At 42.4% G+C, this 576,716-nt stretch overlaps 4 protein-coding genes, 2 long non-coding RNA genes and 1 pseudogene across 20 annotated transcripts in view; 3 read left to right on the forward strand and 4 right to left on the reverse strand.

Annotated features, from left to right (window-relative positions):
- The first annotated feature begins 23,166 nt into the window (after positions 1–23,166).
- On the forward strand, positions 23,167–73,981 carry GOLPH3 (golgi phosphoprotein 3). Of its 2 annotated transcripts, XM_023239237.2 has the most exons (4): positions 23,177–23,554; positions 57,026–57,157; positions 63,598–63,712; positions 72,063–73,981. In XM_023239237.2, exons 1-4 carry the CDS (start codon positions 23,330–23,332, stop codon positions 72,485–72,487), a joined length of 897 nt encoding a protein of 298 aa, XP_023095005.1. In that variant the 5' UTR covers positions 23,177–23,329; the 3' UTR covers positions 72,488–73,981. The 2 variants fall into 2 exon arrangements, with proteins under 2 accessions (XP_023095007.1, XP_023095005.1); XM_023239239.2 differs by lacking the exon at positions 57,026–57,157 and having other exon boundaries at positions 23,167–23,554.
- Positions 73,982–83,861: 9,880 nt separating this feature from the next.
- On the reverse strand, positions 83,862–451,722 carry PDZD2 (PDZ domain containing 2). Its single transcript, XM_003981524.6, is given in 27 exon segments — positions 83,862–86,820; positions 88,049–88,183; positions 90,926–91,187; positions 91,995–92,096; positions 96,379–96,496; positions 97,737–101,781; positions 101,784–101,792; positions 104,405–104,540; positions 108,158–108,954; positions 110,690–110,846; positions 111,786–111,820; positions 113,355–113,436; positions 118,000–118,132; positions 119,756–119,873; positions 120,781–121,006; positions 121,167–121,240; positions 123,763–123,877; positions 124,907–125,026; positions 128,071–128,216; positions 134,425–134,536; positions 166,291–166,446; positions 171,747–171,879; positions 174,758–174,900; positions 184,495–184,996; positions 316,157–316,993; positions 363,331–363,471; positions 451,591–451,722. Coding segments are annotated over 25 exon segments (8,499 nt in total). The 5' UTR covers positions 316,633–316,993; positions 363,331–363,471; positions 451,591–451,722; the 3' UTR covers positions 83,862–86,653.
- LOC109492108 lies at positions 202,478–205,908 on the forward strand. Its single transcript, XR_002145855.3, has 3 exons — positions 202,478–203,019; positions 204,097–204,185; positions 205,378–205,908. It is a non-coding gene; the product is annotated as an uncharacterized LOC109492108 (long non-coding RNA).
- Positions 451,723–488,663: 36,941 nt separating the features above from the next.
- LOC101081705 lies at positions 488,664–490,498 on the reverse strand (annotated as a pseudogene).
- A 29,954-nt stretch (positions 490,499–520,452) lies between these two features.
- On the reverse strand, positions 520,453–540,476 carry CA1H5orf22 (chromosome A1 C5orf22 homolog). Of its 4 annotated transcripts, none has more exons than XM_003981531.5 (9): positions 540,194–540,476; positions 538,584–538,729; positions 535,932–536,081; positions 533,918–534,347; positions 531,763–531,825; positions 531,410–531,531; positions 527,640–527,706; positions 525,722–525,861; positions 520,453–522,209 (listed from the first exon to the last, which is right to left on the reverse strand). In XM_003981531.5, exons 1-9 carry the CDS (start codon positions 540,275–540,277, stop codon positions 522,077–522,079), a joined length of 1,335 nt encoding a protein of 444 aa, XP_003981580.2. In that variant the 5' UTR covers positions 540,278–540,476; the 3' UTR covers positions 520,453–522,076. The 4 variants fall into 4 exon arrangements, with proteins under 4 accessions (XP_003981580.2, XP_019667871.2, XP_044894410.1 ...); XM_019812312.3 differs by lacking the exon at positions 540,194–540,476 and adding an exon at positions 538,840–539,336; XM_045038475.1 differs by lacking the exon at positions 540,194–540,476 and adding an exon at positions 536,501–536,563 and having other exon boundaries at positions 538,584–538,715.
- Positions 540,477–540,516: 40 nt separating this feature from the next.
- The window catches only part of DROSHA (drosha ribonuclease III), a 201,905-nt gene continuing 165,705 nt past the window's right edge, over positions 540,517–576,716 (forward strand). For 5 of the 11 annotated variants that reach the window (XM_045038429.1, XM_045038420.1, XM_045038401.1 and 2 more), the window contains exons 1-12: positions 540,517–540,671; positions 541,734–541,861; positions 542,731–542,796; positions 543,797–544,630; positions 548,994–549,086; positions 555,053–555,163; positions 555,397–555,628; positions 558,914–559,055; positions 561,151–561,305; positions 564,236–564,316; positions 570,411–570,497; positions 572,956–573,042. In XM_045038429.1, the coding sequence (XP_044894364.1) occupies positions 542,777–542,796; positions 543,797–544,630; positions 548,994–549,086; positions 555,053–555,163; positions 555,397–555,628; positions 558,914–559,055; positions 561,151–561,305; positions 564,236–564,316; positions 570,411–570,497; positions 572,956–573,042 (1,842 nt within the window). In that variant the 5' untranslated portion in view covers positions 540,517–540,671; positions 541,734–541,861; positions 542,731–542,776. Of the gene's footprint in view, positions 540,676–541,733; positions 541,862–542,730; positions 542,797–543,796; positions 544,631–548,993; positions 549,087–555,052; positions 555,164–555,396; positions 555,629–558,913; positions 559,056–561,150; positions 561,306–564,235; positions 564,317–570,410; positions 570,498–572,955; positions 573,043–576,716 lie in introns of all 11 variants that reach the window. The other 6 variants (XM_045038426.1, XM_011286654.3, XM_045038407.1 and 3 more) reach the window with 5 other exon arrangements.
- Positions 551,503–567,910, reverse strand: LOC111556589. Its single transcript, XR_002736149.2, has 3 exons — positions 566,744–567,910; positions 563,739–563,915; positions 551,503–551,945 (listed from the first exon to the last, which is right to left on the reverse strand). It is a non-coding gene; the product is annotated as an uncharacterized LOC111556589 (long non-coding RNA).

Genomic DNA, 576,716 nt, shown 5'->3' on the forward strand with positions numbered 1-576,716 from the left:
AAATCTCATCACAAATAACCTAACAGAATACCCACAATTCAATTATGAGCAGTGTCATTTACGGTCAAGTTTTTCATTTAAAATGCAAAAGATATACCTAGTGCCCATATCTTTCTAAATATGATTTCATCTTTTTTATTTTATTTTATTAAATATATTTTATTGTCAAATTGGTTTCCATACAACACCCAGTGCTCATTCATCTTTTGTATTTTAAAGTAAGCTCTGTGCCCAATGTGGGGCTTGAACTCACAACCCCAAGATCAAGAGTTGCATGCTCTATCAACTGAGCCAGTCAGGTGCCTCTGATTTCATCTTTAAAAAGAATCAGGGCTCCTTGGAGAAACGACTGAGACCGGGGCTCAGGCAGGGAAAGCACAAGATGAGCCAGGGACATAGGAACATTTTGATGTACCAGAAAATATGGAAATGAAAAAAAAAAAACAAAAACAAAAGAGAGATGGGAACGTGTTAAAAGGACATAGGAGCTGGTTTCAAGGAGAGGCCAGTGGCCATGTCTGGGAAAATTTTTGAGCTAAATATAAACCAGGAGAGTAAAGGATTATTAAATAAAATTAAATAAAATCATTAAATAAAATAGGAATCCATCAATTCATGCTGATGATAGATAACTAAATAAATGGGGCTGAGCAAGGGAGGGCTCTTCCTTACAGTGAAATGCAGATTGAAAGTGTGGAGGCAGGGGCACCTGAGTGGTTTAATCAGTTAAGCATCTGACTTGACTTCAGCTCAGGTCATAATCTCATGGTCTGTGAGTCTGAGCCCGGCATGGGGCTCTATGCTGACAGCCAGGAGCCTGGAGCCTGCTTCCGATTCTGTCTCCCTCTCTCTCTGCTCCTTCCCCACTTGTACTCTGTCTTTCCCTCTCTCAAAAATAAACATTACAAAAAAAAAAATGTAGAGGGAGGTAGAGTTGAAAGGTCACCATTTACCAACCATCATAGTGAAGAATGGTTTGGGCAAGAAATAGCAATGATCGCTAAATTTACAGGGGGGGGGGGGGTGGGGAGGGGAAGCTTGATGAGGAGCAAGATATTTACTCAATTCTAAAGTGTCTCTCCATAAATTGCTTGTTAATTGTAAGGGAAAATAGTAACTATATAGTGGAGAAACTGGACAACATTTGGATCAATTGATCAAAATTAACCAACAGGGGGCAGATTGACATGGTGTGCTTCCAGATATGATACACAGAGAAAAACAAAACATCACTTTCGTGCTATTCTTGCAGGGGACCCATGACCTGAATCAAGTCATGAGGAAACATCAGACAAGTCTGACTGAAGAGCATTCTACAAAATAACGGGCTTATATTCCTTATATTCTTTAAATGCATCAATGTCATGAAAGACAAATACTAAAGAATCATTCCAGATTAAAGAATATTAAAGAAACATGACAACCTGAGGCATGTGTGATCTTTGGTAAAAGCTTCCACTAAAGGGGGGGATGCTATAAACAATTTATTGGTATGACTGACAAAATAGGAATATGGATTGCAGAGTAAAAAAAAAGTGCAGATCAAGGTGAGACTTCTTGATTTGAAACTGTTTTGTGACTACGTAGGAAAATATACTTGTTCTTAGGAACTGTACAATGAAGTATTAGGAGCATAACAAAGGCATGAGCTATATAACCTCAAATGGTTCAGAGAAAATAAGTAAGTACAGAGGGAGAGAAGGAAAATGTGATGAAATGTAGAAACAAAATGATTATTCTGGATAAAGGTGGTATGGGAGTTCTCTGTAATTTTGACAGCTTTTCTTTACATTTGAAGTTGTTCAGACTTAAAAGTTTAATAATGCACATAGTCGTAGTCATGGGCTTGGTTTTAATTATTTTATCTCAAACACACACACACACACACACACACACACTTAACTGAGATATTGAGATACGTGGAAGCAATTTATCTGGGAGAGGGGAATAAGAAAAGGACTAATTTTGGAGTATAGAGACATGTCTCTCAGTTCTGACTTAATGGAGGACAGGAAGGTGAGTAGACCATGGTAATGAGTCTCAGAAATGGAAAATGGTGACCCAGGCTAGAGAGCTGAATATTGAGAGTCCTGAGAGGTCAGTTTAATGTCAGACATGGCCCATGGATATGGACATGAATGTGGTCATAGTAAAATGGAACTTCCAGATTATAAATGATGAAAAGATAGAAGGGACACCATTAGAACCTGCCCAGGAGAAGCTGGCTGCATGAGGGCTAAGGGATCCACGGGGCCACAATGAGGCTTAGAGAGACATGGGCAGCTTTACAAACAATGTTTCCTTTGTTGGTGCATTATTTAAAGAAGTAGGGGCACCTATGTGCCTCAGTCCGCGAAGCATCCGACTCTTGATTTTGTTTCAGGTCATGATCTCACAACTCATGGGATTGAGCCCCACACTGGGCTCTGCACTGACTTCACAGAGCCTGCTTGGGACTCTCTCTCTCCCTCTCTCTGCCATTCCCCCACTTGCTCATGCTCTCTCAAAATAAATAAATAAATAGACTAAAAAAAAAAAGAATTAAATGGGAGATTTGCTGCATTTGTAGTAGCTGTAGGGGCTGAATATAGGGGCTGAATATCACTTGAAAGAAAGATAAGGAGCATCACTGAAGATAATACCTACAAGTATCTTAGTGGCTTCTTAACTCTCTTATAAAAATAAGACTTCTTCACTGTAAAACAACAACAACAAAAACCCAACAAAATGGAAAATGGCGGACCTATGTGTTTACAGCACGTCACCTCGTTAGTCTGATTTCTTTTTCTCCTGATGAAACGCTCAGGAGCAGAGGCCATCCACACACTGGCACTTCATCTCCTTTGTTTCAGTTGCTGAATCTCATCAGCCAACAAACTGATATCGTCAATCCCTTCTTTCTCCATCTTAATTCCAAATCAAACTCCTGTCTGGAAATTCAAATTTTAGTTCAAATTTCAATAGCCTGTATAGGCTTATTTTTCTGTTGTGAACAAACAAACTAACAAAAGTCCTATATTTTTGAAGCTGGACAGTTTGAAAGCTACCCGTCAACACACAAGCAAACAGACCGCCATTGAAGAGGAAGCTGTCTCATGAGGAACAAGGCAGAGCTGCCTGGCATAAGTGGAATAGGACTGTCACAGCCCTCGGGAGTTACGGTTACAGACGGAAACACATTTTAGAATGGTAGGTGATCTTTCTTTTGTTTCTGTTTTCCCTGCAGAAAACTTTATTGTTTCCATTTGGCCCACCGCTTAGGACAGGGCTCCAGGGTCTAGTGGCTTCCAGAGAGGCTCAGGCAGAAGCTCCCCCACCGGGGTGTTGCTGGAAGGACTGCTCAAGAGCCGCCTGGCTCAGGAGGCTCCTAGTTGTGCTTGAGGGTCCACTCTCCCTGCCCAGCCTGCAGGATTATCAGGTGAATCAGATTATCACCATGTTCCTGATGAGTTCACTTCCTCATCTGAGAAGTGGTTCTCCAGGAAGTCACAGGGTTCTGCTCCGGCAGAACCAGGGCATGCAAATCCAAAAGGACCCACTTCGGGTTCTTCTCTAGAACATGGTGGCTCCCGTGGTGTCCTGGGTTTTACCCCACTCATCTTGGGACAGCTTCTACAAGTCCTTGAAGAGGACGTGGCTGCTGCCCTGGTTTTGCATCTTCAAGACGTACTCAGCGCCTTCATGCTTCTAAGCCAACTCGTGTAAGAAGTCACCTGATCCCTCTGTGACCACATCCTCGAGGTGGAAATAGAAGCCCAAAGAGAGGTAAGTGTAGGAGGCCCCCAGATGCATGTTGACTAGGTGGTTGATGGCAGACCACACCTTGGTGGAATAATTCTGATAAATCTGGAAGCTCATGGATGACAGGAAATTGGGGGCTAAGCTCAAAATACAGGCTTGGCTGGTCTGAAGGCAGAGGATGGCCAAGAAGATGGTTCTGAAGGTTGCAACTGGAAAAGAGGTTGGAGGGTGGTCGGAGGCTGGAAGAAGGGGTATCCCTGGGTCTGTTTTGTCTAAACGCTGTTGAAGCAAGAGACAGGTCCGTGGGACCACTGCACACACTGTTGGTAGGTAATCTTTGACACAGGTATAAGAAATGCTATGGCTTTACTCAAATGACTGGTGGAATATAATTCAACCATGTAAGGCCCATCCAACAAGAATTTATTATATTTAGCTTTGCATTTTAAGTCTCCCCCTGGTCTGGTCTTTGTAAAAGGCAAACCTAAGGTATTCATTTTCCTTTCCACTCCCCAACCCTTATTGAGACAGGAAAGGAAAAGGAAAACTGGCAGAATAGACCACAAGTTTGGATACCACTGTGATTTAGACATGGCTAAATGAGGTTTGGAAAAGACATTAAGGTGTTTTGTTTTGTTTTGTTTTGTTTTGTTTTGTTTTGTTTTTGAGAGAGAGAGGGGGGGTGCAAGTGAGCGAGGGACAGGGACAGAAAGAAAGAGGAGGAGAGAGAGAGAGAGGGAAGTGGGACTCACCCAAAGCAGGGCTCATGTTTACTCGATGTGGGACTTGAACTCACTGACCTGAGCCCAAGTCAGATGCTTAATGGCTGAGCCACCCAGGAGCCTCACACTAAGGTTTTAAGGTCATGAGGCACGAGTTAGTATAGTTAGTACATGGGGCAAATGTATCTGTCCAAGAAGAGGTAATGGAATGAAGAAGTTCATGATGCTTCAAAGCATTTATGTCATTCACCCCAAGGCGGGCATCTACAGTGGGAGAAGGTGGCTAATTTTAGTTGAAACTTCCTAGGTTTATGTTATAAGGCTTCCTTTCTTTTATTTTAAAAGAATGTATTTATAATCAAGTATTAATTTTGCCCAAAGAACTAAAAATAGTAGGGGTAACAAGAAAAGTAAACATATTTCAAGGCCATCTTTGTCCAACTCTTGGGAAGAGTGAAACTGCTTTCCAGTTACTCATGTTAAATTTTAGGTCTTAGTTAACCTCAGCTTCTGTAGCTTAGTTGTCCTGCTACTGAGGTCTTCTGTTTCCTCAGTCAGTAGCCCTTCTAGAGTTCCTTGGAAGAAGTCATTAAAAAAACGGTTCTTTTTTTTCTTTTTTATTATTTTTTTAACGTTTATTTTTGAGAGAGAGAGACAGAGAGAGAAAGAGAGAGAGAGAGAGAGTGGGGGAAGGGCAGAGAGATAAAGAGACACAGAATTCAAAGCAGGATTCAGGCTCCAAGCTGTCAGCACAGAGCCTGATGTGGGGCTTGAACTCATGAACTGTGAGATCATGACCTGAGCCGAAATTGGACACTTAACTGCCTGAGCCACCCAGGCACCCCACTAAAGAAACTGTCCTTAAAGGCACCGGGAAAAAGGGACATCAGGTAGTATGTGAGTATGACGTCATGGGGAAATCAGGACATAGGCTTAAGACATGGACTTTATCTTACAGAAAGTGCACATGGAGGTTTGTACAAAGGGGTTTATGCACTGTTGGACTAGTGAACATTTAGGAATAAGTTGAATATCCATCATCACAGAACTGATCTAGTGAATTGTTTGCCCATACTGTGAAACACTCTGCAACCATTAAAAAGCATGAGATGGAGGTAAATGCACTGATACAGGGAGATTCCCAAGGCATATTATTATTATTATTATTTAGAGAGAGAAAGCATAAGCAGGGGAGAGGGGCAGGGTGGGGAGGGAGAGAGAGAGAGAGAGAGAGAGAGAGAGAGAGAGAGAGAGAGAGAGAGAATCTCAAGCAGGCTCCACACTCAGTGCAGAGCCCGAGGTGGGGCTTGATCCCATGGCCCTGGGATAACGACCTGAGCCGAAATAAAAAGTTGGATGCCCAAACAACTGAGTCACCCAGGCACTCCCCCAAGACATTATTAAAAGCAACTTGCAAAACAACATGTATAGCATAACTCTTTTATATTAAAAATCTATGTAATGTATGTACATGTGTTACATGTAAATGCATAGAATGGGGACAGGACAGATGGGCACCAAACCACAGTCCTGGCTGATTTAGAGGAGAGTTGTAAAAATGGGGAAGAGGATGAAAGATAACTTTTATATTTTGCTCTCCAGAAATGATTCTTGTTTGAATCTTTTTTTTTTTAAGTTTATTTATTTATTTTAAGAGAGAGAGCAGGGGAAGGGCAGAGAGAAAGAGAGAGAGAGAATCTCAAGCAGGCTCTGCACTGTCAGCACAGAGCCTCATGAGGGACTCTACCCCACAAATTGTGAGATCATGACCTGAGTCAAAATCCAGAGTCAGACGCTTAACCAACTGAGCCACCCAGGCGCCCCTCTTGCTTGAATCTTTTATCATAAGAATGTGTTCATGTTACTTGTGGAATTTTCAAAAGGTCATTTGATGTAGTCAATCTTTCCTGAAAACAAGAAGTACTAAATTCATAATGGTATGTGGATCCCCTGGTGTGCATAACGCTTTGGCATCTGACCTCGTCCCACAACCCCCTCAAGAGCTAAAAACCAAGAGAGATGATTTCTGTGACAATTCCTCAAGTTCATGCTCAGATCACTTAACTCGCTTGACTTTTTTTTTAAAGTCTTTGAAAAAAAGATTAAGTTTATTTATTTTGAGAGAGACAGAGAGAGTGCAGCAGGGGAGGGGCAGAGAGAGAGAGGAAGAGAGAGAATCCCAAGGAGACTTCGCACTGGCAGCTCAGAGCCTGACATGGGGCTCGAACCCATCGAACCCACAAAACTGTGAGATCATGAACTGAACTGAAGCCACGGGTCCGGCACTTAACCGACTGAGCCACCCAGGCACCCCAACTGGCTTGACTTTTTTTTTTTTTTTAACCTAACCTCACAATTAGAGGGTTCTCTCCCTGTCTTTCAAGGGCATATCTACTTTCTTTCCTTCTTGACTACTGCATTAACCCGATTATTTTTCTTAGTCAGGCTCTCTTGGCCCTTGTGTCCACTGGTGGCTTAACTTCTCCTATTTAAAGTTTCCTGCCTGGGGGTGCCTGGCTGGCTCAGTCCGTAAAGCATGTGACTCTTGGTCTCAGGGTTGTGAGTTCAAGCCCTACACCGAGTGTGAAGCCTACTTAAAGTCTCCAGCCTGTAAACTGAGTGTAGGATCTTTCCTACAGTTTTCACTGATGAAAAGTTCAGAGTTGTACTAGCAACTAACAGTTCTCTTGATTGCTGGCTTGATGGTTTTACTTCAAGAAGAGGGAAGTCCTTTGAGTCTCAAGATATACTACTAGACTCTGCTCTAGAGATGATTGAGCCAAGGAAATTTCTTAACCTGTGTTTCAGTTATCTATTTCTCATGAACTGATGGCTCATCTCTGCTCCCCACGTCATCAGCTGGGATAGCTCAACTAGAATGATGAAGGATTCACTTTCAAGATGTCTCCCTCACATGGCTGATACATTGGTGCAGACTTAATAGGGAGCTCAGCCAGTGTTGTGGGCCACAAGCCTCAGTTCTTTTCTAGGTGGATCTCTGAACAGGATGCTTGGGTTTCCTCACAATATGGCAGCTGGATTCCAAGAGCAGTCATCCCAAGACAACAAAGCAGATACACATGATATTTCAATGACATACCCTTAGAAGCTACATAAGGTAAATTCTACCATACTCTATTGGTTGAGGCCATCTCAAGGCCTACTCAGGTTCAAGGGCAGGGGGTATAGACTCTAGCTCTTGATTGGGGGGGGTGGGGAATGTAGGCCAGCTATTGGCCACACCTTGGTTTTGAGGGAGAGCACAGACAGAGTTGATTACTGGATCTGAAGTAGAACACAAAAGCAGTGATGCAAATGTGAAGACTGAGAAACTGATCTTCCCAGATCTCCCTCAATCAGATCTTGCTTTTTTGGCTGATTATGAATTTTCTAAAATCCACAAAAACTCTAAACTTCAAATGCAAGTGCAAAATGAAAATATTTTAAAAACCTAACCAATTGTGCAACTCTTCAAAAAAAAAACAAACAAACAACTTCGTCGGGCACCTGACTGATTCAGTTGGTAGAGCATGCAACTCTTGATCTCAGAGTGGTAAGTTTGAGCCCCATGTTAGGCGTAGAGATTACTTAAACAAATAAAACTTAAAAAATTCAATCCAATTTCATTGTCAAATTTAGGGTTATTTATTATTTATGTACATTTTGACTTATGTAAACTTATCGTTCATAAAGAAGGAAATAGAGACTTAATTATATCCCACTATCTTATTTATTAAGTAAGTGCAAGGTAAAAGTTTATTGGGATTTTGAATTAAAGTAGATATAGTCATTATTAATATTATTATGAAAGTTGTGAGGTCACCTGTTAAGATAACTTTCTTACATCCTCTTTTGTTTAAGATTTTCAAAAATGTTTATTTATTTTGAGAGAAAGAGAGACAGAGAGATAGCATGCACACATGTGTGTGCGTGTGAGCAGGGGAAACGGGTAAAGAGAGAGGGCGACAGACAGGGGGAGAGAGAATTCCAAGCAGTCTCTGTGCTGTCAGTGCTGAGCTGGACACAGGGCTCAATCCCACAAACCATGAATTCATGACCTGAACTGAAACCAAGAGTCGGACACTTAACCGAATGAGCCACCCAGGTGCCCCTTTCCTGAATTTTGTTAGTGAATTGATGGGAAGGGGTTTTGGTGGTGAGAAGGCAGTAGAGTAGGACCAAATATGGTAGAACTGTTGGGGTAAACCTTACGAGGGCATTGTACAAACTGACACCCAGTACTGAAGAGTATTGTGAGCTTCTAGAAAGGGATATATAAATGCAAAATAATACAGTTGTATCTTTTAAAGATGGGTAGGAGTTGGGAGAAGACTGTAAAGTCTGTTCTCACGTGGATGTGCCTCAGCAAAGCCCCTCTGCTCTTCCTCAGGCGAAGCAGCAGGAAAGGGAGGGAGCTCCCTACTTCAGGAGGGGACAGAGCAGGAGGCCACGTAGGAAATGCCACGTCAGCTAGAGACAGTGGCCAGGGGCAGTTGGCAGCAAGTTGCTTGTGACTGACACAGAACATCTATAGAAATAAAGCTAAATGAAGTATGGTGGCAGGTGGTGAGCACGAAGTTTGGACTGGCACTGGGGCAAAGTAAGCAGGGAGGCTGTAAGTGGACAAGTGGACTAAATTTGTGCGTGGGGAAGGAAAAAGCAGAATCACCACCCCCACAGGACAGGCAAATAGACTAATCTATAGACACAAAAAATATATTACTGGTCATTTAGGTCTGGGAGTGAGGTTGATGAGCAAAGGGGAATGGCTGCTAGTGGGAAGGCATTTTTTGGGGGGGAGAGGATGATGAAAGTGTTCTAGAATTGATTGTGGTGATGGTGGAACTTTATGGTACATGAATTATATTTCAACAGAGCTTATGTTTTGAAGTAAGTAAGCCCACAATTGAATGTAAATAAAAATACATGTATGTGTAGACTTGAAAAAAACAAATACACCAGCTGCATGTTCACCACTGTGACCCTCTTTCTCCCAGGTCATGGAATGCCTTTTTTTTTTTAGCTTCTTCTGTATCTTTCCAGGGATTTAAAAATGCATATATGTGCAAATATGAATATATATTCTTTTGTTCTTTCCTTTCCTACACATGAGGCAGGGTATTGTTGTTGTTTCCATATTAGCAAACAGAGAGTGTCTCCATCCATGTTCATAGGACACAGTCTTCCATTGTGCGGATGGATGTTGCACTCTAGCCAGCCTTCCACTGATGAACCTTTGGGTTATTTCCAATATTTCACTTCTACAATGTTACAATGAACAACCACGTATATGCGTCGTTTCATACACTAGCATACAAATCTGAGAAGTGAAGTGAGGTCGCTAGATCAAAAAGTAAATGTGTTCATAATCTTGATAGATAGCACCATATTGCACCCTATTTTGTACTCCCACCAGCAATGTATCATAGCCCCACTTCCCCCATACATTTGCCTACATGCTGTGTCACCAAACTTTCCATCTAGTTGGTGAAATGGGATTATTAGCATAGTTTTACTATGTTTCTCTTTTATTATTAATAAAGTCAAGCACTTTCTTTACGTATTTAAAAGCCAACTATGTTTATTTCTCTGTGAACTGTCTGTTAATGTTCTGTGACCATTTTTTTTCTTATTTGCCACAAGTCTTGACTCTGTGGTATTTTTTTCCACGTGGAAGTTTTTGATTTTTGCAGAATCAAATTTATCGATGTTTTCTTTCATGGCTTTGCATTCTGGGTGATGATAAGAAAGGCTTTTCCTCTCTAAGGTCACAAAAGAATCCATTCATAGTGTCGTCTGCTACTTTTACGGTTCATTTATTAAGTGCTTTGAAATCTTTATCAAAATAAATAATTGAAAGAAAAAGGAAAGTAGCTAGCAATATTTAAGACAAACACTTATTAAGAATAAACCTAGGGGTGCCTAGGTGGCTCAGTCAGTTATGTGTCCCTCTCTCCTTTTTTTTGTTTAATGTTTATTTATATCTGAGAGAGAAAGAGAGACAGAGTGCAAACAGAGAAGGAGCAGAGAGAGACAGAATCCGAAGCTGGCTCCAGGCTCTGAACTGTCAGCACAGAGCCCAGTGCGGGGCTTGAACCCACAAACTGTGAGATCATGACCTGAGCCGAAGTTGGAGACTTAACCAATTGAGCCACCCAGGTGTCCCAAGAATCCCACTCTTGATTTCAGGTCGGGTCATGATCCCATGATTCATGAGATAGAGCCCTACATCGGGCTCCGTGCTGACAGCATGGAGCCTGCTTAGGATTCTCTCTCTCCCTCTCTTCCCTCCCCCTACTCGTATGTACTCTCTCTCTCTAAATGAATAAATAAACATTAATAAAAATAATAAACCTAGCAACATTTAAGGCTACCATGTGAAGGTATTTGGAGAAGATAGCTTCTAGTATATAAGCAAAGATCAATTAACTACTGTACTTTAACAATAATAAACATTAAATGTCATTAAAACTTGAACCCGTTAAGAAATGCTCTTATATGTGAAGATGGATATTTTGGAACAGTTATTAGGTAAGTCTTTTTTTTTTTTTTTAATTTTTTTAAATTTTTTTTTCAACGTTTATTTATTTTTGGGACAGAGAGAGACAGAGCATGAACGGGGGAGGGGCAGAGAGAGAGGGAGACACAGAATCGGAAACAGGCTCCAGGCTCTGAGCCATCAGCCCAGAGCCCGACGCGGGGCTCGAACTCACGGACCGCGAAATCATGACCTGGCTGAAGTCGGACGCTTAACCGACTGCGCCACCCAGGCGCCCCATTAGGTAAGTTTTAAAGGCTCTTGGGTTTGAACTTTGTGCAATTCTGGACTGGAAAAGAGGCGGGGTATACTTCCCTACCCGCTGCGTCTGGCTAGCCTTGGAAACTCTGGCCAATAAAATGTGGCGGAGTAATAGTATACAACTTGGGAGATTTGCAGCTTCTCTTACTCTTGGAACTCAGACACCATGTGAAAAGGACTGGGCCAGCCTGTGGGAGACGTGTGGACTGGCCTACAGTCGGCACCAATTCTTACATGTGTGAGTGGGGCCAGGTGAAATCAACTAGCTAGTTCAAGTCAAGCTGCAGTTTTCCTACGGCCACGTGAGTAACTGCATGGGACACTGGCAGAACAGCCCAGGTAAGCCCAGTTCAAATAGCCGAACCACAGAAAAACGAGCAAGTGCTTGCTGTTTTAAGCCTCTATTTTGAGGCTATGGTTTGTTACACAGCAATAAATAATTTATACACATGTTTTCCTGGGGAGTTATGAATAAAGAGATAAGATAATACAAAATATTGGAAGACAGGTTCAGTTTTGCTCATTAATTTGTTCATTCACATCCTCTCCATCCCCTGCAGAGAGGATTCAATACCGCTGTGGTGGGCAGACCCAATGATCCCTGTCTTCCGGTATTCAAGCATTTGTGTAATCCCCTCCTCTTGAGTATGGGCTAAAGCTAATGACTGTTTCCTTTCTTTTCTTTTTTACATGAAATTATGTTTTATGACAATTCCTCATTTTTTTTTCTGGATAAAGATTTTACTTTATTTTTAAAATTTTTATTTTAGTTCATTTCCCCCCCCCCCCAAGTTTTTATTTAAATTCTAGTTAGTTATCATATATGGTAAAATTGGTTTCAGGTGTAGAATTTGGTTTCAGGTGTAGAATTTTGTTGTTGGTTTCACTCAGGTCATGATCTCACAGTTTGTGAATTTGAGCTCTACATGGGGCTCTGCGCTGACAGTGCGGAGCCTGTTTGCGATTCTCTGCCTCCCTCTCTCTCTCTACCCTTTTCCCCCTCATTCTCTACCTCTCTCTCAAAAAAATAAATAAGTAAATAAATAAATAAACTTAAAAACAAAACAAAACAAACAAACAAAAAAACCCATTTTAACCTAACAGTTAAAAGTACATATTACAAAAAGTATATTTAAAAAAATACAAACCTTTTTTTTCTTCTCTTAGTAATAAAGTATCTTGGGACATATTCCTAGCCAAACCTAATTCAAAGATCCCTAATTTTCATTAATAACAGGTTTATTGAAGTATAATTTACATACCATACAATTCACCCTTTAAAATATATAACACAATGGTTTTTAGTGAATTCACAGTTGTGCAACCACTACCACAACCAATTTTAGAACATTCTCAACACCCCAAAAAGAAACTCTGGAACCATTAGCAGTCACTCCCCATTCTCCATCCCACCCCCAATCTCCCCAGTCCTAGGCAATCACTAATCTACTTCCTCTTGCTATACATTTGCTTATTCTGAGCATTTCCTATGAACAGAATTGTGCAATATGTGGTCTTTTTTGACTGGCTTCTTCTACTTAGCATGATGTTTTCAGGGTCTTCAAGTTTCAGTAGTTCATCCTTTTTATTATTTAGTAATATTTCATAGTATGAATATACCACATTTTATTCACCCATTCACAAGTTGGTGGATATTTGAGTTGTTTCTACTTTTTCATTATTATGAATAATGCTGCTGTGAATTTACACGTACAAGTATTTGCATAAACTTATATTTTTATTTTTCTGGGTCATTTGATAACACTACATTTAGAGCTTATGAGAAACTGCCAAACTTTTTTTCCTGAAGTGGTACACTATTTTACATTCCCACACGTACTGTATGAGGGCTCTAATTTCTCCACATTGTCAATAACACTTGTTAATATCTGTCTTTTTTATTATAGCCGTTCTAGCGGGTGTGAAATGGTACCTCATTGTGGTTTTGATTTGCTTTTTCCTGAAGATGTGGAACATCTTTTCATGTGCCTCTTAGCCATTTCTTTATCTTCATTGGAAAAATGTCTATTCATATATTTTGCCTAATTTTAAATTGAGTTATTTGTGTTTTTATTATTGAGTTGTCAGAGTTAGTTATATATTCTGGATAGAAGTCCTTCATTAGATATATGATTTATATATGTCTTTTCATTTTCTTGATGGTGTCCTCTGAAGCACATTTTCTTAGATGGTGTTCTTTTAATGTTTAATTTATCTCTTTTTTCTTTTGTCACTTGAGTTTTTGGTGTCATATCTAAAAAACCTGCTCCAAGGTCATGAAGATTTATGCCTTTGTTTTCTTCTACACATTTTATATTTTTTAGCTCTTACATTTAGACCTGTGATCCATTTTGAGTTAATTTTTGGTATATGATGTAAGGTAAGGGTTTATTTCAATTTTTTTTTTTTTTTTTTTAGAAAATTAACTTTAAGTAATCTCTACACCCAACATGGGCCTTGAACTCACAACCCTGAGATCAAGAGTCCCATGCTTTACCAACTGAGCCAGCCAGGCACCTCTTCATTTTTTTTTTTTTTTAATGTGAATACACAGTTGTCCTTGTACCATTTCTTGAAAAGTTTATTCTTTCCCCCATTGGATTGTCTTCGCACACTTGTTGCAAATCAATTGAGCATAAATCTGAGAGGGTATTTCTAGTAACATTGTTTTCATTAAAAAAAATTTTTTTTAATGTTTATTTATTTTTTCGAGGGAGAGCGAGAGACACAGCATGAGCAGGGGAAGGGCAGAGAGAGAGGGAGACACAGAATCTGAAACAGGCTTCAGGCTCTGAGCTGTCAGCACAGAGGCTGACACAGGGCTCTAATTCATGGACCACAAGATCACGACCTGAGATTGGATGGAGGCTTAATCAACGGAGCCACCCAGGGAGTCCTATCATCTTTTTTCTTAAAGTAGTTTCTATGCCCACTGTGGGGCCATAAATTGACCCCAGGATCAATAGTTGCACATGCCACCAACTGAGCTAGCCAGGAGCCCCTATCCTTTAGTTTCAACCTATTTGCATCTGGGGCATGGCAAATTACTCCTAGTTTAGTGTCTTCAAACAACACATGCTTATAATCTCACAGTTTCCATTGATCTGGAATTTGACGTAGCTTAACTGGGTCCTCTGCTCAGGGTCTCACAAGTTTGTAATCAAAGTATCAGCTGGTGTACATTCTCCTCTGGAGTTTGAGTCCTCTTCTAAGCTCATTCATGTTGTTGGCACAACTCAGTGGCTGTGTTTCTAAGACTGAGACCATCAGCTTTTAGAAGCTACGTTTCTTCATAGGCATTTTACAACATAGCTATTTTTTTCTTCAAGAGGAAGAAGGCAGCTCTTCTTGAGAACCATCAAGAACACTGAGAAATGTATAGAAATGTTGAATCATTATATTGTACACCTGAAATTAATATAGCACTGTATGTTTATACCTCAATGAAAAAAGAAGAAAGGGAAGTCACTCCCTATGGAGAATCTAAAAAAAAAAAGAGGGTCTCAGCTGACTCAGGTCTCTCTCATTAGGGAAGGGTTGGATCAGCTTTCAAGGGACCCCCTGATTATGCCATGCACACCCAAGATTATCTCTCTTTCGATTAACTCAGAGTGAATTAATTAATTACTTAACTACATCTGCAACTTTTTCTCCCCATTTTGCCATATTCTAGTAGTTAGAAGCAAGTCACAACTTCTGCCCACACTCAAGGAGAGGGGATCACACCACAGTGTAGATACCATGGTGGCAAGAATCACAAGGGACATGTTAGAATTTTGTCTATGACAGATGGGGACATAGGTAGAATTGCAACTTCTCTATGTATATGCCTTTTATCATTCTGATTTTTGAAGTATGTGAATTAATTACTCATTCCAAAATAAAATGCTGTATTTTTGAGGGGTACCCGGATATCTCAGTGGGATAAGCCACCTACTCAGTTTCAGCTCAGGTCATGATTTCACGGCATTGGGCTCTGCACTGACAGCATGGAGACTGCTTGGAATTCTCTCGGTCTCAAAATAAATAAAATAAAAGGTTGACTTCTGGTTTTCCTATTAAAAATTTTTAAATCTTTTTTTTAATGCTTATTTTTGAGAGAGTGTGAGCGGGGGAGGAGCAGAGAGAAGAGGGGGCAGAGGATCTGAAGCGGCTCTGCACTGTCAGCAGCTAGCCCCATGCAGGGCTCGATCGAACTCAGTAAGTGCGAGATTGTGACCTGAGCTGAAGTCACGACTCAACCGACTGAGCCGCCAAGGCGCCTCTAAAAAATATTTTTTAATCTTTGAAACTTTGCATTAGTCTCACTGGAGTTTTATGCCTTTTTTAAAAAAGGCCACTCCGCATAGTTGTTTTTACCCTAAATTCATTGAGCCACTCTGAGATCCTAATTAAGAACATGGACTTGGGAATCAGGCTGTGGAACTTTAAGCAAGATATTTAATCTCTTTGAGTCTCAATTTCCTTTTCTGAAAAATGGCGCTAATTATAGCACATAATCAGGATGTCATGAGAACTAAGTGAGCTGTTCCATAACACAAAATCTTAGTGTCATATGACAGTAAGCATTTATTTCAACAATCGCAGGGTGGCCGGAATGGCTCTGCAGATCTCAGCTGGGTTTGGTTAGGCTTGGCTCCAAGCTGTGTATTCGCTTTTGTCTGCTTCATTCTCATTCCTCTGGGACCAGCAGACTACCCAGAGGAAGTGTTTTCATGGCCATGAAAGAAGCTCTTCTCATGGCAGCAGCCAGGAGCACAAAAGGAAAAGTACAACCGCAGAAGCCTATTTCCTGCGTCTGCATCGTGTCGGCTGACATCCTATTTGCCGAAGACAGTCACGTGGCCAACCCGGAGGTGGAGACTTAGGGCAAGCCTACTGGCAAGGGGTGATCAAGAATCCTCCACACGCTATACCTATACGGGTAGCAAGGATGTGGATGTATAACTATAGGGGAGTGAAAACTCGTGACCTATAGATACAGTTTAAAATTAACGTGTAAGGCACCTAGAGCCATCTCTGGAATATAAATCTTTGCAATCATTGTAACACATGTTTTAAAAAGAAATAATGTTGTTGAATGCCTCTAAAAGTTTTGCTAGTTATGTCAATAATATTGCTGTGCTTCAGGGCATAGCTGGGGTAGGAATGTAAAATAGAATAGCCATTCTGGAAAACATTTTGGTAGTTTCTTAAAAAGCTAAATGCATACTCACCATGTGACCCCAATTGCACTCCTGGGTATTTATCCCAGAGAAATGAAAACGATGTCCACACAAAACATGTACACAAATGTTCATAGCAGCTTTATTTGTGATACAACTTGGAAAGAACCCAAAGTCTCTTAATGGGTGAATGGGTAAACAAACTGTGTAATATCCACACGGTGCAATATGACTCAGTAGTAAAAAGGAACAAACTATTGATACATACAAGCTGGATGGATTTCAAGGGAATTGTATTGAGTGGCAATGGGCAATCTCAAAGGCTACCTAGTGTATGATTCAATTTACACAACATTCTCAAATGATAAAATTATAGGAAGAACAGATTGTTGGTTGTCAGGGGTTAGAGATGGAGTGGAGGAAGGGGTGGGACTATAAAGGGTCTTTGTGAGGGATCTTCCTGGTGAGGGAACAATTTTATCTCTTGATTGGTGGTGGTAACACAAATTTGCACATGTGGTAAAATTGCATAGAACCAAACACACACACACACACACACACACACACACACACACACACAAATAAGTGCATATAAAACCTATGAAATCTGAATAATGTCTGTGGATTATACCAATATTCCTTTCCTGGTTTTAGTGTTGTACTATAGACAATATAAGATGTTACCATTGGGGAATACTGGGTTAAGACTACACAAGTCCTTTCTGTACTAATTTTACAACTTCTTGTCAATCTATATAATTATTTCAGAAAAAAAAATTTTTCTCAAATTTTGAGTCATGATAAGAAACGTGCCTCCTCTCCAAGGTTATAAAAGAGTTCACTCATAGTTTTCTTCTTGTGCTTTTATAGTTTCATTTTCTAGGTGTTTTGAAATTTTAATCAGATTAAAACAGAAAGCACCTATACATCCAACTACCTACAAAACATCTCTTCTAGAAGGTTTCATTTACTTCTCAAAAACTCAACTGAAATAAACTCAAATGCAAACCTGTTCAGGGCCCTGTGGTACCTATCTCAGTGAATGGCTTTCCTGTGTGCTCTCACACAAGCCAGAGCTGGGGAGTCATCCTTGAAAACCTATCTTTCTTGTGGCCCACCCACTCTATAGTCAATCTTCCATTGAGTTCTATTAATTTTACTTCCTAAGTATCTTTTGGAAACTTCCACTTTGTAATGTCTCTTCTTCCATAGTTATAGTTAAGTCACTATCAGGTCCTATGGGATTATTACAGAACTAACTGGCTGCTGTATCCAATGACCATCTCTTTCGTGTATTGGGGGAGCTTTTCAAAATGCACATCTGATAACTTTACACACTCACCCATTCCATCCTTCTCCCCACAAGGCTGGCATTTAAAAGCACCTTTGATGGCTTCTCATTGTGTTTGGTTGGAAAAAGACCAAAATCTTTAAATGGTCTTATAGCACTGCATGATTTGATCCATGTCTGTCACTATTGCTGTTGACAACACTCTCCCCCTTAGCCTACCCAAAATGGTCTTCTATTTCCTTCTCCATTATCCCATGATCTCTCCTTGCCACAGGGCCTTTGCCCATGCTTTTTTTTCCCCCCTCAGGAGTGAGAGGTTTGGTTTAGTTAATTTCTGTTCATTCTTTGGCTTACTACTTCCTCAGAGTTGCTTTCCTTGAGTCCCAGATAAAATACAAACTTCTCATATTTTTGAGAATACATGCTCTCATAATACTGTATTACTTCTGTATTCAAATATGTTCAAAGCATTTCTCAATTTGTATGTTAATGTGTGATGATTTGCTTAATATCTATGCACTCCACTAAACAGACTCGTGAAAGCTATGGCTGTGTCTCTTTTGGTTTATTATAATATCCTCATTGCTTAGCACAGTGCCTGGCATACAGCAAATATGTATAAATGCAAATATTTGTGTAATTATTGGATTAAGGACTGGGATTCTAATGAAAATATGTTTTTCATTAATGCATGCTTGCAATTTACCAGATGTGTTATGTTGGACAGATTACTTAATTTCTCTGAATTACAGTTTCTTCACAGTAAAATGAGTGTCTTTTGTTTTTAATTTTTAAAATGTTTTTCTTTATTTTTGAGACAGCACAAGTGGAGGAGGGGCAGAGAGAGAGAGAGAGAGGGGACAGAGGATCCAAAGCAGGCTCTGCACTGACAGCAGTGAGCCAGATGCGGGGCTCAAACTCCCAAACCCTTCTGAACCACAAGATCATGACCTGAGCCAGTTGGACCCTCAGCTGACTGAGCCAGCCAGTGCCTCTGTCTTAATCTGGGCTTCTGAGAAAGCAGAGTCTGAGATAAAGGCTTTTGTGCCACTATTTGGTTAGGGAGCGTAGCACCCAAAAACAGGAGTAAGGAAGAGGTGGAGGGAGGAGTAAAGGGGGGAGAGCCATGTCAAGAAAGTGTTGTTGAGTTTTCTGTAGCTAAGTGCCATTGACAAATTGTATAAAGGATCTCAAAGATCCATTTGAAGAGAGAAAGGGACACTTTTATCTACCAGCTTGAAGTGCTAACTTCTGCACACTTCCAGGTTCTTCTGCATGGGCATGAGGTATGTGGACAGGCTTTGCTGCACCAGGAGGTTAGAGTTTTGCAGAACAGCCCCACACCTAGTCTGCGGGATTTGGGTCGGAGTTCCTGGAGAACACGCCTGCCATGTTCTCAGTCATCAATAAATAAATGGTCATTGTTACTTGGAATATATATTTTGGTTTCCCAAAATATCATATCTTTCTTTCCTTCCTTCCTTCCTTCCTTCCTTCCTTCCTTCCTTCCTTCCTTCCTTCCTTCTTTTTCTTTCTTTCCAGATAAGGTGATTTTGAAGTCTAGTTTGTGGAAAATGAACAAGGAAAAATGCTAGAAAAACTGAAAAAAACAAATAATGAAGCTGTGGAAAGTCAGTAATTTGAAGAATGTGCATGAATAGACAGACCGTGAACATGCATTTTTGTGGACAAAATATATGTGGCTATTCATTATATTTATTATAGCATTGTTTGTAATAGCAAAGACTGGGAAACAATCTAAATGTCCATCTATAAGGGATTGACTTTAAAAAAGTGTATTACAATAGAATATGACGCAGCTGAAACAAAGTATGAAGAAACTCTTAAGTATTGATATAGAATGTTTTCCAACATCAAGTGAAAAAAAATCAAGATACAAAACAATGTATATTATGTGCTATTATTTGGATAAGGAAGGAAAATATATTTTCATACTTGTTTGAAAATGCATAAAAAATTCTCTGGAAGGATATCAAAGAAAGGATCAGTTATTTTACCAGCAAATGGGTTTATTGGGGAACACAAGAGAACTGCAATTCAGAACATGTTAAGCTATGGCAAAACCTCAGGCAAGTCCAATAAAAAAAGAGAAAAACGTTATTTGACCGAGAAGGAGGAAGTTGGGAGGGGTTGTTTTAATGAAAGTCCATTGGAGAAAAGCAAGCATTATCAGGGTGGTGATGATTTCTTATTGGCTGAATTGCAGGGGTAGCTGATTTCTAGTAGGAGATGCAATATACATCCTTTCCCTGTTGGGGCCTGTAATTGATAATTCTTTCCTGTTGAGGATTCTTCTGTTAGGGGTCTGAAACTGACAATTCTTCCTGTAATAGAGGTTGAGTGGGCTGGCTCCCCCTTGTAGCCTCCCCTTTCTAGCCTCCTGACCTCTACTTTAGTGAGGTTTCCTGGAATTGATTTTCATAACAATACTATTTTTAAAGTTTATTTATTTATTTTTTTAGTAATCTCTATACCCGGGGTGGGGCTTGAACTCCCAACTGGAAGTTTAAGAGTTGCGTGTTCTACTTTAGGGCACCTGAGTGGCTCAGTTGGTTAAGCATCTGAGTCTTGATTTCGGCTCAGGTCATGATCTCACTCATGGTCATGAGATGGAACCTCATGGCTTTGTGCTGGGCGTGGAGCCTCCTTAAGATTCTCTCTCTCTCTCTCTCTCTCTCTCTCTCTCTCTCTCTCTCTCTCTCTCTCGTCCCCTCTGCCCCTCCCCACCTCCAAAAAAAAAAAATGTCTCATGCTCTACCAACTGAGCCAACCAGGTGCCCCCGATTTTCATAAAAATAATATTGTTACCTATTTGTTTGTATAAGCACCCAAGTATTTAAATACCTATTACCACATAACAGATGACCCAAATTTAGCAGCTTAAGACAACTGATATTTATTTCTTGCAGTTGATGTAGTTTAGAAGTTCAGGAATGGCTTAGCTGGGTGGTAATGACTGGCTCAAAATCTTTCATGAGATTGCAATCAAGATATGAACTAAGCTGGGGAATCTGCTTCCCAGATGGCTCTCTCCTGTGGCTCTGTGCAGGAGGTCTAAGTTCCTTCCCAACTGGACCTCTCCATAAAACTGCTTGAAGGTTGGCATGCTTGGATGGCTCAGTCCATTAAGCGCCTGACTCTTGGTTTCGGCTCAGGTCATGATCTTACAGTTTGTGAGTTTGAGCCCCATATCGGGCTCTGCACTGACAGTGCGAAGCCTGCTTGGGATTCTCTCTCTCTTTCTCTCTCCCCTCTTTCTCTCAAAATAAACTTAAAAAAAAAAATCAGTTTGGAACCACCATACATTATAAGAAAAAGAAATGAAAAGTCTCTATTTAAAACAAAACTGCTCGAATGTCTTCATGATATGGCAGCTGGCCTCCCTCAGGGTGAAAGATCTGAGAGATAGAGGCAGGGAGAGAGGGAACATAAAAGAAGAAGCTGTGGACACCTGCATACATTCTACTCATTTGAATAGAGTCACTGAATCTAGTCCACACTCAAGGGAGGGGAATTAGGCTTATCTTTTTTTTTTTTTTTTTAACATTTATTCATTTTTGAGAGATAAAAACAGAGCCTGAGTGGGGGAGGTTGCAGAGAGAGAGGAAGACACAGAATCTGGAAGCAGGCTCCAGGCTCTGAGCTGTCAGCACAGAGCCCTGCGTGGGGCTCAAACCCATGGACCGCGAGATCATGACCTGAGCTGAAGTCAGGCGCTTAACTGACTGAGCCACCTAGGCACCTCAGACTTCATCTTTTGAAAGGAGTACCAGAGAATTTTGTTGAGGTATTTTGAAATCACTAGGGGAGGAGAAGGGGGGAACAACTAGGTGAATAGGGGCAGGGCTTGAAGGTAGATTTTCACTATATTCATTTTTATACTCCTTCAACTATGTATTTGATTAAACAAATAATTACGTTTCTTTAAAAAAAACATTTTAAGCTATTTGGGAAAGAAGTGCTACGGAAATAAAAGGAAAAAAAAATAGTTGAACAGGATGTGGAGAAATTGGTTGAGGTGAAATTGACCTTTGCCCAGAAAGATAGGAAAAAGGGAGGGTCTACTTTGTGTTCACCTTTCTCTCTCCTCACCCCACATTTAGCATTCTCACTTTCTAGGGTTTGGGGTGATGATGGTGTGCAGCCAGTAGGAGTTTTGGATGATGGGTTTGTAGAGGCGGGAGAACTCTGTAGCCAGAAACGTTCGACGGGACAGTTTTACCGTGAGCGTTTATCATTTATCACAGCTCAAGTCCTGTTACAACAATATATTTCTCCTATCTGAATATTCTGTAGCCATAACCTGTGGCCACTGTTGATTTTAAATAATATTGGATGGCATACAATGCCATTTCTGGATGTTTTATTTGTAAGCTCCATCCTTCTGGCCCTCCAAACTCCCCCTCAGGTTTGACATCTACGCTATAACATAACTTGCACAAACTGTCAAGAACGCCAAGAGGATTTCACCTAGTAATTAAATTCGGGGAGATTTAATTTGTACAAGGACGTGGCATGAAACCCAACAGGTTTATTGTCTCTATAAAAAGATCGTTAAGGTCAAGTGCACTGACGCGTACAGCACTAACAGCACTCACTGCGCCCTGGTCACTTTACAAGTCAGGAGGCGAGGAAAAAGTTCTACAAACAAAACTATTCAATTTGGTCTAACTTCTCTTTAACACATGCGGTAAATACTAAAAGTCCATTTTCAATCTATTTAAATGCAGTTACTCCTTCGGAAGGGTTAGGGAGTGTGGGCAGAGAGAGCGCGCTCTCTCTTCGCTCTATCAGCAGCGGGCAAAGTCCTTCCTGTGTCTCTTGGGGACCCCGGATTCCAAGGGGGGTCCCTTCCCCGACCCCCCTCCGCCCTTTCCCCGGCCGAGGCCAACTCTGAGGATGGCGGTGTCTGCCGTGGTAAGTGCACAGCTTGAGGCTGAGCGGGGTCCAGCCTCGCTAGGCCACGACTCTCCCGATTCGTGGCGGGGGCCTCGCCAGTCTCTGGCGCCAGGCCCGGTTTCCCCAGGGGCGAAGGGGGAGGCGGACGGAGGGAGGACACGTCACGGGTCTCCGGAGGAGGGGGATGGCGGGCCCGGCGGCCAAGGGACGCCTAGCAGAGGGCGAGAGCCAACGGAGACCCGAGGGCCCAGCAGGGGGTCATCGTGGGCGGATCCCCGCCCTCGTCCCCCGCCGCCCGGTCCCTGCCCGACGCTTCCGGCGCCCTCCGGGCCCGCCCCGCGCCGGCTGTGCCACATCCTCTGGTGACGTCAGTCGGCGCCGCCATATTGGGAAGGCGCAGCCGCCGCCGCCGCCGCCGCCACCACCTCCGCCTCCACCTAGGATCTCGGGCTGCCTTGGGGCCTGCGGACGCCGGAAGGAAGAGCCCCTCTCTAGGTCCGCCGACGCCCGGCCCGCCCGTTTCTCCCCGGCCCGTCTCCCCATGACTGCCCCCGGCACAGCTGTCGACGGACGTCGCCCCAGCGCCGGGATTTAACACGGAAGCCCGGGTCGGGGGCCGCGGGGGAAGGAGGAGGGAGACCCGGTAGGTCCCGCGTCCCTCTCGGCCCAGCACGGCGTCTCGGCGGGAGCCATGACCTCGCTGACCCAGCGCAGCTCCGGCCTGGTGCAGCGGCGCACGGAGGCCTCCCGCAACGCCGCCGACAAGGAGCGGGTGGCGGGCGGCGGCGGCGGCAGCGGCGAGGACGACGCGCAGAGCCGCCGCGACGAGCAGGACGACGACGACAAGGGCGACTCCAAGGAAACGCGGCTGACCCTGATGGAGGAGGTGCTCCTGCTGGGCCTCAAGGACCGAGAGGTGCGGGCGCGGCGGGCAGGGCGGGGGCGGCCGGAGGCTGGCGGCCGGCGCGGGGCCCGGGCACAGGGGGAGCCCGGCCTCCGGCTCCGCGCGTCTGCCCTCCGAGTTCCTGAGCTGAGCGCCCAGCTGGCCCGGTGCTTCCAGATCCTCCCCGCACAGATTGCTTGGATTTTCCCTTCCTCCTTACACAATCACTCCTTTGGTTTTGACTCCTTGGCGGTCTGTATGTCTTCCTCCCTTTTTCCGCCTTTTTAACCCGTGTAGACCCCAGGGTACAGCCCCACCTGGAGACTGCACGTTAGAGTGAAACACCTGGAACCACCAGCGCCCCGAACTCTCATGGGTTTTGCAGGTTTTAGGACCTGGGAGGGCTCCACGGATCTGCTTTTTGGGAGATTAAAAAACAAAACAAAACTTAAGGTGTACTGTTTGGAATTTTGAAAAATTTCGGTGAAATGGTAATGGAGGCAAAAGTTGTTTTACATCCAATAAAGTTAAAAGTCCAACAAAATTCTCATGACACCTTCTGGAAAATGACTTCCTAGGTAACCTTGCTTTGGGTAAGAGATTACTTTTAGTATCATTTTTATATTTTATCAGTTGACTAGTCTGCAAGAAAGTCTTGCTATCTTAAGGAAGGGCTTTTTCGTGGTGTGCTGGAAGGTTAGGTTTGTGATTCAAGGCCTTAGGTGGGTTAAAGTTGCTGTGGATATATTTGTGTGTTGTGATTTTGAAAGATTATTTTCACCTCCTGTATACTCCCCTCCTAGGTTCTATCATTAACATTTTCCTAGATTTGCTTCATCACATATCCATTTATCTACAAAAAAACCATTTTTGGAGACCAGCCGGTCAGCCAGATGAATGGATATTCCATAAATCACGTATGGTGAGGTGGTTTCAGAAGCTTGTTTGATCTCAGCGTGGAAACTACAAACAGCACATTTTGAGAGTCAGATACAGAAATATCCAAGTTTTGTTTTGATTTTTAATAAAGTGTTCCCTAGTCACAAAGGTGGGCAAAAAATCCTTATAAAACAATTTGGTCTTAGTTCACTGAAACTTACCAGGTATTTTATATTTTGTATACCAGAGTTTTATATGGATTGTGACCTCCTAATATTTAGTTTTTTAATGAATTAAAGTTTACTTCTATAGAGATGTCTAGAGTATTTGCTATACCTTGGTTTCCCATTTTTAGGTTTTAATAAGGATCACTTGAAAAAAGGTTCCCCTGGGTGTGAAAGGGACTCAGTATGTTTATTAATTACTGAGTTATAATGGAAACAGACCGATGTGAAATTCTTTTTTGTTCTTTGGAAGAACAAGCTACAGGTCTTCCTCAATTTATGATGGGGTTATGTTCTGATAACCTCATCGTAAATTGAATATTGAAAATGCATTTAATACACCTGACCTACCAAACATCGTCGCCTAGCCTACCTTCATCGTGCTCAGGACACTTACGTTAGCCTATAGTTGAGCAGACTCACCTGTCACAAAGCGTTTTTACAATGTGTTGAATATCTCGTGTAATTTGTTGGATGCTGTACTGGGAGTGAAAAACAATGGTTTTAAGTGCATCAGGTGTTTACCCTTGTCATGTGTCTGTGCCTAGCAAATCGTATGTGTATGCATATTGTTAGCCCAGGAAAAGATCAAAATTCGAAGTATTTTTGTGCAGTCATAAAGTTGAAAATTGTTAAGTTGGGGATGGTCTGTAGATGCACAGTGTTCTAGAACTGTGATTTTAGAAAGTATTCAACTTGCCTTTTTAGGCTGCACAATTTAGAATTTTGGTAGTAAACATTTTTCTTTGTCTTTTTCCTTTAGAATAAAGTAATGTTTTAGAAAATACAAAAAAAAAAAAAAAAAAAGAAGGAAACAAGTCCTCCATATTCCTGAGTGAACATTCTGGTTTATGTCGTTTGTGATAGTTTTCTGTATGGCTGTGTCCTGTGCATAAAACTAAAACTTAAAAAAACCAAAAACCAAAACCCCAACTAAAACCAAAACTAGCTTTTGGATTTGAGTCACTCCCAAGTGAGAGCTTATGGTGAAAAAGTACCTTTTTCCCCCAAAGTATGTGTTACTGAAAAAGTTTAAGCTAAAGCACATTGATTGGCTTTTTTTTGGTGCTTGGTTGTCATGAAGATAATTTAAAGAATTTGTTGAAGCTTAATGGTACTTAAAAAATGTAGACAATTTAAATTTCTTTGGTGGCAGGTAATTGAAACCATATGTTGTGCTTATGTCAGGAGACACTGTACCTTGCCATGTCATGGCTAAGGTCCAGACTCAGCTAATTCTGAGCATTTCTTGCTGATTTCAGCAATTACCTAGAGAAATTTTTTTATTTTCCCCTTTTGCAGGCAAGCCCAGGGAGTAGAAGTAGAGGTGAGTGGGTTTGGGATTTGGCATTGCTTTAGATATAGGTTTTAGGGATTAATCTGTGTAACTTCTCTTTTACATCTTTACAGTACTAATAATGGACCTGTCACCTCCTCCATTCATAAGTTTGGGAGATTTTCCCCTCATGTCTTCAACTTGTATCAGTCTTTAAAGTGGGGGCAGGAATTACTCTTACCTAGAGCCTAGGCATTTATGCTTGTTAATACTAGATTTTGATATTAACAAGTTTCAAGCTTTAGGCATAATATATAGCTTAATAAATTTACTGCTTTAGCTTAGTATCCATCTTTGTTACGTTTGGGTACTTGTGAGATATGAAAACCTACATTTTAAGGTCCTTAACGATAGATAACATTATATATGCACGTGTGTGAACTATTGTATTTGAATTCCAAATAATTGAGAAAAAATGTAAAGAAATTGTAAGATGGTGAAATTAGCCTTACTTAGGCTTTTAAAACAGACATTATGGCTTTTTAAAAATATTTTTGTTCAATAAGAAGTATACAGGAAAGTGTGCTGAAGTGTGGTAAATTTTCACAAACTGAACATAGCTGTTAAACCAGCACCCAGATCAAGAAACAGAACATGACCACTCTCCAGAAGCCCCACTTGATGCCTTTCCAGTAATTGCTTAGTCCTTAAGGGTAGCAACTAGCTTGACTTTGGAATTCAGCATAGAGTAATTTTGTCCATTTTTGTACTTCCGTTTGCAGCTTTTGTTTTGCATTGTGACATTTATCTGTATTGTGTGAGGTTGTCATTTGTTCATTTTCTTTGAATTTTCAACTTCTAACACATTTGTAATTTACAGTATTTAAACAGTTACATTGACTTACATCCTGTATCTAGTGTTCCTCCTAGGAGTCCTCCCTTTATTGAACAGAAGGCTCAGCTTGCCAATAAGCAGATGGTCTGGCCTTGGTTTACCTATCAGGAGTGACTCTGAAGTCATTGTGAGGGATTTTTTTTCCTTTTTTTAAATTTAGGTATGCGTTTTACACTTTTTACCAATGATTTTCCTTTGTGGCTCTTCCATGAAGCTGCTTGGGCCCTCTGGGGATTGCGGTGCTCAGTCTGGATGGAGCATCAGTGATTTATTTATTGAAATAAATCTTCAGAGACTGCAGTAAGAATGGCAGATAGGTTGAAACTTGAACTCAGCTTCCAAATTCGCAAGATTTTCTATAATCTTCTCCTTTGAGGGGGAAGGGCAGTAAATGAGCCAGATACTTTCCTTTCCCCGACTATTTGGTTTTTCCACTGATGCCTCCAAGAGTCAGTTTTCAGAACGTCTCAATTACCTCAAATACTTGGTATCGTTTATTTTTTTGCATTTTATTTCTTCTCTCAGGACATCATTGTATTTATTTACTTATATTTATCAAAAAAATTTAATTCAAGTATAGTTGTATTAGTTTCAGGTGTAACAGTGATTTGACAATTCTGAACATTTCAAAATACTCACTTTGGTAAGTATGGTCACCATCTGTCAACATACAAAATTATTACCATATTTTTGACCAATTCTTATCCTGTATTTTCTATTCCCTTGACTTATTTTATAACTGGAAGCTTGTAATTCTAAGTCTCTTCCCCCTATTTCACCCATCCCTCTATCGTCTGCCCCCTGGCAACCACCATTTTGTTCTCTGTGTTTATGAGTGTTTCTGTTGTTTGTTTTGTTGTCAGATACTTTTTTAAGTTTATTTATTTTGAGAGAGAGGAAGAGAGAGCATGACAGAGGGAGGGAGAGAGAATCCCAAGCAGGCTCCATGCTGTCGGCACAGAGCCCTTAGGACTTGATCCCAGGAACCACGAAATCATGACCTGAGCCAAAATCAAGAGTTGGATGCTTAACCGACTGAGCCACCCAGGAACCCCTATTGTCAGATACCTTTTTAAAAAAAAAATTTTTTTTTTAATGTTTGTTTATTTTTGAGAGAGAGAGAGTGTGAACTGGGGAGGGGCAGAGAGAGAGGGAGACATAATCTGAAGCTGCTCCAGGCTCTGAGTTGTCTGTCCACACAGAGCCTGATGTGGGGCTTGAACTCACAAACCATGAGATCATGACCTGAGCTGAAGTTGGACACTTAAATGACTGAGCCACCCAGGTGCCCCTTGTCAGATACTTTTAAATATTTTTGTTTGTGGCAGATCTTAGTGCTTTGAGGTTGGATGTAACTATTTTAAATGGCCAGGTGTAATTTAGAGTGTGTCTGTGGAATAGAAGTGGAAAGAGGTATTGTAGTTCTTCTCTGAGACATATCTTTTGTTTTACATATATTATTTAAGCCCTTGGGCCTCAAAATTCTCCTTTAAAATGGAGAGAGAAATAATTCTCTTTCATGGTTCTGATTGGGCTGTTTTGGAGGTTTATTCTTTTACTCTCCACCATGCTGAATCCTGTCTATCTGTCCCCCCCCCCCCCATCCTTTTATTGGGGTTCCAGCATTGTGCGTAGCCCCTGGAGGCCCTGTTGAAGCATTTGCCCTCCCCTTTTGTGATGCAGTCACACTGCCTTATCCAGTCAGGTATTTTCTTCCAGGGCTTTGGATCTTGAGAGTGAAACAGGCTGTGGTATTTTGGAGACCTGTCAAGGTTAGTGCCAGTGTGTGGATCAGAATGTTTTCTGACATGGTTCTTTGAGCTTCTTTCTCCCTAACCCATTGGTACTGTCTTTTCTCTCCTGGTTTTTAAGACACTTTTCCCCTAGTGGTATTTTTTTTTTTTTTTTAAGTTTATTTATTTATTTTGAGAGGGAGAGAGAGAATTGCAAGCAGGCTTCATGCTCAGCACAGGGCCCAACATGGGGCTCAATCCCATGAACTGAGATCATGACCTGAGCTGAAATCAGGAGTCTGACACTTAACCAACTGGGCCACTCAGACACCCTTGTTTGTTTTTGTTTGTTTGTTTGTTTTTAAAAGTAAACTCTACCCTCAGCGTGGGGCTTGAACTCACATCCCCAAGATCAAGAGTTACCTGCTCTACCCATTGAGCCAGCCAGGTGCTTTCAATTTTGTAATTTTAAAGATCCTTTCATGAAAGTCCTTATTAAGGGGGGCTTGGCTGCCATGTGCTAAGATTTTAGTAACTTAGTGTATACTAAAGGCTTCTGAGCTTTGGAATTTTGTGATTCCTTTAGTAATAATATTCTTTTCATATTTTCAAAAGATTGAATCTTCATTTATTTTTTTCAGGTGTATTTAAGAGTAGGTACACAGTGAAAGACACATAGGATCTCAAAAATTAGTTTTTGGAGTTCATCGAACCATTTTTACCTTTTAAACAAGAGTTTATACTGAAATCATTTTCAGTGCTTTGGGGTTCTTTCACAGTGTGGCCAATATATTCACTGATATTACAAGCCATACTAATAATTTGATATATCTTAATTTTAACCATCTGACTGTCCCTGTGTGGATCATTTGAGATTATGTTTTAGAATTATACTTTGAAATCATTTTGATCAAAGTTTGACACATTTGATATTTAAAGAAGTAAACTGTTACAGTGTCAGCTTATGTGTAAGTCTCAAAAACCTAAATCATGCTTTTCCTGTTATGTCATGTTACATTTTTGGCCCAACACTCCTCTGTGTCCAAGCAAACTTTCCCTACTTTCTATCAGCATAATTTTTCTGCTGTTAATCAGAGTAAATGGTATCATTCCAAGTTGCTGTAGTCTGTCTTTAGGTCATTCTGTTTTCATGTGAGTCTCCTTTTAAAGCAACACAAAGATTGTGCTTGTCCTGTGTTTCTTCCATTTAATAAGCATAGTGACAAGTGCCAAAGTGGGCCATCTGGTTTCATTTTGAAATTGATATCTGTGGCTTTAGGTTTCTCTAATCAAATCTTGAAAGATTGCTACCTGTTTCAGCAGCATGTACAGTATTATAATGCAGTCTAGCAAATATTGAGGTTTTAGGTATTATGGGAACATATAGAAAATAGTCTGCTTTCAGGCACCTGGGTGAAGCTACCATGAGATCATGACCTGAGCTGACATAATGAGTCAGATGCTTCATGGACTGAGCCACCCAGGCTCCCCTCTAGAATTTTTTGATAGTGAATATCTTGCCTGGCATATACTACCACTTAAGTATTTATTAAATAAATCATGTTTTTTTGATGAGGGTAATGTCCTCTCTAAGGGAGTGAAAATTGTTTCTGGGGCTGGTGGTGAAAAGTCCTTACTCTTTTTATGTATAAGCATAAATGTACATCTGTCCTGTAAACAGGTGGTGTATCCATCTTAGATTTTTTTTTTTTTTTTTTTAGTATTTGAGAGAGAGGCTCAAAAGCAGGAGAGGGGCAGAGGGGGGAGGGGAGAGAGAGAGCGAAAATCCCAAGCAGGCTCCTTGCTGTCAGTGCAGAGCCTGACTTGGGGCTTGATCTCACGAGCTGTGAGATCATGACCCGAGCTGAAATCAAGAGTCAGATGCTTAACTGACAGAGCCACCCAGGCGCCCCCATTTTATTAAATTTAATGGGGCGAGGGTAGTTAGGGAAAAATAAGTCTGAAAAAGCTTCTTTAGGGAGCAATAATGAAAAAAAAGTTGAGAAACACTGAAATGAGTCAATATTGAAAATACTAAATTTGTGCCCTTTACTGAGGTTTAGAAACCTTTTTCTCTGATTGGAATTAAAAAAAATTTTTTTTTAACATTTATATATTTTTGAGAGAGAGACAGAGCGTGAGCAGGGGAGGGCAGAGAGAGAGAGAGAGGGAGACACAGAACCCGAAGCAGGCTCCAGGCTTCGAAACTGTCAGCACAGAGCCCAATGCAGGGCTCGAACTTGCAAACTGCCAAGATCATGACCTGAGCCGAAGTCAGGCATCCAACCGACTGAGCCACCCAGGCGCCCCTGGAATTTTTATTGTAATAGATTTTGGCTTCTAGTTCAGTAGTGGGAGGAACAGTTTTAACATACCAAACTGTCAGAGGTTGTGAGTAAAATTTTAAGATCAAAGTTATTCTTGTTGGTTGATGATGTGTAGGTAAAGTTTTGTGTTCTCCCAGTATTGTCTGGGAAGGGCTGGAAATTAAAGGACTGCATATAAATTGCTGATGGTTATTTTTACTCTGGTTTTATTTTCAATTTTTTTTTTTAAATTTTTGTTTTTTTTTAACGTTTATTTATTTTTGAGACAGAGAGACAGAGCATGAACGGGGGAGGGTCAGAGAGAGGGAGACACAGAATCTGAAACAGGCTCCAGGCTCTGAGCTGTCAGCACAGAGCCTGACGCGGGGCTCCAACTCACGTACTGCGAGATCATGACCTGAGCCGAAGTCGGCCGCTTAACCGACTGAGCCACCCAGGCGCCCCTCAATTTTGTTTTTTTAAACACTACTGTTAAAGTTTTATGCTATGTTAACAAAATAAGCTCAAAATAACATAGAATTGAACTTTAAAAAAAACTGAACTTTCAATTCATGCACTGAATTGAGCTTGTCACATTTAATTTTTGGATCTATATTATCTAAAATGGAATCTGGTTTAGTGTCCATATGTTTAGTTCAGTCCAATTATTGAACACGTTCTGTATGTCCATCTCTTTCCTTCGTGGTTGGGTTTCAAAGAAAAATTTCTTACCCTCAAGAAGCATCCAGTCTGTGTAGAAGACATGTGCAAATGATTTCAATAAAAGAGATTGCAGACTTCAATGGTAGTACATGTTAAGTGTAGTATGGACATACTGGGGATGCCTTGGATCAGCAGCTGAAAGACTGTGCCATGCTCTAGACTCCCAGCCTTGCCTTTGAGTAGTTAGAAAAACTAGGATAAATGATTTGAATTCTTAGAACCTCAGTTTTTCCCTGGGCAAAATGGGCCTACATTTGTGGGCTGTCCCATAATCTCTAGATTGTAGGGCTCCAGTGAACTGGCATATATGCAGGGTCTTTGAAAACTGCAAAGTGCTGAACAAATGAGTAATGGCCTAGCCTCGAGAAGTGAGTTACAGTTTATAGTGGTACTGATAAGTATTTAATATTTTCACAATTTTTGTTTCTTGGCCCTCTTATACTTTATCTACTGGGCTTAGTAGAACATTCCTCTTCTAATCCCGGTGGTCACCATTTCTTCCCACTTTCCATAGTCCTACCCCCTGTTTTTGATACCCTCTCCCCTTTAGGAGGCAGGGGGTCCTTTCTACCTGAGTTCAAGGCCAGGATCTTCTCTTAGGGTGTTAGGGCTAGGTCCTCTGGAGAAGGCATTGGCACACAATCCTTTCTTTTTTTTTATCTTACTTCATTGAAAATTTTTTTCCTATTTTCTTCCTGTCTTAATGTACTGTTCGCTTTGTCCTCACTATAGGTTCTTTGGCTGCCAAGCCAGAGCCCTGTGGGGTTTGAGAGTGGGGAAAGGTGGGAACGCCAATTTCCAAAGTTGCACTAAATTATGAAATTGTACTTTGTGCAAGTCTTTTTGTTAAATGAGCCTAGGGGGGCGCCTGGGTGGCTCAGTCGGTTAAGCAGCCGACTTCGGCTCGGGTTACAATCTCGCGTTCCATGAGTTCGAGCCCCGCATCGGGCTCTGTGCTGACGGCTCGGAGCCTGGAGCCTGTTTCAGATTCTGTGTCTCCCTCTCTCTCTGACCCTCCCCCATTCATGCTCTGTCTCTCTCTGTCTCAAAAATAAATAAACGTTTAAAAATAAATAAATAAATGAGCCTAGGAATAAAAGTAGCAAGGAAAGTCCTAGTCTTCACAAGTTTATATAGTCTAGTGGTGGAGAGGCAGGACATGGTAGAATTCAAATAACGGTGTAAATTAGCACTATCCTAAGTGCCACTTGGATAGTGGATACCATACATTTTTCATTCAGAGGAAGTAGCAAATAGGTTGAGGCTGGCCAGGAGGGTCAGGAGCAGAGGGAAGTTGAGCTGGGCATTATTCCCCTTACAGAGGAGTCGGCATTCCATTCTAGGAGAGGAGGGGGAGCTGGGGCTTATAACAGAATCTCCCAGGGGATTCTGTCCACAGAGTCGGTTGAAGCTGACTGGAAATTGGTTTTGGGGTTAACTTTCATTTGATTGTCACAAATAATCTTTTAAGATGGCATCTCAGCCAGTCCCGCCCCATGCATCTATAAAATTTTAAGTTAGAAAATTGTTTTAATATACATTTTAATTTTCTTAAAATATTTGCAGTGTTTAGAAATTATTGCCTATAAATGTGAACTTAAAGTAATCTGCCCATCCATCATCTCCCGTTCTCAAATAATTGAGATCTTTTATTGAGGATCTTTTATGATCTGGGCAGGGTCCTGACTGCTGGACTAGAAACATTAAGATGGCTCTAGTCCACCTACTGCTGGACTAGAAACATTAAGATAGTCTCCATAGTCTTAATTGTGACTGGTAGGCCTCAAAGAGTAAAAGGAAAGCTGTAGGTTCTTTATTCTTAATTTTTTTTTCTTGTGGTAAAATATTCGTAACAAAATTTACGATTTCAGCCATTTTAAAGTGTACAAATCAGTGGCATTAAGGACATTCAGATTGTTGTGAATGTTGTAGCCATCATCACTAACCATCTGTAGAACTTTTTCATCATTCCAAACAAAGTATACCGATTAAACACTAACTCTTCCTTTCTCCCTTCCCTTAGCCTCTGGTAACCACTACAGATCAGATGATCTCCAACTTACAGTGGTCAAATGTACAATTTTTTGATTTTATGGTGGTGTGAAAGGGATATATAGATAGTAGAAACTGTACTTTGAATTGACTTTGGATTGTTTCCTAGGCTAACAATGTGCCCTGTGATACTCTCCCCTTACTCCGGGCAGGGCTTAAGGGGGCAGCAGCCGCCAGCTGTCATGTGATCACAGGGATGAACAACTGATAACAGAACTGTTCTGAACCCACAACCGTTCTGTTTTTCAGTACAGTTTTCAGTAAATTACATGAGATACTGAGTACTTTATTATAAAGTGGGATTTGTGTTAAGATGATTTTGCTTAATTATAGGCTAATGTAAGTGTTCTGAGCATGTTTAAGGTAGGCTGGGCTAAGCTGTGATGTTCAGTGAATTAGGTGTATTAACTGCATTTTCACCTTAAATTATATTCTCAGATTTACAGTGGGGTGTATTGGGATGTACCTCCATTGTAGGTTGAGGAAGATCTATATTCTGCTTTCTATATCTATGAATTTGACTATCCTCGGTACCTTATACAAGTGGAATCATGCATTTGCCCTGTTATGTCTGTTTTTCTTAGCATATTTTCAGGGTTCATTTATGTCATAGCATGTATCCTAAATTTCATTCCTTTTCAAGGCTGAATAATATTACGTTATATGTGTATACTGTGTTTTGTTATCCACTCATCTGTTGAACATTTTGGTTTCTACTTTTTAGCCATTGTGAATACGTCTGCTTTGAACATTGTTATGCAAATATCTGTTTGAGTCCCTGCTTTTATTATTTTGGATACATACTTGGAATGAAATTGCTAGAAAACATGGTAATTCTATGTTAAATGTTTGGAGGAGCTACCATATTGTCTTCCACAGTGGCCGGACCATTTTACATTCCCAGCAGTGCACAAGGATTGCAGTTTCTGTGTCCTGGCCAACACTTGTTTGTTTGTTTGTTTGGATGATAGCCACTGTAACAGGTGTTTAGTGGTATCTCATTGTGGTTTTGATTTGCACTTCTCTAATGATTAGTGATGTTGAACATCTTTTTTTGTGCTGATTAGACATTTGTGTATTTTCTTTGGAGAAATACCTATTTAAATACTTGCCCTGTTTTTTTTTTTTTTTTCCAATAAGGTTTTGTTGTTGAGTGTTAGAAGTTGTCTATATTTTCAGGATATTAATCCCTTATTAAATCTATGATTTGCACATATTTTCTACTATCCTGTGGGTTGCCTTTTTACTATGTTGACAGTGTCCTTTGATCCACAAAAGTTTTTACTTTTGATTGTCTGCTTTATCTTTTTGTTGCTATTGCCTATGCTTTTGGTGTCATATTCAAGAAGTTATTTCAAAATTTAATGTTTTTAGCATTTTCTGCTATGTTTTTTCCCTATGAGTTTTATAGTTTTTTTATGTTTTGGTCTTTGATCGTTTTGAGTTAGTTTTTAATGTATGGTACAATGTAGGGGTCCAACTTCATTCTATTTGCATATGGATATTCAGTTTTGTCAGCACTCTTTGCTGTCAAGATTGTTCTTCATTGAATGATCTTGGCACACTTGTCAAAAATCGTGTGACCATATACATGCAAGTATTTATTTCTGGGCTTTTGTTTCATTGGTCTGTATGTTTTTATGCCAGTACCACATTGTTTTGATTACTGTAGCTTTGTAATACGTTTCGAAATCAGGGAAGTGTGAATCCCCCAACTTTGTTCAAGCTGTAAGTTTTTGAAAATGAAATTAGATAGTAAAAACTATCCTATCTGCCTAAAAGGTTAGAGCCCTTGAAAAGAGCTCAGAAGTCTCACACTAAAGTCTGTTGACTTCGTTGTCTTTGTTGAAGCTGTCTGCTGATTTGTTCCGGGTTGTGAGTGTGTTTAGGAGATTCAGAAGGAGAGCCAGTAACCAGTTATTTATACCTAACCTTATATATTTATCCCTTAATGCTTCAGTAGGAGGTTGCAAATTTGGGTTTGATGTTCAGGAGAGGTGTCTGGATTGGAAAGGGTGATTTGGAGTTGTATCTCTCCCCTAAGATTGTTCCTACACTCCATGTCAGAGTCCATTCCCCTGCAGCCACACAGTTGCTTAGGTCAGACTTCCCAGTCTTCTCTCTTTCACAATCCATGCCCAGTAGGGAACTCAGTCTGCATTCTCAGAATTCTTTGAATTTGTCTTCTGACCATTTTTAAGGCCACTGCCTTAGTTCACCTCCTCACCTGTTCTCTCTTGGATTGGTTTTCCTCAGTGACTGTTTAAAATCTTCATCACTCCCTTCAAGTTTCTTGTTTTACTTCTTCCTTGCTCTGGGTCTATAGAGGCTTCCTTTACCTGTCTTCCTCTATCTGCCTTTATCTAAACTCCTTCCTTTCTGTTACAGGGAAGGGGTTTCTGCTTAAGGTTAACCCCTTCTCCCACTCCAGTATAGTCTCTTTGCCTCTTTGATGCTTGTGCTCCCTCAGCTTTTAGATCTTCTTCTCCTCCATCTGTCCATCTCTTCTGTAACTGCACATGACCATTTAAGCTTTGTCATCATGGCTTTATTTTCCCCATACCTTTGTAGATGTGTGCTGATTGTAAACTTGGTTATTAGAAACTATTTATCTTCAGTAGAATTGGTATTGAATTGAAGGTCTAGGGTTTGTGTTTCTTTGTGATTTCTTTCATTGCTTGGTGTGTGAAGTGATTCTTCTCTCACCTTCAGATTTCTTAGATCACATTTTGGCTGATGGTCTTGCCTGGTCTGTGGAACAATGGCAGTCTTTTCCTATTCATATAGGGGAAAATGTGTTATCATCTTAGTAGCTGGTTAGAGAATTCCTTTGAAGGGAGGAGTTCCTCCTGTGGGGTGTTGTCCAGATTTCAGTGAGGAAGGGAAAAGTGATTCTGTCGTCACTGGTAGAGCAGGTAGGAGTGCTGAGTGCTGTGAGGAAGGCAGAGAGGATGTGTGGTTGAGGAGTGTGCCCAAAGAAGGACGTTGGAAAGGGCAGGAAACACTTTAGGGAGGTAAGTTTTGAGCAGAATATTGAATGAGATGTGGCATGTCACTTGACAGGAAACTGACATTCTAGACAGGATATATTGTGACAGGGTATATGTGAAAATAACTATATGAGGAAGTCCTCTTTCTAAGATTGACATTATTTTACCATAGCTAAAGAAGAAAATCTGTTGTATGTAATGAGAACTAAGTTATGGGGGGGGGGGAGTTTGTGTGGAACAGGGAAATGAAAAGTCATTGCTACCTTAGGATCTTTAAATATAAGTTGGAAATGATATTGGAGGCAGTTGGAGGTTTTAAAGATAGCAATAATACTGTAAACTGGATTTTTAGAAAGGTGGTTCCTTTAAGTGAATAAATAATTTGTAGATGGAGAGGATGGAGGCAGGAAAGTTGGTAGTAGGATTGAAGTTACTAGAATTTGTGAAATTTTGTGCCTGCATCTTGGATGCAGAGGGAACAGTCTTGATCAGAAAGATAATTCTTATAGAAGAATTAATAGGATTTAATTACCATTAAAGCTTAGAGGAGAGAACATGGTTGGTTTGAGTTTAAAGAACTATTAGAGTGGTAACAGTGTCTTAGTTATTTTCCTTTACAAGTCTATGCTCCTTGTGGAGAAAGATGTAGAAAATGAAATCCACAATTCAGCTTTTATTCCTTTGAAAAACATTTATGGAGTGCCTACTGTATCCTAGGCACTATACTAGGGAAGACAGAACAACATAAATTTGCATATATATGTATAATTACAAATTGTGATCATATTATGAAGAAAAATTAGAGTATGCTGTGAGAGAGTGGGTATAGGGGGAGGGTAAAGGGAAGAACTTTCCAAGGAAATGATATTTAGGCTGACACTCAAGGAATGAGTAGGAGCCGCAGACAGTGAAGATAGATTAGTTGAGTGTACTCCAAGGCCCTGAGGTGAGACAGCTTGGCTTGGCTTAAAGAACTGAAAAATGGTTCAGGCAGGAGTGGGGTGATGGGGAGGAAGGCCTGAGATGATGAACACACAATACAGGGCTTTACAAGGCAGTTTAAGGATTTTGTATATTCTCCTGAGTGCAGTTGGGAAACCATTGAAGGGTTTTGGGGAGTGATATACTTCACTAACAACAACAAAAAAGTTCTGGGTGGAAAATGGCTTGAACAAAAAGGCAAGTGATGAAAATTGGGTGGTAACACCGTGTATTATTGTTCTAGTCTTATTTTAAATGAATTTGCAACATGTTTAGTTTTCAGTTAGAAAAATGAGATCTCCTTCCAGTACTGCTTTGTAACCGTTTTTCTCTTAATGATATGTAGTGACCACTTTCCCATGTTAGTAAATATGCATTTACTCATGTAAAAAAAATTCAAGTGGCATAGCGAGAAATACAGTGTCCCATTATTTTCAGCGACTGCATGATAGAACATATTATTTGATGTACCATAGTTAATAGGTGTGTATGTTAGGGACCTTCCTTTATTTTTCTAATGGCCTGGAAATCACATTATTATTTTGTTAGGCTTTCATGTTTGTATTAGCAGGTTCTCCCATACAGGCTCTTCCTTTTCTTCACCTAGCAGCCAATTCTTACTCATGTTTTGATGCCTAGCTGAGGCTCTTTCATCTTATTCTGGCCCCCTAGGCAGTGTTAGTTGCTCTCACATCTCTTTTGCTTATTGGGTATCTAGCACCTACCGCAGTGTCTAGTGTGTTCTAGGGGTTTATGCATATGTGTTAGCCTGCTGGGGCTGTTGTAATAAAAATAATCAAAAGAATTGGTTTAAACAGAAGTTTTCTCACAGTTCTGGAGGCAGGAATTTTGAAGTTAGGGTACCTACATGGTTGGGTTCTGGAGAGATTCCTCTGTGTCCTCACATGGCCGAGAAACACAGCAAAATGTGTGGTGTCCCTTCTGATGAGGGCCCTACACTTGTAACTTTATCTAAACCTAATTATCTCTCAGAGACCCCTGTCTCCCAGTAGATTCACATGGGGGTTAGGGCTTCAAAATTTGAATTTTGGGGGTGCACAATTCAGTTCATAGCAGCATGTTTTTGGAATGAAGGAATGAATGGTTGCCATTTTATTCATATTAGCATTATGATTTGAATTATAATTTTATTTTCATTGTGTGCCTTCTATCTTGGTTATCTTTAATCTCTGCTTAGCAATGTCTTGGCACTCAATAGCTATTTATTGAATTAAAATGATATTTTCTTATTTTAAGAATTACAAAATTATGTTTTACTTTATGCAGCTTTGTGTCTCTGCCTCCCAAATGGGATTTTCTGCTAGAAAATCATGCACACGCCTGCATCGAATAGATAAATGTTATGGTGATGTGGTAGAAAACTTACATGCTTTCATTATTATCTGTAGTTTTCAGAATGTCCTCAGAATACTGATAGTGTGATGCAGTGGTGAAACACTATATTTACAGTCACAGCACTGTGGCGTTAGATACGACTGCTGCTTCTGGAGTGTGAATGTAGTCTTATTTCTTCTCTAAACTTCAGATTTTTCAAATGCAGAATGATAGTATTTTACTGGGTTATTATGAGATGAGATGATTATGTGAAGAGAGCTTTGCAAATTGAAATATTTTTGTGTTGTGTTTATTAAGTAAACCCCTCATGCTTTCTAGAGAAAAATTAAGACTGGGATTAGAGTTAGGTTTTGTTAATAAGATGCTGTTAAATACACTTTAAAACTTCACTGATCAAATAAACATACATTTTGCCATGGATCCTTGAAAAGATTTATTTGTTTGTGAGGAAGTCAGTTTCTCCTCACACTTAGTTTTGTGCTTTCTGTATTGAAGTGATCAGTGGCAGGTGTGGAAAGAAAAATGAGTACAGTAGTGCTCCCTTATCCACAGGGGTAATGTTCCAAGACCCACAGGGGATGCCTGAAACCCAAGATAGAACCGAACCCTGTATATATCATGATTTTTCCTGGTCATCATATTTATGATAAAGTTTTATTTATAAATTAGGCACCGTAAGAGATTAACAACTAATAGCAAGATAGGACAGTTATAACAATATCCTGTAATAAAAGTAATGTGAATGTGGTCTGTTTCTCAAAATATCTTACTGTACTGTACCCACCTTTCTTCTTGTTTTTTTGTTTTTTTTGTTTTTTGTTTTTTTTAATTTTTTTTTCAACATTTATTTATTTTTGGGACAGAGAGAGACAGGGCGTGAACAGGGGAGGGGCAGAGAGAGAGGGAGACACAGAATCAGAAACAGGCTCCAGGCTCTGAGCCATCAGCCCAGAGCCCGACGCGGGGCTCGAACTCACGGACCGCGAGATCGTGACCTGGCTGAAGTCGGACGCTTAACCGACTGCGCCACCCAGGCGCCCCCCCACCTTTCTTCTTGTGATGATTTGAGATGATAATATGCCTACATGATGAGATGAAGTGAGGTAAATGAATTCGGGGCATTGTACGTAGCATTAGGCTACTATTAACCTTCTGACAATAAAGTCAGAAGGGTTATCTACTTCTGGATGGTGATTGAACATGGGTAGCAGACTGTGGGTAAGGGGTGAGGGGACTACTGTATCTTTCATTTTCATGGGGCTGAAGTGAAGCATACCTAGATTACCCATTAAACAAATCTGTCTTGGATGGCAGAGAGAGAGGGAGACACAGAATCCAAAGCAGGCTCCAGGCTCTGAGCCGTCAGCACAGAACCCGATGTGGGGCTCGAACTCACAAATTGCGAGATCGTGACCTGAGCCAAAGTTGGACGCTTAACTGACTGAGCCACCCAGTGCCCCTAAAAAAAATCTTTAAAAAAAAAAAAAAAAGCGTATAAGTAAGACAAGACCACGGAGTATTACGCTTCAGGAGTAGGTGAAACAAGAGTAATCTGTAAAAGCCTGAACAGGAGCTGCTCAGTAACGGAGTGGTGTTATGGAAGCCAGGGGAGGAGGAGCAAAGGTCAGCAGTGGCAGAGGTTGTGGGGCAGTTAGTTAAGGCAAGGCTTGTTGAGAACTGTATCAGATTGCATGGGTTCGAAAGTGAAAAGGAAGTGGTGGCGAGTTATTTTTTGACCAAACAGTTGACTCTTGAACAGTGTGGGGGTTAGGGGTACCACAAAAGCTAAGGAAGCTTTGGACTTCCCCAGAACTTAACTACCAGTAGCCTACTACTGTTTATTGGAAGCCTTCCCGATAACATGAAGTCAGTTAGCACATATTTGTATATATATTTTGTGCTATATTCTTAAAATAAGTTACAGAAAAGAAAATGTTATTAAAATCCTGAGGAAGAGGAAATACATTTGTAGTACTATGCATATTGAAAAAAATCTGGATCAATGGACGTGTGCAGTTCAAACCAGTGTTGAAGTGTCTGTTGTACTTTCAAGGAGTTCGTGGTGAGTGGGCAGGATACAGGGCAGTGCTGGTTCCTCTCTCTCTGTTTCTCATGATGGGCGGACTTGAGGATGTTTGAATGTCAATAGGAAGTACTAGTATATATGTAAGAGGTTTAAGATGCTTTAGAAGGATGGGAATTGTGAGGAAAGGTACTTCTTAAGATGCGAGAGCATTGGTAGAAGGGTGAGCCTTAGGCAGTTTTTCTGTTACCAGACAAAAGAATGAGTAGGGAGGAATTTGAGTTTATAGGTTTGGTTCATTGTTAGAAGTTGAGGCCATTCCTGTCAGATGGCATTTGCTTCTATGAAGTCATCTGCTGAAAATGAGCCAAGTTCAGAGATTTGAGGAGAATGGAGTTTTGAAATAGCTGCTACAGGGAGTGGGAAGAGTTTTGAGGGAAACACAGGATTTGCCAGGTATCATTGACAGTTTAAGTTGTACTGAGATTGCAAGATTTTTTTTTTCCCCACTAGCAGTTCAGAAGCACAGAAAAGGAGAAAGTGGACAGTTGGATTGCTCTGGAGTTGGAGTTTTGCTAGGTGAATGTAGTAGAAGAAAAATAGAAAACACATTTAGGAAATTAGCAAGAGTGTAGTCTAAGTGGTGTATTCTGGGCTTGTTTTCCCTATTTTTGAATTGGAAATAATAATACTTAACCTCAGAAGGTTACTGTAAGGTGTAAATGAGTTACTATGTGTTTAGTGTTTAGAATAATACTTGACATATTGTGGGTGCTTAGTGAATGATTGTTCTGGCTAGAGGTGAGGATAAAGATGGAGGGGACTGATATGAAGGAGGGGAGGCTTGGGATTGGATTCCCCACAAAATTGAGGAAGAATTGGATGTGGATTGGATGTGGACTTACTACTTAGATTGGGTTCTAACAGAGGTTCTTGAGGTTTGATGCTGGTATCCAAGTTCCCAGGGAGTGGAGGTTCTTAGCCTGGAGTCAGTGGTAGAATTCAGGATAAAACACTTGAGTGGGAAAACAATTTCTTTGAAAATAAAAAAATTTTTGATTTTGTCTATGGTTTTTGCCATATGCAGACTTGGAAAAACTTGGGTGGTGTAAAATCAGTCTCTTTTATTTCTTTTAAATTGGAGTAATAGCTGGAAAGTTTTTTCCCTCACTCCCAGGTTATGAAGGTATTCACCTCTGTTTTTTTCTAGTACTTTATTGTTTCATTTTACATTTCAGTCTCTGATCCATCTATTTGGAGCTTTATTTAGAAGTATAATATGAAGTATGGATCTAATTTCTTTTTCTAAATGGCTATCCACTTGTCCCAATTATTAATTAAAATACCCATCTTTCCATCTTATACTAATTTGAGATTACAGTTTTATCATTTATTAGATTTCAGTATATTCTTGGGTCTTTTTCTGGATTTTATTCTTTTGGCCTGTTCATGCATTGGTATTACATCATTTAATTTCTAGAGGCTTTTAAATCTGTTTTAGTAACTAGTAGGACAGTTTCCATTTCTGTTCGTCACATATTGCCCTCTCCCAAGTTTTCTTCGTTATTCTTTTGTATTTATGAACTCCGTTTTTAACTTCTGTAGCTCCAGGAAAAAACAACTTGCTATTTTTATCGGGACCTTTGTAAGTTCGGAAGAACTCATAACATGATAATGTTTTTGTATGTAAGACATCTTCCAGGTCTGTTTTTAAGTCTTGCAGGAAAGTTTTAACTTTTCTTTGTATAGGTTTGCCTAGATTCTTTCTTTGGTTAAGATTGTAAATGAGGTCTTTGCAATTATATCTTTTTTTTTTTTTTTTTAATTTTTAATGTTTTTATTCATTTTTGAGACAGAGAGAGACAGAGCATGAGCAGGGGAGGGGCAGAGAGAGAGGGAGACACAGAATCTGAAGCAGGCTCCAGGCTCTGAGCTGTCAGCACAGAGCCCGACGCGGGGCTCGAACTCATGGAGTGTGAGATCATGACCTGAGCTGAAGTCGGACGCTTAACCGACTGAGCCACCTAGGCGCCCCTGCAATTATATCTTAACTTTTTATATTTTATTTTTTTATTTTTATTTTTTGGTATATGGCAGTTATTGATGGTTGTCAATTTTGTAGTCCTGGTACTTTTCAAAGTTTTCTTATTGTATAGTAATTTTTCCATTTATACTCTTCAGTTTTTTCTGGGTGTCCTTTTTTTTTTTCAGTCCCTAGTTATATCACCTGCAAATGTAGATAGTTTTCCAGTTTTTCTGTTTTCATTCGCTTATTTTTGTCTAATCTTTGAAGTCTGTCTTTACCTGAAGTCACTTTCATTGTCTTGATCAGTTTATTTGTGCTAAGAACTTTTTCACTCTTGGTTCTTCCAAAGTAATGAAAAGTTCTTTTAAGATTTCAAGAGTAATTTCATATACAAGGTGTGGTAGTTGTTTTTTTTTTTTGTTGTTGTTGTTTGGTTTTTTTGGTAACAGCTTTACAGAGGTAGAATTCATACATCATACAATTCACCCACTTAAAGTATACAATTCAAGGTTTTTAGTATGTTCAGAGTTGTGCAACAGTCATTACAAGCAATTTTAGAACAGTTTGGTTATCCCCAAGAGAAACTCAGACTCTTCGGCCATCACCTCCTTTTTTCCTGTCTCTTCAATGCTAGGCAGCCCCTACGTAAGTTGTACTGTGTAAAAATTTAGCAGCCTAAAGTAGCAAATGTATTTTATCTCCTAGTTTTCTGTGGACCAGGAATCTGGGCATTGCTTAACTGAGTGCCTCTGGCTCAAGGTCTTTCATGAGATTGCAGTTAAATTGTTGGCTGGAGAGAGCTTCAGTTTCATCTGAAGGTTCAACTGGAGGAGAATTCTATTTCTTGCAGGTTGTTAGTCTGAGAGCCTCAGTTCTTTGCCTGACGTGTCTATATAGTACAGCTGGAAACATGGCATTTGGCAGAGGAAGGGAGGAGGCCCAAGATGGAAGCACACACTGTAATTGTAACTAACCTTTGAAGTGACACACCATCATCTTTGCCATACACTTGATAGGAGCAAAACTCCAAGTCTAGCCTACAGTCACAAAGAGGGATTACATGAGGGCATGAATACCAGGAGGCAGGGATTATTGGGGGCTGCCCTAGAGGCTGCTTCTGCTTCTGTACAAGGATAGGATGACTTATTTTTTTGAAACCTATTTTATTTTTTGGCTTTTTAGCCCATATTCTTTTTGATGATAAGCTGCTTTCTGTAGGCCTCATTAATTACCTTAATGTACTGGGATGTGTGGTTTTTAGGAAACAGTGGTGATCTTTAGATTCTGTGTACTCCACAACCTATCATCCTGAGAGTCTAATTTGGATTCTTAAAATCTAAATGTAGTACACACTTGCTGTGCCTCTGTAACTGTTAATAGTGTGCCAAGATAGTCCCAAAATTTCTTACCAGTTTGACTTTTAAGAAGATCACCTTGTCAAATGAAAACTGGAAATTTGTTTTGTCCTCATCTAGACTCCATATAACAGTGCCAAATACCAGTTTTCATGTACCCCATCATAAATGCTTATCTATCCTGAGATAACGTTTAACTTTATTCTTCACACAGTTCTTTATATGCTGTTAAGGAGTTTGTAAAATGCCCTTGACGATTGACTTGGAAATGCTTTTTTGGAAATTAACAGGATTGTTTATCTGGTTTTGCCCTAAGTCACATACCCCCTTAGGGAATTCTTAATTGGTTAGAATCATCCTTGTAGAATGCTTGACGTCTTTTTCATGTTAGGTGAGAAAATGTTGGCACAGAGAGAATATTAAACGATCTGCTTCAAATCCTGTAAAAAGTTTTCCCTGTGGCTGGGACTGGATTGAGGTTTCTCAGCATCTGGTCCAGCCTGATTATTCATACATCGTAATGACACTCTTTGTGTAAAGATTTTTGTTACCTAATTCTGTTTCTTGTTAGGGGTTTATTCTGAGTTTTATTTCTTTTTCAGTTGGTTTTGGTAATTTGTGTTTTTCCAGGAATTTGAACATTTTGTCTGAGTTGTCTGATTTATTGACATAAAGTTGTTTATGGTATTCTCTTATAATCCTTTAAATTTCTGTAGGATTGGAAGTGATGTCCCTGTGTTACTTTTTTGACTTTGGTAATTTGTATATCTCTTTACTCTTTATTCCTCTATTCCATGCCCCTGTTTTAACCTTGAAATTTTTTTTTTTAAAGAAATAACTTTTGGCTTCATGGATTCTTCCTCCCCCCCCCCCCCCCCCCCCCGCCCCTTTGCATTTCATTGGTTTCTGCACTAATTTTTATTACTTCCTTTTCTTTGATTTGGATTTAGTTGGTTTTTCTAGTTTCTTAAAGTAGGAGACCTTTCTTCTTTTGCAATATAGATGTTTAACAGAGATAAATTTCTTTCTAAACACTGCATCTCATAGATTTTGATTATTTTGTTTTTGTTTTCATTCAGTTCAAAATGTTTCCTAACTTCTTTGGTGATTTCTTTGAACAGTGGATTATTTAGAAGTCATAGATTAATTTCCAAATAGAGATTTTCCAGATTTCATTCTGTTGATTTCTAATTTAATTCCCTTAGAGTAAAACATACTTTATATGATTTCAGTTCTGTTGTTTCAAACTATTGTTTGAGAGTTTTCTCAATGCCATTTAAATCAGCTTGGTTGATAGTACTGTTCAGTTTTGTATCTTCGTTGTTTTTTTTTTTGTCTAGTTCTATCCATCATTGTCAGTGTAATCTTCAGCTACTGTTACTGTATTGTTTCTCCTTTCTGGTCAGTTTTTGCATCATGTATTTTGCATCTGTTAGGTATGTATGTATTACTTTATAATTGTTCTATCTTCCTGATACTTCTTTATCATATGAAAATGCCCCCTATATGTTCCTATTAACTTTATTTAATCTGAAGTCTACTTTGTCTTGTTAATATATCTGGTCCAGTTTTCTTTAGATTAGTGTTTGCATGTTCTTTTCACTCTTGTAAACCTATTTGTGTCTTTGAATCTAAACTGTCTTTTGTAGGCAGCATATGGCTAGGTCTTTTATCCAGTCTTGGCAAGCTTTTATCTTTGGAGTATTTAATCTATTCACAATTACATAATTATTGATAGAGTTTGATTTACACCAGCCACTATGCTCTTTGTTTTCTGTCAGATGTCCCTTTTGTTCCTCTGTTCCTCCTGTACTGCCTTCTTTTGTGTTAAATAGAAAATTATAATTAAACTAAATGTCCTCCCTTTTTTCTTCTTTCTTTTCTATATTAGAGTCTTTTTCTTAATAGTTACTTTAGAAATTACAATATATATCTTTATCACATTCTTCAAATTAATACTTATTTAATTCCAGCAAAATATAGAAGCTTTGCTTCAGTATAGCTTTATTTACTCCCCTTTATTTCCTGCATTGTCAGAAATATTACAAATTTATGTTATGACCCCAACAACAATGTTTTATACTTAGTTTTATGCAAGACTTTGCTTTTAAATAAGGTTTTAAAAGGAAAAAGAAAATATCCTTTTTTAAAAAGCGTTTGTTTATTTTGAGAGAAGGAAAGAAGAATCCCAAGCGCGTGGAGTCTGACATGAGGCTTGATCCCGTGATTCTGAGATCATGACCTGAGCTGAAATCAAGAGTCTGATGCCTAACTGACTGAGCCACCTAGGTGCCCCGAAAATACAGTTTTAAAAGTGTACCTTTGTATCTGTCTTTTGTTTATGTGGATTTGAAATACCATCTGATGATACTTTCAGCAGCAGAACTTCCTTTAGTTAATTTCTTATGAGGTTGATACGCTAGCAACAAATTCATTCTTCCTTTATCTAGGAATGTCTTTGTTTCAAATTCATTTTTGAAGGTTAATTTTGCTGAGTATGTGTGAGAAATAAGCCCACTGACCCAATCAAAGGAGGGACGTGGAGATTCGGAGCACAGTGGAGCAAGGGTTTAATCAACCAAGAGCGGGTATCTGATGGACGGGCACACTCCAGGCAGTTCCAGCAGGCAATTTATCTCCTAGCATGAAGTCCCTCTCCTGCTTCCTCATTGGCTGAGTACTACAGAGGTTACAGCCTCACCTGGATGTTGCTTATGCCCATGTAAGGCCAAAAAGTAGTCTGATTGGAACAAATGTACATTCTCTGAGGTAATGCAGAGACTTTCAGTCCCTCCTCCCTTTATTCTATGAAGCATGCTTATTGCAAATCCTGCGAAAATAACCCTGTGAAAAGGAGAGGGGGAAGAAGAACCAGGAAGTGAAGTGTCTAAGGGCTTGGGGAGCGGGGAGTGGTTCATACATACTTCTAAAAGTTAACCCATTGTTAACTAGACAGCACTGCTTTTATTTGGCATATCTGAAAATGAATCATCTCACTCTCACAGTATAGATTCTTGGTTGGTAGTTTCTTTTCTTTCGGCACTTCAAATCTCAGTGCCTTCTAGTCTCCAGTCTTCAGTGATTGCAGTGAGAAGTTAACTGGTAATTTGCATTGTTCCCTTATATGTGATAAGTTGTTTTTTTCTTGCTGCCTTCAAGATACTTTTTTTTCCCTCAACAGTTTGACTATGATGTCTATGTTTGGTGATCTCTTTGTGTTTATCCAGTTTGGAGTTTGTTGAGCATCTAGATCTTAGATGAATTATTTTCTACCTGGTTTGGGAAATTTTCAGCTGTTATTTTTTCTACTTTCTCTCTTTTTGAGATTCCTTTTACTCCTATTTTACTCCTAAGGTCTTAAAGACCTTAGTCTCTGGGGCGCCTGGGTGGCTCAGTCGGTTGAGCGTCCGACTTCGGCTCAGGTCATGATCTCACAGTCTGTGAGTTCGAGCCCCATATCGGGCTCTGTGCTGATGGCTCAGAGCCTGGAGCCTGCTTCCGATTCTGTGTCTCCCTCTCTGTCTGCCCCTTCCCTGTTCATGCTCTCTCTCTGTCTCAAAAATAAATAAAAACATTAAGAAAAAATTAAAAAAAAAAAAAAAAGACCTTAGTCTCTGAGGCTTTCCTCATTTTCTTTCTCTCTCTCTCTCTCTCTTTTTAATTGAAGTATATTTGACATTCCTCATTTTCTTCTTTTCTCTTGCTGTTCTTCAAATTCAGGTTCCTTGATTTTCTTTCATTTCAAGTCTGTTGAACTCTTCTTGTGAACTTTTCATTTAGGTCATTAATTTTAACTCAAATTCTCATCTCTTGAGATTCTGTATTTGATGAATCAACTTTCTTAATTAGTCGTTGTGTTATTCCTTTAATTCTTTAAAATTTTTTTTAAACATTTCATTTTTGAGAGAGAGACAAAGTGTCATCAGGGGAGGGACAGAAACAGAGGGAGACACAGAACCTGAGGCAGGCTCCAGGCTCTGAGCTGTCAGCACAGAGCCTGATGCGGGTTTCCAGCCCATGAACTGCGAGATCATGACCTGAGCTAAAGTTGGCCGCTTAACCAACTGAGCCACCCAGCGCCCCTTGTTCCTATGATTCTTAAAATCTGATTTCCTTTAGTTCTTAACCAGTTATTTTGTAAAATGTCCCTCAATTTGGATTTGTCTGTTGTATACTTTTTACAGAGAGTGTGAGCAGGGGAGAGGGAAGGCGGGGGAGAAAATCTATAGCGTGGGGGCTCAATCCAGTGACCCTGGGATCATGACCTGAGCTGAAATGAAGAGTTGGATGCTCAACTGACTGAGCCACCTAGACTCCCCTTTTGTGTAAATACTTTTTTTTTTTTTTTGAGTGAGGTGAGGGGCAGAGAGAGCAAGAGGATGCAAGAGAATCACAAGCAGGCTCCACGCTGATGTGTGGGGCTCAATCTCACGAACCATGAGATCATGACCTGAGCTGAAATGAAGAGTCAGACACTTAACTGACAGAGCCACCCAGGTGCCCCATATAAATATTTTTTAATGTGTATCTTAGTGTGTTGTTGTTGTTTAATTTTTAAAAAATGTATTTATTTTGAGAGACAGAGACAGTACAAGTGGGGGAGGGCCAGAGAGAGAGAGGGAGAGAGAGAATCCCAAGCAGAGCCTGATGTGGGGCTCAGACTCATGAAACCATGAGGTCATGACCTGAGCTGAAACCAAGAGTTGGAAACTTAACCGACTGAGCCACCCAGGCACCCCATTTTGGTTTTGTTTTTAGTGTCCGTGTTTTTTTGTTTGTTTTGTTTTGTTTTTTTCTTTACCTTCGTAAGGTTGGGGATATTGGATTTAATTTGCTTCTAATTAGATGAGATTAATTGGAATGTGGCAGTTAAATTGTAAGTGACGTTTGGTTAATAAGTCCTAATTTGCTCTCTTACAAATGATAATGTGGGTGGATTGGACTGCCTTTTGTTTACTAGTATGCAGCTGCCCTTATAGTCATAATTATAGTCATAATCAGAGTAGGTTTCTAATAACAATTAAATGTTAAGTGCATGCAGATTTGAGTTTTTTAGCTATGCATAATATTTATTGGCCTGTGTAAATCTTTTAGTTGTAGTTGCTTTGTTTAGAGACTTTGGTCAGATACATGTCAGAATTTATTAAATTCTTTTTAGCCTTACTAGAAATTACTTGCTTACTAGAACAAAATCCCTTCAAAGTAGCTTAAGATAAGGAGACACAGGTATTCAGCATACAGCCCAATACATAGGACTGGTTCTGTCGTTAGGATGCTGCTATTCTTTGTGCAAACTGGTGCAGCCACTTTGGAGAACAGTATGGAGGTGCCTCAAAAAACTGAACATAGAACTACCTTACAACCTGGCAGTTGCATTATTAGGTAATTACCCAAAGGATACAAAAATACAGATTTGAAGGGGTGCAAGCACCCCAATATTTATAGCAGCATTATCAATAAGAGCCAAACTATGGAGAGAGCCCACATTGACTGATGAATGGATAAAGAAGATTTTGTGTGTGTATGTTTGTGTGTGTGTGTGTATAGACGTACATACACACACAAACATACACACATACATACACAATGCAATAATGCTCAGCCATCAGAAAAAATGACATCTTGCCATTTGCAATGATGTGGATGGTTCTATAATGTATTGTGCTAAGCGAAGTAAGTCAGAAAGACAAATACCATACATACGATTTCACTCATTTGTGGAATTTAATAAAACACGGACATATGGAAGGGGTGAGGGAAGAGAAGAGAGGGAAACAAACCACAAGAGACTCTTTTTTAATTTCAATTTTATTTTTTTAAATTTACATCCAAAATAGCATATAGTGCAGCAGTGATTTCGGTAGTAGATTGCTTAATTCCCCTTACCCATTCAGCCCATCCCCCCTCCCACAACCCCTTCAGTAACCCTCTGTTCTCCATATTTAGGAGTCTCTTATGTTTGTCCCCCTCCCTGTTTTTGTATTATTTTTGCTTCCCTTCCCTTGTGTTCATCTGTTCTGTGTCTTAAAGTCCTCATATGGGTGGAGTCATATGATATTTGTCTTTCTCTGACTAATTTTGCTTAGCATAATACCCTCTAGTTCCATCCACGTAGTTGCAAATGGCAAGATTTCATTCTTTTTGATTGCTGATTGTGTGTGCGTGTGTGTGTGTGTGTATGTGTACACATACACACACACACATGTACATACATACATACCACATCTTCTTTATCCATTCATCCATCCATGGACATTTGGGCTGTTTCCATACTTTGGCTATTGTTGATAGTGCTGCTATAAACATGGGGGTGCATGTGTCGCTTCGAAATAGCATACCTGTATCCCGTGGATAAATACCTAGTAGTGCAATTGCTGGGTCATAGGGAAGTTCTACTTTTACTTGAGTTGATTCTTAAACAGCAAAATGCTTCTCATTAAGTACTTCTGGAGCTTATACCTTGAATGGTGAGAGCCCAGTGTTTGCATTTTTAGGGACCCAGTAAAACAACACCCTTTCCCCCACTCAGGTTGAGCCACCTGACGCACTCAGGCAAATAGAGATACAAATAAGTATTATCACTGAGAATAAGCTGTGTTGGAGGTTGTTGCTTAGATGTGTAGCAGCATTGGGCTTTCTGTAGACTCTGTCCCCTAAACTTAGACCTTGGAACTGCCCATCAAGGGAATTGTGTCTGTAGAGCATGTCCCTGAGATCACTGCCTCATTTGTTATTACATATTTATTGTTCTTACCGCCTTGCATCTGAATGGCATACTATATGATAAGGTAATTCATATTTCAGTTTATGTTCCACAACCATCTCATGAGATCTGCCTGAAAGTTTGGCCATTTGACTGAGTGACTCTGTGATGCTGGGGACTCTGAATAACAAAAGATTGATTGAAGTACAACTCTGTAATTAATTTAGCTGGCACCCCATTGGGAAAGTTTCTCCTTATCTGGTTATTATTTGTTGTTACTAAAGTAGATGGTGAAAGGCAAGTAGAGGTGCTTTGAATTAGTTTCCAGAACCCTTGGATTTCTTGTCTCTTGTGTTCTGTTCTTTGTTGGAGGCCTTGTGAGCTGCACATGGTATAATCTTCAAATGTGCCTGTTGTTGGTTTTTTAGTTCATCAATATGACCATATTAGTTAGGGTCTTAATACATTTTCTGTTCTGGTATGTTCCCTCCTATTTTGGACCCATGAACCTAATGAAGTCATGTTTCTCTGGGTTTTGTGGGAACAGCTTATGACCTATCTCTGCTTGGAATATTTCTGTCTCTCCCATTCTTGTATTTTAGGATATTGGAACTGATAACTTGTAGGGCCCCAGAGTAGTTTGCTGTGGTTTTCTAACCTCCAGTTGTTTCTTCTACATTGAACGGGGGGGGGGGGGGGGGGCATCCTTAAGGTCCTGTGGCTACTGGTATTCCTAGTGCAGCTGCCGCTGCTTCATCAGTAAGTTGATTGTCTGGCCAGTGGTCTTCTCTCAGTGTGACCCTGAATGTTGAGTACCTATCCTTGGACCAACCGAGGGCGTGAAGATACTCCTCCATTGCTGGTGGTAGAATCTCAAACCCATTTAGGGATCTGAGAGCTGTGTGGTGTCACTGGGTACAAAATCATAACTGGGACTTCTTTACCCTCTTTTTTTTTTTTTTTTTTTTTTTTAAATTTTTTTTTTTCAACGTTTATTTATTTTTGGGACAGAGAGAGACAGAGCATGAACGGGGTAGGGACAGAGAGAGAGGGAGACACAGAATCAGAAACAGGCTCCAGGCTCCGAGCCATCAGCCCAGAGCCTGACGCGGGGCTCGAACTCCCGGACCGCGAGATCGTGACCTGGCTGAAGTCGGATGCTTAACCGACTGCGCCACCCAGGCGCCCCTCTTTACCCTCTTAAAACGTGGCTACAAATGTAGGTAGTTGTGCCTTTTGAGCCAAATCATAAACTGCTTTATATTGCTGGGTCTTCCTCACCTGTTTTAACTGTTACTTTTATTGTGGCTGGCTTGCCCTGCTTAACAGTATATTTTTATGGGGCAAACACATCATGTCTTGCATCCCACCTAGACTACAGTTCTTGCAATTGTTTCAGGGAGTAATGGTTTGTCTGAGGGCTGAATCTTTCAGGCAGTGGTTATTGACCTGCCCTTGTAAAAAATCTTTTCCACTGAGAAGTCAGGTGGACTGATGGCATGCCTGGATGTGGTTTCAGTCATCCAGTCTTGTACCAAGTTTTAAGTACTCCAGGTAACTGACATCACTACATCGCTGTGGACATGTGGGGCCTATGCCACATGTCTCTTCTCTCTTCCATGGGTTTAGGCTCAATAACTGTAATGTGGCATTTCCTTTAAAATACCATCTTATTTGAAATGCATCCCAATTTTAGAGATACTAACCACCCCCCTGCCCCTGCAGGAGTGCTGAGAAATATTGACATACATTGTTGTGTAAGTTTAAGGAGCATAGAATGGTGGTTTGTTTTACAAATATTGTGAAATGTTTACCAAAATGGATTTAGTTAACATCGTTACAAAAAGAGATTCTGTTTTTAATTTTTTATTAAAAAAAAATTTTTTTAGTGTTTATTTTTGGAGAGAGAGACAGAGTATGGGCAGGGGAGGAGCAGAGAGAGAGGGAGACACAGAATCTGAAGCAGGCTCCAGAGTCTGACGCAGGGCTTGAACTCACGAAACCGTGAGATCGTGAGCTGAGCTGAAACCAAGAGTTGGACACTTTACCAACTGAGCCACCCAGGTGCCCCACCATTCAAAATTTTAAATTTAATCTTGCATTTTTTAGTACTCCTCCTCTCCCTCCCCTCTCTCAACTTGGTTAATTCCTGATCATGTTTTGCTACAGAACTGTCTGTGCTGATTAGTCCACTTTCCCATGTGATTTTAATTGTATGTTTTCTACTGGTGATGCCTAAAAGCCGTTCACTTCATGTAAGTTTTTAAAGTCTGCTGTTGGCTAAGGTCTGGATACACAGTTACCTTGGGAGTAGTTGAGATTGAGACGTAATTTCATCCTTAGCTAACAAATGGGAGCTTCTCAGTACAGTTCATCTGGAATTTCCAGACTTGTAGACAGACAGGGCGTGGTACTGTCCACATCCATTATTGCTTCATGAGGTGCACTCTGTTGTTTGCAGTTGCTAGAGGCTTACCTGGGAGCTCCATCTCTGTGTCCAGGTCAGTAGAAGCCAGATATCTGTAACTTTGATTTCATGTGGAATCCATTCCCAGGCTTCCCAGGGCTTTAGGTGGCATGGGTACATAGGCTGTGGGCATTACCTAACCTCTGTAACTTAACTGATCTCAGTAGCCACTTCACTAAACCTATGGCAGTATTAATTTAATCAGACCCCTATTGTTTATTAAGTTTAAAAGTATTCTCTCAAATTCAGTCAATTTCTGCTTCCCCTGCCTCATATTTAAATTAGCCTAGGTACCTGTGTGGCTCAGTTGGGTAAGCATCCAATTCTTGGTTTTAGCTCAGGTCATGCTTGGGGTTCGTTCCCCCTCTCCCCCCCTCTCTCCCTCTCCCCCCTCTCTCCCTCTCTTCCTCTCTTCCTCTCTCCCTCTCTCCCTCTCTCCATCCCTCCCCCCTCTTCCCATTCCCCCTCTCCCCCTCTCCCTCCCTCTCCCTCCCTCCCTCCCCCTCTCTCCCCCTCTCTCCCCCTCTCTCCCCCTCTCTCCCCCTCTCCCCCTCTCTCCCCCTCTCTCCCCCTCTCTCCCCCTCTCCCTCCCTCTCCCTCCCTCTCCCCCTCTCTCCCCCTCTCTCCCCCTCTCTCCCCCTCTCTCCCCCTCTCTCCCCCCTCTCCCCATCCCTCCTCCCCCCTTTCCCCTTTCCCTCTCTCCCCCCCCCCCCCTCTCTCCCTTTCCCCTTCTCCCCCCTCTCCCCCTCTCCCCCTTTCCCCTTCTCCCCCCTCTCCCCCTCTCCATCCCTCTCCATCCCTCTCCATCCCTCTCCATCCCTCTCCATCCCTCTCCATCCCTCTCCATCCCTCTCCATCCCTCTCCATCCCTCTCCATCCCTCTCCTCCCCTCTCCATCCCTCTCCTCCTCCTCTCCATCCCTCTCCTCCTCCTCTCCATCCCTCTCCTCCTCCTCTCCATCCCTCTCCTCCTCCTCTCCATCCCTCTCCATCCCTCTCCATCCCTCTCCATCCCTCTCCTCCTCCTCTCCATCCCTCTCCTCCTCCTCTCCATCCCTCTCCTCCTCCTCTCCATCCCTCTCCTCCTCCTCTCCATCCCTCTCCTCCTCCTCTCCATCCCTCTCCTCCTCCTCTCCATCCCTCTCCTCCTCCTCTCCATCCCTCTCCTCCTCCTCTCCATCCCTCTCCTCCTCCTCTCCATCCCTCTCCTCCTCCTCTCCATCCCTCTCCTCCTCCTCTCCATCCCTCTCCTCCTCCTCTCCATCCCTCTCCTCCTCCTCTCCATCCCTCTCCTCCTCCTCTCCATCCCTCTCCTCCTCCTCTCCATCCCTCTCCTCCTCCTCTCCATCCCTCTCCTCCTCCTCTCCATCCCTCTCCTCCTCCTCTCCATCCCTCTCCTCCTCCTCTCCATCCCTCTCCTCCTCCTCTCCATCCCTCTCCTCCTCCTCTCCATCCCTCTCCTCCTCCTCTCCATCCCTCTCCTCCTCCTCTCCATCCCTCTCCTCCTCCTCTCCATCCCTCTCTCCTTCCCTTCCCTCTCTCTCTCTGCTTCCCTCCCCCTCTCTCTGCTTCCCCTCCTCCTCCCCCCTCCTTTCTTCCCTCCCTCTCTCCCCTTCCTTCCCTCCCTCTCTCCCCTTCCTTCCCTCCCTCTCTCCTTCCTTCCCTCCCTCTCTCCTTCCCTCCCTCCCTCTCTCCTTCCCTCCCTCCCTCTCTCCTTCCCTCCCTCCCTCCTTCCTTCCCTCTGTCTCTCCTTCCATCTCTCCTTCCCTCTGTCTCTCCCTCCCTCTCTCCCCCTCCCTTCCTCCCTCTCCCCCCCCCCACACACACTAAATTAAAAAAAAAAAAAAGAGTTTAAATTGACCTCTTTAAATTGCTAATTTGTTTATTCTTTTGTGGCTCTCTTAATCTAAATTCTCACTTTCCCAAAGCCTTTTCCCTCAGGAGTGGTAGTTTATTAGGCTAATTTAAGTCCCTGTGCTGATAGTGGAATCTCATGGACCTTGATGGTCAGTCACCATCTGTATACAGGCTGATCACTGTGACCTGGCAAAGTACCAAGACTGACCTTGAACAAGTGCCAGAATCAAAGGGCTAGGTCCCTCCCTAATCCTAGACCCTCTATTACTCAGAGAATCCATTGGCCTGCTCTCCCTCCTACCAAGACTATATGTTACTAGGTTCTGAGAACCATTTAGAAGTTCTCCTTTCTCCTCCGAGTTAGGCACTTTATTATTTACATTTTAAAAAAAATTTTTTATTTTATTTTATTTTATTTTATTTTATTTTATTTTATTTTTTATTTTATTTTATTTTATTATTTTATTTTATTTTATTTTATTTTATTTTATTTTATTATTTTATTTTTTGAGAGAGAGTGTGCGTGCAAGCAAGTAAGCGGGGGGCGGGGGGGGGGTGCGGGCAGAGAGATAGGGAAAGAGAGAATCCCAAGCAGGCTGTGTTCTGTTAGCGCACAGCATGGAGCCCTAAGTGGGGCTCAGTCTCAGGAACTGTGAGATCAGGACCTGAGCCAAAATCTAAGAGTCGATGTGTAATCTGTTGAGCCATCTAGGTGTCCCCAGAGTAGGGGGCTTTAGATTAGTAGTTGGCAAAGTTCATAGCTTCATATTTTGGAGGACTCCCAATTATTTGCTCTCAAATAGTGCCCAGACTTCGTCTGGTTGATATGAGTATCCCCAGATCTCTAGATAGTCTGTCAGTCTCCTTCTGTCTGGTGGTTCTTCCACCTCGCATGTTGCCCTTAAATTTCTGTTGGAGCATCTGATTGCCTTACTGTTTGTTATTCAGAGCTTTAGGCATGGGCTAGCACATAAATTTGCTAATATATTTTTTCAAAATTAATCTTGTGGGGGTGCCTGGGTGGCTTAGTTGGTTAGGCGTCTGACTCTTGATATCTACTCTGGTCGTGATACTTCCACGCTGTCATGAGATTGAGCCCCATGTCTGGCTCTGTGTGCTGAGTGTGGGGTCTGCTTGGGATTCTCTCTCCCTCTCTTTCTGGCCCTCCCCCCTCAAAATAAATAAGCATTAAACAATTAGCTTTGTGTTTTTATGCTAAAAAGAATGAATGATGTTTCAATATTCTTTGAGGCTACATTGGGCTAGATTGTTTTTCCGGATCTTTTTAACTTGCCCATATGTACTGATAATAAACTACAGTCAGGAGTTAACTGCGTGAGTGAGCTCTGGTCCTTGTAATCTGAAAGAGCCTAGAAAACACTTAATGAAGAATGAGAGACATAGTTTTAAACCTCTGACTTCCAAAGTTATTTGTTTAACTGCATGTAAGGGTTAGTGGTGAAAAGACAATAAACACCTGAAACTCTAGATTAGTAATGTATAACAATTGTAAGTTTTTAGTATTTTATTTAAAATTATAATAATGAAAAGATAAAGGTAAAAGGTACCAAAAATAACTTTGCCTAAAAATATTTGTTTTTGAATCTGAATTCAAAATAAATTAGCTCTTTTCTTTTCTTTTTGTTTTTTTTAAACTAGGGTTACACATCATTTTGGAATGACTGTATATCATCTGGATTACGTGGCTGTATGTTAATTGAATTAGCACTGAGAGGAAGGTTACAACTAGAGGCTTGTGGAATGAGACGTAAAAGTCTGTTAACAAGAAAGGTAAGAGGAGTGCTAAATAACATCCTTGTTAAAGAGTTTGTGCTGACTAAAAGTGAAAATTTCTAATACCTTTAAAGAATTAACTAGGAAGTTGATTTTAAAGTTAAGACTTTATTGGAAGTCGTATTTCCATATCTTTTTTGTACTTTTGGTTTCTTAGTTCTTTGTACGTAATGACTCATGTAATTCATTGTCAGGCTCACTGGCCACTGCATCTCACATATTCAGAAAGACTCTAGACTTCATTTTCCTTCTGAAAGCCATAATTTGGAAAGACCTGACATAATTTAGTTTTAAAACTCAAAGGTGTTATTGTGCAAATTAACTGTCCATGGGCTGTTGGTCTTTTTAGCAGAATATGAATATGTGCTTTTTAGATCTCTGCCTTCTCTAGTGTGATAGGCTGTATAAATCGTTATTTTTGGCTAGTTTTTAGGATTCTTAACTCCATCCTCAGTCTGAAATACTCAAAACTGTTTCTCTTCTAGTCTGTCATTGTGTTTCTTGGGGGGCATGATGTTTTCAAAACTTTTCAATTTTTTTTTTAGCTTTTTAATGCTTATTTATGAGGGAGAGAGAGAGAGGGAGAGAAATAGCGGGGAAGGGGCAGAGAAAGGGAGTCACAGAATCCAAAGCAGGCTTCCAGGCTCTGAGCTGTAGCACAGAGCCTAACACCAGGCTTGAACTCACGAACTCTGAGATTATGACCTGAGCCGAAGTCAGATGCATAACTGACTGAGCCAGCCAGGTGCCCAGAACTGTTTTTTCTTTAATACAGCATCTTCAAGAAATCTACATAGTTTTAGATCAAAACTGAATGTTTTTTGATTGATATGCCATAATCCTATAGGAAAGAGAGTCATTTATATGTTCTTGAAAATTATATGCAAAGTAAACATTGTATAGCAGAACATATTCCTCATCGGATTTTAAAATTAAATCTACTTTTAGTCATGCAAAGTAGAGTTATATGAGCTGGCCTGAGATTGGTTTTAAAATTACTGTTTTAGAGAACTGTATCATAAAGCAGAATATAAATTTTATTCTGTTTTACTGTGTAACCGTAGATTTATGGAGGAAAACTTTAAGAATTTGCCATTATAGCTATCAATAAAACATACACATAGATTGCTGTTGATTATAGTAATTATAAACAATTTGACATTAATGTTATGAAGCCCTGACCTAAAATGAAAAGATTTGATACTGGTTCTTTTTGTGGGAATAAGAGCTAGCTTTGTGTTGGTTATCAGCAGATTATTTGCTCTTTTGTTCGTTTATTCATTTGTCCAATATTGACTTAGTGCTTAAGTCTACCATACACTGCTCGACCCTGGGAGTACAGTGGAGGCCAAGAGACACATGTTCCCTACCTCACGGGCTTTCTGTTTCAGTTCATTGTTGGTGTGACCTTAACTAGGTGGTTGATGTGTTTTTTGGAAAAATACTCCATATGATTTAATTTATTGACCTAAAAATAATGATGGATTTTATTAAAGTAATACATATTAATAGTTATAAAATCAAATTGTAAAAGTTACAACAAAAAATAACAATCTTCTATTCACCTTTACCCACTCCTTAGTCCTGCTCCTGAGAGGCAGTCCTTCTTAGTCCTTGTATTAGTTTTGCAGGGTCTCCTTAACAGATTATAACAAACTTGATGGCTTAAAACAACTGATCCTTATTCTCTCAGTTCTGGAGGCCAGCATATGCTATGCTCTCATAGAAGGCTTCAAGAAGGATACTGTGTCTTAATTCTGGCTTCTGCTGGCTCCAGGGTTTCCTTGACTTTTGACTGCATCTCTGTGCTCTGTCTTTACACTCCTTTCTCCTCTGTGTCTCTCCTTTGTGTGTTTTTTATAAGGACGCTTTCATTGCATTGTATGTTTTTTATAAGGATGCTTTCATTCCTAGATAATCCTGATCTAATTAATCCTGGATAATCCAGACCGTCTCCAGATCTAATTTAACTTAATCTTATCTACAGGGATTTTGCTGAAAAGTAAAGGGTTCCAAGGGTTAGGCCATGAACACCTCTTGGAGACCACTATTTAACTTGCTGTTCTCTTAGTTACTTCTTTTGGCATTTTTCTCCATATTGCTAATGAGTTTATACTGCCATCTCTCTCTCTCTCTCTCTTTTTTAAGATTTTATTTTTAAGTAATCTTTACACCCAACATGGAGCTCGAACTCACAACCCCAAGATAAATAGTCACATGCTGTCTGCCTGAGCCAGCCAGGGGCCCCTGCCATCTCTTGGTTAGTCACTTTGAAATGCTGTTTACTTTCTATTAAGAAAGATGGAAAAAAGGAAAAAAGAAAAGAAAAGGTGAATATTTGGCTCTCTCACATACTACTTATCTCTACCCCCAGTTTTCCTAATAGGGTTATGTTGTAATTTTGAGCAAAACCATAACAATTACTTTATAGTATTATAATTATGTTACTATTGCCTGCAGAGTTATGTCAGATCCTATATTCTCCTTTCATTTTTTTTTTTTCTTAAGAGTTTTCATAATTTTCTTTTAAAAAAATCTTTTTGGAGCTTCTGGTTGGCTCAGTCGGTTTAGTGTCCTGCTTAGCTCAGGTCATGATCTTAGGGTTCGTGAGTTCGAGCTCAGAGCCTGGAGCCTCCTTCGGATTCTGTGTCTCCCTCTCTCTGCCTCTACCCCTCTTTCTCTCTGTGTCTCTCTTAAAAATAAACGTTAAAAAAATTAAAAAATAATTTTTTCTATGTAGCTATCTCTTTTTTCTCACATGCTCCCTTGGAAAAAATTTAGCATTATTAATTTTCAAATGTTCAAGTACATTGGTTTGGACTGGTTATGATTTGGTGCTACTGGAACTTCCTGTCATATTTTACTGCTTTCAACCCCCTGTTTTCTGGATCTAGTATTTTTTGTTTTTCTATCCTGGAGGGAGGAAATGTTTTGAGACTTTGCATTCCTGAAAATTTCTTTACCTCATTTTTATTTGACGGTTTGGGAATAGAATGTTGCATTTAAGTTACTTTCCCACAGAATTTTGAAGTCATTTCCCCATTGTCCTCTGGTATGCACAGTTGCTGTTAAGGTCTGGTGCCCTTCTGGTTTTCATTCATTGTGTGATACTTGTTTTCCAGTCTGGAAGTGTTTCAGATCTTTTGTTTTTCCCTGGTGTTCTGAAATTGTACGCTGTCCCTTGATGTGGGTCTTTTAAAATTCATTATGCTGTGCTCACTGTGACAGCACGTATATTGAAAATCATTATGCATGAGCTCTTTCGTGGTAGAAGTGTTTAGTTTTGGTTTTAGAAAATTTTCTTCTATTTTTGTATCTTCTGTGCTCCATTTTCTAGACCTCTATAAGTTTGATGTGGACCTCTTGACTAGTCTTTTTTCTTTCTGTTTCTTAATTTCCTAGCTTTATTGAGGTATAATTGGCATTCTCTTGGCTCCTTTACCTTTTAATCCTCTGTTGAGTTTTTTATTGTGGCTCTCATGTTTTTGATTTCCAGGGACCTTTTCTTGTTTTCGTGTGTTTTATTTTTGTTTTTTGCTTTGTTTTGTCTTTTTTTTTCTTGTTTTTTTCAACCTTTATTTATTTTTGGGACAGAGAGAGACAGAGCATGGACGGGGGAGGGGCAGAGAGAGAGGGAGACACAGAATCGGAAACAGGCTCCAGGCTCTGAGCCATCAGCCCAGAGCCCGACGCGGGCTCGAACTCCCGGACCGCGAGATCGTGACCTGGCTGAAGTCGGACGCTTAACCGACTGCGCCACCCAGGCGCCCCCGCTTTGTTTTGTCTTTTAATCACACCTTCTTATTTTAGGGATGTAATATCTTCCTTTAAATCTCTAAGGATATTACGGCTGTTTTGAAAATTTATTTTGTTTCTTCAGAGTTCTTATTTTCTGTCTTTTGGTCTCTTCCATGTTGAAGGTTTTATTTTAGTATCTTGTTATCCTTGGTTATCTGTTCATATTTAAGAATGAGGCTCTCCTCTAAGGAGAAATACACTAAATAGAAATTAAAGGTGTGGGGAGAGCATATTTACTAGTGGTCCACACATTGCTGAAATTTGATAAGGGGTTTGGAATTTACTCTACACATTGAAGACTTTTAGGCAGAAACTGTTGAGCTAAGATTTGCCTTTTAGAAAGGTCATTGAGGGGGTATGGGTTAAATGGGTGATGAGCATCTTTAAGGAGGGTACTTGTTGGGATCAGCACTGAGTGTTACATATGATAAATTAAGTGATCAATCACTACTCTCAAAATCATTACACTATATGTAAAATAACTTGGATTTAAATAAATTAAAAAAATTGAAATCAGGAGAATGGATTGAAAAGGGCTATAAATAGTTTGGGGAGGCTAGTTAGGAAGCTTAATACAAGTGAAAGATTATTAGATTAAGTAGAGTAGCATAATTACAGAGGTGATAGAGAAGAGTAATCTATCTGTGAGAGAATTTCATAAGAAAAAAGCCCCACCTACACCCAGGTTATTGTGACCTGATAGAAGACCCATCTCAGAAGGTGGGCATGAGGTGATTGCAGTGGATTTAAGGAGCAAGTGGGAAGTAAGAAGTGGTGGCAAGACTACAGTGTATAAAGATACAACTTTTTCTCCCAGGGTTCTCCTTTTTTCTTCTCTTTGACCCCTTAACTAAAAGCATGGTCCAGAATAGCACTGTCCAGCGAAACTTTCTGTGATGATGGAAAATGTTCCGTATCTGCCAACACTGTAGCCCCTAGCTACAGTGATGGTGTCTGTGAACCAAACACTTGAAATGTGGCTAGTGCATCTGGGGCATGTTGTAAATAACACACTGGAGTTGGGAAGACTTACTATGGAAAAGAATGTAAAATATCTCAATTTAAAAATATTTGTTACATGTCAATATTTTGGCTATGGTGGGTTAAAGCAAATACATTAAAATTAATTTCACCTGTGTCTTTCTTTTTTAAAATAATTACAAAAGTTTAAAAAAATTTGTGGCTTACATTTGTTCTAATTATATTTCTGTTGGGTCATGCTGTCTCAGAAACAGAGATCTCATATATTTTTTTTAACTTTTCAGAAGATCGAACAGAAAGGTAAGGACAATTGTTGAGGATAAGTTTAAGGAAGACTGCTGCATTTACAAAATAATAGTTAGATTTTGTAATGTTTTAATAAAGGTAACATAAGTAATATAGCAGATTACAATTTGATTATAGAGAATTTCAACCAGAAATTTGTTTCTTAGCCAAGAACTCCGTGAAGGCTGCAGAAATCTAATGCTTGGCCAAAGCAGTAAATAGCATTTTCTTCTTGTTCCCCAGTCTTGTCTTTTTCCACTTTTAGATGGAGTGAGTCTATAACCATCTTAACTTTAAAAAGTTTTGTAGTGGGGCACCTGGGTGGCTCAATCAGTTGGGCGTCCGACTTTGGCTCAGGTCACGATCTCATGGTCCATGAGTTCGAGCCCCGCGTCCGGCTCTGTGCTGACTGCTCAGAGCCTGGAGCCTGTTTCAGATTCTGTGTCTCCCTCTCTCTCTGACCCTCCCCCATTCATGCTCTGTCTCTCTCTGTCTCAAAAATAAATAAACGTTAAAAAAAATTTTTTTTTTTAAAGTTTTGTAGTGTAACAATTGTGTTACCAAACCTATCGGTATATTCAAGGTTCTGCTAGTTGTCACAATTTTTAAAAAAAAATTTTTTTTTTTAACGTTTATTTACTTTTGAGACAGAGACAGGGCATGAATGGGGGAGGGTCAGAGAGAGAGAGGGAGACACAGAATCTGAAACAGGCTCCAGGCTCTGAGCTGTCAGCACAGAGCCCGACATGGGGCTCGAACTCAACGAACCGTGAGATCATGACCTGAGCCGAAGTCGGACGCTTAACCGACTGAGCCACCCAGGCGCCCCTAGTTGTCACAATTTTGAAAAAAAAACTTTCTCACCTGCCAAATTATATTTCATATTTAAAATTTTTATCTTTTATTGTGGCATAAGCTCTTGAGGAGCCAAGTCTTACTTAATTTTTACTCCTAATTGGCTAGCCATTTGTTTCAGTAACATTGAAAAATTCATTTCTCCACTGCTGTAAAATGCCACATATATCATATACTGAATTTTTATATATAATTGAGTTTATTTCTATAACTAATAAATGTTTAAAAAATGAATTTCTTGATTAAATAGCCTAAGGTTTAGCAATGAAAAGAATTAGTGTCAACTGTTCTGGCATTTGTCTTTACTAATTCTTGCACACTTTATTTTCATTCATGATTGTGGCTAATCTGGTTAGGTTCAACGTTGGATTTCTGAATAGAGAATTAATTTGAAATCTGAACGTTCACACTGTGTGAAGAACTTCAAGAAGTTTTTGCATAATTAAGTTTTTCATTTAAAGAGATGAAGTCAGAAAAAAGAATTCGTGATCATTTCATTCCTATTGCTTACATTTTAGGTGATCTGTAAGTCAGATGCTCCAACGGGGGATGTTCTTCTTGATGAAGCTCTAAAGCACGTTAAGGAGACGCAACCTCCAGAAACGGTCCAGAACTGGATTGAATTACTTAGTGGTAAGCTTTTGTGTATAAACTAAAAGCTGAATTCTGTTTAAAAGATTTTTGTAAAAAGGGGCACCTGGGTGGGTCAGTTGGTTGAGCATCTGACTCTTCATTTCAGCTCAGGGCATGATCCCAGAGTCTTGAGATTGAGCCCTGCAGCCGAGCTACTTGCTGAGTATGGAGCTTGCTTGAGAGTCTTTCCCTCTCCCTCTGCCCTTCTCTCCTGTTCCTGCTGCCTCTTAAGAAAAAAAAAAAAAAAAAAAAAGATTTTTGCAAAAGTTTAAAATCCTTTTGGGAATAACTTACACAAAATAGCCAAAAGCTTATTATTTAGGCAGACTTAAAAGTTATTAGTCACTGAATGGGGAAAATAGTAGTTTTAAAAGTTTCACTCCCTTTAACAAGCAGATACATGTTCAGTAAAACAGAATATTCTTCCTTAGAGCTTCCACCATTCTTTAAGTTTTTCTTTTTAATGTTTATTTATTTTTGAGAGAGACAGAGCGTGAGTGGGGGAGGAGCAGAGAGAGTGGGAGACACAGAATCCAAAGCCGGCTCCAGGCTCTGAGCTGTCAGCACAGAGCCCGACGTGGGCTTGAACCCACGAACCGTGAGATCATGACCTGAGCCGAAGTTGGACACTTAACTGATTGAGCCACCCAGGTGCCTCACTGCTCTTTAACTTTTAAAAACATTTAGATGTTGTGAGATTGGTAATTAACATTGTGTCATTTTTCTTACAAGTAATTTCTTTTTCCCACTTACAAAACAGTTTCTAAGAATAATTCTATTATGAGGTGTTCTTTCAGTAAAAGATTTTGAGTTTTGCATTTGTGTGTATTTAAAAATTGAACACACATACTCCATTCTTAGCTAATAGGACAACAGTGGGTACTTTATGCTTAGGGCAGTGTTCATTCTTTCTTCTTACTGATGGAAAGCAAACTTACAAGATTGTTTTCATTAATTTCGAACATTTTTCTTTTGGCCATCCTCTTGTAGATCTTCTGATCAAGGTGGTTTCTACTTCATTGAGTAAGAGAAATTTTCCCCATTTGGGGCACCTGGGCGGCTCAGTTGGTTAGGCGTCCGGCTTTGGCTCAGGTCATGATGTTACAGTTCGTGAGTTCGAGCCCCGTGTCGGGCTCTGTGCTGACAGCTCAGAGCCTGGAGCCTGCTTTGGATTCTGTGTCTCCTCTGTCTGCCCCTCCCCTGCTCACGCTCTGTCTCTTTCTCCCTCTCAAAAATAAATAAACGTTAAAAAAAAAATGAAAAAAAAATTGCCCATTTGATCAGGGTTTGATTAAAACTAGATTCTTGCTTAGCATGTACCAGTACTGTATGTCACATTGCCCAGCATGTTGTCAGTCCTCTTTGGGTTAGCCTTCCACTTATGCCTGTTGATGACATATGGCCATTGACAGAGACTCAATGAGGGCATTAACGTTAACTCTAGATATTCAGTATTAGCAAATATTTTTTTCAGGTAAAAATAGAAGTGCTGATAATTTCTAACTGCACCTTGATGGATCATTCAGGAGATCACTGGCCTAAGCAGTCTTTGTGTCATGCTCATGATTGTGCTGCTGCTGTTGGTGCATTACCACTTCTGGTGGCGCAGATTAGAATTTGTAGTTAAGTTCTCCACTGACGAAAAACAGGGTTTTTCAAAGTTAATTTTTTTTGGCAGGTAAGTCAGAGTATGGAATGTAGTTGGGTCTTGTCTTAACGTTACTGATACCCACTTTGGTGCCACTTAGCACCATGGAGATGTTTTCAGACCCCTCCATTACCAACAGTCTCTTCATATAAACTTATACGTGCTAATGGCACATCGGCATTTGGTTTACTAACTTGTCTTACACAACTAAATTTCCTTTGACAATATACATGTCTGTCATGCAAGTAAGCATGCAAGGAGTAGGGAATGCAAGTATGGCATGCTGGGAGAGTGAATCTCAACATGTAACGTGGCTACATCTTAAATTTACCTCTTTCGTAACATTTTATGAAAGTAACTTGTCACTGCTCAATATCAGTGCTGATTGAATCAAGTTGGGCTGTTCTCTTGCACCGTTCTCCCCTGATGGAAGAGAATGAAGAGATGGCAGAAGTCTTTAAAACTTTCTCCGAAGTATTTATTTATTTTTAAAAAAAAATTTTTTTTCAACGTTTTTTATTTATTTTTGGGACAGAGAGAGACAGAGCATGAACGGGGGAGGGGCAGAGAGAGAGGGAGACACAGAATCGGAAACAGGCTCCAGGCTCCGAGCCATCAGCCCAGAGCCTGACGCGGGGCTCGAACTCCCGGACCGCAAGATCGTGACCTGGCTGAAGTCGGACGCTTAACCGACTGCGCCACCCAGGCGCCCCTCTCCGAAGTATTTAAATACACTTAAGATTTTGTGAAACAAAATAGTTTTCAAAATTATCTCATGCTACCTGGTACTGGGTAGGCTAGGCTAGGCTAAGCTCCGGAAACAAGCAACCCCAAAGCCCCAGAAGCCTGAGGACTTATCACTCATGCTGTGAGTCAGCCACAGGCCGCTTCATTCTCAGCAAATGATTCTGAGTGTCCATTTGGGTTGGGAATTCAGAGTGTCCATTTGAATTAGGAATTTGGATAAACTGTGAGGCTAATACTTAGGGCAATTAAAAAAAAAAGCAGTACCCTCTGAAGTTTAGAGTGGCTGTAAATGCTAGAATATCACCTGTAGCATCTTAGTTATGTGTTTCGGACATATTAGGAAATGACCTGTAATTTCAGCTTAAAAGGAGAGAATCCAGAATGAGAGGAGAAAAAAGTAAATTTCTTTTAAAAGAAGAAAGCATCTGTTTTCTGCCCCAGGAAGGTACTGTTAGTACCTTGCTGATTTTGTTTAAAAAGCATATTTTTTATTATGGTAAAACATACACAACATAACACTTACCATTTTGACCATTTTTAAATGTTCATTTGTTGAATTTTAAATTCTTAAAATTTTAAGTTGCTTCCAGGTAATGAGTGGTGGCAAATACCAGTTTTTATCGCTATACTGACAGGTGCTGTGATCAAGGAAGTGCTTGAAGAATCTTAAAATCCATTTGGGAAACACTTGCGTATTTGTAATAATTCGATAACTGATTAAGGTTTAACAATATGGTTCTCTGAAAGTACAGTCGCTCAAAGAAGAGAAATTGTGGGGATCTTTGGTACTTGGAGGAGGAAGCAAAACTTGGATTAGGTCTTTAAAGGGTAAGAATGAGACAGAAGGAAGGAAGTGCTCTTGTTCAGAGGGGTTAGATGGAGCTGGTCTGGTGGTTGGTGACCTTAAGTGCACAGTAGGGCCTGACTTCCCCGGGGTAGGAGGCCCCAAGTGTTCGTTATATTATTATTTACACTGTACATTTATACATGCTAAAACTGCCAATTGTTTCAAACAATACATATCTCATTAATTTAAAAGTTAACAAATATACGTATGTTTGAGGCAAATACTGCTTAGTGTTGTTAATATGCTTTAGACTTTGTGAAATCTTAAGACTTGTAGTTGACCGGTTTGATCACAAGGCGTCACTAGACTGCCAGATGTATGAACAAAGCTGCTTTTGGTTTTGCAACACAAGTCAAGGAATATAGAAGTTTTTTGCAGCAAAATTATTAAGGTACCTGTCAGTGTGTCATTTTCACTGAAGTAATTTTTGGGCAGTGGACATAAAGAACCGTGTGTTCTCTGCATAGACTTCTCACAGTTTCCTTTACAAAAAAGTGAACTACAAATACATTCTATACATTTTAAATTAGGTGGAAATCTTAATTGTGTATTCACTCATCCAGCTACCCTCCCATCCCAGTTTATACCGGTGCCTTAAGTATGCTAATCTCAGAGGTGACTTTGTTCTTTGGATTTAGCTTAATTTATTATTATTTCTTAAAATAAATGGCAGAAATGTCAGGATGCCAAGACACTTTCACCACTCAGTTATTTTATTGTACTTTTTTGGGGAGTTTAAAAAATAGTAAACAACATCTGCATATTATCTGCACTATTTCAGCCTTCTGCACATGAGATTTCTGTTTTTCAAATATCTGAGGTGGTCTGAATAACCTTTTTATTGGAGTGAGCATGAGAGATTTGCCCTTCCCAGGAAGTTGCTGCAAAGGGAGATGATGTCTGAGTCCCTTTTTATTACTTCTCTGAGGCAGAAACTATAGCCAGAAGAAGGTCCAATCATAAATGGAATGAATGCCTTATCTGAAGTAAATCTGTGTTTAGACTCTTCTCATTTTTAGTAGTAACACTAAATTGTAAGTTAGCATATTTTGGAATTGAGAAATTTCTCACACGAACTTCATGAGCATTGCTTGTTCCATTGGTTGTAATATATAAGATTTAATTTTGCATACAGTGAGGATAAACCTCAGTATGACTTCAGCACAGAGTTGTAAATTGCTAATCCCATTGATTTCTCATGAGAATGAAAAAGAAAATCATTGTAAAGCAGCATTTGAGGGATTTTGCGTTTTTAGATCTGTAAAGAGAAGTTTAACTATGGGCTTCTCAGAATGATCTTGATTTCGCCTGCCCCTCTGCCCCCCCCCCCCCCCCCCCCCCCCGCCATTTTTGGAACTAGATAGCCAAGATACCCTCTGGGGGCATGGAATAAATACCTTTCTATTTGACTAATGAGTTGCTAGGGAAAAGTGCTTGTTTGATAATTGACCAGTTACTATAAACACAGTTACTTTTAAAGTTGAACTATAATTTTTATGGGCTTTTACATAAATTTGCTATTGATTATTTTGTGTTTATTTAAATTTCTGACGGTCAGAAAACACAACCTAGCCAATTCTAGCTTAGTGTCCTAGGCTGCTACCACATGCCGATGATACTAGAAAACAAACCCCAATCTGTCTGGTGAAAGGTACAGCAGGCAGGCATTAGTTGGGGAGGACAGTGGGTTGGTACAACATTTAAAAAATGAAAGTCGTAACATTTTGGAAAGATGTGTTCCTCCTTTCCAGGGCTCATTATATTCTGCATGTAGTCACTGCCTGTCCACTTTGTTGTTTCTTTTGCCTGTAATGCAGGCTCTTCTTTGTTTCATGGGATGTAGAATCCTGCTGGATTTCAGGATTGAACCTGAAAGTTCTTCCCCCGGAAACTTCCCTAGAAATGCCCCTTACATCAAACCCAAATAATTTCTTCCTCCCTCTAGGCTCCTTGTTCATATTGTTTTTATGGTCCTACGCATCTTATTCTTGCCAGGCTTGTTAATTATATTATGAATCTATTTCCTTCACTTGATTTAAAAACTTTTCAGAATTGGAAATATCTTACTTACATTTGTATTGTTAGTTCCTAATATTTTTTTAGGCCATTGTGAACACATTAAATTATTTCAGAGTGTTGATTCTGTGCATGAATAAATAATAACTAGCCTTGTTACCAGGCTCTGTTCTAAGAACTGGATATGTCTTTAACTCATTTAATCCTCATAATAACCTGATGAGGTGGGTAGAGTTGTTATCTTGACTTTACAGCTGAGGAAACAGGAATGGAGAAGGTAAGAAACCTTGCCCAGGTTTGCACAGCTAGTAAATGACCAGGTTGGAATTCACATGTAACCAGTCTGGCTCCAGAGCTCGCCTGGTACGACTGTTAGGCAGTAATGCTTCATCAAGTAACTTTTAATAATTTCTTAACATTGAATGTAGGTATGGGTTTCTTTAACACTAGAAATTGAAATAAGTAGAATTTAATTCATTATTTAATTACATTTCTCTTTTATACTATTAGGTTTTAAAATCTAATAGGGCCCCAAATATTTTTTCTTTTCCTTTTCAAAGTTACCAAGGGAATTGAATGCAATGATTGTTTTTCTTTTTTTGGAAGCTTGGGTTTTTATGGAAAAGAATATATATATTTTTTTTAATGCAGGAGATGACTTCAATTTAATAATTCATGGCACCAGCCCTTCATTATTTGACAGGTTTTTTTCAAGTCCCTAGTTTTATAGAGTGAATCATAAATTCAGAATGTCACTTCCAGATCATTCGTTTAAAAAATAGCTCTTATTTTCTCTTCATTGCATTCAGGTTTTCCTTTAAATTATTTAGAAATTTATAATTGTCATTTGAAAGTCCTTGTCTGCGAATTCCCATCATCTCTGTCATTTCTGGGTCATGTCTAATTTGGTTCACTGTTTCTGTTGAACGCGCGCACCCCCCCCCCCCCCCCCCCGTTTGGATCACATTTTCCTGCTTTTTGCAAGTCTAGTGATTTTTATTGATTGCTGGACATTGTGAATGCTATGTTGAATGCCGGATTCTGTTGTTTTTAAAGAATGTTGAAATTTGTTTTGATAGGCAATTAAATTACTTGTGGATCAGTTTGTTTTTAAGCTTTATTGGGCCAGGTCTAGAATAGCCTTTTCTCAAAGGCTAGTTTAGGCCTAGTACTAAGGTGTGATCCTCTGGAGTCCCTTCTGAATATCTTGGATGTTCAGTGAGACCTTTCTACTCAGGCTACTTGGCACGCAAATTTTCCCCAGCCCCATGTGAACACTTACAGTTGTTCAGCTTACAGCTTTTGGTTAATTTTTCTTTGCCTACCCCTGCAGAGTTTCTCATCTTAACCTGTGTGACTCTGTTTTCAACCAGACTCAAAGGAACACTGTACAGGTTTCTAGAGCTCTTGTTCTGCATAGCTCTCTCTTTTCCAGTACTCTGCCTTTGTATTTCAGCTGCCTTGCCTTCTTGGAACTCTGATCTCTGTCTTTCTAGTTTGTTTAATTTAAATTTTCAATTAAAATTTTTTTCTGCTTGTTTTAAAACTTCTGTGCTCTGTTTGAGGTCTTCTGTCCTGCTTTGCTCCCTGGGACGTGTTATCGGATAGTAAGCCTGGGCAATAGTATGGCTCACTTAGGTTTCTCTCAAGGGTCACAGCTCTGGACTGCCTTTTGACTAGTGTTGGAAAACAGTGGTTTCATATATTTTATCCAGGTTTCTATTTATGGAAGGCCAAAGGGTCTAATTGTAGAAGTCCAGGCCTGATTACTCTATCCTAGCCCCATATTCTTTATTGTTAAGTCATATGATAAAATACTTTTGCTTATGGTCAACTAAATAGTAATATATTTTAAGATCACACTCTTCACTAGAACTCTCCGTGATTATGGAAATGTTCTGTTTCTTTGCTGTCCAGTAAGTAGACATTAGCCATACATGGCTATTGAACATTTTGAAACGTGGTTAGTACAACTGAGGAACTGAATTTTTTATGTATTTAAATTTAATAGTCCCACGTGGCTAGTGGGTCCTGTAGTAGACAATACAGTTTGTTTTCTCTCAGTATTATAAAATTTCACCCTGGGGGTTCCTTGAGCCTAGATGGCTCAGTTGGTCAAGCATCCAGCTCTTGATTTCAGCTCAGGTCATGATCGCATGGTCGTGGGATTGAGCCCCACGTCATGTTCCACGCTGAGCATGGAGTCTGCTTAGGATTCTGTCTCTCTAAATAAATAAACATTAAAACAATTTTTTCAACCTTACTGCTTTTTCATATAACAAAAGTGCCCGTGGTTGATCTTTAACACGTCCCAGTTTGGAAAATTGCTGTAGTATTTTTTTCAAATTAAAAAAATTGTTGTGTGTTCCTTAGAGATAATTCAGAAAATATAGAAAGTACAAAAAAGAAAATTTGTCACACATTATCCCAAAGACAACTAAGGTTAATATTTTGATACATTTCCTTCTAGTCTTTCTGTAGAGAAAAAAATTATCTTCGTGAAAATTGTTTGGTTTTATTTTAAATATTTCTGTCTTGAAAGGAAATGTGCATAGGTGACCGGATTAAAATGGTGAAAGTGTTTTGTCCTTCTAGAATTGGCTTTGTATTAATTTGTTATCAAAGAACAGCCTTGTCCAAACAGGCTTTCCTAGCTTTGCAGGCTGTTATGTAGCAGTTTCTGGAATAGTATATTAATCAGGAAACTTTTTTTCTTTTGTGTCTCTATTGCACATTAGTGTTTCTAAATAGAAAAGAAACATTTTGCTCTGGTTGCTTTTTGACAACAGCTGGAGGGAGGCTGAATGTATTTAGTATTTAGCTCATTTGCACCTTAGGGTACCTGGTTTGAAGACTGCTTTCAATTTGGTCCTTTGAGTAACTGTTGTGCCTGAAAACGTGACGGGTGCTTAGAATCCAAAGGCCTGGCCCTCAAGGGGTTCATGGTTTAGTTGACAAGAAAAATAGTTGAGTTTTCTTTTATTTGTTTAGAGGGGGTGGAAATCAAATTTTATTGTTTATTTTAGTAGTACACTTTATAAAGTCAGCAGTATAATACCTGTCATTTCTAACTTCTGAAATCTTTTGTTTAGGTGAGACATGGAATCCGTTAAAATTGCATTATCAGTTAAGAAACGTGCGGGAACGATTAGCTAAAAACCTGGTGGAAAAGGGCGTATTGACAACAGAGAAACAGAACTTCCTACTCTTTGACATGACCACACATCCCCTCACCAACAACAATATCAAGCAGCGCCTCATCAAGAAGGTACAGGAAGCTGTTCTTGACAAATGGGTGAATGACCCTCACCGCATGGACAAACGCTTGCTGGCCCTCATTTACCTAGCCCACGCCTCCGACGTCCTGGAGAATGCTTTCGCTCCCCTTCTGGACGAGCAGTATGATTTAGCCACCAAGAGAGTACGGCAGCTCCTCGACTTAGATCCGGAAGTGGAGTGTCTGAAGGCCAACACCAACGAGGTCCTGTGGGCGGTGGTGGCAGCGTTCACCAAGTAGCTGCTCAGAATGAAGTTCTCTCTCTCATGTAAACCAGTAGGTTTTCTTCTATTGACTTCTGGTTCTCTGCAGTTTGTACTTTCCACACTGTAATTGGCTTTTGTTTTATGAAACGGTGGGTGGCTTTTCTTTTTTGTATGTATGCAGGATTCTGCTGGTACGAGAGGCCTTCCTCTTTCTGTTTTCAAAAAAAGTTTTACTGCCATATTGGCAATCCATTCCTTGTTGCCATCCTCACTGTTAACCTGTTTTGGGATTCTGGCACGCTTTGACTTTCAAAGTGACTCCAGTCTCCTCACACGCACATCTTTTGGATTACCTCAACTTGAGTTTTTCCCACGTGTGCACGTACACCTAGCATTCTGCCTACGATTCAGACGGAAGTCACAAAAAGGCCTTTAACTCACCAAAGGTAAATATCTGTATCTATTAGGACATTTTATACATAGACCTCAGTTGAGATGTATACTTAGCAAAATTATTTTTAAATTGAAACAACACAGTAAATAATATAAAATGCCCCTTGGATTTTGTTTCCCTTGTAAATCTATTGTATTATTACACTTGTTGTAATTTTAACTGTTAAATCCTAAAGGTCCAGTTGTTTCACAAAGCCGGATCGGGGTGGGCCGCATTCCACATATGCTGTATATAGTTTGAATTCTATATAAATTGCCCCTTCTGGCCACTCCTGCCTCCATCTTAGTATTTTGCAAGATTTTACTCGTTGTACACCTGGTGCCCCTCACTTGCTTCAGTCCGTATTATTTGATGGCAAAATAGACCTCTCATCATTGAAGGAAAGAGAAAAGATGTGTCTGATTGGTCCCAAGACTTTCTGAGCTGTGCCATTCATGGCACCCTTTGCCTATGCATCTCCTTTTGGAATTATTTTTGGTCTTAAATGTTTCTATCGTTTCTATAGGGAAGAGGCTTGTGACCAGTACTAATCTTGAGTACAGTTTTTTCTTTTTCTGTCCACAGGTAAATTAATGTCTGCTCTTAAATGTCATTTATCTACTCATACTTTTTTGGGGGAAAACAAATCAAATGTCACTTTTAGCAGATATTGCATGTAAATTGTTAGCAAGTAATGACTACAACTCAGATGATTAAGAATTTTGTAACAGAAAGCTCTGCTATGTTTTAATTTTTATATACAATTATGATAATTAGCACATTGTAAGGATATAAACCTTTGCTTTTTAAAGTTTATTTTTACTATTTCTTTATCACTGTTTATGGTATCAGCATTGGTTTCATAATGTAAATACTATATATTGAACAAATTAAATGTCAAATTTTTTATTACCATAGTTCATGTTAATAGTGGGGCTTTCAGGTGTTTAGAGATTTTTTTGGTTAACATTCAATGCAAAAGTACTAGATGGTGTATAACTGTAGAGTTGAATTTTAAGGGATTCCCTAATATGTATACTATCTTTTTATCTGAAGTAATAAATAAACTATGATCTTGAAAGTGCCTGAATCAGAGCAAGCATGTCATTTGTATTTTTGTATTCTACCATAGTTTTCTTTCTAATTTTTACTTAGCCTTAGTTGAGTGTGGTAATACTTTTTTTTTTCTTTTAAGTTTATTTATTTATTTATTTATTTTGAGAGACAGAGACAGCATGAGTGGGGGAGGGGCAGAGAGAGAGAATCCCAAGCAGGCTCTGCACTGTCCGCGCAGGGCCTGACGTGGGGCTTGAACCCACATGAGTTCGTGACCATGAGTTCATGACCTGAGCCAAAACCAAGAGTCTGACGCTCCAGCGACTGAGCCACACAGGCACCCCTAGTGTGGTAATATTTTGGTGCAGGGGCTGGCAAACTTCTTCCTGTAGGACTGGATAGTAAATATTTAGGTTTTGTGAGCCATTTGTAATGTCACAACTACTCAACTCTCGAATGAAAGTTGCTGTAGGCAATACAAATAAGTGGATGAGGCTGTGTACCAATAAAACTGTTCACAAAAACAGGCAGCTGGCCGTTGGTAGTAGTTTGCCAGGCTCTGTTTTTTTTAATGCATGGAAAAAGATTTTCTATCCTTTGAAATAACCTCTTTTACCTCTAAAACGGACACTACTGGTGGTAAATAAGTATGGAAACTGTTAAATTTTTTTTTCCCTTATAAAGTGGATACTGAACCGATAACTGATTCTATCCTGGGATTTCTTTTCAGGTGAAAATGTACTGTTTTTTTCCTTGCAAAGATTTTAGAAGTGAGATCATGGATGTTTTTCTAAAGTATTCTTCACCTCATCGCCAGCATCTATATTCTCAAGCAAGGCTGGAAAAGGGCCTTGTCCGAACCTCTGTCAGTGGTTTCAGAGCTGAGTGCCCAGTCACCGCCACCTGTTTGTGGCCCCAACTGCAGTACATATTTTATAGCCAGAGGCGAGAAAGAGGAGTACAATTTGGAGGTGGGGGGATGTTATCTAGAACTTTTTCTCCTATAAAATGCTACTGTGTACAGTCCTCTTTAAAGGAGAAATGATAGGACCCATGGAAATAATTGTGCTGTGTGGTAGGAGCGGTGTTTCCATGGGTTTATGCTGCTTGGATCTAAAAATCAGGCAGTGGGTTTGAATATAACAAAACTTCCATAAAAGTCTATTGTGTAAAGAATCTGCTGCTTCTTGAACTCTTCACATATTGTTTAGTTGTTGAGTGTTCCTTAAATTAACCTGATCTTTAACAGTGCTCTAACCTGATCTAGAACAAGACTCCAACAGAAAGGAGCAACAAGCCTTGGTGAATGCACACTCTGTGCCTGATAAAGTAGTCTGTACTTCGTTTTGAGCTCCCCAAAGCCCGATTACTATCTTCATTTATTGAAGGACAAGCCTGGAGAGGATGCCTTGCTGAGTCTCAGGTTACCTGGTAAGTGTTTGAACTTTTAATCCCGAGTGATTGAGTAATAGTCGTGGCATTCAACTACAATTTTTCCTTTCTTATTTTGGCACTAGGAGGGGACGGATTTTCTCTAACCGAGAGAAGCAGAAGAGCAGGCATGCAAAAATTCTCATGGTGGTACAGAATTCAGTGATAGAAGGATATTCCTGCTTGCTTCTAATATCTTGGTATAATTTAACATAAATTGTCTTTTGTGGATGAAAAAGTTGGCCAGTTCTCTATGTTCTTAGAGGAAAAAGACACTGTCAGATGTCAGGTGGCCAAGAAAGCTGCTGATCTGCGGAAACAGGATTACCCAGTGGTCTCAGACACATTCCATCATTCAGTTCTTCCTATCGTTTCTGAACAGATGAATACAATACTCTTTTTAAATATAACATCTGAGTTTGGTCATCACCCAAAGGAAAGTGAAAGGGGCTGGTGTTTGGTTCAGTGGCAATACAGGACCAGTAAATAATGACATTCAGCCTGATGATGACAAGGGTGCAGGACTACGAGTCGTGGCCACTCATGCCCCAAGAACATGGAAATCAGTAGTCACAAGTCTGTGTGAGGTATTTATGAAGTTTAATTCCAGCTCTGTGGTTTCTCCATCTTGTCTTTCCTCATTATATATATTTACAGATAATGTTGCTCCATTTTACTTTCATCCAGATCAATATGACTGACAACCTGAGTAATTTCCTATTCATTGCAGCCCATTGAGTCCCAGGACGATATCACTGGCTCTCATGAATTTTGCATAAATTTTCTGTATTCTTTAATAGCACTGGCAAGGCAGCAGTGTTAATGTACATAACCTTGTGGGCTACTGTCAGAGGGGTATGGATGGTAACATAGTTAAAGTGATACACATACTTTCTCAGTTGAATGTTAGAATTTACTCTTGGTAGACCAGTGCTGTACCGTGATTTCCACTAGCATCATAATGGGAATATGCAATATTCTTCTTCCATTTATGTTGTGGAGAGCTTTCAGAATAAGCACACATTCTTTTTAAGCATTTTTGGCTTCATTGTATAACTTTGCCACTAATGAATATTTGGATTATTCTCCTGTTTTTATATTTATTTAAAGTCTTTTTAAATTTAATTTTAGAAAAAGAGAGTGTGGGTGAGGGAGAGGGAAAGAGAGAGAATCTCAAGCAGGCTCTACATTGCATATGGAGCCTGACGTGGGGCTCAGTCTCATGACCCTGGGATCATGACCTAAGCAGAAATCAAGAGTTGCACCCTCAACCAGCTGAGCCACCCCATGTCTTTATAGTTGATTTCTGTAGGAGGAATAATAGAAATGAATTTACTCAAACAGTAGGTCTTGAAAATGTAAAGATAAAATCAGTTTGACTTCTAAGATTCATGTTAATTTCCACCAATAATGTAAATGGTGGTTTCTTTAGACCTTAGCCAGTACTGTAGAGGGTATCATCAATTCTGGTCTTTACCGAGCTTAATAGAGGAGAATGATCAAATTATTTTATTCTTATTCAGGGGTTATCATTTACTATCTTTATTGGTAATTTGTATTCCCCCCTCCATGAGTAATTTGTTCATGTTTTCATTTTTTTAAAGGGGCATTGATCTTTTTTTTGTATTGCTTCATCAGGACTTTCCATATATTATGTGTATTAACCCTGTGTCTGTGATGCAGTTGGTTTTCCCAGTCTTTGGAGTTGGTATATGGTGAGGCTTTTTGTTTTTGTTTTTTAATCTTTGGAAAAGTATATGGTGCAGTGCTCAAGCATGGAATCTGTGCAGACCTTAATTGTCCTCTTAAAGAGATCTGCCTGGTATTCAGATTTGGGATATGTATATATCATATGAATTTGGGGGTGCAGTTAAATATAACATCTAAAAATCACATGTATTGATTAAAATACACATGGAAAATCACATAAGCAAATGTATACGCTAATGAATTATTTTAAGGCAAATATGCTTGCAGCCATCACCCAGGTCAGGAGACAGAATGTTGCCAGCTATCCAGAATCTGTTCAAGGCTTCCTCCCAGTTAGAGTCTCCCTAATCCCTGAGAATACTGTTCTGACCCAGTATTGCATCTCTGATACTTTTGTTCTGTTTGGTTTCATTTTCCTTTTTTTTTTTTTTAAGCTTATTTATTCTGAGAGAGAGTGCTAGTGGGGGAGGGGCAGAGAGGTAGAATCCCAAGCAGGCCCCATGCTGACAGTGCGCCTGATGCAGGGCTCGAACCCATGAACCTTGAGGTGACCTGAGTGGACACCAAAAGTCAGATGCTTATTACCCAACTGAGCCACCCAGGTGCCCCTTTCATCTTTCATTTGATGGCCTTTTTTAAGTGTTTTTTTTTTTAAATGTTTATTTTTGGGAGAGTACAAGAGGGGGAGAGGCCGAGAAAGGAGGACAGAGGATCTGAATCAGGCTTTGTGCTGACAGGCTGACTGCAGCAGAGCCCGAAGTGCGGGCTCAAACTCAACAAACCGCGAAATCATGGTCTGAGCTGAAGTTGGATGCTCAACCAACTGAGCCACCCCAGGTTTCTCTTAAAATGTAGGTCTCCCCCTGACATCTATCTCTTGTTTTTTCCCTTGCAAGATATTTGCTGATGAAATTGGATCACTTGTCCTGTAGAGTTTTCCAAAGTTTGGATTTTGCTGGTTGTTTCCACATGGTGTAGTTTAATGTGTTTTTCTGACTTTTGTACTTGCCAGGTATTGGTAATTGGATCTAGAGGCTGTCAGATTCAGGTTTCTTTGGGCAACACTGTTTCATAGGTGGTGGTTTGTTCTTCCATCAGGGAGCTCTTAATCTCTTTCCTTTTGTGACGTTGACAACCTTACTGGTCATTTCTTATTACATCAGTGATTTATTGGGATTGCAGAGGGGTGATACTTTAATTCTTACATTTCTTTGCTTATTAGCTAGAGAATATCTATAAAAGACTTCACCTGTATCATTGCTATTACCTCTTAGTATTTATAGAGGAAAAGTAGGATAAAGTCTTTATTTTGTGTGTGTGTGTGTGTGTGTGTGTTTATTTTGAGAGAGAACGAACTGGAGAGGGGCAGAGAGAACGGGACAGAGGATCTGAAGCGGGCTCTGTGCTGATAGCAGACCCCAATGTGGGGCTTGAACTCAATGAGCTGTGAGATCACGAACTGAGCTGAAGTTGGACGCTTAACCGACTGAGCCACCACCCAGGCGCCCCAATTCTACCTTCTTAACAAATGTTTATTATTGTGAGAGAAGAAAGAGTGCGTGTGTGGGAAGGAGGCAGAGAGAGGGAGAGAATTCCAACCAGGCTTCACACTGTCAGCACTGAGCCCAGTGCAGGGTTTGATCTCATGACTATGAGATAATGACATGAGGTGAAATCAGGAGTTGGACACTCAACCAACTGAGCCATCCTTGTGCCCCCTAAATTCTACCTTTTGTTTACCGAGTTTCAAAATAGAGTTGGTTCTCTAACATTCTCTAAAGGTGACTGATTCGTTAAGTATTATGGACTTACAGAAATAAACATTCTTTTATCATAATTAATTTCCTTGATGAGAACCAGGATTCTTGATATGGAAAACTTAAAAGTATAGCTTTAAGACAGAAGGTAGTCAAAACCTTTGTAGTTCTACATTTAAATGAGAAGTATCACTGTAAACTTATGACGTACTTACTTTTTTTTCCTTTTTTATTGTGGTAACATAAAATTTACCATTTTAACCATTTTTGAGTGTACAAGTCAGTGCTCCACTTTGAGCTGTATCTGCATTGTAAGAACATCGTCGTTATATAGTACAGTCTCCCTTTTAACTCTTTGGTCTTAACTCTTCAGGTAAATACATGTTTAGTGCTCACTACCATTCCTTATGTCATTCCTTATTATCATTTTGGTTGTCTTGCTCATTTGTTAGATTCTTCAGAAAGGCCTGTGAGAATAATAGTCCCTGAGTGTTGGTATTCTGGTGACAGGTTATCCGCAGCCTTTTTATTTGAAGGTCGGTTTGTCTGGATAACATTCTAGATCATATTTTGAGGTTTTTTTTGTGTGTTAAGTGTGTTCTTTTTGGCATAAAGCATTACTGTCAAAGTCTGATTGTAATATGATTTTCTTTCCCTCATGAATACCTTGTTCTTTTTGCCTGGAGCCCACAGGATTTTTTTCCCCCAATAATGTTATCATACTGTGTTTGGGTGTTGGTTGTTCTGGATCAGTATTACCTTTTAAAAACATTTTTTAATGCTTATTATTTTTGAGAGCGAGAGAGAGAGACAGAGCACCAGCCAGGGAGGGGCAGAGAGACAGGGAGATACGGAATCCAAAGCAGGCTCCAGGCTCTGAGTGGTCAGCACAGAGCCTGAGCCAGGGCTCAAACCCATAAGCAGTGAGCTCTGCTGGACGCTCAACCGACTGAGCCACCCAGGTGCCCCTGGATCAGTATTTCCAAGTACACGGTACGTTCCTTCAATGTGTAGTGTCAAATCTTTTTTATTCTAAGTTTCAGGAAAAGTAAAGTTTTCAGTGTTTGTTCTGTCCCTTGGTTTAGGTTTTCTTCTTTGGGGACTGTTATTACAGCTCCTTATATTTGTCTGCTCTGCTTGGGCTCTTTTTTCTCATTACCGTTGATCTTTAAGCCTCTCACCCTTTTTATCTTAAGATGTTACGTATTCTACTTTCGTCTTTTCTGAAATTGTTTTTACTGGTTTTATTATAATAACCAATTTCTGAATTTTTTTCTAATTTCAGTTTATCTTATATTTTATGCCGTTTTCTTGATGTATTTTTTTTTGAGGCATTCGGTTACAGTTTTCACTGGTTTCCTGAGCATGTCTTTCTGGTGTGCTTTGTTGTTGTCTATAGGGATTGATTGTATTTGCGCCTCAGGCTCTTTGTTCTTATAATAATGTTGTATGGGATTTTACTTAGATTATCTTCTGTTGCCTGTTTTTACATGAAATTACTTTTGCTGCTGTTTTACAAGGGATGTGGGTCAGGGTAGCTTTTCTAACTGTATTTATTCTCTACACCTGCCTCTTCCGTTTGGGTGTAGTGGAAAGAGCTACGGCAGATTACTTTCTGAGATCTGGTTCTGCTCCCTTATTGATTACGTTGATTATGGTGGGGACGGTGGGGTTTTCAAGGGCTGTCAGATGTCCTGGTGCTTCCTCTGCCTTGTTTGCACGCATCTTGCTGTTGTTAGTAGTTTGTCCCTATTTGTATATTCTGGGATTTGTGGGGGTACTTTCAAACCTAGTTTTGTTGTAGTACATTGTTTATCTATACTAGTTGTGCATGTGCGTGTGTGTGTGTGTGGTGGTAGCTGCAGGGAGCAGAGAATGGGTGGGAGGTAAGGAGATTAAAACACTATGTCACTGTTCTGCCATCTTGCCTAAATCTGCTGGGACAGTCCCCAGTTGTTTTTAGTTTGGATGTAGTCTGGTTAAATTATGAGTCTCTTGTTTTATAGTTTCTGAATTTAGCCTCCTATTCACTTTATGATAAAAAAAATACAGTATGATGCAAACTTTAAAAAATATTTATTGATGTCTTTTATAATTTTTATACATATATTTTTAGTCCTAATAAAATGAACTACATTTAAAGATTTCTTAAATTCATACCAGTCATGTTTGGAGTTAACATCACTTAGGCTTAGTATTTTCCTTAATGCATTACTGGATTCTACTACCTAACATTTCATCAGGATTTTTATTTTATTTATGGATAGCCTTTGTGCATTTCCATTGTATTTTAAGCATTTTTCAAGTTCATCTTCAATGTCACTGACTTAGGTTTCTGCAGTTTGATTTGACTTGATGCATCTGCTAGGTCTTTTAGTTTGGTAAAGTGGTCTCTTAGTTTCTGTTCTTGGTTACACCAGATCCATATTAATCTCACTTGATTTTCTTTCTTTTTTGATCTTGTTTCTTAGAAGTTACACTCTCTTTAAGTACATTGAGAATACAAATCCGTTTGAATTTATCATCTTCTGATACCCAGGGTGGTCCTTCCATTATATTTATCTGCCTTTTGCATATTGTGTTTCAGTGTCCTCCCTCCACCTTTCCCAGTTCTGTCTTCATGAGGAAGACCTTTGCTGAACCAAATTGTTTTTAGTGGGAGTCCTGTCCGAGCTTGCTGTTTGCTCAGGGTTGGTTGGTAGGTCTCTCTGTTTAAGTGTGTTCGGTTCATCCTTTAGGATGAGAGAAGAAAGCTGGGTAGTGGCCGATCTTAGTCTTGTTTCATTCAGATAGCTGCTTTGGGGGGATTGGGAAGGGGGTGTGTGGAGTGGCACTTGCTGCTGGAGCCTTTCTGGGGTGGGTGAGCTGTGGCAGCTAAACCCTTACTGAATTAGCTCAGCCTTTTTGTGGTAGGGTCCTATCTGGCGGGGGCTCCCTTCAGATCAGACCATTCCTTGTGTGTTGTTCCTTGGCCCTATCTAGGCTGACCCAGGTATCTGGAAAAATCAAAACAATCCCCCCTCTTCAACCTCACCCTCCTTACCATTCTGAGGAGTGTAAATGGTTCCAATTCCGGGTGCTTCCTCCTTTTTCTGGGGCCCACTTTGTCCTGCAATCCCCTTTCTCCAGGGTAAGACTTTAGGTGGCCTTCTTCAGGACTCTCGTTTCATACTTCTTTTGCTAAAGAGAATTGTATCCCATTTCATTGCTCTTCAGTTTGGTCTTAAGATTGTATTGTACCTGGTATGCATTCTCCAGCACTCCTAGAATGGGCTATTTCTGTATTAAAATTCATCCCTCTTTGTGTTTTTGTTTGGGCTTTAGACAAAAGAGTTACATGAACAAATAAGCACACTCTCTGTCAGAAGTTTTACCTGAGTAGGAGTGAGCCAGTCAGCACCTGACTTTTGGGGTGTATATGGAAAAATTCAGGCAGGCAGCAGCTGGTATGTCCAGAGAAATTCTGTGATAAGAGGCCGAAGTTATGAGAAAATAGCATCTATAAGGTTTCTAATAAAGAAAAGGTATGAAGAGTTGGTGATAAGGCCACTGACTGGTAGAGGGAGAAGTGGATCTGCAGAAACAGACCCACACATAGCAGGATGGTTATGTACTATGTTTATTTTTGAGAGAGCACACGAGCAGGGGAAGGGCGGGGGGCGGGGGGTGGAGACAGAATCCCAAGCAGGCTCAGTGCTGTCACCCCAGAGCCCAATGTGGGGCTTGATCCCACAAACTGTGAGATCATGACCTAAGCTGAAACCAAGAGTCTGATGCTCAGCCGACTGAGCCACCCAGGTGCCCCAAATAACAGGGGAGTCTTACCAGTGGAGGGCACTGAGTGAACACCCATGAACCCCATCGTTCAGTCTCAGAGGCCCGGTCATATGCCAAGTCCCATTTTTACATTTCTATGACATGCCATCATCTTTCTTGTGCTACTCTAGGTTGGTGTCTGCATCTTAAAATCAAAAGAGACTAAGTAAACTGATGCTTTTTATTTTACTCTGTGAAGCAGGATCCCAGGTCATCCAAGCATGGGGCCACGGGGGTGGGTGGGGTGGTAGCGGGAGGTGGGTAGCAGTTTTGAGAAAAATGAGGAATAGTAGTCGTTATAAAGAGAAAAACCGACAAGGAAACAATGGCTGAGTAGCTGGGGAGTCTCCAGGTATCGCTGGAAATCATGGATTTATAGCAGCATTATTCTACATGGTTGTGGGATTTCCTCTAGGAAGAGGAATGTAGGAACCAACAAGCTGGCTAGTGGAAGGAAGGATCCAGGATTAGCTGGGACAAGGGTGCCGAGTCTCTGGGATGGATGGGGGCTGCTGTGCTCTACTGTGGTGTCTAGTCTAACAGAGAAGAAATGAAAGGTGGGGCTTCTGATGGGGAGAACATCGACAGTGTTGGGATTAGGCTTGCGGAAATTGAAGACTTTAGTAGTGGGAAGAGGGGAGTAAAATCTAGACGGTCAGGGCTTTGCAAAGGCATGGGATGTTGAAGGTCTTGGAGATTTAGATTGTGTTAGATCCTCAGTGTGGCCATGTAAGAGTTGTTGATTAAAAAAAAAATTTTTTTTTAATGTTTACTTATTTTTGAGAGAGAGCACGAGTTGGGAAGGAGCAGAGAGAGAGGGAGAGACAGAATCCAAAGCAGGCTCCAGGCTCTGAGCTGTTAGCACAGATCCCTGACGTGGGGCTCGAACTCATGAGCCACGAGATCATGACCTGAGCCGAAGTCAGACGCTTAACCAACTGAGCTACCCAGGTGCCCCAAGAGTTGTTGATTTTAGTTCTGTTGCCTTTGGACCTCTCATTTATGTAATAATTTAAGTAATAATAAACATGTCTTGATATTTTCTATATTTTTATTTTAGAGAGTGTGTAAACAGTGGGGAGAGAGAGAATCCATGCTCAGCATGGAGCCCTAAGTGGGGCTTGATCAACTGAGCTACCCAGGCGCCCCTTATCATATTTTAAAAGGTTACTTTATGGATTGCAGAACTAAAACAACAAGGAAAGAACCAAGAAGTAGAGTGTTTATTTTTTTAAAATTACTTAAAAAAGGTTGTTTACAGAGATGTGGATTTACATAACTTGGCGACAACATTTTAAAAATGTACAGGCTATTTGATATTATTGCACTTACTCTTTAATATATAAGGCATTTTATTTTACATAAATAAAGGATGTATATTATCATACAACAGGTGTGGTGCCAATTAAGTCAACCATAAAATTAAATGAGATGTGTATGGAAGGACAGAAATGAAACCCGACTTCAACCTTCACAGAATATCCTTGCAACTACAATTTACTTGTTGTAACACATATTTACCCTCATAGCTTATTGTGGGTGACTGACGAGTTAAATAAAACCCCCAAACAATGAAAATTTTAGTAGGATAATAGAATACCATTAGTGCTCACTTCAGGAAGTGTGGGAATTAGACTAATTAGAAATACTAGTCATGCCTTGAACACTGAAGACAAGTAAGTAGCCTTCTAAGGGTCAGAGATAGTTTAGCCTTTTGCTTTCTCCCTTCAATTCCAACTGGTGACCAGGGAAACCCTTCTCGCAAGATCTACTAGAAATGGCTGATGACTTTAACAGAATTTAGTGAGCCAAAGGTCTACCCTTTGCACTCTTCAGATATGATGATCAGGGACTCTTGGAAGGAGACTGTTCCACTGCTCCCCATTCTGTAGATGTTCCTGTTTGCGTAGGAATGTGAATTTCTTACTGGTAGGCACAGCTGGAAGGGTGGAGGCAAATATTCTCTTACCATTCAGGCAAGAAAGCAGAAACCACAAAACTGACCCCAGAGACTTAAAAACAATCTAGCATGCACCTTGCACTGACTGCCTATAGTATCCTACCTGGAACTGTAGTGAATAGTAGAAGCTAAATTAATCAGGTCTTTCTAGCTAACTCTTGTGCAACATTCTCTTTTGTATATAACCTACGGAAAAAAAAAAAAAAAAAAGAGAAATCTGGGCTCACCAGCCAGATACTTCAGTCCCATCTGAGAGACCCCTCTGGGCCAACTTTACAGAGGTTTACTGGGATTAGTCACTTGGAAAAGCAATGTACAAAGGTGAGTAAGCACCTCTATGATCGGGGGAGGGGTACGGTGACCTCCATTCTTTTCTCTAAGCCACAGACCCAAGCTGCAGGTTATTGGAAGAAGTCTCCGAAATAATACCTCGGCGTCCTCCCACAGGCAGGTTATGATTCTCACCTGTACTCCCAGGACTCGATCTGCTGGCCTGCATCACCCTTGGATCTGGCTCGTAACTACATAGTTCGGCTGCTTTACCTTGAAAGAGTGACTCACCCTTGTTCTCCATTTTCTTCTTTTTACATCTTGGTAAATGTAGCTGGTGAAGGTTTAGAATTTAAGAAAAGAAGGTGCAGTAGGAGGAGAAAAGCCAGTTTTGTGACAGGGAACAGCGCATTGAATGGGAACAGCCACTACGAACAAGTCATGCTTTGAAAGGAGAGCAGCCGGGATGGGTTTTCACAGGCAGTATGAGTCACAACAGTCTTTTGCAGGGAAACGGTTTTGCAAAAGGAAGAATTTGCAAAACAGGAAAACAAAACCAGCAAACGCTTTAGTCACTGCAGAGCCGACATCACACCCAGGTCAGGAAAAGAGGTCCAGTGCTTTAGAAAGGTTCTATTTCTTAAGCTTGTTGGGAAAGGGGAACACAACCAGCCAACCAAAAAAAAGTCCCCTAGAAGGATTATTTTTAAGTTCCTCCATTTGGATTGTAAATGTAATGCCTACGTTTATAAATCCAAGGGTACTAAAAAGATTTCTAAAAATTTGGCTTAAATTAGTGGTTGGAGTGCATAAAATATAGAAATGGAAACCCAGTGACTATGATATTTCTGCCCACTCTTGGGTTGACTGGTCTTGAAGCACTTATTCAAGACAAGTTGCAAACCAGATGCAAGGTGCTTTCAGAGCTGGAACTTTCTGCTCACTCAAAGCAGCAAAGTTCATGGCTATTTAGTGTGGTTTATCAGAACGGCATTTTTGTAGCATAGCCTTACGACTTACACTTTTAGATCACGATCAGCACTTCATGATGATCGACAGTCCACTGAGTTGAACTCTGCATCCGTACATTGCACATGACACTCTCTAAAAAATATCACTTTCTGTATTTTGCTTTTTCATTTTTGGATAATTCCTGAGCTCAGCTTAACTGTTAGGTCATAACTTATCTTTTTTCTTTCTTTCTTTAAGTCTCATTTCTTTTCACGGTAACAATACAGACCCACAGCTCCTTCCACTGAATGTGCCTAAAAGCACTGTTATTTACTTACAAAATTATATAAAACTGTAGTCCTTTTAGTTGTGACATCTGTGTTGCCCCCTCGGACCTGGTTACCTCCCTCACTGCCAGGACTGGGTACAGTGTGAAAGGAGGCAAGAAGGATGCGAAGGTCTAGGTAAATGGTTTGAATGAAGGGCACGCCATGTCTCGTATCCCCATCAGTAAATGTGAAAAGGAGGGGACAGGCACTGGAACGAAAGGATCCCTCCCAGCCGAGGTGGTCCAGGTCAAAGGCTTCCAGGGGTCCGCTCCACCGCTGCTGCACGCACAAGAGGTCAGCTTCACGTAGATGTCAAAACGTGGAGATTTCTATAGTCCTTGCCTGTATCAGTGTTCCTGTGTTGTTTTAGGAACCCAGCGTTTGAAGAAGTTACTCTGATTTGCTCAAGTAAGGGAACTGAGAAAAGGAGATGCTTGTTCAAAAATGTAACCAGCATGACCAGTGAGCATCACCACTGGTGATGGTTTCAGGACGAATTTCTATGCTTCCTAATTACTAACTGCACAGGTCCCTCCGGGACAGACTTCATAATATTCCAGGCGTCAAAGTGCATGAGCCCAACCAGGGGTTTTCCATTAATGGCGAGAATTTCATCTCCAGCTTCTATTGTTCCCGCTTGTTCAGCTGCACCCCCTGTGAGAATAAATGCAGAACAAGGGCTTGGCACCTTTGCAGTATTCAAAATAAATTCCAAGGAAACGAAAAACTTAAGTGGTACCCAGTGCCTATATTCTTAAGACGCACAGGGCATACATCCATTAAATATTCAAATCTGTAACCCCCTCCTCTCCTAAGATGCATAAGCAGTGGACTAGGAGAAAATCATTTTCAATGTATTTAATCAACAGAGGGAATACGCAGACTAGATAAAGAACTACAAATCAGTAACTAAAATCCAAATGGCCAGTAAGTGTAGGAAAACAGGCTCCACTTTGATCTAATATACCATGACGGCTAATCAGGGACTGTGGAGATTACTTACACACAAAACCTGATGTATTTCCACACCGCAGCTTTCTACATAACAAGCTTAGGAGTATATAGGTGTATGTTACTGATACTGTTAGTATTCACTATTGTGATAGCATATTACATAAAATAGGATATACATTAGTATATTTTTATATATACTGATATTGTTAGTATAATTATACTTTAAAAAAATGTTAGAGGAAGAGAGATGATCCCAGGCAGGCTCCGTGCTGTCAGCACGCAGCCCACCGTGGAGCTCGATGCCAAGAATCACGACATCGCGGCCGGAGCCCAGATGGAGTCGGATGCTTAACTGACTGAACCGCCCAGGCTCCTCTATAATTAGATTTAAAATTTGTAATACAATTGTTTAGCTCAGGAACCTGAAGAGGTCTTTGAGAACTGTCCAAGATTAAATGACGATGCAGGGTCATAAAGAGACCTCAGATCTACCACATGTTTCAATGATCTCTACTCCCATCCCAGTATTGCAATTTTAAATGAATGGGATCTTGGTCCATGTTAACTACCCCTGACTGGCAACCCTGATGGCCTTACTTACATGTATATTTACATCAGCTACAGCTAATACTAGTTAAGAACACGGAGTTGGACACAGACCCTGGGGCCAGACTGCCTGGGGTCAAGCCTTATTCTGCCATTTGCACCTGTGACCTTCGGGGCTTGTATGGCCCCCTGTGGCACAGTCTCTCCTCTGGTGAAACAGGGATAACAGTACCTGATAGGACTGTCATGGGGGCGACATGTGTTTACATGTGTAGAACACAACAGGGCGGACACACAGCACACCCTGTATGTCACAGAGAATAAGAACATTTTCCAAATGGAAAGAAAACAAGACTGCTAACTGGGTTTTTTAGGGCATTACCTTTGTACACTCTTTTAATGACCAGGGGCCCGTCTCCAGCCATCGATGATTTTCCTCCATCCAGACTCAATCCCAGCCCGGCAGAGGTCTTCAGCACTTCAACACACAGAGCATCGTGGGAAGCTACACTTCTACCTGTAGCAACGATGTTCGGAAGGATGAAGAGACCGGGACGCTCATCACCTCCTGTCCTGTCCCCTAAATGTATTCCCCCCGACCCTGGAGTCCCATCTACCTTCGAAACCAGTGTTAGAGCTGATCTCCCAAATTTGGAGCTGGCCTCGTGGCTAAGTTGCTGCCGTACCTGCACCATGTGCTCTCCTAAGCACTTCCTGTTGTGCCCAAGCAGAAACCCCCAGACTCCGAACTGCTCTTGGCAAGCCCCACACGCTGTTGCTGTGGGTCTCAGTGAAGTCACACGTGGGGAGTCAAATTCGATTTCCTGCTGACCCTGACTGCCGATGGCAGCAGTGTGTCACAGTCTGACCCTGAAATCCTGCAACACCCAAACGCCAGACCCCATGTGAGACCGTGACCGTGGATTCCAAAGCTCCCAGGGACGCCCAGAGCTCCCTTCCTTCCTCCTCCTGCCACACATGCTCCTGTTGTGTGTTTTCATCACACGCCAGCTGCCTTCACTGCCGTCTCCTCTCTCCACTGGGGGGTGGGGGACGTTTCCACGGCAACACTCGTGCCTGCTCCGTGTGCTAGTGTGGAGAGGCCTGGCTGAAATCCGCCTTGGAGATCTGCATAGAGATTGTAAGCTTGCCTTTTATTTCTCTTATTTACACACTTTCTCATTGAAGGACGTTGAGGGGAATGGAAAGGCGTACCGAGCTCTCTGGGAGGCAGGGGAAGGACCACAGATTAAATGCCCCCTTCAGGTTGAGGCCGAGCTAGCCAGCATCACTGCTCTTGCACATAAAGGTCAGTCCATTAGTGTGGTTTCACGAAGGCGACTCCACGTCCCATGTGGTCTGAAGGAAATGTGCTAATGGGAGCAGCCTGATTTTTCCGTAGGTGATTTCACTTGCTGTTAAACAGGAAAACAGGCCCATTACAGGCTCTCAGCTCTGGCCAGACTCTACTGGAATCACCCAGGAACCTTAAAAAGATTGTGATGCTGGGCCCTGGCCCTTACCTTCACCCCCATCCCTGAGGTTTCATGATTGAAATATTTCAATCATGAAGTAAGCTGGGGAATTTACTGAGCAGGAGGATTTTAATTTTTTTTTTTTTTCAACGTTTATTTATTTTTGGGACAGAGAGAGATAGAGCATGAACGGGGGAGGGGCAGAGAGAGAGGGAGACACAGAATCGGAAACAGGCTCCAGGCTCTGAGCCATCAGCCCAGAGCCCGACGCGGGGCTCGAACTCACGCACCGCGAGATCGTGACCTGGCTGAAGTCGGACGCTTAACCAACTGCGCCACCCAGGCGCCCCGAGCAGGAGGATTTTAAAAAGCTTACTACGTGTCTTTAACGTGCAGCCTACCGCATCAGCCCTCAAGTGGGATGCTCTCTGTGTTAGGGGAGAACTGCAGAGGTTCAGGTAGAGCCCTGGGCACGGGCATTTTAAGGAACAGGAATATGAAAAAATAAAGGTTAGGCCCTGAATGTGTTTACAATTTGGTAACTCTGTAGAATCTGGTTCAAGGCCGGATGTTCTGAAGGTGCCACAGGAATACTTAATGATTATAAATGACAGGATTAGCCTTCCATATCCCGAGTTCATGAGTCTTAAAAACTCTGGAAGCTACTGGGATTAAACGTCAAGTGGTTTCCTTTGACAAGTTGCCCGGATCCCACTGAAAGTACAAGCAATTGAGACTATGCGGAGGCAAAGGTGAGCATGACAAGGTCTGATGACTTAAGGTGTTTCCCAATATTGGGAAGGGCTTCAGTTTTCTAGAAGAGCAAAAGCACAGGAACAGAGAAGGCTGAGAATGCCCCCAGCCTGCGGAGGCATCTGGACAAGAAGAGTTCCGTTTGTTCAGTGCACATCAGTGCCCTTTCCAGCAAAGCAATCACAGAGAGCCCAGGCTGCCATGAAGCCAAGGTGAACAGGGAGGAAATCAGCTACCCTTAACTTCATTAGGGAGAGATGTTGAGTGGAAAAAAAACCTCCCCAGAAGGCAATGCCCTGACCCGGGCTTCGTTGGCTCCCCTATGCCACCTGGACTAAAGACATCACTCCTGAACTCCAAGGTAGGGGACACCACTGAAGTCTGATGTAGTTATCTGAAGGCCGTAATCAGCCTGTGCTTCAGAAACCCAAGTGGTACTTAGTTCCTCCTGAGTAAGTATTTCGTACGCCTTGCTCATGAGCCTTGGTGTGACAGTGTGGAGGGCATACAGAAAATCTTACTTCTGAACCTCTTTTTATAAGTTCTTCTTGGTTGATTAAGGCTACAGTCTCTGTCTTTAAACATCTGTACCCCCTCATTTCCTTACATTCTTCTAAAACAGGAAAGAATACAAACCTTGATATTTTCCGAGGACAAATCTCAGTACTGGAATTTCTCTTTCTACAGTCTCAACATGATTCCCCTCCCCTGTCACAAGAGTTTCTTGCTTTACTTACCGGCCACTTAAGTCCTAAGAAGAAGATATAAATGTGAAAGGGCTTCCTTCTTAGCACATTTAGAGAAGCAGTCAAGCGGTCGTTAAAAATCTTCAATAGTATGACTTTAACTACTGGGGGCAGTGGTTTATAACTTCCTTGTAACACTGCTTTTGCAAGAACCATCCGCCGACATAAGACTTGACTACATTTGATTTCTCTGACCCAGATGATAGTAGTTATGTTCCTTCGTGCTCACCAGGAACCAATCTGCCAGCTGCCCCCGCCCTGCTGGTTGTTGAACTGGTGTCTTACCTACTCCAGGCTCCAGGAGGCTGGTCTTTCTGGATAGCAAGCCCTTCCCATTGGCTTCCCGTCTGGTGGAGGATCTGGGCTGGTCATTCCCTTTCTTGATGACTACAAGGACATCTTTGTGCAGCTGTGCTTGGTGCAGAACCTTCAGGACATCCCCATGGGCTAAGCCAGCCAGTGAGGTGCCATTGACTGATAGAAGGAAATCCCCTCGGTTCACAGTCCCTTCCTGAGAAGCAGCCCCCTGAGAAAACACCCTGTGCACCTGCGGCAAGGAGAAGTCAAAAGCCAAAGTCATCATACAGACGTGGTTTACCAAAAACCTATTCAGTGTGAGGGATGGAATATATATATTTAAAATGTTTAATGTTTATTTAGTTCTGAGAAAGAGACAGAGCATGAGCGGGGGAGGGGCAGAGAGAGGGAGACACAGAATTGGAAGCAGGCTCCAGGCTCCGAGCTGTTAGCACAAAGCCCGATATGAGGCTCAAACTCATGAACCGTGAGATCATGACCTGAGCTGAAATTGCACGCTCAACCAATGGAGCCACCCAGACGCCCCTGGAATATATTTTTTACTCAACTTCTTGCTCGTGTCTAATATATGCCTGGCACTCCATGGGGGCAAGAAGAACACAAAAATGAACAGGACCTGGTCTTGCCTAATGAAGGTGGCCTCTCCAATGATCTCAAAGTCCTTTGAGTGATACAAAATTTTAGGTTGTTCTTGAGAAGGAAGTGATTTCAAAAGCAAATGTGGGTTTGGTCAGTTAATTCTAGTGTTTTCCTAGTGTTAGAATAAAATGTTAGGTGAATAGGAGGGTACAGAAAACTGATGTGTATTTGCATCTAATCACTCCGTCTGTATACATCAGTCAGCTCTGTGGTAAGAATGTGTATCTTTGCTAATGAATATATCATATCCTACTTTCCCCACTTTTCCATTTTTGTTTTGTTAGGAGGGAACAAACACCAGCATTCTTTGAACTCACAGACGTGAATTTTGTTCTGATCAAATGTGAGGCTGCTTCGGGAGTGACTTTCCTGCGAGCACCTTGACACTGTCACTTACCACAATTGATTTTGGCTCCACATCTGTTCCTCCTGCCACAGTGAATCCCAGACCTGAGCCTTCTTTTTTATTCAAGACGATGAAGCAAACATCTTCTTTATTCTAGTGAAAAGAAACAGAAAAAAGTACAGTTGATCCTTGAACAACATGGGGTTTGGGGCACCCACCCCCACACTGTGGAAAATGTGCCTATAAATTTTGACTGCCCCTCACACTTAACCGCTAATAGCCTGCCCTTGATGGAAGCCTCACTAATAACATAAACAGTTGGTTAACACATAGTTTCTGTTATATGTATTATATACTGTATTCTTACAGTAAAGTTAGAGAGGGGTGCCTGGTGGCTCAGTTAAGCGTCTGACTCTTGATTTCAGCTCAGGTCACGGTTTCATGGTTTGTGAGTTCGAGCCCTGCACTGGGCCCTGCGTTGGCAGTATGGAGCCTGCTTAGGATTCTTGGTCTCCCTCTCTCTGTCCTACTCCTGTTCGCTCACTCTCAAAAAAAAAAAAAAAAAAAAAAAGCTAGAAGGGAAAAAACATAATTAAGAAAGTCCTAACAAAGAGAGTGCATTTAGAGTGCTATAAAAAACTCACGCGTAAGTGGACCTGTGCAGTTCAAACCCGTGTTGTTCAAGGTCACGTATCTGTTTCTTGTGCTGGGAGTTAGTAAGTTCTGTGGTCAGCCCTCCCGCTGTGCTGCACAGCTTGTCAGCACGAGCCCCAGTGGCTATTCAGGAGCTTTCCCACCTTTCCTGAACTCAACTGTCCTCTACCCATCCCGGGCAGTGCTTACTTGGAGTTTGGGGGTCCATCCTGTACCTATAGAACCACGGGGATGGTGGACAGAAAGGGGCAGGGACGGGACATATAGGAGCTATTCTAGGCACCAGATTGTGTCTTCCCAAATCTGAAGACAGCACGTAATTTGGTCATGAAGGGAATTCTTTTTGTTTTTTTTAATGTTTATTTTTGAGAGAGAGAGAGAGAGAGAGAGAGAGGCAGAGAGAGGGAGACAGAGGATCTGAAGCAGGCTCTGTGCTGAGCGTGCAGAGCCCAATGCGGGGCTTGAACTCTTGAACCGTGAAATCATGACCTGAGCCAAAGTCAGATGCTTAGCCTTAGACTGTGCCACCCAGGTGTCTTGCGAAGGGAATTCTTCATTCTATAACTGTTTAAGTCTATAATTTAGTCAGGCCAGGGTCAACAACAGCAGAGAAGTGCCAAGAGGCAGGATGAGAACACACTGGGGCCAACTGTTTTATGACCCCTTCCCGCCACATTCAGTTCGTTGGATTTGAGGTGTAATTAATGAATGGGTATTCCTAAAATACAAAGTATGTTAAAAAAAATATAAAGTAGGGGCGCCTGGGTGGCTCAGCTGGCTCTGTCTCTGTCTCAAAAATAAACATTAAGAAAAAAAATTTTAAAAAATATATAAAGTACCCTAAAACTGCCTGCCAACTTGTATTTGAGACTAGAACATTCCTAGTAGTGTCTAGGCTTACATAACAAAAGACTGTCCTGTGTTTCAAGCATCCAACAAAAGATACCTTAAAATATTTTAAAATAACTGAGGCTAATTATTCTGAATTTTGACTTCCTTCACCACACATGGTAAAAATGATTCCGCAACATTTTTCAAGATCTGCATTGCTAGGTTTCCCATGAAGTGATTTATAATCCATCAATTCAAGGTGTTCTCAACCCAGCAACAGAAAAAGAATCAAAAAATAAAACTGAAGTGTTGTTTTGATGAGAGAAGGTGAAAACACTGAAAGACAGAACCACCTCTGTATTGTGCTGGGGAAGGAACCCATAATTAAAAAAAAAAAAAAAAGAGTTTAGGAGTGCCTGGGTGGCTCAGTCGGTTAAGCGTCTGACTCTTGATTTCAGCTCAGGTCATAATGTCATGGTTGGTGAATTTGAGCCCTGAATCAGGCTCTGCACTGACAAGGCGGAGCCTGCTTGGGATTTTCTCTCTCCCTGCCCATTCCCCACTCACATGCAGGCTCGCTCGCTCTCTCAAAATAAAACATAAAAAAATAAAAAGAGTTTAGTCCTATTAATACGTCCTAAAGAGTGATCCCAAGCATTTTATGTGTCCCCAAAGAAGTTCATTCAAATCAAATCTCCATTTGCTGACACTAGAATGTTCCACAGACCTGCTGGGGGATTTTGACTTTGTTGGGAAGTCCAACCATTTACAGGCTCAGACACGTTCAGAGAGAAGAATAAAAACTAGGCGTTCTTGATGAAAATGGGGCATGTGGTCTGGTACACCCAAATTTTAATTTGCTCAAAAAATGTTTTTTCGAATTGTGTCTGAGGATACAAGTGCACTAGAAGCCGACCACGGCCACTCTGTGAAAGCAAGTGACGACTGCAGGGAAATGAGGGTGAACAGCTGCATTCTGATGCAAGTAGGAATGCTGTTCCACACCAAGCCACCGTACTTGTCTGGGGGTGAATGTGGAACCAGAGGGACGGGGTGGGAGACCCTCCCAGCTGGCACTCAGCGTCCTGCCCGCACAAAAAGTCTCCCATTGTGTCTGTGGTCCCTGAAAACGTGCATCTCATTTGTGAGGTAGGTTGAGACTTTTTGGTTTTCTGCTTCTACTTTCTTTTCTTCTTCTTAAGTTTATTTGAGAGAGAGAGGCAGAGAGAAAGGGAGAGAGAGTCCCAAGCACTGACAGTGCAGAGCCTAACGCAAGGCTTGATCCCATGAACCGTGAGATCATGACCTGAGCCGAAATCAAGAGTCGGACGGCTTAACGAACTGAGCCACCTAGGTGCCCCTCCTTCTACATTTTATCTAACACTGTAGAATGTCTGAGGACAAGGGACCTGGCAAAGTGTGATCCCACCATGCCATGTTGATTGGAAATGCCAGAATGAGACTTGCATGCATGAAACACTTATTGTCACAAGTCGAAGAAAGAAGGGAGAGGACAGAACGGTCCCTTTCACTGAAAGTGAAAAATGCTGGATGTCTCAATGTGTTTGTTAACTGCACAGACCCAAACCAGCAGGCTGAGGACCAGAGGGAGTGTGTAAACTAAGGGGAGCTGGTCTCCTCTCCAACCTGGTTCCTTCCTCAGGGGATGCCAACATCACAGCCCTTCTGGGTAATGCTAGAAATTGCTGGCACAGTGTTCTCAGATCTATGAGTGGCCCAGGTACATTACCAGTCAAGAAAAAATTGTTCATATTTGTTTTCTCAAAACAAATATTCACTTATTAGGGTTCAAATCTCTAAGGGCAGTTCTGAGAAATTAATGTTGTTCTTCAGAGAAGTATTCTAGATATGAACCCATGGCTTCTTCTGTTACTATCATCACATCCAATTTATTGAAAGACTGCATTTTTTTTTAAAAAATTTTAAATGTTTATTTTTTTTTGAGAGAGAGAGCACGAGCAGGGGAGGGGCACAGAGAGAGAGGGAGACACAGAATCTGAAGCAGGCTCCAGGCTCTGAGCTATCAGCACATAGCCTGATGCGGGGCTTGAACTCATGGACCGAGAAGATCATGACCTGAGCCGAAGCTGAATGCTTAACCGACTGAGCCAGCCGGCCGCCCCAAAAGACTTTTTTTTTTAATGTTTATTTTTGACAGAGACAGACAGAGTGCAAGTGGGGGAGGGGCAGAGAGAGAGGGAGACACAGAATCTGAAGCATCTCCAGGATCCGAGCTGTCAGCACAGAGCCCACTGTCAGCACAGAGCCAGATGCGGGGCTCAAACTCATGAACTGTGACAGCATGACTTGAGCTGAAGTTGGACACTCGACTGACTGAGCCACCCAGGTGCCCCAAAAGACTGCATTTCTAATGACCGGTTAGCCACCTTGTCTTGAATCCCAGGCTTCAGAAGCTCTCATGCTGGGGGCCTGGGTAGGGGGATGGAGACACACACACACACACACACACACACACACACACACACACACACACGCGCGCGCGCGCGCGCGCGCGCGCTAACTCATTTCCCCAGCAGGTGGCGCCCTTGACAAGTAGTTAACATCCACCTAGGTGCAGAGATGTGCTGTGGCCATTCCCTCATGTTTCCAACATGCCTAGTTCAGTTTTGAGGACCCTCTGTTGACAGACTCCAAGCGTGGGGGGTGAGGAGGATGGTAACTAGTCACTACTGGGGAATTAACACAGCGGCTGCGCCAATCTGGCACCTGAAATTCAAGTCAAGGTCTAGCTTGTGAAGCCAGCTGCAAGCTGCAAGTGCGAGAGAGGTCAGACCCAGCTGGGCAGCTCTGTGCTCGGGCTCAGAGCAGAGCTCTTCCTGGCTCCCAGAGCTCCTGCCCCGAACCTGGGCACGACCCCACCCCGGCCCTGCCCCGGCTTCCTCTCCCTGTGTGGCCGGGCTCCACTCACCTCTGATTGTGCTTTCGCTTCCTGAATGAGAGCCGGGACCGTCGATCTTGACCCCACTGATGATAAAACAGACTGTAATCTTTGCTGGTCTCCTGCTGAGACTAGAAGTTGATCCAAACTAATATAAAAATATGAAAGAAAAAGGCAATTTTCTCCTTTCATAAGGTTGTATTTACAAAGCTCTTTCTACCAAGTTGCAGGTGTTTTCTGATTTTCATGCTCTTTTGTTTTTAAAAATAATTTTTTTAATGTCTATTTTTTTCTCGAGAGCGCACTGTGAAGGATGGACAGAGACAGCAAGGAGTCACAGACTCTGAAGCAGGCTCCAGGCTCTGAGCTGTCAGCACAGAACCCGATGTGGGGGTCGAACTCATGAACTGTGAGATCATGACCTGAGCCGAAGTCAGACGCTCAACTGACCGAGCCACCCAGGCGCCCCTTCAAAAGGTGCCCCTTTTGGTCATAAGAACTCTCAATACAAACTGCTTGAAGAATCCTGAGTGCTGGGCAGGAATGTCATTCACAGGAATTACTGTGGCTTCTGGGATCCATCACCTCAGGATGTGAGGGAACCAGTGCTGGAGGTCCGCAGAACATTTCTGACAGTTTGAAAAATATTCTTTAAAATGTTAGGAATTTTCTGCTTAACTTGGGTCGGCTTCGAAGGCCCAGACTGTTGTCCCCTGAGGTGCAGCCCTCCCTGTCCACTCTCATCTCTCTGATGGCGCTCTTGCCAAAAGTGCCATGTCCCATCAAGACTGCCCTACAGAGCGACATTCTGGAAACCGTTTCTCTGCAGGCATGGTCTTTTTCCAGTAGTGATATTAAAAAGCAAAGGGGGCTAAATGCAATGTGGCATCCTGACAGAAAAACGACGTTAGTGAAATGTGTCCCATGAAATCTGAATAAAGTCTGTGATTAACTGTGTTCTTCTAGTGTTAAATTTCTGACTTTTGACAACTGGACCAGGATTACAGAAGATGTTCCCATTAGGAAGAGCTGGGTGAGGAGCTTGGGAGCTCTCTGCCAGTCTTTGCACCTTTTCCAAAAATTGAAAACTAGTTCATAATTTTTAAAAAAGTTTATTTGAGGGGTGCCCGGGTGGCTCAGTCAGTGAAGCATCCGACTTCGGCTCAGGTCAGGATCTCACAGCTCATGGGTTCGAGCCCCGCATCAGGCTCTGTGCTGACAGCTCAGAGCCTGGAGTCTGGAGCCTGCTTTGAATTCTTTGTCTTCCTCTCTCTAACCTTCCCCTTCCTGTACTCTGTCTCTCTCTCTCTCTCTTTCAAAAATAAATAATAAATATTAAAAGTTTTTATACAGTTTATTTGAATAAAAGGGGAGAGGCAGATACTTACTTAACTGACCAGCCTTTTCCAGAAGGCAGATCCCAGGTGGTTTCACCCACATGATGGGCTGAACTGGGTGCCCCAGGCTCACTGGCTTTAGGGCTGCTTCCTCCTGGACAGGCCCTGTCCCCCCGCTTCATGGGGCACGAAAGGGCAGTGGACCCATTGAGGCCTCCCGCGGGAGAGCCAAGCGACCTCCGGGGGGTGATTTCCAGCTCGGTTTTGAAGAGCACGGCTGTCGGTCCCGCTGAGAAGTCCTCACTGCAGAGCTTGTCAAGGTCAGGCATGCTCAAGGCCCTCAGTTCCTGGAGCTTAGAGCGGGATAAGGGAGAGGGCTGGGTGTGGCGCACCGAGGACTTGTTCCTTTTGACGGGAGAGGCTGGGGTCATGGTTGGGGTGGGAATTCCAGAAGGACTAAGTGATTTCTTTGGGTCTGAGTCAGGGCCCTTGTTACTGGCCTCCGCTGGATTCTGCTGGGAGACTGTCAATGCTGTGCTGGATGGGGACTTGGTCATCTGGGGGATCAGGGTGCTGGCTTCACTTTGGCTTTCGCTGCAGGAACTCAGGCTGCGTCTCAGTGACCTTGCTGCTGGGTCACTGGGGTGGCTGAGGCTCCCGGAAGCAATACTGCCAGATGACCGTCTCCCAATGGGAGGCTTGGAGCTCGCTGACAAAAAAGGAGACACCCCAGACCTGGCCACCAGCCGGTCAGAATGGGCTAGGTTCTCAAAAGACTTGATCCTCTGCTTCACAGAGAAAAATGAGGTAGATTCGTAGTTCTGCTCAGAGTAGTAATGTCTTCTAGTGACTTTGATTTTGTCCGTGGCTAGGCAGCTCGTCTCTCGCACTGGAAGAACATCCCCTTCGTCTGTTGTCGGAAGGTTCCTCGATGTCTCCAGGAGGGGCTTGACGCTGTACATGCCCTGTCCGTTAGCCAGGCCAAGACCACCACCTCTGGCTGCCTTGGCCTCGAGGAGCCCCCCACTTGTTGCAGAGATCTGGCTGTCCCGGTGAGAGCGACCTGGGCTGTGTAGAGCATGCCCTTCCCGTCCAAAATGGCTTGAAAACTGGGCCGGCATGGAGTAGGTCCTGGTCGCTGGCCTTGGTGTGAAATATGGATGGTCATCTGGCACTGGGCCCGCTGACGTGCCGTTCTTGGTCATCCCGAGGGAGCCTGACACCTGACTTGACTTCCCCTGCGAGGAATCCACCTTTCTAGTAGGCAGTTGTGGGGAGGAGGAGGAGGAAGCCAGTTTTGCCACACTGAAAGATCGCTGGGTTTCCTGCTCTACCTGGGACGCACGGGATGTGAGTGACGGCGGATGACTTGAGGACGTCTCCTCTGACTGGTGACAGAACCTGATCTCACTCTTCTCTTGACAGTTGCTCTGGGCCAAGAACCCTCTTAATCTGTCACTTTCAGCTAGCTTGTCACCACATGCATTCTTGGGCATTCTTTCAGAAGAAATTTCAACTATTTTCAGCTGGTTTGTTCTTTCTAGGGGATCACCAGTAATTATTCTGCCTCCTTTGTCATCAGTCACCCCCGATCGGGCTACTTCTGGTGCCGAATCCATTCGGCTGGCTGTGCGCCGCTCCCTCTGCCCAGGAGGTGGGGCCTCCTGTCCGTTTGTGGCTGTGGACCCGCTGTTCCCCGAGGCCACAGGGGGAGCCCTGGTCTCTGGCCCACACTTAGGAGATCTGGGGGCTGCTGGGCAGCCTCTGTTGGGTTCTGAGTGGAAAGCCACATAGGATCTACCGCATGCACCCTGCTCAGGGAGAGTCCTGGGGGAGGCGTGGGGCGAAATGAACGCTGTGATGCTCGTTTCCGACACTGACGGCTTCAGTGACCCCGGGGCAGCAGGTGGCCTGCTCTCCAGCACGCACTGGGGGGACCTGGGGGTGGCCGTGGCATTTTTGTCAAGCTCCTCGTGGTCTATGTGGAACTGGTTAGATGCTCCCTTCAAAAGCATTTTGTGGGAGGTCTGGGGTGAAATGAGGGGTTTCCTGGGGTCTGTCCCACCAGCCTTGGCAACGTGAGCTGCAGGGGCCTCGGAACTGGCTTTGCTTTTGCTTTTGATGCTGAGTCTCTTCAGCTTAGGACCAGATTTGGGTTTCTGACAGTTACTTAAGAGTGTTTCCACTGAACTTTTTCTAGGTGAGTCTTTATTTTCCAGATTCACTTTCGGCTGGGGGGAGCTATTAGGCACAGCAATCCCCTTTCTGGAATTCTGGCTGAAACTCAGCACCTGACTTTTGGAGTCAGGGCTTCTGCTGGGCGCCATGGGTTGCTCCTTTTCAGTTTTGCCCTGCGAATGTGTCCCTTGGTTATTTTTATTTATTTCTTTAAACCAGGCCATGATGGGCCTCCTGGAAACCATTTTTGGTTTCTGTAGCAACTCATCCAGCTCGTGACTTTCGGAGATATGTAGATTTGTCAAAACAGACTCTCCATTCTTAGGGACATGCATGCTACAGGGGGACTGATTTTCAGTTGCATTGACATTTGTCTCTTGTTTTTTATTTGGGGTCTCGACACCCAGCAAGTCATGTTCTAAACGATCTACCGTGTTCAGACTGCCGAGAGCGACCGGAGGGTTGTGGAAATGCGTGGCGGCTTCAGGAGGCTGCCTGTTCCCCACAGATGAGCTAGTACTGGTGGCCTCCGTGGTTTCTTCTTCACACGAGGGTCTGGGGTTCTGTAAAATCCTTACATCTGCATGAAGTTCATGCTCCTGAGAGCTTATATCCGAGAGAGGAAATGGCTGGGAAGAGTTTGGAATTGAAGGGCATGAGTTTCCTGGCACAAAGGATGCTCTCTCGCGTGGATTTCCCACCACTTGACTCAGAGCACTGTGCTTTAAGGGCAGAACTTTGGCCAAAACAGGGCAGGGTGCAGCCTGGGCAGGTGCGTGAGCAGTAGTTGAAGGTGGATTGGGGGAACCATTTGTAGAACAAATTTCAATTTGCTCCTCCTCAGACTCTGTAGTGTCTTCCCTGTGAGAAGATCCGCGGGAACGAGGGGGTGACCAGTTGTTCCTGGTGGAAGCTCGTGGGGCTTCGGCGAGCGATTCAGGGTCAGAAGATGAGTCCTCGGCATCACCATACATGGATGAGAGAGATGGCTCCGTGCTGTCACCCAGGCCCGACAGGGACATGCTGTCTTCGTGAAAACTGCTAAAATTTCTAGAGTAGTTGCTCAAAAAGTTTTTGTTCACAGTAAAATGTTTGTCAGGATTAATGGAATCCAAAACTGAAGGCTGGGAGGCCCACTGTGGGGGAGGGGGCTGGCCAGCAGCCCAGGCCCTCCTTAGGGTGGGGGTCTGGCTCCCCACGACTGGCTCAGCATGGTGGGAACTTCCACTTCCAGTGCCTGCTGGAGGTTGACCCTGAGAACGTCCCACTTGACTCAACCGGTCCCCTTTCTGAGGAGACTGAAGTCTTGGTTCAGAAGCATCCAGCTCCTTGATGAGTGTGTCGATGTCAGTCACAGGACTGCCCCCGCTTTCCCTGGGGCAGCAGTGCCCGGAGACACCCCCACACGCCCCTGCAGCCCGGTCAGCTGGTGACGGCAGGGCGGGGCTGGCCTGCAGGGCCCTCTCGGACACAGAATCTGTTCCCTCGGGCAGGGCAGAGCCTGGGGAGTTTGCAGGCACGAGGACGCCTGTTGCTTGCAGAGCCTTGCCGTGGTGACCGGGACTTCTCTGTCTCTCCTCCTGGGACACGAGGTCTGGGGACAGGACGCCACTAGCTGCAGACGCTGCCTCTGCCTCAGGTCCTGCGCCCCTGTGGGCAGCTGCCTTCCTGGGCAAGTTGGCTTCTGGGGCTGCTGGAAGGTTGCTGAAGTCACGACGAGCCGCTGCCATCTTCCCTGGGGAGGCGCTGCTCTCCTGGGCGAGACTCACATGACATCTGTCCTCAGACTCAGGCACCCCGGGTGACACTGGCTCTCCGCGGTCCTCAGGCCGCCTTGCTGGCCCCGTGTCCATGGAGGTCTTGCTGGGCTCAGGGTGAGCTGCCCCCTTCTGCTCTGGGGTAGGGATGAGGTCTGGGGGCTATCCAGTCCTGTGTGGAGATAAGGGGGGAAGCAGGGAGAGAGAGGGGAAAATGTGAGAAAAACTCTCAATTGAAAAAAAAAAAGGAAAATGAAACACTCTCAAATTTTTGGTCTTTTTTCAGAAAGACATCCCACAGCCTAAATGTAGGCCTCCTTGTCGTTCTGTTTTTGCCTCTGAAATTACAGAGCGCTCACATCTAACAAATACCACTCTGCTCTAGACGTTCCGAAATAACTCAGACTGGCTGGCAGAATAACCCTTTGTTTCTGCCTTTTCTCTCTTTTTGGTTATTTTTAAGGATGGGGACCCCAGAAGCCTTTCCCCTGGGTTTCTTTACACCGTCTGCTCTGATGGCAATGGCCTCAGGGGTCAGGCTGTTCTGTTTGATCCCTCGGCTTTGTGTTCATCTGCAGAGGCTTCGGGTCTCTGGTTTAGCTCTAGGTCATGGGTTTGGCCTTATGGTGGGAGTTGTGTGCTGTAGAGTCTAAAACAGTCAAGTGACGACCTCTGGGGACTTACTGCTCAGCGCAGGACAGGAGGGAGGAGGCTAATTTGGGAAGAAACACAGGTCGCCACAGAAGGAGGCAAGTCCGCACTGTACCTTGGTTGTGTCTTGACCGCGTTGAGAGGATTGGGAGAGCTGGAAGGCCACATAATCTGGGAAGCTCTGACAGAAGGGGTCAGGGGTGGGGGGGGGGGTGGGAGTTCTGCAGGGAGAGTCGGGCCACACAGTGATCGGGAGGAAGGCGAAGAAGAAAATGGAATGAAAGCAGAGAAGAGAGTGCATGAAACCTCAGAGGCGCAGGGAAAGGCAATGCATGCCGGCAACGGTGGGAAATGAAGTCCTTTCACGAGACGGGCTCTGGAGGGGCCTCCTCCTGAGGCCCCCACACACTCGGGCTAATCTGTTCACCTCTGGCACATGGCATCTTATAATCAGGAGAAAGGACATAATAAGAACATTAGATTTGCTATTTTCTTGGGAACTATGGGTTGCTGGGAAACAGTCACAATCAAAGCACCTGCTTTGAGAAGATGGTCTCCCCAAACGTTATATTCACTCCACATCTCCCACACAAATAATTTTTTAAATTATTTTTTACTTAAAAATTAAAAAAAATTTAAATACTTTTGAGAGAGAGAGAGAGGAGAGAGAGACAGAGTGTGAACAGGGGAGGGGCAGAGAGAGAGGGAGACACAAATCCGAAGCAGGCTCCAGGCTCTGAGCTGTCACCACAGAGCCCAGTGTGGGACTCGAACCCACAAACCGGGAGATTATGACCTGAGCCAAAGTTGGGCAGTTAACTGACTGAGCCACCCAGGCGCCCCTTCCACACAAATCATCTTAATTGCATATTCCTTTTCCCTCCTGAAGTTCCTATGTCAACAATTAAGAACTAGTTATTAGGACTTAGTACTGTGCTAAGAGTTTTTCATGCACTTAATTTTCCTCCCAAGACTGTGAGGTAGGTCCTGTCACCATCTACGTGGGAACAGGAGGGAACTGAGGCACAGAGTGGTTAAGCAATGGATCCAGGGCCAGAGTTTATAGCCAGGGTCACCCGGGAAGGTGGCTCCACACCCCACCCTGTTATCTATAAACCCCGACTGCATGGCCTCTGTGTAGACAGCACTTGGCAACAGCAAGGTCGGCCTATCAAGACATGCGTGGGGAGCATACACAACCTCCCCGACCCCGTGGAAGGGGAGGGACATCCACGGGCTCATGTCCTTTCTGCTCTGCCTTTCTGAACTCCCTTCAGAATGACTTTCCTGCTTCTGCTGGTACCAACTCGGGGAAAAGTCACAATGAGACAAAAGGAAGGGATTTAACAGTCGTTCTTCAGTTTCAGATGCATTTGCTGAACAAACCTTAAGTTTTTGTTAGCAATTTGGCTTTATTGCAAAGCGTGTAACTTAAAAGTGTTTTGGGGGAGATTAAATGACGTAGAGGCAGTCCTTGATGTCACGTTTCAAAGTAATCCTTCACTTGTAAACCTCCCCAAATGTCCAATAATGGGCAGAATGTTGCCTCAGTTACGGCACAAAATGGGGAGGGAGGCCCAGCAGCCTTACAGATGATGTTGCAGGCACAGGAGGACGCGGAAGACATGGGTGCAGTGTCCGAGCTAGAGCGGGGCCACAGGTGTGTGGAGATGGACTCATTAAGTGTTTGGGACGGCCCGCCAGGGCCAGCGTCAGCCGTGCAGGCCAGGAGTGTCTTGTGACCTCAGCACATGGCTCAAATATTACATTCTGTGGATGTGTGAGGGAAAAGATAGCTCTCGGTGCATCTGATCTCATGTAAGCAGAGTGCTGAGATTCTGAAGGGCAGGAACCCCTCTGTGTCATCTCATGACTTATTCACTAAGGTTCACATCACAAAATAGGTAAAGAGTGTCAACTGACTGAAAATGGATGCACTTGATGTGGAATTAAAACTAGGGGTTTAGGCACAATGATTTAGTAAAGTTGTTAAATGCAGGAGCTTTTAAATATCATTCACCTGTGTAAAAGCCCCCCCCCCCCCACTTCCCAAAATTCTCCACGTGTAACATTTGTATAAGGGTAACTTCTGCCTTCCCATCTTGAAGTTTAACCAGACCAAAATAACCTTACCTGTCCTTGGTTGCTCCGGTGCAGCTTCCGGCAGGTTCTCTGTGCAGTGGCCAGCATCTGGGTGACATGGGGCACTGGCTGGCCCCCAGTTGGAAGGGACACGTCCATCCTCGACGGTTAGCTTCCCCAGAGATTCCTGGCACAATGACAACCACAAGTCACTGTCGTCAGTTTTCAGGTTTTCTGCACCCTCAGACCTCACACACAGAGAAGAGCTGGTTTGGGGAATTTCAGAGAACCCTGGATGAGGAGCCCCGAGATCCAGATTCTGGGTGTCAGATCCACTAGAAATTATATGGACTTGTCATTCTTCCTAAGCCTCAGTTTTCCTAACTTTGGAATGTGGGTGATCAGGGAACTGCAGATCAGAATCACACTGAGATGTCACCCCACACCCATGAGGGTGGCTATAATCAAAAGCAGAAATAACAGGTGTTGGCGAGGATGTGGAGAAACCGGAACCTTGTGCACTGTTGGCGGGAATGTGAAATGGTTGAGCCGCTATGGAAAAGGCTACGGAGGTTTCTCAAAAAAATAAACACAGAAATACCATACGATCCACATATCTGACTTCTGGGTATACACCCAGAAGAACTGAAAGCAGGGTCTCTAAGAGGTATGTGTATTGCCATGTTTATAGCAGCACTATTCACAATAGCTAAAATGTGAAAGCAGTTCAAGTGTCTGTTGATAGATCGCTGGATAATCAAAATGGGGGATATACCGAAAATGGGATATTACTCAGTCTTAGAAAGGAGATTCTGATCCAGGCTACGACAGGGATGAACCCTGAGGACATTATGTGAAGTGAAATAAGCCAGTCACAAAAAGACAAAAGTGTATGATTCCACTTTTATAAGGTATTGAGAGGAGTAGAAATCAGAGAGACAGAAGACAGAGTGGTGGTTTCTGGGGGCTGGTGGGAGAGTTATTATATAACAGGTACAGAATCCACGGGCTGAAACCATCTGTTTCACAAGATGAAAAGAGTTCAGGAGGTGGTGGTGATGAATGCACAACATTATTAACAAATTAATACCACTGAACTGTGCATTTTCACATAAGGTGGATTTTACCACAGGAGAAAAAAATGGGGAAAAAACTGGGGATAAGACTTGTCCTGTCTAACTCACAGAGATTTAAATAAAAGATGAGTAAATGAGTAAAAAAAAAAAAAAAAATACAGCCCACAAAAGGCTATACAGACGTAGGTATTATTGTCTGTGTACAGTATGGTAATATCCACGACTGTAAGGTCAGCATCTCAGTTTGGTACTTAGGGCCAGGACTCATCTGGACAAATGAAACGGACATTTAATCTTTCAAAATTTCACTTTAGCCAAGTGTCAATTACTTCATCTTCCTTTCTTCTATCTAAAACCTACTGTAAAAAAAAAAAAAAAAAAGAAAAAAATTGCAAAACCAACCCGCCAGGAAGTTAAATCAGATTTGAAATTCACTCTCAGAGTTAAGGAGTCTTCACAAAGTGGCCCAAAGGTGGCAGCAGAGGAGAGAGGTGAAATGGATACAGCGTCTTTCAGCGGCTCTTGTATAAAAATCATTTAGTATCTGCTGAGGGAAATCTGCACAGGGTTTGAGTCAGTTATTTCTCTTTAGCAGTAAGGCATAAACGTAATAGAAAACAGCAAAAGAGGTTTGGAATTAGTAAGGCATAAATGTAATACAAAACAATGAAAGAGGTTTGGCATTAGAGGTGTGACTGAACAGCACTGTGAATGCACCAAATGCCACTGAACTGTATTCTACAGTGTTTCATTTTATGTTATGTGACATTCGTCTCATCTTGAAAAGTATTAAGTAAAAACAGCACAAGACAACTTACTTACCGAAGGTTTTTTTCTTTTTAAGCTTCCAATATTTGAGGGTAAATACTTAATGACAATGCATTTTTTTTAAAGTTTATTTATTTATTGCTTCTTGGCCTTTTGGCTAAGATCAAGTGTAAATTTTGTTTATTTTGAGAGAGAGAGAGAGAGAGAGAGAGAGTTCATGTGACCAAGCAGGCAAGGGGCAGAGAGAAAGGGAGAGAGACTCCCAAGCAGGCTCCGTGCTGTAAGTGCACAGCCTGAGGTGGGACTCGATCCCATGAACCACGAGATCAAGACCTGAGCTGAAATCAAGACTTGGGTGCTTAACTGACTGAGCCACCCAGGTGCCCCATAAATGGCAATGCATTCTATTTTCTTTCTGATGTATAGATGAAATCATATTTTTGAAATAAATTTTTTTAAGAGAAGAGTTAAACTTTTGTGCAAAAGTTTTAAATGCCTCTCAAAATTCTTATTGGGAATACTCATTCACAATGACAAAAGCTCTTATTTTATAAACAATTATGAACAAAACTCCTGATTTATATAGTTATCCAAAACTGGCTGATACTTTTTAAAAGAAGGGGTTAACCCATCAGCCGAACATTGCATTTTAAAACACATATGCTAGTTGGAAGTAGTAACATATTTTAGGAGGATGAAAAAAGATGTGTTTCTACTTTTTCTATATGGTTAACAAAAATCCCTTCTGCCTAATATAGTTTTTATGACTTCATATTTTCTGGGTCTGTTTACACATATGTTTGTATAAACCACTTGAACATGTATCTTTATAGATGCGGCCTTACAATCAGCTCAGAGAGAAACTATTTATGTTGAGGTCGCAAACATTTGTTTCTCTTACTCCTCCTTGCTTACGTGGAGGTATACTGACTAAAATCAAGCCATGTGAGAGGTGCCTGGGTGGCTCAGTTGTTTGAGCATCTGACTGTGGCTCAGGTCATGATCTTACGGTTTGTGGGTTTGAGCCCTGCCTTGGGCTCTGACACTCGGAGCCTGGAGCCTGCTTCAGATTCTGTGTCTCCCTCTCTCTCTGCTCTCCCCTGCCTGCACTCTGTGTCTCTATCTCTCAAAAATAAACAAACATTAAAAAATTTTTTTTGAAAATCAAGCAATTTGACAATCTGGACCATTCTAACATATGTGTAACCAAGTTGTAACATAAATAATATTGACTCGCATTTAAAGTGGTGCATTATAAGTTTTCTTTTTTTTTTTTTTTTTTTTTTAAGATTTTCTTTTTCAGTCTTCTTTACCGTCAACATGGGGCTGGAACTCACAACCCCAAGACGGAGAGTCAGACTGAGCCTGCCAGGCGCCCAGGTGCAATGTTAAGTTTCTAAGTGAATGCCTGCCCAATTTTTCACGTGATTCTCACAATAAGGGTACGAATAGTTTTGATTATTACACAGTTGCTGTAAAAAGTCTGAAAAAATAAGGATCGCGCAGAACCTCACCAGCTGGAGAGAATCACTGTTAGCCTGTGTGACGGTCCCTCTGGCTCTGAGAGATAATCAGGGCAGAATCTCTCCTCAGAATCAGGGCACGATCTCTCCTCAGTGGTCCAGACAACTGTGACTCACAAAGATTCAACAACTTGCCTCAATGGTCACCCAACTAGCCAGTGGACCAGACCCAGCGTTCTTCTTCACCAGCCTAGTGCCGCCCTTCCCTCATCAACTATGTGTACAGGTCCCGTGTACAGGTAAGAGAGGGATTTCATCTTTTGGCAGAATGATCTATGACTCAATACCTGGGCATGTTCCCCCCACCAGCTGCTACAGTCTGTTTCTCCAACCATTCCCCCTCTTCCAGGCAGGATATCCTCTGCTTCCTAACACACTCCGTATTCACTCACACAAAAGTCACTGAGATCCCAAGTAACTGAAAGGAAACCAGTTACCTTCTCCACGGTTCCATCGGGATGAAAATCAGTCCCGGTCTCTCTGCCAGAAGTGGCCTGGATACATGGGTCATCAGCTCCATCAGCTGGGTTTTCAGTCTCGGAGTTGCTGGGCCTGGTGTCAGCCTCGGGCCTCTTGTGGTGTGGGCTGACCCTGGCCACTGGTTTGTGCCTGGACCCCAGGTTGTCATTCTTCTGCTGGGGGGACCTGGAGACATCTGTGCGCATCAGATTCTGGGGGCCTGCATCGGCTTTGTATTCCAATTTGGGGGAACTCTTAGATCCTGATAGTTCCTTCTTTCCTGAGCGGCCAGGGCCACCCTTGGGGGCCGCTACCGAGGCCAGCAGGTTGGCTGAATGGGAAGGAGTGTCCCCCGTGCCCTCTGGGACACTCTCCTCTAAGTCCAGCGAGCTTCCCAGGAGAGGCACTGAGGAGGCCTTACTGACCAGTGTTTTCTGGGGATGTTCCTCCTGGTTGTTGATACTCATGACCTTGGAAGAGGTCATCAAGACCTGCCTACAGTCGTCCTCTGGCAGAGACCTGCTGGGACCAGAGAGGGTCCCTGGGAGGGAAACGCAATCCCCTTCGCCATCAAACTCTTCTTCGTCACTGGCATCGTCTGTGTCATAGCAGCCAACCCTCCTCTGGCGGACGAGAGGGTTTCGGAGCACCTGCGGGCTCCCAGGGAGACTGGCTTGTCTGGCAACCGTCACCTGCTTGTGGAAGAGCCCCGAGGCCCGCTGGCTTCCTAGAGACACGAGGCTGTTGGCCCTGGCTTTTCCTGGTTCCTTGTGAGCTGGTGGGGAGGGGGAAAGAAATCATTAAATGAGACAGGGTTTCCCATCTGGCCTGGTTTTACAACTCAACCCCCCTCATTATACATGAGCACGCCCCCCCCCCCCCCCCCCCCCTTCACAACTGCCACCTATTCGTCCTCTGGCCACTGAAGACCAGGCTTAGATGATAGGGCTTCTTGGGATTTGCACAGAGTGGACAGCCAGAGTCCCTCTCTCCTTTTCCCACTGGCCTCTTTTCTTGTTTAAAATTTTTTTTCTTTTTTTTACTTCAATCTCTGGATTTGGTTTGCACATGTATGCTGCCTAGAGACAGAAATGTTTAATTCATCAACACCCATGATGCCTGATACATGGCTGGGGTTCGCACAAGATGCTGCTGCTGGGAGCTCCTTTTTGGGAGGACGCCCAGAGACCAGCAAGCCCTGCACTCCAGGACCTTATCCCGTGAGGCCCCCCCCTTCATCACAGGAGGCCCTTCCTCAGGGGCAAGGAGTGGGGGCTGGGTACGGGGGGCACATAAGCTCCTAGAACATGGTACAGGGAGCCTGATATTATATTGTCTGTAACCAACCAGGGATAGGGCAAAACTTGTTTGCTCAGCAAACTCTTTGCATCTTGCTAAATGAAAGAAAAATTACACGTGCTTCCACCTTGAAATGTTTCCATCAGAGACTAGAGCAAGTGCATCAGCTGCTTCAAATGAAAGCCAGAGTGGTCAAGTCTGCCTGTCCTAAGACAGAGATGTTCTTGTTCAGACATTAGAAATTAAAAAAAAAAGTGCAGGGGTGCTTGGGTGGCTCAGTTGGTTGAGCGTCTGACTTTGGCTAAGGTCATGATCTCGCGGCTTGTGAGTTGAGCCCCATGTCGGGCTCTGTGTGAACAGCTCAGAGCCTGGAGCCTGCTTCAGATTCTGTGTCTCCCTCTCTCTCTGCCCCTCCCCCACTCATGCTCACTCTCACTCTCAAAAATGAATAAACATTAAAAAATATATATTTTTTGGTAATTTTTTTAGTGTTTATTTGTCCTGTGAAACTCCCAGTCCGTGAGTTCAAGCCCCGCCTTGGGCTCTGTGCTGACAGCTCAGAGCCTGGAGCCTGCTTCAGATTCTGTGTCTCCCTCTCTCTGACCCTCCCCCATTCATGCTCTGTCTCTCTTTGTCTCAAAAATAAATAAACATTAAAAAAAAAAATTAAAAAAAAAAAAAGCAAACCACACCAGCAGAAGCCTGAGAAATCAGTATGGTTCACATGGGATTATCTCATATTATAGTGAGAGTGTAATCAATGAGATTTAAAAACACCTGTTTGATAACATCTCTCTTACGGGTTCAGAATCTTTCACTCGTTGCCTTCTAAAAAGAATGAAGTTAGGGCCCAGTAAGGGAAGGGACCTGGATCTTGGCTAGGGTTCCCCTAAAACATAAAGCCATCAGGTTGCTAACCTGATTTCATGCCATAAATTTCAAGACTAAGTTATGTAAATAGCATCTAAATGCTGGTTTAGCCACCTCCCACACCCTGGGTGCAGAACGGGTGTCCAGATCCTTTACCGCAGACCTGAGGGGCCCGTCATTAAATGGTGGGCTGCATTTTCTAAGAATAAACTCTGAATTTCGTCAGGGAACAAAGACGGCTTCTACTCAACCAGAGGCTTGGGTTCCAGTTCTCCGTTCACATTAAAGCATCATAATACGTAAACCCATGTGGCCCGAGTCAGAAAACAGTCATTGTTTACTGGAGGTGCTGGGTGGCAGGCCACCGTCTTCAGAGATGCTGCAGCCACTTCCTGGGTGATCCTCGTCCTCAGAGCCGGCCACCATGAAGTCTGACAGGGGGCCTGGGACACCGGGGGCAAAGTACTGGGCGGGTTCGGGGTCAGAAATCAGGGGGTCCTGTTGGAGAAGACAGTGGTGGATGATGAGCAAGCACACCAGAAGCTGATCAGCTGAAATAGTAATTACTTCCTGTCTTTCCAAGAACACTTTGTTTGAATCCATGGTCCTGTGAAACAGTGGTGACAATAAACACCCAGTTCCATTTACTTCAGGATGGCTAAATTAAACAATTAAGGAAAAAGCCAACAGTTGCTGCCAGACCATGTTTTTAAAAGATTTTTTTTTTTTGCCAAATGCTTAGCAATGATCAGAAAAGCCACAGCAGCACTGTATCAACCACCCCAGGAAAAACACTGGGGGAGAGAGAGAGGAAAATAGAAATAAATTCCCAGCCACTGGTTCAATCTAGTGATGGAACAAGGAAGAGGGGAGTTTGAATCCTGGGCTCTGATCCACTGGGATTGAGGGGCCGCCAGCTGAGAAAGATTCCAGTCTCCTTAAAGTCACAGGCTCCCCCCAAACCAACTGGGACCCTTTACTGTGGAGCAGGTTGTAAACTATCCTTCAAACTGCAGCTCATGGGGCTCAGGTCATGATCTCACGGTTTGTGAGTTTGAGCCCCGCATCAGGCTCTCTGCTGACAGCTAGGAGCCTGGAGTCTGCTTCAGATTTTGTGTCTCCTTCACTCTTTCTGCCCCTCCCCAACACATACGCGTGCTCTCTCTTTCAAAAATAAACATTAAAAAAAATTAAAAAGAAAAAATGCAGCTCACTTCTTTTATTTTGTTGCTCTATTCTTTTCCTAGATGAATAGTTAATGAAAGAAACACACATTTTTATATTTGTTCTCAAATTAGCATTGTTGCAGTTGTCTGTGTAGAGTGGCCAAAATGACTCATGGACAGAAATATGAGCTGGGCCCTCAGGTTTGGCTTCTGGGCTCCAGGAATCGGTTCGTGGGCCATCTGAGCGAGGCAGCAGTGTGCCTTGACTCACCTTTTTTGCAAGAGAGGGACTCTTCAAGGGGGTACCTGTTGGAGGGAAAATTCACCATAAAGTTAAAAGAGCGCAGCTCGAATTCTTACAACTAGGCTCTCATTCTCAACTAGAAAAGAAGGAGCCAAACATATTAACTCTTCTCTGCTTGACTGACACTGATGGGCTGTGTGCATAGGTGGTAGACATGCATGCACTTGACCCGATCCCCACCCCACCCCACCTCCCAAGGTTCTGCTCATGCTTCAAGCCCTAACTTGGATGCTACCACCTCCATGGGATCACCCAGTTGGAAGTAACTTCTTCTGAATCTCGAGAGTATTTTATATTACCCATAAACCAATTTCCATACACACAGTATAATTTAATTATAAGTGGATGCCTCTCATATTCCTTCCTCAGCTATTCATCTACAGGGCTGAGATCTTCAGTGATCTGACTCCACAATGCTCAGCATTGCACCTGGGTCTAGGAAGTATTCAGTGATATCTGCTGAACGGATCGAAGGATCAACGAACAAAGAAGTCCCACTCAAGAAACCCATGAAGAAACTGGGGAGAGGGTTGAATAACCTATTTTGGTTTTTAGTAGAAGGATGTGAAGATTCTGCATTGAAACTTTAAATTCTATGCCATGAGCAAAAAGATCTTGGGCATGAGGTCCATAGCTTAATAAAATCTTTCAAAATAAATGATCGAATGGGTACGCCAGGCTTAGGAGAGGACAGCTTGCAGGCAGGTCAGGAGAAGGAGCTGGCCAAATAAAGGGCCCATTATGGTTGTGCCCACTTTAAATATATTAATTATGGATGGAAATAATCAGGGTATTACATGGCTGCCAAAAAATCTTAAGTCTTCCTTTTCCTCTGACAACCAGTAACTCATGTCTCAGTTCTTTTTCTCCTGACATCAATCTTAACATCAGTAATATCTTGAGTTGAGACATGTTTGCAGTCCCTTTGGATTTCTATTCTACCGGAAACATTACTTTCAAAACTTGATGGAATGTTTCACATTTAAAATTCATAGAAATTCTTACTATTTCAGTCCTTCTCTGCCTTAAGTTTCCCACTTAAAGAAGTGGAAAATCATGATTTTGGGAGCCTCTATTACCCTTAAGTTGAAACTTAAAAAATACCAACTTATCATTGAAATAGAGCTGCCGTACTTTGTGGAAATTTTTAATTCATGTAAAGAAACCCCAGGTTTTGGAATGGAGACCACTCTGCATCTATCAAACAACTGATATTTTGGGATTACTTCATTTTTACCTAAAACATTTCATATGAATTGTACATAAAACACACGAAATGCCGCTAACTCATTTTTGCAAATGATCTTGTAGTACAAGAAGCATGCATAATTAGAACTTTAATAAAGCACATTAAATAACTGCAGAAATCAAAAGTAGACGCTAAGAAAAAGCACAGAATCTCCTGGACAACTACTTCTGCCAAACCTGGTAATTACAAAGAATCCAACCAATAACATTGCATTGGGGAGTGTCCCATGGGGAAGGTTAATTGAGAGACTCTTCTGAGTGTTGAATGAAAATGTGCAAATACAGTACCTAAGCCAGGAGAGGAATTGGCCTCTTTGCTCTCCTGATAAGTGCTGCGTGCTATCACTGCATCCATTTCCTGCTCGGAAACCTGGTTTTCAGCAGAAAGCACAAATTAGCTGGTTTTATTTATTTTTCCCCCAAAAAAGTAGCTAGGACCAGAGTCAGAGGCTGAGTGCAAATAAAGAGGAAAACCACAGGACCAAAGATTATGACCATCCTCTGAAGCAATAGCTCAGGGCGTACAAGAAATATTGCCAGGTTAACATATTGCTTCAAACAATGTATTCAAAATCAGACCCTCAGTTGGTTTTCAAATTCATTAAAGCTTTCACGTGCTACATGGCTGATACCTGCCTCTCTCTAGAACACTCACTTCTAATTCTTTTTTCCTAGATTTTACTTAAACAATTTCAAACCTACATAAAACTTGTAAAAGTAACACAAGAGTAGTGAATTCTTCATTGTTGTTTTTTAAAACATTCTCCCACATTTACACTCATGCTCTTTCTTTATACAGATACACACACCATTTAACATTTTAATTTGGGAGTCAGTTGCAGACGTTAAGAGGTTAGTTACAAACCTCCTAAAAACAAGAACATTCTCTTTAATAACCCCAGTACTATTGTCAATTCTAGGAAATTTAACATTGACACAAATGACTGTCTAATGCACATTTTATATTCCAATTCAGCCAACTGTACTAACACCGTCCTTCAGAAATGCTACTTAAAATGTGTCAGTCGGCAGAAGTAGTTCACAGGAAGTTTGATGCCAGCTTGTGAGGAGATAGGATTTTCCTCTAGAATGCTTATCAACACTCAGCTTCTTTCCCAACAGTGTCTTGCTGGGGGAAAAATATCCACTGAACTGAGTGGTGGCCCTAGTGATGTAACTGATTTGCATTCTGGTGCAAACTCCTTATCTTGTTGTGGATCTTTAGCGGATTGTCACCAACTAACTCCTTCGCATAGTAATGCTTTATAGAAATTTCATTTTTGGCAATCCAGAATTCAATTTAGGGTCAAGTCTTTTTTAGACTCCTTTAATCCAAAACACTACTGAGCTTTTGTCTGTCACAATACTGATATTCTGGAAGAAACCTAGGCCAATCAAACCCTCAATTAGGATCTAATAGTTTTTTCATGCTGAGATTTAGATTATGTTTTTTTTTTTTTTTTTTTTTTTTTGGCAGAAAAACTACAACAACTGTTTCCTTTTCAGGGCACCAGAGAGGCACTCAGGGTCAGCATTTCATGTTTCATGACTGATGGTAACTTTGACCACTTGATTAGGATGGACTTCACCACATTTCTTTACTAGATTTTTTTTTTTTTTTTTTTGGTCATCAGTGAGTAATCTGGGAGGAAACAGCTTCAGACAACATCAATATCCTGCTCCCTGGTATATTTTTACTCAATGGTTTTAGCATCATTGATTATTCTTATTTGAATCAATTTTTATGATGAAGTTTTCAAAATAGTCATTTTATAACTCTTCTTTTCTTTCGATATTTATTGGGATCATGGTAGATTCATGCATTTTTCCCCCATTAGTTGTTATCCCTGTCATTATTCAATATGGAAAAAAAGTGATATATGCTGAACTATGAGGTATTTTAAAAGACAATTACATAACTTGCATAGAGTTTCTTTTTTAAAGGTAAGAATACTGTAAACTTAGAATGGTAATTTTATGTACTAAAATAACATTTAGCATAAGTAATATTTGGATAAGCATAGCAATTTTTCTTAATAAGTAAATAAAGTTATGCAAGATTCAGCATTATGTTTTAATCTAACAGATAAATCATAATCACATCATGGCTTTTATGTAATACTTTCTAGCAACCTTCACAGGAAATAAAAAATATATATATATATACATGCACAAAGCATACACACTAAAACACAAACATATACTTCATAAAGCAAAAGTAATTTTGTATAAATGAGTCAGGGAAAATATAAGCTTATATGGTGGTTGCAAATTTTTCTTGCCAATTTGCAAGAATTGCAAGGTTGCCATTTTCTAATTGACATTAGACTTTCAATATTTGCAACTATTTTTCTGAGTGGGAGAAAAATGGTCAGGTTTTGAAACAAGTGAAAGATTTCCTGGATAATTCTAGTCATGCTGAGAGCCCCAGGACCAGTTAAAAATGGACCTCTATGACTTTCTTCTACTTAACATAAGCTAGAAGCTGTGACCTGAGTAAGTCCAAATCTTAGCTTGTCTAGACCTGGAGGGTTTGAATATCCCAGTTGGGCAGTCACTGCGCCAGTCATTATGAGAAACAGAAGAAAAGAAAATCCTTGTGGTATTTCTATTGGAACAACATGAAAACTAAGGAAGTACATACATTCAGTATCAAAATGTACTACTGGCATGAGATGCTGGGGTGAGCGGTGTAAAAATACATTAAACATAAAATGGAGTCTTGACCAAAAGAAAAATATAGTATGATGTTACAATTAAGAACACCATGTTTACCTAGGAAGAAATGTGAAATCTAGTAAAACAAATACTGAAATCTGGTTTTGCTGGATGTATCTCCCACACCATCATGATGACCATTTACTGTGGCCAGAAACATGAATCAACCTGTATTCAACAGGATCGCAGACCACCAGTCCATCAGAATTATTATGCTTTGCGCTTAAATGCCATTCTGATGTTTGATTGTACTGGCAAATTAGGTAGATGCTTTTGGGCTGAGACGAAGCAGACCTCCCAACAAATCGTGACCTGTGCTATTTTGGAATGGATTTTGAAGTCAGACATGCCTTGAAACGAATGCCTGGAAACCACTGAGAACTTAATTTTTGATAATGTTGCTGAGGGATGTGCAAGGTCAGCTCTAGCTTATTGGACTGCTTCCTAAGTGGGAAGCAGGTGATGGAATCCCAGAGAGGACCCTAGAGGAAGGAGTCAAGACCACTCTAGCTGTGAGTTTGAGGCAAAGTGGTGTTAAAAATGACATGGGGTGCCTGGATGGCTCAGTTGGTTAAGTGTCTGCCTCTTGATTTCAGCTCAGGTCATGATCTTGTGGTTGTTGGGATCAAGCCCTGAATCAGACTCCTTGCTGACAGCAATCTGCCCCTCCCCTGCTTGCACACTCTCTCTCTCAAAATAAATAAATAAACTTAAAAAAAAAAAATGACCCAAACAGAGCCATGGGGACAGCAGAGAGACAGAGAACAGATTACAAGGGAAAATGCCAGGACTATAAAACGTAAAGGAGAAAAACAGGAAGTGACAAGAAGGAAAAAATGGAAAATGGTAGAAGCAGGACTTGATTTTATTTTAATGATATTTATTCAAGAAGTTTTTATTTAAGACATATATAGACAGGAGAACACAATCTGGGAAAAAAAATAGTAGTGGAGTTGACTTTGAATCAGTCTAATGGCAATCCTTGTCCAAGCACTATGGAGAACCAGTGTAACAAAAACACACCACTGAAAACACTAAAAATGATGCTATAAAATTAATACACTAAAGAAATCTCGAAATGGGATGACCCAAAGTTCTCCACACACACGTCTTACTCTCAAGATGGCATACAAGTCCATCAAGCATAGCAGTCTGGGACCGTTTAGGATATAATCAAATAATAGTACAAATGATACAGAGGAGGTGGTCATATGATAGGCACAAAAAGAACTAATATTCTTTTTTTAATGTGTATTGATTTTTGAGAGAGAGAGAGAGAGAGAGAGAGAGACAGAGTGAGAGACGGGGAGGGGCATAGAACAGGAGAAACAGAATCCAAAGCAGGCTCCAGGTTCTGAGCTGTCAGCATGAAGCCTGACACAGGGCTCGAACCCATGAACTGTGAGATCATGACCTGAGCCAAAGTCAGATGCTTAACCGACTGAGCCACCCAGATGCCCCAAAAAAGAGCTAATGTTCTTATGGAGCATTTTGAGTTACTGAAAAGGAAAGGCTGAATTTTGTAAAATATAACCTGATACTATAGACAAGTTAATTTAAAAGGATTTTTACATCAAGTACTTGAAACAACAAAAAAACTGTGCTCAAAGCCAGTAGAGTTGAAATTGCTGAGGTGTGCTCCGGTTAACCTAAAAAAATTAAAAGCAACTGCTCAAGTATAAAAGAGATGCAACCAAATAACACAAAGGCCCACGATACAGGGGCTATGATTATCTGCAAATTCAACAATGTGATATCAATGCAGAAAAAATATTAGTGGACTCTTAAGCCTTAATGACAGAAGTATTCTCCTCAGGTCAAGGATGGCCTGGACAGATCATTTAATCCAATGCTCTCACATTTTCTTGATGCAGAAACCCAAAAAGGTTAAGTATCTCACTAGAGATCAAACAGCTGGAAGTTACTCAGAACCCAGCACTCTTATCTTCCTACCATATTTTATATTCACCAATAACACTGTCAAAATTTTCTAATGAAATTTCTAAGAGTGTGAAGATGAAGAAGTCCACATCAATGATTTGTTCCCATGTGTATCAGTTACTTGGCCACTGTGTGACCACAGGCTGATTCCCAAGCCCGGCTGGGTGAACTGTCTTACCAGAGTGTGCGTCATCATAGGAATATGTGTCATCACTGCTACAGGACAAATAACCAAGCCATCTTTTCATATTTAGAACAATAAGAAGTTCTTCACCTTTGGATTAGGGTGCCGGCCAATGACAAGTCGAACAGGTCCTGGGGGGCATTTGCTCAGGATGGTATGGACTTTGCTTAAAGCAGCATGGCGGACATTGACTGAGTTCACTTCCAGGATTTGATCTCCGCGGCTAGGGAGGACAACATAACCAACACACTGTGGTAACAGTTAAGTTTTTACAAGATTTCCCTCTGGGAGAGGTTTATAATAGGAAATCTTTTCTGAATACTTTAAAGAAGCAAATGACATCTTTTCATCTTTGCATATGTGTGAAAAAGCAACACATTCATATAAACACATTAGATATTAAATCAGCAAAGTCCTTATGTGTATCTAGCTGCATTTTCAGTAGTAAAGTTAAATAAAATTGATAATAAGACAATAACAAGGGTTACCATTTCTTGAGCACAGAGTGTAAACCAGGCACTATACAAAGCAATTTCCATAACAATCCTTTGAACAGGTATTATTATTCCTATTGTTTAGACAAGGCCACAGACTTTAGAGAGGCCACCTTGATGTCACACACTGTTGAACTCAGGTCTGTCTACCTTTTGATCATCACAAGATAGCTCCTTGACCACCACCATTTTCTTTTTTTCCCTACCATCTTGAAATGATTATTGTAATGTAATTTGAGGGGGAAATATCTTGAAGCTCAAAGGTTACCCAAGAATTTGTAAAAACGTTTTAAATTTGAACAAATGAGAAATTGGGGACAAGATGCCCATTTTGACTTGAAATTATAGGCAGAGAACTCAGTAGGAGAGAACAAAAGACTCTTTATATGGTGTTTGAAGAATGTTCATTTGGCAGGCTCCAGACATATGGAACCATTCAAGAAAGAAACATCATCTTGGGATGTCATTAAAGGATTTTTTTTCCTTGGGTTCTAAAAGTATATTTTCTTTAATGTACTTTGGATGATTTGCTAAATTTTTTTTGTATGAAAATTCACTCTGATGATTAACTAAAAACATAACATAATCTATTAACAGGGCCCCAAAATGGCAACCTCAAGGCATGTCATTTTGACAATTCCTCAACTGCTCAAGGACTTAGAAGCTTATAGGGGGGAAAAGTGATACTGTTTACACAGAGTGCTTTGTGCACTACGCGTATATTCTTGTGGCGTTTGGGTGGGCACAGATCCACTGCAGTTACTATATAATAGAACACCTAGACATCTCTCGTATAACAGAGTATCCATGCTACAACTCAACTAGCTGGACTGAGAAATCAGACATGTGGCGATTTCCGACAATAAGCATCTAGACAACATCACTCAGAAAGGAATGAAACAACAGGAAAGGTCAAGAGATTATACTTAATAATAATAGAGGCCCCCAGTTTAAGGGCATGATTTCAGACTCTTTTGTATCCAGTGATTCTGAACTGTTATGAGCAGTTCCTGGCATCACCTATGAATTTTACATAAATGAATATAAAAGTGAAAGAAAATATTTAGACGATCATAGGTATCTATGTAGAGTTGTATTTTGTCAAGTTTCTGAAACTGAGCTTCTGAGTCCAAACAGATCAAAATAGGGAAGCCAAGATCTATAGTTCTCTACTGCTATATTAGCTTTTCATCTTTGGAAATTAATTATAATCTTGGCTATACTATCACTGCAAATAATACAAAAGTTTAGAATCTCACAAAAGAATGTAATAGGGCAGATATCTTACACGTATATTCATTCCTAAATTCACGAACATCCCAGAAGCCTATATTATCAGGTTTACAACAAACCTCAGATTGCTCTCCATCTTGGCCACTGATCCTGGGGCAAGGCTGTGAATGTAGATACCTGGAGGGCTGTTTTCTAGAGCCAGGCAGCAGGCACCAATACCTAATCCAACTCTGGGCTCTGAGAGGCATCAAAGAAAACAAAGTTAAAAAAAAGTATAAGTGATACGAAGCTACATCACTGTATATTCAGACCAGCAATCATTTATTTTTGACCAGACTGAGAATGTAAATCCTGCTTTTTGCTGTTAACATTATCATACTCTGTAAATGAAATGAGTCCACGGCAGAACCAGGGGCTAACTATGGACTGAATAATTCAGCTGTCTGCTCTCTGCTTAGTCTAAAGAACCTCCTCAATTCTGTTTTTGGAAACAGGCAGAGTCAAAGTAATATATTTTTTTTAAGATTTTATTTTTTAAGTAATCTCTACACCCAACATGGGGCTCGAACTTACAACCCTAAGATCAAGAGTCCCGTGATCCTCCAACTGAGCCACCCAGACGTCCCAATATTTTTTATTCTAGATACATTTCTTTCACTTATCTTTTTTAGCAACTAATCTCTTGGTTACTTCATTGCTCATATTTCTGTAGTAGGTGTAGAGGAAAAGGAAACAGATGAAAGGCTGTAAGATCTGGTGAAGACCCACAACTTATAGTTATTAGCTGTATTCTCAACTATAATCTTTTGTTCTTCAAAATTTTTTATTAGCCCTAGAATTAAGTCAGTCAGTGATTTTTTTTTTTTTGGTTTTTTTTTTTAAACATGAGTTTCTGACACACAGTGATTCATCTGGGGAGAGCTTAAAAGACTTTGTACTACTGGTAACTCTTTTTCACTTTAGCAAAATGACTAAAATCTCTACGTGTGATCCCACTGTCCATTTACAGAATACCATACGTTGTTGGCAGTAAACTGTTCCAAAGGAACAGTTCCTAGAAAAAATTAAAAAAAACGAAACCTAGGAACAGATGACAAATTATTATGTGAGAGAATGTAAGGAAGTGGGGAGTAGCTGGTATCACCTTTGTTGAGTGTGACTTCCATGACAATTCTGTCCTTGGGCCCGGGGGCCTTCCGACCCAGGGATGAAGAACCGCCTTCGTCAGAGCCTGCTGCTGAGCTGCCCCCACTGGTGTTGAAGTTGGGGGAGCTGGATCTGCTCATGTGTGTGGGTGTGGAGCAGGGTGTGAGGCTTGGGCTCAGTAACTTTGTGCGTACTGTTAAGACGAATAATCCACTCCGGATTTGCTGAGAAAACAAGAGAGTACAACATTCTAAATGCTAAAACATTCAGACTACTCCTAGATTAAAGGATGAAAAAAAAAAAGAAAAAAAAAGAACCCAAACCAGAAGGAAATAAGGGAAGAGAAATCAAGAAGATAAAAGAGATAAATAAGAATGTGGTTACCTTAAAGGTATGGATGGCTTCTTGGAACGTCAAGCCCTTTATTGGTATCCCATTTACATCTAGGATTTCATCCCCTAGTGCCAAAATAGGAGAATTACATTAACATCAAACTTTGATGTACTAGAATCTAACTGCATGGTCAGTACTAGAAGAGGATACCATATGGTACCTGATTTACAATTCTATAAAAGGACTTTTATTGTTCCAGCCTACTTTCATTAGCATAGCTCTCAGGAATTTCAAAAAATGGGACAATTAATAACAATACATATTCTTTTGCAGTAATTCTGTATCTCCATCTTTAATGAAAAACAACCGGGGGAAGCATTAAGTTCTAATTCTTTAGCCATTGCCAAGTTCGATAACAGGTGTCCTAAGTTTAGAGATCAAAATGCAATAATGAGTCCCAAGCCTTTCCTCATAGTGTTTGTTTAAAAAACCTAAACCTACTGGCAATATAGCATGAACATATATATATAACATGTGAGAAAGACACTTCTGTATTTGCAGAAAGACAAGGTTTTCAAGCCTGCAGAATCATCATGGTGTGTGGAAAATGGTTTTAATAACAGAGACAAAAAAGTTTTGAGATATTATCTAAAAATGGTAGTCCTCCCTCCAGAAATAGTCTAGATGCCTGGTCTTACTGATGCTGTTCCAGGTTCTCAGCCATTAAGACTAAGAGAGATTACTGTGGGCTAATGCCAAATTGTTCTCTCATTCATTCTCATACTCATTCTCTCTCTCTCTCTCTCTCTCTCTCTCTCTCTCTGTCTCTCAAACTATCCTGGACTCATCTTCAACCCCAAGGACGTATGGTCAGGTCATGTTTCCAGCTGTTGATAGTGTCTGCTGGGACTATAAGAGAAATTGGACATCCAGTTGACTTCTCAGTTTGTTTTGGTTTATACTCTCATAACATGGTCTGTTTTTTTGGAATAACAGTTCATCAAAAACACTACGAAGGGGCCACTGAGAGAAGAACAGATGAACTTCACACAGCAGTGCAGGACAAACGAAGGCCTCCCTTTACCTGTAACAAAGAGCAACAGCAGCAGAACCTCTCCTGGGCAGCTAATCCCAGGGGCACACTGTGCCTTCCATTAAAGGAATCCTGTAGATGAGGTTGAAAAAGTGGCAGTACCTCCATGCACTTGTTATGTGCTTTTCTTTAATGCAGTTACAGAAGTTGTAAAATAAGTGATATAATCTGTTTAAAAATAACCACCTAACTAGGTAAGGTTCTTGGTTTGCTTCCATATGGGAAAAGGATACGATCATTAAAATGATTGCTCATGCTCTTAAAAATCTTTATACAAGATTTTTAAAAGATCATTCAACACATTGAAAATCCATTCCAATGACTTACCTTTATTGTAAATGAACACATATGAAAAAACAGTATTTAGGAGAATCAAGTGCTATTAACCTTTACTAACTATTGATTTTTCCTCCATTTGTCTCCATTCTACCAGTACTGCAGGATGAATTTCAATCAAATGAACATATGGCACATCCATTATAAAAAACACCCTGTTAGAATTTTACATTGTTCTGAAACTAGACACAAATACCACCTGGGAGTTAACCCTTCCTCTAAAAAAGAGAAATAAATATTCCGCCATCAAAATAAGCCTGGTCACGTCTTATCATTAGCATACAGGCTCCTAGGGTAGCTCTGCTTGAAAAAGGAGACTCCAATGGACTCTTATCAGTTAAAAAAAATAAGCTGGCAGAACAGAATAGTACCTATAATTTGGGTCAACTGAACTGACCAGTCATAGCATTTTTAAAGGTAACTACAAATAGTGTCATTTCATCATTTCACGAAGGAAGTGTGCTAATAAGGGAGGAAGAAAAATCAGGACTCGTGAATAGGTTCTGGGGATCTATCACACAGCACGGTGACTATAGTTAGCAATACTGTGCTGTTCAGTTGAAAATTTCTAAGAGGGTAAGTCTTCAATGTTCTCACCCCCCCCCCCCCCCACGGTCATTCAGTGGCATGATGAGGGTGTTAGCTAACTCAGTGTGCTAATAATTTTCCAATATATATGCACATCAAATCATCATGTTGTACACCTTAAACTTACACAGTGTTATATATCATTCACATGTCAATAGTTGGGAGAAAGAAAAGCACTCTGCTAGCATGTTTATGCATGGCACAATGTCAGGTAGCATGGAGAATATAAAAGATGTGCATGTACTCCAGCCCTGAGGCAAGAATGGCCTGCAAGCTCTCAGGAATTTTCAAGGCAAGGAATATGATCAAGATCCAAGGGGACAAGATAGACACTTAAAGACCAAATAAAAATATCGTCATGTTCTGCATATCATCTCATTTAATCTTCACAACAACTCTTTAAGATCGGTATTAATATTCCAAGTTTACAAACTGAGACAAGTGAAGCTCAGGTTACATCAATTGTCCAAGGCCATGATGCAGTGAATGTTGGATTCAGCTCATGTCCTCTCGACCCCCAAGCCCATGGCTTTGGCTGCTGTGCCACCGGCTTCACATCTTGCAAGGAGGCAGATTCTGATGGAATCAGAACTCACCACCACTGAGAACCACGGAGAGGCTTTCTCCTACCTTCTTTAAGTCTTCCATCCTCTGCAGCCGATCCATTTGGGAAAATAGTCTTGACAAAAATCCCCATCTGTCCTCGAATGCAGTCTCGACCTCCAGCAATGCTAAAGCCAAGGCCCTACACCCCAAGCAGAAGGGGGTCCAGGTTGTCATTGCAGTAGTTGACTGAGGGCATCTGTTTTTGTCTCAGTATTTCACTGAGGGCATTTTCCCATTGTAGTATTTAACTGAAGTCTCCTTCCCAACTAGGCTCAGGGTTAAGATAATCAGCTATGAATTTGTGTTCCCTCCTCTATTTCCTTCCTCAGATCTATTTGCAGTGCACTAGGCTTGCATTATGTTAAAGGGAGAAAGTTTTACACCGAAACATGAAATTGCCAGTATTTGACAATCTTTGATCTCCAAAAATGTCAATTTCACATGGATTAATAGCTCAGGAGAGTCATTTCACACAATTTAGGGGCCATACTTATTTTATTCTTTTGTTTCAGTACTTCCATGTTGTATCAAGATGGATGTTTTGATATTTGTATAATATCAAGGTATTTGTATTATCTTTATGATAATGGCAATGCTATGAAATTCATTCAAAAGGGTAAGTAGGAATATGCCCCCTGAAGCTACAGGGGTGGCCTTTCTTTCAATAGTAGTAAATGTTGGAACATTCACTCCACCCTCAACTATACCCTAGCTCCCAGGTGCCGGTGACTCCCTAAGTCATAAGGACAAAAGGGCATGATCATCTCAAATCCCACAGGAAAGGAGCAAAGGGATCCACTCAAATCTACATAAAGGCCACTTAATCTATTCCTCTTTATACCTCTTAATTTTTATTTCATGTAAAAACAACAACAAAATTCACTATTTAAGAAATACACGCTAACAGGGGCGACTGGGTGGCTCAGTCGGTTAAATGTCCGACTCTTGATTTTGCCTCAGGTCATGATCTCACAGTTCGTGAAATTGAGCTCTGTGTTGGGCTCTGTGCTGACAGCACGGAGCCTGCCTGGAATTCTCTCTCTCTGCCCCTCCCTTGCACACAAACTCTCTTTCTCTCTCTCTCAAAATAAACAAACGTTAAAAAAAAAAAAAAGAAATATATACTAACATTCACTCGGAGGACAAAACTGTGCAGAAGGGAGCTCACCTTGCCTTTTTCTTTGTATAGGCCAATGATGGAGATGACCGATGGGCGAATGAGTCTCCAAGGAGATTCCACCTGAGTGGTGCTTAGGGAGCGGGTAGACTTCTTTACAATCTGGTATTCCTAAAAGTCAGCACATGGCAAGGTCAGGGACAGTCTCATTTATCCTCCTGTGGCCTCTGGCATAAAAATATATTCAGGTTTTGAAAACCTCAGTTGTCTTTTGGGTGACACAGACATTTCTCCCTGCTCCATCTCTGGTCCAGCAGCTTAAAGGAAGTTTATTATCAACAACCCTGGAGGGACAGCCCTGGCTGCAGTAGGTTGCCGTGCCTTCCACTGCACATGAAGAGCTGCATGGTGGCTGCTGGCACTCAGTGCTGCTCTTTGACTGTACCCCACAGATCCGACTCTTCTTGCTTTCTGGAATGGAGTGAGGAACCAGAAGCCAAAAGGCCTCAGAGATGTAGGAGGGCCATCCTGTGGCCGGGTTCTCCATGGAAGCCATCCCTTACCCCCATGCCAAGTTCACAATCACGGTTAGAAAGTATCTTGCCATTTTAAGCTTAATTCACTCAACCAAAAACTTAGCAAGCCCTTGTTTCTTATAACACCCAAACCGTAAACCCCGACAACTATTATTCTGTACAAAACACCCTGGTGAGAAATGCAGCAGCTTCGGTTCTAATCCCTCATGTTTGGAAAATAAAATTCTTTCCCAGAAGCCACACCTTCCCCTTTATGGCACGCAAGAGCTTGAATCTCAATCCCTCTCCTGTCCATCACCCACATGTACGTGTGTGGAAGGAAGGTACACTATTTATAACATGAACGAGAGATAAAGAAAATGTAGGGCTAAAATCTTCTACAATTTAGCTCCTTGCTATTCTTCTTAGAATAATAAATTTCTTAAATGAGACAGATATTCCAGCATAAGCAAAAAAGGAAAAAAAAATCACTTTGTGCTTAATATGAGAAAAGAGACATCAGAAAATAGTTGCTATCCTTAATTAGTATATTCTACATTCAAAGGTAGAAATGAGATGTCTGCTAATGATATTTTTGTATTCCTGGCAGCTTAGAACAATTATATTTTTGCAGTTTTACAAAATATCTGCCAGCTATGTTGGCTTCCCAGACTCTGATTCATTTAAAAAATGTTGGCTTGGCAAGGTTACTACCCTTTTACTGAAACCATCATGGAGATAGGCAGACATAGCCTATGGGTTTTCAACCCTCAAATATGGAGGTTCATGTGTGGACTTAGAAGGGAATACTCTCTCACCACCAATCTCCAGCAGCACCTCCTTCCATCCCCCTTCTGGGAGCCCATGGGAACCGGAGGTCTGCGTGCTTCATTGCTCTCCTGATGTGTTTCAGGGGTCCCATTGCATTTTTTAGACTTCCGCTGTCCAATATGGCAGCCACTAAGTCACCTGTCACGGTCTATATTTAAATGGAGATTAAAATAAAAAATACACGCCTTAGTGTCACTTGCTACTTTTCATGTGCTCCGTAGACACACGTGGCTCCCACAGTGGATAGTAGAGACATAAAACACTTCTATCACTGCAGGAAGCTGTATTGAGTAGCTCTACTCTAGACAATGCTTTGTAGGGGAGGGAGAGAGAACAGGGAAAAGAAGGGTGAATCCTGGGAGAAAAAGAAAAGGGCAGAAAAGAAGACAAGAAAAAGGACAGTTTGAAAAGGGGAAAAAGTCTTTCCTTTAAAATCTTCACTAGCCTGTGCTTTCTGGAAGTCTGGTTACAAATAAGTATTTCTGGGCTTTAAATAATAAATATGGTCAGGTTTCTCAGCAGGTCCGTTAAGAAATCACCACCTCAATGCTAGACATCCTTGGCTCTGATGGCAGGAAACCCTCTCTCACTTTCCACACTAAACTAAAATAGCCCACAATGTGGCTCTCCTACAACTTTCTGATCCACCCCCTGACTCTGCCGGCCCAGTTGGATCATTCTGAGCAGGTCATAGGCTCGTCTCTAGTCAAGGGTTTGGAGGAGTTTTAACCAGGACCCATGCAAGTTTTTTGCTCTGCTTTTTCTCCATGTCCCAACTCAAGTTGTCTTTGGGTAGATTCCACACAAAATAACCTGATCAGCAATTGCCTATGGAACGTGGGCACTTACTATTTTACTGGGTAGGTAAAACTTTCTTTATAGTGATTCTGGCATATCACTTTGAGCAAAATATTCAATCTCTTTGAGATTCATTGGCCTGTCAATAAAATGGTGATGATACACCAAAAGTAATGACCCAACCCAGATGACCAGTTACACGTCCTTTACGACTCTACCATCTGTGAGTCTACATGAGCTTATGGATGTCATTGCCGCTACCCTCCACCTCCATCTCTGCTTTGTTGTAGGCAAGATGCCAATGGCTTCTCTTGAGCTCTCTGGCTGATGATGCCAGGACTCAAAGAACACTCCACAAGTTTCCCAGAGACTGAGCCTGCCTTCAACTTGGTTAGGAGCTGTCTCCCCTTTTGACTGTGTTGAGGATGATGTAATTGAGGAAGAGCCTCTGTGAAGAATTATGGAGTTCTGAACTCTTATGAGGCAGGCCCTGGAATATTAACATCACCACCTACTTCACCCCTACCTACAGCCCCACTGACCTTGCCTGTTTGAGTCATTACTGTGTAACAGGTAAAATCCCAGACACAGTATAGGCACGTACATGCACTCCCTCTCTCTCTCATATGACCCAACACCCACCCACCTACCCAGCCGGTGGTTATGCTGACACCTGACGCGCCCACTAAACAAGCGATGGTGGTTGACCACAGACCGTGAGGCGCCACTGTCTCCTGGCAGTTGAAAGCAGCTCTCAGTTCCAAAACACACAGTAGGAAGGGGAGCAAGATGTCGAGATCCAACAAGGGATTGTTTTTCTCTACTGTTCCGAATACTAGGCTGACTTCCTTCTAACCTCCATGGATAGACCTCGCTCTCCGTGCTACATCTTTAGTCCCAAATACCCCTACCCACACAGATGGGAAGTTCTTCATAACACGGCTATTCCTGTTGGTCTCTGAAAGAGTAAATATTTGAAAGCCTAGAGACCCAGGGGTGGAAACATGCTCTTACATCCCTAACTGGGCAACTTTGTATGAGAAAACAAAAGGTTCTATGGTATTGTCCTACCTGTGATGTTCCAGTAGAGTCCAGCAGCTGGGGAAGAGAGTGCTTTCTGCCATCTCGGGAGACCTCCAACATTCTGGCCCGCAGGTCCCCATTTCGTACCATCAATTCGTTATATTCTTCAACAGACTCTAGACGGTGTACACCCCCTTGAAAAAACAGGGGGGAAAACATGGTTTGATACGAGATTTAAAGAATCTTATCAGAGTATCATATGCATACACTTGTTGCATTTACGTCCACACTTCAGGGTTTTCACAAGGCCTGGTGTCTCATACTTTTAAAGCACTGAGCTCATTGCTTTCTACCAATAAGCTCTGCCTAAGCTGGGTGCATGTTGAGGCCATTAATGCCATATTGTGAAGAATGTGCCAGTTTTTGAAGGGACCAGACGGGATATGGGAAAATGTATGTTTCATCCAAGTAAGATGTAGCCAGGGTTGATATGGCAATAAATGATAGTGAAAATGCCATCAGTATAGGTGGTTTTCTAGTGATGGAGGAACATTATTCTGTGGTTGGCATAGTTCCATTCTTGCGGCAGGTGGTTTTTTTCACTTAATGACTTTTTAAATAACCTTTTTATTAAAGAGTAACAATTTACAGAAATATGTACAAATCATATAAGTGTATGGTTCCAAGAAATTTCACAAAGTAAATGTTCTAAAAACCAACACCCAGACCAAGGAATAGAATACAATCAGAACCCAAAAGCCATTTTTGCACCACTAACCACCCTTCACCCAGGGTAACCATTATCATGACTTCTAATATCATAGATTACTTTTGCCTTTTCAAACTTTATATAAATGAATACAAATGATAAATACTTTTTGATATCTGGCTCCTTACTCTTAGCATCTGTTTGTGAAACATGGGCTGTTGCTAATAGTTTGTTCATCCCATTTCTGCATACTATTTCATTGTATAAACATGCCACAATTTGGCTACGCATTCTGTTGTTGATAAACATTTGGTTTATTTCCAGTTTTAGATCTAGAACAAGGGTCAACATTTTTTTTTCGTTTTTCTTTTGTAAAGGCCAGATAGTACGTTTTAGGCTTTATGGGCCATGGGTGGTCTCTGCTGCATAATCTTTAAACATTTTTTTTTTTTAACACAACCCACTGAAGACGCAGAAAGCATTTCTAGCTTGTGGTCCATACACATGTAGCTGTGGATGGTGGTTTGCTGACCCAAGATTTAGAATATACTATTACGAAACATTCTTACAAAAAGTCCTATCTGTGGGGTGCAGACCCAGGAGCGGAGTGGCTGAGCTACTGGTACACATTCACCTTTACCAATGTTGTAACATTCATGTGTGTGAGTCCAAGTTTCCCCACGTCCTTGTCACACTTGGTAGTGCCTGTTTAATTTTAGCCACTGTGGTGGATATTGTAATGCCATTTCGAGCTTGTTTTTTTTTTTTTATTTAACATTTTATTTTCAAGTAATCGCCACACCTGATGTGGGGCTTGAACCCACAACCCTGAGGTCAAGAGTCAAAAGTCACACATTCCAGCAACTGAGCCAGGCAGGTGCCCCTCACTGTGTTTTTTTTTTTTTTAATTTTTTTATTTTTAATGTTTATTTATTTTTGAGAGAGACAGAGACAGAATGTGAGTGGGTTGGGACAGAGAGAGAGGGAGACACAGAATCTGAAACAGGCTCCAGGCTCTGAGCTGTCAGCACAGAGCCCGACGTGGGGCTCGAACTCACGAGCTGCGAGATCATGACCTGAGCTGAAGTTGGATGCTCAACCGACTGAGCCACCCAGGCGCCCCTCATTGTGGTTTTTAATTTACATTTCACTGATGACCAATGAGACTGAGTTTCTTTCAAATATTTATTGGCTGTTTTACTTTTGTAAATTTACAGAGTGGCTGTTTTTTTATTTTTATTTTTATTAAGTTGTAAAGTGCCTGTTCAAGTCTTTTGTTTATTTATCAGGTTTCTGTCTTTTTGTTGTTGATGTATAGAAGTTTTTATTTTTTTATTGTTAACATATTTTGAATATGAGTCCTTCATGGGATCTATGTTCTGTAAATCTTTTTCCATCTTTGTGACTTCCTTGCCTTTTCACTCTTAATGGTATTTTATGATGCAAAAGTTCATAATTTTAATATTGTATAATATATCAATTTTTCCCCATATGCTTAGAGCTTTTGTGTCTTAAGAAAAAAAATTTTTCTAATGTTTATTTATTTTGAGAGAGAGCAAGTGAACACAGGTAGGGGAGGGACAGACAGAGGGAGAGAGAAAATCCAAAGCAGGCTCCATGCACCAGCACAGAGCCCAATGCGGGGCTCGAACCCACAAACTGTGAGATCATGACCTGAGCCCAAACCAAGAGTCCGAAGCTTAACTGAGACTGAGGCACCCAGGGGCCCCAAGAAATTTTTATAGTAATTTTTAAAGAAACCTTTATCAATACCTAGTTTATATTATATGCTTTTTAAAAATAAGATAATTTAAGAGACTTTAATCTTAAATGATGGCTTAATTACATTGAATATGGCTATAATCATATTACAGTGTCTATATTATACATTATATATGTATATATACATATGTGTGTGTATAGCTATATACACATACAGATTCTTTGTAATGTTAAGTTCTCCTAGACTATGTAATGTTTCATTTGATGACCTAAAATTCAATTTACCTAAACATTTCTCAGAAAGTTTTTCATGGAATAAAAAAGATGATTCTGTAGCCTTTTAAAAATAATATATTGAGTTATTAATAGTGATGAAAAGTTGGAAGAGTGAGGATACAGTTATATTAACAGGAACATCACTAAAAACTTGGTTTTTCAAAAGCTACATATTAACTTTGTGATACAGATTTTCAAACACCTGAAACTCCTTTGCAATCAAAGAGAAATTTCCATTTAAAAAGATCACAAACCTAAGGCATTAATGTGGATAAATCAAAAATACCAAAATGAAAAGGGAACCCTGCTGGCAAAAAAGGAAGTATGAAGTAAGGAAAATTCAGGTTAGAATATCAGGAAAAATGTTCCATAAAATGGCTTTAGTCATTTTGGAGCCAAGCTAGGCAAAATCTTAGTGAAAATGGCTGGAACTTCTTTACAGAATCTCCTTAATAATTCATGACTTACTAATTCATGGCCAGATTAATCCATCTTGGCAAGCCTACTCATCTGAAAAAGATTTATTAGAAGAAAGTGCCTTCTGAGTCAACAGGGAGGCACTTGCCTCAACAGAAGAGAAACCACATACGGTAGTGTCTGTAGATAACATACTGATACGTGAATACCAGAGTGACTCACTGTTAGAAAATACGAAGTAAATATCCAAGTTTACAGGACAAATTAGCAGTTGATCGCATTAAAATCTCCTGTATTCAAATGTCTTTAGCCTGAACCATATTTCACAGCACCGGATGAAGACTCGTAAGCCTCTTTCATAGATCTCAAATTGCTTTTCCAGCCTTATCTCCCACTACCCTGCTACATGAATTCTTTGCTTCAGCCTGCTGATTCTCAAAGGAGCAGATTTGTCCTCCTCCCGCATCCTTTCCAAAACGGGGAGCCTATAAATATCACTTGACATTTTACCTCACTTTGCCGCCATCGGCTCCCACCCTGAGGGGCTCCTTACCCCTAATCTCTCTGACAAGTTCTGCTGGTTTCAATCATTGTTCCTGTTGAGTTACTGGATCTTTCAGATGGCTGAGGAGGAAAAACAGTTGCCAAAAACTTCTCTAACCAATTCTCCCCCATTGCCCCTAAACATTTCTCATGCATCTTCTCCCTAGTCTACAACGCTGTGTTCTTCCTCTTTGGTTCTGTCAAATCTTGCCAAGGTACTGGCCCTCCTTTATCTTGTGTCCTCTGGATGCCTCCCCTAAGTGCCACAACCCAGAAACACTCTCGTTCGTGCCTTATCATGGCCTTCAAGTTCTTGAGAATATTCTTGTCTGACCCTCCTCAACCATCTTCCCCCGTTGAGAGGGAAAGAGGAGACAACGATGATGAATTGATGTTAATGACGTGACAACAGTGGCAGCTATCACGTGAGCTATTGCTACCATATTCGGGAGTGGCCATGCCACATTCATTCTCTCCATCTTTCAACTGAGACGGTACACTGATTCCTAGAATAAAAGTAACTTAGAATCCTCATTTTACACATGAGGATTCTCTCTTTCATGAAGAAAGAGAGACTCAGAGAAGTCAAGTCATCGGTCTCAGGCCACATAGCCTGAGGAACTGAGGAACTGAGGCAGAGCTGGGAACTGAACACTGACTTCTCCCTGACTTCGTGCACGTTATGCATAGTTCCTTATTATGGACGCAGATGTCTGGGAAGGAAAGGAAGGGAGGGTGACATCCATTTGTGGCAAACAGTAGCCAGCCCTGGATTTACTACTCAGCTGAATGTACTGCTTGTTCTAAATTAATAGTATAAACAGTGTTAGGGATTTATGATTTGAAAGGTCCCCAGCTACATCACCCTCCCCACATCTGTATCTAGAAAGCCCCAGACTGGGGAGGAGGATTCTCTTCAAGAGTCTCAGGAAGCCAAGGGGTGGAAAGGAGAACTGTCTGGGAGGCAGATCTTTTTGCTGGCACCGGGTGACCTTTGGGATTCCCTTAGCTTCTCCGGTCTCATCCATAAAGCGAGGAATGTGACTGTACGGGTTTCAAAGGTCCCTGACTTTTCTCCAGAGCTCTGTGGCCCCCCTGAGAACTGTTAATAAGGTGTTGATTAACTCTGCTATGACAGCTGCCCTAAAGATCTCTGTCTGCTATGCCCCCGTGACTCCCAGGAGCCCAGCACACAGAAGGTAAATGTATTTCTCTTAGTCGTCCCTCGGGGGCTGCAGGGGGGCTTGGTTGTCCTCTCCACACGGGGACCTTGGGCACCACATCTGTCCTACGACTTACCAGCCTCTGGCCAGAGTACATTGTTTTGTCACAACCCCCTGTTCAGGTGTATACTGCCTAATGATTATGAGTTACAAATACAAACTAATTCACTTTGTTACTCGGGTTTTTAAAGACAAACGGATGTATTTTGTGGCCCTATACTGGTTGCTTTACCTGAGAATAACTCAGCAGAGGGCCAGGCAGTGTTGGGGGGCGGTGCTCCCGGCTGTCAGGCACAGACACCACCCCTCGCCACTGATCTGTGTGGCAGGAAGGGACTGACATTTCTTGGCTGGCTACTTTGATGTGTTTTGTTTGTTTCCTATTGTGCTCAACCTTTCAAAGTCAGATTATCTCCTTTTTTTCAGGTGAGGGAGTGTTGGTTCAGGGGCTTTAGATAACCAGCCCAAGGTCATATGAGATGTCTTTCACAGGTGGGCAGCCAGGACTGGCTTCTCCAACAGGCCAGCAGAAACAGTGCTGAGGGCCCACAAAAAAGCTTTAATTATAAGAATAGTAATGGAGAGAGAATAATGAATCCAGCTTGAATCTTCGCAGCCATAAAACATAATTTTTAGTGTTTTTAATAATTTTTAAAAATTTTATTTATTTATTTTAAGAGAGAGAGAGAGAGAGAGAGGGAGGGAGAGGGAGGGAGAGAGAGAGGGAGGGAGGAAGGACATGTGTGAGAGCGGATGAGGGGCAGAGACGGAGAGAGAGAGAATCCCAAGCAGCCTCTGCACTGTTGGTGCAGAGCCTGATATGGGGCTCGAACTCACAAACCACAAGATCATGACCTGAACTGAAATCAAGAGCTGGGCGTTTAACCGACTGAGCCACGCCGGCTCCCCTTCAGTTTTTTTTTAATAGGAAAAAGAGCCCATCAAGGAGATAGTGCCTAGGACGCACGGATCATAACAGGTCTCTGCACATGGCCTCTGCTTTCGACACTGACTTTTTCTCTCAAGGCCTAGGCCAGCTACTATGAGGCTATACCCAGGAAACGGGAAATCTACTTGTTCCCAAAAGCTTCAACTCCTATCCCATTTTTCCACCTGCGTAGTTGAGATGTAGATTTCATAGTAAATAGCTCACTGCCCCTTGTTCTGGTGGACCAAAGGCTTGGGGAGAGGGACATGTGCCCAGAAGATAGGCCAGTAGGAATACGCCACGGCGAATGGGTCACCTGAAGTCCTGTGAAAGTAGATGATCAAGTTTAAGCAGAGACAAACAGAGATTCACAAACTTGACAGTCACTTCATTATGACTCAAATAAAAATATTCACGTGGGCAGCTGGGCTGAATGCGGTTTTATGCTTGGGGCATGTACTACCTAAAGGAAAAACAATTTTGAGGGTATAAGGGGACAAAAAGAGCTCATTCTGTTAATGACTTGATCTTCCCACTCCTGAGGCTGGAAGCTGACAGGCCATACCAGGCAGAGTTCTGCTTACCTGAAAGGCGACTCTTGAGTTTCATCTTACTGCTGCCCTGCTTGGGACTTTCCAGGTTTCCCTTGGGTTCCTCGGGGCCACACGAATCTTGGGGCTCATCTGTCCCAGGCATCTGAAATCAGACAGCACAGAGCTGATGGGAGAGGCCAGCCTGCAATCATTGATGAGGTCCCTCTCCCAGGATTTATCTCCAGGCTTCAAGTGCAGCAATACAGGTATCACGTGGGCAAAAAGGTTCCCGGGATCAAAGCACAAGCCCTCAGATGACCTGGAACCACAGAGCCTTCTGCCGGCAAGTTCCTCCTCAGCACGCTACCTCGGCTGCACAGCAGAGAAACAGGAGGTTTCGAAGTGGAAACGGCCCCAGAGGTCATTTTATTTCTGGAGAAAACTTGTTGGTCAAGGTCACCCAGGTGGTCATGAAGACACAACTAACTATAGCCCAGGTTTCTTGACTTGTGGGTGAGTGCTTGTCCCTACAGTGCAAGTTGCAAGAAATATTAAACCAGAAATTTAAATTAGATTCTAAAACACAGTAACACGTTAACTTTGTGGAGCCAAGTAAGTACACCTCTTGGGCCAACCACACTGTCTGTGTGCTATACTCCCACGTACAGGTTCAGCACTGCCCAGGCGATATGCAGGCAGCCACATACAGTCAGCCCACACGTCTGCACAGTGTGCACCTATGCTCTCAGACCCTAAGGGACAGTACAGGAAGAAAGGTCCCAAGGTCTGTAAGGTCCTCTATCTGAGAAAAGCCAAACAAGCTAACAATAACCAATTACATTTATTAGAGAGGAAAAGGAGACTCACGTGCTTGAGAGCCCGTATAAAAAATTGGGGAGGTAAATTTATATGTACATAACTTATGAGAGAGATCAAACAATGAGCTTTTCCATTTGAAATTTTATTTTCCTTTGAGGTTTTGAAGGGAAAAAGTCATGTTAGTTAAAATAGGTAGGATTCACATGAAGAAACATATGAACTTTAAAAAGACATAGAAGATATCCTTTAATACTTCATGGTCATTGAAAGCCATATAGTTATGATGTAAAAACCAACCAACAAACAAACAACCCAAACCCTGAGTGTTAACAGATAATAAAAATTATACATTGTGTATCAAATTCAGTATATGAAAATGTATAGAGTAAGCAGTAAGAGTAATCTCTGAGGTAAACCCCACCTCCTTCTCAAGTTCCCCTCCCTCCTCAAATTCACCTATCTTTTTGGATGAGAAAAAGGGGAGGAGAAAAGGTCTGAGAAATGAGGAGATGTAGGTAAGTTGAGGAAGGGGCACTGGGAAAACAAATTCATCCTGATATATAAAAACAAAGATAAATTTGGTGAATCCCTATTATAATGTCAGGGATTGGCAGGTCTCCAGGTTTAAATTATTAAGTAAAGGCAAGACTGGAATGTTGAGGATGATTTTAGAGATTCTCAAGAGGGATGTCTTTCCCAACCCCGAACTGCAACATTTAATTCACACCCAGTGCAAAAGAAGCCTCTTGGAGACATGCCAGAGATCTGGGGCACAGGAGGAGACATGCAAATAGGAATAATCTAGAGAGAAGCCTCGGGGCCTCTCCTTTGCTTAATTTAAAAGCTTTATGGAAAGAACCTGTCTCCAGACCGTAAACAGCAGTTACTGGAGATGGAGTTAAGTTCCCGGTTCTTTCTCTTATACCACCTGACCCGGGCTATCAGCCTACAGAGAAAGGATTCCTCAGCTTGTAAGTCATTACTTCCTCTGTGCTCATTCAGTGGGTGGCTTATTACATAGAAGCCACAGCCCAAACCATCAGAAAGCATGTTTGAGGATCTCATGTCAAGGGAGGAAAACAATTCTAGCCAAATGTTTCTGGACTCATGAAGCTTCCTTCTTCCATTTTCCCCTCTGTTTTTCCAGCACGGCCCTAGGTTTTCATACAATCAGAGAAATTTTGGAGATGACATAAGCCCTCATATGAGTAACAGAAAGGCAAGTGACCTGCCCAAGCCTTCTCAACTCATTACAGGTAAGGCTGAGACTTCTTAGTCTCCTAATTTCCAGTTTCATGCATTACTAGGATTTTTCCTCCCTCCCTCCTTAGAGGATTTTTTTTTTTTACTGTTTTTTTTTGTTTTGTTTTAATGTTTATTTATTTTGAGAGAGAGAGAGAGCATGAGTAGGGAAGGGGCAGAGAGAGAGAGAGAGAGAGAGAGAGAGAGAAAGGGAGAGAGAGAATCCCAAGCAGGCTCTGTGCCGTCAGCTCAGAGCCTGACGTGGGGCTCAAAGTCACTAAACCGTGAGATCATGACCTGAGCTGAAATCAAGAGTTGGACGTTTAGTCACCCAGGCGCCCCTAGATACTTTTTAATTAATACTTTGGATGATCAATACTGTATCGTATTATATAGTTCGTACACCTTAAATTTTTCCCACTTAATGTTCACAGCAAACATGTGTCCCAAGGTAAAAGAAAAATATTCTCTCCACTGACAGATGAGGAAAAAAATAGAGACCCTTCAGTAACACCCTTTTGTTTATAACATATATCCCGGATCTAGGCTAGATCATGTGTACAGCAAACGAGAGCACAAGCTGAGGGGTGTAGTTTCACAAGAGCACACACATGCGGTGTCAAATCTGTGTTCTTGTGATGTGAGCCCCACGGCTGCCAATTCTGCTTTATTTTCAGAATCTGAGAGAGGCGGTTTCGAAGTAAGAGAATCACAGCCTTAAGGAATAACTTTTTTTTTTTTAATCTGAAATGCACCAAAGAAAGAAATGACATTTGGTTTCTATGATCTATAAAATACCAATATCATTTCTTATACCAAAGAAATCTTACGTTAAAGATGGTGGGTGTGTTAACGTTACTACTGAAAGCCTGTGACTAAAGCCAACAAGAATGGACCTCGAGACGTCTCAGAGAGTTGCAAATGGCACACTGTTGAGCTCAGGCAGTCGTGCAATCTTATTTCAGAACCCCCTCAAAGTGTTAGCACTGGGTTCTGAATTTAAACAGAACCTTTCCCTCTCACAACAGAAAGCTGTCATGATTTTAGGTGGTATGTAAGTCAACGAACAGGAAGTAACAATATGCAAAGCGCAATTTTGATCACAATGGGCCTCTCTTCAGTCTCGTGACTATTGTCTGAAAATGTCCCCACTCTAAAGAGTCCCTTTGTTGTATTTTTATTATTTTAGATGCATGGAACAAATCAAGCTGTTCTAGGAATGATGTCATTTTAGTTGTTTTAAAATGAAATGTGCAAAAAGTGCTCCTGGAAGGCCTTTGGTTCAGCTGGTATAATCTATTATTCATCAGCAATTTCTAATTCATGTGTTATACAACAATGCCATTATATTAATGGAATCTAACGTAATTTGCCAATTTCCAAGTTAGAGCCTTTCCGTTTGGACAGTTTTCTACACTTGTAGCCTACGAGATTCGCACTGAAGTAGAATCTTTAGCTTCTGGCTTTACAGACAAGTGGCAGAGCAGAGCAGCTGCCTGGGTACAGATCTGGTTGCACCATTTACTACCAGTGTAGGTGCATGAGCCAACCTCCTTGAGTTTCAGCATCCTCATCTCAAAATGGGCTTTAAGAATTAAATGATAATTTTCTGGGGCACCTGGGTGGCTCAGTTGGTTAAGTGACTGACTTCGGCTCAGGTCATGATCTCATGGTTCGTGGGTTCAAGCCCCGCGTCGGGCTCTGTGTTGAACACTTGCTTGGAGCCTGCTTGACATTCTGTCTCCTTCTCTCTCTGCCCCTCCCACCTTGTGCTCTGTCTCACTCTGTCTCTCAAAAATAAATGTAAAAGAAAAATTTTTTTAAAAAAGAATTAAATAATTTTCTGATTAAAGATAGATTTCCTTCCTTTTCTCCCCCTCATGGGAAGCCACACTCAAATGACAGAGAAGAGATTTTAAAATGACAGACATCATCCCACAAGGGTTCAAAGAGAACAAAAGACAATAGCAACAAGACTCTGGAAACCAGTAAGCATGACTATGTGCTAACGGATCCAACTTGAGAAAAACGGAATCCTAAAGCTGGGATTGGAGAAAGCTACAAAGCAACCCAGTTTGAACAAGAGGTCCCCCGGAGGCTCAGGAGTTGCCAATAAAGGGTCTCTGGAGGTGTGGGGATGTCGTTGTGAGGCTGAGGCAGCGGGGAGAGTGGAAAGTGCCTGACACAGGTACTTAGAACGGATCTGATTGTGAGGAGACTCCCAGGTCTCAGCACTGACCTGGACAAACTTTGGTGTGTAAGAGAATCCCCTGGAGAGCGAAGAAAGAATGCCCAGGCCGGTGGAAGTGGAGCAGGCCCCACAGTTCATCACTGCCCTGGTCCAGACAGAGCTGAGCTGCAATTACCGAGCTTACTCTAGAGGGAAGGATGGAGGCTCCAGCTGCACCACAATAAGCTGTCAGCCAAAGGATGAGGGAGGGTGGTGATCATGCCGCTCTCTGTTGGGCACATTGGCATGTTAACCAGCAATGGCGGAAACCTGCCTCACTCTCTATATGAACGAGAAGCACCTGCACCGCATGCCAAGTTAATGCAACTTCCGTTACTAGAGGTCGTGACATGGGTTGTGCCCAGAATATATCAATAGATCATGGACATCAGAGGCGGTTTTTCATGATGCAAATAGAAACAACAGTATGTACATATGTATGTGTGTGTGTGTGTGTATGTATGTATATATTTTAGATAGTTGACTCTTTTTTTTCTTTTAATTCTCAGGTTAGTTAACATGCAGCATAGTCTTGGCTTCAGTAGAACCCAGCGATCTCTTACATATGACACCCAGTGCTCATCCTGAAAAGTGCCCTCCTTAATGCCCGTCACCCATTTAACCCACCCCCACGCCCTCATCGACCATCAGTCTGTTCTTCGTATTTAACAGTCTCTTATGGTTTGCCTCCCTGTTTGTATTTTTCCTTCCTTCCCCTATGTTCATCTGTTAAGCTTCTCAGATTCCACATGACTGAAATCATATCTTTCTCTGACTTATTTTGCTTAGCATAATACTTTCCAGTTCCATCTATGTTGTTGCAAATGGAAAGATTTCATTCTTTTTCATCTCTGAGTAATATTCCAGTGTGTGTGTGTGTGTGTGTGTGTGTGTGTGTGTGTGTGTGTATACCACATCTTTTTTTTTTATGTTTATTTATTTTTGAGAGCGAGAAAGAGAAGACACTGTAAGCAAGGGAGGGACAGAGAGAGAGGGATGCACAGAATCTGAAGCAGGCTCCAGGCTCTGAGCTGTCAGCACAGAGCTCAGTGCAGGGCTCGAGCTCACAAACCGTAAGATCATGACCTGGGCCGAAGTCGGCTGCTTAACCAACTGAACCACTCAGGTGCCCTTATATACCATATCTTCTTAAGCCATTCATCAGTTGATGGGCATTTGGCTTCTTTCCAAATTTAGCTATTGCTGATAGTGCTGCTATAAAATTGGGATGCATATGCCCTTCCAAATCAGCATTTTTTAAAAAATTTTTTAATGTTTACTTATTTTTTGAGACAGAGCATGAATGGGGGAAGGGTCAGAGAGAGAGGGAGACACAGAATCGGAAGCAGGCTCCAGGCTCCAAGCTGTCAGCACAGAGCCCGACGCAGGGCTCGAACTCGTGAACCATGAGATCATGACCTGAGCCGAAGTCAGACACTTAACCGACTGAGCCACCCAGATGCCCCCAAATCAGCATTTTTAAATCCTTTGGATAAATACCTAGCAATGCAACTGCTGACTTGTAGGGTAGTTCTATTTTTAATTTTTTGAGGAATCTCCACACCATTTCCCCAAGTGGCTGCACCAGGTTGCATTCCCACCAGCAGTGCAATAGAGTCTCCTTTCTCCACATCCTCGCCAACATCTGTTGTTTCCTGAGTTGTTAATTTTAGCCATTCTGGCAAGTGTGAAGTGATATCTCATTATGGTTTTGATTTGTATTTCCCTGATGATGAGTGATGTTGAGCATCTTTTAATGTGTCTGTTGGCCATCTGGATGTCTTCTTTGGAAAAGTGTCTATTCATATCTTCTGCCCATTTCTTCACTGGATTATTTGTTATTTGGGTGTTGAGGTTGGTAAGTTCTTTATAGATTTTGGGTACTAACCTTTTATCTGATATGTCATTTGTAAATATCTCCCATTCCATCAGTTGCTTTTAGTTTTGTTGACTGTTTCCTTTGCTGTGCAGAATTATCTTGATGAGGTCCCAAAACTTCATTTTTGTTTTTATTTCCCTCATCTCTGGAGATAAGTCAAGTAAGAAGTTGCTGTGGCTGAGATCAAAGAGGTTGCTGCCTGTTTTCTTCTGTAGGATTTTGGTGGTTTCCTGTCTCACATTTAGATCTTTTATCCATTTTGAGTTTATTTTTGTGTATGGTGTAAGAAAGCAGTCCAGTTTCATTCTTCTTCATGTTGCTGTCCAGTTCTTAGCATCATTTGCTAAAAGGTCTGTTTTTTTTTTTTTTTTTTCCATTGGATACTCTTTCCTGCTTTGTTGAAGATTAGTTGGTCATATATTGTGGGTCCATTTCTGGGTTCTCTGTTCTATTCCACTGATCTATGTGTCTGTTTTTGTGCTAATACCATACTGTCTTGATGATTACAGCTTTGTAATATAGGTTAAAGTCTGGGATTATGATGCCTCCAGCTTTGGTTTTCTTTTTCAACATTACTTTGGTTATTCGGGATCTTCTATGGTTCCATACAAATTTTAGGATTGTTTATTTATTTATTTTTAAGTAGGCTCCATGCTGAATGGGGGGCTTGAACTCATGACCCTGAGATCATGAGTCGCATGCTCTACTGACTGAGCCAGCTAGGTGCCCCAACAGTGTTTATTTTTATTTTTTTAGAGTTTTGTTTATTTTATTAAGGGTTAATTTATTTGAGAGAGAGAGAGAGAGAGAGAGAGCGCGAGAGAGAGAGCGAGAGAATGAGTGGGGGAGGGGCAGAGAGAGGGAGAGAGAAAAAAATCCCAAGCAGGCTCAACACTTCAACAAAGTGTGCAGAGCCCAATGCAGGGATTGAACTCACGAACTGTGAGATCATGACCTGAGCTGAAGTCGGATGCTCAACCGACTGAACCACCTAGGTGCCCCCAAAGTATTTATTTTTAAAGGGATAAATTTGCCTTAGAATGATCTTATAAGGGTTATTATGAGGATTAAATAAAAATGCACTTCAGAGTACTAACAGAGTACCTAATGTGTATCATGAAATTATAGTGAGGGTTCAGCTCAAACAAAACACCTCAAGCTTTCTCCCCACCAAGTCTCATGGTGCCTCTAGATCTGATGACTACATAGACTCTGATTATAGCTCTAGACTGCAGAGATAAACATTTCAACTTCATACCTACACAAGGGTGGCACATTTAATGAATGAACAAAGCAAAACGAATGGGGACGCCACAAGAATACGCCTGCCATCTTGCTGAGTTCAAGATGAGAACAAAGCACCATAAAATTACTGCAAACTTCTAAGAAGACAGTTTCAAATGCATGTACCTGGAAATGCATGTTTTTAGAAATCAGGTTTGCACAAGACACCAAGGAGGATTTGAGAAAATGCGGTGGACTTACAATCAAAGCAGAATCAGTGGAAGAGAGAAAATAAAGGAATATGTGAAGATTTCTTAGAGGAAGAAAGAGGTTTCCTTAAAGGAAAAACGGAGATCTTAGACAACAGGCTGTGCAGATATGAAGGGGAGAGGAGACTGTGAAGTCCAGGAGGCCAGTTCCTAACTACAATTAAAGTAGATGTCATAAAAGTGGGGAACCACTTTAGTTTTTACTAGAAGGGAGGGCTTGACAGGGCCTCAAGAAATCCATCTGAGAAGAAGAGGCAAAACCACAGGGAACAGAATGCAACAATACTTCTATGGAGATCTCAGGCCCAGAGAACAATGAGAGGTGATTTCAAAACTGCAGGGCTTGAGTAAGAGGATTTGAGACAGCTATACCAAAGAGGGATCAGAAAGTTTGGACAGATTTAAAGGTGAAGGGTGAAGAAGCCCAGGAAGAGATTTAAAAATATTTCTGGGTAAATTTTAAAGGGACTAGGTTATTTCTGTTGGCCTGATGGAAGTGGCCTAAGAAATGTATGAAATTACATTGTAAAGGAAGCAAACATGAGACATAGCAGGGGGAGCCAGGCAGGATGATAATAGGCCAGAACTGGATGCTGGTCAGATGGGAGAATATTTCCTGTGTGGAATTAGCCAACTCAGAGGTGGTGATGGTGAAGATGCATTTGAACAATGGATACTTCAGTAGACAGAGGACTCATTGATTCCATGTCTTTCCCAATGATGAGCCCCACATGACAGAATCTAGAACAGTATTTTAGAGAAAAAAAAATCTAGGTCAGAAAGCAAAGAGACAGAAGAAGTATAAAAAGTACATAGACTCAACAAGCAGGGCTATGAAAGAAGAAAGGAGTCCATTTAAACAGCAGGTTAAACAAGACTGAGTCTTCCCCAAAGGAGATGGACACAAAACACTAGAGGCATATCCAATTACTACCCCAAAATATGTAGCAGGAAGCAATGTTACTCAACCCTTAGAACATTCAAAACCTGAGGAAAGACAAATCTCAAGGAGCAGGTGGCAGAAGTATTAGCCCTTACTAGCTCATTAGGGGCATAAGCTTCAGAATCATCAACAGCACATCTGGTTCATGAATCTACAGAAGGTGTTTTTCCAGCTGAGTAAATGGGGGAGGGAAGACATGGCTTTCTCTAGTCTAAGCACTTCTAAGAGGTGGTGGAAATGGAGAACGTGGCCCAGGACTGGAAATGCCTGCACCCGAGATCACAGAGGATCTGTCAGATGCACGATCCACACGAAATGCAGTGCACAGGGAGCCTTCCACTTTCATCTCAAAGTGCAAATGCAAATCAAGAAAATCCTGAATATAAATGAAAAGTACTATAAGTAGGACCCGGTTGATTTCCCCCATCCAGACTGGGAGGAAGACTTCTGCCAGTTGAATTTAAATTCATGGTCATGGACTCCAAATAACCGACACACACTGAGTTGTATTTAGAGAAGCCAAGAATATTTTCATCAGCTGTCCTTTACTTGATATGATTGGGTCTCTGCTATGGGCTGCAGGGTTCTCCATAGGTCTCTCCCATTCCTATGTGGCTTATGAAAAGAGACATAGGCTGTTTTTACTCTAGATTATCTATCTTTTCAAGGATGTTTGTAAACAGCCTTGAAAGTCAGAGACAGTGTCTCTGAAAGAAAAAGCAGGTTTGTTCATTGTCCAGTATAATAAAGATAACATCTCTCTCTGGAGCAAAGGGTAGTCAGATTTGCTCCGAGCCTGTCATAAAAGATTCAGGTTGCCAACAATCAGGGTTCCTTAGCCATGAGATAAATCCACTGTATGAGCATCTACTCAAGTCCCTCTGTATCATTCCCATAGGACACAGAGGTACAGGAGGAAATTATGCAAACATGACTCTCTAAACTGGGATTGAATCCTAAACTGGGATTGGAGAAAGCCAAAAGGTAATTGCTGTGCCATGAGTAATAAAGTCGTTTGTCTCTGACCCAGGAATCTCCTGTCTTGTGCCAGCATCCATGAAACTGTAGTGTAAAAACTCAAACTTTTAAAAGTTCTTGATGTGGTCTTTGGCAAAATTAAATAAGGTCCTGGGAACAAAATTTTGCCTGGGACAACTGTCTAGAAGCGAGGGATTGGCTCATTTTTCTAAATGTCAAGGGTAATAGGTCCATTTTCTCTTTGTTCATTTACATTTCATTAAAAAGGAAAGCACACAAGAGACTTGCTGTCCAACAAATTCAGCTTTCTTGGAGCTGAAAGAGCCACATTTGTTCCAGTGAGAAATCGCCCAGGCTGCAGATGCTGAAGAGCACACAACCTCTCCCTAGCATCAAGAATCTCATTTACAAAAAAAAAAAAAAAAAAAAAAAAAATCTCATTTGTGAAGATGGAGCAAAATAAGGAATAGGAGAGGTCTGAGAAGGCCATTAAGTGCTTTGGTTTTTAACTCAAAAAGTGAAGGAAACTTAAGTTTCGATGTTAGTTACTTTAGATTTTAATACCTTTGGATTATGACTTGCAAGGGGATTTGAATTTGTTGGCATTTTACTTGTTTGAGTATCATGATTATGTTGACACTGTATCTCTTTGTAGCACCTCTGAAAAGCTGCACTGGACAATGAGGCTAGAAATAATTGTGTATGAGAAACAGCCTAGGGATTGATTTTTAGCTTCTGGCAAATTTCATTCTTCTGGAGGTGAGGAGCAAACCATCACTGCCTTAGAGACAGGCCCCCTGGGTCCCAGTTAAAAGCCTAGTGTTTAGAAATGTTCTGTAATTGCTGTCCGAAACATTTATGAGATCTCCTTAAACACACTGTGACTAAAAGAGTGTTGGACCCTGAGCATCATGTGTCTTCCTCAGCAAACCCTTGAAGCCTTACAAACAAACCATGCAACGTGTGGCTTTTATCTCCAACCACTTCCATTGTGCAAGCAAATCCGATCCCAAGGAAAACTGCAGGAGGATGGGTTGCACCCAGTTCATGCCATGTTTTTACAGTTCCCAGCACTTGAAAAAAAAATAATCTGCAGATGTGACAGAAGACCTCCAAGCTCCAAATCCCTAGGAAGCTGTGCTGGCTCATTCCCCTGGTCAGTATCTACCGGACTGTGGAGCGTGGTGATTTCCCTTTCATGCTTCAGTCACACTAAGATTATTTTTAGGCTGCCAAAGGAAGCTCATTTTCCAAATCTCTGGGGCAGATGTTTGAGTGACCGAAGGAGAACCAGATGGCCATCAAAGAGGCCAGGGCTGGGAATGAATAGCCATTCAGAAAAAGGGAATCAGAACAACAATAAATCAGCCCGAGGTAGCAAGAAGGCTGTGAGTCGACTTCAGAAATTAAAACACAAATCTACCGCTACACTAGATTCATTGCTTCCTAACAAAGACGACTCAGGACTGAAGAGGAAAACAGGAAAACCTAAAAGCGAACCTTGCCAGACCCCAGAACGCTCTGGTACACGTAGTGTACACATCTGTGTGCAGAGCATCAGATGCAGCTGGGGGAAAAGCAGCAGCTGACGTGGACCCAGGCGCTCAGGCTGGCGCTCTGAAGATGAAGGAATACTGTCCTTGTTCTGAGCCCATTTCTGGGTTCATCCCATTGATCATCCCCAAACAATGTGAATGGGCTCGACATATTATGTTGATTATTTGGACGATTTTTATGCATACCAATTAGATTTCTTAGTCCCTTAGAAAGCGGAGGCAAAGAAATCACCTCTAAGGACGTAGGAATGTAATCAGCTGTTGGCCCAAGTTTGCCTCCCCTAGTGGTGGGTCTGTATGGGTCACCCTCCCAAGGAGAGGACAATGTCCTCAAGTGACTCAGTTCTTCAAAAATAATAGGAGATGTGGATCGCAAGAAGGAGAATTGGCACATGTCCCTCCTTGGTATTGATTTCAAATTGAGGCAAGGCAAGTACAGACATTCTCTGCAAAGTAGGAATCTCTCACTCTCGCCATGTTCCATAACCTCGTGGGTGAGAAAAATGTGCAGTCTGGAGCTCTTCTTTGGCCTGTGGGCTGGCTCCTAAAGACAGATCCTTGGGTCATTTCTCAGCAAGAGCTGGCTGCCTGCCTGCCTGCCATGGACATATTTCTGGGAGCAGGACTATGATATTCTTTACCCTAAACTCCAGAATGATAAAATCATGTGTGTGTAGGAAAATCTCAAAACACACAAAAAGTAGAGGTGGGTGAGCTATCAGAAAAGACATGTTAAAAGAGACCCAAGAAGCAAGAAGGAGGATTGGAGAAAGAAAATAAGGCTGAATTAAGATTCTTCCAGGGCCTTTTCTCTATACAAATGTTTTAGAAAAAGTTTTACATGATTATCTGGCTTAGGAAAATAGTAAAAGATCATTTTAGGGGAGCTTGGGTGGCTCAGTCAGTTAAGTGTCCGACTTCGACTCACGTCATGATCTCACGGCTTGTGAGTTCGAGTTCTGCGTTGGGCTCTGTGCAGAGAGTTCAGAGCCTGGAGCCTGCTTCAGATTCTGTGTCTCCCTCTCTTTCTGTGCCCCTCCCTTGCTCGCACTCTGTCTTTCTCTCTCTCAAAAATAAATAAATATTTTTAAAAACCTGAACATACCATTGAGGCAGGTTTTAGATGAAGAGTAACTGGTCATGCTGAAGACAGTACATTTTGGTGTGCTGGTAAGTTCCAGGGGGCACCCTAAGGCCTTCTGCTGCCTTTTCCAGATAAGCATGAGTTGCACCCTCAACTCTTTATTTTCCAGGAATGGTACTAACTTCATGCTTATTTGCTGGTATATATTTCTAAGGGCATGTACTTTTTGAAGAATCTGAATAGAAAGCTGGGGTATGCTCATGGGAGCCCACATGGGAAGCAATAGTAAGAGAGGCTGTCCCGGGATCCCACATGATCATCTATAGATGGGTTGGCAAACTGCTGCCAGGGGGCCAAATCTGGCTCAACATCTATTTTCGTAAAGTTTTATTGGAACACAGTCATGCCCATTAGTTCACTTATTCCCTATGACCACTTCTGCACTACTAAGGCAGAGATGAACCAGTGTAACAGAGACTGTTTGGCCAGCAAAGCCTCAAATGTTTATGATCTGGCCTTTGTAACTGCTGACCTCTCAACTGTAGGAATAGTTCAGACCCTATGAACCTCCTACCTCCCCACCTCTACCCCTATCCAAAGTCACTGTGAACAAACTTGAGAAGTTTTAGGAAGCATAACTTAGTAAGTTGAAGCAAAGGTACAGACAAGTAGAGACCTCTTAAGGAAGCTGCTACTGGAGACAAGGCTTATTGGTCTACCATGGTATTTCCTCTAAAAATATCTTTAGCATCCACACTTTATGATTTTACCTTTAAATTTCATTTTATTTTTATTTATTTAATTAAAATTTTTTTTCAACGTTTTTTATTTATTTTTGGGACAGAGAGAGACAGAGCATGAACGGGGGAGGGGCAGAGAGAGAGGGAGACACAGAATCGGAAACAGGCTCCAGGCTCCGAGCCATCAGCCCAGAGCCTGACGCGGGGCTCGAACTCACGGACCGCGAGATTGTGACCTGGCTGAAGTCAGACGCTTAACCGACTGCGCCACCCAGGCGCCCCTAAATTTCATTTTAAAATGACACTGGTAAGAAACTCATATGAAGTAACAAGGATTCTCTTTTTAAAATGCACACTGTTTGCTCAGTGACCTAGAATTACTGGCCACCATTTAGACTGGTTTAATTAGATTGCTTTATTCACAAACATACTGCTTGGAAGAAACGGAAAAGATTTTGTTTGTTGGGTGGTCTGTTTTGTTATCGATGTTAGTAGTGAAAGGGGGGAAATGACTTGGAGAAGAAGGAAGGACGGACTTCTTAGGAGCCTGGAGTCTCGCAGGAATTGGGGGGTGACTGCGGGGACCCTCAGGAGGGGAGTTTAGAGCAGTATGAGGACACTGGGCTTCAGGAAACCTGTGAAGAGAGGAACTAGCAAGTAAGGAGGAACAGATGACATCAAGTCGGAGGTTTCAAAGGTCAACTAAATCCTATTGAAACTATTGCTTAGGATTGGCCCTGCCTTCATACACACACACACACACACACACACACACACACACACACACAAAGTGGGGAGGAAATCCTTTTCATCCATCTTTTCTACCACCAAGAAGGCCCTGCCCGCAGAACCCAGCACTCTGTTTGGTGGGCTGGGCCTGCTCCTCTCCTCCCCTGACCAGTCAGTCACACTGCTTCCTGCCTTCCCATCTTTATGGCCACCTTTCCTGCCACACAGGCTCTGGTCACTTCCCAGTGGGACTATAGCGAAGGCCTCCATTCCTGTCTCTGCACTCCACTGCCCCTGCCCTGCTTTTATTCAGTCCAGCTGTTTCTCTATCTCACCACTAAAGTAACCTTAGAACACATACTCTGGGAGGAAAGTTCTCAGTTTTTCCCCTTGAGGATTGAATTTCCCCCTAAAGTCAGGAACATGACAAGGATGTCCACTTTCACCACTGTTATTCAACACAGTATTAGAAGTCCTAGCCTCAGCCATCAGACAACTCAAAGGAATAAAAGGCATCCAAATCAGCAAGGAGGAAGTCAAACTTTCACTCTTTGCAGATGACAGATACTCTATATGGAAAACCCAAAAGATTCCACCAAAAAACTGCTAGAATTGATCCATGAATTCAGCAAAGTCATAAGATATAAAATCAATGCACAGAAATCGGTTGCATTTCCATACACCAATAATGAAGCAACAGAAAGAGAAATCAAGGAATCGATCCCATTTACAATTGCACCAAAACCCATAAAATACCTAAGAATAAATCTAACCAAAGAGGTGAAAAGCTATATACTGAAAACCACAGAAAGCTTATGAAAGAAATCAAAAAAGACACACACAAAAAAAGGAAAAATATTCCATGCTCATGGATTGGAAGAATATTGTTAAAATGTCAATACTACCCAAAGCAATCTGCATATTTAACGCAATCCCTATCAAAATATCACCAGCATTCTTCACAGAGCTAGAATAAACAATCCTAAAATTTGTATGGAGCCACAAAAGACCCTGAATAGCCAAAGCAATCCTGAAAAAGAAAACCAAAGCTGGAGGCATCACAATCCCGAACTTCAGGATGTATTACAAAGCTGTAATCATCAAGACAGCATGGTACTAGCACAAAAACAGACACTTAGATCAATGGAACAGAATAGAGAACCCAGAAATGGACCCACAAATGGATGGCCAACTAATCTTTGACAAAGCAGGAACAAATATCCAATGGAATAAAGACACTCTTTTCAGCAAATGGTGCTGGGAAAACTGGACAGCGACATGCAGAAGAATGAACATGGACCACTTTCTTACACAATACACAAATATAAACTCAAAATGGATGAAAGACCTAAATGTGAGACAGGAAGCCATCAAACTCCTAGAGGAGAAAGCAGGCAAAAACCTCTTTGACCTCAGCCACAGCAACTTCTTACTTAACACATCTCTGGAGGCAAGGGAAACAAAAGCAAAAATGAACTACTGGGATCTCATCAAGATAATAAGCGAAGGAAACAATTTGCAAAACTAAAGGCAACTGATGGGATGGGAGAAGATATTTGCAAATGACATCCCATAAAGGGTTGGTATCCAAAATCTATAAAGAACTTATCAAACTCAACACCCAAAAAACAAATAATCCAGCGAAGAAATGGACAAAAAGCATGAATAGACACTTTTCCAAAGAAGACATCCAGATGGTTAACATGAAAAAATGCTCAACATGACTCATCATCAGGGAAATACAAATTAAAACCACAATGAGATACCAGTTCACACCAGTCAGAATGGCTAAAATTAACAACTCAGGCAACAACAGATGTGGGCGAGGATGCGGAGAAAGGGGAACTCTTTTGCACCACTGGTGGGAATGCAAACTGGTGCAGCCACTCTGGAAATCAGTATGGAGGTTCCTCAGAAAATTAAAAATAGAACTACCCTACGACCCAGCAACAGCACTACGAGGTATTTATCCAAGGGATACAGATATGCTGTTTCAAAGGGGCACATGCACCCCAATGTTTATAGTATCACTATCAACAATGGCCAAAGTATGGAAAGAGCCTAAATGTCCATCAACAGATGAATGGATAAAGAAGAAGTGGTATACACACACATATACACACAATGGAGTATTACTCAGCAATCAAAAAGAATGAAATCTTGCCATTTTGCAACTATATGGATGGAATCAGAGGGTATTGTGCTAAGCGAAATTAGTCAGAGAAAGACAAATATATGACCTCACTCATATGTGGAATTTAAGATACAAAACAAATGAACATAGGAGAAGAGAAGCAAAAATAATATAAAAACAGGGAGGGGAACAAAACATAAGAGACTCTTAAATATAGAGAACAAACTATAGGTTGCTGGAGGGGTTGTGGGCAGGGGGATGGGCTAAGTGGGCGAGGGGCATTAAAGGAAGACACCTGCTGGGATGAGCACTGGGTATTATACATAGGGGATGAATCACTGGATTCTACTCTTGAAATATTATTGTACTATATGCTAACTAACTTGGATGTAAACTAAAATAAATAAATGAATTTTTTAAAAAAGAACAAATACTCTGACTCATTCAACTTGAAAACCATCATTGAGTAGAGTAGTTGTTAAGTCAAATTCCTTAGTCTGGAGCTAAAAGCACAGGCTGAACATCTGTGCTTTTTTTTTTTTTTATTTGTTGATCCTTGAATAGGCTGTAAAATTTCCTATTTGAGGACCACTGTGCATGTTGCTTTTCTGTCCTAAAAGGTTACCTACTTCTGCGGGTGTTCCTATGGAAAAATCCATGGATTAGTCAAACACCACCCCATCCATTGAGCCCTCCCAGATTCCTGGAAGGAACGGGTCAATATGGGATATGGTTCCTAGGAATATATTATGTGGAAGAGGGGAATATGAAAAGTATAGAAATAACCGTAATTCATTACAGAATATAAGAAGTCCTGTTAAGAGAGGAAGACTGTGTCTGTTATCCCTTTGTATCTCCCAGAGTGCCCAGAACAGCCCTCAGCATATGGATGGCAGCATCAGGCTGGCTATAGTTGAGCATGGGCTCCTACCAGGGCCTGGTTGTGGGCATTCGGCAGGGCCACATTACCAACCTCTGAGGTTGTACTGGTCTCAGTGGGAAGAAGGTCAGGAAGAATTACAGCTTTGATGCTGAGGAGAAGGTGTGTGTGTATGACATGCAGGCTACCTGTCTGTCTCTACTAGCTCAAAAGATAATTCCACAAATAGCTATTAAGTAAATATGTCTGCTGCTAGAGGAAATAAATTTGAATATCGAAACAACAGCTTAACCAAAAAATTGTTGAAAAAAATCCATCCCAGTTTTATTTTTTATTAAGTTTATTTACTTATTTTTAGAGAGAGACAGAAAGTACAAGTCAGGGAGAGGCAGAGAGAGAGAGAGAGAGAGAGAGAGAGAGAAAATCCCAAGCAGCCTCTGAACTGTGAGCACAGAGCCTGATGTGGGGCTCAAGCCCACAAATCATGAGATCATGACCTGAGCTGAAGTTGGATGCTTAACTCACTGAGCCACCCAGGGACCCCTAACCCATTTTAAATCAGGAGGGGTCTTTCTGATTAAGTACTACGATGTGAGAAACAGAAAAATGAAACTGGCAATCAGAGAAAACAGACATAACAGAGGCTGGTCCTACTTAAAAAGTCTCTTTGAAAGATAAGGGGCTTCAGAATCTTTTTTTTTTTTTTTTAATGTCTATTCATTTTTGAGAGAGAGAGAAAGAGAGAGAGAGAGAGAGAGAGAGAGAGAGAGAGAGAGAGAGAGAGAGAGAACAGGGGAGGGACAGAGAGAGAGGGAGACACAGAATCCAAAGCAGGCTGCAGGCTCTGAGCTGTCAGCATAGAGCCTGATGTGGGGCTTGAACCCACAAACTGTGAGATCATGACCTGTGCCGAAGTTGATTGTTCAAGTGACCTGAGACACCCAGGCACCCCAAGGGGCTCAGAATCTTCATAGTCAGAGGTAGAAGGAAGGATATTTCTTTTTTTTTTCCAACGTTTATTTATTTATTTTTTTGGGACAGAGAGAGACAGAGCATGAACGGGGGAGGGGCAGAGAGAGAGGGAGACACAGAATCGGAAACAGGTTCCAGGCTCTGAGCCATCAGCCCAGAGCCTGACGCGGGGCTCGAACTCCCGTACCGCGAGATCGTGACCTGGCTGAAGTCGGACGCTTAACCAACTGCGCCACCCAGGCGCCCCAGGAAGGATATTTCAAGTGAAGGAATAAAAGCAAGAACAGAAGGGAGAGGCTTGGTTTTCTTTTTCTGCAAATGTCATTTACTGAGATCCCTCAGTCCTACGTAAAAAGCTTACCAAGCAAAAACAAGCAAACAAACAGCAAACAAAAAGCTAGGCAAGCAAACAACATTAACAATAGGGGTGAGGAGAACGCTATTAATTTTAAACAACCCCATTTCTTTGAGAAATGTCTGCCCTGGTTTCCACAGGGGAATTTCTGACCTCTTATATTTTGCTCTGTTTTTATTTCCAGGCTCTGGACTACTGTTTTGCATAAGATGTGGTGAAAAAGAGAAAAAAACACCCAAAACCCTCGAAATCTTCCAATGCTCACAGAGTCATCAGGCGAGGTGTTTTTTCCCAGCACACACTGCCTATTTGTCTCACTCATCTATGCACTGTCAAAGTGGTTTTGTCATTTTCCTAAAAAAACCAACACAATAACTGGAATTGAAACTAAGTGGGGGATATCCTGTTTCTCTTAAGAGAGTAAGAATCTGACTGTATCAGCACTATCTCCATTTACAGTCTCAAAAGACACATCCATCTCAAGGATTTCTGTTACCTTAAAGGCTTAGTGAAGCTCATAAACAAATAAGATAGATTTCCGAAGATACATGGTGCACACACGAGTCACATTATCCCCTTCTGCCTCCTGTGCAACTGCCATCATATTGTCTAGGGCAGAAAAAGTTTTATTCAGTTTCATTTCTGAACTGCCACTGTCCTCAAGTCTTAATATATTCTACTTTACATTTCAATGTGAGGATCACAGATTTAATCTCCCAAAGGACAGACAGAACTAGATTGGTGGGGGTGATCTTTATAAGAGGTAAATTCATAACAGGGGTCAGGGCTGAAAGGCATATTGGAATACGATAATGGAGTACATAAAGACAGCAACCAACTTACCTGAAGTCATAAAGTTGCTTCATGACTTCTATGGTGTTATTTTCATAAAAGAAATTAATTTGAGGGCAAAGAAATATTATTACATGTTCTGGTGGTCCATATTTTATTTTCACTGAAATTTGAAGGAACTTTTCAAATCCAAAATATGAAAATAGGGTTGACTGCTCTTGCACTGTTGGTGGGAATGCAAATTGGTGCAGCCACTCTGGAAAACAGTGTGGAGGTTCCTCAGAAAATTAAAAATAGACCTACCCTATGACCTAGCAATAGCACTGCTAGGAATTTACCCAAGGGATACAGGAGTACTGATGCATAGGGGCACTTGTACCCCAATGTTTATAGCAGCACTCTCAACAATAGCCAAATCGTGGAAAGAGCATAAATGTCCATCAACTGATGAATGGATAAAGAAATTGTGGTTTATATACCCAATGGAATACTACGTGGCAATGAGAAAGAATGAAATATGGCCTTTTGTAGCAACGTGGATGGAACTGGAGAGTGTGATGCTAAGTGAAATAAGCCATACAGAGAAAGACAGATACCATATGTTTTCACTCTTATGTGGATCCTGAGAAACTTAACAGAAACCCATGGGGGAGGGGAAGGAAAAAAAAAAAAAGAGGTTAGAGTGGGAGAGAGCCAAAGCATAAGACACTCTTAAAAACTGAGAACAAACTGAGGGTTGATGGGGGGTGGGAGGGAGGGGAGGGTGGGTGATGGGTATTGAGGAGGGCACCTTTTGGGATGAGCACTGGGTGTTGTATGGAAACCATTTTGACAATAAATTTCATATATTGAAAAAAAAATTAAAAAAAAAAAAAAAGAAAATAGGGTTGACTGCACACTATGGGGATTCCTTTGGCTGATTTCACCGTGTTCCATGCTGTCATGTCAACCTTTGTAGATGGTGTAACCACCAGGCCCTCCTAACATAGATTCACAAGTTATAACCCCATGCTACTGTACTAACGTATGTATACACTGTGAAACATAAAAGAATCTAAAATGAAATAAAATCTATACAGGTTCTAATACTTCCCTCGCACATGCCAAGGGACTGTCTGGCATCCCCCGACTGGGTATGTTCACCCCACTTTGGAGACCACTGTGCTGAGACTGGAGAACACAGTATTTGCCTTTTTTATGCAAATCACTCGAGTTGTTTACTTCCTTGAGAAATGCAAACTGCTCATTTAAAAGTGCAGCAGAGAGCCAGGTAACGAGTTGGAACAAGCCCCAGAAAATGTGCCACGGGAATAAACCTAATGCAAACTCCAGCAGTTTTCTGGGCAATTTATCCAGGCCAAATAATTATTCTTATCTTATTTCCCCCCCACCCATTTAAATAATCACTTCATCTCCTTAAGTATGAAACCAAACCAAACAAAAACCACCCCCAACTTTAAATCTTATTTTCCTAGACCGGCAGTAATTGCAGCCTTGTATTATCTTGTTCTGGCAATTCCACACACTGTGCTAAGCCCGCACAGCCTCGTACATACTGCTTAGCTGGCTGGAGCATGGCTTCAGGAGCATCTAAGTGAACGGGGCCCTGCTTCAGAAAGTCTAGGACACTGAGGGGAAAGAGAAAGTAGTTCACAGTCTGGGACAGTGGAATGGAAAATGTGCAAGTCGGGGAATTGCTACCAGTATGCGTCGCTGCCTGCTTTGAGTTGGTGCAGGGAATAAGAGAGCTTTTGCACCCCATGACCATCGCACCACCGGGAACTGGTGTCTGCGAAGGCAACAAGAACCACGAGGTACACGCAAGTCTATGCTCACGGAGGATCCAGAGGAGGCTGGGGGAATCTATGTTTCCAAGTTTGCCACAAGCACCTCAAACACATGGCCTCACTCCCTCATCTCAAGCTATGGGAAGGAGGGAGGTGGTTGGGGGCCTAAACCTCCCCTTATCTCAAAGCCGTGCACAAAGAGGTCTTGGGCCCTCATCCAGCCCCTAGCCAGGAGACTCAGGAGCCCTGCCACTTGGTCTCAGGTCCTAGAAACTGCCACATAGCCAACAAAGGGTGTATTCGAAACTGCTGCTTCCTAGGGCAGTCACCTTTTCTCTAAAATTTGTTTTCAAAATCTGGGTGAGCATCAGAATCACCTGGGAAGCTTCTGAAAATAAACTCCTGGGCCCCACCCCACTCAGACCAGGCAAATGGGACTCTCCAGCATGGACCCCGATGATCTGATGACCAGCCGAAACCACACCCTCCCTGTGCATTTTAGACCCATGGAAGAGTGTAGAGCTCCATGTACACACGTGTGTGCTGCAGCACACAGTCGCTCCCCTTGCATAACTGAGAAGGACTGTGAACACCTTTCTGAGCACATTCCTCTTTTCTTTCCTGGCTTTTTCTTTTCCCTCGTAGCTGCCTTGAGTCATAAACATGACTTGTCCAGAGGACAAGCAGTGCTCAGTAGGCTTCTCTCCCATCACACATTTCTAGCTTTAAAAAAATACAAGCTTTGGACTAGCTAATCCCCAAAGTTCCCTGTAGCTCTGACACTTTACAGTTTTATTTATCGGAACGCCGTATCTTCGAGACTCCTAGTTCCGTGCTTTTTTCCCTCGTGCCTTTTTGACTTGTTTCTTCACTTACATTCCATGTACTAGGTCACCAACTCCCTTGGGGTGTTTAATCTTTTGTCGTTGCTGTTGATTTGTTAAAAAATCAAGTCCTAAACTCCATTTCTAGCCTGTAGTTTTCAAACCTTCACATAACAACAACAACAACAAAAAGAAATCTACTCATTTGTTAGTGAGGAGCTACCATGGATATCCTATTTTAAGGGAAGGTAATGCTGTGTTTTCTCCACGCTATACTTAGAAAAATGATTTCTCTATCATCAGTATTCCTATGCCAGGTGGAAACTCCAGAAGGGAGAGACAGATAGACCTTCTAGTTTGCAGACACAAACAATAAGCGCCTACTATGTGCTGTGCCCATTTTAAATTCATGGAGTGTTGGGGAAGGCAGGCAAGTCAGTGGAAGATGACCAAACATGACAAGGGGGCGTCATCAGCTGTCCCACTGTCCAAACATCCTTCCATTCCATACACACATACATACATACTGAGAGTCAGCAGTGAACACTTGGGATACATGAGGGAGCAAACCCGACATGGTCCCTGACTACAGGGGTCCTCTGCTAATGGGGGAGGATGATGTTAAGCAAGTTGTCATATGAATATATGCGTCACTATGAATTGTTAAGGACCATGAAGAAAAATACAGGGCATATAACCTGCTGGGGGCCCAGAAATAAAGGATATGTGTATCTGGGAAGACTTCCTGGAAGAAGCAAGTCCCAAAGTGAGAGAATAAAAAGAGGAAGCCCAGAAAGAAGGGAAGGCCATTCCTGACCCAGCGAAGTGAGTACATCTCTAAGCAGCTGCTGCCATCGCCATGTACTCAGAGGCATCCTGAGGTTAGTAGCACAGCCTACTGAGCCCAGAGGAGCAATCTGTCTTAACACCCTTCCTGCCAGCCTTGAGGGAAACATTCACTCCCCTTGCAAAAAGCACAGGGTGCCTTGTGTCAGTGTCTCTGCATGAACAGTTTTACTTTGTGAGGATCTGATTTTCAGTCCTAAATGAGATCTTTCCGTGTTAGTACTAACTGCAAGTTTATATACTTGGTGCTCACTGTTCTTTGCATTAGGCTCTAAGTTCGATTCACAGAAAAACAATCTAGCCTAGGCACCAAACAAGACACAATTTCCCGTCTAGGATAGCTTGACTCACCCAGAAACTTCCAGATACTTCAATACAAGTCCTCAATGCCCAGACACTCTTGGAAACATTTAAGGGCTGACAGTTTATCAGTTATTCAATAGAAACAAAATACAAGAGCTCTTGTCCTTTCTTTTCATACACAGATTAATATCTACCCCCAAGATGCTAACTCTTCTAACTCAGGCTCTCACACCTCATGACTATTCCAATAAAGAATCAAACACCAATATCAGACTTACAGAATCGTAAGAGCCAGCTTGGCACTTCTTTCCTTTTGAAAGATGAGGTCCTTTATTCCTTCTTAAACCCTAATCACCCAAAAGTTCTGCAAGATTTTCCCGAACTGGTGATTCCAAAAATGTTAGAACTGATTCCCTTGATGTCAAAGGAAGCCGGATACAGGCCTGCTGATTGATGTGCTAAACAAACTCTTCCTAGCTGAGCCTTGACAATTGCAGGTTTGGCAAGACAATCATTACTTCCAGTTTTGTTTTTGTTAAAATATAAAAAGGGAGAGACAGACTCCCCGTCATTTAAGAGGGATCACCCAGTCCACGCCCTCTTGTATTAAAACTCTCCTTCCTGTCTTCATTTTAAAAGAGATGAGCCACTCATGGGGTGTTTGGGTGGCTCAGTCAGTGGAGCATCTGAATCTTGATTTCGGCTCAGGCCATGATCCCAGGGTCGTGGGATTGAGCCCTGCATCGGGCTCCATGCTGAGTGTGGAGCCTGTTTAGGATTCTGTCTCTTTCCCTCTGCCCCTCTCCCTAACTCGTGCTCTCTCTAAAATAAAACTAAAAAGAGAGAGAGAGAGAGAGAGAGAGAGAGAGAGAGAGAGAGAGAGGAGCCACTCTCTCCAAAGCCTAGATTTATTTTTCCTGAAAAAAATCTCATTTTTAAAAAGATGGACTGTAATTATTTACACTTGAGAAAGGACACAAGCTTTCTGGAATAGCCAATAATAAAGCAGTCATTTTATTGGAGGGCTCTAAAGGTCTCACACGTTAGCCTGTGTCCAAATTACCTAGAAAGCTTGTTAAAAAACACTGCTGGATACCACCCTCAGAGTTTCTGATTCAGCAGGTTGAGGGTGGGCCCTGAGGATCTGTGGTTCTAACAAGTTTCCAGGTGATGCTGTTGCTGCTGGTCCAGGGACCACATTCTGAGAACCACTGCTCTAGAGACAGCTTTATGATCAAGAAGTGTGTACTGAGTAAGTACTTAATACAAGGTACTCCAATGGGTACTGGGAGCCCAAAGAGATAAGCAGCAAGTAAATAGAGAACAGCGGGAGGGGAGGGTGGGTGAGGGGTATTGAGGACGGCACCTGTTGGGATGAGCACTGGGTGTTGTATGGAAACCAATTTGACAATAAATTTCAAACAAACAAACAAACAAACAGCAGATGCTAAATGCCCAGGGAGCAGTGATCAGCATGTTTGGGAGAGAGAGCAATGATGTTAGATGCTGCAAGCCAAGGGCGGCCTTGGAGATAACTCTCTGACTTGAGAGGTCCTTGAGAGCAAGGCTAGTGCCTAGATAAGCAGAGATGAAGGCACACGTGTAATGCCTCAAAGCAAAACATCTCAATTCCTATCAACACCGACTCTCCTTGCTATGGGAAGGTCACCATGCAGAACAGGAATTGTGGCTCATGTCCTCCACAGGCCTGCGCACTCAGCTGCACTATGCCATGAGGGTTCCAAGTGTGCAAAACCTGCAATGAGTAGAGCCTCCTGCAACTGGCCACAAAGACCAGAAGAGAATTACTCTTCCTGATTCTATCAGCAGCAAGGCCAGATCTGGCAGCACTGTGATGCCCCACAGGGCGACGTCCTCAATGGTGGAAGAGACAGGGGCCAATTCCTCTGAAGAGTAGATGGAGAAGGACCCAGGCAGGGCATGTGTTGGGGGCGAGAGGAATGAAGCACAAGAGTCAGAAGCTTGTGGACCCAGGATATAAGAGGACGAGGTGAGCACTGAGGGGCAGATCAGAAGTGGTCAAGGAATGACAAGAGATCACAGGAGAATCCTTTCCAACCCCCTCAAAGATCTCAGGCATGCTACTGTCCCAGGGGAACAGAGATGCTTACAGCACCACGGTCTTTGCCCTTGAAATGGTCCTGTCTAATGAGGAAGACAGAAGAATAGAAAGATAAATTATGAAAACAAGACGGGCTTATATGTCATAGCACTATGACAGAAATCCATTCATAGTGCTGTGCAAGTGCAGAGCACAGACCAAGTAACTCTGGGAGGTCAGGAAAGGTTTACTTATGGGGAGAGGTGACATTTGGGCTGGGTTTACAAGTATCTTCCAAGTAAAAAGAACAGGTGTAAGGCATAAAGTAGTGGAGAGCTCTGGAGCACCTGTGGAATGTGGGGCTTGCAGTGCTGGGAGGGAGGGAGGGAGGGAGGGAGTGTGTGTGTGTGTGTGTGTGTGTGTGTGTGTGTGTGTGTGTGTGTGTGTGTGTGTGTGTGTGTGTGTGTGTGTGTGTGTGTGTCTGTCTGTCTGTCTGCCGGGCGCTAATGGCATTCCATATTAAGGAGTTGGGATTTTAACCTCAGACTGAGAGTCACCGAATGATTTTTTTAAATGTTTTTTTCTTTTTTTGAGAGAGAGAGAGACAGACAGAGTGTGAGTTGGGGAGGAGCAGAGAGAGAGGGAGACACAGGATCTGAAGCAGGCTCCAGGCTCTGAGCTGTCAGCACAGAGCCCAACACGGGGCCTGAACTCACGAACTGTGAGATATGACCTGAGCCAAAGTCAGATGCTTAACCGACTGAGCCACCCAGGTGCCCCGAGTCACTGAATGATTTCAAACCATTAGGTGACATGGCCAGATTCTCATTGAAAAACTGTCATTGGAGAACAGAAGTCAAAGTGGAGAAGCAAGACTTGGGAAAGAATGGCCAATCCTATGGACCAGGACTGCAGCTGATATGGGGGAGAGGGTCAGATTTAGGTATCTTGGAGGCTGAACTGGCAATCTTCTGTATTGGATGTAGGGGGTGAGTGGTGGATGGTGGAGACAGAGCCCTATCACTGAAGCCAGACCCCTCTGAGATGGATGAAAATTATTCAAATGACCATGGAATTTCACTGTCCCAGCTCAATGCATTCTTTTTTTTTCCTGCCTCTACTCCTCCAATTTGATATTCACCGTATGACTTTATTCTAAGCATGGTTCCATCTTTTTGGAAGGAAAATCTCATTGCTGTCTACTGTAGCCATGCAAAATAAATCACAGGGCTACTCATCACAGATCCTCAGCTTTCATATTACATTCACTCAACTAAGGCTTCGAGCACATGGTGACTTTACAGGTGCAAAAATAGTCAAGGTCTGAGTGGAGCCTGGCAGCAGGTTTAATCATTATCATCTGTGAAATAAAAGGCTTTGTAACTTGATTAAACAGTACCAGGTTTCTTTCATTTAAATGGTTCATTAGTGTTTAAAAGTGATAAAACAGAGAGTCTTAGACTGCAAACACAGAACTGAAAAAATGAAGCTTTTTTCCCTGTAGTTCAGTACTTTTATAAGGCAGAGCAGGGGAGACCTCGGGCACACTGTCAAATCCAGAAGATACTTCATGCCAGCTGACCAATTTCTGATCCTGCAGGGCTCTATCTCAGGCTTGGTTCTCCTGGTTAAGACCAGAGCTCAAGAGGATGGTGACAAATGATTGGTGTTGAGGCATCAGTGGTGAGCCAGGGAGAAACCCAGGTGTCCCCTCCTCTACAAGTGCTTTGTGAGGAAGGCAGAGAAGCTCAGAGAAGAGAGAACTGTGAAAGCAGGATGACTTTGGGTTTTGCGTGGATACTGGGTTTGGGATTGTCTACGAAAGCCTGGGCTGACAGGACAGAGACCCCTAACATACTGCATCGAAACATGTGCTTATGGAAAATTAGTGCTGAGTTTCCCAAATAAACTATGTTATAATAGAATGCATTGCAATTCCTTTGGCAAAAATACAATAAACATATAAAATAATATATGATGAACTGGTAAACTTTTTAAAAAGATGTTATTTTTTAAAATGTTATTGGTGATGATGGGAACTGGCCACTGCTAGATGTCTAAATTAGTATAAATAATCTCTCTGGAGAAAGCCCGTTTTTTAATTAGATTATTTGTGGGTTTGGTGTTGAGTTATTTAAGTTCATTATATAATTTGAACACTAACCCTGTATCAGATATGCCATTTGCAAATATCTTCTCCCATTCAGTAGCTTGCCTTTTAGTTTTGTTGTTGTTCCTTTGCTGTGCAGAAGCTTTTTATTTTGATGTAGTCCCAACAGTTTATGTTTGCTTTGTTTCCCTTGCCTTAGGAAATATGTCTAGAAAAATGTTACTATGGTAGAGAAATTACTGTCTCTCTTCCAAAGATGACATACAGATAGCTAACATACACGTGAAAAGATGCTCAACATCACCTATCATCAGGGAAATGCAAATCAAAACCACAATGAGGTATCACCTCATGCCTGCCAGAATGGCTAAAATAAAAAACACAGGAAACAATAAGTGTTGGTGAGGACGTAGAGAAAAAAGAACTGTCGTGTACTGTTGGGAATGCAGACTGGTGCAGCCATTGTGAAAAATAGTGTGGAGCTTCCTTAACAAATTAAAAACAGAGCTACCATATAATCCAGTAATTCCACTACTGGGTGTTTACCCAAAGAATACAAAAATACGAATTCAGAAAGATATGTGCAGTCTTATGTTTAAGTGGCATTATTTACAATAGTTCAATTATGGAAGCAGCCCAAATGTTCATTGATAGATGAATGGATAAAGATGTGATACACACACACACACACACACACAGGGAATATTATTCAGCCATAAAAGGATGAAATCTTACCATTTGCAACAACATGGATGGATCTAGACAGTACTATGCTAAGTGAAATAAATCAGAGAAAGACAAATACCATATGATTTCACTCATATGTGGAATTTAAGAAACAAAACAAATGAACAAAGGAAAAAAAGAGACAAACTGAAAACCAAACTCTTAACCATAGAGAACTGATGGTTACCAGAGGGGAAGAGGGTGGGGGATGGGAGAAATGGGTGAAGGGATAATAAAAAGTACACTTATCATGATGAGCACCTAGGAATGTATAGAATTGTTGAGTCAGTATATTGTACATCTGAAACTAAGGTAACACTGTATGTTAACTGTACTAGAATTTAAAAAATACGTATGTGTGTAAAGAAAAATATCAAACAGAAAGGCATTAAAAATGTTAAATATGGCTATCTTTGAGTAGGATCATGGGTGATTTATACGGTCTTGTGGGATTTTTCTTTTTTGTGTGTGTGGCATTTTTCTGATCAAAAATCACTTATATAGTGAAAATAGTATTATAATCAGAAAAATTCATTTAAATTATATGTAATAAATTATAATAAATTAATCAATTATAAATTTATGCAAATAAGTATAATTTAAAAATATGTAACACGATGTATTTAATATAGAGAAAGGCCCATTTACTAGAGCAGTATTTAGTGTAAAAAATTTGCAATTAAAGAATTCCTTGGTGTTTTTTGTTGAGAGTACAAGTGATGAATTTTTAAAAACGAACATGACTGTAACCTCTCCACAAAGACTGCTGTGCCACACACATGGCACTTTATCAGAGGAGGCACAGAGCTATAGAGCCTCTTCCTCTCTTTAAGATCCTGAGCTTGATGGGGCCCCTGGGTGGCTCAGTCGGTTAAGCGGCCGACTTCAGCTCAGGTCACGATCTCGCGGTCCGTGAGTTCAAGCCCCGTGTCGGGCTCTGTGCTGACAGCTCAGAGCTCAGAGCCTGGAGCCTGTTTCAGATTCTGTGTCTCCCTCTCTCTGACCCTCCCCCATTCATGCTCTGTCTCTCTCTGTCTCAAAAATAAATAAACATTAAAAAAAAAAAAAAAGATCCTGAGCTTGCTCAGCATTCTGTTGAGAAGCGGCCAAGCCAACCCAGGGCAGCGTCCCCAGCAGTGGGGTCCCATGAGGGGAGGTCCCCGTGGGAGGGGGCCGGGCTGCAGAGACTTCAGGGAAGGAAGCCTGGTTAGTCAGGTGGAAATATGGGAGTGGTGCTGGAGTTGAGAAGTCTCTGGTGGGGCTGCCACATATTTCTTGTGCCAGGGATGAGAAGGAGCAGAGGGTAACTGCTGTGTCAACACAGAGAACGCAGGGCTCCTAGGGCTGGGAGGTCACGGGGAGGAAGACGGGTAGGCAGTAGTGAGAGGCAGTGGGGAGGAGACATCTGACGTTGAAGCCTGTTCCAGGCGTATTCAAAGACCATCCCTGAAGGCTCAGGAGGCCGGAACGTCAATATTAGCCCAAAGACCCTTTGAGGCTGCCACACTGTGGTCAGCTGTGGGCCTCGGAGTAACCATAATTTTCATGGTGGATAAATCCAGTTCAATTTTGGTGTCATTTTCAGTAGCATTCAATGAATGCTTACTCTGCTGTTTGATTTTGAATTCATTTAGTTATTTATAACTCAGCACCAGATGTACTGGCTAAATTCTAGGGATTCACTGGGAACCCAATCCAGTCATCACGTTCCCTTACCTCATGGAGTTTTAGAGTTGGACGGGAGAAGCAGATCTTAATCATATAATCACAAATCCAAACGTGATAAGCAGTTCACAGGAGAGCCACATAACCATGCTAGGAGAGCTAAGAGATTTTTGTTTTAAAGCTAGTTTAAGCTTTTTTTTTTTTTAAGTTTATTTTTGAGAGAAAGAAAAAGTGTGAGCAGGGAAGGGGCAGAGAGCAAGGAGGAGAGAGGACTGGAAACGGGCTTATGCTGACAGCAGAGAGCCTGATACAGGGCTCAAACTCATGAACCGTGAGCTCATGACCTGAGCTGATATCCGACTGAGCCACTCAGATGCCCCAGAGAGCTAACAGATTTAATATACGTGGGTATAGCTTCTCTGACGCAGTAACACTATGGGATCCCAAAGATGGATAGAGTCATCTTATTCAGGCAGAGGATTCCAGAGAGACAGAAGAGCATTTGCAAAGGTCCTGTGGCAGAAAAACATGTAGCCATCATGAGGGACCACAGGAAGGGCAGTGTAGTGGTTGCTTAGGAGTGATGAGCTCTGTGAGAAAGAAGTAAGGTTCAAGAAGTAGGCAGGAGCCAAGGAGGCAGTGTAAACCACGGAAATTAGTTTGGTCTCTACCCTAACTAAAAGTAAAAGTGAGGGAAGCCACTGAGTGGTGTCATAATCCAAAGAAATGGGAATAATTGCAGTTGTTTTTAAACTGTTCACCTTAATGCCATTCATTCAGCTCTGGCTTATTTGCTTTACAGGTTAGCCTTCTGAGAAAGTTCTGTGAAGGAAGAGCAGCTAGAAAAATGTTTCAAATCAACACTGGGCTTATACAATGCCTCTGGGCAAATTACAAAAAGGCATCTCTTCTTTAAGATGCTTTCCTTCTTTTATTGGCAAATTGTCTTGATTATTGATTTTGTTAGAGCAAAACTCTTTATTGCTATCTTCCAGAAAACTGCCATAATAAATGTAAAAGCCCCCAATTTTTATGACGTGAATGTGCTTCCTTAGATGTAGCACTTTTGTGCAGTCCACACTCGCACAACCATCCTCAGTGACCCTAGATGTCTAGAAATCAAAGAGAAAGGAGAAGAGCAACTTTTTCTTCCTTAAAATAAAATAGCACACTGTGTAAATGTAACAAAAATGCAATTTTTTTGGTCTTCTGAGGCCTAATTTAACCAAAACTAATTTTCTAATGCTTACCCATGCTGCCTAGGTTTAGTGCTGGTGGGACAGAGTAAGGGTCTTCAAATGGCAGAAGGAGGGCCCCCTCTCCATGGCTGATTGGATGGGGAACAAGAGCTAACAAGAGTTTACACTGAAAATGACACATCTATCAGATCTGGGGTCCAAAGAGGAAACCATGGGGCCACACTGCAACCACAGTTAACCAAAAGCCCTCCGGACTCTGTGTGCCAGCAGACCATGAGGGTGTGAAACATCACAGGCCACGTAAGAGCTCCGAGCCATGCAAGAGTCCCAGTTCCATTAAAATTGTAAAACATATCTTTTTTTTTTAAGGGGTGCTAACACTTTTTTAAAGTTTATTTATTTTTGAGAGAGAGAGTGAGAGAGAGAGCGACCAAGCATGAGTGGGGGGCGGGCAGAGAGAGAGGGAGACACAGTATCCGAAATGGGCTCCAGGCTCTGAACTGTCAGCACAGAGCCCAACACAGGGCTTGAACTCACGAACTGTGAGACCATGACCTGAGCCGAAGTCGGACGCTTAACTGACTGAGCCACCCAGGTGCCCCAAAATTCTAAGACATATCTGCACAACTTTGCCCGAATGGGTTTTGTGTTATTGTAACATTCCACTTCTCAACCAGAATCTCTCCATCTAAGCCTGTTTGCTTGTTTGTTTATTTATTTATTTGGTTTATTTAGTTTGAAAGAGCACATGCAAGTGGGGGAGGGGCAGAGAGAGAGAGGGAAGAGAGAGAAAAGAGAGAGGAGAGAGAGAGAGAGAGAGAGAGAGAGAGAGAGAGAGAGAGAGAGAGAGAGAGAATCCCAAGAAGGCCCTGTGCTGTCATTGTGGAGCCTAATGTGGGGCTCAAACTCACAAACTGTGAGATCATGACTGGAGTTGAAACCAAGAGTGGGACGCTTAACTGACTGAGCCACCCAGGAGCCCCTCTCCTGGGTGGCTTAAATTCACAAACATTACTTTTCAAACCTACACCAAGAAGTGGCAATAAAATTCTCATATATATTAATTAGTAAGCATGCTAGAAATTGATATACACACTGAACTTAATACACAGTTGCTCTCTCATCCCATTTCCAGTTTCAATGTTTTCTCTTTTTTTTTTATTAATATTTATTTTGAGACAGAGCATATGTGTGTGTGTGTGGGCGAGGGAGGAACAGAGAGAACGCGCACGAGAGAGAATCCAAAGCAGGCTCTGTGCTGAGCACAGAGCCTGACACAGGCTCAATTTCACAACCATGAGATCATTACCCAAGCTGGTCAAGAGTCAGACATCCAACCAACCGAGTCACCCACGCACCCCTCCATGTTTTTTCTTAAATGAAAATCATTACTCTCATGGATTTGTCTCAAAGACCGTGACAAAAAAATAAAAAGAACACCCTGTGGTCCTCTCCCATCTGGGTCTCTACCCTACTATCTTAAGCTATTATCTTTGATCCTGCCTTCAACATCTTCGGGGACACATCATTTTCCAGCACAGCAGCTGGGGAAACCAAAGGCACACTTACTGCTCCCTGGACGGAAGACGAGCCAGGTCCTTCGTCCTCTTCCCCGTCTGGCTCCTGGTCCTCGTTGTCGGTCCAAGAGGACACGTCCTCTACTGAACTGGTCAGATCAGGCAAACTCTTAGATGTCAACCTCAGGAGGTCCTCTGTGGAGCTTTCCTAGGGGGACACAATTAAAGGGCTATGAATTACCCCATGGCACCAAGCAGTTCTGGATCAAGGTCAAGGAAAACCTAGAAGAGGCAGCTGTGAGCGTGGCCACGAGCTCTGAACAACCGAAAGACCGGATGGAATGTATGTCCCACACTTCAGGTTGGCAGGGTTACCACATGTCAGGGGCGCAGACCCAATTTAAATCCCAACCAATTTTTTTTTTCCCTGAAAAACCTGTTTCATAGACAGATGTTTCTACAGGCAATCCAAATTCTCTGTCCTTTAGATTCTTTGATATCCTGCCTTACTTTACACTTTAAGCCCCCTCATTGGCAGGTCAGGATCTTAGAGCAGTCACTTCTGCCCAGCATTCCAAACACACCTCCCTCCATTGTCCCCTCCAACCCATACCTTCCGTGCCAGCAGTACTGACCTTCTGACATGCCAGGCTCTCTCCTGCTCTACGTCCTTTTCCACCAGCAGCTCCCTCTGCCCAGGGAGCTCAGTTTTGCAGATCAGCTTTAGCACCCTCCCCTGCAAGCCTTCCTGGATGAGCTCAGGAGCCATTCTGCATGTCTTTCCCTTCTTCCCAAATGTCCTTTACTGTTTCTTTCATCGCCCTGCATGTATGTCTAAGTATGCCTATCTCTCCTGCTCATCGGAGCGTTCCCCAAACTGAATGCCATTTCTACTCTTTGCTGTGTCCCCAGGCCCAGCACACAGCTCTAATATCCATGTGCTCCTCCCCCTCACTGCTCATCTCACTAGCATACGAGATTTCATTCACTGAAGAGAGATCAGACTGTTGATTGAATCATAACCCCAAAGTGGAGACTGATAACGTCTCTTCAAAGAAAGAAGCCCTTGAACACTTTTTAGAGGTCAACAAAAATACATGGAATCAGACTCCATTTATTTTATTTTTTTTTAACGTTTCTTTATTTTTGAGACAGAGAGAGACAGAGCATGAACGGGGGAGGGTCAGAGAGAGGGAGACACAAAATCTGAAACAGACTCCAGGCTCTGAGCTGTCAGCACAGAGCCCGACGCGGGGCTCGAACTCACGGACCGCGAGATCATGACCTGAGCCGAAGTCAGCTGCTTGACCGACTGAGCCACCCAGGCGCCCCCAGACTCCATTTAGAGTATAAAGAAGGCTTCATCATAGCCCTTCCTTCCTACACACAGACAAGGCCACAGGGGTGAGTGGGATGCAGGCAAGGTCAAAGAGGCCACTCGACAATCTCACACGCAAGTGAGGTGCACACAGCCGCCAAGAACTCTCGGAGAAACACCACAGCATAGGAGGCCAGGGAGTAGGGGTGGCTGATCTGAGGCCATAAAAGAGAGAAATGCGTCCTCCCCTCCTTCTCCCACAGCTGTTTCTACAGGAAGGAAGCATGTAGAAAGTTCTGATCATCATATTCCTCAGGACTTGACAGAAAAGAGAACAATAACACAAGACGCCCATCTTAAACAACAGGTGTTACAGACTACTAGTGAGTAGGTATACTGGTGACAGTAACACTTGTTACTAGTTTGATGCAGGTCCAACTTTGGAGGTACCTGAAGCTCATTCCTGTCAGGTCAGTAATTGTGAATACTACACAGTTAGACCTTATCTGAGGGAAGGAGCAAAAGCTGTGAAGCAAAAAGTGAGTTCAGCTCTCTTCTGTGATGTCAACTCGGCTAGACCATTAACAGAAAAGAGTTTTTTAAAAAAAGATGAAGGTCCCAACTGGTGAGTAAGTTGCACAACAGGACAGAATACATGGTCATTAAAAATGGGGCTACAGCAACGTACATTCTGAGGTGGAAAGACTCTTACAGTATGCTACTTAGTGAAAAAGGCAGATGGAAAAGCAACATTGCCATATTAATAATGGATGTAACAATAAGCTGGATGTGTTAACACGTGATAACCATAAAGGCAAACCTTTCTCCACATGCTTGTTGCAACCAGCTGCATTGTTTGGGCTCTTTATATTTCATTCAACCTTCCTGATATTCCACGAAGCAGTTATGGATTCTTATTATCCAGGTGAGAACCCCAAGGTCAAAAAAAATGTAGTAATGTGCTCAAGATATACAGTTTTTATTTATTTTTATTTTTAAATTTTATTTTACGTTTTTATTTGAGAGAGAGAGAGAGAGAGAGAGAGAATGCGAGTTGGGGAGAGGGACAGAGGGAGAAAGAGAGAGGGAGACAGAATCTTAAGCAGGCACCATGCTCAAAACGGAGCCTGATGTGAGGCTCGATCCAATCATGACCCAAGCCGAAATCAAGAGTTCAACGCTCAACTGACTGAACCACCCAGGCGCCCCAAAATATACAGCTTTTTTAAAGGCTGTGCCTCTGAAGTCTATGCAGGTCTGCCTCCAGGGGCAATCCATCTCCTTGTGTTTGACTCCATTAAAAAAACACGTCTGGAAGGACAGACAAATAAGTTAATGGAAAGAATTACTGGTGGCATTATGAAAATTTTATCTTCCTTTTCTTGTAGGTTTTCTACATTAGATATAATAAATGCGTATTACTTGTTAATAAAAACAAAGTGATAAAAAGAGAGAAATCATATTGCTACGCATGTACTTCCAGGAATATGAAAGCAAACTTGGATATTCTGATTTCATTCGTTCAACAAAAACCTTCTAAGCTCCCATGTATATTTGTGTGGAAACACAAGACATCCTGTCCCAAAGAAAGTAACTGTTATATCTTCAAAACAACACCCTAAAGTTTGGGGACAAAGGGAATGTGTTCTACAATAATAATTTATATTCTTACTATTCTTTCTATTCAGCAAATAAAAATCTCTTTTTTTCCCCTCCCTCTCTTCAAACGTAAAGAGAAAATAAAGACTGGATTACTCGCTCTTGTTAGATAAAGACGAGGAATGGATGCCAGGAGGTGTGGAAAGGCAGACTTTTGAGCATCTCAGATGGCGCCGATTAAGTTCAGGAACAAAGAGTGGGCAGCTGCTATGGCAACGTATTGCCTGGATGGAAACAGAGTCAATGGGAAGAGGTGAAAGGTGTCACTCCTTTGTGGTCTGGGTCATTTTTAGGCCCATTATTCAGTACAGATGGCCAACAGCAATAGATTGACAATGGGAACACCCATTCCTGGATCCAGACTGCTGCTCAGCCTTACAAAGACCCAGTGAGTGTCCTTAAAAGTCAAAGCCTTGGGGTGCCTGGGTGGCTCAGCTGGTTAGGCATCAGACTCTTGGTTTCGGCTAGGGTCACGATCTCATGGCTGGTGAGTTCAACCCCTGCATCAGGCTCTGTGCTGACACCCTCTCTCTGCTCCTTCCCTGCTCTCTCTCTCTCTCTCAAAATAAACAAATAAACTTAAAAAGAAAAAAGTCAAAGCCTCTAGCAGGAACACATTACCTCTCTCTAATACCATTGGCTCTGTGTCCTTTCTATCTTATTTGACTAAGAGACAGCTTGGTATATGGAAAGAAGTTAACGTTGAAGTCTTATGGACCCGCAACGGAACATGCTATTGCCACCCACTGCTTGTGTGACCTCTGGGTCAATTAATTAACCCCTCAGATTTTTACTTCATCTTTTGGAAAAAAGAACGAATAGCTCTCTCATGGGATTTCAAGAATTAAATGAAATCATAGGTAAAAAGCACCTAGCATCCAGTGTGTCCCTGATACACATTAGTGCCCTTTCTTTGAGTTGGTGAACAGGACCACAGATCAGGCATCATCCAGGAGGCCAGCCTTCAACACCCTCCTGTACTTTCCTTAATTATGCTTATCCACAAGTGGACCTTTTTCGTTTTTATTTTATGTTTTCTTTGTTCTGTGTGTTTGTGGATAATAGCTTGACATAGAAGAGATTCTCCCTTCTCCATTTTCTGAACTAGCAGGAGAAAGAAGTCAGCGTAGAAGTAAAGGTTTGGTGGCCGTGGTATAATGCATGTGCCGGAGTCCCTGTGTTCTTGAGCCATAGACTGTGAGGAGGAGACAGCAGGGCTCCCGGCGGTATCTCTGGGAGGAGAGGAGAGCACTGTGAATGGAGGCTGTCTCAACTCCTGCCTCCGGGGCCTCAAAGCCAACCCTTCCTCCCAAGTCTGTGTCAAGGCTCTGTGTTCTCGTTGGAAGCCTGAGAATCTGGGTTAAGGGATTGGGGTGAAAGGTGTGAAAAGAAGAAAACAGATTTTTCAGATAGTTTAAAATATTCTAATTATTAAATACTCCAAAAATAGGCACTAGACCTTGTAATCTAAGAGAGAAAATACAGAAGAGTCTGTGGATGCGAGGTTCAAAAAAACAGCAGGGATAACGAGGAAAGAATGAGCCACGCTGGCAAGAGCGTATTGCCGCGAAGGGTGGAGCACCGGGGTGGTTTCCCACCACTGCTTACAGGAATTAGAATGAATCCCAGGTTCCACTGCACTAGCTCCTGAGTCCTGGGGACACTTTCCTGTCTTATCAACAGCAGACGGGACCACGGGGTAGAAGCAAGAGGGTTCAGGTCCTCCTCCTTTTGGTCACACAGCTGTGGAGGCCTGCAGCCTTCATCCAGGGCGCTAAGACACCAGGGGACAAGCAGATGCTGGGGCCCAGGACCTCAGTGATATTTTAACACACTCTGGGGATGGGGATACAAGAAACACCAGCCTGAGCCCCTTATGAAAAGGAGGTGGCAGCCAGAGGAAGGGGACAGACACTGGCTGCGCATCAAGAAGATAGCAGATAGCATCTAGGCCTCTGTGAGATGGGAACCAGCCATGGGAGTTAGTCCTCACTGGCTCCTTGGGGAAACTGAGGACGGAGCGGAGGACGGTGACCAGACAAACAGGATTCACAGGGCTTCCTGCAGCACCAACACTCCGTGAGGCCATGAGTCAGAACCAGGGCCTGTGGCCTGCCTGTGACTAGCCCTAAACCTTTCTTCCTTCGGGACCTGGAAAATGCACAGCTCCATGCCTCTGGCATCCCTGCCATCCGGCGGGCCTCCATGTCTCTTCTTCAGTGTCTCCTTGGGAGAGAGGCTACTCTCTCCACCCTGAATTTCTGTCCACCCTACCATCCTTCCCTTTTCCTTAGTCTGAGCACTGCTCTTCCATCTACTAACTATTTCAGCTAAAGGCTGTCCTCATGGGCTTACACTATAGAATCACAGCTGTTTAAATGGCCCAAGTATGTGTATGTGCGAGTGTGAGCTGTTTAAATGGCCCAAGTGTGAGCATGTGTGTCAGTGTTTGTGTGCGGGATGGGGAGGGCTCAAATCCGAATTCACCACCATCATTAAAAATAGATATAAAAAATAACCAAACTACCTACCTTGCTGGCTACCACCAGCTGAACCATTCCAGTGGCTGAGCGAAGAATGGCCACCGCTTCCTCATGGGAGAGACCCACCAATAAGTGACCATTGATTACCAGCAGCTCGTCTCCTAAGGACAGTCTGCCATCCCTGAGGAAATGGAGATGGGAAAAAAATCCCTTGTGAAGATATTCTGGGCTTGAGAAGGGACATTTTCCTGGAGCTGGGGAGGGTCGTGAGAGGGCACAGTTAAAATCAGGCTGAGGATAAAGGAAGGTGGCCAGCAATAGTTTGGGATGGGATTTATCCTTTGGTCTGGCTGGGTCCCCTGATGCCCACTTAGGGAAGCTCCATGATTTCAAGTGGTCGCCTGGTAGTAGGCAAGTTCTTAAGTCACTACCATATCTTGCATCAACTTTAATGAAATGCCTCCCATCCAGGGGGAGACAATGATAGAGGAACGAAGACCCCATGGTTTTTGGACAGTTAAGTCATTCTTATCTCAATCCTATCTGCCATCCTGCCCTCACAACTGAGTTCTCGCTGAGTCACTGAGCTAAGCACCCCCAAACAAAGGTGTCTTAAGCTTGACCAAAAGCCTTGTCTAAACTGCTGCCCTCTCTCTTTCCAGGTGACACGCCCTCGTCCCCAAAACACACAGTTATAGGACCTTGAGGATGAGGTTTCTTTCCATCCTACAGCCAAGCTTCACCAGCAGAAGGATGAATACAAAAGCAAACAAACAGAATGACCAATTTACTGCTATTGCAGCTATCAGACCTGGTCTACAAATGTTTCTTTATTCCCTCTAAAGTAAATTATAGCTAACTAACAGCTTCCTTCCCATTGGGCTGGCAAGAGGCTCAAGGGTGGGTCAAGGGTCTGCCATGGCACCCTGTGTCAGAGCATTGCACAGGCCCTTTCAGTCACGGTGGGTCGGCAGTCTTGTGGGTTCCACTTGAACCTCCAATGGTCTGGCCTCCCATGATCCCAAAGGAGGTTTTTCATCTCCATTGCTAAATATGGGATAGGAAATCTGGTGATGCAGATGGACCCTAAGCCTAGGACCCCACCATCCCTTTTGAAGGCTTTACATCAATGCCCAGGGTGCTGCTGTTGGACATGTGCATGCCCCCCATATTCCCAGATTCACCAACTTTCTCTCCAACATTTCCACTCCTTCAGTGAATAAACCACCTTCTCTCATCCTACTCTCCCTCACCAGTTTCTTTCTCTTAATCCTCTAGGGCGTGCATCATAGTCTTTTCTATGAATTTAGCCTTTAACAGAACACAGGAGGCACCAGAGACTTCTGACAGCCTCTGCTTTCTGTCCTTCAAAAATCCCTAAAGCAGAGAAATGCTAAGAACCCTTCTGCTGCTTGGAATGGAAAGAGAAGGGGAATAGGAAACCCACAGAGAACAAACTGGAAGCTCAAGGAGGTGTGTGGGCCCAGGTGAACAGGGATCAAGAGTAAAAAAGAACACAAAGTTCTGACCACTGTCCTTGAATTTATGCAAGACCATTCCTACCCACATCCCTTTTCTTATTTCCCTCTTCAATTCCATCTCCCTCATCTCCTGTTATTACCTAGAATGCCACACATGCAGATTATATACTCCAGAAACAGAGAGAGAGAAAGACACACATAAAACACATAAAACTCAGGGTTCAGGGTGAAAAGAAAATGGGTGTCTAATAGTGACACCTACTAAAAACAGCTCACATAGAAAACAGACAAGAACAGCTCTTCTTAAGTTTATCTCTGGGCACAGGAATTTTCTAACTGCCAACCTTCCAAAGACATGCTAGAATCCAAGGCCTAGTAGCATTAATGGGAAAATGGCTCTCTGATGGGAATTCCTCAAGGTATATACCTCATTTGGGAAATTTAGTGATGCTCTTCTGGATAAAAACTAGAGTCTTAATCCTTCCCTAATGACTGCTGCCCAGACAACTGACCAGTGCAGTTAACCTTATCCCTAGTTATTGGCAACTTATTCTCTAGTTACAAGACTAGAACAGGGACATGACACACTTTGCTAATTTATACCCTGGTCCTCTCCTCAGTTTTCCATTTTTTTACCTCCAGCTCCTTCAACGCCACTTCAAGAGATAAATTTTTCAGTCCTCTCTTGGTCTGGGGCAGGCCAACACTACTCTGATTTGTCCTATCCCCTTTATAACCAGGGTACCTGAATGGAACACCAAATTCTCAACTAGATTTACCTCCCTCATCAGTGAAACTCTACCTCTACACACCTGCTGTATACATGTGGGCATGCAACGCGTGTTCACACCCCAACGTGCCTTGCAAGTAGTAGACACCCTGTGTATGTGGAAGCAATCAGCTAGCAAGGCAAAAGCATGCTTTATATTTTGGGATAGGTACATCCTTGTAACTCCAAACGGACTTCTTCTTTGTGCATGCTCTGCCTAAGCACTGTCCTTCTTCCTACTTAAAATAACAGTTCAGACTTAAAAAGAAGGTTTGAAGTATGAATTATTCAAGGTCACAAGGAGAAAAATTCACATTTACTTTTTACCACTCCACATCTGCATGACACACGTATCCATGTGTGTGTAGAATCCTGAGAGCCCTGACAGATCACATGAACTGTGGTCACATTTAAAATCAATGATTTTCCCAAGTCATTAGCCACCATCTTATAGGGGTTAAGATTCAGGAAAGTGGTTTTCTGTTGCATGGCATAATCTCAATAGGTAACCACATATTACCAGTATCCCAAAAGTTAGTGTAAGTAACAATCACTTGAAACTCAAAACAGACGGAAAGAAATGCAATCTCTCTATGATTTGGAGGAGCCTACAGTATCTCCAACAATTAGCCACTTCCTGTGCCCAGGGGTGTATTTAATTGGAACTGCTCCTGCCTGAATTTCTTCCATGCTCCCGCAGGATAAACTGTAATTACCAGGGCTTTGGCCAAATAGAAGAGTCCTAGCCCCCGGAGGAAGGGAAGGGAGAGGATGAGGAGTCAGAGAAAGGGGAAGAGTTATCTAGTCACCTGTGAGCGGCACCTCCTTCCTTCACTTGAGTGACAACGATAGCGTGAGGTGAGCGCTTTGATCCTCGGCCTCCACTAACCTGAATTCCCAGCCCATCCGATTCCTTAAGCAGCTCCATCTTCCATATCCGGCCAACTTCCTCCTTGGAAGAAAAAGTGAGCATACTGTGAAGTATACGGACAGACACGTGGCATTGACACAGGAGAGTGGAGCTGTTAGGTCAGGCCAAATATTCTTCAATTGTCAACAGGTACTGAAGATGACCACAGAAGGAAAAGTTCCATGTGCTAAATCATAGTCTCTAGCTGCCAGTTCTGCCCAAGAGAACATTCTATGATGATGGAAATGTTCTATATTTGTACGATCCAACATGGAGCCACTAGCCACAGGTGGCCATCAAGGGCTTGACTAGTGGCAACTGGGATGTTACATTTTTCATTTCATTTAGTTTACATTAAATTACATAGTTGCCTGTGGCTAGTGGCTATAATATTGGACAATAAGAGTGACTATCGAATTTCCTGATCAAGGTTATGTTAAGTAAAGCTGCTTCTGCCTGAAACCCAGATACCACTGTGTGTGTGTAAACACTGGCTGTGTCTGGGTTCCATTTATTTACACACAGCTACTAATAAATAAAGGAAGATGAAAGGAAGACAAGGATAGGTCTTGGAGAATTCAACTCATTTGAGCCCAGCTCTGCCACTTAGTAATTATGAAAGCCACCTATGCCTAAAACCCTCTGTTTCCTTGCCTCTAAAGTGGGGATAATTATGAATACTTTCAAGTTTGTCATTAGGATTACATGAGATATTTATGGAAGGAGCAGTGCTTCCGACACCTAGTAGAGACATAATAAATGCTGACTGCTAACCATATATTACTTATGTACGCACACATATGTGTTAAAACCATCATACCATAATATGCCCAATGGTACTGCATCAGTGTTGCACAGTGACAGATGGTAGCTACACTTGTGGTGGGCACAGCATGGCGGAGTTGGCCAATCACTATATTGTACGTCTGAAACTAATGTAACATTATGTGTCCACTACACTTCAATTAAAAAAAATACATCATGTTGAATTGAATCTCAAACTTCCTTAGAACATATAAATGAGATATTTGGCAAGAGAAACCAAAACAGGAAATTAATTGATAAATTTATTATTGGCTTCTCTAGACATGGGTCTGTACACTTTTTAAATACATTAAAACACCCTAATAAAAATCTATCCTTTTAAAAAGCTAATCATGTCTGTAAGTCCTCTGGATTACTGGTAGCTTTTCTACTTTGGTTAATTCTCCTCTTGACTCCCTATTTTATTCCAAGGATGCAAACATATACCCAATACAAAATGTTTGAGTTACCTCAGATACTTTGTTGTTCAGAGAAATGAAAGAAAAACCTTCCAAAGTGATTTCCTTCTGGAGGGTCTTACTTTATGCTCACTCCTATAAGTTCCTCTTACCTCTAGGTATGTGGGTATGGGTCACAATGCATTCCTCAACATATTAAAAAAAAGCGCCATGTCCTTTCCTCATTCATCATGAAGGTCCAATGGAACCATTACAGTCCAATATGAACAAACCCATCCTCCCCCTAGAAATAGGCAACCTTCCCATTTAAGCTGCTTGCAAAAGAGAAAGAATGCAAAGCATTCAGAAAATCTGAAATACACAGTCAGAAACTAAAATGAAACTTTATGCAGTAGTAAAAAAACCAGATGTTAAATGGTCACTGATGTGCAGCAAAAGGAACGTCTGGGGAAATTATTAACAGACAGAGACCTGTTGGATCTTATACTTTTTCTACTATAGCACTACTCAGCGGGGCTCCATTGCTCAGCAACATGCAGTGTTTGCCAACGGTCTCCTTCATCTGCTGACCACAGACAAATGAGGCCTGTCTGGCCAAATGTAACTTCAGAAGTCACTGGCTTACCACAGTAGTTCATGAACTTGTCAACAATCCCTATATCATCCAATCATTTCACTTTGGACTTCATGGTTTTTGGTGTGTTGCCTCTGACCTCTGGAACACCTTTCTCTCTTCTCCATTCAGAAACAGCCTCCTTGGCCTTCCAAGTCTCTCACAGCTCCACTGTGTCCAAGATGCCATCCTTGAGAATCAGTGCTACTTATGAGATGGCAGTTTTTGACACTTCGAGTACATGAGGCCGTGGCCTAGTGCATAGCCCCAAAGGGAACAAATTCAGAGACGTGCTGATTAGCTATTGTCCCAGCTTGCTGGGCATCCCAAACTAGCACATGGGTCAGCCCCATAGCTGACTCCCTGGGCCTAACAAAGTAGCTGAGAAACTAGAGCGGAATGGTGGCTTGACTTGTTTTTTCCGTGGAAGATATGCTATGGCTACTAGGGTCTTGAAGATATGGGACAGTGCTCTTCCCTCTCCCAGTCCAGAAAAGCTGTGAAATCCCTTCCCAAAAGCAACAGGGACTATTATGAGAGTCCAGAAATAAGCAAACCCATTTGGCTTTAGCCCAAATTAATAAAAACCTATCCATCCCATTACCAGTTACATCTGTCCTACCATCCTTTTGTTAAACAGAACATGTTAAGTATGGTTCACAGATGATATGACAATACTAGATACATAGTCCTTTCTAATTTTTAAATGCCTTTAGAAATAGGACTTGAGGGGTATCTGGGTGGCTCAGTCAGTTAAGCATCTGACTTCGGCTCAGCTCATGATCTCATGGTTCGTGAGTTTGAGTCCCACATCGGCTCTGTACTGCTGACAGCTAAGAGCCTGGAGCCTGCTTGTGATTCTGTGTCTCCTTCTCTCTCTGCTTCCCCACACCTCTCACAAATAAATAAACATTACAAAATTAAAAAAAAAAAAGAAGTAGGACTTGTGACAAGAAACATGCAAACCTATGATCGTGGAGAAAGAATAATGACCTAACATATACTCTTGACAAAAGAGCTAAAGACAATTTTCAGTAAGAGCACTCACAGGCCCACTCCATTCCCCTGCCCAATATACACACAAATAGTTAAAAGCAAAATAAAGCAAATATCTAACAAAAAATGGCTTCAGAAAGTAGGAATGATCAATCTGTAATACAGCCCCCAACGATACAGTCAAGAAACAGATCTTCTTTTTCACTTTTATCTAATACCATGAGTTTTCTCTCCATACCTGAAAGTAAGAACTATAAGGGGGGCAGGGGGGGATGGGGGGGGGGATTCAAAGACATTAGTGCAAGTTTTCTTGATCATCTAATGAGGAGTTCAAAGATACACAAAGGAAGACACAAACAGGAAGTGCCAGATGTTATCAGTCTCAATTGTACAACTGTCAGTATTAAATCTAGTTGCCTACAGCTGAGAGCAGTGTTCAGTTACAAATAAAATCAGTGTCTGAAGTTTATGAGGCTAAAGCTGGCACTCGCCAAAAATCAACAGGCCAACTTAAATAGAATATTAAGTAGATTTCCAAATGCCTCCTTAGAATTCTGCATGGGTATGTAATACGCACTTCAGTATGGTCAAAACAGGACTCTGCCTCCCTCTCCCTCCTGGCTTTCCCACCTCTATGGGAAAAGCACCATCATTTATGCCAGCTAAAGAGGATATGCAAACTAAAAGCTCGCTAGCTTTGATTCCTCCTTCTATTTCCTATACCCAAACCATGAGCAAGATCTGTAGGCTCTACTTGTAAAACACATCCACGTCTATCTACTCCTGCTCCTTCCTGCCACCACTCTGGTCAAGACCACCAGGATCTCTAATATGGATTATCACAGTAGTTTCCAGTATGGTCTCGCTTTTTTTCCTCATCTCCTACAATACCCTATTCTCCATTATACAACATACATCATGATGCACTCAGCTTCAACCTTCCAACAGCTCCCTAGTAGACGCAGACTGAAGTCCAAATCTTTGAGATGGCGAACACAAACCTCCATCTCTAGCCTTGCCTGCAATCCCAAATCATATCCCCTCCCCCACCTCCGTGTTCTCCCCAGCACTTACTGTCTCTCTATCCCTGGAAGACCCAATCACTCCTGCCTAGGGCAGCCACATGCGCTGCCTCCTCGCTGGAAATATTCTGCTTCTAGATGTTGCACGGTTGTCCTTTCCTGACATTCAGGCTTTGGCTCAAACATTGCCTGTTTAATTAGGCCTTCAGTGATACCAATTTCGGTTAACCCCACCAGGACACTGCCCAGTCATCTTTCACTTCACCGATTTCATTTATAGCACTTGTTGTCACCATCTAACATTCTGATTCATCTATTTGCTTATTTATTCCCTGTGGCCCCTTATTTGTGTTAAGTGCCATGGCACAGGAACCTTGTCTCTCATTTATCAGTGGGTTCTCCAGCAACTAGAACTCCAGCTATTGTTATGTGCCTAGCACATAACAATACCGTATAAATGCCATAGAATTAATAAATGTGGGATGTTTATACACTCATCCTACGGTTTTTCAGAAGTTATTGAGACTGATGTTAAGAGGCTCACCCAGACGGGATACCTGCACGCTTGCCAATGTTTAGCATGTGAAGACCCGATCCAGTTGTAGAGATGATTGAGTTCTGAAACAGATCCTGTCTAGACAGATGGCTCAAGCCTTTGCTTCCTTTTGCATTGGCTTAAAGGGCAACGAGATTGTCAGCCTGTTGAGAAAAAGCCAAACCACGCAAAACTGGACGCTATGGACATTTATATTAATGTTGTTGAAGTGCTACCCTTTCCTATAAAAACGCCAATTACTGTGTGAGCTCATACATGCATCTCCTCACAGAGGCCAAAAAAAAAAGGGGGGGGATTTATTTACAAAACAGAGGTGGTACATTAAAGGGAGCTGTCTCGGCAGCATTTAAATGACCTCATCTTCTGTTGGAACCAAAAATAGTATTTCACAATAGCATCTTTTCCCCAAATGTGAGAAGAAACATCATCTAACTAGAATTTTACTGCAGTAAGTGGTCTGGCTCTAGTTGCAAACTTAGATTCTGAGACTGTTTGCTTATCCCTTCTTATTTAGAATGATCAGTAAGAAATGATGTGTGATATGTCAGAGTTGAAGTTCCTGAGGTAGCAGACCAAAATGCTCAGTTTATAGGTGAGAAAACAGAAGCTCAGAGAAAGAACATGGCAGCTTGAAGGCCACAGAGTTGGGGAAGGAAGAACTAGGGCTGGAACATAGTATCCCATCTCTCAGGCCTGGAGGTCTTTTTTTAAAAAATATTTATTCATTTTTGAGAGAGAGAGAGAGTGTGTGCATGTGATTTGGGGAGGGGCAGAGAGAAGGGGACAGGGGATCTGAAGGAAGCTCTGCACTGACAACAGAGAGTCTGATGCTGGGCTTGAACTCATGAACCACAAGATCATGACCTGAGCTGAAGTCGGACACTTACCCGACTGAGCCACCCAGGTGCCCCTTAGGCCTGGAGCTCTTGGGTGCTTTCATTAATAAATGGGCACAGAACACCTGCCGGTGCAAGGCACTGAGCCAGAACACAAAGACAAATAAGGTCCTTGCCCTTAAAGTCTACTGGGGACACAACAAGCCCTATGGCAAGTGGAATATGTGGGATTCATGCATTGATCAAGATAAGGAGGGGATCATGCAGGAGCCCAAAGAGGAGATGCTTAAAGATGGTACAGGTGGGGGGGGGTCCCCAGAAGCCTCCTAGAGGAGTGTGTCCCCCAGAAATGGAAGAAGCTAAGCTACATGGGGGAGGGGAGAAGAAACAGAATGGTGAGAGCAGCAGCTGCAAAGGCTCACAGGAGATAGGGTAGCCTTTTGGGAAAAAATGTGGCTAATTCAGTCTAAACTGAGGAGGAAGAAAGCAGTGAGAGATGAAGGCAAAAAGTTAAGCAGGGATCAGAGATTAAAAGGCCTCGTGTGCTTTGTCAAGCGAAGGTGTTCAGATATTACCCTGAGGGTAAAGTGGACCCATCCAAAGGGCTTAAGCTGCAGTGTATGTGAGCAGGTACATGCATGACTGATGGAGTCTCTTTAGAAAGGTCCCTCTAGCTGCTGTGGGGACAGCAGATGACAGGATGACGCTGGACACGGATGGGTAGCAGACTACTATGACCACCCACATGGGAAATGAAAGCAGCTTGGTCCAGACCTATAGCCATAGAAGTGGGAGTGGGAGAGAGAAATGCGGTGAGGAGGGAGACCCTACAGGGAGCCAGAGTTGATAGGATTTGGTGTTCGACTGGACATGGGGAAGAAAGAGGCCAGTATTTCAGTTGACTCCAGGATGCCAACTGTCCCAATTTCCTGGCATGGGACTGTCAGTACAAAACCACGGAAAGTTATAGACAAACCAGGTGAGTAATTGCTAGCTGAAACTCAGGTTTCTGGCTTGGGCGACTTTAAGAGTGATGGGACCTGGAACATTGGGGTCAGCTGGGTGGGAAAATGATGCATCGATGTGAAATATCTAAGATGTGAGACCTACTGCAGGTAGGTGGTAGAAAGCTTGGGGTGGGGGCGCTCAGGAGAGAGGTAAAGGAGCAGACACGGACTTAGGAGACATTACCACATAGAAAGATAGACGTTCACCCGTTGCTTACTAGAATAGGATCATCCTCATGCTGTCTCTGCTTGATGCAAACATAAAACTACCCAGGAGATGTCCTGGATGTGATTCTCCTCAGTTACCTTTTCCTGCAGATTCAGACCTGGGGCAGCCTTCCTGAGGTCTCTGCAGACCACTTGCACTGAACCACTCAGCCTTCCTGAGGTCTCTGCTGAAGGTCTAGGGAAGAGTTCGGATACTCTATAGGGTGAATTACAAGTGTTAGGGTGAGACCACAAATGGACCCACAGACACACATGCCAACTAAGAAACTTGCCTGACTAGCAAATGGTAGGGTTCTTTTTCTCCCTATCATGTGACTAAGTTGTACTTATTTTTACCATGCTGCATTACAAAAATACACATTTGTAGTAAACAGGCTTGCAAGAACTGTTCCCTTGGATGAATAATGATCTTCACTAGACAGGGAGTAAGGAACTCTGAACTCATTTCTAAAACTGCTTATCTATGTCCTAGGAGATTCTAACGTTTTAGACAATGGGCCCAACTTTTATAATTTAAAAAATTAACCTGGTTGCATATGTCTTATTATGTGTTAATATTTTATAGAGACATATGTTTTTTTAAAAGAAGATATTTACTAGAGAAAATGTTTCCTACAGCTCTGTTAAAGGAAAAGAGGGTATAAAAATAAAGACAGAAGATTTATTTTCATGTAACAAATAACAGTCTGTGAAAAGAAGCATCTCACAAATAAAAATGGTCTGAATGATTATAAACCTAGTCTGTAATTTATTCTTTGTAGATTTATATTAAATCATTAATAAAGCAGAAACAGAACAATGCTGACATGTTTAATCTCCCATTATTCAAATGGAATAGAATTTTTTGCCCCAAGGGTTTAAGAGGTAAATGCCTAATTTTTGTTTTTTTCTGGAAATTCCATTTTAGCATCCTCATCCTGGAGGATGAGGCTCCTCCAGGCTCATCCTGGGCTCATCCTGGAGTAAAAATAAAAATCCACTCAGCCCAAGAACCCACACCACCTTCTGTGATGGTCTACTGGTTCCAATCTGGACGTTGGGGAAGCAGTGAAGATCTACTTCTTGCCAACTCTATCAATCCTGGGTAAATGCATTGAATGATGATGTTTCTTGGTTTGAAAAGGGTCCTAAAAGATATTCATGCCTAAAAGAGTGTATGGCCCATTCCAACTTTCTAAGATGTAAAGTATAACCCAGGGTCAACATTCAATCTATAGATTATGGGCAGTTGTAAAGAATGAAAAGTCCAGATGGCAGATCTCTCCTTTCTATAGGCATGTGGCTTTAAAAAAAATGTCCCAAAGGCAATAGATTTTGTTTTTGTTTTTTTTTTTAAATCACCATTTCATTTATATCTTCTTTGACATTTGATCTTGAGTGCAAAAACCAGGCAAAGGAAGTCTGATATGTGTAGTCTTCAAATAGTCTAATCCAGAAATTCACTTTTATGTTATTGCTTTTAGTTAAGTTTAGCAGAGAGGGGCACCTGGGTGGCTCAAGTTGGTTAAGTGTCCGACTTGGGCTCAGGTCAAGATCTTGCGGTTCGTGGGTTTGAGCCCCGTGTCAGGCTCTGTGCTGACAGCTTAGAACTTGGAGCCTGCTTCAGATTCTATATCTTCCTCTCTCTTTGCACACCACCCCCCCACTCTTGCTCTGTTTCTGTCTCTGTCATAAACAAACATTAAAAAAAAAAAAGGTTAGCAGAGAATGAGTAGCCTCTTAAAAGTTTTTTTTTTCTTTTAAAGTCATTTCCAAATTATTTCTACTGTGTCCTAGGCCAAATGAAAGCCTATTCTTTGGAATATATGTGAGATTTAGTCTCTTTTGCTAACTTAAACCTTCAAAATGATTAAGCTAACCAACACTCCCTAATTTACTCATCCTCAGCTTTCTGTGTATTCATAATCTAATCATTAGGAGAAAAAGTCATATACAAATATAATACTCATCAGAAAGAAACAAATTATAATCTTTTTATTGTCCTTAATTTGGGGGGTCCACATGATAATCTTTTTATTGACCTTAATTCTTTTTTGAGGAGAACCATAAAGTTGGTAGAAAATCATTGATAGAGACATTACTTTTTTCTTCTCCTTTATTTACAATTCTATCTACAAATCATGCCTCCTTTGGGTAAGGCTTTATGAAGACCACTCAGATACTCAAATGAAGGAACATGGTTCCTTGAGAGAGGGATTATTTTGATTCCTCTAATCCCATTATACAGATTGGCTATGATTGGAGAAATATGCATGAAATAGCCTTTCTAGAAATTAGACTCATTCCCAGGGTACCATTTCAGCAGTACGCAAAGCTGAACTTGATGCTTCTTATCTTCCCAACTTTCTCTTTCATCCTTAAGGGGTGTCTCCTACAAGGACTCAGAGAGGAAACCAATCAGAAACAACATAGCAAGTTACTGCTTCTTTAGGAACCCACAGGCATATCTGCCAAGTAGATTTTTGGAAGGAACGTGCTTACCCTAAAGAAATATAATTTCATGAGAGAATGTTGGCTACAATGGAGGAGAAAATTTGAAGCTAGAAGTGGACCTGTTACCACTCAGAGTATACCACATCTGCTTTGCCTTTAGGTAAGACCAACCCTGACCATCACAGCTGGATATCATAGTATCAGAGATTTCTGTGAAATTTCCCAACTTCACTGGAATTCAGCAACGTAATAACATGAACCCATAAAAATATCACTGGTTTTGAAGTGTTAAAAATAAAAGCAGATGTTTCCCTAAGTGTTGAACATCCTTCCTGTGTAATACTGAGGACTGGATGTTTGAATGTTTTTGCTATCAACTGCCACCAGGAATTCTTGGCCTCACCAGTGGCAATTCCACTGGTGACAGTAGTGATAAATAATGATGCAGTTCGAGTACTTTATCTGGGCCTCAGATGACTCAAATTATACCACAGAAGGGCTTGAATTTTCCACTTAGGATCACTCAACTAGCTCTTTATTTAAGTGGATGAAATGATTTGGATTTTTTGTTGTTGTTATTGTTATGTCCTCTGATCATTTATCTTACTAAATGTGTTGGCTTCTAAATACAAGGCCATTTTAGATAGATTTTCTGACCCTTAAAAGCTATTTCAACAGTACTTTGTTTGAAATTCAGGTTCGATAAGCAAACAAAAGCTTACCCGTGCCAGGCAGTCACTTGATTGGAAGTCTGTCTTCCCAGATTTTGAGAAGCGACGTTTGTCATTGCTTGTAGGTAGAGCAGCATCTGTCTTTGGAATTCTATGCTCTGTCCCTCTATCTGCTTCTGACTTGTCTAGATGGGATCCAGCCAGCTCCTTGAGAGATTCCGGGCCATTTTCTAGCTCAAAAGCATGGCCATTGCCAAGTTCGGGGTCTGGGCCGTTGTCCGGCTCAGAGATGGGGTCATTGTCCAACTCACAGCCAGTACTGCTCTTGGGTTCTTCAGTGGCTTTGTGGGTAGAAGGCCTGGAAATGACCCCAAACTTTCTTGCTCTTTTTCCCTTTTTCACAGTTTGGTCACCCAGCTCCAAGGTTGGCGTCTCTCCTGGTTCAGAGCTGTTGCTACCGTTGCCATTATACGGAGAGTGAACTTTGTGCTTGAAGCGGCGCAGCATGATCAGGTAGATAAAGCCGCCATTCCAGCACTGCTCAGCCAGGTAACTGCAACACACACAGAAATGCCGGGTGAAACCCTCACACCATCCATCTCGACCAGCGCATGGGGCAGACGCATTCAGCAGCACCCGCGGAACCCGTGTGATTAACAACCTGGTGAAGCAACGGAGGTACTAAGCTTCCCAAAGAGGCTCAATGCTCAGTTCATTCTTTTAATCTACATAATTGTCGATGCTAAAAATAACCCCCAAGCAAACCAAAATCCCCACGAGCTAGAAATTACTAATGAAAAAAACCCTAGAGTAGGTAATTAGAAATGGAGTTTTCTATTCACAGAGCCAATCCTTACATATGATTACAAAAACAATAATTCTCCATTCCCTCAACAACTTCTTACATCAGAATTATGCTAGCCTCCCATTCATCTAGTTAAAAAAACAAATTTAATTTAAAAAAAAATTTTAACATTTTTATTCATTTTTGAGAGACAGAGAGAGACAGAACACTAGCGGGGTAAGGGCAGAGAGAGAGGGGACACAGAATCTGAAGCAGGATCCAGGCTCTGAGTGCGGGGCTTGCACTCATTAACCGCGAGATCATGACCTAAGCCAAAGTTGGACACTTAACCGACCGAGCCACCCAGGCGCCCCGCAAACTTAAATTTTTTTAAGTAAACTCTACGTCCAATGTGGGGCTTGAACTCACAACCCAGATATCAAGAGTGGCATGCTCTACTGATTGAGCCAGCCAGATGCCCCACCATTCATATAGTTTTGATGTCATTACTCTGCCAGTTCCCAAGGTAAAGAATAGACAAACTGAGAGACATGTAAAGTTCTGCTCTTAGAATCAAAATATCAACTGCACAACAACAAGAATCACTGCCTCACAGCATTCCAGTGAAAACAGATACTGAGCTGGGGGTGGAGAGGTGTTGGCTGGAATTAAGACACAACTGGTAATAAGCGCTGATGAGTGTGTGCTGCATTAAATGAGCATCAAGTCCACTTCTTGATAATGGTTCTAGTTTGGGTTGTTCCTGGCACACAAGGAGTGTCATTTTCAGTCTGGGTGTCGCTTTGAGAGGACCCCCAATGAAAACCATGCAGACATGGGGTGACTAGGATACAGAAGGCTATTGGAAACTGTGTCAACCAGGAAAAGTGAAAGGGCAGGGATGTCCTCTCCAGGGATGCTTGGCTTGAGAGGGCAGAGGCCGGGCTCAGTTGCGTTTCATGTACTTGAGGGGTGCCAAACACTTAGAAGCAGGAAATAATATAAGTGAGATAATGCATGTGAAGCCTGACACACAATAACTACTCCAGATCTTAAGGAATAACAATAAATAGAACATCAAACAAGATAAGTAATTAGTGGTATTCAGGACCATGAAAGCTTTAGCAAAGAAAACACACTTGCTTAAAGTCAGGAAACTAGGCTGGGCTGGACCCTCTACTTATGCCACCCAAGATAAGGAAGCACAAACCCCAGATGGATCCAGGGAAACGCCTTCACCACTGGAATGTTGCCACATTCTACACATCACCTGATCACAAGCAAAGAATGTCAACCACCAAATCCTTAATGTGTTGGACTGCTTCTGGCCTTCATGTGCCTACAAAGGATTGCCCACATCCTCAATAAATGAAAAACAGAACATATTCAAGTATACCAAGCTGCTCCTCCTCCAGGCTTGAAGCTCAGACTTGAGAGCTGGGATAGTCAGTTTACCGGAAGGGGTCGCGTCCATAACGAGAGGTAACCAGTTGCGTTTGAAATGTACTAAATTCTGGGACAAAGGCATATATTACCCATACCTAATGGTCAGGTTAATGCAATGACAATGCCAGTCTCCATGAAGAACAGAATAATTCTGAATTTTTGCCATGGAGTAGAGTGAACAAGAGAGATGGGTCCTTAAACAACCACCAAAGCTAATAAAAACTTTCTTTGATCCTGGGCTATAAAACATGGTAATGAACTTACACATAAAAACCAGGTAGATAAAAGGTACCATATAGACCTCAGGTTGTTCTGTGAAATACAATGAGATGAAGAGGTGTAAAGAGCGGTCCACTAGAGTCTGGAAAATGAAAATTAAACTTGGTTCTCAGTATAATTTCTCTATAATGTTTAGATTTCATTCTTTGAATTGTGTATCTTTTTCACACTGGAAAAATTTTTGTAAAGATATAAGATCTTCAGAGTAGTTATTAGCCAGACTGTAAGGGTTTCTTTGAGCAAATCACTACTATTAATGCAAGACATATGCCAGATGTTATGAAAAACAGCGTAAGGTAGTAAAAACAGGACCACGGGGAAAGTCAGACACTCAAGTCTTCATTCTGGCTTTGGCCCAACCATGTAGAAACAATGGTAATGATACCAAATTTCCATCAACCTATGTATGAATGGATAGACAAAATGTAGTATATCCCTATAATGGAATATTATTTGGCAATAACAGGAATGAAGTATATGTCATAACTTAAGCTTGAAAACATTATGCTAGGTAAAAGATGCCAGACCACAAAAGGCCATGTCATTCCATTTATAGGACATGTCCAGAATGGGCAAGTCCATAGAGACAGGAAGTGGATTAGTGGTCGCCAGGACTAGGGAGAAGGGAGAATTGGGACTGCTTGCAGAGTTTTTGGGGACAATGGAAATGTTCTCAAATTAGGTACTGGTGATGGTTGCACAACACAGTGAATATACTCACGAATTGTATACTTTAAAATAGTGAATTTTCTGTTATATGAATTAGGTCTCAACTTAAAAAAATAACAGCAAATATAATAATTCTGGCCAAGTTTTGAATTGCTTTTTTTTTTTTTAAAGCAGGTTCCATGCCTAGTGTGGAGCCCAATGCAGGGCTTGAACTCACAACCCTGAGATCAAGACCTGAGCTGAGATTGAAAGTTGGACACTTAACCAACTGAGCCACCAAGGTGCCCCAGAGTTACTTCTTAGAGTATGTGCTCCTTAAGAACACCCTTTGCAAGAGAAGAAACTGAGGCTTAGAAATATTAATATGCCCCAGTTCACCTAAATGTCAAGTGCTGGACTGAGGCCCTGCTGCTTCTCAAACCCATGCTATGTCCACTATGCTGCTGTGCTGTCTCAATTACTCTAGTGTCCTTGTCTGTAACACGAGGGTGTTAAAATAGGTCATCTCCAAGTTGCTTTCGCATGTTCAGAACTGTGAATGCTAGTTTCTTGGGAAGGCTTCTAGAGATCAAAGGTGCAGGCCATCCCCAAAGTATTGATCCAGTACCAAAGACAAAACAGAACCCTGGAAAAACAAACATTCCTTTTATGTCCAAGGTGTCCTAGGTCTCCTGGACATTAACTATCAACCTGAAAAAGATATCACCTGGAGAGGTAATTCCTTTTGGGATTCTATCTTTTGTATTAAGCTCTGGACAATTTGATGGGTTCTGTGCAGAAACCTTCTTTTCAGTACCAAAAAGGCTGGCTCACTGAGTCAGAGTATAGGATCTTGGAAATCTCTACTCTCACAGAAGCTCCAAGAATCTTGGGAGGTTTATTCCTTCTGCAGGGTCCATACTCAACAAAATTACAAAGCAAGAGTTTATCTTTAGTTTGGCACCATGTCCTCATCCCCTCCTGACTTCCTAATAATAAATAAGGCTCTGACACTTTCAAGGAACTGTATGACAGGTTATTTTATTCCTTCCTGGACACTGAATCTTCTAAGGTCACCCCGAAGACAAAGTGTAATGAATCAACTACGGACACTACAGCAAGTTGGTGAGAAAGACTGTTAGGCTGGGGGTAGTTTTCTTAGAGTTCTTCCATCCACCTTATATGTAATGCCTCCATATTCCCTATCCATCTGTACTGAAATGACTCACCAAACTTTTCCAGTGCCTTTCTAGCTAATTCATATGTTCAAATCCCTTTTCAGTTCAAAAGGATTCCTACCCACCATGAGAATCTTTAAACTTCAAAGTTAGTCTTTGAGAAAGAAGAAATGGAATATAATCCTGGTCCAGAAAAATAGGTCTCCTCTTCAGTAATTTTTTGGTTTCTTCCCCAAATTTGAAATTGCCCTGACATATAAAATTTTTGATTAATTTGATTTTGACCATCCAGGATGGCCTTAAGATAAATGAGGAAAGACAAGCATATCCAGAAATGAAGTTCTAAATTCCAGCCTAGAATCCTCCCTGTGGAATGTATTGAGGTTCCTCACTTCACTTGGCCTTTGCAAACACCTTTTGTAACTTAATCCCTTCTACCTCCCTTTCCTCTCAAAAAGTGCTTTATAATAAATAAAATAAAATAAAATAAAATAAAATAAGAATAAAATAAAATAGCTTTGAGTACCTCCTGTGTTTCTTGATGCTCTATCATAATTCTGGCATCTGGGTTCTCCAGGGGTGGGAGGCCCAGGCAGGTAAGGTTGGGTGCTAGGAAAAGCTAGAGGGATAAAGCTGCCTGGAGTTTAAAGAACTCCAGTTTAAAGAACAAGGACAGGGAGGCAGGAGATGAGAGGGGCAGAGACAGTAGGTGTTGGAAGGCCAAGGACACACATTATTTATCCATGCCCTAATTCTATCAAAAGAAGGCATGAGGCAGCTATGCAATTCTGATATTCTAGACTGTTCTGCCAAAGTCCTCAGAAGGAGCAGTATCTCCAGGTGCCTTTGAAAATCATCTTGGGCATTTGGCCATCAGTTACCGATGCCTGGTACATAGTGTGAACCCACAGAAGGGAGCTGCCAGGCAGATCCATTGGTGTATACACATGTGTGATTCAGAGTCAGTTGGCTCACCACCCCTGGGTGGCCTGCACCCCAATGCCTTGAAAACACTGTATAACTCAGACAACATAAAGGAATTCCAGAACTCAGACTTTTTGGCAAAGCAGACATTCTCACTTCATCTGAGTGAGTCAGGCCCCCAGGATAGACAGTACAGGAACAAGATGTTTATAGAGGAGTTCCTACGTCCAGGCAGGAGTTTTACACAATGGGACTAACTGCTAATAGCCGCCCTGTGTAACACACAAGATGAATGGAGATCGACTGTTCTTGCTCATGATTGCCTCTTGCCTAAGAAGTAATGGGAGGTTAAGAAGCTGTTTGTGGTCCTTTGAAAACCTGCTAAGCCTAATTAATCCAGAGGGCTGTCTGAGGTTGTAAATCTGTAGGTTCCCAGAGAAGAACGGGTTGAGAGGAAGTGTTAAATATATACAGATTAATTTCCCAGCGAAATCTCGGCTGGGAAACAGAGGGAGGCAAGTTCAAACAGCTCCATGAGAGGGGGTGGGAAGATGACAAACATCTCCAGGAGTCATTTAGTAACAAGATTCCCCACGGGCAGTCTCTCTCAGCTGTTGCCTCCCAGCTAACTTGAATGTTGGGCTTACTCCTCCCAGATTCTACAACCCTTCCTAGAATGAGCCAGACTTTCTCTGGGGACTCTGTAAAATAGAATTTGGGGGTGAATTCTGTGCTGAAAAGAGTGACTGATATCCTTGTGTGCTCATATGGCCATTTCTGAAAATAAATCCATCTACTTCTTTGCTGGGACCATGAGAGAGACAGTTAGCCCTGATTAGATGGAGAAAGATGGGGCTCAGGCACCAATAAGACTTTGAAAATAGACCAGAGTCTAGGCTTAGAGTATAAATGAATAGAGCACCATATTCCAACCGCTGGGTGAGAGAGGTGACTGATAAAGTCCAGCTTAGCTGAATCTCTCGTCCTCATCCAGCATCAACAGCTGGGGGTCGGCCACTCTTTCCTCTTCTCCTTCATGTGGAGTCAAGAATAGAGAATATGAATACATGAATATGTTCTCTTATTATAAAATCTGTATTATTTTTTATCATACAACTTGGATTGGCAAACAAGTTGATATTGCAAAATCAGGTTAAATATTTATTTAAGAATTTTTTCTGACCTAGAATACAATATTACCATTCAAATCCAATTCAAGTTATCAGCTACCCAAACTTGCTACCACCACACAGCTTAGCAGCAAAATTTCAGTCATATCCATCTATACAGCAGGACAGAGATCCATATTGCCCTCAGGGGAATTGGGGCAAATATGCTGATACTCTAGCGACTGCTATTTCTATGAATAATAAACTGTCTTCCATCTTTGATCCAAGTGTCTCATGCTTTCCACCGGCATTCATGAAACCAGGCAGGCCAAATTGGTTAGCTTACTAGTAGAGTAAAATTCTAGTTCTTGGCATACAGCAGGATAATATACAGAGTAACTCAGTTTATAATTGGTTCTGCTCCCCAGCACTGAACTTAGAAAAGGAGCTTAATAATATATTTCTCTTAATACCAGCGACTAAGAAATAAAAATAAACATGCATCTTATACAAACCAATACTGAATCTTTTAAGGCATATCAAACAGAGGAGAAATTATACTAAGGGGTGTAAGAAAGAAGGTGGGTGTTCTACTGTCTGATTCTATAAACACTGATTGAATTCAGTGTGTCAGCCTCAAAGGCAGAAGCTACATTTGTGTTCATCCGTGTTAAGTGTACTCACTTCTGCCCTGTCCCTACTTGAATTCCATTTCCTGCAACCATTGGCTGCAATATCCATTTCTGTACAGAAGCACAGCTGATTCTTTTTCTGTTTCCTGCCAAGATAGCTTCTGGATGCAAAGGGGTGGGGGTAGGAGAGACACTGCAGAAAAACACTGGATAAAAAGCAGCTAAATCATATGATTAATGGAAAATTGTTTTGACTTCCCCGTAACAAGAAATCATTGATTTTCGTATTTATCTTAAAAACTCACATCTCAAACTAACAAAAATGATTTATGTAGCCTCTATGTTAGGATGCACTACACATTTTCAACTGCAGTACAGCTTAATAGAAAGGAAGCAGAGTTGTGGTCCTTTCTAACATATAGCAGCAGGTTGACATGAAGTTCCAGTTTTTCTCAAAGGTTTTCATGCACCTCATTTCTGCCTAAATCAATAAAAGTGTTTTTTTTTAAGCCACCATATACCTTTCGAAAAGAGAAACTCAGAAGCTAAATTAAGTAGGAGATGCCTGATCAATGGTGAGAACTGACCTAATAAAACATACTACAGAGATACTGGCCCTTAAAAGAGAACTTCCAGGCTTCTATTTGCAACTGATTGCATTTCTTTATTAAATTACTGTGAGTGAATCAGGGTTTCTTATAACTTTATGAGATCAACCTGCAACCTATACAGAATCAAATCAAAACTCCAGCCACATTGCTTTGCTAGGTCATCCTGATGATGTTGGTCACGTTCTCCATGGGGGCAGAAAGAATGCTGGGAGAGTCAGATTTTGCTGTACATGAATGAGTCAATCACACCTCATGAATGGAGTGATGAGCTCAGACAATATAGATGGGAACTCATATCACTTTTTTTCCTTATGACATAATGCTTGTTTTTTGTTTATAAAATGACTATTTGCTCATTACAAATTCATTCATTCATTCATTCATTCATTCATTCATTCATTCATTCAACAAATAGTTATATGCCAAGCACTGTTAGGCATTTGGGGGTACAGCAGTGAACAAAATGATTCCTGTCTTTGTGGAGCTTACTATCTAGGAGGAGAGATAGGCAACAAACAATGGACCTGTTAAAATAAGCATCCAACTATATCATATGTTAGAAGGTGAGACGTGCTATGGAAAACAGAAAACACTGAACAGGATACAGAGGATCAAGCATGCCAGGAGTTGGAAGAGCCAGGTTGAAACTTTAAATGCTGTGCCTGAGGTGGCCCCACTGGGAAGAACACACTGAGCAAAGACTTGAAGAAGATGAAAGGGTTGGCCATGCTGCTGCCTGGGAGCAAAGTGTTCCAGACAGAGGGAAGAGCCAGTGCAAGAGTGATGAATTGGAAGCGTTCCTGGTGTGTCTGAGGAATAGGCTTGAGAAAAGGGGCAAGAGAGGAGAATAATAGGAGATGAGGTAACAGAGACTGGTTTATGGAGGGCTGTATAAGCAGTTGTAAAGACTTCTATGCAAAATGGGGGGCTCTTTAGTTTTGAGCAGAGGAGTAATGGGATATGTACTATGTTTTAAAATGATCCCCTTTGTTTCTGTGTTGAGAATGGACTGTGGTGGGGGCAACGGTAGAAGGACGAAGACCAGATGGAAGATCATCTTCAGAAATTCCAGCAAAAGATAAGCTGGCTCAGCAGAGAGTAGCCATGGAGATGGTAAGAAATGGCCAGAATCATGATGGATTCTGAAGGAAGAGTCAATAGCCTGTGCTTTTGGATGTGATATAGGGTATGAGAGAAAGTGAGAGATGAAGTGTTTGGCTTTCACAACTAGAAAGGTGGAGTTGTCATCACCTGAGCTGGTAGAACAAGCAGCCTTTGGGTTTGGGGCTCTCTGACCTACTCTGAATGCATACATCTATTCTGGAGTTCAGTTCTGGACTCGTTGAGCTTGATATGATCATGTGGGCAGCTAGCTCTCTAAGTCTGGATTCTGGAGCAGAGGACTAGTTTGGAGACAGAAACTTGGGAGGTGCAAGAATATTCATGGCATTTTAAGACCCCTAAAGATAAATTCCTTTGGGTTGATTTTCTGGGTCCAAAGTTCTTGCTCATCAAGAGCATATTCAAGGGTTTCATATGTAATTCTAATCTTTCCTTTTGAGAGGGGGTAACAATTTAGAATCCCAGCTGTAGTGTCTTAGAGAACTGTTTGTTTCTGAATATTGTCACTTTTTAATCTTTGTCAGCCTGATAGTCAAAAGCTACCTCATGTCATAATTTGCAAACCAGTGATGACTAGTGAGGTCAAAATTCTTATTAATCATTTGCCTTCTTTGAAAACTGCTTATTTATGCCCTCTGTTTGTGAAGATCTTCATCTTTATACCCTCCTACATTAGCATGGTGGCTGTCACATAAAAAGCACCATAATGAAAATGAAGGGTCAATGAGAAGATCCCTTCTATTTAAGAAAAATCATTAAAAAATGACTTTATTGAGATATACTTTGCACAGCATATAATTTATCTGTTTCAAATGTACAATTCAGTATTTTAAGGAAATTTATCAAGTTGTGCAAACACCATAAATCCGTTTTAGAACATTTTCATCACCCCATTAAGACCCCTCATGCCGTTAACAGTTAATGCCCGTTCCCCATCCCAGCCACCACTTTGTTTCTACAGGGCTGCCTCTTCCAACCATTTCATGTAAATGGAATCATCTAATACGTAGTCTCTTGTGTCTTGCATCTTAAAAACAACTCCTTCTTAGTAGGTTCTTAGTCACCCAACTCTACCTCCTTCTGGATTCTGCCATTTACCTCTTATAAAGTCTTGATTTGTGCAAACGTGCTCTTTTGATGTCTTTTTCACTTTCCTTCAGATCATACCCAATTATCCTGAGGAGACAGCCCTCAGACAGACTTGCTAGCACCTCACCTATTGGTCTCACATGTCCTCCTGTCATACCCACCAGTCCTTCCAGTTTGGGCTATGGAAACCCCTGGTAGCCTCTCCCACATTTAAAAATTCTCACATGACTGCACTTAGGTGGACTACGCAGTCCTTCCCATTTGGTCTCCTAGATTTTTTCCTACTGTCCCACTATTATCATAAACCAATTCTGCTGCAAAAGGAAATCTTTCCTCATTAACATTGACTAGGCAAATGATCCAAATACTATGCTAATGTCGTAGTATATAATTTATATACTAACATATTCATGTTACTATGCATTCACATCAACAGCATTTCGTTTTTAATTTTCTCCATGCTATTTTTGTCCAGGACAAATTACCAGCAACAGATTATTATGAGACTCAGAGTCTTCTCTGTACTTCTTTTGCCTCGATTGGTGCTAATGACCCTTCCATATCTCCCCTATGCCTTGTTCCCTGGCCAGCAAAAGATGATGCTTCATATCACCAGAGGTCTTTGCTAGGATGTGTCCCTAGAGCTGAAGATGGGCCCGGTCTAAGACACATGAAATTCAGGAAAGCCCTCTGCCTGTCTTGAGTCTTGCCTGAGATCCAACTTTCTAGCCTTGCCAGGTGCATTTCCTATGGCAATTCCTATGCTTCCCTACATGTGGTACTGCCCTTGGACTTTCCTTGAAAGAGGGCAAGATCAGTGGTGCTCAAGGCTTACTGAAGCCAAACCATGTCCCAGAGATTATGCTCAATCTGTTTTCCAGCCTCGGGGTTACCAAGTGCTGAGAAATGTGTTAAAGATGACACAGAGACTGAGTTCCATATTGCCCCTGCCACAGCTTCCATGTTCCCTGTGGTGAAAGCCACTGGAAGCTATGAGAATTAGCAACACACATTCTCCCTTTCTCTCCCTCTTCCCTAAAGCCAACCAAATCTGAGAGTTCACCACCAGCTAATCCTCAAACTCTCACACTGCACTATTCAAAAGACAGTCACCCTCCTCCCCCTCCCCAGAGGTGATGCTAAGAGAAGGGAGGCTTCTGTAGGCCTAGGCATCTCAGAACGCACATCAAGCTACTCACACACTAATGCAAACACTGATGAAATGTCTGTACCCTCCAGTTCTCTCCCCTTTCAAGCGGCTCCAGCTGCATCTTGAAACAATTTCCCCAGCTTGCCTCAATCCTTCCAGGGTCTGTTCCATTGGCTTGGCCAGAGTCTGCCCCCACCTCACTCCAAGCCTGGTTTCACTTATGTCAAAACAGCTTCCATCAAGATAGTGGGCTTCTTTTCCGAATTTCTTTCACTGTTTTGAAGTCAGCACAGAAAAGACACTTAAGAAATTGCAAAATGAGTACTTCTATCAGTGTGTTCCCACTAATGTCACACACTGTTCTTCTCTTGAATCTCTTCTATACAGCGTATTGACAAATATTTTTTAAGTATGATTTTCTTTTCTTCTTTTTCTTTCTTTTCCAAGGTTCTGTGGCTGGCAGGGCTGGGCTGGACAGAGCTCCTCATCTACAAAGGTTCCTGTAAACTGGCTTTCTAAGTTTGGCAACCTTCTCTAGCAAAGAGTGCTTCTAAGAAGTTGGATTTGGCGGCTGTTTTCCCTCTTGTTCATCCATCTGCGTGATCCTCTAGAACCCTTCTTGGTTTGGAGAACCTCAGTTACAAGCAAGACAGATCAACAGAACTCTGGCCTAGAGAAACACATCAGCCAAGTCCTTACAGATATTAACAGAACACTGAAAAATCTTGGCTTCTCATCAGCGCACTCTTCATATTGACCAACTGGAACTGTGGCATCGGTGAGTATCTTCGTGACCCCTGGTTCTTAGTTGTGTTCAGACAAGGAACATACAGAGGCATTTGTATGTTTGCGATTGTCTACTGAGATTTTAAACAAAACTGCAAGTGTTAAAGAAAGCTGAAATTATCAGATGCACAAGCATCAATGCTGATTCGAAACTGTAAAACTTACTTTTAATGGTGCGTTGATAAGAGAAGCTCCAAAAGCGCACTGGAGTTATAATAGACAAGGGGGGCGCGAATACCCATATTATGCTGTCACTCCATGCTGTGTACAGAGTTAACTGCACATGCACTCTGCCTCATGTCAGCCTAAAGCAACCCTAAGGTTGATGTTACGGGTCATGTTTCAGAGAGGGGAAAACTGGAGAATAACTGGCTCCAGGTCTCAGAGCCAGCAAGGGTGGAGCTGGGATTCAAATTCCCACCTGATCACAAACAAACCCAGCCAGGGACCTTGGGATTCACTGTAGCCAAGCCCCATCCTACTGGTGGTCATTATGATAAGTTTGGATGAAGGAGAAGGCCTACAACTTCCAATAGCCAAAAGAAACCTCTCCCCACTTTAATATCACAAGGGATTCCATTTTAGTGATATGTTAACAACCCAGAATATGTCCCATGCCCATAAGAAAAGGGCCCTAGGGAAAACAAGAGGTACTTTCAGGCAGGTCCAGAAGGCAGGTTAGTATTTGGGAGGGGTGAGGTGGTTTCTTGGGGTGTGGGTGGAAGCGGCCAGCTCTCATTCCATCTCTCAGGTATGAGCTGAGACAGTCCCCGGGAATCCCGGAAAAGCAGATGCAATACTTGCTCAGATTAGCCAGAATCAGAGGATTAAGGAACCAACCTGGCCCCCAACCCAGCCAAGGCCACACAAGACGGCCAACACAAGATATGCCCTCCGGCGATGGCCTCTCCCTCAGGCACACTCTGGAGCTCAGTCACCCCCTCCCTCCCCACAGTGCCCCCACCCCAGACCAGTATTACGCACTGCACACCTCTCCTTCTACGATGAACTATCCCTTCTGACTGCAGGTAGTCTGTGTACACTTTCTGGCCGTAAGAGGCACCTTAATACCATATTCATTGTTCCTGTGCATTCTTGTCCAAGATAACGTGCTGTCAAGTGGTGATGGGCCCACATGGGTCAGAATGGGCATGAGGCAGGTAAATCTCTGGGCTGAAGTACCACTCAGATGTCCCCTCAAGTAAGCACTTGCTGTCCAGTTGGTGAGGAGTGTTAGTTAGGTCAGGACCTCCGGCTGTGAGCTTCATCAGGGTCCCCCTCAGCTTTCAAGTCAAGGTCATGCTCTCCTGGGGCAATTTCTGGCCAATGACAAGCAAGATGGTATAGGGACCAAGGGCAGGTTGTCCCAAGATGGGCCACTTTGGTGTGAAGATTATTTTGAGTTAAAAAACAATCAAACTCAGCAGTTTTGGCAACTCCAATGTTTTACAAAGGCCTGAAAAGAATTTAGATAGAGGAACTGCTCCAGGAAGAGAGCTATCAGCATAGATAACTGCATTGTACTGTGAACTAGATATGATGGTCAGGGAGGAACCTAGCAAGGCCAGTTTGTTCAAACTCATTGTTTGAGTGGCCCAGCAAACATCTGTTTACCAAACATTCATTCTTTTTCATCTTCCTGTGAATTGCATTCCCTCTTTTTGAAGTCCAAGACCCTTATCTCCTTCCTCTTAGTTCAGAATGACACATAGACCTCTTTTTGCCTGTCTTTGATATTTCTATGTCTGTGTAGATTCCTTGTATGTATGCTATTAAATTTGATTTTCTCCTGTTAATCTGCGTCATGTCAATATGATGCTTAGTCTGGCTAGAAGGACCTTGAGGAGACAGGATCTTCTTGCTTCCTGACAACTGGGAGATGGGGCCTGGCCATTGCTACCCAGTGCAGAGTTCCCCCAGGCACACTTGTTCTCAGAGCCCCGTGTTGGGCTGACCGACTTTGTCAGGTGGGCAGCACGGTGTGTGGCTCCCCTGCCCAGCACCGCTTCCTCCCGTTTACTTTCCCAGGACATTTTGCACTCTTAGCTCTAACTCAGCATCTGCTTCCTGGAGAACATGAGTGAGGGCAATATAAAGAAAATAACAAAGTATGTCCCAAAAAGGAGGTGATAGGAAATAACAGTAGCCAAAAAAGGCTGTGAGGGATGCGTAGGACTCAGCTAATCTGGGTACAGAAGCAGCCAGCAGAGCATTCTTGAGAAGTCAGGTTGGATGATCGGCATTTAAACCTGTTTGCTGATGGCAGGAAAAAACCAAAGGGCAAGAGGCTCCTTTTGCAAAGGTGCCCCTTTGGATTAGACTCTCTTCACTCAATACCTAAACAACTTCACCAAACTTCATCTCAGCATCAAGTATTTGGAGCAAGATTATGCTTGATTCAGGTGTCAGCACTGCCACTTTGGGCCCTTGGGCAGGACATTAAACCTCAGAGACTGACCCCTGAGTCTTGTAGACCTATGGTCATTGGAAGGATTGAATAGAATAATGGACTACGTGGGCTGGTTTCCCATGTGGTACATAATAAATACCAGTGCTAGCCCCTTTCCCTTTCAGAAATTTGCTAGGTGATCGTAGGTCAGCCTGTTAGACTGGTCTGCTGACATTGTCCTGGATGAAAAGCAAACTCACAGAAGGGAGTGGTCAGATTCTGTGGTCTGAATGAAGCAGAGAGAACCACAGTCAAGTCCAGGTGGGGGCAAGGGGAATGGGTTCTGGAGAAACCAAATTCACAAGGATAGGCAGAGTCAGAAATTATTCTAAAACCAAAGATCTGAAAAGGCAGAGCAAACGTGTGTTAGACACAGAGCCCTCACAGAGAGGCATTGTTTTTAAAGTGCATTTGAGAGAGAGAGAGCACACAAAGTGGGGAGGGGCAGAGAAAAAAGGAGAGAGAGAATCCCATGCAGGCTCCGTGCTGTCAGCGCAGAGCCTGCCTTGGGGCTCGATCTCACGAACCGTGAGATCACGACATGAAACGAAATCAAGAGTCAGACACTTAACCAACTGAGCCACCCAGGTGTCCCTCACAGACAGGCGTTCTGGGGGTCTCGTGGACTATGTGGTTCCACAGAGAAGAAGGGGTGTGTGTGTGCTGTGGGGGATCAGGCTCATATAGGCAATCAGCATGGACTGTGGCCAATTGCAGGCCATATTCTCTGCCAGAGAGAGAAAGGCACATGTCTTTCAAAACACAGACCAAGGGTGGCCTCTTGTTTTGCTTCCATGTCCATCTGGCTGGGGTCAGCCTCCAACTCCCGGAGAAATTGCAAGCTCTCTGGCCTGACCTGAACCTCGAGGACGGTCCCAGAGGTCCTGGAACTGACCCAGGACTCAGGGTGGAGCCTAGGAGGTTGCTTATCCCAACCAACCACGCTGTGAGATGGGCTGACCCCTGAAACTCTGTAAAATATGTGGGCCGCTGACACGGGCAACTGCCACGATTAAATCAGATGCATGTGTGCACAAGCAGAAACGCTGCCCCTCTCTCAGCATCCTCTCTCTCTGACCTACCTTTCTGCCATTTGTCACAGATAACTGGACAACAACTCTCCCTTTTGGTTCTGTTGCCTCCTTTAAAAGGGCATCTTTTACTTTTCTGAGGCAGGGATTTCAAAAACCCAGTTGTTTTAATATTAAACGTTTCAACATATTACAATGCCATTAGACAGTCAAACATTATGATATTTTTTAAATGTCTAGAGAGGGTCTCTGTAGATACATGATTTCAACTCTAGGGGAAAACACTCCCAGCATGAACAGCCAGCATCTCTACTTTTGTGAGAGGTGCACACAGGTGTGGGTATTTGAGTCACAAGCATGTTTTAGAATATTAGCAGCTCACTTTGTTACCAAGTGTTCTCAACAGGAAATAGCTGGCAGACAGCACATGCTAAACTTGGAACCCTCCAACCTCGAGCAAACAGAAAACATCCAAAAACAAAATCAGAGCCATGGGCTGCCTGGAAAAACAAATACCCCAAAAAGTTATTTCTTGAATTGCACACCAGGAAGTGTGATCTGGAAGAGTCTGGAAGTGAGGGAAACAAAAGCATTGACCAGAGGACCTTCTTGAATCTCTGGGGGAAGAAAATATGAGAGTTTTCCACTGTGGCACTGTTCCATTTAGACTCAAGTATTTCTCACAGATAAAGGGGTATCTTAGCTTGTTCTGGCTTCCCAAACTGGGGACCAAACCACACCCACTTTTCACAGAGATTGGAGCTTTATGAGGACAGCAGTGATCAGGGGTCAGGGCACCCATATGCTCCACGTGGGCTCTGGGAAAGACCCAGGACACCGTATTTCAGAAAATACAGCAACTCTCAATAACTAGGAGGGTTTTTTTTTTTTTTTTTTGCTGTTAACACCTTGCATCCTGAGTTCTCTTCAGAGATTTCCTTCTAAAGAGACTTAACTGCAGTCTTTTAAAATTTGCTTTTATGGTGTACTGAGAACATCAAGATGAGAGGTGTTTACTTTCCCTGTTCAACTTCTCAAAGGATGGACGTGTCGGCATCACCTGTTCTCAGAAGGGCCCTTCCTGGTACTTTGGCTTTGGGCAAAAGGACATGATCTCTTAGATGACTTAAGAGAGTGAAAAGCTTTGTTGGACAAAGCAGATGGGTGGCAAATTTCAATACTGCTGTTTCTTCAAGAACTTTAAAGGAGAAATCTTTACATTATCAGGCACAAAGCTTATAAGGCCCAATTTCACTAGAAATATCTTCAAGACATAAATGTAAATATGAGGCAAAGTCCAAAGGGGCCTCTCACAGACTCTTTCAAGTGGCTTAAGTTCCACATCAGAGTCTACAGTTCCGGTCTAAGGAAAATGTCTGGGAGCTCCTGGTGGCTCAGTGGTGAAGTGTCTGACTCTTGGTATTGGCTCAGGTCCTGATCTTGTGGTCGTGGGATGGAGCCCGTCAGCACGGAGGCTGCTTGGGATTCTCTCTCTCTCCCTTTCTCTCTGCACTTCCTGCCCTGCTTCCCCACCCCCACCGTGTACATGCACTCTCTCCCAAAATAAATATAAACATTTTTTAAAAAGTCTGGTTTTTAAAGTTTAGATGTCCCAATTCTCTCTCTCTAGGGCAGAGGTGAGGAATAGAAGGAAAACAAGACAAAAAGCAACTTAGAGGAAGAACAAGTAAGAAAAGTGGGTTTTCAGATTTCATTCTTTTCTTAAATCTTAACAGGGCCAATTAATGAAGTTGTATTTAAAATGCCCTGCCTTGGATTTCAAGACAACACAAAGACACCTCTCTGATAACACCGAATCCAACCATAAATCACTCCCCAGCTTCCATGAATGAATGTGGAGGTGAAGACAAAAAAACACACAACTACTCCCCCAACCCCCAAAAGGGGGCTTCCTATGAGGCATTTAGTAGCAGACACAAGAGACTCAGTCGTTCCAAGGAAAAGATTTTCTCTGAAAATTAAGGAGATGATATGCAGAGAATAAGGCTCAAAATATGCAGAGCAGGCATGCTGGCTCAGTGCTGACAAAGAATAGAATAAGGTAGTTGACTTCTGCCCTCATAGATTTCACAGTGAACCTATAATTAATGTTACAAATTAATGTGTCAATTTTATAATTAACTCTATAATTATTATAGTATATTATGAATTGTATTATGTCAATAATATAACATATTATTGTTAACATTATATTGACATTATATATCATTGTTATATATTAATATATGTTGTTATATTGACATTATATATCATTGACATAATCGACATAATGTAACAGGTTATATTTTTAACATAACATTTATATTATAAATTATACTATATTATCACAGAAATAAAATTTTATATAACAAAACAGCAAGATAAAAATTAATAGATCTTAATAAAATTTATTAGCTACTAGGTAAATATTTAAAAATATTGATATGTAAAATAAAAACATATAATATGAATTTATATTCTATAAATTTTAAAATGATATTAATTATATGAAGAATGTTCCAACAGAAGCACAGGTTACTTCAGAAACTTCTAAAAGAGGGCCTGGCCTGCTTTGGGGATGGATGTGAACATGAAAGGTTTCCTTCAGGAAGAACCAGGGGTCTGAGGTCCAGCAGAAGTCAGCTAGGCTGAGAGGAGGCTGAAGCATGGGGTCTGGAATGAGGAGAGAAGGTCCAGGCAGAAATTAAGATCACGTTCAAGGCTCTGGGTTGGAACTTGACCGTGAATTCTAATTCCGCTCACACTGGAGATGTCATAGTGGAAAGCTTCTGGGTTGAATGGCTCCCCCCGCACCCCTCCTCCCCCATACACGCCTACCTAGAGCCTCAGAATGTGATGTTACACGGAAAGAGGGCCTCTGCATTGCACATGTAATTACTTAAGGATTACACTGTATCGGGGTGGACTCTGAATCCAAAGAAAGTGTCCTTATAAGAGACAGAAAAGAACACACAGAGACCCAGAGAAGGTGGTGGTATGTAGCTGGAGGTGGAGATTGGTGTGATACATCTATAGGCCAAGAAATGCCCGGGATTTCCTACAGAGATGAAGGCTGACAGACCGAGACATTTCTTTCCTCAGAGTCTCTGGGAGGAACCATCTCTGTTGCCAACTTGATTTTGGACTGCTAATCTCCAGAACCATGAGAAAAGACGTTTCTGCTGCTGGAAGCCATTGCGTTTGTGGTACTTTCTTACATCACTCAGAGAAAATGAATACAGCCTCGCCCCACCCCTTTCAGCTTTTCCATGACTTTGACTCTTGAACTTCTTTCACAGTAAGATGCAATCTTGTAAAGCCTCTAAGACCTGCTTAAGGTAACTTCATCATGTTTTTCATGGTTATATAACCACAAGATTTTAAATACATATATTAGATATGCTATTGAAGTGACTTAAAGCCCCTTTTAGTATAATCTTTCAAAATATCAAGATGTATTTCCCTGTTTCCCAAGTAATGCATGCTGTTTCATTTACTTCAGATTAATCCGTAAGAACAAAGATGATCTATTGACTCAAATTTAAATACTATATATCACTGAAAAATATTTAAAATATGTGTTTTAAAAATACAGGGAAAAATTACCTATGTGATACTTATGGCATCAATAACAGGAAAAACATTACCCTGCTGTTTTAATTCTTGAATCTTTAGAATTTTTGCATTTGGATTGTATAAAATGTCCTGGTTTATTTTAAAAATCATTATGTTTCATATTTAGATGAAAAGGAATGACAGAGATTTCCAGCTGCAACTTATAATCATTTCTTCTCACACAATACATTGCGGGGTAAATAGTCTTTACTCCAATAAACAGCAGCAACATTGACTAGAACAAGAGACAGATGTTATGTATACATTTTGATCAGACTAATGGTACCTAAGATCTGGTGAAGATCATCTTCAGGAGAACAATCACTGTATGTTCCTCATTAATTTGTTTTTTTTTTTTTTTCATGTTTATTTTTGAGAGAGAGACAGAGTGTGAGTGGGGGAGGGGCAGAGAGAGAGGGAGACACAGAATCGGAAGCAGGCTGCAGGCTCCAAGGTGCCAGCGATGGAGCCCAATGTGGGGCTCGAACTCACAAACCACGAGATCGTGACCTGAGCTGAAGTTGGATCCTCAACTGACTGAACCATCCAGGTGCCCTGTCTTTCATGACTTTTTAAAGGCATAGCAACAAAGATAGTGCCAAGCAAGGGAAATGATTTAGGACTATACAACGGACAAAACCACTAGGGTGGCTATAGCTCATCATCCACAAGATGAAGTCATGTGGGTAACTGAGTCACAGAAACACCAACTATTTTCCCATTCAGTATCTGCTCTGAGATTCTTAAATAATTTCAGAGGGGAAAATGTTTAAGCAATTATTTTATTTTTTGATTTTTAGCAAGACAACTGAAGGTGACTCCATGATCACCTTTAACAACAGGACCTCCGGAACACCTTTGCCAATTCTTAGTAACTTCCCCGTCACAGGTTTGTAATGTGTGACCTCCTGCCCGAGGGTGGGGTCTTGTGGTACGGTGAGTTTCAGAGAGCTCAAACCACTGAGTGGTGATTTCCCCCTGGCTCAGGGCCAACAGGCATTATATGTCCTATCAGCTTCTCTCCTCACTAAACATGCGTCAGAGGGTATTTAAAAAGCAAACAAACCCAATAAAGATGTCAATGTGTACTATTCATGTTTCACACAGGTTTCTAAAGGGCCCTAAACTTTGGGAGAGGCTCGGTTTCCTCTTTGTCCTTTCCCCTACGCCATCTGACAGGTCATCAGAACACGTGTTTTAACCCGGCAGTAGTTCCTTCCTTTTCCTGTAGCAGTAGCAACGGGCTGCCACCTTGTCAGCCAAGCATTGACAGCACATGTTACATAACAGAATTAAAGACTTCAGTCATTTGCATTGCTCAGACCTCACCTAGAAGTTCTTGCAAAGGGAGGAGTCCCCAGCCATAGCTTCTTTAAGACAGGCCCGCATTTCTAATGGGTGCCTTCATCTAACAGGTCTGTTTTCCATTCCTTATACAGTAAAGTTTGGATTTGCTACTCACAGCCTTCACGTAGGAGAGAGTGGGAGGAAAGGTGAAGAGAATAGTGTCAGGCAAAGTGTATCAGTGGAGGGATAAAAGACTAATCAGAGCCCCTAGGGTTACACATTACACACTATTATCACTACTGCCTTACTTTGGTGTAACTCTACATCTTATGAAAGTCAATAGTAGTACTATCATCATCACTATCCGACCACTACAAACTTGTGAGGTGGGCAAGGAATATGTGGCTGTCACCAGTCTATAAGTGCTAAAATTTAGGAATAATGACGATGGAGCTTCACGGAGCCCATCTGGACTCCTGGTCCGGAGCACCTTCCTCCTTCTGTACAGAGGGAAAGAGATGGTAAAGCTGCTGTGTTTGGAACCGGCTGGACTCTAGCCGGGAAGATCTTCCAGAATTGTCCCTGTGCCACGGGGAGGATGTGATGCTCACTGGGGCACGGGCTGAGTTAGACCTAGCAGCCCATTGGATAGAATGCAGGTTTTGGAGCCTGGAAGTCCTAGGTTTGAATCCAGACTTTGTCACTTGCCAGTTGTAGGACTTTAAAGTGATTTATTTATTTGTTTGTTTGTTTGTTTATTTATTTATTTATTTATTTATTTATTTTTTCCTCAGTTTCCTCATCTGAAATGGATTGCTAAGAGAATTAAATGATATTTAGCAATACCTGAAAAATGTTCACAATGACTACATCCAAGCCCACCGGGCTACATATGGAGACAAGTCAACTAACCACATATAAAAATCGCCATTGGAGAAGGGGAAGAATCAGAACCCACGTGACGAAGCTGAAAATGCTGGGGAAGTGGATACCAGTCCCACATGCTCAGAGAAAGTTGATTCTACTGCAGCCCCTGCAAGCAACTCAACTTCCTAACCTAGCATTCTAGAGTGTCACATTGAACCACCCCAAACTCAGAGTATAGGCTCAGCTAGAAAAATGCCTGTTTCAAAAAAGCAAGAGGACAAGGAAAATTTTCAGAAATGTCTATCTACCACTGTTGGGCTCCTCGATTCATCTCTTCCCAACTCCTCAAGAGGTGGTCCCCTTTGGAAGTTCCACCGAACACTTAGACACCTCCAGTGCCCAGCCTTGGGCTGATTACATTCAACTTGGCATTTGATGATTAAACTTCCTCAAATTGCTCCTTGGTTGTTTTTATGTGCTTGTCACATTGATCAACAAGACCGTGTGCACCCTATAGCAGGTTCATGGCTCTTTTGCAACCTTTTTTTTTTTTTTCTTAATTATTTTGTAAGTTTATTAATTTATTTTGAGAGCATGAGCAGCGGAGGGGCAGAGAGAGAGGGAAGGAGAGAATCCTAAGCAGACTCCATGCTGTCAGCGCAGAACCCAATGTGGAACTTGATCCGCCAACCTGTGATATCAGGACCTGAGTTGAAATCAACAGTCAGATGCTTAACTGACTGAGACACTCAGGCGTCCCTCTTTTACATCCGCTTGTCCCTGTCTTTCCCATGTCCTCCCCTAGAATGTAGTGTATTCCCAAGCATACTGCAAGCCAACAGTCAGGCATATAATAATAGAACTGAATCCTTTATCCTCAGCACTGAGAAGTAATGAGAGTGGTAGAAAACAGCATTCAGAGTATCAACAACAAGGCAATGATTTTCAAAACATATGAGAATTTTACAAAAATGTATTTAAACATGGAGCCACATTTCTGAAACATGAATCACTGTAAGTGAGGAAAGGGGTTTAGAAATAGTAATAGCTCTATAATTTATATGCATGTGCCATGGTCTACACACTGTAGTAAGCACATTGAGAAACTTCTGTGATTTGTGAATATATTCTTGCAAAAACTCATATGGTGGGGATGTTAGTGAGATGTGAAAGTCACTCCTTCATATCATCCTCAAAACCATTCCTATAACCTTTGACTTTTATCTCATCCATAAGTTTCCTGTATCTTCTTCTTTGTAACTTCCTGCATTTATGGTCTTACTTAAGAGGCTTCCCCACCCTAGATAATATTCTATTTTTCTTCTAATACCTTCACAGATTTCATTTTTATGTTTAGCTTTTTATCCCATCTGGAATTTAGTCATCTATTTTAAGGCAGGACTTAACCTCACAGTCTCCCATAAAAAGTTTTAGCTAATTATTGCAATGAAATTCGCTAGGCAGACCATAATTTTTCTTCCATTTTTAAAGTCTCTCCTTTTCACACACCAAATTTCCTGATATTTATGGGCCTATTTGGGATTCCTTCCTTTGTTCACCTGGTCTGTTTGGTAATTCCTGTGCCACACTATTTGAATTACTATAGTTTTAAAGTATAGTTTGCTTTCTGGTAAGGCAGCCCACATCCTTCCTCATTGTTCTTATTTTTCCAAAAATTTCTTAGCTATCACTCACTTTTCCCTCTTCCAGATGAGTTCCAGTTCATCTGTTCAAGTTCCAAAATAATTCTTTTCAAATTTTGATGGAAATTGCATTTAGTTACAGATAGGAAAGGAAGACAGCAGGATCTAGTATCCTTGAAGGACTGTCTGTAGAGCTGTAGGTACAAGAACTGTGATTATAGATACATAATGTGAACAATTGTTTAGTTAAGGATACAAAAAGTTAAGATTGCCCCCATTAAAAAGCAAACAAATTCACCATACCCAGCCTTAGCTTAGAATCTTTAGAATAAATCTCCATGCTGTAATCAGCATCCCACAAGTTTTCAACTGAGGTTATGAAATCCAAGAAGGTTTTCTTTAAAAGTTATTTTTACCAAATTATAAATCAAAGGTATATAGAGGTTACAAATTCAGACGTTCCCATCACATAATTATTTCAAATCACCCTCTCCCTTCTCCATTCTAACCTGAATTTTAGAGTGCAGTTTTTATGATATACTATATCTCCTGGAAGAGATATCTCAAAATTATTACCATAGACATTTAGTGGAACAAGTCCAATTTTAAACTAAAAACACTACTTTAAAAGATATATTTTAATTCTGGCATCCCTATTTATATAATAATTAAAATTCAATTAAAAAGTCATAATATTAAAACACTGATGGATTTCCTTTAGAGAAGGTGGAGCATATTTTTCCTTAAAAAGAAAAACAAACAAACAAAAACCAAAAAATAAGAAGGGTTTAAAAACTTGTTTCAAAGAGTAATAAGAGCTAGAAATAAGATCTGTATTTAAAATAGACAAAAATCTTGTGCTGATGCTTGCGGGCAAAGAAAAAGAAAACATACTCTGTCTAGCCTACTTTTCATATTTTTTTTCTATGCTTCAGGAGATATTATAAAGATAACAATCCAGCATGACTGAAGGGCAGAGATCACATGCAAGAGCAACGATTTCTCTGTCCGATAGGCTGCATTTGACTAAGAGAGAAGGGGCACAAAACCTTTCATGAGATGTTACACAGATCTTGTTCTGACTTAACACATTCACGGAGTGAATAGATGCATCATAGATTGACACATCTGTACAAGGGAATGCTACTCAGCAATGAAAAGGAAGAGCTACTGATACATTTAACAGCATGGATGAACTTCAAATGCATTATTATCCTAAGTGAAAGACTTAAATGGCTACTTAAGTAGCTTAATTAAGACTTGATGTAGGATTCCATTTATGTAACATCCTGGAAAAGGCAAAACAACAGGGACAGCGAACATATCAGCGGTTGCCAGAAGCTATGGGGGGAGGGGAGGGTTTGACCACAGGGGGACACTTTTCAGGGTGATGGAATGGTTCTCCTCTTGACTGAGGTGGTAATTTACATGACTCATGTTGGTCATAATTTATAGAATGGTACAACTGGAAGGGTCTTCCTCCAGTTTCTTTCTTATGTTTTAGCATAATGTCTCAATTTTGTACTTTAAGTACATTCCATCTAATCCTTTAGGAATTGGGTAAAATTCATCATGCTAAAGAGTGTAAGCAAATTCTATCTCAATAAACTTAATAAAGAAGAATACTCTTGCAAGCCAAACTGTCTTCTGATACCATCTTCCATCCATCAATAGCTATTAGTAACTTATTTACTTCTGTAGGGGAAGGATCCACCTAATGGACGATGTAAGATACTGGGTCTTGCTGATTTGTGCTCTTCGTTTGCAGCACCTGAAACTCACCTCCTCAGTCCTTCCACAAAGCAATGTGGAAGTTCTCTCAAGTGAATCAGGTTAACTGTATTAGATGCTGGTGCCAGGATGGTGGTCTCAGGCTCCTGGGTTAGAATCTGATCCCACGGGATACTTTAAATGAGTACCACATAGCTTCAATCCAAATCTATGGGTTTTCATCGACAGTCAACTTAGTCTTATAACAGACCAACTAAAGGCATTTCAATATTGGCATTTTCAATATTGGCATTAAGAGAAGTACACTGTCTGCATCAAAAGGTGATAATCCTTTTCTAGATAAGACTACACATAGAGAGTTTGATTCAGTTTAGGCATTAACACTTAAAAAGGACAATCCTGTCTTATGAGGAGCAGCTGAAGGGACTAAGGATACTTATCCTGCAGAGGATAATGCAGAGGCGGGGGTGGGGGTGTATGAGGGATAGAATGGTTTTATATACAAATATCTGAATGGCTATATGAAAAAAGGGATAAACCACTTCAAGGTGACACGGGTTACAGGATTAGGACCCATGAGAAAAAGATAAAGGATATTTGGCTTTATAATCCCATGATGGAGTGGCTGCCGTCGGAGGCAGGGAAGCTGCAGGTAGGGTTTTGGATTTGGTGGTGGGCTGGGTGGGAGGACTTCCATAAAGAGAGAGGACCAGCAGTAAGCCAATCACACTGAGCTTGGTGGTTTACCAGGTATGCCACGCCCAAGAAAAAATGGGGCATCTGGGAAAGGCAGTGAAGGAGGAGAGGAAAGGAAGGGAAAGGAAAGAATGTGGACACATGAAAGGTGATGAAGGAGGAGACAAACTCTATAGTTCGTTTTTCCTGCATTGGTCAGGGAGCTATCTGCCTGACATTTGATCAGCTTTTGGATTTGGAGACGCTTCCATTACATGAGGGGTGGCGGGGACGGGACATTAATTATCTGTCCCCATACCCAGGAACCAGTCCACAGGCACATGACTTACATTTGGCCCCCAGGAGGCTCTTGCTTGGCACTCTGGATCATAAGGACGTGATAGGACACAGGGACAGATAAAGGCTAGTCACGGGAGTCCAGTAACCATGGTGGTGGCAGTGGTGGTGTCCTAAGCAGACTGTTCCTGTGCCATGACCTTGGGTGTGTTCTTGGACACTTGGTTCTTGCCCATTCTCTTGAGCCCAGACCTCAACACTTCTGTTGGCTTCTGTAAGCTACCCAACATTCTGTCACTAAATTTCTTTTCTACCTAAATAAGCCAGACTTGGTTTCTATTACTTGTAACTTCAAAACTCTGATAGGATCACATAAATTGGGGAAGGGGGTACTTAAGAGGTATTTTACATTATCCTTATATCATATATGAGGATGAAATTCTTTAAAAGCTACATGGCCCCTAATACTGGTTGCACTGGAGAGCTTAAAAATAATTAGGATCTCTACCTTTACCACTACCCCTAATTATTTCCAAGGTTCTGAAATACTAAATCAGGGCTGGGGGGTGGTAGAGCAGAAGCCATCACATTTCCCCCCCTAAAGTTTTGTAGGTAATTCGAATGCAGATTCTCAGAAGTCTGGCATTTGGGTTTCTAAGCAAATAAGAGTGATATGAACCATTAAATAATTTATCTGGTTGTCTAAAGTATTTTCAATCTCCTTTGTCTCAGGCCAAATCTGATCAACCTACACGTGTCTACAGGGTGAATCTCATCTCCCAGTCTTCTTATTAGCACATAACTTCTCCCCCAAACCCACAAAACCCTGTGCCCCCCCTCCGCCAAACTTTACTCTTTCACTCCTGGGAAGGCACTTCCATTCTCTCTGCCTGTATAGATCCTACTTATGCATCAAGGTCAATTTAAGAATGGCTTCTCTCAGGGCACCTGGGTGGCTCAGTTGGTTGAGCATCTGACTCTTGATTTCGGCTCAGGTCATGGTTTGTGGGTTTGAGCCCTGCATGGGGCTCTGTGCTGCCAGTGCAGAGCCTACCTGGGATTCTCATTCTCTCTCTCTCTCTCTCTCTCTCTCTCTCTCTCTCTCTCTCTCTCTCTCTCTCTCCCTCTCTCTCTCCCTCCCTCCCTCTGTGTCTACCCCTCCCCCATTTTCTCTCTCTCTCCCTCTCTGTCAAAATAAATAAACTTAAAAAAAAAAAAGAGAGAGAAAGAGAATGCCTTCTTTCACAAACTCTTTCCTTTCCATTCCAACCTAGGATTTTTCATAAAGTTAAATTTCAGAGCTGGAAGCATCCTCTAGTAAGCACATGCCATCCATGTCATGTCATTAGTTCACATACTCCTTTCATTAGAATTAATTTCTTTCAAATAATTTTATTTCAATTTTCATTGTCTTTATACTTTATGTCTCCAAGTCCATAAGTTTCCCTTCAGCAACTCTAGAGAGACATAGTTGGTGCTTAATATCACTAAGGTTAACTTACCACACACTGAGTTCCCTCATTCTCAAGCAGTGTTATTTCTTGGGAAGAAAAGTAAAGCTTAATCCATTCTAGAGATCTCTCTCTGTTGGAACCATTGCAGACATTTTTACAGATACTAAAATCTGTCTGGTTCTTAATCTAGTCTGGAACACAAGGTCAAAAACCCTGCCATTCTCAAAATGACAAATCCTGAAGCATTTTCACTACCCAGAGCAGCAGGAGAGGCAGGAAAGACAATCCCTGCCTTTGAGCAGACAGAAAAACATCCTGTGACTTACATGTACCAACTTGTTCACCCAAACAATTCCTGGCACTGAAAAGTGGCCACTGAAGGGCAGAGGGTGTGAAATGATTTTCTAATGGGCCATTAGAGCTACTTTAGTCAGGGAATTTAGAAGTGATATATTTCTATGGGAATCCCGACTCCCCCCATCTCTACCCTACCCCTGCTGCCCAAAGTAAGCCTTTCATTGTGTTATGATAGAATAAAGTATTTCTTCTACCCATAGTGATTCTATTTGGAGCCACTCAGCAGAAAGGTAAAGTCTTTGAGGGTAATAATATTGGTGATGAAGAGACCACCTTCAGATTATATAATGCTTTGTGCTTTTTCTCCCAAAGCCCTTCCATACACTGTTTTATTTGATTTGCCCAATAAGTTTGTACAGGAGAAAGTGCAAACAGAATTATGCTCATCTTACAGATGGAGAAGTTGAGGCATTGGAGGTTGAAGTGATCTAGTGAAGAGGTGGGGCCCCCTGGGCATTCTGGGGGCCTCAATCTGTCAGCTGTGGAAGCAGCAGGATGGCTGACGTCACGGACATTTTCGTGCCAGAGCTTCGGCACTATTATTTGGGTGAAATGTGGTCTGCACTTCACACATGTGGGCATTAGATTTTTGTTGCTCTATGAAGACACCCCAGAACTAAGGCCCCTGAGACTTAAAATAAGTGGCTCTGGTCAAGGAGCACGGAGTCTGCATTGGGCGTGGTCTACATACTTAACCTTCATGGTACCCCTCCCCCCATATTAGTCAGCCAGTTTATGCACAAAGCCTCCATGTTCTCATCCATAAAGTGAGGGCTCTGGGTCTGGAACAACAGGTCTATAGCAGTAGTTTCAAACACAGCTGATCAGAAGAATAATCTGGGGAGACTTTTATCCGAAGAAGAAAAAAGGAGACAGCTTTGTAAGATGACACATGTTCATCACCTACAAGATTTAAGCAAAGACAAGCAGCATACAGAAGAAATAAAAGAGATCCCCAATCCCCATTACCCACTGGTGACAGGACAGCAGTGATGCAAAAACATTCTGAAACAAGCGACCAACGTGTGAGGAATTCCTTTACTCCTTTTACAAGTACAACTCTAGACCCTCACTAAGAACGGAGATTGGGGCATGGCAATCTGTATCTTATCAAATGCCTCTTGTGACACAGCCAGAGTCAACGGCTGGCTTTTAGGAACGAGGGCACTGATGGTAAATAGGGAGTCTTCTTCCATAGATGGGTAATAAAGCAACACGTTTTTCATGGAGCAGTCTCCTGGTCATGAGGTGTCATCTGTGTCTCCTCAAGGCTGGGATTGCCACTCTTGAGGGTACAGGGAATTGGCCCCGGAAGTAGAAACAGTAAGAAAGAATTAAAAGAAAAACAGAGAGTAGAGATAGTAAGAGTCACCTTGTAATGGCCTTGCACTGTGTCATCCCACCTGCCACAACCACACACACATCCTTCCTCAGAGATGACCCCTATCCCAGGGGAGCAGAGGTGGTCTCAGGTAGGCAGGGCCTGGAAGTATGGAAGCTGAGGTGGGTCACTGCAGGGGACCAGGTCAGGGAGAAGGGGACATAAGGGAATCTAGTCAAGGCGAGAGCCCAAAGACTGAGAGACTATCTTGTGATTATTCAGCCTTAGACATGAGAGAGAACATGGAATGTAGGTCCGTGGAATATTCCTTAAGACTTATTCCATATTACGTCCTCGGCTCAATTACCTCTCTCCTGGGAAGATAGGGCTAAAATGGCAGTTGGGGCGCCTGGGTGGCTCAGTCGGTTAAGCGTCCGACTTCGGCTCGGGTCATGATCTCACGGTCTGTGAGATCGAGCCCCGCGTCGGGCTCTGTGCTGACAGCTCAGAGCCTGGAGCCTGTTTCGGATTCTGTGTCTCCCTCTCTCTCTGCCCCTCCCCTGTTCACGCTTTGTCTCTCTCTGTTTCAAAAATAAATAAACGTTAAAAAAAATAAATTAATTGAAAAAAAATGGCAGAAACAGATGACAAAGAAGATGGCAGTAACTGGTGACCAGAAGGATCCTTTCTTCACTAGGAGTTAATAGACTGGGTTTGGGATGCCAATCTCCTGGGAGTTTGATTAGCATAAGTCAGTCTCCAGGCAGTTGATAACCTCTGGTAGATGGACAAAATTGGATTCCCAGATCTCTGTGGCCACTCTATGAGGCCACCAGCAGGCCACATGACATAAGTTGTTTGGGCCAAGGTCTGTAGCACCTTTAGGAGGTAGCAGGTCAGGACTGGGGTATCTGAGATTATTAAAGAAACTTGCTTGGGCTGTGGAGGTGCAGTGACTTTTTCCCCCCACCATACTCTGCCAAAGTACCTTTCCCTAATTCGCAAACATCCCTGAAAATCTTACAAAGACATACCACTTGCATCATTTAATTACACATGTAATAAATCACCCTCGGGGAAAGAGGACACAGAGCTCCTCAGGGCAGAGCATAAGGTCACCACGCACACATGGGGATCGGATGGTCGCCCTGCCCTCCCCAGGCAGTGGCAGTGTTCTTCCCAGTTCGCCTGGCACACACCAGCCCCAGAGCTCAGGAAGTGACCCCTCACGGAGCAGCAGCTGCAGCAGCTTCCCAGACAAGGCATTCCCACGACAGAGCCATTGGGGGACACCCATCTGCTACTGACCCCTTTATCTTGATGGCCTCTCCCAGGCCTGAGCCTCCACCGCATTCACTCGCCAGCCTGGCAACTATTCTGAGGCTCCAGAAGACCGAACCCAGGACCCTTGGAAGCAGGTGAAGTCTTCTTTTGAGATTCTCCCACCTTCCCTGTCCTGGGGCATCTCTTCCCACAACCAAGTATTACAATAATTAAACTATTATCTATAATGGAGATTGATTAAAATTATTAGAAGTGAGTTTGGAAAACACAGGCCTTTATGTGAATTGCTGTGGGCTAGAGCCTGGCTACTGTAAATTTGTTAGAAACGCAGAAACGCCAGGCTCCACCTGGACTCACTGCACAAGAATCTGCATCTTATCCCCAGGTGACTCACAGGTTGGAACACACCCTACGGTCCTGAGTTAGTATTTTTCTCCTGGTAAATAAAGATCTAAATGTTAAATGGTGTGAGTAGACATTTTTTCAGAAAACATATCCAGACGGTTAACAGACACATGAAAGGATGCTCAACATCACTCATCATCAGGGAAATACACATCAAAACCACGATAAGATACCACCTCACACTTGTCAGAATGGCTAACATTAACAACTCAGGCAACAACAGATGCTGGCGAGGATGCAGAGAAAGAGGATCTCTTTTGCACTGCTGGTGGGATTGCAAACTGGTGCAGCCACTCTGGAAAACAGTATGGAGGTCCCTCAAAAAGTTAAAAATAGAACTACCCAAGATCTAGCAATTGTACGACTAGGTATTTATCCAAAGGATACAAAAAGACAGCTTTGAAGGGGTACATGTACCCCAATGTTTACAGCAGCATTATCAACAATAGCCAAACTATGGAAACAGCCCAAAGCCCAAATGTCCATCAACTCATGAATGGATAAAAAAGGTGTATACTGATACACAGACACTGGAATATTATTCAGCCATCGAAAGGAATGAAATCTTGCCATTTGCAATGACATGGATGGAGCTAGAGTGTATTATACTCAGCAAAATAAGTCAATCAGAGAAAGACAAATACCATATGATTTCACTCATATATGGAATTTAAGAAACAAAACAGATGAACATATGGGAAGGGAGGAAAAAGGAGAGAGGGAAACAGACTATGAGACTCTGGACGATAGAGAAGAGAGGGTTGATGGAGGGAGGTGAGTGGGGGATGGGTAAATGGGTGATGAGCATTAAGGAGGGCGCTTGTGTTGAGCACTGGGTGTTATAAGTAAGTGATGAATTACTAAATTCTAATTCTGAAAACAATATTACACTATATGTTAACTAGAAATTAAATAAAAATTTGAAAAAAAAATGAAATGGTAGTCTTTAAGATAGGCAGCCTTTTTCTTTTCTCTTTTTTTCTTTTTTATACCATGGACCTCTCTGGCTGTCAGGTAAAATCTCACTATTTTTAAATGCATAAAATATCTAGGATTACAAAGAAAACCAATTATGTGAAACAGAATACCCTAAATGTTTTTAAATGTATACCCTAACACATTTTATTAATACATTAAATAAGAATATCTGGCAACAAGTTTAACTGGTATATTTTCAAAGTTGTAATGTGCATAATATTGGAAGGTATCTACTACAAATAACATGCACCATTTTTACTGGTGCCAGGCATGGGGACTGCTAATACTATAGTACTTTGACCCTAAGTCAATTATTGAAGGAGACACTAAATTCAACTACAGTTTAGTGACAACAAACATTTTATTTTCCTCCCTGCCAGGTTCATAGTCCCCCTTTATTAATAGAATCGAGGTTAAGAATAAGAGATGCTTAGGGATCTTACGCAAAAGGAGGTAAAAGTTGTGCCCCATATCTGTCTGACTGTCTGATCTTAGTTTGAGCAAAGCTGGCCAAATCACTTCCTTCTCCAATAGAGACTGCATTTGCCTTTTTGGCTTCTGTCCACTGGCTTTGATGCAAGTTCCTACCACAGAGATGAGCACTTAGATGTTTAAGAAGTACGTCTGATCAAATCCTTTAGGTTGGGGTCCCAAATATTTCTGAAACAGACATGCCAGGCTACATTCTGAATACCACTGCACAGAGTAACTAAAACAATCCCATTTTGTAGGAAGCTGCTGTCTCCATCTGCATAGGTACTTCCCTACAAATGTGGATTTAATATAAATTACTGACACTGAGTTCTGAAACATTCTCCCTGCTCTGCCAGAGAGCCTGGGGCAGGCTCTCTCTCTCTCTCTTGGATCGTAAGCACCTTTTCAGGGTACTTTTCTTGCCAAGAATAAGCAACACTTCGCACAGCCATGTCAACTGTGGTTCTCAAAATAAGATCCATTTTCAGAAAAAGCCAAAATCGATTTGTCTCTGAATTTCAAAACTGTACATCCAAGGCGTCTACACCGCTCTGCAGGCCATTTCCCCCTCATACTCACCGAAGTGCCATGAAAGCAAAATGGAACTGAACACATCAGCCTTGGGGGAATTCATCTGACACTTGGTTTGAACTCTCACAGAAAAGTCGCTACTACACAATGAAGCATTTCTCTAACAAACACAAATCATGTGAGCATGTTCGAGCCACATGTTTACAAAAGGAAGAAAGACCTACAAACTTGAGACCCAGTCTTACATAAAGATTTCTGCTCAAAAATAGCCATGTCTCCAGGTGCAGGGGAACGCCACGAATTAGTTTCCGTTTGCAGCCCTTCTCCTGGACACACGCACACACACTAGTCACTCACACTTAGCTTTTCTTTACCTAGGTGTGCTCATCTGGAAAAGAGTGCTAAACCTTGCATTTCAAACACCCTGCAATTACCTTTATCTAGTTCTCCACCTATCCTGGTTCAGGGGCAGGTAATCTAGGAGATGGTTATAAGAAAGAAAATAGGCTGGGAGCAGAAGAAACCTCACAGATTTGAGGGTCAATCTGTGGATAAGAGTCTATCACAGTAAATTGTATCAGAGAAAAAATGTTTTTAAATTTTTTTTTTAATTTTTTTTTTTCAACGTTTATTTATTTTTGGGACAGAGAGAGACAGAGCATGAACGGGGGAGGGGCAGAGAGAGAGGGAGACACAGAATCGGAAACAGGCTCCAGGCTCTGAGCCATCAGCCCAGAGCCCGACGCGGGGCTCGAACTCACAGACCGCGAGATCGTGACCTGGCTGAAGTCGGACGCTTAACCGATTGCGCCACCCAGGCGCCCCCAAATGTTTTTAAAATTTAGCACCGTATTATTCACTGTCATCGAGCCTAGAAAGGTGATTCTTTGCAAGGTTTGAGATCTTAGCTTTGAGACTGCTTTGGTTTTAGAGTAACCCAGAGGTTGCTGCTGGAGTGCATAAAGAACCCACAGTAAAAAGACGAAAGCTGACGGCAGATTCTCTCCCCACCCTGAAATCCCAACAGCAACAAATGTAATTAATTAAGCCACCAGAACACTGTAGAGATGACTCATGCTTCTCCTAGTGAAAGTTTCAAATAACTGACTCTACTCACTTAAAGATGAAGTGTTGAATTTTTGTTACCATAAGAAACGCATTAAGAATGTCTAATTAGTTATAGACATAAGAATGTCTAATGCCTCAGCATTATGCCAACAGCAGAATTTCCACCACACAAAGTTTCATGGGGCCACTGAGACCTCCATAAAATCCTCACCCACCAAGATGCCCTTAGGTACCTTCTCAGCTGCAGCGTTCAGTTCTCCTTCAACATTCTTTGACTGACTTGAGGGAGAAACTGAAGTCAGGCAAGTTCTAGCCTGTCAAAAGGATTGTGCAAAGGACTTAGCTTCCCAAACCCTAACTGCAGCCTTCATTTCTGCCACCTTCTCCCCTGCAGTGATTAGAGGCAATTTTCTGTTTTCCCCCTCTGGGTCTTTACTGCTCTCCTGCCAAAACTGTCTTGCATCTGCTACAATAAAATACCTGCGATGTTTTCTAAAGCCAGCAGCTTACTGCCAACAGTCAACCCTCTACCCCACAGGCAGCGGTCTGAGAACTTTAGTCAAAGTGTTGCAAGGTGAAGGCTAAGGTGGAATTTGGCTAAGGCCAAGGCATGGTTCCTTGGAGGGCAGACCCTCCTCTGGCTGATGGAACCAGCCTGCAGGAGAAAAGAACACTTTTGTTAAAGAGGCAGAAACAAGAGCAAGAGGTATGAGGATAGGGTTGTTATCCATCAAGAGTACCATGATGAATCCAGAGAGTCATGCCATTCAAAATGAAGGTCACCTATGGTGCCTTTGAATTCCCTCCCACTTCTCCCTGGCGTGGGCACTTCCAAGTGTGTTCTTATTTGGGTGGGAAGTGAAATTGATCACTGCCGCCCCCCCCCCTTTTTTTTGGAGGGGGAGGGAGGAGAGACTGTAAGAATGTTCAAGCTTTTGTTGAAAGGGCAAGGCTTGGGAAGATATAATGTAGAAATAGAAAGCTATCTACTCTTCAAGGAAGAAATGTGCAAATGTTTTTTTGTCCCCACAGTCTGAGTCGTCACACTGAAATAGAGGCTTTTGAACTGAACTGATTCTCAAGGACCACTCTGGTTGATCCTCAGACTCACCCTATTCTGCCAATTTCCAACTTGGTTTCCATCTTTTAATTTGGGAAGAAAACTAGAGTGGAAATTAGAAAGGCAAAGAAGACAGTCCCAAGTGTCTTGCTTTAAGACACCTGATAGCCTCCAGACCTCAAAGTTACCAAAAATACAAAGTAATGCTTCTCTTTTACCAAAGGCATCACTCTCGGTCCTCCTAAGTGCCAAGTTTCTCTGGTGTATGTAAAATATAGTTATATTGCTTCTTCAGGAAGAGACCATAAAAAGGCAGGCAGATCTAGAGTCCCAGGTCAATTGCTGTCTTGACCTACTTACTGCCCAGGGACCTTGTATCTAAGGCGAGACTGTGTGAGCTCACCCTGTGCCCGACTGAGGCCATCTGTGGAATGCAGTGTAGTGTGGGTGCATGCCCACGCACACCTAGATTTAACAAACCACGGTCACATAATGCAAAGGGCCAATCAGCAGAATAGGACATCAGAAGATGTCTTCGTAGGGCATACTCCGCCCCCTCCTTTGCTAAGCAGAGCAGGTATCATGTGAGTGAAGAAGGATGTTACCACCTTCTTCCCTGGCCACTGAGGAAACAGCAGAGCTCCAGTCAGGACATCCAAGGTGACAGGGATGTTGTGCTATACCCCCTGACTCCCACGGCAGGCAATGTTTGAAGTTGAGAGGGTGCACTGCCTCCTGAAGTTCTTAAGAGGGACACAAAGCTATACAAAAGGGACCCCTGCCAGCCACTGAGAGGTGAAATTATTAATTCCCTTTCATGGACATCATCACAAGCTTCCCTTGCTAACTCAGAATCATAACTTCTATTTGCTTGGCCATTTCTCTCTTCTAGATTTTATGTACTTTTGTACACATAGGCAAACATTTAGGTTGGTCGTTTATCCCATTCACCATCAGGGAAAAGCTGATGAACAGAAGTCAGATTCGAGTCCTGTTCAGATAGCCAAAGGGAGGGGGGGCAGATACTCCAGCTATGAGCTGACACACTTGCCCTCCCAATAGTCTATAAATGAGTTGGCTGATGAAGGGCTGCTTGTGGCTTATCCTCCAGTTTAGCTCATGATCATATTTTGACTGCTTGGCTGCCTCTGTCTCTTTATAAGCCAACTTGGTCGCGTGGCTCAGAACCGAAAAGGTCCCTCATGCTACTTTGAGACACCAGGTAGTTCGAGAGCTCTTAGATACACACGGCCAACCCATGCAGAGGAAGAGGTTACTCACCCTCTAACCATGGCCTTCTGGGAACCCAAAGCTGACCCTTCACCCCAGAGCCTGTGCTCCATTAAATCTGGCCACCGAGCACCACACCCTCTTGGGCAAGCTTCATAAATCGCCTCACGTGCTGTGATTCCTAACTGCTCCTTGCTTGGAGAGTCCAGGCCTCAGCGTGCTCTGCTTCTGGTTGGGTTTCAGCACTTACGCAAATCAGGTTTCTGACTATGTCTGAAATTCCAGTGCATACAGGAATAGCAGGTTGCTTAATCTCTAAATTCAGAGCCAAACTCTTTTCTAAATACAGACAAAGGTGCTGCCTGGATCACATGGTAGATTAAAGGACCCACCCTTGCCAGTTCTGACAGGCCGACTTGTCAAGTACTTTGCCGCCATCTTGTTTTCCAGCCCCGAACTCCCATGGGACACCATACTATACATATTTTCATACTTCCTCACTTGTTTCCATCTGTCAAACTGGGCCCCACCCCCATTCTTCTCCACTGACAGCATCCAATTTCCAAATACAGGACACTAGACAGTGAAATGTCTTGGAGAGAAAAAAATTAATACTGGCCATTTTATTTTTCTTCTTAAACTACAATCTTCTTGTAAGAAACTCTTCTGTGTTTCTGCAGTAGACAGTAAGCTACTTACTTACTTATTGCTCCATATCCAGGCCCGCAGTTTTGATACAAGTTAAACATGAGCAAGGTCACCAGATTTTCCTCTTCCCTTATTAGAAAGGACATTAACAATGAAATACTGTGCTGGGTTGAGGAGAACTCCATGTTCAGGGAAAGGCCGGTGGACCTATAGTAAGCTTTCTTAGATAGCAATAAAGGAACACTGTTCTGGATATGAGAAAACATGATATTCATTTCACTCTCTTTTTTATTACAGAAACATCTTTTTTTCCCAAGTCCGATAGCAAACAATACAGATTGTAGAATTCTGGCCAGCATTCAGTCCACAAAAGAGAAACAAGGAAGTGAATCATTTTTGTGTAAGTTAGCGGAGTTTTGTTCCCCATCAGACTCTTTCAGCAGGGGGCACCGTCACCATGTGGTGGGTCTCCCAGATGCCTTCACCAGAAGGTTCACCAACAAGGGGAAAGGAGGAAAATCCAACCACAATGCACAGTTCATCTGATGTTTCTTTCCCATTGATTGGACCCTGAAGAAAATCTTCCAATTTCCCTGCTCCTGAATCCACCCTTCTGGAGGCAATAATGCCTTTTAACAGACTGAGAAACTAAAATCAGTTTCCAAAACAACAGCTCATTCAAACTGTCGAGAACTTGAGCTGTGTCAACAACCCACTGAGCATTCTGGTCACGAGTGATATTAAAAATCAGAGGTCAGCAACTATTTTCTCTAAAGCATCATAGAGAAACTATCTTAGGCTTTGCAGACCTTATCTGTCTCTGTCCTGTATTCTTGTTTCTTCAGCCCTTTAAAATGTACAATACACATCTAGCTCCCAAGCCCTCTGAATACAAGCTGAGACAGGCTGGGTTTGGTGCACAGGCCACAGTGGGCTGACCTCTGACTGCTTCCAGAATGGATCCGGAAAAGGAGTCTGTCCCCCAGTTCAGCCTAAATCACAGCAAAAGCACCTGGAACAGGCATGTAAAGGATGGGAGACAAAGGCGCCCCACCCAACTGATGGAGAGTCAGCCAGAAAGGAGACTTGGGGGCAGTGGGAACAGGAGAGACTGTCCCCCCTCCCCTCTACACACTGGGTGTCGCTCTGGAAGGCAGAGAAGTCAGAGAGAACTAGAGAGCAGCGATAAGGTATGGGCTTGCCTTGACTAAGCACAGCCCTCCAGGCCTAAAATGCAAAGCCAGAAGATTTGGCTTTCCCAGCCCTACGGATGGACTCGGCCAGCCAGTAAGCGAAGCAGCTCTCACATCAACCTCCTCAGACACACCCCTGTGGCTAATATGGCATTCTCCAAAGCTCCACTCCAAGGGTGCCAGTACTCAGGCAGGACTATTCCACTGAAATCTTAAGTTCTCTATCTAATTCTGATGCTTCTGTCACTCTGACCACCCACACCATTTCTGATTGCCGCCAAGTCAGCTCAATTCCACTACTCTGACCACTTCGCTGGGGGGAAATGCATGTCCAATTATTCAGGCACCTATCAGAAGCAAGGCCTGGCAATGGCTCCAAAACCCAGGCTTGAGCTGCTCTTTATTCTGTTCCTCTTCTCATCTCACAAGCCCCAACAATGGAAAGGATGCTCTGAGACTTAGCTGTAACCACGGGAACCACAGATCTGTCTTTAAATTATCCTTGCGTGTGGCCGCAACCCATGGCCCTCCACATTTATTTTCTACCTCTGAGCATGAAGACATTACTGTGACAGTTTCCAATCCTCTGACCCTCATCTCCCCCCTGCCCCCACCATGACAAATATTTAGATCCACACTTTACTTTCCAATTCCCTGACTTAGAAGCTGAGCAAAGCAAGCCTGCCTTAATGGAGAAAAAACATTAGTGCATTCAGGCTTCACTCTGGATCCCGGTCAATTTCGAGATATTTCACAGCTGTTGTACATCTACTTCCTTTCTTGCAAAAGCCAGCAAAAATTAGCAAGCACCTTGTTGGCACCGAAATATAAAAATACAACAACGGTCAAGCCTGAAAATCAGTTTCTGGTTGGCTATCTTCAAACTATTTGTTCTAAAACAGTGCCTGAAGTTCATTTATCATCTGCCAAGTTTAAAATCAGTTTTAATTCAATGCTGCATGGTTTGGTAGGATTGTTTTCAAAGCAACCTCCAGAATATAAGTCATTTGGTCATCAAAGTAGTCACTGAGAAAAAACTCTTGCTTGGGCAGCTATCAGCACAATTCACGCTAGGTCTGTTTCTGATGTCAATATTATCTACTCATTCCTTATATGCTTAAAAAAAATGCAAACGTATAAGTTGTGTTCGGAGAGAAGACAGGGTTCTCTCCCCAGCTCGGGTCCCCTCCTACCTGCTTCTGAGCTGATCAGGTGAGCCTTCTCTACTGTGCTTCACACCCACTTGAACAGGACAGGCTCCAGAGTTTGTCGTGCTTCATTTCCCTTCTCCATTCAGTCCTTTAAAGTCCCGGGTTATTAGCTATCAACAAAAATGTGAGCCATGCCAGGGCGTGCTCTGACTTCCTGCCTGCTCCCCATGCTCTACTGAGCTTAGGAGCAGATTTTCTCTCTCCTCCTCCAGCTTCACCTCCTGCGCTCGAGGGCCCCACCCACAGCACTCAGATCATTTTTCATTTATGAGTGCATCCAGCGAAACTGTGTGTAAGAGAATGAGCCAACCCCTGCCCTGCCAGTGTCCTGGAACCACGCTGCTAAAGGCGGCTTTAATTTTCCAGGAGTATGGGGGAGCATTAGCTTGTGGCAGAAGTCATCTGGGGTTTCCTCCTGCAGGTATCTGCAGACCAGACTTCCATCCACAAAGGACCCACACCTTGGTGATGGAGTTGTAAGAGCATCAGTACGCAGATGCCACAACCTGAAATACCCTGAAGATTTCAGGCACGAGACAACAAAAATACACTAAAAATGTGAAGCCAGGATGATCAGTGAAGAAACAGCACCCAGTGACCTATTTTACTTTGCACTTATTAAAAGGCCAGGTTTCTTACTGCATTTAAATGGGAATAAAAACTGAGACTCTAAATAATATTATAAAGAAGCCCACTGGTAAGTAAAAGACCATTTGTGTGTGTGTTTTTTTTTAATGTTTATTTATTTTGAGAGAGAGAGAAACGGGAGGGGCAGAGAGAGAGAGAAAGGGAGAGAAGGGAAGCCAAGCAGGCTGCATGCCAAGAGCACGGAGTCCGACGTGGGGCTTGATCTCACGAACCACGAGATCATGACCTGAGCCAAAATCAAGAGTCAGATGCTTAACCCGCTTAACTGACTGAGCCACCCAGGTGTCCCAGTAAGAGACCATTTGTAAAAAAAGGAAAAAAAGGAGCCCGTTGCCATGATGATCCCTAATCTATAAGTTTCCTATTCCAACAACACTTGCATCTTCCATTCTGGACCACTACTTGCAAAAATAGAGATTATGAACCAGCTCCTGAGAACACTTACCCAGCTGGAATGTCGGCAGCTACAAAGATGATAAGATTTTATCAGGAAATAGAATTTTTAAAAATAGGCTCCCCCAAACCAATACACATGTATCATGACTTCCACTACGTACAAAATTCACCTTATCTGCAGCTGGAGCAAAAGGGGTCGTTCATGTCCCACCAACCAGGTCCTGAAAACCCTATGGCCTTCGGAGTAGATATGAAAATTTGCACAAAGCCATTAAAATGGGAATGTGTTATTATGAAAATACTGACAGTCTTTTAGTAGCTGTTCTTGTCAGGAACGAGAAAGGAGCAATTCCTCTGCTCAATGGCAGGCATGCTCGGGTCAGGCTTTAGAGTTGATGTTGGTCTGTTTTCACTCTCATCATTTATTTTAGAGTTTTATCCAATATGGATTTCCTCCTATGTTTCCTCGTGTTGTCTAAAGCTAGTCCCAATCACCAGGGGAAGTTCTTAAGTTTAAAAAATTGCTTTTTAATTTCCCTATATTGAAAAGCTGATGACTTAGGATCCAGACTTAAAGTCTGCTTCTTTCTTTAATTAGATGGTTACAATGTCCCCTAAGAAAAAAATGCTATACATCTTCATGTTTCAAGTGGGTTCTAGTCATCTAGTCTAGTCTAAGACCACATCCTTGAAAAAAATTAGGTGATCTGCTTTTTACAGAGCAGACCCAGAGAAGCAAGACACAAAGTCACTGGTAAATACATGATGTGTCACTGGCAGGGCAAAAAGAACTGACGGGAAGATCAGTTCCTAGTCTCTAAGCCCGAAAAGGGAACCCCGGACCGGTTCCAGTTTTCCCATGCCAACCAGGAGCCTGAAGGTTGATTACATGGGTACCCTTCTGGGATTCACCTCCCTAGTTCCAGGACAGTTGACTTGCTCTGAGTTTAAGCTTAAAAGGAGGGTTTCTGTTCTTTAAAAAAAAAATTTAAGGAGTGAGGGAAAAAAAGGAGGTTAAAATTTTCTTGATCCATAACCAACTAGTCTTAGAGGTAAAGTTTGCCTATACTCGCTGCAGTGTTAGTTTGTGAGATGGCCAAAAATCGATGGTGAAACCAGTTATTCTGCCCGCCTCCTGTTCTCTCAACCAAGGGTGGATAATATATATTATATAATTTTGCTTTAAGGGAAATTGCTGTTACATTTACTCACAGAAGTAGCCATGCAGCCTGTACTAGACAAATACACAAGCCATTAGAGGCATCTAACCATCCAAGGTTCTGGGGAAGAGGAGATTTGGGTCAAACCTCCCATGGTAGAATTGGAGCTCTGCTTTCTTCTCTCACTTTTACACCTAAGGCTCTCCCATGAGCAAAAGCAGAAGGGTAACAAACAAAGGCAGCATCAGAAGGACAGGGAGCTAGAGAATGTTCCAGAAATCCCTAACAGAGAAAGAAATCAACAAGCCAAAGGACACTCTGGATACACACCCCACAGAATTGAAAGCAGGGACACAAATGACTATACGCACAACCACGTTTACAGCAGCAATTCCCAAAAGGTCGAGGCAACCCAAGTGCCCATTGACTACTTAATGGATTAAAAAAATGTGGTATATACATAAAATGGAATACTACTTAGCCCTAAAGAGGAGATTCTGATGCATGCTACGACAGGGATGAACCTCGAAGACATTATGCTGAGTGAAGAACACGGGCACAAAAAGATAAATGTCCCCTGATTCCTCTTATGTCAGGTACCTAAGGGTAACCAGATTCACAGGGACAGAAAGTAAAATGGTGAATGCCAAGGGCTGGAGAGAGGGGAGAATACAGAGTTATTGTTTAATGGGTACAGAGTTTCAGTTTTGCAAGAGACGATGTTCTGGAGACAGATGGTGGTGGTGGTCACACAACAATGTGGTCACATCTAATGCCATAGAACTGCATGCTTAAAAATAGCTAAAATGGCGGGCAACTAGGTGGCTCAGTCACTTGAGCATCCAACTTTGGCTCAGGTCATGATCTCGTGGTTCATGAGTTCAAGCCCTGCATCAGGCTCTGTGCTGACAGCTCAGAGCCCGCTTTGGATCCTCTGTTCCCCCCTCTCTCTGCCCCTCCCCTGCACGGTCTCTCTCTCTCTCAAAAATAAACATTAAAAAAAAAAAGGAAAAAAAATCGCTAACATGGTAAATTCTATGTTACATACACTTTTATAAAGCTAATGGAACCTGCATCTTCTCTGCAATTGCCCCTTGGCCAGTCTTATGACTATCATGCTTCATATTATTAAAGCCACAAAGTGAAAAGACTACCCCTTGCCAATTCATAAATGACTTGACAACAACAGGAAGCACTAAAATTGCCTCCTTTCTTTTCCCCATCCCCCAGAATGTTGTGAACTCCACCCATGTGCTCAGTTTGTTTCTATATTCTGTGATGGGAGAGGATAATGTCAGTACTGATGGGCAACACCCTCAGACTTGTTCAAGCACGGAGAGCCCCGGCCTGGAAATGTGAACAAACGGCTCCCTTCCAACCTGGCCACCAAGGCAGCTCTCGTGGAGTTCACACACCCCTCTCACCTCGCTCAACTCCAGCAGCACCTACTGATACCATTGTGTTTTTTTGGTCCCTACTTGTATACAGAACTGGTTTTTGTTTGCTTTTGCAATTGAATCTGAGACCAAAAGTCCGGTGGATGGAGCAGCTTTCAGCTCTCTGATCAGCCCTTCTCAGTCTCCATGCTCAACTTGCCTCCTCCCTGCCGGCAACCAGGTGAGACCAGAATGGGCATGAGCGTCTCTCCCCACCCCCTCCCTGGGTCACACCCCCACTGCCAAGCAACTACAACCAAGTGAGAGCCTCTAGCTCCTCAATCTCCATCTTCTTCCAGAGCTTCAGACCCAGACCTCTGCCTGCCTCCTGCCCTGTTCCACCTGCATGGCGGGTAGCATCTCACACTCAGCGTGCCCTGAAATAAAAACCATCATGCTCTCCCTCAAACCAGCCCATCCTCCTATATTCCCTCTTTTAATTAATGTCCACCCCTGGTCACCCAGCATTCGAGTCCCCACCCACTGCCCTCTTTCCTTCGCACTTGGTGGTTGGTTGGGTCCTGTCTGTTCCACTTTGTACGTCTTTCGTTGTCCCCTCCCCTGTATTTTGTCATGTTTAGGGTCTTGATTCCAAAGTCTTCTCTGTTCCTCAGTTGTCTACCCCTCCAATCTATCCTGCACACAGAGACATCCGCTGGCAAGTATGTAAGATCTGCTTGATAATTTCTCACCGCTCTAATAATTTCTCATCGCCCGAAGGATGAAGCCTAAATATCTTTACTCTTGATCTAGCCCCATCGCCTGCATCGTGAAACACACTGGCTACTGCTCTTTTTCATCTGTTTATGCTTCTCACATATACCAGTGCTTTTCAACAGGGCAAGATTTTACGCCCTGTGGAAAGGAGGAGGGCTTGCTACTGACATCTAAAGGGTAGAGGTAGTGCTAAACATCCGACAATGCGCAAGACAGCCCTCTGCAACAAACACAGAGGATATGGGTTCTTACGGCGTTGGATTACACTGTATTTATTACCACAATGGCTTCCCACTCTGGGGCTGCAAGCATGCATGTTGTCAGGTGCAGAAAGTTACATGAATGAGACAAGGAGGTTAGGCAAGAGCAACAGGGGTGGTGAAAACTGGAGCAGCCATCTCCGTCCTAAGGAACTCAGAGTCAACATTCCAAAAACCCTGAGCTGAACCACTGCAGCTTCTACGAGGCTCGTGAGCAGAGGTGAGGACTGCTCGCTTCTCTGGCACTTGCTCCATTGAAAGTGCTGGATCAACATTTACTGGAAAGTTCCCTTTTGTATTTCCTTCAGAGTGCTACCTTCCCCTAAATTCTAGCGAATAAATGGGAAAACAGGACAAAGCTCTCTTCATGTCAAATCCTTAAAACAGTTTCACTGTCCTTTTGAATGTTTTTTTTCTCAAGGGTTCTTTCTTTGTACAATTCATTACCCTATTCCAGTTTTCCCACAAATACATTCAACAAAGTGCCAGTTTGAGAAGATGCCCTGTGGAAGAAGGGCTCCATGGTCCAATACGTTTGAGAAGTGTTGCAGACTAGCTCTCCCTTTAATTAGTGCATCCAGATCTTACTTTATCAAACAGCTCCCACCCCTTTCTATAATATAGCTGATTAATAGCAAACAAGTGTGTTGAGGATTTTTCAAACACTCTCCAGCATTCTCCTTGGCCATCTGATTTGCCCTTCCATCTAGATGGGGCACTCTTTGGTTTAAACTTGCACATGGGTGCAGGAAAGTTCCAGCTGCCCCTAACTCCGTCCCCATCTCTGAGGCCAGGATGGGTCTCTCCCCGCTTTTCCCATCTTCATAACTTGCCTCCACATCTACAGGAATGTGGGCACATTGAGACTTCCCAGCTTTCTTCGGGAAGGAGCTGTCTTAGGAAAAGATGGAGGGAGGAAATGAGAGCTATGCTATGGTCAGTGGTGGCAATCGAATAGGAGGTACCCACTGGCATGGCCCAAGGACTTGGGATCTTGGACAATGACACGTGATTCTTAGGCCCAGCCTTACAGAATCAAGGCCCATTGATGAGGATTATGTCAGTCCATTCAAAAAGAAAAGTGTGTCTCTTCTGCACCCAGATGGAGGAAAGGATCAATCATTTTGGACAAGGAAAGTCTAACGTCAGAGGAGTAGAAAGTCTTTATGACACACACCACCAGAGACACGTTTGCCATACTCCTCCACAGAGAGGTGGACCAGCCCATGCCCTGACTTCAAGGCATTTGTACCTCCTCAGACCCTAGCCAAGGACAAAGTGCTTAGACCAACCAGCCACTGGTCTTAGCCACAAGAGTGGTGCTTGGTCCCCACTTTCTATCCTGGCTTGTCAGTCCAATCAATCCTTTGAATTGAGGCAGTTTCTTTCATAGAAATGGAGACGTTTTTGCTTTTGGAAGCTAAATCCACCCCCATCATAACTTGAACTCACTCCTGGGAAACCTGCCCCAGACCTGAGGACCCCCACGGACCAAGCCATGAGTGTTGATAACTCACACTCAGCTGAGCACAGGGAACAAGCAGTTTCCTTAGCCAATGTCACCAGCCACCTTCAGCTCGACACCTCTCTGTAATGCCTCTCATGGCCTTGGGCTCTCTAAGACATCAATTTTTGTGAGCATCTCTGCAGACATTTCCCCAAAGATTTCCGTAAGATTAGCTACCCCTCAAGACCAGAATCAGACAAGTAATTAATAAGGGTCTCCTGTAAGCACCTATGCAACGTGAATTTGCTGGGCAGGCAAGACCCTGTTCATTCGAAAAGATTCCCACCACTTGCCATGTAACACGTGCTGAACGAGAAGTGACAGATACAGGCAGTCAGGGCTCCAGGATCCCCACAGGGAGGTGTCATGATGGGCGGGGTAATCAAGAGTGACTTCCACAGGAAGTGGGTCCTACAGAAAGTCTTAAAGTCAGCTTCTTGGTCTTGGCTTTTCCCACAGCTCCACACTTCTCCCAGATAAATAGAGAGTGGGCTACGTCTCATAGATGCGGCTTCAGGAGACAACTGCATTCCAGCCAGACCCACCCGACCTGACACACTGGCATGGTGAGCAGAACATGCCAAATGGCAAGCTTGTTAAACAGGCATTCTGGAAAGGACCGCTGCCAGCCAGGTTTGGGATCAGATTGCTGCCCATGCCACTAGGTGTGTATGAACCAGATAAGCATGACACAGGCCACAGTCACAAGTCCGCTAGAATGCCACACAGGGGAAATAAAAACAGCGGGCAGGGTTTGGAATCTCCAGCCTTCTGTATTTTATTTTCACTGCACTGATATCGTCCAAGAGTGAAGGTGTTGCCATCCGCTTGGCTTTCGGAAACTTAAGGTGACGCGGATGATTCGTTACTCCCTAACAATCCCCCTGAGGCAGGTGCGCCCCAAACACACATAGACTGTAGAGTTACACAGAAGACTCAGGGCAGAGAGCAGGGTTCTAGGTAGTGTTCTCGTGCAGCAAGAGATTAAGCTAAATTTTGACTCCTGCCGAGGTGCTGAGTGGTCAAGGGAAGCCACTGATGCTACATCACTTGGGTCACCGGATCAGAGTGCACACTCCAAAAACACTCCACACCGTGTGATCATGTGATGGGGCTGCAGGTGCACCTCAGAAGGTCTGGTGAAATGTGTTGGAACTGGACATTTTTTTTTTTAAAGCAGTTTCTATAACTAGCCAACTCCTCCCCCACCCCCTGCCCTGTCTTCTTGGGCTCTTCTGTAAGCTTAATAGTGGCAACGGAGTTCCCTGTGGTGCTTTGGGTCTTAAAGGTTTATTGCACCCAGTCTGTAATTTTCAGATCTCAAAATAATTCCTGTTAAAAAAATACAGTCCCCTAAGCTTACCAAGTCTACATTATGATTAAAAATTATTAGAGTTTTAGGGCACCTGGGTGGCTCAGTCGGTTAAGCATCCAACTTTGGCTCAGGTCATGATCTCGCGGTTCATGGATTCGAGCCCTATGTTGGGCTCTGTGCTGACAGCTCAAAGCCCAGAGCCCGTTTCAGATTCTGTGTCTCCCTCTCTCTCTGCCCCTCCCCTGCTCAATCACGCTTCCTCTCTCTCTCTCTCAAAAAGAAATAAACATTAAAAATATTATTAGAGTCTTTCTTATTCAAGTAGGAAAGGGTGGGTGAGGCCCTTGGAGGAGGAAACCCATCAAAAGCCACATTAGACTCAATGACATGTTTGCACTCAAATGTACATTAAGGTATTTCTCATCTTTACCAGGAAGAATCTACTCTTGGAATCATGCATGGTTCTGTGGGGATAGGAACTTGACTTACAAAACCACAGTTTTCAGAAGCAACGGTGAGGAAGCTGGGTCATACATGGAAATTTCTTTCTATGAGCCTCCAAACAATTAGTTATTTGTTTCCCGTCCCCCCTTTTTTTCCCACAAGAAGAATTTCTCTAAATAATTGGAGACTTCCCATGGGAATCAGGCAATGGTGACTTCCAGGTCTTAAACGTTATCTAAAACAGTTTAAAAACAAAAGCCCCAAGAATGTGCCTAACTTCGTAACAATGAAAACTCTGGCAGTAAGAACAGCAGCCAAAGCACAAAACTGCAAATACCTCACAGGAGGGCGATGCCTTGGCTTGTACTCAACCAAGAATAGTGTGGTCCTCCCAGCACTGACCAATGAAAGCGTAATTTTTAAGACTCAGGGAAAAAAAGTTCACAAAAGGTCTTCACATTCTAATAAGTAGACTATCAGACTCCCAAAGAAAATAAACTGGGCTCAAGAACTTCAGAAATTACTTTAGCTGCAACTTTTCATGACATACACCTCAGATTTCAGAGAGCCGAAGGGGGGCTGGACGCTTCACAGAGCATTGCAGGCTGAGAGCACAGACTACGTCTCACAGTTTAAGGAACTTCCCCAAGTTGCCAACCAAACCAGGTCTGCCTGTTCCTTTCCTTCCCAAATCCTCTGTTCTCTCCTCTCCGGCACCGTTTTCTTAACATGTCCCGTTTGTCACAGAGAGTCTCTTAGGAGGGACAGCACATTTTGTGCAAAGAGTGAGCTTCGGTTGGACCACGGCGGGTTAAGAACCTTCTCTGCTTACTCGCTCCGTGAAGAGTAACAGACCTCAACACCTTGCCTTCCGCGTCTGAAAAAGTACAATGCATTTTCAGAGTCGTTGCTAAAATAGAGAGATGGTGGTATCTGGGATCATCTCAGCGCCGACCACATAGCAGGCATTCAATGAACTATGGTTACAGTGACCACTGTATGAGACCCGCTCATCCTACCCCTAGTCCTTGGCATTTCAGTCTCCTCTCTTAGTTGTTCTGCTAACCGAATTACACACGGCTTGTCCTGCTTCCAAACGTTCCTGGCTTAACTGAAAGTGACAAAGGGGAAACTGGGAAGGGAAAGCAGAGGGCTTGGTGAAGGGCAGTGTGAAAAGATCCAGGAGTCGGTGCTGAGTGTTCCCCCAAAGGGGCTGCCAGCTCCAATCAAGCCACCGCTTACTTGACAAGAGGAGCGAAGAGGGAACCACATGCTGCCCAGGGTTTTCCCTGAAAAGCCACACAAAACGCCCACGTGGAGCTCTGTCAAAAAGATCCAGGCTTCCACTCGGAAGGGCGTGGAACTTTGCTTCTCAGGAGCGAGAGCTTCATCTATCTTTTTTTTCCAGATTACTTCCTGTCAGGATAGGCGTGAGTCAGGTCCCTTTTTTTTTTTTCTTTTTTTCTTTTTTTTACTTGATGAAAAAATGGAAGAGAAAAGAAGTGTAATGATTAAAGCTACTTTAAAAATTAAAGGAGAAGACTGAACTAGATTAGCTATGCTACTTGAAAAGAAAGGTTACCTGAGAGCCCCTGGAACTCCCAGGAGAGCCACGGCTGTCTTTCCTTGTCCTTTCCATAGACTCTATAATATGTCTCGAGGGAGAACTCTGAAGTACCCAGAATGATGTCCGCAAATGATTTCCAGATGGTTCTTTCCCTGACTTAACTTCTCAATCCCAGGAACTCTGTGTGCTCACTGTAGCTGGCTCCCTGTTACCTGTAGGGGTAACCTGTGTGCTCACTGTAGCTGGCTCCCTGTTACCTGTTACCTGTAGGTTGACATTTGCAACTGAATGTGCCAATAACCTTTTACCCAGCTTGTCACCTCTCCTTTCCCCAAGGCACTCCCTTCAGCCTCATGGGCACCTCCACTCTGAGCTCTTGGGAGACCCGATCAGAATTTCTCTGTTCTTTCCGTACATCCTCACGTGGAGGGGGACCGTATTTCTTATTTCCTTTCTAGCCCTCCTTGGCTATAGGTTTACAAAATTCTCCACATGCCAGGTGTTAAATGCCATAAGCATCCCAATCCTGGATCGAACGCAAACTCATCTGACTGTGGCCACCAAACTGTTCAACTGGCTGACCCCACCTTCCTTGCCAGCTCCACCTGGTTTCCTCACCAGGTGAGGTTCCTGTGTGTTCCTTCACAACAGGCTGCTGTGTCCCCACCCTCCCTCAAGTGGTAAAGATGGTCTTCATCAACCTTTGCTCCCAGCCACATGCTTCCCAAGTCTGCAAATACTGCTACTAAGTTTATAAACAGTTACACACGAGCTGTCCCTATCATGGTGACAATTAGCACCAGGACGTTCAGTAAATACTGACAGATTTTGATAGGAGGCTCACAGCTCTATCCCATTTCACCCTCAAGGAAACTGCCCCATCAATCCTGGAGCTCCCTCCCTTCCTTCGGCATCTGGACACTACGTTTTATCTCTGGCCAAACAAAATGCTCTTGCCCAGGGACAGCCGGGAAACTTGCTTTGGCACTTACAACACCTCGCAGATTACAAGGCCTTCAAAGAGTTGGAAGCAATGAACACCCAGGGGTCCTTGAGAAAAACCACTGAACACATACAGGAGGCCACAGCTTTGCAAAAGTTAACACTCAGATTGGGGCAAGCCCAGTCTAAAAATAGGTGCACCTGAAGGAGGAAGCTGTCAGAAAGTATCAGAAGGCACAGGAATGCCACCACACCTACCTCACAGGGTTTGTTTGCTGGGCTGGGACAGCCGGTGCCCTGGGTTTGTAGTGACACAAAAATGGCACAGGTGTACTCATTCACCTCTTGCTCCAAGGCAATCAGGAACCCAGTGGGAGGAGAAATCAGGCTCAAAGCTGGCTGAGGGCACACAAAGGTACTCTCCCATTCAATACAACCGCACTTGGAGTGGAGAAGCCAATACTCAGACATGCCAATAGTCTCTGAATGACAGCAGGAAGATGTGTCCAAGCAGGGCACACATGGCTGCCAACATGGACACCAATGCCCTGTTCTAGAATGAACCATGGAGGAAGGCTTTTTGTAAACACCGTGTACTGCATCTAGAAAACGTCCAGGGGAAAAAAAAATGAAAAAATTCCAGCATAACCCCCCTCAACTGTTGTTTGCCTACCAAGGATTCAGCCTTCAGATTTTATGAGTATTTGCAAACAACAGGAGAAATATGAGCCCCACCACCCCCCCCCAACAGCAGCCCCCCCACATGGATGTTGAGATGACTACAGCCCTTGCCAGATCAGCATCCAATAAATTCTTCTTAAAAGCAAGAGGCTCTCAATAAAGGGTTTTTGAACAAAGCACTGGTCTGAAGGTTCCCTGTAAAAAGGAAATTTTCCCCACTGACAGAGTGAAAACAGGACTGTGCTCAGAGAGGGGCCAAGAGCTCATTAACCTGTCTGCCTACTCCTGGTCCTTTGCTCTACTTTTCCAAAACCTGTCTGAGACTAATATTTGTTTCTAAGCAGGCTAAATGTTGAAACAAAATATATTTTTTTAACCCATTAACATATACTTATGCAAGAGCACATTGACAAGACAGTAGACACACACTCACACACGCAGATCAGAGCTCCCTTTCTCTTACACATCCTTCAGCCTTTGGTCTTTGAAACCCTCTGCCCTGTACACACATCAAAAGGCATGCTCACGAGTCTTCAGAGTGTTTGCAGGCAAACCCAGAAATAACCTTCTCTTCGGAGAGAGCAGGGCTAGTTTGGAGAGTTCACCCACCTCTTGGTAGAAACATCCAGATACAAGGCTCTGATAAGGATGGTCCTCTAAGTGCCCAGAGGATGAGTAGCAATGCATCTAGGAGGCGTGCTGCCTCTGAGGGACCACCACCCAGCACAGAAGGTCTGTGGCTGGTTAACTGGGTAGTCTGAACGAAATCTGGAGGAGGCCACAGGGCCCCTAGAGAGGATCAACTGTCGTGGGCACAGGCTCATCAATTCCTTTGCCAGGGCTTGAGAGCGATAATCTAAGAAAATCTGGACGTTACAAATAAATGGTAATTTTCCTCACTAGAGCACAGGCAATGGGAGAGTAGGGGACATCTCTTCCCAATGTTCCCTTGCATCACTGCACAGTTCTGGAAACATCTAACACAACTGTTCTGAGAAAGTAAAGGTGTCTCGTGAAGCCGCCGTAGAGCTTTCAAAACAAACAGGAATTCATGTCTCAAACTTTGCATCTCTCCCTGTGACAACTGGGCACGTTTGCACCATTTAAGGCTTCCTCCGCGTCCTACATTTTGTTCAACTCAACCTCTGTATATGCTAATCCCCGCCAGCCTTGCTCTAAATATTTTATGCTGTCCCCACCTCCCTTACAAGCACATGTCAGAATTACTGAGGCTGCGAGGCTGGGTTCAGGTTTGCTTCATCACCAGCTTTCCATGTCAGCTCTGCACCGGGAGTGGTACCTACACAAGGTGGCCTCGATTTGAACTGAGCTTTCCAGCTGGAATCAAACCACCTTTGTCCCGCAACCATTGCTTCAGTTTCTTCACTTAAGAGCACAAGATGACAAATGGCACCACATTTCCTTGGGTTACTCTCATATTTACATCTGTCCTCCAAAAAATTTTCCCAGTTGTGCCCTGAGACATGCATCACCCACTTACAAAATGTGCCTTTTCAAAATGAGATCCTTGTGTTTTATTCCTAAAATCTTTAGTACGAATCACTGGGAAGGATGGTGGAGATTTTTGCCATCCGTGACTTCAATTTACAAAACTCCCAAATTTTTAATGTTTTGGAAACTGCATGTGCCACTTGAACTGAGAATTTTCCTAGCTGTTCAATTCTGGGATCACGTGGCCTTGGAGAACTCATCGAGGCCCTCTGTGGTTGCGTTGGTGCCGCTAAAAAGTTAGAGATACTGACATTTGTGTCACTGAGAGGCAGGGAGTATGAGTGACATCTGGCTCCAGCTCTCAGCAGTAGAGAGAATGCTGGGGGTGGGGACGGGGGTGGGGGGGGGGGGAGGACAATGACCCAATTAAAATGCAAATGATTCCTCTGCCTGTTGCTGCTAAATGAACTCTGAAGGAAAATTAATACATAGACCATGATCCCCTGGCCACATCAAGATTTCAAGATGACCAGAAAAATGCAAACTAACCTAAGACCCTTCCTGATGACTTTATCTCTGATGTGTAAGCTCTAAACCCTAGTCACGGTGCTGAAGCAAGGTTTGGTTTGTTTTCCCCAGTCACCTTGAGTTCCTTCAACTTCAACCTGTGTACTCATTTGATAATGGAAACTACCCATGTAATTTCCAGCAAAGAAAGACAAAACCCACACTGGCAGCACAGAGTGGGGAGGATGGCCTCACACAGTGTGACTGTGGTTTCTTTAAAGGACAAGAAGGTTAAAAAACTGTGTGCCACTGTGTCCAGAGTTTGAGCATGTAATTCTTGTAATAACTTTTAGAACCTTTTTTTTAATGTTTCATTTTATTTTTGAGGGAGGGAGGGAGAGAGAGAGATGCAGAGACAGAGAGAGAGAGAGAGAGAGAGAGAGAGAGAGAGAGAGAGAGAGAGGTGGGGGGGGGGGGGGGACACAAAATACGAAGCAGGCTCCAAGCTGTCAGCACAGAGCCCGAGGAGGGGCTCGAACTCACAGACCAAGAGATCATGACCTGAGCTTAAGTTGGTGGCTCAACCGACCAAGCCACCCAGGAGCCTTCCCCCCTCCTGCCCCTTTTTAAAAATGACTCTTAAGAGTCTTAATGTTTGTTATCTTTTCCAGCTTTACAGACCACCAGTCAGAAATACCAATTATGTTTGCCTGACGTAGCCCCACTGATAAGAGGGCCATCAGCTAATTCTTGGGTTTTATGTTCCTTTCACTTCTATACACTATTCTTCCAATCAACATATTACTCTCAAGTCTATTATTTTCAGACCTTGGGCCTCCACTCGGTACTTTTTTCAAAAGCAATTGGAAACCTGAAGACTGAAAAGGTATATACAGTGTATTTCTTATAAAGAAGAAAGATGCTAACCCTTTCATCACTTGTTACTTTTGTTATCTTTGTGCTCAGCCCGTGGGACCCAGCTGATGAAAGCCCTGATTTAAGAGAGGCACTTTGTGGGAATGAAAGGTTCTGCTCCATGCACCCCGCTGTGTGGGCTTCAACCAGTACGCTGGAGTCTAGAGGAAAGGCTTCTGCTATCAAAATGTAACTTGGGAAAATACCATCACACTGGACGGACCCTCAGGTTAGCCCAACGCTCGGCTGTACCACCTCGAGCCAGAGCAGCAGAGCAGGGCAGACGGGGCCCGGCACTCAGAGGAGCGTGCGAGTGTCCCTCTGGATCCACGAGGCACCAGGAACTGAGGACGAGCACTACTCATCTGATCTTGGCGTGCTGCGGCCCAGGCTGGGGCTGGGACCAGGGTGACGTGTCACAGAAGATGTATCTTGGCTCGTCAACCCCCATCTAGTGGAAAATCGGATCGCCCTCATTTCCCCTATTCCCTTGCAGCCTGAGTGCAGGCCCAGGAAGCTACTTTCCACCAAGTAGACCTGGATGCACAAGTGGGCGGCGTTCTCCCACCAAGACCGCAGCCTCGTGGAGGTTAAGCGCTCCTGCAGAGGCGCACGATTCTGGCGCCCTCTCCCTAACATCCTGGGCCGGGGCGCTGTGGCTTTTCCTGCTAAAACAGTCCCGCCATGCGGTTTGGCTCTTGTCCTGGCTCTGCAACATCCGAGCCTGATGCTGGTCCCTCCCGGAAGTTCTACGAGCCACCTGCTAACTAACATCCTTTACTGCATCCCTTTCTGCTTAAACTAGCGACAGGAATTTCTGTTGTTTGCAGCCAAAAGCCCTGCTGGGCTCAGCAAGGCAGAAAGCAGAGGGATGACAGGGAGCAGGGAGGGCAGCGGAAGCCAGCTGGCAGGAGCAGGGCAGTGCCACATGCGCTAAGCCAGGGCTTTTCCATCCAGTGCTGTGTGCCCAGTGAGGCCACACGGCATCATCCGCAGAGCACAGGCTTCAGTGCTGGCTGGACGCGAGCTATAGTCTCAACATGACTGCCTAATCTCTGTATTTGCTGGGCAAGTTTCTCATATTCTCGGAGCCTGAGTTCACTCATCTACAAAATGGGAACAATGCTATTTACTTAATAGGGTTGTGGGGAGAGTAAAACTAGGTAATGTATGTAAACAGCCCAATATATAGGGTCTAGGGACCAGGAGTTATACCAGAAATAATACAGCTACCCGCTGCCCACCGCCCCCTCACCCCCACCTGCTGCCAGCCTTCACTAACTGATTTGGCTTACATGTTAATATAGAGAAATAACATCTATTGTGTCAAAATCTAAGATTATATTTTTCCCTAAAATTATCCTCAAAAAAGACAAAGAGGTCTTATATTTGAGTCTATAACAGTTATATTGTGAATCTCCCTTTAATTAATTTGGGTGGCAAATTATATTTGGAGAAGACACAATGGTCTCAGGTCAACTGATGACATTTTAGATGTTTAGAGAGGTAAGAACTGGTTTAAAATAAAGGGGGAGAATAAATTCAACAATGAATTTAACAATTATTCCGGGGGGAAATGACCTCACAACTTAGGTGCTGGATTTCTTTGTAGCCGAGTAGCATGGTGGTTAAAAGCATGAACTGTGAGCGCCATGGCTGGGTTTGAATCCTGGTTCTGCTTTTCGTGAGCTATGTGACTCTGAGCAAGTTTCTTGACCTCTCTAGACCTTGACTCCCACAGTAATATGAGATAATAAAGGTATCTTTCTCATAGGTTGTTTTGAGGAGTAAGTGAGCATAATACATGTAAACACCTATGACAGTGTTTTTGGCACACAGTAAACGCACGTAAATACAAGATGTTCTCAGTTATAGGATGAAGGCGTAGGAGAACAGTGCCACGGTTACAGGAATGGACTCTTGCAGTCTTGGAAAAAAGGTCCAGTGACAGCACTGTATGTGGATATAAAAATTGCTGTCTCTTAAACAGTAAAGATGGAAATGAAGGTGACGGATACACTCTGAAAAATGGACTTATTGGACTTAAAATGGGGCTCTGAGTCTGAACAAATTTGCTTTATAAAGTATATGAGTGTGAGAAAGAATATTTGAAATTAATATATCATTTACATTTTAAGTGGGATTTTAAATATGTGTGAACCAAATTGATAAAACAGACAGTACAGACACGACTACTTCAGGTACACTGACACATTATTGGTATGCTGAATATTATACGATTAGTGTACTAAATATACTATTTCATGTATATTTATGTTGGCCAAAAACCTTTTTGTAGATCTTCTTATGTATGGGGCTTATATTCCATGATATATGGTAAAAGAAAATGTTCTTACTCCTTCACCAGCATAGGAAATTCAAACTGATATCAAGAAACATCTTAAACCATATGTCCCTGCTCTCTTAAATTAGTGCTCTTATGACCCCATTCCTGGTTTTTTTTTTTTAGATTTCAAACAAAAACAAGCAGCATCAAAGCAAAATAAAATGGAGGGAAATGTAAAATATCTTTATGTGTCTTAAATATACATAACATCCAAAATGGATAAAGATGTTCCCCAACTGTATTTATCAGATGCCTTCATTATGCCTTCATTTTCTTGGGGGTGGGGATAAAAAAATCCAATGAACATAATAAGATTTTCTGCATTCATAAAGCGTGGAACATGATACACAGAAAAGATTATATTTCACGGGGTCTTATCTTTGCTTCACTGGAAATGGAGAGATGAATTTAGCCAGATACTCCATAGCATGTAGTTTTAGTGGTTCTTTTGAAGGAGATACACAATAACCTTGAAACGCTTGTCAAACATTTATGATGTTTATGACGTATGAAGGAGAATCCAAAGGGTTACAAATGAGGCCACTTAAAGTGCTAAGAGGGGATCATAACTCAACCGCCAACAAAGACAACTATCTATTCTCACAAAATAGCCCTTTTATGTTGACCTTGTTTGTCCTCAGTTCTGTTTGAATGTGATTACAAACTCTTGCTAACCAAGCATTCTACCCAGAATTGGTTTCTACAGTTCTCAAAAATTTAGACAGAATTAAATACAGTTCTTATTGGGTATCAGACTATCCAAATGTGGAAAAATAAATCCAAACCTTCTGTTCAAGACATTGTAAACAGCCTCTTAATAGATTTCCCAAATCATTGCTAAAACCAAACTAATTAAGACATCAGTAAGATGAGGCACATTTCACTTGTGTGGAATCTCAGTTAAAATTATCTCGATTTCCTACTTAGCAACACACACACACACACACACACACACACACACACACACACGTACTCTCTCTCTCTCTCTTAAGAACCAGGAAGAATCATTAAAGTTAGTCCAATAATTGGAAAGAAAGAAAAAAAAAAAAGATGGACATAAAAGAATGGAGTGATGTATAACCGTACTGAGGAAAGATATTTGGTAACAATAGTCAAACCTTTCCTACATTTCCAAAACCCGGTAACAAAGGTTACTTCTTCTTCTTCTTTTTTTTTTTTTTTTTTAAATGTTCATTTATTTTTGAGACAGAGTGTGCCAGTTGGAGAGGAGCAGAGAGTGTTAGGGACAGAGGATCCGAAGCAGGCTCCACTCTGACAGCAGCAAGTTTGATGTGGGGCTCAAACTCACTACCCATGAGATCATGACCCGAGCGGAAGCGGATCAAGTGGATCAACTGACTGAGACACCCAGGCCCCCCAACAACAAAGGTTTACTTCTAGCAGATGGGCCATTTCCTCCAGGCTCTGACTGGGGAGTTCCAAGCCTTTCAAGTCATCTAAAATGTTGAGAACTGATGCTGCCAAATTCAGAATCATCAGAAGGCACACAATATTTGAATAACGCTGCTGTTACTCTGGGAAGCTCTCAGCAGGGAGGTGAACTCCCTCTCAAGACGACACATTTCTGGGGCGCCTGGGTGGTTCAGTCGGTTAACTGTCCAACTTCAGCTCAGGTCATGATCTCACCGTTCGTGAGTCTGAGCTCTGCATACGGTTCTGTGCTTACAACTCAGAGCCTGGAGCCTGCTTCAGATTCTGTGTCTCCTTCTCTCTGCCCACGCACGCTCTCTCTCTCAAACAAACAAACAAACAAACAAAAAGACGACACATTTCTGACCAAGAAGAATATGCAGAAAACCAGAATGGGGTAATATTTAATGGTGTTTAGGCGTCTGCTGGGTTGGAAAATGCAAACATCTTTCAGTGAGACTCAACTCAACCCAAAAGTAGGAAAAGACAGGCCAAAACACAGATGAAGATTCCACTACCCAGCTTGGTTAGGAGAGGAAGAAAAGCAGCCCCAGCATCCTTGGGGTTTGGGTGCAGAACACCTGCAAGGTAGGAGGAAGGTTTGCTCTGCATTCCTTCATCCATTAGTAGAAAAATGGGGAGGGGTGCCTGGGTGGCTCAGTTGGTTAGGCATCCAACTTCAGCTCAGGTCATGATCTCATGGCTTGTGAGTTTTGTGAGTTCGAGCCCTGCGTTAGGGTCTCTGCTGTCAATGCAGAGCCCACTTCAGATCCTCTGTCCCCCTCTCTCTGTCCCTCCCCCTGCTAATTCTCTGTGTCTTTCTCTAAAAACAAAACAAAAAAAAAAAAAAAAAGGAGGGGGAGGAGTACTCATTGGACCTACTCCCTTTGGTAAAGGCAGACTCACTAGTATAATTTTATAGGCTATTTTAAAAGACAAGGAGCAACATTTAGCATGTGCTGCTTTTTTCTCACCTCAGCTTTATTCAGTGTAATTGTGCCCAGAATTCTTTATCTGTACTTTCTAATAACATTCATCACCTACAGCTTGAGTTATACTCTCTAGGCTCAAATTCCTGCATCTTAGCTCATAGGTGACGCTAACAGCAGCATTCGTTGTTTTCTCCAGGAAATATACTGGCATGTTTACAAACACTGGTTCAGTTAAAAGGCCCTGGGAAGAAAAAATCTATTACATTTTCTGACGTCAGCCATGACCAGCCTTGCCCATAGTAACCACTCAATAAATGTTTAAATGAAGGACTGGAAACTAAATAAACTTTTCCTGGATTTTTAACAGTTGTGGCTGTTTTCATTATGTTAACCCTGACCAGTCTGTAATTTGTAGAAAGATGTAGCATGGTCCTATTAATAATTAAGCTTATAAGAAATGGCATAACTCAATGCTGAATAAATATCGCATGATGAAGATTTATTGGTTATTATTTTGCTGATTTGTTTTATTTGTATTTTGCCTCACTAAAACAGACACACTAAAACACTGCTTTAAAATATTCAAGGGGCACCTGGGTGGCTCAGTAGGTTAAGCATTTGACTCTTTTGGTTTAGGTCATGATCTCATAGTTTGTGGGACTGAGCCCCATGTCCGGCTTTCCGCTGACAACATGCAGCCTGTTTGGGATTCTCTCGCTCTCTTTTTCTGCCCCTCTCCAGCTTGTGTGCATGCACTTCCTCGTTCTCAAAATAAACTTTAAAAAATAAAATATTCAAAACTGGGGACACCTTTCTGGCTCAGCTGGTAGAGCACACTACTCTTGATATCTCAGGATTGAGAGTTCAAGCCTCACATTGGGTGTAAAGCCTACTTTAAAAAAAATAACAAAATATTTTAAAATGTATATTTTTCGGGGCACCTGGGTGGCTCAGTCGGTTGAGCGTCCGACTTCAGCTCAGGTCACGATCTCACGGTCCGTGAGTTTGAGCCCCGCATCGGGCTCTGGGCTGATGGCTCAGAGCCTGGAGCCTGCTTCCGATTCTGTGTCTCCCTCTCTCTGCCCCTTCCCCATTCATGCTCTGTCTCTCTCTGTCTCAAAAATAAATAAACGTTAAAAAAAATTTTTTTTAATGTATATTTTTCACTAATTAGAATGACATTACCTCTCCCAATTATCTTCTTTTCATCCTTAACTTACCTAACACTTTCTGATTTTGACTTATGAGTAGTAAGAGTTTGTCTGTATTTTCTGAATACAGTCCCCTTCTCGGTTAATTTGTAAATGTTTTCTCCCATCCTTTTCAGCAAATGGGGCCAGAACAACTGGAAATTCACAGGAAAAAGGAACGAAGCCAGACCCCCCCCCCCCACACCACATAAATTAACACAAAGTGGATCACAGACCTAAATATAAGAGCTAAAACTATATATTAAAAACAAATCTAACAACTCAATAATAAGCAGGCAACCCAACTGAAAAATTGGCTTAAGATTTCAACAGACATCCCCTCAGTGATCCACAAAGAGACAACAGGCACACAAAAAGATGCTCCACATCATTAGTCATCAGGGAAATGCAAATAAAAACCACAACGTTCACACTGTGAATCATTCAAAGCATAACTTCACACCCACTACAATGGCTATATTCAAAAAGGCAGATAATACCAAGTGTTGGCGAGGATGTGGAGAAACTGGAGCCATCATGCATTGCTGGTGGGAATGTAAAATAGTAAAGCCACTTTGGAAAAGTTTAGCAGTTATTAAAAAATATTAAAAATGGAATTATATGACCCAGCAATTCTATTCTGAAGTATATACCCCAGAGAAAACATAGGTCCACACATAAACTTGCTGAGGAACGTTCATAGCACCATTATTCACGTTGGGCAAAGGTGGAAACAACCCAAACATCCATCAGTTGATACACTGGACTCGTATTTGGTGATAAAAAGAAATGAAGTACTGACATACCTACAACATGGATGAATCTTGAAAACATTATACTAAGTAAAAGGAGCCAGTCACAAAAGACCACGTATTGTTTGATTCCATTTACGTGAGACGTCCAGAATAAGAAATTTATAGAGACAGAAACTAGATATGCAGTTGCCAGTAGCGAGGAGATTGGGGGGAAATGAGGAGTGACTGCTAATTAATCCAGGGTTTCTTTTTGGGTTAAAAAGAATGTTCTAAAATTAGATAGCGATAATGTTTACACAACTCTGAATATACTAAAAACCATTTAATCATACATTTTAAATAGGTGAATTGTATGTACGTTTAAGGAAAAAACAAAAAACAAAAAACCCACCTCCTAGGAGGACAGATGAGGGCATGTGGATTCCCTAACACTATCTGCCCCTCAACGAAGGCACTGAAGATTGACTGAAGGGAAGTACTAACTTCTCAAATTTTAAACAGGCAAAATCAAGGGGAACTAAAGCTATCTAGGTTACTTAAAGTCACTTATTCTTACAATAGTTAACCCAAATGCATATTTTAAATGCTTGGCAAGTACAAAGTTCTTAGGAAGATCAGCTCTAGCCTCTAACTCCCCATCCCCTTTTCTGAACTGGCAACCTATCAGTGCTTGGGCAAAACAAGAAAAATTATCCAACTATTTTTTAATACGGATAGTAAGCATCTGTCCAAGAAGATTCATGAAGACAGTTTTTCATAGAAAATTAAGAAGTAAAATAATCTAAGCATTCTTGCTGGTTTTGCCTTCCCCTCACCCTGCATTCCACATAAACCTTGGGGCCCAGAAATAAATAAATAAATGGGAACATTTAGTTGCCTTCTTCTAAGAAGTTAAGGGTCGACACTAGTAAGGCTTTATACAGATAAAGAAACACAAATTCAGGGAAACAAAACTAGCTGTTCCTCAAGATCCTAATTAAGAGAGAGAGAGAGAGAGAGCTTCAGAACGCCCAGAAGCTGAGATAGTCTTCCACTTTCTGTCTCTCAAGAAATAAATAGCATTTTACACATGGAATCACCTAATTACGGTCTCCAGTTTCATTTTGTTTTGGCAGGGCCTTGCTTCCTCAGGCCAAGGCAGACAGACGCTCAACAGCAGGAACAAACGGAGAGTGATAAAGGCACGCCAGACCCTGCGGGAGCCTACGTCCATCCCCTCTATCCTGCCTGTCTTTCTCAAAAAAGCAGACCCCCCGTTGGGCAGCCTGGAGCTGACCTCCCTTCTAGGCCCTTCTGCCTATCACCTTCAGGTGAGGGAGGAAGCCTGACTTCCATCAGTAGTAACAGGTGAGCCCTTTACAATTCTATGTGTAGACAGCTTTCTCTATGGGAAGAGTAACAGTCAGCAAATCCATAAACCAGTTCAGTAAAGGACCGCATGTGTTCGTATTTCCTGTCTCAAGCAGTCCCAGAACCATGGAGCGGGGGTGGGTGGGGGGTACTCTGGTGCTATCCGTGCCTCCCCGAAATCAGAGCAGAGAGGAACCTCCAGAGGAAGCAAAGATGAGGACCCACAACCACCCGTCACATTCACTCACACTCCGCCGTTCTCCAACTCCTGGCCACCCTCATTTACCTACATTATTTGCTGCGGTCTGCGTGTCACGTCATCGGCTTTATGTGCATTCTTATCATGGAAGCCCAGCGACAAATCTGAGTGGGAAGCATCGTTATTATCCCGCTGGTGTATGCTGCTCGCTTTGAACTGTGCTCCCCTCTTACCTGGGGAAGGATGTCCCCACACATAGTGTGTAGACACTGAGTCTTGCTAAGACAGCTCCCTCCCTGGCTCCAAGGGAATCGCTAACCAGCTCACCGAGGATGGCTTTTGGGGGCAGTCCTAGGGAGAGACAGAGTCTCTCTTTTAGTAGAAAGGCAGCAGACTTCTCACATTTTCCTGGTAGAGCAGCTTCCTGCTGACCATCCAGTGTCAGGATGTGGATCTCCTCTCTCCTGTACTGACCAGATCAGCTGGAGCTGCCCTGCCACACTGCGTGTGCTGATGTACGTCCGCAGGTAAGAGGGCAGCAGAGTTCAAAGTGAGCAACACACCCCAGCAGAACAAATCCCTGAGGGCTGTCGAGCCCAGAGCTTATAGATACGTGGGATGGAAAACGGACACCCAGCTAGGAAGGAAACGGGGCAAGAGTAGCTCTGGGAAAGGCCTTCTGTGTCAAAGCAGTGAATCCCCTGCCTGCACTTGCAGCTCTGACAGGAGCAACCTGGAGTGTCCATGTTGTATCCACTCCGTCAGCTGTCCTTCATCCCTGGCACCTGGCTAGAGGAGGCTGCTCTCTCCTAGAGCTTCCCTGCACAGGGCTCACTGTCCTTTACACTTTACACCTGTATGTCCACACTTTTATGTCAGCCATTATGTGCAATTACCTGATAAATGATAGAAGCAGCCAAGTCTATAAAGGCGAGCCTGGTCTAACGGAAAACCAACGGGCTTTGAAGTTAGCCAGCTCCGAGTCCTAGTGTACTCTACACTTTTGGGGGTGTGACTTTAGTTCTTTGTTAAGTAAAATGCCTATAATACAGTTCATTCCAGGGAGGAAACAAAAGACTAAGAGTCATCACCCTTTAAGGGTAAAGACGAAAGGTACACACAACAACAATCACTCAAAATGATCCCTAGTATCATGTGAGTGTTTGTGACGTGTCTCTTCTGTACTTAACAAGATTGTGATTTATTGGTAGTTGGGGACTTTACTCATGCTGCTTCTTTATCTGCCCTAATCCCAGAGAAAGAAAACATCTTCATACCAGTAGAAAGCACTCGATAATGCTGGGGGAAGGTAAGGAGTCTTGAGGTCAGTCATAATTGGGATCTCAAGTGCAACTTCAGCCAATGTTTCTTCTGAACGTATGCTACTCCTGACTTAGACCTGAACATCAGGCAACACAGAGGACCAACAACAGAGATGTGTGCGGCACTCAAAGGTCCAAGGGGGCAAAGTGATCGCAGTGAGTGGCTGGGGGAGTATTATTGCAGAGAAGATAAAGAAAAGCCCAAACGGCCCAGATTCTCCAAAGGCAAGAACACAGTGTTCATGTTGTGCTAAGGGTTACTGAAGCTTCCTTTCCCAGAAATATCTCCTGCATCAGCCTGACATGGTCCCGGGGCCCTAAACACTACGGTGTAAGTTAATCCATTGGTTTAGGTATTATTTCAGAAAATCTTCTAAAATAGAAGTATGTTTCTGCAGGAGGAAAAATATTTTAACCTTGCATTTTTCACACAGGGGTAATGTATAGACCAATTTTAAAGAAAATAAAATCTTATCAGACCCCTACCATATATCCATGGACCTCATTTTGAGTAATATTAACTTAAGAGTATAAAATCTGATTTTATTGCTATATCTTCCAGTTAGAAATTATTGCTGAAAAAAGAGGACTTTGTTCTTAGGAACTGGCAAAATACTTTTAAAAAGATTATTGTAATGAAAAGTTTAAAATATTTTATGCATCTAAAAATTTAGAAACCCTTGTTTAACCTATTTAATGACTTGTTTTAAATTAATGCCTAGCTCCTAGCACACGGCTTGGCTCATAGCAGGTGTTCAATAAATTTGTTTAGAGTGAATGCATTCTATAATGATTAGAGGCAGAGGCTAGGTCAAGTTCACAGCATCAAACACTGCTGGGGCGGACAAGTCCAGGCCAGCACCCAACTGTGCTGCTGGGCGTGGGATTTAAGAAAGAATCACCAGAGACCATCAAATAGGAGTCTGGTGAGCAATGAAGTCACCTAGGACTTACCCATGGGCTAACACTGTCCATCTGTACCACCAGGAAACTAGCTGATGAGGACTCACAGACCTTACTTGCCCCACGGATGCCACTCTGTGCACACATACACTTAGTGTAGTATAGTTTTTTGTTTTTTTTACTTTTCTGTCACAGTACTTTTACTTTTCTGTCACAGTACCTGGGAGGTGTCAAGAGAGGGTCAGAGGCAAGCCTGGTCCCATGGAAAAGGGGCAGGTTTTAGTCACCCAATCTGGATCTTACCATTTACTGGGTCAGTGTCCTTGGGCATGTTCCTTTTTCCTTTTTTTCTTAAAATTTTTTTTTAATGTTTATTTATTTTAGAGAGAGAGCGAGCATGAGTGGGGAGGGGCAGGGAGAGAGGCAGACACAGAATCTGAAGCAGGCTCCAGGCTCTGAGCTGTCAGCACAGAGCCCAATGCGGGACTCAAACCCATGAACTGTAAGATCATGACCTGAGCTGAAGTTGGACACTTAATTAACTGAGCCACCCAGGTGCCCCACATTTCTTAAATTCCAACCTTAGAGTTTCCTCATTAGTAAAATGGAATAGCTGTGTCACAGGATGTTGGAAGGCGTAAACCTAAGAATGTATGTAAAAGTCCCCGAAACATCCTTGGTGGTTAATAGTAAAGCTAGTAACCTAACAGTGACAGGAGAACAGAGCCTGTTTTCCAGGGTCATGAAGAAAGGAAAAATTCAGTATGTGAATGCCTAAGGCCAGGCATAAACACTGCAGTCTTTGGGCAGGGCTGGGAACAGAATGGAGGTGAGGAAAGGAAGAGGGAGAGCTCCTTCTCCAGGAAGGTATGTTTACTCTGTGGCTGAGTGAAAACAAAGAGGAGGCAGATTTACCACATGTTTGTGTCAGGTGCCAGGTAGAACTTAAAAAGTCATTCCATTGGCTCAGACCAATGAGAAGATCCTCTTTTGACAAATCCAAAAACCCCAACAGAAGACATGTCAATGAGCTGAAAGTGACTTGGCAAAAGAAAAGAGAGAAATGGTAGATACAAAGCATTTGTGCCCCCAGTAAAGTGGCCCAACAGTGAGGCGAGCAGGTGGTAAGCTGAGAGACTCCAGCATCTGAGAGAACCTTTGGTTTGCCTTTGGAGACACTTCCTTCATCCACCATTAAAGATTCATTGAAGTGGGGATAGGGCCATTCTCAGGACATCCACCACCTTCCAATCTTGTAGGTAAGACCAGTTCTTTCCAAACTTCATTTCAGGATATGGTAAAACAAGAACCAGAATAAAATAAAATCTGGATACACTACAATGATAGCCACATTATTACAAGTCTCCATGCAGATAGGAGTCTGGAAAAGCAAAATGTAGTTGATATGTATTGGATGGTAGAATTTTCCCTTCGAAAGATTATTTTTTAATTGTTATTTTATTAACACAATATGCAAAAGCTGGGAAGGGAAACAAGATCAAGTCAGGAGCAGCCCAATGTTGTCCATACCACAGCAGAAGAAGGTGAACTGAGACCACTATTGACATCATACACTACATCACGCCAACTTCTGACCCACTCAGCAGTATAACAGGAAGCCGCAGCCCACCAAGTCCAGAGTTTAGCAGACTGAAAGGCTGAAGGCTACATTTTTTTAAAAAAGTTTATTTATTTTGAGAGAGAAAGAGTGTGTGCTGTCGTGCGCATGGGAGGGGCAGAGAGAGGGGGAGAGAGTATCCCAAGCAGGCTCCGCACTGCCAGTGTGAAACCCAATGTGGGGCTCCATCTCACAAACAGCGAGATCATGACCTGAGCCATAATCAAGAGTTGGATGCTTAACTGACTGCACCACCCGCCCCAACCCAACTTAAACCTTAAAACAGACTTCAGACATATCTGATCTACTCCCCTGGAAGGTCACCTACACCCATTAGAATTCATTAACCACATACTTCAGTTTTATACAAACTGCAGTCAATACTGGACTAGACAGTAATTTGGGTATAGGATGATCTCAAGAATGACTCTTGGAATATACAGTCTTCATCAGTACATGACTCAACCAAGGCCTACACAAATAACCCCACAGATGCCCACAGGGGCAAGTCTCAAGGCCCCTCCTGGTCAAAGCATATAAATTCAAGTTCATTTGTCTTTGCTTCCTTCTGGAAAACCCTCTCCACTGCCACCTCCCACCCCGGCACCTTGTTTACACCCGTTTCCATACCGTTTCAATTCAATTCAGTGCCACAGTATTACATTTGTTTATGTCCCTGTCTCCTTGCCAGACTGTGAGCTCCTTGTGAGAAGAAACCAGATCTTCATTACCAGTGTGCACCCCAACTCAAGCACAGTGCCTGGCACAGAGCAGATGCTCCATCTGCTGTTTTCCTTGGGGCATCTTGGTTCAAACTGGTTATCCCGGCATCATTATGAATGCCGCCTTTCGCTCACAGAAGTGTACTTGCATGTCTGACAAATCCTACAACCACCCTGTTAAGAGACAGTAGATGAATGTTGGCTGTTGGTTTTTTTTTTTTTTTTTAAGCTTATTTATTTTGAGAGAGAGAGAGAGCAAGCGAGCACGAGCAGGGTAGGGGCAGAGACAGAATCCCAAGCAGGCTCCATGCTGTCAGCAGGGAGCCCAACGTGGGGCCTGAACTCACGAACTGTGAGATCATGACCTGAGCTGAAATCAAGAGCTGGTCACTAAACCAACGGAGCCACTCATAAAAACCACCCCAGCTGTTGGTTTTTATGGAGTTAGTTTGTTCATTTTTTAAGTCATTTCCCCATTATCTGCTGCAGTTTACTGTAGGTAGATAGGCAGGTAGGTTGGTGGTTGGGTAGATAAATAGACTGACTGAGAAGCAGGTAATCCAGAAATTAGTGTGTTAAGAATTAGAAAGCATGCTGGGTAACTTTGATTTGTTACAGCAGATTTCCCTTCTAATTATCTAGTCAATCCTTTGATGACAGTAAAGGGACTTTGCTTTCTCTGAACACCCTGGCACGATGTAGATGCTGGATGAGGCCAGTAATGGCTAGAAGTGTTGGGGGCAGTGGAGAAAGCCACACTGATATTAAATCCACACCAGGACTACTGAAAACCAATGATGTTGGCAAGCATTCGCCGTTCCAACCCAGATGTCACTGCTCCGTGGCTCAGAATTCTGCCCATGAAACCACTCTCTCTCCAAGCTGTCCATAAGAAATGGAAAATCCCCCAGCTTTTCTTATAGTCCTCAAGGATGGAGGAGTGGTAGGAACCAGAGAAGGTGAGGATGGTGCTGGCACCAATTAACGGACTTGGTGTTTAAAGTTCTGGTTTATGCAGCAGCAAGGGGCGTGTTAATACGGTTGCCAGAAGCACTGATAAAATCAGGATTATCCAAGTGTATGCCATTTGTCTTGGGGTCTGGCCTTTTTACAGCACATTAAGGATAGGAAACTAGAACCACAAGTCTCCTCGGGTCCTTTCCCACTTGTAATTGTCACAGACACAGCCACATAAAGGGGGCCAGAGGGGAGGGGAGGACTTCACCTGTCTGGCCCATTTCCTCTGGTTCCAGAGAAACTCCTCCTTGGATTCAAGGGCCCAGAGGGCTTCCTCAAATCCCGCTGCTTATTACGCCTGTTTGATTTTAAAGGAGAAGATTAAATACACAGCCCACAGCCAAGATTCCAGATGTTCAGCAAGCCTTCCTTTTGTGGTTAGGGTCCCCTGCTAAGTCATACTTCTAATTAACATCTGGGCTCTGAGGGGCTGTTAGAGATGGGAGTCAAGGCAGAGGGGCCCTGGCCCTAGTCCCAGTTCTGCTGTTTTACTGGTCAACGAACCCATCCTTTGGCTTCTCTGGGTCCTGGTTTCTTCATTTTCCCTATTGGGAATAGGCTACCTACCAAAAACCTCCACCCCTCTCAAGCAGCCTATGAATGTCAAAGGGGATTAACTCAGGAGTTCTTACAGAAAAAGCATAAAAGCCCCCTGGAACTGCACTACCCAACGATACCCACTCATCACATGTGGCTATTTAAACTTACGTTAGTTAAAATTAAAAATTCAATTCTTCAGTCACACATTCCAAGGGTTCAATAGCCACATGTGGCTACTGGCTATCATACTGGCCGCCAAAGATAGAGAACACTGCCATCATCGAGAAAATTCTATTGGACACCACTGCTCTATAGCCTCTTTTGGATTTCTCAAAAAAACAAAAAACCCAAAAAACCAAAACAACAATAAAACACAAAAACAAAAAACAAAAACCAGAAAAGAACATCCCAGCCCTGTCAAATACTCAGAAAGGCAATGGTATTTTAACGCCTACAAAGAGAGAAGCCCTTTGTGTTGACACAGTAGGGCCACAACTAGGCTCTCTCCCAAAGAAAGCAGCAGAGTTTTTGTTCCCAACACATAAAACAGGCACAGGCCAATGGGGGACAGTTGTCCCACAGCTCCCCTGCCTGTTATACTCGGATCGCTCCTTCAGACCTAATCAATTATTTACACAGTCCTACTTTCAAGAAAGTGCATTTTCAAACATTCTCTCAATAGAAGTGTTAGGTTTGTGCAAATCCAGGGACCAGGGAGACCCAGTCACTTTCACTGCTTCCCACCTGACAGGACTGTCCTTACAGCGCCCTCAAATGGCCAACTCCAGCTATTTAACAACACCAATGGACACAATCCTCCCCAGGGCTAAGTGTTAAAAGCATTCCTAAAGAAAACGGCCTGAAACAGAAGCTCCTCCCCTCCGATCTGTTTTTCACTGGCCAAGGATTTATTGGCTCTTGCAGTAAATTAATCAATTGCCAAGGGAAAGTAATACCATGGCTCCAATGTAAATACTTGTTGGTAACAATCCTTCAGTGTGACACTTCAGATTTCAAGTGGCTGGGTGGCCTTCCAAATGCCTCATTAAAGGCAACTTTATAGCATTAAGAGGAAAAGGCTCTGGGATTTTCTGTACAAATGTATAAATCTTTCCAAAGAAAAACAATAGAACAATTCACGAAATGTATGTGATTGGGGAAATGGGGAGGAGAAGCAAGTAAACAGAGGAAGGAGAAACTGAGAAGCAGAGAGAGGTTGGTCTAGAGATTTTCCTGGTTCCATGCATTGGGGTATCTTGATGCTGGACACCTCTGTTCTGCCCAACATTTGTTTACCCATCATTCAATGGGACTGCTCTCCCAAATGGTGGGGTCCTAGGCCTTGTGTGTGTGAGTGTGTGTGTGTATGTGTGTGTGTGTGTGTGTGTGTGATCCCAGACTGATGGTATCTCTGTTCATCTTCCTATCCTTCAGAGTATTTACCATAAAGATTTCCAAATAGCAGTCAATTAAAATCAGTTAAGCTATTGACTTCTCTCAGTGAATGATTTAGTGTTAAGAAAATCTATATAATCAACAGTTGGTTGTTACTACACTGAGTGCCAATTATTATAGAAATGCTTGGAGAAATACCCCCAACCCCTAAAATAATTTAACATGCCTTGGAGAGTATAAACCAGCAAGTTAGCAGTTAACAGAAGACCACTACCTCAAAAAACCTAATATTTGGTCTTGAGCAACCCAACCCTATTTTCTTGTTTAGGAAACGGTCCATGGGAATCAGCTGCTCCTTCGAAATCCCAGTACTCTAAATGGACCGAAACGGTGGCACCCCTGGAACCCAGGCTTGGAAAATAGAGCTGCTTCCCTCTGATGTGGCCCCAAACAGCAGCCTGTGTTTGAGGTTAACCCCACTTTCACTGCCCTTAGCTAAGCAGCCTTTCAGAGCTCTGTGTGGCCCCCAGTAGGCCAATCTATTTTATTTTTCCTTTAGAAAAAGCTTTAAAAAAAAAAAAACCTAAGAAAACTGATGGTTGAAACCAAAGAGAAGAGAAAGTTCTGAAATAAGAGTGTGTGCACATGCAACCCTCTGCATTTGTGCTGGTGGTGATCTCAACTTTGTCTTCCTAACTGACAGTTCTCTGGGTAGCTATGCTCAATTTTCAAAGATTCCTATGGAAAATTAGTCCCATTGTTCCACAAGAACAACAGGCAACTGACGATAAGCAGAGCAAGATAAGGCAAGCAGACTCCCGGATCTCAGGCGTGGTACTTTTCTGCTGTTAAAACAGTTCCTATCGGAAGAGCTGCCATCTCGATAGCATCCTCGATCCTCAGGTCGGCCTCTAAACCTCAAAAAGCATAATGAAACAGAATACAGTGTGTGGATGAGTGAAAACTCGCAAACTCATAATGTGATCCCCTCCACTAACACCTGAAGTCCCTCCTCTGAGAATCTCCAGGGCACCAAATTCACTCCAAGCATTTCCGAGGCAAGAGTCGTTTCCCTAATACAATTCTTATTCTAAAAATCTGTATCTGTGTTTTGGACTATTTAGCATGCACTCTGCAACAGGCTTGTAGGATTTCTAGAACATATCAGAGTGGTCAATATACAGAAACCAAAAGAAACAATGAGTCCAGCTCCTATCAAAACTTTAGGAACTAGGCAGAGAGAGGCTATACTCATCCAAGAACTCATAAGCCTACAGCCTGGCACAAAGTCTCGCACCCAGTAGACATTCAACGACATTGACAGAATCTACTTGAAGCATTAGTCCTTCTGGGCCTGGTGTGTGGAGTCAATTGGTCCTAATGCAAGAACTGAATTCCACCCTGGGCACGAGGACCAGGGACGTGGCAAAGGACCCAACACATGGCAGAGGGCCCATGCTCCATCTACAACATCCTTCACAGAAGCAGTTTCCTGCAGGGAGTTTGCTGGTCCTCTGCCAGCCCACAGTTCTCAGAAGGGTGAAAGGGCAAAGGGAGGAATTTCTTCAGCTGGCAAATCCTCAACAAGGGAGGAGGGAGGAAGGGAGTGGGGGCAACAGGCTCAGCAAGCTGGGAGGAAGAAGGAGGGGCAGGGAAGGAAGAGGCCCACGGGAGGCACAGCAACAACTTGGCAATGGCAGGGCAAACGAAACCAAACTTCTGAGCTGCTACCCGTCTCAGGGGTCATCTTGTACAGTGACAGGCTTTCAACAAATGTGTTAATTGCTTAAGGTCTGTATGGATACATTCTTTCTGCATTTTACCCAAATTATATAGATAAGCCTTAATTTCCTCTTTAATTCCACTCTCCTTCCCCCAAATAACCACTGTTTTCTGTTTTTCATCTAGACCTTCTGGATGCAGCATTTACATACTGTTATATTCATATAGGGCAAAAAATATATATTGCTTTACTTAATTGGCTACATATTGTACCTACCACTCTACACTGTGTTTTCTCTTCATTTAATGATATGTTTTAGAGTTCATTCTATCTACACAAAGAGACCCACTTCCTTCTCTGAAACTGCCACATAGTTTTGCACAATGTGGACTGTGTTTTATTTAGTCACTCTTGTATGGATGTTTAATTTGCATTTCCCCCCATTTCAAACAGTTCTGGAGTGACTAGACATTCAGATGCAAGTATTTTGCTAGAATACAATTCTAGAGGTGAAAGCGATGGGTCACAGCTTATGTGTAATGTGACAGAACAGCTGCGACTCACCCCCCCCCCCTCACAGTATGTCAGCACTCCTTTCCCTAACCTTCCCACACCTGATTCCATCATTCTCTTCATTTTTGCCTAAGCCTCACCTTAAATGGGACACGATCCAGAATGGATGGTGGACAGTATTAGAAACAAAGAAATCCCACTGCTTTCCATTGGAGAGATTAAGCATTTTGTCTCATGTTTATTGGCCATTTGCATTTTCTCTTCTGTGATTTGCCATTCCTCTGCCCATTTTTCTTTTGGGTCATTTACTTTCCCCTTGTAACTTACAGGTTTTTACATATTCTGACAATCTGTCTGTTATAGATGTTTTACACATTTCTCTCAGTCTTTTTAAAGTTTTGCTCCTGGAATTTTCCCACAAACAGGATGGTTTCCTATGCACAACACAGCGATGTCCAAATTGTTCTTTTCAGTGATAAATTCCTTCCTCCCATCCAGGGGAACCCCCAGTAACAGACAGACAACAGCCAAACTTCTCTGGTTGAGGATAAACCAGCCTCTGAAGGTCCTACCAACCCCCCCCCCCAATTCCCAACTCTCATTTTGAGGGACTCCTCAGAGCTTCCAAGAGCAGAGGTTGAAATCACAGATTCAGTCCAATTCCCTCATGTAACAAATGAAGAAATGCAGGATAAGGCTGCTGGAGGGAGGAGTTCAAGGTCTCCTAACAGAAGTAAGACCAGAACTAAGCTCTACTCTGGTTCTAGGAACCCAGTACGGTCTTTAAAGTATAGAGTCTAGTTTCATTCCAATTTGATATGACAACAAAACATAGCTATTTGGCATTTGATTCGTGTACTTTTCTCCCATCAAAGAAAGTAACATGCTAATAAAATAAACAATGAAATAAAATTTCACTCAAAAACTCAACTTAAAAAGACACTTATCATTGCTTTCCAGTTGTATACTACTGTGTCAACTTCCTGTTTCTCCCCACTAGAACATAAGCGAAATGAGAGCAAGGAATCCTATCTGTGCTTCTCTTCTGGATCTCTAAAACCCAGAACTAGGCCTGTCAAATTACAGGTCTCAAAAAAATGCTCACCTCCAAAACCATTCACTATAGCTAAAAACAAGCAAAGAATGATCCAATCTGCTCTTGTAAGAAATTTCAACTGCACTTCTCAATGTAACCTCTGCTAGGACAGCCACCCATTAGCAGGTGGCCTAAAAAGTGAGATGTAAGAAGGACTACCAGGGTCATGAAAATCCAAATGGAATAACTGAAAGCAATACTGCTGAGAACCTACAACCACTCTCCTCCTCCTTCCTATTTATGGAATTCTTTAGGCTTCTGGTTGTTATGCCTGTTTTTAAGGACATCTAGAGCTTCAAGGCCCCTTTCAAAAACCTCGTGGATGGGGCGCCTGGGTGGCGCAGTCGGTTAAGCGTCCGACTTCAGCCAGGTCACGATCTCGCGGTCCGTGAGTTCGAGCCCCGCGTCAGGCTCTGGGCTGATGGCTCAGAGCCTGGAGCCTGTTTCCGATTCTGTGTCTCCCTCTCTCTCTGCCCCTCCCCCGTTCATGCTCTGTCTCTCTCTGTCCCAAAAATAAATAAACGTTGAAAAAAAAAAATTAAAAAAAAAAAAAAAAAACCTCGTGGAGATGGAGTCAGCCATTCTAGTGTGGGGTCTTTCTCTCATCTGCTGTCCTAATTACTGACTTGAGATAATAACCTTGAGGAGGTTAAGCAATTATAGGACCCAAGTCTCAGGTTCCTCTTCTATAAAGTGGACACAGGAATAGGGCCTGCACCTCTTAGGTTTCCAGGTTTAGTGTTGATGAATGTATGTTGCTTAGCAATGCCACACACATGGAATCGATGGACTTTGTTTTCACCACGTATCAGGTCTGCAAAGCCATCAACTTGTAGGATGGGTTTTTGCACGTCCAGAATGAGGGGAGAGAGTAGACTAAACACTCTCGAATATAAGGAAATGGGACGAGATAAGCCAGCTCATAATTATTAAAAATACACTCCTGAGAGAATAACCCTAATTTATAGAGCAAGTCAAATCCAATCGTAATGGCAAATATTAGATGTGGGTCTTAAAACTCTTTGACCACACAGGGGCAGAGTGATGGAGAACCTTCAGTTAAACGTCAACTGGCTGATTAGAAATCCCAGTCCCAAACCACAGCCAGAAGGAAAAAAACCAAAACAGAACAAAGAAAACAAAACAAAACGAAACAAAAAACAAAAAACCATAGCCAGAGGGCTACCTTTCTATCTCTGTGTCTGAGGTTATAGGAGCTCCTATTTACTTGACTTGGCTGTGGGGACACTTACATCCATCCCCCAGGCAATCACAAAGAATGTGCTCTGGCCCAGGCCCACCACTCCAGGGAACAATAACCATTTCATACATTGGTATTTAGCTACAGGGTTACGAAAGCCCTATAGCCAATCAAAATAGGGTTTCTGCAGATCAAGTTCTGATCTCTGCCAATGAGAATACTGGCTAAAGCCGCTGTGGAAAAGCAAAAAAGAAAAAACATTCTGTTCATAGAATTTCAAACATGTTTGCTTCCTACGCATTCATAAGCATGGTAACTAACACAGGGTGAAACGCACTGTATAGGGGAATGTTGGACACAGGCAATTTGTGTGTTGCAAAATTTGGATGCATCCTAAAAGATGTAAATAATAATAGAACAATCTGTGTCATCAAATTGGCCAAAGCAGGACTAACCTCCATGGACTTTAGTACAAATCATAAATAAAAATGCCCACATTACTCTGGTCTTTCAAAGTCAGGTGTTGCTAGAGAAAGCGTGAGTCGTCTCAGAAGCCCACCTTTGGTGGAGTCAACGTCAGATCCAGGGATTGAATCACACCCAGATCAGCTTGGTCACTGAAAGCACCCTTGTTTTCATCTCAGAAAAGAATCAAGATTTACTGTATTTAACAAAGATGCTGAAGATAAAGAGAAGTGCTATGCAGAAAAACATTTAAAATCTGCTTTGAGAAGAAAGAAAATCCCGGATCCTCGCAGATCTCTGAAGCTCTGAATGTTGGAGAGGCTGGAAGAGAAGGAGCCAACAAATAAAATGCAAGCATGAGAGCAACCAGGTTTGCCTCTTGCTAAAATTGATCTGGTGATTCCTCACGCTGCGTACTCTTCCATCCCCCACTAAGAAGAGACTTAGAAGAAAGCTCTCAGAATGACTACAGATGCTCTTAACTCCAGCCTTTGCGCTCTAAAACAGAGCGCATGACAACTTGTTGGTCATACTTGAGGAGAAATGTCAATTCTTAATACCTATCTGAGCACTCCAGCACCAACAGGACTTAGAATATAAAAAAATGGCTGGCCACCCCCAGCGGAATAATCATGTCAATGTCATAGTCCAAGTAGTACTACCTTCAGTACTGTGATGAAGTGCCCACCTTCATCACCGCACAGGGCCACATTTCTACGGTGGGCAGGCAGCAACAGCAGGGTATACAACAGCAGATATTTAAGACACCGGGTTAGCTATTTTCCACCAAATTTCAAAATCAGCGGAGGCCCTTCAACCACTCGGGGCCCAGAAACCTTACAGCAAGCAATGCCATTCAGGGTTTCCAGACTGTCTGTTTTCTTCTGAGGGTCAGATAAAGAGAACAGTGCTTTAGACCAAAATTCTAGGAAGTCAAGATGGGTGATGGGGACACTGAGAAGGAAAGGAGCTATTCGTGTGGGAACAAGAAAAAAGGCCAGTGTGGGAGGCATGGGCCAGATAGCACTTCCAGTGAATAGAGGAGGGGCCCAGAGACCTGCATTATGATACTAGCACGGTCTTACCAGAAGTGATAGGATTACAGTGAACACAGCAAAGTGTTTTAAAGCAAGTTATAAAGGAGAAAAGGCCAACATTCTGATAAAGTACTACTAAGGCTAAACTAACACCAATCCTATGCTACACATCTGAAAGATTTCGAAATACCTGAAGATAAAAAATTCAGTAAGGATATCTCATAATAATAGTTAACGTTTATTAAAAACTTCAACTAGGCCAGGTATTTGCAATAACTCATTAGTGCCTCACGATCCACCACGAATAGATAATACTGTTACCTCCAATTTAAAGAAATCTGAGGCACAGCTTCCAACATCATTTGGATGTGATAATGCAAGAAACTGGGCAGTCTGGCATGAGAACTCAACAGTCTGAAAAGCTGCATTTACATTAAAATGTTGTAAGAATTGAATTTGAGGCCATAGCTGGTCACCACTCGAAACTGGTGGCCCACTCTATGTTTTCACCTTTATGTCCCTTGACATACAGCCCGAATTCAGAGTCAAGGTCCTTTGTATTCACTATGCTCAGGGGTGGACAATGTAATTATGAAATTTATTATTCAGAATGGTAGTAAAGACCTGTAATCAGTTTTTTATCTTTAATTATCAAGGCCAATCTCCAAACAGTTAGAATAGGAAATGCTGCAACATTGGTAACAAAAATCCAAATTCAAAGATCCATAGCATTCCTTTATACCAGCAGCATCGAGAATATAGGAAGAAAAAAAATCAGCTTCCATACTAATACAAACTAGAAAGAAATATAAATCTGAAAGCAACTGATGTTGCTTTGTAAGGAATTATAAAACTTTATTGAAGGATATAAAAGATGATTTGGATTAATGGATAAACCTTGTCTACAGAGAAAGACAACATTTTAAAGATGTGTTTCCCAATTAATAATTTCAGCGAAAGATGTCAACAAGAATTTTTAGGAAACTTGAAAAATATTTTATCATTTATATGGGAGAGTACAGAACTGAGAATAACTATGACAATTCTGAAAAAGTACAAAGAGGGTGGATTACCGGAAAACACATTAGAAATTAAAACAATGTAATTAAAACAATGTATATCGACTTAGGTAGGAATAGACAAAGTATCGAACGGAAGACAGAAGCTGACACTGACCTACCTATAGTTATTTTTAGGGACTATATATGTGGGGTGAGAGCACTAATCACTGCTAGATTTGCAATCCATTTGAAATTTATTTTTAACCCACTTAAATCTGTCTTTCTCCTTAGACTGAGGTGAAGATCGAATTGTACATTTTCCACATGAAAGTGTAAAAACACCCACCTAAATATGAAAAATTACTGAATGAAAAACATAGGAGAGGTAGAGTATGTTCTTAAAACAGAAAAGGCAGTTAAAATGAATGGTTCTATTACCATGGCCAGATCTCAAAAAAATATAAAAAGTAGAAAAAGCAAGATGTAACAGGATGCCATTTACGTCAATTAAAATACACGTTGGGGCTCTCAGTGGCTCACTCGGTTAAGTGGCCAACTTCAGCTCAGGTCATGATCTCGCGGTCCGTGAGTTCAAGCCCCGCATCGGGCTCTGTGCTGACAGCTCAGAGCCTGGAGCCTGCTTCTGTTTCTGTGTCTCCCTCTCTCTCTGACCCTCCCCCGTTCATGCTCTGTCTCTCTCTGCCTTTCAAAAATGAATAAATGTTTAAAAAAAATTTTAAAAAATACACGTTAAGGGGCACATGGGGGCTTACTCGGTTGAGTGTCCAATTGTTGATTTTGGCTCAGGTCATGATCTGACCATCCATGAGACTGGACTGAGCTGTGCCAGGCTTGGTGCTGACAGCGGGAAGCCTGCTCGGGATTCTCTCTCTCTCCTTTTCTCTCTCAAAATAAATGAATTTTTTTTTTTTTAAACCACACACATTAAGATGCATATGTGTAAATTAGAGCACTTGAATATCTAAAACTTAGGCTCGAAGGATATGTATTAAACTGGAAGAAAATATGGGGAAAGGCTACAGGAACTTTACTTATGACTTTTGGCTTTGTTTAAACAAAGCCCTTAAAGCAAATATGGAAAAATACTAATAGCTGTTAAATCTGAGTGGCAGGAATATGGATGGATGTTTGCTAGATTATTTTTTGCATGTTCTATATCTTTTACGTTTTTTTAAGAAAGGATTCTCAAAACTCAAATGTTAAATTTAGATTTTCTTCATAAACTTCCCTATCAACCCACAGAGTATTTTCTTGATTATCTATAATCTTATTCTTAACTTCAAAATACAGTACATAAATAGGGGATACATAAATGCAGTTATCGATCCCAACTGTGATGATTAATTTGTGTGTCAACTTGGCTAAACTATGGTACCCAGATGTTTGGTCAAACACCAGTCTAGATGATGCTGTGAAGGTATTTTTTATATGTGATCAACATTTCAATCAGTAAACTTTTTTCATGAAACAGATTACTCTCCATAAGGAGGGTGGGCCTCATCCAATTGAGGTTTCCCAAAGGAGAAAGGATTATTCTCAAGATTGCAACATAGAAACCCTGCCTGAATTTCCAGCATGCTGGCTTGCCCTACAGATTTCAAACTTGCCAGCCCCTACAATCTCATGAGCCAATTTCTTAAAATAACACCCCCCCCCCCCATACACATATATCTCTCCTTCCCATTCTGTTTCTCTGGAGAACCTTGACTAATACCCAACATTGCAAGTTTGGGGGCAACCTTGCTTTTTCAGCAACTGAAATGGTCCCCAATTTCTGTAACATTTTTTAAAGGGGAAAAAAGCATGCTTTGGGGGAGGGATGGAACTATGATAACACCAGTTAACAGCAACATATTGAAATTAAATACATCTTGTGTTTACTTTCTAGGAAAATGTATCTCAAGAGAAGACAAAGTTCTTTGTAAGGTGGCTTCTTGTTGGAAATGTTGTTTTTTCTGAGTGGAAATTTCCCTATTGGCCTGTGATTGCTTGTTGGCCTGAGGCTCTGTGGGGAGGACCCACATCCATACTCTCATGTGGTGGATGAAAAAGGGCCAGAGGAGTGAGGTCTGTTCTTCCTGTGCCTGTGATTTTTCCTGAGGCGAACTCTCCTTGTTTGTTTCACCAAAACCACAAGTTGACAGCCTGCCCAAGACTGACTGTGCTCTATAGACTACTTCTCCACGGACGGGCTCTCAGCTCTGCTCACAAGGTCATCTATAGTGTTAAGTGCTCTAGCTTTCTACAAAAGTCCACACTCCTCTTCATCTGCTCAATGCACCTCCAAATGCCACATGTCTAGACAGAAGGACCCTTAAGTAGAAGTTATACCCCTTTCCCAGTTTAGATCCCTTACTGATTTTAAAGAAGATACTAAAATTTGAGCCATTTTAATATTTTGCATTTCTGTTCACTTTATTTTATGTTGGTTTGGCATTTGCAAACCAAGAGAGTTCAAGTAAAAACAAGAATAAAGTTATTGAGGGGCGTCTGGGTGGCACAGTCAGTTAAGTGACTGGCTCCTGATGTGGGCTCAGGTCACGATCTCACGGTGAGTTCGAGCCCTATGTCGGGCTCTCTGTTGACAGCTTGGAGTCTGCTTAGGATTCTCTCTCCCCCCTTTATCTCTGCCCCTCCCCTGCTCATGTTCTGTCTCTCTCAAAATAAATGAACTTAAAAAAAAATCAAGTTATTGAAACAATGATTCAAGAGGACAAAACAATATATTACAAATATACTTCTTGACATCAGTTAGCATTTCCTATAGAGTTACAGGTGAGCAAGACATCTCAGCTAAATAAGGTGACTCAAACATAAGTGGTCCCCTACTGTCCCAATCAGAAGTTAGTTTAAAAAAATGGGGGGGGGGGATTTGTTAGATAAATGTAAGTGACGTAAATGAAAAAATCTCTATCATTAGATGTAAACATTCCAAGATATTAAAAATGTAACATTTAAAATATTTACCTTAAGCTATTTCATGATGTGTAATGCACATAATTGTATACGCATAAATATATATGTAAATATTACATGATCATACAAGTCAGTGCTAATTTAGAAATATTTCTGGTTTCCTTACACTTTAGAAAAACATTTATTCAAAGTCTTCAATGGCACTGGCACTTTTACACCTTCCTATGAGCATGACTACATTTTGAGTCTCTTCCACTATCCCCTTCGTGTGATGTGATCTGGAGAAGGTTCTTAACTTGTTCCATTTTTAAATGATCTTTAAAAGTCTTGTTTACAAAGAAATCCAACACTTGTTATTGTGAGGTCAGATGCCCAAAAATATTACTAGATTTTTTTAAACTTTTTTTTTTTAAATATGACTTCCTCTGTTGACCTGTATAAGCATCTAAAACCAGCACTGGCAAAGGTCATTTCAGGCTGTGTGTTCCCTCAACAATATTTTGATGTTCAAAATATAATAACTGTGAGATCTTCCCATAGCATGAGACGGTTTGTGGGCTTAAATTTAACGTAGCTCCCTCATTTCTGATCATAACTCTTTGAGGGGCAAAGGAACCATGTCTTCCATTTGGGCATATGAGGCAAATCGTGTAACTTCATTTTCTGTATTTCCTCACATCTGCCTTTGCTCCTCAGCAGCCAGCCATGGCAACACAGTACAGAATCCTAAGTGGACTTTCTCAGGGCAGAACTGGGGGATTCCAGGGTAATCCAAAATGCTAGGTCTAGAGGATCCAGAATCAGATGCCTCTCCCACAGGCAGATGGGCGCTGACACACAAGCAAGCCTAGGAGGGCTCCGCTTTCTGTCTTTTCTTTCTTCTTTTAAAAATGGTTTATGCAGTTGTGATGTGATAATTTTCAGGGTGACAGGAGACTAGCTACAATGGGGAGACTCCTGGGCAGCTGTGTGGCCCTGAGTCCCCCCAGATCCCATCACTGCCCTCCAAAGGGGGTGAGACCCGCCCTCTCTCTGTCCTCAGATGCTCCAGCAGCAAGACTCTGAGCTCAGTTCTAGCACTGCTAAAGGGCCTTACCAAAGGCAAAGAAAGCCAGAGATGGCTATATGTAAGCAAAGGGGAGAACTTTCTGGACCATTCTAGAGAAGGGCCTGAATACCTCGAGAGCTTCACTGAGCCCCTGCCTAGGACCTATTTCAGTGACCAAAGCGGAAAAGAACAATGGACAACACTCCAAGCTGTAAAGATGCTAACTGCGGCCCTTAAATTTCAGTTGGAGGGATGGGAGGAGGAGAAAAGAGGATAATGATGACGAATATACACAACAGTGTGATTATTGTGAGTATAAGAAATAATATTCAGTCTTTGTTCCCTGTTCCTGGCATAGAGCTTCTAAAACCCTTGTAATTCCTTATATAAGAGCCCCAGGGGCATTTTTCCTCAGAGTATTTAGTTCCTGAAATAGCTCCAGAGCAATAAAGGTGAACTAGGTGTCTTTTGTTATTCATAACAAGCCCCTTTCAATCACATCTGAGTTTAGGATAATGTGGTGACTTCTGGAAAGTCCTTAAGGACGGGGGGGGGGGGGGGGGGGGGGGGGGGGGGGGGGGGGGCTGGTTGCCAGGGGACCCAGACTCAGATTAGAGGGTAGGGACCTTCAATCCCACCTCTCCTCCAGGGAGGGGAGAGGGGCTGGAGATTTTCAACCACCAACGATTTAATCAAGCATGTCTATGTAACAAAGCCTCCACAAAAAAACAAGAGGATGGGGTTCAGAGAGCTTCTGAGCCCCTTCCCCCATGTATCTTCCATCTGACTGCTCCTGGGTTTTATCCTTTTGTAATAAGCCAGTAATCTAATCGTAAACTGTTTCCCTGAGTTTTGTGAGCTGCTCTAGCAAATTCATCAAACCCAATTAATTAACACTAATGACTAACGGGAGGGGTCATGGGAACCTATTTATAGCCAGCTGGTCAGACTTTGGACCCTCAGTTGGCATCTGGACTATTGTGGGGAGGGGAGGGGTACGATCTCGTGGGACTGAGCCCTTAAAATGTGGAGTCTGACACTCTCTCCAGGTAGACAGTGTCTGAACTCAGTTGAATTGGAGGACACCCAGCTAGGGTCCCAGAATTGTTTGGTTTGAGGAAACCTACACATACACACACACACACACACACACACACACACACACATTTGGTGACCAGAAGTGAAGTAGTATTCAGAGAGTATTGTGTGTAACATCAATGAAAACAATAAATAGAGTTTTTCTTTACAACAGGGACAGTGAGTCATGAAAGAGAGGAAAACCTGAGCGGTAGAAACTGAGGAAGTGTTGCTGGAATTTGGCTGGATTCAGAAAGCTACCTCCAGGGCAGCTGACCAAGTCTACATCCTGGCCGTAGACTTGAGTGGGTTATATCCTCAAGTAACACACAGACCGCACACTTTTGGAAGCTTGACAGTTATAACACGAGAGATGGGGGATTTGTCTTGTTCTCCTTGGGATTTTCTCCATTAAGAAAATGGACCTTTCACCTAGGCCTCATGTGAGGACTAAGGAAACGGCTCAGGGAAGTTAACAGCTGACAGACAAAAGCATGCCCAGAAAACAGGAGCCGCAAAACCCAGCTCCAGGGGCCCAGGAGCTCAATTTCATTAAAGGGTTATGTGCCTGACACAGTGATGAACACTCTACGTGCAATACCTCAGCTGTCACCACTAACTAGAGGGAGTGGCACACCTTATTCCCACTTTACAGTTGAGAAAACCAACGCAGAGAAGCTAGTTAACTCTCCCCAGCGTCATTCAGCGCAAAAGTGGGCCAGCTGGGTTTGGAACATCACTATGTCACTGACAAGGTTTATTTGGGGAGACAGAGTTAAAAATGTGATAGATCACTTTATACTAGCTACATGATTCTGAGTAGGTCACAGCCCTACTGAGCCTTAGTTTCCAAATCTGCAAAATGGACTTAGCACTTATCTGGGCGTGAGATTCTTTAAAGACCGGCTAATAGCAGAAGTCAGTAAAGACACTGTCCTGCCTTTTCCTCCCTTAATCTTGAACCCAAGGCTTACAGGTGAAGGCAAACAACTTATCAGCTTCACACACCCATCTTCCCCACCTCCCTGCTGACCTGCATATGTGAAAGAAGGTAAGGTAGGGAGGACGGGACATTAATTACATTCATCTTATCACACACAGGTGATGCCAATCTTGGCCAATCTGCTTTGTTTCTGTTAAGGCTTTTTCTTGTCCATCTTAAACCAGCTTTAAGGTGAGTATAACAGAGCCAAAGTTTTTGATTTTGTAGGAATACCTGTACTCTGGTCCTTGTGTTAAGTGGACTCATAAAGGGCCATCATCACAGGAACAGAGCCAAATAGCAAACCACAGAATGGTTCTGTGAGCAGCCGGGGCCTTACAGATCACATCTTCTACAGATGAGGCCTGCGACTCTGGCTCTGGGAGCTGCCGAGCACATAACTCACTCCCAACCCAATCCCAACACCTCATACACTCACATAAAACGTTGCTCCAGAGTATATGGAGAAGGGAGAAGGGAGATATCCAAGAGTGGTGATGGGTTGGTCCAAATATTCCCCCAGCTGTCTACACGTGGGGCTGATGTTGGAGCCTGGGTTAGAATCCTTTGTCTGCATCCTATTAGGGCCTTTTTATGAAGCCCAGAGCATGACTATCTGGCTTGCATTTTTCATACAGAGGGAAGCAATAAGGGACAAGAGAGAGGCTTTCTAAAGGACACCTTGTAGAGGTTCGTTTCACCAGAAAGCACCCAGGAGATGAGCAGGCAGTGTGACAGGAGGGAGATGGGGAAGGGAGCGGACGCTGGGAGGTGGGGCACCAAGTTCCAGTCATCCATACGACTTACTATCTGTGCTCCAGAGCAAGGCACAGACCCACTCAGCCTGAGCTGCACCTTAGAATGATAAATCCAGGTTAGGAAAGCTCTGATTCCTTCTAGCTTGGAAATTCTATTTCAGTTCCTAATGAAACCCCTTTATGACTCTTCATGAACTCTGAGGAGACCATATGAAGGCATGCCTAGCATAATGTGTTGCCTATAAACCGGCACATGGCATTTTTGTTTACTGCATAAACGAATGAACCAAAGCTGGTAAGGATACAAACAAAGGTTAAAACAATCAATGGTCACAGATACACTCACATACGTACCACATACGTACACGTACTCCTATGTTCCTCTACTTCGAGTTGCCAATTGTTTGTGACCTCTGTATGTAAAAAGCGTACTAGGCGTTGCAGGAAGAAAGAGGAATAATTCACGCCCCTGCCTCACTCCCCAGGACTAGTGATCAAACAGAAAAGACAAAACAGACACAAGGGTGAAAGGGCAACTCTCGGACAGGACAATTCAAATTCAGACCCACTCATGTAAATGTAACTGGCATTTTAGAGCCTGAGAGGACAAGATTGTGTAGGAGAAAGAGAGGACCATACACATCATGAGGTCACCCAGCAGGAATGAGAAAGCACACTCAAAAGGGTTGAACAAGAGAGAATTTTATGTAGGGACTATTTAGAGAGATGTGGGCAGGATGAAGCACCCGGGGGCCAGCAGTAAACAAGCTGGGAAACCGTTATCACCTTTAGGTCTGAAGGGCAAACGGGAGGAAGCAGTGCAAACTGGAGCCTTGAAAGTGAGCTGCCCATCAAGAGCTGGAACAAATTAGCCATCACCAGAACCTCTGCAAGGCTGAGGGCTCTGTGACAAGGGGGATAAATACCCCAACACTGTCTCCTCCGGCCTTCTGATCCCCTGCCCGTGCCTCCCATTGGCTGAAGCCAACCAGACACAAGACAAGGGTGTCCAGATGTTGTCGTTTATAGCACTAAACCTCTTGGTGCACAGGAAGGCAGATGACGAATTGGAGGTAAGGGGTGCACAACATGTGTGTGCACACACTTCTAAATTACACACACATGTATATACATTTGAAATATATTTGGAACAAGTGTATCTTTGACGTTTCAAAAAAATGACTTGTACAAAAAGGTTTCACCATAAGATTAATCTAAATTTAAACATCAAGGTCATCTGAGGTGTACCTCAGATATAATTTATATAAACAAACTTCTTCAACTGCAAATAGCTTGTACATAATGCTCATATTGTTTGACACTCGGTGTATTGGTTTACACAGGGCCTAACAAGTGAAACTGTTAAGAAGATAGCCCATTAACCAGACAAAACTGTCTCATAAGTTTTCCTTAATCTTCTATCCCTACCAGCCCAATTTTCAAAGATAAAAAAACAAACTCCAAAGTTTGCACACACATTTTTCCATTTATATTTTCTATCAGTTGGCAATTAAAACAAGAATCCCAGAGGTCAGCCAAAAGTCTTAAATAACAAATGAAGGAGTCAGATATATTATCTCAGGACTCAAAAGTGCAAAATGACATGTTATGAGAAACCACCTGGAAAACAGCACTTGGCAGGCGACATTTCAGGGATCTGCATTTCTTATAGCAATTCCCTGCCAACTAACGTTTAACTTCTAACAGGGACCTTCAGAAAAGGTTCCAGAAGTATGAAAGCCTCTATAACACCATTTACTATTATGCGCAGTTCTGTTGATGGCAATGGGAATCTGGAACAGGATGAGGATTAGGATCGTTCCTAAGGGTGGCAGAAGATGGGAAAAGTAATGTGTGAGGGAGGGAGGAGAGTTAAAAAAAAAAAAATGTCTCCTGGTCATCTCCCAATTAGTGACCACATACCTGGGATTTCTCAGGACAGTCCCAGTCTCAGATATTCTAGCCCATGTTACTACTATGTCTAACCCTGGGGAAATAGTTATACAAATTATGGTCCTTTGACTCGATGGGCAAATACACTGCCATTAAAATTAATGAGTCTGTAATGACATGAAAAATCCTGGTGTTTATTCATTCATGGTAATGTCTGAATCCCTATTGCACACTACAGATGGTGAAAGGGTGTTTGGGCTACAATGATGAATTATACATTGCACAAAGCATACATGTTATATAGCACGGAATGGCCTCCAGTACCAGACTGCCAACATTTGAATCTCTCTGCTTCAGCACCGAAAAGCTGGACAACCTTGAACAATCTCCCTAACTAAGGGGTGCCTCAAGTGATCTCTGTTGTAAACAGGATAATAATGGCATCTTCTTCATAAGATCATTTTTGAGGATTAGGTTACCGCATACATGTAAAGTTTATTATAGTGCCAGGCAAGTAGTAAGTGTTCAATGAATCTTATCTGTATTACAATATGAAGTTCATCCTTACAGTCTTCGTTTAGTAAAAGATACAAACAGGACAATGATGGTATAATGCTAAGTCCAATCAGGGGCTTCTCTTTAGGCTAACATCACACTGGGAATGGAAGACATTAGGAGGGCTTCCTACTCTTAAAATAGAGACAGTGTGCCATTGCCACTTGAGTCAGATTGGGGAAAACAGGTACTGTCTACCTTCTCCTGCATTCAGTCTTCCTGACAACACTGAGCACTTTCAGAATTTATTTCTTCTCCAAAGCTTCCCAAAGTCTGGGATTCCCCAAAAGACAAAGGATGGAAGACAGAGGAAACAACACCAAGTGTGCAGGCAAGACTTGGCCAGCCTCCACAACCACAACAGTGAATGAAAACTAGTGTTTGGCTTCTCATGGGCTGCAATGTATGAGGTCTCGTCATTGCTTTGTCATTTTAAGAACAGTCTGCCCTTCTGTGACAGCCCCAGAATGTTCTCTCGCTGGGATCAGCTAACAATCTCCAAAGCAAGGAATCCTCTTTTCCCCACCAAATGTCTCCCCAGTTATTCCTTCTTTTGAACCTTGAAGAGAGTATAAAATTAATTTCATCTGCCCAGAAAATAGAATAGAGAGGAATCCTATTTGGAGCCAGAATGAGGAATCAGCTTAGAACTTCAGTAAGGTAAGCCCACCGTCTGCCTTAACACTCTTAGGAATGAGACCACACATAAAAAATGTCTGCCTGTATCAAAGTCTGGCAGCAAACGATACCAAACCCTGATTCAAAGTGGCTTGAACAAGGAGGAAATTAATCATTCTCACAGGATGGGACCTGCAAGAGAGAGCCTAGTGCTTCTTGAGGACACTCTGGGATCTGCTGTCTCCTGTGTGTTGGCTTCCTCCTAAGAATGGAGACAAGATGCCTAAGAATGGAGCAACGTATCCAGGAAGCAAAGGGGTCATGTGTTTGTGGCCTTTTCTCAGTAACGAGCAAACCTTCCCTAGAAGCACCACAAGGGACATTCCCTCACACCCCATCACCCAGATTTGAATCACAGACTCTTTCCTCCACTTGTCTCTGAATGTGGAATGGAGGTACCACAACCAGAATGTGCTAATCATCTCAGAAAATGGATGCTTCCAAATCCACATGACCACTAAGCCACTCAGTGGGCTTCTGGTGAGGACCAAAGAAGGAAAGGAACATGAATATACTTCAAAAAAAGTTAACATGCTGTACAGTTATTCCCACAGATAGAACTGTGGTAAGCCATCACATCAAACAAGTTCAAAAATGCCTTCTGTTGGATACTGCACACATACGAAGAAGCATGGTTAATAGCACGAGGGAGAAGATGCTAATGTATCTAGTGTAATGTATCACCTTCAGTAGAGGGGGATAAATAAAGAACTGCAGGGAGGGTTCCAAGACAAAGTTGGGGCATGAGGCAAAGAGACTCACTCCCCAGTTAACATGATGGATTGAAATGAGAGTAAAGCATGGGGGGAGTTAGGCATGGGGGGAGGGATTCACTAAACTCTTCAAGAGAACTGAAGCAGCAATGGTTGCAACAAATTTTGGAAGCTGGGAAGTGGCCCATCCAGTAGTAACTGACTTTGCAGACAGGGCAGGAAGCACAGAAGCAGGCAGGGACTCATGCCACAGAGCTGCAGAGAGTCTCTGGAATTGGGGTCACCACACAAGGGTCCCAAAGGTAGAAAAGCTTGCTAAGAGTCTGTGCCTGAAGCGGTCAGACCCCTGTAATCTCCTTAGCCCTAGCTCCCTTGTGACTGCCTACATTCTGTGTCATGTTTGCTCTGCTAAATCAGAGCAACTCTGGACTCAGAGACACAACAGGTAGCTAATGGAAGGGGTGCCGCTTTAAAAACCAGGGAACAAGACAAAGTCTCCGTACCAAATATTGGACTCCTGGTCTCCCTCCCAAATCTGGCTCACTGAATGCCGCCACCAACCTATTCCCCTCACCTGATTCCTTCCACCTGATTTCTTTTCACCTGATTAGTTTCCTCTGAGAGGAACGACCTTCCAGACCTTCCACCGGAGGGAGTCCTCCAATGAAACTGTTTAGCAAGATAATCCTCCAGCAGAGGTGCTCAGGGCCAGATGCACATTCGGATCACCTGGGGAGCTTCTAATAATCACTACTACCTGGGCCCCAGGCAAGATCCTACGTCATTCAGTCATTTGGCAAATAGGAATGGAAAGTTTACCACCGTGTGCCAGGCTTTGTTACAGGTTCCAGAACACTGTTCTAGGTGTCTTTCTTTGTAAGAAGGAACTATTCATTCCTGGGTGTGAGCCCCATCCACATATGCAGACTTTCCAGTTAGCTTTTAAGGGATCAGTTCAGGACCAGACATTAGAGGAAAGTTTTTAACATGCATGAAATTTAAAAACAAAAACAAAACAAAAACTAGGAGGAAATCCGAGGGGGGGAAATGTGCAGGGAATAGAGGAACGCTTCAAAGAAGCTGTCACTGAGATCTGCAGAGAGTTGGAAAGCTTCTCATCTGTGAAATGAGAACAGGAGGTTATAAAAAGAATATGTCAGAGATTTTTTAAAGAGCTCTTGGAAATTAGAAATTTGATGGCACACATAAAAATTCAGTATACGGGTTGGAAGATAAAGGGAGGAAATTTCCCAGTAAGTAGAATTTTTTTTTTAAGAGAGAGAGACAATATAAGAGGAAAAAGTATAATAATTAGAAATTCAATCCATGAGGATCCCCTTCCAACTTAATAGATGTTCCAAAAGAGGAGAGAAATGATTTTTTTTTTTTTTTAATTCCAGAAAACTGTTCAGAACCGAAGGACATGAGTTTCCAGACTGAGGTGTCTTGAAAGCCAAGTAAAATGGATGGGGGAGAAAAAAAAACTCACAGCAAGATATGTTATAAAGAAATTTCATTACAGACAGAGGACATTATAAAGAACAAGGAGAAAACCCTAAAAACTTTGAGAGGGAAATAATTACATTCAAAGCATCAGGAATTAGGATGACAGACATCTCAATGCCAATCCTGAACCTGGAAGAGCAATGTTTTCTGAATTCTGAGGGAAAAGGATTTCCGACCTAGAGTTCATACCTCATCACACATGCAGTCAAACTTGGAAGATCTTAAAAAACTGATTTCCCATGTACTCTTTTTTAGGAACTTCTGGAAGATGTGTCTTACCAGAAAGAGAACAGAAACAAAGAAAGAGGAAGATGTGGATCTAGAACCCAGGGGATGCCACGTGGGAAAGAGGCAGTAGGAGTCCCCGGTAGAATGAAGAAAGATTTCCAGGATGATGGGTGTAGAGCAGGCCTCAAGAGCAGCAAATCCACAGTGGGGAAGGAGGCCCGAGGGCCGGTGAGGGAGAGTACCAGGTTGAGCCGTGGGTACCTGCAGTGTTTGAAAATACATACAAAGAGTCGAAAGTGGTTGTTTTGGGGGCACACGAGTTGAGATTGGTGAAGGGTGGGGCAAGTGACTGCTGCTTCTAGAAATACCGGACTTAGAAAATTATATGTATGTATAGTTTTGATTAAGGAAAAAAGGGAAACTTGGAATCAGATTCCAGAATGAGAACCCAAACACAGATCAGGAAAGGTTCCCCGCCCAGGAGAACCCACTTCCAGAAGGCAGCAAAGGTACTTGGTGAAACCTTTGGGAAACAGAAGAGATGACGAAGGAGGCAGGGCTGAGCTCTTGGCAGAGCAGATGAGAAGAGAACTTAATGTCCCAGGAAAGAGGCCAGAATGGGGTCACTATTTCCCTTCAAGGAAACAATTCCTAAGTGTGACCTGCCTGGATCTACAGAGGAGATTAGCAGGAACGGAGGATTAAAGGGGACTGTACATGCTAAGCACAGTGTCAGGCAATTTGTGGCAGCAAGAAGGCAAGCAGAAAGGCGGTTTCTGGAAGCTTTGCAGCTCTTTATGAAGTCTTCCTTTCCCACTGGATTAGGGTATGTCCTCAGACAATTCTACCCAGTCATGCAGGCTCACAGACCCTAAGGGTGAAAGAGCGTGAGCAAGCCTGAAATCCCGAGTCCACATGGGTTTCCCCACTTTGCCTGGTACATCGGATTTCCAGTTTTGTGTGTAGCCCACTCTGAGAACCCTTTTCTTGTAGAACTGGACAAAGCTGTCCTTTCCCAAGGCCCACCCTGCACCAGTGGGTCCTGTGGCTGCACCCTAAAGACAAAGCATTTGACTAGAGACCCTGAAAACAATTGGGGTAAGTCCTGTTAACTTTGTTAATATTTCAGCTAAAGAAAAGGTATAGGTTAGTGAGTGTTACATGGCCAGAGTAACATTGGAGGTAGAAAGATCCCCCTTGTACCTCATTTTTCACTTCATCTGCAAGGGCAAAACAGTCTAGGCATGTAAAGTTTGAAAATACTATTTATTTCATGTGTATTTGAAGATGTTTAGGTCATGCCTTTTATGATAGTATTTACAGAGTTTATGTCATGCCCCTTATGATATCAAACTCAGCCTGACCTATTTATATGAAAAGTGTTTATTGTTTACCTTCACAGAAGCTTTTCTCCCAGAAATGGTTCCCAGGATGACAGCTGTAGTTATCTCCTTCTTACCCCCCTTTCACAGACAAGACTGACTTAATTTCACCCCTAGTATTTATAAACTATCTATTAGGGAATAACAACATGATAGAAAAGGTCATTCTCTTTCCAAACATCTTTCATCTTTAAAATCTTAAAGTGTCTGTGGACACTAAATCAAAATATTCTGTGAATCAATGGTGGGGGAGTTGTCCAAGCAGGCTGTTTAGTAGTTTGGGGCAAAGATCTGTCCCCAAAGGATGTCATGGCTCCCTGAAGGCTCAACAACAACAAAAAAAGTTCCCACTGGTGGAAGACAAGACGCATCTTTTCTCTGCCTCCGATTCCCTCCCGGACTAGCCAAAGCGAGGAGCTTGGGATAAGGGCAATGTCACAGATGCCCAGGTTGCTGGAACACGCCCCAAACACACAAACACACTTCATGGGCTTCCACAGCACCTCTTATCCGAGGTGTCTGACAAAACCGTGGCTCTGGAGCCCCTCCAGCCTTGTCCCTGGTGCGTTCCCGGCCCCCTCCCCTCCGCCTATCACACACACTCCGGGCGCCTCCTTCCGTCGAGTAATTGACAAACCAGCTCCAAGTCGGTTTCTCCTCCCAAGGAACACAAACCATCTCTAAACACGCCAATCCCCCAGGTCAAAAACAAGACGCCCAAGTGATCTGCGAGATGAGTTAGTTGGCTGCGGCGTTTCTTTCTCCGAGGCTGGAGCTAAATTTCTACATTTGTGGATTCAGCCTGGATCCGCACCCCCAACCCGATGGGGAGGGGAAGCCCGAGCTTTCTGTTTGCCAAGCATATTCCTACCTCCAGTTCTGCAGTCACCTCGGGGGTCTCGTCTCCCGCCGCCGGCGTGCGCGTCGCGAGCAGCTGGCCGCGCTAATCCCGCGCGCCGGGGCCCCGCTCGCCCGCCCGCCCGCGAGCCGCAGCTTAATCACCTGCCGCCGCCCGCTGCGCGCCGGAGGGGGGCGCTCAGCGCGGGCTCCCCGCCCGGGACGCCGCCCCCCTGCGCGCCTCCGCGCCTTCCTTCTGGAGCTGGTGCCTCTCGGTCCGCTCCATGTCCGTGGGAGGACCCCTCCTCCCGCCCGCAGCCCCGGCTGGGAGGTTATGAAAAGACTGTAATGGGATCCCGGCTCGGCCCGTCACTCCCCTGCTCACTTGTCAAAACTCCACAGCATTCCAGAACCCCTTCCCCGCTCACTCCCTCGCGGGGAAGAGGAAGCCGCCCGCGGGAGGGTTTCACGGACTTTGCGGTTGCTCGCGCAGACACCTTTGTTTACATCAAGTGCCGGGTGGGGGAGGGGGGCTTCCCGCCGTCCCCGGGAGCAGGTTCGGAGCAGCAAACGCCCTTCTCAGACACCCTCGCCCGGTCAAAAGTTCTCCCTCTCTCCGAGAAGCTCCACCTCCCCGACACCAGTTCATTTCATAACCGCTCCGTTTCATAACCAGCAGCAGCGTGGGTTCTTACAGGGGGTGGGTGGGGGAGCCCCAAACCAGAATCGCAACCATCGCACCGGGCAGCGTGTCAAGAAACTTTTCAGAAACCTCCAGTCAGAGCCTTGCTGCCGCAGGAACCCAATTTACCACCGCTGAATTACAATCACCGGTGACTGCACAACTTAAGCATTTCCTTTATACCTTCTCCCGCTCCCGCGCCCCTCCCGTCGTCTGCGGGGTTCAGTCAACAAGTCATTCCCCGGAGAGGCAAGGATGGGCTTGGGCGGCTCAGCCATCTCCAGCTGCAAACTGATGAGGAAGCCCGACCCACGAGGCTGAATTGTTTACATCACACCCACCGAGGGCTTCCTGTCTCTAATTAATGGGAATACAAATAAGACAGGAAAAGACTGTTTGCTTTTCTTAAAGCGGGGGGTGGGGGGTGGGGGGGGTGGGGGGGGTCTCCGAGAGAGGGGGAGTCACCCCACATTTCATTGCATAAAGAGGTTTTTTAAGACTTCAATTGTATTTTATTCCATTTTCCCACCTTTAACACTTGTTGAAAAGTAAAAGCATCGCTGTGCCAAACCTCAAACCATGAAGGAACTTCTGCTCACAGCACATTTTCACCTGGCTTCAGAAAGGGATCCGATTGAAGCTCCCAGAGGAGGCGAGAGGTATGGCGACCACCTGTGGTTGAATGGCACCCATCTAGGCACAAACGGAAGACCTGCGCCCCCTGGGACTTGAGAACACCCATCCCACTCCCTGGGGTTCATACCAGAATCTTGCCCCAAACTTAGGTCTCTCAGCTATGGTTCTCTTCCTGGGTATCCAGCAGCCCCTTAAAATAAATTAGCTTTGTGAGGTATAGATCTGGTGGAATTCGAAGCAATTAATTGTAAAGGAAGAGGCAAAAGAAGGGTCCTGTTCCCAATACTATTACTGTTACTGGAATGGGTAATTAGAGCCCGAGAGGGGCCAAGCCATGTCAAGGCCAGGCTGGTAATCTGCCTTCTCTCTGAAGCAGCCCACAGAGAACACTGGTAACTAATCACCATAATCACTAGTCCTGGAATTACCCCCCCCCCGTTGCTTCATTCAGGTTGGCACAACAGCAAACCTGGAGACAGGCAGGACTGCCAGGTGCTGGCGTTCCTGTGAAAGTACTACAAGGAAACAGAATCCCAGGATAAAGTGTGTCTCTAGGAGGTGTGGGTATCGCAACTGACAATGATGTGTGGAGTTTAGGAGAACACTATAGGTGTCCAGTGAGAACAAGCTTTGCATGCCTCAAGAGCCTACAGTTCCTGGGTCAAAGCAAATGAGGCTTGTGATTTTAGGAAAAGCTAAGAACTCTTCCAGTGTCTGGCTTACAAATATTTTAAGGTCTCGGTGAATGTTGGCTCCTCACCCCCCTCCCATTTCCCTCTCTTCTGCTTAGGGGTGGTAGTCCTAGTAGATTCATTAGCATACATCTCAGTATCTGGTAAGTTTTATGGGAATTAGGTTCAAATTGCATGATTTTCTAACAATTTCAGAAGTGATCCTTTCTTCCTTTCAGATTGCTTTCTCCACTGACAGTTTCTTTTTTTTAATTTTTTTATTAAATTAACAAAAAGTTTAATGTTTATTCATTTTTTAGAGAGAGAGAGAAAGAGACAAAGTGTGAGCGGGGCAGGGACAGACAGTGAGAGAGACACAGAATCTGAAGCAGGCTCCAGGGTCTGAGCTGTCAGCACACAGCCTGGTGCAGGGCTCGAACCCATGAACCATGAGATCGTGACCTGATTTGAAATTGGACACTTAACCCACTGAGCCACCCAGGGGCCCCTCCACTGACAGTTTCTTAGTGCTTTACTTCTAACTTTCTCTGCTCCTTCATTCAATCTGGTATATAATTTATGATGTGCAAATCAATGCTGTTTAAACTAAATCCAGGATTTTAAGTTTAGTACAAATAAATATTCCCCCTTCCCCCACAAACTTTGTTGTCTAAACTCAGTTTAGGGTGTGTATATGCCAGGAATTAAAATTTGACATCTGTTTAATAACTTAATTTCAGGAAAGCTTTGGAATGCATATGACATTCTCATCAGCATGCCAGAAAGATATGATGTGCTCAGTCTTTTCCCTCACCGGTTTCACTGCAGACTGGAAAAGAGATCAATGGTTCAGTAAACAAAGGGGTGCTTTACAAGTGGCCTCCAATTTTACCCTGGGTCTGGTTTAAATAATACTTACGATTGCTATGTGTACACCAGAGTCTACAAGTAATATTAATTTGAGCAGAAACTGCTGATATGTTAAGAGAATCCAAAGTGTCTTCAACACATAGAGGAAATGGTTCATTAAAAAGAGTTTAGAGTTCAGCAGGATGGCTGATTACAAAGTAGTGTCCTGAGGGGTGATGATCAAAATGACAGGCACAAATGGGAGTTAATATCTAGATTTGAGAAAAACAAAGACGCGAGGATCACAGCAGACCATGCATTTAATATGAATTCTGCGTATTGTACTGATAAGAAATAGGCAACAGAGTACTGGGGCAAGTTCACACTGGCGGGAGGTTGACGTGAAAGAGAAATGCCTCTCCTCATTCCTTCCTCCCCCATAATGAAGAATTTGGCAGCTGATAGACTCTTATTAGGGTGATATGTCCAGTGTGAGGCCCCTCATTTTAAGGGAGATGGGGAGACACTGGAAAGGTTCCAAAGGAGAACCAAAATGATTAAAGAGACAGAAAATAGAACCTTTGAGGGAAGGTTAAAGGATTTGCAATTGTTTAGTCTAGAGTAAAAAAGTGCCTAAAGGCAAACTTAACAGTCATCTCCCATTTGAAGGGTTATTATAAAGAGGATACTGACCAGCTGTTCTTCATCTCCACAGGAGACAGAAGAGGTAAGAGGCACAAATTCAACATTAAAATTTGGGTCAGACATGAAGGAGGCTTGCTTGATGCTAATGGTAACTGACATGACACTGACATCACTGTGCAGTCTTTACCTATCAAACTCCATCTTAAGTGATAGTCTTAGTCTGTTTAGGCAGGAGCCAGTCTAGAGAACTCCTTTCATTCCCTTCTAGGGCTAAAGTGGTCCTCTTGACTCATGGAATGTGGGAGCAAAGGTCCTGAGTGTCCATGCTCTACAAGGCCCACAAAAATATAAGGCTCCCTGCAAACATATGCTCACATCTCACTGGATCCTTGTTTATTGGAATAGGTATGTCTAAGAATCTGTCCAACTCCAGGGGCACCTGGGTGACTCAGTGGATTAAGCATCCAACTTTGGGTTTCAGCTTAAGTCATGATCTCGCAGTTCATGAGTCCAAGCCCTGCATCAGGCTCCTCGCTGACAGTGCGAAGCTTGCTTGGGATTCTCCCTCTCTCCCTCTCTCCCTGCCCCTCCCCTGCTTGTGCTCTCTCTCTCTCCCTCTCAAAATAAATAAACTTAAGAAAAAAAGAATATGTCCAACTGCAAACACTGAATAGATGATAAGTATATTTTATAGACTTGCTACCCTATAGTGTTTCTCTGTATAGGCAACATTGCTTTTTGGTTAGTGGGCACACAAATATTAGTTGATGGTGATGTTAAAGATAATAATAGCTATGCATTATTAAGCTCTTACTATAATTATGTTGGCACCGTGCTAGCAACTTTATGTAGATTATCTCTCTTTTTTTTCTCTCTCTCTTTTTTATTTTTTTATTTTTTAATTTTTTTTATTTTTGCAGGAGCCCTGTGAAGTGGGAATAATTATTAGGCTTATTCTAACACAAGGAAACTGAGTGACAATGGGGTTAAGTAGCAAAGCTAGTAAATGTTGGAGTTCCCAATTCAAACTCATTTAGTTTGACTCAAAAGGGTGTGCTTACCCATTAACCACTGCTTTCGATCATTAAGTATTTTTAGCTCTTGGGAGGGAGGAAACATTGCAAAGAGGAGCATTTATGCTTGTTGGCCCAAACTGATGAAAAAACAAGACTTCTATAGGTTTATAACACCTAAGGAATGCAATTTTTTCCCAGGTTAGCAGAGGAAAGAACTGGTTTTGCCTTCTGATCAGAAGCATATCTTTCTGTCACAAAGCTGAAGAATCCAATCAAGGTTTACCTCTGTTTTATTATTTAGAAACTATAAGCTATTCATCTATAACCTAACCTTCCATATAGTAAGTCTTCTGTGACTGTTGAATGAATGAATATAAATGCATTATGACAGGGATGCTGAGCTGAATTGAGTTTTTCCAACATGCTGGTGATCAGACTCTGGTGGGTCATTTGTATGAGCTTCTTATCAGAGGCCCCTTAAGAGTCTTAAAATGCAACTCACTGGCTCAGTCAGTTAAGCATCAGACTCTTGGTTTCAGCTCAGGTCATGATCTCATGGTTTGTGGGTTTGAGCCCCACATCAGGCTCCATGCTGACAATGCCGGGCATGCTTGGGATTCTCTCTCTCTGCCCCTCCCCAGCTTGCTCTATCTCAAAATAAATAAACTTAAAAAAATTACAACTGTTTCCTTTAATTCAACATCTGTGAGAAAGCATATGGATGGGTCACGTATTTTTCCAATGTAAACTACTTTTAGATTGAGAAAAGATTTTTAATGGGGTTTACTGAGTGCTGTTGTATATCAACAATAGATGATTTGTGAGTGAAACAAACATCAAAATGATTTTCAGAAAGGCAAAACGAACCACACACATATAAAATATTAATAGCCTTGATCCAAATTACTACAAAAGACAGATATTTTCCCATTAGGACAATTTATCCTGAGTCTATAAACAGAGAGGGGCATAATTATCCATGTGTTTGCTAAGAGATCTAAACCTTATGTAGCTATAAAAAGCTGGAGAGAGGAAGAGAGAGGAAATTCCCAGGAGAAGATCCCCAACCACATCCAGGGCCGTCACATCTCCATAAATACAAGGCCCAGCAGTGGCACCAACTGAAGCATGAGAAGAAACCTCAAGATTTTAACACAAACCACAGAAATAACTTTGAATTGTCTTAAAACTAAACAATGACAATTCTATCCAATAAACTTACAGCTGACACATGGGCAGAGTGGTGACTTCCTGGTGTTCCAGATGTAGTTAATGGAAACATAATGCCCAGATTCAGTAAATGTTGACTGAATGTAAAGAGTGAATGACTGTCTGAACAGATGCCCAGGCTTCCTCTTTCCCCCTTTATTTTTTATTATGTTTTTAAGCTTATTTATTTATTTTGAGAGAGAAAGAGCACGCGAACAGAGCAGGGGCAGAGAGAGAGAGAGGGAGAGAGAGAATCCCAAGAAGGCTCTGCAATGTCAGCCCTGACCTGACACAGGGCTCGATCTCACAAACCGTGAGATCACGACCCAAGCCTAAATAGTCGGACACTTAACCTACCGAGCCACCCAGGCACCCCTAACTCTTTCCCCCTTTAAATCTCTGTTGGAAAGATGTCTCTGAAGCTTCAAGCCCAAAGTCCCTACAGAGGTGTAGAGCCATTTGACACTGGTACTCTGGGAACAGTTGATGGAACCAGAGATGGTTTCTAACTCAAAGATACCAATTTGTGATTTTGCCATAAACACAGGAAGGTGAATGGCAATACCTGTGGATCCTGATTCAAAAACTCCTGTTATTTACGATATGGATTCTGAACTATTTGAAGTCCAACAGAATCAAGCACTAGGTGGCCAGCACCTACTGAGCACTTACTGGAGGCTGGGTTTTGTTCTAAGCCCCTTACATATCGACTCATTAAATCCTTATTACAACTTAAGAATATGTACTGTCATTATCAACTCATCCTACAGGCAGTGAAACTGGGCTAAAAGATTACCTCATTATCTCATGGTCACACAACTAATATGTAGAGGAGCCAGAACTCAAACCAATTCCATCTGGACCCAGTGTTATGTTCTTAACTGCTCCCCAATGATACCTGTCAAGTCCTACCTCCTGCCACTCCTCCACACAAAATCACTATTCCAGTCAAAGTGTTGATCCACAGATATTCAAAGAACATTCTAATCTCTGCAGGATGTGTTCCCTGACCTCCCTAGCCTACTGTTACCTCTCTCTTCTGAGTGCTCACATCACTTATTCTCCAATAACTGCAAACATATAATTTATCTGGTTCATATCACATCTCTCCAACTAGATCTTAAGTTCCTTTCGGGGTAGGACAGTGTGTTGTATGGAAGTCTGGAGATAGTCTGTAGAAAGGTCTAGATTTAAAGCCCAAATCCCATAATTATTACCCATGGGACCCTGAGTAAATCATTTAGTTTTTCTTACTCTCATATTCAAACCATATTCCTCAAGGGCTTATTGGGGAGGAAAGATTAAATGAAAAAATGTATGTGAAGTGTCTAGGATGATTCTCAACCACTGGCTACTTTGCCCCCCAAGGGCAATGTCTGAGAATATTTTTGATAGTCATAACTGGGGAGGGGTGCTACTGGCATCTAGTGGGTAGAGGCCACTGATGCTGCTAAACATTCTACAAAGTACAGGGCAGGCCCCTACAACAAAGGACTATCCAGTCAAAAACGTCAGTAGTAGTAGTGCTGAGGTTGAGACACCTGCTATTAATAAATTTAAATTTTTATTAAAAATATAAGTTTCCATTTTCCTCCCTTTCCTTATTTTTTATAGTACTCTGCTTATGGTAGGTATTCAGTAAATCTTTGTTGAGTAAACCTATTTATAAATGGGTAAGTGAATGTATGAATCCTAAGATATTTTACTAGTAAACACTTGACTTGAGGGTGTGATCTAGCCATGGCAGGGGTTGGGTGGGAGTTAATTAACCTAGAACAGAACTTTCCAATATCCAAGCACAATGAAAGGAATTCTGAAGTAAATCCAATTTAATACCAGGGCACTGTGCCCAATGAAAATGGTGTCAAAGTTGGTCCCAGGAGAGCTGAAGAACTTAGACAAAGGCCAGCCCCCCCCCCCCTTTTTTCTAATGTTTTAAAATGTTTATTTATGTTTGAGAGAGAGAGAGAGAGACAGACAGAGTATGAGTGGGGGAGGGACTGAGGGAGAGGGAGCCACAGAATCTGAAGCAGGCTCCAGGCTCTGAGCTGTCAGCATGGAGCCCAATGCGGGGCTTGAACCCACAAACTGTGAGATCGTGACCTGAGCCGAAGTTGGACGCTTAACCAACGGAGCCACCCAAGCGCCCCAAGGCTAGCTCCCCGTTATTGGTGCTTCCCAAGTGGCTTGCTATCACCCTGCAAATGCCCCTGCATCTGTTTCTAATCCCTACTCCAAAGGATAATATAGGAAAAGAACCAGAAGACTATGGGAATATTTGTTCAATCTCTCATCCCTCATCCACCACCCTCCTCTGCAACAACCACACACAACCTGGAGCCCGATCAAATGAACTCTCATCCAGACCATGGATTGAAGGGCACCTGGGTGGCTCAGTCGGTTAAGCCTCCACTTCAGCTCAAGTCATGATCTCCTGGTTGGTGTGTTTGAGCCCCACTTGGGGCTCTGTGCTGACAGCTTGGAGCCTGGAGCTTATTTCAGATTCTGTGTCTCCCTGTCTCTCTGCCCTTCTCCCGCTCACACTCTGTCTCTCTGTCTCTCTCTCAAAAATTAATAAACATTAAAAAAAAAAAAAAAGACCGTGGATTGAAAAACATGGTGGAAGCAAAAAGAACATGCTTTACTTGAAGTCATTATTTTAAGTCATGAAGCCTTCAATAAACAGGCTCAGTAAGATCAGTTCCAAGAAGTAGAAATCCAAGAATAAAAGCCTATATTCCTGGATAGAGCATAAATCATATTAACAAAAACCAGAAATGAGACAGAGGGAGAGGGAGTAGAAGAGGAATGAAGGGAAGGGAAAGGAAAGGAATGGAAGAGAAAGGAAATAATTCCTTCTATGTTCCATTCTCCAGACTTGGTGGCAACATTTGCTTGTATTCCATCTTTTCCAGTCAGAACATATAAATGATTTTTGTGTAGTTGTATATGAGAAAAGTTATAACGTTAGTCTAAGCATCTCTGGGATGCTGAACTAAATTACCTGCCTAGAACTGTGAGAAAAAGATAGGTGTTTTCTTGCCTCAGGCCCCTGAACACATTTAAACTGGGATTGTCTTCCTGCTCTAATCACCTTCACCTGGCTAATCCCTACTCACCTTTCTGGATTCAGTTTAGACATAACCTTCCCCAGGGATTCCCTCCTGACCCTCCCCTAGAATATATATGGGCCCTTCGAAGCTTAGGTAGAAGCATCCCTACTGCCCATTCACTTGCCTACTTACCCTTCTAGACTATAAAATCTTCTAAGGTAAGGTTGTGTGGACGTGTTTACTATTTTATTTCCAGGGCCTAGCACTGAGCCTGGCACATACGAATATTTGTTAAATGAATCAATATGAATCAGGAGACTTCCAAATGCATTCATCCCTGCAATTACTTATTGAGTGCCTACTATGAACCACGTATAGGGCTAGACAATGGGCAAACAACAATTATTACCTTAATATTAATAACAATAACAGTAAAAGCAATTACAGCTAATGTTTACTGGACACTTACTACGTACAAGGCATCATGCCAAGCTCTTCCATGTATTCTCTTTAAATCATCCCATCCAAGGGGCGCCTGGGTGGCGCAGTCCGTTAAGCGTCAGACTTCAGCCAGGTCACGATCTCGTGGTCTGTGAGTTCAAGCCCCGAGTCAGGCTCTGGGCTGATGGCTCAGAGCCTGGAGCCTGTTTCCGATTCTGTGTCTCCCTCTCTCTCTGCCCCTCCCCCATTAATGCTCTGTCTCTCTCTGTCCCAAAAATAAATAAACGTTGAAAAAAAAATAAAATAAAATAAATCATCCCATCCAAAACCCATGTGACAGACACATTATCATTCTCATTGAACAGATGAAGAAAGGTGCCAAGTCACTCCCATGGATCTTAACCACACAGACTCCATGTGAAAGAATTTCTGACATTTAAGTTCCTCAAGCTATATTTACATGGGCTTAACTCACATCAACTAAGAGAGGGCTATCTGTGAATTCACCCATGCTCTTTGCTGATGTCTGTCCCCTTGCCCATCCACTCTTCATATTGTCTGAAATTTATATTATTTTGATATAGACTATCGTGTGATGACCCCCATAATCTACATTTTAGACACCATGAGCTAATGTTTGAAGGACACGTCTCAGAGTCCATGCTTGAAATATCACTATCCAAATCTGCAGCAGAAAGTTTTGTAGTTATCAAAATGGAGGTTAAAGATATTTTTTTCATCTGTGGAATGAGGGATTTTTAAGATAAATTGGCTAGAAAGGGTTGTGTAGCCACTTCTGTCTTTCCCTGCTGAGCTGTAAGGATCTGGGGGAGCCAGCTCCCGGACGCCTCTGAGCGGTGCGTCAGCTGTGCAACTCCATCAGTCAGGGGACCCCCAGTTAATGGAGGATTTTGTCATCTGACAATAAAGTCAGATGATTCTTCCCACGGAGTGGTCGCATGGACTTCAGAGAGAATCTGCTGGGAAAGGGCTCACTGGAGCACCCACCAGAACAAACGATGGAGATGTAACCAAATATAAAGGCAGGTTGTGGGACTACTTCTGTGTGTGCTTGCTGATGCCTGCTCTAAGTATGGCAGGGGTCAAAGACTTGTTTTCACAGTAACCTACCACCTGGCAGTGAAGTTGTCAGACAGGAGTATACGGTTCTCAACCTTTCCCGATTGCTACTGATATTTAACAAAAGAGCCTGACAGTTGTGGGCAGCCAGTCAGCTCAGGTGAGGCTACAACACCCTCTTCCCTACCTTGGTCTCTAGGCAAACACTGTTTGTCTTTCAGTACAAGCTCAAAAATCCTCCCTGCTGCGAAGAAGGCTTACTTGATGAGTCATGTCCCCTCAGGAGCTCCGAGGAATCATCTAGTTGTTGAAATGGCCGCCAGCATGTGGCTGAGATCCTTCTGATAAACCCCAGTTGCTTAAGATAACCTGGGCAGGTCTCTTTCTACATCCTGAAAAGGCCCAATTTAGCAAATGGGTTTATTTTAGAATATGATTTATTGAGTCAGGAGTCATATTAGGTACTGAGGAAACACTGATAAGCAGCACTGACGATGGGCCCAATGAGATTGGAGACCACAGGGAGACAAGTAAGGCATCAGGCAGTTACAGTGCAGTGTGGGATAACTGCCAAGTCCAGGCAGTTGTCAGAAACCCACCAGAGACCAGGGAAAGCTTCCAGAAGTGACTATAAGCTGAGCCCTGAGGTTAAGTAGGTATTAGCAAGGTGAAGGAAAGATTCCAGGAAGTGAAAATGCCAAGTGCAAAGGTCCTGAGATGAAACAGAGATGCCATGTTCTGAGGTCTACAAAGGTTCAGCCTGGCGGCAAGTTTGGTCAGCTTGGAGCCAGTGTGAGGAGAACAGCAAACCGGACAATGGCTAGAAGTATGGCTTTGTGAGAAGTTTGGGCTTCATTCATGATAGGGTTTTAGCAGAAGTGCTCTGAACAGATTTCCATGTTTGAATGATCGTGCTGGTTCCAGGGAAGAGAATATCTAAGAAGATTAGGAGAGTAGAGGCAGAGAGAGGGGTGAGGAAGCTGTCACGCGAGTCTAGCAAAGACAAGATGGCACCTATCCTGGGGGAGTCTCTGTGGACCTATACTTCCCCTGTATCTGGGATAAAACTTAGGCAATGCTCAGTTTGCAGGCTCACTCCTTCTGCCAGACTATGAAAGCCTTGAGGGTAGAAATCAAAATTTACTTACCTCTGGAGCTTCAATACCTTATTCCGCACCTTCACCCTTATTCAGAGAGAAGGGTGATAAAGCCCTCAGTAAAGGATTAGTTGGTACATGTTGGTTGGTCCTCATGCACAAAAATGATTTCCTTTTGCTGAATTCCTCATCACCAGAACCCCACCCCACCCCTACATCCCTTCCACGTCTTCTCTGCCATTGCTGCCTGCAAAAAGCCTCTTTAGCAACTACTCTTCCCTTTCACATTTGGTTGCCCTAAGGGATAAGCAGACTCAGCTTCCCTTCATCAAGCTCCGATTTTGATTCTAGTCTTCATAAGCCCACTGAACATTTTGCGCTGCTCTTTTCTCTCACTGTGGCCCAGCTCATCCCTCCCCTCCATGTAGGCAAGACTTTACACAGGTCCCTCCCCCACCATCTTGAAAGTTTCCCAGGGGTGACCTCACCTATGTGGAGCAGCTACTCTCATCTGATATCCTAAATCCATCTCACTATTTAAGTGAAAATGTAAAAGTCTTACCATCTGCAAGAAGCATCCATGAACTCCAGTTAACCTGGCACAGAATCCTAACTAAATGTAATCCCATTCATATATATTCCTGTCAACTGCATATGATTTGATGGTTTCCATGTTTTCTCTTCAAGGACATAATACCAGAGTATTGCACATTCACCTCCTTGTCCCTACTCCCTTGCTTATACAATGTATTCAAAATCCTTCTCCATCCTCCCCTTGCCCTGGTCCCTGGATGAAAGAAAGAAACTTCTTCCAGCTCACAGAGGTCTTCACTTTGACCTACCCCTGAGAATGGGGACTTGGCAAGGATGAATTTAGAAGCACTTAATCCAATCAACCTCTAGGCCTGGTCCACACGTCAGCCCTATCAGCTGGCTTTAAAATAGTGAGCGCTATGTCACCCAGAAGGGCCTTCATAGACTTTTAAACAGAATTAAAATTGCATAGTATCCCAGGGACTCTTCTTTTCTCCAGAGGGCATCACCTACCAAGGGCTGGTGCCCTTCCCTTCAAACAGGTTTGCACCAATGTTATCAAATAAAATATAAGAGACCCAGTTAAATTAGAATTTTAGGTGAAATGTGAATACTTTTTATGTCTCAAATATTGCATGGGATTTTTTATTTGCTAAATCTGACTGTCCTATTTTGTACTTGTTACTCAGTTTTTAAAAAATCACATCTATACTCATTAATAGGTAAAAATCCAGAAAGCAAAACATATACACATTTTTAAAATTTGGGAGCCTTGAAAATATTCTTTGTGCTGTTTCTCACTCTGATGGATGTCTTCTTACAAGGGTAGGTTTTTAATCATCTTTATGGCTCACTTGGAGTCCCTCACCTCTCTGCCCTACCTTTCTCACTTGGTTTATAATTCTCTTCCCATGATTACTCTTTGCATCATTAAGTTCAACCACTTTGACCCTTCTTTCCTTCCCAAGCAATTACCATTCAATTGAGTACTTCACCTTGACTTGCTTGGTCTTATGATGATATATCAAAACATCTCCTCTTTACAAGTCAGTGAACCACATTAAGGAAACACTGAATAGCCAGTAAGTAGTTCCCCAATCAATTCTTCCAAATTGACTTCAAGGATCAGATTCCTCTTCCTGATTGCCCTATGTTCTCCAGCTCTGGGAAATCCTTCCAGAAAAGCAACTACAGAACCCCAATCCTGGTCTGATTCTGTTCTGGTCTATCATTGCTTCCCATCAGCTGGAGAAAGTCATAGTTGGGAAAAGCAAAGGACCAGATAAAGCTCTGGACAATTTTCTCACAAAGGAAAGACTGGATTCCTCTCCAGGTCCCAGGACCACCTTAACCATGTTGTTTACAAAAGCCACGCTATTTACAAATAGTGCCATATAAAGGGTCTAACATAACCCCCAGGAGAGGAGAGTTTATAAATGCATGTGTGGAGGAAAAGGTTATGAAGGGGAACTAACCCTGCTATTACTTTCCAGTTTTCAGAGAGTAACTGAGATTGCAAGTAAGAGATTATAAGTAAGACTCAGAGAGAGAACCAGGTAGCTGGCAAGATCTTGTAAATTTGGATGCTCTCTGGGTGGGCTGGTTAGGAAGGAAGGAAAGATATTACTGAGATCCAGAAGGAGTTGCTAGTGTATCAAGGGGGGAAAACCTACTTTGAATGACCACGGTCACAAATTAAAAATAGCCATGGTAGTTGAGAAGCAAGTCATTGCTTTTTAAAACTTCCATTATATTATTAGTATTATCATCACTTTCATCTATACTTCATTCCCCAAGAGTAAGATAAGACCGATAATTAACACACATACTCTACACAAAAACAAAATTCCTTGAGAAAAATGGAACTTCTAGTGACCCAGGTCTCCTGACTTCCAGTCCAGGATGCCTTCCTTGCCTAACAGATAGTTTTTGCTCTATTAGGTACCAGCTGGACATCGGTCAGAAAGCCACTTTCAGACTCATCCCAGTACCTCAGCACTTCCAGAATGTGCTAGCATTTGAGACTGGGCTGTGTCAGGGTGAGCAACCCAGTGGGAAGAGGAAGGCCTGGGTTTGGATCTTGGCTCTTTTTTGCCAGCATGGATTCTCTCATCTATAGCTGGGGATAATGGCGTTTACCTCTCAGAGGTGCAGTGAGCTATAAAATGAGCTGACAGGTGTAGAGTCCCGGCATACAACTGCAATATGCATAAACATCATTATTAACAATGACTCTAATTGTAGGTTCAGGATTCTAACTTGCATGGAGGAATTCAAATATATGTCAATCCCCACCAAGATAGGGAAGGAATGGATGGAAATTGGTAGTTTCTCAAAGCTACCAAAAGACTTGTCGAGTTATATGTTTTTTTTTTTGAAGTGACAAGAGAAAGATGAAAATTAATAATGGCTCACATTTCTTGAGCGCTGGCTGTGTGTCAGATACCGTGATAAACCTTTACATGTATATCCTCAATTTATCTGCCATCACCTTATGGGTTAGGTATTGTTCTTCTGGACTCCAATTTACAGTTAGGGAAACCCCTACTTAGTGGGGTTAAGAAACTGCCTGATGTTATATGTTTTATAAGTGATAGGATCATGACTCATTAAATTAATGCTCTTATGCAGACATGTGTAGTCCAACCAAACAATTCTTGTGTGTGTGTGTGTGTGTGTGTGCGCGCGCACGCGCGCGTGCACACGCTTGCATGCAAGTTCGTAAGGAAATATACCAAGTATTCACAGTGGTTACCTCTGGGTGGTCGAATTAAAGGTAACGTTCACTTTCTTCTTTCTGCCTTATTAAATTGACTATGTGCTGCTTTGCATTTTGATATGAAATGTTTTTCATTTTGATAACAAACAAAATTTTAAAAAGTAAAACAAAATGAGGACACATGGGGGAAGGAATGATATAAAAAGGCATGACATTTTCAAGGACCATTGTAATTTAACTTTCAGTTTTTTCTTTCAACCAAAGAAACCTTCACAGAATAAAATGAACTTCTTAAAAATAAAAATTATATTCCTCCCTGCCACCTGAAAGCTCAGGTTCCATTGGCCCTATCTTTCAAGAACATCTGAGTTCTAAATCTTAAATCTGCTCATGGTTTGAGCACCAACATTAAATCAAAGATTTTCCAATTACTCGTAACACCACCAATGAGTTCTTTTTTTTTCTTTTTTTTTTTTTTACCAATGAGTTCTTAAAATCTTTTGTTTCACTACATTTTCCGTTTGCACCACAACTTATAACTTATGAGCAAAGCCCTTTTTCTTCTCTGCTTATTACTAAGGGATACAAAGATGACAGATCACCAAAGCTAACATTCATCTTACTATTTGCGCTGAACTCTGAAGTCTTCCTTAAGGAGAACTGTGATGATAAATTAAGATTTATTACCCTCTGTAAACACAGCTAGTCTTCAAAGACGGCCTCAGTGGGAGAGTAAGGAATTCAAGTAAATCGAAGGAGCTCGAAAAGGATGACTTTCTCCTGTTTTTCTGCTGTTAACAACAGTGTGTGACGGGCATGAGAGAGCCACCTGTCCTCTAGAGCCAGGGCCCCAGTTTCTTCCTGGTGAGAGCTGCTGGGGTCCCTCACACCATATGATCTGGAAGGATGAAAGGGAGGTGTGCTGAGAAGCCAAGAGGAAGGCTGAGGGGGGCAGAAGCTTTGCCCTCCCCTCCATCCCATTAGAGCTTGCTTATAAGACAAGGCTAAAAGGCTCTCATGGGAGCAAATGGTTTTGAGCTCAACTAAGCAAGGTGTCCAGACAGTCACAGACCTGACTTCCTGGGAATGCCCAGACTTGGAATTATCTGGAATTACAGTGGTTGGGCTCAATGTATGAAGGTGGCAGGGAGGCAGTATAGCCAAATTTACATTGACACCAGATTATTAAATCATTGAAAAACCACCACTAAAAACCATGGACCTATGAAGAAAATGGAGACAATTTGTCTGCCTAGCCTTTCTTCTGTTTAATTTCACAGAGCAACGCCTCCACGTAAGCTTTAGAAAACTCACCTGTACATTTGCATGACTGTTTTGTTTAACCGTTCAAATTATGGTGACTTTCAAAGTAGAAAAGTGGGATTAATGATCAAAGTCTTCTAGACTCAGATTTCAGACACCTGAGACTGTGCTGTTGGGGTCACATGCTTATTATGCAAATCTTTTTGGATAGCATTTCCTGCTCCACAGGTTTCCAGAGTCTAAAATATACCCACAGTCCATAAAGTCTGGAAATACAAAATATTATTTTTAGTATTTTATTTTTTACCAATTGAAGATGTCCTTGACAGAATTTTGTATATTTTATCTATGGTTCCAGAATTAACAGACACCATATGCATATATATTCTCCCTCACCCTCTGTTTTTTTTTTTTAAGCTTTTCTTTCCATCTTCTTTAGTCTTGACTCATGACTCATTTTATTTTGAGCTACTGTATCAGTCAGGGTTTGATCAGAGAAGCAGAACCACCAGGACCAACATGTAACAGTGGATTTGTGATAGGGAATTTGACCTCATACAATTGTGATAGGGACCAGTTCAACAGTCTACATACATGTATACAAGGCTGTTGCCTCTCTGTCTGGGGCGGGGCCTGAAAGTCAGCAGGGCAAGTGACCCAGAAGAAAATACTCAAGTAAAGTGGGGAAGAGCGAGGGCCCCCAGAAATGTGCAAGGAAGAGCTGGAACCCAAGAAAAGGGAGAGAGACCCATCTCCCCAGCTCACCCTCCATGATCTACATTAAAGCTGAACATGCTTCTGGACCAGGCATCAGGGGAGCTAGAGGAGGAAACCAGGGTCTGGAGGAGCCACATGCCCTGCCCTGGCCTGGGGGTCAGGGAACTGAGGGAGGAACCCAGAGGAGCAGGGGTGCAGAAGTCCGGCTGCTGCACCACTCCAAAAAGGTGAACTATCAGACGATGGTGCCCAGTGCCTCATACCAACCTTCTGAGCGCACACACACACACACACACACACGCACGCGCGCGCACACACACACACACACACACACACACACATTCCACATCTCATGCCCAGGGCCTCCCATGGCCCACACTAACCCTGAACAGTGCAAGGAAGACTTCTGGGAAACACTGCACTAGCTTAGCTAAGTCAACACAAAACAAATCCCCCACAGCCTCCACTTCAAACTCAGGCTCTCTGGGCATCAGCCCCAGAGTGAGGCCGTGAACATTTCATCTCCAAAATGGTATAGAGTAGGGATTGGCAAACCTTTTGTGGAAAGGGCCAGAGAGTAAGTATTTTAGGCTTTGTGGGCACATATGGTCTCTGTCTCATTCTCTTTATGATCTTTTAAAAATGTAAAATCCATCCGTAGCTGGCAGGCGCGAGTTTGCTATTCCCTGGGAAGAGGGCCACACAGCCTGAGAGTCTGGAGGCCAGGCTGCTTCTCTTGGCTCCACCATGAATCCCCTGGGACCTAGAGCGAGTCATTTCACCTGAGGGGCTTGGACGCTCATTTGCAAAATGAGAGTTGTGGGCTAGATGGGCATTAGGAATGCACACTAAAGACGTCATGAGTCCGAATTTTGAGGGGAGTGAATTGTTTAAAAGTTCAATGTAGATTTGTATTGTAACATAGATTATTATTATTATTAAATATAGTTCTTATTGGGAATTAACTCAAGTATGCATTTCTTCTTTCAAATCTGAATTAATATATATGATTTTAATAATCCTGGGTAGGTTAGGTACCTTTTTCTTAACGGAATTTTGAGAAGTGATCATAAAGGCCTTGGCCTACTCTTCCACTTTTGTCATTAGAGCATCATCTTGGTAGGAGATGTTTTATGAGAAAGGAGATTTAGATTGAATTGTGGAAATGTGCAAAAATCATGTTTATTTGTTTTTGCAAAAATAATAAAATTACCACTTGTTTATGGAGAAAAGACTGAAATAGGCTTACACGAATGCCATCAGCACACTATTTTTTGTGAGGATACATTTCAATCTATTTCAAAACATAGAAGTCAGACTGGTAAATTGGGAACACTGATAGAGAACGCCTTTTGCAAACACAGCAAATTAAAAAGCGCACAACATATAATGCTTCCATTTATTTTTAGGTGGACAATTATGGAAATTGCAAATCTGGATCCACCGGGGTTTAAGACTACATTCTCAATGACTGATACTTCTGCCATAAATAATGGGACTGACTCAGGACTAGCGACAGAAGATGCACAAACCCAAGACTTCCATTTTAAGAAGGAATATTTATTTTATTCAACCAACATTTACTGAGCTTTCTTCTTTTAAAAAAATTTTTTTTTTAACATTTATTTATTTTTGAGAAACAGAGAGAGATAGAGCACAAGCTGGGGAGGGACAGAGACAGAAGGAGACACAGAATTGGAAACAGGCTCCGGGCTCTGAGCTGTCAGCACAGAGCCCGATGCGGGGCTTGAACTCACAGACTGAGAAATCATGACCTGAGCCGAAGTCAGACACTTAACTGACTGAGCCACCCAGGCGCCCCCATTTACTGAGTTTTCGTGACGTGTTAGACCCTATGCTAGTTGGAGATGCCCACTCAACCCAAGACCTCGAAGCTCTGGTTTTTACAATGCAATTGGTGAAGCTTTGAACATCAGCTTTAAAAATCAGTGAAGGAGATGAGCTAGTTTCTGTAACTGTCCCCAGATGAACTTTTACCACTTGGTCAGTGAGGCAGGGTCCTGGGGCTAAAAGATAAACTTTAAACAAGATTAAATAGAGCATGGGGGCGCCTGGGTGGCTCAGTCGGTTAAGCATCTGACTTTGACTCAGGTCATGATCTCCTGGTTCAGGAGTTTGAGCCCCGCATCAGGCTCTGTGCTGACAGCTCAGAGCCTAGAGCCTGTTTCAGAGTCTGTGTCTCCCTCTCTGTGTCCTCCCCCACTCTCACTCTGTCTCTCTCTCTCTAATAAATAAACATTAGAAAAATAATAATTTTTTTAAAGATTAAATAGAGCAGTACAGAGAAGAAAGGGATAGAAGATATTTGAAGGATAATAACTTGCAGTGGTCTCTTCTTGTAACAATTGGATCAATGACACACATCAATGACCACCGTTCTGCTGTATTATCTCAGGATCGTGTACACTGGAAGAAGGCAAGCATAAAAATGACATGAATTGGCTTGCCATAAATCATCACACCGAGTATTCTAATTCTTTGTCTCAAAAGCAACTGAGCATCGAGTCTGCCTGACTGGGCTATAAAATATATGAAATACCATCAGACATTTCTGAAAAGCAAATATTCCTGAAGACTTCAGGTTTGTTTGTTTGTTTTCCTTTTTTTTTTTCCTTTTTGATGACTCCTTACTTAGGACAACTAATAACAGAATGAAATGAAATGAAATGAAGTGAAATGAAGTGAAATGAAATGAAATGAAATGATATGGAATGAAATGAAATGAAACCTCTGAAAGATATACTTCCCAGTCACAGAACTTTTTTTTTCCCTAGAATCTGAGGTCACCCACTACCTTTTAGGTTTGAAATACCAAAATGAAAAAATCACTAGACATGAGTACTACAAAATATTCTGGGGAGCAGAAAGATGTACATGAAGATGTCACTATTAAGTCACAGATTAGAATCATTTCTCTACCTTCTATTCCTGTTGTGTAGTCCAAAAACATTTTTGGAGGGCGTCTGTTACACATTCAAGAAACTTTGCCACTTCGTCTTGAAGCTGAGGTCTTGTCATGAAAGCAACTGTGTTAAATTCCAGGAACACTTTTTAAGCAGAAGCTCTTCATTATTGTCTTTGACTAAAAAGGTATATTAGTTACAAATAAGTACATCCTATTCTATGTCTTCAAACCTGGCAATAAGTGGTTAGCTAGCAATTGGGGGTGGGGGGCAGCTGCTCTAACTGGGCACATTCCTCTCCAGACCTCAGGACCCCTAGAGAAAGAGACAATGGGTAGAGGGAGACTTTTCTACGTGTCTTCTCCTCTTGGCAAAAAAAAAAAAAAAAAAAAAAAGGCTTAATTTCTGGGGCTTCCTGCCTCCAGAATTATGAGAAAATTAATTTCCCTTTTTTAAGCCATCCAGTCTGTGGTACTTGGAAGTCCTAGCAAATAAATACACTTTTTAAAGCCAAAGAATATTCTATCACATGTGTATACCATATATTTATCCATTCATTCATCAGTGGACATCTGGGTTGTTTTTACTTTCTGGCTATTGTAAATAATGCTGCTATAAACATTGGTGTACAAATCCTTGCTTTCAATTCTTTTGGGTAGGTATCGTAAAAGTAAAATTTCTGGGTCATATGGTAATTCTAATTTTAAAATTAAATTTATTTAGTTTAATTTTTTTGAGGAAGCACTGTAGTTTTTTTTTTTATATTTTGCTTATTGCTCATGGTGAAAGGTTGTAGAGGAAATAAAAAACAAGAAATATAAAATTTTATCTATATATAGGTAGATATATATAGATATATATAGTATATATAAAATACGTATATGTATATATTAGTTTGGATTCTATAAACTTTGACCTCCATTCTCTGTCAAAGCACTCTTGTCTTTTACTAAGATGAAAATCTTGTTTTTAATAATTTTTACCAGTTATTTCAAGTCCTTTATCTTTGCCCAACATTTTCATTTAATTTACAGGTTTTCCCAACTTTGGTTACTCCTTATACCATTAAGTTCAACTACTTTGACCCCTTTTTACATCCCAAGCAATTACTAAGTGTCCATATCACTGTGACAGACAACATCTTGTTTCAGTCTCCATCAGTACATCTCCTTTTCTAGTGGGTAATGATCCATGATAAAGAAAACCAATGAAATGGACTGGGTACCGACACCCCAGAAATTGCCCCAAGAAGGCCTTCATCCCCCTTGCTTTCCCACTAAGGGAATTTCTCAAGAGGAGTAACTTCAGACTACAAACACTGAGTCTGCACTGTGCCACAACAGCTGGAGAAGCCTTGGTCAGAAAAACCAAAGAAATCTGTATGGAAGGATAAAACTTCTCCCAAAAACCTCTGAGAAACTGCCCCTCTATCTGTACAAATCAGAACATTTGGACACTGTGCAAATGTCCCCTGTAAACCCACCTAGCTTTATCCTAAAGAGATTCTAGCTTCTTCGTTTATGTGGGCGATCAAGTGCATCTGCAAGTCTTGGAAAAAAGGATAGAGAAGAATTACAGCCAGCACTCCAGGACCTGTTTGGTGATGGGAGAATTGATGTCATGATAGAAGAATTTTGGAAGGCAGGAGGGATTTGACAGATAAGCAGGTGCCCCAAGTAGGCTAATGATTACAAAAAATAAAAAGTTGAAAAATTTAGAAGATAAACTTAACAAGTAAAATAAAGAAAGATGCCACTAGATTAAATGTATTAAGGAGGTGGTTTGGGGAGAAATTTGAACAATTAGAGTAAATCAGATTGTTGGAAAAAACCACGATGGTATCAGACAGGTAAGTTATCTTGTGATGATTAATACCATTTTACTTTGGTTAAGCAGGAGGTGGTTAATAACTGGCAAGGGGTATGAGGGAGGGCTCTGAAGTGCTAGTAAAGTGCTTTTGCTTCATTTAGGTGATGGTTAATATAAAACCTCACTAGCTGAACGACTTGTGCCTTTTTCTTTATGTATGTTATACTTGGAAAAAAAAAGTTTATTGGAGGAAATACTTCTGGAATGATAGAACAAAACATCCAAAAATGTACTCCATAAAAGCAACAAGAGCACTGGGAAAAAAATGATCAACAGCAACTTTTTCAGAACTCTGGAAATTAACCTGAAGGAGCCTAAGAAGCACTTACTCAAGACAAGTGAGTGAATCTCAGTAAGCGCAGTGAGCTTTGTCTATTTTAACTTACACTATCACCATCCCTTTCTTCCCAGCTCCACACAGCCTTGACAATCAAGAGCTTACCCCAACTGCGGTAGCTGTGGAAACAAGCAGTTTAGCTGAACAGGGTTAGGAAACGTTTCAAGGCCTGTAAAAGCCCTATCCCCAGAGGACTGTCAGTATTTGATCTGATGACTCTATGAAAATCTCCATTTTTCAGCACAGCCTTATTCCTAGGTCGTTTGTTGAAAACAATCAGTGGCAATTGTCTAACATCTGTAGCTGCCTGAGAAAATATTTGCAAGTCATATGCTTGTGTTGAGAATACATAAAGAACACTTCTAACCACTCAATAACAACAAATAAAGCCAACTGATTTTTTTAATTTTCTTTTAATGTTTTATTTATTTTTGAGACAGAGAGAGGCAGAGCACGAAGGGGGGAGGGGCAGAGAGAGAGCAAGACACAGAATCTGAAGCAGGTTCCAGCCCCTGAGCTGTCAGCACAGAGCCCGATGTGGGGCTCGAACTCACGAATCGTGAGACCGTGACCTGAGCTGAAGTCGGACGCTCAACCAACTGAGCCACCCAGGCGCCCCTAAAGCCAACTGATTTTTAAATGGACAACAATTTTTAAATGGACAAAGGATTTAAAGAGACATTTTCCCAAAAACACAGTGGCCAAAAGCACACAGAAAGGTGCTCAACATCATTGGTCACCAGGAAATGCAAATCGAAACCACAATGAAAGGCCACTTGACACCCACTAGGATGGCTGTAATAGACGGATAATAACAAGTGTTGGTGAGAATGTAGAGAAATGAGAACCTCCACTGACCACCGGTGGGAAAGTAAAACGATACGGTCCTTTTGGAAAATTTAGCAGTTCCTGAAACAGTTACACATAGAGTTTCCATGTGACCATCAATTCTGTTCTTAAGCATACATCCAAGAGAACTGAAAATATATGTCCACACAAAACTTTTACACCAATGTTTGCAGCAGCATTATTTGCAACAGTGAAAAAGTGGAAGTGATCCAAATGCCCATCAACTTCTGCATAGTTAAACAAACGTGCCGCAGCCATACTATGGAATACTATCTGGCAATATAAAGGAGTGAAGTTCTGAAACATGCTACAACATAGAAGAACACTGAAAGCATTATGTTAAGTGAAAGAAGCCAGTCACAAAAGACCACATACCAAAACACCCAGCATGGGCAAATCTACAGAGTTAGAGAGTAGATTAGTGATGGCCAGATGCTAGGAGATGGGGGGAAATAGGGAATGGCTGACTGATAATGGAAATGGGACTCTTTTGGAATGAAATGTTCTAAAAGTAGATATTGATGATACCCTGTGAATATATAAAACCACTTACTTGTACACTTCAAAAGAGTGAATTTTATAGTATATGAATTATATCTCAATAAAGCTGTTCAAAAACAGTAAGGTTTACTTTAAAAATTCCTTCATATTATTATTAATCATATTACCCTACCCAAAGGGTAAGGCAGTTTTTCAAAGCATGGATGCATGCCTCATATAATCAGGGACACTGTAGGTCTCGTACATCAGTATTTCCCTAATAGGTAGAACCAGGGCTAATACATAGTATATGGCCAACAGATAGCTTTATATGAATAAAAAAGTAGAGAGATTAAGAAACTGTGTAGAACCAGATTTCCTGGGGCACCTGGGTGGCTTAGTCAGTTAAGCGTCCAACTTCAGCTCAGATTATGATCTCGTGGTTTGTGAGTTCGAGCCCTGTGTCCGGCTTTGTACTGACAGCTTGGAGCCTGGAGCCTGCTTTGGATTCTCTCTCTCTACCCTCCCCCCATTCACTCTCTGTTTTTCTCTCTCAAAAACAAACAAACATTTAAAAAATTTTAAAAAGTACCAGATTTCCTGATTTCTGATTCTTTTCATCTACAGTAGAGAGAGGTGGGATGTAGTGATGAACAAGGATCTTGAGGTGTCCTGGTCAGAATGCTGCTTATATAATTGTTACTATATACTCTTCATGGGGGAGTGGATATGTGGTCTATTGGGGATGGAGCTCCTCTCTCTTGGAAGAGACAGCTATTTGGGGGATGAGTAGTAACTGAAGGAGCACCATAGCAGAAAGAACTCAGGCAGGGAAACCCTGGCTCGATTCCAGGCTCTGTTCCTTAGCAGGTGTGTTTACCCAATCTTTCTCAGCCTAAATTTCCTCATCTATAAATGGAGATAATAATACTTACCTCTTGCCTCACAGAGTTGTAAGAATTAAATGAGAGGAGTGTATGCATATGGCTCATATGGATAATATTTGATAAATATTTTTATTGACATTGATAACATCTAATGAACAAATATGTTTTTCAAGTATGTTGTAAAAAAAAAAAAAGGCAAGAGAGAAAGAAAAGAAATGGAGATGGGCCAATAGCTGTTTTCACACCTCTCAGGAGGCTCTGAAAAGGTCTGGAACCTCACTCCTACCTTCCCAACATGGCAGCATTGAGCAAGGTAGAACAATGCAATAACCCTTCCCCTTCCACAGCTCCTACTTGCTACCAGCCATCAGCCTGGCTTAAAACCAACATAATTATCTAGGGGGTATGGTGTTAAAAGGTAAGAGACAAGACATACCTATCCCTGGACACAGGTAATTTATACCCATGTCAACCAAATATTTTCCCCCTGTTTTATAATGCTGCCATGGTTAATTCTTTCTTTTTCTAATTAAAAAGGAGTACCTGCCCATAAAAATGCAAACTATGTCCAAGTACATAGAGAAGGGCTGACTGAACCTGAACTGGTTCCCATCAGAAGCTGTAACTTCATTAAAAGAAAGAGATGCTTTCATTGTGCTTGACACCTGTTAATAACATACCTGCAGAAACAAGTTACAATGCTAGAGGATAATCTACAATTGCAAGAAAGAATTGTGACTGTTTAAGATACAATTTATATAAAGCAACCAGCACAGTGGCTAGCAAGTTGTAGGTACTAGGTAAATGGCAACTATTATTTGAAACACCATTTTCTTAACTGCTGGCTCTGCACAGGATGCACTACAATAGAATAAACTTAATTGAATAGTGCCCTCCAGAGGCCACTGGGAATTCAACTGCACAGACGATTGAAAGTCTGGAAAAAGACCAAAGAGAAACACAATTTAATTTTCTTTTAATTTACACAGAGTCAGCACTCAAGCATGGTTTCTTAAGACTTATTAGAACCTGACTGATCTGTCGCCCACCTCAGCCTTTGGGCCAGGGAATATTTGCTTGCAAGGGATACAAACAACGACACAGAAATCTGGAAACAAGTCCAGTGAGGCACCGTGGGAACGGGTGCTGGGAACTGCGAGCCCCCAAGCCCCCGGAAACTCCTGTCCATTCCTCTCTCTCTGGGGACATTATCTCTCAGCCCTGTCCCTTTATGTATGTCCACTCTGTGTTCCTCTAAAGGGACAGCTTCCTCCTTCCTTCAGGCATGTGGCTTGGGCTCTCTCAGGACATGATTCCTGACCTGACTCTGCTTGGCCTTTCAGCTCATCTCAAACAGCTGAGCAGCTTGGTCTCTCACTGGCTTGATTCCAAATTCCCAGGAGACAAAACTGATTCCCAGTCAAGTTTAGTGGCTGGACTCAGTTTGTCCATCCCTGCTGGATAGCCAGTGGGTGGAGGTAGGGCTGTGTGTGTGTGTATGTAGGGGGAGGGAAGTAGGGCTAGAGTAACATGGTCTAGCACATCCAGAACATATCCAAACAAATCTAGCACATCCAGAACATACGGAACTGTGGAAAACACTTCAAAGAGTAGGTTTTTCTAATAGCAGTGAGCTTTTTTATAGAGTTTGCCATGCACCGCAGCCACCACTAAGAGCTTTATAAGCACCATCTCATTTAATCCTCACAACCTTCCTATACAATTTGGTCCCGTTATCATCCCCCACCTTCAAAAGTAGCTGCTGATTACAGTGGTTGTGTGTTGCCCAGTAATTTGTCCCATGCATTTTATTCCCATTTGAAAGATGAGGGAACTGAGGCTTGGAGAAGTTGCACCAAAATGGAAGCCAAGGCAATGTGATCCTAAAGCCGGGCATGAACCACCAACCACACCCCGCCTCCCAGGGCAGCCCGGGGGTGGGGTTGGGGGGATGGGGGAGGCAAGGTAGGTAACACAGCTGATGCGGAAGAAGCACCAGAGTTGGTCTCAGTCTTAGGGAGTTTATAATCTGACCGGGGTAGATGAGATTTACATGTGATTAGTAAATGACAGGAAAGTGATTAAGTACTGAATGTGTGTTGCCACTGTATTAGTTTTCTCTTGCTGTGTAACAAATGACCACAAATGTAGAGGCCTTGGAGCAACACCCATTTGTTGGTTTCCAGTTCTGCAGTGCAGATGGACAGCAGAGCGCGGAGGGGCTCTCTGCGCAGTGTTTCACGAGACTGACATCAAGCATTGGCTGGGCTGACAACAAGCTCATCCGAGGCTCGGGGACCTCTTCCAGGCAAGCTCACTGGCTGTTGCCAGAGTTCAGTTTGCTGCAGTTGCAGGACTGAGGTCTACTGTCCTGCTAATGTCCACCAGAGACTGGTTTCAGCTCTGTAGAAGTTGCACCTTTCTGCTGTCTGTTCACAACATGGATATTTGCTTTTCTCCAGGTCAGCTGGAACATGTCTCCCTGACTGTCCTTTCTGCCATCATCCAGAGAAAACTTTCTACCTTTTAAAGGGCTTGTGTGATTAGGTCAGGTTTACTTGGATAATCTCCCTTTCTTAAAGTCAATTGTGTCTTATGACATAACATGATCATGGAAAGTAAAAGTCATCAAACACAGTCCTGGGGGTTATGAGGTCGTGTACAAGGTAGGAGTGTGTGGAACCCTGAGCGCCATCTTAGAATCCTGCCTACTGCACCCATGCGAGTGGATTCCGTGAGGGGCGCCTAGGTGGCTTAGTCGGTTGAGTGTCCAACTTCGGCTCAGGTCATGATCTCGCGGTTCATGAGTTCGAGCCCCACGTCAGGCTCTGTGCTGACAGCTCAGAGCCTGGAACTTGCTTGGGGTTCTGCGTCTCCCTCTTTCTCTGCCCCTCCCCTGCTCATGCTGTCTCTGTCTCTTTAACAACAACAACAACAAAGTGGAGTGTGTGTGTGTGTGTGTGTGTGTGTGTAGGTCAGAGCTGTGTGTGTGTGTGTGTGTGTGTGTGTGTGTGTGTGTGTGTGTGGGTCAGAGCTATTCCCAGAAGTGTGGAGAGGGAAAGATTTCATGGAGGGGAATGTGCAGTGAGCACTGAAGGACAGATGGACCACCCTGGAAAAGATAGCGTTTCCCCTTAGAAACTCAGCACCATGACTCAAGATAATTTGGGAAAATTAATGGGTAAGAATTTCAAATATCAGAAGAAATTTTAGCACCGAGATGGAGGAGGTGGCTAGCACTATTAGATGTTATAACATGATCAAAATACTGTGTCATTAGCATAAAAATAGACATATAGATCAGAACAAAAAACAGAACACCCTGAAATAGAGATGTGTGTATACATATGTGTGTATGTGGGTATGTGTATGTGTATATCCCAATAAATCAAGCTTCACAAGTTAACTGAGCAAAATTATTAATAAATGGTGCTTGGGGACACTTGGGTGGCTCAGTTGGTTGAGCAACTGACTCTTGGTTTTGGCTCAGGTCATGACCTTACAGTTTGTGAGTTTGAGGCCCGTGTCAGGCTCTGTGCTGTGGTGCAGTTGCTTTGGATTCTCTCTCTCTCCCTCTCTCTTTGCCCCTCCCTTTCTCTCAAAAATAAACAAACTTAAAAAAAAACAAATGTTTGGATAATTACACAATTTAGAAAAGACTAGATTAAAAGTTTTACTATACATCAAAATAAATGCCACCTAAATTAAAATTTAAATTATAAAGATAAATTTGGAATATGATCATGAAGCTTTGTAAAAGAAAGCTTCTGGCCTTTGGGAAAATGGCAATGGCCTAAGATGTGAAAAGATGTGAAAAGAAAAAAACTCAGCTTCATCCATAGAAACAGTTGAACTTCTACACAGTCATAGAAATAATCTATTACAAGACTCAGGGGAATTTAAAAAAAAATTTTATTTTTGAGAGAGAGAAAGCATGAGTGGGGGTGGAAGCGAGGGGAAAAGAGGGAGAGACACAGAAAGAGAGAGAATCCCAAGCAAGTTCCACACCATCAGTACAAAGCCCGACGTGGGGCTCGTACTCGTGAAGAACCGTGAGATCATGACCTGAACAGAAACCAACAGTTGGATGCTTAACTGACTGAGCCACTCAGGCACCCAAAGACTCAGAGAAATTTTAACCACATAGGGGAAAGGATTAAGATCTATAATATCTAAATACTTACTCCAGTGCTGAGGATTAGGACCCAACAGGTAGTGGACAAAAGACATGAATAGAGGATTTAGCCAGCAGGTAAAAATAAAATAGAAACAAACAAACAAAACTAGGGGAAAATGGTTAAACTTCCTGATCAAATAAATGGAAATTAACACCATAAAAGTGAGACATATTTCTATTAATTAAACATAATTAAGTGCCTTAATTAAGGCACCCAGGGGCTCCTGAGTGGTCAGTTGGTTGAGTGTCTGACTCTTGATTTTGCTTAGATCATGATCTTGCAGTTTGTGAGTTTGAGCCCCATGTCGAGCTCTGCGCAGACAGTGTGGAGCCTGCCTGGGATTCTCTCTCACTCTCTCTGCCCCTCCCCTGCTCTCTCTCTCTCTCAAAATAAATAAATAAACTTAAAAAAAAAAGTGAAATGGATAACTTACATGTGCTTACAGAATTCTTAGAAAGAGACCCCCAAGCTGATAACAGACTGAGGCCCTGGGGTGCAACTAACTGGTGGTATTAACTGGAGAATGGGGTCTGAACTGGGAACCCTTATCACCCAGTATCTTTATGTTCTATTTGGATGCTTCCCCATGTGCACACATTCCTCTAAAATGGAAATAATTGTTAAGAAAGGTGGTCTAAAACAGTATACTGCAGACAAACACGGGTGAGATGCAAACAGACAAATCTGTTGAGTTAGTCTGGTGGCACTATATCTGCATGGTCACAGATTAGATGTTAACAGAAAAATCAAATTAACTGAGAATTAACGTGGTAGGATTGTAAGTCATTCTTTCAAAATGCTATTTGAATGTTTTAATGTTGCCACCGAAATAAATAAAGATTAGTATGGGAGAGGGACTGGGCGCCTGAGGAATTAAGTAATAGCCTTATAAATATGTTGCTCTGAAATGAATAAATAGAAGAGGAATGGGCCGAAGAGAGCTCACCAAATGGTCCAGGGAGGTGCAGGCAGTGAGAGCAGAAGGAACCAGGGGAGAGGAGCTAGGGTGTCTGTGCTCGGTGAGGTGGCTGGTCAGGACACACCCTGGCATGACTCCGGGTTCAGACCTGGGAAGCCAGTGAAGAGGAACTAGGAGAGCTTAGGAAAGGGATCCAGCCTACAGAGCCTGGGGATACCAGCAGTCTGGAGAGCCAAGTGAGGGGGAACAGTGGACATGGGGCTGATGAAAAACATCCAGAGCCGACAAATCTCCAGGGAGACATTTCCTTAGCAGGACAGGGATAAATTCTCTATCTGTAAGATGACTGCTCTAGAAATGTTGACTTCTCACACCTTTCAGTAAAAAAAAAAAAAAAAAAATGAGCATGCACCCCCAAGAGATGTGTTTATTTAGTGCACACATGTACTATTGTACCAGTACATTATATCCATTGTAAAAACATATATTAAAAAGTATTTTAAGAGCTACATTTAATGTGAAGTACTAAATTTTTTTTTCACCTTTAGTAAAAGAAATGTGAATATTATTTTTAGGAAAAGCCATATAGTTAAATATACTTCAAGGTTTTTGAACGCTTGACGCTCTGGGATGTGGTCGTTGAAGTTCAGAATGAATGGATGTTGGTTTTAAGGGATGCCATAGCTGGAGATATTGCACAAGGATGGGGAGATCCCAATGGTGAAGTGCAAAAGTGCACAGCATCTAATCAATTATAACATCCATTTTCCAACCTCATCTACCACTTGTATTCAGTTTTGGTAGAAACTTTGTGTTAATTTTCAACTTGGTTGAGCTTTCTTGCAAAGTCATTTTAAAATAGTTTTTAAACACCTAAGTTCTCTAAAACTAGATAGATTTAAAAAATAGAAAATTTGCTCTCAAGATTTCAAAGATGCATATGAAATATTTTGTTGACAAACAGAATTTTTTGTAAAAAAAAAAGTCTTATACATATGGAAATATTTCTGAAAGTCCATTTTGAAAATGCTCTTTCCGAAACATGAGTTTCTTTCAAATAGCAGTTACTCTCTTACTGTTGCAATATCATCTTTACATTGGAGAAACGGGTTATGAGTGTTTGGTTTGCAAAAATAGCCTCCAGAAAGCAGATCACTGAAAACCACTTGTTTTCATAGATAAGGTGGACCAATTTCAAACACTTGTCTTTTTTGTAGAAAACACACAGTCATCTTTAAGTGCGATTACTCCAAATGCTGTGCCTCAAGATAAACATTCAGACCTCTCTTTGCAAACGTTTTCATGATTATTCCCCATCTTATTACAGAGAAGAGTACAAATTCAACTGATTTTAAAGGTCTTATTTTTATAAAATTAATCATACTGATGCTATGCCCTGGCATTTCTGGCACATCTGTCTTTGGTCTTCCCTTCTAACTTCTTTGCTGCATTAACTCTCTCAGGACCAATAACTGAATCAATTTCATGTTCTGGCCTGTTTTGTAACCTTACTCTGAATTCTTTTTTATTCTAGTCAAAGCAGCTGTTACCTTACATAATTTTCCCATAAAGCATTATTTTAACTAACAAAGTCATTGACTTTTGAAAATATATCTTTTTTAGTACCTCTTTCCTTGAGTGACTCACAAATAAGTAGGTGTTCCATTTCATTACTGAAACAGAATCGAGCAAATACCCTTATTTGGAACATGTGAGAAACAGCAGTACTTTCCTCCAACTGAGCAAATCCCCCACGCTGCACACTGTTTCTTTAAAATTTTAGCAATGTTTCTGTGCATCTTCCAACAGAATTTGCTGACAAAACCAGGCATTTTGCATTGTAGCTATATTGTTTTCCATGGGTTATTTTAGCTATTTTTACCAAATGAGGAAGAATGAGTGTTTTCCTAATGATATGACTTTTTGCCTTAAGCAATAAAGTTAAGAAAAAATTCCAAATAGGTTTTTAAATATTCAGTTTAGTAAAATTCCAGACAAGATTTAGTATTGCATCATTTTAAATATTGTTAAAACATTTAAAACTATTTTTATTCATGCTGGGGATCTTTAGTTTTTAAATATCTTCCTAATTGTGATGGCTTCATACCATCATTAAGTATTATCTCAAGGCACAATCTATGCTTACGCTGAGGATTCTCTTTAATGATAGGGACTAGAAATTTGTAGTTCATGTAGTCTCTTGCAGCTTCAAATATTATTTTTTTGTCTGACCTTTTGTCAATCTGAATAGATTGTCATGGTTTGACCACAAATGGTGGTCTTATTATAAATTGTACCAGAGAGATACATATATATACTTGGGTCCTGAAAATATACCTGAGCATACACCAGTAGTAAGAGAAGGGCCAACCCAGCCATTTTCTTCTGGTTGGCTTATACTTACATTAATTATATTATTTTTAATACTCTTTTTTCCCCCCTGGAGGATTTTAGTTTATTTGCCATTTGGTAAAGTTTAATTTAATTAAAATGAAATAATTTAATCCATAAACCTATTTCACTGAGTGAGCTTACATAAACTTCAGTTCCTTGAAATAAGTCAAAAGTGAATTAATCAGTGACGGGGCGGGGGGGGGGGAAGGGGGGGTCTTTGTGAATCATCCTTTCTTCTCTCAGGACAAATCACATACCTACCACACAGGACACAGGACCTTCTGATATACAAATTGAGTGAGGATGCCAGTGTCAACCATACTAAAATATTAGTTAAGCTCCGTTTCTTATTTTTTTAAGTTAAAAAGTATATCTTAGGATGCTAATAATTTTTTCACTTATTTCATGGATCTTCCTGGGCATCCCACTGGACAATGGATATCTAAAGCATGAACCATTTCTAGAGACTGCCATTTAAGTCCTCTGCTTATTCTGCTGGGTCAGACAAGGACTTCAGAGGAATGGACATCTGGACTCAATAAAGCCCTTGAGTCAGAAAAAAACCTCAAGACTTGCCATGCAATTTGACAGAGACCTGTACTTAACAGAGGCTGAATTTTTAAGAAGGACGCCCACTCCTTCTTCTCCCCATAACAGATCGGTCTCCCTCAGGGACATTTGTGAAAATATATCTGTGATCACAAAAATCAAAAGTTTCTTAGTAAATCCCAGCCCAGTGTAAACGGACTAACCTTCAAGTCCAGCCTAAGGCTGAACAAACACGCACACACTTCAATTATGGAAACAGCCCGGCCCTCTGTCTCCCTTCCCCTCCCCAAAAGGAAATGGGCTAAATTTAAGTCAGGGATACGTTATAAATGATAGAATCATTCTTTCTCTGGTGAAGAACGAGTTCTGAACGAGGTAAATGTGGGGTGAGTCAGCTATTAGATCATTGCTGATGTCCCTGCATACAGGTTTCTGTGGCTCCAAGATGCAAAGAACTTGGGATACTCACATCTTTACATGTTGCTTTGTAAAATTTCAACAGATAAGCCTAGTCGTCCCAAAAGCCACTAGTAGTCACATCTCCACAACCATTTTAAATACAGTATAACAAACTCACCCCTCAGAATCTTTGGAAGAAGGTCAGATTTCAAAGAAGAATCCCATGAAGAAATCTATATAACTGTTAAAACCCATGTCTATTATAAATTGTACCAGAGAGATACATATATAGATATATATACTTGGGTCCTGAAAATATCAGATTTGATTCCCTTCCAGGAGGAGGCAGCAATGCATAGGTGAACACCAAAAGACAGGAATTCAAGCCTTTTAACCTCTGTGCTTGGCCAACAGGTTGATTATGAACAGCTGAGCCAGGACATGAGGTTACCTGCATCTGTGTCACAAGACTGAGAGGGACCAGGGCCAAAACAGGTGCCAAAGCTTGGAATTCAATGACCTTTTGGGAAAGAAAGACTCAACAGTCATTTAAGGGCATCTAGTGCTCAGAATGAGAGAACAAAAATGTTTATTACCTATTTAATACCTGGACATAAAAAATGAGTAGAAGTCAAGAAATGGCTGAAAATGGCTGGGGAGTGCCCACGGAGAGGAGAAGGGCATGAAGTCAGGCCAGTAACACTATAATCACACTAAGATGCTTTTGTCTTTTTTTTCTGTATGGTTTACAATTACAACAATTCTCAAAAGTGTTGCTAGAAGTTTCAAAGCCAGTGTCTTAAGTGGGAGATTTGGGTTTTCCATCTCCCATGGCTGAAGTCAGTCACCCAGTGGTGCCTCTGATGGGGGTACCAGAGGAGAAACAGGGCCCTGGGATGAAATGAAAGAGCATCTCTGGATGGTACTCTGCAATCTGAACCCCTTTAAATCATGGTAAGTGCCTCCTTTTGTGTAATCTCTTCTGTCATAAGGACAAGTAGACTCTGAAAAGCTGTTCTTTAGGTGGCTCTGGACATTACCTGTGAGCGGTGATTGAGATGTGTCAAAGTTGCCAGTTTTCTTAAAAAAAAAAAAAAAAGCCACCCCATTGGCCAGTGTAGTGTTTGACATGGCCCTGCTAATCACTTTCCTCGAGGTTTTCTGATTTCAGGACATTGAGTTAGACTGGGGAAGGCCAACTTCCTCTGCCATCCATCAGGAAGAGCCTAGCACAGTGGGTTACTAGTCAGATCATGACTCATCTGCCTGTGGGTGGTGACCTGAGGACTAGGGCTGGGAGTGTTAGGAGGGGACGCCATGGGGGGAACCGAGATGGGCACCTTCTAGGGACAGCATGAGGACACCAGGCACCGAGTGGAAGGAGATGGTACCTGTGTCACTCGTTGCTCAGCGATGGCTTAGATGCTGCCATGCTAGAAAGAGCTCTGGAGGCTGAAAACACCATCCTGACAACATAGATGAATGAAGTTGACTAAAACTCCCAGCATCGTGCTCAACTTTAGCCACAAGATGGCAGGCAACAGCGGGACATTCTCCACAGCCTTGCCCAGAAAGCACTCTGAAGACCTGAGGGAAACCAAGGTCCCATTGTCCAGTCCAATGGCTGGCCATCAACACATTTGTGAAGCTGCTATGAATTAAACTCTTGTTGAGAAGGAAGGTTCTAGATGTAATTACCATCCATTTAAAGAATGGGTATGGAAATATATAGAAAAACTTGATTTTCAATTTGTTTTTACTGTCAACAGTAAACTATAAAAAAAATCTAGTTTCATTGGTTACTGTTTGTGGTGTTGAAGAAAAGTTCTAGAATTGAGTCACAGGTGCTGAATTCTAGTCCTTGCTCTTAAGAAGGTCCTTGACTCCGGGAAACCATGAGCCACAGCCTCAGTTTCCTCCTTGGTTGGGCATGGATGAACTCTGGGATTCCTTCCAGAAACTAGTCATGGAATGAAATAGCATGTGGGGATAGTAGGCTGAGAATGAAGTGGGCACAAACCTGAGGTTCTGCAATGCTTAATTTCCATGGCATCCTTGGGGAATGGGCTGTTCTACATGACAAGTTTTCTAGATAATTGAATTCTAAATGCTGAAACTTGTTTTCCTTTTAACCTTCTGTAATGGAAATCTCTCTAAAGTGTATTACACGCTTCTCAGGCTTCTTAAACAGCAAGCTGAATAAAATTTAACCTTGCCTGAATGTCTCTAGGTTATCATGATGCCACCTCTTACTATATATACAGTCCTGAATAGAGCACCGGTGCCTTTGGGCATATTCAGGTAGGCAGGACGCTCATGCTAAATGGCCCCAGAGACTATATTATAAAGGTATAATTGGCAATTCTTCCTTCCTGTATCTCCTACACCACTACCTGCAGTCATTTCTCCAAGTTACACCTTCTAGCAGCATTTGACACTCTGTTTAAAATCTGCTATAACCTAGAGAGAACTCAAGGTTGCTATGGGTAACCAGAGCCTGAGCTTGTAACAACCCTAAATTTAATTTTACACACAATTTAAAGGCAATGGGTACTGTACTGAAGGTTACTTATGGTCAGGGCTGATATTCAGCTAGTCCACCCAGTATGTAAGGTAATGTTCCTATATACTAGTTGGCCAACTGCCCTGAGCCCCTTGGGCCCTCCTGCCAGCTCAGTATCCTGGCCTGTCTCCTCGGATCACACAGGCTTCTCACATGCCAGCGTGAGAAGGTGCAGACTCCAAGGTGCAGTCTGCTTGTATAGGCTCCAGGACCCTGTTCTTGAATGCACCAGCATCCTTTCCAATGGGCTGGTACCCAGGCCATACTGGGTGCTCAGTATTTGATATCACCCTGGTTTCTGGGCTGAAGATTATTCTGTATCTTGCTAAGTGCACTGCCACAGTTTGAGGCTCTCCTCTGTACCTCCAACTCAAAGGCTTTTTCTTGGTTGTGTGCTGTGCTCTGCGTTCAGATCGCCTGAGGATGACCAGAACAGGTGTTAAAAGTCAGCTTTGACTGAACACCTGCCATGTGTCAAATGCCTATTTAGTATATTAACTAAATCATTTTATCTAATCCACTAAATGACCCTACTGGGGAAATAGCATCAACCTCCTGTGGCTGAGGTAACTCGCCCAAGGTCACATAGCCAATAAGTAGGCCTGGAAGCTAGACTCATCTCTCTGCGGCCCATGTTCCTTGCACTATGCTCCTCTCGTGTTTATCAACGTACAAAAGAGTCCAGTCATGGTTCACATCCTGAAAAATATATTTTAAGTGAAAAATGGGGCCTTTTACTTTTCAGAAAAGGCTACTTGTTTTGTTGTGTGGGTTATGTTTTAATTAGTTCCATATTTTGTTACCAATTTGGAACAATCTGTCCCCAGGGAACAGATCTGGTTTACTTATAGAAAGCTAGCTGAGGGAGGGAGGGACTGGGGTTACAAAGTACTCCTTGTAGGAAATAATTTAAAAAACCTTCTCATTTCTCCCTCCACAAAACAAAAGTAAATAGAACATTCCAGAAAATCCCATCTTCCCTAGAGTAGGTATGATAGAGCTTACAAAAACTTTCCTTTGTGTGTTACCAATTATGCCTGCAAGAGGGGGCTGTTACCACACAAAAGAATAAGGGGCTCCCAGAGCTATGGGAAAGGGGACTTAGGGGGGGGGGGGGCGTGGTGCTAGAAGCAAAGTGCAGACCTGAGGAATATCACCCAGTGAGAAAGTAGAATTGGTTCTGTAATTTTGGGCTAGTCACAGGTTTACCTTTGGAACTAGTTCTGGGGTGCAGAAGGGTATCAAACCCACAGCTATGAATTCTCTGCTCTTTCCTTAGGGATGAGGTTTACAGACTGACCCTAAGCTAATTTTTTAAATAAGTAAACCATGACCTCATCTTCCACATTTTGCACCTGCTCCTCCCACACTTAACACACCCACAATTTTCAGAGTGTCTTCTTCCAAACACATCCACCATGCTCTGTAGTTTCCCCAGTAAGTCTTGTCAGGGAGGAAATCGCTTGAATAATTGCCTAGCCAGAGGTGTGACAGGGTCAAAATAGCAAACGTATTCATTTGCTAGGGTTGCCATAATAAAGAACCACAACCCAAATGGTTTAAGCAACAGTCTTATAGTTCTGAAGTCTAAAAGTTTGAGATCAAGTGCTGGCAGAGCCGGGCTCCCTCTGAGGTACTAAGGCAGGATCTGTTCCAGACCTTTCTCTCCTGGCTTCTGATAGTTCCTTGGCTTATGGCAGCATAACTACAATCTTTACTTAGTGTTCTCTCTGTGTGCATGTCTGTGTCCAAATTTGCTGCAGGACACTGGTCCTTTTGGATTAGGGGCCCACTCTACTCCAGCATGACTTCATCTTAACTAGTTACATCTGCAATGGCACTATTTCCAAATTAGGCCACATTCTGAGGTATTGGGGGTTTAAGGCTTCAAAATATGAATTTGGTAGTGGCAGGCGGTGGAAGGAGGCGGTGGCTGGAAGACACAGTTCAAACCATAACATCATCTAAGGTAGTGTTGAATTCGAAACCAAACTCAAGAGAAGGAGAAGAATGGATTGCCCAAAAGAGTGCCTCATATGAAAATTCCAAGCAAGAGTATGGACAACCAATGTATCATCTTGGCGGGGTGAGTGTGATGTTCATATGGGGACACCTGAAATCTTATGCTTATGAATAAGAGGGGTATACAGTTGAGGGAGCTGTTTGCAGAGTTACACTGGGGTCTCAACAAAACCCTAATTTGTATTCACCACTTTTTAGGACAAAACCTATATAGGTATGTGGAAAAATTTAGTGTTGAAGGAAACTGTTAGCCAGTTACAGAGTGAAGGAGCATCTCAAGAACATTCAAAACACTTTAAGTTCCTTGATACTTAATCTCAAAGTGCTTCTAGTCCTGAAGTTCTGGCTAGATATAAGTGTGGCAAAAGGATTCTACATTAAAATTGGGTTTCCTTTTTTAAGATGGAGTGGGGGGAGGGGGCTTCTGTTTTCCTTACCAGTTTGGGTAAGTGGAAGCCTTATGGTGTTCTAGTCATTTTCTTCCCTGGTGTCTACCATTACACTGAGGAGGTATTCTGTGAAGCTGAAAACCATCCATGAAATTACCAGACCACATGGCAAAAACCAACATATAACTCTGGGGCAGATGTGAAGTAGTATAGCACAGGACTTAGGAGCACAGACTGTGGTGGAAGATAGACCCAAGTCCAAATCTCGTTCCGCCTCTTATTTAGGTGACCTTGGGCAAGTTACGTGGCCTCTGTCATCAAGGTTTCTCATCACAGCTTTAGATTAAATAAGATGGGAGAATGTCCACTATGGTAGCAACTGCTCACTCAACAACACTTCTGATAATTACGCCAGAGAACTAGGGAGTGAGCCTTAGAAAATCAAGCTAGTCTCCTCTTGTCTTGTTAACTTCTTGGTTGTTATGAGCACTGGGAGCCCAGGACTCTAGGAGTCCTCCTTCATTACTTAATTCACTTTCACACTTCTCTTGAAGACCCATCAGTGGATCCTGGCCTTTTCCTTCTATCACCTCTACATCTCAGTGGCTTCTGGGTAGGTCTTCCCTCTCCTGGCCCTTCATTGTCCAGCATATACACATGACTGTGTCATCAGAGAAAGGAATTTCAGGGTCATGACTGTGCACTATTGAAAAAGTTATGTTTGGGAGATTTACTTCCTCAGCTGTGGAAAATTTCCAGAAGCCCAGTGCGTTGACTATTGTTTCCTTATTTTCTGTATTCTTGATGCTCTGGCCTTTCGGGCCTTGATCCCAGAGAGACTGACCCTTCCAAGGTTAGCCAATTCCTAGAAATAGCAAACTCCCCTGAGAGCGTGCCTTTGATATACAAATCAACCAATCCAGAGTTCACACCCCAACCACCTCCTTTGTTAAACTCTCATACATCAAGACAGTATTGCCCATAAGTCACCCCATGCCACGTATTGGACAACTAGAGACCATCCTATATCTCAGAGCCTGCTGCAGTTATTCAAGCTACCAAATCCTAAGATTGCTCAGAGTAGATGCCATTCCTCACCCAAACCTCCCTTGAAAATCCCAATAAAGTTTCAGGCCATATTCTTCCCTCTTCTCCCTCTGCCTCCTGAATAACAATGGTGTTTCTCTATGTAGCCCTGCACGGTGTGTTGATCCCCTGTTTCTAGAGATCTGGGAGTGCCAACGTCCTTCTTTATGACAGTCATTTCCCTGTCTGCATGTCTTATCACACTTGATTAGAACAAATCCCAGGTACATTTGAGAACACCCAAGCATAACAATTAGCAATCCCAGAGACCTGTTCCTCAACATGTTCTCCTTTTTCCATCCTCCAAGCTCCTCAGCCTTAGCTATTTCAGTCCAGATGCCAAGCGACCACATCCATCCAAATAATCTCTTCCTGACCACACAGAAGTGGAATGGTGCCCTGGAACAGGTACCACTCCCAAATGGGAGTCGGAAGGGAGAGACTGAGTCTCAGCTGTGCCAATTATCACCATGACATCATGGGAACACTGCTTCACCTCTGTAAGCTTCTAGAATGATAAAACTAGCTCAGGTGGATCAAATGAAATGTTTCAGAGATTCACTCCTAATATGTCAGCATAGGCCACTTTGGCTAACCTCCCCCCCACCACCACTCCCACCATCCCTACACACTTACCCAAGGTCTCAAAGCTAGTTGCTAGAAGACCTATGGAGAAAATCCAGAATCCCAGACTCAGTTCACTGCCTCCTCCATCATACCATACTTGCCCCTCCTTGAAACCTCCATTAAGGAGTCTAGTTTCATGTCCCACTCTCTGTCATGACCCTGGTCCCATCACCTTTCTATTCTTCTGTATCTTCTTTCTTTGAAAAAAAAAATGGGCATCATCCTATGACTCAAGGAATAAATTAGAATCACCAAAGAATCCTCCTTTGGTAGCTGGAAAGCATTTTCATTTCAGGGTTAGATATACTTTCAGAGCCTGGGACACTAAACTTGGCCTCTTAAAAAGTCTACAACCTTAAGCAGGCAATGGGAAGAGCTTCCTGAACATACATGAGAAAATTTATCCCATATGGAATAAACTTCTCCAAATCCTAAAGACTCCAGCAGCCTCTTAGATAATAAATTCCCAGTCCTTCTAAACATGCTCCATGTAGAACAGTCATTATGATGTTAATATTTTACTGAGCACTATGGATTAGACATACTACTAAGCCCTCTATATGCATTATTGCATCATTTAGTCATTGGATCAACGATCAATAGTGTTATCATTTCCATGTCACTGGGAATCCAAGACTAAGAGGGATGATTTTTCAAGGTTAATCAGTTTGTAAGTGTGGGAGCCTGAGGAGGCAGCACTAGTTGGGAGCTGGAGCTGTTGACCATTATGCTCTCCCACTGGATGTCCCCTTCCTGCTCTTCCTTCTGCCTCTGCATCCAAATCAGCTCCCCTCACAGAAGATAGTTGTAAATGGTGGGGGCTCTCAGGGACAGCTCTGGGAGGGCTGCCATCAAGCTCCACTGATCCCTACTTCTAACCTCAAGGACCCAGCCACCAGGGACTGGAGTCATATTCTCAACACCAATGAATACCATGGTGGTCAGTCCTTTTCTTTTCTAAGAACAATTTTGAACTTTAAATAGAATCATTTCTCTTCAACATTCCTCCTTGAAAGTGAAAGTAATTGCTAGTTGAGGACCCAGCCATTAGCCAAGAACATCTCTTCAGTCAGACAGGCAACCCAAAGAAAATACTGGTGAGAGTCTACTGAGTAAGTACTCATACACGCCAGCCAGGCCTGTGCTATGTTCTTTCCATGCACTAGATCATTTTAAACTTGGGCCACACTATATATATGGGACCAATGACTTCTCGTTGCCCCTCCATGTCCACTCTCCACCATTCTCTACCCTGGCTTCTGCCTCAGGTTGACACATATGGACCCTCTCAATGGGTCCCTTGCCACTGGCTTCTGCCTGGTTTCTGCCAATGGAAAGCTCTGGTAGGAGACTGAAAGGAAGGAGAAAATTAAACTTAAGGTACTTCTGCTCTGGCTTCTTCCCTTCAGGGTCTCCTTGGGTTACAGATCTCCCTCAGTGAAAGGTCACCATGATTCTCAAAGTGACCCTCTCTCCATGATTCTCTTCTCTTGGGACATAGGAGCTTTCCTCACAGGAGCCTCTGAAGGCTCCACAAAAGTTATGCATCTCAGAATATCTTCAAACTTCTCTTTTCTTTTCTCTTCCATATTTAGTCATTACTAAAACCTTGGTGTGCAGTAAAGGGTTAACACAGCAAGTTTGGTGTATTCAACCTCTGTATATTCCAAGGAAAAGATTGGTTCTTGACTAACCCCTGGGAGGTAATTTCTAAGACCTTGGAATAGTCTGCTTGATGAGAGTGTCTTTGTATACCTTGGGTCTTGGGCCATACTAATAATGTAATCTATGGCACGGGCATTGGGCCATGTGGCATTAGTTTGAACTCTGGAAGGACTGGACACTGAGTAACTAAGGTCAGCTACACAGGCACTCCATGCCAGCTGACCCCCCAAAAAACCCTGATACCAAGGCTCCCATGAGCTGCCCTGGTTGACAATACTCCATAGATGTTGTCACACACCATTGCCTGAAGAACTGAGCCCACCTGTACAACTCTACTGGGAGCAACAACTGAGTTTGCACCTGTTCTCTCTCCTGGATCCCACGCTGTGTACCTTTTACGGTTACTGGTTTTAATCTGTATCCTTTCACTATAATAAACTGTAACCCTGAGTTTTTCTGAGTCCTTTGAGTCCTTCTAGTAAATCACTGAGGTTGAGGGTGGTCTTGGACTCTGATTCATCTGGGAAACAACAGTCCGGTCATAACTTACTGAGATGATGGGTGGCCACACAGGTGAAAAATGGAAATATGCTCATTCAGATGAGATCCAAATGGATCTTTCAGGATGGGGAAACTGGGACTGAGGGCAGGGGTGGCTGGTTGTCCAAAGATACTTCTAAGCATCTCAAGGGGATTCTGGACTGTTTGTCTGTGACTAAGGTGATATGAGACAGGCAGATGGAAATACATCCAGGACCCAACCTTTAATGCTCCAGCTGGAGGGGAGATGTTGGTTGAGTGGAGGAGAAGATCTAACTCAACGTGACATTTCTTATACTCTTGTGTCATGTAGTATTCCTAGGTTTCAGGAAAAAAGGAAATACTCTGAGTCTAAGTCCTCTAAGAGAGAATGAAGCATAAAAGAAACATACAAATACCACAGTACTTCAATTTAGTATTTTCCCTCTATAAGATTAATGCCATTGGCTTACCAGAGTAGGACTCAAACCCGTTGCAGTGCAGGTTGGAGCAGCAGACATACATGAGCCACAGTGGTCCCCCGTCCAGCCCCTGTGCCAACCAGCACTCCCCCACTCACCTGGCCCCACTGACATCAACTCCGACCATCAGCTGCCCATTCAGGGAGAGGATCTCATCCCGCAGTCGGACCTTCCCACTCTTCCCTGCCGGGCTGTTCTTCCTCAGCTCTGTCACCCAGATGCAGCCAACGTCCAGTACAGGGCCCTGGTGGGTTTTCCTCTTCTTGCCCCCTCTACGCTTTTCTCCATAGTCCCCGAAAACAGGGATGTTCCCAAAACTGAGGCCCACAGTCTCTGCGTCCCCCAGCTCCTTGGTGAGGTACACAGTACAGATCTCCATCCCTGGGGGGCTGTGGTCAGGTGGGACCACACTCTCATCCACAGTAAAGTTCAGCTGGATGTACTCCTGCAGCTTCTGGATGGCTGCCTGGCAGAGCCGCTGCTCTGGGCCATCCCCGCCCTCCCTCACGCTGTTCTGCAGCCACTGGTAGAGGAGGGGCAGGTGCAGCATGGCATTGTCCTGGGTGATGGGCATGGTGCTCACTCCCAGACACCAACATCATGAGAAGACCTGCTTCTGGGGGCTGGACCGGGCAGGGCCCCATGTCCCTTGGGAACCCTGGCTGTCATCAGCTTGCCCTGTGTTCATGTTCAAGGTGGCAGATGAGCCTAAAGGATGCCTACTTGAGACTGGGCTGTTGGCTTTGGCAAGAGGAGGACAGGACACAATTAGAATAACAGTGGAACAATTGCTGTGCCTGGAGTGCTCACCGAGAGAAGGAAGCGTCTAACAAGTTCTTGTTTGGTTCCTTTCACAGCAGAGCCCATGCAGATAATGTGGAAATGGGGTATTCTTCCAGCAGCCACAGCATGACCTCACCTGGACTCATTTATGCCTGGAAAAGGAAAAAACAAAAAATTTCAGTCACAACAATGAGCCCTCTGAGACAGAACACATGGCCTCCTGTATTACGAAAGAACCATGTTTGCTTTTTCAGGCAGGAACCTAATCCTCTCCTCATTCCCCAGCTAAGATCCTTCCACCATGTATATATATACGGACAGACTGACAGAGAGACAGACACACAGACACACACAGACACACACACACACACAGACACACACACACACACACACACACACCCTTCTCCCAGACAGAAACCTCTGGAACACTGACCTTCTCCAGGAAGTTTTCCTGATCATCAGGGAAATAAGATGACTTTTTCCAGTACAGCCCCCATCAAACTCATATCCAACAAGGAGGCTATGTGACAAGATTCTCTGGAAGGCTGTTGGAGGGGTTCTGGACATATTTAAAAGCTTACATTCTTAGGACGTTAAAGTCTATGTCCATTTGCCTTGATCAGCCCAGCTGCATATCCAGGAAGGCTCTCCATTCCAGGACTAACAATGATGCCAAGAAGAGAAAGGGCCAATCAACAGCACAGAGAGATTCAGGCTTGGTCTTAGGACAATGCCCTTCCTAAGCCTGGGCCTCATTCCATCTTCCTCATGTAGCCTCACAGGGATCCATGTCCCTAATCATCCTACAGCTCTTAGCTGCTCCCCTTCCTTTGGTAAACTGTTGGAACTGACCTACTCTTAGGCCAAACCCAAAGCTATCTCCTACAGAGAAATATTTCTCCATGCTTCTGAGTGAGGAGACTTGGCCTCTCCTCGGCTTGCCCTTGAACACACAGCTTAGAGCAATGATGCATCTTCCCCCAACGCCCGCATGGCCAGCGGCAGTAGGCACGTCTCCCCTGCGAGAGCTGGCAGCTATCCTGCCCCCACCAAATTCTGCACAGGGCCTGGCACACGATATGTTCCCACAACGAAAAGCTAATTGAAGTCCACTGCCAATTCTCCTTCTCCCCCAAAGAAAACTTTCACCTCCATCCTTTGTAAATGCAGAAAAATGATCCTTTTCACTCTCTTCTCTGAATTTCACTTTCATCCAGAGAAAGTCAATATAAACTATGCCATCTAAGATGGAAAACATTTTCTAGCCTTCTCAGGAAGTGATTTAACAAGGAATAATAATAAATGGGAGAAGTGTCAGAAGCCATGTCAATAATACATGACCTTATTACTCAGTAACCATAAAGAAATTTCCAATATAGCAAGGTTTGAGCTTCCAAAGAACCTGAGTGCCAGCTATTAATTGGTTCCAAATAAATCAAAAGCTTAGCAAATATCATCTACATAATCACATGCCTATTAAAAAAGAAACACAAGATCAAAGAAAAGATAATCCATAAATGTACAAAAACGGAATGTTCCCTTTGGCCAAAATAAGTAACACCTCTCACTGCAAAGTGACTCCACACAGACATATTAAAATCTTATGAATAAATCAAAACATTTTCCATCAGGCCTAGCAATCGTTATGAGTCTCCATTTCCTCATCTGTAAAATGAGAAAGTTAAGCTAAGTGATCTCCAAGGTCTGTCAAACTCAACAGAGAGGTCCTCAAACACAGTGACAGTGTCTCATTCATCAGTGTCCTCCCTCCCCCAGCACAGTGCCTGTTACCGTGTAGACTCTCAATCATTTAGAACAATTTTTAAAATACCTTTTAAATTACAGTTTTAATGGTCAATGATTCAGGGACTTAGTCACAGTTCAAGTGGTCCTATACATATGAAAACAGAGTAAGTATCTTGGGCAAGATGCTCTTTAAGTCTGATTGAAGAAAAGCCTAGAGGACCTTTTTTTTTTCCTGCTGTCAACTTGTATTCATTCAGTAAGAATCAGGCCTTGAACTTGGCACCAGGAATATATACCATCAATAAGGCAAATTCTTTGCCCTGAAGGAATTCGTAGTCCAGAGGAGAGATGCCTAAATACGTGGAAACCAGTGTGTAATAAGTCTAGGACAAGCCTCGTAACAGAATGGCAAAGGTACAATCCTGGTAGCCATGTTCATGTAATATGAGCTCCCAGCCCCTGGTGATGGGTCCAGAGCTGGGATCTCATGCAAGCTGGACCAGTGTTTTTCCCTGAGAACTGAGCACTGGGACTATATATATATATATATATATATATATAGAGAGAGAGAGAGAGAGAGAGAGAGAGAGAGAGAGAGAGAAAGTCCAGTCTTAAGTGTGTGAAGGTAACTGTAACTTTTGAACTAGGGGCCCTGGATGGCAATGTTCTACCTGCTGTGAACAAAGTAGCAAAGTAGCAAAGAAAGCCATCCTACCAAGAAATAAAATAAAATGGATCAGGAGAAGGCAGAGGTGTAAGACCAGCGAGAGAATACTCTGGTTTCCCCACAGCACTCATGGTCTTAGTTTCAGACACACTGGACACAGCTGCACTGCTACCTTCCTCTTCAATCCAAATGACTATATCAATCCTTACAATAAATTACATTTTATAATTTAACTACTTAAAAAAAAAAAAAGAAAGGTCAAGCAAAACTAAACTAAACAAACCCCTTTAAATGAAAATAAACTTTACCTTGAGTTGTTTCTGCACTTGGCAACTCAAAAGTTGCTGATATATTGGAGGTGAGCAAAGCTGATTGGTTCAACATGGAGCAGGTGTCCCTCTGTAGTCTATCAGTGAAGGGCAAGGGGTTAGGGTCAAGAGATATCATCCTGGCTGCTGGAAGCCCACCCGCTGACTGTGAATGTTGTGGGGGCAGGGAAGGAGCTTTCATAAGAGGAAAAATTATTTGGGGATATTTAGTCTTATTTTGGTGTCCATGGGATATGAACAAGTTTTTGACTCCATACCTATAATTGGGAATTTCCCAGTAATCCTTCTAGCCCCGTATTCTGTCAATTCCTTTTCATGGGATCTTCTATAAATAAGGGGAATAGGAGCATTCCAGTCTACTACAATGATTTGAGATTGACTCAGGGCATAAGAAAAGATACACAAATTTGCAATACATGAAATGGCTAGTTCTTTCACAACATCCAATGAAACATTCCGGGGAACAAAACATTGACCCAGAGAAGATACAGAACAACAGAAACCTGCAAATAGTTACAAATACCAACCTCCCTCAGAGGTGGATCTGTCTAGAGGTCTTAATGCTTCTCATCTCGAAGATCAATTTCAGCAGCGAGCAGAATCTATGGACATGAAGGCCCACTGCACGTTCCAGTTCACTTTTTTTCTATCATATATAATTCTCTAATTAGAGTCCATCTCAAAGTAAACAGCCATGATAATTTAAATTAATTTTGACTAGCCTGAAGCTGACAGCCTTAGCATTCAAAATTCAAAATGAATGCTTCTTAACAGATTTTGATACTGTGTTTAGGATCTACCAACTTTGGGGCGCCTGGGTGGCTCAGTTGGTTAAGCGTCCAACTTCGGCTCGGGTCATGATCTCACAGTTTGTGAGTTCAAGCCTCGCATCAGGCTCTGTGCTGACAGCTGGAACCTGCTTCAGATTCTGTCTCCCTTTCTCTCTGCCCTCCCCACCCCCACCCCCCGTCTCTGTCTCTCTCAAAAATAAACAAACGCTTAAAAAAAATTCTGGAATCTACCAACTTTCTAAGATCCTCTTTCAGCGACATCATGCATCCACAGCGGGGCAATAACTGCCCCCACAAGGGGGTGAAAAGTAGTGCCGGGTTGAGGGGGCCAAGAAATCTTAGATATTATAATGGTTAGTACCTGCCTGCAAAGCTCAAAGCTATCTGGCAGAATTTACTCCTTAGTGTTTAATATTTTGAGTTATAATTTTTTTTCTCTAGGATGGGGAGAGGGAGACGATAATGAAAAAGATGGGTCAACACCAAACTATATAAACCAATCATCCGCCTAAAGTCTCAGCCCAGAGTCACCTGAAATCCATAAGCTAAATCCTGAAACTGGCAGGATGCAGAAAAGGGTCCTCAGTTTTATCCAGACCTTGCTTCAAAGATTCATACTGGGCTGTCTTTACTCACTCCCTCTTGCAATTGTCCTGAATTCTTGATGTCTTCCTATTCTGGAATCCGCTAAGTTCCAAGTTCCTTAGTCTTCTTTTCTTCTGGACTGGATTCCTCTTTTTACTTTTGGGAAAAGCTCACATTTTAAAAGTGAACCAATGTTGATTAAATATTTACTGTTCATTCAACAGATGTTCATTGAGTGCCTATGCCATGCAGGGCCCTAAACAAAACAGACAACATTCCTACAAAGCCTCATGAAGCCTGTATTGTGATGGTGGCAAATTAGTAAACATAAAATACTATAATGTCAGATGGGGATTGACATTATGAAGAGAATCAGAGCTTACTGAGTGATGGACGTATGAGCAGATTAAGAAAGGCCCTCTGAGAAGAGACCCAAATAAAGTGAGGGGTTGAGTGAGAGAATATCACCCGCCAAGGGCTGTTCTCTGCTAAGGAGACAGCAAGTGCAAAGACCCTGATGTGAGAGCCTGCTGGGCTCCCTGGGGATAGGCGTGGGGGTAGATGTGGCTCCAAAAGAGGGAGTGAGGGGGAATTGGCCCCAGTGAGCTGGAGGCTTCCCCATTGTCTCATTCTCTGTAAAACAAGGGGGGTGACACCATTTTACCCACACTGGCTAATGGCTAATGTTTTCTGAGCATAACCACACTCAGACGTTCTTCTAAATGAGCACTTTCCATGGATTACCTTACTTACTTGGAAAACAATACTGTGGGGATATATTGTTAGTATCTCCTTTTTAGAGACTCAGATAAATGACAAAATCAGACAGGCTAATTAAGGACCAGAGAGGCTAATCAGGACTAGAAACCAGATCCACTGGATTTGGTCATGTAGGCTAGCACTCTGCCCTGTAATCCCTGCCGCCAATGGGCCTCATATAACACACGAATAGGTACCTTGTGTCAGAAGCGGGTGGCTTTCTACCTAATATCCATTCTTTCGTCCTTTTCTTTGTGGGCATGATATATTCAACTAAATCCCAGCTTCTCTTGGAGGTATGGAGAAATTGTTACATGGCGTTTCTTTAAGAGATTCTTTAAGTATTCTTTAAGAGAAGAACAGAAATGAAAAAAATAAATCCCCATGTTATTTAATCATTGTTATTTGGATTTTTCAAAATCCAACTAATGAGCTGAATTAACTCCCCCCAAAATAACACACTGTGATACCCAGAAGTGTAGGAACTAGAAGTAATAGAATCTAAAACATAGAATTGGATGACAAAGGGAGGGAGGGGGGCAGATGCCAAGGACCCGGATATTTACAGACTGGAAAAGTGACCCTAGCCATTTAATGTAAAACATTTGGTTAAAGTGCCACCTGCTGTACCTTGGAAAGTCACTGATGTTTTCACTGAGGTTATGGTGTTAAATATGGTAGGAAACTTTTAGAATATGGGTAGATGATTTGACACTCTCAGCAAAGTCTAGAGCTCCTCAACTCAGCCAGCAAGTGAGATGGGAGGAAATGTCACTTTGTCAAGGAACATACTCGTGACATTGAGCCCGTACTCTACACTGCCAGAGAGGCTCAGATGCTGGACCCTTGTAGTGCTGAGATAACCTGCTTGATCAGAAGGGGGTGGGTGGTACCCTACCAGACAGAGGTTGTAAGTCTTGAGAAAGGTGTGATTACTCACTGGAAGCCACTGTTTCAACTGTTCCAGCAGTACACATTAAGTAGTATATGTTAAGTTGAAATTTAGGGCGATGGACAGAACTCATACGCTAGAAATGAAAGAAAACAAATCATCAGGAATTGACCAAGAGCCTACTAAGTCGTGGGGGCATCATACTGCCAAAACCCCAGCCCTGGTTTGGCTGGGATGGCTCAATCCCCACAGCAATCTCATAACTCCAAAACCCCAACCCTGGTTTGTAACAGCCTGGGATGGCTCAATCCCCACAGCAATCTCATAACTCCAAAACCCCAACCCTGGTTTGTAACAGCCTGGGATGGCTCAATCCCCACAGCAATCTCATAACTCCAAAACCCCAACCCTGGTTTGTAACAGCCTGGGATGGCTCAATCCCCACAGCAATCTCATAACTCTTGCTCTCCCTTCCCTGGGCAACTCACATCTACAAGAAGTAGGCAATGTGTACAGTCCCCAGAAAGGGTGTCCTTCCAAACCCACCACAGAAGTGGCCACGGAAGACAATGAATGAGGAATAACCTTCCAAAGAGAGGCCAGGGCCATGGAGGCAATGAACAGGAGTTCCTGTCATAAGAGGGAGGGTTTATACCCTTGCTAGTTTTGCTCATGAGGATTAGGTCATATGGACAGTGACTGCTGTGTTTTCCATGTCTCCTCTCATAAATGGAAGTTTTTATTGTAGTTATTCTATACCTTTTCCAGCATTGCACGTGAGTTGTATCAGGGCTTGGTCACAAGGAATTATATCCAGAAGTGATGGGAGGGACCACACATCACCCAGAGATCCAGGGCTCTAATCTTTTTTTTTTTTTTTTTTTTAACGTTTATTTATTTTTGAGACAGACAGAGACAGAGCATGAACAGGGGAGGGGCAGAGAGAGAAGGAGACACAGAATCTGAAACAGGCTCCAGGCTCCGAGCTGTCAGCACAGAGCCCGACTCGGGGCTCGAACTCATGGACCGTGAGATCATGACCTGAGCCGAAGTCAGACGCTTAACCAACCAAGCCACCCAGGCGCCCCCAGGGCTCTAATCTTGATAGACTAACTGGATCAGGCTTAGGTGACACCTCCACTGGGAATGGGGAAACCATGCATGGAAAGAAGATTATGTCTGAGTAACCAAAAGAAACTGGCTTGTTGCTTACATAATATTCATTCTCTCCTCTTTCTTACAAAAATCCATCTGTGTTTAGGGGCAAGTACCCAATCAAAAAACCTGTTTCTTAGTGCCCCTTCAGAGAGAGGTGGCCATAACATACAGTCCTGGCCTATGAAATAGTTTGGTGGAGTTACCAGAAAGTTTTTTTTTTTTTTTAAGTTTGTTTGTTTGTTCATTTATGTAATCTCTATACCCAATGTAGGGCTCAAACTGTTACCCCAAGATCAAGAGTTGCATGCTCTTCTGACTAAATCAGCCAGGCACCCCCAGAAAGGGTTTTTTTCCCCCCCATGGGCACTTTTTGTCTTTTTTCTTGCTGAAAATGCATATGTGATGGCTGGAGCTTTAGCAGCCATCTTGTGACCAACCATAAGGCAAAGGCCTGACATCTATGAGCATCTGTACCAACCGTAGACATTCTACCTCCAGACTTCTTACTACATGAGAGAAAAACAGGCCCCTACCTTGTTTAAGCCTCGTTAATTAGAAAATCTGTTATAGGTGAACAAAATCCCCTAATGAATATATTGCTTTAATTCACTCTTTACCCTCAGATTCAAGATTGAGAATATAACCCTCAGTGTTTCAACTTTAGCCTTGCTACTTTGTCAATTAGCAGCTATTATTAAGTTTCCACCTTTATTTGGGTCACCAAAACAACAACAACAACAAGAACAGCAGCAGCAGCAGCAGCAGCAGCAGCAGCAACAGGGCATATTTTGCCCTTAAAGAGCTAAAAGGATACATGAATTCATCCCATCATTTACTAGTACCATTGTGCAGCCCCAGGTGTTGCAGACAAACCCACAACTGATTGAGAAACATTGCAAATACAAATCCTTGTGATTCCTTTAGGATGGCTTATATTTTGTAAGAACAAGGTACCGGCTAATTTTTAACTACATGGCCACCTCTAGACGAGCTGAGTGGCTGTGCATATGAGACAGAAGAAGAATTTGGTCCAGCGTTTATTTCATGCAATAAGAATTAATTGTGTCAGGCACTATGCTAGCCTAGGGAAGAAATGATGAACAGCCCTGTGGAGGCTGTGGTCCACTGGACAAAGAGATCATTAAATAAAGTATGTGAAGTGCCATGAAGTGGTACATTTGTGGGCACATGATGGATTCTGGAAAGTGAGGCTTTAAAGGTCTATGCTGGGGCCTTAGGGGATGAGAGAGGTGTTCCCATATAAATTATAGAAGATGAGGACTTAGAGGGGACCTCAGGGATTTCCACATCCAATCTTCAGTTTGAAAGAAGACAGAAACAGACATAAAGACAAGATGAAGATCCTTTGGCTTCTGGGTCTCTTAACTCTTGAAGAGTAGGAAAAAAAGGAAAAATAAATGAAAGGAAAAAGAATGACCCGACAGCTATTCTGAGAAGCTAATACTTAAAGATATTGCATGTCCTGAAACATGGACTATTTGCCCAAATAACAAAAGACAGGAATGATTAGAAATTGAAGAAATTCACAAAATATCATGCATGTTTTCCATCATGATAAGTGCAAGAAAACATTTGGGGACTAGAAAAACAAAATGAATACTACAAATTATTTCTGTTACTTCTAAAATATATTTGCTGTGGCTTCAAAGACTGAAACAAGTTTGTACATCTGAAGTTTATGACTGTTTACTCAGAATGTCAAAATTTGGCCAGTTCTGGATTAATATTTCCTGAGTTTAGGTATCTCAATTCTAAAAGACCATGATGGTTGGGAAAAGAGGCTATTTCTGAGGTTACATACGTATCTGTGAAATGGCAATTCAATGTTTTGAAATAGATGCTATCTAACAAGTGGATAATAGACTGAGACAGAAACAACTTTTGTATTAGCAGCAAGATAATCATGAGTCACTGTGGTTGTCCATTTTAATGTGATCATTGTGTCCACTTTGTATGGACCGGGTACCCATGATGCCACCAATCTGTCCTCCATAACCCTATAGACCACGCCATCAACATAGAACATGCATTATAAGTTCTTCTTCAATTTTACTGAAGGTCCAAAAAAATTTTTTTAGTATAGTTGACACATGATGTTACATTCATTTCAGGTGTACAACACAGTGATTCAGCATCTCTATACATTACGCTGTGCTCACTGCAAATGTAACACCATCTGTCACCCAACCCCATTACAATATTACTATTTTCCCTATGCTGTATCTTCCCTATGTATGTACTCCTGTCACTTATTCATCCCATAACTGGAAGCCTGTATCTCTCACTCCCATTTTGCCCCACTTGAGTTATTATTTTTTTAATGGAGACTTTATAGTTGTTTCTTTCAGAACAATTGCACCGTTTAGCTGCGTCTAGTGTTTAGACTTTTGGGTAAATAATCTACTTACTATATATATTTAAATTCTTAGCATGTAGGGGCGCCTGGGTGGCGCAGTCGGTTAAGCGTCCGACTTCAACCAGGTCACGATCTCGCGGTCCGTGAGTTCGAGCCCCGCGTCAGGCTCTGGGCTGATGGCTCGGAGCCTGGAGCCTGTTTCCAATTCTGTGTCTCCCTCTCTCTCTGCCCCTCCCCCGTTCATGCTCTGTCTCTCTCTGTCCCAAAAATAAATAAACGTTGAAAAAAAAATTAAAAAAAAAATAAATTCTTAGCATGTAACTGTACAGGATCTGACTTCATCACTGAATATTTTTAATAGCCAGTAATATACTCTGCCATAGGTATAGCTATAGGTCCCCAGGCAAGTCATTTAGCATCTTTGAGCCTCAGTTTCCTTATTTGCCAAATGAGATGGTTCTACTAAGTTTCTTTCTGGTTCTAGCATTTTCCTAGACTTTGGAGCTGAGTTAGCAAGCCAAAGAGGGAGTCACTAGCTTCATTTAGAAGCATATACACAACACATGGAAGTTTTAAACTGCACAAGAGATGGGCCAAATTGCTTTATCAGATTTTGAATATCTGCCAAGACAAAGGGAGGAAGGGGGGCCCTTGGGTGGTTTTACATTCGTGGCTTATAACCACAGTTCAGCTCTTCCAGAAGACAAGAAGAAATATATCCTACTGAATAAAAGCTCTTTGGAACAGCAGGAAAAAAAAACAAGGTTTCAAAAAGGGGGAAGCAACTTGCCTCGGGGGTGGGGTACAATAGGAAATCCGGTGTTTCCAGTGAGGCACCACAGACTATCCAATTTGGCAAGGGCCTTAACTGTGTAGAGACCAGCCTCTGCTCCCTCCCTCCCAGACTGTATGCTGGAATCAGGGCTGGAGTGCCTGGTGCAGAGAGAGTATCCTCAGAGGAAGCCCAAAGATCATGGAGCACAGAGATTCAGCCCGTTTGCATCTCTGAGCATCCCCTTTACCCAGGCTTCGCTGAGGGAAAAAACTCAGGACAATGGTGATGAGAAGCAAGTCAAAGTCATGGGAGTGAGAGAAAGAAGAATCCTCATTTGCCCTCTTCCAGGCAGGAGATCAGAATTAAGAAGGAAAGACTGAAGCCCTGTGACATACCAGTGCCCAATATTCTCTATGGACCCCATGTGCCATCTTGGCTGTTAAAAGGGGTGAGAGAGAAACGAAGTAGAGTGAGAAGAAGAGAAGAGATGGCAGAAACTTAGAGGAACTAGCTTGAAAATCATCCAGTGGAGGTTTCATTCCAATGGAGAGATCAGGAGAAATGAGGAGGTTGGACGCGTTGTCTCTTAAGATCCTGCTGTCGCTGTGTCTGTGTTAATGTGCAGGAACATGCACACAGGCAAAAGATGTGGCTGGGAAAGGCCACTCGTAGGCCAGGGAGATGCGACAAGGTGACCCCGATCTTGGTCAAATTCCCTCACTCATGTCTTCAGGCTCCCAGGCTCAGAAACCTGACTTCCGTCTGCACATTGACAGAGTATCTGCCTGTCAAGTGTAAATATACAGTTACCAGCAAGAAAGCTCATTCATTAATTTTCAATTGGAAATACAATTATTAAGTGAGCAGGATGTTGGCATCGACCCGCTCACTGCCGGCTTTCCCTACAGACAGGATGCAGAGGAATGCAAGCTTCAGAACAAGGAGAACCAGGTGAGCACAGGAGGCTCCCCTAGCTGAAGCCCTCTCCACTCACTCTCCCACTCTAACCTGGGCTCTGCAAAGGAAAACTGTTCACTTAGCTAAGACTCCCTAACACTAGACAACATTTGAAAAGGTATTCCTAACATCTAGCTCCTGGAGGCTTTCTTTTCTGTTCTCTACATTCACTACCCCCCTCTATTCACACCCCTTTCTTCAAACTGCATACCATAACATCAGTAGTGTTGATTTCTGTTCTCTGAATTATGGTCATAATCACATTTGGGCCCATCTTCTCCAAGATCACTATGATTCAAGGTTTGAATTCTATGTTTTTACAGAAAATTTCTTCACTTGGGTGTTCCAGAGGCTGGCTATTCAACTGTGTATGATCTATGTACTGGTTTCGTGCTCCACATAGAAATCTGTCTGGTTTCTAAGTTCAGAGTTGTGGGGAAGGGGTCTCGCTACTGCCCCCGAGTACCTATGACACCTGACAGATTTAACAAAACTATAGAAGACCAAAGAGTGGTCACGTAGCGGCCACCCTGCAGCATGGCTCTGATCTGCTCGGAATGGTGTGTGTGAGCTTGCAGGAGGTGAGGACAGGAGGTGAGGACAGGAAGTGAGGACAGGAGGGCCAGGACTAAAGTCACAAAGGAAAAGCCAGGGGAGTCGATGTTCTCCTTACCACTCTTGACCTGGAGCCTTGCTGAGTAGCCTTATGCTGCTGAAATTCCAGAGAGCTCTACCATTTCCCAGAGCCCCATGGCCCTGTGGCAGCATCCTGGCTACACAGATGGGGGAACAGATTGAGAGGGGACCTGCGATTCAGTTGAGAGGCAGAGCACTAGGCATCCATGACGTCGCTCGGCAAACACTCATTTCGTCTTGGAAGCAGATTCTCGTCCATTAAGGCAAAGCCGCTTGCCAGGAAAATAGGAAATTGGAATTTTTTAAAAAACACTTTTATAATTCTCTGTATTAGAGAAAATGGAGGCACCAGGGTGTGTCTCAATGGGGGGGGGGGGGGGAGTAGATAGTTGGGTCCATTGTGGATTTAAAGTTTTAGGACAAGAATCTAGTCTTTACACAGCTAGGCCTCCAGAGTAGGCACGGTGGACAATAGATGCTCCCAGGCACCCTGTTGACCTGGGAAATTACCAAGATTAGCAAAATGGCCATTACCTGCCACCCACCAAGTTCTGCTGAAGCATTTCCAACAGGCTTTAAGCACCCTGGTCAGATGACTCCAGGTTCAGGATCATTCTCCCTGTGAAGCTGAGCATGTGCCAGGCCAACTCTAAAGGAATTCTGTAAAAATAACTGAAGACCTGTTCTCAACATGAAATCGCAAGTCCCTTTGCCTGAGGAAGTGATTATAAACTTGGTCTACCTCCCCAGGAGGTACTCTTGCCCCCTGCCTGGTGGGGCCCCGTTGTAGCTCTGCTCTCTCCTGCCCTGTCTTGTCATTACCTTCCTTTCCCACTGTGCTCCAAGACTCTCCATTCCACCTTCCACCCAAGCCTTTCCCACGAGTCTCATGACCAGAAAAGAAATGGAAAGGAAGATGCCTGTGCTTCTGGGGTTCCTGGGTTCTACAAGATAGACACTGGATTCCTTGGGCAGGAATCATTCATTCACTCCCTCCTTCATTCAACAAATATTTATTGAATGCAATAAATAAAGTGACATCCTCACCCTCAAGAACTGAAAAGCTGAAGCAGTCTTCCCAAGCTGGGATGAGCCTCAGAATCCCTGGAAGCCATTGTGGCATTCAGATATCTACATTTATAACAAGTGTTTCAAGTAACTCTGACCTAACAGAGCTTTTCTGATGAAACTGTTGGTTGGGTTGAATGAGAGGTGTTGGCTACTCCATGACTCAGAATGGAGACCATGGGAACAAAGTCAGCTCTAACATCCTAATGTTTCAGGAGACCCCTCATTTCCTACCCATGTAGGGGTATTCAATTTAGCAAATAAGAATATATAGTGTCCAGTTAAATATGAGTTACAGATAAACAACGAGTAATGTTTTAGTATATCTCAAATATTGTAGAATGTTTTAGTATATGTGCCATGCAATATTTGGGACATATTATTCTAAAATTTTATTGTTTACCTGATATTCAAATTTAACTAAGTGTCATATATTTTAGGTGGCAGCCCTACATTGACCCCATCTCAAAATGAAGCTCTTAGAGCCTTTGACCTGCATGTCTTGTCTGCCCTTTGTGAAGTAATCCTATCTGGCACCTGTGTCCTTGTGTCAATAAGCCTTTCACTTCCCCCTGGATGCAAATATCACCCGTGGGCCAGGGCCCCTCACACCTTGCAGGCAGAGAGTGAACGAGTTGGCCCTGGGATCATATCTCAGCCTTGGGTCTCATGTGCCCAAATCTCATGTGCCCAGCCCAGTTCCCTTTCTTGAATGCCCCTGCTTGCTGGTCCTCTCTTGCCAGCTGACCTCTAGTTCCACACAGTACAACTATGTCACAAGGATGAAAGGAGACAAGGAATAGAAAACTGTTTGATGTGAACACTAGAAGTACCCTCCCAGTGATTGTCAAAGTATCATCCAGGAACCATAACCTCCTGGGGTTTACAGTCACAGCTGCTCTGGTTTTATCAGTTGTATTTATTTTTCTGGGTAAAACTTTATTTGAACAAAGTAGCTAAAAACTGTTTGAAAATCACTAGAATATACAACAAACTCTATGACTTATTTTGAGTTGTAGAGGAGACAGCTGACTGTCTACACAGCACCTGTTCCCTCTTTTTTACCCCCTAACAGAATTCTGACTTTTGTTCAGAGATTCATCCATCCTTTTCTGAGCAGTAGGTATCTCAGCTCTAAAAATGGGCTGACCGATGGTAACATCCTTCCTCTTGCCAGCAGCAGTTTCAAGAATGGACAGGTGATGAGGCGCCTGGGTGACTCAGTCGGTTGAGCGTCCGACTTTGGCTCAGGTCATGATCTCGTGATCTGTGAGTTTGAGCCCCGCATCAGGCTCTGTGCTGACAGCTCAGAGCATGGAGCCTGCTTCTGATTCTGTGTCTCCCTCTCTCTCTGACCCTCCTCCACTCACGCTCTGTCTCTCTCTGTCTCAGAAATAAATAAACATTAAAAAAAATCTAAAAAAAAAGAAAAGAATGGAGAGGTGACCCAACATTGGTCAATGAGTGAGGAGGTAAAGCCTTGAAAGGGCCTTCTGGAAAACCTTAAGAGTAAGTGCCAAGAAGCAATAGTCCTTCTTCTTCCTCTAGATGTCATCAGGGCTCAGTCGAATGTCCACAATTTCTGCTGCCATCTTGATACCAGCCTAAGATGAAGCTTAATGTTGAGGATGGTACATTGAGAAGGAAAATGAAGTTGAGACCGTGATGACATTGTGAACCTTGTAGAACCACCAAATATCCTTTCTGTGGATGACTGTTTGGGTTGGATTTCTATTTCCTGCATCCAGAAAACAACCTGCTATAGATGTGGTTCTATGCTTGGGGCTTCCTTTTAAAGGGAAAGTCAAAGACAGACATGCAAATTTGAACTTCTGAGATTCGCAGCAGGAAATGTGGATCTACCTGCCTCTGTTTCTATCCCAGAGGGCAGAAATTTGGTCATTCTTCTTTCTCATAGTAGGACAAGAATTGAACTAGCTTTCTCTTTTCTATAATTTGAATACAAATAGTCTAGTATAATGTTTGTTGATGAAGTGTTGAAAATAAGTTTATTCCTCCCTCTGACAAAACCTCCATATTTAAGCATCCTCAGAACCCCAAGAGGCAGCACATGGTGTTTGAACGGCCTTATGCATTTTTCTTCAGAGCACAGGCAGAGGCAGAAGTGAGGGTCCCTCCAGCACCTTTAAGGTACAGAATCCCACAGCCCATGGGAAGAGTCTGGATCAACTATACCACTCCCTACCTTCATGCGATTGCTACCTTCCCCTCCAGTGAGTGTTGAGCTAACCCCCTGGCTTTGAGGGTGGAGCTCCCACTCTGGAAACTTTCTACCCATGGTGCCTTCTCCTGTTTCAAACATTTCCATAAACCTATAAATCAACTTTTCAGAAGAGGGTTGGAGGCTTGACTCTGGGCTGTTGACTAAAAAAGTGAGCTTGCTTCCTAGGGATTCTCAATGGTACAGTAGAGCCACTAGAAACGAACAACATCTTTAATCTACCTACAAAGACATAAGTAAAGTAGTGGATGGCTCTAAGCCAGGGGCTCTTATTTCAGTACAGCAAGACTGAAACATAGTGAAGGATGAAAGGAAAATGTAATCTGGATTAATCATGGACACTAATAAAAACAAACACACAAAACTGGCAAGAGGATGGAAACTGACATACCGAATCAAGGCCAGTCCACTCCATAAATATTTACCGAGTGTCTACCACCCTGTGCCAGGCATTACCAAAAGCTGCTGAAAATACAAATTGAGTAAGTTCTGTTTTTGCCCTCAAGAGAGTCTCAACTTTCCCAGGGCCAGATGTTTAAATAAGATATATCTTAAGGAATGAAAGAATGCACAAAGTGGGACTTGCATAAGGTGGGAGTCATTCATACAAGCCGATTCATACGAAATTCTCAGAGCAAACATGTAGGTAGTGTACTCATGCAACAGGCAAAAGGGTTGACGTAGAGGCTGTGCCCATGTACTGGGTGGTGAATGGGGGTGGGAGATTAACATGAAGGTTGGGGCAGATTATGTTTGGCCTTCCCTCCTGATCCCATGCTTCCCAATCCAGTGACTTTCCTCATGTCAGCAACGGGTTTTGGCTGGTGGTGGTTTTATTTATCTAGTCATTTAAGCAAGGGAATATTATAACCAGATATGTGATTTCATTTTAGAAAAATATCAATATAGGAAAATGTTTACCATCACAGGTGAGGAAGTAGGTTACAAGGCAGTTTGTTTTTTATTTTTTTTTAATTAAAAAAAATTTTTTTTAACGTTTATTTATTTTTGAGACAGAGAGAGACAGAGCATGAACGGGGGAGGGGCAGAGAGAGAGAGGGAGACACAGAATGGGAAGCAGGCTCCAGGCTCTGAGCCATCAGCCCAGAGCCCGACTCGGGGCTCGAACTCACGGACTGCGACATAGTGACCTGAGCTGAAGTCGGGCGCTTAACCGACTGAACCACCCAGGCACCCCGGCAGTTTGTTTTTTAATGTTGTATTTATTTTTGAGAGAGAGAGTGCAAGCAGGGGAGGGGCAGAGAGAGAGGAGGACAGAGGATCCGAAGTGGGCTCTGTGCCAACAGCAGCAAGCTGGATGTGGGCTCCAACTCACGAACCCGTGAGATCATGACTTAAACCATTAAGTCAGACACTCAATGAACTGAGTCACCCAGGCACCCCTACAAAGTAGTTTTGATTGCATGTCAATTGTGTTTAAGATTGAAAACAATCTCTTTGAAAGATATTCATTAAAATGATTGTTTTCATCTCAGGGAATCAAATCTATGAGTGGTCTTTCATCTTGAAATTTCTGGACTTCTAAATCCTGATGAACGTACTTTTGCTGACTGAAAAAATTCTGTGTGTCGGGGGCACCCGGGTGGCTCAGTAAGTTAAGTGTCCGACTCTTGGTTTCCACTCAGGTCATGATCTCACAGTTTGTGGGTCAAGACCTGCATCAGGCTCTGCGCTGATGGTACAGAGCCTGCTTGGGATTCTCTGTCTCCCTTTCTCTTTGCCCCTCCCTCCCTCTCTCTCTCTCTCAAAATAAACTAAAAACACAAGTGTGTGTGTGTGTGTGTGTGTGTGTGTGTGTGTGTGTGTGTGTGTAAGGATACAGATGGGATTTCTACAGATTGAGTGAGTCTGGGCAGCAAGGATACCCATTGGGAGACTGTCCTCATAGCTCAGGTGTGATCTCCTGACCGCCTGGACCAGAGCAGTGGGAACAGGGCAGCTTCTTAAGCTATTTCAGAGGCTGAGTTGACTAGTCCAGACCTCACGCAAGTAGACTGGTAGGGAAGGGGATGGAGAGGAGGAAGAGTCAAAGGTGACCCAGGGGATTGGCGAGAGCGGGCAGCTTACCCAACAGAGAGGCCCCTCATTCATGTTGGCCCTGTCCTTTGCCTCATACTCCAGGCATCTGAATTTGGCCTACTTGTCAGAGACCCAAACTAGACTTCTTGCCTTCCTCTGGTCACACTGGCTACAGGAGCAGAGGGAAGGCCAAGTCCTTCCTTCTTACTGTGACAATGGATTGCCCTTCCCCCACATCCACCTCCAACACCCTGATTTCCACACCTGTGAAGTCTTACTCAGAAACTCCCTGTCTAAACTTCCTGGGCCAGAGAGAACCAGGTTTGTTATCAGAAGTTCACAAAGGCCAGCCTTCTTTTAAGGTAATTAAAACTCCAGTGTGGGAGATCTTTGGCAACAACTACTTTTTCCACCTAGCGACTCTCGCCACAGATGTGACAGTCCACCAGCTTAGGAAAGCCAAAGTGTTACACAGGAACCACACACACACACACACACACACACACACACACACACACACACACACACTACTGTTTTGTGAGTGCTGTCCTCCGCTCCCTCTTCCCCTTGTAATTCCCCAAAGCTCCCATTCAACCGGGAAAATATGGATCTGATTAGGAGCCAAACAGTTGCAGCCTCATTCTCCTTTGACAGACCGGAGTGGGGGAGGGCAATTTCCATCAGAAAAGCCAGGGGAAATGAGTGACAACTAGAGAGCTCGACCAAGGACTAGGAGCAGCAAAGGAGAAAATTGCCTCTATGAAGTCAAACCCGTCTGCGGATAATGGACTGTGGAATCCATTCCAGGCCACCACACTCTTCTGCTTGATCCCATTAATCTGTCACTTTTCCCCAACTACACTTCTATTCCTGCCACCTAACAGAGTGTGGGTCCACTCGCCACTACATAAGGATCCATGGAACACGAGGAACAGGCAAAATCTAAGGAGAAGGCAACACTTACAATCAGCAGATTAGCCCATGATCCAGCTCCACATTTCAAAAGGAAAACAATTTTGATTCAAAAAGTAATTTGATAAAGACAACTTTCCAGAGCTTAGGCATAAAGACTTTTGCACTATATTGTGATGAAGAAAGGCTCATTAGAAAACAAAACTTGGTCAGTGATGTGCGGAGTTGGCTCTTGCTGGTTCCCAAAAAATGACTGAGGTTTTCTGGAATCTCACAAGCTGGCTGACAGGTTGGTAATTTGAAATCAGCCATGGTGGGATCATTTATACCATGGAAATTGGCAAATGTTACAAATCAGGTCAGCCTCTTCCCTAGCCATTTGTTAAACATTTACCAGCACACCACTGAGTGTGATTTTTTTTTTCATTTAAAGGCCTACTTATATACACATTGGTGTGTGTGTGTGTGTGTGTGTGTGTGTGTGTAAATCAAGACATAAAGTAGCTAAAACATTAACTGCTTTAATTCTAGCCAGTGAAACGAATAGCTTTTTATATCTTCTTTTACTTTATATATTTTTTCTACAGAGAACACGTATTCTTTGTACAGTAACCAACATTCTGGAAAAGAGAGCAATTCCTTTTCCTTCTGAGCCCTCTGACTCATCCTTCTCCTCTCTGTCCTCTTCTTTGATCTCCTCCTGTCCTGGCCTCCCAGGTTTTTATGCTCTTCCTAGGGTGCTGCTGAAATCCCAAACTATTCACCCGCCCGAGGCAGGCAGAGCGCTAGGTAATGAGAACAGGTGAGCTCACTCCAGGCTCCAGGTGGACAAAGCCCAAACTCAGCCCACACCAGGCTCACCTGCAGGGGTGAACTGGTCTCTGGACCCCTGCCCTGGGCACAAAGCTGTTGTTGGTAAGTTAACAAAGGAGCAATAGCCAGATGGGGATAGCAGGAATCTCAGCCCAAGTGACCCCAGGCTCTGTGGACAGGACAACACCATTTCTTCAGGTATTCATATCGGCTTTCCCCACCTACATACTGACCACTCCTATTATTTGTAGAGCAGGGTGACTATTCAACACTTTCACATCTAGTACCTCATTGTATCCTTGTCATAGTCGGGTGTTTTCCCAATTTAGCACATATAAACGCAGGCACAGAAAGCCCATGTCATTTACCCAAAGTCACAGAGCCAAGGGCAGAGCTGGGACAACAATGCAGGTATTGATATTGACCTAAGGTTTTATCTCTCAACTGTACTGAATACTTCACAAGACCCTAAGTTTTGGACCATATAGTTTGAATGAAATGAGCTCCCACTTTCTCACAATTAAAGAAGTCCAAGACAACCTTGTCAATGGAAAAGGGGATACTAACCCCAGTTGGACTTGTTTTCAGAACCAGTTTATGGTCTCTGCAGGAAGGTAAGATTCCACCGTGTTCTTTCCTACTTCCCATACACTCCGTGTACGAGAGATGTTGAGTGTGAGCTGAATGATGGCTTTATTGCTGGTATCACTTTTTGACCTGTTTCACCTCCTAATCCCACAGACTGTGGGACCCACCTATTGCCTCCAAATTCCTCTGCCTCACAGGAAGAAAACGGCTGGGATAGGAAGGGCTGTGTCACACTCCATGGGATCTCCTCAAGCAGGCAGTGGACAATATATGTCCATACCACAGTCTGGCTCTGGTCTACACAGAGCCTCTTGGCTCTGGTTACTCAGCTGGCCTGCAGAAACTTCTGGTTGGCAGAGTGACACAGAGACCTGACCCTGTGCAGATGGGACCCTTCTGAAAACAGGAGGGACGGCCCTCCAGGCAATAGTGCCCAGGAAACCATGAGCAGCTTTAGCAAAAAGGCAGCACTGATTCCAAAGTTCTGTTGACCAACTTTCTGAGCTACAAGGGATTTTAAAATCTTATCCAATCCAGTATCTTTTAATGCTATTCCAGGCAGGTCCAGAAACCACCTTGATACACAAGACAGGAGCTGAGTAGTTCGGGCTCTGGTGCCCAATCCTGCTCGTCCCCTCAGTGGCACCTGGAGCAGACCCACCTTTATTTGATTTACACATTGGGCTTTCTTACCAAAATCTTGTTTCAAGAAAGGGTTCCAGTGCTTAAAAACAGTAAGTTTGGAAAGTTACTCACCTAACTGAACCATGTTAAGAGGTTGAAACTGAGGCTCAGGGAGGCAGAAGTGACCGGAGAAGCCAGGACTTTCTATTCTACTCATCTGCTCTTGCTTCAACTGTCCTTTGACTTGGCAGACAGTTGACCTTGGTCTCAGGACACACTCCTGTCTTTATGGTCTACCATAGCCCTACTCTTGCCGGTGAGGAAATGATCTAATAGTTTTCAGTTTTGAACCTGGCTTCCCTGCCTGCCCTTGCCTTCTTGTTGACTTGGATTTCCTGTCCATGGACACTGGCCAATCCAACAGCAGACCTGCCAGACCCTGTCTTACCTCTGTATCCTCTGCCTCTCCATACGACACAAATCTACATCACCTTTGGTGGTCCTGGGAACTGCCAGAACATCCCCGTCAACCTGGGATGTAACAGATTATAATGAACTCAGTGCCCCACGTAAAGTCTTCTCTGACTCAATGTTACTAAAGATGCTGATGACAAGACAGCTAACACACAAGATAAACACCGAAATGCGTTGTGGCATCCACACATAGACTGAGATCCCCCCAAGAGTTTCAGATAGTCACATGAATATCAAACTAGTCACAGACATCTCTCTATCACTCTCTATTTCCTCTTTTGTCAAACACAGGGTGGCAGAGCTCCATCTATTGTCCCAGACTTTCCCAATTTATGAACAGCAAACATATTAGCTTCAAAGCTTACCCCCAAGCAGTTCCATTAAGTCATGCTTATTTGCACAGCTAAAGAATCCTTCCATTTACAAACTGCATCACTGTGGTGCTTCCTTTAACAGCAAGTTTTTCTAATGATTCGACTCTACACTCTTCTTTACAGAACAAAAAACAAAACCCATGCAAATTTTCAAGGCTGCAACTCCTGCAAAATATGAAGTGCACTTAAAAAATGGAAACCACAGGAGCACCTGGGTGGCTCAACTGGTTAAGCGTCCAACTCTTGATTCCGGCTCAGGTCATGATCTTGCTGTTTGTGGGTTCGAGCCCTGCATCAGGCTCTGCACTGTCAGTGTGGATCCTGCTTGGGATTCATTCTTCCTCTCTCTCTCTCTCTCTCTCTCTCTCTCTCTCTCTCTCTCTGTGTGTGTGTGTGTGTGTGTGTGTGTGTGTATGTGTCTGCCCCTCCCTCTCCCTCTCTCAAAATAAATAAACTTAAAAAAAATTTTAAAACAACTGAGAAAACAGAAGACAAGACAACGGATGCTGAGACCATCCACAGCATACTTGACTTCTTTTCTAACATTGAGAATCTATGGACACTGGAGCTGCAGCACAGAAACCACCCTGTTTGGGTACTTAGCACATAGAGCATCCCTCTGATTGCAAGTGTGTAGAGCTCTCCAAGCCACTGGGCTCAGTTTATATTGGGCTGTTCTGGGGTGACCACCGCTATTAGCACCTCTTTCAAGGAATCTGACCTGGTCCAAAAAAATCCCACAGGCCTAAAGACCAAAGAAGCTGGTGTCCCCTCTGGGTCTGTGCACTGTTCTAGTCCTGTTTACAATTCCTAAGCCCCCCTGACAGCCAACAGCAGGCAGTGAACTGGGAAGTGGGAATGCCCTAGGGTCACTGGAGACTGCAGCCACTCAGGGTGAATTCCCCCACCCCAGAGAACCCCCCAAAATACTCTCTTCCAATCCAAATGCCCACGGTGCAGTTGCAGATGAAACCCTCTGAGGCACACACGAGGGATTCCTCCAGCCATTGGCTGCGTCGGCTCCCCGCTGTCCCTGTGGCTCACTGAGCGGGGGTGGGGGGGTTCTGCAAACTGTGGGAGACCCAAGCGTGCAGGGACGGCGTCCGACCTGGAGCCTCTGACACAGTCAGTTCAGCTTAAGAAGCTGTGATAAAACTAAATTATCTGACACTTTCTTCTTCAATCTCTTTTCTTTTTCTTCCACAAACACAACAGGCTCCAAATGTGACCTACTTTCTCTTTGTGATTATGCAGAACTCACAAAGCTTTTCCTTGAGCCTGACTAATATTTTCAGTGACATGCTTTTCATCTTTTGGAAAAGAAGAGTCCACATCAGCCTGCCAGAACACATAAGTCTTGGTGAAATGGCCAACGAAGACGGATGAATTACAAAGACTTCACGGGGGCGAGGGGGCTCATAAGAGACTCACTGAGCACGCGCACACACACACACACACACACACACACACACACACACACACACCAAAATCCAGATCTGGCCCCTTGAAAGTCATTAGCACTTAGTCTGAAATTTTTCATCAACAAAAATCAAGATGTTATTGATGAGCTAAGTGACTACAAAGTTCCTCATCACCCTTGTCCTGAGACCGTGGACTCTGGCTGTGGCCTGGAACACTGCCACACTCCAAAACCCACTCGGGCACATTCGAACTCTGCATTTTGCATTAAAAATTAATTGACTTTGGGGCACCTGATTCTTGATTTCAGCTCAAGTCATGATCTCAAGGTTCTGTGGGTTCCAGCCCTGTGTCAGGCTCTGCACACTGACCTCACATGAGCCTGCTTGGGATTCTCCGTCTCTCCCTCTCTCTCTACCCCTCCCCCTGCTTGCACTCTCTTTGTCTCTCTGAAAATAAATTTGTAAACATTAAAAAAATAAATAAATAAAATAAAAATTAACTGACTTCTGTGAATCAGAATCCAACAGGGTTTTAAAATATAAAAATAGGGCCGCCTGGGTGGCTCAGTCGGTTAAGCGTCCTACTTCGCTCAGGTCATGATCTCACGGTCTGTGGGTTCGAGCCCCGCGTCGGGCTCTGGGCTGACAGCTCAGAGCCTGGAGCCTGTTTCGGATTCTGTGTCTCCCTCTTTCTCTGACCCTCCCCTATTCATGCTCTCTCTCTCTCTGTCTCAAAAATAAATAAATGTTAAAAAAAAAATTAAAAAAAAAATAAATAAATAAAATATAAAAATAAAACCCAAGCACCCAGCTTGGGTCAAAACTTAGGTCTATTACTCAAAATTAAGTTGATATTGATTTTCCCCTGCTATTATTACCTTGGAGGCCGTGCACTTTTTGATGTTTGACCCACTGTCCTTTTTTGACATCGAAACTCCACATTACAATTGGTAGTTGGAGACATTTGCTTGGTGACTTTAGAAATATCATTGCTGGCCCAAACTCTAGCCCTGGGATTCTGATCCAAAGCTTCTCTTTTATCCTCTGTGAAACAGAGCCCGCTAAACGTTTACTGAATAAATTGTTCAAAATAGAAACAGACCTGCAGCCCTAGGGTCCAACTGTGTTTGCTTCTATCCAGGTTAGTTCAGCTTCATGCCACATCCAAGCTGTGTGGTCAGCACTGACTCAAACACCAGCTGCAGCAGCCAGAGGAGTCTAGAAAATCATTGTGTGAGAGGGGCCCCCACCAGCTGCATAAGCCCTCAGCATCCTGAGCATCAATCAGCTCCGGTGCAGACTTCATTCCATCCCCACTACTGTTCAAGAGTTCCAGTTCATTCATTCATTCATTCATTCATTCAAAGTAGCTACTGTGCACCTCTGGGGTAGCACTGTGTCCAGGAAATACAAAGGCAGACAAAACAGGAACTGTCCCCACCTTTAGAGATTTCCCGAGACTGAAGACCAGGCTCAGGATTACAGGTGTTAGGACACGGAAAGCAGAGAACGCTACTGGTTTGCAGCCTCTGCTTCTCCTCTCTGTCTCCATGCCAGTTCACGTGATTCCCTGCAGCCCCCCCCCCCCCCCCCCCACCATTCAGCGCCACCAACAACCTTCAGTGCGGTTGTTCCCTTCAGCAGGAGCCACCTGGAGGGCTGCTCAGCAGCATACCCTTAAATTTTTTTTTTTTTAACGTTTATTTACTTTTGAGACAGAGCATGAACGGGGCAGGGTCAGAGAGAGAGAGGGAGACACAGAATCTGAAACAGGCTCCAGGCTCTGAGCTGTCAGCACAGAGCCTGATGCGGGGCTTGAACTCACGAGCCGTGAGATCGTGACCTGAGCCGAAGTCGGACGCTTAACCGACTGAGCCACCCAGGCGCCCCAGCAGCATACCCTTAGACCCAGCGTCAGTCCTTATCCCTGCTTCAGTCCCGATCGTGCCCTCAGCTCTAACCACCAAAGCCTCACCTCTCTCGTTAGTTCCCACCTTAGAATCTGGAGTACCACCTCGTCTCTCACATTGGTGGCTGCACATTGCAAGCGGCCCATCAGCCTACCCTTGGTTGAGTTCCACCAGCTTTGGGGACTCTGGTGCCAACTGTTTGCCTGAACCAGCTGTTGCCGAACGCCTTTGATATGAAACCCTGCCTACCTCACCCGGTGGACCAACACCAAACTTCAGGTCCTGGGTTCATGCAGTTGGTTCTACCTACCCTCTTGCCATTGGCTGGGCCAAGCCTCTAGATGTGGTGACAACTCTGGAAGGAAGCACTGATCCCACAGGTGGAAAGGTAGGCTTGTAGGAATGAAGCTGTTCCAATTTATTATTTTGTCTTCAAATATGTTATCAAAAATATGTGGCGAGGAATCTCTCTATTCAAAATTGGATAAAGTTGGGGCGCCTTGGTGGCACAGTCAGTTAAGCGTCCGACTTCAGCCAGGTCACGATCTCATGGTCCGTGAGTTCGAGCCCGCGTCAGGCTCTGGTGCTGACAGCTCAGAGCCTGGAGCCTGTTTCCGATTCTGTGTCTCCCTCTCTCTCTGCCCCTCCCCCGTTCATGCTCTGTCTCTCTCTGTCCCAAAAAATAAATAAAAAACGTTGAAAAAAAAATTAAAAAAAAACAAAATTGGATAAAGTGGAAATGGCTAAACAATAGTTGGCATAAAGGACCTGGATGAATGCTCCAAGAAGTACGGATTAAGAACAGCCAGAAGCAGGAGGGAGGCTGGGAGGCTCGGCCGGTTAAACGTCCGACTTAGGCTCAGGTCATGATCTCTCAGTTCATGAGTTCAAGCCCCGTGTCGGGCTCTGTGTTGACAGCTTGGAGTCTGGAGCCTGCTTTGGATTCTGTGTCTCACTCTCTCTCTGCCCCTCCCCTGTTCACGCTCTGTCTCTCTCTCAAAAATAAATAAACATTAAAAAAGAACAAGCCAGGGAACAAGCCAGGAACCACGTCCTTGGGCTCAAGTGAGGTTGTGCATAGAAAAGTAAGGGGCTGGGGACACTGAGCTGACCATCAGACACTGCCACACTGCACGGCTACACCGACTGGCCAGTGGTGCTGCCATTCACAGCTTCGCCATCCATGGGCCTCCCTTTCCCCATCATCAAAATTGCAGTGAGGTCTGAGACCTTTAAATAGTCCTCTTACTTCAAGTTGACAGATAGGTCTTACATGAAACATGGTCAAAATGGGTCAGTTTCTTAGAAACACCATCAAGTGAAAGAGGAATGAATGCAGGGTATTGAATCATCTCGCATGGAAGACCGCCAGAGACAGTGGACACCTTTGAACTAAGGGACAGGTATAGGAGCAGCTGGCATTCCACCAAATAACATGGCCAAGAGCCACCCTTGGAAAGAGTTTCCATTAGCAGACACATGTGAGAATGGCTGTCTATTACAAACTCCTCTCAAACTCATCATTCTTATTGAAGTCTCTGAGAAGCCCTGTTCTGTCAAAACCTGTTTAAGGCTTAAAAGAGCACTTTTTAAAATAAATTTCTTTGTTTTAATGTTTATTTATTTTTGAGACAGAGAGAGAGAGTGAGAGAGAGAGACAGAGAGAGAGAGAGCATGAGCAGGGGAGGGGCAGAGAGAGGGAGACACAGAATCCAAAGCAGCTGTCAGCACTGCTCCTCGACAGAAGATATTCTTCCCTCTCCCGAAACAGCAGCAGCCGCACTTTCCTCTGGTTTGGAGCTTCTACCTTCAACCTTACTTATGCCTAAGAGCTAAAATTGGGAACGACTATTTATCGCTTTAAGTGAAAGATTTCAAAGGCGGTAATTTAAGTTAATAAATTAAGTTAATAAATTAACTCTGAGCTGTCAGCACAGAGCCCCACACGGGGCTCAAACCCACAAACTGTGACATCATGACCTGAGCCAAAGTTGGATTCTTAACCAACTGAGCCACCCAGGCACTTTTAAAACTTATTTGACCATCAAACTCATTTTTATATTTACTTATTAGCACTTTTCCGATGTGGACATCTGAGTTCCGTATCATGGGTGACAGTACTAGAAAGGAACTTTGGTTTTGTTTTGTTTTTTTTTAACATAAAGAAGTGCCCAATCTTTAAAAAAAATTTTTTTAATGTTTATTTATGTTTTAGAGAGAGAGAGAGAGAGAGAGAGAGAGAGAGAGAGAGAGAGAGAACAAGCAGGGGAGGGACACAGAGAGAAGGAGACATAGAAACATAGAATCCGAAGTAGGCTGTCAGCACAGAACCCGATGCGGGGCTCGAACTCAAGAACTGCAAGATCATGACCTCAGCCAAAGCCAGGTGCTTAACCGGCTGAGTCACCCAGGTGCCCCAAGGAATGCCCAATCTTAATTTGCCGTTTTGAAACCTGAGCAACAGCTCATGGCTGAATACATATTCAGAGCTACAGCTTGCCTGGGCCTTCTCTTTAGTACTCACTGACCCTTGGGTCACTACAAAGATACAGTCCAGCTGGGTAAAGTGGTGGCCTCAGTTTCTGCCAGCCATTTCTTATGGGGCCTCAGTACACACAGCACGCTATCAGCAAACCAAGCAACACAGAACTAAATCATGGTGATGTCTTCCTGCCTCAGGGACACGCCTCTGCTTGCTCGAAGACTGCTCAGGGACAGCTAATTGCTTTTCAGGGCTACACAGCTTTCTCACATCCACTGTTCCCCAGGGTCATATTTTCTCCAACTGCATTTTTCAGAGAATAGGGCAAGGAGGAAGAGGACAAAGAGAGAGCAGTGGTGGGCAGGAAACTGTTTTTTATCTTTATTATTAACTTAAATTACCGCCTTCGAAATCTTTCACTTAAAGCAATAAATAGTCCTTCCCAATTTTAGCTCTTAGGCATAAGTAAGGTTGAAGGTTGAAGCTCCAAACCAGAGGAAAGTGCGGCTGCTGCTGTTTCGGGAGAGGGAAGAATATCTTCTGTCGAGGAGCAGGGCGGGGGGGTCTTCCCTCCAAGGACGCCGCTGCTCCGGCCACCATGGGCAAGAGTGTTGAGGCCACGGACGGACAGGTGAGGTGCCTTGCCCTGGAATCCTGTAGCTCCCTCCCTAACACTTCTCTTTTTCGTACCCCTTCTTCCACGTGAGGTCTCTGCTGGAGCCCACAACTCACTGATCTTTTATTTTATCATCAGAGGGCTGACTCGTTTATTTTCAAAGTCCTTGAAGACTGACTGCATGCAGTTACCCACTTGTGACTTAGACGGCTGGCTTCAATGTGGCTGGTTTCACGCTCGCCTGGGTAACTGGTTTCTGGACTTCTCACAAAGGGACTTGGTCCACACACACTTGTCGAGTTGATGCCTCTGTGGGGGACAGGAGGGTCTAGGACGTCCTGTTCCTCTACCTTGTTGCTGTCACTCCCACCCAGTCTCCTCAAAGTTTCCACGTTCCTCCTGTCAAATTACATTTAGGAATACATGTCATCAACCTGCAAATGAAAACCTGCCAAAGTGGTTCCTTCTCTCGGGCTTGTGAACATCATTCATTCTTTGTCGTAGGTGGCGGTTGTTGTTCAGGTTGTTGAATTTCTTTCTTTTAGGTCTGCTCCATGTGAGAAATTGCACAGCTGGGGGCACCTGGGCGGTTCAGTCAGTTGAGCGTCTTGATTTCAGCTGAGGTCACGATCGCACAGTTTGTGAGATAGAGCCCCACATCAGGCCCTGTGCTAACAGCATGGAGCCCGCTTGGGATTCTCCCTCCCCCCTCTCTCTGCCCCTCCCTTCCCCCACCCCCTCATGCAAACTAGCACTCTCTTTCCCTCTCAAAACAATCTCTCTTTTTTTAAGTTTATTTATTTTGAGAGAGACAATGTGAGTGGGGGAGGTGCAGAGAGAGAGGGAGAGAGAGGATCCCAAGTAGGCTCCTCGCTGCCAGCGCAGAGCCTAACACGGGGCTCAAACTCACAAAACTCTGAGATCGTGACCTGAGCTGAAACCAAGAGTCAGAAGCTTAACCAACTGAGCCACCCAGGTGCCCCTCAAAACAAATAACCTTTAAAAAAGAAAAAGAAACTGCACAGCTGGTCAGGGCAGAGCTCTGTGGCTGAAGCAGACAGCATGTGGCACACCGGGGACTAGCCAGAAAGACTGGGGAAAGCTTTCCTTGGGAAGAGTCTGACAGCCCGATGGCAGTGGGCCGCCTGGGGCTGCAGCCCCTGGCACGGAGGTGCCCTGCCGGCAAGAGTCGGGGTCATGCTGACACTGGCAAGTTTCACCCTCAGACTAAGAGTGACTGAGGGCTATTCTCAGAGCCCCTCAGCTTCCAAGAACACAGATAATGATGCCTTAGTCACTGCCCTCCCAAACCAATAACTCTTATTCAAACGAAAGAGACATTTCTGATTTCTCATAACTCCCTATAAAATCACATTCTTAATTACCCGCTTTACTGAGGTCCACCTTGATTTCAAGTAAAATTATTCCCAGTTTGCTCCCTGCTGAGGGGAAGTGTGTGTGGGGGGGGGGGAGAAGGGGGCAGGAGAGGTGGCTGAAAAATGCCTATAAATGCCAGGTCAAGTTTAAACAGCTGAAAGGAACACTCCAAGTGGGAAAGACACTAGAGATAGAAGGCTGGATTATCTCTTGACTTCAGCACTCCATTTAAAATCTCCTCCATCCCTAGTCCTTATATGATTTACTGCATCCATCTAACGAGCTTTGATTTGTGGCCAGTGATTGCACTCAGGCAGCTGTACTCAACAATCACCAGGGCACATGGCTTCCATCGAAGTTGAAGCACAACTGTGAACTGGTTCAAGTGTTGAATAGTCCCACTAAAGGGAGGGAAAGGCCTATTCTGGCATCAGGGGGGATGACTGAGCAGGAAGGCAGATACTGTGTAAGTGCTGAGGTAGTGAGCTGAGCTGGGGACACTGAACAGGAAGCGTCTGGCTGAGGCACATTCTCTCCATCCATCACCATGGTGGTTGTTTCAGACCGCCATCACAGAGAGCTGGGTCTTGAAAACGTCTGGAGGTCGGCGCACTGGGGTCAGCCCCTGGCCCTCGAAGAAGCACGTGGCTGTGAAACTCTTACAACAAGAAAGAGTCATGGTCAAACAAATGTTGGTGAGGATGTAGAGGCACAGACTCATGTGCACTTTGCTGGGGGGGGGGGGGGGATGGGGTATGTAAAATGGTACAGCTGCTGTGGAAAAGTTTGGCAATTCCTCAAGAAGTTATACACAGAATTAACATATGATTCAGTAATTCCCATCCTAGGTATATAACTCCAAAGAAATGAAAACGTGTGTAAACAGAACTTGCACACAAACGTTCACAGCAGCACTGTTCACAATAGCCAACAGGTGGAAACAATCTGAATGTCTACCAACTAATGAATGAATAAACAAAATCAGTATATCCATACAATGGAATATTACCCAACCATAAAAAGGAATGACGTACTACCGATACCTACTACAACGCGTATGAATTCCAAAACTATAATGCAAAGTGAAAAGTCAGTTACAAAAGGCCACACGTGTATTGTGATTCCACTGATATGAAATATCCAGAACAGGCAAATCCATAGAGACAGAAAGGAAATTAGTGGTTGCCAAGAGTTAGAAGGAGGGAAAACAGGGAAGGACTGCTCAATGGGTATGGAGTTTCTTTTGGGGATGATGAAAAAACCCTGGAATTAGATCGTGGTAACAGTTGCACGACATTGTGAGTGTACTTAATGCTGCCGAATTGTACACTTTACAATGATTCAAATGGTAATTTTATGCTTCGTGTATTTTACCACATGCACACACCAAAGAATTAGTCTTGGTCAGTTATATGCCTGCCCTACCGCCTGCACCCTGCCTTTGTCTTTGTGTCTGCTGCTGTTCACTTCTGACTTTTGCGTGTGGCCTGTGCTCGATCTAGTCTGGATGTGGTGCCAGTGATTTCCAAATGTTAGGTTCCCAGTCTGGCCCTGGCCTCAGTACACTCCCATTAGGGTTTTCCACCCATGTCTCATCCCAATGTACAACCAGAGAATGTGGTCACTTCAGCCTAACATTACTGCTGCTGAAGCAATCTGGTCTTTAAAATATATATACAGTCTATTTTGTAATTCTGCTCATGACTTTAAAAGTTAAAAACAATCAAGTTGCACGACAGCTTTCTGGAAGCTCTGTCTGAATATTAATTAGCCACGATGTCTCAACATAACTGCTCAGAACTTCTCAGTTATCTGTTGGTGCCATTAAAAATTTTGAATGAGTTAACTAATTTCAACCACCTCTGGAAAGTAAGAAACTGCATATTAAGCCAGTATGCATCAACTAGTGGACTGTTAATATTTAAGTAGAATTTTTTCTTATAATATTTAACTGACTGGCATGAGATTTGGTCAGCAAAAAGAAAGGTCTTCAAGGCATTGTGTACATAGAATCCCATCAGATGCCTGTTTTTAATCTAGATATCCAAACTCCCAGAGACTCTGATTCAGAAAGTTGCTATAAGGTCTCTTTGGCTTTTACCCCTGATTCTTTAATGTCTGCATCAACTATCCATTATAAATTCCAACTTGTCCACAAACTTAGCCCTCTAGCCTTCTCAGAGCTGTGGACTCCAGCATCCCTCCCGTGCAACAAACTGTCCCTACGTGGTGATCAGGTGGGGGAATGCAGGAGGAGCAGTCTTGAGCCCTTAGCTCTCTTGTTTTCCTCACTGCGACTTCTAATGCAAATTTCAAAATAATATTTCCAACTATTTTTATGACATCTCTAGTGGGGTGCTCTGCCATATCTTCCAACCTAACATGTCTAAGACTACACCAAAATCTGAAATTTTAGAAACGCCTCCTCCTTTTCTCCAAGGATACCAACATTCTCCTAATTATTCAAATTCTTGGTGATGTCTTTACTTTCTTCTACTTTACCTCCCAAACTTTATTCTTTGCTTTGGATCATCTCTTAGATATTTTTTTTTTCTTTCTCTTCTCTAATCTGGTAGGTAGTTGCCAAGCTCATATCCTAGACTAAAACACTGCTGCTACTGCCATTTTCCCATTTTGATTGCCTTTCCTTGTGGTTGCTACCCCATCTTATCTCCCTAAATTAAGAACCTATATCACATTTCAATTTTCCATCCTGGTATTCAGGACTCTCTTTAAGTTGGCCCCACCTTACCACCCTATGGCTCCTAAACAGCAGCACCCTACCATATCCCCCCTCTCCACTATTGCTTGCCCTACCAGTGGAGTAGATACATGAGTATACAAAACAAAGATCCCATGGGATCCCTTGGGATGTTTCTATTCTTTTTTTTCTATAATCCATACCCATCCCATTCCTTGACATCCATCTCTACTCCCACTTTCTCCCAAATGTCTTCATGATAACCCCAGGTATGTCCATTTTCCCACTTTTTAAACCGTTCATAGCATTTACTATTGGCATTGTACTTCTGACCTCACAATTATATATTGTCTCGTACTATTCTTTGATTATTCCTCTAGGCTTGTTTCAAGGAAGCTCCTGAAGTTGCTTCACGCCAGGAACCGAGTTTGGTTTACTGTTCAAGCACCTAGCATGTTGCCCGCACACTTCCTAAGAATCATGCTGAGTACATTCCAAATGCTCAGTAAATAAGTTTTTTTTTTTTAATTTTCAAAAGATTTTTTTAATGTGTATTTATTTTTGAGAGAGAGACAGACAGAGCATGAGTGGGGGAGGGGCAGAGAAAGAGAAGGAGATACAGATACTGAAACAGGCTCCAGGCTCTGAGCTGTCAGCACAGAGTGTGACACGGGGCTAGAACTTGGGAACAGCTAGATCATGACCAGGCCGAAGTTCGACACTTAACCAACTGAGCCACCCAGGCGCCCCTCAGTAAGTATGTTTTAATGCATTTGTACCTGAGTTCAACACAAAGGCCACCAACCCAATGGCTACCTTATCCATTAAGGGCAATCCTCCTCCACTCTTGGTTGGCTTCCTAAAGGAGATGCCAAAACCCACTCTCCCCCCATTCCTCTTGCCTGCCTCCCCTAAAGCAGGATGCCCTCAAGCCTCTTCTGGGAGTTCTGCAAATGTAGAATCCCAAGATTAAAAAACACCATAAACCATATCCTTTCTTGGAAATTTATAATGCATTTATTCTTTTGTTAATCATCTTTTATTTTTAGGTATTGGAATGAACAATAAAGACACAGTCCCTGGGGCGCCTGGGTGGCGCAGTCGGTTAAGCGTCCGACTTCAGCCAGGTCACGATCTCGCGGTCCGTGAGTTCGAGCCCCACGTCGGGCTCTGGGCTGATGGCTCAGAGCCTGGAGCCTGTTTCTGATTCTGTGTCTCCCTCTCTCTCTGCCCCTCCCCCATTCATGCTCTGTCTCTCTCTGTCCCAAAAATAAATAAACGTTGAAAAAAAAAATTTTTAAAAGACACAGTCCCTGTCTTCATCAAACTTAACCCATTAATACTTCTGAGAAGTCCCTGGTACAGAGACTTTAGGTTTGTTTAACTATGTTTTCCCAAAACCATACTCATTCCCCACCAACCCCACCCCCCAACTTTTTAAAGATGTTCTCAACAACATTCCATGGACCACATGTTTGACTTCGACAAGAAGGCCAACCAATCAGGCTAAACTAAAAGTTTTGGGTGAAGGATAAAGAACTGATCTTTTTATTTCACAGTAGGAAGCTTGGTTCACCCTGAAGCCTCCTGAAAGAGCCTGATGTGCATGCAGTAACAGCTGTTCAAATGCATCCTTTTAAAAAACACTGTGGTTATGAGTAGGGTGGTCTCAATACACACTGATTTTAAAGCAGTTAGCTTACACTGTTCCCTCCCAGGCACCTAGAAATAACAACAGAATAATGATGGAAATGATAGAGTAAGAAGGTGGGGGAGTGGGTGGGCACAGACAAAGAGAGGTGGGGGCTGATGATTAGAAGTGCTGGTATGGGGGCTCAGTGCTCGTGGGTTGAAAGAGTCTTGCTAATACGGTTAGAATTAGAGTTGGAGCAAAGCTAATGGCTCAGAGAGGGAGAGAGCTTGTGAAGGAGGAGGAGGAGGAGGAGGAAGGAATGGGGAACACAGTCAAGCAAGACCAGGAACATACTGTAACAAGGGAACACACAGGGCGGGAGAGGTGGGAGGCTATTGGGAAGAGCAGAATTCTTTCTCTGACATTTTATTACTCTACCATTTTTCTTTTAAGGCAGATGCCATATGCTTTCCATACTTCAGGAGGAGATGGGTAGATTCTAAAGTGGACACCTTTACCCACCTGGGGTAAGAAGATGGGGGGTATGTTAAGAGAAGAGAGGAAGGGAGTGGGGGAAGGGAAAGAGGGAGGAAGGAAGAAAGGAAAGTAGGTGGAAGAAAGAAGGGAAAAGAGGGAAGGAGGGAGAGAGGAAGATTTATCCAAGTCACACATTTTGGAAAACTCATAATTAGAGGATTTAAGGTCCCTAAGGTCCCCTCCTACTTCAAGATGACAATTGATCACGGGATTGTATCAGGAGACCATTCCAGGGTCCACGTGTGAGGAAAGTAAATCCTCCACTGCCCATCACCCTGCCATCATGTTCCTCCTCCCCTTTTAGACTTCTCCAGCCCAGGAGCTGTGCAAGCACACTGAGGCTAACCCCAATGCATGCGGCACCCCCAGGCCAGAGCCCGGGCCCTCTCCTCCACAGTCAGTTTCCTGGCTCCACACATCTGCTAAGCTCTGGGGCTTCCCTTCACGTAGCACCTCCCTGGGCTGAAAGGGTTGCCTGACTCCAACTCCATCTCTCCTGGGAAGACTTTCAGGTGCTGCTCTTCCTGGGGTGGCTGAGCATGGCTTAAGGCAGGTAGTCTTCCAAGTGCTTTGAACTGTTCATTGAACAAAATTTGTTGAGCTCTTGCTAAGTGTCAGGCTCAGAGAAGGTATAAAATATGAACAAGTTGCAGGTTCTGGTTTGAGATAGTGACAGAAGATCCTGAACTCATCTCTTCCCATGGACGCACCAAATCTATGGCTATATATGGAACAATTTCCTGGCGGGGGGGGGGGGGGGGGGTGGGACCCTAAAAGCTAGCAGAGCGACAACTCCTTCACATCAGGCAAGTCACAAAAAAACAGGTAGGAAAGGATGAAACATGATCTTGCCGTAAACCCCACCCCCAGTGGGAGTGAACTCAAAAGAGCTGGGGAGGAAAGGGTTTGTGACCCACATTAGTCACCCAAACTTTTAAGACCAGCACCTGAGAGAGAAGCCCACCAAACATCTAGCTTTTAAGTCCAATGGGGCTCATGTTTACAAGACCCATAGAGCTGTGGTGATCTGAGGCATGGCTCCTTACAAGCTAGTGCACAGACTCACCCATCCCAGGGTTCTGTGTAAAAGCAGCCCTTTGAAAAGCTCCTAGACTTTGTGTGAAAGAACTCATTTCATAATTGTAAAGTGTTGGTCTGAGGGGCAGGGAGCTTGCTGGGATCCTCTCTAGGAACAGAGGCTGGTGGACACCATCCTCCACACTCTCCCTGTCTTGCCAAAGCCAGCAGGTGCCATCTTGTCCACACACACCTCTTCCCCACCTTTTTTCCTTTTTCTTCTCTTTTTCTCCTTTTCTTCTTTTCCCTTTTTTTGGCAAGTGCTGTCTATGCACTGGTCCTCTGCTGTACTTCAGAGCACCAGTATCTCCCAGAGAGGAGGTTCTACCTATGTCTGATGACCCAAGTTTTACATCTGGGGATCCAGTTTTTGTGGCTGCCACCCAGGGGCTCCCTGATTGCCTGACTTTTGCAGCCAGAGGGGCTTGTGTTCCTGGGACCCAGGGAACTGACAATTGGTGAGACCACTCTGGGCGGCCAACCACTCCAGAGCACTGCACAGACAGCAGACTGAAATACACTCCCAGCCTTTCTGTGAAAGAGGTCTACTTGCTAGTCCTGGAGTTTTGGTCTTAAGGACAGGCTTTAGGTTTCACACACATTAGAGATGACAGAGGTATTCTCAGGGACTGTCCACCATCTATGTGCTCTCCCTCTGAATCGCTGTAGCTCCCCAGCATTTCACAAAAAACAAAACAAAACACCTGTACACTCACCTAGAGCCACAGTTTTGTGACTGCTGCACAGAGGTACCTTCAGGTCACCTGCTCTGGGACTTACACTTGCAGTCTTATGGGACCATATATATTTGCATTTTTTAAAAGTTATTGTCTGATGGTCTGGCTTCTAATCAGCCTGAATGTAGGTGTTGACTGAAATCCACTTTGGGACACTGACTGGTCTTGGCACAATCTCAAATATTGGGAACTATGTAAAACAAAATACGCTACTTGGATGCTCACAAAGGTTTGATAGACAACCAAGAGTTAGGGCAGGGTTGAATAATAAGGTTCATTTCTTACACAAAGCCAACCTTTTAAGACTCAGAGAAGTAGCTGTTTCATCTCATGCATAGAAACCAACACAAAGAGTCAAGCAAAATGAAGAAGAGGAATATGTTACAAATGAAAGAACAAGATAAAACCTCAGAGAAAAAACCTTAATGAGGGGCATTCATTTTTTAATATACCCTCTCTGTAAAGAGAGCTTTCCTACTATTCTTCTTTTCTAATCTTATATTCTAATAAACTTTTGCCTGCTGCTAAAACAAAACAAAACAAAAACCCTTAATGAAACAGAGATAAATAACTTACCTGATAAAGAGTTCAAAATAATGGTCACAAAGATGTTCACAAACTCAGAAGAATGAATGAATACAGTGAGAACTTCAACAAAGAAAATATTTAAAAATTTGAAAAAGAAGTCATAGAACTGAAGGATACAACAACTAAACTAAAAAATACACTACAGGGGTTTGATAGACTAGATGAAGCAGAGGAAAATATCAGTAAACTTGAAGACAGGGCAGAAGAACTCACACGATCAGAGCAGGAAAAAAAAAAAAAAGGTAATGAAAAAACATGAAGATACCTTAAGGGACTTATTGGACAATATCAAGTGAACTGACATTCACATTATAGAAGTCCCAGAAAATGAAAAGACAGAGAAAGGGGCAGAAAACTTATTTGAATAAATAATGGCTGAAAACTTCCCTAACCTTGGAAAAAAACAGATAAACAGATCCAGAGAGTTTCAAATAAGATGAACCCAAAGAGACTCAATACACATTATAGTTAAAATGTCAAAAGTTAAAGACAAGGAGAGATTCTTTTTTTTTTTAAGTTTGTTATTTATTTTTGAGAGAGAGAAAGCATGAGTCAGGGAGGGAAAGAGAGAGGGGGAGAGTGAGAGAATCCCAAACAGGCTCTGCGCTGTCAGCACAGAGGCTAATGCAGGGCTCAAATCCACAGACCATGATATCATGACCTGAGCTGAAGTCAGATGCTTAACTGACTGAACCACCAGGCATCCCAAGACAAGGAGAGATTCTTAAAAGCAGCAAGAGAAAAACAATTTGTTACATATATGTGAACCAGATAAGACAACAGGGTTTTCAGCAGAAACTCTGCAGGCCAGAAGGGAGGGGCATGATATATTCAAAGTGCTGGAATAAAAAAAAAAAAAAAATCCAACCAATAATACTCTACCTGACAAAGAGATAGTCTTCCAGACAAACAAAAGCTACAGGAGTTCATCGTCACTAAACCAGCCTTATAAGAAATGCTAAAGGGATTTCTTTTTTTTTTCCTGATTTTTTTTTTTTAATGTTTATTCACTTACTGAGAGAAAGAGACAGAGTGTGAGCAGGGGAGGGGCAGAGAGAGAGGGAGACACAGAATCTGAAGCAGGCTCCAGGCTCTGAGCTGTCAGCACAGAGCCTGACGCAGGGCTCAGACCCATGAATCACGAGATCATGACCTGAGCTAAAGTCAGACCCTTAACCAACTGAGCCACCCATGTGCCCCTAAAGGGATTTCTTTAAGCTGAAAAGAAAAGGTGCCAATTAGTAACAAAAACACATATGAAAGTGTAAATCTCACTGATAAAGGTAAATATATAGTAAAGGTAGTGGGTTAATCACTCATAAAGCTGGTATGAAGGTTAAAAGACAAAAGTAGTAAAAATAGCTGTAACTACAATGATTATAAAAATATGAAAAATTTAATATCAAAAACATAAAACATGTGAGGGGGAGAGTAAAGATACAGAGCTTTAGAATGTATTCAAACTTAAGGGGTGCCTGGGTGGCTCAGCTGGTTAAGCATCTGACTCTTGATTTTGGCTAAGGTCATGATCTCACGGTTCATGAGATTAAGATCCACATCAGACTCTGTGCTGACAGCATGAAGCCTGCTTGGGATTCTCTGCCTCTCTCTCTCAAAATAAATAAACATTAAAAAAAAAAGAATGTATTCAAACTTAAGTTGCTACCAACTTAAAATAGACTATATGTAAGCTTTATGGTAACCAACAAGCAAAACCCTATAGTAGATAAACAAAAAATAATGAGAAAAGAATCTAAACATATCACTAAGAAAAGTCATCAAACCTCAAAGGAAGAGAGTAAGAAAAGAAGAAACACAGGAGCTACAAAATGGCCAAAAAACAATGAACAAAATGGTAATTAGTACATACCTATCAATAACTGCCTTAAATTTAAATGTACTAAATTCTCCAAAAGATACAGACTGTCTGAGTGAATAAAAAATAAGACCCATGATATGTTGCCTATAGGAAATTTACTTCAGATATAAGGACACATACAGTCTAATAGTGAAGGATGGAAAAAGATATTCCATGCAAATGGAAACCAAAAGAAAGCTGGGGTAACTATATTCATATCAGATAAAATAGACTTTAAAACAACTGAAATAAGAGACAAAGAAGGGAATTATATATTGATACAGAGGTCAAACAAGAGATACAACATTAGTAATATTTATGCACACAACATAGAGGCACCTAACTATATAAAGCAAATATTAATAGATCTAATGGGAGAAATAGACAATAATACAATAATAGTAGGGGACTTTAACACCTCATTTACATCAATGGATAAATTATGCAGATAGAAAATCAGTAATAAAACATCAGTTTTAAATAACACATTATATCAGATGACTTAACAGATATACACATAACATTCCATCCAAAAATAACACAAACACATTCTTCTCAAGTGCAAGTGGAACATTCTCCAGTAGAGATAACACATAGGCCAGAAAACAGCCTTAAAAAATTTTAAGACTGAAATCATAGCAAGCATCTTTTCTGACCAAATGGTATGAAACTAGAAATCAATTACAAAAATAAAATTTAAAATTCACTGGAAAATAAGGGGAGACTAAACAACCAATGGGTCACTAAACAACCAATGTCACTAAACAACCAATGGGTCAATAAGAAATCAAAAGCAAAATTTAAAAAAAGAAAAAAACCCTCAAGACTAATGGAAATGGAAATGCAACATACCAAAACTTATGGGATGCAGGTAAAGGACTTTTAAGAGGAAAGTTCATAGCAATAAATGCCTACCTCAAAAAACAAGAAAAATCTCAAATAACCTAACTTTTCACCTCAAGGAACTAGAAATAGAAGAACAAATGAAGCCCAAAGTAGTAGAGGGAAGAAAATAAAACAGATAATGAGCAGAAATTAATGAAATAGAGACTAAACAAACAATACAAAGGATTAAGGAAATCAACAGCTGGTTCTTTGAAAGGATAAGCAAAACAGAAAGAAGGCATTACCACTGATACCAGAGAAATAGATGAGATCACTAGGAAAAATGATATGCAACAAATTGGACAACCTAGAAGAAACATAAATTCCTAGAAACATGCAATCTTTTGAGACTGAATCATGATGAAATAGAAAATCTAAACAGACCAATTATTAGTAAGGTGATTGAATCACTAGTTTTAAAACTCCCCATAGACATAAGTCCGTGACCAAATAGCTTCACTGGTGAATTCTATCAAACATTCAAAGAAGAATTAATACCAATCCTTCTTGAACTCTTCCAAAAAACAGAAGAGGAGGGAACACTTCCAAACTTATTTTACCAGGCAAGCATTATCCTGATACTAAAACCAGACAGACACTACAAGAGAAGAAAATTATAGGCCAATCCTTGGTGAACATAGATGCAAAAATCCTCACCAAAATATTAGCAGACCAAATTCAACAATACATTAAAAGAATCATCAAGTGGGATTAAGTGGGATTTATTCCAGGAATGCAAGGGTGATTCTACATCCACAAATCAATCAAGGTGATACACTACATTAACAAAATAAAGGGTAAAAATCACATATGATCATCTCAATAGATGCAGAAAAAAACATTTGACAGAATTTAACAACCATTTATGATAAAAACTCTCAACAAAGTGTATATAGAGGGAATGTGCCTCAACATAATAAAAGCCATAAATAGCAAGCCTGCAGCTAACATCAGTGTTTTAATGGTGAAATCTATAAGTGTTTCCTCTTAGATCAGAAACAAGACAAGGATGCTCTCTGATACCACTTTTATTAAACACAGTATTAGAGTCCCTAGCCATAGCAATCAGGCAAGAAAAAGAAATAAAAGGTATCCAAATTGGCTAAATAAAAAAAAAAAAAAAAAGTAAAACTGTCAACTATTTGCAGATGACATGATACTATACATAGAAAGCCCTAAATAAAGACTGTCAGAATTAGTAAATAAATTGAGTAAAGCTGCAGGATACAAAATCAATATGCAGAAATCTGTTGTATTTCTATCTACTAGTAACAAACTATCAGAAAAAGAAATTTGAAAAATAATCCCATTTATAATTGCATCACAAGAATAAAATATCAAGGAATATATTTAATCAAGGAAGTGAAAGACTTGCACACTGAAAAGTATTTGGCATTGATGAAATAAACTGAAGAAGACACAAATAAAGGAAAAGCTGTGGGTGCCTGCGTGGCTCAGTCGGTTGAGTATCCGACTCTTGATTTTGGCTCAGGTCATGTTCCCAGGGTCATGGGATCAAGCCCCACGTTGGGCTCTGCACTGAGTGTAGAGTCTGCTTGGGATTCTCTCTCTCTCTCTCTCTCTCTCTCTCTGTTTCTCTCTCTCCTTCCCTCCCTCCCTCTGCCCCTCTTCCTGACTTGTGTGCTCTCTCTAAAATAAAAAAAATAAAATACATAAAAAAAGAAAAGACATTCTGTGCTCATGGACTGGAAGAATCAATATTGATAAGATGTCCATACTACCCAAGCAATCTACAAATTCAATAAATCTCTATCAAAATTCCAATGGCAGGGCACCTAAGTGGCTCAGGTGATTAAGCATCTGACTCTTGATTTTGGCTCAGGTCATGATCTCTTGGTAGTGAGACAGAGCCCTGCATCAGTATCCACAATGAGCATGGAGCATGGTTGGGAATCTCTCCCTCTCTCTCTGCTCCTCCCCATTCATGCTTTCTCTCAAAATAAATAAATAAACTTAAAAAAATTCCAATGGTATTTTTCACAGACACAGAACAAACAACTCTAAGTACTAAGTACTCTAAGTACTTTGGCTAGTCTGAGTAGCCAAAGCAATCTTGAGAAAGGAGAACAAAGCTGGAGGAATCACACTCCCTGATTTCAAACTATATTACAAACGTATAACAATCAAAACAGTGTGGTACTGGCATAAGAACAGACAAGTAGATCAGTGGAACAGAACAGAGAACCCAGAAATAAACCCACACATACATTGTCAATTAATTCATGACAAAGGAGCCAAGAATATACAACGGGGAAAAGATAGTCTCTTCAATAAATGCTGTTGAGAAAATGGACAGCAACACAATATTGAAACTGGGCTACTATCTCATACCACACACAAAAATTAATTCAAAATAGATTAAAGACCTGAATATAAGACCTGAAACCATCCAAGAAGGAAATATAAGCAGTAAGCAACTTGACCTTGGTATTGGTAGTGATTTTTTGGATTTGACACCAAAAGCAAAGACAAACAAGAAGGACTACATCAAGCTAAAAAGCTTCTGCACATCAAAGGAAACCAGCAACAAAATGAAAAGATAACTTATTGGATGAGAGAAAATATCTGCAAATCATACATCTGATAAGGAGTTAATATCAAAAATATATAAAGAACTCATAGAACTTAATACCAAAAAAAATAAAAATTTTTAAAGCTATTTTTAAAAATCCAATTAAGAAATGGGCAAATCTAAAAAGACATTTTTCCAAAGAAGACACAGATACATTAAAAGATGCTCAACATCACTAGTCACCAGATATATATATAGATCTATATCTATATCTATATCTAAGATATATATATATTTTTAAGGTAGGCTCCATACCCAACATGGCACTTGAACTCATGACCCTGAGATTAAAGTAGCATGCTCTACCGAGTGAGCCAGCCAGGTACCCCCATCAGAGACATACAATGCAAAGCCACAATGAGATAACATCTCACACCTGTCAGAATGGCTTTTTCCAAAGAGACAAGAAATAACAAGTATTAGAGAGGGTGTGAAGAAAAGAGAATCCTTGTGCACTGTCGGTAGAAATCTAAGTCGGTGCACCCACTCTGAAAAACAGTATAAAAGTTTCTCAAAAAATTTAAAATAGAAGTATCATAAGATCCAACAATTCCAATTCTGGATATTCATCCAAAGAAAATAAAAACAGTAACTGAAAAGATACATACACCTGCATCTTCACTGCAGCATTATTTACAATAGCCATGATATGGAAACAATCTAAATGTCCATCAGTGGATGAATGGGTAAAGTAAATGTGGTGTGTATATACAACGAAATAGTACTCAGCCCTTTCAGAACCTGAGCCCTGCATTGGGTCCTGCACTGACAGAGCAGAACCTGCTTAGGATTCTTTCTCTCCTTCTCTCTCCGCCCCTTCCCTGCTTACGTGCACACACTCTTTCTCAAAATAAACAAACATGAAAAAAAAAAAGGAATGAAATTCTGCCATTTGCAAGAACACAGATGGACCCTGAGGGCATTATGCTAAATGAAATGAAATAAGTCAGACAGAGAAAGAGAAATTCCATATGATCACTCTTATATGTGGAATCTAAGAACAAACAAATAAAAAAAAATGCATACATACATAGAACAGACTGGTGGTTGCCAGGAGTAGGGGATTTGGGGGTAGGTGAAATAGGTGAAAGGAGTCAAAAGGTACAAACTTCCAGTTATTAAATAAGTAAGTCATGGGGACATAATGTACAGCACAGTGACTCTAGTTAATAACACTCTATTGCATATTTGAAAGCTAAGAGTAAATCTTAAAAAGTTCTCCAACTCCTGAGTATATAATCAGTCTCTCCTCAAGGTTCTGGGGCAGATCTTCCTGCCCATGGGTCCTGTTTCCACGCTTTAATAAAATCACCTTTTTGAACAACAACAAAAAATCACAAGAAAAAAATTTGTAACTGTATCTGGTGAGGGATGCTAACTAGTCTCATGGTGGTGACCCTTTCACAATATGTTCAAATACTAAATCACTATGCTGTACACCTGAAATTAATATATATATTGTATGTCACTTATACTTCAATAAAAATAAATTTTAAAAAATACAAACAGGTGGGAACACCTGGGTGGCTCAGTTGGTTAAGCGACCGACTTCAGCTCAGGTCATGATCTCACAGTTTGTGAGTTCAAGCCCCACGTCGGGCTCTGTGCTGACAGCTCAGAGCCTGGAGTCTACTTCAGATTCTGTGTCTCCCTCTCTTTCTGTCCCTCCCCTGCTCATGCTCTGTGTCTCTCTGTCTCTCAATAATAAATAAATGTTAAAGAAAAAAATAAAAAAAAAATACAAACGGGTCAAGGTCTAGGTCCTCAAAAAGTTGAGAATCCAGTGTGGTCAGGAGCAGGAAGAGGCACCTCTTGAAAGGCACCTGAGAACTCAAAGGGCTCCTGGACAGAGCTGCCAGCAGAATGACGGACAAGACTCACAAAACTGGGATGCCTGGGTGGCTCAGTCTGTTAAGCCACCGACTCCGGCTCAGGTCATGATCTCGTGGTTCCCAAGTGCAAGCCCTGCGTTGGGCTCTGTGCTGACAGCTCAGAGCCTGGAGCCTGCTTCGGATTCTGTGTCTCCCCCTCTCTCTGCCCCTCCCCTGCTTATGCTCTGTCTCTCTCTGTCTCTCAAAAATAAATAAATGTTAAAAAGAAAAAATGAAGAAAGAAAAAAGACTCACAAAACTGACGAGCCCCTGGTCTGCACAGTAACTGCTGTGGGCAGAAGGGACCAGACACGTGGAATGAGTTAGACGGACAGACAGGAGCTGGAATTAACAGAGTAATAAAAACAAGAGTGAATTCACCTCAGGAGCTGGAGCACTTTATAGGCATGAGGTTGGGCTGACTCCTTCTGACGCGGGGCCCACAGGACAACAGCCCAGTGCAGCTGGTAGCGGCGTGGGAAGGGGAGGAGCCGAGTCAGAGCTGACCTCCTAGGCGGTGAATCACAGCCTACACACACTGGCTCTGATGTTCCAGTTGGATTCAACTGATAGCAAAACCACCTTGACCATTCTCTTCCCCTTTGAGACTTGTCCTCAAGTGTGTGCTGAGTGTCCCGTCAGCCAATAAGCTGTTAGCCTCTGGGAACCACCATTAACATATTCTTAATACATTGCAACGTGTTGGCTCTTGATGACGCTGACTTGATATGAAATAAAATTCTAAGATGTACATACTCGGTGGTGCTTTTCCTCCCTTTCTTTATATTTGCTTAACTAACTGGATTACTCATTGAATTGAGGGTCCTTCTAACTCTTGCTCCCGGGGGACGCTGTGTCTTTTCCTCTGCACCCAGCCTGGCGGCCGTGCTCCACTGACTCGGAAGGAGTGACTCCCCCACGTGGAAAGCAGTGCCCCACCTCCCACCAGCCTATAGTGAGGACAGCCAGGACCAAGGTCACAAGCCAGCAGAGGCATGGGTGTTCTCACCCTGGGCTGTGGATCTTCAGGAAGGATGCACAGATGAGTAGTTTAGCTAGCTCTCAGCAGGTGGGCAGCACTGAGAGGCCAGAAGCAGCAAGAGGACATCCAGGGGTGTGTGGCAGGGCCACGGGTGCTAGGCCAGACTGGTGTCCCTTAGATCATCCCTGTGAAAGACCCTGGCTGTCATCCCACAGTCCACCCAGACTCCTCTTGTCTTGATCTCCCATTGACTCCTTGGGGTGCCTGATATACTTAAATTCTTTTATACAATAAATTATTATTATTGTTTTTAAATTTTTTATTTTATTATTATTTTTTTAGTGTAAACTTTATTTGAGAGCAAGAGAGAGGGCACACACAAGCAGGGGAGGGGCAGAGAGAAAATCCTAAGCAGGATGAATCCCGCAACAAGGGCTTGAGATCATGACCTAAACCAAAATCAAGAGTCAAATCTTCAACTGATTGAGCCACTCAGGCACCCTTATTTTATTATTTTTGAGAGAGAGCGAGCGAGCATGAGCGAGAAAGAGGGGCAGAGAGAGACAGAAAGAGAGTGCAAGAGAGAATCCCAATTAGGCTCCACACTCAGTGCAGAGCCCAACGTGGGGCTCAGTTCCATAACCCTGGGATCATGACCTGAGCTGAAATCAAGAGTCAAATGCTCAACCGACTGAGTCACGCAGGTGCCCCTATCCAATAAACTATTTTTATGCTTCACTATTTTTAGGCTTTAAGCATCCAAAGAAGATGTTACTCCACCAAGCACTAGGTGTCCCCACAAGCCATGCAGCAGCCACAGGACCCCGTGTGGGCCCTGAGGGAATGGCTGGTCAGCACCAGTGTGAGGTCTTCCCAAGCTCCCCTCTCTCTCTTCATTTTACTTAATTATCCACCAAATAGTAACAAATAATAAAATTGGTGGGTAGTTGCTGGGGATGTGGTGATGAACAAGCTGGAACAGTCCTTACTCTCAGAGAGCTGACAGCCTTTCTCAGTGTGTACAACCGGTCTTTAGAAAAATTCTGAAATGTTCTCATTCTCAAAGATGTCTTATGTCAGTGGTAGAAAGCACGTGACCTCGAGCTCTGCACAGACACACGCAGATGCACACCAGGTCCCGAAAACACCCGGCCGCCTATCCCCAGAGTGCTTGACCTGCACGTATCTCCTTTTATTGCTGGCCTTGTCTTTCCCCATCAGAACTCTTCTCTGTCCCATTCCTATGAGGTCTAAATTATAGTCATTAACACGTGAGAGGCCAGCATTTTGATACTCAAGGCTTTATTTATTTATTTTTAATGTTTGTTTATTTTTGAGAGACAGTGCGTGTGAGTGTGCAAGTGGGGGAGGGGCAAAGAGAGAGGGAGACACAGAATCGAAAGCAGGTTCCAGGTTCTGAGTTGTCAGCCAGAGCCTGACGTGGAGCTCGAATCCACCAACCGTGAGATCATGACCTGAGCCAAGTTGGATGCTTAACCAACTGAGCCACCCAGGCACCCCTAAAGCCTTTTTAAGTAATCTTTTTAAGAAGCATGGAGACAACAGTCTTCTGTAGCTAATACATAGGCCCCCAAATTTTGGCCCTAATTCTCAGAAAAGGAGTCCAAATGGGCAGTTGTATATGGCCACTTCAAATTATTTTTTTTTAAGTTTACTTATTATTTATTTTGAATGAGAAAGAGAGAGAGAGAGAGAGAGAGCTGAGGAGGGTCAGTGAGAGAGAGGCAGAGAGAATCCCAAGCAGGCTCCAGGCTGTCAGTGTCGAGGCCTATGCAGGGCTTGAACCCACAAACCATGAAATCATGACCAGAGCCAAAACCAAGAGTCAGACACTGAAGTGACTGAGCCTCCCAAGTGCCCTGCCACTTTGAATTCTTAAGAGCAGTGGGTATTCCTGCCTGTTCTGCCCGTCTTCCCCCTCTTCTCCCTCACTGCACAGACCGCTTAGGCTATCTTATCCACTGCTAATATCTGCCACTCACAAGCTACTACTTCATTTCACAGAGAGATTGGCAAATTGTTTCTGAAAAGGGGGGGGGGGGGGCACAGCTTCCCTTCCCAAAGAAGCTATCATTCACATTAGGTTCAGTCCTTTTTAAGAAGGTTTACACTGAAGGAATAAAATCTGTTAACTTCCGTTGTCCATTTTCCCCTGCAAAATACACAACACATCGCTTAGAGGTGATGCACGAGAGAGAGACAGAGAGAGAGAGAGAGAGAGAGAGAGAGAGAGAGAGAGAGAGAGAAACATCTAAAGTCTAGTGATGCATGCACTTGGCGCCTTCGGGAGCCAAGAGTGCTCATAAGAGGAAAGAGGGAAACAGAATGCAGCTGTCTGATCAGCTTCATTGTACGCGGCATTTGCACAAAACAGGGTAACCTATGTTTGCTACCTTCAAACTCTGCGAGCACCACTTCCTCCAAAATGCTGGTCAAATGGCCATTGTAGACTTCCAGTCCAAAGAAACTTCTTCAGGCTTAATATTTCTGTTTCTACCCCAACTCATTCTTCTCATGTCATAATTTGCTCCCATCTACAATGAAAACAAAAACAAAAACATCCAGAAACGGTAGTCGAAACGAGGCAGTTCATAACCCAACACAAATAAGGAGTTGTTGCTTGTCATGGATGATGAACTAGACCACAGGTTCTGAACGTCTGTGGTTTGTCCAGAGGGTGGAGCCTGGGAAACCTCCAAAGGGCGGCTGTGGATGCCGCTACCCTGTCATTGACTGCACTGCCTGTAATTTTCAAGCAGGATGCCCCACATCACACAACACCAACATCCTTCTCTGCGCTTTTTATAACATAATGCTGAGTTTTTGCTGAACAAGCCCTCACTTGTCCAAGCCTCAGTTAGTCTGTTGTATAACATATGTAGATTGGTATTTTTATTGACTTTTGAAACACTCCAAATGTTGTTCAAGGAGGAGTTTGGTGTCATTTCACAGAAACACTTAAGTCATCCACTGCAAACACTGGAAGGGACTAGCGATTTTGTAATTTAACCTACTCATCTATCCAGTGCAGAAATGAGGCCAGGAGAGGTAAGTATCCCGTTTAAGTCTCTTCAGATCATTCCAGAAAGAGTCATAATCAGAATCCAGGCTCTCTGACTGCGGAACCAGAGCTCTTTTCACTTGGAGAGACCAAAGTACAAGATTTAATTTTTTAAAGGCACGCGCTATTGGCCATGGTAAGAGAAAATGAGAACGAGTTACTTAAAATACAGAAAGAAGGCAGAAGCCTGATGATAACCAATTAAGTTAACACAGCCTCCCAATTAAACCATCCATACAGAAGCCGAATTGTGGAATTTGAGTTCCTCTGCTCTTCTTCCAATAGAATTACTAATAAGCTGCTGGGAGACCCAAAGGTGAAGAAAGAGGAAAAAAAAAAAAAAAAAGACATCCTAGAGACTTGAAAGTCCAGCCTCAGAGCCCCCAGGCTTGGCACAAAGGGATGTCCCTAGGCCCCCCTTTCCTCCAGTGGCCCATGGCTTCAGGGGACATTGGAGCCCCTCATCCCTGTGGCCCATATCAGGATGGGGCAGAGCGGGGGGGGGGGGGGGGCTCAAGTCCCTAACAGCTGTCCCCTCCTGAGGACAGCATGCAGGTCGATGAGTGACTGGTTGCCAAGGGCAGCCAGCAGAGGCTGAAAGGTACTGCATTAAGCCCAGCATCATTATTATTAAACCTACAATTTAAAACCAATTATGCTTTGCAGAAGACTGCAGCCTCCATTTAAACCACTCCTGGAGGAAAATAAAAAGCCCGTTACACAGAGTTCAAGGCAAGCTACAGAAGCGCTTATGCCACATGAAGCTGGGATTCAAGCACAAATTAATAATCATAACCCTGGGGTTCCCACTCAGAGAGAAGCAGAACAATGGAAAGCAAATGCTAGAGAATAAAAACAAAATGCAAACATCCTCCTTTTACCAAACAGCAGCTAGATTTCCTGGAGATTTCAAAATAAATTTACTTACTTCACTCAGAGGGGGAAAGCCTGACATGTAAATCAGAGGTCCTGAGCTAGCAGCCAGGCTCTCCCTACAGTGCTGGCTGGAGGGGGGGCGGGTGGTGGTGGGAGGAATCACTGGCTAACATCTAGAAATTAGGATTCTCCATGTAAAAAGCCTGGACTTGCAGCTTCTCTTGACAAATCAGACTATCCAGGAATGCTGTGGCAATGACTATCCAGAACCATCCACTGCCTTCTGACACAGAACCTGTGCATCCTATCATCTCATAAAGGGTTACAAAAGAGTGGAATCATCCTTACAATGGCATCTCTATCAAAAATTTTCTTCCACTTGTCCCACTTCATTTATTTGTGTTCTCCATCTGACATATCTTAGATATTTGATTGATTCCTATCCCAAATCTCCTTCAGGAGACAAGTATTCTGCAGCTGCTGAAACTATCGGTCATAAAGAAAGTCAGTTTTAATTTGAATGATATTTATCAAGTGTCTACTGGGTTCAAGAGACCGCACTGGGCCTTGGGGGAGGGACTCAAAGATAATTAAGGCCCATCACTTCACTGTGGGCATTCCAGCTCAAAAGACTGGGCAAAACCCTGGAGAATATGATGTCATGAGAAAGGCATAAACCACTATGGGGTTCAGAAGAGGCAGAAACCACATCTGGCTGGGACTTCAGGAAGAGCTACATGGAAGAAACAGCATTTGGAATGGGCTTCCAGGAAGGGTGGTATTTTGAAAAGTGAAGAAGGAAAGCAAGAGAGATCAGCAAGCACAAGGTGAGCATTTGCAAAGGCTCCAGGCACCAGGAGTGTGTAGGGAACAAGGAGTAACCCTCCCCCAAATGTGCATAAACTTGGAAACAGAGGAGTTGGGTTGTTCAACTTCTGGGTTCTGTTCCCACCTCCTTCCTTAGCCCAACTCCTGCAGAGACAGAGGTTGGATCTTAACTCCCCGATGACAAATGAATGATGCAGAGGGGCCACCCTCACAGTCTTTTGCAACAGGAACACCCAAACCACCCCCACAGATGCTGATGCCACAGAATCGGGTTCAGGCTCTATATTACCAATTGGCAGTGCTAGCTGCTGGTGGAGGCTGTTATTTAGCACAGCACCAACTGGGACCCAGGCCCCTGCTGGGGGATGCCCCTGTATGTGGCAGGGTCCCTGCCTTCATCAAAAGAAAACTGACAAGCAGAAAATTAGTAGTCATGTGGGTTTAGCATCATCTGTCTAGCCAGTTGCTTAAGTAAAAAGCCTTGGAATTCAGATTTGATTTCCCATCGCATCCATCCTCAAAACCCACAGTCTCTGCCCTCAGAATGCATCCTGAGTCTAAACTCTTCTCATTCTCAGCACCAATGTCATCATCTCAGCCCAAGTACCCTAGGTCTGGACTGCTGTGAGAGCCTCCCCACTGGTCTCCTTGCTTCTGCCCTAATCCCCTAGAGTTGATTCCCCACACGGGAGGGAAGGTCAGGTTTATCATTCCACTCTTCTACTCAGAGCACCAAATAGCATCCCATTATACTTGGAATAGAATCTGAAGTCATCACAGAGCTTTCCAAGGGCTGCATAACCTTACCCCTGACCACCTCTTCCCCTCATCTGCTACCCTACTCTCTCTCTTCACTCCAGCCATGGTCATTCAGATATTTACCGAGTGCCTCCCAAGTGCCCAGCAACCACTAGGGCTAGCAACACACCAGGACCAGCGACCATGGGGATAGGGTCTTTGTCTACTTTGTCCACTGTAGTGTCCCCTGCATCTGGACAAGTGTTTGGCACATCACAACTGCTCACTATTTGCTGAATGACAGAATTAGGGGCGAATCTGTTGGGCCCTGCCCACATGAGCCAGCAAAGTTCAGAAAAGGAGGAAATGGTTGAACCGAGGGAGGCAAAGCGAGGATGAGCTGGGCTCCAAGAGCCACCTGCCCACCTGCAATAGAGATAAAGGCAGACAGGAGGAAAGCCTTTTTCAGGTGGGAGAAAAGCCATGACCCAAAGTATAGAGGTGGGATCTAGGGTAGCAGGGCCTGGAGTATAGAAGTGGGATCTGGGGTAACAGGGGCTGGAGTGGGCAAACTGGCCCAGGTGAGCCTAATGGTCAGTTCCAGGGTAGGGTGGGGGAGGGGGGCAGCTTTCAGCCGAAGATGAAGCTGCAAAGGAAGAGCAGGAAGAGCTGCCATGGTTTCCAAGAGCCGGTCGCTTTAAAAATCACCTGCTGGACAGCACTCCATCTCCAGAAATCCTGATCCAGGTCCTGTATCTCTAACAGGTTTGGGAACCACTCTGCTGAGAATCCCGTAATCCTAAAGATAAACGACATCAGAGCAGGATGCCAATTTTCTAAGTAAGTCTTATACTCTTATGCAGCTGAGAACCTCTGCCAGAAGGGGAACCCGGGAGCTAAGTCTGGGGAATCCTGAGGGTGGAGAAAGCCCGTGGGGCAATCCAGGGACACTCAAGGGAATGCAGGGAGCAGCAAGATGATGACGTTGGAATCACACTGTCGCCTTCTTCATTCTTGAATCAGCCAGACATGATTGAGATAGAGCTCAGAGATAGACCCCTCTGAGCTTCGTTTTCTCATCCACTCACCTATTCTACTCATGGAAAAGAAACAAACATAAGTGGACCTACTAGGTGTCACTGATCTAAGCCAAGGGAGAAAACATCACTCCTGCTACTCAAGGTGTATTCATTTCCACCAGGAGCCAGAAAAGCTGAAAAGCTGAACAGCTAAAAAACAGTAAACCCCACTTCACAGAGTTGTGGGAAGAGTTAAAAAGAGAAAATAAATTGAGGTGCCTGGGTAGCTCGGTCAGTTAAGCATCCGACTCTTGGTTTAGGTTCAGGTCACCATCTCACAGTTCATGGGTTTGAGCCCTGCGTCAGGCTCCATGCTGGCAGCACAGAGTCTGTGTGTGATTCTCTCTCACCCTTTCTCTCTGTCCCTCTCAAAATAAATAAACAAACTTAAAAAAGAGAGAGAGAATATAAATGAAGGGCCCTGTATACAACAGAGTCAACAAAGTCACTTCTACCTTGCTTGCTTAGGACTGCATTAAGTGCTGAGGGGCTGGTGCCTCCCAAGATCACGGTTATTCTAAATGCTATTCCAGGCCTGAGCACCACTGTCTTAGAGGCAGTGCTGGAGAGAGACACAGAATAGGACAGGCAACCCACAGCAGACATTCCTGGAGCAGAGAGCCCAGCGGCGCTGGAATTACATGCACAGATAACGTAAAACCTAGAATTGCAATGCACAGATAACCTAAAACCTTTAAGTCTATGGTTTCAACCTCCACCCTAACCAAGCGTGTCATCAGAACTGCTGACGAGCAGCAAAGTGGAGAGATTTAAATTTCATCTCCTTTTAATTTCCCCACCCACCCCCTGCCAGGGATGCCTACAAGCAGGGAACAGCGTACCCAGAAAGATGGCCAGAAGGCAGGCAACAGGAGAGAAACATCACAGATTCTCCTGCCAGGAGGAGTCAGAAAGACCCACAGCCCCCTGTGAAGAATATCCCCAGGGTCAAGGCCAGGAGTAAGGGGAAGCACCATAAGCCCTGTGCACTCTGGGCCTTATTTTGGCTTCAATCAGAGCAGTTTTGGTTCTGTATGTTAGGAATATATATTATGTTTTGAAAACGGGGAACCATGTCTACAACAGTTTGATGGCCATTGATCTGGTCCACCATCCATTTCACAGAGGAAGAAAGGGGTGGGGGAGGGGAAGTGATGTGTCCACAGTCACACCGATCATTTGTGACAAAGTCAGGTTTAAAATCCCAGTCTTCTGACTCAGGTCATATTGGCAACTAAACAACAGCAACAAAGCAAAAAAATTAAGATGTTGTGGCAGGACAAGGACCTTACTTGTCTGATCAAATAGCTTGATTCTCACTCTGGGAAATGGGGCTAGCTCTCCCAGGTGGCTTGTCTGAGCAAAGTCAACCAGCTTACCACGAATAGAGCTGACCAGCCATTTCCAGAAGGAATCTCTGCAGTCAAGAATCAGCCACCCACTGCATCATTTGAAATTCAGACCCCCACCACCTAAATTTATTCATGGGAATCTTAAGGAAGGGGAGGCCTTCTTGGGAATAAAAGATCTAGACTGTTGATAAAGAAAAAAAGTAACATACCTAAGGAATCCCAACTCTCTCATGCTCAGTAAACAGACTTCTACCATCATTCATTCATGGCATGCAGGCTGTGGTGTGAACACTCAGCTCTGGGGTACAGAATGATGGCCAGCATGTCTTTGGTGCAGGCTTCTTGAGTTTTTGGGTTGCATGGCTATTCACACCACAGGGAGTGGGAAGGCAACCCTGGGAGATGGATTTGGTGGTTCTGCCATCAGGGGGAGCAGAAGCCAGCATTGAACATGCCCTAGAAGTCTGCCAGCATCACCAGAAAAGTCACCAAGCTCTGGAGCTCTCACTGTGAGCCCCTCTGCACACCAAGTGTGTTGAGATAGGACTCTTTGTCAGGTTGGAGAGTTCAGACAAACACACCCTAACCTAAGGGCTCCCTGGAAATAGCACAGAGCACAGTAGAGAGGGAGATCTTGCTCAAGTAGCCCCTGAAATTCAGGGTGAGTGCATACAGGAGGGAATATCTTTCCATTTGAGGGTTATCTGCAATGAACAAAGTGTCATAGGTCCTAGTTTACTCCTAGGGTAATAGCACTGCCTTTCGCTCTCAAAAGTATCCTAATTTGATAAACAAAACAAAACAAAACAAAACAAAACAAAACAAAACAAACATATGGTCATCCTGTCACAGGGCCCTTTATAACTTATTTCTCCAAGGGTGATCATTTAAAATACCATTTTTGAGCACAATTACTTTCTCTGCCAAGGATGGCAAACAGCCAGCCCACCTGTCCCAGTCCTATTACCATCCCCTTGACAGACATTGTTAATGGACCACAAAGAGCTCTCTTTCCCACTGATCCGAGAGAAAGCCATAAAATCTTCTTAAGACAACCTTCTAGACAGCCAAGAAAATGAGTTGACTGATAAGCTGATACTGATTTGTCTTGGTTGGTCAATATCTCATCTGTTTAGGAAGCCACTCATATAAGAGCTTCAGCTTCCTGAGGCCATGAATACAAAGCCATAGGGCCTTGTCCCAGCTGCACCTAGGCATTTGTCTTAGCCAAAGCCAATACTACTCTCTTATTTCTTTGAGGATTGGCAATGACTCCTACCCAGGATGCCCAGAATGTAACCAAAGGTCCCTGACTTCCAAGCAGTCCAAACCAGCTAGAGCCCCATAGTTCTATTTTGAGCCCATATTTGGTCACTTTATGTTGCTCTAAGGGACAATCTATGCAGTGGCTTGCTATAATGCTAGGCCCTCTACTTGGCTTTATGGATCAAATTTCACTAGTTTTTGTTTTATTTTTTTTTCCCTCCCAGATTTTGGCAATGGTAAAAGGCACAATTCAGACAAATTCTGCTGAAATTTAACATGCAGTTTCCTAGAACAGACTGTCTAGTTCTTGATAGTAAAAAAAAAAAAAAAAAAAAAAAAAAAAAAATCATTTACATGGGTTAGGGAACACCTTCCTACAAAAGTACACAATGAACATTACACCAGAAAATGAAAATTTTCACTAAGATAGGACATGGGAACAAAAGTCTAACTTGAAACAGAAAAAAAATTGAAATTACAAAGAACTCATTTTCTCCAAAGAGAGTAAAGGTACTAAAACACAAACACTAAAAGGCTAATGGCACACTTCTCCAGGAATGGACAAGACTCCAATGAGCGTGGCAGTGTGTAGAGGTAAGAGGTAGGTATGCACAGTGAAAAAGTGATTGAAAGTGGTTTTGACTGTATGTTTAGTGAGACCTGAAAAAGGAGGTCTCTCCAGGTGGTGTGTGAGAACTTCCTAGAGGAGGGAGACTTTGAAGGTCCATTTATTTTCCTTCTGCAAATATTTATTGAGCACCTACTCTGTATCAAGCATTATTCTAGATGCTGGAAGGATAACAGTGAACCGAACAGGCAGAGATTAAAGTCTAGTTCTCTCTGTTTCTATCTCTATCTCCATCTTTATCTCTCTCTTGCCACACACACATGCATGCATGCATGTATATACACACAGATTTTATTTGCAAGTGAGATTACTGTCCTTTATTCCCCTTTTGGTCTATTCATATGTTCTGATTTTTCTAAAATAACACAAATTTCTTTGTTAATATGAAAATTTTACTTTAAAACAAAACATTAAAAATGATACTGAGCACAAGTACTAGAGAGACAAAAGGCAATGGGCATCCATGGAACACTACTATCTGTTTGTTCATTTGAATTATGAAGGTGGGGACAAGGGCAATCAATGAACTTACCCAGAGTGCTCCTTCCCCTCTCTCCAGTGACCTTGTAAAGCCTGACAGGCAGACCTGGGAGTACCCCAGGCACAGAGGGGGCGAAGGACAGAAGTGACCCACAGGAGGGGTGCCTGGGTGGCTCAGTCGGTTAAGCATCCTACTTGGGCTCAGGTCGTGATCTCACAGTTAGTGGTTTTGATCCCCATGTCAGGCTCTGAGCTGACAACTCAGAGTCTGGAGCCTGCTTCAGATTCTCTGCTTCAGATTCTCTCTCTCTCTCTCTCTCTCTGCCCCTCCCCTGCTTTTGCTCTCTCTCTCCCTCTCCCCCTCTCTCTCTCTCTCTCAAAAGTAAATAAACTAAAAAAAAAGAAAGAAAGAAGTGACCCACACTAACACAGAGCTTCTTAGCCTACCAAGAGTAGAATTTTTTAGCACATTAAACTTTTAGTAAGTTCACTAAAACCCTCTGAAATAATTTGAATATATCCTTAGCCTCAATAATTATACACACAAAGAAAGGAAAAAGAGAATACAGTATTTTTTACAATAAGATTCTTTCCTGTTCAAACTATAAAGGGAAAATATCTCTCTCCTTTTTTAGAATTAGCATCATGATAATACCAAAGAGAATAAATGTCAAAAGAAAAAAGATATGACTCATTCAAATGATAAGAATATCAAAAGACGCTCTTTAAGCAAGTAATTTTCTTTCCTTCTTATTTTTAAAGTGAATTAAGACCCTCTCTTGGACACCAACTGTGACAGAAAGGACTTTTTGGCTAATGAGGATGTGGCAGGCCCACTCTTGACCCTCCTGTTAATGGCCAGTAAACATGGGTGAGGCATGTCCCACCCTGATTTTAAAAGACCCAAACTAACAATTCTGTCCAAATCTCAAGGAACTGTTATAATTTTCAGTACATGAGTGTGACTTAGAAATGGAAACCACTTTAGAGCAAGGTGAAGCCAACAACCAAGTCATAGCCCTCAAAAGGTCCATGCTTTGTGGTTCAATTGTGGGAAGAAAAAAAAATTCCACCTATAAATTCTTTAGAAAGTTAACTACCAAGAAAGAAAGAAAGAAAAGAAGAAATTAATAAAGACAGGAAAAAGAAAGAAAGAAAGAAAGAAAGAAAAAAAAGAAAGAAAGAAAGAAAGAAAGAAAGAAAGAAAGAAAGAAAGAAAAAGGAAAGGAAAAAAAGAAAAAAAAGTAACTACCTTAGAAAGTTCCAGACAAACCCAGTTTCATGGACTTTGGAGGTCAGCTGTGTATAATGAATGCTGTTACAACAGACGTAAGAAGTTGCTTGCGCCTGTGGTTACAAAATAGGCACAATCAAGGGGAAAAAACGACTAGGACAGAAAAACTACACATTTGATGTCACTTGAGCCTGGAAATATTGATTATATTCTCTTACCCACTAGCGTCTCAGAATGAGAAGTCATTGTCTGGGTTAGCAAACTTCACATCATGGATGCCTGGTCTTTTATGTTCTTCCATGAGGCATGTTTCCTTCATTTCCTCAGTATCTGAGGCATCAATCTCCCAGCTGAGAATCTGACAGAGTGGGCACTCTATAAGTGCTTGCTGAGGATAGACAGACGGAAGAATGAAGGGACAGGTAATGTTGTTACAATGAAAAATTTGTCCTGTAAGAACCTGGATGCCACCAGGCCTGCCTTCAGGAGAGCTATTCACCTTTTCCTAGCAATAACTTCAGCCATGCATTCCATGAGCAATTTATTATGCTAGGTATTATGCAGGATACAGGAACAGAAAAATATGACAGAATTCATACTCTGGTTAAAGATAAAAGACAGGCAACAACTAGCAATAGAATAAAATCAAGCATGAAAGCATGTTATGTAGACTCACAGGAGGTCAAGATCAATGGATAGCATGGCAAAACTCACCAACATGAAAAGAGTGCAGATAACATCCTCCAAAAGGAAGGATAGACTAGGTAACCTAAAAGAATATTTAAGAAGAGGTTTTAAATTTATTTAGAATCCTACTTTTTCATGCAGAACTACAAAATAACATATAGCACAGAAATTACAGGATGGATAGATAGGTAGATAAGTAATAGACACAATATTATTTGATTCACATCTTCCAGCAGAAGTTGGTAAGTCAAATGCCTTCAGAGACCAAGCAGGTAAACCTCATCAAGCATCTCTGTGCACCATGCATTGTTCTAAGTGTTTCACATGCATTTTTTCACTTAGTCCTTGCCACAATCCTCTAAGAAGATACAAATATTATCCCACTTAGATGAAGAAAGAGAGGCCCCAGAAAGTTGAGGCTGTGCAAGTTTACCAGGTTGGCCAAAGACACATAACAAGCAAATGGTAGAGCAGAGACTCAGGGTAGGACATTCTGCCTTCAAAGCCCCCAGTCCTGCAACATTACTCCCCCTCCTGCTATGGAGGGATGGAAGTATGGCTGGGATATGGTGGCTGCTGAGGCATGGGCTCCTGTGACAATGAACAGCTACCACTGAGCTCCAGCAGACTGGTGCCAGACTTCCAGGGTACAGCCAAAAAAAAAAAAAAAAAAAAAAAAAAATCCACACTCCAAAATGTGAAATCTCTTGATTTTTTTGTAAAGTTTATTTATTGAATAAGAGAGAGAGAGTGAGCGAGCATGAGTGGGGGAGGGGCAGAGAGAGAGAGAGAGAGAGAGAGAGAGAGAGAGAGAGAATACCAAGCAGGCTCCACACTGTCCCAACATGGGACTCAAACTCATGAACTGTGAGACCATGACCTGAGCCAAGATCAAGAGTCTGATGCTTAACCAACTGAGCCACCCAGGAGTCCCATAAAATCTCTTTAAGTACAGATAAGTTCAGTCTTTAAAAAATAAAAACTAACCACTCAGCAAACCCAACAAAACCATCTGCAATGAGTTTTAGCCCATGCCCTTCTAGTGGGCAACTTCTGCCTTGCACTTTGTCCATTTCACTTGTGTGGTTTTACTTTTCGCAATATTCCTTAAAGGAAGTATTATTATTTCTGATGCATGCATGAAGAATCCATGAAGGCCTAGAGAGGATGCATGTCCTCCCCACAAACATACCTGTTCACAGGCAGAGGGCCAAGACTCAACATGGAACAAAGCCGACCTCCCTTGAGCTCTACCACACGGGTCAGAGAGCCCCACTCCACAGTTTGCTGGAGAGACAGCCATCCTTTGATTTACAGTTGTTCCCCTTCCTCATGAAAATGTAACCATCCATAGGCAGGGCCATGGGTTAAGTATTTACCAGTCAATGCTCCTTGCATTTAATAAATACGGGTTTGAAAGAATGAACTAGATCCTTTCCACAGAGCAGTTATCCTTGGGGGGAGCGTTGGAGACAGCACAAGAATGAGAACGAAACACTGCAAAGAAGAACAAACACCATGGAAACATCCACACAAGCATGGGAGTGGTTCAAAGCCTTGCCTAGAACTGGCACAGGCAGATCCACCCCTTCTGAAGAGATCCTGATGAGGAGAGGACTTGGGAATACTTAATGGTTTCCCCAGGGCTCTCAGCTCATAAGAGAGAAAAGTCAGGGTGAGAACTTGACTATTCTGATTGCAAGTTCAATTTTCTCTTTGATTTCACTTACGTCCAGCCTCTTGTTTACCTCCACAGACTAAAACTCAGCGCTGTCCTGACAGGCAGACCCCAGTTCCAATTCACTATGAAGTAGTGGACGCCTATGTACAAGACCCGTAAGAAAACCTTCAGGAAGAAACTTTCTTTTAAAAAAAAAAAAAAAAAAAAATCGTGACTCTTTTTTTTTTTTTTTTAATTTTTTTTTTTCAACGTTTATTTATTTTTGGGACAGAGAGAGACAGAGCATGAACGGGGGAGGGGCAGAGAGAGAGGGAGACACAGAATCGGAAACAGGCTCCAGGCTCTGAGCCATCAGCCCAGAGCCCGACGTGGGGCTTGAACTCACGGACCGCGAGATCGTGACCTGGCTGAAGTCGGACGCTTAACCGACTGCGCCACCCAGGCGCCCCAAAAAATCGTGACTCTTAACCGAATCCATTTCATTGTCCAAAAATGGACAAAATAGAGAAATACACAAAGAGAATAAAGTCACCCACAATCTCACCAATCAGAGACAGCCACAATTTTGGACACTTTCTTCAGTCTTTCCCATAGTGTGTGTGTGCACACACACATATACCTGTAGTATTTTGTACTTGATTGAGGTCACACTCCATATGCAGTTTTTAAGCTTGGATTTTCACTTGCTTTATCTTAAACATTTTACCATATCATTACAATTCTTCAAAGACTGACATTTAAATAACTGTGCAATCCTGTGAAAATGGATCACCATAATTTATTTTACTAATTCTATTGTCGGGAATTTAGGCTATGGCCTTTTTTTTTTTTTTTTTTTTTTTTTTTTTTTTTTTTTTACTATCCTAAATGATGCTCCGATGAATACAAAATTGACCCTATTTCCAGTTAGTTCTTCAAAAGGTATCTATAGAAAAGGAATTACAGGGTGACAGGGGCCCACTTTGAGGCTCTATCTACATATTGTCAACATGCTTTCCAAAAAGGTTGTGGCAATTTACATTGCAATTATATAATTTTGAAAAACCTCTGCCCCCTTAGTCTTCCTCAATTTCAGCAACCAGGTCTCTTCTAGAGAGATGGGGCCCCCTGGCCTTGTGTGTCACTAAACAATACTTGGTCAATGGCTACAGCTGGGTTTTTCCCAAAGAAGCTTTCATCTCATTTCACTTGGTTAAACGAACACACAACACTTGCTAAAAGAGGGAAGAAGGGTCTTTATTGTTTTTTAAAGGTCCCTGTGAGCAGGCCGTGGTGAAGTTCCAGGACACGACACAGCCGAGTCTATCCCAATCATATACACATCAGGATGAGCAGGTCTGAAAGAGAAACGCCCCATTCCAAATGGCAGCGGCAGCTCAGAGCCGTGTGGCCAAAATGCCCATTAGCTGTTTGTCAGGAGTATTTTTAGAAAGCGCAGAACAAGACTGGGAGGAGAACCGTGCTGCCCTGTGCCCTCTCCCCGGGATCCATCGCCGAAGCCTCCAGAAGCCGCCCGCTATCAGCTGCGCTCCCCACGCTGACAAGCCCAGCACACACAACACACCCCAGACAGCATTAAAGGTGCCCCTGAGCAAGGACACACGTCTGCCCCCAAAATCTGTCTGAGGAGCCTCACGATATTCACTTACTGCAGGGAGCTTCTGTTATCAGAACGCGCAGACATGTGGAAATTAGCATCAGATCTCTGAAACGCAATGATCTGGAGGAAAATCCCATGATCTAAATCATAGATGTCATACCTTGCAATCTGTCTAACGTTCCAAAAATGTCCATTTTCATTGCTGTTCTCGAGGCCTATGGTCTTCCACAGTGAATGAGGCTGGTGCATACAGTCAGGCAGAACAGGGCCGATCAATTAACCTCTCTGAACCTCAGTTTCCTCATCAGAAAAGTAGGGCCAAATAGTAATGTCTGCCTCATAAGGGTCTTGTGAAAATTCGGAACCCTTGGCCTGTAAAAGGCCCTCAGGAAGTGCTAATTTTAATGCCGGTGGTCATGGTACGGTTCAAAAGCAGATTTATCCAGCTATAAATTCCTGGCACATTTTACTTCTGGAAACCACTGCGCTCTAGCCTTTCCACCAGAGGAAGGGAGAGAAAAGAAATGAAACCTAAAAGTCACATTTGCATTATCTCAGCCACCCCTGTAAGCCACATAATGGGAAGAGGAATTTGTAACAACTTCTAAAAATGAAACTGTCAAGTGACCAGTGGCTATTCCTGTCTCCATTATGCATCTATTAGAAGCTGAAGAGACATACAAAGGACGTACATTTGCGTGAACTCTGCGCAGCACCAGGACCTTCTTCTGACTCCGTCTCCCCTCTTCTAACAGTAAGTAGGTTGTCTCGAAGTTCTAGGACGTGGCCAAGTCTCTCTCAGTCCCAAGGTGTAAGTGGGCACACCTGTGGGTTAGGCAGCACCAGAGACCTGGAGTCTGGCCTTATTCTGCCACTGACTAAGCAAGACATTTTTGCTCTCTGATAAAAATGTGGTGACTGAACCAGGGGTCATCTCTATAAACGTCTTCTCAGTGATAAGAGAGTATATGGTTCTATCTTCGTACGTAATTTTGAGATCTAAAATATTTTTTCCTACGGACCTTGTAAAAGTCCCTTATATTGTAGTTGTTCGCCTCCGGGTGAGAAAATGAGTCAAAGGGTTGAATGTCAAGTTGAGACAAGGCTATAATGGCTACTGTTAGACATGTAGGATTCAGTGCAAAGAACTAGCATCAAATTAGGTCAAATCAATATATTTACCAAAGGGCTACTCACAGCCATGAACTGAAACAGACTCCCTGACACACTGAGGTTGCCCACTAGCCCTGCATGGACTTTCAGACAGAACATAAGCAGTGAGGGGCGCCTGGTTGGCTCAGTCAGTGAAGCGTCCGACTTCGGCTTACGTCATGGTCTCATGGTTCATGAGTTCGAGCCCCATATCGAGCTGTCAGCACAGAGCCTGGAGCCTGCTTCAGATTGTGTGTCTCCCTCTCTCTCTGCCCCTCCCCCACTTGCATTCTGTCTCTCTCAAAAATAAACATTAAAAATTTTTTTTTAAAAAAGAACATAAGCAGTGATAGGAAAATAAGCCAAAAACAAATAAACTTATTATTTTATGATACTCTTTCGTTTACTTATAAAGTTATCATTAATCATTAAATGTTTTATTGAAGAATACTTTCCAACCAGCAAATAGATGAAAATCTATGTGGCAAAACACAAAGTACGATTAGGTATGCCTCTGATTTAGATGGTTCTAATTTAGTGCCTTTCTCTTACCCCCCAGATAGGACCACCTTAACAACTTTATTCCAAAAACTGCCATCTTAGCATTCCCTTCTGCACTTTATAGGTTGGAATATTTTAAAATACAGAGTTTGTATAAAATGGGTAGTAGAAGGTCACTGTTGGGCCATTCTTGTTTATCTCCAGCAGGTTGATAAACTCCACCAAGCTATGTGATTTCATCTCTTGTACTTCTGTCTTATAGATAGAAAAGGGTATCATTAGCCAAGTACCAGGAGGATGGAAAGAAGTAGGCACCCAGTAACAGCAATAAGCACCCCCCTGGCCATCCCAAATAGGCACACTAGACAAAAATGCTGTTTGGGGCACCTGGGTGGCTCAGTCGGTTAAGCAGCCGACTTCGGCTCAGGTCATGATCTCACGGTCCGTGAGTTCGAGCCCTGCGTTGGGCTCTGTGCTGACAGCTCGGAGCCTGGAGCCTGTTTCAGATTCTGTGTCTCCCTCTCTCTGACCCTCCCCTGTTCATGCTCTGTCTCTCCCTGTCTCAAAAATAAATAAAACGTTAAAAAAAATTTTTTTTTAAATGCTGTGTGAGCAAACAACTTCAGAACAAGTCCCCTTCAGCCCATCCCTCCACTCCAACAACTATTCCTAAAGTTCCCCCAATCTCTCCACCCCGAACCCCCACAATCTGGAGCTGTCACTGCACTCACAGGGGCTCACAGAGAGACTGTGTGCCACAGTGGCAGAAGTCAAATTTGGACAGGTAGATCTAATGGTTTTGATTACTGGAGACGCAAATCTGTTTCAACAGTAGAACCAGTGGAGGCAAAGGATAGAAATTCAATCTGAAGAACAGAAGCAGCAAGGGGAATTTATTGACTCATATAAATGAAAAGTCCATGGGGAATGGAGATAGCTGTCAATATGGCTGGATCCGTAAATGCTTGTCACCAGGAATCTTGATTTCTCTGTCTTCCATGCTGGCATCATTTCCAGTTGGCACTCTGTGCATGGTAGCAAAGATGGACACCAGCAGTCCAAGTTTATGTTCTACAGGCTTAGAAACCTCAGCTGAGGGCATGTGTCTCTTTCCAGTGGCTCTAGCAGAAGTCCCAGGATGGAGTCTCATGGTCTGACTTGGATCATGCACCTATTATCATTTACCAGCCTCTGAGTTATGTCCCAGCTCCTAGAGCCATCGGGTAACAGACCACATGAGACATGTGGATTGAGAATGAGAAAGGGCATGCTCCAAAGCAAGAGAGGGGAAAGGATGCCAGGAAGACAGAAACCAAGGGTATGGGTATCCCCAAATGGCAGGCTTAGCTGTCTGAACCACATTAACCCCAGGATTTTTCTATTCTCAGTTTGGTACATACTAAATACTATTTAGGATTCTGTTAAATCACAAGGAGTTGTTCCCATCAAAAATTGGGACATAATCAGCCTCAGGGGCACCCCTTGTGTTCTTTTCTAGGTACAACTCACCAGAAGGTAACCAATACCCTGACTTTTAATACCATAGATACATTCTGTTTTTATACCTTATATGAACGGCATCACATAGAATGTACTCTTACAATTGTACACGTTCTTTATGTACATTATATTTCAATAACAAGTTTATTTTAAAAAAGAGCTAATCATGATATTTTCTGCACCCTACCAACATTATAAACTGTGTAACTTTCAAGGACTTTCTCAGCCTTTTCAGAAATGGCTTTCTCTCCAAGCAAAACAATCTCTTAGAAAGCAAATTCTTTATGCATCTGCAGTCAACCACAGGTGACCAAGGTCACGGGCAGTGGGGCCCACACCAGGGACCTGGCATGCTCTTCAGCCTCTCAGCTCCTTCTGCACAGCCTTCCACCCTGGGCTCTGTCCTCTTATAGGTGGGTGTTTGGGAAAACATCATCCTTTGCTGATCTTTGCATCTAGAGAGCAGAGGTGAGTAGAGGGCAGCTGTCAATCAAGCAATGGTCAGCCAGCAAACTTTTGAAGGATCATGGGTAGAAGAAAGAGATGGCATTATTGGGTCACTCCAGAACAGTGGTTCAGGAATCCTTCTTTTTTTCTTTTTTTTTAATGTTTATTTATTTTTGAGAGAGAGAGAAGCATGAATGGAGGAAGGGAAGAGAAAGGGAGAAGGAGACACAGAATCAGAAGCAGGCTCCAGGCTCTGAGCTGTCAGCACAGAGCCTGATGAGGGGCTTGAACTTGGGAATGGAGAGTCTTGACCTGAGCCAAAGTCAGATGCTTAACCGACTGAGCCACCCAGGTGCCCCCAGGAATCCTTTAAAGAGCAATGGTAGTTATAAACTTTTCTCCCACTTCTCCACACCAAAGTTCATCTGTGGATAAATCCCAGGAGTATATGGATTGCAGGTTAAAAAACCAGCAAACAAACAAAACTTCTTTATAGTGTAGAACTAGGGCAAGCCAATAGACGACACTGGCCAAAACTGGCCATTCTTGGGAGGTAAGTACCACTCTGCTCTAGAATTATGCATGGAGGGGGCAGAGGGGATTCAATGATGTTCCCTGTAGTCAGACTTCTTGAGATGGGTGAGAAGCTATATTAAATGATCTTTAAGGCTCTTTTGAACAATCAGATTCCACGAGTCTAGCAAAGCCCCTCTAATGGTCCCAACAGTAAACCAGGAGCTAAATCATCAAAACCAATGCTGAGCCCTCACAATGTTAAATGCAGAATTATCATATGATTGAGTAATTTGACTCATAAGTGTATACTCCAAAGGACTGAAAACAGGAATTCAAACAAATACTTACACATGAGTGTTCACAGCACTATTCACAACAGCCAAAAGGTAGAAACAACCCAAGTATCCATCAATAGATAAATGGAAAACTTGCCAGGAAAATATGGGGGCCCCTTCGCTCCGGGTCTCTTAACTAGGCATGCCCAACCCATAGTAATTTCTTGGATTTGGAAATTTAAAATAAAACAACTAGAACAAAATCAACAAAAACACTAGCCACACTGAAAAGGCTCTTAGGATGTAAATCAACCACTTGCAAGTCAAAAGGCCAAGAATTTTAAGCTTGAAAACACTCTGAGAGGCCAAACCAAGGCTGGAGCAGTGTTTTCCCCTAACCTGGAAATAAAGCAAGGAACTCACTCTAAATTTATTAGGATATACACAACCTCCAGAAGACACAACAGTGTTTGAACGCCTTGAAATCAATGATTTCATTTAGACAGATCCAGCAGTTAGCTTGGCCATGAGACTCATCAACAAATATCCACCCCCAAAAGCTCCTTTTTCATTTGAGAGCAAAAACAATGTAACCCAGATAACCAAGACATTCTTGGGTTTTAAAATATTATAACATGTCAACACCACTAACACTAATCCCTGAGGTCTGTTGAGTGGGAGGACCCCTCAGCCATTCACCAGGTAGAGATTTCTCCCCCACTCCAACCCAAACTTCCTTTCTCACACAAACACACAGACATAGACACAGACATACACACACACACACACACACACACACACACACACGTGCACAGGCACACAGTGACAGAGAAACACACACCCCTATTGGTGGCTTGGCTCTCTGGAGTAGTTCTCTCTTCCTTGGCTGAATTGTCCTCCTTACAACAGAAAAGAGGGCTGACCCTCTCCTGTGCCCCAGCTAACCAGAGATGAACTTGAAGTCAGAATCACATGCATCCATCCCTCACAGGTAATACCATCAGGTTCTGCAGAAAGAGCAACTGATGTAGGTGAAATGTAGCAACGCTATTCGATTCCTCTTGTCAAAACAGCTACTCTTCGTGGTATCCAAAATTAGAGGGTAAAGAAGAAATAATTTATCCCTGGAGCTAACTTGTAAGACAAATTTCCATTCCTTAGGAGACATGAAGAATTTTTACTCCTCCTCAATTAAGTCTTGCTAAAAGTACACAGGAGTTAAGAAAAATAAAACAGCAAATATATATTAAGCATCCACTCCGTGTATGACCCTTAAGATAGAAAGAGTTACAAGATACACTCTTTGTCATCTTGGAAGGTGTAATCCCTTTGGGTGGAGAAGCCAAGTATATTGAAAACAACCTTAAGATTGCTCTTAAGTTGACAGATGGAAGAAAAAGGTTGGGGACAGACCTTGAACTCCCAAGCTCTCATTCCTTCCAGTGTAGTAGACATGCAGTCCTTGAAAGTGGAACGATGAGAGCCCAAATACTTTCCCCATCCTCTACAGGCTATGGGACCCTGACAAGATGCTAAACCTTTCCAAGCCTCGCTTCTTCCATCTGTAAAATGGGCATCATGCATCATGTCACCGATGGTGCACTGTGAGCATCAAATGGGATGCAGATCAAATTAACAGAGCATGGAAGATGTGCATTGCAAAACAGCTATAATATAAATACCATAGGACAGAGAAATTACTGAATAATAATTCAAAAAGATACCTATAAATTGGAGACTAAGTATGCCACATGAACTAGCTCAATCCTCCCAACAAACTGGTTATTAGTCATTTTATAAATGAAGTTCGATGTCACAGACATTGACTTTATTAAGACAAACTAATCTCTGCAACCAAGCAGCATGTAAATCCCTGAATATTCCTAGGCTAGATAAAAGCTATAAAAAAGCATCATATCAGGTGGGGCCAAGTACCTTCCTTATCCCACCACTATTAAGACTTACCATGTTGAAAATCAAGTGCCCTTCAACACCCAGACAGTCAGGTAACTTGCGTAAATACATTCATGTTTCGTATTTAGCTTAAAGTATACTCACCTTTAGAATTCTTTATGTCCATCCCATTTACTGGACAGTTCTTTCCCTTATGGTAGTGGTTCTGAAGAGGGATTTTGCCCCCAAGGGACATTTGGCAATGTCTGGAGACATATTTGGCTGTCATAAGTATGTGTGGCAGAGAGTGCTGTCGTGCTCCTGGCATCTAGTGGATAGAGGCCAGAGGAGGCTGCTAAGCATCCTTCAACACCAGGACAGACCCCTTCTAGAAACACAAAGAATTATCCCACCCAAAATGTCAGTAGTGCTGTGGTTGAGAAACTTTGCCTTAAAGGGGCAAAGAGAGAATCCCAGATTTCCTTGTGACTGTAGCAGATGCCCATAGGTGGTCAGAGACCATTTCTTGGTTGATTTTATAGCAAGAGCCTGGCTTCATTGAGTGCAGGCTTGCGTATTCACTGTGAGAGACAGTATTGGAAGGAAGAATTTCAACTAACCTTACTCTCAGAAAGGCCCAAATGACATCTCACCAAAGTGAAGAAATACAGCCCAAGTTTATTGACTCTTGACTCATTGTCTATTGTTTGCTAGGAAGCTCTCATTTGGTTCTTTACTATTAGAATGGTGAATATTTTTGTTGGCCAAACCAGTGCTTTGGACCATAGGTGAGTGTACAGGAGGACCAGGTCCCTGCTTTGCCCGCACAACGTGATTTTAAGAGGTACTCTCAATCCACTGAAGGGGACGGGAACTTTGTCCAGTCAACTGGTTTGAGCTGGGTTTCTCTTCTCCAAGTCTACGCTCCTCATTCTCAATGACAGCCTACTCGTGCTGGACAAAGTCCTACTATAACACACTTACAACTGGCAACAGACATGCACAAACATCACTCATTGGCCCTGTAAGAAGCCTAGAACAAGGACCTCTGCTCATATTCTATACATGAGGAAAGGGAAGCTCAGGATACAGTGAGTTTCCCAGTTACATAGAGAGGGGAGGGGTAGGTCTCCAAAGCTGAGCTGCCTCCAAATTCAGAGTGCTTTCCGGTCTCTCACACACCTGCAGGGGAGGCCCACGGGAGCCTGTTTTATCATCTACTACTCACACAGCAGGCAGCAAAGACCTGGGGGATGGGCTAGCCTCACTAAGACGTGGGAGGATGAAATGTGGGTCATCCGTGTTTGGCCGCCATCACCGAGCACGGGGTAAGAGAAGCACAAAGCCTGAGAATTCCCCAGTGTCTGCGGCAGGTGTGTGTGTGCTGGGGGCAGCCTGGTATAAATTTGAGGCTGATGGTAACCTCCCAGGAATGGAGAGAGCACGCCTCAAAGGCAGAGTTGGAAGAGGTCTGGCAGAGGGCTGGAAGGTCCTAGACTGCTTCATTCCCTCATGAAACATGTATTGAACACTCCGGGCCAGAAGCTGTGGATACAGTGCCAACAAGGCAGATAAGATCCCACCTCCTCAGAACTCAGATTTTAGGGGGAGTGATAGATGATAAGTAAACCAGAAAAATATAGATGACTGTGTTAAGTGCCAGAAGAGAAATAAACAGGAAACCACAATAAGAAAATACCAGGTTGGAAAGAGCGTTATTTAGACAAAAAATCAGGGGAATGCACTTGGAGGAAGTGCCATGTAAGCCGAGACCTAAAAGATAAGAAACCAGCTCCCTAGAGTGGAGAGGATTGGGGGGGGGAGGGGTGCGGTTGGGGGTATGGGTCCTGTGTCGGAAACCCAACCTAAGGGCATGCTGGCGTAATGACCACGGTTCTGGCTGATGGCGGGAGGGAGGAGAATGGGGTGCAGCGTGGTCAGTAGCCATAACTTGTAAGACATTGAATTTTATCCGAGAGCAACAGGGAGCCAGCTCTGGAAAGTTTTATATAACAGACACTTCTGTTCTGAAATATCATTTGGCTACAGTGAGAAGAATGGACTGGAGAAAACCTGCTCAGGAAACCTTAGTCCAGGCAGGAGACGAAGATGCCTTGTGTGGGGACGGCGGCAGGGCGAAGGTGAATGTGGAGGAAGAGACAGCAGTACCTGCTGATGGAAAGTTGTGGGGTGGTGGAGGGAGGAATGAAGGCTGGTGGCAAAGTTCCTGCACAGCGGCAATCACTGCGTGATACCATTTACCCAGGTGGGAAAATGCAGGAGAAACAGATTTGGGGAGGAGCAGGGCCCCGTATTTCAACTCTCAAAACTAACGTCAGCCTTAAAAACAGACTGACGCTTCACCTCCTCGTGATTAAGAAATATTTTTTTTTTAATTTTTTTTTTCAACGTTTTTATTTATTTTGGGGACAGAGAGAGACAGAGCATGAACGGGGGAGGGGCAGAGAGAGAGGGAGACACAGAATTGGAAACAGGCTCCAGGCTCTGAGCCATCAGCCCAGAGCCTGACGCGGGGCTCGAACTCACGGACCGTGAGATCGTGACCTGGCTGAAGTCGGATGCTTAACCGACTGCGCCACCCAGGCGCCCCAAGAAATATTTATTAACCAAATACATGTAAGACTCACTTTTTAAGAAATCTAAGATATGGAAAATGGGGAGGGAAGTATTGTAAAGCAGGTGTAATGTAAGTTGATTGCATTTGAGATTTTATTTTATTTTTTTTTAATTTTTTTTAACATTTATTTATTTTTGAGACAGGGAGAGACAGAGCATGAACGGGGGAGGGTCAAAGAGAGAGGGAGACACAGAACCTGAAACAGGCTCCAGGCTCTGAGCTGTCAGCACAGAGCACGACGTGGGGCTCGAACTCACGGACCGTGAGATCATGACCTGAGCCAAAGTCGGACGCTTAACCGACTGAGCCACCCAGGCACCCGCATTTGAGATTTTAAAAAAGATACTATATAAATACATAAATGGTAGTTATTGAAAGAACTTGCACTTTCCACTCTACACTTTTCTTATTACTTTTACAATAACATTATTTTTTAAGAAAGAAAAAAGAGTCAGGCTTTGTATTTCCAAAAACCCTTCTGAAAATGCACAGCATGTTTCCTCCTGGAAGCCATAACCTATTAGGACATCTGAAGGGAGTGGAGCTGGGAGGGAAAAGGACACGAGCCAAGTCGATTATGCAGGCAGCCCCACGCGGGATGCCCTGAGCATTTCCCAGCCAGCTCTCACATGAGTCCTCCACTAATGCATTCTGATTCCAATCTGCCTTTTCTTTTTGTTTCATCAGTTTCCATTTATTAAGTCTGGCACACTTACTGTGGAGGCACGTTTAAAGTAAGACAGCAAGGGTCCTTGTTTTTAATTCAGCCCCAAGCTTGCCCCCCTTTTGCTTCATCCATCAAGATGAGTTCACCTCCTCCAGGAAGCCTTCCCTGACCATTCCAGGCTGTTAACTCCTTTTCTGGTCTCCATCATTGCCATCTTAATTGTAACACTATTCCCACTAATTTTCGAATATACATCTGTTTCCTCCATTAGACTAGAAGCTTAGAGGAGACATCTGCCACGCTTTTTTGTCTTCCCAATGCTTTTTGACACCTTTCCTGTGTTTGCAGAATTTCCCATCTCTTGATTCCACACATCTTTAAGGTGGAAGGCAGAAACCTGCTTTCTAAGCTTCTCTTGCCAATCAGATGTAAGAAGCATGAAGCAGTGGTTGCCTCGTGGAAGTCATTCGGGCACAGGCAGCTGCAGACATCCAACTCTCAGAGACAGCAGCAGCAGGGAATCTTCCAGGAGTGTCTTGTGCTCAATGTCAAGCATTGGTGCCCAGGCACCAATAGGGGCAAAAGGGTTGCCACTGGAGCAGTGCATTGCCCAGACTGGCTACTTTGCTTCCAAGCTGGTTCTTTCTCTGCTATAACTTCTTTAACAAATTGCTTCCCTGATTTAAACCAGCCAGAATGCATTGTGGTGTTTACAGCCAAAATTCTTAAGGGATAGCATGAGGTCCTCAAGGCAAGGGTGGCTTCTCATCACTTCCCTATCACTACTGTCTACACAGTGTTATGCACATCCCTTTTCACCTATCAGAATATTAACTTAAACATTATTTTTTTAAGTTTATTTATTTTGAGAGAGAGAGAGAGAGAGAACCAGCAGGGAAGGGGCAGAGAGAGAGAGGGACAGAGGATCTGAAGTGGGCTCTGTACTGACAGCAGACAGCCAGATGTGGGGCTCAAACTCATGAACAATGAGATGGTGACCTGCGCCGAAGTCGGACGCTTAACCGACTGAGCCACCCAGGTGCCCCTGATTTAAACGTTACTGAAGGTGCTTAACCAATTATGTTGAATAAATGAAAAGATCGATGGAGAAGCCAGACTGCAAATAATTAGCCTCTTAAATCCCCTTTCAGTGATCATTAAAAAGTGTTATTTGTCCCATAAGTCTTCTGACTAACTACAGAAGACACGTAAGAATGGGGCTTCCCAAAATATGTGCCTCTGGAATATTGATGATGTTTCCATTGCTAAAACTGAACAATAGAGTGTTTTTCCAAAAACATACAGAAAATGTATTCAGTACATGGAATTTTGTCAGTTTCAGGTTTTCACTCAGAAAGTTCACAAAACTCTGGCACCTGCTCCTGTTTTGTCAGCAAGTGCAGTGGATGAAACAGTAATTGAGCAAGTAAGCAACTATTGCAGCAAAAACTCGAAACTGCTAGTCTGCTTAGTTAACAATTTTTCCCTTCCCCACGCTCATTTTGTTCACTGGGAGTTTAGATTGCACTCTTAACACAACATCCTATTTTCTGTCAGTGAAGTTGTTCTTAGTTCATATAATGGAATCCACTGGTTCAACATTGTTCGGAAGGAACGCCATTCTTGGCTACCTGAACGTTTTTGAGAACTGCAGTTCTAAGTTTCTGCCACCGTGCTAGCCTTCTGCTACGGGCTGAATTGTGTCCTCCCCAAATTCACATGTGGAAGCCCTAACTTCTAATAACTCAGAACGCGAGTGTATGTGGAAGTAGGGCCTTTAATGAGATGATTTAGCTAAAATGAGGTCGTTAGGGTGAGCCCTAATGGATTACAATATGCCTGTCATCCTCAGAAGAGGCAATTTAGACACACAGAGAGACACTGGGACATGCACGCACAGGGAAAAGGCAATGAGAGGACACATAAGGAGGCAGCCATCTGCAAACCAAGGAGAGAGGCCTCAGGAGAAACCGAACCTGCTGACATCCTGATCTTGAACTACGAGCCTCCAGAACCGTGAGAGAATAAATATGTGTTGTTTAGGCCTCTCAGTCTGATGTCTTGTTGTAACAGCCCCCAAAAACACATACACCCTCCTTTTAGGCCTCTGAACCTCAGTCAGAGTTTGCACACCCAGACAGTGGAAGCTGGACTGCAGCCTCTGGCCACCAACCTTCTTCCCCCGGGCGTGTTCTCCTAGCCCCGGCTGGAAAAGTGGAGGAACAAATTGTAACTGTGCTCTGGGGCACACACGGATGTCCTCCATGAACCAACAGGTTCCCGACTCTTGTAGAAAGTCATCACTTTATGCTACGCCTTGTGCTCCTCCCCATGCTCTTTTCCGGCACAAATACCAACAGGGGGAGCCACCTTTACCTTCCACCCATGTGACCGAGTGACACAGAGGGGCTGCCAGCGCAGTCAGCGGGCACCAGGCCCCTCTGGAAGGGGACACACCAAGAGGAGGTGGGAGGACCGGGGGACCTCAAAATTGTCTCTGGCCTTGTGCTGGCTCTGGGCCCCTGCCAGAGACAGCGGTTTCTAGGGATGAGAACATTTTGAAAGAGACTCTCTGGGTGGTGGTTAAGCCCCCGTGGGTGGAGGGCTCCTGTCTCACCCCCGCCAGGCGCCCCTCCCATGCTGTTCCCCTCCCAGATGCCCAGCAGCCACGGGGGCGCAGCTGCTCCGAATTAGTGCTGAGGCCCTGCTGCGGAACAGAGCACAGCCGGGATGGGGGCGTCCCACCCGCTCTGACTCCTGGAGGCTCTAGGAGGGTGTGTAAGAAAGCTGGTCGGCAGTGGTTTTCCCTCAGCGCGGCCACATGGCGTCTCTCTCACAGTCAGTTAAGATGGAGAAGCAGGGACAAACCTGGTGATAGATTTAGAAGGGAGAATGAGCAAAACTTGATGGCTGGGGGCGCTGTTGGGAGTGGGGTGGAGACGTGAGAGGAGCTAGGATCATTCATGTTCTGGCTTAAATGGCTGCATAGACCAAGAGGTCATTCTCTAGCCACAGCGACTCTAGGAGAAGTAGTTTTGAAGATAATTACAGATTTCCTTATGGCAATTATGTTATAATATATGCATTTATGTGTTTCTTCCTCCAACTAGACTGTATACTCCTTGAGGGCAGAGAAACTCTGTAGGCACTTCTGTATATTGCAGGCACCAGGTTGGAGCATTCATTCAGCACTTACCGAACAAACACTAATTGAGGGCCCACCGTGTGCACAGCAGTGGCTCAAGTACTGCACCAGCTCTAGAAGTGCGGGGACCAGACACACAAGTTTATTATCTCTTGGATAAATATTTTATTTGATTTTTTATTGAAAATAATTTTTTTAACATTTATTTATTTTTGAGAGATAGAACGCGAGCAGGGGAGGGGCAGAGAGAAAAGGAGACACAGAATCCGAAGCAGGCTCCAGGCTCTGAGCTATCAGCACAGAACTCATGAACCTCGAGATCATGACCTGAGCCGAAGTCTGATGCCCAACCAACCGAGTCACCCGGGCGCCCCTCTTGGGTAAATATTTTAAAGAATGGTGATTATATTTTCTTTTTTTCTATATTCTTGATTTTCTGACATCTGGGTCCTTGATGACTCTCAGGGCTAGCGAATTCTTAGACACAGCAAACTACTTGCCTGAGAATACACCCTTCCTATGCAAACCAACCAGTCCAGAACCCATACTCCCGACTACCTCCTTTATCAAGCTCTCACATGTTGACTGCTGCCCTAAATCAACCCAGAGCCTAATCATTCCAGTTGTGCAGTCCCCACACCTTGGAGCCCACTGAAATGATTCAAAGTAGTCAATCCTAAGCCTACTCACCCCACCTCATCCATTCCTTCCTGGTGAAACCACAATAAAGACTTTTACCTGCACTTCCCCTTCACTCTCCTTCTGCCTCCTGACCGACCCTGGTGCTTCCCCATGTAGCCCCATGGGGCATGGCGTGGCATGCCTTCTGTTTCTAGGGATCTGTGCATATACACTTCCATCGTGACAGTCATTCTGTGTCTGTGTGTCTAACCACATGTGATTAAAACAAATCCTGGGTATGTTTTAAAACAGATGGTTAAAAGTTTAACTGTAAGTTAACAACTGGTTTCTTCCAGTGACTGTAAGTTAACAACTGGTTTCTTCCAAGCAGTGGAAAGTACATCCTCTTCAAAGGGGAGAAAAGAGGTGTCAGTTCTATCATTACGTTGAAATTGAATGGAAGTGACGGAAGAAACTAGTTTAGGGAGAACATGGGACACATCCATCAACAGGCAGTCCCCAATCTAATGTGACTTCATGGGTTTGGGGTAAAATAAAGAGCAAGAAAAAAGCAGAAGAATGGCCCTCACCATACACCCTGCAGAGTCTTGCACAGGCTGGGAAAACACAGAATGATCCAGTTAACACCTGCTGCATCAAAGCAAAGAATCTTCCTTTTCAGAAATTATTTTAATTTTTTTAAGTTTATTTATTTATTTTCAGAGAGACAGTATGAATGGAGGTGGGGGAGGGCCAAGAAAGGGAGAAAGAGAGGCAATCCAAGCAGGCTCTACGCTGCCAGCACAGAGCCTGATGTGGGGCTTGAACTCACGAACCGTAAGATCATGACCTGAGCCGAAATCAAGAGTTGGACGCTTAACGGAGTGAGTCACCCAGGCACGATTTTATTAAAGTCACGGAAACCAACAACACAAGGAGATGAAGGAAGCAATTATTTTTGAGAGAGAGATCAGGGGAGAGGCAGAGAGAGAGATGGAGACACAGAATCCAAAGCAGGCTCCAGGTTCTGAGCTGTCAGCACAGAACTTGACGTGGGGCTCCAACTCACAAGCCATGAGATCATGACCTGAGCCGAAGTTGGACACTTAACTGACTGAGCCACCCAGGAGCCCCAGGAGGTTTATTTCTTAATGGTGGCATCAGAAGCTCCCATTAATCATAAAAGATGACATGAGATCATGGGTAGGTAGAGCATTTGGCACAACATCTGGTATCAAGCGAACACTCAAAAAATTATAGTTGTTATCGCTGTTGTTCTTAGAGATGGGCAAAATGGATTCTTTACATGACTTTCCTAGTAAATGACATTTAGATGACCAATTATCAAAAAGACAATAAAATAAAGTTCATTCAACCATATGGCTGGGCTGCACATAATTTCATCTTCCTTTGATGTCTTTGATTGATGTCTTTGATGTCATGATTCTGAATACACTTTAAGATCTCACCCTGTTTCTGATATATTATGAATAACATTAATTGCCTCTGTATTTTAATGATCATAAAAAATATCCTGATTATATTTGGTTCCTGGATACACACAAAGTGACTCAGTAGGGATGCCGGGAAACCACATCACTGGACTAGAAAGAAGCATGACTTAACTGTAGGCATCTGCAGAGCTATGACCCTTCCCAGGTAGGGAGCTGTGTGTGTGTGCACACGTGTGTGTGTGTGTGTGTGTTTATCTCTAGGAGGAACCAATCTAATCTTGAAAAAATGCTCTAAAGTTCTCTCTACTAGAAACCTATAAGGAACAGACAAGAAACAAGCATCTAAGAGCTTAGCTCCAAATTACACATCTTTATCCCACTCACCCTGGATCAACCCAGGAACTATAGACATAGCTATTTTATTTGGTACATATAAAGTAACATAAATTATGATCTCTGTTTCTTTACCTTTTCCTCTATAAGTTTTATATGCCCAAACAGACACAGCAATACACAAAGGAATTCTGCTGATTCCACTTTCTCTGCTTTCAGCTCCAGATAGCATAAACACCAAATAAACACTAACCCTGTAGAGGCAAAAAGGGACAAACCCTTCTTGGGATGTGAAAATCAGGGATGCTTAATCACTGTTCCCATCCCCACAAGACCTCCAGAAACTTCTTTTGCCTCCTTCTTCCCACTGTTTCCCTCTCTGGAGTCTTTAAACATCCCCAATTCACCTTCCAGAATATTGAGTTAAACATTTTCAGACTGATAATTCAAACAGCAGGCAACAACAAGGATCACAAGAGCCTAGACACACATGGAACCCAGGACTGTCATCACGACTCGTGCAGCAGCATAAGCACCCAGCAATCTTAGCCAGAATGAGCACTGGGGCTACCTGACCAACAGCTGTGCTTCTGCCCTGCCTGCCCATCCTCATTTCCGATCCAGGCAAACTCTCTTGGCAAAACCCACTAAGCTGAGCCTATGGGTATTAACCCATTTCTACCTTCAATGCCTATTTACAGGGAAATATAGAGTCAATATCTTCAAATCCTCTTCTGATGCTCACCTTTAAGTCACTACCTTCAGGAGAAACATCAACTTAACAGAAAATGGCAGGAAGGATAATATAAGAACCTAATTATCTAATAGCCTAATTAGGGATAATTAATATGCAGATGAAAAGATAATGGACAGGGGTACCTGGGTGGCTCAGTCAGTTAAGTGTCCGACTCTTGATTTCAGCTCAGATCACGATCTCATGGTTTGTGAGTTCAAGCCCCACGTCAGGCTCTGCACTGGCAGCACGGAGCCTGCTTGGGATTCTCTCTCTCCCTCTCTCTTTGCCCCTCCCCTTGAGGCGCCTGGGTGGCTCAGTCAGTTAAGCCCCTCCCCCCACCCTCAAATAAATAAATGAACATTAAAAAAAAAGAAAATATAATTGACAATGCACAGCAGTATCTAATGGTGGAAATTCACTCAGCCTAATTTTATAGAACTCCAGAAACTAGGGTGGTCTAACAAAGGCTGGAAGAGGAGGCAGACCTTGAAGGCCAGGAAAGTTGCAGACAACCACTGAGAAGGAAATGTGCTCAACAAACAGGGGCAAGTGGGAAAGCACATGGCAAGTTTAGAGACTAATCAATATACCTCTGGTAAAAGCATGACATGGTCAGACCCAGGTAGAGAATAATAAATCTAAAGAGCACAAGTGATGTCACTCCATTCCGTACCCAAAACAGACATGACCAATACATCCCAGTGTTACAGCATTGCTGTGGTCTCAGAATCCTTCTCAACACCATGCTCCAGTTAGCCACCAACTGACAGAGTTAGCACTCATGATAAAAAATCATTTTGTTCTCCCTGAGACAGAATGGGGTAAACTTGGTCCAGGCAAGGAATTCTGGGGTTGGACATGTCCAGATCACTGAGTCAAGATGGTTTCCTGGATATTAGAAGCAAAGAGGGTTCATGTTGGTTACATCTCACTCCCAGAGCCAGAAGGAGTTTTGATCTTGATGGCCAGTTAGGCTGACACTCTTGGAACCATCTGGGCATCATCACCTCTGATGTGACCCCAGGCTCCAAATCCTTCCAAATTCTTACAAAGGGGCCTTATAGTAGCTTACCCCTAAAGATGGCCACCTTTATTTATTTATTTTTATTTATTTATTTTTAATGTTTATTTATTTTTGAGACAGAGAGAGACAGAGCATGAATGGGGGAGAGGCAGAGAGAGAGGGAGACACAGAATCGGAAGTGGCTCCAGGCTCTGAGCCATCAGCCCAGAGCCTGACACGGGGCTTGAACTCACGAACCGTGAGATCGTGACCTGAGCTGAAGTCGGACGCTCAACCGACTGAGCCACCCAGGCACCCCGAGATGGCCACCTTTAATTCCTTCCTTTCCTGTGCACATTCCACTTCCCCATTGAGAGGTAAAGTTTAATCCCCAATCCCTTTGAACCTAACTTGCTTCGTGACTGCTCAGTCGATGGAATATGGCAGAAATGACACAGTGCCAGTTCGGATCCCAGACTTTAAGAAGATTAGCAGTTTCTACTTCCTCTCTCTTGGGAGCCTCTAGCCATCATGTAGGAAATCTGGTGACCCTGCTAAAGAGACCACATAGAGAACAGACAGAGAGGGAGAAGCTCTGGGACTATAAGACAGAGAGAGAGGGAGAGAGAGAGAGAGAGAGGTCCAGCCATCCCAGTCCCCCAACTGAACCCAGCCATCCAGCTCTTCACTGCCAAGGTCTCTGACAAGAGGATAAAGATTTCCTGGACTCTCTTGACCAGCCCAGCCATGAACTGAATCCCACTGAGAGATCCATGTCAATGCCACATGGAGCAGAAAATTGCCCAGCCAAATTCTGCCCACATTCCTGGTCCAAGAATCATAAACAATAAAGTGATTATTCTCTTAAGCCGCTAAATGAGGAGTGGATTGTACTGCATCAATAGATATCCAGGATTATCTGTGCATGAGCCCCACTCCACAGGCAACTGTAAGTACTTCTCAGGGCTCTGGGTTCTGAGCTAATCCCTGCAAGTCCCCTGGGTCTTACCGTGTCCAAGGCAGAGTCAGGGACTTGGATTCTGGATCAAGATGCCACACTTCTGATCACCCACAGCCTTGGCCTCAGCTCACTTTTCTCCTTTAAGTTACTATATATAATTTCTGGAGAACCCAAGTTAATCACTGACTTCAAGACTCAAAGGTCCAAAGTGTTGTCTAATTGTTATTCTGTTTTTAAAGGATACAAAGGGCAAACTTCTCTTCCTTCTGAGGCTAGTGCCTTTGAGAGTTGCAACCAGTGCTTGGCTTAGGACTCGACAGCATGTTGGTTCAGAAACTCCAAAGAAAGTCTGAGAGTTGGCGTGTTGATAATCCTCACCTGCTCCAGCCACAGGGTAATCACGAATCAGTCTACTGAACAGATCCAGGACTCCTGAAGCTCAATGTAGCCCAAAAGCTCACAGGGTCTGGCCAGCCCATTTGACAGATAAGAACACGGAGATTTGTAGATAAGGTATGGTGTGTTCAGGGTCATAGATGAAGTTAGCACAGCCAGCAGCCAGACACCAGTCCCCTGAATCACAGTCTAGGAGTCCAGTACTGACTGTCTCCCTGTACTGATGGCACTGGGGAAGAGGCCAAAACCCCCAGGGAAACACTTCCCCTGCACACCCTCTGGTTTGTGTGTGGCCTCTGCACCATTCTTTGAACCATTCTTGGCTTAAGGCACACATACAAGCCAAGTACAGGCTTGCTCCCACTTTGGGTCTCTCTCCAAAAACCCAAGGAAAACTGCACCATAGGCAAGAGCAAAAAGACCCTCTATTTTTAACTCTCTTCCCGTCCCCTAACACACGTATACAGTACCTCTGGCTATAGGGCATTTTCTGGTTTAATATTGTGCATGTGCATCCTCAGCCCTTTACGTTGGATTGTATATTTTGGTGCAAAGCCACAAGGGTTAAACCTGGATGGTTCCTGTTTTCTCGTTTTGTTTTGTTTTGTTTGTTTGTTTGTTTGTTTGTTTTTAGATGATTCCTGTCTGAACAAAAAAGGCAAATCCAGATCCCTCTGTTGATACCATGTACCCATATCCATCTACCAATGAACATTCTGCATGGATCCTGGTGCCTGCAGATACCCTTTGCTGCTCTAACCCTAGCTTGAATACTCAGGCTTGGTGGCATCCCACAGCGATTCAGTAAGGCAGAAGAGCTCCTCAAACAATACTTATTTTCACAAGGCATTGTTGGAAATTGTTGCAACATGCACTTTTGATTACCAACAATAATGCCCTATGTGCCACTCTTCTAGGTGGTTTGCAAATGGGTTATCTCTCTTAATCCCCACAACATCTCTCTTAATCCCCACATCTGATGAGGTAGGATAGAGGTAGGCTCTACTATCTCTATTCTTTATAGATGAGGAGGCTGGGGCTCAAAGAAGTTTAGAAACAAGCTCAAGGTGACCAGAAAGTAAGCAGGACTGTAATTTGGACAGAAGTCCAGCCAAATCCAAATCCATGTCCTGAGCCACCATACTGCATTGCTTTATAGAAAATTATCTCCACATAGTTCATTAGTGTAATTCATGTCAAACACATAAAACCATAACCTATATAACAATCAGAGTGATACAGAGATCATAGAAACACAGTCCAGCAAACAAAGAGAAGTTCAAATGGTTTATGTTCTTTTTTTAAATTGAGATTTCATTGATACATAACATTATATTAATTTTAACATAATGATTTATATTTGTATATATATATAGAAATATTGTTCATGCTCTTTACATGCATTTTTTAAACATCATGGAGGAATTTCGTAGATCATACATATGTTTCCCCAAATCTTCCTCTTATCTTTAAACCATTCCTTTCACAAACCAAACCTACTGCACTTCTCTCTTCAAGATCTGACTCAAGTCTCCTTCCCCAGATAGAAACCAAACTCAAGGACAGCTATTTCCTTGTGTACACTACCCTCTCCCAAAGCAATTCATTTTCAGCCAGTTTTTAAGAAAATGTTTTGATGTGCCTTTATGACTTTGGAAAAGATATAGGAGCAGCTTGGTGGAAAGCGAGGTCACAGAGGCAGGAAGGGGGGTGCTTTTTCTAAACATGTTTCCCACTCATGCAAGGTATGCTTCCCTGACCCAGGCTGGCATCACCTGAAAGGAAAAACCTGTTGATGACTAACTAGTCTGGCCTTAACTCTTACAATGACCTAAAAGAACTATTTAGTCAAAGTAGGGCCCTCCTCTGAGGGTGGGCCAGGGGTAGTAATCCCCTGGGCTGAAACTCTCCTGGGCAGAGAGGACAAATGGGAGAAAGGTTGGGGACATACTCCACTAATAATTTCTGTTCTGTCATACTTACATTCTGGGCTTGTGTAGTTTATTTTATTATTTTATTTTATATTATTTTATATTATTTTATTTTATTTTATTTTTTTAACGTTTATTTATCTTTGAGACAGAGAGAGACAGAGCATAAACGGGGGAGGGGCAGAGAGAGAGGGAGACACAGAACCTGAAACAGGCTCCAGGCTCTGAGCCATCAGCCCAGAGCCCGATGTGGGGCTCGAACCCATGGACCGCGAGAAGGTGACCTGAGTTGAAGTCAGACGCTTAACCGACTGAGCCACCCAGGTGCCCCGGGCTTGTGTATTTTATTGATTGAGTGATAGATTTTCCAAATACAGACTCTATAGTGAGAATCCTGGAAAAAGCTCTGGAGTATATTTGTACACTGGCTTCCTCAAGAGGAACAACAAAAACATCTCGGGGTGGGGGTGGGGGTGGGGGTGGGGGTGGGGGGAGAACGGCCATACATTTAATAGCAGCACAAGCTAAGAAATGGTTTTCCACTGAAAGACACCTCTCTACTAGCTAAATACTTTCTTTAAAATCATTGAATGCTTTCTTTAGAAGCAAAAGAGTTGGTACAGTACGTGAAAGTTGTGAAGAGAGTAAATCCTAAGAGTTTTCATTATGAGAAAAAAATTTGTTTCTTTTTTTCTTAATCTACATGAGATGAGGGATGTAAACTAAACTTTACTGGAGTAATCATTTCACAATATATGTAAATCAAATCATTATGCCACACATCTTAAACTTACACAGGGCTGTACATCAATCATATCTTCAATTACAAAAAGAAAAAAAAGGGAGAAGAAAGCAAAAGAGTTAATGAAAATTTTCTCTAAGTCCTATGACTGCCTGAAAGCCCAGGATTTTAGAAGACAGAATTGAATGAGTACAGTTATTCCTATGGCTTCTTGGAAAACATCATGAAATCCCTATTATCATAGTCATATATCATAGTCATATATAAAAATAATTGGTGAAAATTAACAAGGCCATCAGGCCCACGTTTAAAAAATGAAGGTTGGAAGGAGAAGATCCAAGCTGAGTGCTTCTCTTAATATCTTATCAAAGCATGAGGTTAGGCCTGAGCTGTAGGTAACCCCAAATGACCTTGATCTGATGCCAGGGTGAAAGCCCAGACTCAGGCCCACCATGTTGCACCATTCTAGAGGTTTGATTTTTGCTTCTCTGAGTTGACCAGTGCACACCCTGTCCATGGCAGCCCTACTTTACAGATAATGGTTTTCAGAGACAGCATTTCCTCCTATGACAAAACAGAAGCACCACTTTTGCCTTAAAAATAGATTTAGGGGCTACAGAAGTTAGTTGAGAAAGAATAAACACAATCCAAGCCCAGAACAGCCAAAGAAAAACACATGTCCAGGCTCCTGCCACGTGGCCCCTTCCCAGTTTCCCATGGGTCATTTATGGTCGGGACCAAATGCTGTAAGTAAGGGGTATGCAGTGACTGGTGTTGTCCCCCTACCGGCTACCCATGATGTGCAATTTTCATTTATAATTGTGGATGAGTTATATCTGTGCTCAGAGAGGGGCAGGGAGGGGCTATGGGGGCCAAGGGACTTAGATAAATAGGTTGCAAAAGATGTAGTGAAAAACGCCAGACCAAAATTGAAGAGACTGAATTCGGCCAGTTCAAACTGAACATGCCCTTCCCGCCACCCGCAGCCCGGTATCATTTCATCCTTCTGAGAATGAGGGCTGCTGAGAGCTACTGTTACCACCATGATGGGGGTGAGACAGCTTTCAGATATTTGGGAACAGATTGATGATGCTTCAGTTCTCTTCTAAAAATGAAAAACTTGGTGATGTTGTAGGCTTCTGGGACCTAACGTGAACTTTCGCAGTGTTCACCTTTTCCAGATTGGTGCGACTCTACCTTTCTACAGAGGGTATGTCAGTCTGCTGGGGCTGCCATAACAGAATATCAGACTGGGTGGCTTGAACAACAGAAATTTGTTTTCTTACAGTTCTGGAAGATGGAAGTCCACGATCAAAGAAGACACCTGGCTTGTATACACCTGCCTTCTCAACCATAAGCTCACATGGCTCTTCCTCTGTGTACTATCAGGGGGAAGAGAGAGCTCCCTGGTGTCTCTCCTCTTTTTTAAGGACACTAGTCCTTATCAGATTAAGGTTCAACCCATATTACCTCATTTAATCTTGATTACCTCCTCAAAGACCCTATTTCCAAATGCAGTCACACTAGGGGATGAGGGCTTCAACATATGAATTTGGGGTGTGTGGGTACACAATTCAGTCCATAACAGAGGGTTTCTGACTAGAAGGAAATGATGGGATTATTTTGCATTTATTTACTTATTTATTTATTTATTTATTTATTTATTTATTTATTTATTTATTTATAATATTTTTAAGTAATCTCTACACCCAACATCGGGCTTGAAGTCACAACCCTGAGATCCAGAGCTACATGCTCCACTGACTGAGCCAGCCACACACCCCGAGATTATTTTGCTCTTAAATAAATCTGCCTTCTGCCCAGGTTCTCTCTTACAGCTTCCTACTATGCCCTTTGCCCGAGTTAGGCTCCTCTTCACGCACCCCATGTCTCCCTGACAACACGCTTCTCTGCTGCTCTCACTCGCCACTCCTTCGAACTGCCGCCCTTGGCAGTCCTCCTCCTTGAAATAGATCCCCCACTTTTCTCAGACATAATCGTGTCAAATCCTGTCCCCACTGCCTCCAAAACCTGTTACTTATTTATAAATTGAGGTTATTTCTGAAGATGTTACCCTATGTGCTTCGTCTACAAAAACCTCAGAGTCAAACTGCATCTGACAAGTGAGTAATACATACAGGACCATAGAGCAAACATCTTGGTCAATGCTTTCATTCATTCATTCATTCAACAAATATTTATTGAACACTACTACATGCAGTCACTAATCCAGGTGTGAACAAAACAGGCAAAGAATCCTTCCTTCATAGAGCTTACATTCTTCCTGTCCATATTTTCCTTTTACCCTGATTTCATTTGTTTTTGAAATATGTATTATCCTGTCTATTTCAATCATATTGTATCTGTCAATATCTCCGATCTTATTATATTGTATAAATCTGTAACCTTATTATATGGTAGCATTTTTTCCCAAGGGTCCAATGACTTTTAACAATAAATAAGTAGGGCCATTGTAAGGAATAAATTAGATGATATATACAACATCCCAGGCACATTGTAAGCACAATTGTGAGGTTCATTTCAAGGCACCTTTCTATCTTTTAAAATCCCAGATATTCTCTTAAAATCCCCTCTCTCCAGAAAATGCAAGGATTTTCTCCTCTTTTACTGTCTTTCTTTAGTACATAGTCACCCATTGTGTAGTTTGACCCATTGTTATAGTCCCTAATTCTTTCATGTGTATAAACCAGGCTTCCCTTGGAATAGATTGTATATTCTTTAATGTATATTCTTAACCCACACAACACAATCTAAGTTTACATAAGAGATGAAGTAGTGAGATGCCTGGTTGGCTCAGTCAGTTAAGCGTCCAATTCTTGATTTCTGCTCAGGTCATGATCTCACGGTTTGTGGGTTTTAGTCCCGAGTTGGCACAGAGCTTGCTTGGGGTTCTCTCTCTCTCCCTTCTCTAACCCTCCCGCCCACCCCCCCCCGCCACTTGTGTGTGTGTGTGTGTGTGTGTGTGTGTGTGAGCGTGTATGTGTGTGCACTCTCTCTCTCTCAAAATAAATAAACTTAGAAGAAAGAGAGAAAGATGAAGTAGTGTGTGAACACTCTCATTCCCATCCTCACTCTTTATTTTATTTTTTAAATCTGGCCTTCTTTACAAAACAATACATGGCTCCTTAATTAGGGTGAAGGCCCTTCGTCTGCATTTAAAAGATAATTTGATTTGTGTAGCTAGAACACATCCATCTTTAACATGGGGGAAAAAGCAAAGACACCTCAAACAAAAGAAACGTTTCATATAATTAAGAGTAAAGACCAAGAATATTACAGTGTTTTCTATAATAGGAAAAGTCTGCAGTCAAAATATTGAGAAAAAGAGCACTGGTTAAATCAATTGTGGTGCATCCATTGGATGGAGTATTATGCATTCATTAAAAAACGTTTGAAGGCGCTTTAATGAAATGGGAAGAAGTATACAATGTGCTATTAAGTGAGGTGGAATAGCATTCAAAACTGCAGAGTATGAGCTCAATTTTGTAAGTACTTCATTTACAATATCCACAAACACAGAAAAAAGGATGGACCAGCGATATCTTAGAAATGGAAAGTATCGGGTGCCTGGATGGCTCAGTTGTTAAGCATCCAACTTCAGCTCAGGTCATGATCTCACAGTTCGTGAGTTCGAGCCCCACATCAGGTGAGCTCAAGCCCCACTCCGGGTAAGCACGAGCCCCGATTCAGGGAAAACACGAGCCCCCTGTGAGCTGCACTTCTCTCTCTCTCTCTCACTGTTCTAGTTCACTTGCTCCTTCTCTCTCTCCCTCAGAAAAAAAAAAAAATAGAAAGAAATGAAAGGTATGTGTGGGTGGCGAAATTATTAATGAAAATTTACTTCATTTCCATACAGCTATTACTTTTACAATTGTTAAAAAGAACACACATGGTATTGAAATCTAAAGTTAAAGAAGGATTTCAAGGCATCCCTTCAGGGGCGGGTGCTGCATTGGGGAATGTGAGGATTGCCAGTTGTCCTGCGCATGGGGTCAGGACTTAGCTCCTGGTCCTAGCATTCAGAAAGTATAGCTTTAAGTAATAAGGTTGCATTTCTTTTAAAATACCATGTCATTAAGGCTTTCCATGAAATCCAATGGATGCTTTTCACAAATAAGACAAAAGCTTCTCTAGAAATAAACATGAGTACTTTGCCCTTCATTCAGAAAGAATGAAGCCCTTTGCTATCCCATGTATTGGGTTGGTGGGGAGAGTGGGGCTGAGAAGACCAGCTGGTGGCCAATGGTCATTTCCAAAAGAGAACAGGGAGGGCCACTCATCTGAAATAAATCCAATGTGAGGGCATAGGCCATTCTCCCTCAGTCCCTCCCCCCGCCCCAGGGCATGGGTCATTCTCCCTCAGTCCCTCCCCCCTGCCCTAGCAGACGGAGAAGAGAATTCATAGCTAGTGCTCATTCCTCCAGCCAATATCTCTGCTGGTATTTTTAACAAGGCATAAAACTTGCAATTCTATTAAAAACACATGTCTCTTGTTTCAAAGCATGGTTAGCAACAGCCACTGATATTCAGTAAACATGCCATCAACCCGCAGAATACACTCATTGAACTCCAAGTCTCAAATTCTGAGTATTATATTTTTACAAAGAAACATAGGATCTTCTGGCTGGAATAAATTTTGAGATAATCTCTTGGGCCTTCTCTCTGACTTTTGAAAAGCCTGAAAACAATAACTGTCCCATTTTTACCACTTCTCAAAGACAGAAGATCAGTGGGGCAGAATTTTTAAAAATGGGCAATGGGGAGAAAAGAGAAGACTAATTAATGAACTACAGAGTGGGCAATGTGGAATCCGAGAGTTGGGAGGTTGTCAGTCCTTATGTCTCTATCATCAGCCAACACGTGCCAACGAGAAGTCCCTACTTGAGTAAGGGTTTTGCTTAGACGCTGCATGGACTAGAAGTTTGTGTCCCCTCAAAATTCATGTGTTGAAGCCTTAACCCCCAGTGTGATGGCATTTGCAGGCAGGGCCTTTGAGAGGTAATTATGGTTAGATGAAGTCACCAGCGGTAAGGCCTCATGATGTAATTAACTCCCTTATAAAAAGAGGAAGAGACTCAGGTCTCTCTCTTCTTCCCCTCATGCAACACATGAGGACATAAGGAGAAGCCAGCCATCTGCAAACTAGGAAGAGAGCCCTTTCCAGACATTGAATCTGCCGGTATCTGATCTTAGACTTTCCGGCATCCAGAACTGTAAGAAAAAAATGTTGTGTAAGCCTCCCAGTCTCTGGTATTTTGCTATGGCAGCCTGAGCCGACTAAGACATCATTCAAATAGGGAAGATTTGCATTTGCTAAACTCTAAGGGGACATTCACTGCTAAAGAATTTGGGCTCTGCCATTAGACAAAAGGCTTTAAATCCACTTCCCCACTCAACAGCTATGGTAGCTTAACCTGGCTAAGACTTTGGTACAACAGGGGTAACAGGATGCCTCCTTCATAGGATTGCTTGATGATTAATACGAGACAAAAAAGGTCACTAACAGAGGGCATGGCATGCCCTACTCTGTAATTCCTCTCCCCCTCTACCCACGGTAATGCTTCAATAATGCTCACGAGAAAGTCAATGTGAAGAACATATAAGCCAAAGTTGGGTGAGGAGAGACAGATACTCAGCCAGCAAATAATTGAGAATTGACTGTATGTCTGTGAGCTGGAGTTTCTGTAGAACACTGGCCATATGGCCGCTTCGAAGCCAGTTCCATATACACAAATTACCAAGCATTTAAATGCTTCCCCTCAAATCCTGATGCTTGGGGCAGAGGGGATAGATGGGAGGGAACCTCCAGATCAGATATTTTAGACTCCAGGAAAGGCAACAGAAAGCTTTATTTATCTGGGCTCCCCAGCTTGCTAATTAACTTACGGACTGGAAACTATTCTCGTGTGTCAGCGCCTGCACATCTTCTCATTATTAGAAAAACATCTGCTCATTATCCCCATGGTTTCCAAATGTGAGAGAGGACCAGAGTTATGTTCCCAGATGCAAATGTATGACATCAAAGCTGCCTCAGGCACTGGTGGTCCTCACAGAGTTAGGGCTTCAGGGAGATTAGAACAGGTATTGGTTTTTCTAAATAAAATAGGAAGGAAGCTTTCATCTTGGATGCTTCAGAAGGGATTGTGAGCGGAAAGACACCTGTGTATATACTAGGGGTCTGCTGTTTAATTGGTCAAGAAAAAACATTTATCCTCACTCTACCCCTTTTCTATATATAACTCAGGCTTTGGTCGCTGGACAAATATTTACAGGGGATCTACTGTGCACTAGGTACTGGTTCTGTACAACTGCAGCCTTGTGGACCCCCCACCCCCGGAACCCCCCCCACCCCCGGGAGATGGGAGCATGCCTAGCTCCTAACACTGCAGGAAGATTCCTGTCCTCTTCCCCACCGAACCAAAGGTGACCAACCCTCTTGGCCTATCCAGCTCTAAAAGGTTTCCTGGGACCTTCAGTGTTGGGATGTAGGACAGTCCCAGCAAAATAGGATGAGTTGGTCACCTTGCTCATGCACCCTCTTCTTTCCCTTCTCCCCCCTTGGCAAGACAAATGGCTTCACCCTTCCCTCTCTGGGAGACTAACATATCACAGCTTGAAAATTGGGTGGGGGTCTCAGTTTCCTCTCTATAAAGTGGGAAGAATATAAAACTCCCTTTCTCAGGGATGTTGGGGATATTATCAGGGCCTTACACAGAATGCAGCACCCTGACTTAGATAAAGTGCATGGAGGGGTGAGGTAGGCACAACCTAAATAAAAAGACTGACAGCAGGGGTTGGGGCTTGGGGTGGGGGTAAAAAAGAGCAGGAATGTAGGAAAGGAACAGAAGAGGGGGATCAAAGTATGGTCCTCAAATCCTTCATTTCCGACCACTGGAAACCATCTGTTTAACTCATGGGCATCTCAAGCTCAATCTCCTCTGAGTGTCTACCAGCCCTTTCTTTTCCAAAGTTGGCCCCCTATCTATTGCTGTTCCCTCCTGTCTCCTGAAAGCCCCACCATCCACACTGGCCCAAGTCTGAATTAGGCCTTATCTTTGTTTTCCCCTCTCCTTCTTGCCCTGGACCTCACTTATCACCTCCCTGTAGGGAGTCTTTCTCCCAGTCTTTTTCACACCTTGTCCTCCCCAACCCAATCCACTACTCCTGCCTGCTGTCATCTGGGCCAAATAACTTCCTGCTGCAACAGACCCTTGTCTCCAGTTTGTACCCCTCCAACCAGACTCCACTCAGAAGCCAGAGTGTGGTCTTTCTAAAGCATGGAGCTGATCCTCGAAACCTTTCCATAAATGCCCAATATGGGGAGATTACACTCAGAATAGTTAGTGCATCATCCGCCCTGCTTTCTAATCTGGAATTTCTGAGCCCTCCAGATGATATCCTTCACCCCTCGCTCTGCACCCTCATGAACCACATGTAGCTTCCTGGACATTTCATGCTCTTTCACACCTCAATGCCTTTAAAATTCAGCTCAAAAATAGCTTCCTCTGGAAAGGCATCCCTAGCCACCACTCCCACCTTCTTAAGATGACTATGGATTTAGATGCTTCTCTGTCCTACCCCAGCCCTCTCTACCATTGCTCCTACCACCATGAAAGGTACAGGATATTCCCTTGTCTTTCTTCCCTACCAGAATTTAAACCCACTGAAAGCAGGGACTTCATATTAGTTTACTTCCCGTATCTAATGGCAGCTCGGTGCTTGGAGCACACTAGGCATTTACAATAGCCATTGAATGAATAAATGAAAACCAACAGCCTCATCCATATAACACAATAACCAATGCCCAAAGTGGGTTGACATTCAGGAGTCAGATCTTCTCCACTGAGAAAACAGAAAATACTCCAAGAGAAGATAAATCCCCCTCTTACCATCCCAGCCCTGGCACAAACCACAGTGAGAAGGAAGAATGGGAAAGCAAGCAGCTTGAGCTTTGGAGGAGATGACCCAGGACTGCCATCTGTCTCTGCACGTGGTCACAGTGTGGCCTTGGGCCACCTGCTTAACCTCCTGAGTGTTGCGTTCCTACTTCATCATACAGGGATCGTAATAACCCACATCACCGCGTTATTATGAGGAGTAAATGAAATTATGCATGTAAAACTGTTAGTACTTGGCAGGCATTTAGAGTTGGTCCTACCCAGCCTCCTTCCTTTCAATGTCACCAAAGCAGAGTCAGAGCCTAATAAAATCTGTCTTCCCAACACACACAGGCAGCTCCTGCTGGTGAGACTCGATCTAAAGAAACAGGCAGGGAGGCAAAGATTTGCTTCCTAGACAATAAACCTGGAGGAATTAGCTATGACCCAAGCACCCCAACTGGGTTCAAAGGTCTTTGGACTCCTTAACTCATAACAACAGGAATCTCAGGACTCCCCACACCCGAGAGGCAGCTCGCAGGGGCTTCATGCCAACGTCTCCCTCCTCCTGCCACACACGTTCAGTGCTAGAGGACTAGATCAGGAAATGGAACAGACAGTGGGCTGTTCCCCATCTTCTCTACTTCCAAAATCATTTTCTACAAAGAGAAACAAGTCTCAAAGAGAACACGAGGAAATGTTAACAGCGGTCATCTCTGGGACAAGATTCTAGGTGTGTTGTTTTTTTTTTTTTCAGTATTCTTAATCTTCTTTTTATTCTCTATACACTCTATAGTAAATTGCTTCTATTGTCTGAAAATATTTACAATGACGGTGTTATCCTTAGTAAAGGACCAGTGTTCCTGAGTTCACCAGGCCGGTTGTGCCCCTATAAGCACAATCAAGTAACATTCAGTTTTGTTCTGGAATCTCTGACAGAGGAGGTTCAGAACTCTGTGGCCTGGGGTCCAAGGATGCCTTGATGATCCTGGAACCTTCTGACTATCAAGCAGAATCACTACGGCCTTTAAGAGGTGAGCTGACGACCTCCCCCAACATAAGATGCAGGCTTATTCAGGATGCCCACAGTTGTCTCTATGGTCAGTGCTCATGGGTAAGAGAAACCCAGAGCTGGGGAAAAGAGTGGTGGAGGCTAAGATACTTCTTAGGATAGGTTTCTGGGGAAATTTACCCCTTTTTGAAAGAAAAAAATGAGAGAACCATTGGAACTTGCCAAAGCTGCTCAAGTTTCTTGTAAAGGGTCTTTCTGGCTTAGTTAGGAAAAGATATGGGCAAACAAACAACAAATAACCAGACTCTTCAATATAGAGAATAAACTGGTGATAGCCAGAGAGTAAGGAGGTGGGGAGGTGGACAAAATAGGTGAAAGGGACTAAGAGATACAAATTTCCAGTTATAAAATAAGCAAGTCATGGAGATGAAAAGTACACAATAGGAAATATAGTCAATACAATTGTACTAAGGTTGTATAGTGACAGATGGTGACCACACTTGTGGTGAGCATTGCATAATGTATAGAATTGTGGATTCACTACGTTGTACATCTGAAATTAATATAACATTGTGTGTCAACTAGACTTCAATTAAAAAGAAGAAGGAGGAGGAGGAGGAGAAGGAGAAGAAGGAGAAGAAAGAAGAAGAAAAAGAAGAAGAAGAAGAAGAAGACGACGACGACGACGGAGGAGGAGGAAGAAGAGGAGGAGGAGGAGGAGGAGGAGAAGAAGTAGAGGAAGTAGTAGTAGTATGGAAGAATTCCTGTTAGTCCAGGCTTTGTTCATCCATTTGTTTGTCTGTTCATTGACTCATTCATCTGTCACTCACTGAGCCCCTGTGGGTACCAGGCATCCTGTCTGTGGGGCAGTATGATTAACTAAGCCCATCTGCCTATTATTCCCATTACCACCACCACTCAAGAGGGAATCTTAAAGAATAACAGTGGTTGGGTGTTTGTTTTGTTCAGTGAGTGTACAAACGGAGGGGGACACAGGAACATGGAAATGAAAAGAAGCGTAGAGTTAAGACAGGTGATGGAAGAGAAGAATTCTGGAGAAGAGAATCAAAAGATGTCTTTTGAAGGACTTTGGAGACATCAGGCCCCTCTCTCTTCCCCATGAAATCTTCAGTAAAATTTGTACCCTTCACCAAATGCTTTTGAAGTTGGACTGGGCAAGGATGTCAGGTGAAAGCCAAGGCTGATTGAGGAGACTCAGATGGGCCCAAATAATGAGATGCTGTCCCTGCCCTCAAAGAGCTCATGGTCCTATGGGACAGACACTACAAAGACAAGAGCACCCCAGATGACATATGCTAAGAAGGCTGTTGCCAGGGCCTCAAGCACAACATTTAGGGCACTTCAAAAAAGCTCAGCAATCAAGAATAATAAAACTGATGTAGTATTTCACAGAATCAAAATGAATGCAGGGGCACCTGGGTGGCTCAGCTGGTAAAACGTCAGACTTCGGCTCAGGTCAGGATCTCGTGGTTTGTGAGTTCAAACCCCACGTCGGGCTCTGTGCTGACAGCTCAGAGCCTGGAGCCTGCTTCAGATTCTGTGTCTCCCTCTCTCTCTACCCCTCCCCACTCGTGCTCTCTCTCTCTCTCTCTCTCTCTCTCTCTCTCTCTCTCTCTGTCAAAAATAAATAAAAACACTTAATTTTTTTTAAAAATGAATGCAAAAATGCATGAAGAACAAAATGTCAAAATTATGAATAAAGACAAGATCCACAGACAAGGCTGGGATCCTGTAAGACAGGGTCAGATTCTGTCTTTATTTCCCAATATTGGTATTTCATTCAAGGTAGACATACATATTTTTGCATTAAGTTTAAGTTTTTTAAATAGTGCACTAAAATCTCATTGATCTTGATTACTGCATTTTTGGTGCTTTTACATTTTATGCCCAAGATAAGGGCCTCACTCCCCTTGCCCTAGCCAGAGGGCTGAGGGAGCACCAGGTCCCCAAGGAGGGACCAGCTCAGCCTGACAGCCCAGGAAATTCTTCCCTGAGGATTCAGCACTCAAGGTGGACTCTGAAGAATAAATGGAATCTAACGTATGCAAAAAATGAAATGAAATGAAATGAAATGAAATGAAATGAAATGAAATGAAATGAAATGAAATGAAATGAAATGAAATGAAATAGTAAAATAAAGGCAATCTAGCCCCAGGGCACAGCTTGGCAGCAGGGGGCAAGGGCCCAGTGTGTTTGTGGGATGGAACACTAGCAGCATTTAAATGAAGTGCCCAGCCTCATTTCATCTCCGTGGTCTCCCTCCTCTCAGGTAAAAACAAAAGAGCAGGTTGAACTGGGTACCACTGAGTCATTCAGCATTTAGGGAGCAACTCCTTCATGCCAGGTAGTGCAGATTCAAAACTACCAGAAAAGACAGCAGAGACTGCCTCTGCCCTCTAAGAGCTCATGTCAAGCCAAGACGCCCCATGTCATTTCTGGCCCTTAACATTCTAGAAGCATTGTTTTTGTCTTTGACATTTTTGATGCTACCATCATTACAAAAGCATTATTTAGGAGTTGCCCACATGATATCAGTTTCTTTAAAAACAATATTCAATCCGATGCAGTCGTGCAGGGATGACACATTTTGAAACGGGCTTTCACAGGTGACATGCTGTCTGCTCCTCTCGCTACCCTTGCATCAGGCTCCCACGAGGGGCCTGAATCTTGTAACACTTAAGCGACTTCCTCAGCCGTGTGACCATAAGGGCAGAAGTGGGACTAGAATCCAGGTCTCCTAACTCCTGTCCCTTCACTGAGTTGCACAGGGGGACGTGCCAGCAGAGCGGAGAGCAGTTTCTCTCCAGTTCCATATAAGTTTCGCTGAGAAGGCAGCTCCTGGCTTCAAGCGGATCGGGGCAAACCTGAATGCTCACAGGCCACTTCGGTCCCTGCCACGGGTGGCAAGAGAATGAGCAGCCCCAGAGCTTCATCCGGGTAAGACGGAACAAGACAAAACACTTTGCCCCCTCCTGCCGCCTGACCTACAGATTCTGTCCCCCAGCGGGGCAGCCAGAGGGCCTGGAAACCTCCGGTCCAACCATTAACCGCACAGCGGGCCCTGTCAAGCGCATCCCCTCAACCTAGGATTTCACTTCACACCAAGGTCCCTGCCAGATCCAAAGCTGCCTCTTCCCATCCCGAAATTTAAAACAAACAAGCCGCCAAACCCAAGCCAAGTAGGGCCCTAAGGACAGCAGCATGCCTAGCTGGAAGGAGGGCTGTCCCACGTGGCGGCTCATCCTTCTCTGGGCCCAGGCAGTGGCCAGTGGCCGCTCGGACCCTGTCACCAGATCTCACACAGCACTGTGGCTCCTCGCTGCAGCAGACGATGGGGCAGACCAGGCCTGAGGGCACATCGCCACACTGAGCCCTCACAGAAGTCCACGTCCCTCACTCTGCATCCCTCACGAGGGAGGCCGGCAACCAGCCGGAAGAGCAGCCCGTCCTGGCTGACCTGAGCTGGCCTGGAGCCTAACACACCTGGGGTAGAAGGCCATGAGGGGGACACAGAGGACTGCCCGGAATGCAGTAAAAGGTAGGAAACTGAGTCAGGCCAGAGCCCCGTCCCCTCTTTTGTGCCACCCATGCCTGCCCCCAAAAGCCCCTATACTTGCCTGTACTTCTTTAGTGCTTTGTATCACCACTGACATTGTCACTGGCGTCACCACCACCATAGGAAGCATTTACTAAGCACAGCAGGCTGCACAGGGCCCCCCCAAGAAAATATGTTCACTACGTAGTCTCGGAAACCAGGGAACATTACCTTATTTGGAAAAAACTAGGGTTTTTGCAGGTGTGATTAAGGATCTCGAGAGAAGGCGCTTAGTCTGGATTATCCAGTAGGCCCTAAAATGCAACCACACACACCCCTACAAAAGAGGAAAGTCAGAGACACACAGAAGAGAAGACACAGAGAGCAGGAGGAGGCAATGTGACTGTGCAGGCAGGGGCTCAAGGGATGTGGCCACAGCCTGGGAACACGCATAAGAAGAGCTGCAAGAAGCAAAGGAAAAGTCTCCCCCTGGGCCTTCTGAGGCCACACAGCCCCACCAACACGTTGCCTTTGGACATCTGACACCCAGAACGGGGAGGAAAATAAAGGTCTGTTGTTTTAAGTCACCCAGTTTGTGGTCATTTGTTCGGGCAGCCCCAGGAACCGAGGACACTGGGCTCCACACCACCATCACCACAGGCAGCCTTTACCGAGCACATCCTGAGCGTCCACTGGCACATTCCAGGCCCCAGGCAGTGTGAGGCACTTTGCGAGGTTGCCAACAACTCTGTTACTTCCAGTTAACAGATGAGCAAACGGAAGCCTCATGATATTAAGGAACTTGCCAGCGTTGTTTGGGACCAGCTGAAACCCAGCCCCGTCCAGCTGCTCTTCCCAGCCCGAAGACCGTTAAGTGCTTTGACAGTGTCCTCCTTGCAACCACCGCAGGAATTTGCACATAGGAGTTGAACTCATTTTTATCCCAAATGATATTTTTACCAGAGTTATCACTGAGGCTTGGCTCTTCCCAAAAGTCAGGGGATGACTAACTGTGGGTCCAGGAGACAACGTTCCAAATGACCCAAGTGGCGTTCTGATGAGTTTGCCAGCATCTAAATAGCTCAGATGGGCCCGTGGGAATTTCTTGTTCCCCTTCCTAAGGAAGCACTTTGAAGCCAAGATCCCACCAATAGACACCTCAGCACTGACTACTGGAGCAGAAAAACAGCACGGTACTTTTGCCCTCTTTTGGGACAGAGATTAAGGGAAACTGAACACACAAGAAGTACATCATAACCTTCTAGAAGTCTCTCTGGCCCAGACTACTGAGCACCAGAAAAGATTCCTGAACCTTCTCTAGGAACAGAGAGGAGAGTCTCAGAGGTCACAGTTAGCTCCACTCAGGAATCTAAGGATACAACCAACGTTGACAGGGCTCAGCAGAATCCAGTCAGAGGGGTGGGGGCGCAAGGACTAAATCTCACAATATCTTTAACTTGTTTTATTAGACACACCATATATACGGGGAGAGGTGGATGGCCTGACCCACGGTTTCCCTTGCATGCAACATACCTTATGGCTTGATGTGGTTCTGTGTGGAAATGGGTCTGGATAAGACCACCCTGAATCCCACAGACACTGTGCCATTCAGCCCAGGCCCCGGCCATCCCTGTCCCCGTCCCCAGATATAGAGCAGTGCCCTGATGCTTTCAGCGCTGCTACCAGGGTAACCAGAAATTGTAATTACCCCAGGGAGGCCCATAAACCCGATAGAAACTGCTGAAAGAGTAGAGTGCCTTGCTGTGACCTAACTATCCCTGCTCTGCACAGAGGAAACCTCATTCCCTCAAGCAGAGCAGGTATTAAGTCAGCTTTGCAGCAGTATACTCATTCAGTCTTCATTGAGGAGAACAGAAAGGGAGGGGACCCTGGGAGGTAATCGCCACCACGGAGTGGTTCTCTTCAGCTTCTAGGAGTGAGAAGACAGCCTGCTAGTCCATCCCCCCACGTCCCAGCACTCAGTGCGTGCTGCTTGCTTTGTCCATCCAGCACCCACCCTGGGCACCTGGTAGGGAAAAAGTGGGCCAGAGGCTCAGCGTCCAACCCCTTGGGTTTTACCACAAAGTGGTGGTTGGAGGGGGAGTGTAAAGAGTAAGAGGCAATGAGAAGCATGGATTGTTAGCAAACCCAAGGTTTTGGCATGTTCTGTGTGTAACTGGAGACTCTCAGAGCATGGGACCTAGGAGGTCAACTAGTGGTCAATGGCAGCCAACCCAATGAGAAAGGGGCCAGCCTTGCTCATCTCTTTATTGCCTCCCCAGGGGACTTGTTTAGTCTCACCAGGGTCTTTGCTTATAAGGGTCCACAGTTCCTATTTGCAACTCCTAAATCCAAAGAGCTTTGACAACTGAGTTTGCTTTGTAAGGCATTTGGCAGCAAAACTGCCTGATCTGCACTGTCTTGGGGCCATTTAGAGTCTTTCTTCACCTTACTTTGGTAACATGCCTATATTTTGCTGCCTAAATATCAGTTCATCTGATTATGAGCCCACTGGAAGAGGCATATAACACATCCTATGCATGGAGTGACCTTTCTAAAGATCCAAAAAAAGAGCTGAGTTCTGAAACACATCTGGCCCTGAGGATTCCAATAAGGAATTGAGAACACGCAGTTCTGAGGTTTAACGTGCTCCTGTGTTTCTCTGCCAGACTTGATCCACACCTACTGGAAGCCCCTACTGATGAACCTGATCTTGCTGTGAGCTGTCCTGTCCTCAGACACCTTTCTTGAAGCTCAGTGACTTAGTTTGGACCTGCTGATGAACTTCTTGTGCATTTGTGAGTTTATGATTTTGTCAATTTTTATGTCTCAAATGAACCCCCAAATGAATTAAATTCCCTTTGGGAGCTAATCACCCATTTGGGATCAGCCTCACTGTACCAACTCCACAACCCTGCATATGTCAGGTGTACGAAGATCCTGAGTGTACAAAGATCACTGATTCCAGAACCCTACAATGGCAGGCATGAGAAGACAAGGAGAGTCTAGAAATAAGATAATTCAATAAGGTGGCAGATCACAAAATTAATGTAGGAAAATTATTAGTTTTAATACATGTAAAAGTAAGTTTGAAAAATACAACAGAAACCAACACAAATCTTCCCCAACTTGCAATGGAGTTACATCCCAATAAACCCACTGTAAGTTGAAAATATCGTTAAGTCAAAAATGCATTTAATACACCTAACCTACATAACCCATAGTTTAGCTTAGCCTACCTAAGATGAGCTCGGAACATTTCCATTAGCCTACACTTGGGCCAAATCATCTAACACAAAGCCTACTTTCTAATAGTGTTGACTATCTCATGTAATTTATTGAATGCTGTACTGAGAGGGAAAAATAGCAGGGATATATGGGGACAGACCGGTGGTATAAGTGCATGGATTTTTTTTACCCTTGTGACGGCATGGCTGGCTGGGTGCTGTGGCCGCCACACTGCCCAGCATCATGAGAGAGGATCATACCGGGTATTGCTAGCCTGGGAAAAGAGCAAAATCCAAAATTTGAAGTACAGTTCCTACTGAATATGTGTTGCTTTTGCACCATCATGAAGTTGAAAAATCATAAATCCAACCATCACAAGTTGGGGACTGTCTGTATCTCTACTTTCAATAGAAACTAAAAAATATTTTTAAAACTTTGATACATTGATATTCAATAAGAAATATATATCACTATAGGAAATATGCCTAACCTATTAGAAAGTAACTTTAAAACTAATAATAAAGAAACGTTATGAGTTTTTTTTTGCATAACGGTGGCATTATAGCTTTTTTTAAAAAAAAAGAGTCTTGGGGCACCTGGTGGCTCAGCCAGTTAAGCGTCCAGCTTTGGCTCAGGTCATGATCTCACAGCTCGTGAATTTGAACTCCGCATCAGGCTCCGTGCTGACAGCTCAGAGCCTGGAGCCTGCTTCGGATTTTATGTCTCCCTCTCTCTCTGCCCCTCCCCCACTTGTGCTCTGTCTCTCTCTCAAAAATAACATTAAAAAATATATAGGAGTTATAAAATAAATAAATAGTCTTCATCTTTTAGAAGTACATATTGAAACACTTACAGATGGAATAATGATGTCAGGGATTTGTTTGAAAATAACATGGGGAGGGGGCTGGTTGTGGATAGGCAACTGTGGTCATGGGTTGAGAGTAGTAGAGGCTGTTTAATGGGTACAGGAAGGTTCATTTTACTGTTCTTACTACTTTTGTGTATACTCTAAATTCTGCATACTAAGAAGTTTTTTAAAAATCTATTGAGGGACTGGAAGAAATTTTTAGTTCTTTTTTTTTAATGTTTATTTATATATTTTGAGAGAGAGACAGAGAGAGAACACACACAGGGAGCAGCAGAGAGAGAGAGAGAGAGAGAGAGAGAGAGAGAGAGAGGGAGAGAGAAAATCCCAAACAGGCTCTGTGCTGACAGCTGGGACGTGGGGCTCAAACTCACAAACCATGAGATCATGACCTGAGCCAAAATCAAGAGTCAGACACTTAACCAACTGAGCCACCCAGGTGCCCCAAGAAATATCTAAGTTAAGAAAAAAACCTAGTGTGCTTTTAAATAAAAAGGCTCAAAATTTTTCCCTCCAAACTTACTGTAAATTCAATGTGAGCTTAATTAAAATACCAACAAGGAGTATTTTAGAAAGTTCCTCTGGAAAAATGAACATATAAAAGCAAGGAAAATTACAAGTGTAGGGAGTGAGGTTTAGGGCAGAGAAAGCCTGGTCTAATAAACACTAAAACTTAATTAAAGCAATTAAGTGATAGAGAACAAATAGGGAAATGGTGCAAAATAAAATTCCAGAAACAGGCACAGGTGCCTACTATGTGCCAAGCACTACTCGAGATGCTTGAGTAACTGGCACCCAAAAGAACAGACAAAAATTCTAAACTTTAAGTAAACAAACAAGAGAATTCACATAAATGCTGCAAAGAAATCAAGACAGTGAGATAAAAAGAGTGAGGAGGGTGACATCTGAGTTGAGACCTAAGAAATTAGTCAGGACAAAGATGGTCTAAGAGAAGCCCATTTCAGGCAAAAAGGAAAACAAAAGCAAAAACTCTGAACTCTTTGTTGAAATTAACTTCATGCCTTCAAGAGAAAAAAGACTGTGGATGATAGGAGGCCAGGAAGATAAGCAGGGGCCAGAGTATATAAACCTTGCAGGGGCTGGTGAGGAATCTGGATTTTAGTCTAATTGAGATAGAAAGCCAGTAGAGGGTTTTAGTCTGCAAATATGATCTGATGGGCATTTTTTAAAAATCACTCTGGCTACTATGTCGAGAGAGGACTCCATAAAGACAAGAAAGGAGATGCAATTTTCAGATTCCCCTAGCAATGGTCTACCCAAGAAGTCATGTTGGCGTAAACTAGCTAGAAGTGGTGGAAATAGTAACAAATGGTCTGACTTGGGATACAATTTTGACCTAGTGCCAATTTGCTGAGGGGTTAGAAGTGAAGGAGGAGAAAAAGAAACGAGTTAAGGATTATGCCTGGTGTCTTGATCTGAGTCACTGGGTAGATGATGGTGCCATTAACTGAGAAAAAGAGACTGAGCAGGAGCAAATCAAGGACTCTATTCCTGTTATCGTATCTATCATTTGCGATGCCTATCAGACATCCAAGGAGAGTTGGCAGTAGGCAGGCGGCTGCTACAGGACGATAGAGCTCAACCTTGGAAATGTATATTTGAGTGTCACCAGCAGAAAGATGCCATAAGGGTAGCATTTCAGATCTAGGGGGAAAATAGTGTAGTGTTTGGTAACCGGTGTTGGGACAACCAATTTTTTGCATTTGGGGATAAAAAAAAGCTCAACTGAATTCCAAATTCAGGCTCAGAGCAAAATAATTTCCAAATTGGTCAAAAATTTGTTTAAAATTGGTGAGTGTACATAAAAAATGGCCCTCCTACACTCCTGCTGGGAGTGTAAATGTGTGCAATCTTTCTTAGGAATAATATGGCATTGTGTATCAAATTTAAAATGCAGGTTTACTTTGTTCCAGTAATCTTACTATCTGTATTAATTTATCTCACAGATATACATGGAAGAAATTGTATGTACAAAAATGGCCATTGCAGACTCACTATAGTATAAAAATTAGGAACAAGCCATGTGTCTCAGCAGAGGACCAGCTAAATAAATGATCATATGCCCACACAATGGAGTGCTTTGTAGATGAAACAAAAGGGGAAGGGAGACATTATGTGCTGATGTCGAACTATCTCTAAGACACATTCAATGAACAACAGCAAAGTACAGAACCTCTTGTGTTTCACCATCCTTCTGTGTAAAATACACGTATGTTTACGTACAAAGGCCTTCAGTTTCATTTTTTATCATCCTGCACTGTTTGAATTTTGTGAGCATGTATTTTCTATCAAAAAAAAAAAAACACCAAAAAGGATTATCCAAACAGTAAAATTATCAGTCACTTTTTATTTTTTTTATACTTCTGGGTGTATTTTTTTAAAAAACAACCTAGCAATGTTATTAGAAAAAAGAAGTTGAAGAGTGGGATATGGGACCATCCCACTTTCTAAGATTGTAGACAAATCACTTTAAATCTCCATGAAAATCTTACGACCTTCTTTTCCAATTCTTTTTTTGTTTTATTATTATTATTTTTTTTAGCATTCTGATCTGAGATTTTGTACCTCCAGGCTCTGCTGGAAGCAGCCTGTCCCCAAAGCCAAGCTGTAAAAGTTGCAGGGGGCCTACAAAGCTGCCAAACAGGGTGTTTAATGAGCAAAACTTAAGGGTCGATGCAAATTGCTCACAAACACCAGATGGCAGGGGTCATGCAGGAGATCACCTCAAAGAGATAAAGTCAGAGCACTGGTCAGGTCTGGAGAAAGATGAACAATTCCCATCTGACTGGGAGAGCAGGAGAGTAGCACGGGATTCTTGCAGCTTGCAGAAGAGCAGGAGGGGTTTTTCTACAGCAACTTGTGGATGGGAAGCTGGGGAAAGGCAGGAGCTGATGATGCAAAGGAATAAGGCAGCTTGTGGTAGAAATGGAGTGTCTTGGCCTGTGTGAAATTCACCTGCAGGACCTTTGTGTCTTAGCTGAAATCCCAAAATGTCTGAACCATGTACATGTGCACGCATGCGCGTACGTCACACACACACACACACACACACACACACACACACACACACACAGCCTAAACACTGAGAATGCACTAGTTGTATTTAACCCTGGAGAAGAAAAAAAACCCAGAATTTAATTAAATGGTTATTAAGAATTTTAAATGAGGAAGGAAGGTACCCAATTAGCCCTAAATTTTACATTGCTTTAACCTTTAAAATTATATACCTTATTTAAATGCAAAGTTAATAGAATCAGTTAGTGCTAGGCTTATTTGTTGTAATAAAGCCTTGTTTTTAACAGGAAGCAAAAGTGTACAATTCCACCTCTTCCAATTAAGCATTTTTATGGCAATCCGGGCTGCAGGAAACCCAAAGCTATCACTAAGGCACCAAGACCGCTCAGGGGGCAGTCCGCCCTGACTGTGGACATAGTGCCTTGGCAGAAATAAACTTCGTAGCATTGGCCTTGGATACTCAAAAGTGACCACAGACATCAGAGCATCCCACTCGAATGCTGACCCCCTCATGGCCGAGTCTAACCTACACCTCTCTGTCAAAGACAGCAGCTCCTCCCCTCCACTCCCCTCCTACCGGAAATGCAGAACAGCGGCTTCAGGCCCACAAATCTACCCTCACCCTCACCTCCTCTGGTTTAGCCAGTCCCAGCTCCTTTAAACTCCCCTCTTGGGTCTAATTTTCCAATCGTATAATTATCTCCATGGGTCTCAGGGAGAAGAAAGAATATGGTGTTCCAAAAAAATTATACCCCTCTTTTGGTCCTATACTCTGTATTTTCTGCCCCTGGGAAAGGAATCTAAACTATGCCACTACAATATATTTAGTAGGAGTAAGCACCTCTCCAGCACTGTTTCTTTCAAGTTACTACTTCCTTCTTGGGAGAAACTGTGGCTCAGGGGAGTGGGGATTTTTAAGTGGAGTTTCCATATTCACCAAAAGCATGACACGCCCTGAGAGCAACAGAGCCTTAGGCTAGGCTTCTAGGAAGAGAGGTCTGGCCAAACACTGATTAACTTAAGCTTATCCACACACTCCCATGACAGGAAAACAAGAATTCAAGATTTAATGAAGTCAAATCATTAGGAAAGGAGAACCGAAGAAAATATATACCCTTTGATTCAAATAGTTGCTAAAATCAGCTTGTAAATATCTTAAAACAATGTCTAATCGAACACTTTTTTTTTAAGTTTATTGAGAGAACGCGGCAGGGGCCAAGAGAGAGGGAGACAGAATCTGAGGCAGGCTCTGCACTGTCACTTGGAGTCTGATGCAGAGCTCAACCCCACAAACCGTGACATCATGACCTGAGCCAAAATCAGGAGTTGGATGCTTAACCCACGGAGCCATCCAGGCACCCGCAAGCAATTTTTTTAAGTAAGTTCTATGCCCAATGTGAGACTTGAACTCATGACCCTGAGATCAAGAGTCACATGCTCTACCGCCTGAACCAGCCAAGATACCCCTAATCAAACACTTTTAAGGTAAACTTTTTATTGTAAGGATTAACTCTTGAAAAGGTTTTATAGTTTCCACATAGCATTTTATGATCCAATATGGTAGGAGAGGCAAGTGTTGATAGGCAGACAGATACATACACACATGTATTTTATACATATATTATTATATATACATTATAGGTTATACATACATTTTGCATATATATTATATGAGGAACACGAACCTCAGGGCATTTTAGTTTCTTGAGGCCATAAAACCAATAAATAGAAGTCCCTGGATTCAAACCCAAACTGGACAATAAATCCTGCAGAAAATCTATGTGATCTGTGATATCAAATAAGTCGACACCATCTGCTGTTCCTAACCCAAGAGGACAGACGACAGTCAAGTTTTAGTTGTCATTAGAGAGGAAAATGCACTCCTGTAAGAGAACCCAGTCAGTGCAATTCACTGTCTTGCTTTTTTAATGCCTTGAGTTAAGATACTCTGATATTAAACAGAGATGCTACTAAATGCACTGTGGAATCCTGGATCAGATCCTGGAACAGATAAAGGACGTTACTGAATTTGAATAAAGTGTGGAGTTTAGTTAATAGGAATGTGCCATGTTGGTTTCTCAGTTCCGGCAAATGTACTGTGGTTATGTAAAATGTTAACAAAAGGGGGAACAGGAGTGAAGGGTAAGCAGGAATTCTATCTATCCTGCAGGAAAATATACTATCTTGGCAATTTTTCTATTTGCCTAAAATTACTACAGAATAGAAAGTTCATTAAAAATAAACACATTATAAGTACCAATAAGCCAACAGTCTTAAACCTTTAATGTTTATCACATATTAAAGGAAGGAAACAAGTAATTTTCCACCCAAGTTGTGACTCCGTGTTCAGAACCATTTAGTGATAATCTGGCAAAGGTCTCCATTCATGGAAAAAGCAAAAACATTCACATATATGGTGGTAATTATATCAGGTGTTGACCTTGAGGGCAAGAAGGCTGGGGCAATCCCGGGAAGAAGTTCAGAGTTGGCCAATCTCCCAAATGGACATCGACTACTGTCTGAGAAGCCAAGACCAGCTATAGAAGCACAAGCTAGACCAGTCTCTACAGTTAGGAGACAAGTTGCCAGACTGGGCACAGGCTCCCTGCACCCACGACAGGAGGTATTTACAAACCCAGCAGGACCTGGCGCCTGGTCAGGGATTTCAAGGACAAGCCAGCAGCATTTCCAGAGAGCAGCAGAGTAATTAAGCTCACATGTCCAGACGAGAAGCCTGGCAGGCCCGGGCTGCAGAGCCAAACAGGCTTGCTCTTGGCCGCCTGTGTGTGTTCACCACCAAGAGTCTGGCCCCAGAAATGGGAGCAACACGCAGGTCGATTCCAGGCAGCACAGGAAGACTTAGCTTCCTAAGGCTGTCATGAAATGAGGAATATTTTTTAAAATAGGTTTTCAAAGGGCAAAGTTCCTCCCGATCCTCAGGAGGCTGAATCCATAGCCAGCCTACTGTACCTCCCATTAGCAGTTGCCTCAGAGATTTTATTTGTACCCAGCACTATTCTGATTTCCTTTCTGATTAGATGGGTGGGTGAAAGGCTTTCTGTTGCACGGTCTGCAAGCAAACTTTTGGAGATTCCTAATATTGGCACTACTAGTTCCCTCCGACAAGAGCCTTTGCTGTGAAGAGAAGCTGGAGTCACTAATGATAGTGACTTGTCTCCTAGGATCTGGGTAAACTCTGGTGACAGGCGGCCAGTGCAGGGACTTTTCCTCTCCAAGCTCACTCTCCATTCAGCTTTTCCATGACACATACCCTAACTGTGAATGAATGAAAGAATGAAGGAAGGAATAAATGAATGAATGGAGACTTGGCAAGCCTTGTGAATCATTTCCTGAGTACAAAATATAACATAAACATATAATAATTCCGTATTTGATATCTTACCAAGATACTGTGTTAGATGCATTTAAAATCTTTGGTTAATGGTATTTGAGGATTTGATAAAATTCTACATACAGACTCTGTATTTTTATATAAGTTTAGGCATTCCACAGAGCCCTGGCAGGTGAGTTTAATAGTCCTTGACTGGTACAGTCTCAGTACTACAGAATCTAAGCAACTTAATAAAAAAAGGAACCTTCAAAAATCTAAAATTCATTCCTGAAAGGAAGTAAATTAAAAATGGATAAGTAGACACAAGTACACAACTTTCCAAATTTTCAGCCCATTGGTGAGAGGTCAGAAATACCTCTGTTTCCTCATCTGTAAAAAGGTATTATTTCCTTGGGATGCTACAGAGTAAATTAAATGAGCTAGTATTTATAAAGCATGGAAACAATGCCTGGCACAGCGTAAGCATTGCCTAAGAGTCTGTTACAAAAAACACAATTTAGTACAACACAATACAATGACAAGTATCTTATCAGGTCACAAACACTCCACAAAAGAGCTGTGATGAATTTCAGTGTCCTTCTCAAAGACAACATTTCTCAAGATGAAAGGCAAGCAGCTGCTTTAACCCACTCTTTAAAATCCTCAGTTTTTAAGAGGAAAACTTTTGAAAGCATAAGCTCCTGGAAATGTCTTTAAGCATAAGCTGCTTTGTGAAAGTGAAAAAATATTTTGATTTCCACACAAAAACTTGGAATCTGTGCCAATCCAGCATGGATCTTTCAGTCAAGTGCAAAGAAAAGAAGAAGCACCTGTAAAGTCGTTTTAATAGGCAGATAATGCTCTGATAAGCATGTCTCCCACACCAGACAAGATGGCCCTTCTTCTTGGTTTGTTCAATGGAGGATGGCTTATAACCAGAGACCACCATCTTGCCCACCTCTCTTCCCCTCAAACAGGGTATAGGACATTACCATGAATCTAGAAAGAGGAGCTGGAGGAAGAGGAGGAAGGGGAGGAGGAGGGGAAGGAGGAGAAGGAGTTCCTTAATGACGAAGGACCCTAACTAATTCTCCCTATGACATAGCTTGAAAGCAAAAATAAGGAACATGGTTTAAAATGCCCAGACTATGGGGGGGAGGGGGGGGGGCACTGTGATGCAGGACTGAAGGCCCCAGTTGCAGAAGTGCCCCCAGCACACAGCTCTTAGCTGCCCACTCTCTAGATGAATTGCCCTCAGCAGCTGCTTCCAATGTGAGGCACAAAGGCTTGGCTCCCCTATTGGTATTAGTCTAGAGCTCCTGGGGGGTGCCTGAGTCCTTGGCTGAGACCACACTGCATCCCAGCTTCTCCCCTGGCCCAGTTCCATGTCCCACCCTTCCCCCACTGCATCTGATCACAAGACATGCCCCAGAAGCTTCCCGGTGGTATTACCACTCAGAGTCGGCTTCCAAGGAAACCCAACCTGCAACACACACGGGCCCTAGGGGAATGCCTGTTGACCACCTTTCCTATCTGCTTGGGTTTGTATAAGGAGCTTTACTGAGGTATAACTGACATACAATAAACTGTACATATTTAACGCATACAAGTTGATTATGTTTAACATACGTATATACCCATGAAACCACATCGCAATTAAAAGGATTCTCACCTAGATGGTGGGTCTCACATAGATGCTGGTGCAACACAGACCGTAATCTGGTGTTTTCTTGGGCTTAGCCTCCCCAAGTCCCACATTTGCATTCTCCACACCTTTCAGCTTCTGGCAGAAAACATGTTACTTGACCTCTCTCTGCCTTCATTTGTCACGTTGAGGCAACAATAGCACCAACCTCAAAGGGCTGTTGCATTGATTAAATGAAATAATGGAAATCAAGCTCACAGTGCTGTGCTCTCAACAAATTGCAGCCATTAATGTTTTATGATTATGAATCCCAAATGTTTCATCTGGCTCAGACTCCTTCCCTCTCCAACTCCCACATTCCTCTACAGGCTCCCATTATCACTGACTCTCCCAGTCTGGAGGCATTCAGTCGGCCACAAAGTTCTGTCTTGTCCTCCTTCTTCCCTCCCCTCCCTGTCCTCTGACCACCACCCTCGTCCAGACTGCTATCATCTCTTACCTTCCCTTTTATAATTGCCCAGTTCAGTGCTTTCTAGACATCTGGATTTCACAGGCCAATAAAAAGTTTACAAATTATTTTTGGAACTACAACATTTCTTACTTTCCTTTTGCCGATAAAGAGACTAAATAAATATCATTGAGAAACACCATAATTGAATTAATGACAAGACAGGTTAACCTCTTCCAAAGTAGGAAGTCCACAGTGCAGCATCAAGCTATGTTTAAAATGAGTATGTTTAGCTTTAAGAAAAACTCACTGCACGGACCTCATTCTCCTCAGCTACCCCAGACCGATAGAGATTCCAGCACCAACCAGCAGCTGCCGTTTCAGACAGAGTTTGGAAGCTTGTTGGTCTGTCATCTTCTTGACTGTCTTAGCTCAGGCTGCTGTAACAAACTGCCATAGACTGGGTGGCTTATACAGCAGTTATTTTTCACAGTTCTGGAGGCTGGGGACTCCAAGATCAAGGTGCCTGCTGATTCGGTTCTCTTCCTTGTTCTGTCCTCACATGGCAGACAGAGAGAGAGTTAGCAAGCGCTCTTCTTTTAAGGGCACTAATCCCATCCTGAGGGCTCCACCTTCATGACCTAATTACTGCCCCAAACCCTCATCTCAGATACCATCACAACAGGGATGACTTTGTAGTAGGAGATGACACACAGACATTCAGTCCAGGGCTCTGACTGATCTCTCTCCTCTCTATCCCACACAAATCCTCCTACAACACACCCTATGCACATGACCTTCTTGCTGGAAATCCAAGGGTCATACCCTGTCTTTCTGGGTAGGGCTCATCTAACATAACATCCCAGGGCATGTCCCCAGTGCAACAGTTTGCATTTTAGACCCGGAAGGCACTGTCCCATAGAAACATGGAAGTGTGCAGTGGGGAGACCCCTGTGCCCCAACAGTCTGTACTAAAGGGAGCACAGCCCTGTCCTCACAGCCCTACAGAACCAGCAGCCACAGGTAAGAGAACTACTCTGGGGAAAGAGCCAGATTTCCCACCTGAGATGCTCCAGTGGGGAACCGTGTGACACCAATTGAAAGACCAGGTTGGCAGTTTCCTGCCACTCTTCTCCTTTCCCCACATGGGGACACCTGCTTTGGGTGACTTTCCTGGTGCAGCAGCCATTTTCCCCGCCCACCCCCCCACACCATCTCAAACCTTCTTACTAAAACACACAGAAAAGGACTCCTAAGATTGTTTACTGTTACCAGCAATAGGAAACAGACAATGGCTAAAAATCACAATAGGCAAGGTGATAGCCCTTCTAGAAGTCTACAAAGAGTTCATCAGCAGAATAATAACTAAGTTCAGTGGTACATAAAGGAAGCGAATCCTCCCACTGCCCAACCCCATCCACCTTAGCCCTTCTCTACTCCATAACTGCAGAAGCTTCTTTGGCTCCAAGAACCATCCCCTAGGGGTGCCTGGGTGGCTCAGTTGGTTGAGAGACCGACTTCAGCTCAGGTCATGATCTCATGGTTTGTGAGTTCGAGCCCCGTGTCGGGCTCTGTGCTGAAAGCTCAGAGCCTGGAGCCTGCTTCTGATTCTGTGTCTCCCTCTCTCTCTGCCCCTCCCTCATTCATGCTGTCTCTCTCTGTCTCAGAAATAAATAAACATTAAAAAAAAAAAAAAGAACCATCCCCTAAACCCTAACCCCAGAGACTATCTTCTTTGAATCTCCTAGAATTTCAGGTTGGCACACCTGGGCTTCATACCTTCTCCTACACTCCCCCACCCCTTTTAAACTCCTATTTAAAAAAACAAAGACTCTAAAGTGCAAAGTGGGCTCTCTGGGTACTGAGAGGGCCCTAGTGAGATCCTAGTATGTATCAAAAGCAAACTCAGATCCGCTGTCACTAACAGAGGAAGGCTAACTCTTCCTGGACAAGGACAGGAGGCCCCTGGGCCGGAGGAAGGATTGAGGAGGGAGGGGACGCAACAGCCACCCCTTTAATCAACCTGAGGGAATAAGATGGAACCAGACCAAACTTGCTGGAACACAACCCAGCAACTGCAGGGACACCTTTGAGCCTCCGGGTCCCAACTGCTGCTGTGGACCGCTGCTGCTCCACAGGTGGTACCCCAGCCCACAGTAGCAGCATTACCCTGGAGCCCAACAGAAACAGACTCTAGGGCTCCTCCCCAGACCTACTAAATTAGAATCTGCATTTTAGCAAAATCGTTTGTACATTAAAGTCTGAGAAGCAGTGTTCTAGAATATCTAGGTCAGTGGTTCTCAAACTAGGGTATTTTTGCCTCCCACCGGGTCATCTGGCAATGTTCGAAGACATTTTTGGTTGTCACTACTGGGAGGCACTACTGGCTTCTAGTGGGTAGAGGCCAGGGATGCTGCTAGACATTTTATAAGTCACAAGGCACCTCCCACTTAAAGAATTACCTGGCTCTAAATGTCAACAGTTCTGACACTGAGAAACCCTGATCTGGATGAAAATCAGGAGAGAGTTGGACGAGAGGACCTAGATCCCTGCTACTCCAAGTGTGGACCGCAGACCAGTGGCAGCAGCAGAGGAGGAGACCATTAAGTGCAAAACCTCTGACCTGATCCCCACCTATGGCATCAGAACCTATGACATTCCAGGTGGAGCCCAGGAATCTGTATTTTAACAAGCTCTTCCTGGAACTGCATGCATGCTTTTTGCTTCTCAAATTTTGCACTGAGAAGTATTAGCATGGGCCATGGGTCCCCACCCTCAGGACAGCAATCAGAAAAAGTAGGTTCAGCCAGGTTCTCCACTTGTCCAGGATTCCCACCAGTAACACCTGCAGCCAGGATTTGAGGAAGGGAGCTCTGGTGGCTGTGGAGGTGATGGGGCTGGCACCAGTCTCTTTGCTACACGACTGAGAGACAATGGCTTAGAGGTTTTGGTCATTGCTATGAGCAGTGTGCCAGGCTCATGGTCCTAACGCTGACCTCAAGAGTATCCTGGCATGACGGTGTACAGGAAAAGGAGAATTCAGAGCTATCAGACAACAAAGGCCAGACAACATTCAAAATGGTGTTACTGCACCATGTGACATCCTAGCGATGAAAGCAAGGAGGTTGTTAGTGATAGGGAATTATATTTAGTATGTTTTCAGACCTTCAATGCCACTCCCTCTGGAAAGCCTTCCCTGATCTCCTCTGATGGAGTCATCACCTCTTTTTTGCTATTCTCCATTCATTGTCCTCATCCTTTCATTGTCTTCCTACACTGAGAATTCTGCTAATTCTCCTGCCTATAGCAGGGTGAATTCCTTGAGGACAGGAATTGTATTGTAGCAAAGGTTGGGGACACAGCCCCTGGCCCACCCTTCTGGAGATCACCTACGTAGTTCTCAAACCTGCTCTAGTGTTCTGACTCTCTGCCTGAGGGAAGCGCCAAGGAGTTTACTCCCCCAGAAGCAACCCATGTCCAGTGAAGGAATAAGAGTGGGAGTTGATGTATAAATAACCCTCGTTATTTATTGCCTTGTGGGACAATTCTGAGGTGTGATCTGTACAGTCTCGTACAGACCCACAGAGGACCTGAGCTGTCATTGCCGTTGTCATTCCAGTAGCCTCACTGGCACACTCTTGATCAACTTTTCTCCCTTCCTCTCTCACCTCCCCATTCCTCACCACCATTTCTGCACCCAAATCCTTGCCTCAGAGTCTGCTGTTAGGGAATCCCAAATAAGACAAACATCTTGATCACTGCTGAATCCCCAGTATTTAGTCACCTCCCTAGCACAGTAAATGCTTACAAATATAAATATTTATGGAAATTAAATAAAAGTCTTTTCATGCTTGGAAAATTGAAAAACAATAGCAAATAAAAATTACCAAAAAACCTACTTGATGGCCTGGGTGATATATAATCTAGAAGAATGTATCTACATTTCCTCTCCTCGAGTTTTGGTCACAACTCTAAAGCAACAGTCACCTAACTACAGTAACAATCAAATCTCAGGGCACCGGGGTGGCTCAGTTGGTTAAATGTCCAACTCTTGATCTTGGCTCAGGTACCAATCTCACGGTTTGTGGGATCGAATCCAGTGTCAGGCTCTGCACTGACAGCATGGAGCCTGCTTGGGATTGTCTCTATCCCTTGCGGTCTGCCCCTCCTCCACTCATGCATGTGTGCATGCGTGTTCTCTCTCTCAAAATAAGTTCAACAACAACAACACAATAGAATCTCATCCTCATGTAGAAAAAGAGGAGAGCTCAGTGGGTAGGTGTTCCAGCTCTAAGGTCCGGTAGAATGAGGCCTAAATTCCTAGCCTGGATAGCTGCTAAGTGTCCTGAGCCTCAGTTTGGTCACCTGTCAAATGGGAATAATAATAGTACCTGTTTGCCGGGTTGTGGGGAGGATTTATAAGATAAAGGATTTATTAAAGGATTTAGTATAGTCCTGGCCAAGCATAAACCCTCAATAAACAGCCTCAACATCATTATGGTTACCATTACTATTGTATTGCCTGTTTAAGGCTGTGCTCATGTTTGTTCAGATGACGAGTGACTAGTACATAATAGACAGTCAACAATCAGTTACTCCATGAATGAATGAAATGATTATCCGAAAGGAACATGTAAAAAGCCTGCAAAAACTCCTGGGGCTCCTGGGTAGGTCTGTCCATTAGGGGTCCAACTCTTGATCTCAGTTCAAGTCTTCAAGTCACCTCAGGGTCATGAGTTTAAGGCCACATTAGGTTTTGCATTGGGCTCTATGCGGGGCATGGAGCCTGCTTAAATAATAAAAAATAAAAAAACTCCTAATAATTTTTACTGTTCTTTAATCCTACCTCTGTTACTCAGAAGCTGTGTGAACTCGGGAAAGTCAACCTGTCTGATGTTTTGTGGGCCCTACTTGTAAAACTTGGATTAGTATTAGATTCTTCCTTCCTTCCTTCCTTCCTTCCTTCCTTCCTTCCTTCCTTCCTTCCTTCCTTCTCTCCCTCTCTCTCTCCCTTTTCTTTCTTTCTTTCTTTCTTTCTTTCTTTCTTTCTTTCTTTCTTTCTTTCTTTCTTTCTTTCAAGATTTATGTATGATGTATGTATGTATGTAACCTCTACACCCAATGTGGGACTTGAACTCACAACCCTGAGGTCAAGAATCACATCTTCTACCAATGGGGCCAGCCAGGCACCCCTCGATTAGTAACAGATTATTTTTAAGGCCTCTTCCAGGCCTTCACCTGAAGATGAAATGACTCCAGGAAAGGGTGGCAGGAGCCACTCCACACCTGGAGGTCAGAACAGAACAGGGAGCACGAGGTAGGCAGAGTGCTGCTCAGCCCCAGCCTCCCAAGGCCGGGGGGTTCCAACACTGCTCCCTTGTCTTGGTTAGGCTGGTTTTATTTTTATTTAAAAAACAAAACAAGGGGCCCTTGGGTGGCTCAGGTGGTTAAGCATCCGACTCGACTTCAGCTCAGGTCATGATCTCATGGTTTATGATACCCAGCCCCGTGTCAGGGCTGATAGTTGGAGCCTGCTTGGGTCTCAGTCTCTCAGTCTCTCAGTCTCTCTCTCTCTCTCTCTCTCTCTCTACCCCCTCTTCCGTCCTCCCCCGTCTCAAAATAAGTGAACATTTAAAAAAATAAAAAACAACCCCCCACACACACAAATTCCCAAGAAACTCCTGAGATGCTATTTCTACCTTTTTCCCCTTATCCTTCATTCTCTACTACACTTCATTAAAAAGCAGGCCCTCTGGAGATCACCAAGCATTCATTGCAGATTTTGAAATATTTTTTCTCCAGCCTATCATTAGCTATATTTGCCTGCAAATAAGATTGATGTTTTTTAAAGCTCATCTACTTGCAGCCCCAGAATGTAATCCCCTCCCGGTTATTACCATCCATTTATGACATCAGGAACAGCAGGAGACCTAAACTCCAAAACCCAAATGATCTTGACATGCAAATGTGTCATAAAAACCCAACAACAGCAGAAGATTTCAAAGAATTTAGTGGCAACAGAGCTGCTGTTCGCTGGTTGTATCTGAGGAGTTTTCCAGGCAATGGTCAAAGTTGCTTTACGATGGACAGTTAGACCCAAAGTTCTCTGCTCCACGTCAGAACCTTCTAACAGGGCAGGCGGGAACGCACCGGGGTTTTGAGGGACAAGGATGGCTTTCTCCAAAGGGGGCACACAAGGTGGTTTGTATTTATTCATCATCTCCTTCTTTTTTACCAAAAAGCAAATTCCTGTACAGATTGGAAACCAGACCTACACGTCTGCACGTACTAGAGACTAGAGTGCGGTGACGATGAAGTCAGTTGGTTAGAGAACTTCCTCTCTGCACACGTCCCTCACCTTCCTCGAGCAGTGGTCCAACTTTTCTCAAGTATCATCACCCGCACTGCCTCCTGCCGTCTGGTGGTCCAGACGACCCTTCCCGGCGAGCCGGCAGCGACTGGCAAACCGACAGGCGGGACCGCGGCAGGCCTGCTGCGCACATGCCACACTCCGGGCCCCCCTGCCCCTGCCCCTCTTCCTCCCTGAGGGCCTTATACTTGCTCCTTCCTCCCTCACATCGGCGCCTGGCTGGCTCGTGTTCCAGGCCTCTGCTCAACGGTCACTCTCCCAGAGCAGCCTTCCCTGGCCATACTCTCTAACCAGGCCCCTCCATGACCCTGCAGACCCTGTACCCGCTCTGTTTTTCTATGAGAAGCATTAGGTTCCTCAAGTTATACTGCATACATCGTTAGTTCCCTTGTTTCCTGTCTGTCCTTGTCTCTCCTAAAATGTAAGCACTACGTGGGGCTGAGGTTTCGAAGGCCTTGCTCACCGCTACCTCTCTACTGCCAGAAGAGTGCATACGGCCGCTCCCTGAATTTGTGCTGATCGGCTGGCTGATCGGCTGATCGGCTGATCGTCTGCTCTCAGGCTGAGAGGTCACACGTCTGCTCTCAGGCTGAGAGGTCACACGAAACACAGTGCCCCGCCTGGGAGGCTGAGTCTGCAGGCTCCTGAAAGGCTGCTCTTCCAGTACTGCTCCACCTTAAACTTCTGCCCCATCCCTGCATTCCTTGCCTTCAGTTTCTGCATCTATGACTATTCTCCCATAGTATAGTCTCCCAGGCTTCCCAAAACCAAGACTGTGAACTACAGTGGGGAAGAACAGACAAATGGAGAACACTCTGTGGAGAGCCAGTGGGGTTAATCCCTCCTAAACCATCCTGCCAACTTTTTTTCTGAGCACCCAGCTCACCAGTCTATTTTTAGGTCACTCTAATGGTAACCTAAACAGTAAAAGCAGCCATCACCTCATAAATGCAGGATCAGCAGGCCTCTTGCATGTATGAACTTGTCAAGATAATCACAAAAGGCACTTTTCCTTGAGATCATTAAAAACAATTAGTAAGAAAATATTTTTTTGAATAAGGAGATAAGTTCAGCTGCAGGAGAAACATGCTCATTTCTTATATCCAAAAAATTAAAACCCCATGTTCCTTTAGAAGGTCCTGGGCCTGTTGGAACAGGAAGATACATTCCACAATGGCTCCGACCCTGGGAGGTTCAGCACACCCTCCGGCTTCCACCTGCAGACTAAGGCCGGCTGGATAACCATCTCTTCCTCCTGGTCACAGGGGATGCTTCCCCAGGGAGCCTCTGCCCTGGCTGGGTGTCCCACTCCTTATCCACAAGCATTTGCAAAATTTTCTCATGTATTCTCTAGAAAAGTACTCTTGAGAACTCCTGAAAGTCACTATTATTAGAAGTGTAGGTTCTAGGGGCGCCTGGTTGGCGCAGTCGGTTAAGCGTCCGACTTCAGCCAGGTCACGATCTCGCAGTCCGTGAGTTCGAGCCCCGCGTCAGGCTCTGGGCTGATGGCTCGGAGCCTGGAGCCTGTTTCCACTTCTGTGTCTCCCTCTCTCTCTGCCCCGCCCCCGTTCATGCTCTGTCTCTCTCTGTCCCCAAAATAAATAAAAAAAAAAAAAAAAAAAAAAAAAAAAGAAGTGTAGGTTCTAAAGCTAAAGTGGCCTGGGCGCCCGGTGCTCTCTCCACCTCCAAAGGGTTCCTGCTCTCATCTCCAAGCTCTTGGGAGGTTGTAAAGGTCCCTTCTTCACTCCCTCATCATCTTATGCCTTTCTTACCCCTCCATCTTTTTCCCTAAATGCTCTTTGACCCCCTGAAATTTATTCCCTGTAAAACTCCCATTTGATTAGCAGGAGTGCATTCCTGTGGGCAAATTCCAATAAATAATAATCTTCTTGCTCTGTCTTCATATAAGGCCAGAACACACACAGCCACACGGCCTGTGGGTCCAGGAAAGGCTTCCTGGAGAAAGGCACTGCAAGTCTGTACCTGATGGAATAGTGAGTTAGCCAGGGGAAGGGCAAGGTGAGGGGGGAGGAAAGTTCTAGAGAGAGAAAAGAGCTTTTGTGAGAGACACAGAATGGCACAATGGAGACCTGAAATCAAGCTTGGGAGGGAAAGGAAGCCAGCCCAGTGATGACTCCCGCACCCCATCTGGTCAGGTGCCTCCCTCTGTGCCTCCTCAGTGCCCTGCCCCCGTAAACTGCTTACCAGACAGTAGCAGGGACGGCCAGCCAAACACCAGAATCCCATATGCTCCCTTCCAAAGTGTACGCTCACCATGGACTACACTCCCAGTCCCCTCTGCCTGGCTCTGTGGTTAGTGCTCACCAAAGAAATGTGCTAAGAGATACGTGCCACTTTCAAACCAAGGCATTTCAGAACTAAACATGCCTTCTCCCTTCTACCCCTTGGAGGCAGAATACACTGCAGCCCTAGAAAACTGTGAGGACGCAACATGGAAAGAGAATGCAGCCCTAAGTCACCCCATGGAGAACTACTTGCTGACCATGAACTATTATTGCACTTGGCTGTTATGTGAGGGAGAAATAATTTTGTGTTATGTGAAGCCATTACAACTCGGGGGCTTAATTGTCACAGCAGCTAACGTTACCCTAATACACAGACTAGGTAATGTTTACTTATTTAATTACAGGTTACCTTCTCTAGATGGTAGGAGTTCCCATAATATCGCCAGCACATAGCAAAAGGTGGATATTAAATAGACAACTGTTGAATGAAAAGAATCCATTTGATTAGAAGGAGGGCCTTCCCAGAATCCCTCAAATCCCAATAAACAAAAATTTTCCTGTTTTGCCATAAAGCCAGCACACACACACACACACACACACACACACACACACACACACCTGCACACACGCAACCCGAGTTTCCACACCAAAGCCACATACAGTTCATGGCCAAAACCTGCCTGGCTGTTTGGAGATTCATATGACAGCAGAGACTATCCTAGGAACAACCCTTTCAAGATTCTGTTCCCCAGCATGGGTAACATACAGGGCCAAATACCGCAAAAGAAAATTGGACTAGGAAAGAAAAAGTCATCAAGAAAAATAGTCCAGATTTCTCATGATCTCACCCGTGAGTCAGATTTGCATTTGGGATAACAACGAACCAAGTAGACCAGAACAGTCTGTCTGCAAGATGTCGGATTGCCAATTTCAACAGCACAGAGAAGGCACACTTCTTAAATTGGCTTAAAAGGACAAATCTAGTGCACTTGTTTATTATTTTTTTCCCTTAAAAAATTTTCTAGGTGAAATAGCCTCCTGTTTAAAAATAACTCTCTTGGACATGAAACTATAGTTTGCTTTTAAACACTGATTGCCAAGTACCTGCATCTTGACATTTTGGGCAGTGGGGGAAAAGTCCTACAGAAGAGTCTTTGCTATGTGGACTTAGAAAGCTGCCCCACCTCAGGGCACCTGGGTGGCTCAGTAGGTTAAGCATCTGAATCTTGATTTCAGTTCAGGTCATGATATCATGGTTTGTGAGTTCAAGCCCCACATCGGGTTCTGTGCTGACAGTGTGGAGTCTGCTTGGGATCCTCTGTCTCCCTCTCTCTCCCCCTCCCCTGCTTACTCTCTCTCCCTCTCTCTCTCTCAAAATAAATAAATAAACACTATTTTTAAAAATACACCATTACAAAAAAAAAAAAAAAAGAAGAAGAAGAAAGAAAGCTGCCCCACCTCTCTGGGCCTAGATTTGTTCATTTATAAAACATGAGATTAAAATAGATGATCTCTAACAGTCCACAGAAGAAGTAACTGTCAGTGGAAGTAAAACTGAATTTTTCATGTCTTGCAAGTCTTTTTCATATTCATGGAACTTACTCCTAACAGAAACAGGGTATTTTTTTATGGGTAGCTTAATTTAGAGGAATTTATTCGCTTAGGACAGAACGTGAGGTCCAAGGCACAGCAGACGTGAGTTGGTCTCCGGTAGTAAGAGGCAGGAACGGGATGATCCGTTCTCAAGTAATCAGCAATGTGTGCATTACTGAGCTATGACTGTGTATCAGGACATTTTCTTCTTAGAGATAAAAGAGACTTTAAGAATCATTAAACACAATTGCTTCGCTCTACGTGTGGAGAAAGCGGGACCTAAAGATGCTAGCTACCACGGCTAGATTGTGGCAGTATCTAGACCAGAACCGAGTGTCGGCTGCTGACCTGCCACTCTTCGCTGCTGCCACACTCCTTCCCAATCCTGCTCTGCACCTGCCGTACTGACAGCGTTTACATTTTTGCCTCTTGGAAAAAAGGACTGGCAGAGGAGCTGGGTATTCTATCTGTCCTAAGGATGGAGAATTATTGTTGGCTTTTAACTCCTTGAGACTTACCTAACCCTCAAGCCCGCAGACTAAGAATGCTGTCTGAGTATTCAAACAATGAATACTCCTTGTTTGAATGAGGTGAAAAGATGGATCAGGTGAAAGATGGAGAAGTAATCACATACCTTCAAGCATGTAAGAGGATAACTCAGGGTTCTGGGAATGGCCACTATCCAGGACGATAAATAACCATCACAGTTTATCTGCAAGTAGTCTCTACAGCTTGGACTTCAGATCCTTGAATCAGTTACCCCCTCAAACTCCTTCCTCCCACCCAAGTGCTACCTTAGACTGACTGCCTCCCATTTTGATGTTTATCTGCTATTTTAATCAGACCTCTAGTTCCTTTCAGCACAGTGTATTAGAGGCAACAATGAAAATGAGGTAGATAATTGGCTTATATATTCTCTCTATACTTGAAGCCAATCCTACCCTGCCCCACCCCATCTCTGCAACAGGGGGTATCTCCTTTTCTTTCAAGTTTGTAAAAGAAAACCCAAGATTTCACCCATTAGCATCCATCACCTTTGATGCTGGGACCTGCATTTCATTAATTACTTAGAATGGCTATTCTAAGTAAATGGGAGACTTAACCCTTTCTTGTTCCCTTCCAAGCCTGTGGAAAATGGAAGTAGTGCCCCATGAAGAAAATTACATTTTATTAGAATTGCTTATTATAATAATAATAAACTATCCATAGAAATGGAGAGGAAGGGTAATATACCAGCAAATATGGGGACATGTTTAAGAAGAACTTAAGCTCCAAATGTATTTATTTAAAGTCTGATTCCAAGAATTGCTCCTTTCTCTTATCCTCAAAGGTCTACTTATTCCAGTGAAGGTATACAGCTGACTATACTATTCTCTATCGAATTGAAGTCTGTTTCCAATGCTGAATAGAAGGCAGTGGTTTAACAAAAACAGCGAGACTTAGGGACACCAGGTCTGCTTTGGAGGCCTGGCCCTAATACTGATTGTTTTACTTCAGGAAAATTACTTGACCCTCCAAGCTCCTGGCTTTTCATCCATAACATGGGGCTAATAATCTATTAGGAAGCATAAATGAGATGATGTGGACAAAATATATAGGAGGGGCTTATTAGTTGGTAAATGCATTAGAATTCACCCAGCCAAATTTTGCAACATCAGCTCTCCAGCCTGTGCTTGATGTTCACAGTGAAGGGAAACTTACTACCTCTCAAGGCAGTCCTTGCCACGCTGAGACTACAATGGTTACAAAAACATTCCTAGCATGAAGCTGAGTATCTTTCCCTTAATTTCAGTGCTTTGGTCCTTGTTTTGGCTTCTGCACCAGAAATGATGATAAGTCTTAGCAGTCCTGCATAAGAAAGCCATCGAAATACTTTATTTGGCCATCCAATGGATTGTAGTCGCAAACCTCCTGTGTACAAGTAACAGAAGCACAGAGAAATGAGGCATGGGTCCAGACTTCTTGTTTGGGAGGCTGGTTGAGGGGGGTGCCATTGGCCAAGATAGGGAACAGAAGAGGAAGAGCAAGTCTGTATGGGGAAGGAAGGTGATGAGTTCCGTTTGGAATGTATTGCTTTGGAGTGGCTGAGGGTTGCCCAGATGGAGATGGTAGGTTGACAGTGGATGTGTGAGTCCAAAGCTCAGGAGGGGCGTTGGGGCTAAAGGTACAGATTTTGGAGTGATCAGAACATAGGTGGTGGTCGAAGTTGAAAATGTGGCTGACATTGTCCAGCGGGGGGGGGGGGGGGGGGGGGGGGGGGGGGAGGGGTGGCGGCGAATGAGAACATCAAGGTTTAAGAGGCAAAGTATAAAATCTAATGAAAAAAGTAAAGGGGGATAAAAGTGGTAGCAAATGTATATTAAAGGGCTCTATAGAGAGGAAGCTCAGAGAGATTAAAACTAAGTGTTAAAGAAGCAGGAAGAAAACCAGGAGACAAGTAGTGTCAGAGGAGCTGGAGACAGTGTATCATAAAGGAGGAACTGGTCAGAGTGTCAGCTGAATTAAGTACTGAAAAGTTTCCATTGGATATAGATGCAGAGGCCCATTGGTGATCATGGCAAGGGAATTTCAGTGGAGGGCTGGGAATGGAAATCAGACTGCACAGTCCATTGAGGAATTAATGAGAGATTAAAGAAGTGAAAATAGCCGATACAGACCAAGTTTTCAGGTAATTTGGTTTTTAAGGACATGAGGGTGCAGGGGTCTTAATTAAAAAGGGTGAGGTATGCACATGGTGGAGGGAAAACACTTACGGACAGGAGAGGTTTAAAACAGAGGGGAATGGGGATACTGATCAAGAATCATTGAGGACACAAGAATAAACTGATCATTAAGGACACAAGAATAAACAGTCTCCTGAGCCCTGGGGATGGGGGAGGTGGGGGGCGTTCTCTCAGAGGCAGGAAGTGAAGAAACAACACAGACTGGATGTGGAAGTAGGTGGTTTGTGAGGGAGCAGAACTGAGGGAGCTGCTAGTGATTGGCTCTGTGAAGAAAACATTAAGCTCCTTAGCATGGAGGGAGCAAATCCCCAGGTAGGAGTTGGAGGGACCAGGGAGGAGTTAGACATTGGTGAGGGAATGATGGGGAAGGTGAGTGGGATCCTCTAAAGAGACTATCAGGCAGACAGGCTGATGAGTTTTTAGAGACCATTATTCTGCAGGTGCCCCAACTCAATAGATGGGTAGGTTTTTTCATTCATATAAATGCTTGGCAGCCTGGAGACAGGGCAGAAAATGGAGGTGGTTGAACTTACTTGGAGTAGGTATTTTGAAGGGTGGGGAGAGCAAAGGGAAAGGAGATAAGGAAGTTTAGGGTATTGGCAAAGGAGTGGATAAAGCTGTGGTCCACAGGGGAAGAAGGAAATTTGCCTTTCCTGCAAATTTCTCCTACTAACTCCCCCATTTTGGGCCCTTGCTTTGGGATATGTTGCTTGGTACCATGTGTTGACCGGAACAGCACACAATAACCCAGATGTGTGGGCCTAGTAGAGAGGGTCAACACTCTGTTTCTGGGTCTATTTAACAGTCACACCCCAGTGCTGATGCAAACTGATGGTAGAGTCAAATGAACTGCCTAAATCATTTACACATAGAGCTCTGTTAAAGCAGGTCCATCCTATAATAAATGCAGTTGGTTTTTTCAGGCATAAGTACAGGACCTTCACTTGAGCCCCTTGGCTGACTCTTGCAAGACTTGGCCTATCCTATAAGTCTAGATTCTGATACTGGTGTGAAATGAGGTCACAGTGCTTTCCAGATCTGGGTCATAAGCAAATGGGATAAACATGTCATCCATATCTTTATTCAAGTTGGCAAGAAAAATGTTGAACAAGAGAAGGATAAACCCAATGGCAGAACTGTGTCTGACTCTCATTACTAGAATTCTGTCTCTAAATGGACACCAATCCTTCAACCCCTTTGCACAGCATTTAGCCAGTCAGCTACACATCACCAAATCTGCTACTGTGCAGTCCACATTTCTCCATCTTGCTTACAAAGATCTCACAAGGGATCACCCAAACACCTTGCTGAAAAGTCCAGATACGCTATGTCAACAGCTTTCCCATGATGTACTGGTGTAGTAACCTTACCCCCACTGGATAAAAACACAATGTGCTTTTCTTTACCATGTCTTATACACCTACGACCAGATGGAAATTGGTTTATGACATTTTACAACTTTATAACATTTCCTGTCTCACCATGACATCACTTTTCCCCAAGCCTAGAGCTTCAAAAGGCCACAAAGGTGTTAAGAACTCAGTTTCTAAACCTTCCTCCTACTCCAGTATATCAGGTTACCTGATCTCCCAGGCGGTTGAAATGAAGAATGTTAGCTTAATAATGAGACTATAATAGAAAAGTAACAACTCCAAATGAGAGAGGGGGCCCTATATGGGGCCCCCCTTTGCTCTATCTTGGAGCTTCCTCCCAGCAACCTTACAAGGCAGTCTAAATTTATTTCCTTGAATCTCATTTTGAAAATAAAGCCAAATATGGTTGCTTCTGAGCTTTCTTGAATACATCATTTTCAAAGAGGGTACTGAAATCTTGGGATTTTAAATCTCACAAACTAAGTATTTAGTCACTTAAGAGAAAACCATATGATGAGAAACATGGAGCTCAGAGATGAACAATAACTCAGAGTGGAAAATGCCACGGTGTTTATGAAGGGTATAATCCCTAATTACACCAAGAGTGACACCTCTTTCCCTAGGCAACACTTCTTAGAAGCTGCCAATACATTAAACAGGAATAGTTTAGCAAATCCGTCAACATCTGTTTACCGCCTGCTGCTGGGGACAAAAAGAGGTGAAACGTATGGCCAAATGACCTCAGAGAATTTGCAGTCTAGTTTCTAAGGGAGTAAAAAAAAAACAAAAACAAAAACAAAAACACCACTTTCACCAAAAGGTTCACCAATCAAGACAGCATGTAATGGATGCCAAATGAAGTGCCAGGCAATAGGTGTGCCAGACCTTCTGGAAGAGGCTGCCAGCCAGGGGGCGGGGGAGACACTTTTTAAAGGGAATGAGACTTCACTTGGGTCTTAAGGAGTGAGCAGAATTTAAGCAATGGGTAGGTGGGCTTCTGGGTAGGAGGTGTGGAATAAACGTGTATAGTTAACGCAGATGAAAGAAGTTAAGTCGGATCCAAATCCCTCTCACTTCTCAAATATAAAGAGAAAAGCCCGATGCTCAGCTGGGAAATTAACAAACACTTGACTCTGCATACAGGGTCTGCGCCTTCCATCAGAGCTCAGCTCAGGTCATGCAGGGATCAATGTCCACTACATTAACTCTAATAGGATGCTCATATGAAAACTTAATAAACTATTATACACAGCACAAATTTCACTAAAATCACCCACTGCAATTTCAGTTTTGAGGCTAATGGATTTTCTAAGAACACAAAACATACACCACAGAGGTAAAATCCCAAAAAGGAGAAAAACAAGGAGTGGTTTGCAACCCTGGCTCCACATGAGAACCACCTGGGGGGGGGGGGGGGGCGGTGGAGGTGCGGGTCAGAAAACACCAATGTTTATGCTGTACCTACTACCCATTACATCACAATCCCTGGGGTATCAGCCTTTAAATTAAAAATACCAGTGATTCTACTTCATTCTCTCAACAAATTATTCTCTGAGTGCCTACCGTATGCCAGCATTGCTCTAAGTGTTAAGGATGCAAGCATGAATCAAATAGACCCCCCCTTCCAAAAAAACTACCCTCATAGATTTTACATTATAATGAAGTAGAGCAGGCAGAAAAGCAAATTAAGTCAGTAAAATATATGATATGTTAAAAAACTGACAACGTGCTAAAGAGAAAATAAAGCTGAGAAGGGGAATATGAAGTCTCAGGCTGGAGTAGGGTGGCACCACGGAAGGTGACATTTAAATCAAGACTTGACAGCAGTGAGGGAGCAAGTCAGTGGGCTACAAGAAAGAGGAACACACTAGGCAGAGGAAACAGCGGGTGCAACGGCCCTGAGGCAGAAGCATGCCTGTGTGGCTGGAGCTGAGAGGGAAAGTAATAGAGATTAAGTCAAAAAGGGAAGGGTATATAATGAGTTTAGCTTTTACACTGAGTGCGACGAGAAGCTAGTGGGAAGGTCTGAACAGAGAAGTGACGTGATCTGATTTAGGTTTACAATACTCATTCCAACTGCTCTGTTGAGAACTGACTATGGGGAAAAGGGGAGAGACAGCAACTGACCAATTCTCAAAATAGTCCAACAGAGATATGAGGACAATTTGGATGAGGGGAGAGGCAGTGTGCGATGGTCAGATTCTGGGCTTATTTTGCAAAACCAGCCAGAAACAAAGTATCTGGAAGGGGCAGGGGTGGGAATCTGGAATTTGATTTTAGATGTTAATGTTTGAGGGGTGCATGGGTGGCTCAGTTGGTTAAACATCTGACTTCAGCTCAGGTCATGATCTCACATTTCCTAGGTTTGAGCCCCACATCGGGCTCTCTGCAGTCAACATGGTGCCTGCTTTGGATCTTCTATTCCCCCTTCTCTCTGCCCCTCCCCTGCTCTCTCTCTCTGTCAAAAATAAGTAAATGTAAAAAGATGATAATATTCGAGGCCATAGACCACCAGGGGAGGTGACCAGAACCTTATAAAACAAGGACCCTTGCCTAGAGTCGCAGGCATTCACTTTCAAATGCCCCCTCTCTGTAAAGAGAGCTTTCCTACTATTCTTACTTTCTGATCTTATACTCTAATAAACTTTTGCCTGCTGCTCAAAAAAAAAAAAAAAAAAAAGATGTTAATGTTCAAGATGACCATTAGACAATGGAGATTCAGGTAGATAATTATATACGTAAGCAGTACAAGATGAAGATATATTGGTGCAAATTCTTGGCTTATAGATGGCATTTAAAGCCAGGAGAATGACTGACATCAGATAACAATCACAGAAAGAAAAGATAAGATGTGCAAGTAATGAGTCCTGGGAACCTCCCGCATTAAAAGAAGAAGGAGAAGACAGGCAGCCAAGAAAACTGGGAAGGAATGCAAACTGGTGAGCAAGGAGGAATGCCTATAGACTATGGTGTCCAGAGAGTCAAGGCAAGTAAGCATTTCAAGAAGGGATTAACTGTGTGCATCAAATGTTTTGAAGGAGCAAGGAAAAGGTTGGGCATTGGTCCTTGGAGTTAGCAATGTGGACCTCATTAGCGACCCTGATAGCCTTGCAAGCCAGTTCCAAGTCTCCAACAGAAGTGGGGTTAATGAATCTCACCATGTTCTTAAAGCAATGCTTTCTCCATAGTTTCTCCCTTGTCCCAAAAGACAGTTAAATAATTTGATAGGATTGGTAATGCAAGGCAATCTGAATTTTATTTACTTTTATTCCCCACGCATTGAATATGAAATGTATATATCTTTGCTATGTGGCACATGCTAAGTAAATATTAGTTGAATAGCTGAATGGAAAAAGGAAAAAAAAAGTTTGCAGCAGTGAGGACAAAGTTAAGCTCTAGGAGAGAACTGAGCATAACCAGTAATATGACCTCCTACAAATGTTTGAGCACTCATGTTTGTCAGTGATTTTATGGGCAACTACCTACCTCCTATCTGCAGGACCACCATCGTTAGCAAAGTTTATATGCTATGTCAAGATGCAGATGGGGAACAGTAGCTGAGAGAGATTTACAAAAAATAAGTAAGTGTGGGGCACCTGGCTGGTTCAGTTGGAAGAGCCTACAACTCTTGATCTTGGGGTCCTGAGTCTGAGCCCCACAGTAGGAATTACTTAAGAATAAACAAATAAATGAACTTTAAAAAGGTTTTCAAATAAACAAACAAAAAAAAGTAACTAAATCCAACTCTCCTAGCATGCAGGTTCTAGCATGGATTTTACCAAAGGAAATACAGAAGTGCTTCTTGATCCAGCAAATGAGAAGAGTGGTAGGTGGTGATATCCCACATCAGAATAGCACACAGCATTCAACCTGGACTTCACAATGACTACCCACCTACCTATTAGCAAGCACTGTGAGCGGTCTCTCTTTGGTTTATGATAAAAATAAAGGAGACTGCCAATGAGTGACATTTTACACACACAACCCTCCAGGCAAAGCTCTGGTTACCACAGCAAACTCCACTCATGACAGACAGCAGAGACAAAGCTCATGACATATCAAATAGCCAGAGTTCTGCCTTCCTGCAGGACAGCAGTTATATTTGCCAGATACACTAATCAGCCACCATAGCCCTTTCTACAAATAAAAGCCCAACCTACACTTGTGGGTCTTGGCTATTCTCACAATTACTATTTGCCTGAAATAGTAGCTTTTGTCTGATGTTTACTTATTGCGATGCTGATGTAATTCTCAAGATGGAACTTATTTTTAAAAGGAGGTCAAACTCCAGGGAGGGAAACAAATAGCCACCTTCTCACTCTCCCCACTCTGCAACATTGGAAGAAGTTCCTTTGAGCCCCATATCTGGCAAGACCCTGTCCTTTGGCCTCTGCCATGGCTGGCCCAGAGAAATGAATCAGTCTCTTGGCGAGACCCAATAGAGAGGGTCTTGCTACCAGCCAATCTAAATATGGAACCTATGTTCTCACCCTAGCATTCTATCAACTAGGAAGAGATGTGGAGGCAGAAAATACCAAACTAGGGGAATGTTGGTGTGTAAGGAAAACCAGGAGGACAAATATCACAGGGCTTCTTATGAATGCAAATTCCACCCTTGCATAAAGGACGCATAAAGGACATGGTCATCTCTGCCCTTCGTGTAAGGGTTCAAGGAAGAGGGCTCAAACCATTAAGTCTCCAGATAGATCAGAAAAAGTCATGAGCCTAAATGCCCAAATGGAGAAGAAATAAATAACTTCTTAGCTTCTCAAGTTTAAGCTCCAGGGCCAACTTTTCAGAGATATAGCACATTTGGAATCTAAGTAAGTAATATTTCTTCCCTGTGCTTTACCAATCTGTGTCCTGAGTTTATGAGCAGAAAAATGAATCAGAAAACTCAGAGCTCTGTAGGGACTTTAGGGATCCTGGGAAGTTCTTGCTTCTCCAAGGTTCTATATAGAGTAATGGTTAAGAGCATGGGCAGAGAGATCTGGATTCAAATTCTTGCTCGAAGTCTTTTAATACATGTGCTACCTCAGGCAAATAATTTAAACTTTTTGAGCCTACTTTTCATCATCTGTAAAATAAGGATAACTGGGAACAGTGCTAAATCTGTTCAACAGCTGTTTATTGAGCACCTACTGTATACTAGGCACTGTTGTTGGCACTAAAGATACAGTAAATGAGACAAGGTCCCTGCTTTGATGGCGCTTGCATTCTAACACGTGAGACAACCAATAAAAAGACAAATCAAAACCCTATTTCAAACAGAATAGGAGTAATGTGATAGAGTGCCTGTGGGGGTGGGGTGTGCATTTTAGATTATATGGTTAGGGAGGAGAAAGCCTATGAAGGTCTGGGGTCAGCAGCTTCCAGGTAGAAGTAAGACCCTTCTCTGGGGTCTTACCAGAGTAGGGATATGGCTTTGCATGTTCCAGAATGGAAAGGATGGCATGTCTGTACACAGAGAAAAAGGGTAATGAATTGTAGCAGAGATGGTCATCTGAGAGGCAGGTTGGGGCAATGGGCTTGGTTGTATAAAATGGTGATGAGAAATCCCCGCTGTAAGCTGTGAAGTGACAGGACTTGATTTGTGTTTTTAAAATCTGGGGGGGGGCACGTGGGTGGCTCAGTCAGTTATAAGCGGCTAACTCATGATTTTGGCTTAGGTCATGATCTCAGGGTTGGTGGGTTCGAGCCCCACACAGGGCTCTATGCTCACAGTGCAGAGCATGCTTCGGATCCTCAATCTCTCTCTCTCTCTCTCTTTCTGCCCCCCCCCAAGAAATACATAAATGTTAAAAAAAAAATTTAATATAAATGAATGAATGAATAAAAGACCCCTCTAGTTTGTTTGAGGAGGACTAGGAGTCGAGAGTACTCTCAGAAGGCCCAGTGGAAGACTACTGTGGCAGCAGCTTCAACCAGGACAGCTGCGGTGCAGGTGGAGGGAGGGCCAACAGGACTTACAGGTTTAGTTGCTGGTGTGAGGAAAGAAGAATGAAGGTCTTGAGGTTTCTGGAATGAGTCCTTAGGTGGATGGTGGTGCTATTTACTGAGATAGGAGGAGGAGGAGAGAACTAGCTGAAAAAAATATCAAGGATCCTATTTTGATCAAGCTAGGTCTGAGATGCCTGTTACACACAGATGTGGAGATGTCAAGCTGGCAATGGGGTGCATGAGTCTGGAACTCGGTGAAGAGGTCAAGGCTAGAGACATAAATTTGGGAGGCAACAGCACATAGGTGGTAGGTAAAGCCTTGGGATAGATAAGATCTCCCTAGGAGGGAGAACAGCTAGAGAAGAAGACCCAAAGTCAAGTCCTCGGGCAACATCATAAAACAATGAATATAGTTGTTATTATTTTCAGTACACTAGGAAGGAGAATGTTGGCCAATTATTGTTATATATACCATTTTCTCCATCCATCTATTCATGTATCACACCATTCATTCATACCATAAACAATCACTGAGCACGTTAATGAGAGGAAGTAGAGAAAAGAATGTAATGGTAGGTCAAGAATGTAAGCTCTGGAGCCAGATTGCTCTATTTAAATCCCAGCTCTATCTGTAACCTTGGAGAATTTGCTTAACCACATGCAACGCCATTTCTCCATCTGCAAAAGGGAATGTAGTGTGTTGAATCATGTCCCCTAAAAAGATATATCCATGTCCTAGAAGATGTGAATGTGACCTTCTTTGGCAAAAGAGTCTTCTGCAGATGTAATTAAACTGAGGATCTCAAGATGAGATCATCCTAGATTATCTGGGTGGCCCTAAGTGGCAAGTGTCCTTATTAGAGACACACAAAATAGAGACATGCAGACGTAAGAGAAGACATGGACACACAGAGAAGACAATGTGAAGATGGAGACACAGATCGGAATGATACAGCTAGGAGGAATGTCAACAGCTACCCAAAGCCGGAAGAGACAAGGAAGGATTCTCCCTCAGGGCATCCAGAGGGAGCATGGCCCTGACAATGCTTTAATTTCAGATTTCTGGCCTCCAGAACTATGAGAGAATATATTTCTATTGTTTTGAGCCACTGAGCTTGTGATAATTTGTTATAGTAGCCCTAGGAAATGAATAGGGGAGTAATAATAGTGTGTGCCTCACGGACTCATGAGGAGAATTAAGTGAGTTAACATGTCTAAAGCATCTAGAACAGTACCTGCCAAATAGGGAACAGCCAAACAATTTTAATTTTTATCCATGTACTGGACATTGTGCAGGATCCTGAAGAGTATGGGAAGAAAAGACAGATCATGTTGAGAAACCCTGAAAATAAAGATGATACCCAGAAGCTGAGCAGGTGAGGGACCAGAAGGGGTAAGGGTAGTCGGATGCCATAAATTGTTGAACACTGCCTCCCAGAATTCCCCAATTAAGAAATAAATAAGTCTTACATCTGCTCAGGTTTTTGAAGATGAGTAGTAGGTTCAGAGAGGGGTTAATGCAATCTTTTACCATATCTTTCTCTGCTCACAGCATCTCATTGCCTGCTCTCTCATGAGAATCCATGCTGATGAGGACACTTGGAGCACATTTTCTGGGGACAGCTGTCTCTTCCTTTAGCCTAATGATATTGGGAATAAGGGTCACCAGGGCAGAGAGTGGGCAGTTGGAAAACCGTGGAGGAAAACGATGCTGATTTTGTATGCTGAGTGATTCTGTAATAATATTTGCATGGCTGCTTTAGCCTGGGAAGTTAATTTTCTTCACCAAGAGACCCATATAGCACAATCTAGTTTTACCCAAATCTCTATAAAATACACTGTGCCAAAAGGCGGGTGATGGAGAATTCAACCGAAACACAGCTGAAATCAGACATTTTTTAAGTGTCCACTGGCCAACACACAGAAATGTAAAGAGTTTATTGACATCCTGCTTTATTAAATTTTGCTCTATTCTCATCCTCATGGGTGGAGAGAAAAACATTCAAACCCTTGAAAAGAGTTAGTGATTATATTTGATCACCTGCACACAAATATAAGTCAGGAGTGAGGAGCATTACTGTGTATTCAAACTTGTAGGCAGCAACCCAAGATACTATGACTAACCTGAAACACACTGGCCTCTCTCCGCTCCAGAAACAGTCTTGGGGAATATCGGAATTATAGTACCATCCCAGGACACGTACACAGGACAAGCAGGTTCATGTTAGATAGGCATCTGCAAAGTGCTGGCTTTTGGTGAAAGGGACAAAAAAAGCCGGTGTTTATTCTGTCTTCCCCTTAGGTATCTCAAGATCTTGTTAGGAGGACTGTAGTCAGGGCCCTAGAAAGCAAAGCTCCCAGCCACCTGCTCCCTTCCCACCTACTTCTGCTGGATGCCCAGGGGCCTCTCCATGAGGCAGCCCAGTCCCTCCACCCTCTACTGACTACACCATGATCCGAACTTACCCCCTCTCCCACTCTGCCCAGCATAACCTCTACTTCCTCAGCAAGCAGGTTTCAGTCAGGGGGTTGACTATGGATTTTCACAGCACTACATAGGACCCCTGTTCATGGTAGGAGTCCTATTCTGGATTGTATCAGTATGTCTTTATTTTTAGCAAAGCAGATGATCACTCTTCAGAGGCCAGAACAACAGAGTGTGTATGGACGATTTGGTGGCAATACCAGAATTAAAGTCTAGCGCATGCAAAGCCAAGTACTAGAACTGTTCAGATGTTGATACAAAGGACACCATGAGTGGATCAGCTGAAACCCAATTCCACTCTTGCTAAAAACTTCAAAAGACACAGTCTGGGAATCATTCTATTAAGGGCCACATATACTGTGGAAGCCCCTCCTCAGGAGGCTGTTAAAACCCCACAGATCTTACCTGAAATGAGTTAAATTTACTTCAACCTGAAAGCAAAGGATTGGATCACGCTCTTTCAAGAAGTTCCAAATCCATAGGAGCTTGTGATTTTTGATCCTAATATGTGGACAGCGAGGCATTTCAGGCTGCTTCCCCTATTTCTTTGCTATCATTTCATCAGAAGCTTGTGACAAGTATGTGCAAAACTAGTCCTCTTTGCTGTAAAATCAGTTCCCCAAACCCTGCTTCTCCAAAACCTTTTCATATATCCTAGAGTGTTTTTACAAGCCACAGAAACACTTTAAAACCTTAAAACAAATAATCCAAGCATAACTTAATTGGCCAGATATTCAATGCTATCTGCTTTCACTGGATTACTTCATAAAGAGTTAATTCTTAAGTTTCTGATTTCTGCAAGTTAAATAGCCTAGTCACCCTTCACTCAATGTATTCACACAGGTAATGCATGCATGAAAGAGCCAGGAGCTCTGAGAACAGGGGTTGTTTCCTGGCCCCATTGAGAATATGGGGTGGCAAGGACGCTCTATTGGCATCAGAGAGAGGCCAAAGCTGGGGCAGGCCTCTTCCCGGAGCTGGAGGGACTTGAAAGACAAATGTGTCTTCTCCGCACACTTAGTGCCTTAACAAGCCATCTCCAGGCTCAGCCTCCTTATCAGACCACAAAGGGCCTCTTCAACGATTGAGTTTTCAAACCGTAAATGCTCCCAGTGTTTTCTTGAACACATTTATAAACTGAATGCAGAGCTCTTTAGGTCACAGGCAATTCAAGCCTGAGTCCGATGACCTACCTGGCTTCCATTCCTGCCTCTGCCCAGAACTGCAGAACCCATGGGAAATTAATTCTTTCCCAATTCCATCTTTTTTCCATTTTTAGCATATGGATATTATAAAAGGATCTGTTGTTGTTTTTTTAATTTTTTAATGTTTATTTTTGAGAAAGAGAGAGATAGAGAAAGCACAAGCAGGGGAGGGATGGCAGAGAGAAGGGGAGACACAGAATCTGAAGCAGGCTCCAGGGTCTGAGCTGTCAGCACAGAGCCCGATGTGGGGCTCGAACTCACGAACCATGAGATTATGACCTGAGACGAAGTCAGAAGCTTAACCAACTGAGCCACCCACGTGCCCTAAAGAATCTGTTATTGTATATGCAACCTATGCTTAGGTCCCAAGAACAACACAATCTATATATGGACCATCGACATAAAAAAAAAAAAAAAAACAACAAAATCAACCAAGAATGATTTGAGAAAATATTCTTATGCTTTGATCTCCTTTAAAAAACATTGTACACATTTCCCCCAATATCATTTAATTTTTCACACACCTACTGAGGGTTTAGTAAGTCAAATTAAATGCTCCTTTTCCTCTGCTTTTCACTAATAGAGGAGAATATTTATTGAATCTAAGCATAATCACTGATTCATTAATAAAACCAAGGGGGTACACAGACTTTCAATTCCTCTTTACTCTGCATCTTGCACTATTGCTACGGAAGATAACAGTTTTGCAGATCTAGCAACCAGAGATGTGATTCTAGCTCCAGTTGTACAATGAGGCAAGTGCTCATTCAGGGCCTCAAGTCCCTCCCTCCAATGCAGAAATTAGCAAGTCTGAATGCATCCCCCTTCCAAAGCACAGAGGACAGGAAACTCTGTAGGATCTCCCTGCTTTGAGCCCTGGCAACCTGACCTTTGCAAAGGAGAGGGTTGGGAAATAACAGATCTAGCCACTGAGCAAGTCAACAGATAAAAAGGCAGACACCCTGAAAGATTCCTTAAAGAGGAGACAGGGAGGTGAGGCTGCTCCCAGCAGTCCAGAGCTTTTCATCCAAAGCTGAAAGCAAGCTTCGGCGGGGTCCACTAAAGAGTCCCACCTTGTACACTCACTGCACTGTCACTGACTTTGACAAGAGGCTTATTGATTTCTCAGCACACTATCAGAAGGACCTGCTTGGTAGCAGACACTGTCACTGAGGGGTGTGCATACATACCTCAGCATCTAATTCTTCCTGAGAACAACCCTGCGAAGTGGCTATTGCACCAGTGTTGCACATGAGGAGATGGGGGCTCCAGTGTTTCGAAAGACCTGGTCAGCGAGAAGCTTTCTGCACTGCTAGGATTCCAGCCACAGTCTCTGACTCCAATTCCAGAAATCCTCCTTTCCCTCTTGGCTGCCTCGGCTGGTGCCTGAGCACCAGGTTCACCTGCCGGCCATCCGCAGCATTTCCGCTTGCCCCAGCCCCAGCAGCGGGCGCCTCTCCTGTTTTACCAAGACCACACTTCCCTGGGTGCACTGCAGGCTCCCTCTCCAGTGCGTCCATCACCCAACCTCTGCTTCCCTCCTACCTTCCCGGGAAGACAGAGGCCAGCTTTCTCCTTCCCCTGCACCTGCTCCTGTTCATCTCTGGCTTCTTCCCTCCCCAACATCTCTTCTCTTGTCTTCCTTCTCTCCTACTGCTCTGTTAAACACGACTGGGAGGGGGATTTGGGGGACACTCCCGAATAAACCTTCCCACAACACTACCACCTCCTCAAAATACTCTCCAGATTATTTTTACCTGGCACACTTCTGGATCCAGTGTCCATACCCCCAACTTCAAACGTCTTGGCAATCCCTCTCTCCTTCGTCCCTTGAACCTGGCTCCCATGACCATCCTTTACAGACACTGTTCTCAGTCTTTGTCAATGGCCTTTTCCTACCATCCCCTGGGATGCTGGCCCTTCTCAGACATTCCTGCCTCTACCTGTCTCCCCACCTCCCTCAGGGGCTTGCCTGTCACATCCTACATGATACTATGGAGATACTCTTGAGGGCAGAAGAAAGAGGTTAAAAACTGTCCAGTCAACAAGTCTGTCTGTCCTGTTCAGAGATTCAGCCTTTCTTTGAGTTTGGTCCTGCCTGACCTTTTGTGGGTTCGTCTTCCCTGAAATGCCTCCCCTTGTGGTTGGTGCAGGAAGAGGGACCCGAGGCCACGTTCCAACAGGGACACCCCCACCCCCACCCCACCACACACACATACACACCATAGTCTAAGTTACTGAGGCCCACATGATCTAGGCCAAGGGAGGATCTGCAGCTCTGTATATTATCTTGTCCAGCCTACCGGGCCTGGAGATTCCAAGTCAGGATTGGGACAACACCGAATACAGCTGGTGGTGGGGAGGGGTGGCAGGGAAGGTCATGGGTGTTGCCTCTGTCTCTCTCCCGGAGGAAGCTGGTGGGTGGCTGGTGGAGGTCTTATCGGGACATGGATAAGATAAGGTCCTACAGGAACAGGCCCAGGGCAGTGTGCCAACAGGCTCTGTAGGGTGAGGTACAAAGGTAGGACTGCTCAACTTGGGAGGGAGAAACAGAGAATCACAGAGGAGGAGGCCCCTGAGCTGGATCTTGACGAGTAAGAAGTGGTTCATCAGGAAGACCAGGGAAGAAAGGATATTCCAGGACCTCATTCCTTCCACTACCACCCCCAGAAAATCAGCATTGTAGAGGCAGAGAGTAAGACAGGTCAGGAGGGTCTATAGCTTGTGTTTGGGGGGGGGGGGGGGGGGAGACATAGCAGGAAAGAAGTCTAAGGAGGCACATAGAATTTGGAATTTATTCCATGGTCCTGGGAGCCACTGATAGGTTTTACAAGAAGAGGTGATCAATAGACCTCGGAGACTGATTAGAAGTGGGAAGAGGACAGGTGAAGTCTGGAAGGATTTCTCCAGATTTCTAGTTAGCTGAATGTTAAAACTCTAAGCTCCCCATTTCAGTCACCTGTGTATTCACACTCTGAACCTGCAGGTGATCTTTGCTTCTTCTTCACTCTAAATGCAAGCAAGCCCATACTTCAAGGCCACATCTGACTAACGTTTCCTTTCTTCCCACAAGCTGCTGCCAGACCCCCATTACCCCCTGCGCCCATCTCATTACAATAACCTTCTCACTGGGCAATTCACCCCCCCAGCTCTCAGTCTTCTTTCTGCCAGAGATCAGATTAATCTCCCTACTGCACAGAGTGACAATCCCTTACTCAAAAATCCCAAATATTTCCCTATCAGCAGCAGAACAAAGCTCCTCCAAACCTCAGCCCAGCCTCTTCTTCCACCATCCCCCTCGGGCCACATCTGCCCTCAGGATCAACTTCTCAGCCCACAGCTTCTCTACCTCTGTTCTCCTGTTCTCCACAGAGCCTTTCGGGTCTCTTGGGTCTAAAGTGACTTCTTTCTCCTCTGGACTCCTTGGACCACTCTTCAGGTACTTTATTCATCAGACCATCTCTTCATGCAGTAAATACAGGGAGCCTGTCACATACCACACAGCGCACTGATTTGGATCCAAGCTGTCAGTATACTTCCTGTCACTTCTCCCGACAGACTGAAACTCTGACAGCAAGGAGGGAGCCTCCGCGCATCCCCAGGAACGTCTGAGGGCCTATGCACAGCAAACCACAGGTACTCCAAAAATAAAATGGGTGAAATGAATAGAGAAATTATCATAAGTTTCCTTAAATAGTAAACTGCCTTAAGTGCATGCAAAATCAATTTTAATGACAGAGATTTACAGTATAATTCAATATTTTTCCAGGACCATATTAACTATGTCAAGGGAGGTACATTTATATACTTTGCATGGTTCTGATTCTTCCCCTGCCAGCACCCCCCCCCCACATTTCCCTGTCTACCCCCGCCCCCATACACACTCACACCACTATGTGGTTATTAGTGAAGCAGCAGTTCTAAGCCCATTCTAATGCAAGAAGGAATTGATGAAGCTAGAGCAACCACCTACAGGAAGGGGTGTGTTCTGAGACATTCTATTCTGTCCCAGCAAGCAACCCTCCCACACCACACCTGCCAACCTGTACCTATTTGACCCCCACCCACACACCACAGACCAGAAAAGCTGGCCCTGTAGAAACAGCAGACCCCTGGAGCCCAAGTCCAGAGCAGGCTGAATGTGAAAGACCCCACTGAGGAAGGACTAGCAGCACTGAAGGGGGGTGTTGGGGGTCTGTAAAAGCAGGTCCACAGTATCACTTTCTGTAGCCACTCGGGGACCACCTCCAGCAGCTGCATCATGCTTTGTCAAGGGAAACACATGCACCCAAAGCACCCTACCTCTGTGGGAGGCGGACGCCAGGCGGGCTGCAGGAGACAGGGTGCAGCCCCTTCCCCCAACAGTCCTGCACCTCCAGTCCTCCTGCAGGGCGGCAGGGCCACGGCTCTGGAATGCCCTCGTGCCTGCCATTCCAGTCTCTGAGACCAGCCCGTGCCAGACCGTGTGCTCTTCACACTCCAGTGTCTCTTATCAAGGTCTCTGCATTGATCAGGCCTCTGAGGACCGGCTTCTGGCAAACTCCAGCCGGGGACCCTGGACCCTCCCCCTACTCAATTTAGCGTTGCAGGAAGACAAGCAACCCAAAGACCTAAAACGTCAACGCAAACCTGAGAGGGAGAGACGGGTAGAGAGAGAGAGAGATGGAGGGAAAGGAACAAGGCCAGATTTCAGGAGGAACTCGACTTCACAGGGAAAGCAGGATTTCCCCATGTGTACGTTCCCCATCTCCCTGGGAGATGCCAATACTGCCCCAAAGATGTCCTTGCTTTTTGCGCGCCCCCTCCATTCCCTCCACCCGCGCGTCTCTTCCCCGGGCAGGGACCACGCAAGAGATGAGGGAGCGCGGGAGCACGGACCCCAAGGCAGCACCTGAGGCCGGAGCGCCTGAGTCCTCTCCGCCCCTGGAGGAGAGGACCAGGCGACGGCCCAGGTACGGAGACCCCGGGAGCGGGCTCCCGCGGAGGCTCCTGGCCCCGTCCTGAGTGTGCCCAGCAGCGCGGCTCGGGTTGTCCCGCGGTCGCGGGCCCTCTTCCCGCCGCGGCCGCGTCCTCCCCGCCCCCGGCCGGATACGAGGGGAGTTTGAGCCGCCCGACCCGGCTTCGGAGCCCTCCTCACCGCCTCGCCCGGCTTGGGGTCCCCGCACCGGGATTTGTCACTAAACTTTCCCGGGCTCGCTGGGTCTCCGGGGTGCCGAACCGCCCCTCCCCCGCGCGTCCGAAGCCCCGCGTCCCGGCCGCAGCCGGAACATCGCTTCACCTGCGCGCGGCTCCGCCGAGCCTCCCGCTGCTCCCGCGTCCGGACCCGGGCGCCGCCCGGCGGGTCCCCGCGCTGCTGCTGCTGCTGCCGCCGCCGCCGCCGCCGCCGCCGCCGGTGCCGTCGCCGCCGCGCCTGCCCGGAGCCGCAGCGCCGCGGTCCGCCCTCAGCCGCGGGAGGCTCAACCCCGGGAGCCCGCGGCTCGCCGGGTCCCCGCAGCCGCCGCCCCACCGCGTCCCTCTGCCCGGGGCCGGCAGGCACCGGCGCTGGGAACCCGCTCCTCGCCCAGCTCTCCCAGCTGCGCGGCGCTGGGGATTCACGGAGCCTCCAGGATGGGCGGGGATTCCCTCCCTCTGGTAGATTCGAGGGGCGGGAACTCCCTTCCTGGAGTGACAGGGACGGGGGGCGGGGATTCCCCTGCAGGAATGACAGGGTGGGCGGGGATTTCCCCCCCCCCCCCCCCCCCCCGAGCCAGGCACACCGCGTGCCGTGTCTCTCCCGGTGAACCCGAGTCCGGGTGCGCTGTCTTCAGAAACCCGGGGTTCCTGGGAGGAGAGGATCCGGGGAGATGGCAGCTCAGAATTTCCAGATGGCGGGGCTTGGGGCGCCATCTAGGTGGAAAAAGAGCTCGGGGACTTGAAGTCGCCTTTGCATAGCATCAAGAAAAATGTCAATTGCCTTATACAAGAATGGGGTGGGGAGGCCAAAGGAGATGGGGAAAGGACTAACCACCCGCACCAAGAAACCTTTGGCCTCTGGCTCTTCTGATAGCAAAGTTGATTTAACACCCGTATGGGAATTTCGAGAATTTCGGGGGGAACTTTTGGCACCTCAGAGCTGCTAAATCCCCTAGTTAAGCTCCCGAGAGAAATCCTCAGAGACAAAGTCCTATGGCCCTGGAGTGGAGGGTTTGGTCCCTGGGAGAACTAGCCAAGAGCCCCTGTTTGAGGGGACCGTGAGAGCCAATGCCAATCGCCCTTGGCCTTATTCCAGGTCAGTCAAGGGACAGAAGCCTCCGGCTGTTTGGATCCTTCATTCCCGTGGATTTTCAGGAAGGCCTTCAAATATTTTTGGTTCTTTTTTTGTCATCCTTGTCATTCTGCCTACCACAGGGAGAGGATGATAAGGACATAATAGGGAGACTGCACAGCTCTGCAAATTAAGCTCTCTTAAGAGGAAAAAGCTGGTCTTTTTCAAGTGCTAGCAGATAAGAGTTAAAAACATATGAAAAATTACAAAACCTGGGATAATGAATAGTTGAATAATGCTTTTGACATTTTCTGCAGAGCAGTAATTGGAAATCTTTGCTTTGGGGGATGGGGATGGGGTGGGGCAGCGATCTTCGGCAGCTTTGCCCAGCAAGGCAACAAGCAGTGGTCTTTTGGAAAAGCAGACAGACATAAAGCACCTGCACAGACTGACTGTGCCTCAGAGGCCAGGGTAGTCCCAAGGCATCTTGAGATGGGGTTTTCGGCAGGGGTTGGGTGGGGAAGAACTTGAATTCAGCTGTTTGTCAGCTTTTATCATTACCAGGCCACTGAGATGAAAGTCTGCATAAATCCAAGCTTCCTATAATATAAGCTGTGCAATCTGAAGTACCCAGAGGTCCTCTCTTCCTGTCTGTAAGTAGAGAAAATACCTACCACTCGGGATCATAAACATTGGCAGTAACACAACTACTCAGCATAGCTCTTAGGAGGTGCTCAAGGAAGTGGCAACTATTACCCAGAAAGGTATCATTGGGACACCACAGCAAGTCCTTCTAGAATCAAAGAGGACTGGTGGTTTCTGTTTGTTTCACAGTCCCAGTGCCATATTCTACCACTGTCTTCCAATCACATGAGCCATGAAAAGACAAAGCCTGTCTCCTCAGCATCTGTACCCAGCACCTACCTCCTTCAACACCCATTGAAAGTTTGCTGAATAAATGAATATGTAAATGAATTTATCACTCAAACCATAAGCACTGCTATTCCTTACCCAACCCATCCCCAACTCCTTCATTCCAGCCATGTACTCCTTTCTTAAAATGCTTTTTTTTTTTTAAGTTTATTTATTTTGAGAGAGAGAGAGAGAGCGTGCATGCAGGAGTGGGGTTGGGGCAGAGAAAGAGGGAGAGAGAATTCAAAGCAGCCTCCGCAATGTCAGCGCAGAGCCTGACGCAGAGCTTGAACTCAGGAACCATGACCTTGTGACCTGAGTAGAGATGAAGACACTAAACCGACTGAGCCACCCAGGCGTCCCCCTGGCCATGTACTCCTAACCTGCACGTGGTTTCCTCTGCCGGCAGGAGGTTCTCACATTCCTGTGTCTGCTGAAATCCCAAAGAGTTGTGTCACCTCTTCTGGGAAGGCTTCTCTGATCGCTGGCACCACCATCAGTTTTCTGCTCCTCTATTAATTATTGCAACAGTAGCACTTCCTTCAAGTTGCTAGTATAACCCTTGTCAGGTTGTATTAAGCGGGAGGAATTGTAGTGTTCCCTCACACATTTCCAGTTTGTGAGTTCCTGGAGGAAGGAGAACCTAGATCTTGTTATTTGTGTGCTTCCAATCCAGCATGGGATAGTGTGCAACCCCCAATAGCTGCTCAATAAATATTTGCTAGATTGAAATAAATTATTAAATATATAGATATATATGACATGTTACACGTGTTATATGCAGGCGTAAATATTATACATATCAATATTATTTATGCATGTGTAATATTTTATCATCTGTCTCCTTCAGACATGGCTCTGCTGACCAGCTTAAAATACTTCTAGTTTCAATCACTTTTCATCCAATATTTTCCAGAGAGTTTTGGGCAAGTTCCTGCTGCTAATAATAGCTCACCTCTCAAGGGGTCAATCAAATGCATGGAAATTTTCTTTTGCCCTTGCAGTCTTGCCAATTTGGAAAGCTCACAACTGAGGGCATTTATTTTCCAGTGTTTGAAGATCAAAATGTAAATTTTTCCTGCCCCCTTGTTAAATATTTAGTCACAGATTAGTACTTCTGTCCAAGTTGCCATTTTAATTTATTGTCATAATGTACATGATTTGGAGGAGGAGGTTGGACTTAGAAAATCTAAGGCTTAGTTAAGGGCAAGAGAAGATTAAAATAATGAACCAAGAAAACAGTGGGACATCACCTGTCAATGATAGGTAAAAGAATGCAGCGTACTTTAGGTGAGTCCAAGGAGATTCACATGGGCTGCAGAGGCATTTGGTTTACCTCTGAGCTTTCCCCCTCTGTGAAGAAGAATCTACCCCACCAGGCAGCTGTAACTGAATTGGATCTTTTCATCATCAAGTCAAATGAAATCTTGAAGATTGCTTCCATCTTTTCTTTTCAGCTGCTTGTCCAAGTGTGTTGGGAGGAGAAGGAGCCTTAGTCAACAACTGGATCAGTTCCCTTTCTCCTCCCAGCCTCTGTGGGTTCATTTTATCTCCAAAACAGATTCCAGCTTCCGGTTTACCCACCTAATTACCCTCCTTTTCTTCCCCTGGAAATTCCTGGCCACTACTTCTTCCATTCAGGAACTCTCATTGGAATGAGCCATCCCCTGGCCAAGGCAGGGTTTAAGAAGAACAAAGAAGGAACAATGACACTAAAACTTTAATTCATTGGCTTCTAATTCAGAATGTGTTTAAAGATTACCAGGAGATTTGAAAATTCAGATACCCTGGCCTCAGCCCCTGAGATCATCGTATGCTGAGTCCTAGGGCAGCTTTGGCTATTGTATTTTTAACCAGCACCCTGTGATTGTGATGTGGGTGGCCCACAGAACATATTTGTAAAAATACTGAGATAGAGTGACTCGAAAAATGGGAGGGAGCCGGCGGCACGTGGGTGTCTCAGTGGGTTAAGTGTCTGACTATGGCTCAGGTCATGATGTCACGGTTCAGTTGGTAAGATCAAGCCCTACATCAGACTCTGCACTGACAGCATGGAGGCTGCTTGCTCTTCTCTCTCTTTCCCTCTCTCTCCCTGCCACTCCCCTCCTCAAAATAAATATAAATAAACTTTAAAAAAATGGGAGGGAGGCTGAGTTAGATCACACTCTAGTATTTGGTATAGTGTTGATAGATTTTATTTTAAACCTTGATGAAAATTTTGTATTTATTCTGTCTCAGACCACATCTTTTATTAGCTAGTACACAAAATGGGCCTCCATTTGATGCATCCTGTTTTAAAATACTTGTTTAGGGGAAAGGTTTAAGTACTTTTCATCCTGTGTATATTGAAAGCGATGAGTTTCACTGTGTCCACAAGCATGACATTGGAACTTATGCAAATGTGTTTTGTTATTTTCAGTTTTGTACAATATTATGGCACATGCAGAATTTATGATTTTTCTCCTAGGGGGCTCCCCCATGCAGAATATACTATCTCTCCTTCTATTTATTTAGGCAGCTAAATCATCCATTATTTTATCTTTGACTCAGCCTTCCATTTATACTATGTAAGTATGGTTGCCAGGGTAATTTTTTTTTAATAAAATTTTTGGCAGGAAAAAATGAATTATACACTAGCAAGTACAGACCAGATATTGCTTATTATTTTCACAATTTATATAGATGATTCAATAATTCTGTCCAGTGGTGAATTACCCTATATGCTCAGGGCACCTGTAAAACCAGGCTACTAAAGAAACAGAGAGAGAGAGAGAGAGAGAGAGAGAGAGAGAGGTTCAGCTTTAATTAACATAACCAGTACTGTGCAATCAGCATATCTAAAGAGAAGCTATTTTAGTTCCACATACACATCGGTTTTGTTTTCTAGTTGGCCGGTGTCTTTATTTTGAATTTGCACAAGAGCTAAGACATGGGGCTTTTCTTGGGTCTATCATACTGGTATAGTTGTAAAAGATATGTTCCTTCCAGAAGTTGGGAAGCTTGTGTCCTCCCCATTGGCTGTTCCAATTCAATCAGATCACCAGGCTTCTAAATTGGTAGACTATTTACGTAAGGTATTTCCTAACTCCTCCTTTTGTGCACAACACATTCTCATTCCAAACTCCTATCTCCCCTGCTGATTATTCTCCTTGTTCTGTTCTGCTCTACTTACTTATGAAAAGGCATCATTCTAAGTGAATCATATGCTATTTTTGCTCCTTCATCAGATACTTTGACTTCCAGATATCTTCATTTAATTATCTCCAAAAAAGAGCAATCATAAAAATAAACATATTACTAGTCTCTCTTCTGTTATGTAGTTGTTGTTTTCTTTTTTCTAATGTTATGTTCACTCCTTATTGTCTCTTTTGCCAATCTCAGCACCTGTCTTTACTGGAACAGCTAAAATGGACACGGAAATAAAAGTCCCGTAATGATACCCAGCCTACAAAAGCAACAGACCAGTGCTGTGTTCTGTGGCCAATCACAGTAACACAGCCCAGTGCGGGGTTACCTCAGGCAAGCTTCTTTCAGATGGGGACAATAAGACCTGCCTTTAAAGATGTCATTCGGGGGGGGGGGGGGGACGCCTGGGTGGCTCAGTCAGTTAAGCGTCCGACTTCAGCTCAGGTCATGATCTCGTGGTTTGTGAGTTCGAGCCCCGTGTCCGGCTCTGTGCTGACAGCTCAGAGCCTGGAGCCTGTTTCAGATTCTGTGTCTCCCTCTCTCTGACCCTCCCCCGTTCATGCTCTGTCTCTCTCTGTCTCAAAAATAAATGTTAAAAAAAAAATTAAAAAAAAAAAAAAAGATCATTCAGGTCTTGAGTCCCCAGTGAAATCATAGATGCAAAACTACTTTGAAAAAATTTAAAGGTCTCTTCATGTGAGAGAAGGTGAGAGCAATAGCTCTTTGAATGACAATTTCAGTTTGTCACAGAAAATACATGACTAAGATGATTTACATTTCATCTCAGTGTCCAGCAAGAATCACCAAGGGCAGTAGATAAGGCAGTCGATAAATCATCATTAACGACTTATCTGCATGATATATGAACTAGTGGGCCAGACATAAGAAATGAATTTTGTATCTCTGCTGTGTTCAAGAGTGATGCACTGGTCAATGAAGCCCACAGAAAGTAGAACCTTGAAGAAATGATACAATGGACTTCAAAAACCAGTCATTGTCTGTTGGAAAATATATAAGAACAGTTCATTTTTGTTTGTTTTAGCAAATGCTAATAGTGACCTCCTTCTTTCTTTGTTTTAATGTTTATTTATTTGGCGGGGAGGGGCAGAGAGAGAGGGAAAGAGAGAATCCCATGAAGGGCAGAGAGAGAGAGAGAGAGAGGGAGAGAAAGAGGCTGAGAGAGACGGGGACAGAGGATCCACAAAGCAGACTCTGTGCTGACAGTAGAGAGCCTGATGTGGACTCCACTTCACAAGCCTTGAGATCATGACCTAAGCCAAATTCAGGCACTTTACTGACTGAGCCACCCAGTGACCTCCTTCTTTCTAATTGCCCATCTGAGTGGGTTCGTCTAAGTCTGCTCCTTAAAAGAGCCCCAGGGATCATCCTCTTGGTTGGCCTTTATTTAAGTCACGGGGTCCTTCTCATTTCTGTTTAATAGGACACCATTAAAAAAATATTTAAATGCTCATTTTCTCTATTTGTGAAGTTTTCCCATGAATCCAGGGAGCAATGAATCATCTTTTCTGCTTTACTATGTACTTACAACAAAGCAAATAACCTAAATTGCTTTTAAATAATTTGTTTTTGTAACTTAGACAATCAGACCACCTAGAAATAGAAACAAGAGAATGAAAGCCAACACAAGACGACAAGATCTCAGAATTTGAGAGCCCAAAGGAGACTCCTTAGGAATCAACTTGCCCTGCTTTGGAAATCTCCCCATCATTTTGCAAATGCTAATTCTGCCTATTTAATGCCTGTTTTTCACAATCAAGAGGATGTATCTCAGGACTATGGGCTCTGAGGATAGAGAGACTGACTTCAAAGATTGGGGACAGCCATAGTCCCTGGTCATCGAAGGGTGCACACATATCTCTGTGTCGTGCCAGAGTAGAGGAAATATTCTCCAAAGAAGGCAGCAGACCTATAAATTAATTCCTTATGATAAATTCGAAATGCTCCTTAAAGAATGATGTTTTTCTTATTAAAGTCTTTTGAGACATGTACCATCAGTCAGAATGTCATAGGGCTTATCAATATTGTATCTCCAGCATGAATTTGCAAGAAAGTGCTTTTAGAGATCAAAAAAGTTCACAGAAAATATAGTAATAGAGAGCATCTATGTAGCTGAATTTCCCCAAGTTTGCTTCTTTGCATGCATATATTTTTCTAACCAGGCCTCACAATCTACTACAAAACTGAACTTTTTTTTCTGGAATTAATTGCAAATCTTTTTTTCTAAAATTTGGGGCGCCTGGGTGGCTCAGTCGGTAAGCGTCCAACTTCGGCTCAGGTCATGATTTTGCAGTCTGTGAATTCGAGCCCCGCGTCGGGCTCTGTGCTGACAGTTCAGAGCCTGGAGCTTGCTTCGGATTCTGTGTCTCCCTCTCTCTCTGCCCCTGCCCCACTCACACTCTGTCTCTCTCACACAAATAAATAAACATTAAAAAAATTTTTTTTAATAAAAAATAAAATTAAAGTGGGGGCACCTGGGTGGCTCAGTTGGTGAGGTGTCCGACTTTGGCTCAGGTCATGATGTCACAGTTTGTGAGTTTGAGCCCCGTGTCGGGCTCTGTGCTGACAGCTCAGAGCCTGGAGCCTGCTTCAGATTCTGTGTCTCCCTCCTCTCTGCCTTTCCCCTGCTCTCTCTCTCTCTCTCTCTCTCTCTCTGTCCAAAATAAACATTGAAAAAAATTATGGTCCCATAGATAATACCATTTCACATTAGAGTCTTCTGCTGGGCCAGCACCAGGGTGAGGTACGAGAGGAGCCTAGGCTACAAAATATAGAGAAGCACTCGCTCTTAGGGTTGGGCTCTCACTCTCTGGGGCGTGCCTAATCCTGACAGTGCCCTAGGCACATCTCTTGCCTCGCTCCAGCTCTGGCCTTGGTTCTCTGACGGGATGCACAGAATGCAGAAGACGCCTGAGAGGTTTGGATGCTGACTCGGCAGGGAGAAGTGCAGCAATGGTGATTAATAGAACAACCGTTGAGGAGTGGTTTCGGTTTTGCCAACATCCCGCAGGGGTGACCTGGGGCCAGCTGGGGCCAGATAGCAGCCCCATGATGCAATGCTACACTCGCCGCCCTGCCTCCCACCTCGTAGGTGACCGACCGCACACCTGATGCCAAGCATGACCACCAACACTTCACAGACCATCCGGAGAGGCAGGCCTGGCACTACCACGTCCACTTTCTATTTTCTACGTCTCAACTGAATTATGGTAAGCTTGAATGCTCAGAAGCTTCCAAGACACATTGGAGATGTAAGTGTGCCTTCTTCACTTTTGCATTAGTCCATCCCTACTATGAGGCTTTTTTGGTGATCTGCCACTCGCCATGCTCTCAGATCCACGATATTCTGTTTCCGCTCCAACACAATTTCCTCCCCTGTACCGCCAACTGGCACTCCATCATCAAGTCTCTCCATTTCCTCACCCTCTTCTCTAAACACTCTTTCCTCCAGACTCTCACCCTCCAAGGAAGACACAGCTTCCCCTGCAGCTCTTTCCAGTGGAGTCTGTTTGTTTGGGTACCACAAACATTACCTCGTGACCCAAGGCCAGGGACGGTGCAAGGACCCCGTGCCTTTGGTCTATGGTCTATCATTTCCATCACTCTCTTATCTAAAGTGTCTTGTGCCTTGGTTGCACCTACCTGGAAAAGTCCAATCCAGGATGAAACTGGCCCTTCCCTGCACCAATACCTGGCAGTTGAAGAACTGATGGAGAAAAAAACCAGACCTGGGTAGATGGTGAACTTCTGGATGCCTATCACAACTGGCTCTACACAGTGTCCAGCTACTGTTTCTCTAGTCAACCCACTCTCCCATTGATACAGTAAGTATTTCAAACCTTCCTCACCATGTTCAAATTCCTGACTCCTCCTGTCTTATCCTTGTCTTACCCTCTTTTTAACTGAAGATGGCCTTGCTTTCTAATTCTCAGATAAAATAAAAGTTATGAGATAAGGACTCTTTTAACACTCTACCTCATGATTGATAGATCTTTCTCAAATCAACACCCACCTTCCTCTTCCTTCTTTCAAGGAGCATCTCTCCACTTGGATATCCTGTAGATGCCTCAAACTATTGTAAGTATGAACTGAACTTAATGTTCTTTCCCCCCAAAATTCTATTCTATTGTTGACCATCCCAGTAAACAAAGCTCTAATACTCCTACTGTCCAAATCAAAAGCCTCAGTGTCCCTCACCCTTCACCTCCAAAAGGTACATCCTATCAATTCTTTCTCAAGTACCTGTAGGCTCTATCACTCTGATCCAAGCTACCTTTATCTTTTGTCTACACCAGGGGCTGGCAATTGAGTTTTATTGGGACACAGCCGTGATCATTCATTTATGGATTGTCTATGGCTGCTTGCACTACAAGGGTGAGCTGAGTCATTGCCACAGAAACCATATGGCCCACAAAGCATAAAATATTTACTTTCTTGTCCTTTATAGAGAAAGTTTGCCAATCCAACCCTTGATCTACACTATTGCAGGAACTTCCTAAAAATGCACTTTGCATCAGGCCTCGTATTCTGTTTTCAGGCTCATGACCCATACTACAGTTGGTCATCTTTTAAAAACCTCATATCACCATGCTTGGAGTTCTTCACTGCATGAGCATCATGCTTGGGATGAAATGCAGTGTCCCTAGCCTAGCTTGCTTGGCCCCATGTGATTGACCCCTGTCTACCTGTCATTTGCACCTTGTACTACTCTGCCTCTTGCTTGCCAAACCCAGCAGTGCTATCTGCCTTTCAGATCCATGTATCAAGCTCTTTCATTCCACAGAACCTGGAAAATTTTGTTTCCTCTGCTTTAGAGGCTCTTTTCCTTCCTCAATTTGCCCCTCATCCCATTCTTATTTATTCTTCAGGACTCTGCTTAGACCTCACTTCCTCTAGGAAATCTTCTCTTTCTCCCAGGTCAGGTGCCCTGTTTCATGGCACTATGTACTTTTCTTTTAAAACATTTGTCTCAGTTGCTCTTCATTCTTTGTGAGATTATTTTTTTAATGTTTGCTTTTTTATACAGACTGCAGGTATTATGATAGAAAATCTTTGTATGTCTGGTTCAGAAATGTAATATTTAGTTCTTGACATAGTGCCTGGCACAAGATAAGTACTCAGAAAATATTTGTTGAATAAATGGATGAATAGCAAACACATAATACAGTGCTCATGATACTGAGAGGTAATATACACATACCATTTAGTTAATTGCCTCATACTGGCAAAATTGTATTATTATGCTCTCACTTTGAATTGCTTCTGGACTTCTTTATTTAACAAAAAGGAGTACCTAAAAAGCATTTTATTCTTGTAGCATGCAGCATGAATTGTTTTTCAATTGATTTCTTCTATCTGGCTGGCTATCACAAGCATATTTGATTTTTCATCAGTGTGAGACTTCTAAAAACCAATGTATCTGGGGTGTCTGGGTGGCTCAGTCAGTTAAGCATCTGACTCAAGTCATAATCCAGCACAGTTGTGAGATTGAGCCCCATGTCAGGCTCTGAGCTGACAGTGCAGAGTCTGCTTGGGATTCTCTCTCCTTTTCTCTGTGCTCCTCCCCTGCTCGCATACTCTCTTCTCTCAAATTAAATAAATAAACTCTAAAACCAAAACAAACAAAACAAAACAAAACACCAATGTATCCAATCCTGGAAGCCAAAAGTCACACTAACGTGTTTCCTAGGCTAGATAGCCCCTGCTTGCCCTCCAGATCCACTTTCCACCATTCATTCTGCTCTGTGCCTTGGAACCTGACCTCTTGTGCTCCTCCCAGTTTCTTGCCTTCTGGTTAGGGCACCACCAACAGGACATTGGAGGCAGGATAGCAAGAAGGCATTGATTTCTTTGGCTCCTCATTTGGGCTGTGGGTGACAGTCACTCTGCTTCTCTACCTAACTTCCTAGCTCCTATCAGGGGACTGCTCTAATCCATCACTCTTACCAGGCCCTCTCTCTGTAGGAACTCCTTCCTCTCGCTTATTCTGGCCTACAGTAATTAGGCTCACTGCAGTTGCTAGCCTTGGCATGCTTCATTATCCTTTTTTTGTTTTCCGTAACTTGTCCACACCTTTGTCAATTAAAATCTCCCCAATTATTCCTGTGTGAGTGTGCTGTCTGTTTTCTGATAGGACCCTGACTCACACAACTCCATTGCCTAAATAAATATAATGAAATCACATCAAGACATTTTCATGTGCTTTTCTGGATCTCTCAGCTACCTCTCAGACAGTCTGCACTCTTGGCTGATATGAGCTTAGGTGTCATTATCCTCATTTCTCAGGTAGATAACAGGAGTCTGGAAGCAATCAAAGTAAGAGATAGATCTACAATTCCAGAGCTTGGTGGTGGCAGAGTCAAAGCTACACATCAACTCTGAACCTTACACATCAAATTCAGAGCTGTATCTTGGCTACTTCCCTCCCAGAGGACCACCTGCCAGGATCTGTACAGCTAGGATCCCAGATAAATCACTCTTAGTGACAAACCTCTCTGCAGTGAGTCTAATCCAGGTGAACTCTGAAGCTGGTGGGTGTGCAGTTGGCTCTGTGCCCCAATTTGGAGCAGGTCTGGGAAGCATTCCCAGATGGCTCTTGGATGCCATTACTTTTTCTGGCTGCATTCCTGGGGGAGGTGGGGATACACACATAGGTCTCCTAGCTGCAAACCCAAGCAAAGAGCACACTGTCATATCTTTAGCAAATGATAGCACACAAACACAGAGAGCCAAAGGACTAAAGAGAGACATATCTACCAGGCTAAACTAATTTGCTCTTTAGAGCTAAGGGACAGCCAGTGTAGAAGATTCTCTATCTTCTTCTTCATGAAAGCCAGTGCTCAAGTCTTTGAGCACATCACAGACAACCCTTCATTCCATCCTCTCAATTTCCTCCTCTGGAATATGGAGTTTCCTTCTCTGGAAAATTGTTTAAAAGGGGAGCAATTACCCATTAAGGTGAGCAAAAATCTCCATGGGCTTTCATTTTAAAACCTCAAATACAAAACTATTACTGATTTTTCTCTTTGGGGGGAGAAGAGGCAGGTCCCATAGAGAGACAGTATGAGTCATAGTTAAAAGTATAGACTCTGGAGCCAGACTACCTGGGTTTGAATCTCAATTCTGCCACTAACTAGTGATGTGATCTTGGGAAAGTAATTTAACCTAACCTCTCTGTGCTTCTGTTTCTTTATCTGTAAAGTAGGAATAATGATAGTATCTACTTCATAGTGTTGACATGAAGATTAAATGAGTGATTATAAGGAAAGCACTTTGAACATAGCCTAGTAAGACTATCTATACAAGGTAGTTGAATAAAGTTGTTTCAGTAATTATCCATATATCTCTAGATAGACACATCTGGAGTACTGACCAGTCCATGATTTTTTATTTTTTTATTTTTTTATTTTTTTATTTTTTTTGCTTGTGGCCCAAATAACTTCTAGGATGAAATAACAAATTCTAAAGAGGCTTTGTTAAGCACTGCCAATCATTAGATCAAAGGAATTTGGCTTGTGTCTTAACTGTCATCAGGAAGAGAATATACCCGGGATGCTAATAATTGGAAAAGCACGTCCTGCTATGTGACTCAGCCTGGCAAGCTCATCAGTTATGCCCCAAGAATAAAGGGGAGCACCAGGTGGCCTTACCTGCAGGACTGAGCCAGAATGATGAAATGCCTTTTAAGCAGGCCATCCATCACTGATAACTGAAGAGCTGGTATGAGTCCCTATCCGTCATTCACAAAAGTCTTTTCATTTGGGCCTCTGTCTCACAAGGCAGCACATTTTTGTGCTTCTTAGTGGCTGAATTAGTGTGTGCTCTTCCCTCTCCTGTCTTCGTAGAGTTCCTATTGGAAATCAGTGACCAAGCCAGTTTTCCATAAGTAAGCTCTGGTTTTCTCTACTGGCTCTCGATTAAAGCACAAGTCCTCCAGGTCTGAGGAGGAGCTCAGCAGAGGCTCTCTACAGCAGGATCTCCTCCTCTTACGGAAGTCCTTATTGACTGATGTGTTTAATGAAAACATTTCAGTTCCCCTGAGAAGTCAAGAGTTCATAAAAGTGACTGTCCTTTCATAACTCACTAATAGTGGACAACTTTTATTAAGTACTTACTGTATGCTGGGCACTATGCCAAACACTTTATATAACATTCTCATTTATTCTCACAATCATCCTATAAGATAGCACAAAAGTTTGTTATCTGAGTCCCTAGAGCAGCACTGGCCTATAGAAATGTAATCTGAGGGGCACCTGGGTGGCTCAGTCCGCTGAGCGTCCGACTTCGGCTTGGTCGTGATCTCGTGGTTCGTGAGTTTGAGCCCCATGTCGGGTTCTGTGCTGACAGCTCAGAGCCTGGAGCCTGCTTTGGATTCTGTGTCTCCCCCTCTCCCTTCCCCTCCCATGCTCATGCTCTGCCTCTCTCTGTCTCTCAACAATAAATAAACATTAAAAAAAAAAAGAAATGTAATTTGAGCCACAAATGTGGCCACATATGTCATTTTGAGTTTTCTAATAGACACGTTATAAAAAGTAAAAAAGAAACAAGGGAAGCTAGTTTTTTTGAGAGAGAGAGAGACAGAGAGAGTGCGAGCAGGGGAGAGGGGCAGAGGGAGAAGAGAGAGAGAATCTCAAGCAGCCTCCAAACCCATTGCAGATCCATGACCATGAGGATCATGCTCTGAGCCAAAATCAAGAGGCAGACGCTTAACCAACTGAGCCACCCAGATGCCCCAAAGGAAGCTAATTTTAAAAATATGTTTTGTTCAACCCAATGTATTTTTGAATCAGCTTTTCAACATGTAATCCATATATAACCCAATGTATTTTAAAATTGGCATTTCAACATGTAATCCATATAAAAGTTATTAAGGAAATATTTGACATTTTTTTTGTATTCAGTCTTCAAAATCCAAATTCCAATTAATAAATGTAGAAGGAATGAGGGGAATAGAAACTCATCATGTGTCAAACTCCCCAGTAATAATTGTTGTATGCAAGATCTATGAATGCTGTAATAAAGAATGACAATTTGAGGAAAAATAGGATATTTGTACACTCATATCCCTCAAGATTTATTACTTTCAAAGTGAGAAACAGTACCTTTATAGTGGAGAAACCCTGCAAGCATCATCTCAACAAAGTGAGCAGAACTAACATCATCACTAATAGGACATATTAGCATTATGTACCCCCAGATAGGATGCACAGAGGATACACACTTCTGAGATTTTACCAAAAATCTATAACCTCAACCTAATTGTGAGAAAGCATCAGAAGCATCCCGAATTGAGAAACAGTATATAAACTAACTGGTCAGTACTTTTCCAAAATGTCAAGGGAATAAAAGATAAGGAAAGACCAAGGAATCCTTGGTTAGGGGGACTTGATTAGGGGGACTAGGGAGATAAAATAACTAAATGCAATGGGGGGTCCTGGACAGGATCCTGAAATAGAAAAAGAACATCAATGGAAAAACAGGTGCAATTTGAATAAGGTCTATACGTTAGTTAAAAATCATATGCCAATGTTCATGCCTTGGTTTTGATGATTTACCCTAGTTATGTAAGTTGTTAACATTTGGGGGAATCTGGGTAAAGAATATAGAGTAACTCTACTCTTTCTGTAATTTTTCTGTAAGTCTGAAACTATTTCAAAATAAAAAATAAGAGAACACAGTGCATTGCAAATGAAAATGCAAATTGATTACAAATACCTTTGCAATTATTTCAAAAGATTCGAGATTCAGTTAACTAAAATTTAAATTAAAAAATTTAAAAAAATAAAAAGATTCAAGAGTCTGTGAAGCTGATATAAGTGTTGAAATAATGCTTAAAAATTCATGAAAAAACATTGACAAACAAGGTAAAGCAGTTAACATTTGTAGAAGAAAAATCAACAAGGATGGTCACAGGATGTGGGTTTCAAAAAACAATGACTTAAATGTCAAGGAATTATGAAAGATCCTTGGAAAAGTGAATGGAGCTTTCTAATATGTTTGCCAAAAACTTCCTGCTGTAAAATTATACATTAAATGAAAGCCATTCAGGGCACCTGGGTAGTTCAGTTGGTTAAGCGTCTGACTGGCTCAAGTCATGGTCTTACAGTTCATGAGTTCAAGCCCTGCATTGGGTTCTGTGCTGACAGTGTGGTGCCTGCTTCAGATTCTCTTTCTTCCCCTCTCTGCCCCTCCCCTGTTCATTCTCTCTCTCTCTCTCATAAATAATAAATAAATAAATAAATAAATAAATAAATAAAAGCTGTTGTATCATGCCACATATCATTTTAGTTTAAAAATTATGCCAAGTTAGCTATAAGAAATGTATCTGTGTTCATGCTTAGAATGAAATGAAAATGTAAATTACAATTGCAATTACAATCTATGTTCTGTTGAATAATATAAAATTTTATTTTCATAATTTGTAGTTCCATTTTTTTATATTTAAAAAGCCTCACTTAAAATTTTTAATTCATCTTAAATGCCTTGACTTTGATCTATTCCAGCTTCAGTTATTCTTGGATTATGTTCACTTCCTATCATTTAATATGAGATCCAGGACTCAAACCCAAGTAATCTGCCCCTCCAGTCCATGCTGGAGTCTCATGCAGTGAGCATACACACTCACTTTGTTTCCATTACTTGATAAAACTTCCTCCGAGTCATCCAACAGTTTCATGCCCTTTGTGAGGACAAGGCACCCTGGAACGTTTTCTTCTCTATCACTTTAGGAACTTACTGAGAATGGGCAACTTCCATACATCAATGGAAGACAAAGAAGAGAGTGGATATGAATGATCTCATGAACTTCATCAGCTATGTCTGTGTGGCATCTATGAAATATCCACATTTTATCTCCAACACCCATCAAACCTGTTGAAGATGACATCTATTTTTAAATAAAACCACTGAATCTTAGCACAGAAACTAAATCTTTAGCCAGTGAAATCGTTCACACTGCCTGCAGTGTTCAAAATGATGAGCCATGATATTTTTAAGTGAGACTGGAAAAGGTTTGAAAGATTGAAGAAAGGAGATATACATCATCAGAAAGGAGCTTCCTTAATTTGAAACTACCAGTAGCAAATGATTTGGACAGAAGACTAATAAATTACAGTGAAGGGTAAGAGGATGCAAGTACAGAATAGGTGGAAGAAACTTGGAGAAGCCAGGTGAGAAAACATTCTCCAATGGGTCCCAAATATCTGGAGCAAGCGTTGCTTTAGAGGGAAGTGCACACGTACACACATTCACACTCACACAAACACTCCCACGTGACTGAAACTTAGATGATAACAGTGAGGTCATCATTAAAATACAATATTGTAAGTTATCAGTTTGTCTCTGGCCCTGATCACACCTGAGGTTGGGAGAGAAGGTTGTTTTAGAGAAAAGCTCTCAGTCTTTGGGAATGACTGTTTTCTCTAGGCATACAAGCTGCCACATGGGTTCATTCAGATTCATCTTTATCTCGAAATGATCCTCAAAACAATTGAAAATTGGATAGTCTTTTAGTAACCTATTGTGCTAACAGTTGGAGAGATTTCATACTGGGGCCAAGCCAACGTCAGAAACCTGGGCAGTAGGGAGCAACTTCCTTATCAGGATATTGCAACGGCAAAAGCTTTGTGGACCAATCTTCTTTTTCCTGAAAGTTGCAAAAAGAGCTGGTTACTTCCTGTTGGTGCTAGGTGGACTAAGATCCCTGTAGGGCCTCTCTCATCCCAACCACAGTGCTCCTGCCCAATTACCAAGGTAGAAAAGGGATGGGTGGAGAGGGAGTGGCGGTAAGGGTGATGACAAACCCCTTCTTGGTCTCGGTCACATGATACTTGTAGCTTTTGTTAATTCTTCACAGACCTTCTGGAGATTCCCTTTTTCTGGGCATCCTGCCTGTGATCCCTTGAACTGCACAGTGTGGATACCTCCACGCACTGCTTGCTACAATCCCCTTGTCAATGGCTCTCTTGACATTTCTTCTCTACATTGACTTCCCAGTCTCACTGATTCTGGGGACTTGGTCACTGTGGTCTCTAGTTACCAGAGAAAAGTCCCCCATCCCTCTATGCATGATTAGCCACTTCATTCTGCCAAAGGGAAGAAAGACCTGGCCTGTTGTCACCATGCATATCCATCCCCCTTCACCTACAGCTTCCCAGGGATCAGTCAGAGTTGGGTGGAGGCTGGGGAGGTTAATGCCAATGCAAGCTTCGTTTTTCTAGTGGCTCAACCCATCCTAGAGCTCTCCACTTACTGGAAGGTGGGATATCCTGACTTTAGTCATCCCTGGGCCAAAGGTTCACAAGTTCTTAGGCATCTTCTATTGTATGTATATGGCCAAGATGCTTTACTACTCAACTGGGCAACAGTGTCAGGTGAGCACAGCAAGCCAGAGCCGTGGGTCCTCTGTTCTTGCCTGAATGTAGCAGTTGCTAGTACCTGGAGAGGCATCAGAATAGAATTGAGGGGCAGCTGCATTGCATTCATGAGGATCAGTTTTTTTTTTTAAGAATTTTTTTTAATGTTTATTTTTGAGAGAAAAAGAGAGAGAGCACAAGCAGGGGAAGGGGCAGAGAGAAAGGAAGACACAGAATCTGAAGCAGGCTCCAGGCTCCAAGCTGTCAGTGCAGAACCCGATGCGGGGCTCCAACTCATGAACCACGAGATCATGACCTGAGCTGAAGTCGGATGCTTAACCAACTAAACCACCCAGGTGTCCCTGTGAGGATCAGTTCTAATGAGAAGAAAAGAGAGCAAACAGGCCCAGAGAAAGTTATGCATTTAGAGTCTTCTTAGGGTGTGTAAACTCTGGGAGTCAGAATGACAGTATGGACAGGAGGAGAACAGAGCTCAAAAGGCAAGAGAGTCTAGATTGCCACTGAGCAGAGAGGAGGTGAGGGCAGCCTCTGAGAGAGAGGGGAGGTGAGGGCAGGCTCTGAGCAGCGAGGTGGGGGAGGTAGGGAAGAGAGCACTGTAGGTGAGGGGCTAGAAGGTCAGAGTAAGACAAGACAGGGGCTAGGTCAGGTGGTTTGGTAACCAAAGCCACAAAACAGAGTTTCTTTCTTTCTTTCTTTCTTTCTTTCTTTCTTTCTTTCTTTCTTTCTTTCTTTCTTTCTTTCTTTCTTTCTTTCTTTCTTTCTTTCTTTCTTTTCTTTCTTCCAGATCCTCTGACGAATTCTGCTAGGTGTGGGCAGAAACTCTGAGGTACTCTAAATACAAAGAACTCCACAGATCTTCCAAACCCAAAACAAGGTGCTCATTATTGACAGCCTCAGCCAAGATGCCACCTTCTCATGGCACCCAATTTTCAGGGTATCAGTAGTCTCGATCACAAAGTGCTGAGCCCTGACACGAGTTCTCACTGCTGGAAACGAAGAGACATCTTACACTCCTCATGGGGATTGGAAGGCCCTGTGTATTTTTCCTGGGAGATGCACAAAGCTAAGCCCAGCAGCTCTGGCCGTGCCATGTCCACGAAGAGCACAGAACACCATGCCACAGGAATCTTGCCCACAACGACTCCCACCAAGACCAGGGTGTATAGCACCACTCAGTCACAATTTGCTCTTGGTTCTCTCAAAAAATAACCTTGGGATTTCCTTGCTCCGAGCTTTGAGAGAGCGTCTAGAGAAAGAGAAATGTTGGAGGTCGCAGGGGCTAACAGCCCCCAGTGCAACTATAGATGTGCAAAGAACTCCAGCTGGAGCGGGAGTCGCGGTGGGGAGGGCCAGTGACCCAGGCCTGCGCTGAGGCCACGTCTCACTCTGCCCACGCCAGAAGGCTTTCATGAAGCCCTCAGTGTATGGTTTGTTTGTGTGGCTACGTGCTTTACAACATTCACTGACACTGATTTTCATGAGATATTCCCACAGTGGATCATGTATGCACTAAGGGCCTTGGCTGAGGCTTACGCTTTTCTACTAATTAAAAATTAAGGCTCCCTAAAGGAAAACTGCTGACCCAGAAATTAAGACAAGCACAGTGGGAAATTTAAAAAAAAAAATGCACAATTTCTTCCTCCGCCTGTCCATTTCCTGTAACTGTCCCTCAAAGTGCTTTCTGTGCCCATTGTTTCCACATGAGAGCCCTGTTGGGGATTAAAAACACACACAAAAAAGGAGGAAATGAGTAATCTATGTGGAAATGCTCAAATCAATAATTGTATCCCGGTAGTAATTGCTAAGAATTGTTGCAGTCTGAAGATACAAGTGGTAATGCCTCAATAACTAGAATGATGTCTTAAAGGAGTTTTCCATGCTCTATGAGGGTATGGAGGGGGAGCCCTCTTGAAGCAGGAGAAAGGTTGTCAAAGCACTCTGCAACTTGGAACGTGGCCTGTGTTTCAGCTTCTCATCCAGCTAATTTCCTACTTACGCAGAGCGAGGCCGGCTTGATGACACAGGCATATTCTATCAGGTTGGCTTGGCAGTTAGTGGTCTAGGACTGGGTAGCCACGCAGAGAAGCCTTGGGGTGCTTGGGTGGCTCATCGGTTAAGTATCAACCCTTGATTTTGGCTCAGGTCATGATCTCACAGTTTGTGAGATCAAGCCCCATATCTGGCTCTGTGCTGACAAGTGGAGCCTGCTTGGGATTCTCTCTCCCTCTTTCTCTGCCCTTCCCCACTCCTCCCCACCTCACACACACACACTCTCTCAAAATAAATAAATAAACTTTAAAAAGAGAGAGAAGTCTTATGTGAGGAAGGGAATTAATTCTCCCCATTGTTTGGAGCTCTTTTCCTGAATTTGACATTCTTCGCTGAGCTAGGTGAGCAGAAGTAGACGCATGTGGGCACCCAGGACAGGCTGTCCCATAAGACAGAGGGTAGGGTCTAAGTCACAGGCTCTGTCACAAACACACACAGCCAGCCAACTGTAGGTCAAGTGACTTCCTGGAGAGGCCTCGCTTTCTCATCTCATATTTGCAATAGGACCCTTGGGACTTCCTAAACAAAGCCAGATTTCTGAATGAGTGAAATCTTAATGAATGTCCTTCATTTTCCACGTGGCTGGCAGTACTTGGGCAGTGATTAGACAAGTCATAAACACTCTCATTCAGTTAAATAGGACAGTTCTCTTTCCTGCTCCTGTGTGCCAGGAATGAGACCTCTTGGGATGGCAAAAAGTAGGTCTCCCAATAGAGTGTTAACAGCCAAAGATCATGATTTTTGTCCAAACCAGTGGGTGAGCCAAGTAGCTAGGTCAGCTCTTCTATGCCCTGGCAACATTTCAGGGTCTTCAATCTGCACATCAGCATAACCTTGCTCATCTGCAAGGTGCTTTGTATATGCCAGGCACTGAACTAGGAATGAGGGTGCATAAACAGGAAGGCCCTAAGTCCTGATTATGCAACAAGGTAGGTAGTAGCTCCATCTGGACAAATGGGACTCTTCATGCCAAAGGGTGGCCCAGTTGGTTGCCAGTGTAGCCACAGACCAAGTATAGAAGCGGCCATGCTACCTGACGGGCCCTGAGGGTGACTTCTCCATCCACAAAGTCTTTGCTAACTGCTGGAGGACACTGTAGAACGACTGAGAGCTGAGGAACCTGGGTGTGTCCTCAACTCCTCACTGAATGTGTGGTCATGAGCAAAACCCCTTACACTCCCTCAGTCAGAGGTTCTTCATCTATAAACAGAGGGTGAAAAATATCTTGGGCCCCATACTAGGAAAGAGTATGGGAAACAGTATTTACAACTGTAAAGCACTGTATAGCTATAGTTTTACACAGATATAGATTCATCACTTGAATAGATCCTGTCATTTAATACATGTCTGGTCCCTGGACAAGCACTTTTCGTAACATTTTCCACACAGATAAATACCAAGGGCAGACAGGTTAGGGAGCCCCATTACAAGGGTTTTGAATATCCTTCTTGCCCCTCTCTTAATCTAAATGGGGCCCATGTTTGCTTCCTCAGATAGCAATGTGAGTACAGATACTCACGGTACATTTTCGCCTGACATAGCAGAGATTTGACCTTACAGAGTGAGTTAGTGCAGCTTCTTAGATTTTTTTTTTTAATCAGTTACAAATATCACCATTACCCCCTGCCCAGGCGGCACAAAGACATAAAATTACATGCTTTCAGATCTTCTGGTGTTTTGTTCTGTTTTGCTGCTTGTATTTAGGTACAACTTAAGACTGTCACATTGTGTGATCTGTTTCCCAGCTTTAATGGGGGCTGGTGGTGGTGAGCACAGCTCAAAAGAAAAGTATTTGCATTGTTGAATAACCCGATCTGACAATGGTGGTCTAATATGCGGTCTCACACACAGGTATAACTTTAGATACCATAAATGAGTTATTTTACACATCCAAATGAATGTTTTCCTTCCAGAAATATCTGAAGGGAAAAAGTTTAATGTTGTTTTAAAAATGTTCTGAAGAGGACTTATCCAAGAAGACTATTTTTTTTTTTTCAACGTTTATTTATTTTTGGGACAGAGAGAGACAGAGCATGAACGGGGGAGGGGCAGAGAGAGAGGGAGACACAGAATCGGAAGCAGGCTCCAGGCTCTGAGCCATCAGCCCAGAGCCTGACGCGGGGCTCGAACTCACGGACCACGAGATCGTGACCTGGCTGAAGTCGGACGCTTAACCGACTGCGCCACCCAGGCGCCCCAAAGAAGACTATTTTTAAGTTTGTCAGTTTGAAAGTACTAATTTGAGGGTGTCTACTAAAATCAGTCACCTTATTTTATTTATCAACATTATGTACATCTGTATGGTGTGTTAATATTCAAAATATTTAACAACTGGTACAGTTAGTGCACCCACCAATTGGAACAGACCCAGCCTGAATGCAGTGCCAGGACATGCCGGCTGACTATCGGGCAGTAAAATAGATAAAACGATTCACATGCCTTGAGTAGTCTGGGATATTTAAACCCCAGTACTACAGATGGAGGACAGATTCTATCTTCGAGAACTCTTGATCTTAGAATATATGGTAAACTCAGATGAACTGGGGCAGGAACAAGACCACTCAAGGAACAAATTGTTCCCAGTGAGAGTTCTTGCTTTCTATCCAGTGAAAAAGCAGTCCAAGGGCTTAGGATCTTTTCAGATATTAAAGATTTATTTAAGCTTATTACCCCACTCATAATGATATTTTGCTATTATAGCCGATGGCTCTGCTTTTCATAACGTTGATGCAAAGATGACTGCTCCCTCATGGCTAGGTCAACCTAACATATGTAGTCACTAAGCAATTTAACCCAAACCCAGGAGTTCTCTTCTATTTCTCTAGGTAATTACACTGGTATAAGCTTCATTTAGTCAATCTAGCTGCATTTTGTGCTGTTCTGAATCACCATTCCTCACAATTAACCAGTCAGCTCCACACATGCTATTTTGAAAGACAAGTCTATCAAACTATTCCTGACATTGAGCCAAGGCTCTCCTTTGCCATATCTTTCACCCTCTTTTGCTCGGCCCAAATAATAGACTCACTTGCTGGTGTTTCATATCTCAGACATTTCTAGGTTTTAGGAATCTATTTCCCATCTAGTACTTGACCTCATTTCAAGTTCATCCTTCAGTTGGTTTATCTGGAAGTAAGAAGTTTAGGGACTATTTCAACACAGGATGATGACCAAAATTAAAACAATAATATTATAGCCTTGAATCTAACAACATATCAAAATGCTCTTTACCCTTATTGCTCTTTCTTTGTTGTAACGTCAACATTAAATAAAAGAAGTCTTATCCACGATCTTTAGACAATCTCTTTTGTATGTACTCAAGTCACTCTTAATTTTGTATCTCTGTTATTTAACAGCATTTATTACATCAGATTGTAGTTATTTGTTCATCTTCCAGATTACGGGTTCCTCAAGGGTAGGGAATGTGCCTTATTGATCTTTTGCCCCCTACCACCTAACACAGGGCCTGGCATGTCATATGAATTATAAACATGGGGTGTGTATGTATGTGTATGGAAGAGAGAACTCAGGTCACTCTGGTACTTATTTTGTAAGTACTTTGACTTGTACCAAGTCATTCATCGATGGTGAACCAAGTGGCCTGGCTGATATTTTCATAAAGGAGGTAGTTCATGCTATGAGATAAGATTAGGTACCCAGAGTTTCTAATCCTACAAGGAGACTAACAGCAAAACTCCCAGAATCAAGTCCCTCAGTAATGACTCCTTAACACTGTCAGGGGCATGTAACCACTATAAAGATAAGGACTCAAGTATTTACTGCATTCCAGAAGAAGCCTCAGTCTTTATTATTCTAAGAGCCACATGGAGACTATAAAATACCCAGATTTATACTACAGACAAAATATAAGTTAACTTGTTGGGCCATTTTAAAATCCAATCCACATGTCCCTGAGGAATTCACTAACTGAGGAATTCACTAACTGTTCATGATTAAAGAAGAAGCTTCTAGGCACCAAGCCATTCCATCTTCTATGGGGTCACCTTTACTCCCATCTTGTGTCCGATGACAATTAGTCACTCAGCTTAGTCTTATCTTAATCAGCATCTCCATAAAGCTGGATTAAACAATTCTTGACATTATCCAACAATGCTTTCTCCTAAATTATTTTATGACTTTTGTACTCAAAGTCTGCTTTTTTATTTATGATGATTCCTGAGAGTTCAGATTTTTGTAAAAAGTTAAAAGTTTGCACTTAACCCCAAGGCCTAAAGCCTTTAACTTTAAGATTCTTTCTGTCTTCTCTGTCTCTCTGGATTTTTACCCCACTGAATGTCATCTGAGTAGAAGAAGCATGCCTTGACTGGGGTTGAATGGCTGTGTAGAATGCTTCTCTGGTTAGATGTGTCACACTGTTGGGTAGAGTGTCACATCTTCACCTAGTCATGGTCAGATCAAAACCCATTACCAGGCAGCTATACTTTTTGGCAAAGAGAACACTTCTCTGCTATTAGCTATTGCTGCCTTTCTGTTCTTCCTTTTAACCATCAAATTCCATTGCATATTCCAAATAACATGTTTCAACCTAATGATAGCTGTTGCATTAAAGGGAATTCCATAGAATTAAAAGGGGAAAAGTAGATTTAAAACTAAGGGTAATATATATACCTGGGAGTATAACTCTTGGAAGCTGCCTGAAACAATTTTTAACCTTACTCAATTCCATGAATAATTTAAAAACACAAAGAGCAGAGTGCTTGACACATAAAAGGCACTGGATAAATATTTATCCAATGATTGCATGAATACTTCTGCATTTAAAAAAAATCTCCATATTTACCAATTAATTTGCATTAGGGTAAGTATCACACATTTTAAGGGCATAGACCCATGTGGCCAGTTCAGAAATGTTTTCTTCAGTACTAATAACTACCACTTCCTTGAAAAGGCAGAATCCCACATGAATGGCTTAAAAGGCCTACAAAGTTCTCTTAATTTCCTTGTATAATCTCTATACCTAGGCTGACCAATAAAAGTTTCTGCAATGATATGGAATATATCTGCATTGTCCACTACAGAAGCCACAAGCCACATGTGGCTCCTTAGCACTTGAAATGTGGCTGGTTGGGATGCCTAGGTGGCTCAGTCAGTTAAACATCCAACTTTTGATTTTGGCTCAGGTCATGATCTTGCAGTCATGAAACCAAGCCCCTGTGAGGTCATGAGCCCCACATGAGCTGAGCCTGCTTGGGATTCTCTCTCTCGCTCTTTCTCTGCCCCTCTCCCACTTGCTCTCTCTCTCTCTCTCTCAAAGTAAATAAATAAACTTAAAAAAAAAAGAAATGTGGCCAGTGCAACTAAAAAATTGAATTTTAAATTTTATCTAATTGTAATTAAAATGTAAGTAGACACGTGGCCACAACCCTGTAAAAAGATCAGAAAAACAAAATTTGAAACATAGGAGAACACATTTAAAGGCATTCCTATAAGTCTTCACCATTTTTACTCTCCCACTGGGGGGACGGTTTATTCATTTATCTGAACTTCCATTACTGTGATCATTTTTTAATTTTGTAGTTTTAAGGATGGTTAATGCTGTTCCATCAACCAATTCTTTGCTCTGTGGTTCTTAAACTTGGCTGTGCATCAGCATCACCCCCAGAGATGCGATTCAGCAAGTCTGGGAAGGGGACTGGGCATCTGTGTTTTTTAAGCTCCACAGATGATTCTGATCTGCAGCCAGGCTTGGGAACGACTCCTTTACACCAGAGATCCCAAACCAGCAGCCCTGGGGCCAAATACACCCTCAAAACATATGTTCATCCCACACAGTGTTTTAAAATGTTTTGAATTAGTTGCCAACTTCTACAAATTGTATTTTTTTATCAAAAAAAAAAAAAAGTGGAGTTGAGTAAAGGCTGCCCCCTTTGGATATAGAGCATAACTTTGGTTCAATACTACTTCCATCTTGTACTGGCCCAGCTCCCAGCAGACATTTGGTTTGAGACCCCTTTCTCATTCCATAATCTAAGTAATACTTGCCAAAACGGGCAGAAATTCCTTTATATCAATGCACCATTCCTAGGAGGAAGTACCAACTATTTTATCCATGGGGCTGCCTATAATCATCCTGGCAGGCTCAAGAATATTATCCCACCATCTTGTAAAACCCCAAGTAAGTATGATAGAATTCTCAAAAGAGAATGCCCACCCCCCCCCAACCCAGGACCATGAGAGTAATACTGTTCAGAGACAAATCATTAAATTGAAGGAAAAAATGGTCTTACTTTTTATTTTTTATACCCTGAATACCCTCACCTAGAGCTCCCTAAGGTGAGCCAAGACATCTTTGTTAAAATTCCTATCTCTATATATAAAAAAAAATTTTTTTATGGCTCTCCCATCCTTCATCCAGTTTCCTTTTCAATATGTTTGTGTTCAGCCATGGTTTCTCAGCATTAAAAAACAGCCAATCACACTTGTTTGTCTTTCTCTTTCTTAAGAATCCCCTATAATAATAGCTAATAAATGAAAATACATAAGCCCAAACAATGAGATACAAGGTAAAAGGGCCATTAGTTGAGGAAAACTAGATAGAGGAGTGTTAATTAATTTAGAAGGGCAGAGGAGGCTTAGCTTTGGAGTATTTGTGGAAACAGTAGATCTTTTCTGCAAAAACTACATGCATGTCAAACATTTTGCAATCAATTTTGGGGGTTTCACAGGTCCCTGAATCCCATCCACTGATTCCTAGTAGAAAAAGCTATCCACCTGAAATAAGACACACTACTTGATAAATACTTATACTGGATACAAAGCACCAAAATGTCAGCCATAGCTCTGCCATCATTTTGAATCAAATACTATGATTAGGCTTTATTATTAACAAAAAGGAATACCATTAGGCTTTAAGTAAAATGCAAGGAATAAATAGTCTCCATCCCAGGGTCATGTAAAACTGTCATCTAGAACGTATAGCTAAAGGCACAGTGGATTTCTCGGCATACAATAAATATGTGACATTTGAATTTTTAAACAAATCCTTAGAGACATCCATGACAAGAACGGAGACATTTCCTAAAATTGCACACATTGGAGAGAGTCGCTTGATGCCTTAGCCTGGTCAGTTCCACTAACTCAAAGTGGACTATTTTGCTCCTTTTCTTTCCCCCTGGGTAGCAGTTGGTTCCACCACTGAAGTGATAAACTAGGAGTCACCTTAAGGCATAAACACGCAACATGAAACAATCTTATTTACTAATTTGAATTCCACGTCTGACAGGCACCAAAGGTATAGTAAAGAAGTTTTTCTTTTTTTTTCCTGCAAGATGGCCTGCAGTTTTGTTTCAGCCACTTGAGAATGTTTACACCGTTCACACATCTTGATTTCCCCCCATAGGCTGCATCTCTCCAAAGCTAGAGATTCTGCTGGTGGCCCCTCCTCCATATCTTAGTTCTCACTGTGCTCCATTCTATTCCTCCTCCATGTCCCTCTTGCCCTTGTGGTAATGGCTGGTGGCCATTGCTAGCCTCTGGGTGCCTCAATATCCCTTGTTTGTTCCCTTATCTATATCTCTGAAGGAGTTTCCTTATTGAAGTCCCTTCTTTGGAACTGGTTGAGGTAAGGTCAAGATAAAATCCTCTTTCTGCTAGGACCATCGTGGACCCACTTCATCATCTTCTATTTTTTCTTTTTTTAAATGCTTATTTATATTTGAGAAAGAGTGTGAGAATCCAAAATGGGCTATGCACTGACAGCAGAGGGCTCCAAGGAGGGCTCCAACCCACCAACCATGAGATCATGACCTGAGCCAAAGTCAGATGATTAACCAACTGAGTCACCTAGGCACCCAGTCCATCTTCTTTTCAAAGAGGTGAATCAGAAAGAAGAGAAGAAAAATGCTTGAGGAAGAGAAAGAAACAATATGGTTTTAAAGATAAGAGTTAACCAGGTAACAGCAAAACTGAAACTCATCAAAAAGAAAATGCTCTTTTCTTTGCAATGGATGCCTAGTAAGAGGTTACTTAGTAAAATGGTCACCAACCTACTCTTCAACTTTGCCTTTAACAAAAGCCAGTCTTGATAAACATTTCACTAATTTCCATCTTTTGTTTATTCATCTCAAAGCGAAAATGAAACGTCTATTTATTGAGTACATACGGTGTGCTTATAACTCTTGATAATACTTTAAGATATCATTCTTCTTATTTTTTTAAATGTATTTATTTATTTTGAGGCAGAGAGAGAATGAGCAGAGGTGGGTCAGGGAGAGAGGGAGAGAGAGAGAGAGAATCTAAAGCAGGCTCCATGTTATCAATGCAGAGCCCAACGCAGGGCTCTAACCCATGAAGCGTGAAATCATGACCTAAGCAGATCAAGAGTCAGACTCTTAACTGACTGAGTCACCCAGGAACCCCTACTTAAGGCATTATTAATCTCCTTTTAGAGAAGAGGGAACTGAGGCTCTGAGGTAGCAAATAATTTTCCCAGAATCAGATAGCAAGCAGGGGTTAAAGCCAGAATTAATAACTTAGCAAGTATGATTTCATATAGAAATTGCTTTTTTGTATTATTGCAAAGTATTTTTATTTGTTTTGGCCACAATCTTCAGATGCTTTTGATGCTCTGCAAAACAATCTTATTTTGCTTAATTTTTTTATTAAAACAGTTGATCACACCTGCTATTTTTTGTCTTTCTTGAGATTCTTCTATAATTATAGTTAACAAATGAAAAATGTAAGACCAACTGGTGAAATAAAAGATAGAATAGCCCTCAGCTGGCGAAAAAAAAAATAGAAGATGACTATTATTCTTTCTACCCTAGCCTAAGTCTCTGTCACTGTCTCTCCTGGAGAATGCCCACAGCAGAGGATGTACCATGTAGGCAAACAATTAGAAGTTTCTCCCTGGAGAAATTGAATGGTCCTAAAGAAAAGACCTGCATTTTTTTTTTTTTTTTTTGACTCTCTGGGTTCTCTGAGATAAGCCTATTGCTTCCACATGATCACTCTTCAGCAAAACTGAAAAACTTGCTTATAAACACAGAGTTCCCAGTCCAGCTTTTCTGTGTCCCATTCTTAAATCTAAATGAGTAGATAGGGATCACCAGGCATTTGAGCTCCTTAAACATGCAAGAAAATTTCTGAGATAAAAAATTCACTGGATGAGATTGCAATCAGTTGGATACTACAAAAGAGAAGATCAGTAAATTAAAAGAGAAGAAAACAGGAACTATCCATACTAGAAAAACAGAGAAAACCAGTAGTATGTAAAAAATGAGTAGTCTCAGAGTCTTGTGTAACAACTGGAAACCTAGAAGGGGAAGAAAGAAAATGGTACAGAAAGAAATATTTGAAGATAAAATTTGATGAAATATATCAGCTTAAAAATCCAAGAATTTTGATCAGAATAAGCACAAAGAAACCCATACTAGGCATATTATTGTCAAATTAGTCAAATGACTAAAAAATCACAGATAAAAAGAACATTTTAAAAGCAGCCAGAGAAAAAAGATACATTACACAGAGGGGCACAGTGATGAGTTGGCCTTGAATTCTCAGTCAGAAATGATGAAAGCTGTGGGGCGCCTGGGTGGCTCAGTCAGTTAAGCGTCTGACTTCGTCTCAGGTCATGATCTCATGGTTCGTGAGTTCAAGCTCCGTGTTGGGCTCTGTCCTGACAGCTCAGAGCCTGGAGCCTGCTTCAGATTCTGTGTCTCCCTCTGTCTCTGCCCCTCCCCCACTCACACTCTGTCTGTCTCTCTCACACACAAATAAACATTAAAAATTAAAAAAAAAGAAATGCTGGGGCGCCTGGGTGGCTCAGTCAGTTGAGCGTCCAACTTCGGCTCAGGTCATGATCTCACAGTCTGTGAGTTCGAGCCCCATATCGAGCTCTGTGCTGATGGCTCAGAGCCTGGAGCCTGCTTCCGATTCTGTGTCTCCCTCTCTCTCTGCCCCTTCCCTGCTCATGCTCTGTCTCTCTCTGTCTCAAAAATAAATTAAAAAAAACATTAAGAAAAAAATTAAAAAAAAAAAGAAATGCTGAAAGCTGTAATAGAGAGGATCAACATCTGTTAAGTGCTAAAACACACACACACACACACACACACACACACACACAAATGCCTATAATCTTGAAATTCTATATTCAGAAAACAATTCTTCAAAAATGAATGCAAACTAAAGACATCTTTTTGTTAAATGAAAGTTGAGCAAATTCATTATCAGCATTTCCAAATGACAAGAAAGGTTAAAGAAAGTGTTCTTAGGCTGAAAGAAAACAATATTATGTAGAAACTCAGATCTACACAAAGGAACAAAGAGTGGCAGTAATGGTAAAAAAAAAAATTGTGGGCAAATAGAAATGAATTTTTCTCTTGTGTGTGTTTTTTAAATTTCCTTCAGGGATTTTTGACTGTTGAAAGCAAAAATAATAATACTTTGTGGGGCTTATAATGCATGTAGGAGTAAAAATATGACAAAATAGTATGAAAAACAAATGAGAGGAAATTACAGTGTATTTGCACTTATTTTATGTGGAGTAATACAATACTATTTGAGGATAGAATGTGGTAAGTTAGAGATATATGTTGTAAACCCTAGAGCAACGACTGAAAGCAAGAAAACAAAAAGGTCTAGCTAATTAGCGATAGAAAATGAAATGGATTACTAAAAAGTATTCAGTGAATCCTAAAGGAGGCGAGAAAAAGGAGAAAAGATACAAAGACATAGGGGAAAAAGGGAAATAAATACAAGAAATATTTTCTTAAAGCCAATCATATTAATAATTAAATTAAATATAAATGTACTATATAGATCAATTAAGAGAGATTGCTGGGGTGCCTGGGTGGCTCAGTCAGTTAAGTGTCAGACTCTTGATTTCAGCTCAGGTCACCATCTCATAGTCATGAGATCAAGCCCTGCATGGGGCTCCATGCTGGGCATGGAGCCTGCTTGGAATTCTCTCTCTCTCTCTCTCTCTCTCTCTCTCTTCTCTCTCTCAAAATAAATAAATAAACATTAAAGAAAAGAGAGATTGCTAAAACGGATTAAAAAACAAGACCTGATATATTCTGTCTACAGGGAATATACTTTAACAATAAAAGTGCTGGAGCACCCAGGTGGTTCAGTTGGTTAAGGGTCCATTGTCAGCTGTGGTCATGATCTCACAGCTCATGAGTTTGAGTCCTGCATTGGGCTCTGTGCTGACAGCTCAGAGCCTAGAGCCTGCTATGGATTCTGTGTCTCCCTCTCTCTCTGTCGCTACCCAACTCGTGCACTCTCTCTCTCTTTCAAAAATAAATAAACATTAAAAAATTAAAAAAAAAACAATAAAAGTGCAGATATGTTTTTTTCCCCAATCTTTATATTTTTAACCTAAGTCCTCTAAGAGACTTCTAATATGTTCATAGCAACTTGATTCGTGTAACTCAAAACTGGAAACAACCCAAAGACTCCCACAAAGAGAAAATGGGTAGGAGTACCTGGGTGGCTCAAGTGGTAAGTATCCAACTCTTGACTTCATCTCAGGTCAAGTTCTCATAGTGGGATCAAGCCCTGTATTGGGCTCTGGGCTGGCAGCATGTAGCCTGCTAGGGATTCTCTCTCTCCCTCTCACTCTGCCCCTCCCCCATGCCCTCTCTTTCTCTCTTAAAATAAATAAATAGGGTACCTGGGTGGCTCAGTCAGTTGAGCATCCGACTTCAGCTCAGGTCATGATCTCATGGCTCATGGGTTCAAGCCCCATGTTGGGATCTGTGCTGACAGCTCAGAGCCTGGAGCCTACTTCAGACTCTGTGTCTCCCTCTCTCTCTGCCCCTCCCCTGTTCATGCTTTGTCTCTCTCTCAAAAATAAATAAACATTAAAAAATTAAAATACATACATACATACATACATAACCATTTAAAACAAGAAAATGGGTAAATTGCAGTATGTTCATATAATTGAATACTACTCAGAATAAAAAAGGAGAGGAGTGCCTGGGTGGCTCAGTCAGTTAAGCATCTGACTTCGGGTCAGATCAGGATCTCATGGTTCATAAGTTCAAGCCCTACATTGGGCTCTGTGATGACAGCTCAGGGCCTGGAGCCTGCTTTGGATTCTGTGTCTCCCTCTCTCTTTGCCCCTCTCCCACTCATGCTCGCTCTCTCTCTCTCTCTCTCTCTCTCTCTCAAAATAAATATTAAAAAAAAAAGAATAAAAATGGAGGAGAAAAGAAACAAACTACTGATAAAACAAAAGAGTACGTACTGAATGATTCAATTTATATCATGTTCTAGAACTGACATAGTTAATATAATGTGAAAAATCAGAAATTTGGTTGTCCCAGGAGAGTGGAGTGGTGGGATTGACCAAGAAAGGGCACAAGGGAATTTTCTAGGGTGATGGAAATGTTCTGTCTTGAGAGGGGTGTGGGTTACATGGACATATGTGTATCAAAACTCATTAAAATATACATTTATGATCTGTGAATTTCACTGTATATAAGTTATACCTCAAAATTAAAAGGCAAAAAATTATATAAAATTCAATTCTTAATCATGATATATAAGCTTATAAAGATATAAAGATGGAAAATAACTTCTTTAGCATTATGAATTATTTCTTTCAAAAACCTATTGAAAAAAGGCTTATTGAAAACATCAAAATATAGTGAAATTTAGAAACATTTTTATCAAAGGCAGAGACATCTGCTGATAGCCAAATTGGTCAATACTGTATTTGCCATTGTAATAAGACAAAAGAATGACAAATATAGCACAACTTTTTACTACACACCTTTTAACATTTCTTTTCTCTTTTTTTAATTTGAGAGAGAGAGAGAGGGAAAGGTCGAGCAGGCAAGGGGCAGAAAAAAAGAGAGAGAGAATCCCATGTCCCTGGAGATCATGACCTGAGCTGATATCAAGAGTTGGATGCTCAACTGACTGAGCCACCCAGGCACCCCACCTTTTCATGTTTCTTAAAGCATGTGAATATAATACCTATTACAAAATTAAATGAAAACAATATCAAAAATAAGTGTTGCTGACTTAGATTAGAAAAAAATAAATGAACTATAATAATTTGAAATGAATACCATCATTTCCTGATAATATTATTATCTGTATAAAAAAATCCAAGAAGGGGCATCTGGGTGGCGTAGTTGGTTAAGCATCCGACTCTTGATCTTGGTGCAGGACACCATCTCACTGTGTGGGTTCGATCTCTGCATTGCACCGGGCTCTGTGCTGATGGTGTGGAGCCTGCTTGGGATTCTGTCTCTCCTTCTCTCTGCCCTGCCCCAAATCATGCACGCGTGTGCACTCTCTCTCTCTCTCAAAATAAACAAACTTAATTTAAAAAAAAAAATCCAAGAACATCTATAGACGGGTTACTAGATTTCTGGTGTCTCTTCCCCTTATAAGGAAACCAGTTTCATTGGATTAGGGCCTCATTCCTATGACTTCATTTAACCTTAATTACCTTCCTAAAGGCCTTGTCTCCAAAAACAGTTATATTGGGGGTTAGGGCTTCAACATATGCATTAATTTTTTTTAATGTTTATTTATTTTTGAGAGAGAGAGAGAGAGAGCAAGTGGAAGAGGGGCAGAAAGAGAGGGAGACACAGAATCTGAAGTAGGCTCCAGGCTCTGGGCTGTCAGCACAGAGCCTGACGTGGGGCTCAAACTCATGGACCACGAGATCATGACCTGACCTGAAGTTGGATGCTTAACCTACTGAGCCACCCTGGCGCCCCTCAACATATGCATTTTTTGAGGAAAATTCAGCCCATAACAATCAGACTCACCAGTTCATTAGTATTTCAATTATATATTATATAAAACCATCCCAAAACTTACTGTTTTATTGTCTCAATGCAATAATAATAAAAATAATTCAGTATTTCTCAAGATTCTATGGGTTAGCCAGGTAGTTCCTTTGCTTCATGTGGTGTTGATAACAGTTTTGCCAATTTTTTCACTAGCACAAAACATCGCTTACTATCCTTCTGGACTTTAATAGTAGTTTCCCCACTGTTTTTTCAAGCTTCCACTAATAGTCTCCCTGCTCCCTCAGCAGTCTCTATCCACTGCCCAGTCCCAAGGCCATGCCACATATGTTAAGTCGTTATTATAGCTGTACCCCACTTTTGGGTACCAATTTCTCTTTCAGCTAGTCTTTGTTGTGGAGTAAAATACCCCAAAACTTAATGGCTTAAATCAACAATTCATCATTTCTTGTAATTCTATGGGTTGGTTAAGCAGTTCTCCACTGCTTTCACGCAGGCTCATTCACACAGCTGCATTCAGCTGGCAGGTCAGCTGGCTGGGTACTGAACTTAGCTGAGACAGCTGCTCAGCTTTCTCTTTCCATATGCTCTTTTATCCTGGGCTTCATTATGGTATGGTGGTCTCAAGGCAGCATTCCAAGAGAGTGAACGCAGAAACCATATCACTTCATGTACCCCCAGCTCTGGAGCTTGCAAAATGCCACTTCTGCCACATTCTAGTGAATAAAGCAAAGAGCAAAGCCAGCCCAGATATAAGAGGTGGGGAAATAGGCTCCACCATTTAATAGGAGGTGCAAAGAATCTGTAGCCATATTTACCACGGAAAGTTATGCCATGTTCCTAGATGGAAAGACTCAGTGTACTAACGATGTCAGTTCCTTCAAATAAATCTGCATGATGTCATACCAACCGAAATCCCAAAAGAGTATTTCAGGAAACTTGGGAAGCTGTTCCTAAGATTCATATGGAAGATGGACTTTGAGCTGTATTACAAAACTGTCATCATCAAGACAGTATGGTACTGGCACAAGAACAGACACTCAGATCAATGGAACAGAATAGAGAACACAGAAATGGACCCACAACTGTATGGCCAATTAATCTTCGACAAAGCAGGAAAGAACATCCAACGGAATAAAGACAGTCTCTTCAGCAAGTGGTGCTAGGAAAACTGGACAGCGACATGCAGAACAATGAACCTGAACCACTTTCATACACCATACACAAAAATAAACTCAAAATGGATGAAATACCTCAATGTAAGACAGGAAGCCATCAAAATCCTCCAGGAGAAAGCAGGCAAAAACCTCTCTGACCGTGGCCACAGCAACTTCTTGCTCAACACATCTCCAGAGACAAGGGAAACAAAAGCAAAAATGAATTATTGGGACCTCATCAAAATAAAAAGCTTCTGCACAGCAAAGGAAACAATCAGCAAAACTAAAAGGCAACTGATGGAATGGGAGAAGATATTTGCAAACAACGTATCAGATAAAGGGTTAGTATCCAAAATCTATAAAGCACTTATCAAACTCAACACCTAAAAAACAAATAATCCAGCGAAGAAATGGGCAAAAGACATGAATAGACACATCTCCAAAGAAGACATCCAGATGGCCAACAGACACATGAAAAAATGCTCCACATCACTCAGCATCAGAGAAATACAAATCAAAACCACAATGAGATACCACCTCACATCTGTCAGAATGCCTAGCATTAACAACTCAGGCAACAACACATATTGGAGAGGATGTGGAGAAAGAGGACCTCTTTTGCACTGCTAGTGGGAATGGAAACTGGTTCAGCCACTCTGGAAAAAAGTCTGGAGTTTCCTTGAAAAATTAAAAATAGAACTACCCTACGACCCAGCAATTGCACCACTAGGTATTTCTCCAAGGGATACAGGTAATGTTGTTTTGCAAGGGCACAGGCACCCCCATGTTTATAGCAGCACTATCAACAAGAGCCAAAGTATGGAAAGAGCCCAAATGTCCATCAATGGATGAATGGATAAAGAAGATGTGGTACATATATACAATGGAGTATTACTCGGCAATCAAAAAGAATGAAATCTTGCCATTTGCAGCTACGTGGTTGGAACTGGAGGGTATTATGCTAAGTAAAATTAGTCAGAGAAAGACAAATATCATATGACTTCCCTCATATGAGGACTTTAAGATACAAAACAGATGAACATAAGGGAAGGGAAGGAAAATAATATAAAAACAGGGAGGGGGACAAAATGTAAGAGACTCTTAAATATGGAGAACAAATGGAAGGTTACTGGAGGGGTTGTGGGAGGGGGGATGGGCTAAATGGGTAAGGGGTACTAAGGAATCTACTCCTGAAATCATTGTTGCACTATATCCTAACTAACTTGCATGTAAATTTAAAAAATAAATGAAATAAAAATAAAAATAAATCATATAGAAGAGCAAAGGGCTCAGCATCACCAACACAATTTTGAGGAAGGACTGGTCTTCACAGATATCAAGACTTATTATAAAGCTATTTGAACAGCAGGGTATTGGTATAGCAATACAAAAATTGACCAGTGGAAATAGCTAATAACTACGTGAGAAAATGTTCATTGTCAGCGACTATGGAAGACAGATACTGATTGCTCACAAATTTTCCTTCTTTCTTGCTCACAGACCATCCTGTCCCTCCTCTCCCACATCCAATAACCATGTACTCCAGAAGAGACAGAGTCCTTCTGAAAAGCCACAAGGTGTGAATCTTGATTAATACATGATTGGTTTAGAAGTGAGCATGTGATATAAATCCAGCCAATGAGACATGAGAGTGCACCTGCTGGGGGTTCTGAATAAGGTTTTATAACTCTTTAAAAGGCACATGAGGAAAAGACATGAGCCTCTTCACTTCTTCCCGTCTTTGGAAATTGTTGTGCAAGAGTTGGATCCTTGGAGCTACTGTCCTTTTTGCAACATGAGAGAGTATCTGAATCAAAGGGCAATATCCTAAGAATTACAGAGAGAAAATGAGGAAAAAAGACATAGGACTCTGGATGTCTTTGAGCTATTCATTTAACCCCCCCAGCACTTCCCTACCTCCTAAATGGTGTGCAGAGCAAAGAGCAATTCATGTGAAGCCCACACTACATGCAGCATACGTGGGATGTATCACATCCCAAATGGCTTAATGGAGCAATTCACCTTTATGATTTAATAGTGAAAATAGATGAGGTTGATGTTAACTAGACTTAGTGTGCTGGTCATTTTGCAACACTATGCTGTACGTTAGATCACCAGAACTCATTCATCTTATGACTGTAAGTTTGTACTTTTTGACCAACATCTATTTCCCCCACATACCGGAGTCTGGTAACATCATTTTTGAGACTTGGCATAAAAACCCCCTCTTCCCATGGGGCATGTGGGTGGCTCAGTCGGTTAAGCATCTGACTTTGTGTGTGTGTGGTTTCTCCCTCAGGGTTTGAGAAGTACAGAAGAATTTGTACTTGTGGAGAGTTTGCAACTGACGAGATGCTAATGAAGTGCATGTGGACCTGGAGGTAGTTTGAAATAAACATAACAGAAACCCAAACCTGTGACTGTTGAGAAGAGCAACTCTCTGGAGCTCAAGAAAGAACAAAATGCCAATGACAGTAAGACTTTTCTCTAAACTTAAACAGAAAGGTCCCTCATACCAGCAGTTTCTTGCATTCACACACACACACACACACACACACACACACAGAAAAGCTACCTATTATTATATAAAACAAAAGCCAATTATAGTGTAGGAAAGTACAAATTATAAAAAATCAGAAGTCAATAGAATTGAAGCAACTGGCTTACCTGAAAGAAGAACACTTCATTCTGAGCAGTTACTTGGTGAACACTGCCACCATCGCCCACAGGACCTCGTTGGTGTTGGCCTTCAGACACTCCACTTCCAGATCTAAGTCCAGGAGCTGCCGTACTCTCTTGGTGGCTAAATCATACTGCTCGTCCAGAAGGGGGGCAAAAGCATTCTCCAGGACGTCGGAGGCGTGGGCTAGGTAAATAAGGGCCAGCAAACGTTTGTCCATGCGGTGAGGGTCATTCACCCATTTGTCAAGAACAGCTTCCTGTACCTTCTTGATGAGGCACTGCTTGATATTGTGGTTGGTGAGGGGATGTGTCATCACGTCAAAAAGTAGAAAGTTCTGGGGCTCCTGGGCGGCTCAGTTGGTTGAGTGTCTAACACTTAATTTTGACTCAGGTCATGATCTCATGGTTTCGTGGGTACAAGCCCCACAATGGGCTCTGAGCTGACTGCTCTGGAGTCTGCTTGATATCCTCTCTCTCTCTCTCTCTCTCTTTGCACCCCTCTTTCCCCCTGCACATGCTCTCTTTGTCTCTCTCAAAAGAAATAAAGTTTAAAAAATGTAAGAAGTTTTGGGGGCATCTGGGTGGCCCAGTTAGTTAAGTGTCCAACTCTTGATTTCAGCTCAGGTCATGATCTCTGGTTTGTGAGTTCAAGCCCCGCAACGGGCTCTGTGCTGACAGTGTGGAGCCTGTTTGGGATCCTCTTTCTCTACCCCTCCTTGACTCACTCAGTATCTCTCTCTCTCAAAAAAAAAAAGGCAGAAAGTTTCTACTTGTTTCTCTGTTTCTCTGTTTTCAATATGCCCTTTTACACCAGGTATTTAATCATTCTTGCATATTGCTTAACTGGTGATACAATTCTAAGAGATTCCACATCTCACCTAAACAAAAGTTTTTGAAAATTAGAGAATTTCAGCCTTATTTTTTTCCACTCTTAATATGAATAGCAAAATGTGTTCATGGTAGCTGGTGTGTTTCTAGAGAAGTAGAATACAGAAAGTATTTTATGTTAGTCTGTTTTCCTCGAATCTGAACTTCTTATGGGACAGGAATCATATTTTATTGATCTCTGTAGCCCCAAGCACCAGGTATATTTCCTGAAACTTAGTACTTGCTCAGTAAGTATCTGTAAAAGAGAATGAATAAACTATTCCAACACACAGAATAGATGCCTAATAGTTTTAGTATGAGGTAGAAATGAGCCAAATTCTGGCACATTTCAGTTGGCATGAAGGTATCAATTAAATAGCCAAAGGATAAATGAGAGAGGTTTAATTTTTTAAATAAACTTTTTAAAAGAATAATTTTTGATTTACAGAGAAGTTATGAAGATAGTAGAGCATTGCCATATGCCCCACACCCAGTTTGTCCCACACCTCACTGGTTTTCCCATTAGTGTGGTACATTTATCATAATTAACGACCTAGTATTGGTACATTCCTCTTAACTAAAGTCCATACAGTATTCAGATTTCCTTAAGTTTTTGCCTAATACTCTTTTTCTGTTCCTGGATCCTGTCCAAGTTACCACATTCCATTTATTTATTATGTTTGCTTAGGCTCCTCCTGGCTTTGACAGTTCCTCCTTGTTTTGAGGACTTGGACAGTTTTGGGAAGTACTACTTAGGTACTTTGTAGATTGTTCCTCAATTGGGATTTGTCTGATGTTTTCCCCTTGATTAGACTGCAATTAAAGGTTTTTGGAAGGGGTACCACAAAAGTCAAGTACCATCCTCTTCTTATAATATCAAGGATGGACACTATGAACATGACTTACCACTGTTAGTGTTGACTTTGGTCCCTTGGCTGAGATATCTGTCAGTTTTCTCCATCATAAAGCCAAAGCCCCTGCCCCTTTTCATTCTGGACTCTTGAAAGGAAGACACTCTGTGCAGCACACATTTAAGGAGTAGTGATCTAGAGGTGCCTGGCTGGCTCAGTTGGTTAAGTGTCCGACTTCAGCTCTGGTCATGATCTCAGTGCGTGAGTTCGAGCCCCGTGTCAGTCTGTGTGCTGACAGCTCAGAGCCTGGAGCCTGCTTCAGATTCTGGGTCCCCCTTACTCTCTGCCCCTCTCCTGCTTGTGCTCTGTCTCCTTCTCTCTCAAAAATAAATAAACATTAAAAAAAAATAAAAGGAGTGGTGAGCTATGCTGCACTTCTTTGAGGATAAGGTTTTTACATAAATTATTTGAAATTCAAAGTTTTACTTTTCATTAAAGAATTGAATTTAGGGGTGCCTTGGTAGCTCAGCCAGTTGGGTGGTTAAGCATCTGACTTTGGCTCGGGTCATGGTCTCGTGGTTTGTGGGTTCAGGTCCTGCGTCTGGCTCGGTGCTAACAGTGCAGAGCCTGCTTGGGATTCTCTCTCTCCCTCTCTCTGCCTCTCCCCTCTTACAAGCTCTCTCTTTCTCTCAAAATAAATAAATACGCATTAAAAAAAGAATTAATTGAGATTCACATTAAAGATGGCTGGTTGAATAAGTACTCTATTCCTGACAAAAATGCCATGAAAATTAGAGCAGGGGGAATTTTATGGAGGCACAAACCTATGAGACTAGTAAAGAAAACAATAGCAGTAAAATTTTAGACACTGCGAAGTAAGTGGAAACGTGGTAGATGGATTAGCGATCCAAGAAAACGAATCCTAAGCTGGCAGTGGGTAAAGCAGAGAGGTAACCCACATTGCACTGCAGATCCCCAAGGCTCAGAAACTGGCACCAGACAGCTGTGGAAACATGGGTGGAGGAGCAGATAATGGTAGGGCTAAAAATAGAGAGATTGTTTGAAAGTCTTTTTAGAAAGTACCTCCAGATCCTCTCATCTATTCTGTGCAGCCAGCCTAGTAGAAGAGAACAAAACACAGGGTCTCTGGACTCAGGCGCACAGACACAGTCGAAGGAGGCAGGGATCTCTTACTGAAAACAGGGGGATCAAAGAAAAGTTTATGTCCTAAAATTTGTGACATCTTAGCCTTCTCCTTCCTCTCAATTCCTGGAACTCTGGAAGCTAGGATTATACCTTCCAGCCAAGACATTAGGAGAGTCTTCTCTGGAAAATTCTACCAGCCCAACAGAAAAGAATGAAAAACACTGACAAGAGAATTTCCTCAAAGAAGTATAATGAAGCCCCCACTGCACCACCTCCCATCATGAACACACATAGTTTCCAAATAACTTTTTGGGCCTCTCTTTCTAAATATGAACAGACTGCCAGGGAGTGCATTCATTTGGTAAAACCCCTCTAATGTGAAACACAGAGCTCAACATAAAATATGAAAATAACAAAAAGATGTTTATAATTGCCCTAAAATGGAATACTCTTCAGTGACAGAAAAAGGAACGACCTGCTGATGCCTGCTGCAGTGAGAGCGGTGTTCACACACAGCATGTGAGGTGAAAGAAAGCAGACACAGAAGAACATTTATTGTACTATTCTATTTGTATGAAGCATCTAGAAAAAGTAAATGTGTAGAGACAGCAGATTATTGGCTGATTGGGACGAGATGGGAATGGAGATGAATTGCAAATGGGAGCATGAGATTTTTTTGGGGTGTAGAAATGTTCTACAACTGGATTGTATGGGGCACCTGGGTGGCTCAGTCAGTTAAGCCTCCGACTTCGGCTCAGGTCGTGATCTCGTCGTCCGTGAGTTCGAGCCCCACATCGGGCTCTGTGCTAACAGCTCAGAGACTGGAGCCTGCTTCAGATTCTGTGTCTCCCTCTCTCTGCCCCTCCCCCATTCATGCTCTGTCTCTGTCTCTGTCTCTCTCTCTCTCTCTCTCTCTCTCTGTCAAAAATAAATAAGCATTAAAAAAAAGAAAAAATAATAAAACTGGATTGTAGTGATGGTTGAATGATTCAATGAATACTCCAAACCTCAGTGAATTAGACACTAAAAATGAGTGAATTTAATGACATAGGAATTATATCCTGGGTGGCACAGTTGTTTAAGTATCAGACTCTTGATTTTGGTTCAGGTCATGATCTCACAGTTCATGAATTCAAGTCCCATGTCAGGCTCTGTGTTGACAATGTGGAGTCTGCTTAGGATTCTCTCTCCCTCTCTCTCTCTCTGCTCCTCCCCAGCTCTTTCTCTCAAAAATAAATAAACTTAAAAAAAAAAAGAATTTTACCTGAATAAACTTGTTTAAAAAAAGAAACTCAGAGAAACAAACTATGGAGGGAGAAGAAAAATGAAAAAGGTCATGGCTATCCCCAGAGAAATAAGAGATGATATGTATCCATATACAAGATGATGGCTTTAAAAAGGACATTCAGAGGATAACAACAACAAAAAAAAAACTAGAAAAATAAAAAATTGGATGGCAGAAATGAAAAACTGAGAAAAGTGGAGGATATAAGGAATCCAAAATGTAGAGCAAAATGGTGAATAACTGGACAATAAGAAAGAAAACATAAGAAATTAGATGGTTGATTCAGGAGGCCTAACAGCTGAATGATAGGAGCTCCAGAAAGAGAGGGCTAAAAAGAATGGTGGGGGAAAGTATTGGTAAAATAACATAAACAAATTTTCCAGAGCTCAAGAACATGAGCTTCTTCTCAGAAAGGCCCTTTGGGTATCCAGCCCAATGAATAAAAGACAAAAAACAAAAGCAAACAAAAACCTCAACAAACAATTTTAAAAAACAACAAAAACTCATTATTGTGAAGTTTCAAACACTGGAGATAAACTGAAGATAGTAAAAGCTTCTGGAAGGGGAGGAGGACATGGGGGGCGCAGATAATGGTGAGACAGATAATGAATAGAAGATTAGGAATCAGAACGGCATCAAACATCTCAAACGGGAGGTGGAAAATAATGGAGCTAGACCTTCAAATTTATTTTTAAGTTATTTTTTAGCCAAGTGTTCCATATTTAGTCAAACTCTCCATCAAGTGAAAGAGTAGAAAAGAGACAATCTTCAAAAAAATTTTTTAAATATTTATTTATTTTGGGGCGCCTGGGTGGCTCAGTCGGTTGGGCGGCCGACTTCGGCTCAGGTCATGGTCTCGCGGTTTGTGAGTTCAAGCCCTGCGTCGGGCTCTGTGCTGATGGCTCGGAGCCTGGAGCCTGCTTCGAATTCTGTGTCTCCCCCTCTCTCTGACCCTCCCCCATTCATGCTTTGTCTCTCTCTGTCTCAAAAATAAATAAACGTTAAAAAAGTTTAAAAAAAATATTTATTTATTTTTTGAGAGAAAGAGAGAAGGGGACAGTGTGAGCAGGGGAGGTGCAGAGAGAGGGAGACACAGAATCCGAAGCAGGCTCCAGGCTCTGAGCTGTCAGCACAGAGCCTGATGCGGGGCTCGAATTCAGTCACTGAGATCATGACCTGAGCCAAAGTTGGCCACTTACCTGACTGAGCCACCCAGGTGCCCCAAAAAGAGACAATTTAGACATGGAGAGGCTCAAAAAAATGTACTTTCCAGACATCTTTCCTAGGAAGCTATTTGAGGATGTGCTTGAGTGTGGATGAATGCTTGCACGTACACACACACACACACACACACACACGCACACACTAAATTGAGCCCAAAAAGGGCTCAATTTAGAAAAAAGATATTGGGATATTGAGATACATGGGATTGAGGAGACAGAAGATCCAATGGAGACAAAGAGAATTCCCAGAGTGACAGCAAATGGAGTCCCAACAAAACAGGAGTGAAGCACCCGCAGTGAAACCTTGCAGACTGGAAAGCAGGGGAAGGGAGGCACTAGGAGGATTCTCTGGGACAGGAGCCAGGGGATGCGGGAGGCATGAGGGCCAGGATATAATTCTTCAATCACTGAACATGATTTGTATAAAGTGCAATTTACAGCTATTTTATAGAGCTGTTGAGGATGTGGGAATGTTTAATCAGTTGTTCAAAGAAAATGAAGAAAATATTTAAAAAAAATTTTTTTAACATTTATTCGTTTTTGAGATTGAGAGAGGCAGAGCATGAGCAGGGGAGGGGCAGAGAGAGAGAGACACAGAATCTGAAGCAGGCTCCAGGCTCCAAGTTGTCAGCACAGAGCCTGACGTGGGGCTTGAACTCACAGACCATGAGATCATGACCTGAGCTAAAGTTGGACGCCCAACCGACTGAGCCACCCAGGTGACCCGGAAAATATTTTAAAATGAGGCAATTATTGGGGAGCCTGGGTAACTCAGTTAAGCATCTGACTCTTGGTTTTGGTTCAGGTCATGATCTCACAGTCACTGAGCTCGAGCTGCACATTTGGCTCTATGCCAATAGTTCAGGGCCTGCTTAGGATTCTCTCTCTCTCCTTCTCTCTGCCCCTCTCGTGCTCATGCTCTCTCTCTCAAAATAAATAAATTTTTTAAAAAATTAAAAAAATAGGGGCGCCTGGGTGGCGCAGTCGGTTAAGCGTCCGACTTCAGCCAGGTCACGATCTCGCGGTCCGTGAGTTCGAGCCCCGCGTCAGGCTCTGGGCTGATGGCTCGGAGCCTGGAGCCTGTTTCCGATTTTGTGTCTCCCTCTCTCTCTGCCCCTCCCCCGTTCATGCTCTGTCTCTCTCTGTCCCAAAAATAAATAAACGTTGAAAAAAAAATTAAAAAAAAAATTAAAAAAAATAAAGAAGCAAAATCAGAGAAAATAGCTAAAAAATTGGAACTGTTAGCTTGGTGGATGATGGGGTAGGAGGGTTGAAGAGAAGGGACTGCTCTTTTATAAAAATCACTTTTAGTAATAATTGATGTTTTATACTATTCAAATGTAGCATGCTGATAAAAATAAGTGGATTTAATTATAATTATAGTTATTTTATTAAAAGCAAAAAATGTAGGGGCACCTGGGTGGCTCAGTCGGTTAAGCGGCCGACTTTGGCTCAGGTCACGATCTCACAGTTCATGGGTTTGAGCCCCGCGTCAGGCTCTGGGCTAACAGCTCAGAGCCTGGAGCCTGCTTTGGATTCTGTGTCTCCCTCTCTCTGCCCCTCCCCCACTTGTGCTCTGTCTCTCTCTCCTCTGTCTCTCAAAAATAAATAAACATTAAAAAAAAGCAAAAAATGTATATTTGAAATTATTCAATATCAAAAATAGGAAACTTCAAATTGTAGTATCAATACTCAATTTAATATGCATAAAATTGTATTTAATCATATGAATTAATACCAAAAAGAAGATTTGATTTGGAAAAGCCATTTTGCACTTTATGATTTGCTTTGTAGAATTGGAGTTTTAAAATTGTGATAATTAATTCATGAAGGGTTGAGGATTTGATTCCTACTTTCTGAGGTTTATTAATATTTAAAAGTCTGTATCTGAAGCATAAAGACCTTTATCAAATTAAAGAGTGGTAAATCATTCCCCTTTGAAGAAACACATCATAATCTGCATTCAAATTCCTTCCTTATCTTTTAAAAAGAGTAAAGACAGCACTGATTTTTAGGCCTCATGATATTTACTACCCCAGGAAGAGTTTGCAAATGGGAATTATACCCAAATCATGAATGTAATCCTGATTACTTTTTCTTCTGGATTAAACATATGTGTACACACCCATATTTAAACATTAAGAAATTGACAACAGTTATTTTACCCATCTGTAGTCTGAGCCCAATGATGGAACAGTCTTTCTCCCTTCTACCCTATTTCCCTCTTTTCCTTCTTTCCTCTTTCTAGAAGCATTTACTTTGTTCCCAGTACTAGCTGAATGTTGAGAACACAAAAAAATAGTAAAATAAACTCTTTTCTACAGGGAAATTACAATCTGGTGCCACTTTCCACAACTAGCCATAAAGCAAGGTGTAAGGGAAAGAACAAAGTATTATGAGAACAGAGAGGAATCAGAATTTGCAGGGTGTCTGGGGACAGAATGTAAAGGGAAAAACTCTCCAAAGAGGATACTTTCTTGCTTTGACTTGGAGAGTCAGACAAGCTAAGGGAGAGAGGTGATGCCCTCTGCAGAGGGCGCAGCAGGCATAAAGCATCCAAGGGCACAGAAGGAAACAGTGAAAGGTACAGAGTACCTACCCAGTATCTCTGCCTCCCAAGGTGATTAACTTCTGGTCCATTTTTGCCCTGAACACTCATTCCCTCAAAGTCACCTGCACACACTGGGAAGAGAATAAGAAGCCCGAGGCTGTTGAGTTAGAACTGGACACGCCAGGGTGGAGGGCAGGGAGGGCTCTATAGAACTGGGAATGGCTGTTTCATTCCTGGCACGAAGGAGAATGCATTGTAAGCACATTTGAAGAAAGGAGTGCTCTATGAATAGTACTAAATTTGAAATTCTTGAACAAAAGGATTTTCTTCAAGTTCCAGATTATTCAGGTTCAGGTGAGAAATGACTTGACAATTTATATTTGGAAATTGGACATGAGATGTTCTTTCATTTAACAATTATTTACTGGGTGCCTGCTGTGGCTGCTGTCAGTGTTCAAGACACTGGGGAAAAAAAGGTCTTAATGTTTGCGACACATATTCAGGGGCTTCTTTATATTTATAGTTCATCTTTCTAGATTAAAAAAAAATAATAATTGCCAGAAATCAACTTAAAAATTCATCAAGATCGGGGCATCTGGGTGGCTCAGTTGGTTAAGCATCCAGCTCTCTATTTCATCTAAGGTCATGATCTAATGGTTTGTGAGATCAAACCCTGCATGGGGCTCTGCATTGACAGTGCACGGCCAGCTTAGGATTCTCTCTCTCCCTCCTTTTGCCCTTCTCCAGCTCATGTGCATGCTCTCTCTCTCAAAATAAATAAGTAAACTTTAAAAAAAAATTCATCAAGGCCAATTTAAGGGATTTACCAAGAATATTGCAGATACTTAGATGCAAATGTGAGGAGGTGATTTTTAAAAAATTATTACAAGAGGGGTGCCTAGGTGGCTCAGTTGGTTAAGTGCCCAACTCTTGGTTTCAGAGCAGGTCATGATCTCACAGTTTGTGAGTTTGAGCCCCGAGTCAGGCTCTGTGCTGACAGTACAAAGCCTGCTTGGGATTCTCTCTCTGCCTGCCTCCTCTCTCTGTCAAAATAAATAAATAAACTTAAAAAAAATTTAAATTTATTACAAGAAAATTTAGCATTGCCCCTAGTAATACAGAATTATGAAACTGAAAGCACTTATGTGGTGATCTAGTGCCACCGTGTGTCCCAATTACTCAATTACATGATTTAACAGTCAAGATTCTGTATTCTTTTCCTATTGCAGCTGTAACAAATCACCACACATTTGTGAAAAACAACAAATTACCACAAATTTGTCATAAATTTGTAATGTATCTCAGTGGGCTAAAACCAAGGTGTCAGCAGGGCTGTGTGCCTTCAAAGCCCTACAGAAGTCTCTGTTTTACCTTTTCCACATTCTGGAGGTTGCCTGGATTCCCTTGCTGGTGGCTCCATTCCAGAACCAACAATGGCCAGTTGAGTCTTCTCATGGTAAATCTCTCTGACACTGCCTCTCCTCTTTCACTTTTAAGGACCCTTGTAATTACATAGGGCCCACCTGGATAATCCAGGATAATCTCACCATCTCAAAATCAGTTGATGAGGAAACTTCTATCTGCAATTTTACTTCTCCCTTGCCATGGAACATAACATATTCACAGGTTTTGGGGATTAGGATGAAAATATCTTTGGGAGGGGGGCATTATTCTGTATACCACAGAATCGATTAGGTTTTATTTGGGGGGGATATGCTACTTTTTATGTTTCAAATGATAAAGACATTAAACTGTTTCTCTGTCCTTATTTGTAACTTGGAATTGATAAACAGGAAAAACATATCTTTTGCCAATGTCTGTAAAATTAGCCACTGTGAGAAGTGAAATGATTCATTTTCAGAAATACCAAATCAAAGCTGTGCTGTCTAGTTAACAATAGGTTTACAACCTATTGGGAATTTGTATGAGCCCCTCTCCCCCCGCACCCACCCCCCAAATGGAGTCTCAAACCCTTAGACACTTCACTTCCTGGTTCTTCCCCTCTCCGTTTTTGGGCTTATTTTCACAGGTTTTGCAGTGAGCATGTGCCAAAGAACTGAAGTCTCTGTATCACCTCGAGGAATGTACATTTGTTCCAATCAGACTACTCCTTGCCTTGCATGGGCATAGGCAACGTCGGGTAAGGCTGTAACCTCTGTAGTGCTCAGCCAATGAGGAACCAGGGGAGAGACTTGCATGCTAGGAGATAAATTGTCTGCTGTAACTGCCCCAAGTGTGCCTGTCCACCTGCTTTTGCAACACTGTCGATTAAAGCCTTGCTCTACTGTGCTCGGAGTCCCCACGTCCCTCCTTTGATTGGGGCAGTGGGCTTATTTCTCACAGCCATGCACTTAGAAATCCTTCCAGTGAATTTTTACTTATGCTTTACTAATCTTAGCTAGAAAAACCCAAACTAAACATTAAAATATTGTTAAATTCATCTTAAAATTATTTTGACTTGGGGAGCCTGGGTGGCTCAGTTGGTTGAGTGCCTGACTCTTGATTTCAGCTGAGGTCTTGATCTCAGGGTTTGTGGGTTCATGCCCTGCGTCAGGCTCTGTGCTGACAGTGCATGGAGCCTGCTTGGGACCCACTGTCTCCCTCTCTCTCTGCCCCTCCCTCCCCTGGTCTCTTTCTCTCTCTCTCAAAATAAATAAATAAACTTAAAAAAATAATAATATTATTTTGACTTGGCAAAGGCAGGTGTAAGCCCAAATACTGCTTGGTCATATACAAAATATACAAGTAGAGGGTCTTTTTTGTTTGTTTACAGGGCAAATGGCTTTGTTCACAAACCAGTCAGAATTAAGTTCACAAAAACTCATAATTGGAAAATTTTGTAGGGATTAAAAGAGGAGAAGAAGGGAACCGGTGGATTTTGTTTCTTTACATGTATCTACCTCCATTACTTTTGCAGATGAGCACCCCACTTTTGTACTGGTCATTTTCCAGCCAGGGGAAGAGAGACTATTCTGCACCCACCAGGATTTAATGGGCTGCTTTCTGAGTAGAGATGAGGTAAGGCAGGGTATGCTAATCAAGCCTCACAAGAAAATGAACAAGATAAAATACTTGTGATGTGGTTTGAAGTGTTGGGGTTTGGAGCTGACAGGTAAGAAAGAACTCTTGAGACGTCTTTGGTGCAAACAACGTGGTTTTATTAAAGCACAGGGACAGGGCAGGTGGGCAGAAAGAGCGGCTCTAGGATTATGAGTGACTGATTAACTACCCAGGAGCTGGGGGAAGTAGAGATAAGGGGAAGTTTCCAAAAGGACTTTCATATGCTAAAGAAGACTCAGAATCCTGAAGGCATAGCTATTGTCAAGCTAAAGTTGTTTTTCCCTCTAGCAAAGCATTAACTTTTAAGATTGTCAGGAGTTCCTGGAAGAATGCCATACTCTGCCTATCTTAAGTGTTTGTCAATGGGCTGCGGGTTACAAGGAAATTTAATTTTATCTACACTTCTTTCTGCCTTTGTTTCCCACATCACTTATGTTTTCTTTTTATTATTATTATTATTATTATTATTATTAGTTTTTATTTAAATTCCAGTTATTTAACAGTGTAATATTCGTTTTGGGTATACAAAATACTGATTCAACACTTCCATACATCACACGTGCTCATCACAAATGCATTCCTTAATCCTCATCACCTTTTTAACTCATCCCCTCCCCTCCCACCCCCACCTCGCCTCCGGTAACCATCAGTTCGTTCTCTATAGTTAAGAGTCTGTTTCTTGGTTTACCTCTCTTTTTCTGTCCCTTTCCTCATTTATTTTGCTTCTTAAATTCCACTTGAGAGTGAAATCATGGTATTTGTCTTTCTCTGACCGATTTATTTCACTTAGCATAATACTCTCTATCTCCATTCATGTCATTGCAGATGGCAAGATTTCATTCTTTTTTATGGCCACACCTTTGTCCATTCATCAGTCGATGGACACTTGGGCTGTTTCAATAATTTGTCTATTGTAGATAGTGGTGCTATAAGCATCAGGGTGCTTTGAATTAGTGTTTTGTATTCTTTGGGTAAATACATAGTAGTGCTGTGAGATGTAAGGGAAATGATTCATTTTCAGAAATACCAAATCAAAGCTGTGCTGTCTAGTTAACAATAGGTTTACAACCTATTGGGAATTTGTATGAGCCCCTCTCCCCCCGCACCCACCCTCCAAATGGATTCCCAAACCCTTGGACACTTCACTTCCTGGTTCTTCCCCTCTCCGTTTTTGGGCTTATTTTCACAGGCTTTGCAGTGAGCATGTGCCAAAGAACTGAAGTCTCTGTATCACCTCGAGGAATGTACATTTGTTCCAATCAGACTACTCCTTGCCTTGCATGGGCATAGGCAACGTCGGGTAAGGCTGTAACCTCTGTAGTGCTCAGCCAATGAGGAACCAGGGGAGAGACTTGCATGCTAGGAGATAAATTGTCTGCTGTAACTGCCCCAAGTGTGCCTGTCCACCAGACGCCTGCTTTTGCAACACTGTTGATTAAAGCCTTGCTCTACTGTGCTCGGAGTCCCCACGTCCTTCCTTTGATTGGGGCAGTGGGCTTATTTCTCACAGTGCAATTGCTGGATCCTAGAGTGATTCTATTTTTAACTTTTTGAGGAATCTCTATACTGTTTTCCAGAGTGGCTGCACCAGTTTTCATTCCCACCAACAGTGCAGGAGGGTTGCCCTTTCTCCACATCCTCGCCAATACGTGAGGTAACACGTGTTGCTGATTTTTAATGTGTTGCTGATTTTTAAATGCTGGGTTTTCAATAGTGCTTCCCCAGCCTTTTCTGGAATGTCACATATAGTGTACTATGGGAAGGGTACATCAATATTATGCAGGTAGGATGAGGAAGAATATAATAATTGCAGACTTCTTTTTCTGTTGTAAAATTGTTACCAGCTATTAGCAGGACCGACCTGCACATCTCTCCAGGGCCCATGTAAGGCTTCTTCCCAGCTTGAGGAAAGCTTCATGAAAACATTAAAGCATCTCCAACAGAATTTCCTTACAAAGCATTTCAGTAAATTAGCAGTCATTAAACTGCTGTGTAAGTCTCGGTGATAACCTGTTATAGTTTCCATTGTAGAGGTTTTACGTATCTTTTGTTAAATTTCCTCTTAAGTATTTTGTGAAGTATAATGCTTCTTTAAAAATAGTAATGATTTAAAAAACATAATAATGGTTTTATTTCTTCCTTTGTGATATATACGACTTTTGTATCTTTTCCTTACCTTTTCACCGTAGGTGGGACTTCCAGGATAGTGTTGAATGGAAGTGGTCCAAGTGAACGTCTTGTCCTTGTTCACTGTCTTGAGGGGAAAGTATTTAATATCTCATGGGCAGTATGGTATTAGCATCAGGTCCTTTCTAGATGCTTTTTTTAAAATGTTTATTTTATTTATTTATTAGGTTATTAATGTTTATTTATTTTGGGGGGGTGGGGAGGGAGAGAGGCAGACAGAGAGGAAGACCAAGGATCTGAAGCAGGCTCTGTGCTGACAGCAGAGAGCCCAATGTAGGGCTCAAACCCACAAACTGTGAGATCATGACCTGAAGTCAGACACTTAACTGACTGAGCCACCCAGGCTCCCCAGAGCTTTTTTTTTTTTTTTTAATCATTTTTATTTTCATTTTATTAAAAAAAAATTTTTTAATGTTTACTTAGTTTTGAGAGAGAGACAGACAGAGTGCGAGTAGGGGAGGGGCAGAGAGAGAGGGAGACACAGAATCCGAAATAGGCTCCAGGCTCTGAGCTGTCAGCACAGAGCCCAATGCGGGGCTCAAACTCACAAACCAGAGATTGTGACCTGAGCCAAAGTCAGATGCTCAACCACTGAGCCACCCAGGTGCCCCCAGAGCCTTTAGTTTTAAAATTATGATGGCTATTGGATTTTATCAGAGGCACTTTTTTCACATTTATTGGTATGATCATATAGTTTTTCTCCTTTGTTCTGTTAATGTGACAAATAACCTCAATTTTCAAAGATTAAGGTGACCTTGTACTCTTGGAATAAACCCACTTAACCATGATGTAGTTAGTGTTGCTTCTTTCAAGTAGCTAATATTTTGTGAAAGATTGTTGTATCGTGAGAGATGTTGGTCACAAATTTTCATGTAGTCTCTTGTCAAGGTTTTGACAGGGTTACACTGGCTTCATAACATGAGTTGGAAATAGTTTCCGTTTTCTAAAAATGTGTAAGATTAGTATTATTTCTTTCTTAAATGTTTGATAGAATTCCCAAGAGAAACCATCTGGACTTGCAGTTTTCTTTGCAGGAAGGCTTTTGATTAGCATTTCAACTTTAAAAATAGAGTTATTCAGATTTCGATTTCTTTTTGTATCATTTTGTAAGTTGTGTTTGTTTTTAAGTTTATTTATTTTGAGAGAGCAAAAAAATGCAAGTGGGGGAGGGGCAGAGAAAGTGGGAAAGAGAATCCCAAGCAGCTTCACACTGTCAGCGTGGAGCCTGATGCGGAGTTTGAACTCATGAACCGTGAGATCATGACCTGAGCTGAAGTCAGATGCTTAACCTACTGAGCCACACAGGTGCTCCTGGATTATTTTACTTCACATAATATTTTCAAGGTTCATCCATGTTGTAGTATGTATCAAGGTCTCATTCTCTTTCATGATCAAATAATATTCTATTGTATGTATATACTACATTCTGTTTATCCATTCATCTGTTGATGGACATTTGGGTTGTTTCCATCTTTTGGCTGCTATGAATATGCTCCAATGAATATTGGTGTACAAGTATCTGAATCTCTGCTTTCAGTTCTTTTGGGTATATACATAAGAATGGAATTGCTGGACTATATAATTCCATGTTTAACTTTTTGAGGAACTGTCAAACTTTTTTCCATGGTGGTTGCACCAGTTTTACATCCCCACCAACAGTATATGAAGGTTCCAATTTCTCCAAAGCCTTGCCAACACTTATTTTCCTTAAAAAAAAGAAAAAAAAAGAAAAAAAAAGTAGCCATCCGAAGGGGTATGAAGTGCTATCTCATTGTGGTTTTGATTGGCATTTCCCTAATGACTCATGATGTTGAGCATCTTTTCATGTGTTGGCTTCTTTTATTGACTAGTTGTATATCTTCTTTAAAGAATTCTTTATATATTCTAGATATTAATCCTTTATCAGATATATGATTCACAAATATTTTCTTGTATTCATTGGGAGGTCTTTTTCACTCCCTTGATAATGTTCTTTGATGCAGTAGAGTTTTTAATTTTGATAAAGTACAATTCAAAGTCTTTAGGGATAAATTTGAAGAGATTTGGCATCATATTGAGACCTCCTACCTATGAATAATAATATTCTCCATTTACTGAGGTTTTCTTCTATGGCCTATAATGTTTACCTTTTATCTTGTAAAGATCTTTTATATTTACTATACAATGTTGAATGTATGTTTGAATGTTTATGCTCAGGTATTTTATACTTAGGTTTCTGTTGTGAATTTCTTTTTGTTGCATTTTCTGTCTGCTGCTGGTGAACTGGAAAACTACCAATTTGTGAATGTCTAGTTGCTATCCAGTCCCTTTGTTGAACTCTGTTATTATTTGCCAGTTTTCATCATATTCGTTTTCACAGTCTATCATTTGGTAGACTAATACTACCCTGGAGCCTCAAATCCCTAGGAATGACAGAAAAGTCATATAAAGAATAAAATCCATAGCATGAAGAAATACCCACACTTTCTCTTTTTTCATGTGCACAATATGAGAGTATACTATATGCACTGTTATTTTATATTTTCTGCTCCCTCCTACTATTGTTCAATATCAGTACACAGAGAGGACCTCTTCCTATTTAAGGGTGATGGTGTAAAGGTGTACAATAACTTACTATGTCGTGCTGAGGAAAACTTTCCCCCATCTTTTACTGTTACAGTGAAAATCCTTGTATGAAAGTCTTTGCACAAATATCTGTAGGATCAAAACTTCCTAGAAGTGAAAATCCTAAAACTTGGATCAAAGAGTATATTCATCTTCAATACTGATAACTACTATCAAACTGCCTTCATGAAAGCTGTACCAATACACATTCTCAACAACAGCATATCAGCATGCTGTTTTCTCACACCTTTAGCAACACAACATACGCTGTTTACAATAGTCTGAAAGAAATATAGAGAATTAGTATCTTTATTCTTTTTGTGGAAGATGCTGCTGACGTCCCACCAACTTTACCTGCAGCTGTAGAGGATAGTTCCTAAACATTCCGACAGCACCCAACTTGTGTCTGGATCTCTCTGCTTCTCTTCCTGAATCGCTTTTAGGTGCCATAGGAATTTGCTTAGTTCAAGCAAGGGTAGGCTTTCCAGGGTGGCTGGTAAGTAATAGCATATCAGGCTCTCAGAGGCAACCTTCAACATATGAGGAATGGGAACCAGTGGATAAATGTGCAAGCTTCCTCTTCCCTCAGCAGGCAATTCTAAGCCATGTTCTTACTGATTCCTGAGGGGAACTGAGCGCCTGTTGACTATAGCAGTAATCTCATTGATCTGTTGTTAACTTTTCCACCTTCCTACCTTACTTTCACTACTTCTTCACATCCTGATTTCACCTCCAAGATAAACCACATGCACTCAAATCCCTTCAATACCTGCTTTGAGGAGGACTTAAACTAAAATAGATGACCAGGTTTGGTCCTAGAAAGTTGACCCTCAAGAATCGGACTACAGAATTTGTTCACTCCCTGGTCAGGGAGCAATGAGAATCTCATTGCTGGTTTAAGTGGGGGTTGTGGTAATCCATGGCATGCTGGGTTTACTAAGACTCTCATGTCTGATTGTTTAGGATGAGGTAGGGCTAGGGAATAGTTACTGCTCTTGAAAGACATGGGGCAATGGTAATTATTAAGGACTGTGGAGGAGGCTGACTTTTCATTAACTTTCCTGGAAGCCTCGGAGAATGGCACACTAGGTTGGCCAGCTTCAACTCAGGGCATGATAGAAGGCTCTCATGGCCAACTTTAATTAATCCGACCCTCATCTCTTGCAGCAGGAGGGCAGATTGTGCTGAATATTAGCCTCAGAATACAATCATAAAAATGTCAGAGCTCTAATGGATATCTAATGCAGAGCCAGAGCAGGTGTCCCATCTTAAATTCTGAGCCCTGGAAGGGAAGAAATAGGATTGTGAAATCTGGATGGTTTTATTTAGGTGAATGCACTACACAGTCCAAACCCAATATTTCTCTGAATCTTCCAGACAGGCATGCTTCTTGGTAAACAGGCCGCCTTTCTCTCCTGTGTTGTCTAATACTTTCCTTCCCTTGCTCCCTTCCTTCTTCTCAAACTTGATCCAATTGTAATCTATTTTGTTGTAAGGAGTGAATTGGGAATCCAACCTTTTCTTTTTGAACTAGCTATCCAGTTTTTCAGCACCATTTATTGAATATTTCATCTATCCCCACTGATATAAAATGCACCCTGACTGTATATTACATTCCAGTATGTACTTGGGTCTTGTGGGAGAGAATGCTAAGTATTCACCAAACCTTTTCCCTCCTCTTTCTGGGGACACAACAGGGTGGTCTCTCAGCTTCCAGTGCAGTTAGGAAATGATGGGCCTGATACCTAAAAGCCTTCAGCATGTGACCTTCTAACCTCCTTGCCTTCTGGTAGGTGGAATGGAGCTATCCTCCAGGAAAACTCAGGAAGCCACGTGTTCACAATGGCAGAGTTACAGATACAAGGGGCAGGAGTCCCAGACGCCTCGTTTGCATGAGAGCCTGCAAAGCAGAAACACTGGTTTTGGACTTTATGAAAATGAGGAATAACTTTTATTTTTTATGAGGCATTTGCTTTTTCTTTTTCCCTTAAACTAGATATCCTTACTTTAACTAACATAGATCTATTTCTGTTAGATCCTTTCTTTAACTAACATAGATCTATTCTGTTCCGTTCCATTGTCTGACTACCCATATGCTGGTATTACAGTTTTAATTAATATAATTTTATAATGTATTTTGGTACATAATAGGGCTAATCCCTTCATTAACTTTTATTTTACAGTTTTGGTTTCCCCTGCATGATCGTTTTTCCGAATGAACTTTAGAATTAGCCTCACTACTTAAAACAAGATCTCCTTCATATGCTTATTGAAACTGCATTATATGTAGCTTGATATATACATTGATAAAACATTGACATCTTTATAACATTGAATATTCCTCTACAAACACATATCTTTCCATAGATATTTACACCTTCATTTATATTCTTCCATAACTTCATAAAGCTTTTTTTTGTATAGGTGGTGATTTTTCATTTAGTTTATTCATAGGTTTTTTTTTTTTTTGAGTGAAGTGATGCTATTGTAAGTAAGATCTTTTCTTCTGTTATATTTTATAATTGTTGTTGCTTATATAGGAAGCCTACTGGAGGCTGTGTTGCCCATCTTAGCGTGATGTCAAATAAAAATCAAACACCAGCCTGACAGCCAAGAAAAGCGCTTAAAAGCAAAATAAATCTTAAAAATTTTTTGTAGATGTCTCTACTGCACAGCAGAAAAACAGACTGTATAAACAGAAGGTATGTGGTTGTGGGTTGATTCAGAATGGTCATAGAATGTCCTCCTTTTTGACTGAAGTTCCAAAGAGCTACTGCATTTATAAACTTTCCATACTCTTCAACGTACACGCATTGTCATGTTGCAGTTTGAGGAGGCCCAATAGACATAACTGTTCTCCAATAAGTTTCTAAACAACTTAGAAATATGCATAGGCATTCAGGCAGATGGAGACAAAAATGTCATCATTACTAGTAAAACTGATATTAGAGAACACGCTTAAGTCTGGGGCAACAACTGGATAGCACCCCAGACAAATTTTGCCGCCCAAGGGCACCACTGCACAGTGTAAGCTCTCTCCCAGGGCCTGTTCTTACAAACTATGGAATGAAGGACAAGGCAGAACATATACAGACTTCCAATAGAAGGCATTTGAGAATTCCCTTCTTTCACTCTTCCTTGCCTGGGGAGGAATGAGTAAAAGGGCACAGCAAGGTCAGGACTCTAATGGAAGGTGCCTCCTATAGAAGGAAAATCAGAAGTGAGGAAAAGTGTTTCTCCACCAACACTCAGCAAAGCTATAATCTTTTTAGGGACCCAAAGTTCATATCCACAGTTTTTGATGGTACTGTCCAATATAGGATTTTAATTTTAGGCCAAATTCAAACTATATGTATTAAAAAAATTTTTTTTTAAATTTATTTTTGAGAAAGAGAGAGAGAGAGAGAGAGCACGCACGCGTGCTTTTGCACGTGAGCAGGGAGGGGCAGAGAGAGAATGGCAAAGAGGATCTGAAGCAGGCTCTGTGCTGACAGCAGAGAGCCTGATGCGGGGCTCAAACCCACGAACCGTGAGATCATGATGAGCCAAAATCAAGAGTTGGACGCTTAACTCAAAGTATACTATAAACTCATAGACTCTCAGAAAAATACTCAAGGATGTGCAATAGTCAGTGGAAAAAGTGAATCAGCATAGAGGCATAGAGAAGGTGGAGAACATGATAGGTAGCAAATAGTTACGGTGATTTAAACCGAAAAAAAAAAAAAAAAAAGAAATAAGAACTTTTAAGACCCATAACAAAAGAGCCTGCCATACTTCTTCTTTTTTTAAATGTTTATTTATTTATTTTGAGAGAAAGAGAGAGTGTGTGCAGGGAGAGGGGCAGAGAGAAAAGGAAAGAATCCCAAGCAGGCTCTGGGCTGTCAATAGAGTCCCATGTGGGGCTCGATCCCATGAACCACAAGATCATGGCCTGAGCTGAAATCAGGAGTCAGTCACTTAACCAACTGAGTCACCCAGGTGCCCCAAGGCTGCCATACTTCTAATTTAAGGAATATAATGAACCCATGAAATATTGTGCTGATTTAAAAACTATTTAGTTGAGGGGCTCCTGGGTGGCTCAGTCGGTTGAGCGTCCGACTTCGGCTCAGGTCACGATCTCGCAGTCTGTGAGTTCGAGCCCCGCGTCAGGCTCTGGGCTGATGGCTCAGAGCCTGGAGCCTGCTTCGGATTCTGTGTCTCCCTCTCTCTCTGCCCCTCCCCCGTTCATGCTCTGTCTCTCTCTGTCTCAAAAATAAATAAATGTTAAAAAAATAAAATAAAATAAAAAACTAGTTGAGAGTCAGCAGAACTGCAAGATTGTGGCCCACATTCTCTTGGCGAGCTGCTGATCTAATCTCAGACAACCTTGGACTCCACTAGGATAGTTAGTTGCTAGGGAATGAAACAAGTTTCCAAGCATGCCAAAATTTTGTATAGAAAATGTATCATTCTAGTTCTTTTTTTTTTCAATATATGAAATTTATTGTCAAATTGGTTTCCATACAACACCCAGTGCTCATCCCAAAAGGTGCCCTCCTCAATACCCATCACCCACCCTTCCCTCCCTCCCACCCTCCATCAACCCTCAGTTTGTTCTCAGTTTTTAACAGTCTCTTATGCTTTGGCTCTCTCCCACTCTAACCTCTTTTTTTTTTTCCTTCCCCTCCCCCATGGGTTTCTGTTAAGTTTCTCAGGATCCACATCAGAGTGAAACCATATGGTATCTGTCTTTCTCTCTATGACTTATTTCACTTAGCATAACACTCTCCAGTTCCATCCATGTTGCTACAAAAGGCCATATTTCATTTTTTCTCATTGCCACGTAGTATTCCATTGTGTATATAAACCACAATTTCTTTATCCATTCATCAGTTGATGGACATTTAGGCTCTTTCCACAATTTGGCTATTGTTGAGAGTGCTGCTATAAACATTGGGGTACAAGTGCCCCTATGCATCAGTACTCCTGTATCCCTTGGGTAAATTCCTAGCAGAGCTATTGCTGGGTCATAGGGTAGGTCTATGTTTAATTTTCTGAGGAACCTCTACACTGCCTTCCAGAGCAGCTGCACCAATTTGCATTCCCACCAACAGTGCAAGAGGGTTCCCGTTTCTCCACATCCTCTCCAGCATCTAGAGTCTCCTGATTTGTTCATTTTGGCCACTCTGACTGGCGTCAGGTGATATCTGAGTATGGTTTTGATTTGTATTTCCCTGATAAGGAGCGACGTTGAACATCTTTTCATGTACCTGTTGGCCATCCGGATGTCTTCTTTAGAGAAGTGTCTATTCATGTTTTCTGCCCATTTCTTCACTGGGTTATTTGTTTTTCGGGTGTGGAGTTTGGTGAGCTCTTTGTAGATTTTGGATACTAGCCCTTCGTCCGATATGTCATTTGCAAATATATTTTCCCATTCCGTTGGTTGCCTTTTAGTTTTGTTGGTTGTTTCCTTTGCTGTGCAGAAGCTTTTTGTCTTCATAAGGTCCCAGTAATTCATTTTTGCTTTTAATTCCCTTGCCTTTGGGGATGTGTCGAGTAAGAGATTGCTATGGCTGAGGTCAGAGAGGTCTTTTCCTGCTTTCTCCTCTAGGGTTTTGATGGTTTCCTGTCTCACATTCAGGTCCTTTATCCATTTTGAATTTATTTTTGTGAATGGTGTGAGAAAGTGGTCTAGTTTCAACCTTCTGCATGTTGCTGTCCAGTTCTCCCAGCACCATTTGTTAAAGAGATTGTCTTTTTTCCATTGGATGTTCTTTCCTGCTTTGTCACAGATTAGTTGGCCATACATTTGTGGGTCTAGCTCTGGGGTTTCTATTCTATTCCATTGGTCTATGTGTCTGTTTTTGTGCCAATACCATGCTGTCTTCATGATGACAGCTTTGTAGTAGAGGCTAAAGTCTGGGATTGTGATGCCTCCTGCTTTGGTCTTCTTCAAAATTACTTTGGCTATTCGGGGCCTTTTGTGGTTCATATGAATTTTAGGATTGCTTGCTCTGGTTTCGATAAGAATGCTGGTGAAATTTTGATTGGGATTGCATTGAATGTGTAGATAGCTTTGGGTAGTATTGACATTTTGACAATACTTATTCTTCCAATCCATGAGCAGGGAATGTCTTTCCATTTCTTTATATCTTCTTCAATTTCCTTCATAAGCTTTCTATAGTTTTCAGCATACAGATCTTTTACATCTTTGGTTAGATTTATTCCTAGGTATTTTATGCTTCTTGGTGCAATTGTGAATGGGATCAGTTTCTTTATTTGTCTTTCTGTTGCTTCATTGTTAGTGTATAAGAATGCAACTGATTTCTGTACATTGATTTTGTATCCTGCAACTTTGCTGAATTCATGTATCAGTTCTAGCAGACTTTTGGTGGAGTCTATCGGATTTTCCATGTATAATATCATGTCATCTGCAAAAAGCGAAAGCTTGACTTCATCTTTGCCAATTTTGATGCCTTTGATTTCCTTTTGTTGTCTGATTGCTGATGCTAGAACTTCCAACACTATGTTAAACAACAGCGGTGAGAGTGGACATCCCTGTCGTGTTCCTGATCTCAGGGAAAAAGCTCTCAGTTTTTCCCCATTGAGGATGATGTTAGCTGTGGGCTTTTCATAAATGGCTTTTATGATCTTTAAGTATGTTCCTTCTATCCCGACTTTCTCAAGGTTTTTTATTAAGAAAGGGTGCTGGATTTTGTCAAAGGCCTTTTCTGCATCGATTGACAGGATCATATGGTTCTTCTCTTTTGTTTTTATTAATGTGATGTATCACGTTGATTGATTCGTGAATGTTGAACCAGCCCTGCATCCCGGGAATGAATCCCACTTGATCATGGTGAATAATTCTTTTTATATGCTGTTGAATTCTATTTGCTAGTATCTTATTGAGAATTTTTGCATCCATATTCATCAGGGATATTGGCCTGTAGTTCTCTTTTTTTACTGGGTCTCTGTCTGGTTTAGGAATCAAAGTAATACTGGCTTCATAGAATGAGTCTGGAAGTTTTCCTTCCCTTTCTATTTCTTGGAATAGCTTGAGAAGGATAGGTATTATCTCTGCTTTAAACGTCTGGTAGAACTCCCCTGGGAAGCCATCTGGTCCTGGACTCTTATTTGTTGGGAGATTTTTGATAACCGATTCAATTTCTTTGCTGGTTATGGGTCTGTTCAAGCTTTCTCTTTCCTCCTGATTGAGTTTTGGAAGAGTGTGGGTGTTTAGGAATTTGTCCATTTCTTCCAGGTTGTCCAATTTGTTGGCATATAATTTTTCATAGTATTCCCTGATAATTGCTTGTATCTCTGAGGGATTGGTTGTAATAATTCCATTTTCATTCATGATTTTATCTATTTGGGTCATCTCCCTTTTCTTTTTGAGAAGCCTGGCTAGAGGTCTGTCAATTTTGTTTATTTTTTCAAAAAACCAACTCTTGGTTTCGTTGATCTGCTCTACTGTTTTTTTAGATTCTATATTGTTTATTTCTGCTCTGATCTTTATTATTTCTCTTCTTCTGCTGGGTTTAGGCTGCCTTTGTTGTTCTGCTTCTAGTTCCTTTAGGTGTGCTGTTAGATTTTGTATTTGGGATTTTTCTTGTTTCTTGAGATAGGCCTGGATTGCAATGTATTTTCCTCTCAGGACTGCTTTTGCTGCATCCCAAAGCGTCTGGATTGTTGTATTTTCATTTTCGTTTGTTTCCATATATTTTTTTTTCAACGTTTATTTTTATTTTTGGGACAGAGAGAGACAGAGCATGAACGGGGGAGGGGCAGAGAGAGAGAGGGAGACACAGAATCGGAAACAGGCTCCACGCTCTGAGCCATCAGCCCAGAGCCCGACGCGGGGCTCGAACTCACGGACCGCGAGATCGCGACCTGGCTGAAGTCGGACGCTTAACCGACTGCGCCACCCAGGCGCCCCTCCATATATTTTTTAATTTCTTCTCTAATTGTCTGGTTGACCCACTCATTCTTTAGTAGGGTGTTCTTTAACCTCCATGCTTTTGGAGGTTTTCCAGACTTTTTCCTGTGGTTGATTTCAAGCTTCATAGCATTGTGGTCTGAAAGTATGCATGGTGTAATTTCAATTCTTGTAAACTTATGAAGGGCTGTTTTGTGACCCAGTATATGATCTATCTTGGAGAATGTTCCATGTGCACTCGAGAAGAAAGTATATTCTGTTGCTTTGGGATGCAGAGTTCTAAATATATCTGTCAAGTCCATCTGATCCAATGTATCATTCAGGGCCCTTGTTTCTTTATTGACCATGTGTCTAGATGATCTATCCATTTCTGTAAGTGGGGTATTAAAGTCCCCTGCAATTACCACATTCTTATCAATAAGGTTGCTTATGTTTATGAGTAATTGTTTTATATATTTGGGGGCTCCGGTATTCGGCGCATAGACATTTATAATTGTTAGCTCTTCCTGATGGATAGACCCTGTAATTATTATATAATGCCCTTCTTCATCTCTTGTTACAGCCTTTAAAGTCTAGTTTGTCTGATATAAGTATGGCTACTCCAGCTTTCTTTTGGCTTCCAGTAGCATGATAAATAGTTCTCCATCCCCTCACTCTCAATCTAAAGGTGCCCTCAGATCTAAAATGAGTCTCTTGTAGACAGCAAATAGATGGGTCTTGTTTTTTTTTTTTATCCATTCTGATACCCTATGTCTTTTGGTTGGCACATTTAATCCATTTACATTCAGTGTTATTATAGAAAGATACGGGTTTAGAGTCATTGTGATGTCTGTATGTTTTATGCTTGTAGTGATGTCTCTGGTACTTTGTCTCACAGGATCCCCCTTAGGATCTCTTGTAGGGCTGGTTTAGTGGTGACAAATTCCTTCAGTTTTTGTTTGTTTGGGAAGACCTTTATCTCTCCTTCTATTCTAAATGACAGACTTGCTGGATAAAGGATTCTCGGCTGCATATTTTTTCTGTTTAGCACACTGAAGATCTCGTGCCAATCCTTTCTGGCCTGCCAAGTTTCAAAAGAGAGATCAGTCACGAGTCTTATAGGTCTCCCTTTATATGTGAGGGCACGTTTATCCTTGCTGCTTTCAGAATTTTCTCTTTATCCTTGTATTTTGCCAGTTTGACTATGATATGTCGTGCAGAAGATCGATTCAAGTTATGTCTGAAGGGAGTTCTCTGTGCCTCTTGGATTTCAATGCCTTTTTCCTTCCCCAGTTCAGGGAAGTTCTCAGCTATTATTTCTTCAAGTACACCTTCAGCACCTTTCTCTCTCTCTTCCTCCTCTGGGATACCAATTATGCATATATTATTTCTTTTCAGTGTATCACTTAGTTCTCTAATTTTCCCCTCATACTCCTGGATTTTTTTATCTCTCTTTTTCTCAGCTTCCTCTTTTTCCATAACTTTATCTTCTAGTTCACCTATTCTCTCCTCTGCCTCTTCAATCCGAGCCGTCGTAGTTTCCATTTTGTTTTGCATTTCATTTAAAGCGTTTTTCAGCTCCTCGTGACTCTTCCTTAGTCCCTTGATCTCTGTAGCAAGAGATTCTCTGCTGTCCTCTATACTGTTTTCAAGCCCAGCGATTAATTTTATGACTATTATTCTAAATTCACTTTCTGTTATATTATTTAAATCCTTTTTGATCAGTTCATTAGCTGTTGTTATTTCCTGGAGATTCTTCTGAGGGGAATTCTTCCGTTTGGTCATTTTGGATAGTCCCTGGAGTGGTGAGGACCTACAGGGCACTTCCCCTGTGCTGTGGTGTATAACTGGAGTAGGTAGGTGGGGCCGCAGTCCGACCTGATATCTGCCCCCAGCCCACCACTGGGGCCACAGTCAAACTGGTGTGTGCCTTCTTTTCCCCTCTCCTAGGGGCAGGATTCACTGTGGGGTGGCGTGGCCTGTCTGGGCTACTTGCACACTGCCAGGCTTGTGGTGCTGGGGATCTGGTGTATTAGCTGGGGTGGGTAGGCAAGGTGCATGGGGGCGGAGGGGCAGGCTTAGCTTGCTTCTCCTTAGGTGATCCACTTCAGGAGGGGCCCTGTGGCAGTGGGAGGGAGTCAGATCTGCTGCCAGAGGTTTGGCCCCGCAGAAGCACAGAGTTGGGTGTTTGCGCAGAGCAAGCAAGTTCCCTGGCAGGAACTGGTTCTCTTTGGGATTTTGGCTGGGGGATGGGCGGCAGAGATGGCGCTGGCGAGCGCCTTTGTTCCCCACCAAACTGAGCTCTGTCGTCTGGGGGCTCAGCAGCTCTCCCTCCCTTTGTCCTCCAGCCTTCCCGCTTTCCGAGCAGAGCTGTTAACTTATGACCTCCCAGACGCTAAGTCGCGCTTGCTGTTGGAACACAGTCCGTCAGACCCCTCCACTTTTGCAAGCCAGACTCGGGGGCTCTGCTTGGCCGGCGAGCCGCCCCTCCGCCCCGGCTCCCTCCCCCCAGTCCATGGAGCGCGCACCGCCTCGCAGCCCTTCCTACCCTCTTCCGTGGGCCTCTCCTCTGCGCTTGGCTCCGGAGACTCCTTTCTGCTAATCCTCTGGCGGTTTTCTGGGTTATTTAGGCAGGTGTAGGTGGAATCTAAGTGATCAGCAGGATGCGCGGTGAGCCCAGCGTCCTCCTATGCCGCCATCTTCCTGTAATCCCTCATTCTAGTTCTTAATCATGTTTTGAGATTTGTTTATTGGCATCTTACACTCTGAGTGATGCGTTCATTTTTCTATGAAAACCAAAGAACCTATAAATTTAAAATAAATTGTTCCTTTAGAAAAAAAATAAACAGTTGGATGCTTAATAGACCGGGCCACCCAGTTGCCCCAAACTACATGTATTTTCACATTACATTAACATGAGCACTGTGGAACATGCTTCTAATCAGGTGTTTTGTTTTGTTTTTTAATTTTTTTTAACGTTTATTATTTTTGAGAGACAGAGCATGAGGAGGAGAGGGAGACACAGAAGCCGAAGCAGGCTCCAGGCTCCAAAATGTCAGCACAGAGCCAGACACGGGGCTTGAACTCACAAATTGTGAGATGACTTGAACTCACAAATTGTGAGATGATGACCTGAGCCAAAGTCGGTCGCTTAACTGACTGAGCCAACCTGGCGCTTAGGTTTTATCTCTAAGAGAACAGAGTACAGAAGAGCTGGAAAACTGACACGATTGCCTTTCTCTCATTTATAACACAGTTATTCTATGGATATGATCACTAGATTACAGGTATTATCTTTTAGTTCTTTTGGACTCATGTTTCTGACATACCTAATCCTTGGTAAATGTTCTTGTATTAGTAATGCCTGCATTTGTCCAATTAGCTGTCAAAAATAGCATGCTCAGAAGAGGATGTACAACATAGGGCACACAATATTTATTACTGCCAACCTTCCAATGACCACTGATATTTTCTGTACTCATTAATTCATTAGACATTAAAAAAATTTTCTTTTAATGTTTATTTATTATTTTGAGAGAGACTGAGCGCAAGTGGGGGAGAGACAGAGAGGAGACACAGAATCCGAAGCAGGCTCCAAGCTTTGAGCTGGCAGCACAGAGCCTGATGGAAGGGGGGCAGACTCAAACCTATGAGCCCCTAGATCATGACCTGAGCTGAAGTGGGACACTTAACTGACTGAGCCATTCAGGCACCCCTAAAGTTTATTTATTTTGAGAGAGCAAGAGAATGAGCAGGGGAGGAGGGGCAGAGAGAGGGAGAGAATCCCAAGTAGGCTCTGCACAGCACAGAGCCCATCGTGGGGCTTGATCTCACGAACCTCAAGATCATGAGCCAAAATCAAGACTTAACCAACTAAGCCACCCAGCTGCCCCTCATTAAACATTTTTGAGGCCTTATGATGACCGAGACTATGGCAAGGCCTGGGACTACAAAGATGTATGATATGACCTCAAGGAGCTCACAGTACACTGGGGAGGGCAGATGTAAACAGCTAACTAATGTGCAATCCTGGAGCCCAGTACAGAGTTCCTTAGGAACACAGGGATTCATGACTAACACAAGATTAGATTGCCAAGCTCATATAACTAGTAGCAGGCAGAGGTAGTATTTGAACTTGGACTGATTTTAAAGCCACCAATACCTCAGGGTCACTTTGTGATGACGGTGCCATTCAGCGCCTGTGCTGCTCCAGATGTGGCAATGCTGCAGAAGGTGGATGGTGCTGCCACGCCATTCTCAGGGCAGTTTCTGTTGAAACAGCTGACTTTCCAGTCTAGCTCCAACTCTGCCTCAAGGGAGACAATGAGGTATGTCCCTCCTTGAGCCATCAGGGTCACGTCTGATGGGCTGCTACATAACCTTATGAGGCCAAGCGGACAGAGGCATTCCCTCTTCCTCTGAGGAGCCCACTTTCCTTAACGCTCTCCAGGCAGAGGCAGCTCTGTGGTAAGGCTGAGACCCAGAGGAGGGACGCGTGTGAGGGGTCTGGAAATAATAGTGAATTAGTTGGAGGTACTCACTCCACCCCCACCTCCCTGTCATGCTCCAGCGGATACATGAGGGACTTTTTTTGGTACCAGGTCACCTATACATCAGCAACATCAAAAATGATGACAATTCTTGGGGCAGCTGGGTGGCTCAGTGGGTTAAGCGTCCGACTTTGGCTCAGGTCAGGATCTCACGGTTCGTGAGTTCGAGCTCTGCATCAGGCTCTGTGCTGACAGCTTGGAGCCTGGAGCCTGCTTCGGATTCTGCGTCTCCCTCTCTCCCTGCCCCTCCCCTGCTCTCACTCTGTCTCTCTCTCTCTCTCAAAAATAAAGATTAAAAAAAATGATGAAAATTCTAGATTCTATGAAGGTAATTTAGATTCTATGAAGGTAATTTTAAATTGGGGGGCAGGTAGCAACTTCCAAACAATGTCTACATCAGGGGTTTAGCATCACAAATTCTAGCTTTATCTACAAGCAGGCAGGAGGGAAAGTGTGAAGAGGAACAAAAGCTGGGGCAGGCTTTGACTTCTCTGACATGCATCGCCCCCACCCCTGCCCCCAATTGCATGAATACACGTTTTACAATTACGAATAAATAGATGCTTGCACCAATTTCAAGACAACACTTTTACACTATGAGTAACTCTGCTTAAAGCTGTTACTTCTTGGGGTACCTGGGTGGCTCAGTCGGTTGAGTGTCTGACTCAGTTTTCAGCTCAGGTTGTGATCCCAGGGTTGTGAGATCAAGCCCTGGGTCAGGCTCTGTGCTGAGAATGTGAGAATGGAGCCTGCTTGGGATTCTCTGTCTCCCTCTCCCTCTCTTGCATTCTCTCTCATTCAAAAATAAATAAATAAATAAAAAGCTATTACTTCTTTTCTTATGGGCAAGGACCAGCTTTCTTTGACTAAAAAAATTTGAAAATCCATTATTCACAGAAATACAGTGGAAGCTAATGTAGGGTTTTAAAAAAATCAGTGTTTAGGAAAGGCATAAGAAGATCAGTTGAGACTTGGAATAGCCATCACAGGTGACACTAAGTAGGGCTGAGTTTGGAAATAACAGTCAATGTTTACTGAATGGTTCTTGTGTTAAGGGTTTTTGTGTGTGTTATTCCTCACAATACCCCAATGAGTTAAGTTCTCTTACTGTAAAAGGGAAGCTGAGACTTAGGTCACGCAGCAGGAACATGGAGAAGGGGACACTGGAGCCAGGCAGTAGCTCTTTGAAGCTCACAGTTTTACCACTATGCTCTACTATATTTCAGTCATAACACTTCTTTCTTGTCTCAGTCTTGGCATGATTCACATCAACTAGGGTGCGAAGGCTCCTAAACAGTGCTGGTGGCCCACGGACGGGCTTCAGTGATCTGTCTGCTGTTGATGAACATTTTGACGTTACAGACGTGCTAGGGATGCTGTAGCTGGAGGATGGCTATTCAACAAGGTCTTCAGAGAACGTGAAATTGTGCAGCCTCAGCCTTGCTTCAGCCTCTGCAATGAGCCCCTGCTTCTGAATCACAGGAACCAAACTCACAAGATACTAATGTATAGAATGTCAACTTACTAATTTGCAGTGGTGAGACATACCCTTCCAGTGACGAATATTTACTGTGCAGAGAACTCCCTCCTAAGAATCCAGGTTCACAGAAACCTTGTCGCCATAACTTCATTTGTTGAACTCAAATGAGAATAAAGGGACAGGATGGCACTGATGTTTGGGATCCCAGAAGTGCAGCTAGAACTACAAAACCACAGAGGCAGTGCAGGACCAGTTAATTTAGAAACAAGCACAAGAGAGCGCGGTGACTCAGAATAACCAAGTACAGCCTAATAATGAGTATTTACGCAGCTGATCCTCATGTATCTCGGGCATTTCTAAAAGATGTCCAACAAAAACTCCTTTAGTTTCATGCAAGTACTTTCTCCTAAGCTGTCTGGTGAATGAGATAATCTTGTAGTAAGAAGAAACACACCACTGACTGTAAACCATTAGCAGTATGATGCACACATTGCCAGCAATCCAGGGCCACTACTGCTGAAACAAAATAAAGATTTGGATAGAGTATCATATAAAGGTGAAGAACTTTGACTAAGAGCTCCTTGAGGACATAGAGCAAAGATAGAGGCCTACAGAAAAAAAAAAAAAAATATATATATATATATATTTATGAAATTTATTGTCAAATTGCTTTCCATACAACACCCAGTGCTCATCCCAACAGGCGCCCTCCTCAATACCCATCACCCACCCTCCCCTCCCTCCCACCCCCCATTAGCCTTCAGTTCTCAGTTTTTAAGAGTCTCTTATGGTTTGGCTCTCTCCCTAACTTTTTTTTTTTCTCTTTCCCCTCCCCCATGGTCTTCTGTTAAGTTTCTCAGGATCCACATAAGAGTGAAAACATATGGTATCTGTCTTTCTCTCTATGACTTATTTCACTTAGCAGAACACGCTCCAGTTCCATCCACGTTGCCACAAAAGGCCATATTTCATTCTTTCTCATTACCAAATAGTATTCCATTGTGTATGTAAACCACAATTTCTTTATCATCAGTTGATGGACATTTAGGCTCTTTCCATAGTTTGGCTGTTGTTGAAAGTGCTGCTATAAACATTGGGGTACAAGTGCCCTTATGCATCTCACTCCTGTATCCCTTGGGTAAATTCCTAGTAGTGCTATTTCTGGGTCATAGGGTAGATCTGTTTTTAATTTTTTAAGGAACCTCCACACTGTTTTCCAGAGCAGCTGCACCAGTTTGCATTCCCACCAACAGTGCAAGAGGGTTCCTGTTTCTCCACATCCTCGCCAGCATCTATAGTCTCCTGATTTGTTTATTTTAGCCACTCTGACTGGCGTGAGGCGATTTTCTCAGTGTGGTTTTGATTTGTATTTCCCTGATGAGGAGTGATGTTGAGCATCTTTTCATGTGCCTGTTGGCCATACAGAAAATATTTCTAAAGAAAAACTTTTCTTCCTCAATACTGAGAAATATATACTTGTTAATACCAAAGCTATAGTCAATGCTTACATTTAAGTCCATTTTCAAGAACTTGCCAAAATCTCATGTGTCAGTGATATGTGTATATAATCCAAAACCCTGTATTGTGGTATTCCTCATTGATACTTAGAACACAGATGAAGGATGTCTTTATAAACTTTTTTTAAATCTTTAAAATTTTTTTTTTATTTTACAGAGACAGAGAGACATAAAGACTCCACACTCAGCACTGAGACTGACTTAGGGCTTGATCCCACGACCCTGGGATCATGATCTGAGCCAAAATCAAGAGCTAGACGCTCAAACGAGACACCGAGGTGCCCCTAAACTAAACACCTTATTTGAAATGCCCGGTGATATAATTTACCAAATTGGTGGTAGTCAATAGACAGGGACTGAAATTTCATTCAAACAGAATTACAGAGCATGAGAACTAAATGATCTGAATGTTCCTAAAATAGAAATTGGTGCCCTTTTATTCCACCTGAATTAAAACGATGCTTGAGTCACATCCTAGTTCATGGGAATTATAATAAATGACTACTGAAACAGACTCATAAGATCAGTGCTATGAACACATTGAGATCATACACAATTAACTAGTGCTACGGTTTGATTTTAAATCTTTATTTTTTTAATTTTTGTTTTTTGTTTTAAATCTTTAAAATCTCAAAACATACCTTTTTATTTATTTTAGCACACAAAATAATTTACTCATAAAAGTAACATCCGTTTATAGAATTCTAATAAAATTTTTTCAAAACTTAAAAATAAATAGCACTCTTTTGCAATTCTGATTTTACAGAGAAAACTTTTTGGCACATAAAGTTCTATCAAAATAGAAAGCTGAATCACTTTGCTTTGCTTTTCACAACAGAAATAGGCATTCACGCTATCAGCCTTGGGAAATTGGTGACGAGAAAAATTCGCAGGAAAATAGCATCATTGGAAAAATGGGATCTGGTGCCATCTATTGAGTGGCAATGGTAATGTGATCTTGGGTATTAGCCATCAAATTAGGTAACATACAATTGCAGTTACATGCAGCTGCACATGTACACATGTGGTCAAGGCCTGACAGTAACATGCAAAATGAAAACAAATGCTATGTTAGGACTGAGGAATGGATGGATGTTTTTTTTTCCCCCTTTAAATGCCATCCTACCTTTTAAAGAAAAAGAAATTATGTAGTGAAAAATAATTGCTGAACATGGGGAATGCTGAAGACGGGAAGACTTTGGTAAATTAAGCAAATGGAAAGTTCTATGATTTAGAGGGACTCAGATAGGGTCTCTTCCTCACGGGGAGGCTGGTGGAAGGCAGTTATGTCTTTGGGTATTTACCGTAGGTCAGAATTAAGGATTTACCTTTTTTTCTACTATTTACATTAAAAGCTAGTTTATTTGAAGAAATTATCAACCCAGACTGCCAATAAAGTGGCACTTAGGAACTATAACGATAATCGATGCCAATACTGATCATCTGGAGGCACCAAAAACCCTGAAGGGCTTTTCTGATTAGCAAAGAAAATTTTTGTTTTGTTGACTGCTCAAATAGACCTTCTCCATACCAACAATAACGTGAGTTTGCCACAACAGCTGCACCACAACCCTGACAGTCTTGGAAAGGTAGGATTCCTGCAACATTTTCATGGACTAGCAAGTTTATTTATTTATTTTCTTGGTAGCTTTTGAGGATGTTACTTTCTTATCCTGCCAGGATGCCTTGAGTTCTAAGAGGATGCCTAAGACATGTTTGTGGTTGCTCCTTCATAATACTTTTCGTAATCCATAATTTGTTTCTTAGCCATCCCCTAAGAGGGCAGGGGGCCTTGTCTATCCTGTTCATCACCATATACCCAGCACTTAATTATGTTTGGCACATGTAAATGCTCAATAAATGTCAGTTGGTTGAGTGAATAAATGAATTTTGTACAGTCCAACTGACCTAGGGGGAAAAAACAACCCGCACAAAATGAGGAAGACTATGATGGAAAGGAAGAAAAATAAGCAACAATCAATTGGGGGGGGAGGGTAGAACTGATGTAAAAAAAAAAAAAATTGTCATCATTCAACAACTGATAAGATCTGTTTGAGATTCAAACTATCTGAAAGATTTTAACAAAGTTAATATAAAAACAAAAGTCTTCTCTGGAAGACTCATTTATAATAAGTTAATGAAAACCCTGTTATTACATCAAGATGTTATAGGAACCTAGTGTTGTGTTGTTTCAAGATGGAGAACACTCTGCTAAATACACCAGGTGAATGTCTACAGCCCCATACAGGGAGCTCAGCACATTAAGGACTTTTTCTTGAATGGTGTCGACTTGCTCAGAAGGACAGTAATCGTCCAGACTTGACCTGGAACCAAGAAGGGGAAGAAAAAGAAAAATACACATAAATGTGATCATACTGTGCAGTGAGGAAAAGTCTGCATGTGTTGATTTCAATATAAAATAGAAACGAAGATGTACTGAATTTTGGAATAATAACAGTTGGAAGCTACTAAATAGTTACTCTATGTCAGGTACATTACATTATATTCTTTAATCTTCTCAGCAACTCTATGAAATAGGTACTTTTACTATCCCTTTAAAGGAATCTAAACAGAAAGATTAACCTGCATAAGTCACATAGCTAGTAAGTGCTAGTGACAGGATTCAAAATGACACAGCATGCTTCAAAGCCTCAGTGCTTTATCATTAGACTGCTGTTTCCCTTAGAGGGAGATATGGGAAATACTGGGGGTTCTTAAGTGAGTGGACATCTTTCCTATCCTTTTATTATGGGCACACTAGGGCTAGAAATTACAAGGGTAGAGTCTTCCCAACTGATAATAGGTTTCTACTTCTACAAACTATTTGTTAACAAGCATACAGAATTATCCAGAATCAAATGTGGAGATGTGCTGGTACTAGTTTCCTAGATGGTATTAAGGAGAAAAGAGCAAAGTAGGATAAGGCAGGAATCTGTATCTTGGTGACTCTTTGTAGAATCATCAACTACAACTTTAGTTACCAACTAGTTACAGTGCCACTGACAATTATAGCCAGATTAAGTTCTGAAATGACTTGAACAGCGTCTCCTGGTTCTGGACTCGAGTGAGGAAAGCCATTTGAGGAGGATGGATTGGAAAGAGTGGCATAGAAATCTTTATGGAAGGAAATGGGAGGGGTGTCTGGACGGCTCAGTCAGTTAAGTGTCCAACTCTTGATTTCAGCTCAGGTCATGATCTCCCGGCTGTGGGACTGAGCTCTGAACTCGGCTCTGAGCTGACAGTGTGTAGCCTGCTTGAGATTCTCTCTTTCCCTCTCTCCCTCTCCCCACCCCCCCACTCTCTCTCTTTCTCAAAATAAATAAAAATTAAAAACAACTTAAAAAGGGGTGACTGGGTGTCTCAATTGGTTAAACGTCCAACTTTGGGTCAGGTCATGATCTCACTGCTCTTGAGTTTGAGCTCCGCGTTTAGCTCTGTGCTGACAACTCAAAGCCTGGAGCCTGCTTGGGATCCTGTGTCTCCCTCTCTCTCTGCCCCTCCCCGCTCATGCTCTCTCTCAAAAATAAATAAAAAACATTTAAAAAGACACAAAAACTTAAAAAGAAAAGAAGGAAATGGAATTAGTTATCTAGTCCTTGTCACAAGTATTTTAGACCTAAATAATCTGTGAGACATAATCTGTGAGACTTCTGATAAACTCATTCTATTCTCTGGTGATCAGGTTATTTTTGAGACTAGATGTAAATATTTAACACACAATAAATAAGACAGAGCGATTAAAATTATTAAATACTACCTAATATATACATATGGATAAAGACCTACTTCAAGAAAGTATCATATATAAAAGTTTAATTTATAAGCCTCAATCAGTCAAAGCTTTCTGGCTTCTTTAAAACAGAGTAGTTCTTGATGGAAACTACCCCCAAGATGTAGTTTTGGAAGTCTGTTGGTGCATTTTTGATTGTCACAATGACAACCGAAGGGCCAAGGTGAGACGGCAGGGCTGCTAAAATGCTTGCAACATGCAGGACAGTCCTGCACTATGAATGTGAATATGAATACTTGTCCTGTGTCCTACATACTTTTTTCCAAAGTTCATGGAGCACTCACATAAGTGAAAACCATTTTTAATTTTTTGAGCCTAGAATTTAATACTCTTTTACATATGAACAAAGTATTTTTGAAAATGAATTAAATATAAACTAAATTTCTCAAGAATGCAACTACTCTGTGTATTGAGGGAAGATTGAACTTTAAGCTTAGAACTTTACCAGGAAATTGTTATGACCAGAAAAAACATGTCACATGGGGCACCTGGGTGACTCTGTCAGTTAAGCATCTGACTCTTGATTTCAGCTCAGGTCATGATCTCACAGTTCGTGAGACTGAGCTCCACATCAGGCTCAGTGTTCACAGTGCAGAGCCTGCTTGGGATTCTCTCTCCCTCTCTCAAAACAAATAAATAAACTTAAAAACAAACAAACAAACATGTCACTATGGCAGTGCTGTTAGGGTATTTGGCCAATACATCACGTGATTATCTGTCTGCATTTGTAACTGTTACATTTAGAGACTCCTTGTAAAGATGCTAGTCTTGTGTGGCATTTTAATACATATTATTTTATCAATTACTTTTATTTCTTTTATGTTAGGATTTTCTTGTGTGTACACACATATAAACATATGTTTAAAATTATGTGTACAGGTATATTATTGCTATAGAATAAATGTTTGTGTCCCGCCAAATTCGTATATTGAATCCAATCTTCAATGTCATCATATTTTGATTAGATCACAAGGGTGGACCCCTCACGAATGAGATTAGTGCTGTTATAAGAGACCCCAGAGACCTCCTTCATGAGGTTTACAGGGAGAAGATGGCTGTGAACCAGGAAGCAGGTCTTTACCACACTGAATCTGTTAGTAACTTTATCTTAGACCACCCAGCCTCCAGGACTGTGAGAAATGGATTTCTCTTGTTTATAAGCCACCTGGTCTATGATATGTTTCTTAATGCAGCCTGAATGAACTATGTAGGTTAGATCACCTATGAATTTCATTTCAGGATGGTAAAAGGAGGTTACAAAATATTTGTCATAAAATATATAAAGTACTAACCTCATAGTTCCATACAAAACCAGCCCAAAGATGAACACAGAAAAGTTTCATTAAATTGTTGTAACTATTCAGCAATTATGTTCAAATTTAAAAAATGGCAGCAGCTAAATATTCATTTGTAGGACAAAGAAATAGGAATTCTTGTGTTCATCTGAATAGTATCACCAACTTCAAAGACAAGATAATAAGAATTGCATGTTTTTTGCCAACCATCACTAAGAGGAAAGAGCAAATACAACATCTGAATTTTGAGCTGAGTAGGTAAAAAATTGGTTAGTAATAGTAATCATTAGATTAACCTGTGGAAACTATTAATTTCTTATGGCAGCTGTAACAAATTGCCACAAATTTAGCAGCTTAAAGCAACACAAAATTACTACCTTACAGTCTTGTTGGAGATGAGAAGTCCTATAATAGAGGGGCTAGCACGGCTGCATTCTTCTCTAGGTTCTAGGGGAGAATGTTTGTCTTTCCAGTTTCTGGAGGCTGTCTGCATTCCTTAGCCCGAGGCCCTATCCTCCATCTTCTAAGCCAGTAGCCTAGCATCTTCCAATTTCTCGAATTCTGACCCTCTTAAAATGACCACTGTGATCACACTGGTCCACTGGATAACCCAAGGTATTCTCATTTCAAGATCCTTGAGTTAATTACAACTGCAAGGTCCCTTTTCCTATAGAAGGTTACATATCCGCAGGTTCTGGAGATTAGGATGTGAACATCTTTGGCGTACCACTATTCAGGCTACCACACTTACCTTGCAATTGTCACGAGAGTAGGTTTTGGTAAATTTTTCAGTAAATAATATACAGACTGAATAAGATACTCAATTTCTTGTTCTGTGCTGATATGGTGAGGAAGTTCTGAATAATCACAGGTTAGACCAGCCTGGTGAACCTGAAAATAAGAAAATTAAGAATTACACTATAAGGCTTTATTGTTTTTAGAAAATTCTTTAACCATTAGAGGACTTGCTGATACATTTTTTAATAATATTGTGGACTGGGATTGTTTTTTCCTTAACAGCTTCTGTGTCACAGAAGTTACCTATTCTCTCAAGTTTTGAAAGAACTGTCCTGTACATCTGTTTGGGCCTGATGCCTTTTGTAGGAATAACTCCTTAACTATTTTTTTTATTTTATAATTATGGATTAATTCAGTTTCTGTCTTTACTTGAGTCTATTTTGACAATTCATATTATCTAGCAAATTATCTATTACACCTAGATTCTAAAAGCTGATATAAAATTGTACATAATATTCTGGTTTTACCTTTTCTTTCAACATATTATTTTTAAAATACATGCATGTACTGCTATATTCAAAGTTTTAAGAGGATACAAGGGAGAGTTTTCCTCCTGTCACCAGTTCCTTATATATCCTTTATGTACAATCAAATAGTACTGACATACATTTATGTGTCTTAAATGTAAATGACTGATGTTCCAGTCTCATAGCACTAAACTGTGCCTGAAAGCTAGAAGTGGCTCACAGGCTAACATTTTATAGCTTTTGCTTGAAGTTTTGAAAATTGGAACTCAAGTATGTCACTGTTTTGCCTACTGTATATAAGTGCAAAGCATGGAAAAAAACCATTAATCTGATATTTTATTGGAGGTTCTGAATACACATAAAAAATTTAACTAGGAATAATCCTCGTAGTAAAATGATATGAATGTTCTTTTCTACTGAACTGATCAAAACACTTTTAGTGTTCCAACCCTGCAGCTATAGGCACATCATATTTGATTACATTATCTGCAACCAAGCCCATGCCATCCCTTCTGTCTTTCAACAAACAATGTACAAACCACTCCCAACCAGTGGAAAATCCAGATGTAATGATTATAGCAGACCTGCATGAAGGCACATTCAATAATGTCATGTGAACTCAAAACATTTTTAAATCCTAAGGATCTTCTAACTCTATCACTCTTAATAACTGCCATGAAAAAACGGGTGGACTAAGGCGTCTGGACTAGCTCCAATTTAAGCAAAATATTCTTTTGCTAATATTTTTTATTCTTATAAAGTTGGCATTAAATCAATACATAAACTTCAGTTCAAGTAAGGTGGTTTAATTGTATTCCATAACTAAATAAAACACTAGAACAAAACAATTTATTGGAAGTAAAAGCAGCAGCAGGAGTAAAAGAAGACTTATAGGTCTTAGTTTTAGCACAAAATCTGAGAAAAGGCACTTGAACTTCAAATAGGAAATAGTATGCCTCAAATACTGAAAAATGATATAAAAATAAAAGAAATTATCATTAGAAGTATTCACTTTTGCCATAGCTTTCAGGTCACTGTTGGCAAAGTCAGCAATACAGCTGATACGGCTGAGATGTACTTGTCAGAACACCTTCTTTTATCTTTCTGCTTGGTTTTTATAATCAGGAAAGTTTTTAGAGGGAGGAAAGAAAGAAGGAGGAAGGGAGTATAAAAATGAATCAATAAAGAAGGGATACCTTTAGAAAGCTTATTTTTTTGGAAAACTTTTCCAATGTTCTGACTTCTAAGAAGTGTGTATTTTTTCATTTCTTCTCATTTTTTAAAAATAATTCATTTACACTTCCCTGGTACACAAATAAAAGCAAACCACTTAAATAAAAAGTACTTTTTCTACCCAGAAAAATGTCTTTCTAAAGGGTCAATTTTATACTGCAATATATTTACCATTTCATAGTCTGGTACTTCCATCCGTTTTTTCAAACTCTGTACAAGTGGAATTAGTGATTCCATTCTGGAAAAAAGCCACCCCTCAATTAAACATCACACCACCTCAACTAAAATTACAGAAGCAAATGATAGATAAGTAACATTTAAAGTATATCTTTAACAATACATTTCACATGATTGAGAAATGAAAGATAAAGATATTCAAATATCATCTTAAAATATTAAGAAATAAATGTTGTTTTTTCTTACCTAAAAAAGTATTCATTGTGTTAAACGTTGAAAATTAACACTCAAGAAACTAGTTTTCCTCTTTTTTAAAAATAGAAGCTCTACTGTAATTTAAAATTATTTTGATCAATAAGAAAACTAAGTGCCTTGAGCACATGGTGTTGAAAAAGTTACCCAAAAGTTCAAAAAAAAATTAAGAATATATTTATTGACATACACAATTACACCTGGGAAAGTTCTATACCATTTAGTATACTAACACTAGTGCCTTTAAGTCATTTAAATTTTATTTATTATTTATTTTTGATGATTTTATTTTTGAGAGAGAGAGTGCACGCAAGCAAGTGGGGGAGAGGCAGAGAGAGATGGAGATAGAATCTGAAGCAGGCTCCAGGCTCTGAGCTGTCGGCACAAAGCTTGACATGGGGCTTGAACTCGTGAACCACGAGATCATGACCTGAGCAGAAGTTGGACTTTTAACCAATTGAGCCAACCAGGTGCCCATTATTAAATTTAAATAGAACTCTTTGGGAGTCCTGACTGATGTTTCTAGTATTTTGCCTTCCCCATCAATATCTATGCAACTGCTAGGAGGGAAAAAAGAAAGAGGGGGTCATGGAGACCTATCTATCCACTCATTCTGTTACTCTTTTATGAAAAAACTTTCTGGTCTTCTAGACCCTAATCACCTACTTTATTTAATTCTTTTTTTTTTTTTCTTTCTGAGGGTAGGAACCCCTGCCCATTTATTATTATTTTTTTAATATGAAACTTATTGTCAAATTGGTTTCCATCTACTTTATGTACTTCTTAAGGAACAGTGAAGACTCCTTCATGCTGAGGGTCTGGCTCTTCAGGGGCATGGTAAGTTTGGGAAGATTCTTCTTGCTGTCTTACCCACTTTTCCTTTGTGCTATTCTATTTTCCCTCCATTCCAATCATGGTCTGGACTCATTTCTGTTGTAGCCTCATTGTTTCTTCAACTCTGTGACAGAACTCTGCAGGTGCTGAAGAGTTAACTGGGCATGCTTACCAGGCACAGTGGGTTTCAGTGAAAGTGGCCCCATCTATAGGCTAGATCCAGGACTCCAAGGCTTTCATGCTATTTTAAGTTTTAAACTCAGCTTGAGACATCACAAATTCACAAAATAGTAGGTACTTTTCAATATTTCTAGGAAGAATCATGTTCTGTGAGATATTTCTAGATCTCCCTCTTCCATCATAATTTCAAGAAGGAGGGAATCATTTTTTGAATGAGTTCCCTATACTGAAGAAGAAGAGCATTAACTGATGTTAAAGTGCCTGGTCAATATTTATTGATGTGATGAATACAATTATGGTTTTTATTCCATACTACTCTTCTTTTAGAGATAATAAAGTTTTATAATGTTTGTATTTCAGGGAGGTTTCTCAATATTTGAAACAAAAATTACACTGAATATTTTGAATAGGTAATACATACACATAGCAAAAGATATTTCTCCCTCATAACTTCATCTATTAGCCATACAATTCCTCTCTCCAGAGGCAACCTCTATTCCAGTTTCCTATGTATTCTTCTAGAAATCTGATGAATTATTACCAATAACAATGACATAATAAGCCTTAGTGGCCCAAAGTACTATGATTCTAACTTTCTAATTTATGTTGGTATCTTATGACTGATTTCTTACATTTACACTGTGGAGAATAATCTGTGAGAGATCAATTTGAAAATAAGCTAGTTCTGGTCTTCCTATGCTCATGGGGACAAAAAAGTTGATGTCTGATGGTTCCATTTTAGTTTTCAGGCTTTTTGTTGAGTCTATATGATTTAAAGAATTATTTCAAAGACTCAACATCACTAATCATTAAGGAAATGCAAACCAACACCACAGTAAGAAATTACCTCACATAAGTCAGAATGGCTAGTATCAAAGAACAAGAAAAGAACAAGTGTCGGTGAGGATGTGGAGAAAAGGAAGCCTTTGTGCACTGTCTGTAAAAATGTAAACTGGTACAGCCACTATGGAAAACAGTATGGAGGTTCCTCAAAAAATTAAAAATAGAAATACCATATGATCCAGTAATTCCACTACTTGGTATTTATTCAAAGAAAACAAACACTAATTTGAAAAGATATATCCACTCCTATTGTTACTGCAGTATTATTTGTTATAGTCAAGATATGAAAGCAACCCAAGTGTCCATCGATAGACAAATGAATAAAGAAAATGTAAGACAGATATATGCACATACACATGTCTATGTATACAATGGAATATTACCCAGACATAAAAAAAGAATGAAATCTTAATATTTATGACAACATGGATGAACCTAGAGTATCATGCTCAGTGAAGTAAGTTTGATAAGTACCACATGATTTCACTTGTGCAATCTAAAGCAGGACAAATGAACAAACAAAAACAGAAACAGACTCATAAATACAGAGAACCAGTGGCTGCCAGAGGGGGTGGGGAGACAGGTGAAACAGGTGAGGGGATTAAGAGGTCCAAATTTCCAGTTATAAAAATAAGTCACAGGAATAAAAACTAAAGCATAGGGAATACAGTAAATGGTATAATAATATTGTATAGTAACAGGTGGTAACCACATTTATTGTGGTGAGCACTGTAGAATATATCGAATTGTCGATTCATTATGTTGTATACCTGAGACTAATATAATATTGTACGTCAACTACACTTCACTAGAAAAAAACAGAATTAGTTCCAAGAAAAGTACACTATTTATGTCAACATTTTTTCAAACTTGCTTTTTAACACTAAAGGCACTCTTCACCCCACCCTATAAATCGACAAATGATCACACGAAAAGAACTTTCTCTTCACGTTTTCAAGGTAATGTTAATGCTGAGACAATTGGCCAAATAGATGACCTGATGAAGAATCCAGCTTTCAAATCGTGCTTCCTCATATGATGGGCAGTTTTGACCTTTTACTCATATTGGGTTATCCTTAAAAGGAAGCAAATTTTCACATTTTAATTTACTAATCTAGTAATTTACTTTTTTATTGATAATTTTTTTTTCTTACTCTCCTTTGAATGGGGGCTGTCTTACAAATCATTAATCTTCTGTAAGACCCAGCATCACATCTTATAGGGGCAGCTACTGCACAATGATTAAAAGCATACCCACTTACTATGGGACTCAGAGCAACTTAAACCTCTGTGTCTTAGCTTCCTCACCTATAAAATGAACACAAAGTCTTAAGATTGTTAGAAGGAATAAATGAGGTAAATGCAAGAAAAAAATCTTACAACTGGGCATATAGATAGCACCTAGTAAAGGCTAACTATTGCTAGTAAATTTGTGTTGGCATTTTTAAGATACTATTTTTAAGTAAGCACTACACCCGATGTGGGGCTCCAACTCACAACCCTGAGATCAAGCATCACATGCTCTAGAAACTGAGCCAGCCAGCATCCTTGTGTTGGCATTTAATACTAATTTTTAAAAAGTAATTTATCTAGCAAACTTAACAATATATCTAGGACTGAAATAAAGTTGGGGAAAAAATGTTTCAAGGTCTTACCCAGGGTTTGAAGCCCATTTCTGTACAGTTTCTTCATCATCACCATCACACAAATCAGCAAAAGCAGCTTCTAAATCTTCTAACTGATGAATTCGAGTATCAACACAATCTACCAAATCTTCCTTCAAGCACATTGAAAAGCCAAGATTATAATTTTTCTTTGAAAAAGTGAAATTCCATTACAATGAAAATATCAGTTCAATTAGTTAAACCATGACTTGTAAGTACTAACCATGGGTTTACCCAATAAACACACAAAGATTCTGGTGAGATGTCCGAGAGCACTCTAATGGGCTATAAGATATTATTAGATATGTAACAGACAAAACGCAAAAGAAACAAATGAAGGATACCTCGGTCAGGTTGGTATCAGGCTTTTTAAATTGGTACAACTCTTGTAAGATTTTGTATTCTTCCTGGAAAACAAAACAAAAACCCATATAGTAGGGGAAAAAACCTAATTTTTTTGATGATATTCTTTAAGTAAAAATGGCTGTGATATTAGGAAGACAGATAATTATTTAAAAATCAGTCTGTGAAAATCCAGCAAATGTATAGTTCAGATATCATTATAAACACTGTCATTTCTATACTGACAAGAATGTATGAAATAGCTATGGAAAAGACTTGATATGAAAGAAGATTTTTAATAATATTCTACTCTATAAATTGGTACATCTTAGGATCTAAACAGATTTTCGCTATTTACAGGAAATATACATGTCCTGAATAACAAAAGAACGCTCTATGTTCACTTTGCAGCCCTTTCCCTAGCTGCAAAAGAGAACCCTGAAGTTCAAAGGTGATAGGGGAGGCAGTTACAATGGAAGAAGGATACTTTCTAAGCACTGACTTTGCAGGAGAGTGTCTCTCTTCATTCAGCACACTAAATAGCCCCATTATACATGGGTATATCTGGCCCCAAAATCCCATTTAGGAGTATTGTTGTGAAGAAATTATATGCAAGAGCTGAAGTTCACAAAGCACAATGTTGTGCCATTACCCTCATTGTAATAATCCTGTGACTTGGGTGTGATTATTTTGATTTTATACTTGAACTGTGGGTCAGAAAGGTTAAGTAACTTTCCCAAGAAGCGATAAGCAGAAGCAACAAACAGAACTTAACTCACTCTGGACTTCTGCACATGCTCTTTAAAAAGGTAAACAAGTGACTTTAACTACATTAAAAAAAAGTCTATTAAATTATAAAGTATACTACATGCTCTTTTCCAAAAGTTCCATAGTACCAAATGGTATAAAGGATACAAAAATCTCCACTACCCAGGTTTCCTGATAGTACTGGAAAAGGAATACCTGCCATTAAGTTCCTTATGTAACTTTTTAGAAATTTTCATTAAAAATATCTGATGAGTATATTTGTAAAATAAATTCCTAAAGTCAGTTTCTTCAGCTTTCAGACACGCCTATTCTTCAAGTTTTCTAAATAGCTCTAAGGTCATTTCATAATTCTAAGAACTTGTGGTTATAGTCACTGGCTCCACATACAACAGCAGAAAGAAATAGCGATTTTTCTCCCTTATTTACAAGTTGGGAAAATACTCTAGGTCCCCCATTCTTGTTCCAGATTACACTAAATCCTCAAATCTTACCTATTTTTAATCATTACCTACTTAGAGGTCTTCAATAACTTAGATAACCACCATGGCTTCTTATACGTACATATTATGATTGTAAGGTGCAGCATCGTTGTTATAATCAAACACTGAATTTGGGTAGAAAGAATACAGTTGATCTGAATCACTGAAATAGGTCTGAATAACCTCCCAAATGTTGAAGTAAGCAGTTGTGCCCATAAAATGCACCTAGGAATGCTCATTTGGATCATGAATTTACCAGTTTCTTAAATGCCTAGTTCTATCTCAGATCTGTGCATACTAATATTGTCTGGTGATTTGCATTTAAGATCTGATGAGGTACCCTACGGATTGGAGGCCTGAATCATTAGCTGCAAATAGTACATGTGTGATCAGGCACCTGATTCAGATTTTTCAGTGAAAAATCTGTCACACAGGGCTTTCTTTACATGTATAGAATATCTCTGGAAAGATACACCAAGAAACTGGTGATGTTTCTTTCTGAGGTAAGAAACTGAGGAAATGGGGATGGGGTGAGAAAGTGACATTCTTTAATGTATATATTTTCTTACACTATATGATTTTAGTTTTTTCAACTACCCATGTACGTATTACCTCAATAAATACAAAATAAATACTATCTAGAGCAGGGATTTGCAACCTGCAGCTCACAACCTGTTTTTGTATGGCCTTCAAGTTAAGAAAGGTACATATAAACTTCAATTAAAAAAAAAAGGTATGTATAATTTAAAAACGTTTAAATACAACAAGGAAGAATGTGTGATAGAGACCATATGGGACCCCCAATAAAGTAATTAATATCTGGTTGTTTGCAGAAAATTTGCTGAGCCCTGATCTAGAGAAATGTCATACAATCCTCAAGATCTACATTTTAAAAATGCCACATGTTTACCTGAGTGAACATTTCTTTGAAGGGATTCTTGACTGAAAAAAAATCCAAGTCAATATCCAAAACAAATGCATCCCCTTTCTTCAAAATTTCTAGAATTTCCCCAGTGCTGACTGTTGTCTGGCATTCTTGGTTTTCAGAAAAGCATGGGCATGACTGCTCTAGGCAAGTTTGGCCCTTCTTCTGTGTCACTGTGTCCTTTTCCAGTCCTTCTGAATAAGAGCCACAGTTAGTAGAGGCAGTGTTTTCTGCATCTTCCAGTGCTAGCTTTGGCTTCTTAGCAGAAGACACTGCATCATTTTCTTCTTGATTGTTACAGAGTTTGTAAGGTTTCACCATAATCACATCCAATTGCAAAGGTTTTTGGTTCTCTAGCTGGTCTTCAGTTACATAAAGACCGTCACTTAAAAAGTAATGATCCGTACTTGTAACCCTGCATTAGAGGAAAAAACTATTTTAAAGACAAATGGACAACTTTGCTGACATTTCATATAGTATTTCCAAAGCACTCAGAAATGTAACAAAGAACATATTTAACAAAAGCTAAGAGCTATCCCTACTTTTTGTAATTCCTGTTCTTCTGCAGAAATAGCATTCCCCAAATTTTTAGCTGGGCACACAACTGCCCAAAGTAAAGATTGTTAAGTAAAGATTTCATAATCTACCTTGCAGCCAGGTGTGGCCAATTGACTAAGTTCTGGCCTAAGGCTGTGAATGGAAAAGAAGTGTATAAAACCTTGCTCTCCTCTCCTCACTGACTGGCATATGAACATGGAAGTGGCAAGCCCACCTTGGACTATGAGGACAAAGGCAATACTCTAGAGATGAAGCAAAAAGATAAAAGGAACTGGAGTTGCTGAACTGGTAAACTGCCACAAAGGCCCTGGGCTGCATGTGGTAAACTCTAATATGAGAAAGAAATAAATGATCTTCTTTAATTAACCTAGTGTGTGTGTGTTTTTTTTTAACTTAAAAAAAATATTTATTTTTGAGAGAGAAGAGAGAGAGAGAGAGAGAGAGAGAGAGAGCGTGAGCGAGGAAGGGGCACAGAGAGAAAGAGACACAGAATCTAAAGCAGGCTCCAGGCTCTGAGCTATCAGTAGAATCTGACGCAGGGCTTGAACTCATGAACTGTGAGATCATGACCTGAGCCGAAGTCGGAGGCTTAATCAAATGAGCCACCAAGGGGCCCCTTTAAGCTAGTGTTTTGGAGCTCATATCAGCTGAAACTTTAACCAAATAATCACTTACGAGAAAAATTGTATCTGGAAATAATTTCTCTTAACAGAAACTTCCTCTGATGTGTTTCAAAGCTTTGTCAAATTTTATATGAACATATTTTAATATCAAAAGCAACTTAAAAATGTTATACATATGCAGAATGCATTTTACAAGTTACAGATTAATTACAGTATTGCAATACACATAAAACATTGGTTAAACTGCTTACACAACAAAAATAGTTGCACATGTAACTCAAGTCAGAGAATGCTGTAATTTAATTTAGGTTAATTAACTAAAGCTAGTCATAGTACTAAAATGAAAACTCCAAATCTACTTTTTAGTTATTGGATTTACAAAAAAAACCAAAAAAAAACCCAAAAAAAACAAAAACCCAAAATGAGATAATTTTGCTTTTCCAGTGCTGTTAAATTCAGTGGACAATAGTTATATTGTAAGGAAATGGCATTTCCTTAAATATATAAATCATTAAATATATGTATCTATAAGGTATTTCACTGATTTAACGGAATTAGTCATCAATGGAGCCAGAATTCCAGAAGATGGAGACCATATTATTCAAAACCAACTTGACTAGCAACAAAATATAAATGATATGTGAAGAAGGTCCAGAGACATGAAAGCTTGGTTCCTGGTGTTTTGAGAACTATTTAAATACTTGAGGCTTAATCTGACCCTATCTGTATGTAGAAAACTTACAAGTTATTATGGGGATTCAAAGTAAGATAAAAGAAGAACTCATTCCCTTTCACACTCACAAATATGATGAAATTACCTGATGGTTGTGGTAGAAATGTCTCTGCCTACTAAAAAGTGATGTTTTCCCTCTCTGATTTGCTGAGCCCACGTGGGATGAAGCCATAGAACATGAGAAAAATGGCCAGCATAAACCGCAGGCATAATCCAATTCTCAATACTTAATTCTCTGGAAAAGAAATAGAAAGCATGAAAGAAATAGAAATAGAAAGAATAGAAAGAAAGAATAGAAAGCATGAGTGGGTTTTCCAAATGTAATTTCACCCAGAACAAGATTTTAACAATTTTCATAATGACATCAAGGGTTTATTTCCCTTTTTCATTATACTGACATTTGCACTAACAGTGCAAAGCAATGGTGGGTTGATGTCCTGAGATTAATCAAGGCAACAGCATCAACTCTACTAGTAGTCACTGTATTCTTCACTACCAAACACCACTGACCCCTCCCAAAGCCAGTTTCATGTATTAAAAAAAAAAAAAAAAAAGGCCAGTTTACTAGTTTACTAAACCTTGATCCTGAATATACATTTTAAATAGTCTGTGCAGTAAAATGAGAAATGCACAAAAAGTACTTCTGCTACATACTTTGAGGTACCATGGTTGTTTCAAGGAAAAGTACTTGTGACTGAATTGAAAACACCATTTTTCCTGAAAGAAAGATTGATCAACATACAATGGTTATTCAGACTTGAAATTGAATTGTTGGATTTCCATATTCGAACTGAGCTTTAAGAACCACTACTTGTCAAGTTTTGGTATGGTACTGAATATTCATAATTATCTGAAAAAGCTATGAAAATACTGTTCCTAAATTTTCTTCATATAGTTCCACCAAAACAACATATGGCAACAAATCGAATGCAGAAGGAGATAGGAGAAATAGCTGTCTCTTATAAAGGCAAATATTAAAGAGATGGGAAAAAAATTAAATATTGTTATTCTTCTCCCCAGATACTTTGCTTTAAAAAATAAATTTTTCATAAAAATATCATATTTATGCTAACACATACAGGTCTATTAATTTGAATGAATTACTTTAAACATTTCTCAGTTTTAATTTCAAATACGGTAAATATCAATAGATATAACCTACACTTAGAAGAAAGCTCAGTAATTTTTAGGAATATACAGGAATCCTGAGACTAAAAAGTTTAAGAATTATTCTACAACTGTACAGTCTATATACTTATAACTTTTTTCAATTTCTAAAATATATAATCTCTAAATTTATAAAAGAGACTAACAACAATGGTAGCGCTACCACATTTCTTTAGAAATTAGTGCTCTAGGGGCACCTGGATGGCTCAGTCGGTTGAGCATCTGACTTTGGCTCAGGTCATGATCTCACGGTTTGTGGGTTCAAGCCCTGCGTAGGGGTCTGTGCTGACAGCTCTGAGCCTGCAGCCTGCTTTGGATTCTGTGTCTCCTTCTCTCTCTGCCCCTCCCTCACTTGTACTCTGTCTCTCATAAATAAAATAAAATAAAATAAAATAAAATAAAATAAAATAAAATAAAATAAAATAAAAAAAATAAAATAGTGCTCTAAAATGGGGTTCTGGAAAAAGTCAACTAAAAGAAGTGTAGTAGGCTAAAATTAATTTATATAAACATCTATCTCTTAATTTTATATTATAAAGAAAAGTTACTGCTATGTAACTTTTTACCTGATATGAGTAGACTACATTCTAACAAAATGCATACATAAACAGTGGCAGAATTTCAGAGAACTTTATTACTAACGAAAGGCTTATAAGTCAATGTTTATAGATACATTAGGTATAATCCTTCCTGCGGATTGTGGTACAAATTGCGAGGTTGGAAGGACAATACTGGAAGAAAGGATATACAAGTTAAAGATGTGTTGCCTATCTAATTATTGAATAATGTGTCTAAGACACATTATCTTGTGCCTTAGTATTCAGACTTTTTAAGTGGAGGGGTAGGGAGTACTGGCTCAAGTAACATCTAAAGTCTCTTCTACTTCTTTCACTGGCTGGGCCACATTTTTTTTTTTAATCAGATTTTATTTAATTAATTAATTTAATGTTTATTTATTTTGAGAGAAAGAGAACATGAGTGGAGGAGAGACAGAGAGACACAGAACCCAAGGCAGGATCTAGGCCCTGAGCTATTAGTACAGACAGCAATGTGGGGCTTGAACCCACAAGCCAGGAGATCATGACCTGTGCTGAAAACTGGATGCTTAATGGACTGAGCCACCCAGGTGCCCCAGGCTACCTGTTTTTGTAAATAAAGGTTTATTGGAACACAGCTACACTCACTTGTTACATAGTGTCCATGGTTGCTTTCATACTACAAGGGCAGAGATAAGTAATTGCAAGGCAGACTGTATGGCCAGCAAGCCTAAAATATTTAATATCTGGCTCTTTATGAAAAAGTCAACAATTGGTGTAATTGAAATAAAACAGGCAAAGAAAAGAAAAAGAAAACACATGAGCTCGGCAAAGTCTAGTTCCCTTAATAGTTCATCACATCTGCAAATTGTATTTCAAGCAAATAAAAGATCTCTAACAGGGGTGCCTGGCTGGCTGTTGGTGGAGCATGCAACTCTTGATCTCAGGCTCTTGAGTTCGAGCCCCACACCAGGGGCAGAGTTCACTTAAAAACAAAACAAAAGAAAAAATCATTAACAAAAATCACGTATTACCCAAAAAGTGTTTCCTTGTCAAACACAGTGTCAGCTGGCATATTCACAGGAATAAGGAGGTCTGGATGTGAATCGAAATGCACAAAACTTATATTACTGGCAGGAAGATGCTTTGAGCCAATGGCCCGGTATATGTAAGGTAGGACCTGTAAAAACACACGCACACATTCAGAATGGGCCCTGAAATCATGAGCATCCGCTCAGCTGCAGGCTGAGAAACAATGCTAAACGTAGCCGCCCGGAATTCGAAGCGCACCGAATAGTTAAACGGTAGGCAAATACAAAATCTGTTCGTCCTAGGTGGGTTTAGATAACGTTCTCCAGCTTGAAGTTCCAGGTTGCACCTCCAAAGGCCTTCAATGGGCATCTCTTGCTGCCATCTTGCCCCCCAACACAAACTCAGATGAAGCGGGTAAACAGATGGGCTCTCAGGAAAAAAAAAAACGGGTAATGAAGACACATTCTGGCATTAAGGGTGTGTTCAAGCCACCCTGGGTCTCCTGGCCTTTTCCACACCTTAGGCTGGTGGAGCCGGGCTAGGTAGTCTGTCAAGCTCTGCGGCTCTAGATTTAAACCGGAAGTGGACAGCAACGCTTAGCCCACGCTTGGCTTTTGCTCGGGTCTGTACACTCTATCTCTAGATCCTGGGAAACCCAACTTCCCGCCTCTCCTCTTAACTTTCTCCATCCATAAATCCGGAGCCCGCTCCTTCCCTCTTTCATATCCGGATAATCCCCAAGGTCTACTAATTAAAAAAAAAAAAAAAAAAAAAAAAAGTCTTAGATGCATGATCCTCCCTCATAGGCTTCCAGAAGACCAGATAAAGGCACCATTTTAGCTACTCCAAAGTAGCACTGCCATAAAAAAATAGAAGATACCTTCGGTGTTTACAAACGCAGAGCTCTGTGTTAGAAGATTTATAAAGAAGCTTTTTAATGTTTATTTTTGACAGAGAGAGAGCGCGCGAGAGACAGAACGCAAGCGGGGGAGGGCCAGAGAGGGAGCGAGACGCAGAATCCGCAGCAGGCTCCAGGCTCAGCGCTGCCCGCACAGAGCCCCAGGCGGGGTTGAACCCCGAGATCGTGACCTGAGCCGAAGTCGGATGCTTAACCGACTGGGCCACCCGGGCCACCCCATATTAAAGGATTTATGTACACACCCAGCACACAAAAATAGCAGCGGCCCTAAGGGTGCTAAGGTGATGGTCCCGTTTCACAGATGACAGCCCACATTCTTTGCTAAAACCTTCCCACCTACACGGCAGGACTGTTTTGGAGACGCCAGGGAGAGCTGGAAGCCTCTGTTAAGAAGCAGGTTAAGGGACTCTACAGTCAGAATGCGCAGGTTCGAAGCCCGACGCCACCAGCTGTTGGTTGCGGGATTTCTGGGCAAATCGCGAGGGTTAAATGAATTGCCCGACGCATACTCAGCGAACCATACATGTCAGGGCCTGTTCCTCCCAGTTAGTCATTTTGGTGTTTTTTTCCCCACAGCAATGGAACTCGCGCGGGTAACAAATTCCGATTATCTCCGGCCTTCGATGCCGAGGCTCCGCCGCCTCCCGGGCCCTCACGCGATTCTGCCTCAGGACCCAGCAGTCGCCGGCTCACCTCCTGGTGATCCTCCACGACCCACACTGGGAGTTTGGAGTAGCGCCGGAGGCAAGCGCGCTCTCCCACAGAGTCTGCGCTCATGGTTTCCCTGTCAGCGTCCCCGCCAGCCGCAGTGCCGAGGCTAGGACTCCCGAAAGCGGGAGCTGCGGCCTCACAGACACTCCCGGGTGGAAACGCGCGCTCACCCGGTTGTGGTTCCTTATTGGAAGATGTAGAGGACAGGGGGCGGGCGCCGAGGGGTTCTACAAAGACTATTGGCTTAATTATCCATCGCTGTAGTTGACGGACCAATCACTGCGCACAAGGCGCTGTGGCCAGCCCAGAAGCTTTCTCTGTAGAGGTCCAGCTTTCTCCGGTTTGCTTTTTAATTTCCTTGGTTTCCTGTTCCGGAGGCGCGGGCGGCGCTACAGTCCTGGCGGCTGTAGAATAATCCTAGCTTTGCTTTGACGGCAACCTCGCGGCGCGAGAGCCTTTTGTAGGTAAAAGGGGCAACTTGCGGGTGTTGGAAGAGGGAGCGTTTCCGAGTGTCCGGGTTTAAACGCGGCTAAGAGCCCGGGGCTGGGGCGAGATGCGCCTTTGAGTTATGGTCGTGCAGCCCCTCTTCAGTTCTGCAGCTAAGGGCAAAAAAGCGACCCTAGGCCCGAATCCCGCAAATAGAAATGAAAAATGAGACCTTTCATTCATTTGTGGAACGCAGGCGGTGGTCCAGGCCCGGGGCTGCCGGGGTCTCGGAGTGCCGCGAGACCCTGAGCCCAGCGCTTGCCTCGTGGGGCTCACAGTCTGGCGGGAGATGCAAACAGGGGAAACCGCAACTACAGATGAGCTCGACGAAGGTGACCGGCCTGCAGATGCAAGTGGGGGGAAAGGTGTTCTTAATAACGTAGTTGCGCACTTTGCAACTCTTTGAGCATAGGCTGATGTTCCTGGTCGTGTTAACTGTACAAAGCAGTTCCCTCAGTTTTCCTGCTTCCAGACAAGCAGTCTAGGAGTAGACCTACGCCGCAAACAATTACTTTTCCAGTTGCAGTGAATTCCTTGACTTTTGAATTAAAATTTGCATCCATAAGATAGTCCGACTATGCCTTTAATGTGTCAGTTTCATAATTAGTGTTTTCAGATATTCTCTCCATAGAAACATCCATGAGGATCTAATCCTGAAAGTATAACTATTACACACTGTCCAACAGTGTTAGTGTTCCTGTTTCGCACATCTAGGTTCAGTACACCCCTTTGTATTCCTCTAGACGCTGTGTTGAAGTCTTTTCTCTTGTTTATTGCTTTATTTAAGGAAAATGTATTTGTAAGTGGATTGAGAGCTTGAGTCTTGCAGGCTGTGTGTCTTACTCAACTTTGAGTCTGTGGGGCCTGTGACATGTATAGGCTCATTGAATATTGTATGAATCAGTGAAAAGGTCCACTCTTTGGTTTTGATAATGCAAATCTGTGCTGGATATATGTGAAAGGGAAATGTACAGTAGCAAGTAGAAACATATGCCATTGGTGAGATAGTAAACATTTATTGACCACCTATGTGCAGGATGTTCTGCCAGGAGCTGTGAAGGATACAGAAATGACTTATGAATCAACCCATGTCCTCAAGGAGCTAATAACCTAGTGGAGAAGTTAGAAATGTACACACATGACTATAATATGAGGCAGTCTCTGGTAAGTGCTGTAAAAGAACTAAGTATGGACTAAGCAATGGTAGTCTAGGGGGAGTGGGATTATTTTCTAAAGGGAACTAGGCAAGACTTCCCGGAAGAGGTGGCATTTGTAGGCAGATGAAAATTCAGTGGGCAGATTAATATGAGTAGGGAATTTTAGAAGAGTGGGAGCAAAGAACAAGCTGGCTGATAGCACCTGGTATGTTAGGCAACTGGGGAAATCTGGGATCATAGGCACTTCACAGGGAAGGTAATGGAGGATAAGCCTGCAAGAAGTTGGGTCCAAACTTGGAGTTTGAATTTGATTCCATTGGCCGTGAACCATAAGTAGCCTGTGGTGGCAAGATCAACTGGGTAGGTCCTGGGTTTATCATGAAGGTCTTAGCCTGAATAATAATCATAAGTCAGACCATATTTGGTGCCTACTAGTTATTAAGCACAGTGATTGGCACTGCTATATAATCTGAAATTATTTTCGTGAGCCTTTTGAAAATCTACCTTAAGCCTATTGGTAAAGCTTTTAGTTAGATAGACTTTAAGAGGATGCTTCTGCATTAAAGTTCTTTGCACTTAATATTTATTTATTTAGTTTTTAAAACCTTTTGCTGAAGCTTGAGTATTTGGAAAGCCGTTCATGTTCACAGAATTCTTCAGTGGAAAGAGTTGAGAATGAAATCAAGGATAACTGTTGTGTTTACAGAGTTATTTTGTTAGTATGCTAAGTGCATTAGAGAATGCAAAAATCAATGTTAAGATAATTGCAGACATTAGCAGTTTGGGAAACATTTTCATGTGTGTTTTATTCTTTCTGTTCTCTCTGTTCTGTTTTATTCTTTCTGTTCTCCCTATTCTTTCTGTTCTGTTCTCTAGAGTTTATATTCTCTGTGGAAGATGTGACGTATCCAGACAGTACGTCATGATGCAAGGCAATACGTGGTGAGTAGTGTGACAGTCATGGCAGGGGTTTTGGAAGAACAGAGAGAAGAAGAGAAACACTGGCACTGGGCCCTGAGAGTGGGAAGGATTTATATATGTGGGGAGAGGAAGAAATGTGTTCCTGAGGGCCATGTACATAGTTAGGAACCCAGACTGCCCTGATAGAACTTACAGTTCTGAGGTGCAGGCAAACATGAAAGGTGGAATTAATTGTGAATTGGAATTACTGTAGGAGCTGCCAAGAAGAAGCACAGAGTGTGAGAGCAGGGAGCCTGACAAAGCCCTGGTAGGTTGGTAATAGTGATTGTAGAAAGGCCAGCAGTGGCGTTATTATTGTAGCCAGGGGAGAAACAATGATGTGAAGTGGATGAACTCCGGAAGTATTTATGAAGTAGAAGTGATGGGAATTTAAAATAAATTTTTGGCTAAGGGGGATAAGGGAGGAGAAGTTGTCAGATAATTCCCTGGTGTATGACTTGAGGAACAATACATGTTATTATCTATTGAGATAGGCAACACTGAAACGGGAGCCAGTGGTATTGTCTTGGCGGGGAAGGTCATTAATTCCTTTTGGGACATGTTATGTTGAATTTGCAGAGTCTCTGCTGAGTGTGGAGGAAGGTGAAGACAGGGAGATACTGGTGCAGGTGGAGAAAATGTGGGGTGTGTGGGTGGGATGACATGGCAAAGTTCACACTTTTGGGGAGCCTGAGCGAGGACATAATGGCAAACGTTTAAACAATGGGATGTTGAGTTGGTCATTCTCGAGGAACAGCTTTAGGGAGTGACAGAGTCCAGGGACTGAGACAGGGGAAGAGGAGTGTATTGGCCTTGAGGAGTCTTAGGTGTTACAGAGAACTCAACGTTAGATGGGTGGAATATTCCTGTGGCTGAAGGGGTCTGTCAGTTGCTCTTGAAGATGATCAGGCATTGTGAAACCCAGCTTATGGTGAGTTTTTAGTTCTTTTTCCCTTTTCTCTTTTTCTTTCCTCCCACAAAGTCATAGAATGTCGTTCCACCCAGGACGAGGGTGTCCCCGAGGGCGAGGAGGACATGGAGCCAGACCCTCAGCCCCAGCCTTCAGGCCCCAAAATCTGAGACTACTTCACCCTCAGCAGCCTCCTGTGCAATATCAATACGAACCTCCAAGTGCCCCTTCCACCACATTCTCGAACTCTCCAGCTCCCAGTTTTCTCCCTCCACGACCAGACTTTGTACCCTTCCCTCCACCCATGCCTCCATCAGCGCAAGGCCCTCTTCCCCCCTGCCCTATACGACCCCCCTTCCCCAACCACCAGATGAGGCCCCCCTTCCCAGTGCCTCCCTGTTTTCCTCCTATGCCGCCTCCGATGCCCTGTCCTAATAACCCCCCAGTCCCTGGAGCACCTCCAGGACAAGGCACTTTCCCCTTCATGATGCCCCCTCCTTCCATGCCCCATCCCCCACCACCTCCAGTCATGCCACAGCAGGTCAATTATCAGTACCCTCCAGGATACTCACACCATAATTTCCCACCTCCCAATTTTAACAGCTTCCAGAACAACCCCAGTTCTTTCCCACCCAGTGCTAATAACAGCAATAGTCCTCATTTTAGGCACCTCCCTCCATACCCACTCCCAAAGGCTCCCAGTGAGAGAAGGTCCCCAGAAAGGCTCAAGCACTACGAGGATCACAGGCACCGGGATCACAGTCACGGGCGAGGTGAGCGGCATCGGTCCCTAGATAGGCGGGAACGAGGCCGAAGTCCTGACAGAAGAAGACAAGATAGCCGCTACAGATCAGATTATGACCGAGGGAGGACGCCGTCGCGTCACCGGAGCTATGAGCGGAGCAGGTAAAGCACAAACAACGTGTGTTTTTAATGAACTGCAGAGGTCCAGACACGGGCCATTTGTATTCCGCAAACCAGACCAAAAAAGTTCAACAGTGCATTTTGATTTATAAAGGGAAGAATACATGCTATGGGCTGTTTTAAAGAGGGACAGACAACTGACATGTCAGAAAAAGCCACTTTTGAAAAGCATTTCAAAATTAATGTAAACTCATTTCAATGAGTGTAAGCTGATTACGCTGTATAATACAGCTGACATTTTAATGGTGATCTAATGAAAGTTCATTAGATTTTTCGCATGTTTTTTGCATTATCGTATTTACTTTTGTTGTATGATCACCGTGTCAGCTTACAGCACCTGAGTTCTTTTGGAATTGACCTGTGTATGTTATCAATTAGGAATCAAAGTAGTGAAGCAGAACTTGCTTTCTGGTTTTTAGGGTAAGTGGGAGTTTATTGTACGCAATTGCCTTCTTGCTTTGTTTCCTTGTAAAATGCAATGACATTGGTTACACATCAAAGTTTTCAAAATAGCTTTTAACCTGTTTTGTTGCATTGAAGTGTATTCATACTGAAGAAAGTTATATTTTAAAAATACCGTTTTATTCCAGATTACATGTTTTTTTTTCCCCAAAAGACCAAATATGTACATATATAAGGAAGTAAGGTTTCCAGCAGATACTTCTTTTTTTGTTTAAAATTTTTTTTATGTTTATTTATTTTTGAGAGACAGAGACAGAGCATGAGCGGCAGAGGGGGAGAGAGGGAGACACATAATTCATAGTAGGCTCCAGGCTCTATGTTGTCAGCACAGAGCCTGATGTGGGGCCTGAACCCATGAACTGTGAGACCATGACCTGAGCCGAAGTTGGATGTTTAACCTCCTGAGCCACCCAGGTGCCCCTCCAGCAGGCATTTCTAAACTGAGATTCATAGATGGGTTTGTAGAAATGTTCTGAAATTAATATGCAGCATTTTATATGTATGCATGTTTTTCTGTAATTAAATTGGTAGCTTACAGCAGAATCTCGAGGTGGTGTGAATCTATTTCTTCAAAACTCTAAGAACTATTGGTGTAGATGGAAAATACAAATCTACATATTTTTTGTAGATAACGATCGTACCAATTAATTTGTACCTTTGGCAAACTCTTTGTATCGTTGGAGTTTTCCAGAGGTGGAGCTAGTAGTGGTGCTTCTCTTTCTGTCCCATAAGGTGTGTTTACCTTCATTGTCCTGTGGCACTTCTGTGCTAATCTGTGGCATCACTTTGCTTCTTGGTTTCCATGTTTTTCTCATGGCTGTTGGCTTGATTCTGACTGAACATTTTGCCAGTAAGTGGTGGTGGTCATTCTCAGTCCTGAAGGAAGTTACTAATGCTTGGAGGGTTGGAAAGAAAATGTGTTGTGTCCTCTCCCTGACGCCCAGTGGAAGATGGAAGGGAACTTGCTTCCTGCAGGGATGACTGATTTCTGGTGGGCCAGAGCTGACTGAAGTTGGTGGACTTTAAAAAATATTTTCAGCATGAGTTATGTCTCTGGTCAATTTTGTCCTTAATTATTCTGTGATGGGTTAATTAGCAGAGGCTGTGATAGTTTATTTTATAATTTTGTGGCGAAAATCTGATCTGAAAAGTGTTTGTTAATAGTTTTCTGTAAACCTTACAATGATGATAATCCTTTTTCTGGGGAGACACTTTGTTGCAAACTTTAGCATTCTAGAAGGCACTTTTTTTCCTTTTTGGGGTGCTGCACTTAAAGGAGTTTTTAGGGTTCTGCTGTAAAACATTCTGTAAAATTCTTCCATAAAAAAATTCTTGCATCAGATTTTAATTTGGGGCTATGTATTTGTTTAAAGAAATTCATGTCCTGTCAACTGAGGATCTCTATCAGTAAGTGAAATTAAGTGCTGAGAATTACCACCAATCTTCGTTATCCTAAACCATAACTCCTTTACTGTGAAGGACCTATTTAGGCAGTTAGCTCATCTTTCTAAATGGCCTTTATTTATGTTGGAGTTGTTTTGTAACATCCTTGGGGGTGTTTGTCCTGGAGCTGCCCCAGTGTCATGGCCACATTATAATCGGCTCCCTTTGAGGTCTTACGTAGAGTGCCAGTCACCTGTCTTATATGGAATGTTTTTGTGAAATAAAAATGGGGTGTGTGAAGTTCCAGTGTAACTGCTAGAAGTATATTGGAGAAAACCAAAACTTCACAAATCTGTGCATTAAATTGTGTTGAGTTTATTCATATTCTATAGTCTGTCCTCTGGCTACTTGTCCCCTTATTCCTTAGGATAAGTCAGTCCATCCTTTTTCAGATTCCATCTTTCTTCTTTTTCTTCTCCTCCAAAATGTGCTTGAATAGTAATTACCAGATTGTTTTAGGACAAACTGTTTTTAGAGGAAGTTTGTGAAGAAGTGGATCTATGTATTTGTTATTATGAAAGATCAAAATTACTATGGGGAATGGGAAAAGAAACAGCCATAGATGCAGTGCACTGAGCACGCTGTTTTGCAGTGTGGTGGGACTGGTGCAATGGCTTCCTATAACTGAGTGGTGTTAGAGCACAACAATCCCCGTAGCTGGCCTGTTGAGTACAGTGTGTAGCCATCAGAGAGCTAGTATTATATACCTTATATATCTCAGTGCCTGCAGCTAAGGAAGAGTCTTTGGAAGAGTAACCCAAACATTGTTTTTCTTGCTCTAAATGGGTTCATTACATAGTGTTAACTAATGTGGTTTGTAACCAAATTGGCCTTTTCAGTTCATACCAACTCAGAGGTAGCAGTCATTATCAGAAGTGTCATTCTCAAATGCAAAATTCTATTGCCTAGATGTTAAAATACAAACAAAAATCAAGAGTGTCCTTTCAATAGAGTTTGATTTGGAAATTATTATTATTGGCAATTATTCTCATCTGCCATCAGTACACATATCTGTTGTGTGTTACCACTCACTAGTTGGGATTTTACTGCTTAAAAGTAAACTGTAATTTTTTTAATTTATTTTTTAAGTGACCTCTGCATGCACTGTGGGGCTTAAACTTACAACCCAGAGATCAAGAGTTGTATACTCTATGCACTGAGCCTGCCAGGCGCCCCAGTAAACTGTAATTTTAGAAGTGTATCAGATAAAGAATGTAGAATCCCAAGCTCTGGCCACTTTATTTTAGACAGCTGGTGTGTCCCTGAGGCTTATGTATATGGTAAAAGTATCATTCAGTGGAATCTTTCTTGAGGAGGGAGTGACCTTTAAGTGAAAAAACATTTCCTGTTTTAATATCTAAACAGTTACATTTTTCTATCAGTTTTGTAAGTTTTGATTTTCAGTGTATTTATATTTCTTCTATTTGGCTATAGGTTGGGGGATATTTTTGATTTCAGACATTTTTATAGTCTTCTTGCTGGACTCAGGCTAATACATTTTTTTTACATGCTGAAATGGGGTGGTTATTTCCCTTAGACTTAGTTGTGATTGACACACACTAGAGTTCCAGTTTTGTTCAAGATCTTCATTGTACTTATTAAATAGACTCAGACATTATTATTGTTATTACTAAATTCCCGTTTTACATTGAAAGGTTTTAAAATCCCCTATTTTATTTTACATTGTGTAAACTGTGTCTCTATTTAGAGTTGTTTTCAGATTAAAACACTATTTAAAGGTAAAGTGACTTACAGTCTCATGGCAGTTAATGAATGATACCTAGAACTATAACTCAGGCCTTTTTTTTTAATGTTTTTATTTATTTTTGAGCGAGAGATATAACACGTGTGGGGGAGGGGCAGAGAGAGAAGGAGACAGAGGATCCAAAGTGGGATCTGTGCTGACAGCAGAGATCCCGATGTGGGGCTCCAACTCACAAACTGCAAGATCATGACCTGAGCCGAAGTCAGATGCTTAACCTACTGAGCCACTCGGGCGCCCCCAGAGTTTAGAACCTTAGCTTAATTTTTACTATAAAAGCTTTAATTTACATTTATTTGATGGATGAAATTTAGAATTTTCTAGCAATCACTAGGTAGTAGAGTCCTTTAAAGTTTTACCTATAGGTTACATAAAAGAATTGGCTGCTTGGAAGGTCTGGAGAGAAGATTATGATAAATCCCCTTGTTGCTTAGCATCAAGTATGACTTCTTTCTTCAAAGAAAACAACAAAAAATGTCCAAGTTAGTTAACTTCTGTAAAGAAAAAAACCTCTGTTATCCTTTAATAAATGATGAATAAAAATGTCCCATTGAGAATAGTGCCAGAAAAATTCTTAGGTGAGGTCCATTTATTTAGAAGATGAATTTATTCAGTGAAAAGAGATGGTGTTTTTGAGTCTTTCTGTTGAAAACAGCTCTGTGTATTAATTCCTTTAAGAGAGCGGGAACGGGAGAGACACAGGCACCGGGACAGCCGAAGATCACCATCTCTGGAAAGGTCCTACAAAAAAGAGTATAAGAGATCTGGAAGGTAAGCAAGGAGTTGACACTGAAAGAAGTCATAGGCTTATCTCCTTGAATTTAGGTTTTGTGCTTCTGCAAACATCACCAAGTCTTCAAAATAGCCTAAGAGTCTGTCCAAAATGCCCTATGAAAAGCTAAAACAGCCAGTAACTTAAAAACCTTTACTTTCAAGATGTATTGATGATGCACAAGGAAAATTTTGATAAATTTCCAAAAGTTAGAAATTATACAAGCCATTTTTTCTGACCTCAGTTGCTATAAAACTGTATATGTTAATAATTCAAGGTTTTTAAAGTTGTTTTTTTTTTTTTTTTTTTTTGAGAGAGAGAGGAAGAGTACGAGTTGGGGAGGGGCAGAGAGGGAGAGACAGAATCCCAAGCAGGCTCTGTGCTATCAGCGCAGAGCCTGACGCAGGGCTTGAACCCATGAACCCCCGTGAGATCATGACCTGAGCTGAAATCAAGAGTTGGGTGCTCAGCCAGTTGAGCCACCCAGGCACTCCAGTAATTCAAGGCTTTAAAAAGAAACCTTGGAAATTCATAATTATGCTCTCAAATTTACTTGTTTCAGAAAAAAAAGAGTAAAACTGCAGCCATACTTTATTTAGAAGAACGACATTGACATTGTTGTAAACCAAAACTTACAGGGTGTAACCAGTTCTATACTGAGAGGTAAAATCATGGTCTTATGTAATGGTAATTAAAAACAGCGCTCTGGAATCTGACAGATTTGGGGTCAGTTATTTTCCCAATTTGGATATTAGGCAGAGTTATCTAACCTTTTTAAGCCTCAATGTCTTTGTCTAAAATAAGAGCAGTTTTACTTGCCTTTTTGCATGGTAAGGAGACGTTGAGAGAATACATGTAAAAACACTTAGAACTGGGTCCAAAGTTAGTGCCAAATGAATGGTAACTATGTATGTGTGTGTATATATATGCGTGTGTGTGTGTGTGTGTGTGTGTGTGTGTGTATAGGTTAAAGTTATATTAATATGTATAAATATGCATATCTAATTACTGTCTGATCACTTGGCTCTACAAACTGGTAGAGTATAAGAAAAGCAGAAAAAAGGATTTAAAGATAAAAAGAAATTAATGAAATAGGAAAAAGAACTATAATACTGTAGCAGTATTTGAAAATAAATGCAAGACTTCTTTGAAAGGTTATATATACAGTTCAAAAAGTGGCAAATCTGGAAAAGAAAAACATACATTCCATTAGGTATAAGAAAGAATGTATCATAAGAATGAAGGGGATTTAAAAAGTATAATATGTTGGTATAAGTACAGATACTATATTTACAAAATTAAAAAACTTGGATGTGATGGTTGATTTCTATGAAAGCAAAAATTACAAACTTCACACAAGCAGAAAGTTTTAATAGGCTAATAACTATGGAAAAAATGGAAAAAGTTGGATTTTTACCACTTCCAAAAATGTATTAAACTGTTCTAGGATACTGATGAAGATGGAAGGGAAAACAGAGATGGCAAAACCTAACCCAATGTAGAAAACTATAAAACAATCTGTTATGAATATGGCTATGAAAATTTTCAGTAGTGTGTTAAAGTAACAGTTTATTCCAAGATTGCATGGGTAAATAGGTTAGTATCAGGACATCTATAATTAATTCTTTGTGTCAAAATCTGTAGAGTTATCTCTGTACCTGTCTATTAGATATTTAAAATAGAACCAGCATCCTTTTATAAATAGAACTTTGGTAAACTAGGCATAAAAGCAGACTTTTTTAACATGATAAAAGAATATAGAATATTCTTAGAATACTCATAGAATATTACCTTATGAATATGATTGATACCATTTCAGAAGAGTCATATTTAATGTTGAAACCTTTCAGGCCTTCCCATACAAGTTAGAAAAAGGATTGAGGCTCCATTGTCTATCCCTGTCACCTAACATTGTATAACTGAATGTTATACAATTCAGTTCTTCTTGAAGTGAATGAAAAACAGTGCATTCTCGTGTGTGCCAGGTATTGTACCGGTGTGAGTGAAAACATTCACAAGAGTCCCCACTTTACAGGCATAAGAAAGTTAAGTGCTATGAGGAGTACTTCTGATAGAACAATTACATGTGGTTCTGGGAACACAGCAGCGAAAGCTCAGTCTTGGGTAGTCAGAAATTGGTAGAGAAATTGGTATCTTACCTTTTTAATAATTGGTACTTGAAGTGTGTGTAGGAATGCATTAGAGAAGGGGATGGTGAAGGGAGAAAAAAGAGCACATGGGAAGGTTGCAGTGTGGAGAAGTGGCTCTGAGAGGGTCAAGCCTGGAGCTTGGGAAATAAGTTTAGACAGCTTTTGTAGTGATCCATACAAGAAGTGATTATGCCTACATCAGCTCAGTGACAGTGGTAATGGGGAATGGTAGAAGTAACTGAGAGGTGTTTGTGAGATCGAGTCAGTAGGATAACTGATGGTGAGGGAAGAGCAGTCAGCACCTGAGATCTGGTGGCCCCCACTGGGGGTGGGGAGCACTAAGAAAGATGCAAGGTGAGTACAGTTTGGGCATGTGGAATATAAGAATCTGTGAGACAACCAGGTGAAGTTGTGCGGCAGTTTATTGGTTACACAGGTGTAAAGCCCAGAAAAGAGATCCCAGCTGGAAATACTAAATGCCAAGGATAGATGAGATTAGCTAGAGTTTGTTCAGTGAGAAAGGGCCTGAAGAGGAGATAAGGGTAGGAAAAAAAGCCAGACACTGTGTTGGTAGATATTACTGAGGACCCATTTCAGGTTGGTGATTTTTAATGTAGAGTGCTGGAAACATCTTCAGTCTAGTGGTTTTCTTCTCCTGTGCCCAGTAGCTTGTGGGGAAGGCAGAAACTTGGATTCTGTGAGTTCCAACTAATGCAGTGGATGAGAAAATTAAAATCATAGATGTACATACTGCAAAGGAAGAAAAGTTATCATAGCCTGTACTATAACTTATTGTTAAGAAACAATTTGTAGTTTGAATTTTGAAGTTTGGAGTGCCTGAGACACTTAGCTAAAAAAGATGTTTTGCCCCTGTTTTGAAATGACCCTCTCAAAATCTTAAAAAAAAAAGAAAAAGAAAAAGAACATTAATTGATATTCACAACAGACAACCCTGGCCATCCATCATTCAAGACACCTGCCTTAAGAGAAATGGAGTGAGGATATTTTTGCCCATGTTTCTTGACAATAATAGTAAACATTTCATGGGCTTTTAGTACAGGTCAAAATGTCTGTGTTAGACAACCATATTAGCATTTAACTACCACTTTAATAGCTTGGGAATATGGGTAAGTGATGCAGTTTCTAATTCTGTTTCCTCTGTAGGAGATGTTCATATCTGCCTCATAGGATTCTTCTAAGGGTTAAATGTGAGTGTCAGTAAAGTGCTTAGCAGAGTGTCAGGCTTGCAGTAAGCACTAAAATAAACATACAAACCAAGCCGTACCAGTGGGAGCTAAGAGTTGCCATTATTAGCTAATGGTAGTAGCAGGAAAATTCAAGAGGATCAGCTAAGAAACTATGAGAATAATTCACTGAAGTTGACACTTGTAAACAAACAAACAAAAAAATCAAAATTAATATCCTTCCTAAATACCAGAAACACCTAAGAAAATGTAATGGGGAAAAAATATACGTTCACTACCGAAATTTTAATTAAAATAAAATATCTTGATAAGCTTAAAAAATACAGATCAGTGTGAAGAAAACTATCAGTGTAGCTGATGACAAGATGACGTAAATGAATGGAGGGCATGCTGTATTCCCATAGTGGAAGTAGAAGACAGTGTTGTAAAAATACCAGTTTTCTTCAAAATAATGTACAGTATAATGTAACTTCAGTTGAACTGTGGGTTTTTAAACTTTATAATGATTTAAAATAGAAGTGAGAATAATGAAAAATAATAATGCAGGGATATTTGAGCAAAATTAAAATGTTCTATACCCATAATTATTAAAACAATTTGATATGGGTATAAAATATTCCAAATATTGAGCAACGTTCAAGTATATATAAAAAAATTTACCTCTGTCATAAAATTGTTTCAAATCAGAGGAGAAACTGATGTGGGGACAATTGACAAAACATATGGAGGAAGAAACTAAAGTTAGATTTATGCCTTATATCTTAGAGAGGTAGAATAAAAAAATTTAATGTTAAAAAATAACTGAAGAAAATAGAAAATATTTATTTAATTTTGGGATGGGAAAGGATTCCAAACATAACACTAAGGCAGGCAGTATAAACAAGATCTCTAGGTTTGGCCATGTAAGTCATATGTAGCAATAGACAGAATTAAAAGGAAAACAAAAAACTGAAAAAGGTTACATTACATTTGACAGAAAGGCAGTTATCTTTTTATTATTTATTTTAATGTTCATTTATTTTTGAGAGAGAGAGAGAGAGAGAGACTGAGGATCTGAAGCAGACTCTGTGCTGACAGCAGCGAGCCCGATATGGGGCTTGAACTCCGAACCATGAGACCATGAGCTGAGTTGGACGCTCAACTGATTGAGCCACCCAGGAACCCCAGAAGGGCAGTTATCTTAATAAAAAACTTTTTCAATAAATAAAAAAGACTGTATTCCTAGTTTTAACAATACTGGCATAGCATATGACTTGGATGTTCATAAATGAAGTGACCATGAAACGTTATTTCAATAGTGATAAAAAAAATTGCAAGTTAAATAAGACACTTCTTTCATTGGAATGGCAGAGATTAAAAACAGTCATGTTGACAGAATGTGTGGAAATGGGAACTCCCATATGGTTTTGATTTTAGTCTAGACTAGTACTACCTATCTATAGAGAAGCCTTAAAAAAAGTACACATTCTTTGTGTGAAATAATTTGACAGGTTGCAGAGAATGCAAGTGTGTTCACAGTGGCATTGTTTATGATGACAAAAAAAATAAATGGTAACCTTAATGACTATGATCAGATTTGTTAAATTATGGCATACATGTGTAGATGAATAATACGCACCTATTAAAAGTGGTTCAGGAATGGATGCTTATTGAAGGGTATTCCTGATTTTCTTTTGAGAATGGCAGGCTATAGAGTTGTGTACTTTTTTGTTGTTGTTAAATGTGTGTATTTTTATGTATATATCGTCATATTTATAGGTTTTAACCCATTTGTTAAATATAGCAGTTATTTCTTAGTGGTTTTATGGATGACGAGTTTGTTTTTTTTGTTGTTGTTGTTAATGCTTTATTTTTCTACAGTGGGCGTATATATATTTTACTTTACAGTAACTTTTCTGGTAACAAAATGTAATATTTAGAAGTTATATCAATAAGTAATCAATATATAATCTAATTACCCACCCTTTCCCCCTCGATGTATACACACCTACATACTCACACTTTCCCTGTCATAAAGTTAGAAGTTAGTGGTAGAGTTGATGAGAATAGTTAATTTGTGACTTTGATCCAGATGTGAGCTTTCTTGGATAATAGTGACTTTGTTAGTGTTGCTGCAGAGGATGCTACCATAATACTAATACAACAGTTTCTCTCCTTGGCTAGATTCTCAGGGTGTGTATGGTTGCATTTAAATTTTTGGATGTCAAGTTAAAACCTGTACTTTAGGTTTTTGTCTCTAAACACATCCATAGGATAGGCCTTTGCACATGTTAAGCCCTAGAAATTCAAGGAGAGCGAGTTGTTTTTATCCTTTTTAAATGAATTAATATCAGTATTTGCAGGGATCAGAATTAGACAGAGTGGTGGTTCACTAAGTAGTAACCCAAGTCTGAGCTTCCACAGAGATGGTTAAGGATGATATAACTGATTTTCTCTTAGATTATGGTCCTCAAGCTAAATTTATGGCCAAATTGAGACTGTGTTTTGTGAAGCCTTTTTTTTCCCCCTTGGCAAAGCAAGCTGTGGAGGCTTCAAAAGTAGTATTCTCATTGCTGAGATTGTCCATATGTGGAGATTTTCAAATATTTCCGAAATATCTTTCTCTTCTAGGAGTTATGGTTTTCCAGTTGTCCCTGAACCTGCTGGATGCACACCAGAATTACCTGGGGAGATTATTAAAAATACAGATTCTTGGGCCCCACCCCCGGAGACTGTGAATCAGTAAGTAGATCTGGGGTAGGGCCTGGGAATTTGTATTTTTAAACAACTAACTTCAGGTGATTCTGATGCCACCAGACTAGTGTTTGGGAATCACTGGTTTAACAAAAGTAAATATGTTGATTTGGTATGGCATTTTTATTTTAGGTGAAAAAATGAACTAAACAGGTGAAATAGAATAATCTTACAACATAAGAACATTTTAAATAATTAGCCTCTTTTACCTCCTTTTAAAGTCGCTCCCCAAGTAGGGAGAAAAAGAGAGCTCGTTGGGAGGAAGAAAAAGACAGATGGAGTGACAGCCAGAGCTCTGGCAAAGAGAAGAATTATACCTCAATCAAGGAAAAAGAGCCAGAGGAGACACTGCCTGACAAAAATGAGGAGGAGGAAGAAGAACTTCTTAAGCCGGTGTGGATTCGATGCACCCACTCAGAAAACTACTACTCGAGTGACCCCATGGATCAAGTGGTAGGTCTGAGAAGCGATGACCAGGGTTTCTCAACTTTGGCACCTTCAGCATTGGGAGTTGGGTAATTCTTTGTGGTGGGTGCCGTCCTGTACATTGTAAGATGTTCAGCAGCCTCTCTGAGTTCTGTGCACAGGATACTCCCCAGTTGTGAACCCAAAGCTGTCTTCAGACATTGCCAAATGCCCTCCACCCCTCTCCCCAGTGGAGAAACACTGCTGTAGACCAAAGCTGTCTTCCACAACCAAAGGCAAGAGTGCGGTAGATTAAAGTATCTCTTCGTTCTGCATTTTTATAACACTGTTAGTCTTGGTAATGGTGGTTTTCTAAGTTCTCACGCATAACTGCTTTATGCAGTTTGTGGTTGTGTTTGTATGTACATTTCCCCCCCAACATGGGAAATAAGGAAGACTTTGAGTTTGTCTCTTAGAAGTCTGACCTTGACCAGAGATAACCACAGGAAGTTTCCCATGCATATTGGCTGGTTTTGTGGAATGGCAGGGGTTATCACCCTTCATGGGCTCTTGAGAGAGCCTGTGCACAGGCTGCTCAAGGGGAGGTTCCTGGGCTCTGCAGCCCATGTGGAGTCTTTGTTGTGTCAGACTCCATGACTTCCTCTTTCGTATGCTTGTTTCTTTTGCCTTTTTTATCTTTTATCTTCATTTTATTTTTGGTCACTCTCTGTTTAGTCTCTCTCTTTCTCCAGGTAGGTGTTAGGACTCCATCCCATTAATTTAGGCCTATTTGCCACAGGGTAGACACAGAGTGACGCTCATTGATTAGATGGATGAGTGAAGGAATGATCGTCTATAGGTCTGAGATGTAAGTGGTTGGAGATGGTAGATTTTGTGTATGGGGTTAGATAAAAGAACATTCTGTTTGGAATTTTGTGGAAATAGCTTCTACTTGGCTTGGGCTCTTATCTGTAGAGAACGTAAAAGTAGACTCTCTTGTCTTTGGGAAAAAGAATTTGAGAAATCTCATGATGCTGTGATATTTTACTTGATAAATTAGAGCAGGGTTTTAAGTCATGGTTCATGTGATACAGGAAAGGGAAAGCTCATGCTGAGCATTTTATGGTGCAACTTTACTCGTGCTTCACATATCTTACTTAATTCTGAAAACAGTCCTGGAAAGAAGGTATCTGTTGGTTAAGCATGTTTGTAAATTATAATACTTGGCGAATTGTGACTTAAACTGTGAGCCAGGTTTGTTTTTCTCAACAAGTTGTCTGGAAGGAAGTGGTGGCTGGTGTATATTTAGTGGCTCAGTGATGGCAGAGCTGGCTCTAGTTTGCTATCTGCTGTTTTTGGAGCATCCACTGTGAGTTGCAGGGTGACTGCAGGTGTCATGTTCTTACACATGTCTGTCCAGACACAGGATGCAAGGGCAGTGCTGTGTGGGGCCCAGCGTACCCATGGATCTTTCCTTCTATTCCTTCCCCAGAACTGTATCATATGTCTTTCCCAGGGCTTCATTTTCCATTGCTGCCATAACAAATTTCCACAGACTTTAGAGCTTACCACAGCACACATTTATTATCTCACAGCTCTGTAAGTCAGAAGTCAAACTTAGGTGTTGCTGGCTGAATCAAACAAGGCTGTGCTCCTTTCTGGAGAGAATCTGTTTTCTTGGCTCATTCAGGTTATAGGCAGAGTTCAGTTCCTTGTGGCTATAGGATGGTCCTTGCGTCCTTGTTGGCTGGCTGATGAAGGCTGTTTTCACCATCCTGAGGTCATGTGCATCCCTTGGCTCATAGGTCCCTTCCTTCATCTTCAAAACCAGTAGTGCAGGTCGCGTGTCTCTTGTGCTTTGAGGATCTCCAGCCTCTTCTTCCCTTGCACCTCTGATTCCATTTCGAAAGGTTCTCTGCTTTTAAGGGCTCATATTAGATTGGGCCCACCCAGATAATCCAGGATAATATCTTCTTCTCAAAGTCTGTAACCTTAATCACTATCTGCGAAGTTTTTTCTGCCACATAAGGTAACATACTCAGTTCCTGGGTGTTAAGGCAGGGACATCTTTGAGGGTCAGAGGGGAACTCTAAACCCACTTTTCCTAAGACCAGGAATTCTCTACCCCAAATCTGAAGGGAATCATGGTTCTTTTAGCAAAGAAGAAAAGGAGAATGGCTGCCATGGATATTATTCTTAAAATAAAATAGCAAAGGTTCAAAGAGTTTACACAGGCAGTTTTTTTTTCTTATATATTTTATGAGTATATTAAAATTGGTGTAGAAGGAAGGCTAATAAACTAAGCCCAACGTTTGCCTTTGTGTTTTGTCATCTGGTGCAGAGAGGTGGCAAGAATGTCAGCTGTCCTCGCATTGCCAGTGTCAGTAATGAGCTGGGGCTTTGAAAAGCAATTATCCTCTTTTGGGATAACTGCAGATTTTATGATTTGCTTTAATTTGCTTTTTCTGTCTGATAGGTCTGGTCTTTACATTTTGGAAATTACTAAGTTGAAGAATATGGACATTTAAAGTGATTTCATCCTGGGAAGAGAGAGTGGGGGAAAGTGGAGAGTTTCCTCTAGGAATGCATTGTAGAATCCTGTGTTTCTGGAGTGTGGGTGTGTTGGTGTATGGGTGTGCGCACATGAGTGTGCATGTATGTGTGTGTGTGTGTCTGTGTTCCTGTGTTTTATAGGGTGTATTTGTGGGGGAGGGGATCTATGTTTCTTCTTGAAAAAAATTTTTTGAGTATAATTGACAATGTTACATTAGTTTCAGGTGTGCTACATAGTGATTCAACATCTTTGTTATGCTGTGGTCACAAGTGTAGCTACCATCTGTCACCATGCAATGCCAATGTCACCATCGCAATGTCATTGACTGTATTCCCTATGCTGTGCCTTTTACTCCTGTGACTTCTTCATTCCATAAGGATATTTATGTTTGATCATTGGGTTGATATGGAAGATAGACTATCAGTGATTTTCAGTAGTGGGGAAATGTATGTTCCCTAGCAGAGTGTCAGATATCATGAATTCTTGGGTGGCGGGGGTCATGATTTATTTTTTCATATCAAAAGGCATAGGTGAACAGTTTTTTATATTTCTTCTGAATGTTGGCAAGTACATTTTCCTGAAGATTGTGTTAGCCATAAATGTTGTGTGTGATTCAGAACACCCATGCCAGCATTGGCCATTTTGTTTTTAAATGTTTGTTAAATTGAAGGAAATGGCATCTTGCTGTTACAAATCCTTGATTATTTGTGAGGTTGTATGTATCTTTGGTATGGCTATTACTAATGTAGTTCCTAATGTTGATTCTTTATTTTTCAAAGGGAGATTCTACTGTGGTTGGAACAAGTAGGCTCCGTGACTTATACGACAAATTTGAGGAAGAACTGGGGAGTAGGCAAGAAAAGGCCAAAGCTGCTAGACCTCCGTGGGAGCCTCCTAAGACGAAGCTAGATGAAGATTTGGGTGAGTTAGAAGTTACGAGACCAAGGCCCTGTGCTTCTGTTACTGCTTAAACCTTGGCTTTGGGGATATGTTCTTGAGAGTCGTATATTGAAATTTCCTCTTTTTCATTTATTTTCCTTAACTATAGTAGCAATATATATAAAAGTAGAACTTTCTCTGTTTTGATCTTATTTTTCCTTAGTTGCATTCAGCAGAATACATAAGCGATCTCATTTGTAAGGCATGCTAACAATTGTGTCCCTTGTAGAATTGTCCAGTCTTAGAATCAGCACCATAGTCCAGCCTCTTCACCAGAAGCAGGAGTCTGTTCCCTGTCACCTGTGCCTCTAATGGGCAGGCATTCCCTTGTGGCTCTCTCCACTGCCAGGGAGCTCCTGCTTTGATGAGGAAATGCCAGCTGTAGGCCAGTTCTGATTGAAGGTTTCTCTCAACTCATATGGATAGTTTCCATAACTTTATCATGTGGTGATCTATTTTTTTTTTCATATGTATTATGAGGTTCCAAGTAGATGCTGAGATCTTTGAGGATAAAAACTGCTTTTCACCACTTTGCAGCCTTAGCCCCTAACAGAAAGCCATTCATAGATCAGGCACTCCCTGTGCCTTTTCCCTGTCTTCTGGCTCTCATCTGCCACCTTCATTTTCCCAGCTGAGAGGCAGTGTCCATGGTGGGTAAAAGCACTGACTGAACCTCAGTTCAGACTCCTGCTCAGCCACTTGCTATATGACCTTGGGCAAGTGATTTCATTCTCTCCATGCCTTACTTTTCTCATCTATAAAAGGAGGATGAACAGCGTCTATCTCATGCAGTACTCAAGAATCCAACCATGTCGGGGTTGGGTTTTATTACTGTGATGTACTGTTAATCTCTTGTAGGAGTAATGTAAGTTCTGGGTCTGTTTTTTCATAAATATATATATTTTTAAGTTTATTTATTTATTTTGAGAGAGAGAGAACATGAGCAGGGGAGGCGCAGAGAGAGGAAGAGAGTGAGAATCCCAAGCAGGCTCCGCACTGTCAGCTCAGAGCCCAGTGCGGGGCTCAAACTCACAAACTATGAGATCATGACCTGAGCTGATATCAGAGTCACCGACTAAGCCACTCAGGCACCCCTAGGTCTGTTTTTTTATTTATGGTAAAATACACAGAACAGTAAATGTACCATTTAGTCATTTTGTAAGTATACAGTTCAGTAGTATTGAGACTATTTACATTGTGTGCTGTCTCCAGAACTCATTTTGCTCAGCTGAAACTCTGTATCCATTAACTCCCCAGTCCCTCCTTCCACCTAGCCTCAGGCAACTACTGTGCTACTTTCTATTTCTATGAATACGACTACTCTAGGTACCTCATAGAAGTAGACTCACGTAGTATTTGTCTTTTTGTGACTGGCTTATATCACTTATCATAATCCTTAGTCTGTTTTTATCCAGTCACTTTCAAGGACTAAAATCTTTTATTGCTACTATGGGGAGGAGAAAATAATTTAAAATCTTCAGTCTGGTACTCAGAACCTTCAGTCTGGCGTTTGTGACACTTAAACCCCTTACCTCCTGGTATTTTTCTGTGGGGCCTTTGTCCAGTGCTTGTGCTCCTCCCTCCATGCTTTTGCCTGAGTGCCCCCTTTGCATTCTTTTCCTCTTACCCGCTCATCAGCCAAACTCCATCCCATCCGTGTGCCTGGGTCATGTGCACCTCTTCCAGGAAATCTCAGTGACCTGAGTCAGGGTAGACTCGCCCTTTTCTGAATTACTACACCTATCTATCTTTCTATCTATCTATCTATCTATTTATTATTATTATTATTATTATTATTATTATTATTATTATTTTACTACTACACCTTTTTAAATGTGAGACTCCATACCGCTGCTGTGGTTTACATTTTCCCTGGCATTGTTCATTAGGTCTTTCTCTAAAACTCTTGTTTTCATTGCTTTCTTAACTAGATTGTGACTTAGCAGTATGGGCTGCATTATTTTCCTGGTATTGCCTAGCAGAGTGCTTGGTGTGGAATAGGCTCCCAAATGTTTACTGAAAGAAAAAACAATTGTAAATTTCTTCATCTTCTCTGTTTTCCCTTGCCCTGTATTAGAGAGTTCCAGTGAATCCGAATGTGAGTCTGATGAGGACAGCACCTGTTCTAGCAGCTCAGACTCTGAAGTTTTTGATGTCATTGCGGAAATAAAACGTAAAAAAGCCCACCCTGACCGACTTCACGATGAACTTTGGTACAATGACCCAGGCCAGGTGCGCATGTTTTTATGCCGTGTTCTTGCTACAAAGGTTGCAAACCCACACATCACATTTATGACTCCGGGCTCAGAAGATGCATGTTGGCTAGTATGAAAACTGAATTTTACTCTCAGGGTGTGTGTCATCCCTCAGAGCTTATTCCTCTTCAGCTTCAGAGTTCGGCACCAAAGCATAAGTACCAGAGCAACTGTCTCTTGAATCATGTTTGACGGTGTTTGTAAATTCCATGTTAGGGAGCAGGATAATGGTGCTGCCTCATTAAAGTTGCAGTAAACGGAAAGAGACAAATGGTAGGCTGAGGGAGAGAGCACTTGTAGGTCTTTTTAAAAGCAATTCATCTGGAAGGTATCTTGCAGCAATATAGTAAACAATAAGTCCTGTAAGACTTCATATTTCTTAGCTGGTAATAGTCATAATTACTTATAAGTTCTTTTCCTATTAAGCATTTTTGAGCTAACGATGTCATGGCTGGACATAATTATTTTTATTTTTACTTACTGTTTTATTATGAAGTAATACTTAATACCAAATAGTATCTTTATAAAAGATTTATTTTACAAATATACAACACCTGCAAAAATAGTATCTTTAATGCACATGAAGTTATTAAGCTTAATAAAACATACACCTATAAAAAGATACTTTATATTAATTTGAATGCTTTTCTGGTTCTTATTAGATGACTGCTATCTAAGTGGTTTGTTGGATTTTTTTTTATACAATTAATATAGTTGGAGTACCTGAACAGAAATGTATTTTGTGGTGCTTTTTGCTCTCTTGGAATTGAGCAGAAATGTTTAAAAATTGCAAATGTGTTTTGAAACTTACTTTGATTTATTAACCATGTATATGATCTCTGTGAATAGCTTTACTGAGTTATAATTCACATACCATCCAGTTTACACACTTAAAGTATACAATTCATTTTTTGTGTTTCTGTTCACAAGATTTAACAGTCATCATCACAATTTAATTCTAGAACATTTTTGTTTCCCTGGAAAGAAATCCTGTGTCCATTAGTTGTCCCTCCCCTTTCCTCATGTGTGGTCTTTTTAATGCACATAGTTCTATCAGGAAGCCTATCCCTCAATTTATGTCCATTCTTATTTTTATTAGAGATTACAGAGGCTTCCAATATAGATAGTCTCACTCTTCTGTTTACTGTTTAGTTTCGTGTCCTCTGTACAGTTGAACCTTGTAAAGTGCTGATTTGCACTGGGGCCAAGACTCTGGTAAAAGGCAGGAATTAGGATGTCTGTCTACATCCTTGCAAATCAGTGAGGATGAAGTGATTTTTCTACTGACCAGCATTAGGAGTGTGTTGTGATTTTTGAGGGAATCCCATCACATCACTGTTTGCCAGCTGTTACTTTGAATAATAACTTTTTTTAATGTTTATTTTTGAGAGAGAGAGAGAGAGAGAGAGCATGAGCTGGGGAAGGGCAGAGAGGGAGACACAGAATCTGAAGCAGCCTCCAGGCTCTGAGCTGTCAGCACAGAGCCCGACGTGGGCTCAAACCTACAGACCATGAGATCACGACCTGAGCCAAAGTTAGAGGGTTAACTGAGCCACTGAGGTGCCCCTGAATAATATCTTAATGTGATTTTTTTTTTTTTTTTTTACATAGCAATGTTATTCCTCTGCTGTGCTACCTGAAGCTTTAGATTTCACAAAAGGATAAAGAAAGTTATAGTTTTTCATTTTAATACTTTTCAAAGTTTTATTGAGACATTTTCCTTGGATGTGAGTTATAAATCCCTAGAACTTTAAAGAAACGTGTGTTATGTGTGTGTTGTGTACATGCATATGTATATATATACATATATATAACATATACATATTAACACATACATATTTTATAATTAATACCGAGAAAGTGAGAGATGGATTCTCCCTTCTCCAAACTGATGCTCTCTGGTCTTTTGATTCACTGTTACCATCTGTATTGAATAAACTCACGAAACTGGCTTTTAAAGCCCTTGATGATTTTGACCTCAGTTCTGCTTCTGTAGTCTTCTTGCTGACGTAAATGATCTATTCTGTTTAGATGGGTCTCATGTCCCTGGAGCATAACATAGGATTTCTTCCTTCCCTTTTTTTCTCATGCTGGTGCCTTGTGTAGAATAGCCATCTTCTCCTGTCCTGTTCTGCCTTTCACATTTTGTTTCTGAAGCCAGTGGTATCTCCACCTGGACTTTTTTCCTTTTTCTTTAAATTACTAAGTATATCATATGTATGTTATCTCTCCTGTATAGAATAAATATTCCTTGAATACCTGAGTTATTTGTCACCCTCCTTCCCCCCACAATGCTTAGCAACCATCTTTCTGCCCAAGAGGCGCTCAGGAATTATTCACTCATCTTATCATGTGGGTGCAGTTCATGGCAGTAAAACGAATTCAGGTGAAAAAACAGATGTTGACTCACCTGATTAGCACTGAGCTAATGCTACTCTGCTTCTAGTGGCATTTTTTTCCCTCTCTGCTTTAGATACGTTTAGGTTTCTCTTTTGGAAACATTAAATCTGGAGGTCACCTTCAAAGCATTCTGTGTGTTCCTTCAGGGTATAAAATATGCTTTTCTTTTGTGAAAGAGTCATTTTTCCTGAAATAAGAAATAGGAGAAACACACTGAAAAGTGGTAAGAGAAGATGGGGGCAAACAGTGCAGTGACATTGATATTTTCTGCTTGGTTGCACAAATAACTTGGGAATCCAGCGGTGTCATACAGTTTCCCTTTATCAGACAATATAGACAGTTTGCAGCTTTATTGGTTTTGGAACATCCGTTTAATCTTCTAACCGTGACAGCCTCTTCAGAGCTTCCGTACTCATGACATTAAAACCCACACAGTTTCTGAGGCATCATTGTGCATGGTGTGGATTTTCCCCCCAATAAAAAAGAATTACATTCTGTTTCTGACAGATGAATGATGGGCCACTCTGCAAATGCAGCGCCAAAGCGAGACGCACAGGAATTAGGCACAGCATTTATCCTGGAGAAGAGGTAACCGATTTGGGTTATTATATTTGTAAGTGCTGAGAAGCCAGAAGTAGACAGATGCTGTTGCTGTTCTTTTCCCATAAATGAAATAATACCATCAAAATAGTCTTTTTATCTTCCCCTAATAGTCTCTGTTACTGATAATTGGAGAAGAAAAGTACTTGGGTTTTGGGGTGGGAGTAGGGAATGTTATCAAGGAAACTTAAAAACGTTTGGAAGTTTCATTATTTGAAATAGGCAGGGTGTATTTGAGGGGTTTTTGTTGTTATTCATATCTTAAAACTGTGCATACAGTGAAATTTTTCATGTTTTCTTATAAATGGTTATGAGTTACCTTGGAAAAATGATCTTACTAAGGCACGTGTTCTCTTACCTTTGGGGTATGTAAGGGTCTGCTGTTGTCTTCGTTAGTCTTTGTTAGTCTGTTGTCCTCACTGACTGAGTGGTGTGTGAACTGTTTTACCCTGTGCCCCATCCCCTGGTTCATCAAGGACACTCCAGATATGTCGAACCGAATGAGTTGAATACTTTATATCATAGAGTTACATGTAGTTGCTCCCTTTCAATGATTTTCCATCATTTCCCCCCGCCATCTTTTATTTTATGTTACTCTTATTAATCCCAGATGGTCACTTAATGATTCAGCACATTATATTTAAAAATAGTATGTGTAAATCCTTAATTACTATTTAAAACTTGTTTGGGGCTATAATAATAATTAGAATCAAGACTATGAGACAATGATGGATATTTTTAACCACTTCCTTGCTTTTACCTCATTTGTCTTTGAGTACCAGCAAGTGTAGCTAGGAACTGAGGGGCAGGATCTGCACCTTGTGAGTGTCCACACCTGTGCTTCAGACGCGGCTCTCTGAAAGCGGGTGCTGAGTAGAGTTTGCGATGTGAGATGTTTCATGGGGTTTAGGCAAGAAGAGAGTGGAGGCAGGATTGAGCAAAGGGAGAAGTTCACCAGTGGTGGACAGGTGTCTTAAAGCCAGAATTACTGGAATTGTCTTACATCAGGCTGGCATAGCCTTCACACCCCCACTGCCCTCTGTCCCTAAAGCAGGCTGCCCCAGGAAGGGCATGATCTTGGGGGAGGGGGCTCTGTAGCAGAGGCAGACCCTGAAAGAGCTGGTAGCTATAGGCTGTCTGCTGTCCTCACAGCTGGGCAGCAGGCCCTTCCTTGAAGGAAGATCCAGGTGGCTGGCTGTGCTGACTGAAGACCTGTGGGAAGACAGGCCCATACTCAGTACATGTTTATTCCTGTGAGAGCAAACTCCTGGCCCTTTCAAGATGGATGGGGCCTGTGTCGTCAAGTGCATACTAAGTGGCAGGTTAGTCTCCTCAAGGAATGGTGCCATTTGAGGGGCCCATCATTGGTCATTGTAGATGGCCTGTTGGATGTTGGGCATTGGCAGTCAGCTTAGCCAGCTTAGCCTTGATAAGTCAGGTCCATGCTGTTGGGCTCATGTGCTACTGTGGCCACTTGATTCATGTGCCCATACTGTCAACTCTGGGTAGCTGACAACTGAGGCTGGCTGACTCCATCTGACCGAGTCATATGTCAGTCAGGTGGTTTAGTACCTCTTCTGTGGTGTGTGCTGTCTGATGTACACTTGGCATCACTCACTCCCACTTGTTCACTCACAGGTCTACCCAAGACCTTTCTTTTTTTGATTAAAACAATTTTTTAAGTAATCTCTATACCCAGCGTGGGGCTCAACCTCAAAACCCTGAGATCAAGAGTCACATGCTGCACCGATTTAGCCAGCCAGGCACCTCTACCCCAAGACCTTCTTATCCCTCATCTTCCAATCTTTTTCCTTCTAGGCCTCTGACCAGCTGGCATGGCCACTTGCTTCTGCCATGAGTCCATCTATATTCTAACCTCAGGCTACTTTTCCCCCACAAAGTGGATGACCAGGTACATTGCCTGAAACTCTGCTCACTGGGAAGACTTCCCCTCATCGCTGTCTTTCATATTCCTCCCTGAACAAGGCTGCGGCACAGTCCGTCTTTGGCTTGCTCCCCCATCCCTGACAGACTCATCTGCAAACCAAGCTTGGGCTTTTCCCTCTGCTTTCATCCTTCTGTCCTCAGCCATCGGCTGAGGGAGGGGCGCTCGTGCAGCAGTGGTGGGCCACCTGCTTGCGCAGCTTGTTTGTGCCTGCTGCTCCCGTGTGTGCCTGATTCTGGACGTACGGCCTCTGTCTTGGGATGGAATGTTGCTGGTCCCTTCCAAACTTCTGCCTGGGTGAGACTGACAGAACCCAGCTTCTGATGGGCACTTCAGCCACATGTCTGTTTCTGTCCCTTGGCCGTGCCTTCCATATCCACCAGGGCCCACTAGCACACTGGGGGTTGTTTTTCAAAGGCATATAATTCTTTACTACAGATGGCATGGCTTTGCCCCAGAACCCCACATACCAGCATTATGATTCTCCCACTATGGCCGCAGACTCCCCTCAGCATCCTTTCCTGCCAACAATGTAGGATTTGCTGAGTATTGTGGCCCCTGCATCAGGGCTGCTCTCACTACAGCTTGGAACTGCCGAAGCCTTTGTCGCTGGAGCCACGCTCAAAGCTGGCTGCTTTTTGTGCCACTCTGTGAATGGGCTGGAGCAATATCCCTGGGTGGGGGTGTACTGCCCCCTGAGCCCAGAGAGGCCCGCCTGGTGTTGTGCTTTCTTCTTCATTGTAGGAGGTGGACAATGCAATCATTTGTCTTTTACTTTGGACTGATATCTTGGCATTGAGATCATTGGCTCTTAAAAATGGTGTGGCTGTGGTAGACCCTGGAGTCTTGGTGGGGTTTATCTCTCCCCCTCCAGAGCACGCGTGCTTTGCCAGGGCTTTTAGATGATAAACATGATGTCATAGATGTAGTGGAACATTACAACGTTCTGCAGTATGTCCAGAAGGTCGAGAGTTCCTTGGACTGTTGTGACAGTGAGTGGGAGAGTTAATACAGCCTGGCAGCAAAACTGTAAATGTTGTCTTTTCTGTGTGAATGAACATAGAATGCGAACCATTTCTTATCTTCATTCCGATTGGGATGGAAAAGAATACATTCAGCAAATCAGTTCCTATACACTTTGTACCTGGGCTCATATTAATCAGCTCTATGCCGTAGCACCTGGCGCAGCTGGTACAGTCTGAGGTACTATGTGGTTGAGCTTGTGGTGGTCTGTAGTCATCCTCCAGGATCCATTTGTTAAACAAAGCTATGATGAAGATCGTCACTCCTGAGTCTTTGGATCCTTAAGGATGGCACTAATCTACACCATCCCCCCAGAGTGATACTGTTTTTGATACCTGTGTTGGGAATGGCGGTAACTTCGGTGGTTTCTGCTTGACCTTTCCCATTATGATGGCTCTTACTCCTCTTCTAGAGCAAGGACCCAGTGTGGAGTGGTGCCATCTGCCAGTTTTGTCAAAGACAATGAAACATTCAGGGACAAGGGGAAACGCTCACTGGACAGATCTGTGTAGTCAGTGGACCTACTGTAAGCCAGACCTTGACCAAGATTCCATTTGTTACCTTAGCCTTTATATCACCCACTCTAATGTGTACTAGGGTGATCTATCTAGTCTCCTCCAAGTATCAGTGTTGATTCAGATGCTGTGTCCAACACTCCTTGAACACTCTGGATTCCCCTTTCCCCAACGTACAGTTATTTGGGTAAATGACTGTATACCCTTTGGTGGAAGGACACAGTTGTCCTGTCCTGTCTAGGTCTAGTAGGGCCCCCTTCCGCCTGTAGGCCTGGAACTGGGTAAGGGATCATGACTTTCTGTTGGGGCAGCCTACCTTCAGCCTCTTGGTTATCCTTTCTTGATTCTTTTGGTGGTACAAACTAAGTATTATTTTTGCTAGCTACCCATTCATTTTACCTAAGGACACCATGTTCTGTTAACTACTTCTGTGACTCTCTGTGAACCAGACCCCTTTGGTTGCTATTTTGATTTTGCTGGTTATAATGAGACCTGGTTTCTAACAATTAGTCCCATCATCTTGCCTCCCTTGTTTCAGAGTCTTGTCATCCACATTGCTATCAGCAAGCTCTCCTCTGTGACCACCTCTCTTACAGTCAGCCCTGGCCTGCAGAGAAGGCCACCACTGATCTTCCTAGTGAGGCTGGTGCCCCTTCACCAACACATTCCTTTTGGCCTTTGGCATGTGCTCTGGGACTTCCCACGGAATATGAGAATCTGGTGTATTTTTCAGTTACAGATAATATTTCTATTCCAATGTGCCCACTTCCTTGAGTCTTTGAACTACTTCCTTCTCTGTTACAACAATTTTGGCATTTTAACTTCACTCATCGTGGACCATTGCTTTTTCATGCTTTTAGGAGACATCCTAGTAGGCAGTTCCTAACATCTGGTGTCCTTGAATCCTGAATGTTCCCAAGTCAATTAACTCTTTCCTAACTACTGTTTTGTTCTGGCCCTGTTGGTCAACCACTCTCATCTGGTCCCATGCAGACTCTTGCTGCTGGCACATGCTGACTAGTTCTTGCAGTTCCTTTGAGATATAACCTCTCCTCTCAGCACCTCCCCAGCTGGGTTATGCTGTGACCTAATTATAGGTCTGTTGGCCGGGAGGGGAGACTGATGGGTGCTGGGACAGGGGGAGGTAGTGTTGCCTTACAGGGACATTGCCTTCAGACACAGGTGAGTGCTTGCTCTTAGTAGACAGGGATGGTCCACGTCTGAAGAGGCAAAGGTTTCAGGGAGTCTGAGGAGTTAAACCTGTATGTCCTCATCTCAGGTTTCCAGGTCTCTTCCCTTGGTCAGTACCTTGGTTGGCCGTCAATTTTCTTCAGGGTCCATCCAATTCTGACCCTGCACTTGGTCCTGGTCCTCTTGGACTGATCCCTGCAGGTAACAAGAGCTTTTTTGTGTGCCTCGAACAGTCCGTCTGGCTTCCACTTGCCTTTCCTCCCCATCTCCTGTTACATTTCTGTGGACCACTGGTTCTCCAAACATCAGCTTTACCTGGGAACCTCTTAGAAATGCAGGTTTGTAGCCTTCTTCATCTGCTGAATCAGAAACCCTGGGGTGGGGAGCAAGCAATCTGAGATTTAGCAAGCTGTCCAGGTGATCTCAAAGCACACTAAAATTTGAGGGGCTTAGTGCAGCATCAGTGGTGCTTAGCAGTAGCTGTCTATCCCATTATACTTATAGCACGCATTTTCTCATAGTCTTAAGTACCTGGTACACTGCATCTGCTTCCGCTCGTATACCCTCCCAATTCACCATCTTTGAAAGTTTCAGTTGGCCTGCCATCTGGTGCCAGGGACTCCAACTACCACCTTGATGGGGTCCTCATTGCCAGTGGGTGCTAAGTGATTCAGATCTAAAATCCCTTCTTGTCTCTGGTTTTCTTGGTTCATACCTGGAGGTACACACACTGGATTCTGCAGAAGCAGATGCTAAGATGAAGTTTGGGTGCCCAGTGTTTCTTAGGGATCTTTGCCTGGGAGGGGAAGAGTGTGTAAGCAAGACTGGACAGAGGGATTATTTGGACTATGAGTCAGTCCTAACAGCCCCTGTCAACCTCGTGGTGATCCAAGGAAGGAGAGCAAAAAAAAAGCATCAGTTTATGTTTTCCTTTTCCCATCTTGACCTCCATGCATACTCTATTCTGCCACCTCTCATGTGTTCTTCGTTTCAGGAACCTTCTAATTTTACTCAGCATATTTGATCCTTTTACTGTTTTTTTCCCCCTATCAAAACCTGCTATTACTTTCGAGATTATTTTTCCCTTTTTTTTTTTTTTAGTATATTGGGAGTTTAGCCAAAGGTCAATTACTGTGTTATTTTACAAATAAGAGGAAGATAGAGAAATTTAGATCTAGAAAGTTCTTTATGTTGTCTGAACTCCTGTTATTACACATGAGGAAATAGGTTAAATACTGGTGACCGGGCAGTCCTTTTTCATCTTGTTAATACTGTTCTTCCTACCAACCTGTGAAGGAACACATTTAAAACCTCTTTTGTCAGACGTGAATCTAGAAAATACAGTCTATTTTTAAATAAAAATAATTTGCTACTTTACTTTTAAACTCACTTTTGGTTCCCCCCTCAGGCCATCAAGCCCTGTCGCCCTATGACCAACAATGCTGGCAGGCTTTTCCACTATCGAATTACAGTCTCCCCTCCTACAAACTTTTTGGTAAGTTCCTAACAAAATCAGATTTCATTCGTTTTAAAATGTAAATAGGTTGAATGTGTGCAAGTAAGTTAAAATGTGAATAGATTCAGTACTGATTCATTTTTTAAATTTTCTTTAAAAAATATTTTATTTTTGATAAAATTGGCCTTTATCATAATGACTTTTATTTTGCTTCCTCTCACTGTACTACTTTCTGTACCTTTTTTTCAGTTATGTCGTCAGTACCACATAGTAGTCACATACATAATAGCCATGACTTTTGGAGCTATTCATTGGAGCTATGGGAGTTGGAAGAATGCACAGAACACTTTTGCATCTCTTAAAAATCCGTGAATAGCTAATATAAGCTAGCAATCAAGAAGGTCTATTGTATTTATGACAATAGTAGTAATACCTAATATTTATCAACTGTGGTACCAGGAACCACTCTAAGTATTTGACATGTGTTAACTTTTTTCTCACAACAAACCAATGAAGTAGAATTATTATCCCCACTATACAGATGGAGCAGTAGTCCACGTTTTACTCTGAGGTTAAGTAACTTGCTCAAGATTATTCAGATAGTAAGGGTTGAGTGAGGATTTAAGACAGTTTGACTGTAGTGTGCATGACTGTTGGCTGTTGCACTTTGCTGTGTTGTCTTTCACAGTGCATAATTTATTAATTCTGGTTACTTGTATCCAGAGATTTCAATTTCAAAATTAGATTGTTAGTGATTATATATTTTAACATTATCGAGAGATAATTCATATACCATAAATTCACCCATTTAAAGTGTATACTTCATGTTGTAATTCTTTTCACAGAATTGTGAAACCATCACCAGAATCTAATTTCAGAACATTTTCATCATCCTGAAAAGAAAGCCTGTACTTAATGTAGTCAGTTCTTTTGTATCCCTCAGCCTTCAACTACTATTAAGAGACTTTCTGCCTCTATCATTAGCCTGTTGTAGATATTTCATGTGAATGGGATCATAGAAAATGTGATTTAGCTTCTTTCACTCAGCATGTTTTTAAGATTCACCCATGTTGTAACATAAAACTCCATTCTTTTTTATGGCCAAATAATATTCCCTTATATGGATATACTACATTTACCTGTTTATGAGTTGACAAACATTTGTCTAGTCTCCACTTTGGGGCTCTTACGAATAATGCTGCTGTAAATTTGTAGACTTTTCTCTGTGGGTGTATGTTTTCTTTTCTCTTGGGTATAGACCTAGGACTAGAGTTGCTGGATCACGTTGTAAGTATGTTTAAGGAACTACCAAGCTGTTTTCCAAAGTGGCTATACCTTATTATCTTGTCAGAAGTTCTTTCTATTATATTTAATTTAGACCAGCTTTAATTAGAGATATCCGGATAGAAAGTTAACAGTAATATTATGTTACTAATGTACAAAACAACTAATGTACATGTGGATATTCTTTAGCATGTTCTTTCCGTTCTTCACGTATATATAATGTTTAAAAGAATAATGTTCGGGGCGCCTGGGTGGCGCAGTCGGTGAAGCGTCCGACTTCAGCCAGGTCACGATCTCGCGGTCTGTGAGTTCGAGCCCCGCGTCAGGCTCTGGGCTGATGGCTCAGAGCCTGGAGCCTGTTTCTGATTCTGTGTCTCCCTCTCTCTCTGCCCCTCCCCCGTTCATGCTCTGTCTCTCTCTGTCCCAAAAATAAATAAAAACGTTGAAAAAAAAATAAAAAAAAAAAATAAAAGAATAATGTTCAATACCTGTGTTAAAAACTGTCTTTTAAGTTACCAGTCTTGATAATTAGTTCCATAGTTAGCATCTAGGATTAAAAATGGTGGATTATAAGAATAGCATAAGGAAGATAATCTCATACACTTAGATTAACAATTGTATGTTTTAATCACAGATTGAATTTTCAGATAATTAATGTTTTTGACATTATGTGGGAATTGATTTGTAACTGTGTGTGGTGGGTAGCTTCTCTTTGGAGGGCCTGGGAATGGCGTTGTGAGGGGTTGTGCCTGTGGCACCCTGACGTCTTTCGGAGACTTTCAGGTGGTTGCTAGTCTTGACTATCGTGATCCTGAGTTTTTTTTCCAGTTTGAGCTTTGAGTTGACTGTGCTATTATCTTGTTCTTGTTAGGACTTTTGTTAGGTCAGAAATATAGTTCAGTAAGAATAGATCTGGTAGTATTGTGGGATTAAATACAACAAGTTCCTAGAAAATGAAGCCATATAGCCTTTTTCTCCTTTATGATACCCATAATAAACATTTTGATAGTCTCAGTATGTAAATATTATTGAAGCTAGAGAATTCCACCAACCAAGAGAATTCCACCTAAAATTAAACTTTTGTATAAAGTTGTCCCTGGAGTTTAGAAAAATGTCAGTGGAGTCCATTGTTGATAGCTTTGTATTCTTATGGATTTCTGCACATGCAAATTATATTATTTAATTCATGCTTTGCGTTTCTGTTTGCTTTCAGACTGACAGACCAACTGTTATAGAATATGATGATCATGAGTATATCTTTGAAGGATTTTCTATGTTTGCACATGCCCCCCTGACCAATGTAAGTATGTGCTAATTGACTGGCTTTCTCCTTTCCTGTACCCTCTTCTTTCTTTTCATTCTTTCCCTCTAAAAGTCAAAATAAATTTTTTTCTTCTGGCTTCTAAGTAACATTTACTTTGTGTTCCTCTGCATGAGCTGCAGGAAGTCTGCAGCGGCTTGTGTCAGGTGGGGGTGTGACATCTGTGCTAATGAGTCACAGGTTTGGTCCACATTAAATGGTGTAAGTAAACATGTGTCAGAATAACATTTTGAGAGTGTGAAAGATTGAAAAAGAAGGATAAACTGTGGATTAATGTGTTGAAGCTATTTTGAGTTGGGTGTCCTTCAGAAGAAGGTTGGAAAGTTTTAAGGAGCAGCTATTTAGTCTTGGAGCTATAGAAAAAGAAATAGCGCTGTGTACAGGACATCTGGACCCTGAATTAATTTCATACAAGTCTCTGCTTTCAAATCCCAGGACTATGTCTTATTTAAGAGATTTGGTCTGACATACAGATCTGTGATATTTTTATATAGGTATTAAAGCTGCTTTGTTGGTAATTGGTTCAAAGGGGAAGTTCTGTATCTGTGAGTCAAAATCTTTCTCTTTCAAAGCTAACAGTCTTGGTAATTGTCTTCTTCCGTATTCTAGTTGGACATAGAGTACAATTTGCTGGCAGCTCGAAAAGGCAGTACAGCAGTATACTTTACCCAGTCTAGATGCTGGGTGCCTTAATGTGCCTGCATTAAAATACAATGTTCTTTAAATCCTTTCTGAATTGGTTATAAGAAATTACATTTGCAGTTTAAAAAGTTATTTAAGTGCTGTTTACTCAAAATGTGAAATTCTGTTCCATTGGAGAGTAAAGAATAAAATTTGCCTAACTTTGTTCCTTTCTGTCATTCTTTTTTCTTTATAAGTAGACATGATTCTATAATAGTGATACTAATTTATTTATTTAATGTTTGTTTATTTTTTGAGAGAGGGAGAGAGAGTGCGAGCACGAGCGGGGGAGGGGCAGAGAGAGACACACACACACACACACGCACACACACACGCACGCATGCACAGAATCTGAAGCAGGCTCCAGGCTTTGAGCTGTCAGCACAGGGCCTGACGCAGGGCTTGAGCACATGAACCGCGAGATCATGACCTGAGCCAAAGTCAGATGCTTAACTGAATGAGCCACCCAGGTACCCCAGTAGTGATACTAATTTAAAGCAGATTCTTTTCTCTTCTTTTCTTTTCTTTTCTTTTCTTTTCTTTTCTTTTCTTTTCTCTTCTCTTCTCTTCTCTTCTCTTCTCTTCTTTTTGATTTTTTTTAATATTTATTTATATTAGAGAGAGAGAGAGAGCAGGGGAGGGGCAGAGAGAGAGAGATGGAGACAGAATCTGAAGCAGGCTGCAGGCTCTCAACTGTTAGTACAGAGCCCGACAGCTTGCGAGCTGTGGGGCTGGAACTCCCAAGCTGTGACATCATGACCTGAGCCGAAGTCGGATGCTCAACTGACTGAGCTACCCAGGTGCCCCAAAGCAGATTGTTTTCTTAATGGAATTTTTCTTACTCTACTATATATTTTATCCTAGAGAATTTTCAAGCTCCAGGCTCTCAGCTGTCAGTACAGAGCCTGACAGTATGAGCCCATGGGGCTTGAACTCCCGAGCTATGAGATCATGACCGGAGCTGAAGTTGGACACTCAGCCGGCTGAGTCACCCAGGTGCCCCAAATCAGATTGTTTTTTTAATGGAATTTTTCTTCACCATATATTTTATCCTAGAGAATTTTCTTTAGAAGATAGTTACATTCTAAATATAAAAATAAAATCATTTGATAATATATATAACATCTACCTTCACTGTGGACCATAATATAGAAACGAATGTAATGTTGGACCATTCTTTTTCTGAGATATAATTGACATATACCATTATATTAATTCCAGGTACATAGTGTAATGATTCAACATCTGTACATATTGTGAGATGATCACCACAGGAAGTTTAGTAACATCCATCACAACACAGTTACAAAATTTTACATTGAACCATTCTTTAATAGTCTTTATGAAAAGCCACTAAAAGGATTTTGAATTTTGATGGTTTCTTTACTTTTTTTTTTTTTAATGTCTCAGGCACTCCAACCTTTTGTTACACCAAACCTCATAGTCTCAGAGTAGGAAAGGCCATTGGAAGTCCTATAGCCCAGCTCCCCCAACATAATATATTTCTTTTTTCCCCTCAGTGGGCTTGTAAATATAAATAATTTAGTTGCTATGAAAATATTTAAAGTTATCTATCTTATCTCTTATTTCCTTAGAAGTAGTATAGATCTTGGGATGCCTGGGTGGCTCAGTCAGCTAAACGTCCGACTCTTTATTTCGGCTCGGGTCATGATCCCAGGGTCATGGGGAACAAGCCCCGTGTTGGGCTCCGCACTGAACATGGAGCCTGCTTAAGATTATTTCTCTCCGGGGTGCCTGGGTGGCTCATTCAGTTAAGCATCTGACTCTTGATTTCAGCTCAAGTCATGACCTCATGGTTTTGTGAGTTTGAGACCTGCATAGGGCTCTGCACTGACCACTTGGAGCCTGCTTGGGATTCTCCCTCTCTGCCTCTCCCCCTTGTTTGCTCTCTCTCTCTCTGTCTCTCTTAAAATAAATAAACTTAAAAAAAAAAACAAATAATCTCATCTTAACTTTCAGGCTCACCTTAATCAAAGGAGGAAAGCATTGTGGCTCCAGAGAAACCAGGGGTTTAAACATTAGTGAATTCCACTTACTAGCTGTATGGTTTGACATTTCAGTCTTTATAATCCTTGATTTTCTTATCTGTAAGATGGAAGTATTAGTTGTAGCAATCTTACCAGCTTCTGGGAAAAATAAATGAGAGGACACATGAAAAGTGTTTGTCATGTTTTTTGGCACATGATACATGTTGGCATTTCTTATTTCGGGTAGTATGTCAGACCTTGGTTTGTGTCTTTCTTCTAATTCTTTTTTTTTTTTTTAAGCCAATTCTTAATATTTATGTGACCTTGGATGAGTGATTCTTTGCACTTTTTAAAAAGCCTGTCAGCACAGGGTTTGGCACTGAGAGGCTGCTAATGCTTCATTAATTGCAGTTGTTACTGTTGTTACGCAATAAAAGATAGGTCTGAAAAAATTCCTGGCTTCATATATTTTATATAAATACTCAAGTTCTCCAAATTTGAGAACTTAACTCTGTAATGAGAAGATAAGCCTCATCATTTATGTTAGAGATGTTGATAAAATAAATCGAGTTTTAAGCTGAATGTTGTACAGTTCATAGGGATTAGATCCATCAAAGGCCTCTTGAATTTGAAATAGCCTCCCAGAAAAAGAATTATTAAATCGCTTTACTGATCTGATTCATTTTCTTGCTAGAGAGAGCATATCAGCAAGAAGGGCATGCAAATGACGGTAACATTAGAATCTCAGCAAATCTAGTTCTGACAAGTTTTCTTAAGATCTTCTTGAATTGAAGAGGATTGAAAGCCTTGTTGGCTAAGTATAGAGCATTTGGGAGAATTTTATCCTTTTATGTAGTACATTTTCTATTACTTGCAATACCTGATATTATTAAAGATTTTGACAACATAACTAAAGTTATAAAGATATATGTATTAGATGCATCATGTCTTGTCCTGTCCTCAAAAACACAAGAAAACCCCTGC

The sequence above is a fragment of the Felis catus genome, chromosome A1 (genome assembly GCF_018350175.1).
Source record: "Felis catus isolate Fca126 chromosome A1, F.catus_Fca126_mat1.0, whole genome shotgun sequence".
Lineage (NCBI taxonomy): Eukaryota > Metazoa > Chordata > Mammalia > Carnivora > Felidae > Felis > Felis catus.

Coding starts and splice junctions, on each gene's coding strand:
- GOLPH3 (XM_023239237.2), top strand. CDS start 23,330: ATGACCTCGCTGACCCAGCGCAGCTCCGGCCTGGTGCAGCGGCGCACG. Junction 57,158..63,597: donor AAAGTCTGTTAACAAGAAAG/GTAAGAGGAGTG, acceptor CTTACATTTTAG/GTGATCTGTAAGTCAGATGC. Junction 63,713..72,062: donor CTGGATTGAATTACTTAGTG/GTAAGCTTTTGT, acceptor TCTTTTGTTTAG/GTGAGACATGGAATCCGTTA.
- CA1H5orf22 (XM_019812312.3), bottom strand. CDS start 538,950: ATGCCCATTGAAGGCCTTTGGAGGTGCAACCTGGAACTTCAAGCTGGA. Junction 536,082..538,583: donor GACAAGGAAACACTTTTTGG/GTAATACGTGAT, acceptor TTTCTTTTCCAG/AGAATTAAGTATTGAGAATT. Junction 534,348..535,931: donor ATTTCTACCACAACCATCAG/GTAATTTCATCA, acceptor CCTCTAATGCAG/GGTTACAAGTACGGATCATT.